The 576716-nt window shown below is 37.8% G+C and overlaps 1 protein-coding gene and 2 long non-coding RNA genes across 14 annotated transcripts; 2 read left to right on the plus strand and 1 right to left on the minus strand.

Annotated features, from left to right (window-relative positions):
* Positions 1–7546: 7546 nt before the first annotated feature.
* On the minus strand, positions 7547–444216 carry CACNA2D1 (calcium voltage-gated channel auxiliary subunit alpha2delta 1). Of its 11 annotated transcripts, none has more exons than XM_056340748.1 (40): positions 442868–444207; positions 384484–384565; positions 366611–366727; positions 242730–242789; positions 210164–210208; positions 188264–188393; positions 143265–143396; positions 122802–122871; positions 121894–121944; positions 120725–120824; positions 98198–98356; positions 92757–92861; positions 72657–72735; positions 70564–70613; positions 68879–68968; positions 66177–66245; positions 64455–64529; positions 63073–63147; positions 59237–59293; positions 55326–55382; positions 54168–54239; positions 47576–47637; positions 45238–45329; positions 43259–43319; positions 40984–41081; positions 37843–37927; positions 37576–37638; positions 36486–36589; positions 35139–35225; positions 34679–34746; positions 33326–33364; positions 31988–32059; positions 31281–31433; positions 31117–31169; positions 26475–26530; positions 26257–26386; positions 24085–24197; positions 20979–21061; positions 19602–19690; positions 7547–12183 (listed from the first exon to the last, which is right to left on the minus strand). In XM_056340748.1, the coding sequence occupies exons 1-40, from the start codon at positions 442960–442962 to the stop codon at positions 12147–12149; spliced, it is 3315 nt and encodes a 1104-aa protein (XP_056196723.1). In that variant the 5' UTR covers positions 442963–444207; the 3' UTR covers positions 7547–12146. The 11 variants fall into 11 exon arrangements, 9 of the variants coding, with proteins under 9 accessions (XP_056196723.1, XP_056196726.1, XP_056196731.1 ...); XM_056340751.1 differs by having other exon boundaries at positions 45253–45329; positions 442868–444206; XM_056340756.1 differs by lacking the exon at positions 59237–59293 and having other exon boundaries at positions 442868–444206.
* Positions 442105–466055, plus strand: LOC130150125 (uncharacterized). 2 transcript variants are annotated; one of them, XR_008822123.1, is made up of 3 exons: positions 442105–442440; positions 450271–450416; positions 465476–466055. It is a non-coding gene; the product is annotated as an uncharacterized LOC130150125 (long non-coding RNA). The 2 variants fall into 2 exon arrangements; XR_008822122.1 differs by lacking the exon at positions 465476–466055 and adding an exon at positions 459217–459780 and having other exon boundaries at positions 442107–442440.
* A 43020-nt stretch (positions 466056–509075) lies between these two features.
* On the plus strand, positions 509076–514407 carry LOC130150286 (uncharacterized). The gene is made up of 3 exons (XR_008822193.1): positions 509076–509167; positions 509260–509343; positions 513514–514407. It is a non-coding gene; the product is annotated as an uncharacterized LOC130150286 (long non-coding RNA).
* Positions 514408–576716: the final 62309 nt, after the last annotated feature.

Here is a 576716-nt window from a genome sequence, read left to right on the forward strand (position 1 = left end):
AAACACAAAATAGCAGTGTTATCTCGAGCATTAAGTAGCTTTGAAAAGGAGCATAACACAACCCACTGCAGACATCAATGTATTAGCTGTTAAATGCTTCTATTCAGTGAGAGTATTTAAACACATACTTGGCTTTATGCATGTGCAATGTTCCCCCCAGCAATACAGTGAAACAAGTGCTAAATTTAAAGCAAGTGCTTCAGTACTATGGTTTTCAGACAATTGACTGCAACGATTGTTTGGTGGAGCAAGCAGATGGCACTACTAGAAACCTCAGAAAGCTTTTCCATAAATACCATTTCTACTTTCAGAACAAATGTTTTTTGAATTCCCACAACCAGAAGTGAAAATGAGGCTTGTGTCCTTTAACTGTTATAACCTACTATTAGTAACACAAAAGAGGTAGAGAGAGAGCCTGCTACATATATTCTACATCTATCAATCACAATCTGAGTCAAAAGGATAATCAGTTGTTAATCCACTCTGCTATCATCCACAGCACTATAATAAAAAGACAAGAATTCTTCAGCTTTGCTCTGCTTAGGAGAAAACAAGAAAAAGAAGATAAACCCCATTCACATAATTTTCCTCTAATATCCATAATTTATAACTGTACAGACTTTAATTCATGTTGTACTAATTGAAATATATATAAAAAAATATTACATTCAGCAAACATTCTTTCTTCTCAAGCTCGATCATGTTTCTTTAAGGTTAGGTCACCAATAGTGGAACCCAAGATGAAAGATAAATCACCTTTTAAAATATTAATCATGAATCGTAAGAAAACACGAGACAAAATATCAGTGAAGTAATTTAAAAAACATTTAGATGTTTCTATACTCTGTTTCCCAACAGCTGCATCTGGTTCTATTTCATATAAATGCAAGTTGGACATCTATAACCTCTGGGTTCGTAACAGATGTTGTCATGAAGTTGAACATTTTTACATAAGCAAAAACTAAACAAATTAATTTCAGGCCACCCAATGTTTCCAAAAGGCAATTGCCTGGCACTGCCAAAGATTGTATTACTCCATGCAAAACTATATCCAGACACTCTAGACATACTTTTCAAATTTTATTTGTGGCTTTAATTATGAATTTCATCTGTCATGTTTTCCTCTGACCAGTGGTGAGTAATGCCGTTAGATACAGAGACTGAGGCTAGTTCTGCTGTGTGTTTGTGTGTAGAAATGTTTGAAAGATGCCTGCAGCCACTGCAAGCAGCACCACGGGGGCTGCACTGCTGAGCACAGGGGCTGAAGCCCGCTAGCAGCCTGCATGGGCTAGGATGGCAGAGAAATGAGTCAGAAGTGTTGGTGGCAGAGGATAATTACCGTTCCAAATGACAAGATGTGAACAGGGTAGATACCACCTCACTGAGTATCAGCATGAACTTCAAAGACTCTCCTCGAGCCCTGCACATCATCCATGCAGAGTCTGGCATCTCTTAGTTTTACACTCTCATATGGACACTGGCTTCAAGCTTTTTGCTGCCATTAGCCTAGAGAAACAGCAACTACCTTCACTAGGCTGGTTAAGATCCCCTCAAAGAATGGTTGCTTTCCTTAATAAAATATGTCTGCTTTTCAAAAGTGGCTAATCCTTTAATCTTCTCTTCCAGTTTTTGCTCTGAGAGGCAAATGTTTGGCAGTTTGGAAAATTCAAGCTCTTCCTTAAGCACATTATGATGCCTAACGGTGTCAGAAAAAAAAAGGAACAGGACAAAGTTTTTAACTTAAGACAAACAGACCTTTAAGTCTTCTTCTTAAAATGACTTCTTAAGTCATCTATCATGAACAACACTGTAGCAAGAAATCGAGTATCTACTTACAATCTCAATATAATGTCATATACACTACTGATTGAACCACTTTGCATTTCTGATTTCCTCAGAATTGAAACTAGCTATTTGTTTCAGCAGCTGTGAATTTAATTTTACTAAGAATTAAAGCTATGTATGTGTGATAACCTATAAAACTATAGCTATTAAATTCCCTGTAGTTTTAATAAGAGATTCTGTATGTATTGGAGAAAGGTTATGTCCAGTATAGCACTCATTCTATGTTGCACTTAAGAATGAACTAGCTTGGCTTTATTTTTGATACAGGTTCAGTACACACATTTTATAAACTACAGGAAAAAACCCTCAGTGCAGAAAGACGCTAACATGAAGCAATGAAAAATACCGTGTTTCCTTATGACAATCGAGTCATGCGTATTTTTTGTTACTTTTAAAAGGATTTATAATCTGTGTTTTGGGTGGGTGGGTGGGTTTAGTGGGAAAAAAAAAACCAACCTCAAAAAAGTATTCCACTGTTGCTACTATCATCATCATCTGCACTGTTTTGGAACTTGATTCTGGGATCCACTGGTCTGTGTAAATCAGCTGAACTATAAATTGCAGGGAAAAGCTTCAGCTAAGATGAAGGCAGGCCAGAGTCTTAGTTTCAGCAGGGTGAATACAGCTGGGCTATAAAATACAGCATTGCACACTATTCTGTAATTTTTAAATGGCTATTTAAGCTATTAAAATAATAATAATAATAAAGCCCTCTTGTAACAGAGTATCTATTTACATGAGACAACTTCTTCCGGAAACAATAAAGGTGCCTCTCTCTGCACTGCCCAGGACAGGTTTTCATTCAGAACAAGGCCAGTTTCTATTTAAGACATTCCACTTGACTACAGATTCTAAAAGATCAAGTGTCACAGACTGTAGTTTCTCCTTCATGTCCTGCAAAGGCAGCCTTACATGCAGGCTGCTTTAAAGCACAGTTTGACTCATGTCATGTGCCACAGAAAAGCGCAGCAGGGCTGTTTGACCTTGTGAAAGCAAAGCATACAGGCAGGTTGTTAGAAGTCCATGGGTAGTTTCTAAAAGGCATAAAAATATCCATATCTACATAATTATTCCCAAATATCCCCCCAAAAATCTTAATACCTCAATCTTAGCTTAACACCTACATTCTGTAAGAGATGTGTAAGCAATTGAAAGCTATTCTCTCTGACTTACCATTTTTCTTAGGGAAATTTGAGGCATTTGAAAGCTCAGATATGATGTAGCTCATTGAATTCCCTGCTGTTAAGAGGGAGACAGAGAGACAGATACACCAGTTTGCTTCCCTTAGGTGTACAGCTCTTCCCATCGCTCCTGGAGAAGCCCCAGGCAGCGCTAGCGTTGCCCAGCAGTCCCCTAGCCTGGCAGGTCCACCTGGGGGAGAACAGCAGGTGCTCCTATGGTGCCAAACCTGCCTCCTCTGCAAGCTGTGGCAACTAGTTCCAACTGTTGCAAGCATGGCCCAGCTGATCCTCAAAATAAGCAGTCTGTCACCACTGTTCTTCCCTGCTGCTGCCTCAGCTACTGGAGGATGCAAAGCTGGATACAATCACAAGTGGCTACAGAATTTTTGGTTGAATCTATCAGCAATATATTTTCCAAGCAATAAAATAGTCTGCTAAAACCAAAGCTGGTGCTCGATCTTACTTCCAAGCGCTTTCCTTGTGGATAGAGAGACTTTTCATTCACTGAAAATTAAGAATGTGTTTTAAAACTTGACAGGGTGTGACTTGCTATATTGGAATTGGACAGAAATATAAAAAGATCAACCAAAGAAAAACTCCAGTGATTAATAGTATAAATACCATTCTCAGAAACATCGTCTAATTTCAGAATTCCAAATCATAGCACCTAAAATCTAAAATGTGACTCGGTCAAAATTTGGGACCCCAAACACACAAAACTGTGATGCTGAATATCCTGCACAGCACCACCATCTACATAGGTAGAAATACCTAAACCTTCCAGAACTCTCAAGATTTTCAAGTTTTACCTACCTCTCCATTTATTCTCATGCCATAAAGAAGCGATAATTTCTTAAAAAAAAAAAAAAAAAAGTCAATAAAATTTTAAAGCTTCTTACTTTTCTGCTTATTGCAGACCTTTTTTCAACAGTCTGACAGCAAGACCGTTCAAGGTAACCATCTCACTTGTAGGATGTTTGCAAGTGGTCAGATTCCCTGTCCCATAGATACCCTCAGACTAAAGACAGATTAGAAACAGATTTTACACTTTTGAGACAAGTCCTTTAAGTGGAAGCACATGGTACAAAAGATGAGTAACATCCCCTTCGCCATCACCACTACCTCCCCTCTACTTTGGAAGGAATTTAGCATTGGCCCAGACTGTGCTCCAACCACAGCCACCAAAACAAGCTTCTCCCAGGACCTGGAGTTTGGCATCTCTTCCACTATGTCTGCACAGCAATGGTTGTTACAGCAGCCGTAAGTCTGTATCATTCTCTGGTAGCTAAGTGCCTAAATTTCACATCTGTCTTCCCTTAGGTGGAATTTACTGAGCCCAGGCCTTAATCCTAGGAACGAGGAACTTGATCCAGCAAAGCAGAAGAATCAACTTTTGAATTAATATATCTCCACTCCTTGGTCTGTCTTTCTCTGAATTGAGCATCATCATGCCTCAGTTTCAAGAGAAAGGTTGTGTGTGCAACGGCAATCAAACCCTCAGGGGTTAGTCATGGGAACAGTGCTCCCTGCTGCACTGACTGTGCTGGCTGGATCTCCACCGATCAGCCCAGGAACACAGACACCGAATGAACCACCTAGTGAATCCTGCCGTCTGTCATTTTGCCCCAAGTTCTCAAAGTTCTCATGCCTGTTATTTCCCATACTGGAATTCCCAAAAGATGTCAAGAGCAAATCCTGCCATCATAGGGAGCACCTGTATCCTTTGTGCCGGCTACAGGTAAGCAGGACAGATGAATGGTCACAACTTCCAGAGCATTTTAAGTTAGGTATTACAGTACCTTTCAGCCGGAGCTGAACCTCAGTTGCCTGCTATTTTATCTTAGAGCTAATTGATTCCTGAAGATATAAGAGTTTATATGGCAACTGACTAACCCTTACCATAGTGAGTACTAATTGCCTGGACTGTCACAATAGCTTACAAGAATAATACATGCTAACCACACATAGCAAAATATAGCACTATTAGTCAGTGTTCCAAGCATGTTAATTACCCTTGCCATGGTGTGTGTGCGTGTGTATTACAATGCTTCAAAAATTTATGTTTAAATAATGAAGCCACAGAATGGAGGCTGAGATCACAAGAGTCTGGGTTACGAGAAGGGTCTGGGTTAAAGCAGCAAAAGTTGAAATGGAAATTCTGAGGCAGCTTCCATTCCCAATTCCCCACATTTTATTTTGTTTATAAAATAACTAATTCAGTGACAGAAAAAAAAAATAATTGAAAGATTTTCTTGAAAAGGAAGAGTAAATACCACCAAAGCTCTATACTTCATATTTTCTTTCTCAAAACAGCTGTTGGAGACTAGCAGCACTAAGATCCCATTAAAAAAAAACAACCAAAACCAAAAACAAAACAAAAAAAAAAATCAACACATGAAAGTAACGGATAGAGTAGCAGATGCAGCTTTTACTTACTGTGATGATTTTTCTCTTTGAAAAGGCGTACTACTACAACAGCAGCAGAAAATTCTTGTTTTAAGAATCCATCTTCTGATCATTAAAGGCAGATGGCCAAAGCCTAGGTAGAACCAGCAGCTTGTAAAGCAAACTCCTAAACTCCTCAGACTGCAGAGTGAACTCATGACTAATTGCAAACTACAGTTAGGTGAGACAAATCACAAACATGTTTACCATTCCCCATGGGAAACACTTACTACTAAGTTCAAGTATCTGTTCTATAAAACATGAGAGGTACACCGGAGACCTAGTCAAGAAACTGCTTGTGAGATCCTAAGAAAAAGTGGTTCAAACCCCAAAAGAAACAGGTGTGGGTGTTCTATTTAAAGGAGAGACTTTACTAAAAAGCTTCTGGGTTTCTGAACAAGGCTTCAAAAGGAACAGTCAGCTTCTGAGGATATGATCTTCTCAATCAGGAAAAGAGAAATAAATATACATATAAAACATTTAGAAGAAATACAATTAGAACTTAGATAAAATCATTCTCTGAAAAAAGTCTCATTTTCCTTCCCTCCTTCCCCATATACACTTTGGGAACAAAAAGCTCCTAATAGCCTTTTGGAAAAGGAGACACTGTGTTCAATGTCTTTTGCAACAGGCAGAGGAGATGTTGTACAATTCAGGGTGTGCATTTTGTTCAGTCGAGCACTACAAAGAGCAGTTGTCTAATAGATGTGACAGTGAAGGGCTTTTATAACATCAGTGTTATATAACATCTTGATTTTTTTTTTTTTTTTTTTTTTTTTGGTAGATGGTTAGCAGCAATAGAGCTGCATTGGACAACGTGAAATCATCTCTCAAAATAATACAATATGACAGGGCAAGTGTATTCTGGCTTGATTTGAACCAGGGACTAGTACAGAATATCTCACTGCAGTGCAGCCATTCCCAAATCGAACTGATAAATTCAAAGATGCCTGTAAGTTCCAGAAATGGGGGAAGAAACCCTGTGTTTTCTGAGTGTCAGCTCCTGGTACATAACGATTAGTGTATTCTAGTATGGAATTTAAATTGAACATGTACCAGGGAGGGATTTGGAGGTTTCATTTAATTCTACATCTCAATGGCCCTCAGCATACAGAAATCATGATACAATGAGTTCAGCATGTGGGGGTAATCATGTAGTTAGGCAGCAATGTTTAATCTAGTTGAGGCCAGTAGTCTCTGGATGTTGATGCAGTGTCATGCGCTGCTTTGTAGCATTTCCACATGGGTGATCTGTTACTTTGCTGCATTAGAATCTGCATTTGATTTCTTACTGTCTTATCTGACTCCTGGGGGATTCAGTAAATCCAGCAGTACTTTACAACTGCCATTCTGTCTGTGCTTTGACACATTCACAGCCATGGATTAAAATCAGGCTTCTAAGGGAGTTACCACTTGCAGCCATCTGCCCTGCCCTCCTGACAGAGATCGCCAGCACCACGGCGGTACGTCTGCACACCCGGTGAAGCAACTCCTGAACATCTCAAGCCTGTTTAAGGTACATAGATCCACTTTGAGTCTAATGCTCAGCTGGGAATGGCAGCAGTACAGAAGCTGATTCATAAATCATGCAGCAATCCTTGTCAGAGGTGGGGCAACAACTTGGGCAGCACCCATCTGAGCCATCCAATTTTATTCTGCTTCTCCATGTGAATGAACCCTTGGACTTCATCAATGTTTGTAACTCAGTAAATGACTATCATTCCCAAAGCAATTGTTTCAGAACAGGGCTACTTCAGATGCTTTGGAGACTATTATTTTACTGAGTGCTTTACAGACTCTTAGTTTTTGTTGGTTACAATTTTTATTTTTTTTTTTTACTTTTTTGAAATTTTCACAGCCACAAATGAAGCAGAAATGAGGGTTTGCTTTGCTGCACATCCTCCTTTGAACCCAAATAAGAACAGTGTTAGATCATTGTCTCCACATTGGAAAACATCTCTCTTTCAGACACTTGGATGCAATTAATATAGCAAATTCAAAAGTATTATATAGCAAATCATGTGGGCTCTTATTTACATGTTTTTATTTTACAAAGTGAACAATCAAAGTAGCTGTTGATTTTAAATGATAAACTTTTATTCTGAATATACTGTTTTTGCACAAGAATTAACACAACAGTTCTAGGATTATAAACTTTTTTATAACATTATTGTACAAATTTTTACAAAAAAATTATTTTTCCAGGCTTGTCAAGTTCCACAAAAGTGTCAAGAGAACACAAGAAAAGGGAGAAAGACCTGTTTGCCTTGTAAAAGCAACCAAGTCTTTTTTTGCAGAAACGCACACTGAGCATTTCAATAAAAATACCCCAGAAAGCATGATCCAGACATTCCATACAACACAAGAAGAGAAGACAGCTTTGTCAGATCACAATCGCAATTTCATGGCATCCGAACAAGACAGTATCCCTTTAGCCTCAGTGAAGTTATTTCTTCAAGATGATGTTTTTCTTTTAAACCATAAACAGGACAGATGCAAGTAGCTGGGAAGAGGGTGAGGCTAACTTTTCAAAACTCTTGAATTGTTTTCAGACACTTTGTTTTAATCTTTTTACAATAGTGTACAACATGTATTAACAATATTAACATCGTGGTATGAAAAAAAAAAAAAGTCTGGCCTTTGTTAAAGGCTTGGATGTTTGATGAAGCTAGGGTAAAATTTATACTAAGGAAGGAGATAGTAAGATTTCACCTTCAGCTGACCTTCCAAAAACACCCAAGCGTGTTGCAGTGCCTTGTAGGCATTAATATACTTCTTAATAACCAGCGTGCTAACATCTGAATTTTTAGGACCAGTGGGACTGAGGTTTTGTTTTGAAATTAAGACATCCTAAGCACATTTTCTGAGCTTAAGTGTTAATGGGAACAAAAGGTCTTAATGTCTCTTCAGTGATGTCGAAAAACTCTCAACCGCAGCAAGTAACACTTGGGTTGCAAAGGTCACTTAAAAGGGATACTGCCTATTTGAACCCCGTAAGGCCAGTTTTGAAGTTAGTAAAAGGAATATTATAGGAAAACTTACAAATGGCAGCAACACTGTTTTTTGTCAAGTTAAGCAGTAAAGCCTCAAGCATTAGAAACATGAAAAAGATCATACTAAAGTCTTAAAGGTACAGGACCTAAAAAATCTTGTTGATCAAACCTGCTATGTCATGTTAAAAACCTGTTACAAATATGGACCACGGTCAGTGTTTTGGCAGTAATGCTGGTTGTTTAAATGAAAAACTAGAAAGAAACCTTTCATGTTAAGTCTTCAGATCATGTTTTGCACAGTACCATGCTCTAACAACTTTAATGGTGGTTATTTGTCAGACATACAATAGGCTGCATGACTTCTGTGTAAACTGAAACAGTCTCAACAGTTCCCTTAGTGCTATTTAAAGGATCTGAGCAAATATCAACAGAGCTTTTTATCTGGCTTAAAAAACCAAAACTTTTTACAACATCTTGTTATTTGAAAATGTCTCAATTTAAAGCCTAGGATCAAGTTTCTTCTCTCACAGACAAGAGGACTATTATGCATTATATAAGATTAAGGATACACTTCTGCATGAGAATACACAATTTATCCTTGCAAGTTATTTCTAACAGATTGGTATCCACATTTTGAGATAGCTGAAGTTGACATTGTATTTTCTATCTGTGTTTTGTGATTTGCAGATATCTAGGCAGTGCGTTCTAAAAAATCTTGACCGTCACCTGGATATAATCAAAATATATATTGCTTTCTGCATAAACAAGCCAAAAAAAATTTTTTTTTCCCTTTTAAAGTATTGAGTTCTATGGGGACAGTACTAAGCCCTTCCAGGAGGGCCAGATCCTGAGTTTTCTATCAGACAGGTATAACGGCTGGAAGGCTAAGATGTGTTTCTTCAGGTCTTATGGAGGGGCAGAGGAGAGGAACAGAAGACATTTCCCTCTCTGGATAACCCAAGAAGGCTAATGTGTCTGCATGGCACCGGCTGCTCCCTCCTTTTGTATTTGAGCACTCTAAGGGAAGTGGAGTGAGAGCAAAAGCCACAGTTGTTTCCTGTGGCAGCATGGCTTTGTGCCATCTTTATTTCTGCCTACAGACACTCATCAAATGTTTTTTAAGGAACTCAAAATATGGTCTACCAGCATAAGCAAATTGTTCCAAAACGTTAAATAATGAAACTTTTCCATGAAGGGTTTCTTTTGGGAAGCTGAGTGAAAAGTATAGTGAACTTAATATACTGACAATCTTTCAAGGAATTAAAAGAGCAAAATGCAAACTAATATGCGTTTTAAATAATCTTACAGTAAAAGCTATGAGTGCGGTATTGGCCTAATCATACAAAACTCCCATAGGATTTCAATTGAGCACATTAAGGAAAAAAGCAGTTGCAGTCTTAGCATTAGAAAGACTCAAATTGATTTTTTATCAGGTGATAACTGGTGATAGGGTGAAGAGAAGCACAGTAATATGACTGGAAGGAAGAGCTCCAAAATTATCTTCACCCATATTATCATAATTAGCTCACCTTCCCTGAGGAGGACCTGAAGTCATCCAACACAGTTAACTGTACTTTTAACCCCATTACTTTACTAGAGATATTTTTTTAAAAAGCTAGATCTGATTACCAAACAAAAGGTCAGGTTTTATTTTTTCACTCACTGTATTCCCAAACATGAGAAAATACACAGTTGGAGCCAAGGTACATGAGAAAAACAACAAACCAGCCACGGGTACAACTACAGTAGACATCTGATCTTTTAAGCCATGCCATGGCTTTGAGTAGCTTCTTCAGTTTTCATAGGATATTAATGCATGCCCAATTATTTCTTTAAGCTTTTGGCATGATCAAAATTATATCAATCAATCGCCAGCATATACATACCAATGCTTTGCATTTTCTTATATTTTTTTAAAGAGCTAGTGTACTGTGCCATGTTAGTATTTGCATATTGCAGTTGTTAGCGGAATTGTACAATAACAGCAGAGTTGCACATTCATTGGTTTAGCTGTCTTGCAATACTGTTTAATTCTGAAAACTAGAAAAAAGCGCAAATCATATTTTGCATCAACACTGTGCTACACTGTAATATTGTAATTTACTGCACCAATCTGTATCACCAATGAGGTTGTAAAAAAACAACTTTTAAAATTATTATTCACAATCAAGTATCAATGTGCATACATATAGATTCAAGGCTCCCCATTTGTTTGCATGTCTTCTAATCTCAGCAACCAGGACGTTTTGCTGTTAAATATGCTATTTTCAATAACAAATAGCACAAAGGAGGTTTCACTCTTATGGGTGGTTTTATATGAAGGGAACAAAGGGGGAACCTGATATGAATCTTAGAGAACATATACTTCCAAAAATAAATGTGTTAAATCTGATTTTTATATACCTAAAATATCTGTACACAGGTATTCATATGAGATCACTATTCAGTAAAAATTCCAACTCAACCCTTTTGTTATGATAGCTAAATTTACCCTATTTTCTCAGCTTTTTCATTGCACAGTATATTCAGAGCTCTGTCTCATAATATAATTTAATATGATTTGATTGCAACTTGCAATGTTCAGTTTCTCACACAATAAAAGAATCACTCAGTTATCTTTTCAATGAACTATACTCTACCATCAAAGAAAACAAACTGAAAAACAACAATATAGCATCATCATCATCATGCAAAATACCCTTGGAAACCAACGTTCAAATATCACAAAGACATTTTTCATTCACAAGCGTTTTTGTTTGAGCCTTTGAAGGATTCTACTAGCTTTATATATAACTGCATTGTGAAAAGGAGGTGAATATTACACTGAAATTAACATTTTTTCTGACAGAAGATGACACCAAGTTTAAGATGATAATTACTTTTTAGTTAAACCCTCAAGCACCTTCATATTTTTTAAAAGAGAAGTTTTCCTCCTTCCTTCCTTTAAACTGACAATTTATCAACCTACCAAAACTTAGCTGGCTACATGACTCATTTTGGAAGAGTAAACCACTCATCATAAAGCATTTCAATCATGCTGAACTTCTGATGAAGACTCGCCAGTATTTCCATTTTACTCAAATAGTTTGGACAAAGCTGATGTTCAGCCATCAAGCTAAACATGATGTTCAGCCATCATGGTGCTAGTAATCTATATCGGGGAGTACGTTTTCTTTTTTCCTTTTTTTTTTTTTTTTTAAATAACTGTTCATGTAAAAGAATATAAATCTCCAAGATATCCAAAGCTTGAAAGAAATTAAAATCATATACATAAGCTATTGTCAGGGGAGCCCTTTTACATGAAGTCATCAACATTACCACAACAAACAAACAAACAAAAAAAATTTAATATTCTTAGATTCCCCAATGGAGCACGTACAGAATTCTGTTTGGATGGCATAGATGATGCAGCATTCACACACATTTAAGGATCCGACATGCAGCCACTGTGGGTGCCTTTATGAGTCTCACAACGAGTGATAACCAGACACGAGCACTGTTGTTCTGCTGCTGTCTGAATAGCTGACCCTTTTAAAAATGAAACTGAGGCTATCGTTTTGGCCGGGTCTTGATTAAGTTATGCAGGTTTTGGTTTAGCAAGGTCATAACTGGCAGTATCTGCTGCCAGATAACAGCCAAAGCAGGACCAACTGAATTCCTACCATAGACCACAGTGATGGACTCAGACCAGAGACACCACCGCAGTCAGCTGAATCTTCCTGTTGACAAGAAAAGAAGAAATCATTTAATATTCATTACAATTAAATTTCCTGAGCAGTAAACTATATTTTAGTCTTCAACATGTTGAACTATCCTTGAGGCATCCTTTTTGGTCATATATATGTTATTTTGCCTAAAATAACAACAAAATAGTTCCTGGAAGTTTGTCTGATTTTTGATACGAAGAGTGGCATTACTACATTAACTATAAGCATGGGAGGATTAAATACTTACAAAGCTTACTGCAGTCATTTATGAACTAGATGGGATACTTGCACAATCAAACATGAAATGCTATGGGGTATACCTGGAGGGCCCAATAAACCACTTATATATTCCTTAAAATTACATCAATTTGGATATTTTGAGTACCACTTTATTGCAAGGCAGGATGGAAGAACAGTTAACTTTTCAAGATTAGAAAACAAATGCCAGAATATGTTCATGCCCATTTTATCAACACGATTGCACATTAAGACAAATATGCTCTGCAGGTGAAGATATGATCAAAGAGAATGAAAATCCTTTCTTTGTCTCTGATGCTGTATTCAAGAACCAAATTTTCCATGGGCTTTTTGTACGCATTTGGCGCAGTCCATAGAGAAGACACCCTCCAGTTTGAGGGCTCACTCGTAGCTGCACCGCTCTGTCACACATCCACAGACCTAACTTTATTATGCCATACAGCAGTCACTCCTCTTTTCCCCATTCCCCGTGCTGTTATTTGGTGCTACTTTGCCTATAATGCATAATATCTTCCACACTATAGACTAATTTGTTAGTCTGGCTGAAATATATTCAGCACCTGTTCTGGAGTCTGTAATATCTTTATACTTTCTTGTTTCTCAGGACTGACATAATCTATGCTTTAGCTGCCTAAAGCACCAGGACAATGTTCCAGCCACCCCCTGCACTGCTCTGTCCACTGAGTCTGAGATTCATGGGTAGCTCTGATGGCTGAAAATAATTGGTCTTCCTCTTGTTTGCATGGTATTCTCTACCCATAGTATAAAAAGACACTTTCTATTTTCCAAGAGATCCCAAGCCTCCAAGGACAAGACAGCAGTGTAGGGAGGAGTGACTCTAGGTATAGTGGGAACGGAGAAAACTTCTTGAACAGGAGGAACGTGTGCAGGGAAGGACAGACTGCACCTTGACAGTAACAGAGCCCAGCTGATGGCACAGAGTTTAACAAGTTTTTAGAACAGAAAGCAGAGGAAAGCCAACGAGCACGGAACAGCTCCTGATTCAGACTGACATGCCACTGAGGCATGTGTAACTAATTTTCAGCGTGCTTCAGGAAAGGCTGGGGCGCGGGTGGAGGTCAAAAGTACAATCAGGATACATACGGAAGGGTCATTAAAACACATTTAATTCATTGGTATACATCCTTAAGCAAAACTTTCAAGTGCTTCTACACCAATGCTAGGAAAGTAAAATTACGATGGGGGAATGAAGGCAAATTATCAATAAGGCATCCCAAAATAATACACATATCAGAAATCTGGTGGAAGGAGAATAATCAGGAGGACAGAACATTGTCAGGCTATCAACTCTGTAAGAATGCCAGTGTAGGACATACAGCAGAAGGGTGGTACGTGAAGGATAATACAAAGTGTAATAGCATAAAAGTCTTACAGGAAAAGGAAAGTGTGATGGATCTCTGTGGGTAAAAAATTTCACAGTCTAGAAATAAAAACTTAATACTGGGATTGCACTGCTGCCCACCTGATCAAAGTGACAATATCACTCATGAAATGTGATGTGAGATTAGAGAAGCCACATATAAACTGGATCAATGCCTTATCAAAAAGAGATGTAGAGATCACTTTTTTGGGTGTGATTAATGACGGCCTTTTGGATCAGTCTTTCAATCTTTAGTGCTTCCCAGGGCCCTTCTCAAAATTACTAGTAGAGAGCTACCCTGTATAGAGAGCTCTAGTATAGCTAAAGTAGCTCTGTAGACCACAATGCAATAGGATTTAGCATTGTTGTGTGAGACATGAGGCCAAACAAATCCAAAACAAAAGATACCAATTTCAAGAAAGGGAAATACATGAAAATTACCAAAAGCAGTTAAAAAAATCCAAACAGCTCCAATTCCAAGAAAATAGAAAAAACTTATCAAACAGAAAAAAAAACCAAACCAGAAATCAGGGAAGAAAACTAGAAGCAGCATCTTAAAAAACAAGCCCCTTACAAGGATCCAGAAGAGTATTTAGCAATTTTGCATTAGATATCCAGGTAAAATGAACAATTAGAACAAGCAACCACTTCCCACACCCGTCACCCCAAACCACAACTCCTATATAAATTAAAAAACACCCCCACATCCTCCACCACCACCAAAAAAAAGACCAAAACCAAACCCCAAAGAAACACCCCTGCATGAATCCGTAGGGACATTTAGTACACTGTCTCAGCGAAAAGGTCAGTATTTAAGAAAGTAATATTACTGAAATGGGCAAGAACAGGAAAGCACATTAAAATGGCAGATCAGCTATAAACAAGAAATTAGGAGGTCTGATAAAGAAATTTTATGGTCATCCTGAAAAATACGCTGAAAATTATAGTATAAAGTTTTGAATAAAAATTACAAAGTGAAATATGGTGTTAGGGCAACTGCTTGGTAACAGAGGTGCAGAGAGGGGACTTGGGTATTACAGGGCACAGCACAGAACTTCGGTTTTGAGGGTGAAGACTTTAACAGGATTCCCACCACACATAATGCATTGTTTAAAGCAGAGAAGTCAGAGGAATCAGAAGTTTGGCATAACTATACAGAAAATCAAATAAAGCAGACAAATTAGATACAATATGTCATCAGGAATTACAGCATTCACCAACAGTCTCCTTTAGAAACTCAGATGTAAAAAAAAAGCCAAACAACAAAACAGCATCCAAATTCTTCAGGAAAAAAAAAAAAAACAAACGAAAAAAAACAAGAGAAAAATTTTCTTTTCATTCTTTCCTGAAGCAAATAGCTCACGTTAGCTGCTGCTCTTTATCAATAAGAGCCATTTCCAGATGTGTCTTTGCCATCTGTTAGCCTTATAATTTAGTTGTATAATTCTGGCTAAAGCTTTTTTTTTTTTTTTTTTTAGTTGACTGCACTCTACAAGTTCAAAATTCCTAAGGTTTCCGGTCAACAAATAAGTCATAAGTGAACTCTGCTGCACCAGATTTGGAGTAGGATGCTAAGATTTGAAGATGCACTGAACTTTCTGGTTTATTTAGTTTAGCTCTGTCACTTTTTGCATCTGCATTGTGTCCTGTCATGTAGCTTTATTTCTATTCAGAGTACCTAAAAATAACCCTGTTGTTTCTTCCTCACAGCAAGTACCATCAGAAACAGAATTATCAGTAAAGGTTCCTTCTCACACGAATTCAATGAACGATACTGTGTTACCTCTTGGTATTCAAGATTCTTATCACTGAAATTACTTAGAAGTGTTATCTTTGAAGAAATAGCCTAAAGTAAAGCATAAGGTTTAAAATTTTCCAACAGAGGGGAGATGCCTGGAGAGTTAGAAAGGTTTTCAACAAAATGGTGCATAATAGGAAGGGGAAAATATCAGTGTAGTGAAAATGACATCCATTATGTATACAGAGTAGATGGTCCTGTGCATATAGAATTATACAGTATTCAGCTTTCATGTCACCTCTGCATTAGACAAAATATTGGGTAAATGATGTTAATTAATTCATCCCACTACTATATGTATTAGAAAAAAAAAAAACAACAACAACCCATTCTGTTGCCCATTTCTATTTGCTTTTTGAGATATTTTTTTTTTAAAACTACCATCACAATTTATGGGCACTGCTTTTCCATTCAGCAGTTATACTATGTAATGTTCCTACTGGATGGAAAAGAAGTATTTTAATATCTTTTGCTCTCTCACTAAGACTACCCAGAACAGTTTGTAAAGGATTCACTACTTCACAGCAGTGGAGAATGTCTTGGAAGCCTAATGCAGGAGAGGCATTTTCATATTATGAATGACAGAGTTAAACTATACTCGACAAAAGCATACAAGGTTTATGCACATATTTCAGTGTTGGTGAGATTTTAACCTCGTATTGATCAAAGTCATATTGCATTTCTGAGGTTTGTAGACCAATTTACAGTGGTAAACCAGCAGTTCAGCAAAGAACAATTTCTAAATATTCTCTCTGGAATCAGTTATTCTTTTGTGTCCTAAGCCAAAACAAAAATAGTAGTGGCAAAGAAGGTACAGTAAATCCTACCTAAATTAAATTTTCCTCCCCAGAACTGCACATTGTAATTTTCTTGTGTACTTTAACTGTTGTGAAAATCACAAGAAATTGGGGGGGGGGGGGGGGGGGGGGGCAGGGAAGGAGAAAGTGTGATTACAAGCTGATTTACATAAATTCAAAAAATCAACTGTTTTATGGAAATGAGAAGGATCCTGTCATTAATTTGCAACCAGATTGAGCAAAACATCAGTTTTGAATGATCTTCAAAATGTCTTATTTGAAAATACTTCCCTATTCCTGAACATTAAGAAAGCTTCTCAACTGTTTTTTGTAAATGTTATTTTTAAGATTTTTATAAAATTTGTTGTAACAAATGGCATAGCATCATTTTATCTTATCTTTACCTCACCTTTACCTCTACCACTGCAGTTACACACTGAACTATTTTTAAGCAGTTTCACTGACATTTTCCAGCCCATTACATTAGTCACAGAGAAAACCTGAATAACGAGCAGATCAGTTGGGGAAGTCCTCTCTTTATTGTCTTCAAAATAATGTTCTCTATATTATTTCTCTTTGAAGAGAGAAAGAGTTGGAAAAGAAATTGGAAAGAATCCTCTTTAGCTAGTTTCATTTCATCAGAGGTGTATCAGAAATTTCTTGCATTACTGTCACATGTCAAATTTGCTTGCATGCTTGAGGTAGAAAAGCATCAAATCCAAATGTCATCTCCTTCATGTCATGCCTTACTATGATAACTCTAGAGAGGGTTATTTTACAGCATCGCACACCGTGAAAATTATTCAGCATTTGCAGAATGGAAATGAATGCTTTTATAAAACCACATCTTAATTGTTAATATCAAACCTGTATATTCATTGCTATAAATCAACATTTCCTTGAAGGCAGTGCCAGTCCAAAATTTTAAAGACACACACAGAAATATAAATACAAATATATACACATACATGTCTAAGCCTATAAACATACTAGATACTCCTTTAGAAGTACAGTATAACTATTTAATGTACTAAAACTTTGTCTTGCAACCTTTATCATGTATCAGAACCCACTGTGCTACACCGACTATAAAAAGGATAAAGCAACAATATTTACCAAAGAGCTTCTGATCTGGCCTTTGATATCAACTGATTACCTCAAAATTACACTTTTCATAAGCACATGTTTTAAATGCTTCATATTGCATGGAGAACACCTTTGCTTTTTTGTCAAGAGTCATTTCAAGTCCCAATGCATGGTCTTTCAAAAATTTTGTGTTACTATCCTTTGTCTGGGCTACCACACAAAGCAGTCAAAGCTGTACAGGTACCCACATGTAGATCAGGGATACAGCCCACCCCATCACAATGTATACAGTTGTCTGGGCTGCTAAGCCCCCTCAAAGCTCCCACCAACATCCCTGCAAACTGACAGAAATAAGGCATTTCCAGAAGCAGCTAAAAGCTTGTAGACTTCTCTTCATGGCATGACTAACAAAACCAATGTACAAAGTAAAAGCAAGCTACTCAAGGGGGTGAAAAAGACTATTTTGTTATCCTTGATGAAAGAAAAAACCCCAGCTGCTGTTATTGAACCTGATCAGCTGGTTTGTATCTGTGTTGGCTTCAGTGATTTTAATAAAGCTACACAGACTAATGTCCAATAAGAAGCCATTTCCCAAATCACAGTGTTATTAAAAACAGGATGGATGAACAAAATTACCTTATAACTTTCCGCTGCCAAAAGTCTGTCAGCTAAAACTATATTTTGTGTGTTTCCCAGTATTTTGGTTTGCCTTCTTGAGCAGAAAGACCAGTTTGGACATAAAGAATTCAGCTCAAGGTGAGTCCCTGCTGCTTTATGTACATGGGACAGTAGCTTTTTAATTAAAATAAGGTTACTTGCAGACCAAAATGCATGAGTAAGAACATGAGATGTTTAATCTTCTAGATGTTAATGTGAAATACCACTGGCTTGGGGGAGGGGACCTTCACCCTTCCTTACAACCTTCAGCCACGTCTGTGCGACTTCCTAGGTTTGCTAGACATTAGATCATTTAAATACAGAATAGGAAACTTCAAAATTACTCAACTACAGCTGTTAAACAGAACTCCAAGCTTTTTTTCCACTGATGGTTCAAGTCATATTAATTGAACCTTCCCCCAGGTATAAAGAGAACACAAAATATTGAGAAAATGAGTGTTCTGAATTGTTACAATTTTCTATCTTTTAAACTACACTAACTGAAAAATTACCTCCGAGTTTCCATTTCTGCCTCTGCTGGCTTTACTTTGATAGATAAGTTAGTATCTCCCTCTAGTGGTTTTCTGAGTAATAATATTGATCAGAAACCCCTCCAGTGTGCAAGGTGATGAATTTTATTCTCTTTAGATCAGCAGTTCCCTCGCACACATGTCACTAGCACAGCAGTGCACACACTCACACCATTAAATGCCACACAGTCTGAAACGCCAAGGCTTTCACTAGGAACCTGACTCTGCACTGGGTCAACATGCAGGACTTCACGTATCCATGTATTTCATCAGAAGAAAAAATCCCACTTTCTCCTGTAATTAGGCAATGAATATGTGTAGGTTGCAAAAAATTTAAAAATAAATAAATAAATATGATTTGACTGAATTCACAGTTTAACCAAATTGATGCACACTATTGCTTACCATCATTAACATGTATTAACTTGAATGCTGTGAAAACATTACTTTCCTTGATAGTAACTCTTACTCGCACACAGATCGCTCACCCTTGCTATCCCCAAGTATAGCTTTATTTTCACAGGTATTATAGTATCTTCTAATTACTTTGTACCTTTGCTTGTTTCTGTGGAGAAAACTTTCTTGTTCTGTTCATTTTAACAGGAACATGGGGAAAATTTTTTGCCAGGAATGTCACTGACTCAGTTGGTACATGTGCAATCCCAAACCATATAAATCCAACAGGTTCCCGTGTCTTTGTATTTGCTGTGGGAGAGGCCCTTGTGCTCTGTAATTGTGATTTATAAGGCTCCAGACAGGGTTTTTCATATTTAATTTCCCTTAATATTGCAATAGTAATTTGCTCCAGATTGCTGCTTTTGGGACTCGTTTCATTCTGTTTTCTTTTGTATGCTTAGTAAGTAAAAAAGTCTGCTAATTTTTTAAGCCATGAACAAAACAAAAAATTAGAGAAAGTAACTGACCATCCACACCACATGAAAACTTGCAGAAAAATGAAGATAGGAGCAGACGTCATGGCAGAGGCACGACTCGTTGTGCATATAGGCTGATCCTATTAATAACGGGCAAAGTAGCAAGTAGAGGAAAGGAAAGAAAACACAGAAAAAAAGACATACAAGATGAGATATCATGCAGATTGCTGGCAGTTAGCAGAGTTAATGTGAAAGCATCCACCCAAGAGCAAGAGATTCACAGCAAATTTTGCAAATAAACTTAACTAAAACAGTCCACTGTTACAAAACACGTGACTTACACACTGATTAGCACATCATGCTAGTAAGCAAGAGTTGTACTTTCACACACAATTGTATCAGGAGGATTTAGAATATTTACAATGGTGAAATAGCTTTTGGAGGTTTTTTTCAACTTCATTTAACCTTTGTTGGCCAGTAAGAAGACTTATTTTTAAAATAAAATCTGGTTACTAGAAAAATGCATTGAATACCAACTCTGTGGGCTTTTATAACACTACTGACATCTCAGTAATTGTGCCTTATTAAAGAAAAACAGATAATATACTGGAATAAAACTTGTTACACAGCAGTTATAGCCAACTAACTGCTCTAGTCTGGACAATCTTTCCTTTGCAAAAATGAGATGAGGTGTTACAAATTCATTTTAAAAATATTTTCTATAATGGCAGGTACTTCCCTGTTCAGTATTTTTTGTCTTGACATTTATGCTGAACAATTTGAATTCAATATATTTGCTTTCATACAGCATTTTGAAAGGTAAGACAGAGAGTATATTCTGGCACAGCTATAATTTTTCTTCTTAAAAAATTAATATATACAGTACAGGGAGTACTAAACAGCATAGTTCTGCTGATTGCAGTAAAGCAATGCACTTTCATACCTGTTAAGAACGTCACCTAAGGTCAATACACATTTACAGAATTTCTAAAAGGGACAACATCCTAATCAAATATAATGTTTTTAATCATTCAACAACACCTTTAATATTTGGTAACACTAACATAAAAATACTACTTCTAAGCCAGGTTTCTCATGTATTTGAGAAAGCTACTGAACTGAATTTCATAGCATTGTAGACAGACCACCAGTTTTATGCTCACTGCTGGGTTATTTTTCCTAGTGGGAATCATGTGTGAAAGTGCAATGGTTATAGGAAAGGCAGATAAAAAAGCAGCTGTTAATTTTATGTTAATTATGGGATACTTGAAATAGAGTGGCCATGGTCCAGAGTGAACAGTATGTGTTTAGTGATAGATAGGTTACCAGGCACCGAGGTACATTTAAACATAGTTTTTTACAGCTCTTCTAAAACACTCTACAATTGTTTTTAAACATAGTCCTAAAGTCTTATAAGTTCAAATTTACCTGTTTGGCTTCATCAAAACAGACATCAGGACCCTTTCTGTATCTAGGTTGTTTGACCATTTCACAAGGATTTGGCCCTTCATCTGTTTCCCTGGTTAAGGAGCGTGACTCTTTTTCATGCATTGTGCATTAGCAGGATTAACGTTCTGTTTTTACTTTAGTGGGCAAAGAGAAGATTTATGATAATTCAGATAGTATTAAAATAAACATCAATAATCACAGTTCCTTGTTTAAATTAAACAAAATCAAACCAACCCTCCAGATAAATCAAAATCAAATACTCTTTTTTTAACACTGTTCTAATCAAGAAAAGAAACATACTGCATGACTTTTTAGAACCAGTACTTCCAGAACCATACACAAAATAAAAGCTGAGGGTTTTTTAAAGATATTTGTATAGCCTTTATTACCATTCCATAAATATTACAGAAAATATTTGATAAAGTAGTAAACTTTCAATGGTGCTGATTGGTTATAGCATATGTTACCACTGAGTTATTCTGCTAAAATGAAGATATACAGTAAAAGTGAAGAAGCCTGTTTGGAAGAGTAATGCTATATATTGCAGTGAAGGCCTGGTGAGAACTACTGGTTTTATTATGTATACGCCTATCTTACCCCAAATATCATAGACAAGATCACCCCACTGTAGGCTTTGATACTAAACAACAAAATCTAATCAGATCTCATTAGCATGTCAGTGATGCAGACAAAGAAAATGCTGTCCGAGCAGTGCAACAGCAGGATAGAAATGGAAGCAGTGACATGCTATTAATTAGATAACTGTAAATGTGAGGTAATACTTTAGCTTATGTCTCTGAAATCTGTAATTGCTGATATTGAAGTGTTAATACTATACTCCACATTTGCCACAGGCTAACAAGGGACACAAATCATTGCGGCATAGTTGAAAAGCATGGATAGGGTAAACTGCAGAACTGTCTTATGTTGAAACCTGCTTATGTTACCATTCAGTAAGTTAAGCTGTTTTTATTCCACAGTTCGTAGTACACAAATTTAAAGCTAAGCTGGTGTTTTTAAAAAAAATGACCACCAATACTTTATTTCTCTTAGTAGCTCTAACTTGTACTTGAAGCAATCCTATACATGCACTGTTGTGTACTACAGCAGCTTCATTGCAATAAGTGGAGATACCCAATGAAAGAGAAGGCAAGAGGACTGGGAATTTAGTTCTACAGATCTACATCTGTCTTCATTCAGATGTTATCAGACCCACCTCCCCTTTCCTTTGCCAGGCCCCAGCTGAAAGGGGAGTCAAATCGCAGAAATATTCAAAAAGACAATGTGCACAAGCAAAGCTGTACCAGCAAAAAGGAAGCAGAGTCTAATAATAACCATCTGAATAGCACCCAAAGGTCATTCTGTCTGCTTGTGTGAGGTTATGCTACATCTGCATTTCACAATGTACCTTAGTTATAGAAAATAGAGAATGGCTTACTACTGCATAGTTGGAACAAAAATAAAATAGTTCATTTAGTCAACATAAGCCCACCCAGCTGCTCTGGCTGCCATTTGAGGTCATTTATTGCTTTCTAGAATGTTTGGGCCCCACAGGGAAATGCACGTTATGTGCCCATTTCCCATCCAACGTGCTTCATTTTCTATAGCGAGTCCTGACTAGGAATTCAGACAGTGACTACAGTTAATCAACCTGTCAGGGACTGGAGTGAATTAGAATATTAGGATATGTTTACACAGCTCTGTGATGACATGGATATTGCTTCCACCCCAACCTAGCTTCCTTTTCAGCCAAAGTGTAGATGGAATTCCAGTTTTATTGATATGGCAATGAAGGCATTGCTTGTGCCAAAGAAACTCGGTCATCTCTACCATCATCTGCTTTTCTTTCAGGAATGGGAGAGGCTGTCTCAACTAACTTCCTGACATGGACAAAGGTATTGCTAATTGTTTTCCATATTCTGTCACAATAATCCAAATTATGATTTGATTTACCATCTCTGGCGTGCTATCCTCAGGCACATATAACAGAGAAAAACTGAGGTTGAATTTCTCCTTGCCTAGAGTATGTATATGTTGGGTTTATGTATTTCCATCACCATCACCTACAGGTATCTACTGGAGTGAACAGGCTAAAGGCATAGAGATTGGCATGAAGGTGGTTGCAAATTAGAACAACTTTTTACATGTTTTTAATTTTAATGCATGGTTGCAAGGACTCTGCTTAGCATGTATACCACCTATGTCTCCAGCCAGCTCTGAAGAAATTCTGTGCTAACAGCTGGATAAACTTTAGCTTTTGATGGTTAAAGCAGTTTCCACAAAACGCAGTTCTCACTGGCACTGAGCACACACTAAAGCACTTTCATCACTTCACCTCAGTGTTGTAGGCATCAGTGCAGTATTCAGACTTTTCATGACCAAACACTCTCATGTTGGTGTTGCTGTTTTTTTTTTATTTCTTTAGACAGACATACCCTTGTCTTTCCTAAAGGCTGAACAAACCCAGGAGTCTCAGACTCCCCTTGCCTGTCCTGTGCTCCAGATGCCAACCACCTTGGTGGCCCTTCACTGGACTTCCCCCAGGATGGCAGTGTGGTACTGGGAAGCCCCAAACTGTACACAGCACTTCAGATGTGGTCTTATCAGTGCTGAAAAGCTGGATGGATCAATTCTTCCAGCCTGCTGGCTACACTCTTGCTAACATAGCCCAGGATGTGACTGGTAAGGCATAGTGGCAACTGATGCTCAATTTCTTGTCCATCATGATCTTCAAGTCCTTTCCTGCAAAGCTATTTCCAGTAACTCCACCCCCAGTGTGTCCAGCTGCATGTCACTATTCTGTCCTGGATCCAAGACTTTGCATCTGCTTTTTGGAAACTTCATTAAGTTCCTGCGAGCCCTTTTCTGTTTAGGTCCTCACAAATAACAGCTTTGCTCTCTACCTCAGTGACTGCTGCCTCAGACGATTTGTGATATCATCCACAAACATCTGCTGCTACAAGTACTCCAATGGCAACCACGCTACTGATATGTACACAAACAGGCCGTTTTCTCCAAATATATTCCAGTATATCATAGTAAAAAATCAATCTGCATTACTAAATAACATGATTTTAAAGGATACCCGGCTTCTCAGCTTGCATAAGTGGCTTTGGGTCACAGGAGCGGCACAGCAGTTGGCTGTCACTAATAATGAATACTAGATTGGTGTTGGAAATCTTCTCTGCATGATAAAGTCTGTAAAAAAAGCCAACAAAAACCTATGTTTAAATGAAGCAAAGAAATCCATGTTTGAGAAGGACACACAGTATTGGAACAAAAGTAATCTAACTTCACAGATTCAGTCTGCCTGCTACTGTTTATCTTTCCCATTAATGAACAGCGAGAAACATTTATAATAAATTTTGTAATCTTTTTGACATTTCTATGGCTTCCCCTTTCAACTAGACTTATTAGTAGAAAAAATGGAAAAGAGCATAAAATGACTTTAATTGAGTTAATAGCTAGCTCTGTACTGCTGCAACAGTAGCTGTACTGAGAAATAACATCAGTTCAGCATCATTTCTTCCTCTAACAACACCGAGAAAACCCCCAACCACAAAAAGAAAGAAATAAACAAAACCCCAACACATAAACCTGTCTGTAAGAAGGGTGAGAAAGAGGTTTAGGGAATGTTTGTTCTGTATTGGATTTATATTTTTTGTATTTTTATGTACATACAATTCCAAGAAAGGCCTTTAAGTTAGTACAGTAACTTTCAATTTATAGATAATTGAATAGGCAGTATTATATCTTTAAACTAAAGATAATACGCTTCATGCCTCAGATACTAAAGGATTTTTTTTCAAGGATAATTTTCACGTACAATTGAAATTTATTAGAAAGGAAGACAGGCCTTCAAAAAAGCAGAGAAAAAAATCTTAACATTTCTTAGTCATTAATAAAATATATTCCATCTGCCAAACAGAGGTAAATTCAGTACAGTCTAATAGGTTAATTGCTTTTAGTGGATTCTAAATACATTTTCATACACATAAACTAGTAAGTAAGACTTTTCATATGGGTTGTTACCACTCTATACAGGCAAATTTTATTACCTAGGTGTGAATTGATCAGATTATTTCTGAAATTTCACAGATGTTCATACCACTGATTAAGTACAGTAAGAGGATAAAATACCTGTTAATTAAATAACTGATGATGTGATTACATATCTGGTTTGTTTTAACCAGCTTAAATTGTCCTTTCATACTCATTCACACACTGTGGCACTATTTTTGCAATATTAGCATAATAATTTCTGTAGTCTTTTAGTAAATTGAACTAAAGAATGCTTCTGTAAACTCTCCAGATTAAGAAAAAACCCAAAAAACCAAAAAAGAACAAACCACACAATCAAAACACAAATGAAAAAACTACAAAAACCAAAACCAAATCCCAAAATCCCAGCTTATGAGTTCTCTGTGCAACCAGGTACCATGCAGATACAAACTAGCAACATGGAGGAGGAAGTATGGAAGTGGGAAAAAAAGGTCTGAATGTTTTTGCTGTATCCACCATTCTCCAGTGTCCTGTCTTTCTTTCCTGGCTTGAAATAATGTCTTCAAGAAGTGTGAAACCCCACTGTTAATTTCTAAGACATTCTCAGAAATCCTAATGTATGCAAACTTTCAACCCAGCAGGCTTTTGCATGAAACACAGATCTAGGTCCAAGTCACTATGTTTCTGAAGTATCTGATTTTTTTAACATTAAATATCATTTTGAATGGGCATATGGAGCCTGAAGAGTAATTCTTTTAATCACAAAACAAAACAGCATGGTTTGTTTATTAAGAGCCACAGCTCTTAAATCATGAGTGCTACTGAACAGAAGGTAAATTTGAAAATAAATTGCATCATCTTCTTGACCATCAAAAATTCCAATACATAACCAGATTAAAGAAAATTATCTCATTCTGAATATTGCAGCATGCTTTTAAGTTTATGTAATAAATTAAAAGAAAACAAAATGTAACAGGGATAGAAATACTATTCTCATGGAGCATATACAGGCCACAAACCAAAAATTTTAATAAAATGTTTCTATAATTCTTTAATTATTACACTTAAAATATACTCTAAAAAATACAAAAAGAATGCAATTTATCATTTTACTGCCTAGATACTTCCCTGTCTTGCTTATGCAAGCTTGGTGTAACGAATGCAAAATATATTCTTTATTCTTCTAATAGTGTCATTTTCTTTTATAAAATAAATGAATATCCAAAAATTATTATTTATAGTTAAGAAATTTTACCTGGAGCAGTTTATACAATCTACAATCCCACCAAAGGATTTATCATCATTTTCAAAGAAATACTGAGTTTGCTCAGTGATACAGCTTGTTTTAGGCAGGGCAGCACTGAAATCATCATCTTCCATGTCAGCTGATGAAAATAAAAAAATAAATAAATAAACAATGACATTTTTTAAGTCACAGGTGCAATGGGGAGACCCAACTATGGCAGGACTTACCTGCTTCAAGGAAACGTGGAAAAGTCAAGCTCAAAAACAGCTGCTGTAAGATAGACCTGAACACAGAAAGACAAGATACATCTGTATGTTAAAGACTCTGTCTTCTTGGTATTTTAACAGATGCTTAAAAACTCCTGAAATAAGATCTATTAACAATGACATTATCATGGCTTATTATCCTTTTGCCAGTTATTAAAGCTGTGTTTCTTTAAGCCTTACAGTTTTGACTCTGGTTTTCTTTTCACACTTTCTACCACGTCTTCTTTCACACTCGTATTTTATTCTGCTAGCATTTGTGCCCATAATTCACATAATGGAAATGCTGTCATGCCATCCATGTCCTCCTCTTACACCTCTGTGGGAAATGGAAGAGGCACGTTGGCATTCCTCTGACACTTAAACCAGCCGGAACTCCTTTTGAGCATACTTGGGGAAAATGCTTCTGAATTAGATACTTTACACTGATTAAAGTTCATTAAATTGCTCAGAAGGAGACAAACACTGGAATATTGCAAGTGTATTATAAAAATCATTACTGTAGCAGCTGGCTTTTAAAATCATCCCTATTCCTGCTCTCGAGGTACGGAATATGTTTTTTCTCCTAGATGCTACTAAAATGCTTAGGCTTAGAGAGCTCCATTTCTTTCAAATTCTTTTTCTTCACTCATGATCATATTTTCCCTATTTTCTTTACTTGAAGCAAGTACCAGCTTGCCACATACATGGCCCTTTCTCCTCTACCAACTTGTTAAAACAGCAGTTGCACCAGTTACATTCCTTGACTCATTGCGTCTGCTTAAACCTTCCTAAGCTGTATTTCCCTGTCATCACATTTTAGGTTTGCTTCTACCTGATGTCTCCTCATCTCATTCTGTTCTAATGCCTACCCTGCAGAGAGAAGGGACTGTATAACTTTACTCAACCTCAAAGATTCTTTCCTTTTCTCCTTATCCAGTGTGATCCATGTGTAAAGAAACTGAATTTGCCTGTCACCTTTCCAGCAGAGGCATTGCCTGAGGGAGCTCTGGATTCACATCCACAGCTTTGCGCCTCCAATCATCAGACAGTACACTGACCATCATGGATGAGAAGAGACCCAATGCCATGCAAGTGATGCAATTTGCTGACAGAAAATAGTAATCCTTCACAAAGGCTTACCACAGAATTTACTGGGTACTGACTGAAAAGGGCAGCCTGGGAAAACTTAAACCTTCTGAGTTAAAAAAGCATGAAGGAGAAATGACACATACTCTCTGAACTAAATGCTGATGGATCCCACAGAAATTTTGAAGATTATCACTCACACCTTTATCCCACATTGTTGCCTGAAACACTATAGTTTTCTTTAACAACCTGCTTTCTCCTATTTCCCTGCATTTGCTTTTGCCAGGTGCCTCACCGAGTCCATTTTTGGTCAGCTTTTTTCACTCTGCTCGCTTAATGGCCTTCTCTGCCTGCTTCTGATCTAGATTCCATTAAAAACATGTCCATAGAAAGTACTTTCATGTGGTGCTTTCAAGTTAAACATCATACAAAATAAACCTTAGGTCTAAATTGAGTCCAGACCACTGAGTCTGATTTGAAAACTGATAAACGAAAGTCTCTCTGCTTGAGCAGAGCTCAAGTTTCTCTTCTGGATTATTGCCCATCGCCAGTTTTTGAGGTCTGCTGTTTTCCAAGAAAACTGAGATTTTTGCTGTTGCTCTTAACCAAATGTAACCAACAATAAAAACCAATATACAATTTTCATAGTGCTATCTGTGAGAACATTACTGTGTTTGTTCATCTGCTATATACTTTAACTCATAAAGTAGGTAATTTATTCCATCTTGATAATTTGACAAAAAAAGTAAGCATCATTACTTTAGAAAAGGGAACAGTCTCCAAGGGGGCAATTCACACCAATGCAGAAGTATCACATCAGTCCCAATTACTTATCCCAACGTGGTGCTGAAGAAGCAGCTGACAGAGGTGTCTATCTACATGGCTCTCAAATAGGTAAAGTTATTTCTTGGCTATTATTAATAATGCCATATTACTAATGGTAATAACCAAGCCAAAATTGATAAAGTGAAAGATAAACCTAAGTAGCGGTGCAACCCTGCCTCTCTCAAGGTCAATCCCAAAACTCCACAGCAGTCCAAATATAAAAAACTTTTCCCCTCAGCTACAGAAAACGCTAGGACAATGACTGTAGAATTATCCCACATGCTTTATATGTATTTGCTTCCTTGAAGTAGTTCAGTGGTGCTTTTTAATTCCATTTCAAAGAACGAACAAATAATTATCATGAAAACTTAACTGAACTGTGCCGCCAGATAACATATTGGTTATCCTGCAGTCTAAGCAAGACTTCTATACATTTTGTAGTAGAGAAGGTTCATTGCCCACAAATTAGCGGGTCTCATTGACAACGCTTTAAACAAGACCTACAGGGCTTCTACTCCAGAAAATGAAGGCCAAAGAACCTGTACCTCCCCCCCAACAAATGAGCAAGAACGGCAAACTGGTAACAATGAGTGAGGAAAAGGCTGAGGCACTCAACAACTCTTTTGCCTCAGTCTCCACTGGCAACCTCTCTTACTGCACATCCCAAGTGGATGGACCGTAAGGTGGGGACTGGAGGAGCAAAGTCCTTCCCACTGTAAGGGAAGATCAGGTTCATGACCACCTGGGGAAGCTGAATATACATGTCTATGGGACCTGACACAATGCATCCCAGAATCTCAAGGGAACTGGCTGATGTAGTTGCCAAGCCATGATACTTGAAAAGTCACAGCAGTCAGGTGAAATCCCTGGCAACTGGAAAAAGGCAAAAATTGCACCCATTTTTAAAAAGGGTAGAAAGGAGGACCCCGGGCTACTGACCTGTCAGCCTAACCTTTGTGCCTGAGAAGATCATGGAACAGATTCTCCTAGAAGCTACGGTAAGGCACACAGAGGACAGGGAGGTGACAATACAACTAGAACGGCTTCACCAAGGGCAAGTCCTGCCTGAACAACGTAGTGCCCTTCTCTGGTGGAGTGACTACATCAGTGGACTAGTGAAGAGCTATGGATGTCACTTGTCTGGACTTTGAAGGGCCTCTGACTTGGTGCCCCACAACATCCTTCTCTCTAAATCAGAGATATGGATTTGATGGGTGGACTGTTTGGTGGATAAGGAATTGGCTGGATGGTTGCATCCAGAGGGCAGTGGTCAATGGTTTAATGTCCAGATGCAGACTGGGGACAAGTAGTGTCCCTCAGGGAACCGTACTGGGACCAGTACTCTTCACCAATGACATAGTGGGATTGAGTGCACTGTCAGCACGTTTGCAGATGACACTGAGATGAGTGGTGCGGTTGACACAACTGAGGGATGGGATGCCATTCAGAAGGACCTGGACAAGCTGAAGAAGTGGATCTGTGTAAACCTCATGTGAACCTCACGGATTTCAACAAGGCCAAGTGCAAGGTTATGCACCTGGTTGTGCAACTCCACATATCATTACAGGCTGGCACATGAAGGGATTGAGAGCAGCCCTGTGAAGAAGGACTTGAGAGTACTGGTGGATGAAAATTTGGAAATGAGTTGGCAATGTGTACTTGCAGCCCAGAAAACCAACCATGTCCTGGGCTGCATCAAAAGAAGCGGGGCCAGAAGTTTGAGGGAGGTGATTCTGCCCCTCTGCTCTGCTCTTGTGCAACCCCACCTGGAGTACCGGCGTCCAGTTCTGGAGCCCTCAGCACAGGAAAGACATGGACTTGTTGGAGCAGGTCCAGAGGATGACGACAAAAATGATCAGAGGGATGGAACATCTCTCCTATAAGAGAAGTCTGAGATAATTGGGGTTGTTCAGCCCAGAGCAGTCTCCAGGGAGACTTATTGTGGCCTTTCAGTACTTAAAATGTGCTTATAAGAAAGATGAGGACAGACTTTTTCACAGGGCCTGTTGCAATAGGACGTAGGGTAATGGTTTTAAATTAAAAGAGGGTAGATTCAGACTAGATATGAGGAAGACATTTTTTACAATGAAGGTGGTGAGACACTGGAATAGGTTGCCCAGAGAGGTGGTAGATGCCTTATCACTGGAAACACTCAAGACCAGGTTGGACAGAGCTCTGAGCAACCTGATCTAGTGGAAGATGCCCCTGTTCATTGCAGAGGTGGTTGGACTAGATGACCTTTTAAGGTCCATTTCAACTCAAATTATTCTGATTCGTGTGGTTTTGTAAAATGATTCATTGAAAAGCAAACATTGATTTTCTTACGGCTTCTTGCTAGAAAAAGGGAAAGACAATATTTTGAAATAGGGAGCCAAGTGATCAATAATTCTAAAAGTAATAATTTAACCTGAACCTTCACACCTGTCAATCAGGCTTAGACTATTAATTCCAACTCTGCTTCCTGAAGCTGATTTTGTAGAGTCAGAACACACAACCACAAAACCTAGCAAGAGTAGTTTCAAATTCAACTGTTGACAGAACACAGAATTTTTCCAAGGAGTTTGGAGACATAGTTAAAAATTTTCACCATAAGAAACAGCAGAAACAAAAGGTTCACAGCAGTTCTACAGAGGGAAGAAAAAGACTAACACAGTTTCAACCCATCAAATAATTGTAGTTTGGACATACAGAACTCCTACATACTTGTACTTACCAGGCAGCTGCTGAAGCCCACCATCCTAGATGCAAAATATCTGTTATCGTAGGCTGGGGAAAAAAAAAAACAAACGACAACAACAACAACAGAGATTATGCTATTTGTATAAACACATGCAGACTTTTATGGGGATATCTGTCACCACACAAGGCTCTACTGACCACATAAGCAGAACGAAGTCCAGCTCCTTGCTTTGGTTCTTCTTCAGGATCGCAGACTGATTGATAGTCATACGATTTGTTAAAGGCATACAGGGACATGTTAATCAGGTTTCGCATCAGGCCAGGATCAATCTCACCAAAGAATCTTCCAATCTGATGAGGGAGAATATACAGAGATAAGTTAAAATATTTCCAAGTATTTTTCTCATAAAAAAGTGAACAGTTCTGATTCACTCCCCCCCCTTCCCCCCCCCCCCCCCCCCCCCCAATTCATCCAGTTGTGCTACTCATGTTTTTATTTCTTTCTTTGACTACTTCTCTCCCAAAAGCTTGGTTGGAGAGCTCAGTTAGACAGTAATTTTAAATGCATTATTAGTGAGACCACCCTGCTTGGGGAAGAGCAAGAGGAATATGAGAAAGAAGGTGTGCAGATGCCATACTACCTGCCCTCACCATCACAGCTACATTGGCAGCCTACTAGACGAAAGGCAGAGCACAAAGAATGCAACTTGCTAGAAGTATGGCATCTTGAACCATAAACAAGGCTGTGAAAAAGACTAACAAAATAACTGGAATTTCTGAAACAGCAAAACTTTTATGATTCAGAAATGTTATTCTTAGGGTAAGCTGAAAGTGAAATGCTGACTTTTTTCTCTTAAAACTTCTTCCTATTGTTTTCTACGTGTTGTCCTTAAAAATATACATACCTGTTGTGTATATTCATCCCGATTTGACATCAAAAGAAATCCACCATCATCAAGGATAACACAGTCCACATGCTATTGTAAGAAAGTGAAATATTTTTGCAGTAAGGATTTGTCAAGAGAACTGTAAGAAACTATTTTTTATTCAGCACTTTGGAAGCATCTTCAAATCTATGTGGCTCATGCTAAATCACAACCCCATAGTCAAGGACCAACATTAAGTTATAATAAGTAACATCAGTGTTATATCAGTGTTTCTATGAGTGTTATAAAAGTCTGTACAGATCTAAGACTCCCTTGTAACTAAATTATTAAAAGTTGCTTTGTAAATTCTTATTTGCTTAATACTTTTTTAGGTCTAAGAGTGCTATATCCTTATTAAATCTGATTATAACTTAATCTCAACTCATAATAAGGGACTACAACTTCACATGTGCTTCAGCCATGCTTAAAGTCCTTTTCCATTTGCACCTTTCAGTGGTAAGAATTTTAAGGACAGACTCTCAGCTGGCTAGTCATGATTATTTTCACTTGCCAAGGATTATAGTGGGTTTCTTCCAGGTGTCAGGTGCAGGAACGGAAAGCCCACTGGTTCCCTATACTTCGCACTTTGTGAAAGATCCTTGCAGTCAGAGATTGAAGAAATAGCAATGAGACCAAACAGAGAACCTCCCAGAGCACCATTTTTGCTGTAACTCTTGCATTTAATGATCTTCACACTCCACAAAAGAATTTACAGAAGACCTGAGCAGAGAAAGCTTTGAAGCACGTGGCAGAACCTGATACTGTGATAGCCCCTGAAGCTATGCTCTCCTGCATGCTAGCAGAGCTATGGGATTCCCAAATCCTGAATGGTCTGAAAGCAGAGGAGAGGAGGATGACTAATGACTGTTGAAGGGCACATTATGTACTCTGATGCTTTTCAGTTTGCATTTACCCTTCTCTAAGATACTTCTAGTGTTCATTTTCTCCAGTTTTTTATTTTTAATACATTCCCTTGCCTCAGGATCGGGTTCTTGCTTTGAAAATTACCATTATATTTTCCTCACATTTTCTTCACATCATTCTTTATTGCTTTTACTTTATTTTAATTCATCCCTCTAGTTCTTGTAACCTCATTGCAATGATTCTTACAACAACCACTTCATCTGTCTTTTATACCCTCTTTCACCCCCTCCCCTCCTAACCTTCACCTTTTTCAAGACACAAATAACTAAGTCCTGTTTTCTGTAAAATTAATCCTTAAATAATAATGATAGAAATGTTGTCTTAGATAAATCCTGAGAGAATCAGTGAATCTTTGCAATTTGCCATATATTCATAAACTGAATATATTCTTACCATACTGTTTCTCTCACAACCACAGATTTCACTGTTGCACTAAAAAAGAGAAGTACAGTAATCTTCACAAAAATGTTTCAGAAGAAACTGCATTTTACAGTTATATTAATCAATCAAGACAAGAACAAGTGATATGATTTTCAATACCACTAGATTAATTTAAATTAATTTTGACTGTGTGTCATTTATCACACATATCTGTGTGAACGACCCATATTCAGTAATTATCAACAGCACAATCTCTACTGTCTTTCACAAAGTCCCTCATACATCTCCCTTTTAAAGTATACTCAATATATTAGAGATAAATAGTTTGGAGGACTTGTCAGATGTCAGTGTTGTGAGTATAAAGCAAAAGAGAAAGAACATGTACATTTCCATGTGTTTGAGGTATGGAAAGAAAGACTAGAAAATATGCTGCAAAGTATCTTTTTCGACCATGAAATTTTTGCCAGTATCAAAGCATGTGATAAAGGAAGCCCACCATCTCCAGTAAGCTTTTATGGCTTTGACTACTAATTTTTTTTTTTCTCTTTTTCTTGCATTAAGTATATACATACACATGTAACTGTCCCCTTGCATCATATCCCGAGCAAAACAACTACCAGATAATGCTGCAGTCATCTCAAATTAATTCTGAGATATTCCTTTCTTTCTCCTTTTCAGTTATGTATTTTTGCCCTTAACTGTTCTGACATTTAGGCAATGCATTTGCCTACCCATTGAACTACAGCTCTAATACCTACAACGGCCAGACACTGTTACCGATTCCCTTAATATACAACTAACCAAGCAATGTTGCATCACACAATTGTTCCATAATTGCCCTTATTTTGTGCCTCTCCTTTCCCAGTGTTCCATTAATTACTTATTTTTCCCTTCCATTTAGCCTTTCCCCCTTCCCATTTTCACCTAAGTTTTAGATATAAGGAATGAAAGGATTAAGCACCTATTTCATTAAGTTCTGCTAAAATGCTGTGATGTTGGTTGCGATATAAATCCTTACTGTTGACTGCTTACCTATCTTTCATATTAAATAAATATAGACTCACCAAATCTTTTGCAGATCTTAATCACTGCTACAGCATAATCTTATTAGGGAGTCTATTGGCTGGAATATGTCATTTTTCTTTGTCTTTACCCATGTTCTATAATTATGAAAGCAAGACACGTACAAAATACAGCCTATTTCAACATAAATTTATTTTGTGCATTTGGATGATTTAAATACCACAACTACTTGGCAACTATGCATCAGTGTGACTCCGGCACAAAGAGCTATTAGACCTATTTGTATCTGAAGCTTTGAGAAATGCAAATAAAGTTCAAAAAAAGACTTGGTCAATTGCTTACCAGGCTCTTGATTGTGGTTTTTGTGAAATTTTCCATCCAGCTGGTTGCGTCAATTTTTATCCCAACAACTAACAAGAAATACATGAAAGTCTTTTTTAGTAAAGTGAAAAAAAGAAAAAGAAAAAGAAAAAAGGTAACTGTAGAATCCTAAAAAAAAAAAAAAAAAAAGGGTGTGTTTTATAATAACATCTAAATTATTAAACTGGAAAAGGAGAAAATATGATTTTTGCTCTGTTGTCTGACCACCAATATCCTTCATGAGACTAATAAATTAAGCACTCTTACTCAAACACAACCAGATCTTTGGCTTGATTTCCACCAGAAAGATTAAAACAGTCTCAGAGAAAAGAATGTTATATAAAGTGAAGTTCCTTTGAAATCTCAATTAAATTTCTAATTCACTGTTGAGCAACAACCAAGTAACTACTGTATTTAGAGTTTCAGCACCACTCTGTCTTACCTGCTGGTTTCAGAAGCTTCCCATTAATTGTTATTTCCACAGCCTTGCTTACCATAATACCTGTTTCATAGCTATTGGCACCACTTTCTGTGAGTATAGAAAGGGGGAAAAAAGTTAGGGTGTAATAAAAGCCTCTTCCTCTGAAACTGAAATTAATGATTATTCAAATACCCAGCATGATTTAAAAAAAAAATCCTTTTTCAAAAGCACTGATCCAGCTGTACTATGCATTTATCATCTGTAATAGCTCAGATCACAAACATCTGGATGACTAAAAGGAATAGTTTTGTTTACTTTTCTCCATTCATGTTTTGTACATGGTTTCACTGCTTCAAAAAGTTACTGTAGCCTTTTTTCCCCCTGCAAAAAGAGCCATGAATAGCTTAACACATGTGAGCAGCTCTGTTAAAACCAGGATCAGAGCCAAAGATTTTATCCTTCTGTCGTCTGTGTATTTTTCAATGCAGGGTATACTGACACCACTCACTAACCAACAATTACTTCTCTGACGAACTTCAGCCTGTTTTCAACACCGCTCAGTATGAAAAAGCAAGTTAAAAGTACATTCCCTGGAGCTCTTTGAGGAACAACAAAGGCTTCAGGGAATTTAGTTAATAACCTTCCTAATATTTTATTGAGAAAAGATGCAGTAAGTAAGTATGACATAAGAGCAATAAAAGATCCCATATGTTTAAGAAGGAGTATGTCATTTGTCGTAGCATCTGCTTTTAAATGAGCTTGGCAAGGTTAATGCTGCTCACATTAGTAACAAGCACTTACTATTGTGCATATATAGGTTTTAAATATCAGAGTATGCCAGGCAAGCTGGTTTTGGTGAATAACTGCAACTTGAAATCAAATTCAGAAGCAAAGTTTAAATTAAGCAGTGGTGCAGTGGACAGAGTTGTGGTCTCTGGGTCCTTATACCTGCTCCCCCAAGTTAGGTTTGGTGCTGAGGAACTATATAGAACTCAGCTCAAATAAGTCTTTTTTTAGTAGTGTTATTGTGCCCGAGTGCATTTTTCTTTCACTTCCTTTTAAAATAATTCTGCCAACACATGTCTGTAAAACACTGTTTCAGTATAATAAATGAACACCAGTACTCTGCATGTTTTCAGCTTTGTTAATTCTGAGCGTACACGGCCACCCGAGTCAATGACAAATTATGATGCCCCTTGTTTAGTGCCCTCCTAGCTACCTTTTCCTTAATAATGGATGATATATTTTTCCTTATGAAGTGTCCCACTTGCATCCTTTGTCAGTGACCTCAACTGCTATGGGAAACTTCCACAACTACACTTATATTGGACTAGCCAGCTCTGACATTTCTAAACAGCGATGACTTACTGTTGTAGTATGGAGCTGTGAAAATATAGTTGTCATTATCTAAACTCCGTTTATAGAAGCTGACTTCATAGGTTTCAGCATTTTCCAACCAATCTTCTCCTGCCCTAATCACAAAAAAATAGAGATCAAAAGAAAGACAGAATCTCATTAAAGTTCTGCTGCAGGTTTTTTCATTGCTTTTTGTTGTTGTAGTTGGTTTTTTCCTTCCCATGTTTCACAGTTGTAAATGTGAGATTCATTCATATAGTCCTCAGACTTTGTCAGCTTTCACTGGTTAACTGCCAGGTATAATTAGAATTAAAAAAAATAAAAGAAAAAAAAACCAAAAAAAAAGAATTCTTGGACCAACACAGATCTTGTCCCATAATTTTTAGATATATTGAGACAAATATAAATGCAATACTACTCACAACAAAATATAAACAAAACTTCATAGAACATGCTATCTCTTGAGAAATCACCCCAAAAGATTTTTAATAATTAATAACACCAAAACAGAAAAGAAACGGAGTAAAATTCATTGCTTTTTTTCCCTTTTTGGAGAAACACAGAATAACCTAAGAAAATAGATAAATTTGCCATTTACCAGTATATCTGTACTGGTGTCCTCATTATCCCTGGTCACTGATGTGGGCATCGAGTTCATTACACAACCATTTTCACATTCCTTTTTTGCCCTTTGGTAAAATACATTTTTCTCTCTTGAGGTCCCTGGACCATTTGGTCTGCTCTTATTAGTCTAAAAAAAAATTGCCTACGGCTTTACAGTATTTGCAGCCTTCCAGCCTGCCAAATAAATGAGTGCTTAGGACTAATTAGGGATTAGCATGGCCCCACTACTGCTGCAAGGGCACTGGTTTTACTGCTGCTTTACAGTGATTTGAAACTTGGATTACAAGGACCTGTTATGGAAATAATATTACAGATCAGTTTCAAGCAGTGACACATGTAAAATCAAAGAAAAACAAGACTTCCCATTCATTTCATAGTTATCAGTACAGATATTTTCATTCAATAAATCCAATATTTAACATTCCACCCTTTCAAGTTTCAAAACTGCCATAGTATACTACTTTATAATAAATATTACCTTTTGGGGAACACTCTAGTAATTCCACCATCTGTAACAACAAATTGCGCAACAACTCCATCACTGTAAACAAAAATAAGATTTAAAATGAAAACTGGCTGAAATCCTTACAAGTTCCTACATCAAGGGTTGCCATTTAACTGCATAACTGTGAATTAAACATCTATCCTGTGTAAATGTTAACTGTGTATCTAGATATACACACATGTATTTTATTATCAAACTTTGAAATGAATCAAAAAATCAGTCAATAAAAAGAATACTTACAGAGACAATTTACTCCAGTAACGTTGGGCAAGTTCATTTGTAAATCCTGCATCCAGCAAAACTCTAATAACCATATCAGTATTACCTATCGAAAGAGTTAAGACACTCATCTGAAACCATATGACATGGAGTTTCATTAAATGGCTAAAATTTAATTCTTACTTTTCAAGATGCTACGGTCACAAAAATCAGGCTATTTCTATTAGACATACTGTCTACTTCAAATAACATTAAGTATGTGATGTTAAAAAGATTGCTGTCACATTGTTGACTTCATTTAAACTTTTCCTTCAGTGTATCCTAAGAAACTATCATTGTGTTATAGGAATAAGCAAGGTGATAAGGGCACAGGTCCCAGCTTTGCAAAGCTCCTATGTTGAATTTGAAATTAACCTACTTTTAAAGCATGTTTTCATTCAAATGCTTTTTATCTCAAGTTATGCAATGAAACAACACTAAATTCTTTGTTATACTTACTCTTACATGCTACAAATTTTAAGTCAAAGCCTCTCAAAAACCCCTATCTGCCATCTGAAAATGGGTACAAGGAAATAAACTAATGTTGAATTAGTAGCTTAGATGGATATGCCATTTTAAAAATATTTTTGAAAAGATGGTTCAGTGCTTCCCAAGCATCTTTTTCAGTAGAACTTTGCAGGAGAAACTTCTATGAATAGTGAACAGATGTAAGCACACACTTTAATACAGGTTTTGACACTACAGAAAATAAAGCAGGGCTAAATTTGAGCTGAATAATGTAAAGGGCTCTTGGTCTTCAATGTCACACAGTAAAACGGCGGTAAATCAGTTGTTCCATGACTAGAACCTGCACCTCTGAATTTTGCCAAACCCCAGCTGGTCAGCCTTGCTGAGGAGGTTGAGAACTCCTGGGGAAAAATAAAGATAAAACCCCAACTTTTCTTCAGTTGTTCAATAGAAAGCCATGACATGCCCTGTGCTTCACCCTAAGTTTCAGATTCCAGAATACTGATATTGACCTTTTTTTTAAAAAATGCCCTAATTTAATCTGTTTTCGCAAAACAGATCAGTAAGGACATGGATTTGGGTTTTGAAAAGCTCCATAAGCTTTAGCTAAAAGGCTTTTTCATAAAATCCACTGAAACCTGGATGTGTGAGAACGCTATGCGCAAAGCTAGCAGCTCTGATTTACCAGCGGGAAGCACTGTCTCATATCACCTTAATACATTAATTTAATTCTCTTCAGATATATTTACATAGCTTAGCTAGGTAAACTTGTAAAACTGCATTGAATGTCACAGACGCACCTTCCCTATTCACAAGCACAATGTCATAATGCAGTATGTAATATAAATTAGGGTACTGCTTTAAAAATATTTCTTCAGCTGGAAGTAATGACAAACCTCGACTAATTGACATGAGGATGAAATTTGGAGGGCCTTGTTGCCTCCACATTTTCCTAGAAATTAAACTGATATTCTACCCGAATATAAGCATCAAAATATGTCTCTCTCAGAGTGGTATTTATATCTGCTGACACAGACTCCTTATATTTTACTGGATGCATTTTTTTGTTTAGGACTCCCTTGCACTGCAGGCACCGCCCCAAAGTGGGACTTGCTTACTTACCTAAAGCAGATGTTGAAGACAAGTCGGGTGAATTTCTCCTACTGTCCCCTTAATAACAACAGCAGTAGCTGTTGCACTTTCTGGCTAACTTCCATCAGGTTGAGTTGGATGGGGTGAGTCAAAATATAACAGACATTACACTTATAGTACATAGATTATTTCAGTTTGAGGATTTGACTAGTTATTCCTTTAGGAAAGCATTTTTAGCAGAGAGAATTTCTATAGCCAGTGTTTCTTTTAGTCAATGCTGTCTATTTATTCTGGAGACTATTTTTCAAGTAACTTAGTTATTAGAAAAAAGAAGAAGAAAAAGTGAATTTTGTTGTGGATTCCAAAGTGAAATATAGTGATAATTTGATAATATTTTGGTGTACTTACTTGCTAAGCCCTAGTGTATACTGCAATATCACTAAATGTGTCCTCAATATTTGCTTACAGAACTAGTGAATATAAACCTAGATTTTTCAAATTTTAACTGGTTTAATCATTTGAGGCGAGTGCGTTCATTTCCAAGATTGAGTCAAGGGACTCAAGTAAAATTTCAGTCAGTCAGCAAAGTGTCAGTGAATAAGATCATCCTGTTAAAAACAACAAACACACCCCCACCCCCACCCCCAGTAGCCTTTTGTGAGATCTCCTAAGTGGACATTCCTTCAGTTACATAGTCTAGCAGAAAGATTTTTACTGAACTGATCAGTGTTCTCTGACAGCAAAATGTTTAAAAGACTCAGGGAATGTAAGGCGAAAAAAAAGTTTATTCCAACTGTTTATGAATTATTAACAATGCTAAACAGACTTGTACAGATAAACAAATCTATACGTTGAATTTTTCATGAGAACAAGACTTTAACATGATACTGATGGTTTGTTCAAAAGCATAACTCCTTATTTATTCTAAATGGAGTTTAAGGCCCAATTTCAAAATGTGAATACCTTTCCAAAGCCCAGTGCGCACCCCTGCAGCAGTTACATGAATCTGGGATCTTAAAAAACTCAAGCTCAAGCAAGATCTCTTTAACCAAATTGTGAACCAGCAATAGAACCTCCTTATCCTCTATGCTGGTTATTGGTTATTTAGGTGGTTGTGCTCCTCTTCTTTACTTCTTTGGGTTATATAAACTGACAAGAAAGAAGACTGAAGATTTCATTACAAGATTTTGCAGTCTATTTGAGAGTTACTTTGGCTGATATCCTTAAGAGAATGAACTATGTATTTAAAATACTTGGGAGTGTATTAACATGAACAGGTAGTTATTTGCTGCTAGAACAGAGTGCTGAGAGGAATGTAGAAAACCCTGGCTGCAGTGTCCTGCGAACTTCCTCAAATAAACCCAGAAAACTGCAAACTGCTTTTACATTCTCTACCTTGGGTAGAAAATTCCAACACTACATGTATTTCTACTAAAAAATAATCAGTGAAGATAAAAACCAAACTCACATGATTTGGCCATGAAAGCTGCCATTTTTTGCTAATTCTCATTTATAAGTATTTTCCTAAGGAAAAAAAATCAGTGAATTGAGAATAATACTTACATGACGGACTGCTTGGAGTATTTCTGTCAATAAATTCATTGAAATTTAATAGAAATTCAGTGTTGTTTTCTGATTTTTTTACATCATTACAGTATTCTCTGAAAAACAACAAAACATCAGTCTTCTCAGATGTTTCCTTTGCTACTAAAGCAGATAAATATGGCTCAGCAGTTATGAAGTCCAAAGAGGATTGTGCAACTACAATGAGGTGAATGCCACTGCTATATCCATTGACTACCATAGTCAATATTGAATGCTGACCGTATCAAATATTTCAGGCATCTACAGGAAATAAAGTGTCTGCCTAAATCTGAATTACAAGACAACTCCATATATGAGATAAGGCATAGATTCCCAGAAAAAATGTAGAGAAAAGAAGCTGGGTTCATTAACATTGATAATATACAGCTGTGGGCTGGCTTCAGGGGCGGTGGCTTGGCTGATAAGGTGCAGCCGTGGCTGGTTGCTGCTAAGTAATTAAATAGCTCTAAGGGGTAGGAAGAGGAGCAGCCAATAGAGAGAGATCTGGAAAGGGAGGAGAGAGAGTGTACCAGGGCTGAGAAGGGACAAGGAGAGAGGCAAAAAGCAGTGGGACTGGCCTGAAGAGTATGAAGAAACAGCACGAACAGTAGATGGACCTTTGAGACCTTGCAGGGGATTGATGACTGTACTGGGGCAAGACATGCTAACTACTTATTGACATTAACTTGGTATGTGATGGTGAAAGACCTTGTTGCAGCTGGCTAGTTTTGGGAGTGCTGTGACAAAAAAAGCACTCAGGGCTAGTGTAGGCCGTGAAATTAGGAGATCATAGTCTGTAAACTAAACAAGAAGATGCCCAGTAAATTTAGATGGCTCCTGGGTTAAACTGTACTGAAAAGTACGTGAGCTGCTGATTAAAACATAGTCACATCATGCTCAACTAAGGCCAGATTTATGGGATGAGGTCCTATCCTCTGAGAAGTCTTAAAGGCAATTTTAATAGGGTACATAGCAGATAAGCATAGAAACACTCTTTTGACATATGCAGAACAGATAAACAGTAGACTACTGTCCTTTACATAATGTAATAAAATAAAGCAATATATCATTGGGTAATTCACTGAATGCAAGCAAGCATAATGAAAGTCACTGGGCATCTTGAAGGCAAATATTAGGTGGTGAGTGGCATTAAACAACTTTAATTAAAATGTAAAGCATATTCAGCAGTAAAGCAGGGAGCTCTCTTTTTAAATGAGCTTTTTATATTAAATTAATATTACGAACAAAAGAAGTCTGTTCAAGTATTTCATATGAATAAGCTATCTTATTACCCTTTACCGTGATCCTGAAAGACTACATGCAGAATTTGCCTTATTGTACCAACACTCACGTTTAAACCAAGTTCCATATAAAACAGGCTTTGCTCATGTAGAATAGCATAACAACTAAGGACTTGCTGGAAACTGTTACTTGGTACCATTGATTATCAATAACATCGGCCCTTCAGGAAAAATTAAATTATACAGTTAAGCTGAGAATACATTTGAAGATAGAAGACTGGTTTACATACCAATCAATTTATTCAGTGAAATCAATCTATTCATTGAAATTTAAAAGGATATTTATATGATAAATAAGAAATTAAACACTTCTTAATTGATATCAGTGGTACAGTATTTCCTTTATCATAACTACCTTTTCAAGGAACTTAATTTTTAAAAACTATTTATCATACCATGTTTCCCTTGCAAATCTACATTTACAAGGGCAACAAGGACATCACAGTTTCACATGAAAAAACAGGGAACTAATGAACTTACTTGGTCAATTTTCAATGACTCAATCTTTTTATGTTCATTGATTCAAAAATTAATTAATTCTTAAGTGACAGAGAGCTTTGAAACACTATCTTGAAGTTTGGAAATATCTCGAGGTAAGTATTATGGTACCTATTTCACAAATGACAAGCTAAAGTACAAAGCTGTAAAATCTTAAAAGTCACAACCACAAGAAATGAACAGACGTGTATAAGATTTCCATTAAAACATCAATATCAGATTTTAGAGCTCTCCTTGATTAATATAAACAGGAATTAGAGCCTGAAGATGTTATATACACTCCAACAAGAAAAGACTGATCTTGTAAAACAAGAATTTAATAAGTAGTCTTTTACTTAATATTTTTTCCCCAAATGAGGCTTTATTGGTCAAGTCTGTATTTTGTAAATGTCATTAATTTGATCAAATGCCTATTTACTGCTGAAATAATATTTATTACTGGGAAATTAACCAACCTGGGTGCTATAAACGTATAGCCAGCTTCATCAAAATGATCAAGCTTCAGTGTTTCTGAATCTACAAAGATGAAGAGTAAATATCAAGTAAGTAAATTGGGCTTTTTGCCACCATTTTTCTTCTCAAAACATGTGATGAGCTTTTGCATGCATCCATGAACTTAGAAATGTTTATTTTTATACACTTTCTTACTAATATACTGTATATTTCTCAGTATAGGACAAAATTACTTGATTATTATATACAACACACTCCTGGCAACAATAATGTATTTAACAACTTAGAGAAGACATTTCATTAGCATGTCAACATGAAAACATATGAGATGTTTTCATTAGAATTACAATTCAATACAAAGAAATATTTGGGACACTGAGTTGTCAGAACATGAAGGAAAATGCTTGTAGTATTTTCTGCAATAAAGTCTAAAATATTTATCCATATAAGCATCACTGTCAATGCTACTGATAATAATGGCTTTAAAAGCTGGTATCACTGAACACTGATAAGACCAGACAAAAAAGGATTAGAGATTAGCAACATATTGAAATGTGCATGAAAACATAAAGAAACCTTCACATCTTGTTTTTGGTTTCGGTTGTTTGTTTTTTTTTCTCCTTTCTATTGCTATGGTACCCAATGATCATGGGGAAAATCCTGAGATGAGGAATACAGAGGAGAATATCCAGTAGGAATAGAAATATAAGTGAAAAATATCAACTGCAGTAAAACAGAAGGAAATTGAGCAACAAGAATATACTTGCCCTTTTTGATTGTCACTATCCATCAGAAAGAGAAAGCAGGGAAACAGAAAAAAACAGGGTAAAGCAAAAGGGGTCACAAACCAATATTTTATTCAAACAGACCCTTGAATAAAAATATTGTACATAGATCAAAGGTTCAATTTACATACAGCTGTAGTCTGGAAAAAAGACAAACATCTTTGAAGACCGAAGAATATGTCCTCCTCAATTATTTCTCAAGTACCTTCTATATACTGTGGCTATTTCAAGGGTCTGTTTTGCAGGTTATATTGATATGAGTGCAAAACCAGATGATCTAATCCATCAAAAGAACTATATTTACTCACTAAAACTTCAGTTTTAAACTATTTACTATTTGACAAAGTTACAAAATAAAACACTGATTATTAAAACTTGCCATATTCTACTTCATGTGCAGGAGCCAATGGTAGAGGACAGTGATTTAGTGCTAACCAAGTTTTCCCTAAACTAACAGTATCTATGCCTGTCAGAGAGATTCATAGTGCTTTTCTAACTTTCTATTTAACTGCAGATTTGTTCAAGTTTATCCTAACACTTGGATAAAGTTAAAAGGATGTGATGGGTCCTATTTTGTCTACTATCTAAATTAAAATTCAGCTACACCTAATAAACAATAAGCATTGGAATACTCACAAGTATAATTTCCAGTTATCTCTCCAGAATCTGTAAATAGCTTAAAATTAGTCTAATCCAAAAATACATTACAAACATCCACTAAAAGATTGCAAAATGCAAAATAAAACCCTAGCTGCAAGCCAAACCAAGCAGCGTTTTCACATTAATCTATTCCTATGGGCAGCAGAGGTAATTTGCTAAATATTATTCTGTAACTGCTGTAAAAATAATGAAAAAATGCTTTACTATTATAGGCTATACCATGACACTTAGCTAAAAGAATGAAAAGAAACAGCATACAGACCCTTAAAATGACAGCAACAGAGGATACACAAAGCAATGATTCTATAGGCACAGAGCAAAGGGGAAGGGATTGTCAGTGGAGCTGGGGTACCTGCACATATTCTATTTTTATAGAATATTTCTTGTACCTTGGGTGTTGCAATGGGTTAGAATCATTGCTGCAGATTTGGGGTGCATCATGATAACATCAGCAAATTCCACAAAATTTATGAATTCTAAACATTGCTTTTTTAAGTGAATCTGAGACTTGGCAATACTGGACAAAACCAGGGAACCTTCATAGTACTTACATCTGGCTTGAGTTATTGGTTCTTCTATTTTGGCTTTAATATAATAAAAGCTGTATGATGGTAACACCAATGCCAAACTGCAATAGAAAAGACACAAGTAACACAATTATCTTATTTAAAGCAGTTTTCCAGTTTAAGCTTCTATGTGTTTTGAAAGCAATTAACAAGTTCGGGTGTTGGATCATCATGAAATGAGATTATAGTGACATACCAGCCTCACACTTCGTAATAGGCACAAGCAGGTTCATGAAGTTCCCCTGTGTTTGTTTTCATTCATTTCATTTTATCATTTTACACCCTTAAGCATAAATGCACATTTTAATAGATAGGCAAGGAATTTCCAAATAATTGCAAATAATAAAATACATTTTTTATTTAATACATTTAGTATCCCTACTAATTTAGTATTTGTGTAACACAAGCCAGAGTGATCACTGCCTACAAAAACCACCACATGCTACCGCACTGATATGCCATGCATGGCATAATGACAGACTTTTTGTACTAATAAAACAACTAATGATCGGATGTTTGTTAGGACAAATCGGTGTTCATTAAGAAACATATCTGTCAATATCTGAATTCATATTACATTCAAGATGAAAAATATTTTCTTGAATCATGTAGTCACCACTAAAACCTTTGAACATCATTGTGTAATAACATTTTAAGATTGGCAAAGCATTTGCAATGTATTTTCCTTTCAATTATAGTTAGTTTTGTTCAAAAAATATAGGATTTCTTTCTGCAACTAAATTCGATACGTGTGTAGAGAGTTCAGTTCTAAAAAAGTTAGTAAAGGACAGGAGGTATGAGTAATCATTAAAGTGGTACCATCTCCCATATTGCATCCTTAATTTTAGCACTCTGATTTCATCACTGTAGAGCTGCAATGCTTTCTAATGGATAGCTGCAGAAATTAACATTTAAAAAGTTGTACAATTGAGCCATAAATGAGATGACCTTTAATGATACTTTTGCCACTTAAACAGAATGTAAATGAGATGCTGAATATTTAGTGATAGCCTTCTACCAATTCTCCTCTAGGGAAATCAGTAGCAGTTTACCTGTCATTAACAGTTACTGCTAGTAGAAATTGCTAATTAAAATCTATAATTTTATGTTTAATAGGTTTTCTGCAATGTGACTCCATGGATTTATTGCTGTGTCTCATGCCAGGGAGCTCAGTAAGAATTAAGAAGTTGTATAAATCAAATGTATTTCTTTACTGATTGCTAGATGGCATAGTCTGATAAAAAAACTTTCTTTTCTTACAGAGTACAAAGATCGAGGCAGTTCATTATAAAAATAGGATGCTGAAGAAAAGATCCTACATTTGTATTCTCTTGCTAAGATGGATTTATTTTGTTTTATGTGCGACTTAACATTTACATTCTCATTGGCTGTACACCTGTGTAGAACGTAACAGAAAATGGGAACCGGCTTGGCAGAGGACTACTGTAATTCACCACAATAAAGATACTGTTTTGGTAAAAAAATGACTCAGTATTTATACCATGTAGTTTTGAACTAGAGTAGTTTAACTTTTCTGGAACTTGGTAAACCTTAACTTGTTTTGGGTAACATCCAGTTTCTACATTCCTTCTAATGGTACAGAGCTGTATGCTTAAATGAGTTTGGAATAGTATAAACACCAACATTGCGTTCAACGGGGGACGTGCTTTCACCCATTACTCCATTTGTTCCTGCCACCATTCACTATTTAGTTTTTACATACAAAGCAGTGTCAGTGCTAAATAGTTTAAACTTGTCACAAAAAGATACAGATTTCAGAGGTAATCAGTAGCACAGTTCCTGGCCCTAAGATCTGACATGAAGGTTAGCAAAGTCATGATATAAGCAATGGCTGTGCCTGAAAAACATTTGCACAAAATGTGTCACATTTTTCATTTAGACCAAAATATAGCATCTTCATTTTTAATATTAAACATATTAAGCATATTAAAACAAGAACATGGAGACAAAAATCCAAAGAAAAGATGAAACAAGAGGAGAAAGCATACAGTTAAGAATCAAAGTATATGGTGACATCAATTAATCATAAAAAGCATTTTTTTCCTGCATGCTGAAATACCCTAGTGATAAATCTCAACAGTTGAATGAAAGACTGAGTTACTGGTCCTTACACAGAGCCACAATTCTGAACTGTAAAGCTGTAAAGGAACCCAGAAAATCCTAGAGGCCTGGACAAAACATAATCTGGTCCTGACTAAGCTATTATAGAAAATGTAATGCTAAATCTATTAATCAAAATAAACAAAAAGGACATTTAACTACACAGAAGTCAGAGAACATGAATTACCTGTAATCAGTGCCATTCACAGCTGTCCATGTATATGTTCTGTTTCCTTTATCAATGTATCGCTACAAAGAGATATGGTTAAAAAATAAATTAACAACTCTGGAGCTTCAACAAGCATGACCTTGTCTTGAGAAATACAGTGTAAAATCAAATACAAATCTGTTGAAATTCTATTTATTGTTTTGCTAAAAGCGTGAGTTGAGCTGCAACTCCTTTTCTTAAACATTTTCCAAACACATTATGCAAAAGAATCACCTATATCCTTTTTACTGAACATTAATGAAATGCAAATTTAAATAAAATGAGTCAAACGTGACCTAGCATTTTCCCTTTTAAATTCATTAGCTGGGCCTATGCAAACTTTTTTCTATGTAATTTCAATTTGGTAAATCATGCTGTCTCCTTTATGGACCATTTTGCAGTTAAACTATGAAAAGGAAAAAAAACTTCAAATATAAAAAGACTTTGTAGGTAACTCTTTAACAACAGAAACACCCCATGCCTATCCTTTCAGGTCACAGTACCACTGGCTAAATGCATTTAAATTTGAGACATATATACAGAAACAGACAGGCAATTCTCATGGTATAGGCACCCCGTGCTAAATTTACATGTGTTTCTAATCTTATTAGGGGGGTCTTGAATTTGTGAAAAAATGTAAATGAAGTAAATGTTTATTTTTATATAACTTAATACAGGAGGATAACCTTTACCATTTGTTTTCTTTTGGTATGAAAAATAATGTGATAGACACAGTTCCCTATAGATTAGTGCACCTGGCTGACATTGTTTTACTCAGTTTTCCACTTTGAAAACTACAAGTTTATGCCAGCTGCAGCATATTACTATTTGACAAACAGATATTTGTAAGTATGCCAGCAATGAAGTCTGGGAAACTGTTGCAGTACAACATTACAAACATTGGTGAAAGGTACCACAAGTATACCACAGATGTATACTAAACGTCTACATCTACATTCTCCCTTTCCCTGTGGTAAAACAAAAGCGTGAAAATGAGTGTGGTTATGAAAAAGAGGTGTCTTCCTTGACATTTATAATTTGAAACCTTTGCATTAGCCAGCTTCTGATTTTCAGTACAGCACGACAGTGTAAATAATTTAATAATCACTTTGGAAAAAAAAAAGAAAATTAGAAAAAAAAGGAAAAGGTAGGAAAAAAAAAAGGTGCACATTTCAGTGTCTAATGCCCTGATATATTTCATATTCAAGGTAAAAAGGTGGCTGAAGAGATCCTTATGCAAGCCTATTTATATTTAATAACGTGCCTATACTATTACTTCAGCTCAAGAATAAGTAATGCTTGAACGTAGCACTGGCAGTCCCTGCAAACCAGGCAGAGCGCCAAGGGTTCCGTGTACGCTGGCAAGAGAAAAGCAGTGTCCAAGGTGGAAGGGAAGGAAGAGAAGATGAGAAAACCTGGGTTCTTGTTAAATCCTGTTGCCACCATGCGGCAGTGTGCTCACTCCCCTGTCTCCCCATCCTGACCTTTATTTCCCTAACAATGAACCACCGAGGGTGGTGATGACGCATGCCTCTGGTCCAGATGGCTGTATTCACTCGAAGTGGCTTCAGGGGGTTGACTTGGGCAACATGCTTATCTCACAAAACATAACTGATGCCGCCTAACAATCAATCCAACTGAGTGATGCCCAGGGTGAGGTGGGTGCCTCACAGCCCCTTGCTTCAGTAAAAGCCAGGAAGACCCGTGTATGCCTGTACCAAATCCCCCACCCTATGCTGAGCTGTCGGGCCTCGCTTGCCTTCCAGAACTGACAATCCTTGCTAAGGACCCCTGGCACACAGTATTTGACTTGGTCCCACCTCGCCATGGTATTTAGAATCCTCTGTTTTGAGGAAGAGAACTCCAACTATTGGATGGGTTGATGGGCTTGGATCTCTCCTCCCCAAGAAGGGACCTCTTTGGTAAGACTTGTGCCTCTGAACACCTGGTGAAGTATTGCTAATAAAAGTGCTAAACTCTCAAGTTGCGCTTGGTTGTTGAAGTAACTGCATTTCTCAGCAGCACTTCTGAATTTGTTATATCTGTCACTTTAATAAATCATCTTTTTTTTTTTTTCAACTTTGCGAAACTCTTTCCGGGAAAGTCCTTGAGAGGGCTCTGGGAGGCAAACGTTGACTGATGAACGGACGTATCCTTTAGGCCTAAACCACTGACTAAGTCTGAGACTAGGATTGGATCTAGCTGCACCTAGACTCCTCTCTGAGGAGTTTACAAAGAAAGAAGATCCCTTCTGAACCTTGTGACTCAGTGGGAGGGCTCTTCTGATCCCTGGCCACACTCATACCCATTATGTGACACATCAGCACTGTAAACATGCTCAAAAGCAAATTGGCTGAAACCTCTCTTCAAAGATAACTCAGCAGATCACATGTCCTCATATGTCACACCCCATTTACCTTTGTCTACTTCATTACTGAGTGGTTTGAGACCACATCATCCCCAGCTGGTCACTGCCAAAGAAGCTACACATATTACTGCACTTTTTGTGACCCTTCAGTTTTCACTACTGCCCACTCCAGCTGCCCAAATGTGGCAATGCTTTTGTTCCTATGGCATCTTCTCTGTTAGTTGGAAAGCCCCTGAGGCCTTGGGAGACTCCAGCGCACCCCACCCATGCTTGCTATGAGTCCAGTCTCTATGCTGTAGTATGAGGTCATCTCCCAAGACACTGCTGGGGCCAGCTGCAATACAAAAGGAAAGCAATGCAAACTTAAACCAAAAAGCAAAACAAAAAGGACATCAATTTTAAGCCTCAAGATTACAACTGTCAGTTCAGAGCGACCGACAACATCAGCCCTTTTAATAAGAAAATATATGAAGCTATCAAGTCCTAAGTGATACATGGCTCATGCATGGACTGTGGTCTAAAGCAGCTTTGTTCTGGGTCTAGCAGCCTGGAGCTGGGAGGCTGCAATGGCCTGAAGCAGTCACCATCACTAACCATCTCTGGCTGCTCCCTTCTTCTCCCAGAGAGGTCTGAGTAGCGGAATAAATCTTGGGCCATGATGCAAAGGAAGGTGAGGGAAATTAATTTCTTTGGGCACTTGAAGCATCTGGGAACACAAGGCTTGGGATATTCTATTCAAACAGACTGTGGTCTGGGCCATATGTAACTGACATACTGTCATGCACACAGGGATGCTACATTTCCCTCTGCCTTGATGCCGTAGCTGACTCCAGCATTTGCAAGTGTAACTGCTTATTCTCCCTCCCTCTTTGGGCAAACAGTTGCAGGACCAACTGCTTCACGTCTTTTTTATCACACAAACCGAGAAATTCAAGCACAGCTTGAGATCTCTTCAACAACATTGCCATGAATGCAATTTCTTGTATAACCCCAATAGTGTTACTGTAGTTTTATGACCTTCTAATTCTCCTTTTTCTAACAACCTACACAAAGAACTTTTCACCCATAGGCTTGGAAAGGCACTCCTTAAACAAAACAATTACATAAATCTGAAAAAGTCCAAGTGAGTCTCTCCCTTCGGGAGCAGTTTATCCCCAGCTGAGATGCCAGCGGGACTTTGGACTCACTGGCAGCAGGTCAGGAACGACCCCATCTCCCATCAAAAGAGGGGAACAGGCTGGTGGCTTCCTAGACAGGATGAGCTCCTGACACAGGTGAGGTAGCAGAATTGAAATCAGATGGGCTTTACCCTCACTGTCCCAGGAATGCCCTATTAATTCACCACCCTCCAACAGTGGAACCATCGAGGAAAAGGCACATTGTTTTTGCACAGCAGGATTTCTCCATAGATGGTAAAGCAGCATTGTAAAGCCTTACTCAGGAGGCCTGGGGTGGGGGCTTCATTGTGAGAAAGCACAAAAGACAATCCTGCCAGAAGGCAAGGGGATGCTGGTGCAGGTGTCTGCTTTAGAAAAACATGGGAAGAGGTGAAAGGCAGCAGGAAGATGGATACAGAGAAGTAGTGTGGGCACATTTAATGAGATCATAGGACTCCACAGCTTCTAGGACCATAACTCAGAGGCACATTTTGCACCTGGACAATGTAAGTGCATAAGGCTTGAGCTAAGTTGACCTCCCCCACAGATACTAAAGTAGGGAAGTACGACTGCTGCCTACATGATTACATGATCATCATTATCATCATTTTAGCTAAGATCATCTACAGTTACATTTGTCCACCCCCACTGTACCTGAGGTTCTGTACTCAAGAAAAGAGTCTGCACTTTCTGAAAAGGGCATCACAAGGAAGGCAGACAGTGCCCAACACAGAGTCAAAATCCCCTAGACTCTTCAATACAACAAAATACTATGACAATCTTTCTGCAACAAAGTCACAATCTTGTTAGCACAGAGTTAAATGAATATACAGATTTTAATCTGTCTCCTCACAGGTGGACACACATGCAAGTAAAGCCACTGATCTCCTCAATGACACCCACAGCTCAGGTATAAAAAATGCCTCTGATGGATTTGCGGTCAAGAAGATCTTGAGTATGGCTTGAGCACATCCTTATTTACACTTCTTTTAAAATACAGCATGAGAACCAGCACATTTTTTCAAATCCAGTGTAGATACTAAGAGGCTGAGGAACAGTCATAAGATGTCCAGCTCTGGAGTCCTCAGTACAGGAAAGGCATGGACTTGTTGGAGCAGGTCCAGAGGAGGGCCACAAAAATGATCAGAGGGATGAAACATCTCTCCCATGAGGAAAGTCTGAGATAACTGGGGTTGTTCAGCCTGGAGAAGTCTCCAGGGAGACCTTATTGCAGCCTTTCAGTACTTACAATGTGCTTATAAGAAAGAGGAGGACAGACTTTTTAGCCTGTTGTGACAGGACAAGGGGTTTTTACACTAAAAGAAGGTAGATTCAGACTAAATATAAGGAAGACATTGTTTACAGTGAGGGTGGTGAAACCCTGGCCCAGGTTACCCAGAAAGGTAGTGGATGCCCCAGCCCTGAAAATATTCAAGGCCAGGTTGGATGGGACTCTGAGCAACCTGGTCTAGTTGAAGATGTCACTGCTCACTGCAGGGAGGTTAGACTAGATTATCTTTTAATGTCCTTTCCAATCCAAACTATTCTATAACTTTATGATTCTAAGTTTGTTCCCAAAGGTCTGTTGCAGAACCAAGTGACCATGAACTTGACATTGTGAAATCACAGCATGGATGAACAACTGAGGCATGTTTCAGAAAATCCAGCTCCATTTTCAGCCTCATCTAACAAAGAAAACATGTGCATTGCCACAGATTTTCACCCACAAAGACAAGTAAGTTTCTACCTTGTTTAATGCAAAAATAGACTAGGACTATGAAATATTATTTTTTTCTATATCAAAATGAGAATAAGAATAAAAGAATCTTCTCTCAATGCCAAATTGAGTCAGAGGACTACTGGTAATGGGAACTTCCCATCATTGGATGTTGCTTGGTGTAATCTGACCAAAATTTAAAACAGAGTTTAAAAATTGTGACCATCTATTAGACATTAAATAGAATATGTGCTGGTTTTAACAGAATAAACACCCTTAAACTCTGAGGCCTGATTTCCTATCAATTTAACCTGATTAAATACTATAGCATGTGCCTTGTGAGAAGGAGAAACCTTTCATTGGAAGATTCTGCCATTTAAGTACAAAGAGCAGAGGCACTGGAGATATCAAAGTTACAGAAGATCAACAAGACAGGACACCTAATACTACACATGAACAAATAACTGCACAGTTCCAAGCAGTTCTACTGAGTATTGTTATGGTGTGCTTATATATAGAAGTGTTGTGCAGCGCCTGCTTGATGTTATATTTGCTTCACGTTCTTCTGCCAAGTCATTAAACTATCTATCTTCATGTTGTTTTACATTCAGAGTAAAACAGTTTTTAAAAGCTGTTGTGGAACTGTAACTGTGGGGCACACCCTGGACAGAACTGCTCCTTTGGCACACCAGTCATGATTTCTTCTCATTAAGGTCCCCAAGAAGTAAAGCATACATGTAAGGATCCATATTAAATCTGAGTATTTCCTACTGCTAGGAAATGTGTCTGTCTTATTAAAGAAACCAGGAATCTTTATCAGGAATGAGCATTTTGGACAAGAAAATAAAGAAATCAAAAATCTGTTCAGAAAGCAAAAGGACATAATATAACTGTAAGATTAATTCACTTATGCCAAAGATTCTTCATTTATGGCATATAAATATTATATTTTTTCTCACTACTTTCTTGCCATTCAACCACAGTATAAACTACCAAACCCATCCTCATACATCTCCACAAGCAAATTAAGTACTTTGTTTTAGGATTCATACACAGAAGTAGGCTGGGTCCATTTTCTGGTGAACAGAGTTTAAGACCTCATCAACAACTGCCTGACTAATGATGTACCAAAGCAACCAAGAAACAAAACAATTCTTCTTTTCATAAGTACATAATTTCTCTTACTACAAGCCAATACAACTAGCAAATCTAGATGGATAAATGATACAAACTGACATTACAAAATGAACATCTTTTCGTCATTTCACAGTACTTTTCTTGTTTTGTTTGTTCCTGTACATGTAGTAATTGCCTGTTTTCCTATCTTACCTCATCTTGGGACTTGACCAGTGTTTCAAATGTTTTTTCTCCGCTTTCTCCATCTATCATTTTTTTCCGAATCTATTGTCAAGGAAGAAAAAGGAAAGAACAGAAAGATCTAGGGGTTGCATGTAAACATGAATAATCTTCTCAGCAACCCAAAATATTTCATAAAGACAGAAAATGGTAATGCATACGAAAGTCATAGCTCTTAAAAAGTAAGTTAAGTTTACGGTTTTCAGATTTTTCTGATTTGAAGTTGCTCTATCCAAATATATACTGAAACAGTATAGAGTTATGAAGCAGCAGTTCTGGTAGACTTTGCACAGCAAGACTGTCCCATAAAACCCCTTGATGCCGGGCACTAGAGAGAATTTGAATTCTGTGTGGATGAGAAGGATTTTTGTCTAGCATTTCTTGTGCTTCCCAGCACATCTACGTGATTCTGGTAGCAGCAGTGATTCACAAATCATTTTTACACCAGTTTGACAGTAATTTCTCTCTGAAGCAGGTGTTTCAAAGAAACTTAAGGAAGAATTTAACAGATACCAAGGAATGCTGATTAGTGTAATTATAAAAGAACAATTTCAAACAAAGCAGAAAAAATGTTTAAAAATGCAAAATGTTTTAAAAGCCTCCATTTTATTTGACAAAATAGCAAACTATTTTTTTAATATTCTCATTTCTGAATGTATTACAAAATTAGTAACTGAAAAATATACAAAGGAATTAATTTGCTGTCAACACAACTTTATTGCTCAGTTCTCTCACCACAGCAATATGCTTGTGTTAGTAAGAGAAAGGGAAATACTTATAAAGTATTTCAGGTAATATATTAATATCCCATTAAAAAGTGTTCTGTTCTAAAAACTTTTACAAGCCCCCTCCCTAGCAATTGCCACTAAATGAAGAAGAATCAAATGGAAATCATGGTGTCTTTAAAAATGAGTGGAATATAACGCATTGCCCTTGCCTACGAATGATACCAGGTCTCAATTTGCTTCATTAAAACTTCACCTCTCTATAAAGTCATCATCTTGACAAATTTAACATTGAAATTCATAGCAAAATATATACCTATTCAAAATCTAGAACATAAATTGCTTTTCAGTTATTGTACAGTGAAACACAAATTGCAAAAGGTACTGAGAAACCAGGTACTCTCACCTCAACTTTAATATCATTTTCCAATTCAGCATCTAGAAAATCCAGCGTAACAGGCTCCTGGGATTTAGGATTCTGAAGCAGAAGATATTGAATGATTAAATAATAAAGACATAGTACCATAATGTTACAAATCATTCTAATCCCTTAATTTCAAAGTAAGCTACTTAACTAGGCTTACTTACCCATCTATTTCAATCTCTTATAACATGAAGTACTAGTGGCCCTTTCTCATTTATTTTATTTCATTGGGCAGAGAGGTTAATTAGGTAAGTAAAAATCGAATTAACACTAACAGCCAGTGTCCGTCTACAGTCTGTCATGTATAGGGCTCATGCTGGGAAGCTGCTTCCCCTGTTGCTGGTATGTCACACACTAAGTGGGAGAAGATGCATCAGAGGAAGCATCAGATGTGAATTTTGCATTAGGTGCCCTGCCTCCGAGAAGGGAGAGAGAATTCTGGGGGAGTTTTCCAGCTGACCGGTAAGATGGGGTAACTGTATTCTTCTGCAACGTTGCCAAAAGCAGAGTACAGACTTGCTGTTATGAGGTGGGAATGAACTGTGGTTCAAGACTCAAAGCAGCAGCAATTACAGCAACCAATTTTTTTCCGTTGTTATAAAAAAATAAAATTCACTTTTATTGTCAGCTTTACAGGTTTTCCCTGAACACCTTGCAGCTTTGAATGTGTTTCTCTTGACAACAGTACTGTTGCCTCAATTTAAGAGATGGAAACCTGTAGCACAGAAATACTGCAACCCAGAAGCTTCAAGACCTAAGGAACATGATGTTCCTTACAACATGATGTTGACCCTCGACTACGGAGCACAGAGAGGTTTGGTGGTCTGCATCTGTAGGAACCCTGGTCCTGTAGTGGTGTGGGAAGACCACTGTAGCTCTGCTGAAGTAGCTTAGATCACCCTCCAGCCTCTGCTCCTGTCTCAGTTGTAGTCTGCATTTACTTGGACAGAGCCATCTTCCATATGAGTTCTTAGGAATCCAATGTTGTTGGTTTTTTGAGTAATTCTGGCTAAGCCCCATTGACTTTGTATCACCCGAGGTGTAAAAATCCTCAACCCTTATCACTCAGCACTCACCTAATGAAGTATCTTTAGAAAAAAGATATGGAGATATATTATTTAACCATTTACATCTGATAGTTTAGAATAGAAGATGAAAAAAGTCCTTTTTTTTTTTAATTGATAATAATTTACTTTGTGTAACAGGACAGTGCATACATGAAAGGATCGCAGGGCACAGTTTTCTCAGTAACTGTTTCTCATACAAATATCAATACAAAAATTGTCATCAGCTAATTTATTTCAAGACTAGTGTAATTTCTGATAGTGACATTTTTAGGGGATTTCAGTGATTCAGCTATAATAATTTATTTACAGGGTAGACTAAAGTCCCTTCTTTCAAAATGGTGATTATATTTCGCCCATCCTAACATTCCTTGGCAAAGTTACATGATAAAAGTACATGTGAATACTATATCAAAGAACGCAAGCATGTTTTGTCAAAATATCTGTAGGTATTTCCAGTTTTTACTGGAAAAAAGTAACACTGAACAGCTGCTAAAAGATATGTTCGTATCAGGAGGACTATTTATTGAGGAACAAATATACATGTTTCTGGGTATATGGAATCATTCCTGTTCTTAGCAAGTAAGGCTTAATGTCTGCTAAGAGAACAGCCAATAATTTTTTTCTCAGAAAGACAATATGCACTAGAGAGACTGCAGACAAAGATTCCGGATATTTCTTTTAAATGTCTACTGATAACTTCAAATAAATTTTTATGTTCCTATTTATGTAAGATAGATAAAACTAGCAACTTTAATATAATATCATTAACATATGCTCTCTATTAATTCAAAACAATTTAGTTACTGTTATGCAGTTGCCTTTCCCCCCCAACAAATCCACACTCTTAAAATAAATACCAAAAGGAAAAATGTAAAAATAAATTAAAAAAAAAAAAACATTTTCTTACATGCAATGGATAATGAATAGCATGGTCAAACCCAAACAGCATGCATGAAGGCATTGGCATGGCAGAGGAGGCATTTATGAAGTTCACATTCCATTCCAACACACAAAGGAACAGAGAAGAAAAGAAATGGTAAAAAAAAGAAAAGAAAAAAAAAGCCATCACATCAAATCAAGGTCAATTTTCATTTCAAATGATAACCTGGGCTAGCCATAGCTGAGGAGTCCCAAAGACAAAATAGTCAACTTTAAAAGGCTGTCAAAATTCAAGTATACATTAACTGTTTGTTCTTATTTTTTTAAGATGCTATATGACCACACATTCTTTAAAAGATACTTATTGACTTTTAATAGATGAAGAAACTAAGCATGTACAGATACATTATATGATGTGCCTGAGGCACAAAGAAATCCATTATCAATTAGCATAGAAAATTCCTAGCCCCGTACTTTAAATGGAAGAGTATTTTCCCCGCTATGTGTTTTTCCCCGAATGTGTTTTTACCCGTATTTGGGCTCCATATTTTTTTCTTCCAAGGTTGCCATTTCATGGGGTTTATTCCAAGCCATGAAGAAACAAACTTACTGTTCAGTTTGCTCTTCTTATCCAGTCATGCATGTGACATGACCAGAATAAGCGCAACACCACCACATTCACCAGCACAACTTAATAAAACAAAACAGAAGTAAATCACTAGCAATGAAGCATGCAAATAAAGGGAGTGCAATCCATTTTCAGCATGACAACTAAAGGCAAAGATCTATTATTTCAGTGGCAAATCAAGAAGGAAACAAAGAAAGAACTGGTGCAGCAACATAAAAAAATGTTCATTGAAGTCATTGTCGTGTGTTTTGGGAGGTCAGTATTCTCACAAATTCTATGGAAGGCCTTCTTTGTGAGTTGCAGGAGTCTAGTTCCTACTCATACCTGCAGTACTAATGAAGACACAGGCTGTTAGGCTTTTAAAATAAATGACGGTAAGAAGGCAGCGAAATTCTGGGCCCCAGAGGGAGACCCAGGAGCATCTGGAGTGGATGGGAGCCCAGAGTTTCTGCTTTCTCCAGTGCACAAACAAAAAATCCAGCAAAGAGGTGGTTTTCTACATGTGGTATAAGTGCAGCCAGTTGATGCTCAGTGAAATCACTGACTTGAATTAGATCAGGATTTTACACCATGTTTTTCACTGATGGTGTTTGCAAGCCACCAGTTTTGCATTATATATTCCCATATGTGTAAGAAATTAACACGGTGTACTGCACCTAATTTTGCTATTTTGATAATTACATAGTTAATCTATTCCTTTAATGATTTTTAAGTTTTCATTAAGTGTTTTCTGCTCAGGGATTGCAGATAACGTAAAAAAATGTTAGTAATTTTCTTTTCCCTGTTCAGGTTAATGGTGGCTAATTGTCTTGGAGTTGGGTCTGCTGAACTGAAAAACCTGATGTAAACAGTAGATAAAACGTATGCCCTACTCTGACTTCCCCAGTGAAAAATTGAACAGCTCATTCAAATTGTGTGATGTTATACAGCATACACTGTACAATAAAACTTGGCAATAAAGTGGTAAGAATTATCTTCTCTTGACTTTGGATTTATGCAAGCAAAGCTAGCACAAGTAGTCTCTTTTTTTTTTCCCCAGTTTTCAAATTCATTTCAAAATCTGAAGAATAATTTTTACAGCACGGCTTTAATTAGCACCTATTAGTAAAGCACCATAATTTAATGGAATGCCCTTCACTACAGCCAATAACATGTTTTCTATTATTTAAACAAGGAAGGATGCAAGCTTCATGCTTTGGAAGCTGTCAAAGTAAACAATTCTCTAGTTAGATTTTTCCTAGTAAGCAGGGCAGAAGCTTTCTAATTGTATTTCCAGATCTACGCATTGTAATGCACTAATCACCTCCATCCAAAGTTACCTGTACATTGGGTCTCCTTTTTCTCAAATTAACTTTTGGTATGCCCACACCAATTTGCTGAAGTAACAAAAAAGCAGTAATTTATATTTTTACACTATTAGTAAACAGTCTACTTATAGAACTGAAGTCTTCCCTCAACATCTAAACTCTCCATTGCACGTTTACTGGAAGCAGAGACTAGCCCTCATTCCGATCAAGAGTTCTGAGCTCTCTGTCAGAATTACACACGGGTTTTGTCTAGGGAAACAAAAACCAGACATACGTTAAATGGTGTGAATTAAATTAACACAGAGCTCTCCCTCCCACATACTCTGCCAGAATTAAAATACAGAATTAGAAGAATTTCACTTTTTGTTTACTGTTGTATCTGCTCTTAAAACCATCTCCTCTTACATTTCTTTCAAAACCATAAACCATAAGACAAAACACTGGACTCTACTGAATGCATCTGGAGTTTTTGAACTACCATTAAAAGGATTTTGAATAGAACCATAATGAAAATTTAGAAAAGAATACTAATCTTTAGACCAGATTAAGAAATTGAATTATTTAATGTTTTCAAATCTTATCTAATTAAGACCAATCTTGTTAACACATGCTTAAGGCACTCACTTCAGTGACTGTTTATTTGGTGGACTATCCACCTGTTCTCTCCCAGGACAATGGGAAAAATACATGCACATATGCACCAACACACACAGAAAACTGGCAGTAAAACATAAATTAAGCACGTTTAAAAATATAACTAACTACACAAACTTGAAAAATGGTATTTCAAGTAGTTTAAAATTACATTAAACTGAAAGTTAAAAAAAAAAAAAAGTCTCCTGTGTTATGCTTTGACATAGTTTTCATGTGCAAATAAGAACATGTCGGGAAATTTCTTAATGATTTTAATATGCTTTTCAACCTGCCTTTTTTTAAATTTTCTCATTTGTGCAAACAACTTTACAAGTTCTAACTTTCTACTTGCTTCTTCTTATGAGATGATAATGCAAGACAATTTCCCAAAATATTGTGTTGAACCAGTTGTGATTTGAGGTAATAGAGTTCAGAAGGAAAGCAGAAGACATTCAGAAGAAGGGACCATTGGAAGTTCAATACACCCTCACCTCTTCAAAGGTAAAGACGTAGTTATGGTTTAGTTTACATCTATTGAAAAATTGCTGGCAAAGAGGGTTAAGATGGTGTTTGTTAATAAGTTAACAGCTACCAGGAGGTTCAACTAAAATTAATATGACAAGTTAAAGAAAGTCCATGAGTTCTAAATAAATCTGTCTTTGTAGTGTACCTTTGTTTTAAAACGTAGTTCTTGTATCAGTCTGAATAGCATGCACCACCCCAAACAAACTGGGAGTGAAAATGTCTAGTCTGTGTAACTGTTAATAACAACAACAATAATAATAACGCATATGCTTAATATTACATTTAGACATTATTCTACAACTTAAAACATATCACTCATAAAATATCCTTTTTTAAACGTACTCTAAATCAAACATTGGAGCAGTATGTAAAAGCATCTCTGGACTTCCATACCCTTTTAAATGACACAGAGAAACCATGACAATTAGTAACCTCATCACCCATCTCAGCCTGCCTAGGTTTAGTAGGGATCAGGTGAGTTTTTCACTCTCTAAAAAAGGTTCTTTATTCTCCGGTGTTGCGAGTTTGCACTGCAGTATAACAGCACATGAGATGCACAGAACCCATAATCATCAGTTCCTCACCAGATTGTGCCTAAAATGAAAATACTACATTGCTTCATTTTATATTCTTTCTATTAACAAAAATATACTATCATTTGCATATAAGGAAAAGGTAAATAGACAACTTGCCATCATGTGAATTTCTAATAGTCTCTAATAAAGAAAAGATTCAGTCAGTGATGATGCATATATCAGTCTTGGAATAATTCATCAAGTAAAATCACCAAATCAAAACATTCATGTTTTAACACATGAAAACCTAATGCTTATATCCAGAAACTGGAGTCCTTCTGAATTATGAAGGCTATATAATAACTTTATTTTTCTTTTTTCTTTTATTTGTAAAAGGTTCCTTTCAAAATATATCAAAAGGCATCTTTCTTCAATAGTTAAAATCAAGTTATTCTTTCTTCTCTTAAAAAGTATTTTTTTTCTTTCTTCTTTTGTTACACACTTGGCAAAAGATTTCAAACATATTCATTACTTCACCAGCAAACTAATTCAAATATTCACAATGCTGCCTTCCCCCAGCTTAAGAATTAAATGAATCATTAAGATATGTAGATGAATTCTTAATTTCTTTTTCTGTCTTTGACAGTTAAAGATGGTGAAGTACTGAACAGGGGTGTGTGCTATCCCTCTTGTAGCTATGACAGGACTTTCTGGTGAAGAAACAAGGCAGGACAGTCACACAGTCAAGAGAGATCAAGGACTTGCTGCTGTTCTGCCACAGTAATATGGCTGGAAGGAATAAAGGCTGATGGATATGCATCCAATTTACAAAAAAACCAGTATTTCCATGCCTAAAGGCAGCAAATACAGGTCTCCATTACTTCAGAAGTTTCTCTGAAGTGTGCTAAGTCCTAAAAATTAAATTAAGAGTAAGGTGCCACTAAAGTTTAAAAGCCTTATTAACCTTATTTGCCTGTGTACTGACAATTGCATTTATCTTGGCCATATATTGCTCAAACCATCTTAATGAGAAATTTTAATACTGACAACTGAACTACATGGATATAGTTTGGTCTTCAGTACAGTAATTCGTTATTATTTCTAATTTTTATCTGTAAATAATCCATATGTTTCAATCAAGAGTGAGTTTTTAAAACTATTTTTAGTTAATTAAATTTTAACTTTGTCTTTTATAAAATGCTGCATTTTTGCACTGTGAACTGAATAGACAAAATTTGCTGAAAGTATGTATCTAATGGAATTAAAATATAAGCATTTTTAAATACTCCACTAAACAGAAGACTGAAATGGAGAAACTCTTCACTAAAACAAAGACTAAAGTTCTGATTTCAGAAAAAGAATTATCCATTCATGTAGAAATATCTCATCAAAGCCAGGTATGCAAGTTATTTAAGAAGATACGGGTAATGTAGCAGTCCCTACAGGGTCAGGACTACAGTTAATGGATATAAAGCCAGACCGAAATCTTGGGTTTAAACTTTCTGAAATTTGGGGCAAGTTGTGTTCTAATCATATTTAGATAAAGATTTCATCTTTAAAGATGAGTTTTCTCAAGTTGAACTACTAAAATATCTGGCATTCTGGGAAGGAGTGCTTGGCTAGATTCATCCCAAATCTGCAGCTCACATTTCAGCTCTGCTAACCAGGAAATAAGCAAATAAACAAATACAAAACTACAAGTCAAATACGTTGCATTTGCCCCTGATATCTGTTGTTTTGCAAGTATGCAAGTTTCAATTTCTGAAATGAGAAAGCATCACAAAATAAGCATGTGCGTGAGTAAACTCCTCAGTTTACTTCAAGAGCATCTTGTAACACACTGCAAGTTCTTCACAATGACCTTACAGCTATACCACTAGTTGCATTGATATTAATACGAATATTAAAAACTTATTTCATATATATCTAAATGTGCATGCAAATATACATATTTTTTAATTTTTGATAACCAAATTCAATACAAGTCAATGCTGGCCTTTGTTTTCACTAAAGTGGATTTGGATGAAGCCATACATGCACCACAGATTTTCCTGATGCTTCCACAACTGGGAACTCTTTACTATTGCTCTCTAACACTTTCAACAGACCTTAGTTACTGTCATTTCTGACAATCTCCACTTATTATAGAGAAATAAATTAGAAGGTTTTGCCTACCTTTGGTTGGAGATTTGGGTGAAGTAGCACATACCCATTAGGATCAATTGCAAAATAGTATCCATTTGGACAAAGCTGAAAGATAGAAGTGAAGTTTAGCATTTTAAGGTTTTAAGTAATAAAGAAACATTAGTTAATGGTTTTCAAGCAATAGTCACATTGAGGAAAATGTATTGCTTCAGGCGTCATCAAAAATGTGAATTATTAACATGGAGAAAATAATTTCTTAATGTCTGCTCTCTCAGAATCATAAACTTGGAGAATAAGTTAAGTTGATCAGACCTCTGGAGGTCACCTGGTACAACCTTTCACTGAAAGCTGAGCTAACTTCAAAATAAGATCCAACTTCAAAGTTGAACTAAGTTTCACAGGGTCTTTGCATATCTCCAATGGCAAATGTGTAGCCTCTCTGGGCAACCTGCTCCAGTGTCTAACCACCCTCATAATGACATTTTTTCCTTCTTTCCAGTTGGAATCTCCACTGCCACAACTACTTTGATTGCCTCTTGTCTTTCACTCTTAACCTTCAAGAAATATTGAGGCCATCTTCTCTATAATTCCCATTAGGTAATCCATTAGGTTCCTTCTACAGTCTGAACAAACTCATCTCTCTCAGCTTCTCCATACGTACCATGTACTCCAGGCCCTTGGCCAATCTAGTGGCTGTGGGCTGGACTCTGCTGAGTGTCTCAGGGTATTTCTTACACTGTGTAGATCAAACTTGGACACAGTACTGCTGATGCAGGTGTTCTCTGCACAGTTGGTCTTCCTTACTGCAAGGGCACGCTGCTGACTTATGTTCAGCTTGTCCTCCACCATGACCCCCCGGCCCTTCCCTGCCTTTTGAGGCAGTCTGCCCCAGCCTGTACTGTGGCATGGGAATGTTCCATTCTACATGCAGGACTTTGCATTTGCCTTTAGTCAAATTTGTGATGTTCCTTTGCTTCCTCAGCTGTTTTTTTCCACAGTACTAGTTATTTTCTTAGAAATTCTTCAGTTAGATGTCTAAACATATAAATCAATCATACTGAGTACAGTACAGACAGATGTATATTAAAGAACTTTTCTATAAAGAACTGCATTATTATTAGCTGAAATTATCGTGCTTTAAGCTACGTGAAAATAATTACTTGGAATATATCCCCCAATGTAAAAGCTGGCTTTTACAGATGCATCCTGATGGACAATTCACACAGAAACACATATATGGCTGGAGAGAAAACCATCAAAAAATCTGCAACAATGGAAAAGGATATATGAAAAGAAGCCTGCTGGTATTTTGACTTGCATCCAGTCATTGCTGTATAACTTAGGAAAGAGCATGCACAGGAATCATACATAAATCATACATAAAGAGAAACCACCAAACGCAAGCAACTTACCGTAAATCTGGGTGTCAGTTTTTTTATGTCCTCCAAAGAGACATCAACCCCCATTACTCCAAGAATCAGCTGATTCTGGTAAGATTCCAAAATGTTAGAATATGTTTGACATTTTTACACTGCAGAATAGCTGCAACAGTCAGTGAATTTTGATTTTGCCTTCATCTCTTGTTTAACAGATACAATTTGAAAAGTTGCCTATTTACTCATGTCTGTTCTAAATATTTTAAATAATATCCAAGACATTCAAAATAACACTCAATATATTCAGAATTTAGTATAAAATATGAAAATTGTTTATGAAGATGAATGTGAATGCCTTCCTGGATGAATAAATAATAAATGCAAGAACAAAACAAGTGAAAGCCAAAGTGACACATTAATATTGCCATTGATGTAGTTACTAAATTACTAGCACCAACAGAGAGCTACTATTGCATGCTTAGGCTGGCAATTGATAAGTGAGACCCCAAAACAATTAACCTATTTTGGCTATGGTATATTGATGATTGAAAAAAACACCCAACAGAACAAAATATAAACAGTGACTATAACAATCAGTTCCCATCATTTGAAACTGGGGACTCAGGTACTACATTTACTTCACTTGTAATTTATTTTACTACCACAGAAAAGGAGGGCTGTCATTTAGATGGTATCACCTGAGTCCCTTCTCCATATTAAATAAAAATGGAATAGATATTGGAAGATGCATCTTTCAGTCTGTAACCTAAAATTCAGGTAGAGACATAAGTTAAGCAGATTCAAGTTCTCCTTTTGTTCCTCTGTAGTAGACAACGGCTGCTTTACATCTCAGAAAGACACCCTTTGATAAACAGTAGTCTCTCACTTTGCAACCAGACTCAGTGAATTCCAAGCATTATCTTGTAGATAAGATTATGAAACTTTTCTTTTTTTTGTTTTGTTTTTAAAGGGAAAATAAGTCAACTATTCTGAAAGTAAATTAAATAAATGGCAGTTATCTAATTTGTATTTATCTATTCTAAGTCTAGGTAATATCTGAAAAAACAAATGAAAGAATATCTTGCCTAAACTTCTGTATATTTTGACCTGAATGAACACAAGTATTACACCAAGTGTAGAGTATTTTACAACACACTGTAAAGCATATTTTAAATCTGATTTTTTAAAAGCAGAATTTGGATTTTGTGACGAGGACATAAATTGATTCCATATCAGCGAGTAATAGGGATGGGTAATTTTATTTATTTGATACTTAGATTTTAATCTAAGTACACTGTGCTATTTTCTGTTAGCATTACAAACAATTTAAACTTTCTACATCATTGCTTTTTACCCTGAAATGTCATAGCTTCATAGAGTTGTTGTAAGTTCATGTGTATGTTCCTTTCTTGGCAAGGCCTAAATAATATAATCATCTGCTTCCCATGTATTGAGCACTTAACACATTCCCACTGCCACCAGGTCACAGAGATGGATAAGGGAATGTCATACCCTGAAACTGAGAACTGAAAAAGGGTGATGTGCATTTTCTTGTTCCCAGGAGGTTATCAGGTAACTAGTGATGACCCCTTTGTGTCTGACATACAAGACAATTAAACTGTAGAAAGCTCTATGGAAAGACATGTTTTTCAAGGAGTTTAGCATTAAATTTAATTCAGATAACTTTTGGGGTTTGGGTTGGTTTTTTTGGGTAGTTTTGTTTGTTTGTTTGCTTGTTTTCTTTAAGTAACAGCTTACTATTTTCCCATTTTGTTCCTTTGTCAGGTTGAAGACAGGTAGAGTTCCTGTGATCACAAGGCCCAGCTCCTACGAAATAACCACATACAGAGAGAAGAATAATGACTTTTGAGTTAAATAACAAATATTGGAGTATAATATATTAGAACAAACAAGGAGTTACTGTAGTTAAACACTAGATTAGAGTATTGAATTTTATTCGTAAAAAAAGAAAAAAAAAGTAATACTTCATTGATTTATACAAAAAAATAATTTTTTTGGTGCCCATGTGTTAGTAAGAATAATAAATTACTTTTTAAAAAGAGACGGTGTGCAACAATTCAGGATATAATAATTTTAAAACCCCTAAATGTTATGAAAACATGTTTACAGCTACAGTACCCACTATGCTAAAAAACCCAGATAGCTAGAGTAAAAATACAGAAAAGAAAAAGGAAAAAAAAGGAAAAAGCCAAAACAAACTTAAAAATGCTAAATAGGTTTGCAACAGATACATACAGGCAAAATCAACAGAAAAATCCAACAGGTAATGCTACTAGCTTCCATACCATCACTACTTTTCAATGGCTTGCAATAATGTCTATCATCAGTTTTGCAAAATCACATAGTCTCTTCTGGTACTGAAGCAAAGAATTTGCACTTACTTGGGATGATACAAGAAATTTCTTTTTCTTTTATTAACAGTCACAACTCATACTTAATATAGGATCCAGAAAACCATACATTTAGATAGCTCAAAAAGTTTGGCTTCCCCCCCCCCCCCCCCCCCCGCCATTCTAAATTGTCCACAAGGAGATTTCTACCTTTATTTTTGCTAATGTTTGGGGTTTATTTCAATCTTTTTTCCCCTCACTGATGCTTACTCTTTCCATGTATTTTCTTGAGGAACTGTATAACTTTTGCCCCTTTGTTTCATTAGAAAAAAATAAGTGAGAAAACTTTCTTAACCCACCCTGATGAAATCCATTCCCCATTTGCCCAGTCTAGCAGTGCCTTTTTGAGTTTTAAACCATCCTTCGTGAAATTAAGTTTGTGTATCAAATGAAAGGTGATGAACTCAGATGAAAGGTGATGAACTTAGAGTTAGCAGTGTTACAAACAAGGTGAAGAGAGGGAGAAGTGAACTTTTTAGGAGTATTCTAAGAAGCAAGAAATGGTGATCAATCAGAAGGAGAGGTGGGTATCTTTTAGAAAGAGCATTGATGAGATATATAATGAAACAGGAGCGGTACGTATGGGGGACAACACCCTTCCCCTGCCTCAAAATGCACAGTCAGAGAGGACAATAATTGTGAACAAATTGTGACTAACTAGTAAACCTAAAACTATCTGAAAATTCTGGGATTATCCTGCAGAAAGTGAGGGCACAGCAACACTGTAACAGAACCTGAAGAAACAGGGCAAGAAAAGTGGTGTGAATTGCCACAAATACATCAAATTATTACAGTCTTGAAAGACAGCCTCAAATGAAAGTACCACTTTAGGATTTCATAACCTGAACAACTGAAATACGGCCTCATGTAATATACTTCCCATTATTTTAGTCTTAGCCCCAAAACAGCTGCTGGACAGTATAAGAAAAAGGATAAGAAAATGTCCAGTGAGGCACAAGCAGATTTGCTTTAGGAATTTTAAGATAAAGAACCAGTGCAACAACTTAGGTCCCAGTCCCTCCTAAAACCAAGAATCAGGAAAAGGCTCCAGAGTGGATAAGATATACCTGTGCCTCATCTGTGCCTCTCATCTGTGATGTAAAAGTCCACAAATTTCAGTCTTTATCTCAACAGTTTAGCTTGGGTTGTCCTACTTTTTATAAATATCTATGTATGCACACACACAAATACATATATATACACATATATAATTCTGTATCCACAAACACACATATATAACACATGAATCAAGAAAAGGTTGAAGGAAAGACTGAAAGTACAAAGTAACACAACAGAAGCCTGCAGGTATCACTCGTTTTACTTCACAAAACAGATCCCTTTCTATCCTCAGCTACAAATTTAGCTTTGGCTTTACAACAGGATATGTACAGAACATATGAACTTTCGTCATAACATCCTTTATGTTTCCAGTAAGTACCTCAACAGTAACCAAGAAAACATGGTTAATGAACTTCTGGCCATTGAAATTCCAAAGAAAAACTAGTTCCTCCGTGTCACGCTCAGTTCCATGATGTGTTGATAAAAAATTTACAGTAATGCTGAATGACAGGAAGAAGTGGATTTTGACATGACATTAGATGACCATGCGAACTTGGATAAATACATGGCTCCAGATGACCATTTTGCAGTAATTTTTTGCCTAGTTAGAGTTACTCAGAAGAAGGTTATCTAGAGCAACAGATTAGATTGCTGCTAATAATACTTAGCATTTCGTAGTTTCCTGAATATGTTTGTTTTACAAGACCAAAGTGATAAATTCAGCGGTAAGAAAAGCATTTCATATATCTTTTTGTTTATTTCCTCATTATATACACTGCCCAATTAAAGAAATCATTACCTTGAGCAAGCAAGTAATTACAACAACCGTGATAGTTTAAAGATCCAAGTTCAAAATCTGTACAAATTCCCAGTAACATTGACAGGTTTCATTCTGCCTGGAAACTGAGTCCTCAGAACTTTGGAAAAAGGACCTTTATAGTTCTGATTTGCTAAGATTCTTCCTTTACCAGAGCTAAACACAGATCATACCAGAGCATCCAGATAGACATTTGTCCATTGGACTTGTTTGGCTTTCTCTCCAGCTAAAACCATCGGTCTTCCCAAAACATCCAGATATTCCTGCCAAAAAGTGTAATAAACCCATCAGAAGGCAGTTATTATATCAAAGTTCAGAAACAGTATAAAAAATAATAATGAATTAAAAACAATTAAAAGATCAGAAAAAGAAAAAAAGGTCAGAATTCACCACTAATACAGGAGTAGTATTTAATTACGTCTTTAAAATTATACTACCCAATAATCGATTTTCAGTTTGAGGTATTTACTGCCAAGGCAATTCCTGTGTTTCAGTCTCAGTCACATGGACCTTACACATCCATAACCACTGCTCTCTTTCCACCAAGTGAGAACTACAACTATTTTTGTTCCAAAATTAATTGATAATGACATAATGAAATTACAAGCAGATCGCTGAACCCAGAAGAGAGAGTAGGCGATGGAGGATGCAACAGCTATGTATGTTAAGCTCCTACAGCAACTTGCGTAACTTCTATTGAAACAAAAAAAATCAGACTTATAAAACCTCATAGTCCCTGTGTTCCTTCAGTTCAGGAGTATGGGTAAAGCTGGTGATCTTAGGAGATGTCAGACTTCTGGTCTGGTTCGGAAGTGGATGCCATCAAACTTGTTTCAGTCTTCAACTTTTTCTATTTGTCTGATCATATTAGGGATATTTCTTGCCAGACACTATCTGGAAAAGCTTAACAGAATCAAAGGATTCTTATTCAAGCCAAAAAAAGGACTTATTTTCTGCCAAAAAATGTCATGCCTGGCCTTGGAAGGACAAAGAACTGCTATGATATTTCTCCGCTTTTCTGGACATGTGAATGCAGGGACTTTCAGACAAAACTGAAAAGAATATCTGCTCATCTACACTGTCAGCTTGGATCACGTCATATAATGCCAGGGTCCTCTGCCCTTAATTCTCCACACACATCTGCTAAAATATTCCTGCATCCTTCCTGAAGGAAAAAAGCTGTGTCTCTCCCAGACTGGTTGGATCAGTCCAGGAATCTCTCCTACAAGCAGGATGGTACCAGGTCACACTCTTCCTGTTCAGATACTCTAGCAAGAGCTATATGCCCTCCCACACATCCATGGCCTTTTCCACATAATATAAACCCTTAGGATCATGCTAAAAGCATGGCAGGAGGCAGACTATGAATGTTTAGACACATCATAAAAAATTACTGGGTTTATAGAACTTTATAAAAACATTGCTGTCATGTCCTAGGATCCAAAAGGGACCATGAAAGGCCAGAAGGGAAAATGAGCCCCAAACAGTCCTTGTGCAGAGGTCTGCAAGATACAGATCTCATCAAATGCTACGTTGTGTGCACATAGCCTGCTTTAGAGGATGCTAGTGTGACTAGTCTATGTGCAAGCTGCCGTGGGACAGCTGGCTGGGGAAACAGGGATCACATTTTAAATTGGCTTACTGCAACCAGTAAAAAGAGAAAAGAAAAAAATCACAAAACTTTAACAGAATATTTCTTCATATATAAAAGAAAGCCTTATTTTTTACTGTGTTCTTAATGTAGTGTATCGTAAAATTTAACTGATTCAAACAGAGGTGAAATGTAAGAGAGTTAAGAACAGGAATTAATCCACTTCTTTGTATTATAACTGCACCTGGATTTGGCCAACACACTTACCTGGGTGTTTATTCTTATGGCTCCAATGGATGGAATTTCATAGTAATAGCCTAAAATTTGGAACAGAAATAATGCCATCTTACTACAATATATTGCTAGTCTCTTAATCTTGAAGAATTTAATTTAGCTTGTAATTTCTAAGTTAATTTTTATAGAAATGATCACGTATATATGGAATACTTTTTTAGTTGATGTCACCACAACACGTAGCCATATATGATGGGTCCCCATGCCATACGGGCCAAGCTAGTTACTCTTAAGCAGTGAGAGTATATAGTGTGTTTCTACTCAGATAACATATTGAATTTGTACTTCTGAATTCCTAGTTATTCTCATGTGCAAGTATATTTAATGGCCATTTTAATAGGCAGTGACAGCAACATAATTATATGGGGAATGCATACAGGAATACAAGTATAGCTACAGTCTGCCACAATGGTGAAGTTTATAGTACAAAAAATATAAGGCATTCTGTGGAAAGGATGAAACAATGTAATGGGTGTTTCTTCTAACTAAACATCAAAAATGTCTTTAGTCAGCGTTGATTCTATAATTTATTTGTTTTAATTAAAAATATTGCCTGTATGCACTGATAATACTGAAGACAGGCACTGAGATCCAGCTGCAGACCAAGTAAGCTGTAAGTCAAATTGAAAAGAAAGGGGACAGGACTAGAGAGGTAAGAGTACCGAGGTTAGTCATTTACTTTGCCATAAACAATGCATGACTTGATAATAAATTAAAAATTTTAAATAACGAAAAATGAAATAAAACTTTGCTTCTTTGGATGTGCAAACAAATAAACACATCAATTTTGGACAGAATATTATGATCATTTTGCCTCAATAATAAGATGACATAGGTGGTTCTGCCTTAAGCCAGCTGGTCCTCATTTGTCTTAGAACAAAGGAGTTCACACGCACCCAGTATTTTGAGATACAAAGACGCTGGTCAAAAAATCCCTATTCAAAAAAACAAATGTTGGTTTTCTGTAATTATCTGACAATACAATCTGCTCTTCATGAAGCTGTAGTATCTTGCACATAACTTGCCAGCATATTGAGGGATTCATGAAACTATGATACATAGGCTATGTATACAGGCTATGGATTCTTCTATATAATTTTTTCTCTACCTATATATTTCTCTTAGCTTTGGTTTACGTTATTCTCATGCCTGAGAATTGTATCTTAATCTTCTTCCCTGTCAGCCTTATTTTTCAAAACCCTTTGTAATTTATCCCACCTCTCACCTCTTGCTTCTCACTGATTTGCAAAATACTTTCTCATTTTCAGTCATGTCTGAAATTGCTCTATTTAGAATATTAAACAATATTGTTTGATAATTTCTCTATTTTCCATTTATCTGTATTTATCTCATATCTCTTCTTCCATAATTATGTTGTAAGTTTTTTAAGAGACATCTTTCTCACACTCTTTTTAAATGATTCTGACCACATTTTTCATGTAGAAATTCTAGGAGAAAGCATTTTACTTCCTTACCTACACCTTTTTTACTTTTTTTTTTTTTCCTACATAAAGAGATCAGGGTAAAAATAAAAAATGTAAGATGCTCTTAGAAGCTGAAATCACAGCAAGAAAAATTTTGATATTTCCATCAAAAAAGGGAAAAATAATGCAAGTCATCTGGTCCCTTTTAAGTTTAGGAGAAAAACAGAAAGAAATCCAACCAGCCAACCAACCAAACAAAAAGTCCCTTTGTCCAGATCCCCTTAATATAAAACAGCTTTTCTTCATTTCTTATCTGTCATCAGTTCCATCTTTTCATAGATGGCTATTACAACAAGCATTCTAAAAACTGAAACATAATATTATTATTTTAAAAAATTGATATTTTTCTTACAATATAAAGTTTTAAATAAAATTATCAGAAATAAATATACAAGCTTATTCTTTTATATATAATTTCATATACACATTGTTTTGTCAAGTAACTTTTTGGACCTTTTATTAAAAAATTCAATAAAGCTAAAAATCAGGCTGAAGAAAAATCTGTAATTTGTAGTGATTAATAAAGATATATCACCTATCCAAAGATTTAGCAAAGAACAGTCTCAAAAAACCAATCAGTACCTTTATTTTCACAGGCCATCCACTGTATGGGTCCTTTGTCATAATTATGTTGACCAACAGAAAACGTGAACACACGTACCTACGCAAGTTAAAAAACAATGGAAATAACTACATGTAATTAATTAGCTGTGACTCTCAAGTTAATGATATTTGATTTTTTATACATTTGAACACAAAAAGAAAATGGGGAATTTTCCATTTTTTATCACCACAATAGGTACACTGTTTTATGATATTTTATGTATTCTTATTATTTGGTCCATGAGGTAGAACTCAAGAAGATTCTTCCATATATCTTTCATACTTTAAAGCTCTTACATTTGTTACCATCCATGAACTATTTAAATTTCTTTTTCCTTTTCTTAGGGTGGTGATTATAACTCTTCGTGTTTTGTTATATTAGCTGACATGACCTCCTATCAATATTAGACACTCACCAATTAATCAAAATGAACATATTTACTGCAGTAGAATTCAAAACAATGCAAAACTGGATTTTTTAGGATATAAAATAATTTCAGGGAAAGAAATACAAAATTTTCAGATACTACAGAAAATAAATTCTTGTGTTCAGACTTTCAGTCTTTTTCATATAAAACCACTAAATAAGAACAACAGAGTTTCATAGAAGGGTCAAGCTTCTGATATTTCACTTTAAGCTCTTGATATTTATTAAAGCTATCTGTTTTATGAAGAAAATTTTATTCTGTTTAGTTAATGCAACTCCAATCTATCTCAGTAACTGAGGGGAGTCATAGTTTCAGAGGAATTCACCAAGTTCTATCCAGGTGTTGGACTGAAGACAGGCTTTTCAGCTGAAATTATTTTCCATCCAAATTGTCTGATTCAAAAGAAAAATTAAAACCAAAAGCTGATATTGCTGTATAAATATTAAAAATCCTACAAGACACACAGAAAAATTATGAATAGTATGCTTCAGCTTCTGGCTGAATATTTTGCTCCAAAACTGAGCATTTCTTTAAAAGGAGGGGAAAATATTTTCCCTACGGTTTTAATAAGTCGCTCATTATTATCAAGTCCCTCTGAGGAAATGTCCAAGGACCAGATTGCCTTTTCTTTTCAGGCACCTATTTCTTTATGGACCTTTAATTTACCAATTCACTTCACACATCACAGCTCACAACATGAAATCAGAATATTAATTCCTTTCTATGGAACTTCATAACTATGTTTAAAATTAAAACGTAATACAACTAATTTGCATGCAGGCTATAACTGAGTAATATGCTAATGCTTTATTTAAATAACATTCATAGCATAAATTTCAGACACTCCTTGTAAATTACTGATCATGGCTAAATTTTGAAATTACTATTTATACAAATTTTCATCACATATTTATCATGTGTAATTACTACCTAAACCTTCATTTGTCAAATGAGCAACAAAAAATAGTGTGACATAATCAGAGCTTATGTATTAACCAAAAGCTGTAGAAATAGCTCCAAATCATCAATCAGCAGCTAGCAAACAGTGAAACTTTATTAGTGTTGACCCCTGTACGCAAGGAGGGCAAACCAAGCTTTGTGCTAGTTGTCATATTTAATTAACAATATGTTAAGATTTGTTTTATCCATACAAGCCCTTTGTTTCTGCAGTTACAAGAAGATTTAAAGCAACTAGCCTGCTGCACTGCATGCTGATTCAGGTGCTTGTTTTTTTAAAATACAGGAAAAATGTGAAGTTTTTCAATAAAACTAGTAAGACTATCCCAAACAGGGTCATTTCTCAATAATGAGTAAAGCCAATTACATTTCTGGTTATGTAGGCAAGTACGGGAATGAACATACATGTGTGACAGCAAAATTTTTCTCTCATAGCTCATATGGATAGAGACAGATGAAAAATACCTTCTATTACCTTGAACATACCAGTATCAATAGTGTGAACCTGACTTCACCTGATAAGTCTACATTTCTTTTATATTTTTAATACTGTATCACATTGTAAACTGAAGCTCCATTTGCCATCCTCATTTGTTCTTGACCTCTTTTACAAAACGTCAGCTATAACTCTTCTAATGGATCTTTCTGTGTCTACTCAATTACTGTCTATTTTTCCTAACCTGAATATCACGATGTTATTTTCTATTGGTATCTCTGCGCTCACAAGGTCTCTGCCTGCTGTACTCCTGTTATTTTTTTGTGGACTCACGTCTCCTCCTAGTTCAGTGTCCACTAAACACTTGATTCAGAACATATTCTCAAAAATTATGGTACAATAAGAAAAAACCCACTGAAGGCCACTAGGTAGATAGATGAGTGACTTGATGTCTCTTTTGGATTAAAAGTAACTAAGTTAAGACAGAGTCATGTGGATTGCTTGTGTGTGTATAAAACACGAGTCAATTAGACTGGGCTGTCTAGCATTTGATCTCAAACGTAAAAATGAAACACTGAACTGGATTCAAGTTGCGAAATGATATGTAATTTAGGGAAAAGAAGCAGCATGTAAAATCTGCAACAAATCTATAAAGAATTTAGAATTTAAATTATTGACAACAAGCAGAGGACAATATATTTGATTTACTGTTCCTTGGGTAATTAACAGAGATAAAGAACTGCAATGAAAATTGGAGTTTTTAATTGTTACTTGGTTTGGCAAGAGGGTGGAACATTCAAAAGAGTTTTCTTTTTCCTATTGCCTCATCTGGAATTGAGTAGAATGACAGACCAGCTGGAAAAATGAGTCAGCAAGTCAAATTAAACAAGCCAATTTTAGCAAAAAAACATGCTCTGTACTAACATTTTCTGTGAAAGGACCCAGAGTCAGCCAAAGGACTGAGATACATCTGTCTATACCTTTTCCTTATAGACATCTCTCCAAAGAAGACAAAAGGCTTTTAAACTGAAAAAGACAGATTTAATTCATTTTAATAGGGAATTTAGGACTGAGAACATTTGGAGCAACTAGATCAGACACAACGGCTGTGAACACCTCTCCCTTTGCCTGTCCTTCCTTTTAAGTTTAGTTTCAACCAACGAAATGGATTTCTGAGTTGAAGAAAACTGCTAAGTACTCTTTGATCCCTAGAAGTCGTCTTCCATCACCATCAAGGCCTGGTTATTTCTTCTCTGTGCTTCTCTATAGCCTCTTATGTTCTGCATAAACTACAGGTTCCTGGGTCCTTTTGCTATGACTCTTGCTCTCCACCATCCGCACCAGTGGGTGGACACTTCTGTCCCCCGAACCATCTCCCAGGGAAAGTTCAACCTTGCCTCCATACAGGGGAGATCCATTTATTGTCTTCAAAAAGAAACATAACTTTCAAATAATGAAAAATAATGGAACAACCAGAAAGATATAGGAGCTGTATACTTTCTGATTTTCAATGGGACTGTTCAAAGCAAAACACTTCTAGAAAACTCATACCTTTAGAATGGAGAAGAACTAGAGACAGGCACCTGCCAGCCATTTCTGCCAGCCCAGTCAGCTAAAGCCTTGAAACTGATTTGAAATATGTCTTAATTTCTACCACCGAGAGTTCAAGAACAGAGCTGTGTTAGTTCTATCAGGAATATATTGTGCTGATAATGGGTAGCTAATTCTCTGTATTTTTCTCACTCTGAAACTAAACATGGGACAAAATACAAATCTTTTATTCTTTGCATTATTCATTTAAAGTATATAGTAAAGCAATATACTTTAAAGTATATAGTAAAGCAATATACTTATTAACAAACAAAACAAGTGTAGAGTTAATGTAAGGGTAGCCAACGAGTGAGTGTCACAATACGCCCAGGGAGGTTGTACATTCTGCCTGCTTTGAGGTTTTAAAGACCAGACTAGGTAAAGCCCTGAGCAACCTGGCTTGGTCTTACTCCTGATGTTGGACTAGAGACCTTGGAGGTCGCTTGCAACCTACTTATCCTAGGACAAAGGACATCAAAGGAAAACAAGCAAAAAGTAGATGAAAAAGAAAGCTACATAAAATAGAGGAAGAAGTACTGTACTGAAGAAAATACAATTGCCTAATTATATAATTCATTTGCTTTTAATTTTGTATTTCTTGCTAGCAGGAAAAGCTAATAAGCCCCAAGGTGAACAGAAGGATTCTGACTGCTACAGATATTAGGGGACAGTGGCACTCAAGAGAGTTGTGATGGAGACAGAAATTGTGAGCTACCCGTGAAAAGACTGTTTTCCCTACAGATCTCAGTTGCTTTTTACCTATCTCATTTGTCCGGTTCGCTATTGGAATAAAATAAAGATTAAATTAGACTCTTCCTTTGGACGTATCATGTTATGAGTATTACAGAAAATTAACAGCCTGAGTGAAGTTAATTTGAAGTGTTAACCAAGCACAAAAATCACACTTGCTATTTAGACCACTGCATATACGTGTAGGCTATATGTGTAGGCCTACAAGAGTTTGAGAAACTGCAACCACTCTGCAAGCAATTCAGAGTGGATGAACCTGCATATTTTTTGGCAAGCGTATTATTTGTCTTTAATTCTGTGCTGCCTCAGTGACAGAACTCTCAATAATCATTTATGTGCATCTCTCCATTACTCTGCTTAGGAGGAGATTAACTGGCCTATGGAGAGATGTGTATCACTTTGTCAGATATCAAGAGAGTTGCATGATCAATTTACTCAACTAGATCTAGGCAAGATGAACCTCATCATCTTATGTCTATCTGGTAAAAATAGCAAGCATGCATCTTCCTCTACCACTAGATAAACAAACTGACTGAGTCAAAAACTGATCTCATCAAATCATGCAACTTCAGTTTTCATGGTGACAGTATGACTTCAGAATTATTTTAATCTGGCCTTTATAATTGCAGATAAAGCTTCACAGGCAATCTCTTTTACTATAGACCAAGAGAAGCTGTGGTAAAGAAGAATAATTACAATTCTTATGAGGAGTGGCTGAGTCTGGAGAAGAGAAGACTTGGGTGATCTTATTGCTCTGTACAACTCCCTGACAGGAGGCTGTAGGCAGATGGCGGTAGGTCTCTTCTCCCAGATAACAAGTGACAGGACAAGGAAATGGTCTCAAGTTGTGCCAGAGGAGGTTTAGGTTGGATATTAGGAAAAAATCATCACTGAAGTGATGGTGAAGCACTGGAACAGGCTGCCCAGGGAGGTGGTGGAATCACCATCCCTGGAGGCATTTAAAAACTGTGTTGATGCGGTGCTTAGGGACATGGTTTAGCAGTGGGCTTGGCAGTGCTGGGTTAACGGTTGGACTTGACGATCTCAAAGGTCTTTTCAACCTAAATTATGCTATGATTCTATGAATAAATATTTCCACAATTCCAGCATGGTCCAGGAAATTATTTTTCCCACTAATGTGTTTATAGGTTAACAGATGAAAAATTGTTTGTGGTTTGAATTTAATACATACATTTCTGAAATAAAAGGACAACATACCAAGCCTATTTTTCTACGTAAAATCATAAAACTGCTTTTGTATATTCCATTATGCACTCCATCACCTTGTAAGTATAGCTTTTAAACTACTTAACCATTTTGGTACTTTTCTGGTGAAGATCAGGGAAATGTTAATGTGGTTTTCAAGCTGTCACAGTTAAAACTGTGAATGCATTTTTTCTTTACTGTCTTTACATCCATGGCAGAAATCTGAAGACAATTTTGGATTCCACTATGAACTGAGGCTAGAAGACATTTATGACCAATTTGAAATGAGAACAGAGCTTCAGAAGATGATCTAAAAACCCTATATAGTAATTAGGAAACCACCTAGGGTTAGCCAATAGGAAGCACCAAACAGAGTTTCACATAAATTCTGGTCCATAATCTGTCATGTTGAACGCTCAGTTCAGGACTTCCAGGGACGCAGTCCTGAACTATTTGGGTTATACCTATAAAAATAAAGCAGCTTTTTTTTTTTTTTTTCCCTGGGAAGCACAGGGAGAAGAAAAATAAAAGTTCTGTGTTTAAACAGCAGGGGTAAGACTCACAATGATGTGCTTGAGGGAGGTTTTAGGATCCCTCAGGCTATATTGATGCAGTAAATAAAATGGGACATAACCCATAACCCATTTTCTTTCTCAGGCCATGAGGGCAAGTGACACAGCCTGGCTCACATCTCTACAGCTAAATTATACTGCCATCCTCCCTCCCTGTCCCCCCTCACCATATTGGGTGATCTCATTATAAAACCTTTTGGGAACAGGCCCTGGCTCATGCAACCCCCTGAACCAAAACCAGACATTGTTCAAAAGAGTTGGCTGCCACAGGCCAAGAACCATACTGGTGGATGTGTTAACAATTAAACAATATGGATAGCTGTGGATATTTTACCAGCCTACACCCTGGCCTGGGTTCATTGATTAGTATCTGGTCTGATTCACTCAGATGAGTAAAATTGGGGTTTTATATGATAGACCTAGCAAGTCTCACCCTTTTCAGACTGATAGTAGCAGTGGTGCCCCTAATCTTTTAAGTGAGAGTTCAATACTCATATAAAAAAAGGTCTGAGTTCACTTTTCTCAATTTGAGCGAATGCACAACTTCTATTGCTCTCAATACCAGGCTCAAAAAAGTTCAGATCTACGGTTTTTGTATGTGCCTCTCAGACTGCTTCCACTTTTTGTCCTTAACAGAAATTGGGAAAAACACAGAGATGACCTAAGCAGCTGGGTATGAAAACTAGTCAGGTGCTAAGGTTGTGAAGATTTAAAGGTCTAACTCAGAATGCAGAATAAACAATCCTATGTCAAATTAGGAAATACCAAAATGGTATGATATGCCAACAGAAATCTTTTATATTTATGACTACATTAGGATCTGCCCCTTGCTGTAGGTACTCTCTGAAAATATGTGTAGACTTGGGGAAATTGGGGAGAAAAAGTCCATATGGGAATCAATAAGAATTTAGGTCTCAAATATTTACATGTAAAGATAATTGCAGGCTAGACTTCTTTGAATTTATAGACATGAATAAAGTATGAATACATTTGGAAAAACATCTATTCAAGCGTTTCCATAATCGACCCTCTATGCTCTGATTCAGCAAGGAATTTAACTATGCAGGTAAGCCCCTTGACATCAATGGAAAATGCTTTAACTGAGGCACATATTTAAAGACTAATAAAGCAGATCCTTAGAGCTATTTTTCTAGATATTTATCCACAGTCAATTACTTCTCCCAGACCTTCCATGTGTATTTGCAGTATTTTCTATCAATATCTTTCATTCACTAAAATTCAACCTCAGAGTTCAAGCTGCAATGCTAACTTATGAGTTCTTAGTCTAATTATATCCTGTGTAATTACAGTCTAATAAAGAAAAGAAATAATGACACTAAAAACTAGCTCACATTACAATCTAATGTTAATCCTTCTATCTTAAAATAAAAAGAAAAAATAAGTTTGTTACATATGAGGAGATTGTTGGAGAATCTCACTTGCTTTGGATATGGTTCTAGACTGATAAAATAGGCCCAAACCCATTTATTGGGAAAATAGTTCCAAGAACACTGATCTGCAGTGTATTTATATACAATTACACATCAAAAGGAAATAAACTGAAAATTACACCTGAAGGTTTCATAACACGTGCACACAATGAAAGATGCATGTTCACTGAAGAAGTCTTTAAAGTGAATACAGTGAATCCCCAAAATGTTTATCTGGAATTGCAGTGTTTCAAAAACTAAAAAATTTGTATTCTCTGGCTTTCTTTGTTTCCTTACAAAGAAAACATATCTGCATGAAAATGGGGATATTTTCTAGTGCAGAGGTTGAAAACACTATTATGGTTAACATACTGGAAAGTTTCGGAATTAACACTCTCACAGAACTAAAAAATACTAATTCAGTTACGCTGTTCTACATCTTCTCAGTGCCACCTTGTGGAACCACAGCAACTCATTCCTTACTCTCTAATGGGCTAGCATGGTGTGCCCCTTCTGTTCTGCCATACAGCTAAACGTATGAAGGTATAAATACCCTGCTGATACCTACCAAGCTACCTCTGCTACATTGACTATAATTAGATATGGTTACATGATCCTTTAAGTCTTTACCTAGTTTAGACATAATCTTTGATGAGCCAGAAGTATCACAGATGTACAAGCAGAATTATTCAATTGTGTATGCTCACAATAACTTAATGTAGGAATACTACATAACAATGAGGAGGCTATGTCCTCTGCACTACACTGTCTCCACAGGTAAGTTTTTAATCTCAACATTTTCTAGATGTAGGTATGAAACAGCTCGGGTTTATTAGATTTTTACATTAGTCTCAAGAACAGCAGTAAGGAAAAGCTGTGCTTTCAAAAACACTGGTAGGACTTCACAATGATGTGCTTGAGTTTAAGTTTGAGAGTCTGTTTGGCTATGTTAACCTTACAAAAATTGGGCCTTGGTCCACTCTCAAGCCTTAAGAGCAACTGTGGCAGCAGAGCCTACATACATGCACAGCAGCTGAACCACTGCTCATTCCCTCTTCCCGTTCCCTTGCTGCGCAAGGAGCAGTCCCAGCACCTTCTGTGTGAGTGTGCCAGCTGGCAGAGGCTGAAAAACTCCCAGGTTTAACTAACAGTTAAAACATATAAAGGATTGCAGGACAGTCTCCATGCCCACGTCTTGGCCCCATGTAAATTACTAATATAAATGGTGCCTCAAGACATTTAGATTAATGTGATGTTTCCAACAGTGTAATGCAGTTGCTGTATGCTTAGCTCATCCTGCTGAAAGGCAGGGATGGATTTTATCTAGAAAACCCCAAAATAGTACTCAAGTGGTCTTCTCTGATGCAGGCTTGTGGCTGTAGCTCTGGCTCAAAGAACGCCAACATGCTGGTTGCTTTTCCTTCTATTTCCAGCAGAAGTGCTGTCCTCACCAGATCACCCCATACCACCTCAGAAATAAGCATCAAGCGCTCGGTTTGGATCAGGTGGTTTTCTAGCCACTTATCCTGTCTCCCCGTCTTCAGATGAAGAAATTACACTGTCACCTTTTTTAGCAATTCAGCTGTTTAATGTTTTACTTTGATTACCCGGGTTCTATTTAGTCAGTTGATCTGTTTCCTTCCTTGGTTATGTTAATATCAAAGTCTCTTTGCTGAAATTAAAAACAATTAAATTCCTCCTTTCCCCAAGCTACTTCTCCCTGACACTCCACATTTAGCATTCCCTGGAGAAAAAGTCATTTTTTATGAGATTTCCTTGTAAATTTTGTGGCCCATATCAGGAACCAGACAAAGGGGTTGATAAAGTAATTCCCCCCATACCCAGGATTAAAAGCATATTAGGCATTTCTTTGATAGTCAAAACAACATTTGGTGGCAGCTGAGCAGCTGGAAAGGACCATATTAATTAGAGAGATATTTACAGTTCATATTGTGACACTAAGCCATCTCTTTTTTTCCTTTTTTTTTTTTTTTTTTTTTTTTTTTTGTCCTTTGGCCTTATAAGCCCTGGGGAAGAAATATTACAAATATGAGCTAAGCATTTAAAGGAATATTTAATTTGTCATTGAATATTTCAAACACTAATTTTTATCAGGTACTCTGCTTTTTCTTTTCATGCAAATAGTCTTTGTTTGAAAATACTGCACTAATTATCCCCTTTGTATAGTTACTCTCTCTGTTTTTTACTCCCATTGCTCCAGTTCTTGTACAGCATGGAAAACAGTGACTGAAACTAAACGGTTGCAAACGCCAAACAGTCATATTAGAAGAAGGAAAATGACGGGGGAAAGGGAAGGGCCATCGGAAATTCTCATTTCCAGCAGAACCCATTTACAGGAAATCTTACTCTCTGGAATAATCAGTTATACAAAGTTCACGTCTAATTTTACAATGGCCTCATCTTCACGGGAACATGACAATTCTAAATGAAAATAATATAGCGTGCTTGAAAAAGGGTACGCCAACTAAGTGGGTGAAGGGACTTTTCTCCACGTTCACATGTTGTATCTTGGAGACTGAGCTGGGAACAGTATCTTCAGATCACCTTACAAGAGGGAGATTTAGGGATGAAAAGGCTTCAGGTTTAGTTCCCCTTCCTTTTTTTTTTTGGGGGGGGGGGGGGGGGGGGGGGAATTAGTAACTGCTGTATAGCAATGGAAACTCACCACTGCCATATAGGTCTGTGCTCAGGGCAACCTGACCTTGCCTCCGCTTGCAGGTAAGACGTTCCATTACTGACACAAGCAGGCGCTGACGATGCCTGCTGTCAGCAACTGGCAAATGTCCTAGTGTGGCTGAAAGACATGAGTCTCATGCACAATCATGTAATAGAGAACATCCTTCACAGCTAGCAATTAATGGAATCACTGTGCATGCTCGCTCATTGTACTTCTTGCCAAACCGCACTTGAAATCTCAGGATTGTCTCTGAGAAACGTTGCATATATAAGATTTATAGATAACATCTATCCTAGGGATGGTTTAATAATAAAAGAACTAATCATGACACAGTTCACTCTTATATGGAATGATGTGCATTTTCATTTCTTTTGCAATCAACTAAATAAATTGCATTTTCAGGAAAAAATAATAGAACTGATCCTATATGCAATCCACAGGTAAAAGAACCTTGGGAGTTGCCTGTGGCCCTGGTTCAACTGTAACAAAGTGTTCTGAGTGTTCTTAGTAAACTTAGATGTAAATTTTGCATTCACAAGAGCTGAAAGAGCAGAGACAATGTATTTTAGTTAAATCACACTTCAGGTGACAAGATATAAGCTGTTTTTCAGTCTATGATGTGAGATAAATGAATATTAATCATCTCTCACAAAGTCTGTCTTTTTATTGAAAAAAAAAGGTCTTCAGCCTTCTTTATAAATATGCTTCTTAGAGAGAAATTTACTATAGACAAAATATTGCCTTAGAGGATTTTGGTTTTGCCTTTATTTTTGTTTTCAAATAAAATTGCATCTACAGACTAAGTCTGCAACAGAAAGCATTGAGGTTATTGTTTTTCTTGTCTACACTGCAGGATCGAGAATATAATACGGCCAGTTTGCATTACAGAATGCATTGCCTGCAAAGAGGCGGCTTCATAAAATCATTCATAAATCAAAGTCTTTCTTGTTAAAAAGATCCATTTTTAAAAAGTCAGAATTATAAAAAAAATAAACATTTGCAGTTTGCGAACCAGGTTCTTTGGTCAGTATGGATTAAATGTCTTCTTTTGTATGTGACTAACAATGAGATTATGAAGCACAGAATTCCCATCTACTGACTTCAAATCAAAGCTGAATATAGAATCAAGAATGGAGACACATAATAGGCTAAGAGTTCAAAGACTGCATATGGGGGCTGATACTGTTCTGAAAAATAATAGATTTGGTTTTCATTTTGTTGTGGGGTTTTTTTTCTCTATTTTTTAGGAATAAGACCTATAAAAAATGTTTGTGAAAAACTCAAGAGAAATTAATTTAAAGCTCATACTTGAATGTCATTTTCCATGACCACACAAGTAAAAGACTGCAAAGTGAGTTGCTCATACTTCTAGTAAAGACAATCTATTCTGTATAGCACATTAAATTCTGTGTATTAAATTATATCATGATAGTGCAAAAGATTAAAGAATGTGACTTATTTCCTGGAGATATGACAGAGCAGGATTTGGTCTTTTCTTTGAGACTAATCAGGATTTTGAAGGCATATCACTTTCTAAGTAGAGGCTGGAGTATTTTCTGTTTGTTTCTCATTAGAATATTAATCCATTACTTGAAAGATATTTTTTTTTTCCTTTTTGTCAAAACTGAAATATTTTCTGCAAAATACTATACAAAAAGGCCTTCTTAATGACATATAATAATTCTTACTCTTGGTAAGATTTCTCAAATAGTGCTCCTGCATCTCAGGTTGATGTTGTTCTCTCCTGGTGAGATCAGTTGTGAAGTTCTCTCTTAAAAATCAACTCTTCCTTGAAATGTCTGCAGAAATCTCTAATACTTTACATTTAAGTTGCACAGTGTTTCTCCTTCCTTAAGTAAAATGTACAGCATACCTACACTTTAGCTATCTCATTTCCCATTTATATCCTTTTCCTCTGTTATGCTTCTTGAATATATAAACACACATTTCTTGTTATCTGAATGGACTGAAATGTTGTTTCTTGAAATTTTAATTTCCTCCTTAACCTGTCATCTGTTTAGGCTGCTGCACACATACATCTTGTGCTACCATCTGTTTGTTTCAGCTGTTCCCTCATTCACTTGCTGACTACAGAGATTCCCATTCTGTAACTTCTCCCTCTGAACCCCAGCGTAAAGTCTCCTACATACTTCTGTCGGCTTTTTCCACCAGCTCATTGGCAAATCTTTTCATTCAAACATGTCTCGTCCCATCTGAAACACTTCCATCTACTAATGGACTAATGATCAACACCTGTCTACCAGCTGGCCTAAGCAGCACTTAGAAACTAAGACTTTTATCAAGTTTTAGAGTAATTTAATAATAGTTAATTCTTTTTAAAAATATTTTCAGTTGTGCTAGCTTAGTTATGTTACCTATTCTATTAAGTGAACAACTTTTGCAGTTTCTTCCCAGGAAGCTGCACTTTTAAATCAATGTTGTAAAGTGAACCTTTGGAAAACTCTAGACTTTGGGAATACACAAATGTCAGAATGGTAACTATATAATTGATAATTTTATAGAAAAATAGCTCTTAATCTTCATAACCATATTAATATTTTATTGTGTCCAGTTTTGATTCTCTATCTGCAGAAATCAATTCTTAATTTTGAAAATTTATCACTCTTAGGTTTTTCAGTTGATGGGATTTTAAAAGTCTCTCTTACATGGCACTTGAAGCAGAACAATTTATACCTTCTCTGTCTACAGCTGCACTCCTTACACTCAGGTCTTGTTTAATTATGGCACTTCAATAAACACCAGAAGCATACAAAATTTTTTTCTAACTTTAATCATATAGGTTCATGCAGATAAAACAATGTGATGTGAGCCACAATTCCTGAACATCTTATAGCGTATCAGGAAAAAATCTTATTCTCGAACATGCCAAGAACAGTTGGATTTATTTCTGAATTTTGAGGAGGAATTAACTGAAAATCTAGAAGAAAGATCTGAGTGAAAGATCAAGATGGAATTTTTATTTCAAGGAACAAAAGGTATGACAGCAGTAAAACAAAGATAAAGGCACAGAATTCAAGAAACTCAGAGAAATAGCTAGCTGAATATTGTGTGAAGATAATGTAAAGAATAAAGAATTACAAGAAAACTGGCAGTTCATGAAGAGGAATACATTAAACATACAAGAAGAAACTGCCTAATGCAATTTAAGGTTAAAAATACTTAAAAAATCAAACACAGAAACTGAAATTGAAGATTAACTGTAAAAAACAGCAGTTTGGGGAAAAACCAGTACAGAGCAAAGGAAAAAAAAAAAAATCAATAATATGCAGTTCAAAACCAGAAATTTATATTCTGGGACATATTTACCTGAGTGCTGCATGAAAAAAAAGTCATAGAAAATACTCTGTTCTTTTGATACCACTGAAGTTTCTCCAACTGTTCCAGAGCATGTTTAAGAAATTAAATTGCTATTATCCACAATAGGGGTGATCATTAAGAATGAGAAGAATTTAATATATAACTAAGGAGAATTTGAGAGGAATTATTTTGTTACAGCTGAAAAGACAAAAGCTGAAAAGAAGAGTCGGATGAGGGTGATAACATAAAAATTGTTTCCTAAAATGTAAGAGGAAATTCTGGCGAGAATTAGTTGTTCTCTGTAATAAATGTAAAATGAAAAGAAAAAACGTTCTAAGCTTATTTGGTTTAAGGAAATTTGGAGAAACCTTTCTAAACAGGTAGGTGTTGAAACAGAAAGATGTAAATACCTAAGAAAGCTGTGGAATTGAATACTTTAAAGAAGAGGTTACATAGACATCATCAGGCATGGCTTAGGCATTAAATTGCTCACTGCAGAAAGTCCCAGTCCTCAAACTCCTAAATTACACAAAAGTACAATCAACTCACATGTCATTTCTCCTCAATCCCAAATTCATAAGAACAAATGTACAGTAAATACATGGAGAGACTGAAACACAATGATCCTTCTGATGTCTAACCTCAACCAGTTATGCCATATGTGGCATTCTGTTTGTATAAATAAGTAAAATGCCGTTTGACTGTCTTCCTTTCATCCCAAAATAAACATAATGTGCTTTCTATATTAAGTGATATCATGTCCTTGTTGCCTTGATTAATCATGTTATGCCATCTGCAGCATCAACCTCTATGTGATACCCTGAATCAATCACTATTAATGTAGTGGTTTGGAACTGAAGATCAACAAAAATAAAAATATCAAATAGCCCCCTCCGTGCCAAATTTGAAGGAAAAAAGCTGCCACTTGGGTTTTATGTAACAGATACACATGATTCTAATATGACCGATAAGGTTACTTTTCAACAAAGCTATATTAAAACTTTCATTAGCCCTCTGCAGCTCTCAACACCATCACATGGATTTTTATCTTGCACAGTAGATAAAAATGCCATGTGGTGACCCAGACAGATCCATACTCATAATGAAACAGCAGCCTAAAGAGAAACAGTATCAACACATCTCTGTGTGTGTGGACACATGCATGAAAAGGCTCTTCTGCGTGCAGATCTTCTTCCTAAAATAAACCCCTCTCTGCCCCACTGCACTTTCTGCTGCATCTGCAAAGTCTGCAGCAATCTTACCCAGAAAACTTGTGTACATGCATGGAACAGTACAGGGGATGTGATGGTTGAATAAAAAAAAGCAGGTGAAAAAGGGAGAAGAAATATGATGGATATGACTTCCTTATTGAAGCCTTTAAGAAAAACCCTAGGGGTGATGTTATATAGTCTAAAGGTAAAGGGGTCAGTGAAAGACAATGGACATTTTTTTAAAAAAGTTATCCCCAAAAAATCGCTATTTTTAATGGGGGACTTCACACACCATCAGGTAACTGGTTCAAAATTTAGATTAATGGGGAAAAATGTGTGCCTAATATCATACTGAGAAAAAAACATTAAAAAAAAAAAAGAAGTTATTGCATGGATCTACACACTTACAACCTCAAATAGCTCAGTATTGTGCGACTTGACTATTACTGAAGGATATGTCAATAGTGAGTGTCACAGGAGGAAAGCTGCTGATATGGAATATTTAAATTCATTATCATAGTGCATTAATCTATGTTAGGAACCCAGAAGCGGGGACAGTAGCTATGTTGCAAGCCTTTCATTAATAAGTGGAGCTAAGGAAGAAGTAAAATATAGATGATTTGCCTTAAGAATAAGATATTTCTTTGATGAGCATTCTAATAACTTAATTTCTACTTTTACTTTGAAAGGAAAAGGAATGGATTGTGGTATTTATAAGTACTGACCCAAGTTTCACCCAGAATACTTTAGCTTTACCAGTTGTGTGTGTCACAGTCCATACAATAAATTAAAATTAATACCTGGAAGATAACACACTCTTAAGACAGAAGTGATTAGGGAAGGAGCCAGGGAGCCAGTCTAACCAGCTAGCTGGAGATTTCTTCTATATGGGATTTCCTGTACCATCACTCCAACAAAATTCACAGGGAGACTATCAGGAGGAATGAGAAATATCTTAACATCTGGTTGTCTAAAGATCACAGAAGGCTAATGCAGAGAAGGCCAGAAAAATATCTACAATCCAGAAAGCTTAATAAAATGGCTTAAATTTTACCTATCAAACTATGCCACATGCCAGTCAGATATAAACCAGAATTTTTCTCAATTCAACCCTTAATGTAATTACTTTATGTTACATCCTGTGTCACAAGTCTATCACATACTCAGAAATGTACACTTTGACAGCTGTTAAGCTCTATTCAAAGCTGCTATTAGTGTTGAGAAAGATGTTGTTTCTATTTTCGGCTCTATAAGTAACCCTAGAAAGTTACATTCATTCAGTCTGACACCTGATGAGAATCCCATGGCTACCCCAAGTGGTAATGTCACAGTCTTTTTCAAGGGTCATTTGTAGTCAGGACTAACACTTTCAGCCTTGTCTAGAATGATTCATACACCATCGCCTAGATTAACACAATTTTCTTTTGAGTTTTACTGACTTGCAGTTGCACAATAATAGATTCAAACCCATGAAGAAAAGACAGTAGGAGGGATTTTTCTTTTAGAAGAAAGTTTTGCAAGTGCTTTCCCATAGATATTTCATTTTATCATTCTATTGCCAAACTGAATGTGTCCCATTTGGAAGAAGTCACAGCCAGCTGTACGTTTCCCAGTGGAATTACAGCAAGCTGAAGCCTTCTCCCATAGGACCTGTATCACTGTAGCAATTCTGGGCCCGCCACATAGAGATATTTTTAATGCAACAGAGTTGTTGGAAAACTTCTCACATACCATTTCCTCTCAAATGATATTGTCAGAAAAATCTACATAAATGAGGTTGTATTAATAATGAGAGGTAATTCTGTGGGAATGAGACATGAGACCAAACTTACTATTCCACTCCCACCTGAGGGGTCAGATGAATCCCTCTGACCTCTATTATGCTAGGAAACTTCAAACAACTGAAAGTGCACAAGGCATGTTTAAGGTCTTTTTCTAGTCACTTGAGTTGAGCAATCCTTCAAAACACAGATTTCAGGGTGCACAATTTGCCCTGAAGAGCTGTAGCTGGTTTTCTATTTTCAACCTGAATTCAAAATTCTCAGGATGAAGAACGCCTACTGGGCCAACGTTTCAATTAAATTTATATTGCTATCTTCAGTGAAGCCATCTGTAGCATGAGTGCAAATAAAACAAAAACTTACCACCCCCATTCCTGAAATTTAGTGCGTGTGTGGTATTTCGCACATCTAATGTGAGTACCCCAAATGTCACTGTAAAGGTAAACATGCTAGTTTTTAAATATCAGGCACTGCATGTAGTTGCAATCTGTGACAATAAAATCTGGCTTTATAAAGGGAAAAAGGCATGCAAAGGTGAAACACAATGTGATTTTCCACTTCAAATAGATGAAAACTAGGAATGTTCCTCCTCAAAATTGTGAGACAGAAAAATATTTTAAATATATCTATATGTTATTTCAAACGGATTAAACCCCCTTAATTTAACGGGGCAATTTTCCAGCTGCTAGTTTCTAGGCTGCTCTTTTAGTAGTTTCTAATTGAATATTGCATTTTTTCACTTCTTAACTTGAAGGTTGCACTAAGGGCACTGCAAACAAGTGTACTAAGTCATGTCATCTGATGGGCCAAAACTTATTGAAGCTTCTTGCATGCCAAAGAATTGCAAAGTAACTGACATGAAGAAGAAAATACTCGTAGAGCTGATTTTACATCAGGAGGATGAAAACAAGGATGAATAGATTTGAACAAATGGTCTTTTGTTTGTAGAGGAAAAGGAAAAAAAAAAAGTTTACAACAAAGTGTACCCAAGATGGGAAAAGACTGACTGTGATCTAAGACAATAAAGATTCATCTTTTATATACTGTATGCAAAACACACAGAAAAATGTTTAAAAAAATGCAGAGCAGGCAAGAAAAGACATCAGCTGATAAATATTTATACTATGAGTTGCTACTGTGGTAAAAAATGGAAAAAATTTTGACACTTCATTCTGAATAGTCTCTCTACAACTAATAATTATAAAATTGGTCTTACATTCAATGGACTATTTGTGAAATACATTATAAATTAACTGCAGTAAAGACAACAGAATCTAGCTTCGCATATCTTTAAATATGTCATCATTGAATATATGAAAGCAGGCTACTGAGCAATATAAGAAGGTAACACTATGTTTGTGATTATGACTTTACAAAATTAAAAGTATATGTGTATTTTTCATGTTAGAATGTGTCTGTCCATTATCTTATTATGCCCTAGTGGATTAAGATTAATGTTAAATTACACAAAGACAGAATAACAAGAGAGCTCACATGTCATCATTCCGGAATCAAGTGTAGTCTTACTAAGGAGAGCATGACCATAAATACATTTTGTATTAGTCTCATTTTAAAAAATATTAGAATGTTACGAAAGATTGTAGGGGTGGAGGTGGGGGGTTGGGGGTGGGCAGGGTCGTTCATTATGATTCCTAAAAATTAATTTACTAGTTCAGTCTCATTACAAGTTTTTCAATCATAAATTTCCCTTCAACACCACAAGGATTGCTACTGATTGAAAACTGTGAGGAGAAAGCAAATGATTTGTCAAATTATACCTGCAAAAACTTTCTTAGTATTTCTTGTACTTCCAATGTCACCTTGGAGGAAACCTATAAGGAATGGCATCTAGCAACCCAGTATTTTATTAGACAAGTAATAAAATGTGAGTGCTTACTAAAATCTTAACATTTACATGCATAGAACTTAATCAAGTGTAGGAAGTTTACCTTGCAGTACATCTGCACTTCATTTAATTATGTAAGAAAATATGCTTAAATAATCAGAAATCCGTACAGTGACCATTATACCTTTGCTGTATATAATAAAAGCCAAAAACTCTCATCCACTAAAGGGAACCTGAACATGAGAGTGTATTGTACTATATACGACAGTGTCTATATAAAACCAACCCAGAGCTTGGCAGAGAAAATTTACAGTATTAAAGGATGCAGAAAAATAACCACTTTAAATTGGTAAATCCTACATTTTGTCTATTATACTTCACAAAATAATCAATTTTCAGGCATGATGTGAGTAAGACTACAAATCTCAGCACTGCAAATCTGCTTTGTTGTTTGGACTGGACATTTAACTATACTTTCCTCCTAACACAGCAAATGAAATAGAAAATAATAAGAAATGAATCATACAACTTCCCCCTTATGCACGTGTTCCCTTTAGCCGATGTTTTTTGTTGTAACACTATAAAAGCTACCAAGTCCAAATTTGAAGAGGAATCTCTGCATATATTTTCAGAACAGAGCCATGCATGTCACACAAGTTGTTACGATTTCAGTTCTTCCTTCTAACTGTCAGTTTATAAAGCACTTTCAGCTCAGACATGAAGATTAACTAAACCCTACCACATCATTCTATGTGAAACACTGTTATAAAGCAGACACAAAATGACTATTCAAGGTCACTGAGTGTATCACTATTTGGTGTCTTGCATTTCTAGTTCTTGTTTTGAAGGGATTGATTCAAACATAGGATTTCCAACAAAATACTTCCACTGCTTTATAGACGAGCATCCGTGGCAACTGTTAAAGTGTCTTGGTGAATTGTAACCTAACTACTAGATGATTTTTTTTGAAAACAAAACAAAACAAAAATACAAAAAACCTAAGCACTAGAAAAGGTAAATTCCTAGTTGTTGCATGAATCCAGCTCATACTTATTTAGAAAGTGATTAATCTTCTAAATATAACGACTTGCACTGAAACTTAGGAAAGAATTTAGAAAGCTGTTTTATTTTACACGCACACACACATGCACACACACTCATTAATTTTTACATCTATAAGTAAGCAAAAGCCAGATCAGAAATTTGATTAAATTAAAAACTTCAACCTAAAACCAGCACAGCTAATAATCCAGTCTAATCTGAACACAAATCATCCAGTGATTCTCATGTCAAGCCCATAATGTTGGTTGACCAGCTGATCAAATTTTATCAGTAGAAAGCCATCCCACTCTTAGTTAATACATGCAAAGGTATAATTAGCCTCACTGTGAAAAACATGTGGGTTTGTTCCAGCTCAAATCTTTTCAGATCCAGATTCTAACACTGAGGTGTGGTTTTGCCTTTGCCTGATGAACAACAAAAACCACACAAAAAATATGCACAGTGAGGAGATCTGGATATATCTCGTATCATTTAATTGTGTTCTGCTTCATAATGCAAGTTTTACACTAATACAAGAAAAATATCAACAAAAAGTTTAATTCTTTATGGTTTATGGTATACTTTTGTACTGCTTGACATGAACGAGTCAAAAGGTATAAAATATTAAATATATTTAATGGTTTTTTTAATAAATATTATAGATTAAGAAAGATTTAAGTGCTCTAAGGTTCAATACTAATATGTTTTTAAAAAGTATCTCATACACATACCAAAAATATTTTCACTTCCATACTTAAATGTTCCTCTCTGTGCTGTTGTACTTTATGTAGTGAAATCTTTCATATATCACTTACTTTTTTGTCTTCATTATATTTGTGGAAAATTTCTTGTGCTCTTTCTTCACCACCATCCGTAAACAGCATAATAATCTTATTGCAGTTAGCTCTAGAGACACTGTGCTGTAGAAGACACAAAGAAAAGTGTGGCTTTTTTTAATTTCAGGCTATCAATAATAACAACTGTTGTATTTGATGGCTTTCATATCAACATGCTTACTACCTAAACATGGATTTTAGGACTTCATTCGATAACCACTTCTGAATGAAAAATAAGATAAAACAAAATAAAATTAAAATAAAATAAACCCAAAACAAACTGGGTTTTTTTGTTCCATGAGACTTAAATATGACTCATGTCATATCTAGTATAACCCAGAGGAATGAGGATCTGGTGGTTCCTCTCACCTCCACCAACATAAGCAAAACTCTTCAGCTCACACCCATCACATCCACCCCACAGCATTCCCACACAGATATTCTGCAAGAGACTTGTACAGTGACGGCCTCTAAATACTTTTACTCTTTTCTCATCTTTACTTTTTTTCTTATCCTTACTGTCCTTGTGGAAATTTGGGAACAATGACCCTCTAATGAGTTACTGAATAGTCTTTTTTTTTTTTTTTTCTCCTGCTGGATTCCTTCCTACTCGCAGAAACTATCAAGCTCACTGACAACATAAATGAAATATCTGGTAACTTAGGCATCCTATAGGTACATCTAAAAACCCCTACCTTATAAAATTAAAAATAATTTTTCATTTGCTATTTTTGTCATATTGCTTAAAATAAGCTCCATCTTCCACTTCTTTAGTTCTTCCCTGATTTTTTTTACTATTTTTAATACACTGAAATTAATAGCTAAATTTTAGAAAAGTACTTTAAAACTGGGTTTACATAATATATTTCAGCCAAGATACAGTGCCTAGAATATTAATATCTCTCCACCACCTACTTTTCTAATTAGGTTGAAACTCAGAGGTGACGAACTGAGCATGTTCCATTATTTCTGAAGAGCAAGCCTGGAACAGAAAGAATTGAGAAGCTGTCTCTGACTCTTAATTCAGCAGTCAGTTACTAGTAAAGTTACCGAGAAAAAAAGTGTGTTGTGCAAAGGAAGAAAAACATCATTCCACAGCCAGAACAATAGAGATGAATATGAATTTTGGCTCCTTATGAAAGGAGCCAAAGGCTTCTCCTTTGGTATTCATCTTCTTTCCTGATTCCCTAAAAGTTAAGAAACTAGTCTAAGCAAATTGCTCATTAATTTTACAGCCAGCAGTCCTTGTCCTCTGTGTTGCATACAGATGGTCCTAGCCAGACACTTCTTGGTACTTCTGAGTAGTTGGATGTGACAGAGTAAAACCCTTAGAGATTCAGTGAAAGAAATTCCACTTCCCCTTCCACAAGCCTGAATTTTGCTATATGAATTTACTGTGCAGTCAGAAAAATAAATAGGAGAGTCATCCTTACAAGGTACCCAGTTCCCCCTTGCCATAGTCTTTGTGACTGGATAGTGACTAACTTTCACCTGGCTGGTCAGGTGAGGTGATCCCACTCCCCTTTGTCACTTTTCATCCTACTCTCTGATCTGATTTCTTGTTCTTCTGTAATAAAAAGACCAAAACACCAAAGCCAGCCCTCAAACATCAGCCCATAATCCTCAATATTGCAGCTCCACAGTTCTACAATGCTCCCAGAAAACTAAAATACAAAACTTTCACTTCCCATCACCATATTAAGAGATGAATAATTGTTCCTCAGAGATGATTTGTACTGGTAGTTCAATATTCAGTGAATAACTACTTAATTAATCATTTGGAAAAAAACCCAACCAACCAACCAAACAAAAAATAACCAAAACCAAAAAAACAAGCCCAAAGATTTTCTTACATCTAACAACATATAAAACCCATTTGAAATCAATACGTTCTCTCCAATTGCATCAGCTCACTGTGTTTCATTTGGAATTAAATAATTTATGACCATCTGCTTGTGAAACGTAACCTACAAGATATAGCTTTGGGTTGCAATATTTTCAATATTAAAAAAGTAATAAAAGTTGAGCTGGATACTTCATAAATAAACTCACCTACATTTACAGTGATTTAATATACAGACCAAAATAAAATCAGGGGGAAACCAAAGAGATGACAAGGAAGGTGACCAAAGCCTCCTCATATTCTAAAGCTTTCCTATTGATTTTGAAATGAACACTGCTATGGGCAAATATGAACCTGCACAAGTAAAATGTGAACTTTGAACTGAATAAAGCAGATTTTTTAAAAAATTATTTTTTTTTAACTAAATCAGTTACTTTTCTAGTAACTGACTGCTGAATTAAGAGTCAGAGACAGCTCTCAATTCTCTCTATTCCAGGCTTGCTCTCCAGAAATAATAGAACATGTTCAGTTTGTAACCTCTGAGTTTCAACCTAAAATTCTGGTGGCTTGCTTAGCATATGCTTATATAGTATGAGAAAAATGCAGTGTTTTCTCTTTATCTCCTAGTACTTACAGAAAAGCATTTACTTACACTACACCATTTAGATATTGAAGTCATGCCATGGAAAAAAAATATTCAAGATTTTAGCCTCCAAACAACATTGGAAATATGAACATGAATAACAAATCATATGATATTTTCCCACCATAAAAACTTTACATCCTGATGAATGAACTTAACACATCAGTCTCTTACAAAGGATCAGGAGGAAGGCAGAATTGCCTTTACAACACGCCTTTTTTTTTTTTTTTCTGCCATTTGCACAAAGGTGGCTCAGGGAGTAAATAGAAGTGATTTTGCAAAGCTGTTACAGTAATTTCATCATTTTTCTGAAGAGTTTTCCTCAGCAGTCCCATGGATGGCTCTGCCCTCCCATCGGAGACCAGAGCTGAAAAGGAATGTGTTGCCTATACAGCAGCTTCGCCAGGACAAAAAAACACGGAAGAATAGACGTTGGAACTGAGTCTCCATATTCATGTTTAGCTTGCTCTTGCACTTGATTGAGGCCTTTTTTTTTTTCTTTCTTTCAAAAGAGCAAACAGGACATGATCCATTTTATACTGTGCATATTTCACATCCCTAAAATTAACTCATTAAGTGTCAGGTGGGGCTTATATCTTATGACATAACACTTTAGGAATGCTTTTTTCATCATGCGTTTCATGCCACTGACAAAGGAAAAGCTAAACCAAACCAAAAATCAACTACTCAAGAAGAGATGATTTCAAGATCATTTTTTTGGACAAATTGTAGGTATTACGGTATCAGATAAAAAAACCCTCCTGAATTGCTGAAGCTAAAGTATTATTATTTTCAATGAAATAGCAACTTTATATAACACTAAATAACGGAAAAATATTGCATATAAATTATGGAATAAAGATTATTGATAAACACTTCAATTAGTATGTTGAAAAAAACCTTAAGTGTCTATTTCCATCAGACACTAAGTTTTTTATGGCACAAGTGAAATATTACTTTGGTATTCAGCAAAATTGTTTGCAATAACTGTGACCCAGAAACAGTACCCACAAAACTGTTATGAAAATTTGAGCTGTTAAAAAATATTCCATTTCCATGGACCTTAAAGCAATTGGTGTGTTTGAATTCATAAATACACAACTGGAAACTATCCCAAAGCATATTTTTTATTATTTGTTTAAGCCTGTATTATATCATCCTATTATATTGTCTTGTCACCAGAGTCTGGCACTAACTCCATCACCAGCCCTTTACTCTTCCTGCCAAATGGATTTGTCTATATCTGGAGAGGACAACTATATTTCTATAACCTACTGAAATCTTTTAATTTCCCTTGATATAAACATCTACAATGTCCAGCCATAATTTACAGGATTATGTGAGGCTAATCACACCTCTGCCTCTAGTTACACGAGAGATGATCCCTTTATGAGACTGATCTCCAACCATTTTTTTAAGCATATTTTAATTTTACAAACAAGTACACTTTGAGGTTTCCCATGTGTTCAAGTCTTCTTAATACTGCGTGTTCACAAAGTATGTATCTGGTGCTGCATCAAATGTAATACTTAATGTTAATCAAATATAAATGTTATTAGGAACATATTTGGCAAAATTTCATGTGTCTTCCTAGTTGCCTCTGCATGAGATGGGAACAGATGCATAAAAAGGGGAAATGCCTTCCAGCCTGGTCCAAAACCACCCAGCAGCCTTTAAAATACTGTTTACAGTTTTATACAATCATCAGCAGAGGGCACCCAATCATTTCCCCACCAAACCTGGATGCCCCCTCCCTGGAAGTGTTCAAGGCCACGTTGGACAGGTCTTGGAGCAACCTGGTCTAGTGGAAGGTGTCCCTGTCCCTGGCAGGGGGTTGGATTAGATGATCCTTAAGGTCCATCCAACCCAAACCATTCTATGACTATGAAACCCCTCTGCTAACCTAAATAGTGATCTACTGAGAAAATATACTTGGAAACATTGTATTTTTTTTCCTCCATCAAAATTTGACAAGGTTAGAAAATTTTCAGTCAGCTCCAGCCCTACACCTGCATGGCACGAAAGCACTTTGAAGTCCAGAATCTGAAAGGTTAGGGGGAAAAATTAAAATTTGTATACTGATAGATATATCACTGATATATTAAAAAATAGTAATAAAAAGAATAAATTTCATATTTGTTAAGCTAGATCCTTAACTGCTGTAAATTGGTATAGTTTTATTTACACTAAGGTGAAGACTCAATACGCAGTCTTTATGAAGGTCAAAAGTAGATTTTTTTTTTTTTAAACAGCTATGCAAACTATTTAAAAATTACTAATAAAACTCAACATTTGTGGTGAATGAGAAACAGTACTACTTCAGAAAGCTACTGCTTGGGTGCAAATTAGAAAGTACAATGTAATTTAAAAATGGAAACAATACATTTGATTTTTGAGGAAATTATGTTTTTTATACATGAGAAAGTAAAAGGAATTAGAATACTCTCAAGGTGCCTAATATTCCTCTATTAACTAAGTCATTTGCTCCCCTCTGTCCTGCTTAAGCCATGGCCAACTATTTATGACTTGTAATAAGTTTGAAATTGTAGATTAACTAAACAGTGCTAGGAGATACTGTAGTAAAATTGAAATAATAACACTATAACATAGAGCCTTCCATTTTAAAACTACCTGCAAATCAACCACTACCGCACCTATACGCCAACTGAGAATCACAAGTTAAATAAAAACTAGCTGAATGAATGAAGTAAAAACAGTACAGCACATTGAAAATGAAATTTATTCCCGAATTTTAGCAACCTGGTGGGTGATCTGCAAAGAAAAAAAATATATTGTTGCGATAAATTTACTTGCTAAATAAAGGTTTGCATTTCTACACCTTAGTTACACAATGGAAGAGCATGCAGTGGCCATCTAAACATTGAAATTCTCCTTCTTCACTTTACAGCAAAGAGAAATGACTTTCATACTTACATTTAACAGCTGTTCAAAAGCATAGCTAAAGCCTTTTTTGTAGTCTGTAATTCCTTTCGCAGAGATTTTATAGACTGCTTCTTTCAGCTTCTTCTTGTTCCTCACATTAGCTTGGACAAGATGATTAAAGCAACTGACGTTCTGAGCATTATTGTTAAACTGTAAAATAAATAGAAATAGTATTAAAGACAGTTAATTCTCTTTTCTAGGTACTGCACTAGTAAAGGCTAATGTTTTCTTGATCCATAAGATAAGGCACGTCACACCTGGGGTTTAATTTCCACTACACTGAGAATGTCCAACAGTGTCTGGAAGTTTCAAAATTAAAAATACTTATATTTAAAAATAAAAAAGTATTTGGTGTTACTCTTTATCACAATCAAAAAACCTGTACTATAGTGGAAAAATTCCCTCAAATTTTGTTTCAAGCTCATGTAATGAAAACTGAGAAATGCAGACTTAGGGAAATAAATAAAAAAAACATGGGGAAGTATTTATTTCACTTTTGTTAATACTGAAAAATATTGGCTGAATTACCAGGTGACTTCCATATTGCACGTATTAGTCAGCAGTTTTACAGTGAAACTTGCAGATCATAACCAATTACTACATACACCTTAAAGAAAATGAAATACACCTCTGGGACAAAGAAACCACTTGATGGTATAGTTGTAAGAGGAGAACACATATTTGTGCTCTCTTACTCACATATCCGCAAAGACTACTCCCTGAAAAATTCATTTATACAAGATTCTGACATTATTTAAAAACATACATAGAAAATTTGTGTGCAAAATACTCCTCTGGTCAAGTAAAAATCAGTTTATGATCCCTTTAAAATTTGTCTCTCTACAAATATACATACATACACGTATAAGTACAAATATATATACATCCCAGTAGAGAGTGATGCAGAAATACATCTCGTTTTTTAGCTACCTCTGTATTTATCTATTTGAAGTCAAAGACAAGACTCCTTTTGAAAAAAGCTGCAGCATGCACAATTCTAATTGTAGCTTTGAATGAATGTGCATATTCTTGCACATAATCTCTGCTTAACTCTATTTGAATGAAAATCTCCTTTTAACTACAACAAAGTGATTTTTTTAAGATATTCTTGACTAATATTACTAAAACTGTTGTCTTGGCCAAATTTTGAACTCTTTTATCTATCCAGATTTCTTGTGTTAGCTTTTTTTTTTTTATCACTGGCAAATAAGATGTTCAAAAAACTCTGTAAAACTCCACCTCAGCAAAGGCACTAAAATCCAGACTTTCTAATTTATGTTTCAGCTGAAAACAGATTATTATGCCTCTTCCTGATCAAGGGTCTTCAGTGAAAGTAAATGTAAATGCAATTTTATGCTGTCAACCTGGTGCAAAGCCTCAAAACAACTTAAAAGTCAGGCCTTGCTGGCTTAAGTCTCAATACTGCTAATTAGTTCAATAGTACAGTATAGAAGATAAGGTAAATAAGGTCACAGATTTCAGTAACTGCTCAGACTATTTATGTCTAAAATGAATCACTAAGTACCAGGCACAAAGTACAGAAAGAGAACTGTTACCAGCAGCAAACATCAACTTGCACTGTAATTGTAGGATGCCTACAATGAACAGAACTTAAAAGGATGAAGGGATTAATAATATCGAACCATTTTTAATTCAGTTCAATAGGATGTTTAGGAGGTATGCAGACTTTTCCATGTCCTGGAATCAGACGCGTACAGGTGCAAGCTCCTTGCTTTAAGGACCAACCAAAATATGAACTACCAGTACTTTTAATGAAATGTCCACTCTAATCAATGAGACTTTTGCTATCAAATTAGTAGGAGCAAATGCATAACAGCAAATGTAGTACAGCTTGTGGCAGAGATGACTGACAGAGAAAAGCATCATCCTCAGGCTTAGGCTTAGCCTAATTTGTTCCAGATCCTTGAAAATAGCCACAGAGCAGCAACTGTGGGGTTTTTGGCTGTAAGTGAGCAAATCCAGAGATTATTATGAGAGTGTTTGCTATGCTGGATTCTTATTTACAGTTCCACATGTAATTCCTTATTCTCACAAAAAGGATGTGTTCAAAGTGCCCCATAAACTAGAGACTTTAAAGCATGAATTTGCCTCATGTTCTAATATCGTTATTGTACCACAAACCACTCCTGCATGTATGTAGAACCTAAACAAGAAACCCCACTGTTTTCATTTTGAGCATTAAACAAGAAACCCCACTGTTTTCATTTTGAGCATTAAGTAATTCACAACTAACCTAATACCTTGTCATCTTCATATTGTATTTATTTTTCTAGGGAGCTTATTTTTGCTCATGGGATTCCTTGTGAGCTAATACTGTCTTTTGGCGAGATACTGATATTTTTATGGTATAGTTGCTGTTTTCCTGAGGATCGTATCAGCTAAAAAATTGTAATGATTGTTGCCAGGCAGAATATACTATGAGAATACCCATATAAGAATCTTCATACATCTTTTTAATGAATAAGGACAGTTATTACTCTGTCCCAATTTTATAGCTCAAGTCTCCAGATGATTAGAATCTGTGGGAGCAAGTTATTCTCAAAGGACTCCATGCAAAGTTTTCTGTGCCCCTTTCAATCAATACGCAGTTCCCAATGTGTCACAAGGGGACAACTGTTTCCAAAAACATGCAAAAGCATGAACAAGTGCTTTAACTTTGAAAAATGCACTGTTATATTTGATCAAGTATTCTACAGAAGTCAGTTGTATACAATAATACTACAAAGATTGCTTATTTACTTTTTTATTTATCAGGGCTTTAGTTTTCATAATACCACAACTATAAACATAGGATCATGTATCTAAATTCTTTACAGTAACGGAAGTACGAAACCAGCGTGAGATAACGATGATTGAAAATATTTTCCAATTCTCCCAGTGTCACTATGCAAACTTCACCTTTAAAAAAAATTAATGGAATTGGACTACAAATTTTCAACTTTAATTCCTTTAGTGTATGCCATATTTCCCAGAAAAGAATATTTTGGTAAGAGCAACCTTCCATTGTGATTAATATGTAAGACTTCCAGCTGAACCCTAACATTTCCATTGTGCGATTTTAAAAGATAGTTATTTTATAAAAGTTCTTTCCCCAGACACAAACAAATTATGGTAATTAATTTAGTTTTGTTTCCCCTCAATATCATGTGAAGATTTTTATTTGCTGTGTAAAAGCAGTATGAGATGTTCACACAACTGTAATCGATTTACTTTGATGCAAAACACTGACACACTCAATGGTGTTTCTTACAGAAGTTTCTTACAGAAGTAAGCAATAAATCAACCAATGATTATTATGTACATTAACTATGTGGGAGTGAAAAACATACCGTGCTCTGGAATTATTTCAGCTTGTCTTGACCTAATTTTGTAGCCATGACGGGAAAATTACTGATGTAAAGTAATTTTAAAAAGACAAGATCTGAAAATTGATTCTAATCATGAGATGGGATGAAAGAGCAGATCTTGTACTTGGAAACTAGAAGAAAACCACTATCTGGTAGGTAGCTCTGCTCTACACAAGTCAATTTCATCTGAAAACTTAAAGAGTGAAAACACTGTTCTGCTTCACCAGCAACATTATACGCAAATTTTTAATGACCTAATATAAAAGTAACCATACATTAAGTCTTATGGTCAGTGCCTGCCTTGTCTTGGTCTGTAGCAAACAGCAGTTTACATGTTCAAGTGAAAATCTAGTGACAAGTGAAAATTTCTTCCTGAAATGCCACTAACATTAAACTGCAAATGTAAATTGCTTGCTAGCAGTCCTGCAAATGTATCAGGGTAATTATTTCTATGAAGGTCAGGTATCTAGCATATGGATCAGTAATTACAGATACAAAAATGACATTTTAAAAATACTGGCTCAAACTGTTTAAGCAGCTAACAAGTAAACTGTACTGTACTTACACACGATGTAAAGTGAACAAACGGTCAAGGTCAAAACATCTGCATCTATAGATTGACAAATACTGATGTAAAATGAAGGAGAGAAATAACACATTTGTAGAACGGAGAGCTACATTAACCAAAGCCTGCAAATTCTGTAATTTAATTGAGAAAATATATGACCCAGCTGTTTTCAAATACATCAGTCAACATTATTGTTAACGCCAGTCGACAAAGAAGATGAGAAGAGTTTTTGATTAGATAAAGGAATTAGTAGATGGAACAACAGTCCTCCAAAATGTACATTTACCTGTTTGCAAGGGGGTGAAGGCAAGTCTGAAGATTGAAATATGGCTAATAAGAATGTCCAAAGGGGGCAAGAAAATTCAAGGCTACATTCAATTAATTTGAACTCCGGTAAAATACTGAAATAAATGATTTCAAGTGTAAAAGGCTTCAGATCACCCTTAAAGCTGGCTTTTCATAATACTAAAATACTTTTACTCTTTAACCAGCTGACCATGTGACAAATACCAGGACTATCCATAACTTAACCAAACTGAGTCAGCTTTCAGTTACACTCATCTGAAATATATTAGCAATAGTAGCATTAAAATTTTTCACACATTAGGATACCAAAAGCCAAAATACCTGCAACAAGCCTTTAACAATTGCTAGTCACATTATCTGTCTCCTAAGTACCATAATAAGCTTACTTAACTTTAGATGAATTCTTGAAAACCAGTTAACAACATAATCACTTAGTATTTAACTAGAAGAAAGAACATACAAGATTTCAAAAACCAGTTGCCTTTTCAGAAAGTCCATGTTTTTACAAAATCAAAACCTATCAAAGAGGCAAAATTGAAGTAACTACAATTCATACTTTAATGAATAAAATACTCTCTACGTACCTATATGAAATATGCCAGTTGGGTATTTATCAGACCAGCATTTTCTACCAATTATTGCAATGAAGACAAATATATGTCACAAAAATACCATTGTGGTAGAAAGAAAATAAATGGAATTTGTGTGCAAGTTCGAGGGCTTAGTAAGTCACTTAGAAAACAACCAATGACATTTGGAGGCAAATCATTCAGTTGTTAAAACCTAAAGCCACTCTATACAGTATGGCACCACCAGGGACAACTTCTAAACTATATAAAAAACATATTCACTATCTAAGCTAAAATAAGGGGCTTGCAGCAAAACACTTGGAAATCATGGGAAACAGGATAACCTTAGCTTTTTTTTTTGAAGTATCATTTAGTATTACTGTAATTAAATTTGTCTTGTAATTATATAGCAAGGTATAGAATCTAGATATATTTTAAACTAGATTATTTCTCACTATCCAATTTATTTATATCCTTTTGGAGTCTCCCAGAACAATCCTCAGGTTAGAGGAAATGACCTATTCACAGGTTTGGGCTAGAATACCCAAGCCTGTTACTGGGGCACTAAGAGTGTTAGAGAACTTCATCCAGTTGACCTCAAACCACCAGTATAATTTTGGCCATATAAGGGGCAACTCAATAACATGAAAGATAAGAAAATAATTCAATTTAACTTAAAACTCTGAACAAAAGGGTTTGAGTTTAATGCTGCTTGAACGTTGTCATTCCGGAGAGGGTCAGAAAGAGAAATACTAATCAGATGATTTTACAAGGACCTTGTCTTTATCCTTCGATTCAGAGAAGGATCAACTTGAAAAGCAATGGAAAATTATACAGAACTGCAGCAAAATACCGAAATGCTTGAGACCTTTCCCCTCCCTTGGGTACTTCCATTGAGCCGTGGGCTCCTCCAGACACACGAACCTCTCCAATTCATAGTGCCCCAAGAGTTAAACTGATGGACAAGAGAAGGGGTTGTCATTCTGAAATCCTCTTATGATTCCAGAACAGTTACTTCTGCATTGCTAAAAGCCTCCTCTTATCCAGCATCTCAGCCTGCAAATCCTTTTTTAAAATTATCAAACCTCCTTCCCCAACACCAGGATATTAGAGGATTCAAGGGAAGTGAAACAGAGATGTTCAATTATTTCTTATGTGTTCCCGCTCTAAGCACTCTGTGGATATAATGGCAGATCAAAAAATGAATAACCCTACAGGCAAAGGTTTTCATTAAGAGGTCAGTATAACACAAAAGAAAGGGGAGCTGGGGTGTAACCCCTCATGGAAAAAGTCTGCAAAATGAAGAAATAAAGGATCAGTGTTAAGAAGTGGGGTATACAGGGACTGAAAAACTTCAGACAGTTAAGTAGCAAGATCGCTATCAAGCAGCCTGGGGGGGGAAAAAAAAATCAGGTGAGTTTTTCTCTAAAAACAGAAAAAAAGGTATAATCTTTTTTTTTAAAAAAAAAAAAAACAACAACAAACAACTGCCTTTGGTTCAATAAATTACCTGCTGAACAGGTACAAACTGGCTTTTCTATTGGGAATTTTTTTTATAAATCTGCCTTTTGTGGATACCTGCCAACTTCTCCCCAGTTGACAAGTATAGCAAGTAACACATAGCATATAACTCCCAGGGATATCCGCACTTTGGCATCACAACATTGTCAAACATTACTGAGTGTCTTGGACTTCTTGTGAAATAGCTCAGAACTGGTTTCATTTTATCGGTGAGAAAAGTGAAGCAACAGGGAAGAAAACAAGTAAATCTGAGGCAAAGAAATGACCAGGTTTTTTTCCTCTTTCCTTTGTGCAACCAACTCCCAGACCTCAGATTTGCCCTTTAACTTAGTATTAGTTATTTTGCTATATGCCATTTAAAACACAAAGTCAAATAGGGCACAAATTCTTAAAGCATGAATTCTCATAAACAGCTTATTACTCAACCTTATTCAAAATGCACACACCGCTAATGCGGTTCATTCTGAAGGCTACAGCACTGGAAGAGAAAGATCTGATTTCACAGGCAATGTATAAATTGATGAATGTTTCAAATTCTCTTCTGTCTATCCGTCTATCCCTCTCTATATATCTAAACATATCTCTATATCCTGAGAGGTATAAGGGATATAAATCCAAAATCCAATGTCAGTAATTCTTTTGGAAAGTGTAGAAGGTTATTTAAATACAAATAAAACATTTCAATTGATTCCGCTTCTTTTATGAAAGGAAACCCAAAGCAACCCCTTCATTGCACTGTCTTAGCATTCACATTATGTGTAATGCTAACAAAACAAGCTGGCACCAGAAACAGCAGCATAAGAAGAAATGGTATGAACAATTAAAGAGTAATATCTCGAGGCATTGATTTATCTTGATCAGAAAATGCTCATTACTGTTTCTGACAGTCAATGACTTTTTTTCTGCTGTATATGATGTCTTCATACATATGTGTGTATATATATTTATGAGAAATGTTTATGTATAGGTATGTGCTTCGTTGTTTTTATGACATGATCAAGAAAGCAAGCGACAATCAACATTTATCAGATGCTATGTGAACAAAGCAGTAATCCACTGAGGAAAGCCACAGTTCTCAAAAACGATAGCAATAACTTTATGTAAATCCTCAGGAAAAGAAATTGGAGAAAGCAGCACTAGCTCTGCGATTCAAATTGAAAAGCACAAAAGTTTTTGTAAATCATCTCATTACTGGAAAATGCAACAACATAAACAAACCAAAACCAATAAATCAATGAAACTTTAAAAAACTTTTTCCAGTTTTAGTCACTAGGTGGCACTAAAACAAAAAAAGTTGAACTGGTCTTACAAACGTTACCTTGAAATGGGAAATTTTACACTTTGGTGTAGGTTGTTGGTGCTTTCTGTGACTGGAATCCATTTTTCATTTCAACTAAAACAATAACATATTCTTGTATGCCAAATGAGGGAAGAAACAGGAATACTAAAATCAAAACTTCCTTCTCAAAAAAAAAAAAAAAAATTCCCACATTGAACACAAGAGGTCCCAGCTCCAAAAGGATGAAAATCTATTTTTCTATACAAAGGATCCACATTACCAAACCAGGCATCTTAATTTCCAGCAGCTTTACCAGCTGTGTTTACAATACTCATAGTGGAAAAGCTGTTAAACAATTTCTTGTCTAAATGTCTTTATCTCCAAAATCTGTAAAGTGATAACATTCTTACTGAATATTATTTAACACCAAATCTATGTAAAAGCTCAGACTTTCCCAACCATCCTTACTTGCTGCCTCCCTATTCTTTACACATCCTGGTTAGTTTACTAACATCTACTGATTCAACTTAGCATGTTTCTTTTACCATAATTTCCTGAAATTATACTTCTAAGCAACAAATAAAAATCAAGCAAAAAACTAAAACAATTTTAAAAACCACCCTTCCCAAACTTCCGACATTAAGTGAGCCCCTGCCTTAATCTGTATGTAAATTGTATATCTTTAAACATTCATAAAGGTTTATCTTTTATATAAAATCATATAAACTTGAACAAAGCAGTAATTCATAAACTTGCTACAGAGACAAAACTTAACTATTTAAAATACCATGATCAGGATAGCTGAATAAAACAGAAACATCATTCTGGGAATTGTGAAAATTGAGAAAAATATAGTCAGCTTGCTGAAGACCTAATCAGATCCTACTGCTGCTGACTTTCAATCTGCTGAGGTTTGTTGCTATGCTACTTCTACCTCATGGCTAAATCAGCTTGGTGACCCAGTTGTATCTATACGTATTAAATGAGCAATAGTGAAATAGATCTGATTTCATCAGGCTTTTCTCTTGTAGCTAAATCCAGCCTTGCTGGTTTTCTTTTCCTTTTTTTCCTGCTGCTTTAGGCTTGGTAATAGGATTTTAAGGTTAATCCCAAGAACAACTGAATCTTGAATAAGGCCTGTTAGAATCTATATTTCAGGAGTGAGAAGATATTATAAATATTTATCAGAACCCATTTAGAGAATAGTAAGAAAGCAATTTGCAAAGTTCTATTCCCATGTAGATCTCAGTACACAGAAAATTTGAGGCAGTTCAAGCAATAAAGGCTTTGTAATTTGACATGCCAAAAAGTATGTGGTGTCAAACTTTAGGATTCATATCTTGCTATAGAATAATTGTTTTCTCCTATCCTATGATTTGCACACATAGTCTTCAGGTATACAGTACAACCCTACATATACATTGCAGAGAAATTCTAAAAAAACTTACTCTAGTACAAGAAGGAGCACACCTGCATTTCTTAAATTGTATTGGATGAAACAAAATTAGGATTATATACCAGTTTACACTATTGGCGATTCCTGAAATTTAAAGTGTATCACATTTCATTGTGAAATGTATATACAGTGTATTATAGACCAGAGGTAGCAGCTTTCAATGACAACAAAACTTTAAGATCATGAAATACCTGCTGAAAAAATTATTGTAGCATAATACGAGACAAGTGTTTGGAAAAAGACCAAATACTAGGACAAAATCTGCTCTTAGTGAGCTTTGTTAATCTTTCTAACCAATATAATTACCTGCACATAAATCAATGCAAAGATCCCACTGAGTACAAAAGGTTTAATGTTCAGACTATGAAGTATGATGCTGTGCTGTGAATCTGAGTTACAACAAAGGATGTCAGTGTAGGCTGAAAGATGAATTAGCTTAGCAAGATGAGCTCATTTGTGGTCATTCCATGATGCTATGGCAAAGTTAGCATGTATTATTTACTTACAATCCTATGTTTCTGACTGCTATTGAAACTTCAGTGCCTCCCAGAGAAAGCTGGCTGATCTAGCTACTGCGCTATGGTAGCGCTGCAGTCCTGCAGCCTGCACTGTGTGGCACTGCTACCCAGAGGCACTCTAGAGAAGGGCTCTAACAAGAAGACACTCTCTAGAAAATTATTTTATTGTCAGTCTGACTGAGGAAATATTCATGCAGTCAAATTCAAATTGTTTAGAACACAACACAGCATTGGCCAAAAAGATGAATCATAGAATCACAGAATATCTCAAGTTGGAAGGGATCCATAAGGATCAAGTCCAACTCCCTGCTCCTTGCAGAACTACCTAAAACTAAACCATGTGACTAAGAGCGTCAAGCAGACATTCCTTGAACTCTGACAGTTTTGGTGCTGTGACTACTTCCCTGGGGAGCCTGTTCCAGTGACCATCTACCCTCTTGGTGAAGAACCTTTTCCTAATATCCAAACTGAACTTCCCTGGCACAGTTTCATTCCATTTCCTTGTGTCCTATCACTGGCCCACAGAGATAAATATTTGAGTGCTTAACCGTTATCTATAAATTCACTGGATATATGGGGTTGCTACTCAGGGCATCAAAAGCAAGATGAACGTTTAGTCAGTGCAGCAAATTACAAGTAGACATACATGTCAGCATCAGGCCACATAACTGGGGTGTGGCAGGGGGCTGCAATGTCATCTCCATATTCCCACAGCTTGACTTAAATGTGCCTGTCACCCTTGCAGGGCAGAGCCATGTGCCTGGCTGCACACGGTGCCTGGGGCTCGCGAGCAGTAAGGAGGCTGCAGCGGGACACTGCTGATGTGTGAGACGCTGCTGCTAAGGCAGGGAAGCATGAGACAGGGGAAATTGTCTTGAAATAAGACTTGAGAAGTTGATGAGTATTTCATTCATGATTTGTCTTAAGTTAACAGTTCCTTTAGACTCACACTAAACCAACACCTTGCCACATATGGCTTAAAATGTTCACCTACCAAATAGATAAGTTTTATAGAAAATACATTTAAAAAAACCCGACCCTAGAACAAATTGCCCCCATCCTATCCCAAATTTATGGACAGACTGCATTTTTTTCTTTTTTCATTAAGATGGTGAGTCATCTTTCCCCAGAAGAATCATCAAAGCTGGCCCAGCCCAGCCTTTTCAGAACTGGTAAGGAATGAGTTCATTGTTCGAGACACCATTCACCCACCACAAATTTTTAATTATACTCACGATGCCCCCAGTAATTGTCTGCTAGTTGTAAAGCTGACTCAGAAATGCACTTTTGGTCCAGGATATGACATGCCATAAAAAATCACAGGATCAATGATACAGCTAATGAAGCAGGGGTCTCTTTAGTAAGACTTGTGCTGTATTAAAAATTAAGAAACTGGAAATAGCCAACAAGATTTATTAACCAGTGGAACCATGAGGTAGAGCTATAACCTCACTTTATATACTACTAAACTACTCATTTTAAATACTACTAATATACAACAAAGATAGGATTTATTCTGGAAACTGCAGAAGCTCATGCCATGTGCTGTTGGAAAGCCTGACTTCCTGACATTTGACAAGTATAAGAGGAGACAATAAAAATCTGTATTGATGCCCAAAGCAATTCCTCAAAGTGAGAATGGAGGTGACTTTTCTAGTCATGTGGAATCGTCAGCTCTACGGTACAGTAATAAATGTAGTTTCCAGCAACATCTCTGCTCCTGACATCCTTATACAGAATTTCAGCTTCCAATTTCCATGCACTCAAGTACTCTATTCCCAAGAATTAATACTTTGTGACAGATCTAAAATGAAACATATCTAGGTTTAAGATTTTCCCCATTCCTTTGCCAACTCTTTCCACTTTTTTTTCTCTCTTACATACCTTTTGAACATTTTTTTTCCACAGCAAACCAAAGTTACAGTTAATAACACACCAGTAAAAAAAATGCTGATATGTTAAAACAAACAGTAACACACAAGAAGAAAAATGAAGGTGTAAAAAGCCCCAAAAGCGTCTGTGGTTTTTATTCCCACTGACTCCCTTTTGCATTCTTAGGTGAGCAGAGGGAGTATGATTCAGCTCATCTCATTTCAGTGATCTTTTAATTGGGAGTCCAGCCCAAGAGTGTGGCCCAGGTTCTCCCTACAGCCAGTGGAGACAGACTGGCATTTCCTGACAATAATTTGCCCTCAATATAGTCAGGATGACTTATCTTCTGGAGGCGTTTTTCATTTTCCACAACTAACTAGGGCCTGTGCAATAATTATAATACAGTAACCCCCCTTTTTGACTGAGGGAGGTTGTATGGGAGACATGGGATGCAGGGGAAGAATATTTCAGGACTGGACAGAACTTACTACAGAATATGTAAGGGGAGAACCAGGGTGAGGAAAGGGATGGATTTAGGTAACTTGGGGATAAACAAGTGGAGAGAAATAGAAGCATAAAGGGGAAAATTGTTGCTCCTGTGTAAATGGCTTGCTGGTATTGCCTGGCCATGTCCTGCATCACATCAGCGCAGTCTGTTCTGCCTTCTTATTAAATTTCATTTCTATCTCTTTTCCTGGGTGAGGGACTATCTATTCTGCATGTGTACCTGTGTGTGGATGTGCGAGCCCAGCAACTCGAGTGAGACCATGAGTCTCAGGGCTGGTTGTGCTGCTCCATGGGGCAGCTAGAGAGACTGGAGTGTCTTCTGTCAGCAACTGGAGTGGGCCTGCGGGTCACAGGGACACGTGTCCATGATACCACCACCTGGAATGAGTACCAGGTGCTGGTCCTGGGGGTCTTTAGGAGTGAAGCGTGCGTGCGTGCGTGTGCATGTGCGTGTGCGTGTGCGCGTGGGGTGTGTGTGTGTGTGTGTGTGCGTGTGCGTGTGCGTGTGCGTGTGCGTGTGCGTGTGTGTGTGTCTGTTGTGTCTCTAAGGGTGAGATCACAGTTGCGGGGTTGCCAACTGGGAAAAAGGGAGACCTTGACAGCTCTGCCTGTGTATACGGGATGGTCTCTGCCAGCAACTGGAGTGGGGTTATAGCCACGGGGGCTTGTATGTCTAGGTGGGAGCAACAGGGCAGACTGCAATCTAGGGGCAGCTGCTGGGCAAATGGAGTGTCTGAGCCCAGCTGCTGGAGGGATCCACACAGTATCTATCTAATCAATCAATCAATCAATCTAATCTATCTACCTATCTATTGATACCTATCTATAGATAGATAGATATTCCCACCAGCAGCCTTCCATCCAGCTCAGCCAGCAAGGGGAGCAGGAAGAGGCTGTTGGCACTCTCTGTGTTCACTGGAGTGCTCTGCATTTTTCTGTTACCTGTGTGGCTGGCCTGATACGTATGTATCTACATGAATATATGTTATGTGGTATATACATGTGCTCCATGTGCATGTGCCCACTGAGAATGCATTTTCAGCCTCACTACTAGTTGGATATGTGGCATGGAGCTGTGGCAGCCTCACCTCTCTTGGGGTGTTGAATCTGGCATGATATGCTTTCCCTTAACAGGTAAAGTAATATATAATAATAAACAAATCCCTGAATTCAGATGGCTTGGTTATTATTTAGTAACTCTAAAAGAAAAATAACTTCATCCACTAAAGGTTTCTCAAGTTTGTTTGTAGCTATGTAAGGCTCAGTTTAAATGAGAAATCAGGAAAAAACTACTGAAACTTCTGATTTCTTCCTAAATTCTCTAGCAATTTATCAGGTATGGCTAGATGGCCTTTGAATACAAAGATGAGCAGTTTCTGTGTGGGATCTGTCTGTACTTTTAAGAAGGCTTACTAGCTTGAGCACAGTCCTGAGCTGAACATGGCAACTTGGCTTTTGTAGATTGTCCTGGTGCTAGCTGTAATTCTCAGAGAGAGACTTGACCCTGCACTAACATTGCCATGGGTTTTATGTTATATTACTTTCACATAATGGCATATTATTTGAACCCAGATAGTAAACAAAAACTGTAAACATATACCATAATTAGTGCTGTCTGGTGGGAAAGGGTATGTTGGTGCTGGCTGACCACCAACTGAACATGAGTCAGCAGTGTGCCCAGGTGGCCAAGAAGGACAAGAGCATCCTGGTTTGTAACCAAAACAGTGTGGCCAGCAGGGCCAGGGCAGTGACCGTCCTCTTGTACTGGGCACTGGTGAGGCCGCACCTCGAACATGGGGTTCAGCTTTGGGCCCCTCACTGCAACAGGGATGTAGAGGTGCTGGAGTGTGTCCAGAGAGGGGCAACACAGCTGGTGAAGGGTCTAGAGAACAAGTCTGATGAGGAGCGGCTGAGGGAACTGGGGTTGTTTAGCCTGGAGGAGACTCAGGAGAGACCTTATTGCTCTCTACAAATACCTGAAAGGAGGTTGTAGGCAAGTGGGAGTAGGTCTCCCATATGACAAGTGACAGGACAAGAGGAAACGGCCTCAAGTTGCACCAGGGGTGGTTTAGATTGGATATTAGGAAAAATTTCTTCACTGAAAGGGTGGTGAAGCGTTGGAACAGGCTGCCCAGGGAGGTGGTTGAGTCACCAATCCTGAAGATACTTAAAAAAATGCATAGATGCAGTGCTAATAGTTGGAGTTGATGATCTCAAAGGTCTTTTCCAACCTAAATGATTCTATGATTATACTATTATTACAGGACAGCAATGTAACACTTCATCTTAATTTCTTTACCATGGCCTATTTTGTATATGTTCGTTTTATAGAGGTACTTGCTGTGCTGTCTTATTGCACAGGCAATATTGTAGGGCTGGTTAAACTGAAGATAGCAAGGACATTGTAAGTACACTAGGGATAAGAAAGAGCCTAACTATTGGACACGTTTCTTGCTAGGTAGGGCTAAACTCTTAGAGTATACACAGAAAACAAATAAATACTCCGTAAATATTCCCTATTTACAAAGATAAAGGCACCACACAAGGATGATTAAGTACTTTCCAGTCCATTAATAACTAAGGTGTATGATGAACAGCTGCTTGGGTTAAACACTTAAGTCAGCAGGACAAAACAAAAAGAAAAAAACAATCAAACAACGAATCAAAATCTTTATGTATTCTTAAGGCCAAAAGGGGCAATGAGATACTCTAATCTGACCTCTTGCACATTGTCTCACCACCCACATACCACTGGTTCTTAAAATTCCCTTGGTTACTTCTGTAATAGACCTTAACAATTACATTTAGTGGTAGATGTTTGCTTAAAGTGCATCTTCCAGGAAAGCATTAAATATTGATATGAAGACAGCAATATTTTTCCTTGAAATTTGTTGAGACATATTAACTATTCATGTGCCATTCAAATTTATTGGGCTTCAACTAGTGATTCTTGCAGTGTGTTTCTCTGACAGTTTTGTGAGTCTATGGATGCAAGAGTTTTCCCGCTTCTCAACTGTGATCAAATCCATTATCAGCATATTTATTTACGGACCCCAGAACAGCCCCCCAAAAGGTCAAATACTGGAGTTTGAGAGCATGTATGAATTCCAGCTTCTCAGATGACTCACTCAGGACTCTGAGGAGATGCTTTCAAGAACCAAGCAATCAACCATAAACCACTTCTGGTCCTCAGAGAATATACCTACAATCTTTTTTTGTAAAATCTGAGCCAACACTTTTTGTGTTAAATTAATCTTATGATCCACATTTATGTAATGCTATTCAGCCAGAACAAAGGAGATATACAGTCAGAATCTCAGTTCAAATACTCACCGTTTGCCTCCCAGAAGAGAAAGTGAACCATCAAACCATATAGTATTTAGGTGAAAAGTTATCTCTAGCCATGTCACTGAAGCTGTACAAACACTTCTAGTTAATCATGTGTGATGAAGAATGCAAGAAGATTGCAAGAAGTTTGACTGCTAGTGGTGCCTCACTTTTTCTTGATACAAACTGTGTAATTTTCTTTCCTGAGGATCAGGTTCCTACTGAAGTCAATTAACCTCATGTCAAAAAAGCCACGTAATACAACATCCTCTCAACTCTAGCCCCATGTGAAATACTTTAACATAGCATCAAGTCTTTTCTCAGCTTTCTTTTTAGAGGGGAAGCAAAATTAAACTGTAATTCTGCAGACAGACAAACATTTCATGGTGTTGTTTATACTACACATTTCTTGCTTCCACTTCTACTCTCATTAATCCATTAAAAAAATTCTTTCTAACTTTTCAACAGTTGCTGGGTTTCCATAGTTCCCAGATTTTCTTCATTGTTATTTGCAAAATACTCATCTTCATTACATTTGCTAAACACATCCTCCAGACACACTTCCCATTTATTTCCATAGATACATAGCCTAGATCTACCTGCAATTATTAGCAATGCAGAAATTGAATACTAGATTTTCATCTTAACATCTCTGAGTTTTGTTTAACCCAGCATCTACAGTGCTTACTAAACACAACTGTATGAATATATATATAACAATTCACTTCGTTCCTGAATAGGGGAAGTGCAAGATAATGACCTTCCATTAAGGAATGCTAATGATTTTCCATTAAGGAATGCTCTTATGAAGCTTCTCTGTAGCTATCATTTTCTTGAAAATGAGCCATTCAATTTAAGAAAAACTGCAAGGTCATGATACAATTAGATGGACTGTTGTTAAGAGAATCATGAAGCTCAACACTCAACCCTGAACCTGCCTTGATATCACTTTTCACTGACTATGAAAAAAAAAACCCAACCAAACACCACCCACGCCCCCTGCAAAACAGTAATATATATTTGTTTACTGCCTCACATAGCTGTGAAGCTGAGGAGACTGTATACTCAACTGGAGCTACTGTGATTCGTTATCTGAAATGTTCCAGGATTAAAATACTAAGATTACGCAAACCTACAGCGGGAACTTGAGTCTCTATCTTTTTTTAATTTGTCAAATAATGAAAAAGATGGCAGGCGTCTTCATATTTTCTCCGTAATATTGTCCATCGTGGAGAATGAGAAAGTAAGGACTGAATTACATTAGCATGTCTGCTGGTAAGCCCCTTCATACAGGAGTCCTTTTCATACCCTCTTCTAGATCCACCAATAGAACGACTTCAGTGCCAGTATCTCACACTGATATCATGATTAATTTTGATTTCTTCCTCAAACAGTGATTTTATTTAGAAAAACTAACCACCACTGAAATTTTCTGGGTTAAAATAAAAAAAATATCACATACGAAAAAAATATAGCTTACTCTATTTGAGTATGCAATTTATTTTACAGTTCACTAAAACCCCACTAAATGGAAGTAATAAAGGAAACCAACTTTAAGTTATTTTTCAAAAAATTCTGGAAGTTTTTGCTGATTTAACAGAAATACATTCATACAAATCTAAAACTTCTAGCAAAGAAAGCATAAGCATGACAGGCTACCTGGCTGCAAAATCTAGACTCTGCCTCTATTCAATAGGACTTCAGCTAAGATTTCCACCCATGGCATGTTCGTTACATTTTTAAACAAGCTTAAGTTATTTCCCAGAAGGAAGGAATGTCTCCCTGTACCTAAGAGAATATAGGTGCAATCTGAACTGCAGAACACAGGAAGGAACATGGCAGCAGAAAGGGAAAGGAGCCCTTTGATAAACTGAGAAGCTCTTTACATAACTGTCTTTTTTCTCTGTATTATCATATTTAAATATTTTAATTAGGAAGGCATAAAATAGTATCAACTTGGCAGTAAGGGGGCAAATTAAACAGGTTTTCAACCACTGAGATGTGGGAATTACATCATAAACTGCTATTAAAAATCAGTGGGAAAAGGGGTGTATCATCCACAGATTGCTTTTATCCCCAACGATAATTTCATAGGCTGCGTGCATAGTGTTTTCTTTGAAATCAATTAATTCAGATATCTCCTTCCCTCTGATTTTAGTTGATATGCAGAACTGCACAAGAGCAGATGAGCTTTCAATATTCCCAGAACATGATTCTCTTATCCCTAGTATGCTCATAACATTTAATTTCCAGTTCCTAAACAGTAAACACTAGTTTGGATTTTTACAAAGGCTGTATTATTTTAAACAGTCCTACAGCTCCTGACCTTTAACATGTTTGTGTAAGATGGGTTTTTCCTTTGCATGGTTCTCCGCACCTCTACAGATTTGAAGTTGAAACGCATTTCCCCTGCAAACTGCAGCCTACCCACAATCATAAACAAATTATACTCTCTGTGTCAACATTTGAAACCAAGTCACTAAATCATAACGTGCTGGGATGGAATTGCTGCCTCTATCATCTACCACTTACTGCTATCAAAGCATATAACCAGATTAGTGGGAAAACAGCTGTATTACTCATACATTTAAACTCTTTCAAACAGCAGTTTTTCTTTCTTCAACAAAGCACAGCACTTCAGATAAGAAAAATGCAAATCCCAGAGGAAATCATGACATATTAACCCCTGGCAATCTTTACATGACTTAATACTTCATTCAACCTTTTTTCACTGGAAATAAATGTAACTATATTAAATCAGTAGAACTAATGTATTTTAACACACCTACTGTTCAGCTTTTTGTTCCCTAGGATTTCTCCATATACCAGGCACGGTTCATTAAATCATCCTGTCACTTTCTAGAAGTGATTTGCATGAGTTTAAATCCACGTCTTTCAGTTATAGGCATGAATCATCACACACATGGGTTTTGTGGGACAACATCTTGGCAGAGGTTAGCAGTAAAACAGCTCTCTAGTTAACTCAAAACCTCATTACAAAACACTCTATGGTTATTAAGGCTAACAAGCCATAAAACAACTGTTGCTTTCTTGGCTAAAAGACCTAGGAGGAAAAGAAAAATTGTAGACAAATTCTAGTTATTGCTAGTGTTCATATATCTATCGCTAATATTGTATTAACTGATTTTTTTTACCTAGCTTTTTGGAATTTTAATTAGTCAATAATACCAGAATGCTTAAAGGGAAAATGTCCTTAAGCAGTAACATGAAATGTATTGAATAATAAATAAACTGAATAAGAAAAATATAGAAATTGAAAAAGAAATAAAAATTATTTCACCTAGAACAAAATGTTTAAGATGATACCTTGGGGTTTGGATTTATTAGGAAAGCACTGGAGTTTGATTTGATTTAGACATGCCTTTATCATTATGGGTTGTGAAGAATAATGATATAGGTAATGATAAGAATCATAGAATCATTTAGGTTGGAAAAGATCTTTAATATCATCAAGACCAACCTTTAAACCAGGACCATCAAGTCTACCACTAAACCATGTCTTTAAGTACCACATCTACATGTCTTTTCAATACTTCCAGGGATGGTGACTCAACCACCTCCCTGGGCAGCCTGTTCCAACACTTGGCAACCCTTTTGGTGAAGAAATTTTTCCTAATATCCAATCTAAACCTCCCCTTGTGCAACTTCAGGCCATTTCCTCTTGTCCTGTCACTTGTTACTTGGGAGAAGAGACCAACACCCACCTCACTACAAACTCCTTTCAGATAGTTGTAGAGAATGGTAAGCCCCCCCCCCCGAGCCTCCTTTTCTCCAGGCTAAACAACTGGTTTCCTCAGCCGCTCCCCATCAGACTTGTGCCCCAGACCCTTCACCAGCTGCGTTGCCCCTCTCTGGACACGCTCCAGCCCCTCAACGTCCCTCCTGAAGTGAGGGGCCCAAAGCTGAACCCCGTGTTCGAGGTGCGGCCTCACCAGTGCCCAGTGCGGGGGGACGGTCACCGCCCTGGCCCTGCTGGCCACACTGTTTTGGATACAAGCCAGGATGCTCTTGGTCTTTGGGCACACTGCTGGCTCCTGCCCAGGGCTGTCACCCAGCCCCCCCAGGCCCTTCCCCCCAGGCAGTTCCCAGCCCCCTGCCCCAGCCCGTCGCGCTGCGCGGGGCTGGTGTGACCCAGGGGCAGGACCCGGCACTGAGCCCTGTTGAACCTCCTACAAGTGGCCTCGGCCCATCGGCCCGGCCTGCCCAGCCCCCTCTGCAGAGTCCCCTGCCCTCCCGCAGGTCAGCACTGCCCCCAGCTTGGTGTCATCTGCAAACCGACTGAGGGTGCACTCGGTCCCCCCATACAGATCCCTGGTAAAGATATATAATCAGAACAGAACTGGCCGCTGTTCCCATACTGAGCCCTGGGGAACACCACTTGTGACCGGAGTATCTTTTGTGTAACACCATATCTCTAGACAGTCCTCAGATCATTTAGAAAAAAAGGAAAAATGAGATTATTTTAAAATTAGACAAGAATTAAAGAATCATCTGCCTTTTAACACAGTACAAAAACCTAAAAAAACATGAAGGTTTTCAGCAAAGGTATACAAGGAAGAATAAGTGGGAAAAGAGTAAACAGTAAAATGAAGAACTTAAAATTGCATACATGGCTTTCATTTAGGAGGTCTGAGATCTCATCTTTATTCAAATTTTCAAAGATCAAAACAAATGATCATTCTAATGCAATATGTTTTACTTGAAGTGTCAGGATACTCAGATAAAAAAGAAGAAACATACATGAAAAGAGTACAGCAATTAATACCACCTTTGTAGTGGATGAATACTGTATAAAAACTAGTCCTGTGTATATGCTTTTGTGAATAATCTTAAGAACACATAATACTGAGTGTGATAATATATCATCATCTTCAGCAATGTGACCTCTGGTGCTTAACTTTGAGGCTTTGGTTGGACTGTGGAAAAACTGAGAAAGAAAAAAAAATAAAAAAGGAAAACTGAAAAAAAAAGGGAAAAATCCTAAAAAACCCACCATAATTCTGTGCTCACTGTTCTTGCTTTAAGAATGCCTTGTAGTAGTACTACAATCATTTGTTTCCCATCTATAGCTTATGATTCCCTTTCTGTTAAGAGAAATAAAATGTCAGAACACGACGACTCACAATTCCAATATGCAAGTCATACAAATATATGAAAACATAGGTTACACAAAAGTAATTTAAATACTGAAAGGAACTTACATCGGCTTTTAAATGACAAGTGCACAACACCAAATAATACTTTATAAAAGATTTAGAGACACCATGTTCTGTTATTTATATTTCTGTGAGTGTTGCCTTACTCTGAGGATGAGTGCAGCATGACCAAAAAGTCCTTTGGTTCTGCAAATAGCTGATGTGTGCCTCTAAAGTTAATTCAAAGAAAAAACGTCCTTACATATTGTAAGTTACAAACCACTGCTAAAATGCACTGTAGAAAATATTAAAAGATTGCTACATTTGATACAAATCCCAGCCTTGGGGACCCACTAGAATAACACTGAACCTTAGCTAATAAAATAACCTGAGCCTAAGGAAGGCTTAGCACTAAGATACACTGTTTCTGGTCAGCTGTGAGCAAATGAAGGAACGAGTCGGAAAGTTGTGAAATCAGGAGGTAGTGGGGGTCCAGATTTTCCAGCGGCAAAAACTGGCACAGCTCCAATGAACACAGTAATCAACTTCCAGCAGTTTAGGATTATAATCTTTTTTCTTTTTGTTTTAAACCAGTGAACCTTACAACGAGATTTCAGCTCTCTAACGTCATTACAGAAAAGCTTATTTCCTATAATAACAATAATAATAATAATAATAATGAACATTAGCACTTTTTTCCACTGCTATTTAGACTAAAAAAAATGGTCTAATCCACTATTAAAAAACTTTAACAAAGGAAATGCCACTGCAAATAAAAGCTTCTTTCTACTACTTGGAGAGAGGTCTAGCTAGACTGACAGCAAATGATGCAGCAATAAGCAGTGCTCAAAGAGATTTCTGATAGTGATATTTCAGCCCTGCAGGCTGGCTACAACACATCTGTAGAAGTTGAAAATGGTCTCCAAAATCATTCCAGTTCCTCACCATGCAGGCTGTCTCTTGTCATTAAGACTATGTCAATGTCCCCATCCTAAAGCCTTAGAATCAAAGCTCTACAGTTCAGCAGCTTAATAAAAAAACAAAAAAGCCTTGCCCAAGGCTAGATCATGACATCCAAGGTATCAGCCTGAAAACTGCAAGTTGCCCATACCATTTTCCCCCTCCCCAAATCTATTTTATTCTGCCTTCAGCTTTCTTGAAAACCAGGAATTTGTACTTCAGATTCCAGGGAAGTGTCAGAAAGACTAAAATACCATTAAAAAAAGCAAATCCAAACTATTTTAGAGAACTACTTTGAAACTCTATTATACAGAAACAGATTTTTTAAGTATTGCAGTCAAGTTTGAAGTGTAGTAATCATAGGTCCTACTAAAGTTTCAGATCATGTTCTTGAAGATCTCAGCTGCTGAAAAGCCAGCCCTGAAAAAGCCAGCATCACCTTCATCTGAAACTCCTTACAATCCTACCTTTCTCTTAACAATCCTCTGACCTGCACATCACATATGCTCTCCCCCTATGTATAAATATGTGCATTTTAAAGTTCCTTCATGGATTCTCCCCTCTAATATGTTACTTATTATGGGAAAAAGGTTTTTTGCTACCCATCAGGTTCCTAAGTGTAGAACTTCCCAGCAACACCCCTTTGGCAGGTCAGATATATGGCTGTATAGGTTCCATCATCATGCATCAATTAACACAAGCAACCCAAGTATCTGCTGTGTGGAAGAAGGAACTTCCCCTTATCTCCTCTGTATCATTTTATCTCATACCACAGTATAAAACCTGGGAACCACCAATTATTTCAAGATAATTTGCATATACCAGTCAAATAGAAGATGTGTTACAGAGACCAGAATAATATACTAGAAAGGAGAATTTGGCTACAGAGGTTTTTTAATTTACTTTTGCCCTTCACTCAAATGTATAGATAGCAACAAATCTAGGACTTTCATTATATTTACAAGAAAACAGTAAGCCAAATGTTGTATTTTGCAATATATTTTAAGTCTCTTAGCAGCTTAACATTCAAGTATCTCATATGTGGCAATAAAACCAGTTTGCTTATGGCTTTGTTGACAATCCAAATTTTGTGGAAAGAACAGATACTCACTGAAACTACATTCACAAAGTCATCGTCAGACAAGGTCTCTAACATCTCAATGACTGAGGTGCGGATCAGCTTCAATGTCAATCCACTGACACTCCCGCTCCTAAAAGAAATCCACAAGATAATAGAAAAAATGATTTAAACAAATTTTATTTTAAATGTACAAAGAAAATACAGGACACCAACCAGCACTGTCACTGATTTCACACTAAATTTGTCAATAATTGTCCTGAATTCTCCAACTCATCAGGAGTATTGTTATAAAAATTAAGTCCAAAACTGCCATTCAAAGCCCCAGTCTTCTGGCTCAGGTGAAGTCATAATGATTCATTATTTCCTCATTTTCATTTCAAGAAATCTGTGTTTATCACCTTCAACCAATGCATTATCTAAACATTTTATACCCCTACACACAGATTTAGAGCTTTAGATTTTCAAATACTCAAATGACAGCTTGTTTGATTCAAGGCAAAACCTAAGCCGAAGTGAAGAGATAGCAAATGTTGATAAAACTCACTGATTATATGAAAGCACTTCACTACATTTAAAAGCACTAAGTGCAAATTCTCTTACTGAGAATTTTTTCAGCATAAAGCAATCTGTTTGACACATTAGGTTCAGTGCTTCCTTGAGTCCCTCAATATTAGCGAAACAAAGGAAGCTTTGCCAAGGCAAAGAGATAATTTTTATTAATTTCTTTGCTCACTTTCTATTAATGTTTTATAGTAACCAAATTTGGCAATTTTTAAATATGTACAGTAAAGCATGTGAAGTCTGCACACATTCTCACCCTTCAGGATCATGAAATCATGATTAAATGTACTGTTATGCTTCTAGTCATTTGGGTTTAGGTTTGTGTTTTACAATGAATCTTGGCAAGCATATGAATTTTTTTTAATTGATTATTTCAGTAATTAAGAAGATGAAAGCAGAATAATATTAAAGTGATTAAAACCCACTTTTTTGTCCACCATTTAAATAATTTTCCGATTTGGTTTGGGCCTTCTGGAACTATTTTTCCTGTGTATTTATTTTCTTCATACCAACATTTTTGGTCCTTGCATGTAAGGACTTCTTAATCCTCTCTCCATTTCTCTGCATACAGAGATTTGTTCAATATATCTAAGTACTTTTACCCCTCTAATATCAATACCCAGACATTAAACACTTACGCATCAACTAAAATAAGCATGTCTTTGGGAGATGCAGCTCCTTGGATATACCTGAAATAAATAAAGGGTGTGAATGACACAAACGTGAAAACACATTTGCTAGTGATGGAATACAATCTGTGATCTCTCCTCTAAATCTAACTGAACCAATTAAATTCTTCTATTGTGGCTAGTAGAAAAGCATGTGCTATCATTTTCTTTCTTGCTCTGTCCCACTAAGTAAACCAAAGCATAAACTACACTAGGAAAGTCGAAAGTAGGCATACTATTCAAAATTCACTATTTTCAGATGTTGATAATTGAAAAACATGAATGCTATTGCAAGAGCATAAAGATCTTGATGACAGATGAGTTATTAAGTAATAAAATGAGTCAGCCCAGCTTAGAGTAAAATACTTTGCCCTTTGAAAAAGTATATTCAACCAGTATGACTTCATGTATTAATACACATTACTATGACTCCAGACGCTTACAGAAAAAAAATTATGAGAAACAATCCCCTGTTCTCTTGTCTTTACCAATTTAGTGATTTTTTTGCTGGTCTAAACCACTGAGACATATTTTTAAACTCTTACAAAAGTCTGGAAGAATGGCTCAGTCTAATAATCTGAATTACATTTGATTTTGGCACAAAATTGAAGTTTTTAATTGCCTTATACCTATTTGTTAACCTCTCACGAAAAAATCCATGTAATGCAACCGTACAAGACACTCTAGTGGATATTGCGTAGTAAGTAGTATGATTTGAAAACTGTTTATTTAGAAGAATTAACTGATTTTTTTAAAAAGAAAATAGCAATAGGTAAAAGTAAGGACTACTAGATATAAATAATTTGAGAAATTTGTCTTTACAGTCATATGCATAAAGTAAGTGATGTGTATGCATAAGTCCTTTAAAGAAAGCTTACCATGGTCTTCTGCGAACATCATACAGATCTATCTTGTTTGGAGTTCGACTTTTATCTACCCATGGGGAAGCTAAAAAGGTAAAAAAAATACGTATAGAATAAATCAAAAACTTAATCTTAAGTATTCAAAATACAACAATATGATTCAATATCAGAGACTTTGCACTATATAAATATAAACATTTGTTATGGAAAAAAATTGTCTGTATTTGTGTAATCTGGTTTTGAAATACCTACATACCCCTATATGTATGAGCATATAATACAATCTGATAAATATATATATAATTAAGACCTTAAAGCGCCAAGTTGTGTTGAAGAAACAGTTACTGACTATAATTGTCCTCTGACTTCAATGGAACCAGAATTTCAACCAAAGTGCTTTAGAATATGAAATATTTTTTTTTATTTTTTAACAAGAAAGCACTTAATTTTGAAAACAGTTATGTTAATTATGTTGTATACAATAATACTGCATTGATCTAAAGCTCAGTTATGCATCTACACACTGACTTAAGAAAGCTTTACCTAAAAATGGAAATTAGAAAAGTAATATGAAAATATAATATCTTCTGGAAATAAAATGAGGTTGAGATATTTGTGTCACTGTTAAGAAAATGCTAAGATTAGTAACCATTTGCAAGCATTTAATCTAAGCTTTACTTTAATTTTCTGCAAGGGTAGGAAACTTTTCCTTACTAAAAACAAAATAAGCCTTTCAAAACCCTTTGATATCTTAACAAACACAAGTAAAAATGTGAAAAGTTATACGAAATGAAATAATGTTCTGCAAATTGCTCTCTTACTGTATGCCAACAACATTGGAGGAGCTATTTCCTGATGTTAATAATTTTCCTGTCTAGGAAATAAAGAAAGATATAGGCAGCTCCAGGATTCTTCCCAAAAAAGCATTCATCAAAGACAAATGGGAAGAATTATGATACCTCTATCCATTTAATATAAAAGAAGCCATCAGCTCAGAGTAGCTGTCTATTTTTGATTTTACTAAATGTACTCTTTCCTAAGTGATCATAACCTGATCTGGTACATCAGTTACCAGAACATTTAAACCAAACATAACCGACAGTATATATATATATCAGTATACAATTATCAGCCACTGAAAACACTGTATATTGATGCACAGCACAAGAACCTCAGACTCTATACCGTTATTTTCTACGATCTCAGACTAAACCACCTGATGGGTCCTTTGCAATCTAAAGGTATAAGGGTCTTTGAAATTTCTGAAAATGAGAGAACAGAATTTTTGGGAATGATATATGTCAATTTTGTAACTTAAGTATCATTATTTAGGTACACACAGGCTAAACTCAGCAGTATTTTATGAGTCTGAAGCCATGGTTAGCACGTTTGATCATGGACTTTTTGTGTCCGTCCAGACTAATGTATCCATTGGAATTCCATCCAAACCCCCATCCTTGACATACATTCCCTAAGACCTGCAAAATCTGCATCCAATGAACTCACTTCAGTTTGTATTATAAGTGGTTTAGGTAAAATAGCAAATATAAATCAAGGTACTGACCAACACTGCTGTATCTTTACCCAAACTTTCAACCTTTCCACAAAAAGTTATTCCATCCAATAACAGCTTATGCCCTATCATATATGTCCCTCTTAATCGACGCATATCTTGGACAGTCTTAATTAGCAGAGAATTATCTGAGCGTATGCATCTGGATTTATTTCAAAACAACAGATAAAAGGTAATTTACACTGCTACCTCTTAGTCATTTCCACTAAGTCAATTGAAAATTTTCTTTTTAGTTATTTTTCCGTATAAATGGTAAGTCCAACTCCTTAACTGCATTCTCCAAAGCAAATGATGGTGGTTCAAAGAGACTTTGAATGCAGGAGCTGATGGACCGTGCTTCTAACATCAACCTCCTCTGCTGTCACAGTGGATACTTACATAGGTATTAATTCAAAATTGAATCCATTTTCTAAAGGCTCACAAAATAACAGATTAGCTCCTTTGCTAACATAAATTATCTACTGAAAATCGTCACATGAACATTTAGCTACAATTTATCTTTTATAACCTTCAAGAAGATGGTAGTGTAACTTCACATACTATTTTGAGCTACAATCTAACTTTTCTAAATTCTGAATGAAAATTTACTGAAATACGGGTTAAGATTACATTTTGTCTGTGTAACAGAAGACAATCTGAGAAATAATTCAGCTACATTGTTCTTCAGAATTTGCAAGCTACAAAGATATGTTAATGTACCTGACAAAGTATCACTTCCTTGAGGTCAACACCAGTTGCCTGGACAGAACATACTTCAGAATCGGGCCCTTTAGACCAAACATAGTGTGGCAAATCTTTCAGAAATATGAAGAGGCAAAATAAATGTTAACTTAACCTTGCGAGGAAACACCAAATAATAAAATTTGAAATGCCTGTAACTTTCCCTAATATTTCCAAAAGCACCAAAAGGTTCTGTATAACAAAAGTTGGGGCTCTTTTAACTGTAATAAAAACCAGAAAATCACTTCTTGAAATTATGTTTCTTTCCTTCTCTTTATGGAGAGAATGCTCAGAAATTCTGGTTGAGACAGAGAAAAATGAAGGTTCTGAAGACATAGCTTTCCAAATCACTCTTCGGAGGAAGTCCTTCTGGCAACTAAGCCTCACATTCAGTTCTACCATAGTTTTTCAGTAATTTCCTGGATTGCAACAAAATTCAAACTGTCCTGTTCTGGCTACATATGTGTTATTAAGCTAAAAAGTACAACGGAAGGGAAGACATTCACCAGAACTAGAGTAAGAACTATTGAAACGGTCCAGTTATACACAAAAGAAACCATGAATAAACCACCTGGCACACTACTTACAGCCTGTCTAATCCTTTCGGAGATTACTGTGCGTGGTAACACTTGTAGTTTTTCATATTGGAGAAAGACTGAATGGTGAACGCAACTGTTAAATTCTACTTATCTTTCACTAGCTTGGCCCTTTCAGTACACACAGCCTGTAAAGATCGTCAGCAGCTTCACAGAGATCTGGAGAAGGTCTTCAGAAACATTACTTCTTGCCATACCACGAAACTGGTATGTTCTGTACCACATGTCAATAAGTTTCTTTTTCCTAATTAATATATTACCTTCTGCAGGACAAATTTTATAACAAACGCCTACATGCTTACATTTCCATGTGAGGAATTTTTTTTCTGGATTTATGGTGTGACTGCAAAATTTGTCATCAGATATTACTGGGTGCTGGATCATATAAATATTAATTAAGGAATTACAATGTTTACTGAGAAAACTAGTTCTATTGATTTTGTGATGTTTTCTACAACAGTTTATATAATCTAGTAGTAAGTCTCTGCATAGTGAAACATAAATAAGAACTCAGCCCCTAGTATCTAAAATTTCATTCACACCAAAGAAGTGCTGAATTCCCTCTTCAACCTCAAGAAGTAATATGATTAAATTACTCATTCATCCTAAGCTCTCTCTGGACTAACGCCTTTAATTTTAGATGGCTTTGAATGGTCTCAAATCTATTCACTGGTTTTGGTAACGTTCCAAGTATTTAAGGATCTTATTGAAATTGCTATTACTAGGAAACTGAAATTCCCCTAAAACGTTTATCTCCAATGATCTAATTTTGTATCCTGATTTCATCTTTTTAAAAATCATTTTTTAAAAAGATAATAAATGCTCTCTATGCAAAAATAAGTTATTATGCACTTTATGATTATACAGGAAATAATCAGAAGGGATGGAGACCACTGAAAAAGACATGGATTCCTTGGTCCATATACAGATCACACTATAAAGCCATTGGGGGAAACTGGCTTACATCTTACTGACAAAAGCCATTATGTGGTCTAAGATGAAAGCAAAATGAAATACCTCAAAAGATGATTACACGTTTTCCTAAAAAAAATATAAATAAATAAATTTGAAGATCGAGGATTTAGAGATTTACCGTTTTATTTATATAACTTATTGTTTAAAACATGCATTTTAATCAGATGCCTTGAACCTGGCTCACCAAACGCCTTGAAGAAGTCAGCCTCACTGTGTTTCATTGCTGCATACTAATATCTTTGAACTATTTCAACACTACACAGTTCTCTGTTGCATACATTAGGCTTTAGTCATGTTCTCCTTTGATGATTTTCTTGTTTGGCATATGGTTAGACTTGATATTTTATACATTATTCATTGGATTTGTTATCCCTCCCACTTCTGCTGTTTGTATTATGGAGATACAGGCCTGGCTACATTTCAAGCAAGAATAAGGCATACTCTTCTGTTATTTCTGCACATGTAGAGTGGAAATCCTCAGTTTTGTTGATAAATGCAAAAACGATTAATGCAGGACAGAGGCTGTCACAGGGTAAAGCCTAAATTAAAGTATTCTACAGGAAAGGCAGATCTTGGTTACATTTGCCCATTTTTAATTCATGAGATGATTCCAGAGGCATAGGTGATTGTCATGGGGGAGGCCTTCCTGAAAGTCCTGCCAAGTAAGACCCGTTACATCTGTCCTACTCTGCTAGTTAGGTATGCATGTGCAAGGAACAGAGACACACAGATGAATTATTAACAGTTTTACATCCCTGTAATGCATTTGGGGAGAGGCCTCATCTCAGAGGGTTACCAGGTAGTCAACCTCAACATAGCATGTACCAGGTTAGTCAAACAAGTATTTGTTAAAGTTGAATTTTACCTTGTTACTTCTCAAATAAACATTCATATGGTTATTCAAAACATCCATAAACACAGATAATGCAATTCCCTGTGCCAGATTCAGTAAAGTTTTCCTCAGATGGAGCAAAGATGCAACCTACAGCCTGTAGTTTCCCTTTAGTTTCATTTCAAACCTCTTCTCACCTTTTAGTGAATTTACATGAACAAACCTGCATTCAAGTACATGATAACCCACACTAGCTCGGAAATGTGGTGTTACTTAGCTTGCAGCTCAGAAAGAAGTCATGGAATTATTTTTCAGTAAAAGGTGGAAAGTGGTGAGACATGATAGCTAAAAATAATAAACTGATATAACTTCAACAGCCCCTAACATTAACCATCATAAAGCATTTTGCACCACTATATTTAGGACTCAGGATATTTCTGTCACACAATCCTAGATTGTTTACATTGGAAAAGACCTTAATATCATCAAGTCCAACCATTAACATAGCACTTTTCAATACCACCAGAGATGGTGACTCAACCACCTCCTTGGGCAGCCTGTTCCAACACTTGGCAACCCTTTTGGTGAAGAAATTTTTCCTAATATCCAATCTAAACCTCCCCTTGTGCAACTTCAGGCCATTTCCTCTTGTCCTGTCACTTGTTACTTGGGAGAAGAGACCAACACCCACCTCACTGCAACCTCCTGTCAGGTAGTTGTAGAGAGCAATAACGTCTCCCCTCAGCCTCCTTTTCTCCAGGCTAAACAACCCCAGTTCCCTCAGCTGTTCCTCATCAGATTTGTGCTCCAGATACTTCACCAGCTTCCTTGCTTTTCTCTGGACACACTCCAGCACCTCAATGTCCCTCTCGTAGCAAGGGGCCGAAAACTGAACACAGTGCTCCAGGACAACCACAGAATCACAGACAGAATGGTCAGGGTTGGAAGGGACCTCTGGAGATCACTTAGTCCAGCCTCCTGCTAAAACAGGGTCTCCCAGAACATGTTGCGCAGAGTCATATCCAGGTGGGGTTTGAATGCCCCCAGAGAAGGAGACCCCACAGCCTCTCCGGGCAGCCTGTTCCAGGGCTCTGTCACCCTCACGGTAAAGAAGTTTTTCCTCATATTCATATTACAACCCTAGTGGATCTGCATGGCAAGGTTTTGGTAGCAGAGAGGCTACAGGGGTGGCTTCTGTGAGAAGCTGCCAGAAGCTTCTCCTATGACAAATGGAACCAATGCCAGCCATCTCCAGGATGGACCCACTGCTGGCCAAAGTCAAACCAATCATCGATGGTGGTAGCGCTCTTGTGATAACATATTTAAGAAAGGGAAACAAAAAAAAAATCCATGCAACAATTGCAGCAGAAGAGAGGAATGAGAATATGTGAGAGCAACAACTCTGCAGACACCCAGGGCAGTGCAGGAGATGCTTCAGGTGCTGGAGCACAGAGTTCTCTGTAGCCCATGGTGAGGACCATGGTGAGGCAGGCTGTCCCTCTGCAGCCCACAGAGGACCCCACACTGGAGCAGCTGGAAGCCCAAAGGAGACTGTGACCCTGTGCGAAGCCCACGCTGAGGCAGGTTTGCTGGAAGAACTTGTGACCCCACAGGGCACTATGCTGGAGCAGCCCATTCCTGAAGGACTGCACCCCATGGAAGGGATCCACGCTGGAGCAGCTCATGAAGAACTGCAGCCTATGGGAAGGACTCACATTGGAGAACGTTCTCCAACAGGAGGGACCCCATGCTGGAGCAGGGGAAGAGTATGAGGAGGAAGGAGCAGCACAAGCAACATGTGATGAATTGACCATGAGCTCTATTCCCCGTCCCCCTGCACTGCTGGAGCAGAGGAGGTAGAGAAATTGAGAGTGAATTTGAGCCTGGGGAGCAAGGAAGGGTGGGTGGAAGGTGCTTTTAAGTTTTGTGTTTTAGTTCTCATTACCCTACTCTGAATTGAATGGCAATAAATTGAACTAATTTCCCCAACTTGAGTCTGTTTTGCCCATGACAGTAACTGCTGAGCGATCCCCCTGTCCTGATCTCAACCCACAAGCCTTTTGTAACATTTTCTCTCTTCTGTCCAGTTGTGGAGGGGAGTTATAGAGTGATTTTGGTAGGTACCTGGGTACCACCTGGGTATCCAGCCAGAGTCAAACAGTCCTGCTGGCCATGCTATTTCTGATAAAAGCCAGGATACTATTGGCCTTCTTGGCCACCTGGACACACTGCTGGCTCATATTCAGCCAGCTGTTGACCAACACCCCCAGGTCCTCTTCTAGCAGGCAGATTTCCAGCCACTGTTCCTCAGGCCTGAAGTGTTGCATTGGGTTATTGCGATCTAAGTGCAGAACCTGACACTTAGCCTTTTGAATCCCATATTATTTGCCTCAGCCCATCAATCCTGCCTGTCCAGATTCCTTTGCAGAGATTTCCCACCCTCAAGCAGATTAATACTCCCGCCCAACTTCCTGTCACCAACTTACTAAGGGTGCACTCGATCCCTTTGTCTAGATCATTGATAAAGACATTCAACAAAACTCACAGCAATACTGAGCCCTGGGGAACACCACTTGTGACTGGCTACCAAGTGGGTTTAAATCCATTCACTACAACTCTGGGCCCGGCTTCATAATGACACCTTGGATTAATAACTGATCAGTACCATCCCCCCCAAACAGAGATTGTTCCTGACTAGCTCTGTGCTACCACAGAATATGTTCAGTCAAGAATGAATGCAGCCGTTTCCTAACTATTTTACTTAGATAATGACTTAAAATTGTCAAAAGGTCAAATTATCTCCAAGTAAAACCTTATCTAACATAAACAGCTCTGTGGAATGTCCTCTGTAATTTTTACAGCACCATCACCATAAAAAAAAAAAAAAAAAGGGTAATCATCTCATAAAGTTTTGTTCAGAATATATTACTTACGTGGTTATGGGCAATGCAGTTTCATCCCAAATCAGTTCAGCAATGATTTTTATATGGGAACAGTCCATACACAAACACATGCATTGCTTTATTGGTCCCAATATGCCAAAATAAACAAAAGCAATTTGAATGTGTAACAAACACTGCTGTCTGCAACCTAAAATTAACCTCTCAAATGTATCTGTGTTGTCTCCATTCAGAAGCAAGTATTTCTGCTTCTGCTGATGTTACAAAAGGGTTAAGGTTTAATCTTAAGAACTCAGAAGTAGTCATGCATCCTAAGTTCGAACAGCTAGTGTTAAGTACCTTGTTTGTTTGAAAGTAATCTTTGTATACTTGTATGCAATAAATCCAGACTGATATGGTTTAAGACCATATATGCGGACTACAAAGGAGAACTCTAGCCAACTGAATAGAGGAGAGGGCAGATTTACAGACCCTCGAGACCACTGAAGACCTCCGCTCTGGACAGCTGGGCATGCATGAGGGAGAGGGCGAATACTGTAATTAGTATTGGGCAATCTCATGAATATGTGTGCCTTTTACAGGAAACATTTTGAATATGTATACATGTACTGCATAAAAAGAGCTACCTGAGAGAAGGAAGCTATGCACATTAGGTGGAGCGAACCCCTGTGCATCCAGCACTGCAATAAAGAATGGCTGCTTCTTAATGCAACATTGGTGTTAAGTCTTATTCCCTATTAAGTTAAGTCATATTCCCTATTTCAGTGACACACATATAAACTGAATTTCATCCTCAATACATGTGTTGTTTGCATTGGTTTCACCCGGGCTAGCTACAATCCCCGCAAAGGAGGATGGAATATCAGAGCTTGGTGGATCTGTTTGCACAGAACAACAACACTCAGCACATCAGATTTGAAAAATAAGCCAGAATTAAACATATTGTAAGATTTTCCATATCATGAGTATGGTTAGATCCAGACATGTCAGCCCATGTCCTTTCCTCCCAGATTTCAACAATAAAAAAAAAAGAAAAAAGAAAGAAAAGAAAAAAAAATGTGAACAATGCTCAAAGAGGCTTATTTCAATGTAAAAAGTAGAACTATCCAATTTATACACTAATTGCACTACTTGATAATTTATAAGATGGATTACTGAGAAAGTGTTTTGGGTTTGGTTTGGTTATTTTACTTTAAAGGTTCCTTTAAATGTTAAGTTGTTAACAGGAACTAACAGCTATTAAATACAAAACCCTTTGCAAAAAAAAGAAGGTGAAGTTCTCAGTTTTTCAAGGCTTTTCATTCATTTTGTATAGATTTTTTAGGCTTTTTACTCTCTTAGTATCTGCTTCAGTAATGACTTTCTTTGGAAAGTTCAATATTATGGCCGCAACACTATTGCTTACCATTAATGCTTAACACAAGAGCAGCTGTGCACAGCAAGTCCTTCATCTGGAGATACACCATTTTATTTTATACGAAATTGATTTCTAAAGCTCTTCCATTATTAATTTGTCTAAGCAGGGAATGCTCCAGTAGCTGAATGAGACCTGCTCCACTGACATCTGGAAATAGGTTCAAGATTTTTTTATTTTTTAAGAAGGGAAAGCAATAATACTAGCTCTTCTCTATCCTTATTTTAATCTAAGAATCTCAAGAGTTTAAGGAAAAAAATATTTTTCTGGATAATTAGCACCACAGAATTATATTTTCTTTATCTATGAATTCCTTTATTTAACACCTTTAAGCCCCAATTACATAGGAATATCCTAGTAAAACACTGGCATGAGGGATCTAAAGAGATTTTTTCTCTAATTAATTGAAGTTCCTATCATAGTGTACTTATTTATTATATAGATAAACAAAGTAAGGCTAAATATAAGGCAAATCTAGAATAAAAAAGGGAAAGAATACAATCTAGAGTAAAAAATGGGAAAGAATAGAACGGCTCTTATCACTGTACTCTCCAGCACTGATATTACAAAGATCCTGAGAAGATTAACACATCTGCTGATGTCTAAACAATGCTATGAATTTAGGTATGGGTTAATAAATATAATAATAGCACACTGAATCTTATAGAAACTTGGTGTTACACTTATTCCTGGCTTGAATTCCTACCTGTGGACGATCACTGAAAAAGTCATTTTACCTCTCGACACCTGTTTCTTTAATCTGCAAAATGAAGACAGTGATATTTTTACTACCTTTAAACCAGAACGGGTTTTGGGGATGAAAATTAAGCTGTGTGGTATATTCCGTGGAGTTTATATATGCCCTGCAGTAATAGCACAAAATAATGTAGGGGTGTTTGAGAACATGAAGCCTCCTAGAACAGGACTGGAGAACCTTGTAGTCCAGAAGAAAGAAAACAGCATCCAGAGCTGTCCTTTGGGAATGGCTGCCAGCATGTGTTGCCCCTTCAGTCACACTGTGGGGCTGCCTAGGGGATTCTAATAAAACTCTGACTTGTTCTGTTTACTAGTACAGATATATCTTTGAAGCCGAGGGAGCAGATGAGCTTAAGAAATACCTTTATGCATGATTAAGACATACTCAGATATACTTAAATTAAGATTATGTAGGCACTCAATTCCAACACTGCAGTCTTGTTCGGTATCTACTAATTTCGCTAAGAATGATTTTAACTTCACAGATACTTTGCAACTTGAATTAAATACTTCTCGAGTAAACAGTCATATCTTCATAAATAACAGGACTGCCAACATTCTGAAATGCTACTTCATGGCTAGTTCACCTGGAAGTCTGCCAAAGAGTCAGTCTCCTTCGGAAATACTATTTCTCTTCATTAGTATGAAGTTCCCAATGTTCACCTAAGAATTCAATATTGTAGCACCTCTTACTGGCTTTCTTGTAGTTATATGCATCTGGGCTGTCCTCTACCCATTTTATTTCTTCTGCTACCATTTTTCTGTAACACAGGTAAGGTCAAACAAAAATGACAAATACGTTTTTAAGTTATGTGATAAGAAAAGGGCCACAGAACTGCAGCCTGGAGGCTACTTTTTCCTCTATGAAAAAAAAAAAAAAAAAGAACAAAAACCAACAGAGAGAAGTCACAGAGCTATGCAGCACTTTGGGAGAGTGGAAGTCGACAGACATACCGTATTGGGAAAGCAAGTTTTAAATGTAATTTCCCATATGCCTTTGTTAAATGCCCAGATGGAAGTGGGGAAATTTGGAACATCTGGGGACAGGGTAGTATTTCTTTTTCAGTTTTATTTTTGTTACGAATTGCCTCAGCTTTTCATACCTTGACCAAGTGTGGCAGATTTCCACCTTCAGCACACTGCAGACCAAATACTGTCACACTGACTTTATGTTCAACATTTCCTCATAAAAAATGCTGAATCTATACATGTATCATCATACTGCTGTTATTGCTATATAAACCCCACTAACTGGAACCTGAAACCATCCATATCAGTACTACTCTTTCAAGTACTACCTTTGACAAATTTTATTTAGTATACTTTATTTACAGAAGTTGGTGTTGCTGATAAAACAGTTTTCTTACTAAACATTCATCTAAATCAATGTTGTGTTTTTGTGTGAGTAATCCTTTGCAGACAAACTTTCTTAAGCGTATTTATTGCTATAATTAGAAAGCCTCCTATATCATAGTTAACCACAAATAAATGTCAGCTGTCTGGAGTCCAAAACAAAATGCATTCTTTACTAAGGGTATTAGCCTATAAAAAACCCAAACAACCCCACCCCCACCCCCCCCAACAACAAAACAGAGAAAGGTGGTATCAGGCAAAAGTACATCAATACATAAAATGTTTTTAAAATTTGTTTAAGTAGTAATTGCTACAGTGAAAATAATATGCTTCCTATTGCAGTATTTTAGTGAAACATTGATTAACAATTATAATCCTCATTACCTCTATAATTAAGAAGGATTTCAGGTTTAAAAGAGGAACTCATTTGTTTGTACCTACACTTCCAAGTATCGTGCCAAAAAAATGACATTACATTGTACTTTGAGATAGCTGCTTTCTAAAACCCAGCAGTGTAATTAGCTGGGTAGATACCTCACAAAAGGTAAGTAACTTAATATCTGTCAAACCATATTAAACTATTTAAATTACATTTATTTGTTTTTGTGTAACAGATTTATTCACTGCTCTGTGGTTAATTATAAATGAAATCTGCAGTTTGATCTATATTAAAGCACCTTTCTGTCTACATGGAGTCAACAAAGCTCTACATGTGCAAGCCCACAGGGAATAAATTCAAGATTTAAAAAAAAAAAAAAAAAAAAGAAAAAGTTTCATTTTTCAATTTCCTGCCACCAAAGAAAAAAATCTCTTTGGAAACAATATCATTAAAAAAACAAACAAACAAACAAAACCTGACCTACATTATAGATTCTAGGTGGACCTGCTTGAGCAGGAGGGTTGGTCCAGGTTACTTCTCTGATTCTATGATTATTGCCACTTATTCTTATCTTTAAAAAAGGCATCATCTATTCTGTATTAGATAGTCCATATCTGGTGAATGAGATCCATCCTTCCAGAATATTAATCCATTTCAAGTGTCTATTTGAAGTATCTTATCCTCTGAGGATGACTATATTTTCCCTTTTCTTTTAAAGCATTCCAGAAAAGAAACTTTTGGTTATTAACATACCATGTTGTGATATTTGCTGGTTTATGTCTTTGCAAGTTTCAATGGGATTGGAACAAATTGGTAACTTCAATGATCTTGCTAAAATGCTGTAGGATTACTGCTTTCACTTTGAGTCAAAAACTACTGAAGCACTATGTCTGGACTAGAATTAGGCAAGTGTCATCTTAAAATGACATCTTAAAAGCTAATATGAGTTTCTACAATTAGAAGTATAAACTCAAAAATTAGGCAGAAAGATGTATATCTACTATCTACTACTGAAAAAGTGCTTCAACATTTATAATAAATTGTGCTCTCTTGCCATTTCACAGAGAACTGAAATTTTAAAATTGGTGGCTAACAGTTTTCCCACTGAAACTCTTCTGGTTTTGTTTACTGTTTCCAAAAACTTTGCCTTTCAGAATTCCATATCAAATTTCAGGAGGGTTTGCTTTAAAAACCCCACAAAATACATTTCAGCTTTCTTTCATTTAGAGGTGAAAAGTGAGTCTTATTTATGAGTTATACATAAATAGTGGAAAACGGTTCCCTTGCACAACAAAGGCTAATAACTTCTACAAATATTTTTAAACCTGGTGGATTTGTAAAACAACTAGAATTGAAAACATGAATTCAACACAACTGAGCCTTAAAACAAAAACAAAAAGGAAAGAAAAGTTATTTATATGACCAGTCCTATCTTGCCATCTGCAGATAACTCAGCTAAAATTCTGTTTGCAACTTGAAAGTTAAGAAAAAGGAAGGGTTTTCTCATACAGGTCATGTGGGACATGTTCAGAAAACCTGATTGTAACTTCCTATTTAACAGAAGAAAAGAAGATGTAACTAATTCCCCAAAATGCTACCAAGTAAATCAAGATCCTTTGTTTTCTGTGATGAATCAAAACAGCCCCTGAGTATGCACTGGACAGTAGTGCAGGATAATGACCTCAAGGTCCCTGTGGCTGCAAGTCAGACAGACCCATACAGATAACAGTATCATGTCTAACAGGATGCAATACATATTCACTACACGCCTTTACATCTGGGTCTGGCTTTTCTGGTCAGACTTGTCAATGTAAAATGTAACTGAAATTCTGATTTCAGTTACATACTGGCACATGGATATTTAAAACTGCTGATATCTTTTCCTTTTTTTTTTTTTTTTTTTTTAATTCCCAGATTTCAATGCAACTTGAATTTAATTTTACTGAATCTAATCTCATCCATCACATTGTATCTTCTTGCTATGGAAATTAAGTTTAGCAACAAAACCTTAAACAACAGAAATCCCTCCCATATAGCTTTATGAGAATGTTTTATTTACCTACATATCAGTCACAAAGGATTTTGTGCATACTGATTACAAGGATAAATCTATCTGCAAAAATGCCTCTTGTATGGTATGCTTGTAACACGAAGACATTACAGTTGGCTGTGAAAAAACTGTGCCTAAGCCATTTGATTTCATTGACTTCACAATTCCACCAGTCTGTTAACTTGTTTTAACAATTTTAACATACTTTAACTGTTGCTATGAATTATTAAATATATATATAAACAAAGAAGAAAATAAAATAAATGCTCAGAAAATATCCAAATTTTGGCCAACAGTATATTAAACCTGTAACATTTCACATTTTTAATGTGTTAGTAGTAGGTCTGTGTTAATGACAGATGAAATGGCCAGTTGCAACTTGAATAGAACCATAAAATCATGCAGAATCCAAAGTACTTGCAAGCTAACTTCATTATATCCGGTGTAATAAATTCAGATTGTTTGCAAACAAGCACTGCATGGCCTGTGCCTAGTTTTTTCACTGATGGATAAACATGAACAGAAAACATATGGAGTCTTCTTTTCATCCTCCATTAATAAGGCAGCAAATGCAATTTAGTTTCTGAGCAGAAGGAAGTTGTCTGGTGCTACTTTCACATTTTTTCCCCTTTAAGCAAGAGGGAAATTTTTAAGCGAAGGCAGAAAAGATTATGGAATCAATTGTAGTCTCATGCAAACATGATGAAATGATTCTGTTCCTTAAAAATGAAGGGCCTTACATGCACTAGCAGGCTCTGCAGGCTCCTAGGCCATTGCTGCCTGCGTTCAAGCCCATGTTTATAAGGTGCAGATGTGTAACCTGGGAGTGCTGATGTGGGAAGAGGGAAGGGACAAAAAGCTGCAAGAAATCTCCTGGAAACCTCTGTCTCTTGGTTTCAGAGCTTCATTCAAGCTCAGACCCTTGCTCCTTGCCCAGTCTACACTGTATGGATGTCTGTGTACCGTGTTGTATTTTGCTTATCCTGACCCTGTGTCTTGTCATTGTGGACTTGTTGGGCTGACATGTGAAGCTGACCCCAGGACAAGCACTGCATGCACCAAGAGGTCTCAGTATGTCCAACATTTTTAACATTGTCTTTGCCACACGTTAGTATGTGTGTTGAAGAAAAATTAATAAACAACCCCCTACTTCCTAAAACAAGCACCGAGTACACTGTTACTTCTGAACTGACAGTAATCCTAATAAATAGACTAAGACTGGAATTAAGTTGAAAAGCTTTCTCCATGTGGATGAGTACCTTTGCCATGGCTAATCCATCAGCTGTGCACTTCCATACTGGCCCAGCAGTGCTGGTACTCCTTGATACTCTCTGATACCATGGACAGATACTGAAACGTAACTAGACATTTTATGAAAACAACTACACATGATGTTGTTTCTGTTGTTCTGAATGACAGTATTTAAGATTTATGTGAGAATTTCTAAATTTTCTTTCAGAAGTGTGAGAAAATACAGAGTGAAAAGGAAAACTGCTGTGATGGAAACTGCTCGCCCTCTCCATCTTCTATTTATACACATTTGTAAGATTCCTCTAAGCCTCATCTTCTCCAGGCTGAAAGCTAGCTCTCTCAGCCTCTCCTCCAAGTCCTTTATCATCTTTGCTGGTTTTCAGTAAGTCCCTGTCTCTCTTCTACTGCAGACCCTAGAACTGGATCTTCCACTCCATAAATGTCTCACCAGTGCTAAGTCAAGGGAATCACCTCTTTCACCTGCTAGAAATGCCTTGCCTAATGCATCCCAGGCTGTTGTTGGCCATGTCCAACTTGTCTGTCAGGGCCTCCGTTTTTTGTTTGGTTGTTTTGTTTTTTTTTTCTGTAAAGCTGCTTTTCAGCTAGGCAGCCCCATGAAGGTACTGGTGCCTGTAGTTGTTCTTCTACCAGATGCAGAACTTTGCATTTCCCTACGTTGAACTCTGTAAGATTCCCATCAGCTCAGTTCTCCAGCCTGTCGAGATCCCTCTGAATGGCAGCAAAGCTATCTTATGTATCAGACACTCTCAATTTTGAATCACCTACAGACTTGCTGAGGGTGAACCCTGCCCCATCATCCAGGTGACTAATGAAGATGTTGAATAGCACTGGCCCCAGTATTGAATCCTGGGGTACACTGATTTTGACTGGCCTCTGGCTGAACTTCATGTCACTTCTCATAACCCTTTGAGATCAGCAGTTCAGACAGTTATCAGTCCACCTCACTGTCCATTTATCTAAGCTGTACTTCATCAGTTTGTCTATGAGAATATTAAGGGAAACCATGTCAAAAGACTTCCTTTTGAAGTCAAGACAAATAACATCACTGCTTTTCCCTCATCCACCAAGTCTGTCATCTCCTCGCAGACAGTCATCAGGTTGATCAGGCATGATTCCCCCTTTCACCCATGTTGACCAGTCTCAATCACCTTGTCCTCACTATGCTTTAAAATAGTTTCCAGGGGACTTGCTCCATCGATTTCCTAAGGACTAATGTGAGTCTGACACATTGTAGTTCCCCAGATCCTCTTCTTGCCCTTCTTGAAGATACAAGTGACACTTGTTTCCTCAGGAAAGAAGGAACCTCAGGAACTTCTCCCAGTTTCTGTGATCTTTCAGTGATAAGCAAGGATGGTCTTGCAATGACGTCCAGCAGTCCCCTCAGTATTCATGGGTGCATCCCATCAGGTCACAAGGACTTGTACATGTCTAGTTTGTTTAAATGTTCCCTAACCTGAACCTCCTTCACTGAGGGTAAGTCAACCTTGCTCCAGAATTTCCTTCTGACCACAGAGGCCTGCAATTACTAAGGGCTGGTCTGATGACTAAGGACTGAGGTGAATAATGTAATGAGTAACTTGGCCTTTCCCATGCCTTTTGTCAACAATTTCCCTGCTCCAGCATGGAGCAGCCAGACCACATTCTGCAGCAAGTCCTTATTTTCCTTAGTCTTTCTTTTGCTGCTAGTGTTCCTGTAGAACAGGGGTCCTCAAACTATGGCCCGCAGGCCAGATACAGCCCCCCAGGGTCCTCAATCCGGCCCCCAGTATTTAAAGACCCCCCCACCCCGCCGGGGGTTGGGGGCGGGGGGTGAAACCAAGCAGCCACAGATGACTGCCTGCCACTTCATCCGCATGCCACCCCCCTGGTTAAAAAGTTTGAGGACCCCTGCTGTAGAAGCTCTTCTTGTTGCCCTTCATACCCCTCACCAGGTTCAACTCCAGGGGGCTTTGGCTTTTCTAACCATGTTTCTACATGCTTGGACAGTGTCTTTATATTCCTCCCAGGTCATCCGTCCTTGCTTCCACCTTTTGTACATCTCCCTTTTAAACTATGAATTTTATCAGGTATCTTCCTCACCTGAAGATAAGAGATTCTTGTCTTGATTCTGGTACAACTCCATAAATGTATGCAAAAAGGATAATGCATTACAATGCTGAAACCATCTCTTGAAAGAAAGACTGATATGTGATATATAACTTTAAATATAAGAATGAGTATCTATTACATCCTTCTCAAAATTCCATTCACTTTATTTGTTTATACTTTTGAGCTCTTCTATTAAAATACCGTTTACTTACTCTTGAGTTGTTCTGAGCTCATAGAACAGCTAATAGAAATCTTAAAATTGCTATTGGCATCTTCATATCAAAATGGATGGTTGCCAGCACAGTAACAGAGCTTAGCATTTTGCTGCAGAAGTATGCTGCTACTGAAAATAATGAAAATGTTGATACTAAGTACCCTCAGTTATATTTAAAAGTATTTGAGGCAAGACACACATTCTTAAATAATCTAAAGAAGAAAAAGTTCTGTATGAGGAAACTCATAGTGATTCTTTAAATCAAGCTGATTAAAGACCTAACTGAAAGAGGTGAAAAAATAGGTTTGAGGCCCATGGAGGTCTCCTGCACCTTTAGGTTTTCTCCGCCATTTCTGGTTTGATATTTGAGAGTGAGAGCTGAACAGAGTATACCCTAGGGGAAAATAGTTAATAAACAAAAAGAAGTAATGTATTAATCTATCAAGAGAGACGCTGAGCTCAGTGCAGTCTCTGATGTTTCTATTGGGGCACCTTGTATGGTAAACATAGGAAGAAGCTGTACAGTTAGTTCCCTTCTATGCCTGGCATAGGTTCTGCCATCACTGCATGTATCGACATGTATGTGTGTTTATGTATATATCTCTAATACTCAGCTTCTTGCATATCATTATCTACCTAATATCTTCCTAAATCTGGCTTGCCTAGATATATTTTCTTCTCCTTCAAAAAAACCACAAAGGTAACACCACATAGAATATGGTTTTCTCCTCAGTAAAAAAGACATTTTGCATAAGGAACGTTTGATGGACGAATGAAGTTGTAACATTAAAGGAAGCAAACACTTTGGTACCATTACTTCCTCTACCTGATGCTGTTAGTTATTTTTGGTAAATTAAGTTTCTTATTCTATTGCAACTAATTACTATTGTATCTAACCCTAATAACATATAGGGTATAAAGAAGGTCTGAGGAAAGGAACTGCCACATGTCTCAGTCTAGGTCACTGTCAGAAGGAAATTGTCCCCTGTCTTGTCCTCTCGATAGAGACAAGGGAACACAAATGTACCAGAGGCAGATAAGCACAGCTGAAAAGTATGTGAAATCATATATGTGATGCTAGAGGAGTGTATAACAGTGCCAAAAATAGAATATATGTAGAAAACAATGGGATATATGTAATAGAAAAATAATCTTATATTTCACACGTACTTTCCACCCATAGGTTCACTCAGAAAGATCCCCTCATGCTGCTGGTTACTATGGTGACAAGGACAGCCCAGGTGCCTATTTAGGGCAGAAGTGATGTAACATCTAGCCCATTACTCGAGGCAGTGGGATACTATCAGATAAAAACATTAGTTCAAGAAACCTGTGACTGAAGACACCCTCTATAGCTTAGAAGTACCAAAGATTATTTTTTTTAAAGAACAAAAACTGAGTTGATATATTTCAAATAATAATGAGCAGATTTATCTATGCATTTTGATTTTGATTTTTTACACTTCCAAATTCTTTCAGAAATATAATCACTATGGAGAAATTAATCAACTTTGAAGCAGGGTTACCTAAGGCAAATATAAGGAAGCAATGTTTTACAATTTATAATATCATTTTCAAAAAGCAAATGTGAAAAGCCCATTCCAGCATATGAAACTTAATTTCGTTTTCAGAACATTTGTGTGTGTCAGCAAATTGAGAGAAAGAGTTCACAAAACAAGAAAGATGGACAACCTTGCACAAAGACCAGTTCTAAAAATCTAAAACTCAAACAGCTTACCAATTTGAGCTATAAATAGAAGGAACTGGGAAGAAGGTGGCACACAGAACAAAACACACACACAACTTAAGGACTGTCAGACTCCTCCAGGTTACTGTGTGTGTACGTGCAGAATTTAAGAATTGGGGAATTACCCAGAATTTTATTAATTCAAATTCTGACAGGACTAGACAGCTAATAAGAACTTAGGCATTTAGGTATGGAATAAGCAGGAGGTATGAGGATTTGAGTTTTATACTAAATTTAAATTTGTGTTTAGACAGATTATACACAAGCAACATATCTACCTTCAAAATGGGGACAACAAGCTTCTCCCATTTTATAGAGGTGCTCTATGGAAGAACACATAGAGATTCTGAAGCTCCTGTGCTGTGTTGGTAAACAACTGGACTTGACAATTTAGCTAGATATACAAAATTGTTCAATATATGAGATAATCTTGCACTTGAAAATTAATTTCCTAGATATTGGCACAGAGATGCATTTAAGAAACACTTCTTTCTCAGCACTTGGAAAACATCACTATACAGTAAGCAGTGAAAAATGGTGACCCCAACCAGAGTACTAATATATCCCAAAAGCATTGAAACCGAACACTTGGAAATAAAAGAGAGATGAAATTAGCATTTTAAATGTTATTTTTTCTGCAACATCTCACTGTATTTATTTCATGAGCATCTAGCATGACAAAACAAACAGGATTTGATGCTATGCTATGAAATAGTCTTCCTGTAAACTAGCCTAAGGCAGTTTCTCTGTCTGTGCTAGCAGTTGTGCTAATGATATGGTAACAGCTTCAGAATAATCCCTTTCACCCTCAGAAACACAATCAATCCTGTATAAAGAGAAGAGAAAGGTTCTTTGAGTTCTGCCTTAGCCTGTTGTAGGCAAGAGACAAGACAATTGTGTGTAGTGGACTCATTATTCTGTCACTGCTAACAGCATCACTTAAGAACATCAGGAGCACAGGCAGTATGCCTCGTCACAAAGAAAAAAAAAAAAAGCGCCTTTCCATTAGCTAGGACACATCAAATATCAAATTAAGGCTAATGATGATCTAAATACAGTAAAATAAACATCTATTTTAATTAATTACTGTGATCCAGTAATGGGATTCTTCAACAGGTGGAACAGATCCTGGCTGCATTCATTGACCTCATAGTCATAATTGTCTCAAGACATAATTGTCAGAGACCCTAGATTCTGCAGGACATAAAGATAACATGGTGCAATTGCATTTTCACTGACTTTAACCATAAGATTACCTGTCTATTCTCCAAGCTATTCTTTTTAAAAATAGAAGGCACAAATATCTCACTCGCAAATATTCAACTGATTATTTATACATAACAGAAAAAAAAAGCAAAAGTAAAATTTAACTTTTCACTTTTCCAGAAGACATCTTTTGTTCCTCTTACTGTAAGAAATACTAGTTACATATTTCAGCCCCAGTCTCTTCCCCCTCATACTAGTTTTATGCCAGAATAATTTCACACTCCTTGAGTTACTTCTAATACACAGAAGTTGCATCTATGTAAGAAAGCAAGTTTTAGTTATTCAGAGTATTTTAAAAAGGCAATATGTGGCATAGGACAGCTCTTCAGGAGACTTAAGTTACCTGGGTAATACCTAGCGAGGCCTGTTGCGCTACCAAAAACCTGCCATAATAAAGTGGGGTCTTCCTCTCTGTTCCGCTTGAACACATCATCCAAAGCAGCAGTCCAGTTGAGTTCATTTAACACTATCGTAGCTGTCAAAGACAAAACATAACTCGAATTACAAAGTTACATCTTGACACAAGCAGCAATGACTATGAAAAGGAAATTGAACTGTGGCAGAAAGTGATAACATTTCATTTAACTAATTCACACAGTAAATTTAAAGCAGCACACTCTTCCATAGGAATTTTCTTCATGTTTCTTCAAATTCCTCACGCTCTCTTCTTCCTGTTGCATTATGTGTATGCAATGACTGTTGGCTTATTTGCTTAGCCAATATTTTCTACAAATACTTCATTTCTGACACGTCACTCTAGTTGCACTTCCCAGTTATAGGAAAACAAATGCAAGCATATAAAGCTGATGTTCACTGATTATAACACACTGCAATAAGAACAACTAGAATGCTGTCAACAAAGATAGGTATGCACCTCTTATAAAGATAACAAAGATGTCCCTTTCCAAATGGAAACTCTAAGAGGATTATATGGGAAAAGTACAATGATGAGTTATTTGGATTGTAATTTTAAGGTAGGACTGCATGCACAACAGTATTCGTTATTGCATGCTTACAAGATTTTAATGATCATAGATGTGATCACTTACAGAAAGATCACCAATAAGACCGTTAATATTTTGAGCTGGGTCAGTTCCACAAAGAAGATAAAATACAAGAAAATTCGTATTTCAGCTAAACACTATGTGGCCAATTATACAGAAATTTACACTCACAAAATTGTCCTGGACCAATGCTTTTTTTAATCAATAAAATATATTATAAAATCAGTCAAATAAATAATACATTAACATGTCCTATGCCTTTTTGAAAAGCTGGGAAACTTACTCTAAAACTGATGAACACTCCTACACTAATAGTCAATTGACTACAGTCAATAGTCAATTAATTTTTTTTGTGATACAGAATACTTTATAACTTATGAGAAATCATGCTTTTCACTTCATTTAATCATCCATGAATATCTCATTAATTTAAAAAAAATCTTAAGAATGTTACAAAGTATCAAGTATTCAGTTAATTAGAAAACGCAAGGACTTTTTGTTGGTTTGGTCACTAATTCTTTCTTTTGTGTCAACTAATGGCATTGTAAGTAATGTTTCTAGAACTGAAACACCTAGGTTAGCAATCCAGGAATGGAACGGGAACTCAAGGGGAAAAAACATTTGAAAACAGCTAAAGATGTAGGTAGAAATCCTACAAAAGTTAACACTGTAATACAGATTCTGCTTACACTATAGTATTGCACATGGAAAGAAAATTCAGCTGCTCTTGAAAAGGGGCAAGTCAAGCTGAAATAGAAACAGTTCATGTTTAAGGCACCTGAGTGGCATCACAGTAAAAACTGGTATGTAAGTCTACATTCTAGCCCTCTGCTACCCTGAGAGAAAGAAACAATAAAAATAAGGACAGATGGAAAGTTAACATTTGCCAACCCATTTCCAAAGTGAGGTTATTAACAGTTACTAGAGAAATGAGATCACAACATTAAATTTTATAGGCTTGTTTTTAAAGGTTAAGGAGAAAGTTGCTACACCATGTGTTTTGCAGAAAGGTTTACCTGGCATTTTTAAAGTAGTTTCAAGATGATATTACTCTCTCAAGTTACAGCTTTTTATAGAAATATCAAATAAAATTTCCAACTCTTGAGATTCCCTGTAAGCAATAAGCTTGTACTATATACCTTCTCTTTGTTAAGTACATAATTATAAATACATACATGTTTACTTAAGAAAGAGTAATAATTCCCTGATGAACCATAAGAAGTTAATTATAATTTTAAAATGGTTACTGTTCAATTATCTCTTTTAGATCTTGTTTGAACTACTGTGTAATTAAGCATTGTGTACAGACTTTCTAAACTTGACTTTGTGTCGAATCTTACTTCCAGAAGTAGCTCCATGAAGTCATTAGAAGCTCTGTCATTTACTTAAACAAGTTTCTTTTCAGCTTGATTTTTTTGGGGTGTGGTTTTTTTGGGGTTTTGTTTTTTTTTTTTTGGGGGGGGGGGGGGTGATTTTTTTTTTTGGTTTTATGTTACCATTTCTCATCTGATGTATAGAGTACTTGGACCAGTGGAAGTTTATGGTGGCATTCAGAGCACTGGACCTTAGGACACTTACACATGGGAGTCAATAACCCTTATCTTTTTGCCAGCTGACAAAGCATTTAGGTTTCAGGGTCATCTATGAATTCCCAAGTCCCATAACAATATGAACTAACACATTTCTTTGGCCTTGTGACCTGACTTAAAATTGCTGCAGCCTCTTCCCCAGATCTGTTGGTGACCTCAGCACCCTAGTCAGGCCACCGATACCCCTATTCAGAAAAATCAAGAAAAAAAAATTATGTTAATCGTGCTCATAAATGCTTTTCTAAATTGGTGACTGTGCACCCCGTGTAAAAAACTCTTCACGCATGAAATTTCATACAATATTCTGACTTAAAATTTCTGCAGCCTCTACCCCCAGATCCGTTGGTGACCTCAGCAGCCTGGTCAGGCCACCAATACTGCTATTCAGAAAAATCAAGAAAAAAATATTTTTAAGTTAATCGTGCTCATAAATGCTTTTCTAAATTGGTGGCTGTGCACCCTGTGAAAAAAACTCTTCAGGCATGAAATTTCATACAATATTCCTAAAGAAAGGATTTCCTTCAGACTGTAAACTTACTAATGAATAAACTATATTCAATGAAGATAAACATCTTACTATACATTTACAAATAATGTTGCAGAGTGTCCACATAACATCACTCAAACATGTATAGGAGTTATATATACATATATGAACTTATATGTTTACACACACCTCAGCACATGCACAGTCATACATATATGTTTGTCTAAAATACATATACCAAAAAAAGGGGAAACTAAGGAGACAATCTAAAAATAGTAAAATAGTTAAGTAGCAAAGTACTGAATTAATATACTGAAACTGATAATTTCAGCATTTTATTAGAATTGTTGAAATTAGGCTATAAAGTAAGAAAAATAGCTTACTAGGTATTATTTTTAATATTTGTGGTGAAGTGATGCTTTATAGTCAGACTCAAGAGTTTTATAATCTTATTTACATCCCATTTTCCCCTTCCTCCTCCTCCATAACTTTCTCCCAGAGAGAGATACGACACTCTAAAAAATTCCAAGAACTTGCAGCAAGGGAAAAAAACCCCAACCCAATAATACATGAGGTTGAAATTAAAAAAATAAACAACGTGGAATCATGATGAGCAACCAGAACAGAGCATCTTAATAGAAGCAAAACCAAATAAATCTGGGAAAAGGCTACTAACAGTAGGTAACATATCCGTTATATACTAAAAAACGTATCTTCCCACACTCCAGAAATTCATAATTAAGTGTACAAGTCTCATTTCAGAAATAAACTTTAACAGCACACATATAAGGTTCAACATACATCACCTTCCTTTCATTCACTTTCTGATTATGACAACTGCAATTTGTGCTTGGAACAGACACACAGAGTTTATTTGTTGGACCGATATGTAAATAGTTGATTGTACAATCATTAAAACGATTCTTCCTGGAGCAGTTTGCTATTTGCAATTCAAACTTACTCCCTTCACTCAGGGGTTTTTGTCTGCTTTTTTCCATTCTGTCTACAAGTACACTTGATGTAGAATGCACCCACATTTGTGTTAACTAATCCATTAATCAGTAAATAAGGGAAAGGGTGCAGGGAATTTTAGCTTTAATTTATTTCTCTAAGTGTTTTTCCACAACTTATATACACTCTTTTGCTTCTGCTGAGGAATACACCCTGGACTTCAAAAGACAAACTGTAAATCAAGTTCCCTACTTTTTTTTTTTTTTTTTTTTTTTTTTAATGTAATACCTCTGGTAATAGGCAATTTCAAACCAATACCTCTAGGTTCTGGTTTAAAGCCTACAGCAATGGATTTGAAACTCACTGACCAAAAAAAACCAAGCAAAAATGCTCATAAACAGCAACAAAACTATTTTTCAAATGGTTACTGCTAAAATATTATGATTCTCAATTTGCACATAAAAATCAATGCAGTGCTATTTTCACTAGCTCATAGTAGAGACAATAGCACCTCTCAGAATACCCTAATTTGAGAGATATGTATTTATATTGATTTCATTAATATAGTAAGAATTTGATTGTTACTATAAAAATTATGCATTTTTCTAAAAGAAAATGTTTAAAGGTGTTATAGCCACAGCTACTGAGATGCTGTATATCCTAGAAACACTTGCCTCTCCTTTTATTAACAACCATATGTGAAAGAGCTTTTGACTGATAATTGGCAGAAAATCTAGTTGGAGACAACTCTTCAATAAGCTTATTTCCAATTCTGCTAAAAGAAGTCTTTGAAGATTAGCACTTCAAAGTACTTCAGCTGCTACCTTTTACTTGATATGGGCAAGATGAAAAAATAAAATTTATCATCCCACAATAGGAAACATCATTCTTTCTGGCTAATTCCACTGAACTCCATCCATCTTTTCCTCTTTTCCCTCTTTACGACATGAGGTTTAGGAGCCTTGACAAGGAATGGACTCAATTTTCCTCTGCAAATGCAATCAATAAAAAATAGAGAGCACTACCATGCCCTCTTTAAAAGAACTGGAATACACTTCTGATGATTTATTCAATATATAGGCCCTGGCCTGCATACAAGGCAGAGCACAACTTTATTTGAAAAGCCTGAGAGCTATTTACTATAGCTGAAAATACGTGAACTGCTGTTCCCTGATGCAGCAGCTACACATACACTGGGAAGAACACAAGGGAGCTCCTCAGCGGTTCATTAATCTTCTAGTGTGTAGAATGTATTACCCTTCTATATCCTCTTAAATGAAGTGGACTCATTGATTTCTTTAAAGATAACACTGACTAGTTATTGTTATGAATGAAATATACATTTGAAATCAAATATTATGGTATTTGAAAGTGGGCACAGAGGGACAATACACTTGCAAGTGCGTGTTTTTATATGTATGTGTGCAGACACAGACACTTCCATCTGTAGCCATGCTAATGAGATATTATAGAAACTTCAATTATACCTATTGAAGGTATAAACTAGTCTTCTTCATGATTTATGTGTTTCATTATTTTTTTCAAGATTACATTCCTTCCAGCTTATGTTAAATTACATAGATTGTTATGCTTTCTCAGCTGTCGCTGGAAAGTTGTACTCCCATCTCATTTCACATTGGAATAAGAGGGATTTAGACTTTTGCACTGGCTTATAGATATGTATATGTATATGTATATAGGTCTATAAATATACACACACACACAGAGGTTTTCTACATAATTCCCAAATACAGTAATTTGAAGAACTATTCTGGTAGTAACTTGGAACTTCAACCCTTCAAATTATAAGCATGTTTTAAGTCTAGTTCTCTCATGCAAAGTTCAACATAAGCAAAAGGCCGGAGCAAAGGAACAATATAGTGGCTCCAAACTGAACACTGTCTCCAAGGCAACTGGTCTTCCGAGTGGAATCGGAAATCTGAATTTAGATACTTAGGGTTTCCACAGAAAACCACAGGAAAGCATCCAACTCTCAGTTATCCAAAACCACTTCACAGCTAATTAGAAAACAGCTAAAAAAGAGTAATAGGAAAATTCTGAGAGCTAGGGGAACTGGGAAGTGTTTTATCCAACTTCTCTACAGAGGTTAAGCAAATAAACCGGAGCACAGTGTGAGATACACATGTGGATCGTAGGAGTGTGTATCTACAAACTGTGTGACTTAAATATAGTTTGCACACATAGTACAGAGTACCAAATTTATCAATTAGGTACATACATTGTAATAACTTGTATTTAGTGTGAACACATCCACCAGCTGATTTGAAGGTGGTCTATGTATTTATTTATTTATCTACATACTTTGAAAGGTAAAGAATTACAAATGGGAAAAATATTACAAATTGAACCGGCTTCATTCATTTTTATCAAAACAAGGATTTACGAATGCAAAGGAAATGTATTCTTTTTATTCAAAGCATGAAAGAAAAAGACAAAAAAGTCTTAAAATTTAATATACAATAGGTATTATGTAGTAGTATTTCCAATTGGATAGGTCATAACTTTAAGTGATGCTCTGATAGACCTATATATATAAATTAGTTACAAAATCTTGCTTTGAAAGGAGCATTTGTATTTCTTATCATAACAGAATTTAAAATGAATGGATAATCAGAACTGTTTGGGTAATACACATTCAATGGTGCATGAAAAGCAAAGTATTAAAATACAATCTTTAGCATAAGGAACAACAATGAAATCAAATAATTTCAACATCTAAGACTGCTGAAAGAAAATTTAATATAGATATTTTACAGTCTTAATTAAAAGCATAAATGATAAAATGTCATGCACTTTTTTCTTTAAATGAACACATTCCCTACTCCCCATTAGATATCTGACATTATGTTCCAGACACTTCTATAAATAATTCTCTGAAGAAGTCACAGAAGTCTAGCATACTGTTGTGTCTGTGTCAAATCAAGTAAATTAATTGGCAATGCCATATGCTGTCTGCTGACTGGCTTAGCTGCCACACGCTGATTGCTAGAGAAGCACAGTAAAAGCTCATTAAAATAAGAAACGCCCAGGAGAAGGAAATAAGAATAAAAATGTCAAAAAGAGAAGATGGAATTAAGCTTCTATTATAGCTCAACAACAACAACAACAAAAAAAAAGTTAATACAATACAGAGTCATAGACTCTTCAATAAACACTCATAACTTTTCAACAAGTTATTTAACCCTATAAAACACAAAACACACCCATATTATATACTGCAACCTATTGCTGATAAGATTATTTGCACATCTTACAAGTTGGGAAAAATGAACAAAGGATTTTGCCTTGCTTCCTCTAGTATCAAAATACACCTGCATGTATTCTAGAATGGGATAATACCCAATGTAAACAACCGTACAGTACTGGGAAGATGGCAAGAAGACAAAATATATGAAAGATACCATTGATTAGAGTGGTTCTGGAGGAATTTCAGATTTTGTAAAGTTATGTACAGTGTAAGAACATAAGTAAAAAACAAAACAAAATTAACTTATTAACATTATTACAGCACCTCCTGATCTTTTTTACTATTTAGTATGTTTTCACAGGTGACTTCAACATAGGCCCTCTAATTTGAAATAATTTCTTCTTTAAAAAAACAGATAAAGTATTATTTTTAAATGAGTATGCTGTATGTGTGTAAATATCAGCCATTAAATATCAAGAAAACACCCACTTAGAAAGTAATGATGACTATATTAGACATATGAACCCTGGTCTTCCTTCACTTTGCTCTAATTTTTTGTTAACAGTTCAAAGGATATCATAGTGACACTCAAATTAAACTTCCTATAGACATATGCTTGATCTTTAATGAAGATATCTCTCTATGAAGAAAATTAATTAGGTGTTAACAAAAACAAACAAAACCAGTCAAAAGTCTGTCTAGAAATGCTGTTCCGGAATAATTTATTAAACTTTGTCTTCACTCTGCCAGGGCACCACCACTTCAATAACTTTCCAGTCAGTAAAACACCTTACAAGATCAGTAAATCCTAAGCAGCAGCTGGGTTAAGTGAAAAGGAAAACTAGAAACCGACCAACTCAGGAAAAAATGTTCTCTCTCCTACCTCACGCTTTCTGTATTTTTAAAATTATTTTGTTGATTCCCATTATAATTTATATTACTTATAATCTGAAAACTCAATTAATTCAGAAATGGATACTATCACATGTTAGTTTTATGTAAATCACCTATTAAAAAGTTGTTACAATTTTTCTTACAACACATACATTGTCAATCAACAGCAATTCATTCTGTCCTCTCCCCAGTCACACTAAATTGGAAAGCACAATCTCAGGGAAAAATAGAGATATGTTAATACAATAATAAAAGATCACTTGACACATTGTCAGGAATACTGTGTTTGTTTTGTCCATCATGCTGAAGAGATGAATTGCAAAGTGCTGGAAATGGCCACAAGATACGTGGTGAAGAACACAATCTGTCTTCTGAAAGGAGACAGTGGTTGAGTAATATAACCCAGAAAAAGGAGGAAAAGCCCACCCTGGAAAAGGTTATGTAAGTGTAAGGATGGCGCCAGCACAATAACAAACGGGTATAAAGTATTTAAGAATAAATTAGAACAGGTAATTACAAGGTCTCTTTAAGAGCAGAAGGGTCTTAGAATGGTCTACTGCTAGAAGACATGAGCAAGTAGCCCAGACCTGTTAAGCCAGAGCTTGAACAATTTATTAAAGGAATGACATGGACTAGCTGGATTAAGAATTGGGTTTGTCAAGCAAAAAGCTGCCCTATTCTGATATATCACCCTTTGTTACAGATAAAGAAAAGGTCCTTTTAGAAGCTGAGGTTAGTAACCGTAAACAATGCAGTTTTATGCAGTATTAAAGGCAGCACAAGGTTTTCTTATTGATTTTTATTTAATTAATATTAAATGTTTGCAAATAAACTATGGATCATTTTCTACTACATTAATATGTATCTATGTAGTTCAGACAGGCATGTTCTATATATTATAAAATCTGTATTTTACGTATAATATTAATAATTATATATTATAAAATTATTTTCTCTATATTCTATAGATCATATATGGAGAACATACATATATATCATAGACAATATTTCTTCCTGTGGTTTAGGGCATTTTAATAAATATTAAAATAGTACAGTGGATTTGGGTAATGAATTCTAATCTAATCCCCATATAAATGAAATATTAATGAATAGCAGGCTGGTTTAATCTATCTAAATATATCTGTGGCAACAGAAATCCAAGACACACCAAGTGTGAGGGGAATACAATGCACAAGTGGGAAACGTGAGAAAAATGATGATGAGACAAGGTCCGTTTCATCACCTGAGCTGGTACAGATGTGACAGCTTCTGCTCCTTGTTTAATATTGTAAACATCTCACGGATGAGTCTTGCAGACTAAAAATAATGAAACTTCCACAACCTTTCTTTTTGTTGTTTTTGGTGGCGGTGGTTTTTGCCAAAGGTTGCGCCAAAGAGAAAGAGGACAGATATCTTCTAAAATTCAGCTTCCCCAGGAAGAAGTGTTTCTCCAACAGATGAAACATCTGTCCCACATGTAACTGTGTTCTGCCTTCTCAGAAGCAGAACGTTAAAATAAAACAGAAATTATCATTCTGTAGCCTGGCATCATCATAGATACACCCTGACTGTTAATTAAGCTTGGTTTGCTGTTTCCCAGGTTATATAAAAGGAATATGCTCTCTTTAAGATCAAAGGCCTATAGGGTACTTGAAAGGTGAAATCCCATAGCTTGCTGCCTGCACAGAGGTTCTCCTCTCTCTGAAGGTGCTGCTCTTTCTTGCTATAAACAAAGACTTTGCCTGTATCCTTACAAGAGAAAAAATATACCATTTTAATTTCATCTATAGCATCCGATCTATGAGGAATGAAACAGCAACCCCCACTTCTGCGCTTCTGAGATGCCAAGATGAATTCCACTCTTGGGGTGAATCCTGGCCCCCCTGAGGTTAATGGCAAAACTCCTCTACTGCACAGGGAACTGATTTCATCCTTCATCTTCAGAACACTGTAACCCTGCAGCATTCAGCTGCTCTCTCTGTCCATAGCGTTTTGTTGGTCTGATGCAATAAGCAGATCACAGAATTAGGATCCAGGACTTACTACTTCAGACTTTTTAAGCAAATGAAAAAACCCACCACCCTTAAAAATCATGTCATAAGAAAGACCCAAGGATCTTTATGAATGCAGTGAAATTAAGCTGCTTTGTAGTTTTTTCGTCTGTTTCTGTGCCATGAGTGCTCTCTTAGGTTTCATCTGAATTTTCTGTATTCACTGTTTTACTTACTCAGTATAGCAGTTCTTTGTTCTACAAGGTCCAAACAGAAATACATTTTTATAATTCCATGCTTGCTGAAGGTCTTCTTGTTCTTAGTTTACTTTGTGATTACATAAAACCATAGGAAGAGGCAGTAAAGTTGCAGAAAAAAAAGTGGAAAGGGGTGAACAAAGAAATCTTACCGCCTTATATATACCTACCTTATTGTTTATGAAGAAATCTTACCACCTTATATATATGTAATGGTTTAAACTTTACTAAATTTTAGCTTCTTCAGCTTCCCATATTTAACAAAGGGCCATAAACATTCCTGAATGAGTAAATACTACATAAATAGAGCTTTTAAAATCAGAGAAGCTGCTGCATTTAAGGTCTATAAAGAGCATTCCCAATAACAGGAGGAGAGCAATGTACTAAGGAAATACAAACACAGAGAGAACAACTGCTATAGAGTTAAAAAATGCATAAGGAACCAAAACTCTTAAGAATACTTTATAAAGACCTCTGACACCATACAGTGTTTTAAGCAGCTACTTGCAACCAAAGTCAGGGAGCAAGGATACAGAGTACCACATTTTCTAGGATAAGGAGGAGGATATAAAAATACAAATCTGGATTTAAAAATAAGGCTTTAAGGAGTCATATCACATAGTAAAATACAACAAACCAGCTGCAGTCTTACAGGCATTTCTACACATATTTAACTTTCATATTTGATAAATGAAGGAACAAAACTGAATGCCAAGAGTTTAGCACTAGCTAAATCCCATCGTGCTCTGACAACCTGTATCAATTCAGAATGTACTCCAGGGAAATAAGGGTCCAAATCTGTTAACAACCCATTGCAGTAATTATTTCAAAAAAAGAAAATGACAGACCTAGTGGTGTGGGTTTTTTCATATCACTCAAAAAAAAAAAAAAAAAGACTGTATGAAGCAAGACATATCATGAGAAACTCATTACTTTGCTTTTCTAACAGCATACTGGTTTCAGTTTATCAGCCTATATAGTTTCACCTATATCAGTCAGTAGTGCAGTGCAGTGGAAGCAGGTCTGTATATTGAAACAGTTGGTGCTGTTATGTGACATTCAACTTAAACAGGATTTGGAGATTTTATTTTCTGCTATACCTAATCTGTGCTGTAGCCTGAATGCCCATTAACACTTGATGCAGACCAGGTGCACCGTGAGAGTGCACCTTCTCTCTGGTTAACTGCTTCAGAAGGGAATCCAGCTTTGAGATGTCAAGTGCAGTATCTTGGGCCAAACAGTGTTTTCTTCCAAAGGGCATTTCTGATCCAAACTAAAATGCTAACATAGACAGATTCAGCTCTCATCAAGCAATAATGAAGAGTCAAATAAATTAGATAGTTGAGAATGAGAACAATTTGCTTTTTACTGATAAAGAAGTTTACAGTCAACAGAAAATACATAGCTTCATATCGGGTGTCATTCTGTCTCAAGCACAATGTCACCTCACAATTTCAGCACCCTAGTCACCTTTAGCGCAGATGTGTTTGGAACCAACTATAGCTGTATCTTCCGTTATAACTGAAAGGAGTGGACACTTAACTTTAGCTAACAAGTTGGGCCTAAGCATGATAAACAAAAACAAAATACTTACATACATATGAAAAAACAGTACACATTTAACAATACAGCTTCTGATATAAAAAAATATTTCTTTTATTGGGACAAATACCCTTTAGACTAATGGCCAGATTCCCACCTGTTGCAAGTGGACATATTTTCACTAAAGCTGCTAATATGGTAGTACATACTAACTGAAAATCTGACCGTGTTTTTCTAAATATTTGTTTCACCATTACAACTTGCAGCCCAAAGGAAAAAGAAAAATTGGCACTTTAAGGATCCAGCAACACTCTACACAATAGTTGTATCTTACTTTTGTCAGTTCCTCTAAGTGCTTTACGCATATAACAATGGTTCAGAAAATAAGACACCAGTAGTAAAGAAACCAGAGCTGGGGCCTTGGCTTATGAAAACAGATGTAACAATATTGAAGGTATTGGTGCTAAGCCAATTTGATGCAGATACATTTAACTTTGATTTTAATACTGACTTTCAGAAAAATCTTTGGCATATCATAATCTTACTAAGCATCTTCCTCAGCTATGGAACCACAACAATTTATTTATCCTAAATGTCATTGTCAGGTCAAGTCTTTCATATCTTGAAGGTTTTTTGAGTGATTTCTTGACATTATCTGCCACTTTGGCACAAATGCAGCTTTATGATGTATGTAGTTTCTGTATTGCTTATGAGTCAACATCTGACTGCCATTTTGCAGTTGCGAACTCGTATCAGAAGAGTCCTATGCAAAAAAATCTACTTCATGAATTTTTTTCAAAGCATCAATCCAACAACTGGAACATCAACTGGTGATGTGCACCATTTCATCCAGTGACTGTATTCACTGATTTAATTAGCATTACATTACCCTCAGTGTTGCAAATAATGCAATCTTCAGTGAGATCTCCAAGTAAGAACTGAATCAGCAAAGGCATCAGCAGAATAAAAATACAAATTTACTGATGAGAGTAGTCTTACTGATACTAATGTACATTTGAAGAACTCTCAAATAAAATTCAATTTTTCATGTCAATATATATATATACTTTTTTTTATTATTTCACATCTTCAGGCTTCTGATCAACAGCAGAATTTTTTAAAGATTTTTTTAGAGTGAAGAAATAAAAAATACTAAATTTAAAAAAACTTTTCGTGTTTTAAGGAAGACATATCTATTTTTGCAAAAACAAGCAAAAATATTTTATTCCCTCAGTTATCTACAAGACAGAACAAAGAAACTGGCAAGACACAAACATTCTGGGTGACAGACACCTACAAACCTACTTCAGGGACAAGATTTAAAGAAACATTCTAGGAGTAACAAAAAACTTTTTTTTTTTTTTTTTTAACCAATTGAGATTTCAGGTGTATGACCTGGTGAGTAATCATCCGGTACTCCTCCCCTTCGGCCCCCCTTCTTGACAACTCATGCCATAGCAAAGCATAAAATACTGTCAAAACAATCCAGTTCACACTTCGTGACAGCATAGAACAAGCAGAAAGAGCAGACAAGCTATCCATCATCGGCTCAGAAGACTATAACCCCTAAGGCAAGGAAATGGAAAACAGAAATGCTGTAGCTATGTAATTTGTCATGATTAATTAGTTATTTATTAATGTATTATGATTTCATTTTGCTAAGTACAATCTAATCACATAAGCAGGAATCTTTCATGCCTTGAAAATTTTAAAATGAGAATTAAGGCCTGATGTATTAAGACAAACATGAGCAGGGGATTAAGGGAAGAACTGTCTCAGCAACAGAAAAAGAACAGAGTTCTACAGCAGAGCTCTGCCATACCCTTTGTGAAAATACAAAAAATAAAATAAAACAGCAGAGCTTATCACTACATTTTTTAGAATTCCCTGAGTCTGAAATCAGGACATAATTTGCCATTTCATCCAGTGACTGTATTCACTGATTTAATTAGCATTACATTACCCTCAGTGTTGCAAATAATGCAATCTTCAGTGAGATCTCCAAGTAAGAACTGAATCAGCAGAGGCATCAGCAGCCTAAACATAAAATTTACCGATACTAACATACATTTGTATGCTAGATTGAGGGTTTTTTCCTTCCAATGTGAATAGCAAAACTGAATACCAACACTGACAGTCACTATATCAGCATATATTACGTTGTCAGATTTTAATATTATTTTTTTAGGTAGGCAGTGTATATCTAATAGGAAAACGGAGCAATGTTCTAGTGTAGGAACTCTGGCTTGCTCTTCTTTAGACCACTACATAATAAGAATGGTCATCCACCTCATCGTTCAGTTCAGTGACTTCAAAATGACCTCAAGTACTGAAATTAAACACTCAAGTAGTATTTCTGTCTTTGGAAAGCTTAACTACCAGAATGCATGAAAGATGTTAATGGATCATTCATGAAATATCATAAATCAAACAATATATCTGAGTAAGCAGCAAAGAAATCTCAGTGCTATTACAATTCTAATCTCGAGAGAAAAAAGATGAATTTAGCTCAGTGACAATCAGCCCGTCATTGAAAGTTCAACAGCATTTACTGCATTATCTTTTTCTTTTTCTTTCCCATATCTCTATCTGTACATATTGATGGCATTTGAAGTATTTTTCAGTAGTCAATACTAGTGTTAAGAAGTCAAAACAACCTTCAGAGAAGTGAGCTTGAAACATCAGTAATATTTACTAGTGCCATAAAGCAAAATTTACATACAACTCCTGAAAAAGTTGTGTCATTACAACTATTCTCCAAAACCCCCACACAACAATCCTTCTCCATAGAGTCACGCTGTATCTGCTAATAGGAAATTTCTAGAGCATTCTTATAAAAACCTCAGTGGCGGGGGCAGGATAGGGGAGTGCAGGAAAGGCAAACTTTCATTTTAGTCAATATTGACTATTTGCTTCAATAATGTGGAACATCTTTATTTTCTTCAAGACTACTGAAACACAAGGCCTAGAAAGCTTTCTTGTGTGTTTCTTACTCTCAATTCAGTACTATCAGTGTACTCTTGGAAGACAAGGGACTCAATAATTTATAAACAAAACTGAAAGAACCATCTAGGAAAGATTTTTAACATTAAAGCTGTGCTCAATCCATGCAGAAACCCAAAACCCATCTGGACATGGCTCTGAGCAACTTGCTCTAGTTGACTCTGCTTTGAAAAGGGGCTTGGACTAGATGGTCTCCACAGGTTCCTTCCAGCGTCATCCATACATACTGTCATTCTGCAATGCCATCGTTACATGTATGTACAGAAGACCTCATTGTTGTGAAGGCTCTGCCAGAGCTGGTAAATAAGAACTGTGTACTCAACGTATAGGTAGAAACAAGAAGAGCAGACACTGACCATACGCACATTTGATGGCATGTTGTGTCTGTTTATTAAGTGCCCATCAACTTGGAATTCAGCCTTTGCTGGACGTTATTAGTGGGAAGGAGAGGAAAGATGTTTAACTCCCTCTCTGATTCTGTGGCCTTGTCCTATCTGAAATAATTCAGGAGGAAGAGGAGGAAGAAAATAAGCTCATCAGAAAACCATATATTTACCACTTCATGATTAAAAAAAAAAAAAAGAGTAAGGGGAGAAAATGATTGCAGAAAAACTGCTACAAATGGGAAATTAAATCCACCACCCACAGACACAGAGACCAGACTTTGAGCTTAGTCCAGCATTTCTTGAATATGGTGGCTGGGACTTTCTGCAGTAAACACACAAAAAAGAAAGTACAAGCCACTGAAAAGAGATAATGTAGAAAATTTGAATTTGAAACTACCCCTTCCAAAGATGCAGACAATATTCTTTAAAATTCTGTACCAAAATAATTCCTTTACTTTCCTAGCACCTTCCTGTGATTTGCAGTAATTTGCAAAACCTACTAAAGAAAAAGAACTAAACATTTTTTTGCCATAGGGAGACCAAATAAAGCATATTTCAAGTAACTTTAAAAAATTAAAAGCATAATAACAAAAGCAGCAAGTACACTACAGTAATATTATTCTTTAAATACCTTATCACATGCCCCGATCTTACTGATGCAAAGATCTGCATTTTCCTATTCTACATATTTTCATATTAATCTTATTTTTTTTGCAAACATCCTCAGCATTTTTGGTTTTGTTAGTTTGTACTGCATTTCTTTTTATATTGACCACATGCATACAGCAACCATTCACTTACTGGTCAGATTCTATTCCTCCCTATTTTATATTCATCTTATTCAAGCAAAGAGCCTTCACTTCACTTGTCAGCTTCTATTGATTTTTTTTTGTATTGATCTTTTCAAAGTAACAGCTTTCTGCTTATCATTTCATAGGTATCACGTTCACTTTTATGTTGAAGTAATCATTTTGATACTTCATTGTCTTTCTCCACATTATAGCATTTTTGCTAAAAGCATTTTAAAGACTTTACTTCAACACTGTTAACTGCTCAGAAGGACCATCCTAAAGCCCAGTGATGACTTTGTTCAGTGTCTTTTACAGTTCTAAATTCATCACACTTTTGGATGATATCCTTCTGTCCTTACACTAAACACTGTCCACCCTTCATATTATCCCACTGATTTTGATGAGAGTAAAAATAAGTAAAACTTCATCGTCGTGTACCTTCTCTCACACACACACACAAAGCCACACATCTGTATCCAAAACAATTTGGCCAGCAGGACCAGGGCAGTGATGGTCCCCCTGCACTGGGCACTGGTGGGGCCGCACCTCGGATCCCGTGTGCGGTGTTGGGCCCCTCACTGCAGGACAGACACTGAGGGGCTGGAGCGTGTCCAGAGCCGGGCAGGGGCTGGGGCAGGGGCACAGGGCTGGTGGGGGGCGGCGGGGGGAGCTGGGGGGGGTTCAGCCTGGAGAAAAAGAGATTCGGGGGGACCTTGACAACTACCTGAAAGGAGGCTGTAGACAGGTGGGGGTAGGTTTTGACTCCCAGACAACAAGCAACAGGACAAGAAGAAACGATCTCAAGGGGCACCAGGGGAAGTTTAGATAGGATATTAGGAAAAATTTCTTCACAGATAGGTGCAAGCACTGGAACAGGCTGCCCAGGGAGGTGGTTGCATCACCATCCCTGGACGTATGTAAAAAACACGTAGATGTGGTACTCAGGGTCATGGTTTAGTGATTGACTTTGCGTTGCTGGGTTAATGGTTGGACTTGATGATCTCTGAGGTATTTTCCAACCTAAATGATTCTATAATTCTATGATTTTATAATTCTATGATCTGTGTTATGGTACAAGTAGGCCAATTGACTATTTTTATTTAGTTATGAAGACTGTGAAAATCTTCAAAAAAGCAAAACTTTCCACCATGGTCAGGAATTATTTCTCAAAAAATAACTAAACAACTGATAATTCTCATCCATGATTTCGTCTCCACTTAATTACACTTCCGTTAAGCTCAGTGAAACACATTCCTCTGGTGGCCTGAAAATGCTGGTTGCTATTAGGTCACAGAACTGACCCTTGAAACAATCTATTTGCCCACACACATTATCTCAACTCCACTTAAAGCTAAAACAGACAAAAATGTGTCCTAGAGTAAAAGTGCACAGAGCCGAAACTTCCAATCTGCAAGCAACACAGCAGCTGTAAGAAGGATGGAGCAGGTGCCATCCTCTCCGGGCTATGACTAATATGGCAAGGCAGCTTTGAGTGGCAGTCAAAAGCTCAGTCTGGCCAGATATTATTATGGTGGAATTTAATTTTTAGCCATATAATACTGGCAAACAAACTGGCAGCTGGAAGTTGCTTTGGTTGAAAAGTTCTAGCTTAAGACTTAACTCCTTGTTTCATTGTTTTCTCAATAGAGTACGTACATAACCAAACTCTGCAAGTGAATGTTGAATGACTGAGAAGCCTATATTGTTTGGTAATAAGTTATTTCAAACTTACAAAAGCACGCAGTCTGACAAGTCAAATACAATATTTTTGGTATATATTTACTGAAAGATTAGTAAATAATTTTTTAATTTTGGAAAAAGAAAACCCAACCAAAACCCGCACCTTCCAACAGCAACAAATTTGGTAACAATTGTTTAACACACATAGTGTGACTCTTGGTAGCACACAGGATCTCAAGATCAGCCCACTAGTTTATTTTTTTAATGCATAATTATTCAGATCTTTTCAGTAATAGTCAGAATAGCAGATAATAAACAAAAAATCAGTAGAAGCACTTTAAAAGAAAGGAAAGACTTTGATAAAATTGGAATACTAAAGGAACAAGCAGACAACTCTTTCAGGTCATGCAGAATTTCAGAACAGCCAAGCATCAGGGAGCAACCAATTTTCAAGAACAGAACACATTTCTGAGTCTTGCTGATGGCCAAAAATGCCTTCCTTTAACCAGAAGTTATCTATACAAATAAAATGAAACCCACAATTAATCTTAGCAATTTTGGTAATCAATATTTGCCCTAGCTAATGTATTCAAAAACCATAGAAAGTAATTTATTAACAGTGAAACAATTTCAATAATGGCTTACTGGGCTACATTAAAAACATATTTATTAGCAAAAATGCCACAGAGAGAACTACCCTGACTGAAGAGTCATGAAAAATATTTTTCTCATGGTGAAGCCACAGCATCTGCATGGCTAACTTTAAAAGGATTCTTTATCAATGCAGTCATCATGGTTGGTGACATATATACAGATGTATTTCCAAATGTTTTTTATTTCATACTTGGATGCTATGAAATGACATACTAAAGCAAACATTCCTCATTTTACAGCAAAGCTAACCTCACTGTCAGGGTGCTGAGAGAACTGGTCCCAGTCCTCCAAAGCATCCATCTATTTATATCTCAGACTGCAAATGGCACCTTAAATTGACATTATATAGTAACATAAGGGTTAGATGCAGGTATGCAGATTCTAAATCCTGTACCTGCACATGGAAATAACCAGGAGCAGAACTTTTCCAAGGGAACATAACAATGAAGCCATTTTAATCACCATTCTTTTAGAATAAAATCAGAAATTTATCAAAACTAGAAAAAAGAAACACAGACCCCAGAAAAATAAAATGGGACTTGACAATACTTCTGAATGATCAAGACTTGGCCTAAAGGGATCTAAAGAAGATGATGGTTATTTATTTTTTTATTTTTTTAAAGGTGATAAATACACTACTGTAAGAATATTCGGTTACTTTTATTCCAAATGGAGAACCATTATCTTGTTTGATGGTGCATTCCACTGATTTGATGTATTAGGAAGCACTCCGTATGGCTCACCTGATCCATCTACAGTGGAACCTGAAAACATTAATTTCTATACTGAAGCCAGCACCAGAATGCTATTTGGCCCAATTTTCTGCTTACTTGCAGTGAACAAAGTATGTTATTTATTGTAATGTGTCTGTCATTACTATTACATATACATTAGACAATAAAAGATAATTACTGTTCTGTGATAAAGTTAAACTGTTTCTAAGTCACTGCATTTCCAGTTACTGTAAGTGGAATCTTATTCCTTCATAAACAATCTGCATAACTGTAATTTGTAGAGAAAATAAACCATGGCATCACCTTTTGAAACAACTGCATACATTCACAGTGGAGAGTGTAAGAGATTGTAACAGAAATTATAAGCATTTCAACCACAGAAAACTCAAAACGAAATGGTTTTCTTCTAAAATTTGTTTCTGATAGAAATTAAATATGTCTAACCTATATGTACATATGTGTGAAGAAGGCAGAACGCCTGGCTGAGAAAACCTGAAGATCAGAAATATCAGTGAGAAAAGGCAGGAATCAGAGGGTGTGATAGAAGGAAGGAAGAACAAGACTGGACATAAGCCTGCTTGTATCAGAGCAGCTAAATCAAGGAACTGAGTGATGCGTGGATAATCAGTGGAAGAAGGCAACTGCAAAAGCAAGGCACAGAGCAGCTAGTGAAAAAGCAACAAATAAATTTGCTGTCTTCAAAGACACAGAGGAAAAACAAGCAGTAGCAAATTATGGAAACTGGAGAGAACTGGGTAGCTAATTCAAAAGGAAGAGATGATACTATAATTCCTCAGAGACTGCCTAAACCAGTTTTTCAGGATTTGAGAAAGAGATGTCAGGATGATATGTATATTAAGTTGAAAGAACGGGAGATGGGAGACTGGAAAAATCACACTACCACTACCAAAAGTCTTCAGAAAACAGTACTAAGGATAATAGGCTTATTATAAGAAAAGTTCCAGAAATCAGACAAGTATCCTGTCTCCTGGGAATTAAAATATACAAAGGCAGAGAAGATCCAGCAAGAGAGAGGATACTGGTTCTTTTTCATGCTGGAATAAATAATTCATTTTGAACCTCCTTCGTGCATATCAGAAGCAAGCATGTCAGGTAACAAAAGTTGTTCAAAGTGGAGGCTCAGATAATCCTCAGAAAGGAATCTTCTTGTCCACAGAGGTAAAAACAATGGCTCAGAAACCAGTGTCATCACAGTTCAGCTGACCACAATAAGCACAAAAAGTATGTGGGTGAGTAAAGCTCTCAAGAGTTTCCAAAGAATTAGTGAGGAAAGTTGGCACAATTTTTCACCTAACTCCACACTTCATGTAAAAAAAGAAAGAAGGAAATTATATAACTGCAGCAATGTTAAAAAAACATTTCAGAGTACCAAATGGTACAGTACAGTCAAAATACCAGTTGTGCCATATCCACAGGAATTTTGCTTTGGCTATAAGGAAAGAAAATGTTAAACTGTGTGTCCTAATTACAGTATTTTGGACAAATCCTGGAAGAAGTAGAGCTTTTAGTGAAGGATACAGAATTGAATATGGAAAGGATCAAACACAATGAAAATTATGACGGGAACAGAGGAATGTTCTCTATATATAGAATATATATCATGCTATAATGTAGTAGCATTATATCTTTGGTGAAAAAACTAAAAATGTTTATTCTTATCATGAGATTTTTTCAGTCAGCTGAGTGAAAACATTGTCAGATGATATGGTAAAAAAGTCTCAAAAAGAATTACTGGTGTCTGTTAAAAGCACTTAATCCCACACTTTTATAAGAAGATTGATAAATGAAACAGGATACAGTGAAAATCTTACTATCATGGGATATAAATAATCCCAATAAAACTACAAGTAAGGAAAAAGATTCAGATATTTTCAATCAGAAGATAGATTTCTTTGTGAAATGGTCATTAAGAAAAAAGGAGATGTTATTTTTAGGCTTATGTGACAGATTGTTTTGTCACAGTTAGTAAGTACACATCAGCTGCTACACATGGCGTAGCTGAAAAGGAAAGAGGAAGGTGTCTCCTAACCACTGCATCTGAGCTCCAGACCAAAGTTCTCGAAGACAGTAAAGATTGTTCTTTTGCATCTCACAGTATTAGAATGGAATAGAATAAAATGGAATATTTCAGTTGGAAGGGACCTACAACAACCATCTAGTCCAGCTGCCTGACCACTTCAGGACAGACCAAAAGTTAACACACATCATTAAAGTCCAATTGCCTCTTAAAACACTGACAGTCTTGGGGCATCGGCCACCTCTCTAGGGAGCCTGTTCCAGTGTTTGACAACCTTCTCTGTAAAGAAATGTTTCCCAATGTCCAGTCTGAACCTCCCCTGAACCATTCTTGTGTGTCCTATCACTGAATACGAGGAAGAGCTCAGCAGCTCCCTCTCCACTTCCCCTCCTCAGGAAGCTGTAAGGGAGTAGCTATTGCTACTCATGGGAATGTTTTTGGGGAGAATGATCACAGAAAAAATCATTTTATGTTAAAATCTCATGAGGAAAAAAAAAAAGAAACAATAAGGAGAAACAGCTGAATCGCAAACTTAAAAGACTAGATAAGAAATACTGAATCAGCTTAACAGAATACCATAAATACCATTTACTATTGGTATTTCAAGAGGAAAACAAGGAGATTAATGTGACACATTATCCATAGATAAATCACCATGTTAAACAACATAACAAGAATGAGGGTATGGCTGAGGGAGGAACAGATCAATGAGGAAAATTACATCTTAGATGATATCAGAAAACAGCATGGTGGTGTTTATTTTGCCTCCTTTTTTTTTTCTACTTGTCTTTGACTCATCAAAAACTCTCAACCAACCAAATGAAAAAAGCTAAAAGCAAGGATAAGAGGTATAAAATATATTTCATATAATGAAGAATCGATTCAATAAGGATTCTTTCAGCCTACAGGGAGGAAGCCTTAAAACCCCTGGTTTTACGTACAAGAGGCTATAAAATGACTGGTATTCTGGAAAATGTAAACATGGAAGAAGCACTTACTGTGTCTTTTAATACAAGAATTAGGAGAAAATAACAACTAGGAAAAAATATATATACTTCTTTGTGCAATGCTAATCCTTTGACACACTATACTGAAGAGACTGACTTAATATGGCTTCAAAAACCTACTGGCAGAGGAAAAAAAAGTTCCTGCTGAGAAACATGAAATACAAAGACATTAACCTTGACCAGGAAGACCTTCAGCCACAAATTTCAGCAGATTGGAAGTATATGAAGGGTATGTGCTTTTCCTACTTTGAACTTTTCCCTGGAAGTCTTTCAGTAGCTACTGATACTAATAAGATGTTTAAATAAATTGGCAAATTTTCCCATTTCATATTTTGACAGCAATGTACTGCTAGTGTGGGAATAAAATACACATGATTTCTCCTGTGTTTTTTCCTGTGACACACTTTAATGATGGCATTGATATTCTACTTAGTTCTTAAGTTTACTAGATGTGGAAAGCAACTGGAAAGTATTTTGTGACTCATATCTCACAGTGCCAAAGGAATAGATGATTTGTAGGATGTGGACTTTTTAACTGGACATCTACTCCCCTTGGTGAGATCAGCATGGGTGCCACAGAGCTATGGCTGCAGGAATCTGAACTGAATCATGCTTATTGTCCCTTTCAGCACTGTGCAAAGCACACACATTATTTCTGCATACACCAATCATTTTTATAGAAGCTTTAAGTACTTGTTTTTTTGAAAAAAGAAATCTAAGCTATTAGGTCAATAATTATTGACCTATTATAGCTCAGAAATAGCTATAATAAAGTATCACATTTAAAATATCAAAATCCCTTAATCTTCAGAATTTTTTGCGTACTTGCTTCTACCTTGCTAGAAAAATTATTAAAATAAAAAGGAATAGCTGTCCATTATCAATTTGTACCTTCATTCATGGTAGCTCTAAACAACTACACTGAATGACTAAGGGATCAATAATTATTGACCTAATAGCAATAAAAATACTGGATTGACTGCAGAAATAACAGGAAGAACTTTATTACTAAAAAGTGTTCCACACGCAAAGCTGTTTAAACAATAACTTCAGATGAGGATCTTCTGCAATGCAGTTAAGTGTTTCATGAACCACCCTGCAACAATTATATCAAGTGGGCAGTGAATTATTCTGCCCTCAGGAATTTCAAGTAATTTTTCTCATTTCTAAATTGTAGAAAAATACATCTCATCCAAGTGGAATATACAAAATATGAAATACATTCTTGCCAAGAATTCCTCTTTTTAGTTATACTTTTTACACAATGCGGTTTTGATACCGTGATACCGTGCCTGAGCAAAATTACATCCCAGAGCAAGAACCAGATGTTTTCACAGTGGCTCTAGATATACAAACTAATCCAGCTCATTAAAGACTACTCCCCTGCTTACTGAGAAAGAAAAATGTATTCTACTTCCTAAAGGGAACTACAAGCTGTCCATTAGTGGTCATCAGTCTTTTGATTAGCATCTTCCAGAATGCAGTTCAAAGCTCAGGATGACGTATTGTTTTATTCTGTGAAGCTTACTATCAAACATGTTCTCTGTCAGTGCCATCTAAAATACAGTTGGCTTTCTGGTTGTTTTTAAAAAAATAATCAAAACAAAACCAAAACAAACAAAAAAACCCACAGAAATGAGGGAGGTAATTAAATACAAAAAAAAATTATATTAGAGTTTGCAACTATGTAGTGTCCTACTAGTTATTAAAGCACAGAAAGCAGAAAGAACAAAGCCATTGATAGGATAGGTATGCATGTAGCTTTATACGACACAAAGAAACAACCTGCTTGAGAAATGTACCCTGATAAATTGCCTCTCTGTGAATAAATACATGCTTTAAGATAATGCTTAGTTAGCACATTGGCAAAACCAAGCTATCAGAAAGCAAGTTGCAATATAAACCTAACTAAAAATGCTATGTATGTTCGCCCCTACAGTCAAATCAATGGTGCTTAGTGCTGTCTGCAAAAGGTGAATTAGCTCATTTTTATAGTGGAAAGCATGCATTAGTATAGTTGCATTCAATAGATGCATTTGATAGTCTCACCATAGCTTGAATTCTTTCTAATGCATTTGCATGGTGTTACGCTTATTTCACAAGTATGGATGTAGCCATCTCAAAAGGGAGAGCAAACAATGCAGTTGCTTGGCATAGGGAAGAAGATATTTGGGTATGATCGATGTTTCAAAGGCTATTAAGTCAAAGTAAAAATAAAAGCTGGCAAATATACCACAACTGAAGTCTTCCTTTCTGCTAGTAACCCTATTTCCAACAGCAACTATTTTTTTTTTCTCTTTTCAGAAACCCATGGATACAGATTCTTAGCTATTGTAAAAGAGGATGCAGAAACTGAAATTACAACACTGAACCATCTCTTAGAAAGTGCATCTTCCAACAGCTCGAAAAAATTGGAAGAAGAAAGGTCCAGATGTACTTCAGTAGTAGTGCCACTGCACAAGACATGCAAGCTAACACAGTCATTGATGTTCAAAGATGATGCTTGTACCGGAAGTAGAGCTGATGAGTACATCTACAGGGATTACACACACAAAAAAAAAAACCCACCAAAACTAACCAAAAAAAAACCCCACATAAACAAGAAAAAAAAAAAAAAACACACAAAAAAACCCACCGAAGACAGAGCGAGGTTTAAAGCAATTTCACTTTTTTAGTCTAGCAAGATGTATAGGAGTAGGAGAAGGGACTGCTGGTCATAAATATATCAGGAAGTTCCTTATTGCATGGCACCAGCTTATATCCTGGACTTTTTTTCCTTTGAAATACTTATAGTCCAAGTTAAATGTACTGCACTGAACTCTATGTTAATTATAGTTTAACTAGACTATTTCTTAAAGTTTTTCTGCAACATATGCTGTCACACTGTGCAGTTTACCAGCTGTGTTGACACTATAGTTTCAACAGTCCAATATGTAAACCCTTCCTGCTTCTCTTCAAAGCTAATAGCAGAGAGCACTTTTCAACACAACAGCTAATAAATCCCCATGTGTTAGAAAACCAACCATAATATGTATTTCTAATTATTGCATAGTGACCACACAGTCTACGTATGACCCAAAGGAATCATTTACATTTGCAATTACATCTTATTCTTGACATGTTACAAATACATGGAGCTGTCACAGTTGTGGCACACACTTTACTTGCAAGAAAAAAATCATGATGTTTTAAACTGTGACAAAGAAGTTCAATATGCATCACAACAGCAAGAGGTATTCATCAAGTCAGAAACGCAAGTGCTGTGGGAAACAGGCAGAGCCTGACCTCATTAACTGAGATGTGGCATTGGGCTGCTGTGACTAACTGTATCTCAACCTGCACAGGATCATTACAGTAATCCAGCCTGATGCACTGAAACTCAGGAATAAAACACCTCAACTTGAACAAAGCAGCTGCACTGAACAAGTAGGCAATAACCTCAAAGATCCTGAAACAGTTCTAAACTTCAGAAAGCTCTAAACTTCAGAAGATGTAAAAAATAATGTTACTACTACTAAATACACCCAAATTAAGGGTTTTGGGGTTGGGAAAGGAGTTCTGTGTTTTTCTGAGATAAACAAACCTTCAAATTTTAAGGGGGTATTATGGCTTTTAAGTTTTTATTTAAAAAAAAAAAAAAGGAATTTGATTTTTTAAAAGGTTTCTGTTAACAATATATAACGCTTTATACTTCACAAGTTTTTTAGGGCTCCTCCCAACTGTGTCAGAGCTTTCTCCTTATATTAGCTTCATCATGAACAGGTTTTGGACTTTATTTGTTGCGGCTTTTGGCATAATCACCCTAAGCATCATCTCCAGAGGCCTGAAAATGAAGTCATCAAGACCAAGCATCCTCTCAATGACATAGACATTCTCATTCAGTTTCTGGCAATGGAACTATGATACAAACTGTTATGATCAAAATTAAGCTTTTTCTAATCTGCTAAAATGGTGTAATTTAAAAGCAACCTCTTCCTTCCTTTTGAGAAACTAAACATCCCTATTCCTAAGAAGACTCCATATAAATTGGTTCTCTCAAAAATATTATACCGATGACCAGAAACCAATAATACACTGAAATGAATTAATGTGCACCATGTAATAATCACGGAGGAAACAGTCTATGGCACTGGAAAACTGAATTTTCTCTCAAGTACATAATGAAAGATATTTTTAAATGTGGCATTCCCACCCTCAAAATAACATAAGTATTCATTTGAAGGATTTAGGGAAATAAATAAACATGATTCATAAACATGAATCTTCTCTTCATGATGAACAATATTGCTTAATTGGTATACACTAATATACATAGAGTATCGCCCATTCTAGAGTAAGATAGAAGTAAAGTGATAGTCTTAAATCACTGCTGCATGATGTCAGATTTAAAGCTGCCCAGAATCAGGGTGTAACTTTTTCTAAAATATGAATATTGCTGGAGGGAACTTCTAACTCTATGCTGCCTTAGAAGGACTGTTCAAGTTTTTTTTCAATATTTAATGAGTTCTCTATGATATTTCAAAAGAATGACTAGAAAGAGACCATTATAGAAGTAGTCTCTCTTTTATGGATGACATGAAAGGGATACGGATAGTTAAATTAACAGTTAATCAGGGCTTCTGAGAGAATTTGACTAATGCATTTATCATTAACTTTACAAACATGTCCTTGCAAATCAATGACGGGGTTTTTTCTTTTCTCTTTTAAAATAGGATTTTACTCCATTTTATCATGAACTTTTTGCTTTGATGAGTGAAATTTGTTGAGAACCCTTATACTGTGAAAAGAGAAGCCAGTATTTGATCCTTTTCTTTTTCTGTGACAAATGTTCCTATTTTTCTCAAGTTATTTTTATGTAATTTAAATAATATTTTATAGCAGTTAAATGAAAAAAATATTAATTTGCATGTTCTCAGATATAATCTATGACTGTATTTAGAGATACTCAAAAGTGATGGCATAGAAGTAGTGGATGCAGGAATGAATCACCTTATCTCTTAATGGATTTTATAAATTAACTAAAATCAGATTTTGTTTCTTCCCCTGTCTTTCTTCAGAAGCTCTATGAACACTAACTTCTCAGATAGTTAACTATCTGAGATCAAAAGTGTTTTTGTGAGGCCAGATCTCAAAAAAACCCCAACAAAACACTAGGAGAGAAATACTTCAGAACCTGCCACATGATGAAAACAAACAGACTTCTGATACTTCAAATCCCATTACTAATTTAAAAAGCAGACAGAAATCCATACTCTTGAAGTGCATTTGAAGAATGCTTCCTGATGCATTGCTAAGTGACTGGGAGATTGACTATGTGCTTTTTATTTTGAAGGATGCAATTTCCCCACTTACTTATGCGGGTGCACAAAGTTTCTAATAGTTAGTCATAAATCCCGCTTTAAAAAGAGAAAAGGCATAATATGTTTTAACATAATAAACTCAAGCCAGACTTCAAAAATAAAGTCTTCTATTTGTCTTAATCATTTAAGTGCTACACAAAAATATGAAATGATTAACATACAAAAATGCACACAGTTGCATTTTCTATAAACCTGAATAAATTTATATAAACTAGTTCTTTAAAAATAGCACCAACAGTTTTGACTTGTGTACTGTATAGAATTTTAATTCTCTGATTATCATTAATTTATGTATTTCCACAGAAGTTCATGGTGTTTCAGCAAAATGAAAATCTATTCAAGAAATGCTATCAGGGAATTATTAGAATAGAAAATTCTGAAAGTGAAATATTTCTTAGCTGAGTAGACATGAAATAAAATCCCAAAATCCAGCATAGAAGAGAACCACCCCAAAAGTTGTTTTATAGAAAACATTCTCTCTATCAAAGAAATATATGTATATGAAAGAGCCAGATCTTTTATTATACAATTACTCATTAAACATTTTGCACCACAGAAAGTCTCTCTGCTGCTGTTATAAGGAGTAAGGGAACCTTTAGCCTTTCGGGGCTCTGTGTTAAGCGGGTCTATAGGGCTTTACATGTATGTTGAGTAGGTAGAAGAGGGTGCCTCCACTTTTTCAAGATTAGATAAATTAACAAATTAATGAAAACATGTTATCTTCTACATCAAAAAGCTGCATTGTTTCAGGAATATTTTAAAAAAAACCACAACCAACCCAAAAAAACTTTTTTCATAGTTGATGTCATAATTTTGCTCAAATTTCAAGTTGAATCTGATAATGGCTTATTACCAGCACAAAGAAGTTACAGTTTATGTGATGCACAACATGGTTTTATTGTCTCTGATTTACTTTCTCTTTGCTTCTGTTATGATCACAATCCTGTTACCGTATATCTTACCCTCCTATTTGCCTAATGGTGATGTTAAATTCCAATATTCTGATGCTGAACAAAACATGCAAAGAATTTGTCAGAGATCACAGAGAAAAACTACATGAACAAAAGAAGTTACTTGCTGGATTATATGTAAGGAATATATATTACTATATGCAAGCAATATATGATATATTACTTTTCTTATATTCCTTAGATTTTCAGAGCAGTTTACTATGTATTTATGTTTATTTATGTACTGTGTATTTTACCACACCTCAGTATGGCTGCTCCAAACAATCCAAGATACTCCAGGAAGTTACCAGTCTCTGTGGAACAGTCCTACAAGCTTGACGCTGCTCTTTGCCTTTCTAAGCTCCTACAGAATAGGATCATTTCAAAGGGAAAGAAAAGCATAAAATACCTTCAAATAAATATTAGAACATGAAGAAAAATAATGTCATCATATCTAAAATGAAGCAATGGTGGTTTTGCTATAATATACAATAAATACTCTTGTTAAAGCACCAATAATAAGTGTTGATGAGATCAGGCATACTAGAAAATCATAAAGAAACACATCTGTTTTGTTTAACATTTCCAGAGTGTGCATGTTCCCTGCATATCAAAGAAAACGAGAGAAGGGGAGGGAAGGAATAAAGGAAACAAGCACACTCCTTAAAAATAATAACTGTGATTTTCTATTTCCTCTAAGTGTGGTCCATGTTTTTGGACAACAAACCTGATTTTGGAGCCAAACAGCTTTTAGCTATGTCAAGCTGCTGGAGCATGTAATTCATTCTGAACACACCAGACTGCTTCAAAGAGGGGGAAATGCTAACCTCTATATCAGTAATTTGCAGTAATAGAAAGCTGTTACTAAATCAATGTCTCATCTGGAAAATAAATGTTTCCATTTCACCTTGCACTCAAGCAAGTGGCAAGAGGCTATTACTCTGTGACTTTCTATTAGATCAGCACAACCTCAGACATCCATGTACAGCAAACACTGCCTGAAACAGTAAAGACTCTTTTCTGGGCTCATCCTCAAAAAAAACCCAGTGCAAAGAGATTTTTTGCAGGTGATCAAGACTTTTACCACAGTCGTCTTTGCAACCTGTCAGCCTGGTAATCCACAGATAAATCAATATCCAATTTGTTTGAGAATCTGGACAACTTCTGCATTCCTAGAATTCTTAACCATGTAATGAAATCCCTATATTACAAATATTTAATCTAAGAACAGATGCCACCTAATTGCCAGATAACTTTTTGATTTCATGGCATGTTTTCACAAAATAAGGGGCAACAACTATCACCTTAAAGATAAACAAGAGATGCACAGTGACTCCTCAACATCATGCAGCTTGTTGAGCGCAGACAGGTAATTCAGATGCACATTTCTCAAGGACTGTTAGGGAGGGTTAAGTTTAAAAAGAAAACAAACAACAAAACAAAACCTCAGAGAAATAACTCAAACTCTGAAAAACTTTCCCGGTTCTTTTCCTTTTTCAAAACCAGAACACAGAGAACAAGCTAAAGCAAATAAAGTAGTACAGAATTGGAGTCAGCCTTTTAATTGTTGTATAATACAATTAATTAGACAGAAAATACTACTAATTTAATTCAAGAAAAATTAATCAATTATTTTCCATGGATACACTGTTGGGAGAATGAGTTCCAAGACCCCTGGAATTTGAGGTGTCAGGCTTTCATAATGGAGTTGTAAGGTAGGAAGACCCATACAGCTGAGCTCCACAGGAAAGCAATTTTCAAACTAGCAAGTCTGAAGTAAGCTGTCAGGTTTCTGAACTCCCTGACTTTAAACTTATGTCAAATATCAGAATGGAACTCCTTTTATAATCAGATACTACTAATATTAAATGGATTCAAAGAAGATTGTAAAAAGATGTCTCATAGAAGAGACTGTCACTCATAAATTGTCTCTGAGAAACATTTTACCGAGATGTGAACAGTATTTGTATACAAATATTCATAACTCATAACATACCCTAAAGAATTCAGAGAAATTACAAGATACAGTAAGCAGAATAGAATATATTGACACAGCATTTTTCATGCTTAATGCCTAAATGCAACCAGTCACATTTATTTTATACTACAGGAATACTGAAAGCTGTTGTTTGATCTGTTACAGTTATATAGAGCTTTTGTTTCTTTGTTCAGGTAACATTGCCCAGGGAACAATAAAGCTGTGACGTACCTAAACCTGTGCCCCCTTGAGCTGCATGTAGCTGCTATTAGTTGAAGTGACTGAGTGTTCTCCCTCTCCATGCTTGCCAGGGGGTTACCCAGGGCTTGGGCTGGTGCTATGTTCAAACACAGAACAGTTGAGATTGGAAGGGACCTCTAAGACTACCTAGTCCAAGCTTCTGCTCAAGAAGGGACAGCTAGGGCAGCTTGTCCAGGATTGTGTCCAAATGTGTTTTGAAATCTCCAAGGATGGAGAGTCCAAAACTGGCAGCTTGTCCAGGATTGTGTCCAGATGTGTTTTGAATATCTCCAAGGATGGAGAGTCCAAGATCTCTCAAAGCAACCCGTGGCAGTGATTGACAACACTCACACTGAAGTTTTTTTGTCTGTTGAGATATAATTTAATGTATTTTAATTTATGCCCTTTGCCTCTTGTCTTGCCACTAGGCCCTACTGAGAAGGGTCTGGCTCCATCTTCTTGAGTCCTTCTCAGCTGGTAATTATACAGATGGACAAAATCCCCTTGAGCCTTCTCATTTCCAGGCTGAACTACCCCAGCTCTCTCAGCCTCTCCTTATCTGAAATATATCTGCTTAAGACCCTTAACAATCTTCGTGGCCCTGCTCTGTACTCAGTCCAATATGTCCACATCTTTCTTGTACTGGGGAGTCCAGAACTGGACACAGTACTCAAGGTGTGGCCTCACCAGTGCTAAGGACCTCCAGATTCTTCTCAGCAAAGCTGCTTGAGTAACCAACCAGTCAGCCTCCAGCATGGACTGATGTCTGGGTTATTCCTACCCAGACGCAAAATTTTGCATTTCCCCTTTTTCTTTTTTCAGGAAGTTCCTGTCAGGCCATTTCTCCAGCCTGTTGAGATCCCTCTGAATGGTGACACAACTCTCTGATGTATAAGCCTCTCTTCCCATTGAATTCCTGACTGTGGGAGAGAGCAACCCATTCGCAACATCACTAATTCAGTTCTGCCCTATGCAGTAATAAGTACCTGCCATCTCCCACTTGTGATTTTTTCCTGGGGCACTCTTTCTTGATTATCCAGGGATATCCAGTACATTGCAACTTTTGGACACATGAAGAACTTCCCTATGGATCTACAAGGGCTTGCACCTCACTAACTATTCACTATTGTAATGCTCTTCACACAAATGCTTCTTTAATATCTCAAAGAGATATGGATGATGTTTGGGATAAAGGAGACTTAAATTCTGTGACCCACACAGTTGCTTGGAACATTTGGCTCTTCAGTATTATTGAATCTTAGTCTTACCACACAAGCCCCAGCAACAACTTTTTTTAGAAATACATGCTTGAAATTAAACTTTGCCCACTTTTGACATCAAAACATTCCATATTAATTTCCAATAACTTATTTTATATAGAATCAAAACTCTTTTTGTGAAAGTATAGTCTGTACACTGTAATCTTCCTACAAGACAGAAAAAAAGCTAGGCACCATCCAAAATGCTATTACTCCAGAGAACTGACTAAGAGCATACAGATATTATATCAAAATAACTGCAATGTTATTTTAACGACTATTTTAGTATTTTTTATTTTTTCTGCTCTATTTTAAGTACAAATGTGACTATCTTAAAGTTCTCAGTATATCAAATAATCATTGGAAAAGTAGAAAATATGTTAATATGAAAATATTAGCATCTTTTTATTATTTAAATGCTTCAGTTGAAATCCTAGTCCAACTGAAATCAATACACTGGGTTCCAACTAGATAAAGGGACTTCGAGCTAATTGACAATCTTACTGTATCTACATTTTTAGGTTTCTTTACAAAATTAGACTTAATGTTACATCCATGTTAAGATAAACTATTCACTTTACCTGCAGTTACCGATGAGCAAAATACTGTCAAAATCCAAATTTAGATCAAGCCAAAAATACTGTGTAAGAAGGCAAGGAAGCATGTCACTTGATTAGGAAGTTGAAAAAACAGTAAAGATGTGCTACAAGTCTTGCAAGATATGCAACAATCTGAGAGATTTAGTGTGATATAGTGACATCAGATTTGCAGATGAGGACCCTGCAAGACTGATATTTGATGCTACTTTTTTAATTTATTTTCATTGCGTCTGTGAATGCATTACACTAAAATGTATAGGTAATCTATACATCTAAATTTTAATTAACGTTATTGTTTAAATATGACTTGTAGTTATTAAATAATAAACTATTTTTTCAAGAATTTTTGTAGAAATCTAGTGCTACTTTATAACTAACAATGATAGACATAACTTTCTAATGTGTTGATACTGTTACTTTGTAATTCAGTCACCACATAGTGATGTAAGAGTGTCACAGGCAGTACCACAGACAGTATTTCTCTGCATAATTATTAAACGCAAAAAAACAGCCACAAAGAAATTCTGGCAAACATCATTGGTATCAAAGACTGCTGATGTCAGACTGATATACCATTTACATCCAAACAACTGACTGGCTCTTTTCTGAGAAATAACACGACACAATTCTCCTAGCGACTGTATTTCACTGTTACAGTATCAGAAATATCAGTCACAGGGACAACTGCGCTGTGTCTCCTGGGTCTGATTCATCACTAAGTCATTTCTACATTACGTATGAACCATTGAGACCTAATAAGTTTGGAGTACCTTCATTTAGAGAAGCAGAAGGCAAAAACCTATGTCTTCTGAACTACAGGGAGCAAAACTCAGAGATAAATGTAGACATACTCTTATTTGGACCCCTGGCAAATTAGCAACAAAACTGACAATATTTGATATTCAGTACATTGTCCAACAAGCTGAGCACTCCTCTTCAGATTCAACAAAATGACACTGATGCAATGTAAAAAAAAAATAAAAAAAATATGCACATTTGTTGCGTCCAGGTTGACTGTGCAGAAACTTCATTTAGGTGCACAGTAAAATGCTCATTCCTGAGATTTGTATTTCAAATAAAACAACAGCCCAATCAAGGCTTCTCTCATCCCCAGAATAAAAATGACAAGGAAAGACCAAAGCAACATCTTCTGGCACTGCGCCCCCCACCAGCTAAGTAGCCCCTATGCTACTTCCTTCTTACTTCATTTATTTTCTACTGTCCCAAGAAAGTGTTTTAACTGTGAATGAGGTTAACATAATCCTATTCAGTAATTTTCTAACAAGGATTATCAATACTGTTCTTCCATAAAAACACAGGAATATAAATAATCTGCAAACATCTGTTACTGGTATAGCATTGCCACAAAAATCTGTTTTCATCCTTCTGGGTATATGCAAAACAGAAGATACCAGCTGACACTACAGTCTCTTTGGACCTTCACGTAGCAAACCAGCACAATTGCAGGCATGACGGGAAAGAAGTTCACAAGGTAAAGTATCAATGTTTAAATCACAAGGCTCATAAGATGCACTTGCCCTTCTGCATTCTCAACCTTCATTACTTCTTCCTTTTTGCCAAGCTCTGTATGATTATTTTTTTTTTAATTTGTTTTGAGTCATCTTGTCAGCCTGTTTTGGAATATTTTCTAATTAAGATTTCATTACCTTCTTTCCTTCATCTCTGAACGGTCTGTCACTTGCTATACCTATCAGGCTGAGCTACCCAAGTGCACTTTTGATTTTCAGCTGCCAACTGAGAAGGCCAAGGTCTAGATTTGTTGCCCCCACCCTGCCTTCCCATTCTTTTTCCTGTGGTCAGCAACTATTTATTCTTTTTCCACATCATAAAGTAAGGTGGTGACCTGAATGGGCCTGAATGTTTTCAAATGCTACTAGAAATAAATGGGTACCAAGGACACGCAGCCTTTCACAGCAACAGGCCAAAAGGTTAAAAATTGTAAATAACTTACCATGAAATACTCTACAGAATGAACAGTTATACAGATAATTGTTTTAAAGAGTGGTGTGTCTAACTGTATATATAAAAAAAAAATCATTTAAATAAACAACTTGTAAGCTGAAGGATGACTTGCAATGAGATACATGACCTTGTTTATTAGAGGTGACTAACATTATCATGTTGATTAATGGAAAAGACCTAGTCTCATTTTAAAATAGGTGCTTAGGTTAATTGGTTTTGTACAGGTTGAAAAATTGTGCATTTAATTGAAGGAGGTCTGCCAGGCAAGGCCTGGCTCCAATAGAAAGAGCAGATAATGGTCTCAATGAAATGTCCTGTCTGAGCTTAGAAGTCCTGCTAAGAGACAGATATTTCAAGCACAAATGCACTTTAACACATACATAGCTTATTCAATTTCATTCAACTAACTCAGAATGCAGCGTAAATCCATGTAAAAAATCTACTAGATAATGTTCAGGGGTTTTTCTCAGTACATTTTTTCATTGAAAATTATCCTAAGGAGACAAAACTGATACATATTTATATATAAAAGGACATAAAGGAATATTGTTTTAAAATTGTTCGTGTTTATTTTCAAAGATAAAATAACCAACTATTAAATAAATTCAAAAAAGAAGCCAAGAAGGGAGAGGGGGCTCAAGGGGCAAAGGACACACTGAAGATGACAAGATGACAAGGCTGCAAGATGTCCATTATCTTAAGCAAAAGTATGACAAAAGATACTTGTTTATGCAATATTACCCAATAAGAATATAAACAATTACTAGAAATGCATTTAGAAAAAATAGAGAAATCCTAAAGGTAATATAGCAAGACAGAGGACAGACAACTGACGATAAACAGATGTTTGCTGAACCAGAGGATCAGAAGAATGAGCTGTGAATCACAGATGCCTAAAAGTTAACAAAACATGACTGAGGTAAAAGCAGAGGGTCATAGTGACTCCTGGGAGAGGAAGAGAGCTAAGGAATCCAGAATCTTCACAGTGGACTGAGAAAAATATTCATAAACTACATGCAAGTGGGAAAAAAAATGGAGGAAATGCAAACTCAAGCAGAAAAGAAGAAAAGGTGGCAAAGAGACCAGAACCCATGAAAAATGAGACTAAGCAGATAAAAAATGGAAAAGAGAGGACAAAATTTTCTTCAGAAAGAAAAAGACAGGAAGAACTTTAGATTTTTATCATAAGTAGAAAAAAAAAAAGATATGAGTGCAGATTTCTTGGTAGAATGCAATATGAAGTAATCCAAAGAACTGAAGTTTGCGTCACGTGCCAGTTAGCAAATATCCATATTTCAGGGTTAAAAAGATCTCAAAGGGAGTTACTGGCATGTGATTGTACAACTACAGCTCAGTTTCTCAGTGGTAACTGGCTGTCCACATGCGCTTAACCTGCAGTAAATGAGAATTAATTTTTATCTTCCCCATCAGCAAAAAAGAAAGGAAAAAGGGTGTGAAAAATCATGAAGATAAACGGTTATTTTATGAATAAGATTTGTGAGGTGCATTTTGGAATCTTCTGTTTAGGAAGAATATACACTAGAAGTTAAAACTGAGTTTGACTCAGTGTTGGACACCATTTTTAAATCAATACTTGTAGAATTGTAACAGAGCTAAATCACTTCTAGTGCAGAGCTTCATGCAAAAGTAGAGGGAAAGTAGATGGACAGACCACAGGCCAGGCAAGATGGAAAACCAATGAAACCAATGTGTTATCATAGATAGAAATAGCAATCTGAAAGGAACTAGCATCAGACAGATAAATAACTATATCCAATTTGGCATAAAACAACTTTTGACACAGAGAAGCAACTAAGATATTTGTATGCAAGACCATAAGAACATAGTAATCTAACCTGAATTCCGAAGTTACTGATGTAATATATCCAAATTATGCACAAAAGATAATGTAATGACTTGAAAGTAGTTCAATAGTACTATTTAAATATCTTTATACATATATATACACCTAGATAAACACACACATAGAGAAATACCTACATTCAAAATATACTGTCCAGACTTCACAAAATACTACCCCCACCTCGAATAATGGGGGTGGGGGTGGGGGAAATATCTGTGATTTATGTATTGCCAGAGAAAGACCTTATTATTAAATTACACATTATTCCTTCCTAATAGTTATGACTGGAAATGAACTCATACGGCAGAAAGAAGGGGACCAACCAAATCAATGAGTCAGGTAGTGATAAATAAAGAACCAGTGGCCGTGTCCCTAAGTTACATTCCACATGTAACTTTTACCTTAACATAACCTTTAAGGGCTGTGATTTTGGATATACCCACAAAAAGCCATTCTCTAGGGATATCCAAACCCACATATGACTACATAATTGTTCCCAGTCTTTCCTTTCATTATCTGTCTTCCTCACTTCAAAACCAAAACTAAGCATATAATTTGGGAAGGTGATGCTCCTTTAACAGTAATAACAACTACAATGCTGGATAATATGGTAATGCAGATGCTAAAATTATAGTAGAGAAGATATATTCCCATCCATTCATCCACTGCTGCAGTGTCTTAGTAAACACCACAGCTAAATTTATCAATAGGGATATTTCAAATAGTATCCATATTTATTAACTTTCCTTTTTTAATGTATTATTCACCATGGTTAGTATTTTTCAGAACTAAATACTGTGAATCTTAAATTTTATCTCCTGCATATCTATAACAGCTTTATTTCATTTTGTTCTGAAAGAATCAAATGAATGAAATGTTTTTAGAGTATGGGATTATAAGGATTCATCATGTAAGTCTGGTAAAGTCCAATAAACCAGGGATATAATTTTTAACTCATAGCTAGGCTGCCATCAACAGAGCAAAATTTGCAGCTATGGTATCACAGGTTGGAAATACAAGACTTCTGAAATGTGAGGACGAACTATCTAGTAAAGAGTTTTACAAATTTAAACATTTTTTATACTGCAAAGCTGAAAACTGGATTTCTTTCCAGGGGAAAATCAGCACTATGTTGATAATAAGTGTATTAAACTGTTTCAATATTAAGACCAAAACAAACCACCAAGACATTTCTAAAAATCTTAATGAGCAGAGAGATGGTTCTATAGGAAATATTTCACATTTCCAGAACAACAACAACAAAAAAAAAAATCACAGTACAAAGATACTATTTTTAGTTTTCTTCCTCATAGATATAAACTCTTCTTATTCTAATATATTATTTCTGTATGTATAGAAGTTTTATCTATGCATGCATCAAGGCACTTAGTAATGTATTTTTGTTATTTTATGCATCTTACAATATATTACTGAGTTTAAAACATCTTGTCCTCATCCTTAAGGATATGTACAAGTTTGCGCTATGCATGTGCACGTTCAGCCCAGACAGCACCAGTGGATACTGCAGGGACACTGGGGTAGAGGCAGACATTGCCTGCACAGTCACTTTAGCTCTTCTACAGCTCTGCACAGGGTCACAGAGGGTGACCACAGCTCAGAGCGTAGTTGGCAGCTTGTGTGAGAACAGAGAAAGAACAAAAAAAGGTGGTAGGCCAGAGTTCTTCCCTTCTCCTCTCCTTCCTCTTTCCTTACCTCACATCTCAGAATACTGAAAATAACTGAGTGTAAAAAAGGAAGGGAAACTTGTTTGAGAAGAGAGGAAAAAAGAATTGACAGGCACTCAGAGTAACCAAGGAACACTCCCAAAACCCTCACACTTCCATTTGAAGCAGGTTTTAAGCTCCTTTATACAGAAATCTTTTTATTGTTTTCCCATGAAATGCTTCACACAAATTGGTATTTTCTTGTACGACGTTAATTACTTCAAGCAATTTAGCACATTTTTGCTAGTAGTCAACTCATCATATCTACTTGGCATACCGAAAAACATTTAAACCTTTATTTTCATTTTGAGTTTGCAAATGTAACAAATATTTCTTCTCACACTCCCTCAGAGTTGTCTGGAAACATTTTTGAAAAAGTGATTATACAGAAATTCCTATAAATCCTAAAAGACTTATATGTGCTGTGAATTTACACTGATAGAAAACTTGAGTAACTTTCTGATGCTCTTCCCTTACTGCAGAGCAGGTTTGAGAACACAATCACCATCCCTGGCATTGACAGAGGCTTTTAGGTGATGTAGCTGAACAAAGGATTGAAGTGGCTTTTTCCCTTCCATGAGGACTAATTTAAGGCTCGGACAATGCATACACCCCGTATCAACCTATTTTGCAGAGCTAAGCCAAGTCTGTAACATAAAGAATCCTTGCATTGGCTTCCTTATAGGGAGAATTCCACCCCCCAGCATCAATCAGTATTTCAAGATCTTTGTTAACATTGTCATCTTCTTCTTTAACATGTCCACTAATAAAGATCTACCAATATTCAGTGTTCTGCTTTGCAGTTTGCATTGCAAAATGCAAATGCCACCATTAGCTATTTTTACCAGATCGCCAATATTACTGTACAGCCAACTTTCCCCTCTTGGTACAAGAGGATTCAACACTAATTGTTATTCCAAGCTGTGCATTAGAGAGAAAATATTGCAGAAGGAATGGAAAGGAATCTGAGAGCAGCAGTAATCATCTGGCCTCCAGAACATATTTTGGCAGTTTGCACAACTGAAACACTTATTCAGTCAAGCCGCCTAACAGATGCTGGAATCTCAGGACCTGCTATGATGTCCAAAATAACACTGGATACACAACACATTTGATGTTCAAGAAATCTGTAGTGAAAGGCAACTATGCTGCATGATAATGATAATCAGCCTTGTTGAACCTCCTACAACTGGCCTCAGCCCATTGCTCCAGCCTGTCCAGCCCCCTCTGCAGAGCCTCCTGCCCTCCAGCAGGTCAACACTTTCCCCAGCTCTGTGTCACCTGCAAACTGACTGAGGGTGCACTCAGTCCCCTTGCCCAGATCATCAATAAAGACACCAGACAGGGCTGGCCCCAGCACAGAGCCCTGGGGAACACCACTTGTGACTGGCCGCCAGCAGGATGTAACTCCATTCCCCACCACTCTTTGGGCTCTGCTGTTCAGCCAGCTTTTAACCCAGCTAATAGATACCAAATAAGAAATAAAATCCCTCATATTGCTTTTAAATGGCAAACCCTTGATTAATTTCAAATAAACTTCTCTAAGTTTAGGGTTATAATATTACAAAAGACACACTTTCAGTAGAAATTAATGTTTAGAAAACTTCATCTCTATGAAATTCTATGGCATTTAAGTTCCAAATTTACTTCTGAAAATGGGAATTCTGCTATTTTATTTTTACAGAAACATTTGAAAATTGAACTCAAAATTATTAAGGTAAGACAAAGTCTGGAAGAGTACCTAGAATTACAACATAAATACATTTTATTTCAGATGTGCCGCTACTTCTTTTCATATTAAGAACATTATGTTACATTTAATGATCTGTTAGTCTTGTATAAACTTTCCAGGCCTAAATATATTTGCAAATATTCAGATTGAGAATATGGTATTGTAATATTTTGGTGATGCATCATTATCAGGCAGATTGCTTTAAATCTACATTGATAAATCCTACTACAACTGGTACCTTCAAAATAGCAAGTACCTAACCAATTTCTTGACAATTCTCCTTGTCTTTCAGGACAGCCAGCCTTTCCTTATCCTACCTTACGATCTTAAATTTTGATAATTTAAGACAAAAGTCATGCTAAACTAGGTGGCAGGCAAATACACTAGAACACCCATCCAATAAAACTAACGTAATCACAGCACCAAAATACAAGTACCTCCTCATGATGCAAGATACCGTTCAAGTTGTTTGGCCTCCTGAATTCTGACAGAAACAAACTTTTTCATCATGTTAGAAAAGCCATTTATTTTTGCTGCTTCTTTAAAAAGATCTTAATTCAGTGAGCTTCAGTAAGCCACTTGGGGGAAAAGAAAATCATAACTGTCAGAATATAAAAAGCAATACTAACCCTAGAGTTCTTTGCTTAAGCTTCTGCATCAGTGTTTTCCTTCCAGATTTAATATTGAACTAACCAGGCAGTACTTAGGGACTTAACAGCAACTAACATTTGCTTTATACTTACCCCAAGCCATAGTGTTTGGTATTTACAACAGGATGACACTGAAAATTCATTTAAAGGTCCACTTCACTCATTACATTGTTTTCACAAATAACTCACCAATTAAAATAATGGAAAATATTATTTAAAAAAATTAGAAGAAGCAGTCATCTCATATACCATCTGCATGAGACATACAGAGCAATATAATCCAATTTCTATTTCCAGATTTAGAAGGTATGAACACACACACAAAATCAGACTTGAAGCAATCATTTTTCAATCCCAGCTGTAGTAAACCTGCACAATTAGTTTATCCCTTAGAAGAAACCATGAGAAAAGCAGTTCTGAATACCTTGTTTCTCAGCTGTAACCAAAATATATCAATAACATTAATTTTAACATATTTCAAACAAAGCAATTTAATTAATAAAACTGTCTTGCCTGTCTGTTTTTGCAGTTTAAACTAAAAATATAAAAAACCCAAACATTAAAAAAACCACAAAAAATTTATTGTTCCTTTAGTCATTTAAGGAATGCTGATGTAGCATGCCAAAATATTTACACAACACTTTACTTATACCTTGATTCCTGAATAAATCTCATTTATTATCTACATGTAAGAACTTCCAAGAATAAATGACAATGCACTTTTTCACATTTTTGTTTGGAGTTGTTTGGGTTTTATGGGTTTTTTTGAGAGGGAATATTCTTGCTGCCATAGTTTAATTTCCCAGCATTTCTAGTTTCTTCCCAAAGAATATTTTTTCTTTTCAAGCCTGTATACCTTTGAGATACCAAAGATATGCAGATATTGTTCAATAGTACAAAAATTCTAGTTAAACTGATAATATTCCAATGAAGATAAAGATCACTATAGTATGAAAACAGAATTTTTCAAGTTATTCATAAATGTTTTGACTGCCCCCTAGTACTAAGCACGATTATGTCAAAATATCAATAACTGAATATTTCCATATATGATGTATTACTGCAGGTAAAATTGATGTCCACTAACAAACTTGCTATCAAAAAAATAATATACATCTTTGAAGATTTTAAAGAGCAGCAAAATTTTGACTGCCATCCCAATAAAAGGAGGGTATGAACAAAGAGTATGCATATTTAATGATTATTAAGCTAAAAGAACCATCAATTAATTGTAACTCTAGTTATGACTGTTTTAATGGGTTCTGAGCAGGGGAAGCCTTTTTTCTTGCTAGTAGTTGTCCAAACATATTTAAAGTGATGTCATCATGTTCAAGATGCATTACTGTGAACTTGACACTTTAATTAACTCTTCAATCCTAATCAAGTAGTGACATGTGGAAGCAGCATTTCAATTTCTGATTTAGAGGAAGTAAAGCAGGTGTAACTACACACACAAAAAAGCAATCCTTGTTTGTGTGCTTTGCTTAACACCTTTCATAAAGCTGTAACACCAATACAGACTGAAACCTAGAGCAACCATTGCAGCAGATGGTACATTATGCATCTCAAAAGCAAGGGCAATGTGTGATGGTATCCACTAGACAAATTAACCTCACTTGCCTTGTGCTGAGGTTTTCCTCTTACTTGTAGCCCACAGTTCCCATATTCTGCTTAGGGATAAGCAGGTTACAGTTTTAACAGGGATTTAGAAATAAGATTTCCGTTATTACTAACAGGAGATGAATGACAAATTCCCAGTGCATGTGGCAGAAAGACAGCCTGAGGGTCTTTTCTGTTTTCCCCAGCAGGCTGATTTTATTTCAAAACCTAAATGAAACTCTTGAAAAATACTGAATTGAAACCATGATTCGAGTCTATTTTATTGGGATTGCCTCTCCTGTGGTGGGACTGTAATCCTCAAACAGGTAAATAAATTAATTCCCTAGACTTTCCCCTTAGGTTTTGGCACCAGATAGAGGGAAAAGCAAGCATAATTTTTCTAATATTTCTTTCTGCAGTTAAATAAGCCACAAAGTAATAACCTGGATATAGTGCATGGATATTTTGTAATGATGTACCATGCATTTCTATACTGAAATAAAGGGGACTACTTCCCAAGAAGCTCATCACTATATTTCTAAATAAGCAAATCACTACTATATATAGGAAGCCAAATAATATTATTTTATAGCACATACTAGTTTCTCAGGTTTAAATAGGTGGTGCACCACTGGAGAATTACTGGCTAAACAAGTTTCAAAGGGCTAAATAGGGAATGTATCCACACATTCAGAATTTCTTATGACAAATTCAATATTTGAATCATATTTTTAAAATCACAAATAATAACTGCAATAAAAATTAAACCCGAATAGGGAAGAAAGATTTTAACACATAACATATTGCTTAAGAATCAGTGATTCTCAAATTCCCAGCTCCATACAGAAAAAAAAAAAAAAATCATTAACATGACGAAGTGTGATCAACAGATCCAAGTGAAAATCCAGATTTAGGAATGCACGTGGCTTTACCTGTAATTGTCCCTCTCCCCTAAAGACAGCAACCTGCTACTGTAAGAGGCAATTGAACAGAAAACCTATCACAAGGAAGCGTAGGCAAGTCATTGAAAACCTGTTCTGTGAGATCCAAAGAGCAATTCTTTGTTTCTCTTGGCATCCTACAAGACATATACAATAAGGGAGGAAAAAATGAAATCTGCTTTCCAAGGTGTTATTCAGCCCCCCAAAAATTGGCTTCCAAGCAATAAAAGTTGTAAACTGTGTCTCATCCACTGTTTCTCAGAAGGATTTGTTGTAATATCTGTTTTGTAAATGTTCACTATCGGACTGTGATGTAGACAGGGAATTGCAGATTTATTACAAACTATTTTCCAAGTGTACAGCTGTTCCCTGCTATAGTGGGCACAGAAACCTCTATCAAGAAATGGCAGGTTAGCTCATGCGAACAAGAAGAAAAATGACAACAGTGTTCAAGATACTTTATCAGTCTTTCTAGGGTTATAAAAATTGCCTGAGAATAATATTGCTTGTGAAAAGAAAATTAAACTCTAGTTTTGGAAATCTGGTGGTGAATGACTACACGCCAGTTGATCACCTTGTCTCAGATGACACGTGAACTTTGTTACCGTAAATAAACCCCAGTGACAGTTTTGTGTTTATTGATATGAAATATGTGGGATTTAGGTATTCTCAGGCTGTTAACTCTGAAAACTTCATCTGTAACCAAGTTACCCAGCTACTCAACAAGGTGATTTTGCTAACACAGAATTAGTCTTCCCGGTCATTTTTTAGGTTTCCACATCTCTGGTAACTGACATGATAGCCAGACCCAAGGAATCATTAATTTCTCACAAACCACATATCTTGCACATGCAGTTACCCCTATCAAAAAAAGTACATTTCTGCCTGTTATTGTCATTTCATTAGAAACTAAAGCTGTACCTTTCCTATGGAAGTTACAGCCTGTTTTCATTTTTAGGTTACTGGACCATACAGTAACATTACCTAGCATGCATTTTTAAGGGAAGTAAGTATCCTTAGAGATACCATCTAAAACATTCAATTCAACACAACATTTTACATACTGTTATGATGACAATGTTATAGCAAAGTTCACATGGTGTTTACAAATATCCTAATAATTGGAGGTAGGTTATTATAACATTTTAACAGCGAAGTATCAATCCTCTTAAAACAAAACCAAAGGAAATGGCCTGTCTTTTCCCTGTAATCCTGCAATTAAGGTGCTCTTTACCACTTATTAAGCAAGAATCACAGAATAATCCTCTAGGTCTGTCAGTCAAGCACACCATATAAGATTACGAGCTACTATGATTCTTTCCCTCATCATACTGACATTTCCATTTTCATCCCTCTGTCATTTATATAAGCTGCACACAACTGTGGCCATGAATTTTAAAGACCTTAGGTCACATTAGGGTCTCTCTCTTCTTGATGAGATTTTGAAAGACGGGAAAGACTTGAAATTAGGACCCTAAATAAAACATAAAACCAATATGGATCTTATTTAATTTTCTTCCCCTTTTTAATAAAATGTGCAGCCATTTTAAATGCTGAAATGTCTTTTTATTGGATAATGATTTCTTCTTGATGACAAGCACAGAAAAGGGAAATTATTTTGATCTTGAAAGATAATTTAAATACTTAATTTTGAAATACAAACAAAGAATCCTCAACTGTATATGCATATATATATGTAATTTTTTACAGTTTTGAAAGAATTTATTGAAATTCTCAGGTAGTCTGTTACTGCAATTCTAGAAACACACTGCATGCAATATAAGTACTACCATCTCACACAGCATGTGATTTGCCTGAACTGTATATGCTTTTGGGATACTCAGAAATGTTTTCATTACTTATCTCTGCCTGAGGACAAAACCATGTAAAGAAGAGTACAGAATATAGAATTGTTTGTACTAAATGAGAACACACCATAAAGAAAGAATGGATAAGAAAATTAGGATATGTTAAAGAGTTTTGTTTCACCTCCAGTTCCGTTTCTGAAACTCAGATCCAATCCTAATGGATCTCTTTTAACTATGGCTCCTACTAATTCATAAGATTAATCATATGCCTAACAACACATCTCCAAAGTACTATTGATAGAAGAAAAAAGACAATAACAGCAAATCGGTACTGAAAATGGAGAAGAAAATACTTTTAGAGGTCGCTTGTTTTTAAGAATGGGGCATAAATAATAAGCTTAGCATTAAAATAAAATAACTTTGTTCAAATGCTACTTACAGCCTTCATAAATATCTGTTGGTATGTGGACAGCTGCATGCTGGTAAGATGTTTGCCGTCGGAAAACAGGATCTTCTTCAAATACTGGTCTGATTCTCTGGCTGCCAGATTCAGTGTCATTCTTTTCAGGCTTTTCAAAAGAAAGACATGTAAAGGGCAAAATATTACAAAGTATGCTAGCATTTGCCTCTATTTACATAAAAGACTCATAGCCTTTCTTCTGTAACTGTTTTGCATTTGTGTATTAACACACTCATCTGCTCCAAGTCCAGAAACATTTGTGTATACTTTAAGTTATAACTTATCCAATGCAACTTAGTGAAATGAAGAGCTGCAAAAGTAACACCCTAACACCTTACACAACTGAATTTCCTAAGTGCATGAAATCTTTACACCCATAATACAAAACAAATACATCACCTTTTATTACTTATAATAATTTGTACTGAATCTCAAATATAGATGCTGTATCTCTCATTATTTCCTTCAGTAGATTATATAGTAAATCACAAATATTGAAATGATGCCACTAATACACATTTCATAAATATGGTTTTGAGAAACAGTGTGCACACCCAGACAAAGAAGGGAAATTAAGTCTTCTTAGGACTGCTGACTGAAACAGGTTTTGTTCGTTTGCTTATTTTAATAATAAGTCTTGATGAAATCTCACGTACTCCCCTGGCTATAGCTGTCTGGGCAAAAAGGTTCCAAAATACCCAGGTGCTCACCACCACATGCCTGTCTTGGGTTCCCATCCTCTCTCACCTGTCTGCACCCCAGTTTCTTGATTCCTTCCAATTCACTTAGTCATTTGGACTGGTTTTTTTAAAATTTTGAAAAGTGAAGGCTATTTCTAACTAGCTACAAAAACTGCATGAAGTGTGGAAACCAAGGAGGTGGTAAAGACCAAAGGGGAGGTGGTAATGTCTTTAATTGGCTCAGCTGCAGCTGGAATAGGAGACATGAACAGACTGCCACTTAAATCAATACTGAATCAACCATGATACAAAATGATTACTCAGGCCAGCAACCGTAAGTAATTATAAGCTATTTTTAATACTATAGTCACCAGTTTTTGAAAGTGTGCTATGCTTGAAAAATAGTGCTGACAAAGAAACACCTGCTTCTGTCAATCAAGCAGCGTGTGCTGAGGTTATTCTTTATACACTACCACTGTGTCTACTACCCCCTGTCAAAGTATAGACAGCTAAATTTTACCTTACCCACAAAGTAATCTAATTAAACCATTATGTTTCCTCATCTGCATCATCACAGGGTTACAAACAAATGTCATACTAAATGTAGGTTCAAATGTTGCCTGAAGTAAGCAGCAGTCTCAGATGGGGTTTGAGGAGGTGGTTTCTTTTGGAAACACGAAAGGCAAAACTCATCTAACCAGTGACATCCATTGATTTCAACAACATAGCAGTGTTGAGCTCATCACCCTAGGCTGCCTTCATAGTCAATGTAGAGAAATGGGCATTGTTAGAATGCGATTCATCTCATCTCAATTAGACACCTATTTTTGCATAACATGAACCATGCCCTAGAAGAACTTCTTACTTTACATTGACTATAAAGGTAGCCCTTGGGCATCTAGATATAGAAACCTGCAACACAGCTCTCTAGAATTGGGTGAGATGATCTCACAATACAAGTCTATTAAACCTGGAATTAAAAAAAGGTCAGTACTACTTTTGACTGGTTTTATGCAGCATAGCTACTATATCTTATGCCAAAAAGTTAAACTTGTTACCAGGTACTTAACCCCACTCTGGTGGATAAGACAAAAGGGAAAGCCTAACAGTACTCAAAGTAAGGGATGGTCTCTTTTCTTTAAGCAATCTGTTACTAGTTAAAGTCCAGGTATATTGTGGCATTAAATAATCTAAATAAAATGTGTATATTATATAAAAACATTATTTTCCTTGGAATACCTAGGATCACATGTTGCCTTTTATTTTCACGTGTATGGTATTGTTTTCATTAATAGTTCTAGTGGACACAACAACCTCTGTTTCTGGAGGTTGCCAGAGGTCTTCTGAATATGTTACATTTGCATTTAGATGCTTCTAAGACAGTAACATTTCAGTTTTGTAATGTGAATTAGAAAAGCAGGAAATACTTGCACAATGCAGTTCGAAATACTTTGATTCAGTGTGCCACTCTCTTAAATCTGCCAGACAGTAAAATCACATATTGGGTCTGGCTGAGCCCCGTAGCAGACCTCATAGTGCTGTGCTTTTATTTGTAGCTAGAAAGGTGGTGCTAACACACCAGCGTTTTGGCTACCGCTGAGCGGGGCTCCCACAGCATCAAGACTGCCTCTCCAAACCCCCGCACCAAAGGGCAGTAGGCTGGCGGTGGGCAAGAGGCTGGGAGGGGACACAGACAGTGCAACTGACCCAAACTGAACAAAGAGTTATTCCATACCATATGATGTCATGCTCAGCAATATAAGCTAGGAGAAAGGGAAAAGGGAGGGAGGGTATTTGCTTATTATGGCATCTGTCTTCCGGAGCAATCACATGTACTGAGGTCTTGCTTCCCAGGAAGCAGCTGGACATTGCCTGCTGACGGGAAGTAGAGAAATAAATCTTTCCATTTTCCTTTGCTTCTGGGTGTGACCTTTGCTTTTTCTTATAAAACTGCCATTATCTTGACCCATGAGTCTTTTATCATCTTATTTTCTCCTTCCTGGTGTGCGAGGGAGGGGAGTGATAGAGTGGCTTGGTGAGCACCTGGCATTCAGCCAAGGTCAGTGCACCACAAACCATTATAACTTACTTTGAAGTGTGCAAACTGGAGCCAAGATCAGTAATAGTTTATGCATTCTATGATTTGAAATGACATGACATTATGATAGCTTCAGATAATGTAATTTGGCTCAATTTTAACATAGGTTTTTAGTGGGTTTTGGTTTTTTTGTTTGTTTGTTTTGGGGTTTTTTGTTTTTTCTACTTAATCACACAGGATTTTTTCACCTCCAGAACTGGAATGCTATACATTAAGCAAATTCTGGAGTTCTTTTCATAAGTTACCTCTTGGCTTCATGCTGCTCAAAATAATGAGTTTGTCTAATTCTGGAAATGCAATCTCAACAATCCTTCACATGAGAATATTTCTCCCTCGCTTGAAAGCCATTTGATTTAGAAAAACCCTAACACTCTTATTCCTGAAATTAGTACCAATGACTACAAACTCTCAATGCTTTCATAGAACACCTCAGAAAAAAACCTGGGACCATCAAGCCACATTATTACAATAAAACACCAGAATGAGTGGGTGTTGAAAGATTTCTCCAAGTAATTTTCCACAAGAAATATTTGGAAGTGAGCGGAGATGCTAAAAGGGAAAGGGGGTGAACCCAAAGGACCATTCTAGCAGGTCTTCCACAGAAGTTTTCATGCTACAGTATATTTAGATTTTTTGATTGAAATTCCTGAAGCATCCGAACATAAAGTTATCATGTTTCTTCTTGGTATTTCAATTTCATTCCAAGTAATAGATACTAGCTTTCAGCTTCTCCTATCACTCATCCCATGGAAGAAGCTTTACGCCTTCTGCCAAAATCCGATTAAATTTTGTTGAAACAGAGGGTTTAAACAATTATTGTGGTTTAACCCTGGCCGACAACCAAGCACCACACAGCCAGTTGCTCACTCCCCCTCACTCAGAGGGATGGAAAGGAGAATCAGAAAAGGAATGCAAAAGTCAAGGGTTGAGGTAAGAACCATTTAATAATTTAAACAGAATAAAGAGGTAAGAACAACAATAATAATAACAATAATACTAACAATAACAATAGCAGCAAAATGGAAAGGTGGGGGGAAAAAAAAAAAAAAAAAAGAGTAAAGCAAAAGCTGCGCACACAAAGAAAGCAAAGCAGAGTAAGGAATTCATTCACCACTTCCCATGGGCAGGCAGGTGTCCAACCATCCCCAGGGAAGCAGGGCTCCATCACGCCTAACAGTTACTTGGGAAGACAAACGCCATCATGCCAAATGTTCCCCCGTTCCTCCTTCTTCCCCCAGTTTATATACTCAGCATGATGTCATATGGTATGGAATACCTCTTTGACACAGCTGTCCTGGCTGTGTCCCACCCCAATTTCCCGTGCCCCTCCAGCCCTCTCGCTGGCCAGGCCCAAGGAACCAGAGTCCTTGATTTAGTGTAAACATCACCCAGCAATAACCAAAACCATCAGTGTCCTTATCAACACTGTTCTCACATCAGAGCCAAAATACAGCACTGTACTAACTACTAAGAAGAAAATTAACTCTATCCCAGCTGAAACAGGGACAACAATCCACCTGAATGCCTTAAACTTTCAAACACAAAGTCTACTTCCCACATTTCTATTACAGCACCCACCAAAAAATTACCGAGATAAAGACCCAGTCTGTTATTCTTCCTACCAATATTCCATGATACCAAAACAAGAATATGAATTTTAAAAACTCTTTCCAGTTTAATTGATGCAGGGTAGCAGATCTACCGGAGCTACATAAAGTAACATAGAAGCTTTTTCATCACTGTTATTGAGTTTTCCCGGGCATATTTTGTGATGTACAACTCTGATTTTGAGAAAATATATCTATGTGCCCCAAAAAACCCAGACACACCAAATAACAAAACCCTTTAGAAGTTCCATGGTTTCCTTCACATGGGATTAATTTTGCTATTAAATCTGATGATGTCTAAACTCGTTCTGCATATGACAGGCAAGGGTTACAGGCAAATTAGCATGGCACTCAGTTAGATCACCACCTCCTGACCAGCCAGCCTGATGCTGTGCCAGGACTCACACATCCAATGTTTATAGTGAATCCTTACTGTAGAACATAAAAATTGTTTGGTTTTCATTTGCCAAATTTATGAATTTCAAGTAACCTACATGTAAATGGGGGGGGGGGGGGGGAGAGATAAGAAAAGATTAAAAAGGGAAAGCTTATTATTATTATTTTACTCTGCTATTTCTATCAAAAGCCTGACAGATTGCAGCATTGGTTGGTACAGTTTTAATACCCAGCTAAACTTTGTTTTCAGGAAAGTAGCAAACCACATATTTTGAAGCATGTGAATACAATTAATATCCAACTCCAACCAATTTCTCTCTCAAGTCAGTAGCTGAAATGCAATCAATACTGGCACGGGGAAATCCCACAGGGGACAGTGGCTGAAGATTAATTTTCTATCTATTCAAACCTGGCCTTCACTTATCAAATTATATTGTTACCTACCACTGACAGTCAGCAAAATAACGCGCTCATTTCTCTGCAATGAATCTCTAGACCAATATCTCCCTCTCTTGTGAGGTGGATGAAATCCATTTCTCTTTTCAGTTCACATTTGTGGCATTTTAAGGCTTTTTTTTTTTAATAATAATAAATAGAGTATTTTTTCATGTGTCTACCATTCACCATCAGAATAAAGGGAAATTGATATAGCAGCTAAAATTCAGGTAAAGTGGCTTCTGTACCTGTTCTTTGTGATCTTGGCTAAATCACTTTTGGCATGACCTAAAATAAACTGGAGGTTACTTCGTCATTCTGTAAGCCAAATATATAGCAGAAATAATGCAACTTCTCTTTCAAGGGCTTCGTGAACATAAATTAATGTATGCACATGAGGTAAATGGCAGCTTTATGCCAAGAAGTATCACTACCAGATGCGTATAGAAAAGCAAACAGCCATTAAAATAAAATGAAACAAGGTCATTTCAAGAAACACGGACAGTTTAGCAGCCTGTTTCACTACAGCCAAACGTATCCTGACTCCTTTCCACAGCATTCAGTTACTTGTCATCATCATAGCCATAGGAAGACAAGCAGATTTTGTATCTCTGCTAGTAAGTTTTCATCTAGTTGAAAAGCACTGCTTACTGTAGAAATGAAAAATATTTTTTCCAGAAATATAAAACTTACTGGATTTTGCTTCTTGCAGCTGTTGAAAACTGAAGATCAGAAAACTGGTTTTAATTTTAAAAATATCATCAGTGAAACACACACAAGAAACCCCCACAACCAAACTAAAGCAAGCTTCAGTTGTTTTCTGAAAGCAGACTCTTTTCAGGAACAATGTTGAAGTTGCTCAACAGCATCAGGACAAAAGAATAAAAGGTAGCTTTCTTTTAATTCCTGAACCAATATCCAGCAAGAAACAATGTCACTTGCCTGCTTTCATACTTGCATAAAATAGGAAGGAATCAGTTGCTAGTATTTTCCATTGCCCTAGTATCTAGGAACTGTGTTTTGCATAAAACTTTGCTGTCTCTATCAAAGCCATTTTAGAGAATGAATGCAGAGATGGAATTATAATTGTTATGGTTTTAGGGGCATCAAAATCCTTGCTCTGTCATTTGTCTTTCCTTGCAGATATGCAAAAGTTTTATATTTTCATCTCTGGCATTTTGCCCTTTGTTGATCTCTGAATATCTGTTGAAATTTCTGAATGTCAAATTTTAAGCATTTGAGTCTCACTTGACTATGCTTCTTTTAGTCTACTCCCAGATCTACTCTGTACAAATGAATGATATCATATAAAATAAGCATAGAATTTTTCCTATGCTCAGTTCCTTACTCAAAATCAATTTTGCTGATTTGCTGGGTTTTCTTCTTCCCTAAGGAAAGTAATCCAATAGAACTATGTATGAAGCCCCTCCAGCACTACCTGTGGCCCCATTAAAAAGTTAAAGCTGGACCTGATGGGAAGAGTAAAATGAGACGTTGCTTGAAGCGCACGGCTCAACATGCCTGCAGCAAGCAAAAGGATGGTAACAGCTTTTCTAAGGACAAGATAGAAGTTAATTTTTAAAGGGCAGCTAGAAAGCACTTCTAATAGCCATAGCACATTCATTACATTTCAGATAATTACGTAAGTGCATTGCCTTCTGATAACTGTTTTTATTTCCTTGTCAATAGATGTGATTTTCCAGCTGTGGGAAAACTGCCAAGTGTGTTTACATGGTTCTGACAGAACTGCAAACAGTTTACTTTGTTTCTGTGTGTGTTGGTGGGAGATTCTCTCTTCATTCGGCTACACAACATTTTTAAGCAACATCCTTCTGTCTACTCTTAGGGACAAAATTCAACCAAAGGAGTTATAAATGAAGTAAGAATATAGCTGGCTCAGAACATAAATATGCTTGCTTTATCTGTTAGAAAACAGAGAGATGTTTAACAAAAATATATAAATATGTTCGTATATTTAAAGATATGAATACATATATATAGGGTCTGGGTAGCTTCAGATGTAGGGAGAGAGTTTTGTATTTGCCACTGTCAGTGTGTGACGCTCAAGGGCTGTTTATTTAAAATACATGCAAGCTGTTGTGCTTTTAGTGTTTCCATATGCTTCTAACATATCAGTTGGTTACTGTATGTCAGTAAGAAAATGAATGAAAATCTGGATTGAATATTTACATTAAAAAAATATTTCTTTTATAGCAGTTATTTCCAGCATTCGGCCAACTGAATTACTTTAGTATGTATCAAATATAGAGTCAAATTAATTAAAAAGCATTTATTTGCCTCTTAATCCATTTTTATGAATGCAAACTATCTTTTGTTGAAAACCATTTCTATACATCTAGTTACAGACTTGTCCCCATCTACTGTATACACAACTACATTATTTTTCATGGATGGTTTGAAACCCGCTTTATGCATTCATTTATCTGACTGACCTCCATGTCAGAAGGTTCACAGCTTTGATCAGAACTTCTAGATACCCACAAAATTATTATATATCCTAAACATAATACTGTTTTCTTCTTCTTTGGATCCCAACCTATTCACAAAATTCACTGAATCATTAGTTTGGTTTCATGAATAAATGAATCCTTGATGTAATTAATTTATCAAATGTAAGGACTTGGAAGCCTGGTGACAGACTTTAGCAGGGCCTGCAGTGTTAGGACAAGAGGTAATGGTTTTAAACTAAAAAAGAGTAGATTCAGACTAGATATAAGGAAGACATTGTTTACAATGAGGGTGGTGAAACACTGGCATAGGTTGCCCATGCCCCATCCCTGGAAACATTCAGGGTCAGGTTGGACAGGGCTTTGAATGACCTGATCAAGTGGAAGGTGCCCCTGCTCATGGCAAGGGGGGCGAACTACATGACCTTTATAGGTCCGCTCCAACCCGAACTATTCTACGATTCTATGAAAATCTGGCTGTCTTGTAGCATTTGAGGGAATTACATTTTAGAGAAACGGATGAAAAGGATTGGGTTTTCCTTATTTCTTCAGGTGGAGAGAGTTTCAAAACAGAATACCAATCTTCTGGAAATCATCCTGTTTGAAAGAGTTGACATTTCATCTATAAGTAAGGGAATTATAGTTTCTTGTAAATAATAAAAATATTTTCTTAATTTTTAACAAAAAGGAACATTACCAAATTATAAGAGATCATTTGGCAAGAAGCTAAAAAAAACTATTAAAAATAGTAATAAAGGAATTAATGAAAACTATAACAACAACTATTTTGAATTTCTAATGATACCACCAATATTTTATTATCCATGTTGTGAAAAAAACACACTAAAAGGATGGATACTATTTTAGTTTTGAATCATATCCACAGGACCTATCCTTGTATTTTGTAGCTATGGCTTGCAAATCATTAAATGAAACTTCTATACAATTCTGCAGGTAGAAAACAAAGACACAGCCTGTTTTTAAGAACATGATGAACAATTATGCAGTTAGAAAAGGTAGTCACCATATGACTGATCAAGTATTAAAGGAATTCTGTGGTAGGCTAGTGGTCCAAATGGGACAGAACATGGCAATATATCATATTAAAAATTCAAACCTGTTTAACTAATACTTTCCCCAGTGGAGCTGAACTACACACCTGCTCAGTTTTACTCTTTTAAACTGAAGATAAGAATTCAAATTTCGACAGGATTTACCAAATGGAATTTGTTCCACTTTGTAAGCCAAGATAATTCCTCCATCTCCTTGATGTTTACTTGAAAACTAGAAGTATAAATTGCCTCAGTCAGTCTATTCCTGCAGCTAATGCCCACTGAGCTCAGGGAGACCACCTTCTTGCAATCACAGGCCCAAGGCAAACAAGCCACAATACGTGTGCCCCTGATTTGAGGTGGCAGAGACACTGTTCTGTAAGTATAAGGCTAAGGAAGTTAGATCAGGCAGCAGGGTGAGGCTGAAAATCAGTCACCTAATGGTATTAGTAGTTAACGCAATTTCTTTTAGAAACCTGTGCAATCAGCTTGTCTTTTTTAAAACCGACATGACATTGTAGTGAGTTAGAATTAGTATCTGTTGAAACCTTGATTTCTTATTTAATAATCAGAAAATAATTGAAGGTTATGGGTTTTTCTCATTACTACAGCTGACTTTCACAACAAAGCTGTGTAAAGTCTGCTGTAGTAACATCAGTAGGCAAAAAAAAAAATCATTTATCATTAACTACAAAGTCAGGTAAAATGAAATATGTATTTTAAATATTTAAGCATGTAAGACATATAAGACAAATTTATCTTCCTAAAGATCCATGTGACACTTCCCCACCCCCAAGTCATCAAGAACCTCTCCCAATCCCCACAGTGTTTCAAGGATGATGGAGAGCTACCTCTACATGACATCAGCACCCTTGGATCCATCCCATCTGCCTCCATGGACTTGTTATTTGTCTGACTAGCTTCAGTGGTCCATAATTCTATCCCCTCCATTCCTGATGGTTCAGACAACATTCTCCATACCCCTCTGGGTTGTACATCCTGGTCATGAGTTCAGGATTCATGATGCGTAACTCCATCTTGAACATCCAAATTTGGTTCTCTTCTATAAGGGGCGATGGCCTGGGAAAACCCAGGGGTTCAGGACCAAGGTGTTCACCAAGAGTGATTTTCCTACCCACACTTAGGTTATCATGTGTTGCAAAGAAATGCCTACGTCAGTACCAACTTTAATAGTGGCTTTACTGATTAAGATGATATCATTAGCCAACACTAGGAATACAGGGTCACATTAGAATAAAAGCATATCTTACTCAGATTTAAATGTTGTGAGCAATTCAGAAAAGCCCAACCTGTTATATTCATTGTTTACAAAAGTCCCACAGAATATTTGGTCATCTACAATTTCAAGACCAAAATGCACTCTAGATAATTTAGATTTTTCATACATCACCCAATTAAATTTCAAACTAGGAACTGTTCTACTATTCTTGAATAAATTACACTACCTACCTTTTACCACTCCCATATCTGATTAAAGATCATATCCCTCGAGAACAAGAAGTGTTAAATCATCTTAATGCTTCATTGGGAGTTAGTTATAATACCAACGGAATGTGAACATTTAATTAATTTGATTTTTTCGTCTCATGCAGTTGTCTTTGCCATGCTTTGCTAAGCCATCAACTGATCCTGTTTCACAGCACATTCTTATCTTCAGTCACACAGGTTAGGACCAGATTTCGTACATCCTGCAGCATACTAATTGGTCATTGCTCTTTCTTCTTAATTTTTACCATCTTCTGTGTCAATAACAATATTAGTAACTGTAAAGCCTTGCTTTGAAAAGAAGGTTGGACTACATGACCTTCAGAAGCCATCCTAATCCACTTTTTTTCTGTGATTCTCCGAGTTAACACTAACAGGGCTCAAAACACTATACAAGCATCACTCATTAATTCATGCTCACAAATATAATGCAGCTTTTCACTAATTAAATGCCAAATGTATCTAGATAGATAAAAGTGGTAGGTAACACTAACCATGCACTGACCTCTGGGATATGTATGGACCATAGACTTTCCCTGCAGAATAAATACCATATAATTCAAGTAAACTGCCATAAGACTATGTAACTTTTTTAAAAAAAAAAAAATTCTAGTGTGATGAAATCCTAGCAATGCAGTAAATTAGAAGAATACAATTCACAGAGACTGAAAGAAATTTTAGGAGGCTGTTCTGCCCAAGAAGAGAAGCACACCAGAAGGAAAAAAAAAGAAAAAAAATGGTTTTAGGGTCTGAACAATATAGTTACACACTGGCTTAAAAGTTATTTGCAATATACACCATAAAGACAGCTGCAAGAGTAGCTTTAATTCACCTATTCATATATCAACAGTAAAACCTCTGAAAGACTTCAGTCACAAGACAAAAGCAGAAGCAGAGATGACCTTTCACATCCATGTGGGCAAGAAATGTTTCTGAAACTAAACCCCAGAGATTGCTTCCTACCCAGCCCTACTGAAGGCATGACTCAGGTGCAGAACTACAGCGTAAATGACCTTGCATAAAGTGAGAGGCTTCAGTTCTAAAGCTCTGCTGCTTTGCCATATTTACGGCAAGTACTGGAAACGATATGTTACTGAAGAGCACTGCAGGAAAGGATAACACTACATACAGTAAGAAAGCCTTATACTTCACAGAACAGACTGATCATCCACTTTACTGACAAACACCTACAAATGAAATTAGATATGGTTGTATTCTTCAGTCTTTTTTTTCATCTATTCTAAAAACAAAACAAAACCCCAAAAAACCCCACCAAAACAAAACAAAAAACAGGGACAGAGCTGGTTGAGAATGGGTATGCAGAAAGGCCAGGGAAAGCAGACTGCATTGGGCAGTTCAGAAATGCTCTCATTTGCAGAGTCAGGGGTAGGGCAGGAACAGGCAAGGAAATGCATTTCAGATCATTTATACTGCAGTCAACTCCCTGAAAATCCCAAAACAGGGCAATGCATAGATTATTTCCTGTTTGGGGATATATTCAGAATCATAAACCACTCTGAAAGCATCTCCAGGAAAGCCGTTATGGTACTACGTCTCTGAGTAAAGCAGCATTTTATATAATCTGAGGAAAGCAAACCTACATATTAATATCCCAACCACCTAATGATAATTGTATACACTTCCCAGAATGCCTCCTTTCCCCCATATACAAATTGAATATTCAAGAAAATTTTGTAATTATGATATTTACTGATCTCAGCCATACTTAGATTAAGGGTTCATTTGGTCATTTACCTCAGCTGGTATATGAGTAAGCAGTAGATCAGAACCACAAAGGATACACTTATCAGCCCACTGTCTTTATTTTTTTTTTTTTTTTTTACTTGAAAAATATCACTCAAAGGTTTTGGTGATTTAGCTATCAAGTCTAAATATAATATTTTCATAAGATTTAGTAAGTACTCCATTCAGGATTCTTGATATGTGCCTACTTTCACCTTCAATCAATCACATGAAAACAACAAATTTAGTCATTCACTTTGGTTTGTACCACTTAAAAATCTCAATGTGACCCACACGTTTCAAAGTGACATCAAAACTCTCGTATAACATTGCTAACCGCAATTGGGCAACAAAGAGCTCACTGAAAATCACTACTTGAACATTCTATAACACGTTCAGTTTTTGGAGCTGCTTTCATTTACCAATAAACAATTACACTGCATTCACTGCAATTGTTGCCACTTTTGCATTTGATATTAGTAGGAAATGTCCTGAAGGAAGAAATTTTCCATTAAATTGGTGAATCACTAGCTTTAGGGCTGAATTCTGATCTTTGATGTGGCATAAACTTAGTCTCCATTGGGAGACTTCAAGCGCTGCTCTTTTGTGCAAATTTGCCTTCAAGGTAGGATTCTCTGCATTAAGAACATCCTCATCTTTTTTAGGACACTGACAAGTACAGTTATCACTCTTGCCATTATTATTTCATAACTCTGTTTCACAGGTAGGAGATAGCTTTGAGGCAGTTATATATTTCATTATCATGTATTTTTCATTGCAGCCTTGAACGTATATTCATTTGGGAGAAGACTTGCACAAATTTGAATAAAGGAATAGAAATCTGACACCTAGGTTTTTTTAATGGAAATAGTAACACACACACAAAAAAAAAAAAAAAAAAAAAGGGCAAGAAGCCCTGCTCCCTGTGGCAACAGATCATTATAATTTCAATAAGAAGCTCAAAGGAATGCCTTTTTTCCCTACGGGTTGGACTCCAACTTGCCTATAATGCCTTGAAATGGAAAGACCTGACATGTTTCCCAGTGATATTTGGTAAAAGGCACACATTCCTCAGTGAAAAATGCAAAAAGTCTTGCTACTAAAACAGACAATGTCAATCATGCCCTCACTATCAGTTCCAATGCTCATTTTCCAAACAATGGCATCCAAGTCACACTCTTTGAAATTGGAACACTGGATTCCAGACATGAGAGAGGTAAGTGCACAGCAAAAACATTGGAGTACACATTTTCTTAAAAGACCTAGAAGTCAAGGTACCATGAAATTACAATAAATAAGAACAGTAAGTCCTCTTGTATAAAAAGGGTGAACAAGAGATGCAAGAAAAAACACACTTTTCCTTCTCCTCCCCATATACTAAAAATAAGATGCTTTCTGCTATCTTATAACAGGAATTTTCTACATCTTCACTGCAGCAAGTATATATTTTAACCATAAAAGTTTTTCTTGTTATACACTGCAGTGTGAGAGATACAACTCCTCAAAGCATAATTAAATTTGTCACATAAAAGATAAAAAACGAATCTACAATTTAAAGGCAATTCATTTTCAAACCTATCAATTCAAATGAAATTTTGCCAACATATGTACTGAAGTAAGTATGTTGTATGATATCTAAAACATAGCAACTTCAAAGGTTAAGATATCTGAATATATTATATACTTGAGAAACACAGGACAGAGGCTTGGAATACTCTCAGGAATCAAAACGTGCAACAAGCAGGAAGCATTTTCTGAAAACACAAATAGGTTAGGACTTCTATGGGAATCTAATTTTTCCCCCTTCATTTCACAAAATTTTAAATGCGTTATAGACTTAATTATTAATGCCATGTACTATGGGCCAGTACCAAAAGGTGTAGGTTAATATTCAAGATAAATAAAAAATCATTTTAATTTAAATATAAGAAAAAATATAATATAGCTGAAAATATGACATTTATTACAGATTAGAAATTAGTGTTCTAATGAAACTTCTCTAAGGCTTTAATAAAGTTCCCTCTATAGGTGTGTCAACAGTCCTTCTTTAACAGTCTTTCATAAAGTAAGATAAAATTCATGCTAGCACAAGTGTTCTTTCCCCCTTATAGCTTAGTTCAGTCTAGTAGCGAAATACCCTAGAAAAATGTCACCCCTGTTGTCATAAATTAAAAAAAAAAAAAAAAAAAAAAGAAAGGCTGGAATCAGGCATTCATTTGTATAGCTAATACCCAATAAGGGGGGGGGGGGGGGGGGGGGGGGGGGCAAGAAGGAAGAAACAAAACCTCAGTAAAATGTTGCATTGTCAAGAATCAGAATAACTGGCACAGGTGCAGCCTAAGTCAAAGAGTTCAATTTCAAAATATCTCCATCTAACATAAGGCAACTAATATTTCAGTCTATTATACAAATTTAGCCATTAGCCCATTTTGGTACCATGATTCTCCAAGAACGTAGAAAATATCCTCTAAAAGAAGTGTGAACTGGTGTTTTCCAGTGAAATTTTCCCATTTCCAATTCTACCACACACCATCAGGAGATGTGACATTAAACAGAAAATATGAGAACTAGGTATGTAAATACATGTAAATATTATTTAATCTGATATCTGCAATATCGTGGCCTGCTGAAAAACCCTAGTAGGTTCAGAAGGAGAAGAAAATAATCTTAAAAAAATAGCTGTAATTTACACACACGAAAAGCAGCAACAATAAAAATAATCCCTAAAGAGACCTGCTAAATACAAAAGCTACTTGTTCATGTCAACTTGAGTGCAGGGGTGTACAAATCACAGTTATTGTCAAGTTATCTAACTAAACTTTCCAATCTCTATGAAACACACTTTGCCCACTTACTCATCACAAATGAGAATAGCTGGGGCAAATTCTTTATGACTCATTTTAACAATTTTTTTTTTTTTCATCTTCGAAGTAAAGAACAAAGAGAAGATAAAACGAAACACTGCACATCATAACTGTGATTGTAACATCACAGGTAACTATGTGAAATGGATGCAATGTCAAACCATATTGGTTGTCGTACAATGAAAGCAGAGGGAGTAAGAGCACCACACTACTTTAGATAAAGAAGTTAGCTGGAAACTATTGCTAGGCTGCCCTACTGCAAAAGTAGACTACGTCTTCTCCAGCCTAGCACTTAAGCTCATCCTAAATTATTTGAGACTAATTTCTCACTGGAAATGCCTATCCTTCACTGTCTATGAAATGCCAAAAAATTAGTAGCTTCAGCTCAGGATGCTTTGAAATCCACCTGTAGCTAAAACCAGATTGTGGGACATTGATTTTGTTATTTGTATTCTGGCATCCAGAGCCAATCGAAGCACTGAGATAGAACTCTTTTTACACACGCAGATACAAGGGAGATTTCTAAAGGTGTGTATTATCAGAATAACATTTAAAAGACCTTCCAAAACCAGAGGAAATTTGTATCTGCTGGATGACACATAATAGGTAAAGCAATCCCTGCCCCAGCTTTCTCAGGGCTGGTCTTTACAATCAGTCTCACTTTTCAGCCCAGCAACTGGCAAGTGTTGGACTTGCAGAACCCGGCATCACCATTCCAGTCTCTAGAAAAGTCTCTTTATACCTTTGAGACTTGATCCCTGGAGGACCCCATCTGCCCTGCCCCAGCTCCAAACCTTCCTCCCAACTAACAATGTTCAGGTGCAATCTCCCCCCTTAAGGGCTCTACCTGACCCAACAGGCAGCAGCTCGGACACTGTCTTATAAATAAAACTCTTCTTTTCTGCTGGCCAGCTATAAAATACCTTCAATACTACACTTGTTTGCTGAATAAATCTTATCATTCTGCCATTTTTCTATGTATGTAATGAGGAAAAAGCCAGAAAATTCCTGAATTCTTCTGGCAGCAGGAGAAAAAAATTCAGCGTGTCTTTGATCAAATCTAGAGTAGCTTCAGACTTGGTTTCAAGTAAACCTGGGCTAATTCACTATCAGGTTTTCTTTCACTAAATTAATCATAGCTGCAAATCACAGCCAGTTTAAGCCAATTTTGCAACACCTGATACCATAAATAGCAGAACTGTAAGTGTGACTCCTGGATAACAATTCTGTTCTCTGGTGCTTCTGCCCAGCATTTAATTTGGCCATATATTCATATTGAAAAATAATAAGAAAAAGTTTGGGGAGTGGGAATTATTTTTGTCTTCTAAAAAGCATAGGATGTGTACTTTCTGAATGAAGCAAGTGGCAGGATGTGTCCTGTATGAAAATTTTTTTCAGCTCTCCATTTTAAAATGGGAGATGGATTCAGCAGATGGAAAGGGAACAGGTTATAGCTTAGCAGGCAAAAGATTATTACAATCAATTCCTATGTTCTCCATCTATGCATTCCACCTGATATGCCCACTACTGTTGTATATATAAAACCCACCAGGATTTTTTTTAAATTATGTTTAAATTTACACCTAATCATCCTTTCTTAGTTTTACAAGATTTTTCAGCTTGATGTAGATATATATTTTTTTCATCATTACTATTTACAAAAAAACCTCCTCAATAGCTGCATTTATACTGCAGTTTTAAACTCAGAAAGCACTAATGTTTCACATATTATTCCAAAATAGCAAGGCAACACTGAATTAGGAATACTACTATGTGGCAAAACCAGTTTATCAGTCTTAAAAGATTTCTCCCTGCAATTTTTATAAAATAATAAAAAATGTTGTCGTATTTAAACCAGCCATAGGCATGCTCCAGATTGCTTCCCTTTTTCCCCACACACACACACTAACCCTAATTAGTCACAGAGTGTATTCACATTTTGTGCAGGTACTTACTCTGCAAAAAGACCCATAACTTCCACAGCTTTAATGTTAATTAAGTAAAATCCAATAAAAAATTCTATTATCACTTAATACATGATCAATAACTGCACAAGAAGTACTGCTCTGTTAGTCGTGACTGCAATCCAACATGGGACTGCACAAAGGGAATCTCTAATAAATCACTTGTGTTAACCGGGGACACTACTTTTACCACCAGATGCAACTGGCTGGTCCCAATTAAAGCCTAATGAGTAAAAGCTGCAAACTTCCAGTGGGGTGTGGCTTGTTTCATTTTAAAGAAACATTTATTTGTTCATTTGTAATACTTAAGTCCTTTCCATTCAAGCACTGAAAAAAATCAGTCTTCCTTTCTTTAGGCTGTTGTACCTTGTGCAGGAAGGAGTTTATAAAACTTCGACAGGAAACTACACTTTAAAAAAGTAGAAAAGGAGCAAGATGCAAAGAGAAGATGAGAGAAACATTAAGGAAGAATGAAAACTAAGCCATTGAGCAATTCATTGCATAGTGGAGAGATGGATTACCTGAACACATGGAAACACTAAAAATAGATTTAGAAATAATCTATAAAAGAGATGTGGAATCAATAGAAATAAAATGGAGATCAGTACAAAAAAAGAGGAAAGAACTGAACTGTAAAGTAAAAATTACTATAAACAGGGTGGGGTACAAAGGACAAGAAAAGAAAACGGGCAAAGGCATATTAAAATTTATGGGAAAGGGCATCTGAATGTGGTACCACTCAGTTGTCCAATAAAAGCACCGCAGCATTTGTCCAAATACTATACAAATTCTTGACACCTGCAAATTAAAGTGCGTGACACAGACTCCAATATATCAAACTGAAAGGGTTCTAGGAGAAAGGACAGTGAATGAAAACCTGAGAGACAGGTATTAAATTACAAGTTTGGCCATTATCTTCCTACGAGAGATGAAAAATGGGAATATAATGCCTCCTACCTTGTTGTGAGGATAAAACTCATTAATTATCATGAAGTGTTCACACATTACATACAGTGCTGGGGGGGCAATAAGCAAGTAGAATCTAATTGCTGTTGTAGGATAAAGAGTACAAAAAGATATATTACTGATTGATGGACTAAGGGGTTACAAATTGATTGTTTTATCCGAAAGGCTGAGAAATCCAAAGGCCAAAGAACAATTGATATTCACGTGCCTTTTTTAAAAAAAAAAAGTCCAAGCAAACACAGTCATTAGATTCAAAAAGGCCCATAAAGATGACAGATGAAAAATGAGAGGGAAGGAACTCCTGAACACAGCACATAACGAAGGAAATAAAACTATACTGCAGCATATTAACATACACCAGAAAAAATACACAGAATTTAAGTTAGAAGATTGTTCTTCCGATAAAGCTATAATTTTAAAAGGATGAGTGGAGACAAATAAGATCTGGCAGGCAGGACCTGTGAGATTAATTACTTCTAATTCTTCAACATCTAAAGGTTAAGATCTAAAAAGGTCTGTTATAGGAACCTGGTCACCAGAGAGAAACACACTCCTAGAAGTGATTCTGCTGACCTTAGACGCCTATCTCAGATTAAACCGAACAACTCTCTAGAGATATGCACAGTGACTCACTTAGATATCTAATTTTTAAAAAATACATTACTGCTACTAATTATTCCTACTTACACTGAAAAACAAATATAATATCATGTCCTGGGATTAAATGAAGGCTCACAGCAAAGAAAAAAAAATATGAATGTTAGAGACAACAAAGAATGGATGGCAAAAGCAGTTTTACTAGGCAGTGCTTTAAGGATGATTCTATTAGGATCTCTCTTTAAAAAGATGCCACCCAGCTACTCTCAAGTATTTTTTCAGGCAGGACTGGGGAGAAGTGTCTGTGGTGTTTGCATACATACTTGAGACCTGGATGTAGATTTTCTCAGAAAAATTCAGATCACTGACCATTTTATGCTTACTGCTTTTTCTTTCAGGTTAGATTACTGATCACAGTGAACAGACACTAATACAGCTATTTCCACACTTAATGTGCTTTATCAAAGAGTATTTAACTGATTATTACCACCTTAATGAGATGCAAATAATCCATAAGCATACCCAGAGCTTTTTATTCCCAACAAAGTGCTACAATTTGAATAATTTTTCTTTTCTTGGATTCCTAATCTGCTTTATCTAATCATCCTCAACTTTCCTGATGAAGGAAGAGAATTCTTACATTTCAAATTTTTAAAGAAATATTTGCATAATAATTTTAACACTAAAAAACTCAAGACACAGAAGAGCTTTTTTTAGGAGGTGAATGTTAGTGATTCCTGAAATACAGGGCCTTTTAAAGAGATATAAATCTGCATGTATAAATTACATCTCTAAAATAATTGGGCTTTCTCTATATTATAAATACAATTTATTTTTATTAATAATTAATACTGATATTGCAGCTGAAGGAGGATAATGTTTAGCATCATTATGAAACATTCACCTTTTCTAAATAGTAAGAATTATAGAATCATTCAAGTTGGAAAAGATCTGTAAGATCATCAAGTCAAACCATTAACCTAGGACAGCCAAGTCTACCATCGAACCATGTCCCCACATGTCACATCTCCATGTCTTTGAAATACCTCCAGGAACGGTGACTCAATAAGTATCCTGGGCAGCCTGTTCCAATGCTTTACAGCCCTTTTGGGGAAGAAATTTTTCCTAATGTCCAATCTAAACCTCCCCTGGCACAACTTGAGGCTGCTTCCTCTTGTTCTGTAGTCTGTTACTTGGGAGAAGAGATGGACACCCACCTTGCTGCAACCTCCTTTCAGGTAGTTGTAGAGACTGATAAGGTCTCCCCGACCCTCCTTTTCTCCAGGCTAAACAACCCCAGATCCCTCAGCCGCTCCTCACTGGACTTTCTCTCTAGACCTTTCACCAGCTTCATTGCTCTTCTTTGCATGTGAGGAGGCAGAAATTGAGTATGTATCCGTAGGCTGAACAAATCCAGCCCTTAGCAAATATGCTAAACCAATTTATCAGTGGCTGAGATATCTGAGACTGACCTCTCTTTTCATGGTGTAATTGGAACTCAGGGGAAACTTGTTAATGGTATCTCCTTAAGTGAAAACATTTGTTCTGATCAGCTAGCCAAGAAATCTTAAATGATTAACAGAAAGCACACGCTCTCAAACAACCAGAGTTTATAAATACTGTACTTTCTAGGTATCTTTTCCCTTTGTATTGTTTTCTAAACTTAGAATTTAATAAAGAGATTAAAAGCAAAAAAAATAAATCACAAAACCTCCTTTTTTTTTTTTTCCTTCTCCCTCTTTACCCTTTTGTTTTGAGGACTGTTATGAGGGAAATATAAATACCTACTTCAACAAATATAGCCCTAAAAACATACTGCCAAGTCAAACAGAACCACAGTCTCTATGCTATATTTTTATATTTCACACAGTCTAGACAGCACAGATCTGCAAAACATTTTAGCCCCACTAAGCTGAAATTTGTAGGGCTTAAGATTTGTCATTGTGATTCAAAACATTTCAAAATAATCTAAGCTGGTGTTGGGTTTTGTTATTGCACTCTGTTTTGCTGATGCCATGTTACAGTGTAACTTGACTTTTAACAGATTGGCCTTGACCCACAAGGATCTATTCTTAACTTGACAATAGAGGTTATTATAAACTTCATTCCAAGAGTTCAAAAAGACATAAAAACTAATAAAACTGAAACAGAAATACAAATAGGACACCTGGTGGTATAAAGGGGGGGGGGGGGGGGGCTTGTTTTTTGTGGGGGCGTGTCTGAGGAAAGTCAGAAAATGAGAGTAAACTCTGGAATGGTATTTCCTTTCCTGCCTTGCCTAACAGACTTGGAATTATGTTTTATAAGCAGTCACTTCCAAGACCTTTCCCAAGATTATTATTTAATCATAAGAGATACAGCAGGGTCTTCTACTTCACACCATAATCTACCATCGCTATATGGTACATTTACATTAAAAATCCAACAGTTAAGCTTTCTAAATCTGTTTCCAGAAGTGATTAGCACCTGCAGTCCTAGCGAATTTAATAAGAAAAGACCAATGTATTTCAAATTTAGGTTACTTTTAATGAATTTTACTGAAAACATGCACATTTTAAAACTCAGCACAGTAGAATTTGTTGCATCACAACTCCAATACCCATAACTCTATATAAGCATATCAAATAGTTCTGCTTGACATGATCTATGTACCTTCTTTAATTGCCTTACAGCAGAAGCATCAATTACAATAGTAATGCCATCAATCTCTAAAGATTACTTGATTAAAAAGTGCAAATGAAGCATGCTGGCAATTCTGATTAATGTATTTACAAATTTTTTTTCTATGGTTTTATAAATTAAAGCTGTAATGAAGACAAGCAGTTGTATTATCTCAAGTGAAGGTGAGGATAACTCGTCTTCTCCCTAGAAGACATTAAGATTTCTAATAGTTAAAGCTAGCCAGGAAACTTCAAGACGAGTTTTAGTAGAAACAGGAACTGAAATATCATACATTTTGTCTAAATATTGGGAATGGATTTTCAATTTCCCCAAAGCTTATTACATTCATAGGGGTTATCAGAAAGGGCATGAGAATAGTTACTCAGCAATATTTTACATTTACTTTCCTTTCATGTAAAAAACATGTAAAAAATTTCTTACAAAGAATACAGAACAAGATCATGTGAGCGTGGAAAACAGGGCCAAAAGATGGTTCCTTCAAAGAAAACTATTTACATTTATCATTTTGATTCTCCAGTCCTGTAATTATGATTTTATTATATTTCAAAAAGGGAATGATGATGCTGTCTGGATCTTTTTTCTCCCAGTATATTCCCTGCCTGATCAGTAACTCAGACTGTATGAGGGAAGGCAGACTGAGAATTAGAACATAAAATATTATCTAACTCTTGAAACTTTTGAAGACATTTCTAAGTTTCTTGGTTTATTGCTTCCACAAAATATTTAAATGATAGTCTTAGAGTTTCATTAATATTTTCAATCCCTTAATTTTCTGAGTTTACAGGTAATGAAACAAAAAGAAACATATTACTTTTACTTACATCATTCTGATCATCTTTTGCGTTGTAATAGATTATATCATTATTCTGTAAGAGAAACAAAAGTAATTGTTAGTTTGAAAGTAGAAAATAAAGTTTGCTAGCAATTTTTATTAATATCCATTTTAAAATAAAGCCACGTTTATTTATACATTCTCCTTGAAATATGATGGAATCAGACCTTTGTTGCTTTCTTGTTGCGTGTAATATTTCACATGCTTGTGTTTAACTTCATTCATTTAATGCTTCTTCCCTGATAAGCAATGTAAGTCACTGAAAAAGCCAGCTAGAAAAATATAGACAACGCTGGGCAAAATCCAAAGCTCATAAAAGACTTTCGTAAACTGTTTCTTTTACAGACATTTGACTTCTTCACTCCGCTGTTATGTGATTTATGCACCATGACGTCTAGCAGGCAATAGATACAACACATGGGCACTGCTAAGTGGGTTAAGTATTTCTTGCACACACATTTATTGTTATGTTCATCTCCCACAGTGAAAATAAAGTCTGGGAAAATACATCACTGGAGAGTCTGACTGTTGCATAGAGCGGATCCTGGCAGCTCCGTGGAACCACTGTATGATGTAATTCAAGCAAAGCAATGAAGGAGAAGATTACTAGTTTCCATGAAAAAATCAGTCAGAAGCTCCACACAGTGCAATGTCTACGGCTGTTTGAAAACACAGGAAATCTATGGAATATGGTTTTGCTCTCTCGTGACATATTTATGAACCAATTAAAGCCTTAAAGATTAAGGCTCACTGTAGCAGCTTTCCACTAAATAGAATTGATGTAACGTGCCCTATACAATTTTGAATGAAAGTAAGCAATTTTTGTGTGCTTTTCTATATGAAAGCCAAATATGTACATAGTATTTTTAAGTCCCATTACAGATTTTGAATAAAGAAAGAGAAAAAGTTACATTTCTCCATGTCCAGAACCTTGTTTAAAAGAGGCAATTGGCAGTTAACCTCCAAAAATAGCCTTAATTTATAGTTTCAGTTCTGTTTACAGTAATAACTTTGGATTTATGTTTCTAAATAAAAAGTGGACCAGAAAAAATGTTTTTCTGTTATAGATTCCAACAGAAAGGGTTGATTTCAGTAATCTTTTTTCAAGTGGGTAAGCCAACAACAATTACTACTTGCACTAAAAAAGTACCATGACATGTGCTACAAGGTAATGCAGTTCATCTTTATAAATCATCGTTTTCCTTACTCCATAAATAATGACATCATTCATTCTATCCTTTTTAACCTTTTTGAGATCCTAACATGAAATATATTACAGATGAGCTAAGTGCCACTTTGAGGTAAATGCTATTAACACAGAATCATAGAATCATCGAATCGTTTAGGTCAGAAAAGACCTTTAAAATCATTCAGTCCAATTGTTAACCCAGCACTGCCAAGTCCACCACTGAACCATGTCCCTAAGTGCCATATCTACATGTCTCTTAAATACCTCCAGGGATGGTGACTCAACCACTTCCTGGGGCAGCCTGTTCCAACACTTAACAGCCCTTTCAGTGAAGAATTTTTTCCTAGTATCGGATCTAAACCTCCCCTGGCACAACTTGAGGCTGTTTCCTGTTGTGCTGTCGCTTGTTACTTGGGAGAAGAGGCTGACCGCCACCTCACTGCAGCCTCCTTTCAAGTAGTTGCAGAAAGCAAGTTATCCCCCAAGCATGCTTTTCTCCAGGCTAAACAATCCCAGATCCCTCTGCCGCTCCTCATAAGACTTGCGCTCTAGACCCTTCACCAGTTTCATTGCCCTTCTCTAGACATGCTCCAGCACCTCAATGTCTTTCTTGCAGTGAGAGGCCCAAAACTGAACACAGTAAGTTGAAGTCCCCCACAAGAACAAGGACTACCGATTGTGAGACTTCTCCCAGCTGTGTACATAGTATTTCAGCTGCCTCTTCATCCTGGTTGGGCGGTCTATAACAGACTCCTACCAGGATATCTGCCTTGTTGACTTTCCCTTGGTTCTTACCCATAAACTCTCAGCCCTATCATCACCATTATTAAGCTGTAGAGAATCAAAACACTCCCCAACATTCAGGGCTACCCCACCACCTGTCCTTCCTTGCCTATCCCTTCTGAAGAGTTTATAGCCATCCATTGCAGCACTCCAGTTGTGCAAGTCATCCCACCACGTTTCCATGATGGCACAATTCTATTAGGCCTTCTTTTGTATTGACTCTTATTTAGATATCAGTCTATTTCTCCACCTCCTCCCCATTTCTCAGGTTTACCATAACAGTATATGTTGTCATAGAATCATTTAATGTGTAGGATTTTAACACTGTCCTCTAAGTATACACCTTTGTTCAACTAGTTAAAGAAAATTATTCTTTGTTGTCACAACTATGTTTTCCCCTGTCTTTTATGTTCATATTTATTTGTTTAAATTGGTCAAAGCTGGCATAGCTTTGCTGTCTACTTCTGCTGGACTAAACAGTATTTTTTAAATTACCTATTAAAGAATTATGTTTCAGAAACACGATACATTTACAAGTTAATTAAAATAGCTGCCCACCCCACCCAACCCCAATGAATTAGGTATTTTCTTAGGCTATTTATATCTTGTAGTTCATTACCCTGCCTGGAAATATTACCTATTTAATGCATAAACTAACACTGACATTGGTCATAGCTCACTACTCTTAATATAGAAAATATGAGATAGACATCCCTACAACACACTGAATGCTGTACAGTTCACAAATTAGATTTACGGATCAGTTAGATCTTTAGAGGACAATTTTTCATAATTTAACCACTTCTAGATGACAAGAATAAATTGCTTTGTTGCTGGTTCTCGAGTCAGTAGTTTAGTTATTTATTAACTTCTTGACACAGAATTTGAATCTTCCCATTGTTACACACTTCTGCCACCAGGTAATACTGCACACTTATTCAGCAAGCCTAAGATACAATGTAAATATCCTAGAAATTTACTTTTGTTCTTCATCCAGTAATGCTATGAGAAAGAGGGGCAAATACTGTTACTTCTGTTCATGAATGAAGGGATTTAGTAAGACAGTTCTGAAGATGAATTTATGGAAGAATGCCTTTAGGAGACCATATGCACAAATTAGAAACTTTAGCATAGCATCAGTATACAAGTTTACAAAATTTACAGTTGGAAATTTGAAGGGTAATTTTCACTGTCATTAATTTCCCTTTTAAAGCAACAGTTTCAGTACCTGACAAGGACAGTCCAGGTCATAAACATTTTATTTGTGACTCTTACTATTTTCTTTTATTCTATCCTAATAATCTTTTATTGTTGTTCCGTACTTTCATTAATATTATTTCCTGCTGAAGTTAGATTGTTCCATTGTCTCTATATTGCTTTTTATTTCATTTGTACTTTGTTTCCCACTTTGGGTATAAAACAATTCCAATGAGAAACACTACATATTGGGTAGTATTAATGGCTTCCTAAATTTTACCACACAAAATCCAAAGTTTCTGGTCTCTGTGAGGTTTGTAGCTGGAGATTTAAAGAAAAACACAGATTCATCAAACTGAAGAAAAGCATGGGAAAATGCAGTCTTTTAGAATATCTGCAGAGGAAATTTGGATTCACACCAACACTAACACTTGTATTTTGATTCTCTATGGAGCAAGTTTATAGACACAGTCTATTGATTCAACTAGTTAAATGCCTAATCTCAGTTCATGATTATGTGAATGGAGCTGAAACTGGCTTGTCATCACAGGAAATAATACTTTTTTTCTACCAAATTCTTTTAAGAACAACACAAAGGGATTGCATTGCAACAAGACATACCTGACTCTACAGATAATTATGTAAAGTAACTAGTAATAATGTATGTTTGTAATTTTGTTGGTAAAAGCTGTACATTCTCCTTTACCCAGTGACAAAGATGAAAACTCTTTGTCATCACTGCCACGTAATGGCTTCTGTAGGAAAACTTGCTCTGTATCTCCTATGCTACAATTCCAAGAATTTCCATGAAATATGCACCCCATTAACTGGTCAAACCTCTTTTTCAGTGGAAACTTTGTATGTGTGAATTTTGAAGTATCTGCTTTTCCACAAGAGATGTTTGTATTTCATTCAGGAAAGAAAAAAAAAAAAAAACAAAACCTGGAGATCTTAGGATCTTAACAAACATTCAGCACTATCTATTCAGAAATGCTGTTTTCACTGAAGCTGTGATTAAGATTATTTATGCCCTCAGGTATGTACATAAGGATTCCTAGAGACTCTGTGTAACCTAGATCCTGTGATGTGGCCCAGAATGGTGTTAGGCACACAGGGGAGATTGAAGGCCTGAAATTAATTCTAGAACTATGTGAGACACTATAATGAACTACCTGAAAATAAATAAATTATATTAAAAAATAGGGTGAGAGGGAGAAACCAGTTTTCTGCAGCTTTTCATATATGAAGAAACTAATGTAATATGTTCAGACAGACATCACAAATACCATTTTTTTCTAAAAGTAGCAGTTCCAAAACAATTGTAAATAAAGAAGACAATGAACTCCCTCAGAAAGGAAAACAGAAGACTTTTTAAAGGTCTCCATACTTGAAACATTTTTTTCAATGAACCACTGGCGGCAAACCTAAAAGTGGTATAGTAGATTATACTGCAAATATATATTACTGAAAAATATGATTATTTGAATTTCGGTTTAAAATAGCATACTTCCCATGACCTCTAAGTATATTATACAAAATGTGTTAAGGCATCCAAGAGGCAACATATAAAAGCTCCTTTATATTGCAGTTGACCTTCTAGTAGTGATACCTAAGAGGATTATTTTGTTCTGCAGGTAATGAGGTAGAGTAAGAAATCAAAAAATGAGAAAAAAACAAGCCATATTACAAATATATGTCTGATTTTGACTGTTAAGTTTAAAAATAAGTTCTTAGAAATACAGATACAAATTTGGAGAACATTTTAAAATCATATCAATCCCACACATTTTTTAAAACACATAGAACACTAATGAAAGAACTGGGAGTTCTGTTGCTCAGCATGCAGCAATAAAAATACTAATAATACCGAATAATTTCATATTTCATAAACATACTGGATGAAATTAGTGTCAATGCCTATAAATGCTAAAAAAAAATTTCATTAACTGTTGTAAAATCTATCTGCATTAATTTTAAAAAACATTTTCTTGTATCTTCTTGGATAAAGATGTGCATTAAAAAAAGTCCACTCTAATACCTTTAGGTTAATTAAGGTTTAAACCCAACCTAATAAATCCTATGACAAATAAACCAGGTAGTTTTAGTTTAATCCCTTATACAGCCTGACATGCAGTTTAAGGCACAATCAGACTCTTCAGAAAAGAAAGCTAAATACGGCCTACCACAAATGAAAAATGACAGCTATTTCTAAAAAGAGTAACTTTAGGGAATGAAAGTCTGCAAATAGGGGAAAAAAGGAAAGAATGTCAAGTATTAACAACCTCTTTTGTTATAGCTTTGTAATTTTACGTAAAGTGAAATGGCACAGGTAAAATAAGGGGATTACCAGGTAATAACTTTATTTTTTCCCTTCAATATCCATGATTAGAAATACTGATTTACCTTCTGGCTTTAAAGTGAACACAAAGTCAGGCAATATAGTAAATTAGTTGCAATTACTTTGAACATGGGCTTTAAGAAATGGATTATAAAGTGCATTTCCAACAGGATCTTGAAATAGGACTTAGAAACAAGATCTTTTAAAAATCGAAGTATTTTTAATTTAAAAATTACAAATATCAAACAGTTCAATAACATCCCAGTCTAGATATATTTCCCCATATTACCCATAATATGGGGAAATGCATCACTTGGGTTAGACATTTTTCCCCAAAACATAATCTGATCAAAAACTACTTTCTCAGAATATTAAATTATATACACTAATTAAATATTCCAGATGTGCACCGTAATTTATGATAAGCCTTTTTCATCAGATCTGTGTAAAGCATTTTTCTCAAGATTCTACTGAGACTAATAATTGGAATGAAAAGATGAAGGTGAAGATTACGGGACATAACATAAAGGGGAATTAAAGGTACTGCATACTCTTTGTCATGGAATACAGTTTCTTTTAAAAGGTGAGAAAGATCAACTCATTCAGCATCCATTTACAGGTTATTCCTTCACTGAAATTATCAATTTGGAAACCTTCAAATTTATTGACAGTTTTCATGAGATGGTCACTTGTCCATTCACAGATGCATCAGGGTGATAAACGAGTAATATATTAATCATCTGTAAGCTATACAGGGGGACTAAAACATAAACCCTCATATAAACAGATAATTTATCAGACAAGTAATGTACAGATACAGATTCCAGAAAAATATACACTATAAAAAAAAAAAAAAAAATGCATTTTCAAGCCCTTGACATCAGTTCTGTGGGGTTTTGATCCAAAGATTGCAGTGCTGACAGTGGACAGAATTGAGGTATTAATTGAGTTAAAAACTGAGATCGTGAAAAAGTTCATTGAAATCTGAACTTGGAAGAACCTAAACCTCTGGAAGTACTTGAGTTTCAAACATTAATATTCTCTAGGTATCTTAATATCTTATTTCTGTAAGGACCTTTACAGAACCTGAGGCTTCACATCTCGCAGAAATTTAGACCCTGCTTCATACCTTCACAGTCAGGACCCATAAACTGAAGCCTCTCACCCCTGTAACTTGAGGTGATTCCCATTATTGAATACATCATTCTTTTCAATATGTAATAATCAATGACATCCAAATACATTAGGTCAATTAAGTCACAATTAGTAAATGGAATGGACACTTGCTCTGCTATTATCTCCTCTTCCCCTTTCTTTCCTTTCTTCTGACCACGTGAATAGCATAGTTTACAGGGCAGGAGTTTCCTATTTAGAAAAATTACTATGAACGTTATTCTGAACTCTGAATTCTGCATTAGAGCATACCATATAGCAAAACCAGTATTTGCTTCCTTTAATTTGACTGATGATATATTTTGTGAAATACATTTGATAGAAGTGGTCCGGTTAAAACTTTGAAACCTATACAGTGAAAATAAAACTGAAAAAATTAAACCCACAATGTTTGTGAAGAAATATATTAAGATAGCATGTATTTAAAAAATACAAAATCTATTTAAATGCAGATCCTGTATTCAATGGACTCTTGTTGAAAGGTAAGTTATTTTACCAAATCATGGTATATTTGATGGTTTATGGAAGGCACAATATGAAAATACTTGTAACAGTAAATATGTGTTACAAATAGGAGATCATACATTATGCTATTATAGCTTTTGAATACTTAACAGCTCACAGGAGCATCACGTCCTTGCCTTGATCAAGAGCCAAGTGCAACGAGCCATGGCCAAAGGCACAAGGCTTTGTGTACACACAGCAGTGCAAACAAGGTGTGAATTTAATGAGCCTTGGTACAGACTGCACATCAGTGAATGACAAGGAACACCTGAAATGCTGGAAAAACATAATTTTAGGGACTGACTTGACTGGTATCCTGTGACACTTTCCTATAAACCCCCCAGTAACAGACACTGTAGGGAAACACTGCCACGTGGATGTCTGACATGCCAGGAAAGTCAGGCATCAAGGTGGAACCAGCCCGCATTGCTGGCAAACCACTGCCCGGAGCCCAGAACTGAGACTGGCCAGAGCAAGCATCCCACGTACCCCAGGCTGGGTTCTGCCAACTCATTGGCACTGTGACCAGTGCAGGTCTCAGCTAACGTTGTGCATGGTTGTGTGTGTGTGTGCAAAGGTTGCGCTGCCACAGCCCATCCATCACTCAGTCCACTTAATAACATGACCTTCACAGCGACATGTTATCTCGTGTTTTTTTCCTCACTGTGACAACATCCAATTACATGCTGATTTTAACCATGCCTGATTTAATTTGTCTTGTGCAAATTACAATTAGTAAAGCTGAGTAAGAAGGTTTTTATACCATGTTCAAAGCTCAGGAGAAAACCCTGCTATTTTATACAGAGTAAAAAGAGTTGGGGTTTTCTTTTATTTTCTCCTCCCAGTGTCCATATTATGCTACATTATACATTACTTAGAAAAACCAGAAGTAGTTAAAAGCATTAAGTTTGCATGCACAGCCTCAAACAGTAGGATAAAATATACTAGAAAGAGTACTCCTGCCTTCAAATCTCTAGAACTGTTCATAGAAACTGTAAAGAATAGGAAAAAAATTTCCATGTCAAATAGAACTCATCAATTTTCAGCTAATTTTCACCGTAAGATTGTTACAAGAATCTGCCATTGGATTACTTAAGCTGTCAGAATGATACTTAACTTCCTGAAAAAGATTAAGAATGCATTTTAAGTACTAACTGCAATTTGACTGTAGAATGAAAAAACAAAACCGGTTGAATGAATCAGTTTAAATCACCCACAAGGTGATGAGAAATACCTGTCAGACAACCTGAATCAGATTTGTCTGTTCTTCTGAAATAACACAACCCATTCCATTAATAATTTCTGCATAAAGACATACTATATACTTAATGGCCAGTGATCAGCAGACAATCTTTGTTGGACATGCAGATAATTAGTAACACAGCAATGGAATTTTGTTAATTTGCCTACTGGTAAGGATAGTCTTTGTCTTAATGAATTGTTTTTAACGCTAGGGATTTTATATTATGTTTTTAGTGCAACTAGTGGACTAAACAAATCAAATGTCGCAACCAATTAAGTTGCTGGGGCTTTTTAACTGAATTATCAAAGGCCAAATACTTCATGCAGGAAGGAAGAACTAGTGGTTGAAGATTTAATAATGCAAAACCATATTGATACTACACTCTGGTATAGTTGATTATAACACAGAATTACTGTTTCAATTAGTCAAACTGAAAAATTCTCCTCAAGGTTAATATTTTGATGTACAGTAAAACCACAAGCATCACTATGCAAGACTATATGCAAACATTAACCATGTACTAAAATACAGCTACAATTCAGCACATCATACTGACATGGGGACAGATGCCAAAAGAACATAATTTTAAACTTCTAGCCTTTCAGAATTCTGCTGCAACATTCCTGCAGTGGAATACTTTATTCTTGTTATATTCATCAATCATTTTCACATTGGTACGACATTTGGTGAATGGAAACTTGTACATACCTAGAAAATGGAAAATTAACTTTCAAGCTGGTACCGTCTTCAAACCTACCAAGACTAATTTAAATGGAAGACTTAGAACTTAGGAAAAACGTTGTTAGAGTATATTCCTCTTTCTAATAAATACTGGACATGTTAATATAAGGTTCTCTGTACCTAAGACTATCAAGCTATCTGTTCCCACTTGGCTATGCAGCCTTTTACCTTCTGTTACTGCTCAGTTTTCCTGACAAAACAGATACCAATAGTAACAGGTACATAAGAGTACTTTAATTAAACATAAACATCTTAGAAAATAATTAGACATGTCTAAAAAGAACCATTCTGTTCATTTTTTAGAAAAGAGGTAAGTTTAGTAAGGCGAGTACCACAAGTCTACAAGCACTTGGGAAGAAGTATCAGGGCACCCATTAGTAGCAGGACTTACGTGTCAAAGCTATTAGAATTTATATTTTTTAATTTATTTTCAGCAGATGAAAAGTTGTCTGCATTGAGCAGATGGAGAAATCTGTCATTTCTGAAAATTTAATTTCCCCCACAGACTTTAATGGGAGAAAAGAAAAACAGGCTTTCTATCAGGAAATTTCTGTTTTTCTGGCAGTCTGCAATCTATTTGTGTGGGTTTGTTTTGGATTTCTCTCAAATAAAAAGTACCAATTAATTTTAGAAACATTGTGCTTTATTTGTTTTCTTCCATCCTATGTGTACCCAGCAGCTAAACTACCAGCCAGGAGCTCCACATGTAAGGTAGGACTATGGAGAATAACTTTTGGGATAGGAAATTCATTCCATCTTTGAATGGCATTATTCAGTAGAACAGCTCTATATGACAAAAATAAGGCTAAAGGCATTAACAAAGCTTCAGCTCCAAATTTCTACATTGAGGATTCAAAGGACCAGTAGCAGGATCCCTGATGCAAACCGTATCACTAGTAACCAGTGGGGCAGGATAAGAAGCTCTTGCTCTTATATCATCCCCATTATTTTAAGAGTCAATTACTTGATTGTCTAGACCTGCATCCATTTGAAAACAGTCCTGAAGGTTTTAATCTTATTTACCAAATTTTTTAAATTACTATTTTGCAATTGCAAACATTGTGGATGGTTTATTTTTGAAGAAAAATATGATATAGAAGTAGCATAGCAAATACCATCCACTTTGCACCCAACTCACTTCACACTATGTTCCCAAGACTTTTTCAAATAATTTTATTTCAGTCTGAGCCAAAATTTGTTGAAGTCAATCAAACAGACTCTGGAACAAGCCCAGTATTGGACATATGTTTTATATTATGAATAGGAAGTCACATAATATTACTACAGTCCCAATGGACACAAACAGCAAAAATCAATATACACTCCCATTCAAGTAGAAGAAAAATATATAATATGCATCTGGCCTATCCTAGCAGGGGGATAACAAACTGTAATGATTCAAAAAGTTATTCTCTCTTTCTCCTACCAGCCAAACGTCCCTCATTATTCTTACTGTCTCCCCAAAGAATAAAAAAAAAAATCTAGGATTTTATGTATTTGCATGTGTCAAAATTGAACAGGAAAGAAAACGAAAAGGAGACTCTTCTGGACTTACTGTGTTTAAAAAAATGGCTACATATATAAAGAGATACAAATAACCATCTTCCATATTCTTCTTCCAGTCATCTAAGTCGAAAGCAAAGTAGTCAGGGACAGCCCTGAGACAAAAAAAAATCTTTTAAATCCTTTTTAATTTTGGTAAATACAGTCTTTCAAAGGGTTCAGGAAACCACTAACCTTCTCATCACAGTAACTTCCTCAAAGTATAAGCATCTGTGAATAGCTTCTTTTCATATGGCAAAATGCAATCCATTACAAAGGAGATTTCCAGGTGGGAAAATGAAATTAATTTGTTAGCAGCTAATTAACCTCTATATCACACTATCTAATCTGTTTAATTAAAGCAGCAAAGTACGTTTATTTTAATTCATTCAGCATTGCTTTCTATAGCTGATAAAAGGACATAAAAATAAAATAATAAAGAAAAAATGTCTAATCTGATTGCTTATTATCTAGATTGTAAATACTTGGACTAGTATAGTACAGGAGCCTAGTTAAAAAATTTGGACATGAGCTTAAATCAAATTCATAGGAAATTGGCATTCTGAATTCATACTTATGTAAGCGCTAGGATGCAATGAACTAGGCTACATCTTTTGCACGATCATAACTGAACATTGAAAACATGCCAGTTCTCCATCTCCAAAAAATCCGCAAAAAATCTTTCAGGAAATTATGTTTCACTAAGTAATGGGTAAACCTGTAATACAATTTGTCCCAAAGAAAATTAGTTTACATTTGTCACATTGCTATTCTATTAATTATAGCCAACAAATAGGATCATGTTTAGGAATGTTTCAATTAGCAGTTACAAAATATTTACAAGGAATTAAAATTTAGGCATATAACACTACAGCGGAGTAAAAACTCAAAGAGTACAGCTTCTCAGTGATCCATAATGGTGACTGAAGACACAAGGAATATTCCAAGGCTTCTTAAACCCAGCTGTGCACAGAGGTCAGCAGTTCCTAGGATATTTCTCTGGACCTTCATCATCTCAAACTCCAGAACCTAGAACCTGAGGATAAATGCTCATGCCTGTATTTAAAATGACATTTCTATCACTTTTTGCATGCAAATTCATATTCATATTAATTTAGCCCACATTTGGAGTCAGTCAGAAGCTTATAAAACTAATTAGTGCTGAGCAGAGCCACAAGTAATGAAAAATGCTGATAGATCACAACAGTAGATGAGGACATTCAGTGAAGAAACCTTGACTCACTGCTTATGTTTTTATCAGACAACAGCCAGGTAAGGTAAAATGTATAAAGAACAGACTACACAAAAGTGAACTACACAAGCCATGACTGCCAGTATTACACAAGTACATTTATACTCTCCTAATCCCTCTGACTTTGTAATGTTTTAAGCAATTGTTGGCCATAAGTAAATGAATTATAACTTTTCTATTTCAGTAATTATGAACAAATATATAAAATGCAAAGCACGTTCTTAATGAGCGTTTTTTTTTTGCTTTTGGCAATAAAATGGAAACTATCATCCTATAAACAAGGTTATTCTCCCTTCCAGTTCCACACTTGTACTCTCAAAATAACCTAAATGTATCCAACGTAAGTCTAAAAAACTTGCTCACAAGCAATGTCATGAAGCATGCACTGAAGCTATGGAAATCCATTGGTACAATAGGTCAGATACAAAAAGCCCAGATTTTTAGACTAGAATGCCTTCCTTGAACTTTTATTCAAAGTTTGCACACTGAGTTTTAAATCCATCATTTACGCTCATACTTCCTTGGGAACTGCACAACAGTTAATGACATTAAATCAACAAATAATATGAGGGGAAAAAAATAGTTCATGGGCTTTTGTAGAATGTTACAGGAATATTGAATTATCAGTGCTGGTAATTATTTTTAAACTTGACCAGGAACCACCATGTGATCTTAAAGACTATGAAGGCAAGGAATTTAAACCCAAAAGCAGAATTTGCTTATAAATATGGCCATTTTAGCAAGAAATTAAGTTTAAAAATAAAAAGCAACCACATTATTTCAGTATATGTTTGGGTCCAAACAAATTAATTTGAATTTGTGGTTCAATCCCTTCAATATTTTATTAAGCTAATGAATATAATATATAGCAATCTATATATAATATACATTAATAAAATGTAAAAATACTTTCCCTACTGAAATGACACCAAACAAAACCAAATAAGCATTATCAAAACAATGCTTCTTTCATCCTCCTCTTTACATTTTCACAGAAAACTGAGATTTAATTCTGATAAACATTGAAACGTCAATTAGTACAAAATATGTGTCTTCATCTTACTTTATAAAAAATGCTTTGAAATGAAAGATGAAAATGTGTAATTCAATTTTGTATTTACATACACACATTTGCTTTGAGAATATATCCAATGGTTGAAAGAATTCCACAGAAACAGAAATTTCCTCCTCTATTTAATTTTCTTCTCTATTTCTCTCTTCACAAAGAAATCATACATGGAAAGGAATATATTACACAAAGTCACTGCAACTAAATTCTAAGCAAAAATACCCAGACAACATTAGTTTTTTTAAGAATCTCACTGGAACAGAAAAAATGTCTACATTTTGCATAGTTTTCCTTAAACTGCAGCTGTAGAAGGTTTTATATATCTTTCTATCCTCTTCCATATGTAAAAACTAAAATACAAAGTGATTATAAATAGTATTTCTGCAGGAAAATTAAACACACTTTTTATTAAGCACACACTTTTCTTTTTTCTTAGTATTAAAATACTCTGTAACACAAGATTAATGAGTTTTCATATATAAATTCTTAAAGTCTGATCCAAACTTTGGATCACATCTTACACAGCTGAGACTGACCTGCGAAGTTAATGATATCAAATAATTTTTTTAAAGCATTTGATTTCTTTCCCTGTCTGTATCAATTCTTTGTTTGGTTTACTCAATCACTTAAAGTGTGTCCGCAAAAAAATAAAGTTACAACATACAAAAAAGTAATTGCTATAACATATCTTATACAATTTGCATGAAAATTAAAAAGAAACACCAAATCTCTTCATTTCCTCCTAAATGTGAAAAGTACCTTTCCAAAAGGTAATAAAGTTCAAAATATGTCAGGCCATGTCTTCTTTTCAGACAGCTTTGGTTCATGCACATGAAAAATACGTCTGGCATATTGGCTGTTAATTATTTTAATGGGCCTCTTGGAAAGACAAGTGTTACCTACTTTGTTAAGAATTTGTTTTAAATAATTTTGCTAGATCTCTAATGTCTTAGAAGGCAAGTAACTGTGGACAGCAGTTAGCAGGCTTTAAGAAATATCCCATGCTCACCTAATTAATAAAGAACAGAAGGAATCATAATTTAATTATTCAGCTTTGACTTCCGTTTTGTGCATGTCTTGCACTCCATCACTGCAATAAAGTAAATGTACATGAGTACACCTTTTTTCAGAAATAGTTCAGTAGCATGAGACAATCCAGCAGCTGGAAAATGTCATTCATTTTACTATTTAACATAAAATGATGAAGATTTTTCCAATTAATCACTACAAGCAAAAGGACTATATAAAAATAATTAAATTATAATTACTTTTCTACTTAATTATTGGATATGTTACACTGGTATGCTGGAATTCATGCAGAAGAGTAGTAAGATTTAAAAAGCTGTAACAATATCTTGCTGTTATGTTTTCATTCTCTATCTTAAGAACCGCACTAAATGAAAAGGTATTTGTGTTTCTTCCACAGATAGCAACAGGGGTTTTCACTTGCCATGTATCTGGTGCTCATGCCACAAACTGCAAAGAAATACAGAGACACAAACTTCTGAATAAGCTGGTTCAGATATGAGAGCAGGCTAAGGTGCTTGGATGAGCATTTGCACTGATGTGACCACAACCTGTTCAGTTTCAGGGAATCCCACACATCTCTTGACAGCAAACTCTGCAATTTAAAAAGATTTCATATTCTTTTTTTTTTTTTATACATAGTGAAAGAGTACGACTTCTTTTCAGCACCCAAACCTCTCATTTTCTAGAGCCAGTAGAGGGGATCTTTTTTTGGTTTGCTTTTTTCCTTTGTACTGTGAAACACAGGTAAATAGGACCCAAACAAGTGTTCTTTGAAAACAGAGAACAAACAAAAATAAAGGAAACCAGATGCTAGCTACATCCTGCAATGCTTTGGTGAGAGATGCTCCAACGGTTCAGTACTAAGCAAAACAGAACAGTCCAGGATACAAGTAGGAGGGGAAAAATAAACAGAACCAAAAGCAGATTCTTCTTTAATTGTCTTGTGTTTTCATATAACTTAGGTAAACTAACTTCTACCAGTAAAAATTGAGAAATAGTAAAAGTAGTAACAGTAAAAAGCAAGATGCTCAAACACAAAGTTATATGAAGAAAAGCAAGCAAGATTAGAAATTGATGTCTAAAATGCATTATGGTTTATTTCATGTTTTTATTTGGCAATTTATCTGGAATTGTGCATACTACCACAAAAAAGGATTGCATATTTTTAAACCTGGCTGTAGTCTTTTCTTTTTCTTCCCCTTTGGAGAAATTCCTTTTTCTTTTGGGGTTTCTTGGGGGTTGTTTTTTGGTTTTTGTTTGTTTGTGTTAATCTTTTCTCTTACAGTAAAATAAGGATAAGAGCTAATGGCATCCTATATACACCTTGCAACGGTAAGAGCAGTTAGAACCCAACATTTGCTAACATTGACGTAGGGACAGGTAGTCTCACTGGGCCCAGCAGGCCTTCAGCGTGGCACCTGGGGCCTCCTGGCTGCCCAGGAGCCCTGTTTCAGCTCAGCCCAAGTCTCTCAGTCCCTGCCTCGGGGTCGCATTAGCAAGGCCTGTCTCCAGCCCTGCCTTGGCCCCATCTCCTAGATGGACCTCTGCCCAGTGACAGGCCCCTTGGGCGTACACTGCAGCTCAGCTGCAGCTCATCACTTTCCCTATCCCCATCCCTTTTTCCTTCTGATGGTAACTCCTAGATGGACCATGAATTTGGTCCTTCACTCATCATGGCTGGAACCACCAGTGGACCCCGTTATCAGCACACAGCTTTCAACCAGGCCGCCTGCAGCTCCGGCTGCCCAGCTTTAGGAGGCCGTCCCTCGGCCCTCACTGCCGCCTGCACGTGAGCATCTCCTCCACTTCCCAGCTTTTTCCAGCCCTGCTGTAGCCACCTTCCAAACTTCTTTTCTGAGCCTAACCCAAATTTTAAGTAAATAATGGTACTTATCATCGCTTACTATATTTTCACCCAAAGTTCAGCCATCACTCAAACCATAATCTCTGGCGTAACAGAAGATTAATATTAGGTAATGGGAACTTTGCAGATGAACTAGAACAAAGACGTTTCAAATACATAAAATAACCATTTTCTGTCTCAAAGAACTGAAGTAAGCCAGTATCACCACCTTGATACCTCATTTGCTCTCTACCATTTTATTTTACTTACAAACCTGACAATGTTATTTTGTAAGCTCAGATCTTAAGTCCATGGCTGCTTTACCTGACTCCACCTGCACCCCCGTGATGAAGAACAGAAGCTGTAGGGTTTTTGTTTGCATCTTTCTTTGTTTTCCAGTTTTGTACTTTTTTTCTTTTTAATTGGAAAGAGGCTTTGGAATATCTGTGCCAGCATTTTTCCCCGACTAATTTCCATACTTATAAAAGAAAGGCCACCACATTGCCTGTTTCCACTCACTGCTGGATAAGAAGCTTTAAAAATTGAGTTGTAATAATATCAGATATTATTTCCCTTTTATTTAAATGTAGTCATTTCTACCAAAAATGCCCCCATACCCTCAGAGGCAGACTAAGCACAGGCAAAGCTGCCAGCTCTACAGTGCATCCTATTGCAAGGGCAGTGAAACGTAGCCAAAGGATGCTTTGACTATACCAAAATCATGGAAAGCCACCCTGGTGGCTGCTGTCTGTCAGTAGGATGGAGAGAACAGCAATCTCTCTTTGGAAGAATGCTCTTTTACTTAAAACCAGTTTCAGCCCAAGCCTGCACACGTGCTCCCAGCGGCATGAGCAGCAAGCCTGGCTCCTGGGAGATCACTTCTGATGTTCCAGTTTTGCCTGTTTCTTCTGACTCCCCCTAATCCTGCCCAGAGGCAGAGGTCAGAAAAGTCCTGCTTTTAATAACTCAGAGGAGGAGTCAGCTGGTTCTGAATTTGCAGACCTTCCTAGTTCAGAAATTGCACACAATTTCAAAAATACTTTAAATCTAAAGTATATAGCTCTTATTTTAGACAAAGAATTATTGAAGTTCACAGCATCCTAGCATTCCTATCAGAATCTGTGTTAACACATGTAGGCTTGGGCCCTTATACTTTGTATAATTCACTTTAAAATTCTTGTACTGCTCAGCACTTCTTTGAAATTCATCTCTTTTCTGGAATTCGGGTTGGACATAGGGACAAATAACAGAAGATGTGAGGAAAGGCCAGTGAGAGAAATTCTGAGCAAGAGAAAAAGCTAGCTATTGTGAAAGGTGAAAATAAGGCAGGTATTTGATGAAAAAGATGGGCAGTCAGAAAGGTTCCGGCTTACTTAACCAAAAAGGTTACTGAAAAAAAGAGCTTAATACTGGAAGAACATAATGAAGAAGAGAATAGAAGTACATTGGAAAGAATATATTAAACTGATTTGAGTTTGAAGAAATGCATCATTTTTTCTCAAAATTTATCCTGTAATGCCTGAGGGCTATTTCATCTCAGCTCTCAACAGCACCATTACACAGTATTACAGAAGCATGAACTGAGATTTCAGAAAGCCAAAGGAATGAACTCTTAAAACACTACAGGTGCTTAAGAAGGGATAATTGAAGATGGGAAACTTGGGCTGAAGAGGAAAGAAGAAGGGATGCTGCAAAAAAAGGGTGAAGTGTCTTGTCAAGGATGATGCCATGGTTATATCCAGAAAAGACACAGATGTAAAAACTGAGAAGAAAGGCAGAAAGCAATTGCAGCAAAGAAGTCATTCCTAAACCTTTCCCATCAATGGGCTTCTTTCCTCTCACTTCCCTTTCCCCTTCTTTTCACACAGTTCAGGGTAAAAACTTTGCTATCTGCCTTGCCAAAGATTGATTTGTTTTGTTTTTACTTTAGGAACTTCACTGAATGTGATGGGCTGATAACTCTCACAGATCCAGAAAACTATATAAGCAGAAACCATCCTAACTCACCTACTCTTTACCTGGGGAAAGTCCTCGAAAACTATTTCAGTAGATCTTGCACTGCAAATACCTCTAAACACTTATACCATGTTCTAAGATGCATTATCAGCATTATGATAAAAACCACTATTCTGATGAGACCAGCAGTCTGTATGCTATTCAGACGCAATGCACTGGAAATAACAGACATGCACAAACCATAGATACTGGTGCAGAGTAAGCATCAGCCAATTGTGCAAAGTGAGCCCAAGGGCCAGAACACCTTTCCTGCTGTGCTCCACAATGATGCTATTCATACTGAACTCAGTGAAACCACCTATTATATTTTCTGTGCTTGTATGTTCATTTCTGCTCAAATATTCCTGGTCTTTAAAACATGACAGAGGTAAAAATTCAAAAGCATGGGCACATACTAGTTTAACTGCTTGTATTCTCAAAGTATCTGAACCCACCAGCTTTAGACCATTGCAACCTGCAAAACAGAGACTCACCTAACACTGTGCAGCTGCTTATATACATAAATACAAACGTACTATTAGATGTCATTTTTGTGCATATGTACATGTAGATACATACATAAAAATATGTACAAGTATACAGATGAAAATTTATACAATTGATATATGGATATACATACCTCCCTCCTATTTATGTAGGACTAGTTTAAGCCTATACCTTGCCTGATTCTTAAAATATCATCTCAACCTTGTTTAAAAACACTGGGAAATAGGAAAAAACATATTAATATCTGAGAAATGTGTAAGCTTTAACTCTTGTTACCTTGAAGTAATAAAGAAAACCATTCAATCTGTTTCATATCAAAGCATTTAAAACTCTTGCAAATATAGTACTGCAGAGGTCTCATGCAGATAAAAGGTTTTGACATACTCAGTTGTATTTCTTTTAACATTTGCTTATCAATGTATAGATGACATGAAGAGATGAATAAATTAAAGTGCATCCTATTCTTCACAAACGTAGCCCAAGTTGAATTGGATGTATGGATTTGCACTGCTCTACTCTTACTAGGACATGTAACCACTTTAGTGAACTATTCTTGTGTCAGCAAAACCTACTGATATGAGTCTGTAAATAAAATCCAGTCTTGCTGTCCATGTCATAGTTCATTTTCATAAAAGCAGTAGTCATAATACATAATCATAGCACAACTCATAATATCATAATTATTTTAATAAAAATAGTAGGATATTTGCCCTACTTTGTTGGCAGAATATTTGAGAAACTCATTAAACTGATGGAATTTTCCTTTGACATTCCTTCTTCCAATTTTCAAGCTAAATTTATCCATAACTGCTATATATCTACTGCTCCAAAGAAAATTTGTTTTCTCTTGAACAGCATTTCCTCTTGGAGTTTATTCTTGACACAGAGTGTTTGCTGATCTGTAACCACGGTACTTTTTAGGATGGAGCACACTTTATTCTCCGTAGAGAGCATGATGTCTGCATTTCAAAATAAAACAGATCAGTCCTGAACACAGACTGCTGTTCACCCACATTGTGCTTGTTACAGCTGCCCCCGAGACACCTAAGAAATGTCCATACGCATTCTGCGGCACAGCGTGCTGCAGGAACAATTCTCAACTGACTATGCAGGCAAGCCTATACAAGGTTATACCCTGTGTCACTCTCTATATGCCTCCAATGTTATCTCAATGAGTTTTATACCCTCAAATACTCTTGCATGCCTTGATGTAACTGATGTAGCAACTGAAGCATGCAAACTCCCTCGCTTCATGCTTTGATAATATTATTTTCTACGCTGCATCACTTTTTTCACATTATTTCAGCAACTTTGAGAAGAAAAGTACAAATGCACACACATATGACTTTGAGCCTCCTAGATATTGTCAAGAGAAGTCAAAACAACAAACCTAGTTTGAACACTGACAATCTATGCCACTTGGTCCAAAAGTCAGGTCCATAGATTTGTTTTATTCAACAGCATTTATAGCTGTAAGTTTTAGAAATGTGGTTCCATCCCAGTCTGAACGTTTTTTCTTAAAGAAATGCGTCAAGGAGCCAGAATTAAAACTCTCTCCCCTTCTGTGCATGAAATACACTAACAAGAATGGGTTAAGCACAGGAAAATACACAAATCTGAGATTGCTTCTGCTACTCTACAGTGACTTCACCCACAAAAGCCTTTCATAGTAGTCAGGCTGGCATTCCTGACCCTCTGCCTTTTGCTTCCTACCCTACACTTTTTAGGAGTTATAAAGTGCCAAATGAGCTATGGCTTTAAGCAAGTGCCAGGCTCTACTTAAAAACTGTCTATGATCCTCATCTCCTGCATTATCCACCAATTTTCCGTTTTACCATTTGTACATTTAAACAGCAGCTCTCCACCTTGAATGCAGAATCTCAAAACATGGTCTAAATTAGCCTTATGTAGCAATGTACTGATATACTTTACAGATATGTTTCATAAATATCTTACCCAAAGAAGACTATACATAAGAGTGTTGCTTTGTAGTCTCATAGATATGTTGTGCCAGGCCTTACTATGTTTTCCCTAATATTAAACTTTATGAATGGTATCCAGTTTAAGGAGAGCTTTGAGGCAGAATTGCATTGTGGTGGAGAGAAAAGAGAGATCAAGAGAGACTGGAAGTGTCTGGAATTCAATCGCCTATATCCTGTGCTCCTCTGTAATAAGAAAAATAACTCTTTCCAAGTCAGCTATCAGCAGAAGAAATGGAAACAATCATCACTTGAGATTAACAAATGTACTGATATTTTTTAAAAGACTTCAGTCTTAGTCCAGCCTGTGTTTTTTCCTTGTTATCCCCCACCAAAAGAAAAAAAAAAAAATTTCAAAACACCCTCTGCTGCAGTAAGACAAGCCTAGCACACTACTACCTGCATATGCTAGTAAAACAAAACTAAAATATTCTATCCAAAAGGTAGGGAAATGCTATGGCAAGACTACATACTTCTTCAATTAGTATATTAGAATACTTTAAGTTTAGAAGTCATTTAAACTACTATACATATAGCAATCCAGATGAAATTAATCTTGCCTTTATAGAGATCATTCGGTCTGGTAGAAAACTTTTGCCGGAAGTCTTCATTCACTTTTTAGGTGGAAAAAAAATCACATACAAAGCATAAAAAGTTTTAAGATGGGAAAACACCAGAATTTTGTACAAGCAAGAAAAATAGCAATAGAGCCAAGTTCCTTAGTTTTACTGTTTTCATGTGTAACTTAAAAAATGCAACCTGAAATTGCTCTCTTGAGAACTTGTAGTGCCCAAAGGAGTAAGAACAGAATCCTATCTGAATTAATTATTTATCAATGATTATTCATCCATTTTTAAAAGCAAAGATCTGTTCTGGATTTGCATAGTCATATTTATATTTATTCTTCATATTTTCAAGACAGTTACAGTACACTGCTTCAGTGCAGTATAATTTGGGACTACCAACTGGGAAAATGAAAATAGAATGAGTGTTTTCCGTAAACACATAAATTACAGGCAGTCATAGAGTTGGCCTAGAGCTCTCAAGACTTGCTAAATCCTTATGTCTCTCCAATGAGACCTAGAGTTGTTTGTGTATTTATTTACAGTTCTGATTTGCTCATAGCTGATAGCAAAAATGAACTGAAGAAAAGTAAACAAATGGTTAAAAGCTCACATTTCTGGTCAAATCAAGTAGAGTTTTTTAATGTTTCTTTGCATGATGTAGAGGCATATCAGCATATTGCTAATTTTGAAGAGTTTCTCTGCTCTGTTATACATATCTCTTGCCTTGTGGCCACTCATCGTCATTTTCAAGACATAAAAGAGCCACAACTTCACCTGTTGTTTAAATACTAATGAGAATTACACTCTACTCAGTGGATGGAAGGATAAGAATTCCCAAATCCCTTGAGCAAAACACAGCTCTTAATAATAGGATTGTTGAGTATTCCTAGGCATTTTAAAGTCTATGCAGAATGAAACTCCCATTAAAATGTCTATTGTATTTCAACTGGAAAATAGTACAGACATCAAACTTTTTCTATCTTCTGTTTTCTGTTTTGAACGACTGCACAAGCCACTGTTCTTGGACCATCGCTTCTTGGTAGTGTATTTTAAAATACATAAAGTTTGGAAAATGAGGTAATTTTTTATTTTCTAAAGTCATTAGGCTTTGTCTCTCTCTTTTTTTTTTTCTTTATTTGCATGGTATTTCATGTGACATCTGAGGCCTACAAACTTTTAAATACACAAACTTTCAAATTTCCATGTCAGCTCTTTTTTCTAAAGATGATGACTTGTGACAAAAACAAGCTGAATTTTCATCTAATATCTTACAGGAATCCTGTGGCAAAAGAATAAGGTAAGTTATCAAGGCCTTCATGACTCCTGTGTTTCTGTCATTAGAAAAAACAGAAGGAAATGGAGTGAGCTAGAGATCATTTAGGCAAACTTGACACCCACAAATCCATGGAACCCGATGGGATGCACCCCAGAGTGCTGAGGGAGCTGGCAGATATTATCTAAGACACTCTCCACCATCTTTGAAAAGCCATGGCAGACAGGAGAGGTGCCTGAGGAGTGGAGAAAAGCCAATGTAATTGCAGTCTTCAAAAAAGGCAGGAAGGAGAACCCAGGAAACTATAGGCCAGTCAGCCTCACCTCCATCTGTGGAAAGGTGATAAACATTTAATCCCAGAGCTCATTGTGAAGCATGTGGAAGAAAAGAAGGTTATCAGTAATAGTCAGAATGGATTCACCAAGGGGAAATCATGCCTGGCCAACCTGATAGCTTTCTGTGATGGAATACCTGCCTGGGTAGACAAGGGGAGAGCAGTGGATGTTTCTGCCTTGACCTCAGCAAGGCTTTTGACACTGTCTCCCGCAAGACCCTCGGCGGGGAGCTCAGGCAGTGCGGGTTGGACGAGTGGGCGCTGAGGTGGGTTGAGAACTGGCTGAACGGCAGAGCTCAGGGGGCTGAGATCAACGCGCAGAGTCTGGCTGCAGGCCTGTAGCTCATGATGTTCCCCGGGGGTCAGTGCTGGGTCCAGTCCTGTTCAACTTGCTCATCAGTGACCTGGGTGAAGGGACAGAGGCACCCTCAGCGAGTTTGCTGGTGATACCAAACTGGGAGGAGCGGCTGACGCACCAGAGGCTGCGCTGCCATTCAGCCAGACCTGGGCAGGCTGGAGAGATGGTGGAGAGGGACCTCATGGAGTTCAGCAAAGGCACGTGTAGGGTCCTGGCCCTGGGCAGGGACGGCCCCGTGCACCAGCACAGGCTGGGGCTGACCTGCTGGGAGGCAGCTCTGCGGAGAAGAGCCTGGGGGGTCTCATGGGCAGCACGTTGCCGCTGGGCCAGCAGTGTGCCCTCGTGGCCAAGAAGGCCCCTGGGACCCTGGGGGGCATCAGGAGGAGCGTGGCCAGCAGGGCAAGGGAGGGAATCCTCCCTAGTGACGTTTCATCTGGAGTGCTGTGTCCAGTGCTGGGCTCCCCAGTTCCAGAGAGACAGGGAGCTGCTGGAGAGGGGCCAGCAGAGGCTACGGAGATGATAAGGGGACTGGAACATCTCCCTTCTGAAGAAAGGCTGAGAGAGCTGGGCATGTTTTGCATGAAGAAAACTGAGAGGGGATCTTATCGATGCATACAAATATCTTAAGGGTACGTGCCAAGAGGACAGGGCCAGGCTCTTTTCAGGGATGCCCAGCGACAGGACAAGGGGCAACGGGCACAAACTGCAGCACAGGGAGCTCCACCTGAATATGAGGGAGAACTTCTTTACTGTGAGGGTGACAGAAAATATGAACAGGCTTCCCAGAGAGGCTGTGGGGTCTCCTTTGCTGGGGACAGTCAAAACCTGCCTGAACATTGTTCTGCACAATCTGCTCTAGGTGAACCTGCTCTACCAGGGGTTTGGACTAGGTGATCTCCAGAGGTCACTGCCAACACCAAGCATTCTGTGATTCTGTGAAGAAAATTACAAGTATCTCTATCTCCAAATACCTAACCCACTCATCTTAGAATTTCAGAAAGGCTCTATTTTTAATATGCAATAATGTTCGTAGTCCTAAGCCCCTATCTATATATTCCCAGCATTTGCCCCTTCTGACAGGAAACATTTAAAAAATATTTTGGGACAAATATGCTTTTTTAAAAAAAAAAATCTCTAAGGTTTGCTAATATGAATGGCATTCCTTCTCTAAGAATCAAAACTTTGTAATATTTTCTGAATTTCTCAGTCTTTTAGAAGTCTGACTCCGTTATGAAAAGAACGTTACTGCCTTAGTCCATTGATTTAACTTTTTTGTGCATATTCAGTCATATCTTTTTCTTTGTTTAATTAAAAGAAAAAAAAACCTTCTCTCCTCTTATTAGTAATTTAAGACCAGCAGAATTAAGTACGTTTATATTCCTTTTTTTCAAAATATTGGCACATTTCCTGAATTCAGTGTAAAAAGGGGTCAGGATAATATGAATGTGATGGCCAGTGCGGGAAATGTGTTTGCCTCAGAGATGATGGAAACAGAGGAAACTAGTTAGCTATCAGTTATACTGGCAAGAAAGAATCAAGGAGAAAGATAGATAGTTACGAACTGAAAATATTTTGTAAAGCTTACAGACAAAATAAACAGCATCTTTGAAGTCCATTTCTAATTGATTTCACTGATTTACCAAGGGTAGTAAAGCACTGCTAAGAATTTTATCACAGGTTTACATTAGCAACTGAATCTGAAGGTGAAAACTAAAATAAAAAAAAACCTAGTCAGCTTCATCTGTTTTATGAATTCAATGAACTCAGAAAATATGTACTACTGCAGCCTGTAGAAAGCTTTTCTTAACACTTCTCTATTGCAAAATAAAGAACCTACAGGGTGTTAATAAATTGAGTACAATAGTACATCTTGCTTTTAATAAGATCTTTGTTCAGAAAGCACATTAAAGACTCATTCAAAATGAAGGTGATAACACATATGTATGGTGCCTTAATGATGAGAAATCACACCTTCCTTTCTTTTTTTCTTTCCCAGCTCCTTCCCGCTACACCTTTTTCTGAAGCTGCACATTTGTTTTTTAAATGAGTTGCCTGGTCAATAAGTAAAAAGTGTATTAGATGTCTTTTAACATATTTGATTTTTCAGATAAAATGGAATGCTTGAAAGATTCAACAATGATTGAAGGTGTTCACTTTACTCTAAAAGCTTTTTTGGCAAGTTCCCTATGAAGGAAGCACTTCACTGCCCAGATGAGATCCTTGCAGAGATTTATGTTATAAAGTTATACTCCTATACTCAGTGTAAGCATATTAAAAGATGATAAATAACCAAAATCTAAAGACCAAGACACAGCAGAAAAGGTAGCTCCTCTACAGTTACACATTTTAAATCCCTGCTTATATATAATCTCAATTCCAATTGTAAAGCTTCGGTATCAACTTCCTAATTGGTTTAAAATTACTAAAGTGTAAAAACATAAATAAATCAAGGATTAAAACTGTGATTACAAATGTGTTCAAATGATGAATCACACTAACACTTATAGTGGGGTTATCCTTACACAAGATCACATTAGATCTTATATAATGGAACAAAAGTATGGAAAAGCTCTCCAATGACAATCCAGATTTTGAAGGAAGTCAATGATTTCCAGAGAGCCTAGGAAGTTCTAAAATTCCAGGCAAGCTAGCAAGAGGCATTACCCTTAGAAAGTTTTCTAATAAACTAGTTTTATTTTTGCCTTTAAGACATATTTCTCATATCTAACTAGTGCCTCCTAGAAATTTTGAAACCAGAATGCATCACAGAGACTTTGGGAAAATAAGAATTCGAATATTATGGACAGGATGCTGTGGAAAAACAAGTGGGCAGTGTCAGGGAATTTCCTGGCAGTGAATGACAGACAAATCCTGCACTCATCTAGTAATGCCTATGTCACATGTCTCCAGTCTTCAGCATGGGTATGTTCACAGTAAATATCTACATTTAGATGAATCTCTTCTTTTTAATTATGGAGATCCTAGGAAAGTACGGTGAGAGTGCTTTAAATTATGTAACTGCAGTATCTCCCATCTCGTTTTGAGAAAGCACTATTGAAAACCTTGCAGAAATGCCTGTTCCTGCAATACTCACAGTGCATTTTTTATGACTCTAAAAGGTTCGAGTGATTTGATAAGCACCAAATAAACATTAGAACAACCCCTAAAACCACCCAGTTTCAGCAAATCTGATTCATTCTTATTTCCTCTGCACCTCACCTTCCTACCACTCCCAGTGTACACAGAGCTCTGTCCTCTGAATAGAAAGATACCAAAGTGCAAACAATCACTGACAGGAAAAAAAGGTGACTTCAACCCTTTCAGTGAGATGGGCCACATTTAATTTAAAATATACACAAATTAAAGCTGTATGTCACAGAAGAGAACGTGGCACACAGCCCTTCAGAGAATAAAACATTATCCTCCCTAAAACCTTCACCATCTGCCTGCCAATTTAAATCAATCATTTGCATACTTTTTTCCAAATCACAGAGGCTTCAGAAGTGTGAGGCCTTACCCAAAATGAATCAAAATCAATGGAAGTTATATTTCATTGGGTTTTGGATTAGAGCATTCTGCGAAGACACAGACAGCTATGACACTTTGCCCATGTTTAGTATTGTTAAAAATTCCACAAAATTATGAAGTATATCTGACTTTACTGGGAAAGGATTGCACACACACTTTGTGCCTGCAGGGACCAGTTCCCTGTACCCCAGGTCTGGAGCCAAATATAAACAGTATCATTTCCCATTGAGGCTCTTTGCACCCAAGAGGACTATCAGAGGTACAAGCCACAAAAGAGCTGTATCCTCTCTCTGATAGTCTGAGAGAAAAAGTATTCTAGTTTTTCTCCACAGAGTTTTCCCCTCTTTCAAGAGACAAAGTATGTTTACTAAACTGCCTCTTTAGAATGAAGAAGTATTAAAGCTGAAAGTCTGGTGTTCTGTTTGTTTTCCACTTGAGGCTTTTAAGATGAAATGTTTTAGTGTTGTTATGACAACTACAATAAATTACAGACAGTCCTGAAAATCTTCAATCTGCAAGACACATCAAGCACAGAGAGATGTCTACTACGCTCTGCTCTTGCAGGTCACCTCTTAGCTCAGATCCTGTGATGCCAGACTTGTTTTATCTGTTATTGTTTTTATCTTCCATTTCTTTGCTGTGCAACTTTTCACTACAGTTTTATGCAGTCAATATTTTTACTAGAAAAAAATCATAAATCCAAACTAACATTTCCATGACCTTTTGTCTTTACTTTTAAACCCAGTCGATACTTAAACACCGGCCTACACATTACCATCACAGCAAATGCTGTCTCAGAAATACCAGGACTCAGAAAATCATCATTTACACAGAATATGAAATGGCACTATCAGTTAAAAGATAAGGCATATTGAAAGTATTTTTCATGTAGCACTTCAATGTGATAATTAATCCCTAAAATCTGAATATCAGTCTTCATATAAGTAAGTGGATGCTAATAGGCCATCCATAAAGACTCCTCTTATTAAAATACAGATGAGATATTCCTTATGTTTATACATGTGTAAGTACAATTAATATTGCAACCCAACTGGAAACAAAATTGCATTAGTTAACCAACCATTGCAAGGCAATCAAATGTAGTATCAAATGTAATTGTAAAAGAACCATTTGGGGAATAACAGCAATTATTTCATACAGAATTCTCCCCTCCTTCCGATCCTTGTAGAATATTTTTCATGCATCTCTATGCCAGAAAAATAATTGGACCATCACAAGTGTCAAAACCAACCCCCTTTCATTCTGCAGCATACAAGAAAATTCAAACAGACAAGGCTGTTTCATTTAGAAATATTGGTTTGTATCTCTGATTTGTAAATGTATTAATCTAAAAGCATTTAAGTAGGTTTTATTTCTCCACCTGTACATGCAGCTAGGGAATTAGGCAATATCGTTGGAGCAGGGAGCAGAGAACGGCATTTCTTTATTTGCCTGAAGCTAAGTGCTTCGGACTTGCCTTCATAAACTTCACAAATATTCTCTAAAGACTTACTAGTTTTCTATCAGGTAAGTATTATTTTAGGGCTGTAGATGTAAACTGCAGTTCAGATATTTCAATTGACTTTGTGCTTAATCAGGAAACAACATGTTACAATCCAGTATTTATTTTTTTCCTTTTTAACTCAGAAGATACTCAGTATTATTTATTATTCTTAATTAATATTCCTTTGAATAATTTTGCACTGTTTAGTAAATTAATGAGTATTGCCAAAATTATTTTGATATTTAATTATCAATGTAAAATACCAAAATCCATTATGATCTTTAATTCTGTCAGCTGAAAACTAATGGTAAATATGCAAAATACATGCTCTTAACTCATTTTAGCTTTTTATTTTTGCTCTTGAGACATTCAATATACACCTGAGAAGTGTTCATTTATTAATAACAAGAATATATATAGCCCCCAGTGTCAATCTGTGTTTTTAGAAAGTTATGCAAGGTAACAGAAGGATAGAAATATGAAAATACTTTAACACCAGATATTCACTATTCAGTAAGTTTCTGGGTCACAGCTTCCCAGGTTCATATTAATATCAGTCTGAGATTTCTATTAGCACAGCTATTTTTGCTTTTGGTAAACATGAACAGATTATCTCAGATAAAACCAAAATAAAATTTAGTAATTCTTAAACTTTGGTAAAGATTCCTTTAACTGTTGATCCTGGCAAGATCATGGAGCAGATCCTCCTGGAAACTATGCTAAGGAGCATGGAGGACAGGGATGTGATTCAAGACAGCTGACATGGCTTCATTAAGGGCAAATTGTGCCTGGCAAATTTGGTAGCCTTCTATGATGGGGTTATAGCATCGGTGGAGAAGGGAAGAGTGACTAACGGCATCTATCCGGACATCTGCAAAGCTTTTGACACTGTCCCACACAATATCCCTATCTCTAAAATGGAGAGCCACAGATGGACCGCTCAGCAGATAAGGAATTGGCTGGATGGTCACACCTAAAGAATTATAGTCAATGGCTCAATGTCTGGGTGGACACCAGTGGTGAGTGATGTCCCTCAAGGGTATGTATTGGGACCAGTATTAATTCACATTTGTCAGGAACACAGACAGTGGGATTGAGTGCACCCTCAGAAAGATTGTGGATGACACCAAGCTAAGTAGTGCAGTTGATACTACAGGGGGATGAGACGCCAGCCAGAGGGACCTTGGCAGGTTAGATAGGTGGGCCTGTAGGAACCTCATCAGGTTTAACAAGGTCAAGTGAAAGTTCCCACACCTGGGTTGGGGCAATCCCAAACATGGATGCAGGCTGGGCAATGAGTGGATTGAGAGCAGCCCTGTGGAGAAGGACTTTGGGGTACTGGTGAAGAAAAAGCTGGACATTAGCTGGCAATATGTAATCATAGCCCAGAAAGCCAAACATATCCCATGCTGCGTCACAAGCAGCATGGCCAGCAGGTCAAGGGAGGTGATTTGGCCTCTCTACTCCACTCTGCTGAGACCCCACCCGGTGTACCATGTCCAGTTCCAGAGCCCTCAGCACAAGAAAGACATGGACCTCTTGGAGCAGGCCCAGAGAAGGGCCACAAAGATGGTCAGAGGGCTGGAGTACCTCTGCTATGAAGACAGGCAGAGACAGTTGGGGTTCTTCAGCCTGGAGAAGAGAAGGCTCTGGGGAGACCTTATAGCAGCCTTCCAATACTTAAAGGGAGCCTACAGGAAAGATGAGTGTAGGACAAGGGGTAAGGTTTTAAACTGAAGGAGGGTAGATTTAGATTAAATATTAGGAAGAAATTCTTTATTGTGAGGGTGGAAAGACACTGGCACAGGTTGCCCAGAGAATCTGTGGATGCCCCCTCCCTGGAAGTGTTCAAGGCCAGGTTGGATGGAGCTTTGAGAAATCTGGTCTAGTGGAAGGTGTCCCTGCCCCTGGCAGGGGGGTTGGAACTAGATGGTCTTTAAGGTCCCCTCCAACCATTCTATGACTCTACAAATCTATGATTTACCAAAAAGACCAAACTTAAATTGTTACTTTTGTTTTTCTTTGCTTTGACTTCTTGAACTAGCTGGAATTTAATATACTACAGGACTGGAAACATTGGAAGAAAATTACTCTCGATCAACAACAAACAGTAGGGAACAGGGATTGTCGCAGATGTGGATTTCTGTTTCTATCAATGGTTTAGTCTCAACTTTTTTTCTAAAAGGCAAGCAAATTCTCTCCTTTAGACAATTTGACAGTCTTTACATGAAATCATTAGCTGAGATAACAAAAGCGGGGCTGTGGGACCAAATCTCAATCTTTAAAGGTTTTTCCCTGTACTAGCTAATTTCAAAAGACCTATCTGAGGATGCTGAACTTTTATTATACTGCAACATTAACATACAAATAAAATTTTAAAAAATCTTTAAAGCTTACACACTTTTTTTGCTGTGAACTGTGCAATAAACACTAATATTTTGAATAAGGTGCTAGAAGAAGCACTTTGGCAGTCTTGATTGACATATACCTTCTAGCTCTGTATAGACCTTGGTATTATGGCCATCCCTCTTTGCCCTTTCACTTTTGGATTCATTCCACTGAAGTCAGCCCATATATACTTCCCCAGAAAGCAATGGTTGTGATATTTTCTTCTTTAAAGTCCATACATAGGTTATTGTTCAGCTGCAATCTGACTGTCAATGACATTGCTGATTGAGAGCTCATTAGAAGCAGAAATAGATTGTCCCAGAGAGTTTCTTTCTACAGTGACTCATGTGCAATGCTGCTGGAAGGGCTTTTATCTCCCCAAATCTAATCCTGGATGAGAAATGAACCTCATACAGCATGATGTCCACTGTTCATAATGCTATCAGAAGTACTTTAAGAACCACCATCTGCAGAAAGTTTTATAGTATACCTTCTGTTTTCCATCACAGCCATTACGAGAATGAATCTTCCAGTGAAAATTAAGTTTATCAGAAAGATATGTGTGCAAACTAATTTGAGCAGGCATTTTCTAAAAAGTAGGCCAGAAGAGAAGAAAGATTACTTCTGGCAAAAATGGAACAAATTAAATTATAAGAGGCTTAATACATTTATTTGAAATTTAATTGCATAACCTAATGTCAAGGTTATTATATGGTGCGCACTGTTCTCATTCAAATTCAAAACAGAAAGCACAAGCTCAGTTTGCAGTTACTTTATTATAAATCCAACTGCATTTTTTATTTTATTCTGACCATAGTCTTTACCTAAGCCACAACATTATTATAAAATCACATTTCAAAATTACTTTGAGATCTCTCCTTGGCAATGAATTCTGATAAGACCAGGAGCCTCTCTGGTAAGACTGACTTCTACTGCAAGTAAAGGGTAAAGAGAAAACCAAAAGCTGTTGACAGTGTTGTTGATGTCATGCTGGTTGTGTACAGTAAGAAGCAAAACGATTAGAGCATCTGATTGTATTCACACTTTTCTGCATTGAGTCCATCAAACCTGCAGGTTTTGTGTTCTATTCAAAACAGAGACACATTATCAGAAAAGGTCTCTGTAGCATTCTCAGTATTGTATCCCTATGGAATATGCAGTCTGTGTTTTACTGGGTTAATACTTTCATTCTAATGAAGGTGTGCCGGTGCAGAGAGCATGCTTAAAAGCATTCAGGCTATGTCCAGACCCTCATTGCACCCCTAAAAGTCAGTCACTCTTATCTGAATTATTTTGCCTGACCTTAGGGGTTTTTTTTTGTCTGTTTGTTCTCAGATCTCCAAGTGTCTGAGGAACATTGGATCAGAAAAGACATTATAGAAAAGCATTGTGTATTTAAATGTGTGCCACTGTGATACTAGTCAATGTGTAAATACAGTCTAGGTTTGTAGCAGCATCGCATAAAAGCACCATCTGCTTTTATTTCTGAAGGAACAGGAAATGAAGGCATAAAAAATCACTTTGACCCTTAGCAGGGAACTGTAGCCTAAAATTAACAGGCTTATAATCATGCCGCACTATATTAATTTGGCTTCATCGGTAATAAAGAATTAATGTACGTTTTACAATCATCACACTTGTTATTCAGTAAGTTTGAAATGATTGAAGAAGACAATTTAGTGTTTGACCAAGCTAGGGCGCCTCTCAGTAGTACTAGAATACTGAAGAGATGCAATTAAGTATAGAAAGGGATTAAAAAAATAGTCTATGACTCCCAATATAGCATGTAGAAAACCAAATCCTTCTCTGTTAAGCTTTTTCCTGCTTTTTTCTACCACATCAGGAAAAAAACAACTTATAAAAATATTTTCTACGATTCTGTGTTTCAGTGCTTGGAGTAGCACACTTTTAACTGATAGTAACCATCACTTAGAGGTCTTCTCTGTAATCATTCCTTGTATGTCAAAACAAACAGATGGTCTTGTGCACACCTCAGAGCCACCTCCCAGTTCTCTAAAGCTGCCTATGAGCTTCTGAAGTGAAAAGTCCACTTTATTCTCTAGACACCTGGACTGTGACTCTGTTTACTCAATAAAATAAGATGCCCATTCATAGACAATGACTCCTTCTGTCATGGCTATATAAACATGTTTGTAAGAAAGTAGTTAACATTTCAAAGAGAAAAAATACAAGGTTAAAAGGAGAAAAACTGAAACTTACCCCAAATTCATCCCTCCACTGATGTGATGCTTGGTACTTTTCTGCTTCTTTAGCAAGGCGCTGAAAACCAAAGAGACAGAGGACATACAGTTTAGTCTTCACTGATTCTTCATATAGCAAAGTCTTTCTTTTTTTAGTTTCTTCATATACATGTTTTCTCTGTATAAGTTTCTATATAGCTATGCTTTTTTGCACTTTGTTTTTCTGAAATTTGTTTTACTGAAAATATGTGTATTTCAGTAAAGATGTGCCCTCTCATTTCAAAAGTGCTATTTTGTTTATTATTGCTTATTTAAGTACTCTAATCATGCATTAGAAAACTCAACGCTCATTCCAATGTCATTTAAGAAGTTCTAATTAAGTTCAAAATCCACCAATATCCTTCTGAAAAGACTTTTTCTTTACACATACCACCTTGCCTTATATGCATTACTATCCAATGACAAGTATTTATTAGAATCTTAAACCCCAGCATTATGGACATTTATTTCTCCATTAAATTATTTAGCCTCACTTACAGGAAGTACTGGCATCCCCTGTGATTATTAGGGACCCATAAAACTCAGTAATTCGGACTAGCTGTAGTCTGGTCCCATGGACTGAATACACATCAGCAGTTGCACAGTAACAGACATGCTCCTAGAGGGAATTTTTCTTGTTTAAACTAAATTTGAAAGAAATCCGTTTTGTCCACTTAGCCCCATGGGAAGCAAAGCACAGTGCACAGGAATGATGCTGTTTCAAATCAAAATCTTGTACAGACACATCCACTGGGTTGGTGACATGTCCCTCCTTATATAAAATCATAAGCCTTCCAAAAAAAAATCTATTTGTACATGCTTATGAGAAGTTTATTACAAGTTTGCACATCAAAATTGCCGAGTGTAATGCGGGCTCTCCAGTTGAGCTGCACACCGCATCCCCAGTGCCACAGCCCTGGAAGTAAGCAACCATCCTGAAAGCAAGCAAGCCCACTCTGAAGAGGCAGCTACCTTATACAAATATTTGTAGTTCATGTGGACACAGCCATGTTCTAATTGTTGAGTGCCCACCCTCCAAACTAAATTATTATATAGCCCAACAGAAAATTTAGCAACAGTTTCTGGAGATTCACAGTCCTTTTATAACAGAAAGAGTCTGGCAATATCTACCAGATAACTAGGGATGAAAACGGTTTACTGTGTAACGATATGTGCACAGTGAACCTGATGATCCTTTTAATATCCAGACCAATTCTACAAAAAATGAACTGGTAGTCTAAGTCATATTTTCAGATGAGTCAACTGTTAGTTCTCACTAACAACCAGCAGGAGTATGACCAGAAAGTTCACATGAGCTGGAATCACAGAGACGGTGCTGCCAGAACCTCACCCCAGCCACATCCAGGATAGCAACCCCTATGTTACCTCATCCCATGACAGCAGTCCCTCTCCCCTCTCTAACAACTATCAGGATGATAAATTTTACAAAGCAAAACTTAAGATCTTTTCCTTTTACATTTGCAATCATTCTCTATAAACAAAAAACACCAACAAACCTGTGTGCTCTGCTGCCAGAAAATAAGTGTCCCCACACACTTGTCTTATGGTCAATGCCCATGAGTTTTAGCTAACACAAAGCTACTAACATCTTACAGGCATTGCCAGCTGGAGGTACCCTCCAGAGTAGGCAAGTACCACAAGTACAGAAGAAAAATTAAATTGATGCACTACACTGTGAAAAAGCACAGTACATCTCTCCCTTGACTGCACTGGACAAACTCCTCAGAAACCTACAGTATTTTGAGTTTTCTGGTAATTTCCTAGAACAATTCTGTCTGTCTAATTTCCTCACTCAATATAGCCAGTCCTGCATATAAATTTACATATCCTCTGGTGAGTTCAAGCCAATTAAGTGATGTTTCACCAGTCTGTAGCAAAGCAAAATATGACACTTACTACACATGCAAACAGCTGCAGTCAACACTATGCTTGGATTTCCTTCACAGTCTCCTTCATTGCCTTAAAGTACCCAGAGAACTGCAATTGTTTTCCACAAAAGACAGTAGAACCCAAATGCACAAGCTGATAAATGGATTATGAAAAGAAATATAAAGAGCATCAACATTACTAGGAATTTTGCATTGAAAGAACTGCAGCTGCACTTCAAATTCCCCAGTTCCATGAAAAAGTGGTAGATTCCTCAGCTAATTTGCACTATAAAGCATAAACACTAAAAGCAATTAAAACCAATATAGTTGTTTGGGTTTGGGTTTTTTTTTGTTTCAGGTGGGGGGGGGGGGGGGGGAAGAGTATTTCCCACCACAGAGATACTGTATTCTTACTCTCCTTGATAAATTTTTCAGGTTTAAGTTAGAATCCATCTTAACTGTCTAAGTAACTTGCTAAAATAACACTACATTTCATTTCTACAGCTCTTTATACCTTGAAGTAGTTTCCAAAATGAGAAGTTGTCATTTGGGGTACGTGTACCTCTGCTAAAGGTAACGAAGCCCATACAAAAGCACAAACAACCAGCAACAGAGATACCGTAATGAACAATGAGAAAATGGCTGTTCCTTGACTCCAAAAAACTAAACCCCGACACCTCATTGGAAGTACACATGACCACGAGCTACGCCTATACACACTGGCTCCAGCAACGGGCTGAGACACCTTTTGGATGTCTTTTTGACTGCTTAACTGAAGAATCTCTGCAGTTTGCTGTACTGCATAGCAATCAATTTAATTTTTGCATCAGTTATTAGATCAATTTTCCAAATTGGATCCAAAACTTTAGCTGGAATGTATCCAAAAGTTTAGCTGGAATGTATATTTAGAATTTATTTCCTAGTTTCCTATGTCAGAGATAGAATTAAAGCCTAGCCAACTTAATATCAACCCAGCATTGTTTTCCCTGAAACAGATCATCTTTCATCAACGATTCCTATAAATGCTACACAAATTTCTAGTAGTCAGTGTAGTAGCTGTTCGCCAGGACTAAAATAAATCTGTAAGTTGAGTGGTCACAAGAATAAGTCATTTGATCTCTCAAAATGGGGATAAATATTGTATTTTTACATTCTATTACTTCAACAAAACAATCCTGTGATGGACATCTATGTAAGTTACATGTGCAAAAAACATAGAGAGGCATTTCCCAAAGACCATTCTACTACAGTATTCAGGCTACCCTGCTCACCTCCAGCAGAAGACTTTATCAATGTTTATGTGCAGGCTATCACAAGGGCATGGATAGTGCAAGGCCTCAATTTTCAAGAAGTGGGTATTTTTAAAATATATGGGTTGACTCATAGTAAGTCTGCATGCACAAACCAGTATCATTCTCTCCTATGTAATAACTTATGTTTTTAGGAAAGATAAGGGAAGAGTACTAAATTTAAGGAAAAAAACTATATTGTGAATCTAAGGTGTTCTGAGAAGTGTTTGATTTCTATGCAAGGAGAACCTTGTTGCTACAACATGGAGTCTAATAACTGAGACATTCACCCTTTCACAGAGAGAGCCTTGTTATGAGCCAGAGTAAGAAGTCGAAACTCCTGGCTCAAAAATATCTAGATGGTGAAGCCAAGTCATTACCTATGCCCTTTATTTTGACACAAGAAGAGACTAATTTTTCATTTTTCTCAAAGAAATCATGCCTGCTTCCTTTTGAGGTATGCAAACGTCAGGTCTTGCCTTCCCTGTTTTGATGGAAGAGCCTCTGGAGAAGGCCAAGAGGAGTAACACAACAGCAGGCTGACACCTGGCACTTCCCATTTTCCCTCTCATTACAATGAGGGTTTAATAAGGTAACACCCTCTTTAACACCATGATCCATGGTGGTTCTCTACAGGTTTCTCTAGAAAATACTAAAATGTTGGGATTTTTTTTTTTTTTAATGTAGGAAAACAAGCAGAAATGGTTCTAAAACAAACATGCACAATTACATTTCTGTATTTCGGTTTTAACAATTTCTTACTCCATGTCTCTAATATGCGTGCTGTGAGGACAAAAGGTGTGAGATGTTCCCAGACCCTGAATGAAGCTCTGCTTAACATGATATTTTTACATAGAGAGGATGAAAAAAGAGTCATCAATAAAAAGGGGAAAGGGAACAAAACTAACATGTAACAGAAACATTCTGGCTTACTTCAAGGTACTTAAAAAGCCCTACACTGAACAACCTGTTGGAGAACAAGGATTCTCAGACTATGGCAACGAAACTCAAATTACTCTAAAATAGTACATAAATTGAAAAACCATGACCAGAAAGAGAGCGCTGCAAAAGCTAACAAAACGTAGTAGCATCTCTTATGCTTTTGGAGGATGCCCGGCAGCTGTGAGATGGTGCTTCTAAGTAAGAGACCAAAAGGGATGATGCCAGATTTAGCCAGTGCGAATAACACAGTAGCTGACATCAAATTTAAGGTGCTTGAACACAGTGATTAAACAAGCATTTGTTTAATAAATGTTCCTAGATTAAACAATTATTTCTACCTTATTTTTAATTTTATTTTAACTTTTTTTAGTGAATGAGAACTTTTCTCTCCCTTGCTATTTTCTAAATAGTGTGCAGGGTGCATTATTTTTAGAATACTTAGCTCATCAATAAAAAAACAATCATCTCTTGAAAGACAGCCACTGCCCACAAATAAGATTTTTATTCAAACTTTCAAAGAAGTCAATAGTTATCTTCTACTATATTTCCTTAAATCTTTCAGGGAATGATTACCTTTAAAGCAAAATAGCTATTGGGAAAGATAGATGAGATGCAAGTGTTATTTACTTCACCAGCCTATCAACTTTTCTTTAATTTTTAAAGGGATTACAAAAGATGACACCAAAAAAAAAAAAACCCCACAGGGAAAAAAAAAAAAAAAGGAAATGTAAACCAACAGCTAAAAACCCAAAGCCCAGCTGCCAGTCAATCTCAAAACTATCAATTTTCGAAGGTCTTGTCTCCAGGTTCCAAGTGCATCCTCCTATCTCTGAAAGACAGCCTTTGACGTAGCACGGACTGCAAGAGAGCTGAAGAATCTTTATCTGATCTGTAAAGATCAACTCCCTAGAAGGCCTATTCATCTTCCAGCCTTCATTTTCGTGAGCATATGTCATATCTTTATCTCCTCCTAGACAGCACAGAATTCTGTCAGCTAATGGCCTAATTACAATTATATTCAATACAATGAAATAAACTTTTTTTTGTGCTTCTTACTCTCCTTTAAGTATTTTGTCTTTAAAATAATATTTGACTACCCCCTGATATATTAAGCTATTAAAAAATGTGTAAGCTTAGAGTTATTAGACATAAATAGCCTCACAAAGCTTTCTAAAATACCAAATCTATGGATTTTTTAGACCATTTTAAGAATATAAATACCTAGGAAGAAAATACCAATATCAAGCTTAAATAGAATGAGGTAAAAAAATACAATGAACTTCTAATCCTGATTTCAAAATATGATCCAAATATCCAATCCTGTTCTGGCATAAACACTGTAAAAGCCACAAGGAGTAAGTGTAAAAGCAGTTTCAAACATGGTTTTCATTTATGTATCTGAAATACACATATTGTTATTCTGTGGATGATTATGAATTGCACATAAATTGCAAGAGAGAAATATGAGGAAAAGATTCAGTATGACTAGAATAAGGTGTCAGAAGTGCCAATGGAGGACTGATACTGTTATTTTACTACAGCTTTAATACAGACTGACAAAGTTTTAAAGAAATCCATTTTCACCTCAGTAAGCTGTTACATTTGTGTGTTAAACCGAATTAGAATTTTTTCCACCTTGATTCTACTGGCTTTACTTGCATGGAGTATGTTACATTTTCATAGTAATTCTTGGTAATTAATTACCCAAATACCCATGAATTACACTATTCATTAGTTTCCTGTTACCCTGTCGTATAAAAAGATCACTCGATTTGGCTCAAGGGGGTGTGATTTCAACAAGCGACACTCACAAACTGGAAAGTCAGTAGCCAAAAAACGAGCGTGGGAGCGCTAATGATAGCAAGACCATAACCCCCATATAAACACATGTGAATTTACTTTTCTTTGTCTTTATTTCCATTCCCCCAGTGGGACATGGGAGGGGTTCACAGGGACTGACTACCTTTTTACATGTAACTCTTCGGAGGATTTGCTATATGACCTTTCTTACAAGTGGACATTCATAATAATTATCAGCATAAAAGATGATCTGGCTTTGATCTGGTGATCTGGCATATTAGTTTTGTGTCGTGGTTAAACCCCAGCCAGCAACCAAGCATCACGCAGATAAGACGGTCACAACCGTGAAACAATGTCTTAGACTGAACTAAAAACATACCTAATTTTGATGATTTAAATTGTAACCACAAGGTTTAATATCTCCTCTTACAAGTAATTTTTTTTGCTTTTAAAAATCTTTTGATTGCTAACACTGTAGCACGTTTCTATAATAACTCCTATTTCCCTACCTCAAATAAGAACTGTTATCCTGTTCAGTGCTCTATTCCATTATGTAAATAACATCATCCTCAGTATAAGTGTAACCAGATTTTTAATACTTACACAGATATTTTTTTACGGTGACCAACAGTAAGATTTCATTTTGTGCTGATCTGCAGTGTAGGTTTGTATCATTTATTTACACTGCAGAGTCACAGCCTCTTTCCTACTCTGGCATCTGCTGTGCCACGTGATGGCAATCTGGTCTGTTAATGAGGACATCTGAAGCATATAAGGTCACAGACAGAGAGTATGTTTATAACTGGCCCCCCATACTCAACATAGACCTGGTCTGATGTATTCCTTAGCTGCTCTCTGGATCCAGTTTCACTTTTGTCATCTGAGGCAGTAGATGAGTCATATTCATAAGGAAAAAGGGTTTATTAGAGGTCTGCTGACATGGTGAGACTTACCAAAGCACTCTTCATATAAATTACTGGCCTAAATTTATACATAATCGAACACAATCAGCAATAAGCACAATCTTTGAAAATGGTGATATTATTATACACTGGACCACAATTCAAAATACCACCTCAAATGTTGTCTTCCACTATTAACCATTACCCACAACCTAAAATGCCAGATATTTTTTTTTCTAATCCAGCTGTAGATTACAAAACTGAACTTTAATTAAACAATAAACAGAAAATTACATATTTTCTGTGCTTGTCTAATTGGTTTCAAGCCATTTCTGCTTTATGCACATGAACAGTAATTCTATTTCAGACCTTCTTAATCAGTTTTTCTAACAAGATGACTCATATCCAACACAAGGCTGTCATGTTGCCTAAAAAGAAATCAAATAGAAAAAATTTATTATCACCTTCTATATATTTAGAAGACAGGGCTTTAAAGAATTTCTGTATCTGTTAACAACTACAGCAACAATCATCCTTTATGATTCAAGACAACCTTTATCCCTATTGTTTAATTAAATGAGTGAAGGAAGAATCAGGCTGATTCTCCACAAAGAAATTGTACTCTTCTAGTGGTTTTCCAATTCCAAGGCAGAAGACTTAAAATAAATGAAGCCACTCATCTAAATAAGATCAGAAATCAATGTCAAGCCAAATCTGAACTAAAGCACTTGAGATTACAATATTGCAGGTGAAGTTAATGCTTTCTGACATCAATAATCATATTGATTTTAATAGGGAAAACTGAAATAGGGACACCCTAAATGAGTCCATCACACATGTGGCTTCTGACATTTAAAATGTCATGTGCAATCACCTGTCTATGACAAAACTGTCATATAAGAAAAGTCAAAAAGGATGAAACCAAAAGACCATTTGTAACATAACACTTCTCCACTACAGAAAAGCAGCCCTTCTCTAAAAATGAACTGGAAAGAGCTCTTGTCTTCTATTTCTTCCTTTCTCTTATTGTGTGGATTTAAGAATTTAGCTAATAGTAGCAAATTATCAAACACAGAAGGCAAAAGTGACATAGTACCAGTACTTCTTCTACTCCTAAAAGAGTGCTGAGTCTTTTAAATATATTACACTATAGTATGATTCTCAGTTACATTTTAATAAAAATCTAAATTTTTTCAGAAGCAGTCAAATGTGCAGTTAATGTCAGTCTTTGATTCTGTCCTGAAAAGAAATCACAGAACAGCTGGAACTATATACACCATTGAAAATCATCACTGGAGAAAAAAAAATAATAAATAAGCTAAAAATCATATATTCAAACTTCTGGAAAAGCAGGATAGCTGGATATAAACCTAGGTGAGTGCACAACTTATGGAAGTTGCAGGGGGGGTGCTGCTAGGTACCAGTCAGTAGCCGTCTGAAAACTTACTGGTTTCCACCTCAGCTTGGTCTCTAATGTTCGTAACCCTGCTAAGCAGTAAGGCCATCCATCGGTACCAGATGGAGAGAAAACTTACGTGAGCAGGCAATGGGATACATGAAATGCAGGTGCAAGATCAGTGCTGGAAGGCACCTCACTGAGCACCAGAGAATAGGACAAGTCAAGTACAGCCACAATGAAAAACAGGGGGAGCACAATATTGCCTTCTGTGAATGGGGCACTGGGTCCAGTCCATGAGGTATGAAATATGGCTTGTATAAAATACCTTACAAACTTAACATGCTGCAAAATGAGTGTATAAAATATATCTGTTTAACTATTGTTAAACAGCAACAAGGAATGTAGAAAATTCTCTTCAGAAGTAGAGAAGCAGCACTTTTTTTTAAATTCTACACTTTCCACATTTATGGGGGGACAAAGGGAGAAGGGAGATTTGAGAAGCTGGACAATATTGTGGGAGCTTGGTATTGCCAAAATATTTCAGTAGACAAGAAAGTAAGATAGAGAGAACTGTAGATAAAGGCATGAAGAAAAATGATCAGAAAAGAAGAGTAAAAAATAGTCTGACAAATGCATCTTGACATCCAGCAGTGAAATTTTGCTAGTGATGTACAGAAACAGCAAAAGACCACTTCTTTTAACATATAATTTATCCTTCTCATTTGCAGAGGTTTCAAACCCTTAGAGCTTATTACATTTTCACTCTAATAATTCATATGCCTTAAATGCAAGTCACATTAGTGTTACATTTTTAAACAACCTAGAAGTGAAGGACACATGCTGAAACCATTAGACCGAAATTGCCAACTGCTCTGACAAGTCACAAACTGCATACCACCACCAGCTCCAGTTCACTGCCTGCCTTAGGAAACTCTTTTAAGCTTCACGGCTGAGCTAGTAACTTCACAGGCATTGATTAGAAGATGACACATACATTAAGTAGGCATGCCTTGTTACCCTGCTTTTTCAGCTGTAGCGTATGTGTAGTTTTTAGCTACCCAGGCAGACAGGCAGAGATCAGGACTACGTAAATTAATTTTAGAAATATCAAAATTAACCTGCTCCAAAACAAGTGTTTTAAAATGTCAACAGTGTAATTTTCCTTTAACTTAAAAAAAACACTAACTTGGATGCAGTTCAGCTTGCTTCACAGCTCCTTTAACATCTCCATATGAAATATCCAGTAAAAAAAACCAAACACAAATACAACCTTTAACTGTTTAAAAATTATGTTGCCAGTTCCATTAAAATCTGGCTAAGATCCAAATGGGAACAGACACAACTGAAATACACATGCAACTGCTTTATTTCAAAGGGAAAAGTAGGAAAAGGAACAAATCAAGCAAATACCTCCTTACTAAGGACGAGGAGAAGGAAACATTGATATAGGCTTGCATCACTTACACAAGAAAAACACTAATGAAGTCAGTTATCTTTAAACAAATAGGGGATGCCAGTGCAGCTACATTTTGCCTCATCGTATACTCAAATTGAACAACACATTTAACAGAATATTGTACTTTTATATGAGTTCAAAAACAACATATCATGTTATATTAGCATACATTTGATATAACTGGATAACAATGTTTTATATATTTCAAATATATCAAATATTCAAATTATTGTTTGCAGTATTATTTTTTTGTTTTAAATTATAGCATCTACTACTTAATGCAATTCACAGAAGTGGAGTATAACTAGGTATGAAACATTACATATAAAGAAGTAGAGTGATTTCTGGATTTGCTCACACTTTGCGTGCTACAAAGGACATTTGGAAGTAATGCTGTTATAATCCCAAAGGAAGATCAGAAAGCTAGCAATTTAAAATCTCTGCTGAAGAGATAGTCAAATGTTTCTTTTGGTAACATGATCAGAAACAGCTTTAAGCTGTCTCAAAATTGTATGGATATTTATATAAAGAAGAGCAAAATTCAGAATTTTAAGAAATAACCAAAGTGAACAGAGCTCATTACCATCTCTTCCTCTGTAGAATATGAGTAAATTGTAAGACACATTCATAACCTAAACCAGCACGATAAAGTCCAAAGTCGTTAATGATCTATAATAAAACTGAAAACTGAGATAGCACTGAAGTCTTCAGTAGCATTTCCAGAAATGGTGCTATGAAACACACAACTTTATTCCTAACAAAATTCAGAGCTTGAATGGTAGAACCATAATGTGAACTTAATAAATAAATAAAATCAGCATCTTCATCTAGGTTCTCAGATATATAAAATAGAATTAATCTTAATTTGACTGATTAAAAATCTGTTAATATATGAATCCACTTCTTAAAAATATGATGTTTAAAAAAAAAAAACAACAAAACAAAACACAGCTGAATAACAAATGTGGCTTTAACAAGGCAAGATAGTGTATTAACAGCTTTCCATGTCAAGGAAAAAATGAAGCAGGTGGTAGGCTATAGCTGCTGAATAATCAACTTGATCTCATCCACAGTCAGTGGGGTGAGAGCCAAGGAAACATGTTACTGCTGGCAACAGCAGAAACAAATGATACATTAATACTGCATGCTATTTTCAGGCAACATTCCCCTAATGGAAGTAATTCTAGTCAAAAGAAATAAAAAGTGTTTAACTGTGAGTCCTGGAGAAAACTGAGTATAAAGGAAAATGAACAACTTCTGGCAAACTGGAACAACATTTTTTATTTTCCCAGGGATAATATGTCAATCATGCAGTCATGCTGGAAACACACCAAAGTCTCAACGGCTCTTACACTGGGCTTTGTGTTGGGGTAAAAAGATACCCAAAGCTCCTTCATTTCCTTCTTATTAAATAGAGCGTAATGACATGCTATTTCTAAACTTTCCCAAAGCATCTTTTAAAAGAGGCGCTGCACTCCCAACCTTCTCTCTCTGCTGCACAGGCTCAAGTTTCAACTTTCAGCCATAGCCATGTGATGTTTTTAAAAACCCTTTGTCAGTAATTCCTCTTCTATAAAGGGCTAAAGGTTATTTACTATTTTCTTACCCTCCAACAGAAAACTCTTTCAGATTGTCATGTAAAACTACTTTAAAACTAAAAGTAGACAAAAATATAAGAGTTGAATGCTGAAAATGCTGTCTCTTACCTTTCCTCAGTCCATTTAGCTTCTGTAGTATCTTCCCAAATCCTTTGAACATGGAAGAAACTCAGCACTTTTATGCTTCCATTCAGTTTATACTCACATACACCTTCATTTCCCTGCTCTCAAATGCAAGTTTTATCCTAATATACCTGCACAGTCATAAAGCACCAGTTGCTGAACCTATAACTTGAAACATTTTTAGTCAATGTAATCATTTCTCATCTAGGCACAGGTCCACCAAAGGTATATAAGTGTTAAGTATTACCCATAGGGTTTGCTATTATAAGATCCATATGAATATATTGAGCATTTCAGCAAATGCTTAAAATGACCAGGTTCCATACCAACTGTTCCTTTAGGATGAAATCCTGACCTTACTAAAGTTCATGGGAGGACTTCCACTTTCTTCACTGAGATTTCCCTCCTGCTGCCTCAAGCCCTGTGTGTCTGATCATGAAATTTGTAACTAAAGACACTCTTCTAGATTCAGTGATCACCAATAGTCATGCATTGTTTTGGATGTTGTTTCTCTTCAGCATCCCTTTTGTCATGTCTGTGTCATATATTGGACAATGCATCACCTTTTTCTGCACTAGGCAGTAGAGCGCATTTCTGGGCATTCTTGTGATTGCAAAGAAAATCTGACCTGGTTCGGGTTTGCCATTAATAGTTTAAGTAAGGGGGTTGGTTCATATTTTGGCACTACAAGATCTAAAAAATAGACTTATATGTGAAAAAACATTATTTTTCATCCTAAAGCCCACTGTAAAAACTAATGCTGCATATTGTCATGGCTGCAGAAGTATTTAATAACTTTTCACCACCTCTATGAAGCAAATATTGTTAACAAGTGAAATGATTTGACCGAAGTCACACAAAACATTAGTGTCAGGTGCTAGTAACACCTAAGTCCAGGAGACATATTCTTCTGGTGAATCCATTATATTTTCCTTTCAGTTATTTTCCTCCTTTTTTTGTTTCTGTGCATGAACTATAGCTATGCTTAAAATGTATTTGATTGATTGTAATATACACATTTGCACCAACATTCAAATAATTTCCTTCCAATTTTTTAAAAAATAATTTAAAAACATTAAGAGATTTTCCTAGTGTTACCCTCACAGGTGACACATTTGAAAACTACTACAAGTGGTTTGGGTTTATCCACAATGACTTCCACCAAAAGGTGTTTAATTAGGATGTCTCACACTCTTCTGTGTATGAAAATCTAATTGCCACCTTCTAGCTCAAAGAACACAATCAAGAATCATTATCCCATCTCAAAATAGCCTAAGCATCTTCCTCATGTCACTCCCACATCTGGTGTTACTCCATTATTTTTTTTCAGCCTTGTATGCTTCTTTTCTATAAAGGAAATATATTGAACTGTACCACAAATTTAGCACCCTCCAAGCAGTGTGTTTTCTTTTATTCCAGCTAGAGCTACTTAATGAAAATCATCATTAGAATCAAATTGTGAATAGCAAAAAGAAATACAAAAAGCTAAAACATAATTATAAAAAAAGAGAAACTAGATAGACATGTCAAGCATGTCACAGTACAAGCATATCTTAACGCAAAATATGGCAGTAACTTGCCAGTCTGGATGTTTGATGCAGCTAATTGAGTATGGTGCCGTTGACCTGAGTTGCACTTAAAACCTCATAGATCCTGCCCACAGGGAAAAATTTCTTCCACAGTTATGTTAAACTGGCACATTAGATGGCAGAGATGATTTTCAGAAATCACTCTGAATCTTAAATTAAGAGACCTGAGCTGAAATTCGAAGGGCTCTGGCAGATTTTCAAAGATTTAGAATTTATTTCAGCTCTACAGAATGCTCCTGTGGGATTTCATGGAATTGTCTTTGGGCTATATCATTAAGCTATACTGGAAAACAGGTAATTTATACAAATGGAAATGCAGATTCTTCTGGGCTCTTCCCTGTCATATGAAACATAAAGATTTGAGAAGTGAGACACTTTGTGCTCTCATTTAGGTCATGGGCAACATTAAATGTTGAAGCTCTACTACCGAGCTAGAAAGTGAGTCAATGCTAAGAACAAAATTGTCTTATTCTCCTGCATGAAACCAAGCTCTAGATTTAGATGTGTATACCGCATTAGCATGGATTGAAAATGCAGCTTCATCTTCATGTCGCATCACAGAATGACTTTTGATTGATCATCCCATAAATGGCAATAAAGCACATTCACTCAAATATAAACAGAAGCTTCAAGCAAAGAAACCCTAATCTTAAAGTCTTATTAAAATTAAAGCTAAGTTTAATCATATATTGAACTCTTCACCTATGTCCCACGGTCAGGTGGATTTAGCAAACTGGAGCCTAGGGTACAAGGAATTGTGAACTGAGAAAATCACCTGCAATGCAGCAACATGAAGATTCAGGTAAGAAGTGACAACAGGGAACAATGCTACCTTAGGATACTGTCACTATGGAGGTCTGGTTTACAAAACCAGACACAGCTTGACATTCCTTGACAGCTGAACAGTTCAGTTGTGTTAGGTTAGAGATGAAAAATAACGAAAATTAATTTTCTGTAATAACTTAAAACTGTAAACTGCATTTTCAAGTTTTGTAGTAGTAGTAGTAGTAGTAGTAGTAGTAGTCACTTGCCAAAACAGATTTTTGTCACAAGTCTCACGATACCTTCCTCCAAACCTTAGATCTTGGACTTAGGTATGTTATTCTTATTTGTTTAATTTCATGTATATCTCATCTTCAGCTTCCACAGAAAAAAAAAATTCCAAAAGCAAAAATTTCTCAGATATATAACGCAGATAACCCTGGGGCACGGGGGACACAAACCATAAAGGAAAAAAAAAAAAAAAAACCCCACAACAAAACCAACCAAAAAACCCCAACAAACCACATAACTTCAGATTTATTAAAATCTCAAGCTTATCAAGATCATACCATAATTTTGAGGGATCTGGCTTTTTCTTTAAAAAAATAAAATTAAAGAAATCCTTTGGAACTGGAAATACTAGCAGGCACAGACAGATGTGTGATGATAGTATAAATCAGCTTAACAAATAAGAAACTATATGACAATGTAGCAACCACTCCAGCTGGCTTCTGGACACAAACCCATCCCTTCCTATTAACTCAGCTTGGGCCATACCAGTGAAGCCACTGGTACTCTGACACAAGCTTTCCATGGGATAGCCAGCAACCAACCCCCCCAATTGCCCAGAAAGGTGAAAAAAAGGAAAGAAAAAAAAAAAAAAACCGAGTGGGAACTTATGCCAGCTCAGAAATTTTTATAAATAGAGTTCAAAGAGAAGCTACTTAAATGTAAAGCTGCTAGCGATCTCAGTCCATCAAGGATGCTGTTGCTTGTCTAACAAAAACCAAAGAGTGCTCACATAAGCATTCACTGCTGGAAAGATCACAGCTTTGATTAGCAATGTAACTGGAAACAAAGGGGGAAAATGGCACTGATGTTCTGTGTGGTGTTTTCATCAAGATGCTGTGGAAGGCAGATTTACTTACACACTCCATGCTTGAGTTTTACAGGTGCTGTGTGCTCAATAAACTGTGGAATGCCACACTGTATTATACTACATATGTCCAACTGAGTTGGTAGAAAACATCCTTATACTATATTTACATAATAAAGTAAGAACTCTATCATAAAACATATGCTCATTTTCCAAAATGTGTATCTAAAGTACACATCTCTCGCTCTGAATGCTTCCTCAAGTAAAAAAATACACATTAACTAACAAAAAAAAACCCCACCAACATTTTTAATATAAATAGCTTTGACATATCATGATTTTGGGCCAGAGCGTATAGGTCAGACAGATGCTTTCTTTACAGTAGCATAATGGGATTTGGTGTTTGGAGTTCTTTTTCTAGTGTCTTGCTCAACTGACTAATTAGTTTACTAGTTTGCAGCATTTTTAATTTCTGTGCTTTTAGCCTCAAGACAACATAAAGGAAAGGGGGAGGGGGGGGAGAGACAAAAATTTCAAAAGTAAAACTGACAAATTAACAAAAAAAAACCTCAACAAAAAAGCCCAAACAAACCAACAAAAAAAACCCCACCTTACCTAAAGTAAGGCAATCTGTAGACTGTTTAAATTGATCCTTCTGATTTCAGAGTCCTTCCCACCTTCAGAAGATCATGATATTCTAAGGGTGATATCTTTTTATTCCCCAATCATTAGTCATTCTTTTGGTGATTTTCTTGCATAGGTAATTTTACACATATTCTGTAGCTGACTGATACCATACACGGGTAAGGTGAGTTGACTGCAGCCATTATAGCTAAGGTTGCCAAAATGGTATAATGACTTATTATAGTTACATAAAACTTTTTGACTCCTTACACGCTGAGGAAGAAAACCACCTTCTGACACCTGGATATAGAAGTTCCTTTACACTTTGAGCAGTGTCAAATATGAGACATTGTATGAGAAACTGGAGAAAATGGGGTCTTAGTGTTGCATACAGATTTCTTTTCAAGGCCTTCCTTTCCTCCTCTATGATTTACATCAATACTTTCCAGATATAGTTATGCCTTCGCCTGAATATTTTTGTCAAATATGAGCAAAGCTAGTTCAGTCATTTTTTTAAGTAGAAGGTAAAGGAACGAAACACCTTCCTCCCACTTAGGGCATCACCTTGCGGTGTTAGCATGAGAAGGCTTCCTAACAGTTACAATCAATCTAGAACAGTGATTATTTCCAAACAAGGATTTTGCTTCACAGCATTTAAATAAAGTTTTGTTAAACTGAATATTTTCCCAGGTTGATATAAAAGTTTCACAATAATTAAGCTTATTTCAGCACTATGACGTCTCTTCTGACTAATCATCTCATGTATTTCATGTGCAACCAGAAAGGAATTTACATTGGATAGGTATTCATGCATTTGGTTTTATACACAAAGAACTCTTCAGGCTTTCCTTGAGCAATAACATTTGCAGTGATTTAAGAGCTGAATCTTCAATATATCTGTGAATTTTCAATATATATTTTAGTATTATTATCCCTATATTTGCATAAATCTAGTCAAAAGTCTCAGACAGAAAAGATGGAGGTTATCTTTGCTAATAATAGTCAAAATATCTATTTTTCAGAGATGATGTTTCTAGGTACAGCACATTTGACAATGTCATAGAAATACTGCTCTTATTTTTAAAGAATCAAGTTGTCACATTTAAGTGGAATTCACAACATTGTATCAAAATCTGCCCTGTTAGAAGTAGCTTATTAGACAGATTTAGGTTTAGGTTTGTTTAAGTTTTGTTGTTGGTGGTTGCTTTGGTTTGTTTTGATTCTTTAATTTATGGAAATAGCAGCCATCAGATACCATGAATCCTAAGCAAATTATGTTACTGGTGCAAAGAGGTAACATATACCGGTGCATGTCTGGAGAGGCACGGAAGGTAAATCTGAGCCGCTGCAGCACAAGGTAGCCATACCGTACTAGAGATCCAGGTAACTTCCAAAAACCAGTAAGATCTCTCAGAACTATACTGCATCTATAAACAATTCCAAAAATTTGGCATAAGCAGAATCTCCATGTTTTTAATCAGAGGTGTAAACATCTCCTGCTACCTTAAAATAGATGAGGTGAGCCCAGATTCGTTGCCCACTGAAACCTGACATTTAAGAGCCTGACCTGAGGAAGGTCTGTGGCAGAAAAGAAGCCAGAAAGTTATCATTCCCTACAGAACTATTCCCTAGCTGGATAATTATGAACAAAAATAATTGCTCTGCATTATAAGCTTGCAGCACTGTCTTCTCTCTTGTCTTGAGACAAAACAGCCATTTATGGCCAGAAAATAAGATCAGATTCTCAAATAGGGTAATTCTACTGATCTTCAGTACAAAATACTGAATTGGCCTTTTAGGAGTAAGTCCACATCATCTAGAAATTTACTGTAAAGGTAAGGTATATGGAGATTTCAGTACAATCTCATCTACACTACTATTATTCAGTTTTATTCCCTTGTCAACTGTAATTTCATATTCTGCGTTTAGAACTCTATCATCCCTAGGCATATAAAGATTTAACGTTTGTAACAAAGATTCAATAAACCATATGTGTTCATGTGTATACAATGCCATTTCTATCTCAGACAATATATGTATGCTAATATATCTGGGTTTGAGAGATTAACAGCTCTCAAAGTACCCAGATTCAGTACTTAAAAAGATTATGAAATCTAGTATTATGGTTGCCTTATAAACAAGTACTTTAATGCGTATCAAAAATACTCTTTACTAGTGTATGTTAACCAAACTGTTCCATACTGTGAAGAAACCTATCATTAGTTACTACAGCACAAGTGCTCAGTCTCGTAATCAGTCAGGGGACCCATTTCTGGGCAGGCACCACGGTCATCACTGCAGAATTGGAATGCAGCGATACAAAGGAAACTTTTTATGCAGCTGAAGACTTTGCATACCAGAACAGAACAGGAATCCCTAAAGAATAAGTGTTCAAACACAATATTAGAGCACATCTTGAAGCGTAGCTTAGCTAATAGCACAGACTGAGCTGAATTGATTTTCTTCAGTTATTTAAATATCATTATATATGCCCTATTTAATTCCCTCTCCATTTAAATTGATACAAAATATAAAACAACCTCTAAATAATTTAGTGTGAAAAAACATACAAGCTAATTAAGAGCTAAAAATTGAAACTCACACACATTATAAACTCTTCTATTTTCAAGACTTTTTTTTTTATTTTATGTTTTTTTGTTTTGAAACTGTCTTTTGTTTTGAAGAGACAATGAGTTTTTGTAGCGGGTTTTTTTCGAGAGCAAAAAGTACTTAGAAAGAAGCCCTTAGGTTTGATTTTATGCTACCAATAAGGGTTTGTGGGTTTTTTAATGCTGTTGAAATCGTAATTAAATGAATAAAACCTAAATGTTGCATTCTTAACCATGCAATGTGATTTTCCATAATTACAATTTAAAATAAATGTCATCCTGATTATTAATCACTGACTTTAATTATAACTTGAGCACTTAAATGCCACCTTCAATATATTACCAAGGTCAGACTTTGCTGGCAGTTGTCACTGGAAAGGATGGAGGGGGCAGCAGAAAGAGGGTGCATTAATGTAGCATCACTTTCCATAAGCAGACCCATGTGCCTCAGACATGTAGATGGCAATAATTAAAACCAAAAAATCATCTCCTGTAATTCATGAATTGCACTACCGTCTACTTCACTTTTGTTCCTAATACATTACACAACAGATATTCATACATTAATATGTATAACAACATAATTCAGCTGAAGCTCTTCTTGGTCTTCAACAGTTTTCAGGTAAAGATCTTCCTGAGAACATAATAAATGTAAGTAACATCTAATTAACTTTTTCAATTCAACTTTATTATCTAGTTTCAAAATTTTAAGAATTACCCCAAAAAGATTTATGATCTTCTGTTACTCCGAATGAAACCATATCATTCTCAATATTTTTTCTTTTTAATTTTTGTTGCAACTTTTTTATTTTTCAAAAGACTTGTTTTCAAATGCACAATAAGACACCTATGTTCACATTCTTGCTCAGTGTCACATATAGAGTTCTACAAATAGTCAGTACACAGTTCCAAAACTTTGCAGTTCTATTCCTACTCTTTAGATTTTCAGTCATAAAATCTATTAATGAAAATTTCTTTTTGAAATATAAAAATTGAGTCACATTTTTCTGATAAAATAGAACTATGGTTATTATTTCCATGAAATAAAGAAATGCTTAGCTAACTTTATTCCAAATAGCACTATTCTTACTTAGCTTCCTTATTAGCAAGAGCATCCTGGACACAAAGCTTTTCTTGAACCCATTATCGTCTATTATCCAAAACATTCTCTTCACTCTTTCTCTCACACATACACACATACATTGGTGCCTGCAATCATCTAACCTAGAAAGCCAAATCATACAGAACCTGGCAACACCCTGACTTTATATTGTCAATTTGAGCCTCAGATCTCAAATGCGAGAAGAGACACCTACCATTTTTATTTAGACAGCAGTTGCTTTGTAGCTTAATTAAAGCAGCATCTGACAGTTCAGAAGACAAGAATTTGCTTCTCCTGCAAGGTTTGACAGCATCCTCAGCTAAAATGTGATAATGCAACTTATGCAAGAAATAGTGAAATGTGCCACTAAACCTTAGACCACAGAGGTCTTTTATTTCCACTAATTTATTTAACAGAAATACATGACTGCCAGCTTAGTAAGTATATCTGTCTAGGATCTTTTAATTGACATTTTAATATACTTTAAAAGAATGCCTGTAATGAGTTTTATAAATATTAGCAAAACCCAAGAGAATTATTTTCACATAGTAACCTCCTGCACTTTAGACCTATTTTAGGGAGTCTGTACACATTTACAATTAAATACCAACACATTAGTAATTCAACTATAATCCAAGCGGTCAGGAATTTTTCAACAATTTTTGTGAGGATTTTTTGTGGGACTTTTTATTGTGGTGGTTGTTTTTGTGTTTGGGTTTTTTTTTACTTTATAAACACATTTTTTGCTGAATGAAGAACTTTTATTGAAAGTCCAAAGTGTTGTTAAAAAATAGCTCCTCACACCTATAGAATTATTAGTCCAAAGAGGCACCACAGGAAAGGAAAAGGGGGGAAAAAAGGGAAAAGGGAACAGGAAAAAGGTAAAAGGAAAAAGAAAAGGGATTACAACAATGGGGAAAAAAGGAGATGGGAGAAAATAAATTAAAAAAAAAAAAGGGGGGGAAAGAGAAAAGAGGAAGTAGGTACATGTTTAAGATACATTCTTTGTGGGTCAAACTTATCCTCCAGATCAAAGAAAGCAAGAAACTCTGATCACAGATCTTAAAACCTCAGTTAAAGGGCCAACTGTGAAAGATAAATTTCTGCTAGATTCAGAATAGAGAAAAAGTGGCAAGTATGCATCTGACAGTAAGACTCGCCTACATCTGATAGTTATTCTGTGTCTTGGTGCCATTACACAATATAACGTATTTTACATGGATCCTTGTATCACATCCTTCAGTGTAATGCAGTTAAAAGCAGCAGTTTCCTCCCTCTGGCATGTACTACAGATATAAACAAGAACTTCCATTCACCCTAGTTTATATGAAATGAGAAGAGATACTCTTCATCAGCTTCCACACAAAGAACATGTGTGTGTAAAGTTTCAGCCCTTTTAGGTGTGGCTAAGCATACCTTCAGAACATGCTCTGGCAGAAATAGTGTCTCTAACTTCCAACTGACTAAAGAAGAGGATATGAAGGAGCTATCCTATGGAATACACAATTAATTTTATTCCATTTCTTTTTTCTTCTCCTCCAGCTAGCTGACACATTGCAACCCTGGAGAGAAAAAGAAGCAAAAAAAAAAGGGGGGGGGGGGGGGGGGGGGGGATGGGGGAGGGGAGTGGAATTCCAAATTCTGTGATTTTTTAGACTGAGCTTGTACTCCCTTTTCAGCTTTCTGGCTGTCAAAGGATGACTCCAGGAACTCCAGCAAACACAAAGCATGCTGTTCTGCTTTCTGGAAACAACAAATGGAAACAATGCTGCAGCCCAGTCCTCTGGGGTGTCTGCCACACCCCCAAGTCAGAGACCCACAGGAATGGACCTGTGGTTCCTGTCAAGTCTCCAGAGTCAATCTCAGGGCCATACCAAGTGCTAAAACACCCAGCAAACTCCAGCGAAGTGTGAAAGGTAGAAGTATCACTGGCACTACATTTTATCACACCACTAATACCTCCTGGCGTAGCACAGACATGGTGAATGAGTCCTTGACTCTGCTTATTCCAGTCCCTTCCACAAGAAAAAAATTGGTAGCATGTTGTCAGCTTGCTATGCGCTGCAATTCCGGGCAGTCCTAAGCTGTCAGCACAAGAAAGCCACGAGTCCATCTCCCTTACTCTCCACCCTTGCATAGCTAGATGAGCGCTAGGAACTAGTCTTGCTTTAAATGCTAGCTTTAGACACACGTGGCTGTCACTGTAAACACACATTCCAATGCTACCGGGTTTTCTCAAAGTTCTCTTTTGCATGCATGGATAGAGAAAGAGGCCAGATTTAATGTGAGACTAAATTACAATAAATTCACCATAATTGTTTTTTTAATGAAATACTTTCTTTGTCAGGAAAGCAACTAAGGATAAAAATCATAATGAATCTCCATACTCTGCTGCATACAATCTCTTGGTAGAAAAGCATCCAATGAAAATGAAAATGAGAGATGGAAGCTGCTCAACAATGCTGAAGGCATGCTGTCTTGCTTCTTTTTATTCAGTAAAAGCTTTTCAAAATTCCACACCCTCAGATGTGCTTGCATTTAGTATAGGGGCTCGTTGATTATTTATCACAGAAAGTTCTGTCAGACTGGGATTAAGATGTCCTGAAATTCCCAGAAGGGTAATTCATCATAACACAATATAGTGTGTGAATAATGGACACCCACAAAAGGCTCAGCTGACATGATGGAAGTGAATGATAGGTGAATTGAGGTCACAGGCTTGATGTGAAGACATCGGACAATGTATACCCATGCTATCAGTCAAGCCATTTAAAAGGAGAAAGTACATGAATATGAAATAGAAAACAAACAGATTGGCTTCTGTTTCCTTGTTCCTAACAGCTCAAAGAAAATAGATGCTGGAGCTAATGAACACATCCACACCATGTGCCAGTGCACTTCTACAGTGGCTGTTACAGCTCCGACTCAAAGAGAAATATCCTGTAAATGTTCTAGTTGTAGATTAATAAGGTCAAGTGTAGGGTTTTCTTTACTAGTGATAATGTGGTTAATTTCTGCCTTTTTCCACACCCGACACCCTTATGAGAACTATGTACTAAGCAAAGAAAGTTAGCACCTGTCAAAAAAACAGAAGTTAAATGAAAATCTTGACTGAGTTCAATCAAGGTTAAAAAATTCTTGGTGTTCCAGTGCAAAGGACATTTCACAAAAGAGGTCACTATATCAGAAGAGAATTTACATTCCACCCCTAACTGTAATACATTAATGTTTCCATGCAGTGCACTCCTCCCTTTCAGGTGCTTTTGTTCAATAACAAAGATGTTCTTTAACTTTCTTGCTCTTTCCTACCAACAAGACAGGAATAAAGAAAACATTGCAAATACTACATAAAAGTGTTTGCAGAGTCCATCTGTTGTTCTATCCCTGCCATCCCACTTCATACACTTATGTATTTCAATGTATTTAATCTCTGGTATTAATGACACATTTACAGATATAGCAAGTGTATATAAAAAATAACCCCATGTTAGTGTATAGTCTAGTCTAATCTAGTCTAGCCTTGGAGTGGATTCTCAAAATGCCTTGTCTTCAACCAACCACCTAGATGCATCTGTGTGTTACGCCTGTCTTCCAATTTACTGGAAATTAAACATAATTCAGTATCAATCAAAGCTTGTAAAACAGGTCCCAGCTGTGGCTTCTGCAGCTACCTTGCCTTCAAATATTCCTATATATCAGTCTTACACCAGAGCCTGCCTCCTTAATCCTTCTTGCCTGAAGATGCCTTTCAGGAGTCTCCATAGCATAGCCCCAGCACTGAAGAACCAACATATATTTCACTCAAGACAGACACATTGTTTTCAACTTTTCAGCCACTCACAATTCTCTATCTAAGGCATAAAAACTCTAACCCATCTTAAGTATTCAGGAGTAATTAGGCACCACGTCCAGAAAGTCAGTTATACAAATTATACCTTGACATCTTTTTCTCCCTGGGCTTAATTTAAGATTCCAAGTTTCCCATTTGACTGCACACTAGCAAAACCCTTGTTTTCAGAGATCATGAAAAATTCAATAAAGCTTTGCCTTCGTGAAAAGAGAAAAGTAAATTGTTATTGGCTCTTTTTGCTTTTTTATTGGATTCTTACTGTTTATAAGGACAAATACAGTGCAGTTTTAAAACTCAAATATGAATGAATATAACAAATAATTGCATGTTGAGCTGTTTTTACCACAAGGACCAAGGAACAGAATTTTTTGCTTTATAGCGCTGTTATTTTGTGGCTAACCTCCCCTCCCCAAAATGTTTCTGTTTATCAAGACATCTACCTCTTTATTTTTATATCCGTATTAGCAAATAGCATTTTACAGTGGAGCAGGGAAAAACACTCCATCTGTAGAATAAAGCAGTTGGTGCTGAGATCCTGCATCCCTGCCTCACTGAGTTGACTCTAGACTAGCTACAGACCTGTGAAATTAATGCTTGTAAGATGTTGGAAAACATTAGAAATAACCCTAGACATCACTTTCTCTCCCTTCCCACCTCTTTCTCTACTGTTTAACTTAGCCAACATTATTCCAAAGCCGTATCAGTTACAGAGCTTCAGCTCAGAATATTAATTGCTCATGATTAACAGTGCTAGAATAACATTAATACTTAGGCTGCCAAGTCAAGAACTAAAAAATCGGGAAAAGACTGTAAAAGCATATTTTTCCCCTTATACTGAGAAAAACAGGTATTTATGAAAAAAAATACGATGAGTATATAGTCATTCAAGGAGACAAAATACCTGAAAATTTTATTTTCACCCATAAATGCCAATAGTGTATTAAATGGTATTGCAGTCTGTCATTGTGAAATTCACTCTCTAGGCTGACAAAGTATTTGATGAAACTAATTTTAATTGTCTCAGACCATTTACTTCCTCTCTGCTCAGTAATCCAGTTCTCTGATATTTTCAGAAATGTCAATTAGATGTTATTAGATGTTTAGGTTATTAGATGTTCACATAACCTAAGTAAAACCAAGCTAACAATCAAAAGTTTGACTGTCAAACTGTGGAATAGGCTGCTTAAAAAAGGGCAACATATTATTTTCAATACCAGTAGAAGATTTAATATATTTTTCATTATTTATCTAGTGTATAAATGGAAGCTTTCTATCATTCTGAAAGTAACATTTCTGTATATCATTTGATTTTAGCCATGCAAGACTGATAAATGTTTTAAAATGTATATGAAATATAAAAAATATCACAGCTTTATATTATTTTGCACTTAGCTCTACAAATCTGAGTTATTAATTATTTATATTTTTTAAATGTAAGTGAAGCAGCCACCTCCAGCTGAATTTCAATTGATGAATGGTGAGCTTACATTCTAGCACATATACGTATACGTAGCTGCGGGTTGTAATGAAAGTGAGGAAATGGCAAAAGAAAGATGTATATGCCTGACATATGGTACAATGCTCCTGCAAGAAAGCAAAGAGAAGACATTTTAATGCAGATGAGCCTAGACAGATCCTTTATAAAAAGGCAAGTCTGTAATAGCAACAGCAATGCATAAACATAAGGCAAGTGAAAAATTCTATAACATCATATGAACTAGTAGTTTGTATTTTTATGTGAAAAAGATGTCAATGCTGTGACCACTTGGACCTATAAAGAACAAGAATACATAATGTGTTATACTTGTATGTAATATGTATATAAAAGAATACAAGAATATATAATGTGAATCTACTCAGATGAGATTATTAATAAACTTTAATTTGTGCTGGCATCGTATATACCACCACACACAAAATAAATGATGTTAAAGGACCTCTCAATATCAAGCAATGCCTGAATTAAATTTACCTTTCCAGGACTCTTTTTCACGTGCGTTGATGTTAGCAGGGCAAGAGAACTAGGAAGAAACGTGGATTAGAGTACTGGTACCTGGTAAAAACTGAGCCCAAACCAGCAGAAGGAGACTTGGGACTGAAGCCATTTCTGGTTATAGCAGCCTGATATAATGACCTGATCAGGTCTAAGAGTTAAGACATACTCCAGCGTATGTCTTATGCACATAAAAAATAAGTGATCTTTTCTGGTCCTTTGTCACTGATTAGATTTACACAAGGATAACAACAGGCACATTCAAATGCCATCCTTCCCTGCAGTACTAGTTTCTGTTCCAAAAGCACAAGAGAAGAAAGATTCAAACACAAAACCTCAACTGTTTCTAACATGGAGACAAAAATGGCTCGTCCTGTTTTCCAGCTTTGCTCCTGGGAATGACTAAACAACTTCTAAATTTAAAAAAAAAAAACGCACCCTGATTCAATTTTAGAGAAAAAGTTCAGAAAAAAAATAGTTAAAATTTCTGATAGAAGTAACCAATAATAGATTTATATAGTAGAAATAATGGTCAGTACTTAAAAACAGGGACTTTAGAATTACAATGTAGACTTACTCTGAATTGCTACTTGAACACAGTTAATTGAGATTGAAAAGAAGGAATATGCAGCAAATATGCACATCTGGTTTTGTCACATTTACCTTCAACATCTTTATAGCTCTTTTTATTCTCCAACGCTTTTGTGACATTTTAACACAAACACCTGAGTTCCATCAATTACAGCACATTAAAATACTTTATATTTGAAAAAATTATCATTCACAAAGAATTACATCTTTTATTCTTTTTTTTCATAGTCATCCTGCCACCTCCTGCCCCCAATTAGGAAAATTTGGGTCTTTTTATTCTTTATTTACCCAGATAAATCCTAAGTAGATTTACTATGCTCACAGTCATCTTTACATTTCCCCTATAAATATCCTTGTAATAAGAGTCTTACACTGTTGGGTTTTTTTAAACACAGATTAGTTGCATTCATAAATAAATAAAGAAGAACTATTAGTTAATGGAAATTATGCAGGTATGTTCTGGTTAGCGCAAAAGTTGGTGTGGCCTAGAAGCCTGTCTCTTAAAGGGAGTGAACCTCCTGATCTAGAATTTGTATCTTCATCACAGCATTTAATAGTCATTGAGAGAACAGCTTTTTGTAATCCATTTATATTCTGAATTTCACAACATCTAGAATCTAATTGTGTTCTGTAAAGAAATACCAAAGTATCTTTCGCTTGTTTTAAACAAAGCCAACACAATAATTTTATTTGGTGCTTCCTTGTTTTTAATACTTTAAAAAAGTATCAAATAATTTCAAAGTCACCTTCTCCATGTAATTTGTGAAATTATACATTTCAGTCAGCCTTCCACCACAACCTCCCCAACCACCTCAGTCCTACTTTATGCAACCTAAAGAGTCCAAACATATATCATCTCTTGAGTAAACTCTTCATCTAAATGTCACAGGAATTTGTTTACAACAAATCATTACTTTCTTAACGTCCTGTAAATGACCATACAAAATAATTAGGAAGCTTTGCCATTCCTAGTCTGCCATCTCTAGATCTGATAATTCCCTACTTCAACTCCTTCGCTACTTTTAGATGATGGTATTTTCAGAATATGATATTATTCAACTGGAAGGGCACTACTTAGCTTTCTGGCATGGTAGCTGGCTCTAGGTGGCCCTGCTTGAGCAAAGTGGCTGGACCAGATGACCTCCAATGTCCCTTCCAACTTCAACCGTTCTATGATTCTATGATGTAGCTTCAGGTTAAGATACTTTGGTTTAGGTATTTATCCCCCTCTAACGTTAGCAGAGATACAACCAGTACAGTCATTGGTGTCTAAGCAGCATTTCAGCTGAACATAGATGTCCACGGAAAAGTGAGCAGAATGGCTAACTAGAGTGAATTCAGAGATCTATAACTGAAGCTGGATCTCTTCCAATTTCAATAATAATTCTAGATATAAACTTAGAGATAGAAGACTACACCACTCTGCAAGAATGCATGGGGATTACTTAAATCCTGTTTATATTCCATATGCAGATCCCTAGTGTTGTTCTTGAGAGATGAATGACAGATGATAAAGATTACTGCTATGGAGCTAGAATGAATAAGAACATGAATTCTGGTGGTGAGGTTTTGGTTTGGATTTTTTAGGGTTATAGCTCTAGGGCAGAATTCCAGTATTTTTATATTCTTCTGTGAATTTTCTCTGTTTTGAGAGATCTGGGTCTTCTGACAGTTTAATTTTGATTCTGTATTTTCTGCTTTGTGAGTCCAAAAGGCAGTATCGATCTGTGCCTTCAAAATTTACTTTCTCTAACAACATTTAATATTAGACATTAAGCTGAGACCATTTGTCACTTTCTTTCACTGAAATGAGTCATCCTCTGAACATTTCCTTTGTTGTTTTTAAGGTCTAATAAAACTATTGATTTATTGTCAACATATCATATCTTCTCTGTTAATGGAATCTATAGACTTTATCCTTCCTCGTTCTTTAATTGCCATCGATGGAAGTTACAGACTGTCTTGTGCTCAGCTCTGAAAGGCAAAGGGCTGTTGTGATAACAATGACATTTATTTATTTTCTTACTCCTGTCTTTGTGTTTTGACATCTTTCCCTCACAATGGATAATGGTTCCCTTTCAGGCTGAAGATGCTATTTTGTTTGTTTGACTATAAGCAGAGAGGCACATTATACTCAATCAATTTCAAACTGATTTCAGGAATCATAAAATAATTTCATTTGGGAGGGACCTCTGGTTGTCATCTGCTCTGGTGCCCACTCAAAGCAGGGTCAACTTCAAAGTTAGATCAGGTAGCTCAGGGTTATACCTAGTTGTTTTTTCTGATTTCTCTCCAGGATGGAGATTCCAAAATATGTCGGGGGGGGCTTGTTCCAGTGTTGACTATCCTTTCTCCTAATACCTAATCGCAGTTTCTCATGGTGCAAGATTTATCCATCACATCTTGTCTTTTCCCTGTGAAAAATTCAAAAGTATACCAAAAATGAAAGAATCTGTATTCCAATAAACACTCCCAATTTGTTAAAACTTCACATTAAGCAAAAAGCCTCAAGGGAAGTAAGCATGCCACTTTGTGTGTATGTATCTGCTATGGTACCTTCCATAACTATATTTTAAGAACTCACCTCCCTCTTACCCTCATTCTCAAAATACCCTATTTTACTGAATTAAGTTTCTTTGATTCTTGACCCTTTAAGAAGACAAAATATTTATATAAGATATCAAAAATCAACCACTGCAGAAAGAGTAAATGCAGTTTTCATGAGATTTACTAATAAGTTTCAATAATGACCATATGTTCCTCTTAAGATTTCAACAAATTTGAAAAATCAAATAATCAGAAGAAAAAATGGGAAGTTTTCAAAGACAGAGGCTTTCAAAGTATGTCTGTAACCATCTCTCCATTGTAGGAACAGACATACATCTGCTGTTCATCCCAATTAAAATTTTATGGACAAGTTCCTTGAAGTTTCTGTAGAATTTGCATTTTTAATTTACTTTGGGTAATTTCATCATTTAATTTCAAAATCATAATGAATAGTCCCCATGTAGTTTGGATACATGAGTATTTTCATTAGCACTTTGGCTCCAAGCACAAACCACAGGGAAACAGGCACTGTAGCGTTTAAAAAATTACACAACTTTGATTTCTTTCAAAGTAAAGACTTTTAAAAGAGAATGAAGAAAACTTCCTGGTAAATTTTACTCTCAGTATGTGACTCTTCTGATTTAATATAACTGCTCCTTTATGTAATACAGCAAACAGTGATATGCAATAGGTATCAATACATTAATAAAATAGCAAGCAATAAAAATAAAAAACATTCAGGTACACAACTGGATTCTTTGTATGACATTCATCAGAACTTACTGGCTGCGACACTTACCTAATCTTTTTGCATGGTCAATATTATTTTATTTTATTTTTTGGGTGGGAGGGGTGGTGGTGGTGGTGAGGAGGGAGATAAGAAAATGAATGCAATTATTGTTCTTGTCTTACAGGTAGGTTTCTTGTAATGCACTAAGAAATGCAGGTCAGGAGTAGACCTGGGGGGAAAACTGCTCTCTTAATGCATCCAAACTTCTTGGTATTTCAGAAGGCAACCACTTTCTACTACTGGTTCCTCAAAGGATCCTCTTTTCCATGTCCAAAGGCTGATATTTACTGAGGATTTTGAAAATTAAGTAGTCTGCAAAATGTTTTCTGGGGGATGGGATAACACCACGAAGTCAAGAAAGAGGGATTCAATAGCTCGCATAAGAGTTGCCAGTATTTTGCTCTGAAGTCTTGAGAGAACTGGCAGCAGGTCAGTAAAAAGAAGCAAATGCTTCTTCTAAAGGCAACTTATTCCATAAATAATCATGACAGGATTCGAGAGGATTCACATTCTAAATCATTACATTAAAACAGCTTTTTAAAAGAAAAACCCGCTACAAAATAAATGAAGAAATTAAAAATTCCAATCCATATTTCATACTGTGAAAACAGGAACTCAATAAATGCATATTTAATGAATACAGCAATAAAAGTACAGCCAATGTTCCATATTCATGAAAAGTGCTGCTGAAAATATTCATCGTATTCATCTTCAGAAAAACGTAAATGCTCCTGTTCACATTATGTAACATTTTATAAAGGGAGAAAAGTAAAGGCTTTTCTTCTCATGACAGTGCATTCATCTAGTGTGTCTTATCTGGGCAATCCAGCCTTTTTTCTCTTCATCTGACTGTATCAGACTGTTTTACCCTTCCAGTCTGTTCTCAGCTTTGTGTGCGCAACTATTGACTGGCAGCAGTAGCCTTTCAAGCAGACTCTGTGGAGTTATTTGAAACATTTAATGACAGTAAACTGCTCATAAGTAAGTTTTACCTAATAATTGACCTCAATGGTATAGTTAAACATTTTTTTTACTTTGCCTTGGGACTCTAGCTGCCCAGCACATTCAATTATTGCCTCTAATCGGTGCTTAACTATTAATATGTTAAAGAATTTGACATTTTAAAAGGAAAGTGGCTGAAGAATTTGCTGCTTTTAATGTAGCAGCTCTTACAGCCACACAGGGCACCTCCACTCTGTGGTTCTTCAGCTAGTGAGCAGCCATTGCCTGCACATGGAAAGCCAAATGCATCACTCTAAGGAGCCACATCCTGATTTCTGGATGCCGCTTGCAGGCTGAACTGATGCGGTGACCTCTCAAAGCTAGGCCATGCCACTTGAATACAAGAGGAGAACCATTCCTGCAGATCTACTGTCTTTGCAGATTTAAAGTCCTTCTTTGAAAGCATCAGCCATGATAAGAAATAACTTCCAAAGAAAGATATTACATTGGAAAAACGTTTGCTTTTAAAGACCTGTCCATTTTACAGTGGATTTCAGGGACATCTGCAAGTCTTCTAAGAATTTAGCTTTTCAAATGTTCTCCCACTCAGGGTACGACTCAGCTACAAACTGATGGTTAGAAGAAATTTCCTTACCATCTAAATATTCCATAACTGACATGAACTTTTCTCTGAAAAAACTGGCACCAGGCACTATCAGAGACAGGATCCTACAAAGAACAACCATTGGCCTCATTCAGGATTGGCAACTGCTACATTATGGTTGACATGTCTTAGCCTGGTGCTCAAAGATCTCCACTACAGCTCCTGTATTAGGACAAATGGCCTGATTCATCATAGCAAAGGAATATTACTTTCCTTGCTGAAAAAGTAGATGTTGTGTATGGTGGAAACACCATTCTTCCTTCCCTCAAGAGTCGCACAGATCATCAATGCAATCTTAATTTTACCAGACTGTTTGCTTATCCCGAAAAGCTTGGTACTTTCTTTTGTTGCTTTGTTTTATTTTCATGTACCTCTAACAGGCAGCAATGATGCTGAAGCTGCTAGTCAGAGCCCTTATTAATTGTGTTTCTCTATCCCTCACTTTATCCACAGTAATAACATGCAAAATTGAAATACCAGTGCACCAGCCAGAGCCTAATCACCAGCCTGTCAGATGTAGAAGGGTGCTGCTCCTCTTCAACTTTTCCACTTCTAAACCACCTAAATATGCCTCGGTGGCACAGCCAGCTGCCGTCCACCCAACAACAATCTTTAAAGACAGAAAGGCCTTGATTCAAAGCAGACCAGAAGACCCTTGACACCTGTGTAGACGGCTGTATTCACAAACCTTTTAATTCATGGCACTCCCAAATGATGCAAATTAGCTGATGCTGAAATGCATCTAGAAAATAAATTTGCCCTGTCTAAATCTCCACAAACACTCCATAGGAGAAATATCCCAGCTTTGCACTCAGATTACTAGTTGTACTAGTAATCCTGTCAATTAATTGCAATACCTGTTCTTTTGATAATGGAAGCTGTTGCTCCTTTGAACCTCAGAAATGCTACAAGGTCAGTGTTACTCCTGCCAAATACTCATTGTGTTAAAAATCTTCCTATTAGGAATCAAAGCAGAAGAGATTGCATAAAGCTAGATTTGGCTGCTGAAAAAAAAAATATTTCCATTCTAAATGGTAATGCAGTCAAAAAAGACCCAGTTGCAGGGATCTCTGAGTTTCCTATAATTATTTGTAGGGGGGGTGGGGGGTGGGGCAGGGAAACCCACAGTAATTTCCCTAAGAAGGAGAAGGGAAAAAAGAGAACCGAGTTACCTGTCATTTTCAAGTGCTTGCAGCAAATTCCAGTTGAGAAAGCTGAGTTCATCTTCATTTAGAAGCAAAGAATAACTATCATAACTATACATGCTGCAATACTTATCAATATTATAATTATAGTATTTCACACAGCATTTTTTACTGTTTGCCTTCCTCGGGTTTTTTTCACTGAAGAATTTAATTTTCAATTCCATCTGGTACAGCAGAGTGTTCTGCACGTAAAATAGTACCCAAATGTAACAACAATGCTTTTATGTGTCCTTCATGTACTAATCCTTGCTTTCTAATAGTCCAGCTTTTATCACAGTCTATCCTTACTCTGTAATTGTTTATTCATCTAATGGCATTTATAGATATTAATTGGATATCAGAAAATAAAATATTGTTTCAAAAGTATAGCACAAGTTGATGGTTGATTTATTAGAAACAGAAAATAAAACATTACACAATATAATCTACTGAATTACCAGGTACTATGTGGACCCTGCATTTATCTTATTCTCAATATTTACAATGCATATACATACAGCAAATATTTCAGGAAATTAATCAACATCACGGTGGTTCAAACAGTCATTTCTACAAGCTTTCATGTACACTTATTCCGTACTACAGAAACAGATCCCGTTCTATTTATTATACACTTCCCAATATTCAGAAGAACTATGCTCAGTTTTTAGCTGAATATATATCTGAGCTTAATTCTAACCTGTTTATTCTGTTGGAACATATTGATTCCATAACTTTTGGCAGTAAACTGCAAATCCCCCTAGAAATAGCCATTAGGCTGGATAATAAATCAGTGCCTTGACAATGGCATTATACACCCATCGCAGTAAAAAGCAGCTGCAGATGACTTTCACAGTCTGCCAACATGGCCACACGTTACTCGAAACAGGCAGTGACACTAAGTCACACAACTGCCATGCACCATCCTCTGCCAGGCCAGCCTGAGGACCTCAACTTTTACAGGAAGAAAGTTTTTCTCAATAAGAGGGAATGTCGGTCTCTTTCTAACTTAGGCAATAAATAAAGAAGGATAGTAAAATGGATTGGATGGGGAGGAAGGAGAGGAAAAATCATTTTCCTTAGCAACACTGAATTCCAATACAGAACAGCCCGAGTGGTGCCAGCCCCCCAGGGTTTGCCGGCAATGATGGTGTGGGACACTGACACAGTTTGATAACCTCTGAATTTTGTTATGCAGTCTGAAGCTCCCTTGCTAAGTTCTCCATGTCTGAAACATTTTAGAGTTTTTCTTTTTAACCCATCCCTATTCAGCAGAAGTGTATGCTTCCGACTCTCCAGTTGTAGTCAACAGGGTTTAAGCACACATTTAAGCATAATCCCACTGCTGCCTAGGAAACAGGTCTTGAAATCAGGACAGGATGCAACACTTAGTCCTATATTGTCAGTTCTTTTGAGAAGATATATGTTTGTTCTGTATTTACAGAGCCCATAGCACATGCTGGACTTTGGTCCCCTGAATATTCAACAGTGATAATCATAAAGAACAATTCTACATGTCCATTGACCATGTGATATAGTCAACTGTCTTATATTATTCCAACTACCGCGTAAGTATTTATTAACATGAACGGTTTAAATCCACTCTGTTGTGTTGCTCACATCTTGTTTGGTCCTACCACATTCCTACTGGCATTATTGCCACTTTCTGTTTCTTCAGGTTAAGGACATAATTTTCTTCTTTAGCTGGAAATTGCTGTCAGTGTAATGAATTACTTGCACTGCATGTGCTTAATATTGTAATCCTGGAAAGCCGTTGCTGTATCTTGCACATCTCGAGGGAAAAAAAAGTTTAAAAACCACCACTGAGATAGACAGGGGAAAATCCCATCACAATCTCCCATTATGAGATGCGAGGACAATCAACACAGCTTAGTTGTGCCTAAAGAATATCTCATCAGTCCTTAGTGATTTTCTATTCACAGCAGGTACCATGTATTATGCATCCAGTTTGAAGCATCTGTCGATACCTCAGGCTGCAACGAAGCGGCTGCAGTTTATTGGCAAGCCCTGGCTGGAAGGGTTCTCTAGGGAAGCTCAAATATTACAGGCTTGTGTTAAAAATGCTACTGGAACAAATACATTCTTGCTTGGCTGCAATATTAAAAAGTGCTGCCTGACCAGTAATTAAAGATGCTGCCAGATAACACAAAATGTGTTGGGCTAGTTAATGTATGCAGATGTCACTACAGAGAGTGATCTCATAAACAAAACAAGAAACAAAGCACTAGCACAACAAATTAACCTTTATGGGTTAAGCAGTCTGTGAGCAATAAACAGGGATAGAATATTTGTGTGTTGGAGGTTTTTGTTTGTTTTTCTAAATTAAGTCACAAAAATATACTAATATTTTTGACAAACAGCATGAACATGAGCATAGCGTTACGGTTTCCGACCCCAAATTGCTCTACAGCCACTGTATACCAGCCATTATCCTCATTTCTATATCTGAGGACTGTACATTCTTAATTCTTACTGTAAAACAGTTTATTGGGTTTGGTGCTGTACACAGTGTTATTAGTTTGTGTCTGTCAGCATTTTAATCAGATGTCACATTATGCAAAAAGTGCTGATAACACAGACTACCAGCCCTGCCTCTGCGCCCTGCCTCTGCATAACACACCTGCCAGGATGTTCCATGCTTAGTTAGGCAATGCTCCTAGAATGCCTCCTGGATTAAAAAAAAAAAAAAAAAAAAAAAAAAAAAAAAAAGAAGGTATTAATTTATTGTAAATAACAGTGTAATAGGATGTTATCACTGTATCTCTACAGGCAGCCAGCCTTCCGTAATTGGTGAAGGGATCATAGAAAACCAGAGCAATCTTTAGCACTGCAGCTAGAACGAACTGGATAATTTGGGGTAGAATATGGTAGAATTTTGTTTTTCTTGAGATAAATCAAGGATCTGGCATCACAAAGACTGATGACAAGCAGATTCATACTTGTCACAATTATAACCTGGAAAGTTTGCAAGCATTGCTGCATATGTACTAATATTCCAGTTCTTCTGAAACCATTCTAAGCTACTTGCCTTCCACATCCTTCAGCTGTTAATTCTTTAGGTTAATTACAGACTGTATCTACGAGTATTCTATAAACAGTCATACGAAATAAATAATAAGCCTGATGTAAACCAGTCCTAGGTGCTTTTTGAGGAGACAGACTTTTGAACCAATACATCATTACCGTCTGCCTTGTCAACTCTTCTTAGTTCATGCATTATTTACCTGCTAAACTGTGGTGACAGTGGTGGAGCAATAACACTCGGTTTTGAACCTCCAGCTGCCATCTATGCAAAACAGGCTGAATGCCAAAGAGATATGAAATATTCATGCTTTCACTTTTTTTTTGTAACTGACAACAGCCTAAAGCATAGGTGACTTTAAAGGCTCAGTATTTTGGTCATTCATTTACCCCTTCTACTCAAAATATTTAAAAAGTGTGAAAAGCAACATAAGTATCATTATTTTCCTGCTAGTATCTCTTGATATAGAAGTTGGTCTTTAATTTATGGATTCATTTAATTTATTTTTATTATTCTTGTTATTATTTTAACTAGTCTTTAATTTATTGATTTCTCTAACAAAAAAAAAAAGACAAAAAAAAAAAGATTAAAAAAAGATGTAACTTCTGCTTGTAACCTGACTACTAGATACCAGATTAAAAAAATTCTGGGAGGTTTATAGATTTCATCATGATGAGCAGGAATTTCAACAGTTTTAGTATTTACCTTGTCAGTCATGTCTTATGGCCTACTGAGCAATCAAAACCTGACTTCCCTCACACTTTGTTAGCATCACTCCTACTTTCTCCTCAACCATGTTCAGCCTTTCTCCCTGCTAAGATGTTTCTATGTGGAATTCATCATGTCACAGAGACCTTCAGCAAAATGGCAGATGACAGATATCTATGAAGTCGCATATGTGTATATGTTTCTAACATGAAAGTGGCTTTGTCTTCCTCATCTTGAAATAAATATTTTAAGTATTTCAAATAATATTCTTTTAAGTTTTTTCTCCATATGAATGAAAAATTTAAATTGCAATTTAGATGCAATTAAAATGTAGATGATTATATGCTTTGCCTTACCCCATTGTCAGTGAAAATAAGTAGATTCAAACAAAAGGCTTCTTTGTAACAGAGTAATCCATAGTCTACATTTAGACTTCATTGTTTCCTAGATTTTGTAACTGATGGTATTATGGACTTGTAATATATTCATGTTTGTTTCTCCTATTAAATTGTAAAAACTTTGAACAGCCACCATGCTCTATTCTGAATTTAGTAAAGCATTTTGGTACACTGCTAGAGTGGTTGTAGTGAAGTTTTCATCTTCTAGGGAAGTCACACAATTCCCTATTTGAACATAGACATAGCAGAGTAAAATGTAAAAGAAAAACACATCTCACATAAAGTCAGTTTAAATTTATAAAGGCATTATCTGATATTTTTATAGAAACACTGAAAGATGTTTTTTAGTGTTTCATAAGCAGAAAAGGATCATATAATTACCAGTTACAACTAACCTCAATGTCACACGTGTCAGATTTACTGAAACACTCTGACTTCATTTAGCCCCAAATGTCCCATTTTAAACTGTCATACAAAATTTCCCAAGTTGCTTTCACAAAGTGTCAGTAAAAAGTACTCTTAAAGGAGCTGTCAAGGTTTAAGAGTGTCAAACACAAGCCTGTAAAGAAATATTCCGATAGGAGATACTTTGTAAACCATACCTTCCCCATTTCCTCTAAGCTAATGACATTTTTGAAAGAAATGTAATGGTCAATTATCAAATAAGAATATATTCTACTATGTTTACTTAAATTGCTTAAGTTCATCATACTGTGAATTGTCCCACTCAGGCTCAAGTCCTTTCTTGCTCCACCAAGAAACTAATGTTCCGAAATTCTTTCACAGCATGGTGTTCCTTTGCTGTTGCACTAGCTAAGCTTTACAGATGGTCACATTCAGAAGGCGTTAAGAAGTCAAGACAGTCCTTTCCTCCCCGTGTTCCTGCTATAAGAAAATGTCATCAGAACTATGAGCAGCTGAGGAGAGGATTTTATGTTTCCTTGGACCTCAAACTGAAAAAGCACTTCTGTTAGAAGAAAAGCAAAGTGAATAATAGTGAAGAAGTTCGTTAGGCCAAAAGAGAGTAAGAATAAAATTTCAGCAGTAAACACTGAAGTACTGAGGTAACAAGAGAAAGCTCAGGAAGGTTGCACAAATAGATGTAATTTCACACTGCAGACTGAAAGCCAGGAAAAGTTTAAAAAACTGAGTGACCAAACCAAAGGAGAGAGGAGGAAAACTTGCAAATAAAATACTGGCCATTTTCAGTATTTACTAATTCTGTATCTGGGGCAAAAGCCAACTGTTTATTTCCCAGTCAATACTATTAGAAATACAGAAAGTAAATACATAAAATTTAATTATTCTAGATCTGATTTCAATCAATACAATGACTACAGATATCTACAGAAATATAATACTGCAGATCCGATATTCACATACCATTTAGCATGCACCAGAAAATAAAACCCGTCTCTGCAATAACCACACTGCATCTTCATTTATATCACTAAGTGTTTTAGAAAAATGCATGAGGCAGAAGTCTGATAACAAATTCACACAGGAAGTTTAAAAATTCAGTAGTAAAAGGCAATTGAGTACATTTAAACTTACTGAGTAAAATCCCCTGTGCATAACCTGCTATGGCTCCATTGATTTCATTTAGCAGATGATGGACTCTGATATTCACTGAAGTCAATAGAGTTGAACCATTTGGTATCATCTGCAGTTCTTGCCCCATATGCATAAAAATAAGAGACTTTGCCTGCTTGGGTTCTGCACTGTTGAAACTATCAGCTTCTTTGGACTCCATTGATTTACACTAGTGGATCCAAAATCACAATCAGATCTACATTGCCTTGCAAAAAATACGGTTGCTCAAAATGCAAGTATTTTCAAGAAGGCATTGGAAAGAAAACATGAAAAAAATGGAGAAAGGTTGAATCTCTTAACCTTTTTCAGTCCCTAGAGCAAGCCTTGCCATCCTCAAATCAAAACCTCGCAAAATTCTCCTTTCCAGCTGTGTCAAGACAAGCTCCAGAAGAACACCAACAGAACCTCCTCCACTGTTGCAGGTATTCTTTGTTTTGAGCCTTTGATCACCTCCTGTGGTGAGGTGCAAGCTCCAGAGAGGAAGGAACATGTTCTTTCTCTTTTGGATTGGCTGAGCAGGCTCAAGGGGAGAGATGCTCAGAGTGAGCGCTGTTCAATAGCAGACCACCAAGTGAAGCAGTCAAGATAGAAGCAGCATTAAATAGTGGTCATGAAAGCTCCAGAACAGGCTCAAAAACTTCAGCAAGGACCCAGGTGCAGTCTGTCAGGCCTCCAAGACAGAACACACTTCTTAGGAACCAGAAAGGACTAACAGAGCATCTGTGCTACAGTCCAAGGAGATGTCAAGTTAATTGCAACCAAACACGGAAGAAAGGGTAAGAGCTGTTTGAAAACCTTATAGTCATACTGAAAAAAAGTTAGTATTTTTACTATTGAAACATATGAAGTTTCACTTTTTCAAGTTTAGAAGCCTTTTGGATTTCTTTGGGGAGCATACTGTAGGAATTAAAGATTAAAGTTGTAGGTAAAAACAGATTCTTGCATCAGTCAGTTGCAAGCCATTCTAATTCTATATAGGGTTGGCAGGAAAATCCCCAGTAAACTGATACCGCTGTTACATTTTCATAGCTTTTTCCTTTAGAAATGCTTTATAGAAGGACCCCTGCGTGAACAGAACTTTTGAAAGAATATTCTTTCATCACAGTTTAGTCTGAAAATCCCTATGATCTGAATCCTGAACAGGCAAAGGATATGCCATTAAGGAAACGTTCATAGCCATTAACTGGTTTTAAAACTGCTTTTGCTTTTTTTGCAACACATGGAGGAAGTTATAATTCAATTTGGGAGGAACAGAAAAATAAAACTGGGCCTACTTGATCCCAAGTCCCCACACAATATTTCACATAGATCTGTAACTGCCTCCATCCCAGAGCAGCTTATCCATCATGTTGTTACTATTTACTTATCCGCAAGGCCATCTGCTCTACTCACTGCTCCATATCCTCCGCATGACAAAACTAACTAAGATTTACAATGACAAATGAGACCCACTACCACCCCAGAGATATTCAACTGAAAAGTCAAAATTCCTAGTGGACACGACAGAAATTAAAAGCTTTCTGGTTGCATCAGTATTGCATTCAATTGAAGGTACAATTGCAGGTACCCTGTAAGGGAAACTTGGGAGACAGACACCATTACTGAGGTCGCCTCAACTAGCAATGCTTACCCAAAGCTTTCTTCTCTGGCCTCTGCTGGAAAAAAACAACCAACTTGTGTTTTTTATATATATATTTAATCTTCTAGTATGTTCTGTTCTGTATGATGTCTGGTTCTGTTGATATGATCAGCATCATTCATATCAGTCATATGAACATATGTTCAGTTTGCTGAACAGTGCTAAACATTCAAAACTGTATTGAGCCCTAAAATATCTCAGCTAACACAAAATACTAACCAGTTGCATGCTCACATACAATTTTCTTTATCTTTCATTTAGATTTTTTAACTTACATCCGTTTTATTTTCTGCTGTGTTGGGTTTGCACGACAAGGTTTAGGTTGCGGAGAGCTGTGGGGGCAGCTGCTGTGAGAAGGTACTAGAAGCCCCCCATGTCTAACAGGGCTCATGCCAGCCAGCTCCAAGGCAGTCCCGCCGCTGGGCAAGGCCGAGCCTGGGAAGAAGGGAGGGATGGGGGGATGTGTTTTAAGATTTGAGTTTATTTCTCATTACCCTACTCCGATTTGGTTGGCAATAACTTAAATTAATTTCCCCGAGTTGAAGCTGTTTTGCCCGTGTGGTACCTGCTGAGCAATCTCCCTGCCCTTATCCCACCCTACGGGCCTTTCCTTCTGTTCCCTTTCCCCTGCCCAGCTGAGGAGGAGGAGGGATGGTGCGGCTTCAGTGGGCACCTGGTGCCCAGCCAGGGTCAACCCACCATGACTTTAAAGAGATTCCTTAGCTAGTAGGCGTTTTCAAATTCCATTTAATTCCATTAACTTAATACTCATATTGAAAATAAATTATCACCAGATATACAGTATGTTCTCGCACAGAAAATGTCACTTAGCCAGTTAAGAGGCACGAGGAGCATTATGTGACTTAAGGTGTCATTCACAAAGCAAGTTCTTCTACCTGTTGGTTTCCAAACTACTCACATAAAAAATACATGTCTTTATGCATCTGTTTAGTAAATGCATTCTCAGGGGTGCTTGTTCTTCAACATGTTTATGAATAGAAATATTTATTTACATACTTGAAATGTATATTGAAAGAAATTCAGTAACCATACTCAAAATAATTGGGTTTTCTTAACTTCTATGAATCACAACTCTAAACTAAGTAAAGGCCAAAGACAGAAATCTAAAGCCTGTTGAAATATATTTCAAGAAATTATACAAAGCCAAAGTTAGACAAGTTACTATGAAAAGCAAATTCTTCATGTAAGCATAACCAAGAACAATAAATAGTCAGCTGGTAATCCACACAGACTGCACCTTGCAGCAAGTCACTCACAGTTGTAACCAGGTGTAAGCAGCTATGTGCCTCTGCCTTTCCCCACATATACATAAAAAACCTGTTGCACAGCTAAGCATGCAAAACTTGGGAAACAGCAGAACCGAGGCTGCTCACGTAATTAAACAGTGTCCCTCTAAGGACCATACGCAGTCTCTAATTAAATGTTCATCGTTTCAAACGTCTCTTACCAGACCAATTAGACAGGGTGGTTAGAATTAATATTTCATTTCAGTTTCTGCATGTAATATAAGGGTTTGTACCATACTGACCACAAACCACTCAGGTCTGTTTTGCATGTAGAATTCTCTTCTGCTGGTTAGCAGGTCCAATACATCTGATACAGTAGCTGATACAGTAAAATGCCAAAATTTCCCATATTTTTCAATAACATCGAATTAAATTCCGGGGGCAAATATAGCTATATTTTTAGTTTGTATACATATATATTAGATACATATATATGTTTAATATAATTGTAAATATAAATATTGTTTATGTTTATTAGGTATAGCAGATTCTTTGTTCTACCAAATTTTCTTCCATACTATACACTGAGATAGGTATAGAAAAACACAAGTGTCATGCCCAACTGATAAGCCACACATTTCTATTGCAAACTATCGTAGATAGACTAACAAAGGAGAGCAAGCAATAGCATAATCTGATTATTCACTTCTGGAAGTTTCCTTCTGTTCACTGAAGTAGTGCCAGGTGTAAACTGTGACTTCAACCTGGAATGTACCATGATTCTATCACATCTTTAATATAACCTTAATTTCTTTCACTATGATTTTTTATTTGTTCTTAGACATGGAAATATTGATACTAAAGAAGAAAAAAACCTGTTTGTTAATGAAGTAAACATAGTACAGGTAGACTAATACATAAAAATGTTAGTAATACAGTTATTTTAAAATATGTATGTCTACATATGGATTGGGATGGAATAACAAATAAATTATAAAAGATAATAAAACAGCCTCTTTCTTACTATATTAACTTCAAAACCTGTAACTTCACAACATTCCCTTGGACTTGATGTTCTGATACATTATTTAACCAATGAGATTTCCCAAGTAACTCTAGAATTTATTAATACATGATCTCATTATTAAAATCATTTCGTGTTTCAAAATACAATCATCTATAATATGTCTCATTCTATCACAGTCAGAAGAGCAACTGATAATAAAAAAAAAAAGGGAAAAACAAAGCTGAGTTGATTTTCTTAATTGCTAGTGATTGTAGAGCTTTGTGCAGCAGTTCTCCAAACAATAGAGAATAGTAACTTTAGGGGTTTTTTTTAAACAAAAAAGTCTGCATGAAGTTGAAAGAAACCTTAAAATACTTTGGCCGAGCTTTGTAATTATGCTTGGATCAGAATATTCCATGGAAAATTTTCTAATTTGATACAGTAATAAAAAGGGGATAGCAAGTAAACAGGCCTAAATACATCGGGACATAATGATTTATAACTCCTGCCATTTCAACAACCCACCACCTCATTCACATCTCCTATCAAACTGTACACCTGAACATAGCCACACGTCTCACTAGGAATTTAATAGATTTATCCAAGTGTTAAGAGATTAACACCTTCTTCCTTCATCCATAATCACCTGATGATGGACTAGAGATCTGATTGACAGAACAATGCTCAAACGGGGTAACTACCTGGAAAAATATGTTACATTCTTCATTTATCCATATTCCTATTTCATATTCATAACCTCTGGGTTAGGGGCGGACTAGACCAGACATCCTCAGGAGTTCCCTTCCACCCTGAATTATTCTACATTTCTAAGAAAGTCAAAGATGTACACAACTAATACAACTTCTAACAACTAAAGCTTTTAAGTATGATCAAAGTTGAAAAATATTTAATAGGCAAAGGTATTGCTTTCTCTCCATATGCCAGGCACTGAATTTCTGTCTTAACTACATGTTGTGCAAAACCAATGAAGTATTCTCTCTGGGATATATAAAATAGTAACATTTGACAAATTTACATAAACACTGAAGCTGATGTAACATCAGAGCCAAGAAATCCTTCCTCAGTCTGACTTTCAGGTAGATCACTAGTCCTCGTAAACATTGGTGCTTCACGCTTTAAAATAGAAGCAATGCAAAGCAATAGAAAAAACAGGGCAAACCATTTTCAGGTTTTCACACGTTTTATTTTGAACATTCCTTTTTCTGCAGAGTGATGTTAAGGTAAACAGTCTTAAAAACAGAGGAAAAATACGTCTGCAAAGACAGAATAAATTTTACAAATACTTTTCAAATCCATATCTCGTTTATATAAAATCAGGAAGAGTTCTTAAGCGTTTACTTGGTAGAGCCAAATTCATTTAGATTTTTACAACAGCTGTTCATCTGATGACTAAATGAAAAATATACAGCCTTTTTATCACAATGGCAATTTTATTCAGTAGCATCTATTTCAGATAAGGGTAATACTATTATCCTCCACTACTCCAGGTTAAATACTACATAGGAGTATCTCTTCTCCCTCAGTCCTATGAACCTTTCCATTACAGCAGCATCACATAGCAAATTCTACAGCATGGTGCATCAAGCCCTGAAAGCAACAGCTTCTGATTTGCCTGTCAGCATCCACTATCCCATTTTCAGGGGCCACAGCTGACACCAAAATCTCATGTGTTCAATACTCCGTTGACTTCCACGTTTCCATATTTTTCATACAGAAAGCTAGGGACAGAACCAGGATAGGGGACGCTGGAGCAGAAAAGACATGGTATGCATGCAGATGGTTTGACACACAAATATTTTAACCAGTCAGTTACTCATATCCAGACCTTGGCAATGCATAGGAGAATAATTATGAACGTGAAATTAAGCTAGACAGTGTGTAAGTACTACAGGAATGTGTGGCATGTTTTATGGTGCACAAAATACCAAATTGAGATACTAGGGGAGGAAATTAACCACGATAATTAATGACATTGTTCCAGAACTCAAGAAGCATGGAGATGAAGTGGCTTTCAGCATAAACCTGTTTCATCCACCATGTAGCTTTCCTATGTGTGTTTTCCTTTCACATATATAGCTAGCTTTGTTGGCAGCATGCCAGCTTTGGAAAAGGTAAATACAGTTGTTGCTTTAACAGCAAGTTTTGTGATAAATTATCCTTTTGGATAATTGTTTCCCCGTAATGTTGAACAGTACAGATAATGGCCATATTCTGATGGTAAGGAAGATGCTTTGCTCTACAGGTGAGTTCCATGTATTCCTTCATGTTTATAAATATCTAGGTAGCACACCTTGTGGTGGAGGAATTGGTTAAGAAGTAAGCCAGCCATCTTCCTGTATTTCATTTTTATGCTTTAAAAAATATATATACCATGAATGATCTATCTGCAGGACCACTTGACAGCAGAAGAGCAAACTCCCTTGTCTCAAACCCTGCCCTGGATAAGATACTGCTAAGGATGATATTGTTCAGCCTTTAGGCTATGTGATCAAGTAAGGAAGAATACAGTAAGCATCTGTACCTGTGTAGTCACTGTAATGGAGAATATATCTGCTTCCATAATTTTACTCTCTAGTTTACTTTTACTTTTCCATCAATACAAGAACATAAATAAAAGTGTCTCTCTGAACAACCAGTTTTCCCAGAGGTGTACACTGGTGACATTAGTCTGTGTTCAGATTATCAACACAGCTGTGAAGCAGCAGCTGGGAAGCAGCTCTGTTGAAGAATCAGGCTTGGAGTTTTCCTAGAATTTTGTTTATTTGACTTGTATGGATTTAGAGGACAAACAGAGACTTTAATGCTAACTTTTTCCCATCCAAAGAGAACTGGAGTAATATTAAAAATCACCTTGTACAAAACAAGTAGGTAGAAATCAGAGATTTCAAGTATATTGCTAGCAATCTATTTAATTAATTGATAATCCTTCTTGTAATAAAGAAGAGTCATTCTACTTGGGACTCCGAATATTCTTTTCCAGCATTCCTCTATAAAGACACCAAGAAATACTCTAATATTGACACTCGTGTTAAGAGATACTTAAAGTTAATATGCTTTTAATAGCACTGGCTTTAATAAATACACGATTGCCATACTTCATTTTCCAAAGGCATCTCTTTAACAAGAAAAATACACCATCACAGGAATTAAAACTAACACCAAATTCTGCCATTGACCCTTATCACACCATGTAACCTCCTGGTGCTTCAGGTTGCCCAGTAAAAGGAAAGCTTGGGGTTCAGTCTTGTTTCTGCAGTGATTTATGAAGGTATCAGGGACAATGAGTATGGGACTGTTATGGGGGAAATTCAAAAGACAGGCCCCCACAGAAAAACAGAGAAGAAAAAAACCAAACAAAAAAAAAAAAAAACCAAAAAAAACCCCCACCTTTAATTATTCTCCATTAATTGAGTTGCATAGAGGGAAGAAGGGGTCTGTTTGAGGGTTTTTTCTTTCTTTTTCATAGCTTCACATTAACAAGTTAAATTTGATTTACTATAAGGAGATGGACTAAGTAATAACTGACAGTTTGTCATGACATAAACTGGGATCATTTTTAGCTAGTTACGCTATTTTGATGATGATGAGCTATATTTATGATGATGAAGTGTTAACTTCTCTCAAGTTCATTTTTTTGAGTGCTTTAGTACCATTGAGTTATACAGTTTAAAAATACATGTATTTGTCAGCATTACTTACCAAATTAAATTAATCTCATGACAAATGAAGATAGCTGCAACAATAGCCTCAATTCAGAGGCAGAACTAACACTGCAGATGTATTAAGCCTCATGAAACAGGCTTAATAAAGGCTTAATCAGACACTCATAAAATATTATGCAAACAGAACCCAGCAGAAATTGATATTGTGGCTCAGGAACTAAAGTACCATTATAAATAAAATTTCCCATCACCACGGGATTTTTATTCAGCTGTGATAAAATCAGACACACTACTTATCTGTGAAAATTAAAAATGAAAAAGGAAGTTGCTTAATTTTCTGAAATATCTAACATTTCTTGTCCACACTTTGTCTCTAACTTATTCTTTTCTATTCCTTTATTATCCCCTTAAAAAATTTCAGATGTTTCCCAATTTGTTACTAAACTTCCTCCAGAATTCGATGCTTTTCACAGCCTGTCGTAAGGGAATATATTGCTCATTCACTTTATTTATGAAATATATGATTTTCCATGTTGTTACTTTTATGACCAAGGTATATGAATATAAGAAATTTACCCAGTATTAGTTAAATTTTTCGCCGATGAAACAAACAAAAAAATAAGGTGGCCTTTTAGTTAGCCTTTCAACTCTTCAGCTTTTTATAATTATTTCTTAATAAATTTGACAGAGAAATCCGAGCAAAGTAGACAGAATTTAAATGTAGTTCCTTCCCAGTAAGATCTGGCAATGTAAGGCTGATAAAACACTGGAAACACAAACCCAGTAAATAACATATGCTCATAGCGAGAAGAAATTGCCTATTAAGTTTAACTCTAAATGAAAGATTGTACCAATTAAATTAATTTTCCCTCCTCCCTGACAATGATGCAAAGTTTAAAATTGCCAAGTCAATAAGTGTTCCTTAGGTGCTCCGTAATGCTCACACAGTGATTTTTTCCTGAGAGTAACAGCTTCTCATTTTCACTGCAAACCTCCTTTTGCTTCCAAGGAGCAGATGAGCATACTGCATGCAATGAATTCAACTCCCCGAGAGTATTATGGTCAATCTCAGATTACAACATCATCTACATCACCATAGCAGAGAGAGAATACTAAACTCACAGCTGGGTTTATTGCCACTTCCAGAGACATGCTTGGGGATATCACTGCTCTATCCATAACTGTTTTTCTACCTTTGGTCTATCACATCTATAAATGCAAAATAACCCCAAAACTTTTGAACCTTAGCTTGTGGCATGTATTGTGGTGATCGGCACAAGTATTCAGTCTTAATCAGGGACAACGTTAGCACAAATACCTGCTGCATTTTTAGCACTGGTTCTACTGATCAGGTTCAAGTGCCTTTTGGGAAGGCTGTGCTACAATAAGGTTTTAAATAAGGAAAAGACCATATTGGACATATTACACCTATTGATGAAAGCTGTAATAAACTACAGAAAAATCAATAGAATTTGTAAGCTTTTGGTCTTTACATCAGGCTGTGTTCTAAAGCATAATGCAGAACCCTGGCGAAGCTTCACTCTACACATGGTTATGATGTGATCTGAGGGGTACATGCCTTAACTGTATCGCTCATCCCCACTAAACCAAAAACTGTAATTTTTCTAAAGATTAGTTTTAGAAATCCTGCCTCACTGCTTTTAGTTTCAGTTAACTTCCACCCAAATTTTCTACTAGTTTTTTTTCTCACTTGTGTACTTTCAGAGTTAATCATTACTAGTAATGTTATCAAACAGAGGAGCATCACTTTACAACAGATGAAGAATTCTCAACTGTCAATTATAACTCAGCCCATGAATTAGAGGTCATGCTGAGTAAGATGCTGTCTGGGTACTTGGTTTCTTTAATAAGCCTCGTTTTCATATCTGCCCATTTCCCCAGAAACCCACTCTTATCATTAAAGCACCTAAGCATCTCCCAAATAATCTCCCAGAGCTAATTATAATAGATATTTACTATTACATCTTATGTTTAATATGGATTGCATAGCTCACGTTACAATTTAATTTTAAAGTGCTTTACAATATCTCTTACAGACAAAAAGCAACAGATTTAATAGACACACATAAGCCTGGTTTCATACTAAAACTGGACATCATGTGACACTTAGTGAGCTTTAGTAGCAGCACTGTGTAAACTATGCTTACGGACAGAAACAAAGGAGAGTCCAAGTCAAGAACTGTCAGCTGTCATATCACAGAAGATAATTTAAAGGATGCTGCTATAAAATTAAATCTCATGTGTATTATTATCAACTTGGAAAAGATCACTGATTAAACACATGATAGCAGCCTATAAAAACATGATTGGCACAGAGAGGATGACCCTCCTGCTCTTCCACTACAAACAAATTAAGGGAGGATGCTTCAAAACAAATAGAAGTAGAGGTTTCTTCACACACCAGATAGACTGCAGAACTTGTCACAGATTACTGAGAGTGCTAAAAGTTTACATCTGTTTAGAACAGACTGGACATCTTCATGGGAAGAAAATCTGCCGAGGGTTATTAATGCAATTAAAACCATCTGTGTCCAGGGAAATTCCTGGACTGCAAACTGCTGAAAGCAAGGAGAGCATTTTGGTGAAGTACCACTGTGTCTGCCCTGGTTTTATACCCTCTCCTACATATCCACTTCTGATTCTCAGAGAGAGGCTACTGAGGGATGCGCTGTGGGACTGCTCCAGGATGCCTTTATTGTATTGAAAGAAGCCAAGAGGCATATTCTAGATATCCACCCTTCAGTAAAAAAAAAAATGCAGTAAACTGATTCTGGTAAAAAATTATGTGTGCCAGAAAGTAGTTATCTTTATGGCCGCAAAACCTTTCCCATGCATAAAACTCCACCCCCCCAAAAAAAGCAGACGAAACAAATCCCATGTCTGAGGTCCTTAGCTAGGAACACATAGGGTAATTCTGTCTTATGATGGAGAGCAAAAGTTCTGGTCAGCTCCTTCTCAGTAGTAATTAGTTATATCTTCTGTGCACTCAGGTGGGAGTGGGCAAAATAAATATACTGATAGCAAAACACAACCTCTATCATGTCTCATTGCCTCATTTCTAGGGACATAGTAACTAGCAATATATAAGTATGATGTCACATTAAAATAAATATATTCAGACCTCAGCATTCATATATCTTTGCCACAAGCCTGATGGCTAATACAAGAAAAATTGAGAAAAAAACAAGTAACAGCAAAACGATAAATGCCTCCTGCTTTATTGACCAAGGATTTTTGGCACAGATCAAAAAAGACTAATTTAAAGTCCAGACTAACAGGGCAAGTTTAGGACAACAAAAGGCTGTCAGGCCCTTCCCATTAAGCACCGCTAAGTTCACATTCAAAATTCAACTCTTTGGTCCTTGTTTTGGCTTTTCCTTTCCTCCTTTGTGAGGCATTTTATCAGAGATTCTGAAAATAAATGACAAGTAAAGCTGTAGTGTGAACATGATGCTATGCTACACGGTGATGTTTGCTTTGGGACCAATGAAATCCTGGAATTTATGTAACACTATTTTTCTGAAAAATTGATTCCTTAGTTTTTTTACAGACTAAGTCGATTATTCTAACCAGCAACCTTTTAGGCTCTTCTCAAGTGCAAATACCTTTGAAATAAAATGCAGATACCTGCTGCTTTCTGGTATGAGACTTTCTCACACCAGTTCTCAGACACCTGAAAGACACAGGGCAGCAAGTATACAAAGAAGCATTTCTCCAGCAGCTATGAACTCATGAAGCTCAAAAAGGATGCGGTATGGAAAAGGGAAGAGTCAATGACCTGGGACCACATTGTGGCAATGGGGCTCTGCCTGTATAGGAAGATCCATCGGACTTTTCCACGGCAATTATTTAAATTGCCTGCCTTTGCTAGATAGATCTCTGTGGTGAACCAAGAAAATGGTTATTTCAGTACTGCAGTAAAGTCCTCAGCCACCTTTGAGTCACAGCACCGCAGAGAGGGAAGGAAATGTAAATACACATACAAGATAACGATTTGTATTTCAGCCAGCCTATACGCATTTTCCATTAATTCTCAGCATGCTCAATATTCTGTATAATACCCCTGGTGGCCTCAGGATAATGTTCTGTCTGTTAGCTCCTTTTTCACGGCTCCTATTTTCTCGTGGTTTAAGGCTCTCTGCCAAGGCTCATCTGGATTATATACATTATTTCCCACCAACAGAGGGGATGCTGTGGTCTATCAGGTTCATACACAGTATGTTATCGATGATATTTTACATCTTCCTAAACAGAAATCTGCCTCAAACCACAATGTGTCTCTGTTAATTAATAGGGTTTTCATAAATTTCTATTGAAGATGTAACTGGCTGATTGTTTTTATAAATAATGAGATAGCTAACAGATAACAGATGCTAATTTTATCCTTCCTGCCATTTGGTACTTCACATATTATTTCTTTGTAAGACCAATCAAGATTCATCAGCAGAACACTGAGTCCAGTTTTAACATTAAAGTTACACATTACCAATTATAAAAATATCTCAAATGCAAAGTAAAATATCTTTATATTATTTGGACAATATCCTAACCAAAACATGCTTTACGAGATATTATTAATGAAATGTTTCTGACTAATCTTATTAAAATATAAAACCTTTCATTCCTAGATCTTCACCAGCTTTCCAGGAAAAGGCTTATTTTTGAGACACACTGAGTCCTTGCTTTTCAACTTTCCTGAGAATTTTGATTGTGAGTTGAGAGAGGATTCACAATGAAGACGAAACACCTCTTACTGCATGAACCAGAAAATAAATTATTTCCAGGGCTGAACAATCATTCCATGGCCATAGCTTACAAATATTGAAATACATGTGGATCATAAACATGTAGATGAAATCCAAGATTTAGAATGTCATGGTAATTTATTAAATGTTATCAATTGTTTTGGGACACATGCCCAGCACGTGGTTAAGACACCTATTCTTCAGTTGCAAGGACATAATATGCTTAGTATTATTCTGTCCTTATTTTCAAGTTGCAAGCAAATAAACCAATACAATTATAGTTTCTGGAGCATTTCCTCTTCATAGCTTTTTTGCCATAATATCCTTTTGGATCAAAATGCTGTTTTCAGAAACTTCTTTCCTAGACAGGCTCACACCTTGAAATATGTATCTGTACCTAAAGAATAAAATCAAAGCACAGAGGAAGAAATGACTCTCACTCAGAGGACAAAGCTAGAGTAAGAGTCGTCTTTCACCAGCAGAGAGGCATGACCTCAAACCACAGTAACTCCCAACCTGGCTGTCTCACAGAGTTATCATATGCCAATCTTTTCAGGGTCAGTGGCTGGCGATAACATCCTAAGAATTCTCTAGTTTCCTAACTGTCTGTGACACTTATGAATAAATATCTCTTTGTCTAACCTTGCCACATTTATCAAGTGTGTGGGCTGCAGGAGGATGCATTAGTGGCTCTGAACGCTCAGTTTTGAGCATAAAAAGAAAACATATCATACCAGCTATGTACAGTTCATTAGTTAGATGACTGGCCAGCTGTAACCAGATCTGCTCCTTGCAATATGCTCACAATAAAATCATTAATTTTTCTGATAAACTTTTATTAGCCAATCTCAAGAACCCATCTTCAGACTTCATCTTTCAAGCGCATCACTTCCAGCACAAAGGTTCTCCTGGGAATATATTTTTTTTCTCAGTTTCTCCGATATCATCCTTTCCTAGCATTCCTCCCATGGCTTTGCTCTCTACTACATCGAGTTTAGCAGAACCTTGTCATTTCTCTTCAGGATTCTTACTGTAGTTTTGTAAGGTTTTGACTGCCATCACCTTTCCCTCCTCAGCTCCCCCCCCCCATTTCGTCTCCAGGTCATGTTATGCATAGCTGCAAGTTCCACTGCCACTCACTAGCTACTGCTGCTGACTCACAGCCTCACGTATTTATTACAAACCTGTAACTTGTCCAAACTAAAATCTTCCTGAGTGTGATTGACAGTTGACTCAGTTTTGGTGGCTAAAATCAGACTCAAGCTTCCTTCTTCCCCGTGAAACAAAGGAAGACCATCCAAACCCTGACAAAAGGCAGGCTCTGGCAGTATCCTGGGACAACTTCCCATTGTCCTGTTCACCCCTTGTACATCGTCTGCTCTCATTTATCTTAAGCAGCTGGGGCAAACACCCTCATATTAGTTTTCTGCTTGCACAGCCCCTGCACCAGCACGGGCTACGATGCTATCACAGTAACGCCTGCGGCAGCCAGAGGCAGAGGTTTACCTGGCCTCCAGCATCCCCGGCAAAGGCCGGCTGGGTACCGAGCACGCATAGTGATTCGTACCTCGGGCTCTCTGAGCGGCTCTCACGGGGGGGGCGGGGGAGGGGGGGGGCAAGGGGAGTGGGAGGGGGAAGGGGGCGGGGGACAGGGTGGGAGAAGAAAGAAATGTGTAAATCTGTGTTTCTCAACCGGCGCTTGTACCACACGCCAGGCCGTGGCCGCGACACGCGCTCCTCGGGCGCCACCTGCCGGCCGTGCCCGCCACACGCGCCGCCGCCGCGCCCGGGGCGGCCACAAAGAACCCCCAAATCACCAGCGCAACGGTAGCGACAATAGCAACAGCAACGGCAATTAATAACGGCAATCATCATCACCGCCACCACCTCAGAGCCCGCCAGGAGCAGGATCGCCACCATCACCTCAGAGCCCGCCAGGCTGGGGCAGGAACGAGCGGACACCTGTGGCCGCCCCCCCCACACCGGTGCCTTGCCGGGGGACCCCGCACGCCCCTGTGCCCAGGGCTACTAGGGCGGCCGGCTCTGTTGCCGTTGTGGCTGAAGCAACCTGAACGAATCGCAACGCCTTTCACTGCTCCCCCAACCCAGGACCGCCACCTCCAGCAGCGCTGAGGGCAGAGCGAGGCCGCTGGTGCCGGCACCTCCGCAGCCGGGCCCCGGCCCGCCCGGGTCAGCCAGCAGGGGGCCGGCTGCCTCCGCTCGCGGCGGCGCTGCGGGGGGGGCACCCGGGCACCTCCGCCGGGGAGCGAGAAACAAAGACCGCCACCACAGGGATCCAATTTGCTAAGAAAACCTCTAATACATAAGAATCAAGCAAGCAAATCTGGACAGAAACACCAGCAAAGTCTCAGGTACACAGACAGTCCAACCCAAAGCAGTCAAATCCCACCCAAGGGTTGCGATGTGTATGATTTTTAAAAACGCATACCGGTGTGTTCAAACTGAAATACGGTCATCACAAATTGCTCGGGTAGTGCCAGTTAGAAATTTTCACCCACACAGAATAATTCGGCTGTAAAGCCTTTATCTAGAAAAGTAAAATGTAATTTTCAATTGTATATATTCAGTATAATTTAGAATGAGAATATAACAGAAGACACAAGTGATACTATGAATGATAATATAATCTAAATTATTTTGCCTTTTTTTAAAGAAGTGAAAATCCTTAAGTACCTAGTCCATTAAGTAGCAACAGCAACAACTTAAAAATCATAACATAATTTTATTTTCAATTTTATTACTCTTATCTTTTGTGAATTTTTCTCTTCTCTAGGAGGCTTTACTACTACCAGAGTCTCAGTGCAGATTTTATTTGCAATCCATTTTTAAGTAAGTACTCCAGCAATTTATGACTAATTTCTCTGCATCTGCTAGGAAAGAAAGGATTCGATTCCTGCAGCATGAATGAGCAGCAGTAGCACTTTTCTGCATTTATCTCTTATTCAAGAAGCATGTAGCAGGGACAGAGAAAAACTTAACCAGTCATCCCTTTCACTACCCAGCGGTAATTGCAGCATTTATTTTAGCACTTAAAACTCAACAACCACTACATCATCCAAAAGCACAAGTCCCATTGGGATTTAACAGCACAGTAAGAATTCTGAACATCATTGATGTATTATAACATGAATTAAACCCTTACTGTTCTTAAGTTTATAGTATTTTTAGTAACCACTGCAAGCGATCGACAGTATATGCATTTTAAGCAGCAGCACTGAGTCCATGGTTTAATGTTGCACATTGGGATTTTCCCCCCTGTGTGTAAGCCTACAATAGGACAGCATCCTCGGCAGCACACTTTGTGTACATTACTTCATTTCTTTCCCAGGCCAGACACTTTTACTTGGCTGAAGTATTGTCCCCATGTAGTGTGGCAAAACTCTTTGCACTGTCACTCAGTGTCAACAAGACAGGAAGCCATCAACTGAGGACAGCCCCTCCTGCTTGCTTCTGCTGTGAAAAAGAGCTGGAAGGACATGATACTCATGCTTCAGCTCACTGGGCCAGGTGAAAAACAAGTATAAATTACCATCTCCATTGCATGCAATAGTGTTGGCTCAATTAACACTAACTGAAAATTTGGCCCTGAATATGTTTATGGGGACAGGGTTGAGTGGTTGCTTTTATAAATCTCTTTTTAAGTCAAAGGTTCTGTGCCGCGCTACTTCAATGCACGATGCTGCAGCACACCTGCAGCATTAGGCTAAATTCCTTATTTATTCCATACCTATATTATCTTTTTTACTAAAAAGGTTGCTGTACTTTAAAAAAAAAAAAAAAAAAAGAAAAAGTAGTAAAAGCTAATGGACCTCTTTAAGCTGGTGGCATCAGGAAAAACATAAGCAACATCTCTATCAACTAACATAATTCAAGTCAAATGCGCGAGTGTGAGCTATAAAAGTATCAACTTGTGCAAGCACTGCTATCAGAATCTGGGAAATAACACAACCCACTAGCTGTTTTACAAACCAGATTACATGACAGGCAGATTATATTGGCATTCATTTGACACCTCAGTGGTGAAAAAGGCTAAGGGATTAAGTATTGTACCTGTAGCCAGCCAGCAGCTTTGCACACCACCAGGTGGATTTTAACTATTTTCTGAGTTTTCATTTGCAGTATGCAAAATTTGTGAAAAATTCTTCATCCCAATATCCTAAAAATACTTTATCAATGCTATGATCTGTTTTATGTGTTGTAAAACATAAAAGTATGCTAAGTTTAATGGAAGGACAATATTTAAGAATGGAAATCAAGCAATAAATATTTTATCCAGAGGACATTTTAAAAAGAAAACCATATATTAATTGTATGCTAAAATTTCTCTTAATTAATAATTAAACCAACACACATAAAAAGGCACTTCACAGCAACTGCAAGTACCTCAGCCAAAATTAGCTGATTACGTGGCTCTTAACAGCAGTGAGGCTGCTCTACTGATCTAAATCTGAATGCTGAACTGCTGAACCCATTTTCTGGGATAAATTTAGCTGTTCTTTGGTGTTCCACTTTTCTTTGGTACTTGGATCAGTTATGCAGTACATAATTATACCAGTGCAGTTAGACAGAGCTTTCCATCTGAATGTCTCAACATGCTTTTCAGACTTAATTACTTTGGACTTGGAAATCCTTCATGACGTAGATATTATTAGTCAAATTTAATAGAGGTGGAAGCAGAGCTACAGAAGAAGGGAGTACCCAGAAAAGGACTGAACTGAAGCCTCAGTCTCCTGAAATCTACTTTTTGTTCCCATCTTGCTTTTGGAGACATGAAATCAAGATGCTCTTCAAGTTTAGCTTCTGGACATATTAGAAAATACCTTGCTCTTGACAATGGTAAGTAGCTTGACACCTACTTTACACATAAATCCAAGTAAAACCCAGACACTAAATATAGTAATTCCTCATTGTCCCCACAAGTACTTTGACCCATATCCATTCCCAGCGGATGCCTAACACACACCTAAGAACCCAGGCCTGGGGTGACGTGCAGTGTTATCCTTCCCACAGCATCTCTTAGTTCTAGGAGTTATGCACTTACAGGGAACATAAGACCAAGCTGCATTTTTTTCTCACCCTTAAGAGAAAATTCCCACCTGGCACCTCTGTGGAGAGATCCTATCATTTTGTTCTATGTGAAAGACACTTTCCCCTATCAAGCCATTTTTTAGCAGAAAACAGACAAAATTATAAGGTTGGGGTTTTTTCAGAAATAAAACTAGAAAACAGAAAACCCCCTTCAGCAGTAATTTTTGGCTGTAGATGCTAGTTTAGCTACTTACATAGTAAAGAAGAAAAAGATTTAGACATACTTATATTCTCAAAACATTTTATCACGTAAATGTATTTAATAATCTTGAGAGACTGTAAAATCTCAGCTGTTTTGCCTGACTTTCCTTATCATCTGACTACCTTTGGGGCTTGGACAGAAGAAAAAATAAAACCCAAATTCTCGTTTTTACACATGATGTTTTATCACATTTTTCATCCTGAAGGATTTCTAAAACGCAGTATAAACTTCAGAACTGGAGGAACCCTCTCTGCTCAGCCCTAACAGCTGAGAATACCACCTCTCTCACCATTTTAGCACCTTGGCTTATCAGGAGGATGGAAAATTGCATCTCTGGCACCTGGAGCCTTGACACCAACTTGTCAGGATCAGGAAGCTGGCTTTATTTTCATATCTGGTTTTCTGGGCTGTGGGACTTTCATTCAGACGACATGGATGAAATGCAAAATAGATGTTGTCTGGTAACAGCTGTGCCCAAGCTAAGGGAAGAACTGAAAACAGTAACAACTATTAATGCTACATGCTGCTTGTGTTAACAAGCCCAGCTGAAGAGCAGGGCTTATTAGGTGGAATACAGGATCATGAAAAGGAAGGATACCTGCATAGCAATGTGCTGTATTAAATGGTAAATCAGTCATGCAGAAAGAGAGCAGAGAGGTAAAATGCTTATTAGCATTTCCCAGACATATCTTGCTTATCTAGGTCACTATAAAGTACTAGCTACTTCTTTGTCTACCGAAGATCTAATTCTTTCATAATACCTAGAAACATGTGATGAAGTAAAATAGTTAATTATTTGTAACTTGAGCGGTAGCGTGTGTTGTTCATGTGTACCTACACAGTTCTGCAGTGTTACTTACAAAGAAAACTGAAAACAGAATACACCCTCATCACCCTGAACAGCACTTGCCTCTTTACACCATCTTGCATTTTGCAAGCAGTGTGGGCTGTCACCACACAGAATTCATGGAGATCATAGGACTGAAGGGATTCAGCAGCACAGGAGATGAGAATTGCAAGGGGAAGGTCTCCATAGGAGTGGCAGGAGACTCCTCCAGCATGTTTTTCCACAAAGCAGGAATGCTAAATCCTCCTCCTTAGGTTCAACCGTACAAGAAGGGCATACCTGTTTATAAGATCAATTGCATCCCAAAGTTCTCAGGCAAACCCAGCCAGCTGTTTTCTCTAACTCATAATTCTAGTTAAGAGTCAGGGGTAGCTCAGGTTCCTGGATAGAAGAGAAAGCATTGATTCCTCCAGGATATTGTTATGGATGCGAAAAGAAAGTAATCTCAGAGCCCTGCAGTGAATGTATAGCCATAGTTTCAGGACTGGCTTTCTCTTTGCTATTACTGTTTATATCAAGCGCAGATGGCTAACTACCAGTCATTTGGATTCCTGGATTAGCATTTAAATGCCTGAATATAACAGCATCACAGGAATACATGAAGGTATGTGTGATAAAACAGAGTATACTGATGCCCTTAATTTAGTAACCCTCAGCTTAACCTTTGACTTCTGTTGTGCATTTATACATATAATGTTCCACCCTTATAGCTATGCAAGCAATTGTTAGTAACAAGGATTAATCTTATTACTGGCTTCCTCAGTGTTAGGATGTAGAAGCACTGGGAGATACACTGAATGTTTAATGATGCATGTGGCTTGCAAGAGAAACTACGTAATTTACTGGGAAAGACACTTGAGCAAGGAGTGCTCAAGCCATACATTGCTGCTCCTCTTTCAAGAATAAAAAGAAAAAATTGGGGGTTGTTCATTTCCCGGCCCACACTTCTTTCCCCAGCTAAGAATTCTGCAATACAAAAAATTCACATTGCTCTAAAAGTGTGGGTCACATGTAAAACAATATAAACTTGAGTTCTTTTGGCATTCAGGTATCACATTTGAGACTAAGGTATAGTTTCCTACAAGCATAGCTGATGGATCAAATGCTATTAGCAGCAGTCTGTGCAAATTGTGCATGTTTCAGGACCAGTGAATGTTACCTATAAAAAGGATTTGAGGTAGATAAAGCTGTATCTCAAATTGTTCACACACTTCTGAGCACTAAAAATACTTGTGAGTGCAAAGCGCACATTCAATATTTAATAATACAGCAATAGAAACAAAACCAGTCTGAACCCTGCGTGAAGGTTAGAATGGAAATAGCTCTGGAGCCCATGGTGGAAGGCAGCTGCAGGACTCTGCCCACAGACTCAACAAAATGAGCTGCAGAACCCAGGGGAACTTACTGAGCAGTGAGCATCCTTCAAGCCTGCCCAATTAGACCAGTCTGCAAGGACTTTAACAGACTGTCTCATCTTTTAAAGGAGCCAACAGAACCTCGGGTAGTATAAATTACTCTTGTCACTTCAATTCCACCACCTATTTAAACCAATTTACACTATTTGCCTTAGTGAGCAAAGCAGAAATTGACCTGGGAATAGGTATTATGCTGTATTTGCAGATTAAAACCTCTTATTCTCATGAAAGAATTGTGCCTGTGATGCGTAACCCATTTTGCCTCTGATCTAGCTTAGACAGCCTGCAACAGCTGTAGTTTTGAAACATGTAATAGCATTAAGCACCATGAAAACCATAACTATATAAGCAACTATCACAGAGCTAGGAGACAAGACATATTTCCTGTCATAAGCAAAGGTTTTGTTTAAATACACTATTACACTAGCAAAATTAAAATCTACTGGAATTCACTTGAAAGTAATTAATACCCAAGTTTTATATTTACTAATGAAGTAAATGGAAATTTCCGTTGCAGAGAAGTCATGTCTTCTAATGCCCACTCAACATTTTTTCTGGTAGTACCCATTACAGCCCTATGAAAGCCCTATTATTCAAACATTAAGTCTTGCTTGCTAGGATAGGTGTGATGAAGTGTTATCACAAGAATATTATATATTTTCAGGAATATTACCTTCCCAGAGCTCAAAATATTTGGTTTTAAAGAAAAAAAAGACAAATGAATGTAAATTGACAAGGCAGAAAAAATATTTCCAAATGGTCTGAATTTAGAATGAAAACTCTGCTATTTCAGTATAAAATTAATGTATTAATCCTGAAACACAGGCTAATTATGTTATGGACATATCATAATGTAATTTGTTTGGAATTTTTTTTTTCTGCTAATATATTACTGCTACACAGGCTTTCCTTTTCTGATAGACTTGGTGAACTCTTCATAAACATATTTTTCTCCACGTGCCTGCACTCAACAACACTAGCACTTCACAGCAGGCATATGGAGTAACTGATAGCTTAAAGAGTTCACTGTCATGTTAGATTTCACTTCAGAGTTGACCTCAAGCAGTTTCCATGCTGAAATGCTTTGTGCATCTGCAGTTACAGCTAGGCACTTGTATTTAGAAATGCTGATAAACGGGCACCTTGTATAAACAAAAGGCAACACATTTTGTACAGGCTAGTAGTACTGCTAATAATCCTTTCCACTACTTTACTATGGAGTCTAAAGCCAGAAGGGATCACCTGAAGTGGAGCAAAGGATTGAAAAGAGGTGAAGGGGAACAAGCGAGTAGAGGAGAGAAGGAGCACACATCTGGATGCAGAGAGGTGCAGTCCACACTGTGGCATGCTTAGAAACCTAATGCAAGAGGCTGCAGAAAGGCTGGGATAGAGCTATGGCACAGCGGCACACATCCTTTGTTAGCAGGAAAGGCAATGCTGCAGCATTCCCTCTTCCGGGCCTGACACCTAAACACAGAATTTCAGTGCTCAGGAATGGCAGCTTGCCAGCATACGTAAAGTGAGAGTTGGTGGAGATCCTCCCCATACATGAAGCTCAGTAAGGAGGAGCAAGCGTATCAGAAGCTAGCAGAAGTATGTGTAGAGTCCTCCTTAACATCCCAGATATAGAAGCTTTTTGTCCATTTATTCATCACTTTCTATACTCTTTGAATTATCTCCCACAACTTTTTTTTTTAATTAAAAAAAAAAAAAATCAGGCACTTACAGTGCATAAACCACCATTTCAACATACAATATAAAAGTTTCCCATCCATTCATCCCATATCTGTATGTTGCCTGAATTTTGCAACTATTTCTCGTGTATATATGGTGTATAAACATACATACACTGGTATATATACCAGTGTTGTATATCATATCAAACTGGAAACTGTTCTTGGGACTCCCTTGACCTCTATATACTTTCTACAGCCACTGCTTTTCTGACTACAGCTTCTTCTTTCAAATTCACTTAATCTCCTTTTTTTTCCTGGAGGAACACATTTATATTGGGCCATATTGACTCCAAAGGACCACACTAAACCCAGTCTGAAGTAAAACCCTTAAACTGCAGCTATTGTAGATGTAGGCAGGGCGTCAGTCAGCTCCTTCAATCTACTGCTCTGCTTCTAGTACACCTTCAGCAACTGAATCATGATCTTCATTTCTAGATGACTGGTTAACTGGTATCAGTTTTACTAATTCATTTTGTTCACTTTTATGAATCATGAAAATACATTAGCGCTCTTCCAGACTTCTGCAATCTCTCCATTATTTAAAGATACATTAAAAATGAATACCACTAGACCAGATGTTTTCTCAGCTTATTCCTAGGGTTCCTAACAATATATGAATGTATGCTATGTTAAAGACATTTATGTTTTATATTTTTACTCATATCTTTAGTTTATTCATTAATTAGTGTTTTATTGCTTTCCTATCAGAGGAGTACATTGTTTCCTTCTCTGAATCATAACACAGCTGTTCTGATTGATTAACATTGATAGTTTAATATCTGTAGCCATTATTCTGAAAACCTACAAAGCTGTTAAAGCTTAGCCAATGAGCAGCCAAAAATTCAAGAATCATGTGTCTAGGAGGAAATTGGGCAAGAAAGAAACTGAATCCAAAGCCTAAGGCACCTTTGGCAACAGAGACACACATACAAGCTACAGCAGGGAGGACAAAGCAGGCACAAAATGTGCATTCTCTAAGCCCCTACACAGATTGTTTCTTCTTCCTGAAATTTTGGAGCATGCAGCCTGAAAGGATTCTTATGATAAGCAGGTGGGAGTCTTCCTGGGCTGCTCTCCCAAAATCCAGCTTTGAAATTCTGCCTGGCAACCCTTGCAGCATGGCTGTTTGCTGTTTGCCATGCACCTTGCTCTCTCCCACATCTGTAGCACCAGATTTTTCAGGTCTCCTGTATCGATATTGTTGCCTTAATTATGACATTTTATTTGAATCTTTCACCAGTTATTTTTCTTCTGGGTTATGAAGAAACAAAAACCTGCAAACACAGCCCTTCGATGTCTGGTATTCTGGAGGTTTGGATGGAAGGATCCTGCCGAGAAGAAACAAGCTTTTTTGTCACTTGTCTATATTACAGTATCATCTGGAGATCCCCAAACGCTTTCAGTCTAAACTGGAACAAACACATGGCAAATGACACTGCCTACTGTGAAGAGCTTACTGCTTCAAAAAGGATGGAGAAAGAAATATAATTACACCATTTTTCAGTACCATAAAGTGATTAAGTCAATTGGTTTAATTATGAAACACAAGATGCCTGGCAGAAAAGCAACTAAAAGCTGATCTCCAGAGGTCTTCTCCAAAAGGCTACTCTTCTTCCATACAGATTCTTTTGTCACTGATATTTAGAGTCCTATGATTATGTCCTGTATTGCGTTGAAGTTAACTTTTTTTGAATGAGAACAGTGAATCACTTCCACTATCTCAAAAAAGATCCTTCCTTCTACTGGCATTACACGTCGCTGAGGATTGGTTGTTGAGTGCCTTTACAAACAAAGGTCTCCAGCTCACTCCTGATACAGTAATTACAGCTTAGAGAGGCTGGATAAGAACTGAGGATCATATGATGGCAAAAAAATAATAATTTTATTTTAAAAACCTAGAAGATAGTGAGTAATAGCTGCTGGTTTGATCTGCCAATTTATTCCAGCTATCTGAAGCAGGAATTTTATCTTTAACTTACATCAGTCCTTCCCAAATATATTCACCACTGAAAACAAGAAAATTAATTAAACTGAAACAAGCAGACAAATTAAAAAGACTCACTAAATTCACTACAGCAGCTGATGAGGCCATCACCAAAGAGAAGATACTAATGAAGAAATATTTCTTGCAAAAATATCCATCATCCTGAAATTGTTCTGTGGAAAAAAAAAAAACAAACCACTGATGGTTGTCTTCTGGAGTGTTTTTTTTCTAATTTCAATATTATTTAAAAAAAAAGTATTTTCCTGCTCATTTCCAATAAAAGTAATTATTCAAAAGGAAGAGCAAAATTGGCCACTGCAAGGGCATACTTCAGTCTTTTAACACATCTAGGACTTTGAGATAACTTTCTTGTTCAGGGTAAAGTGTAATAAAAGTCATCACCAGATCCTCAATGCTAGAAAAGATGAAAAACCACAGCACTTATCCTTTGAGGCTGATGCAATAAATACAAAAAGTGTTACTTTGAGTCTTCATATTGCAAACAAAAATTACCATCCTTAATGATCTGAATCCTTTGCTCATATCTCTTTACAGCTCTAGGCACTTCTGCTGTCCTCTCTTGCAGGGAAGTGTGAGCAGATCCATCCCCTGCCAGCAGCAACAGCCCAGGAGAGCTTGGGAGTCGTGTCAAGCAGCATTCTTAATACCCACCAGTTAAGCGGGGATAATAGCACTTCCCTGTCCCACAGTAGTTTGGGAAGACAGATATAATAGAGGGGCTAAATACGCAGAAATGTTAAATCCCAACCATCCTTGGGGAAGTTACTTCCCAGGTGAAAAGACTTTACTTCCAAGATATTTTCCTTATGCTTCAGTTTAAACCCTCACTGTTGTGATTGCATTCCCCTTGCTCCAGTTAGACCCCACAACCTTACCCTGAACAGGTCTGCCATTTTCACAGATGCAATGCAATATTCCCCGTATCTTAACTCCTCCCTGAAAAAATATTTTAGCTCCAGTACTTTGTGTAGATTTTTTAAACCTCTGCTCTAAAATCAACCCCTTCTCACTTAATATTACTGGTGGATTTGTACATATTCCTTTGATTTCAATCCAATCTCTCAATATTTTAACATGCCTATAAATCTACATAATGTGTGCCCTTGTTTAAATTGTATCAGTGGTGTTATCCCACTACTCGAATGTAAACATATTTTACCCAGTTTTTGGTATTATTATTATTATTATTATTAATTATATAAGAAATCTTTGTCTATGTCAGCATTACCTGGACTTCTCCTTCCTACATTGGAATACAGAATATTAATCATTACATTTATCAACCTACATTCTGCTGAGCTGAATTTCTTTCTTTCTTCTTTTTCTTTTTGGTTTTGTTCTGTCAGGCTTCTTTCTGCCCCTCTGTGGTTTTGTACCTTCAATGGTATTCGAAACCAACCTTTGTATCACATGCAAATTTAATGAACATGCTGACTTTGTCCTTCTTCCAGTTCATTAATGATGATGTTAATCCAGGCCAAACTTCAAATCTCCCCCTGTGATACTTCATTAGACACCCCTCCGCAGCTTAACATACCTAGCCAAATTTATTCTTGTTGTAAACAAAGGATAATCTCAATGAATTTTAAAATCTTGCACCAGTATATGCAAGCAATGACTCTGGCCTGTGACCTTTCATCGTTAGCCTTTGTAGACATGTACTCATTTGACAATGGCATGAAAATGGGCAAAGACAGTTGGAATTAATTTTGCAACTAAGACTTCACACAACAGCATCCAACATATCACTAAATCAAGTGCACTACGGTTGCTGCTCTCAGTCTCACTGAAAGAAAGTAACACCACTCATAAGAGGTATTCTTTTCTGTTCAGAATTAGAGGCCTTCATTATACTTTTCTCACTCTAAGCACAGCAAACCTGCAGCAATCAGTCAAAATCTATTGCATCGGATAGTCAGTTTGACTATGGCTGTGTAACTCTACAGCATTTCTGTTGACTTTAAGTGGCGTGACATTCTACATTGCTACAAAACCATTTTCAAATAAATAAATAAATAAATTTGGCTGACTAACCCAGTCTTCTATGCATTTGCCATGCACCATTAAAATCAGGAAGTACTATTATGCCAGCACTGATGATCGAAGAGCAAAGCCACACAGGCAGAAGCACACAGGACATTTTATATTCCAAAGCCAGAATTGCAGCCCAAATAACAGATAAATAAGCTCCCTGCATGGGAGGTACTTAAGCATTTCATAACAGATCAACACACTGCATGGCAAAGTGCCATGGGGTGACAGGGTTCATTCTTTGCCTCCCAAGCTCAGCTATTACCAATGCCACTGCCAAGCCCAGCCCACCTGAAGAGACCCAGACTCACCCCCCCGCCTGGAGACTGCCCTAGACAATTAGCTAAAAGCTGCTCACTGTCAGAGAGGGATGAGAATGAAGGTATACTCCCTTCTTTTCTTCCAAGTTTTTTCAGTTTGTAGAAAACAAATTTGATTGATGTTAAGCCCAAGGGAAGAGTGACGAGTGAATATGATCCTGAAGCCTAATCAATAGGGAGCTCAGCTGAGGGCCAGGAGACCTTCTTGCTTTGTACATATTGTTCAAACATCCACTTGATGTACAATATAGCCATCCCTCGTACAAACTTGAAAAGACACCCTGTTGTACAGAGTGTAACTGCTTTAATATCTTCTCTCCAACAGCAACCAGAAGAGGATATCCAGGGAAGAATATCAAATAAGGCAAACCAACAATGATACTTCTCCAACCTTCAATAATTTGCCATTCAAGCATATCCTAAACCCCATGTGGTGCTTTCCTATTTAAGAGCCTTGACAGGTTTTGCTTTATGAAGTGACTCAGCACCCTTGACTGTAACCTCAATGCATTTGTGAAGATTTCCAGCCATGAGTTCCAGCCTACATGATGAGTCCTGCCTCCTTTCCCCAGTTCAGCCTGTTAACCTGATAGTTTTATATGATGCCTCCTACTTCTCCTAGTGGAACAAACAGGCTGGTCTTACCACATTTACACAGTTTGCACAGGTGGTAGCTGGATGTGGCCCCTCAAGCAAGCAGTTGGAAGGCATCTGTTGCCTTGGAATTAGCATGTATTACAAAGAGCAAGTGAGGTACAAAATGTAGTGAAGAAAGATGCCAACAAATTATAAGTGCTGAAAAAAAAAAAAAAAACAAAAAAAAAACCTCTGATTTTATCAATTATCAGTGTAATATGAAAACAATTGACTCTGCAGATGAAATATCTGGTGAATTTGGAAATCCCTTTAAACTATCAGTCTTTAAAAGCATTTATGTGATTCATAATCTTTCTCCTCACTTCTGCCCATGTACTGCTTTTCACTTTACTTTTGTGACACTAAAAGATGTACCCTAGACCAAATACCAAAGACCAGTAGTGTCCAGAGAATAAAAGGCATTAAAATAGCCCTGGTTTTTTTTCTTTTCCTTCCTTCAAGTAAGGCATTTTGTTCATTGTCAACATGGCAATGCACAAAGCATGCCGGTGCAGTAAGCAGAGCTTTCTCGGAAACAAAGGATAATTTTTTCATGTTGTTGATAACAAGGGAAAATGGTTACTCAATATAAAGTCAAATACAGAATAGATCTGCAGGTAGAAGAACAAGCTGCAATTCTGAGCAGTCACAGTATCTCAATTAAAAGTTGCACAGTTCTAAAATGCAGAGTTTCATTAACCACCAATTAAACAGTTCTGCCGGAGGGAAAAGGAAAATGAGGAATGAAGTGTAAAACATTGCCCATGCCCTTTGTTACGCAGAGACATTAATTTCTGGTACAATGAAAGGATATCTATCTCAGTGCAAAGCCACTGTCCAGCTCATTTGTAATTATTTTGTGGCTTCTTTTGCTAAATACAAAAAAGAAGGGGGGGGGGGGGGGGGGGCAGGGAGAGAAAGAACAAAAAAGTATCTCTTATCCCCTTTCACCATCTATAAGCTTCCTGTATACACCATGGGAAAAGCATCTTTTAACAGTTTATAACCTGTATCACTAAAGAAAGTCTAAGTGCCAAGTAAATTCCTTTTTTTAACCCATTTCCCAAAAAGTTTCACACAGAGGTTCGCTGCTCCAGGTCTTGGATTACCTGCACATCAGTTATTAGACTGGTCTGTTAGTCAACAGCAGTCCTTAATTAACCCCATCAGATCCACAACCAATTCTTTAGGAAAAAAATGAGCTACAGATTCCTCTTTATACTACTTTTCTGTCTCATTTCTAGTATTTTTAAGAATTTTTGTTCTAAGTTAATGAGTGCAGGGTTGGTCCCCAAATACTTAGCCTTGTATTTCCCAGTCAGATTAACTGCCAATTAGTGATAATTAGACTTGGCAACATTTCTGTTGATGGACACATATGTACTGTGAGACAGAATGAGAGCACTAATTAATTTCAGATAGGTCACTCTGGCTGTCAATTTTTCTTTGCACTCTAGGTATGTCCACATAATTCTTCCTTCAAATTAAATTGCTCAGAAGCTATTCAGTCTCAAATGTAAAATTGCACTGAAGAGTTAAAACTGCTGTAGTTAAATCTGAGCAAATATTGACTTTTCTATGTGGGATGGGCTCAGTTGCCAGGTGGGATCTTTCTTTTTTTTTTTTTTTTTTTTTTTTTTTTTTTGTGTGTGTGTGTGTGTGTGTGTGTGTGTTCATCTACTCTGCAAGTCACTGCTTCGGGATGAAACCATCCTAGTCTGTTTGCAGTTCCTTTCATTTCTCACTTCCTCTGCAGGCTGCTGCAGCATTTGAACTGCAAAGACTTCCCGGCTTAAATCAAAAGATGTAGTGAGAAGGGGAAAAGCTTTAATTGTTAGTTTGATAGGTTCTATACACATATTTCTACTAGTATGGGGCTTTCAAAGGCTAAACAAAACCCTAAAATTTAAGCGCCTTTAAGAGTTACTGCACTTATGTTTAATACAAATGAAAGAATGAATGGGCCAGACCTCAGAGACCCCATAACATTTTTGAAGTCTAAAATGTAGCCAACTTTCACTGAGAAATTTTAAAAGGTGTTCAAGAGGAGGCACTTCTAGTTCTGTGGAGCTCTTGCTGTTAGTACATTTTCAGATGTGTTTCTCCAAAGTGAAATTGTCCTTCTCCAGTTAAATTCTAAATCAGGAGGTCTTCCAGTTCTTGCTGTAGTTTTCTCTAGTCTTTCTTAATACAGCAGAGTTGAAATAGCCTTTCAAACTTTCTTAGTAATCTAAGGTCATTTCCACCTTTTTACCCAGGCTATCACTAAAGGTCATGAAGAATCCTAGCAAAAAAAATAAAATAAAATAAAGTAAGAGAATATATTTTTAAGGAAATATAATTCCGCAAAATGGTTTTAATTCATTGCTGGTTTTTGCCCTAGTATTTTAGAACCTGAAAATATACTTTATGCACTAAAAGGCTTTACAGACTGCAATTATGATTTACTTTCAGAAAGTGGAAGTGACACTATTAGCTGCCACAGAAGTTAAAACAACCACCACAATAAAATCCAATTAAAGATTTTACTATCTCTGTTTGATAATTTCTTGGACAGCATACCTTCTTCCCTTCAGCCACTTCAGTAAGTAGAGTGACTTCTTTCTGGAAGTAAATATCCTAAATATTAGTAGTCTGACAACAACCGTCATTCTTAAATATTCCCTAGAATGAAAGAATAAAATCTCATGCTTTTAAGTCAAAGAACAGGTCTGTGAAATCCCAATTCAATATAATACTTGAGGGGGAGGTTAATTATTTTGTTTTGAACTGTGATAATCTGTTCCAATTCTGCTTCAATATTTGGTAGATGACAAGGAAATGTGCAAGTCCTTGATTCCTTCTCCAATGAACACCACTTTGCTGCTTCAGAGCTCTGAAGTGACACCATCATGACCAGGATGGTTCAGAACCTTCACTGAGGTGTTTCCCAGTGGAAGAAGAAATTCTACAGTTGATAAAAACTTTTTTTTTTTTTTTTTTTAAGTGGTGGCTTTGTTCCAGTGTAAATAGGGAAGTCTGAAAGTGATTAATTTCACCTGTCTTGCCTTCTTTCACTGCTGTATAAGTGTAATTCTGTTTTATTTCTACTTTTGACATCAAGTAAATAAAATACATTGGAGGTTTGGAAAATTTCTTTAGTTTTAATCTACAGAAATTTTTAAAGGTTCAGAAAATTTGTGAATGAAATATACACAGAAAAATCTGGATTTCTTATCAACTGCAATGAGGATATAGACCATAGACTAAATAAAATATATATTCCATAGAGTTAGGTGACAGTTTTACAGTTTTCTCCCTCTCCTCCTCCAGGAAAAAATGGGTCTGTATTTTGCTGTTCCTTCAGTGCATATACCAAGCTGACAATGTAATCTGATTTGTTTAAGATCACGTATGAACAGAGATGATGGAGTCACGCACCCTACAGAATTTACAATGTAAACTGATGTACATGCATCACAGAAGACACAAAGTGCAGCAAAACAATTGTTGAGTGCTGAAAAAGTAATCTATGTTTAGATTTAATTTATTTTAAGTTTTATGTCATGTCATTCATCCTTTCCATGACAAATGAAAATAAAAATAGCATAACTTTTCCATTTTTTTTCCTTAGTAAAAGGTATTTCTGATTTAAGGTATAGTTTTTGTGGTTTAATGTACATAGCTAAATTAGTTAGCCTTTACTCAGCAATCAGAGTAAACCAGTGTAAGAAAGAAGACAGTGCAAGTATTTTTGTTGTTGGTTTTGTTTTGAATCTTGGAAGATTTTATTCCTATACATAAATCTATACATCCATATAAAACTCATGGATAAAACCCAGCCCATCCATAATTTGCTTCACTAAATATCAAGATGGGACAGGTGATCTCGTCTACCTAGTGGAAATTTCCTTGTGGTGGAAATTTTCCTAAATTTCCACCAGAGGTCATTGAACACCCGAACAGAGGAATGCGCTACAAAAGACCTCTTGAAGGAATATCCACTCTATGCAATGTAATTTCCTTAATATACTGGCTACACTGTCATCTCCAGAGAGCTGAACACTTTGCCGGTGTGAACTGTACTTGCCTTCCCCGAGAGCTTGCCTCCCACCCTGGTCACTTGGGATACAGCTTGCTCAGCAGTCCTTAGAAGGACATGGGACAGCAGGGGAGCAAACCCTTATGTCCTATGACTGCTCCATCCTGCTGGCTGTGGTTCCCCAAATAAAGGCACTTTCTATTCCTTGTCTTGTGGATGAAAACAGCTTCAGACACACATTCAAGAGACATGGGGCCCAAGACAGCAGGCAAACAAGAACCCAGTTTTAACCAAAGAAATGTGTTAAACATCCAGGTGGAAAAAGAAAGCCCTAGGCCAGAAAGCATTCCACGTTTTTTTTGTTCATCATCCAGCCTAATAAGAGACACTGAACCGCCTCAAAAGCCTTTCATATCTTCTTTTTGCTGGCAACAGTCATTCATGATTGTTGAAAATAATCATCCATGCCAGGAAAAGTTGTGGTCTCCATTGTTGGAGACATTCAAAAGCCATCTGGACATGATCCCAGGCAACTGGCTCTAGGTTGCCCTGTTTGAGCAGGCAGATTGAAGCAGATGATCTCCAGAGATCCCTTCCAATCTCAACCATTCCATGCTTTTGTGATACACTCCCCACACGCCCCACACCCCAAGATGCACGCCCATGTGTACTAATGGATTAGTTGATTACACTGAGGCAAAACCTAGTTCATGAATGCCAAACTCCTTAGCACAGTCTTGCTAAATTCCCTATATACAAGAGCTCCAAATGCCTTCAGGTAGTGCAAGAAAACCTTGGGAAATAAAGTTTATCTCCTAGGCAAAAAAACCTCTACAAAAATTAAATGCTTAGTGAAAGGCAATGGCATGTTACTTTACTTTTTTTGTTCTGAAAAATCACAAAGGCTTTATAAGCTATTAAAGAGGAAAATGTGAAAACAGAATACAACAAAACAGATGTCACTGCAAAATTAAGGCTCCACAAGCAAATACTCAAAAGTCCTAAAATGCAAACCTTAGTCTAAATGTGTGACTTTACAACCACCCCCAGTGAAATACATCTGATGCATAATACATTTTCACTCAACACATAATTAGCTTTTGGAACTCATTGCACCAAATTAACATTGAACTAAGACCTTGGCATAATTCCAAAAGATATCGGGCATTCCTGTGTAGTATTGACATGGCCCTGTGTAGTATTGACAGCAGAAATGCCCCACTAACCCATACGGGAGGCAGGAAAATACTATTCTTCCAGCTGATGAAAATCCAAACATAGAGCAAATAAAGTGTCTTGCCCAAAGTCAAATAGGAAACCTCTGGAGGACTAAGGAGTTCTCAAATGTTCTGAGGGGTGACAAACACAAAGTTTTCTGTCACCATGCGTGAGCATCCATTTTTTTAACCGCATCCTTTGGAATCACTGCCACTGATGGTGCAGGGACGTTCATTACATGAACCTACTGAACATTGCCCTTGGGAAGCACTGAGCATCTGGATGTGCTAAAGCAGAGATGGAGGTGTCTGCAGCTGGGCTTCATAACCTCATGGCCATTCCCTCTCTTCTCCCACAGAACCAGCCCCACCAACTCCATCAGCCTGAAGTAGGGCACTTTCATGAAACCCTATTTTGCCCTTGGTTCTCCCATTAAATGGGGCACCTCCGATCCCAACCCTTCTTTCAGCTCTGCACTGCGCCAGTCTCCTTCCCATGCACAGACTCAGGGACCACATGGAAAGGGCTCTCCCTGAAGGGCTGCATCACACTAGTGCTCAGCACAAGCACTGCAATGGCACAGTTTAATAGCTTGCTATGAACACAACCTTTCCTCTTTAAAATAAAATGCTTTTTTGTGGTCAATATACATCAGATTGAGGGTGAACCAAAGCAGCACTGTTTTGCTGAGTCTGGAGCAGAGAGCTGCTGTGGGGCAGCCCTCCAAAGCCTGCATCAACAAGCAATGGCATATCCCCAAAAAGACATCTGCTGTTTGAAGCTTCAGCCTGAAGCCTAAAGCCAAGCTTACTGAAGAATAAGCAATTTTGCACTGTAAGATTTTTTCTGTTCATAACATCAGGAATTGTTTATCTTTTAAAATAGAAAACTTTCAGTTTCAAGCATTTGGAAATCAAAACCAACCTATGTGTTCTGTTTAGCTTTATTTGTAGCTGTTTCAATGATTATTTTTATGTAAAGTTCTCCCTAGTCACAGAGTGATCGATAGCCCTTTGTAGAGATCAGTAATGCAAGTTCTAATGTTGTTAGACAGCAGCTGACACTCAGACTTTCATATTTCAGTTGTGAGGGCTATAGAACTTAGACCATCTACATCTCTTTTCTATTTTCTAGAATATATGTCCAAAATATACCATCAGAAATAATACCTTTTTACAGAGACAGGGAAAAAACAAAACCCAACCGAACAAAATCCCATACACAATACAGTCAAATTTACAACTGAAAATCAATCATTATTAAAATTGGTAACAGCATGAAAAATAAAGGATGATTTGGGGGTTCTCTGAGCAAACTGGATAATAAAGTCAATCTATAATTAAGAAGAATTACCAAGAAATGACCAAAAAGCAAGAAATTTTACCTGTCAACTAGCAATTACTATTTTTCTTTTCTGGCTGCTCTCAGCTTATGGTCTGATACAACTACAAATAACTTTGCAGAAACAGAAGGAGAAAAGGACGATCATCTGTCTGTATAGTATATTATATCTAAATATCTAATCTGATAAATAATATTGGATTTGTATTACTGGATTATTACACATTATTCAAATGAGCAAACCCCCTCCCTGCAGTCCTCTTTCCCATCAGTATCCACCAGCAGTGCTGTTCAGACTGTAACTTGCTGCTAAATGCCTTTCCCCTTTTTGTGGCTTATACCAGATCACCTGTATTTTCTTGATTTACCTAACATTTTCATTCAGAGATTCAAATTACTAAACTAAACCATCAGATAAAAATGTTTGGGGTTTTTTTCTTTCACTTATTGATACCTTTCTGTCAAGTTAAATCCTTACCTTTTTAGACAAAATTCTCATTCTTGCTGTATACCAGTCTTCTATCTTACATCATGACTATGCTATCTGACAATGCAACAAAATCAGAAAATACATTTAAATAAAAATGTTAGCTCACTTTCACAGGCTGTTTTATTAAATTTAATTACGGAGCACACAAAAAATTAAGTCTATCAAAAATATTTCATGACATGGAATAAGGAAAAGCAGAGAAAATAGTATACTAGTAAGGCAGTTTCTGCTAGAATTACTGCTTACATTATTATCTCCAGCACTTTCTGAATCCATGCTTTAAGTTAGATTACTTTCTGATTTTAATAACTTTTCTTACAAAATTATTCTGAGGTAGAATTACTTTAGAATGACTTTTTCAATCAATATCAACTCCTAACATTTCCTTTTCTTAACTCATTTCTCTCAGTCCTGTACCCGCAGTTCTACTACGACCAAGGCAATCAAGAAATTTCCTTAGGTGTATGATACTCATGTTCTGAAGGTGATTATTGGGCAAGTAAGCAGAACATTTTTTTTTCATGTGTCACTTTAAAAGTTAGTTTTTCTCTTTTTGAAGACCATTTGTGTAGAATCATAAAATTACTAGCTTGGTAGTGACCCCATGAAGTCATCTGACCCAAGACCCTGTTAGCCCAAACCTAGTTAGCCCAGGTTGCTCAGGGTTTTGTCCAGCTGAATGTTGAACACCTCCAAAGGTGGAGAGTCTAAAAGCTGTCTGGGCAACCTGTTCCAGTGCCTGGTTGTCTCCGTGGTAAAATGTCTTTGCCTATGGCTCACAGGAATTTCCCATGTACCAACTTGTGTCCTTTGTCACTTTTCCTGCCACTGGGCTACATCAAAACACATTTGGCTCAGTCTTCTCTATCCCCCTTTACCCCCATTATGCAGCTGCAGACAGCATTAACAAACTTTATCAGGTTTCTGTTATTGAGGCTGAATAGGCCAAGTTCTTTCAGCTCTGCCTTTAAGTACTGTCCTTCAGATTGATTTTAAATTACTTTCCAGTTCATCTTGTTTAATTTGGTTTTGTAGTGGCCATAAATAAACGTGTGTGTGTGTGTGTACACACACATATATACATATACACACACATGCATAAAAATTTTTATCAAGAATGATGGAATACTCAAACACCAAAAAGCAAATGGCATTATGGAACAGCAAGTTGTCATTACACATGTCACTACATGTTCATGCCTGGAAACAATATTCAAGTCTTTCTTTCAAATTCTTCTACTTCAGTGTAGGCAACAATGACAGACTAGGAAGAGCCGGGCTGTGACCTCACCCATAGTAAGAAGCAGCACGGAGGTGTCCCACAAAATGGGCAGAAAACAGAAATCTGAAAGTGATTCACCATTTAGTCTTGTTTCTTAACTCCAGCCGCTGAGGGAACAATTTTTGCCAACACTTTTTGTGAAATGGCCTATCTTTGCATCTGGTTACCCATCCTCTGCAGCGATGGTGGGAAAAAGCACTCTGGTCTCCCTTCTCCTGCACACCTGTCAGAGCGGGATGGAGCAGCAAGGTTGGATGAGCAACATGGAGAAAGGCAATAGAGACTTTACTATCCCACCATCTGACAGGTAAAGAGAAACCAATCCAAGGCATAACTTTCCCCATTGCCCTGTATTCCCATAAGTGTATTTCTGCTGTGATTATGGGAAGTAACTGGCAAGAAGCCGCCATGCATGTTCACAATCAGCAAAGACCTGAGAAGGATATGCAGGCATGATTTTACTCACTTGGGATGGGTGAGCAAGGACAAATGAGGCCAAAAAGGAAGACAAAACAAGGAGGCAACTTAATTGGCCCAAAGAGAGACCGTTTTCCATGTCACGCTGGAATACAGCGCTCACATGGTTCAGAAGTTCTGTTGTGTCACTACATTTGGTGTCTCATTTCTGCAGCTACAACTGAGAAAATATGCAACTGAACTACAGAACATGCTAGGTTCCCAGCAAGGTTTGGCACTGCACACAAGACAGCACACTGGCACCCAGCCGACAGCAGACTATGTTTAACAACTAATGATATACATTACCATAGCCTTGACACTAAAAACACATATCTAGTGCCAGTCATTCTGCTGCCATTTAAATTCATATACGTCTTGGGATGGTTTCCACCCATGCTGGCAGCCAAACTGTAAAGAATAAGGAGGCCACACTTTGTAGATAAATAAAAGCAAATGTGGGATATACCTAAATGGATTTGACAGATTGTAGGAATAATTTAAAACTATAAGAGTACAACACAGAAATGCTGGCATTATCCATAATGAGGATGAGAATTCATGATTTATGTGCTATTTGCTAGACCAGAAAAACAGGAGAAAGTACCATAGATGTTCAAGTCCTTCAATTTACACAGCAGTAAAACAACAAAGTCTTTGTGCTTAGTGTTCATTCCGTGCCTTTTCATTTGTAAAGCCCTAAGCTCGCTGCACAAAAAAATGATTCTGAGCATGAAGCACAAGGCGATGAAGCAACTTTTTCTCCTCACACAGAAAACCAGCACATAACTAGGAGGTGAGATGGCAAAAGACATTGTAGACCACCATATCCCAAACTGTAAAGGAGCAATGCAATTCATGTCACTGGGATCCTCCCTGAGGACACCTAGTAAGCAGCACTAAGCATCCTTCCTAATATCCACTACTAGTCATCTGCTTGTTATTGGCACAGTTCTGTAAATAAATGTCAAAGTCTGGAAAGGATGAACTATCTCAAGAACAGATAAAAACTAGAAGGCCTTTTTAACATCTGTAATTCTCTTACTTTGCTTACTAGAAATGTACCATATTTAAAGGACTACTAATTTGGGCAAGATATTTTATTTACACAGCTCAGTCAGAAAACCAGAAGAGTACTAGAATAGAAGAAACAGCAAATATTCTACATCGATATGAATTTTTGTTCAAGAAACAAAACACCTTTAACAGTAGTCTCCAAACTACCAATCACTTCTTAGAATATCCCACTGTTCTTCCTTGTACTTTTTTCCTCCTTTTTTCCTTATATCTTTTCCTTCTGTAACAACTGATTTTTATCTTTTATCACTATTACACTAGAAACAGTGACCATCTTTCCCTATTTTGTTTACATAGTGCATTGTAAAAGTATGGAAGTACAGCTTGATGCTATTATTTGAAAAAGAAATAACCAAAACCTCCACCAGTGAAATCCACTATTTCAAAAGTCTGTCCTGAATTTTAATTATTTATTGTATTCTGTATATTGTGGTTGTCTCCTTTGATGACTAAAGAAAACAGAATATTAATAAAGAAAAATCATGTAGAAAAAAGCGGTTGTTTAAGGGGAAAAAATATATACAGAGGGGAAAACTTGTAAGAATCATTCCAAAAAAACCAAACTGTAGAAACTTCAGAGCAAATATTGTTTTCAAGCACTGTGTCACCTTCAGTGTGCCAGGCTAAAGCACAGTGCAATGAACATGGTCTGTGCTCCACCAGCTGTATTTATTCTATGTTCAGGTAGCTTTTCCTTAAAAGAGCACCATACGGTATGCCATTTCAAGAACATTAATGTAAAATCTTGGAAAAAAAACTAGCAAGAAAGGTGCAAACCAAACATCCTGCCTACTTGTAACATAGCCCAATAACTTCACAGATAGAGATAATACTATTATATTCATACCACAGTAACAAAATCATATGATAAGTTAAAACTGGGAATATTAGTACGCAAATTGCCTGCAGAAATTATAATTAGGAAAGGTAAACATATTACAAAAAAACTGTATTAAGCTATATTGAAGCCAAATGGTTGGGGAAAAAAAACCCCATATAATATGGCAGAACTGACTCCAAGGAGGCAACTTTATCATTCTTATAGAAATAAAAAGGTGTTAGGATTTTGCATGAGAACTGTGGAGATCTTAAATTCTGTGGAGAGGCAGAGATACAAAACATGGACAAATTAAATACTTTGAATGGATATTAGTGACCCCAAAGAGACAACTGTGGTAGTGAGCTGGTAAAAACATTAAACAACATGTAAATAGAGGCTTTAGTTAGTACTCTTAGTATTGCATTTTCAAGCAGTTATTTACAGAACCTCTGTCTTGGGGATAACCAAAGCGATAGACATTGTACAGGTCTGTGGCTGTCCATGGGGTTCCTCAGCTCTTTCTGAAGATCAGGTTGCTTTAATGTTGTTGTAAGTGGGACACCCAAAAAATCATAAACACTCCAAAGCACAAGCCTTTATTGAAAATGTTGATTAGCTAGAAATAGTAACAGCTTGTGAATACTCGGAACCTCTCACTGATGAAAACAGACTACTACACCACCTGAGCAGGAAATGACCTTTTAGGAATTCACTGTAGCAATTATTCATTAATATAGCGTAAAACATTAATTACCATGGGAGCATGCACTGTAAACCATGAGCATGCAAGCAAAGACAGTTGGAAGTTATTTTACTTGTGCATAGTAGGCTTGAACTGAAACAATTGGTATTAATGTGATGACGTATCTGTATTCTTATTGTACAAAATAATACTACCTCTCAGCTAGCATGGGTTTTAAAAGCGTTGGAGTTTGTTCCTGTACATTCATGTACCTCTGCCAACAGAGCAACAGAACTGCATCTTAAATAGATAATAGAGGGAGTTAGGCTTCATCAATCATCACTCATTTAATTTTAAAACTGATTAAAATAATAACAGTGGGGTTCTGTACCTTCTGGTCAGCCTAAACATGCATAAGCATCCATAGATACTTAAAGAGAAACTAAGGAAACCTGAATTACAAGCGCTGAAGCAATGCACTAATTGAATTAACATATCTTCAAAATGATATCATGCACACTCTGTTTTCATGCTGACTCCAAACATCAAGCAAGTAGGTGTACTTCCTTCCACAGGGGCTGCACAATTATTTGCCAGGATAACCAAACTAGATATATGACATCCAAATACGAATACCTTGTGTAAAGGATTCCAGCTCCTCCCTATGTTCATTTATAAGTGTTTGTGATGATTATTATATTAATGACCACATCTTCAGTAGACTCGGAGCATGAAAATGCACTTCAAAAAAAGGAAGATACATGCAAAGCTTTTTATTCCAGAAATTAGGAGAAAACAGTTCACCCTTGCTCCTTTCCATCCCTTCACCATACACCAAAATCCAGTAAATCTGTGATTAGTGCCACAAGCACCTCTAATAACACACAGGGACTGCTAACTTCACTAATTAGATGACCTGAATTCACCAGTGATTGCAGCAAGAAAAAATGATTTCTCATGCTTTAAAGACCAAGCTTTGAAAGGACTAGCATCAGCACCCAAATTGTACCTGAAAACAAACAAAAAGACAGCCTTAAAGAGACTATTTCAATGGTATGAATTTGTATTTCTCAGAATACCTTCAGATAAGTTTCATAAAGACAAAAATAGAAGGGCAGTTAAAAGGCTTCATTTGGTTTGTCTTGAATCTCGTTTATTAGAGGGATAGATCAAATCTACTTAGATATGTGCCCTTAGTATCACAGCACATTATAAATAAAAGCCTCCTACATTATTTTTAGACAGACTCCTCATAATATTAGTAGAATACTATATGTCTTTACTGCTATTAAATGAGCTCCCACTGATTTTAAATTTCATTAAGCTCATAAACTCCTCCAGTTGGCAAAGAAATTACATTTCTTGATTTCCAAAGCTGCATAATGAGTCATGACCTATCCCTTCCCTTGCCACCTCAGAACACCTTTCTGTTGGCTTATCTCCCCCATACTTTTTATTTTTCCCCAACACTCATATGGGTATTTGCACATACACACAGGTACTATTGCAGAGCATTCAATATTTTTTTTTCCAGAGCTCAGGATCCTTTATCTAACGGCAGACACTACAAGGAAAAGCAGCAGAGGAAAAGGCAGTTTCATATCATATTCTCTAGTCTTTGATTAATCTGCAAGCCACCCATTTTAATGACTCCTCATAAATAATTCAATTTCTAATTATGCTATAACCCCCCTAACCTGGAGAAGAATAAAGAAAGGTAAAAAGGTAGGGGAAAGGGAGAGGAGAAGTGCATGTGTTGGATCAAACAATGCCTGCAGCAACTGAGTTACTCTTGCTGAGCTGTTCTGCACAGGCAAAGTGCACCTCCTTGCTAAACCTTTGTTTCTCTAATAAACATGACAGGATACAACGTTGGAGTTGAAGACAATAATTCTGGAATGTGCTGTTTTTCCACCGCTTTTCGCATTCCAAAAGGTACACACATGAGTGAGATGTGCTCCTGCTCTGGATGACCCTACTGACCCCTCCTCTGCTGCTGGGACCAGCCCCAAGTCCTTGTACACTGCCCTGACCACAATGGACGGGAGTAAACAAGCCACAGAAGAACCTCTATTTTCGATTCTTGCTCCTGATTTTTCCTCTTTGAACTCCTTGATAAGGGCTGGCGAATCCAATATTGGCTACTGTATTTTCCCCTGCAAGTCGGTGCCTGAATAGGTGGGATAGGAACTGCCCCTCTGCCCTCCTCCAGGGCACATTCCTGTTCCCCTGTGTGCAGATGAGCCAGGATTTTGGGAAGAAACCAACAGTACTTCAGGAAGAAACCAACAGCTATCACCACCTGAATGACACCTAGCTTCTGCCAGCATAGAAGTTCTGCAGCTCCCTTTGCACCCAGGTCTCACTGTTCTACTGCAGAAAACTGTTGCCAAATCAACCACCAGCTACTGACATGGGGTTTTCTTTTTTTCCTTTTTTTGCTTTAATCAAAATGCATCTGACATACAAAAAGCTGGTCAAGGTACAACTGACAGCCCACAGACAGCTGAATGATCTCCTCCTACCTACAACTATTTTTTAATTGCAAGGAGGTCTCTCAATACACAGCAGAGCATCTGCTCATTAGCACTACAGCACTATTTCTCCTACTGACACTTCCTACCCCTCCTCCTCTCCAATCTTTAACAACTATTCCTAAAGCACTTGCAAATTGCAAACTCTCTGTGACCTGTGGGGTTGGGTTTAGATTGTGCATATTAATGCATTTCTTTCTAAAAGTTCCTTAAAAAAATAATGAGCAATCCAAACTCACTGTGGCTTTTGTCCAAAATCCCCGAGATTTATTCTGAATGGCAGCTACTTGGTTTGTCCTGATTCCTTCCTCAAACAGTACTGTACGTTGACACCGTACGCAGAGCCTGTGGGCTTCCACATTTTTAGTTTTAGAATCCAGGCTACAGAATTCAGCCCACACCGTTACTCAGGCCAAAGCTCATTGTGTCAAAGCCGCTGCAATGGTATTTTATGGAAGATAATGATAAATTGCTACATGTTTATTAATTAGCTGGTAATCAGAAGGGTATGGGAATTGCCTGCATTACAGAATGCAGTGCATTTGATTTAATAAACACAGCTCATCTGAGACCACAACTTTTGAATTTTCTTGTTTGTTTTACATCCAAATATGCAGTAGTTAATAAAAGCCAGAAAAATATACAGGTTGGTCATCTTCAGTCTCGCTGAATATCATGATATATGTGGCCCATCACCATAGTAATTGAAGCTGTAGCGAAGCTGTTGGCAAGCAACATTTCCAAATGCATTGATGCAGGCACATATCCCAACCCCTGGGGCCAGACCTACACACGTGTTGCCATTTCATCACCTGCAGACTCTTGGGTGCCTGTGGGAAGGGAACGGGAGGCACAGGCTAAAGGCAGTCACCTCACGTGCCTGTGCCCAGGCTGGGTGTAGCTAGCATGACTGAATGTCAAATGCACAGATCTTCACCAAACCCTTTCAAATTAACACTGCAAAGTATTTCCTCTTCAGAGATAAACTAACAGAGAATTAAAATCTCTGTATCTACTTGACATGGCTTGTCCCAGGAACATCCTGAAGACTGAAAAGTCAGCCTGAAATCAGATAACCTTCAAATCACATCTCTTTGGGATTTCTATGCAGGAAACCTTACTGACGCATCCCATGACTTTAGCGAGTTTAGCCAGACAAGGCTCACTGTACTGGAGTGACATGTGCACCATGCAGGCTGTCCTAGCATCCCACCTATGAATGCTTCTGAAGGCAAGGAACATGAAAGACAGGGTACGTTCTAAGACTCCACTTGTCTACACTTCCAGGACAGTTTTAATGAATCAGGCAGAACATACCACGGATGAGTTATCTGACTTCACCTGCTGTAGTATTAGCTGTCTTGTCTGAACTAGCTATCCATGCTGCTTCTGCAGAGAGGGCACTTCCAGATATCCCCTAGAAATACCTACCTCTCTTCAATTTCTAAAGAGGAAGTGAGATGTGACTAATTTAAAGAAACACCAGCTTAGACAACTTTAAGTCAGACGAACATTATCCTGCAAGTAATTAGATTGAAACCACAAAAGAAATCTGCAGCAAAGCAAAATCTTCAACCAGCGTTCCCCATGACTGAGACTAAAACTTTAAATATTGGGCCACTGTTCCATTTGCACACAGAGGTCCCCATCCAACAGAAGCTCAGGTATAAATATGTGCTGCTTTTTTTTTTTTTTTTTTTTTTTACATTATTCCATTTTCACATAGAAATCATTAAGTCTGTTCACAAGCATAAAATTAGCATAAAACACACTTGGTTCTTTCCAAGTCCAGGGACCAAGTGAAAGCCAACAGAAAAAATCCCAGGGTTTAATATTATAAATATTAATTTTGTATTCCTTAGACTACCTTAAAGAATATCATGGTTATGAATACCATGTGTATAGGGCTAGGTTCTTCACAGAGGCACACACTAAACACTCCAAGGTCATCAGTGGTTGCATTCTTGAAGAATAACTAAATGAGTGCATTCTGACAACCTCAATTAGTGGTTTGGATGTTTCGTGCACTGGTGATGCCCCAAACCAATCAATACGTGTGATTCAGAGTTTGTACAAATTTCATGCTCGCCAAACACACCACCACCACCCCTTACAAAATACACACCTTTCTTAATCATAAATTTCAGACAGAACTGAATGACACTGGAGGCAGTTAATTTTTCTGATATTGTTCTTTCATCTTATGGTATCTTCTATACAAGACTGCCTTTATCAGAAACATAGGGATCTATTCTGAATAGTAAGGGAACTATTATGTTCTGTATAAACTTCAGATCTCCAAACCCTCAATTTCTCTTAATTAAAAATGAAGGAGTAAAAAAAAAAAGGGGGGGAAATAAAATAAAACAGCAACCATCAAAACCTACAAAAAAAAAAAAGCCACTCTTAGAGGAGAACAGATTATTAATTTTAATGTAAGTGTGTAGATTTGATGTGACAATTGTTTTTTCAGGAAATGCTCATCAGATAAACTCTCTGGGGTTTTGTGAGCTGGTTCAGTGTGTCAGTTCTGGAAGCTCATTACAAACATCAATCCTTTATTGCTGTACAAGTAAACAAAAGGAAGCCCTTGGTACAAAGCTCAATGGGTAATCCAGAACATAAATATTGGGTGTCTGGAAGATTATGCTTCCTGAACAAGTTCCTCTCATCTCATTACTTAAAATACAAGAATGCTAAAGACTGCCATACAGATTAAAGTTATATAAAGAGAATACGGTGAACTCCATGTGTGTCTTCCTTTGTGTATGTGAACTTGCATAGCAGGCTTCAGATGCAGCGTTTGAATTTGATTTTCCACATGGGTCTAGGTTACCCGAGGCTGAAATCTCACCATCTGTTCAGAAAATACCAGCTTTAAATGGCAAAAGCTTTACATTTTTAACTTTTCAGATGGTGAGGGAGAGTGCAGTACCCTGTAGGCATGTATCTAAATCAAGTCCTCTCTCTCCCAAAAAAAATCCTGTTCACTATTGGAGCTAAGGTGAAACCAAAATCACGAAGACAAGTTGAGAGCTTGTGCACATAGAAGTAGTAAGGAAACAACTCCAGGTAACTTTTAAAGTGGGTAAGCTGCATTATTCTTAACTTCCATTCAGACAGATTTAAAGTAGCCATGGTTACCGTGGTGGTGGTGGTCATTGTTTAATAATAAATGATAATGATAATAATGATGATGATAACAACAATAATAATGTTGTTGTCATTATCATTATTATTATTAAGGCAATAAATCCTATCAAATGCAAGCCTAGCAAAAAATATATTCCTCCTACTAGGGAGAACACATGGCTTCATGGTGATAATCTCCTCAACCTCCCAGCAGCGAGCGTGTACCCACAAAAAAGTCACGCTGAGAACCCAGAAATCACCTGCCACAAAACCACCTGGCAACCATGAAAGCCCCGCACTGAGGCTTCCTGGTTTCAAAAGAGCTAAAGGGTAACAATGTAACTAAGATCTTATCTTGTGGTCAGTTCAATTTCTGCAAACATTTAAGATGTAAATATTTACCTAGAATGTTTACTTCAAATAAAACAGAGCATTTTTCTAATTAAAAAAAAAATTGAAAAGAGGAAGAAAGATAAAATACATCAAAATGAGAAAGAAAGCAAAACTAAGCAGCTGAATTTAATTTTTTTTACAACTTTTTAAAGTAAAATAAACAAAATAAAAAATTAAAACATAAAAGAACCCTTCTGTAAGTGGTTATTCAACTTTCTAGATCCTTCTGGAAAGACAGTGGCCACAAATGCAGATAATGCAGCCACAGCACAAAGAAAAAGATGAGAATTTCATTCCCCATTCGATAATGAATATTAAATATAAAGTGGCAAGACGATCATGAGGGCAACACACAATAAAATATGTAAGAATTAATTATATTAATGGATAAGGAGGAAGCTTTGTAGCAGAAGCAGAGTTGATTTTGAGCTACAAGCCTTAGAGAGAGGGGGTTTGTATCCACAGCCCATGTTTTTACAGGACTTACGCTCCAGAGGGATTTCGCCTCTGCAAAGACTGTTCCCAGGTTCCTGCCTGTGAATTTTGGAAAGTTCCAGCACAGGATGTCAGATGTGTTAACAGAGGGATGTCCGAGAACTCCTAGGTAAGTCAATTCTGTTTTTAAGTGAACATGCAGACTGAAGTAAAATGCACAAAATTATGTGTACTCACTAAGAAGCTATTATGGTTTATCAGGAAGGAAATAATTCCTACAACTTTCCATATGCCTAAGCCAAAAAATACATTTAGAAGCGTAAACACATCTTCTAAAACAAGCAAATAAATTAATGACTCCATCTGAAATCTACAACCACACGCCCCATCTGGTGAATCCTGCGCCATTAGATTCACAGCCCTTCTGACAAGTTCACCAGGCATCAGCGCTCGGGGAAAAAAAAAAAAAAAAAAAGTTTCTTTTTCCTCCATTATCTAATTGGTGTCTAAATAGTTCAGACAATAAAACAGAAGGCTCAAGTAAGCTGAGCACGCGGCTGCCTTTGCCTGCTAGGATGGCCTTCATGTTTCCTGACACTTCAAATCTCATACAGTGACCAAAAGCCTCATAAAACTGTCTCCTCCTTTCTGCTCTCACAGGGCAGCGCAGTCACTTTCCCAGTGCAGTCACAATAACCCAGGAACGTCAATTCCCCCCGCAAATGAATCTTCTTCTGCTGCCTTCCGCACCAGTTGCTACCTCAACTGCAGGACAAACTTCTGACATACAAGGCCTGTTATTCACTGGAAAAGAACATACTTGAAAGAGGTGGCACGAACAGTTCCCCGAGTTCACCTGTAGGATAAAGAGTCTCGCTGTATTTTAGAAAAATGATGTAATTTTTAGAGATATCTATGAGTTACCATCCTTTTCCTCTCCTCAATCTATTTCTTCAGGAAACAAACACTTCACAAGACCATATTTTTATGAACTCACATAATCCCCATTAAGACTGGGAATGCTGAATAAACATATTCCTAAGAAAATACAGAAGTCATATTAAAAAAGTGCCACATTTGAAAATTATTTCACTAGATCCTATAAAATACCTATAGTACTTACATTTGAATTAAATGTAACGACAAATTCAGTTTCTTCATTTCTTATTCACTTTAATCCAGCTCCAGAAGCTCTAGCTTGAATCTTATGATTATTCTTTCGGCATAATTCTGCAGCATAGCCTGCAGCTGGGACATATTCCGCAGGATACCTCTGGCTATGAACTTCATTTGAGAAATGTAAAGGGAGACAGACCATAAAGCTTCTGTTATGAGCTGGGCTGGGACCACAACATCATAAAGGTCCCATTTAGACTCCAAACCTGTGAGTTTCGTCCTTTAGGGGTGAAATCAAAGGCAAAATATATTCTTCGTTACTGTTTGGACGAGGTGATAAATTCAATTCTGTACTCAAAGAAAAAGGGACTATTGGGCGGAGCTTACAAATTAGAGTTTGTAAGATACATATGCTTCATTTTGAAAGCTGTATTTGCTCCTGCTGCAGTCCAGCCAGCATTCATATCCCATGGACAGGAAGGCTTTTATGTTAGGTGCAGAATAAAAGCTTCCCTAATAATTTAATACTTAATGATCTCATTCATTAAGATTTTTTTATAAAGCTGAAGTAAAAGCAATTGTATTTTGTTATTAAGTTCCCAGCTACATATTCACAACGACACCTTGGGAATGAGCACAGGGCATTCTCTTACCTTTGTGATTCCAAACTAGGTTTGCATTCTTACATGGAACAAAATGCTTTATCAATAATTCAAATAACAAAGTCTGCTGGGTATTAACTTACAACTGAAAGAGTAAACAAGCATTAAAGCTTAGCAAAATTGATTGACACTGCATTAGCAAGAGGATCCCATTCTACAGTATTACCCTGGCTTTAAGTGTGAGATATCACCTGCAATGAGGTCCTAGAAATGTAGTGGTTCCAAAATATACAGCTCATCTTCTCTGTGGAAGGTTGTCAGATCACAACTATGTGCGATCACGGACCAGAACTGAAACAAGAGTAACTCTTCCCATCCAACCCTTCGTGAGAGCAATTAAAAAAAATCACAGAATTTGTCCTAATGTCCTCTCCAGCATGAGCAGCCTTGCATAGCAGCAAAATACCTTAATGCCTGAGGAACACGGCATACTGAATGACTCAAGTTTATTAAAGGAGTTAAAAAGCATTACACAATCCACAAAATATATCTCAGAAATGGAGCCAAGGACCAAAAATTGTGTTAGTTACAAGAAAAAAAGGAGGACTGTGAACAAGAAAAATACATTATTTATGAAAGCACAGAGGAGAAGTTTTGGAATCTATAGGGTAAGTACTGAAGTGGGTGCAGGGATAAAGAAGTTAATACTACTACAGCCTGCTTTTGCAGAGACCAGGAAAAGCAGCAGGGTCTTTTTTTGCCAGGGTTGCTCTTTGGCTCAGTGATATAACCAAGAACTATAGGTGAATGATCATGAACAAAGGAGGCCAAACAATCTATATTTTTCTTCCCTATGAATTTCCATATATGTATTGAAATGCAACCTAAGGCATGCCCCTTTGAGGTATTTATGTACTTAAATATTCTGTCAAAAAACAAATGTTACCAAACAAGATTTCTGCAGTGCTTTGTAATAATAATATCTTGATCAACTGTGGAAATGAAACAGATGCTACCCTGAAAAATGTCTCTAATACCAATAAAAAATAATACAACTTGTGGTTACAAGCTCCTTGGGGGGGGTGTAAAAAAAATGTAGCCATTCCCTGATCTTCCTATTTGCAGTTGAAAGACAAGAGTTAGGACTCTGCTTCCTGTCTCTCCCAACTTCTCTTCAAAACTTCCTTGGACTTTTACTTCCCTTTTCCACGGGGATTTTGAACTTTTTCCTTCCTAAAAAAATCAAACAATCAGAGTGAAAAGAAGCAGGGTTGTACTGTATTGTATTGCTGGGCAGGAAAGAGAGGGATTGCCATGCTGAGAAGGGGTAATCAATGACTTGCCATCTAATTGGCAGCTGGTAACAAGCAGAGCACATGAGGGGTCAACAGTGAGGTCAATGTTGTTCAATATGTTCATTGACAACCTGGATGATGAGACAGAGTACATCCTCAGCAAATTTAAAGGTGATTCTAAATTAGGCAGAGTGGCTGACATGCTGAATGCCACAGCTTCCACCCAGAGACCTTGAGAAACTAGAGAATTGAATCAAATGAAACACCTGGATCAACAAGGTCAAAGTTCTGCACCCAGGATGGGATAATCCCATGCAGCAGCACCACATGGGAACTTACCAGCTACAAGTGCCCTGCAGAAAAGGACTTGGGGCAGAGGACACCTCAAAAAAATGAGCCAACACTTGGCTGTCATTGAAAAGGCAGCAGATGGCACATCAGCTGCGCCAGGAGCAATGTGGCCAGTAGATCAAATTAAGTTTTTATTCTCTTCTCAGCAATGGTGAGGCTGTGTGTCCACTTGCACTCTTCCCAGTTCAACAGGGACGTTGAGAAATTAGGAAGGGTTCAAAAGAGGGCTAGCAGGATGGTCACAGGACCAGAGCATATGACCTAGGAGACAGTGAGGATTTTATATTCCAGCAAAGGAGAGGCTAAGGAGTCACCTAGTAGAAGCTATATTGGCAGACAATATAAGGGCCAGTGACCACAAATTGCACCTTGAGGTGTTCAAGTTATACATTAGGGGGGAAAAGCTCACTAAGAGAGTAGCACAGCTGTGAACCAAGTCACTCAAAGGAGCTATTGAATATCCACCCTCAGAAGGTTTCAAGGCTTGGCTAGGTAATGCTGTGGCTGACCCAGCTGTAGTGCTGGCAACAGCCCCACTTTGAGCAGGAGCCTGGATTAGGTGACCTCCAAAGGTCCCTTCTTCCTAATATTTCTGTGATTTGATAGTCACCATGACACGGATGCACTTGGCATGTGGCAGAAATGTTCAATCTATAAACTATTCAGCCCCAGGAAGAAGAGCCAATGAGGTCTATATTTCAAAGCTGTATTTAGAGAAACATGCAGCATTCTCACCTGTGAACTGCCACCTGGGAGCGGCACAAAAAAATGTAGGACTGAAGGGGTAAGGGTACCAAGGGAGAAAAGATTCAGAGTCTGTGGGTAGAAAAGATGGAGATCTCTAGGACAAGAAACAGGGGAACAGAAGCTTAGGGGCAAAAAAAATGGCAAAAGATAAGAAAAGAAGCCAGACGGAAGATTTGGAACTGCTGATGGAGGCAGATGGAGGGAAACCTCTGGAGGTTCTTCCTGATCATGAGGACTCAGGCTAGGATAAGCAGCATAAAAGAGAAAGGCATGACTTTGAATGCTGGGAAACGCAAATATAATGAGGAGGCAGGTTAAGGGGGAGAGAAAGGGAGGGAAAAAAATAAAAAGAGACAACAAACAGAGCAGAAAAGTAAGTGGCAATTATATTTGGTGGTAATTAAGCAAAAGACTTTCTACCTAAAAGAACACATTTCCCTACAGAGCCCTAAGGAGAGTTCAGGATTCCCAAGTTTCACTAATCTGCTGTGAGCAAGGATTTGTGTGAAGTAGCTAACTCAGAGAGTGACAACCTGTGAGCGATTTCCAGAGGACCAAGTGGTTTAAGAGATTGCCTGGCATGGAGAGAAACTTTCCATGGCAAGACACAGATGGAAGCTGATGCTTAAAAGACAGGATTTGTTTGTTTACCTTAAATGCTACTGTGGTCATGATCAATGAATCAATAGCTTACAAAAAAAGATCAAAACAAGCAAGGAAAAAAAAAAACCCAGAAGAAACCAACACATAATTAATGTGTCAAAACCAGATATTGAAAAACAATTTTTACATTTTGTCAGTAATATAAATCAACAGACTCTGATGCAGAATTAATTAAAAGCTACTGCTGACTGCTAAATTAGTTCTTCCTAAACTCCTAATTGATCAGTCAGAATTTCTAAGTAAGTTAATCAAAGAGAAAGAATTTATTTTGGCTATTAAAATCATGCCTGTAGCAAAGGCCACAGGTTCTAATCTTTCCCACTGAATGCTTCGCATACGAGACAGCCCAATTTAACTCAGCAATAAAGATTTTAGGGTGCATAGTCTATCTAAATCTATCTATGGGACTGATTTTTTTTTTTTTTAATTCTAAAAGAAGGTTGACTTAATCAATATGGGGAAAAAAAAGGAGCTTTTTAGTATGATCTTACCAAATACATATTCTAGAGTCTACGCTTCAAGACAGAGTAAGGTTTGCAGAAACTCTGCATCACATTTTTTGTTACGGAGCCTGAAGTCACACAGCAAGTCAACAAACTTAAGCTTCTAAAATTGCTCTTGACAGTCAAGATTTAAGTACTGTTGAGAAATTTACCACAAAATGTCCCCAAAAGTGCCTCTGCTATTCTCAGAGGTTCAATGCCATGTGCTAATGTATTGTAAAGGCTCTGACACCATGGTGCTGAAGAAGTCTTTTTCTTTTCATTTTTTTCATTCTCTTACTGTGTTGAAATATAACCTATAAATTTAGCTTTTTTTTTTCTTTCAGTTGGATTCCTCCAGCCTCATGGGAATTTCAGTAGCAAAGCATTATGTCTGCAACTTAATCTTCATCATCTTTTCTATCTCTTGTGTCCTTGAGCTCATGTTACAGGTCTAAAATCTATAGAAGCTACATAAGAGGCAAGAGATGCAAAGGCCTGATTAACATCAGATGACCTCCCATGTGTCCAGTGATTTTCAATTTATTTTAATTATTTAATTCTGAAAGGTTTTTCAGTGTCCCCACATTTCTTGGAGCAGCAATCTGGTGCCTATTCTTTGTTTGACAAGAAGCTTAAGCAAGCACCAGATTTCCAATTTGAGATTTCTTCATTAACTCCAAATTAAGAAACGTTAATTTTTTTGCTAATTTAAGAACTCACTCAATCTTAGCATTTCAGCCCCAAACAACAATAACTGCACACAATCACATCTTTACACACAGAAGTTTTAAAAACCAGAGGTACGTATCTTGTAAAACAGCTGCTCTTGTGAGTGGCAGCATGCATCCAGATGAGACTCAGGACCACATACTCCCTGTAGTTTTGGCTCCAACCCAAAAGGAAATCTATAGAAACAGATCCTAATGCTGGGGGATCAGATATGAATTCAATGAAATATTTTCTGCAAGGCTCCAGTTGAGCTGACATTTGGTATGGATCTAAAATGGCATTAACTCGTTCCTGAATACAAATGTTTCATTGCCAATTCAAACCAATTAGCACTGGATAGTCTGCCTCTAAATGGTGCCCTTACTCTCCTCTTCTCTCCTTTCATCATATGCACTTTGTTATTTCAGGTTGATATAACATCTGTCCAGTTGAAAAACCTTGCTAAACAAGAGAAGAGTACGGTAGAGACTGTTTTTACTGCCCAGTCTTCTCCTGATATGCACGACTGCATATTTTTCCATAATGAACATTTTTATCACACTTCCTTCAAAATATTCCTAAGTAAGATAGGTAATACTACAAAATAAAGAGAGAAGCAAAGGCTTCTGTAGCACAAACACAGTTACATAGCACAAAGGCCTTTGCATCTGTTATTATTTTTAGATTCCCATTTCTCGTGCCTTCCTACATATGGCGTAAAAGAACCAGAAGCAGTGGCACTGGCAGTACATTATTATCTCTTTTTGGGTTTGCTCCAATGCAGGTTGGCAAGACAGGGAACTTTTATTATCTCGCTTAGAGACTGTAAAGAGAACGAACATCTGTCTTCCACACACAAAACCCATCAGTGCACCCTGACTGCAGAGAGGGTCTGTGAAAATTGACAACTTGTCGAACTAATCAGATTGCTTGTGATTTTGCTGCCATCTGACGTATTCTCACAAAGGGAACTTCTCGTCTGTCTCTCCAGAAGCGAAAAGTCTTTTGCCAGCATTCATACCAGAAATGTACAACCAACTCATATTGGCAGTGATTCTTTTGATCCCATTTCTCAGCTTTTTTTTTTCCTTGTCCCTCCTGCATTTTAACAGATTCTTTGAAAAAATGCTAATCATTGGCTCCCAAATTCTCTATTTGTTTACTTGCAATTTCTGTACTGATTCATTCCTCTTTCATGTTCTATTCATGTATGCTTTCTGAAAACAAACAGAGCTGGTAAATGATTGATATATATTAATCTGTAGACAAATACTCAATCCTAAAGAGAATTTTGCAGACTGAAAGCTATGTACTTGCAGCTTGACAGTTTTTCTAACTTTCCACATCTGTGGCAACAACAGGTTTTCAACACAACTCTGCATCCTCAGTCACAAATTGTAAGAAATACTGAAGACATAAAATGAAGTTTCCTCCTAAATTCAAAAATGGAACACTGCAGTTTTTTTGATTTGAGGATCCAATTTCTAATGAGATAATAATAAATACAGAAGGACCATTATGCAGCTTTGAATGTAGTAAGTCCTCTGTATATGAACTCTAATATTCCATGCAACTTATGGGTTAAGTCAGGAAAGATCCATTAATTTCATTTGAATGAATCCTGACATTCATCAGCTGAAGATTTGGCTCAGTAACCATAACCCTGCAGAGTGTGATCATGCAAACAATAACAAATCAGGCTTTAACAAAGACACAAGCGCTACACACTGTTCTAGCCACCAAGCAGACATTCCTCAATGGCAATGCCAATTAAGCGGCGATGTTAACCTTACTATGTTAATTAAACATGAGAATTTACAAAGGACCTACAGCAAGAGAGCTGTATGTCTCAAGAGCAGCTTTCTGAAAGAGTAGAGGAGTATGTAATACTTTTGGATACTTCCCAGCATATCTCCAAGTCAACAAACCTTCTTTTCTTCAGAGTTATTTGTAATGCGAAGATCCCCCCCAAAAGGAGGAGTTAGTGCAGGCTGCCTGTTGTTCAACATTTCCTTCTCAACTCCGCTGCTCTTCTGGAAAGGCTAGCACAGCTGGTCATGTAAGGTAAAACCACATTTCCCCCGTCAGGTTCCTATACAGATTCATCATTCCTACACTGAGCTGTATCATTATCCCAGGAAGGGGCCCTTCTTCAGAGAACCCATGGCCTGCATGTGCTTTTTGTGCTCTCTCCAGTGAGGCAAGTACCATCTAGGAGGGTTTAAGTCTGCCATTTTCGTTGAGAACCTGTCATTATCTTCCGAAGGTGACACTTCAGGCTGTTTAACTGATGAAAGGCCAAAGGCTCTCAATGGAACAAAGTGACAAATCACAGACAGCTAGGGGAATATCTCGTCACCGCTGATTCACATAAAGATACTGCGTTTAATGACGTTTGCACAGTACTGCCGTTTAATGCCTTCTGTAACTCAGGCTCTGTGCAAGCATTTCAATTAATCAGTTCTACTCTATTCACTTCTTCAATACACAGCTAAATGTCCAAGGCAAGTCTGATTATTTTCTCCTTATGCTGTAGGAACCCTTACTGCTCAGGACCCGCTGGACTGCTCTTACGATCAGCAGTGGGAACTGTAGATAAGAGGTGAAGTCTATAGAGGGTGATGAATATGTATCAGTACCTTCTTTATTAATAGATAATGCAATAATAATTCTAGGAACATAAAACAGTACATTCTCTGTCTTGCAATGTGAAATAAATCACATCAGGTTCACAGGTTCTTCCCTTTGAAAACAAAACAAACAAAAAAAATGCTTTACAGGCTACTGAAACGTAACTACTTCCTGCAGCAGAAAACATTTTGAACCCTGCAGCAATACCATGATACACTATGACGCCATTATTTAGGGTAGAATAAGAGGAGGTAAAGATATCATTTTTCATTCAGTACTACAGGAATGATTTGAATAGAAAGCACAGTTCAGTTTCCTAAAGTGGAATTTGTCTTAGCTGGCTACATCAAGTTACTGAAGTGTTTTGGTCTTATAAAAAGTGCCCTGGAATCTCTAACGATTATAAGAAAAGGCTTCATTTCTGTAGCGTAAATAAAAACAAACACAAAAAAAAAACCCAAACCAACCACAGAAAAATAAAAAATAAAATAATAATTAAAAAAATCTCTTCCAGCAATCTCCTTTACTACTTTGTTCAACTATGTTATAACCATGTTATAGCTATGTCATCTACCTGGACTTCTGTAAGGTCTTTGACATGATTGCCCACAATATACTTCTCTCTAAACTGGGGAGATAACAGATTTGATGGGTGGACCGTTTAGTGGATAAGGAATTGGCTGGGTGGCTGCATCCAGAGGGTAGTGGTCAACAGCTCAATCTCCAGATGGAGATCAGTGACAAGTGGTGCCCCTCAGGGGTCTGTACTGGGACCAGTACTGTTTAATATATTCATCAATAGCAGAGACAGTGGGACCAAGTGCACCCTCAGCAAGTTTGACTATGACACCAAGCCATGTGGTGTGGTCAACATGCTGAAGGAAAGGGGTGCCATCCAGAGGGACTTTGACAGGCTTGAGAGGTGGACCCATCTGAACCTCATGAGGTTCAACAAGGCCAAGTGCAAGGTCCTGCACCTGGAACAGGGCAATCCCAGTATCAATACAGGCTGGGGAATGAGGGGATTGAGAGCAGTCCCAAGGAGAAAGACTTGGGGGTACCGGTGGATAAAAAAGTGGACATGAGCCAGCAATGCATACTCGCAGCCCAGAAAGCCAACTGTATCCTGGGCTGCATCACAAGAAGTGTGACCGGCAGGTCAAGGGAGGTGATTCTGCCCTTCTGCTCTGCTCTGATGAGACCCCACCTGCAGTGCTGTGTCCAGCTCTAGGGCCTCCAGCACAGGAAAGACAATGGATCTGTTGGAGTGAGTCCAGAGGAGGGACATGAAGATGATCAGAGGGCTGGAGCACCTCTCTTATGAAGACAGGCTAAGAGAGATGGGGTTTTCAGCCTGGAGAAGGGTCCAGGGAGACCTTACTGCAGCCTTTCAGTACTTACAATGTGCTTATAAGAAAGATGGGGATGAACTTTTTAGTAGGGCCTGCTGCAATAGGACAAGGAGCAATGTTTTAAACTAAAAGAAGGTAGATTTAGAATTGAGATAAGGAAAATATTTTTTTATGGTGAGGATGGTGAGACGCTGGCACAGGTTGCCCAGAGAGAGGGTAGATGCCTCATCCCTGGAAACATTCAAGGTCATGTTGGATGGGGCTCTGACCAACCTGATCTAGTTGAAGATGTCCCTGCTCACTGCAGAGAGGGTTGGACTAGATGACCTGTAAAGGTCCCTTCTAACCCAAATTATTCTGTGACTCTATGATTCTATGATAAAATGGGGTTTGCTCTAAAACTATTGCTTCAGCAGGGACATAATATCTTACACATTGGAATTTACTTAGATGGCAGGCTGCAAACAAGGACCAAAGCACTGTAGCAGGTTTAGAAGACACAACATGAGCACTTCCTTCACATAGCACTGCTTAAACTAAACAGCCAAAATTTTTGTCAGGGTTACTTTGCCAAGACCCCAACTCCTGGCATCAGATCTCATATTTCACCCTTGATAAAGTGGCCATAACAGTAACTACCAGTACTGACTGCGTTAAAAACCAACAGGCAAGGCAAGTTCCCTTAGTCCTAAAGAAATCAAACATGACTTTCTGGTCCTGATAATCATCCGTGTCCCCACAAACCTTTAAGAGGGGTCCCAGTACAGAAATACACTTAGACTTACTTGCTGGCTCATCTGTCCTGTTCCTATAACCTCCCCTGTGTGTACACAAAAACCAGCGGAAACTAGAGTTCCTAATTTTTTTTGGCTGTAGTAGTGCCCCATCAATACTTTCCCCCTCTTTCCGTTTTAAAGTCTGTTAATAGAGGAGAAAGTGGATAAAGGAAGGAGACAAACAGGGAAGGTGAGATTCATGTAACCAGGAGTCTACACCTGAGGCACTTCTATCTCTATCTCATCTACTGTAGGTAGATACTGTAGGTATCTAAACTGGACCAAATTAATCATGCTCTAGACAAGGTTATTACTCTCCTCTGCTTCCAAAGTTTGCATAGATGACTAGCTCACATGCAGACTTCTGTATCACAGAAACCAGAGTTTCCTTACAAGAAAGTGTGGTCAAATAGTCCTAATCTCCCTAGGAAATGAGGCTCTGCATTGGCATATATGCTCTAAATCCTGAACCCCAGCAAAAAAGATTATTCAGTTAATCATAAGGAAAAGACTGAAGCACAAACTCCACCATGTGGGCATTAAACAGGCATTGAAAACAGGATATACAGAACACATACATGTGCATATTCCCTAAATATCAATATATATTCAATAAATATCCTTACCATTTGAGGAAACAAATTATATCTAGTTATGGAAGTTCCACTGATTTGTGAGCACAGGTAATTCAGCCTGGCATGTGAAGCAATGTCGTCTTTCACAAAACTCCAGAAAACCACAATTTCTGAAACCAATTTCGTAAACGCTAAAGGTAAATTAGACATAAGCCTCATTGGAGTTTTCACTGACAATTTTTGGTGGGTTGTGTCTCCATAATATTGTTAACATACTTCTGGTTTTCTGCATTTTACATTTTCTGACAGGTTTTTAACTTGAGCTCTGAACTAAGCAAGACCTTTTGTTCTCCTGAATTCAGAAAAAAAGTGAATGCAAGAAATGAGCCAGAGTAATTATGTTCCCCTACAATACAGTCTCCCTTGAGGGACCAATATGCCCACTGTTATGAAATATCAAATCACAGTAACATTTATCTGTAGGAACTGAAGCCTTATAGCATCAGTCCTTGCTTCAGAAATCAATAAAAGACTATGATGTTTAATATTTTATTGCTTTTTCTAGTAGCAACTTTCTCAGTTTTGAATGAGTTACTAGCTGTTCGTAAGTCATAAAATCCAGATAAGCCAAGACAGGATTTAAAGCAATATTTTAGTCTGTTACCATAGCCTTCATGTAAGCTGTAGGAGAGAGGAGTTTATCGAGGTCTTGCCTAGTGGATGGCAAATCAGGCTTCCAGTTCTTACCTCTTCAAAATATGCTTCCTCTTCAAAATATTTACTGAAAGAAAGAGCTTGTTGGGTGTCTGATGTCTGCTGTTAAAGGGGTCAAGAAGTAATTTATGTGCTAAAGGCTCACTCACTGTTAAAGTTAATGAGATTTACTGTTCTACCAATTAAGTACTGCCATGCCACTTACTTTGTGAGACTTAGGCTTTGGTCTGTATTCGGAATATATTCAGTTAGATTTAGCATTTAGTCTTATCAAATTATGGTGAACTAAATAAAAAATCCATATGCTTCAGGGTATAAAACCGAGTTTCTTCCTCAATTTCTAACCAAGAAACACCAATATAGAGAATATCTATTCTATGCCACCAGAAAACACATATTCCTAATCCCTCCACCCTTCACTGTGAAGACTACATCAGTCAAGTCATTCAGCAAGGCCCCCTTGCCTTTCTGATGTGCAAAGCATAGTTTATTAGGGTACCAGTTTGACAATACAAGATTTTCAACTGTTCACTGTTGCCATTCACACTTTCTGTTCTACAGTCTCGGAAATCCCTTGGCTGCTAATCTGCAAGTAAACCATCACCAAGTTCTCTCCCCCACACCACAACAGAAATTACTTTGTAGTTAGTTCTCACCCATCTCAAGCGAATCTCACTAAGGTTTATGGACACAGCCCTGAGTCTGCTTTCTTTCCAAGCTCGAGATCCCAAACCTAACCATAAAATCTTTATACCTGTACTGAAAAGTTAATAAAGATTCATTTACTGAGCAATTATAAATGACAGAACACGAGGATCAAGACAACTAAGAACATAGACAAAATAATCAATCTCTACTGTGATATTTTTTTCTTTTTCTTTCATCTTTTTGGATTGATGTTGTCTATTTCAAGTTTCCTCTTGCTCTCCTTGCACATCAATTAACTGTTGACTCTACCTGAATCCACCTCTGCTGTTTATCTCCTTGAGTTTCTTCTTTGTTTTCAGATTATGTTTCTGACTACTCTTGTATCTTCGCTGCCTTTATGGCAGTTTGCAGACCCCTGAGACAAATTTTAATTATATTTAAATTGACATTGATATATAAAACCACTGTTGTGTAAGGATCAAGTGTTCTGTCATTCTGTCATGGGATTCTCTATTTACTGTCTCTTGTGTGACTTTTACTTTTGTAAAAAAGACTGCAGGTTAAATTCCCCTATACAACAAAAGGACACAGCATGATATTTTTCTGTAATTTCTTTAATTAGCATCTTACTGCTGTTCCAATTGTCTGAATGCACTTCATCCTTTTAATGATAATGCTGCTCCTTGACTCCCATGAACAGAAGGTAAACAAATTACCTGAAGGTCTCTGGTGTTGTTGTAAAGACCTTTTTTTTCCCAGAACCCAGATCTTTGCTTCAATTAAGCCACATTCAAGGTTTTTACTTCTATATAAGATTGTGAAACTAAACATGAATTGTTGCAGTGATAACAACTTTGATCTTTTTTAATCAATTAGCAGCTTATGGTATTAAGGGCTTTCAGAAACCACAGAAATCATCAGATACCATTTTCACAGGAGTGAAAAATACTATTTGTCCTCCACAATACATCATTCTATGAGGTCATACTAGAAACAAAACAAAACAAAACACCTGTGTCCGCGGCGTTAGGGGAACATGGCATTTCTACTCTATTCCCTAAAATAAACATCCAAATGACAATATTAACTTCATTTTTCCCCATATCCACTCTGTAAAGTTATTTTGAACAATCTGAGAAATACAAATGGTGTAGGACAAAAATACAGTTTTCAGGCTGGAGAATATTCATTTGTGTGTTATCAAAGCCACCAGAGGAGAAAAGAAAACCACACCTAAAAAAACAAATGAGAGAGAAAAAGTAAAGAAAAACAGATAGAAAAACAACAGGGAAAGAAATTGGCTAGAAATACTTGCTTTGCTCTGGTTTTGAACACGGAGATCAACCCTACCTCACCTCCCTCCAAACAAGAAGGATGGCATGATGTCCCTTATGCTAATGTGGGGCAGTCTGACCACTCTACAAGTGTCACAGTGCAACAGCCAGCTCACAGGGAAGCACAGGGAGATAGCAGTCACAGCCTGGCTAACAGGGAGAAAGACAAAAACATCAAAATGTCAGCTAATCTACAACTCATTTGCTATTTATTAAGCCTGTCCTTTACACACTGGGTTGTTGGGGTTTTTTTCACTAAAATACTGCCTTCATCTGAGGACACTCATAATTAGCATGGATACATTTTCTTTGGCTTCTGGAACATGGCCTCAAGAGCAACTCCCCAGGGTCTGAAGTGCAAATCAATTAGTGTATGGCCATGCAGCCTTCTCTGACTTTCTTCATCTCTGCCATAGCTAGATGTCCCATGGCACATTTAAAGAGCTTGATTTGCTATCAGCTAAGTTTGTATCATGCAGGCAGATCCAGACAGAATACTTCCTCCCCTTAAATATGATGTAGTGGTTGCTGTGGCTGCCCTGTGGATGCCCCTTCCAATTCAAAGAGCTGAATCCCTGCTGAATGCTCCTTGCTTGTGTTTGTGCACCTATTTTTGTTGCCTCGTTGTTGCCTTTTTAGACCAAAACATCTATTCAATGCGTTTCCCTGCACTGCTCACATAGTGAAACAAGGCAAGGTCAGAAAGGGATTGAAAATCAAAATCCTCAGCAGGAGCTAACCCTGCCTCTCAAATTATAATGTAAGCCACAGGTAGGACCAGTGGTTTACAATGCATCCAATGGTTCCATGCACTTAATTAACATGCAATTGCAAATTGCTGCAAATTATTGGTATTTCTGATATGCAAATAAACTCTCCATGCTTTGGGATCGGAATTGCTTACTGGGAGGCACCTTGGGTCAGATTTCCAAGATTCGTGATTCTGAAGATAAACATCTGGTCATATAGACATAAGCATAAGAGTTTGGATGTCATCCTACAACTGAAAATGAGGGCATTAGGGATCTAATTTTCTTCTGTGCTTTTAAAATCCCATTGTGTACCTTCTTGCATATAACTGTTCCATCTTGGTAAAAGGCACCTGGCCCTTCTTTTCAGCCTCTGCAAGTGAACCCTAGAATCATAGAATCACAGAATAGTTTCAGTTAGAAGGGACCTTAAAGACCATCTTGTTCCAATGCCCCCTGCCATAGGACAAAGTTGCTCCAAGCCCCATCCAACCTGGCCTTGAACACTTCCAGGGACAGGGAATCCACAGCTTCTCTGGGCAACCTCTTGCAGTGTCTCAGTACCCTCTCACAGTAAAGAATTTCTTCCTAATATCTAATCTAAATCTACCTTCTTTCAGTTGAAAGCCATTACACCTTGTCCTATCACTACAGGCCCTTGTAAAAAGTCCCTCTCCAGCTTTCTTGTAGGCCCCCTTTAGGTACTGAGAGGCTACAATAAGGTCTCCCCAGAGCCTTCTCTTCTCCACGCTGAACAGCCTCAACCTTCATAGGAGAGGTGCTCCAGGTCTCTGTTCATCTTCATGTCCCTCCACTGGACTGACTCCAACAGGCCCATGTCCTTCTTATGTTGGAAGCTCCGGAGCCTGGATGCAGTATTCCAGCTGGGGTCTCACAAGAGCCAATTATAGGGGGAGAATCACCTCTGTGCACCTGCTGGCCATGCTTCTTGTGAAGCAGCCCAGGACACAGGTGGCTTTCTGGGCTGCAAACGCATATTGCTGGGTCATGTTAAGCTTCTCGTCCACCAACACCCTCAAGTCTTTCTCCTTAGGGCTGCTCTCAATCCATTCTGTGCCCAGACTGTATGTGTTCCTGGGATTGCCTTGATCCACATGCAGGACCTCACACCTGGCCTTGTTAAACTTCATGAGGTTTGCACAGGCCCACCTCTCAAACCTGTCAAGGTCCCTCTGGACAGCATCTCTTCCTTCCAGTGTGTCAACTGCACCACACAACTTGATGTCATAGGCAAAGATGCTGAGGGTGCATGCAATCCCACGGTTCATGTCACCAGAAAAGATGTTAAACAGCACCGGTCTCAATACCAGCCCCTGAGGAACACCGCTCATCACTGGTCGCCAGCTTGGACATTGAGCCATTGACTGCAACTCTTTTGAGTGTCACCATCCATCCAATTTCTTTTTCACCAAGTGGTCCCTCCACCAAATCCATGCCTCTCCATATAGAGACAAGGTTGTCATGCAGGACAGAGTCAAATGCTTTGCACTAGTCCAGGTAGATGACATAGGTGTTCTTTCCTCATCCACCACTGTAACCCTGTGGTAGCGGGTCACATTGGTCAGGCAAAGTCATTTGTCAGGCATGATTTGCCCTTAGTGAAGCTATGCTGGCTGTCACCAATCACCTCCTCACTTAAAAATCCCTTCAAAATGATGTATAGGGGATTGCAGAATAAAACCCTGTTCTATGAAATCAGCAGCTTACAGGGAAGATGACCAGATTTGAACTACCATTTTCAGCCTCCTAAATTAACCTCAAATAATTGTTTTCATATAAATAAATACAAAAAGACCTCCCAGGAGGTTCAGAGATGTCATCATAAAAGTGCCTTGAGCCAGACACATTCAAGTTGAGCCAACAATAGATGGACACCTGATCTGTTGTAATTGCTTTATTAGTCAATGAGGTGGACATGAGAGAATGCTTCCTTTGGCTCTACCAGTAACACAATTGATATCCAATGGACAGGACTTTACAGCTTTGATTCTCAATTGATTGGGGGAAATATAATTCTGGAAAACCTATTGAGCCTAGGGAGGTTACACAGATATAAATTATGCCCACTACCTAGCAAAGCTACTAATGAAAACTAACACTGTGCTTTGAGGATCAGACAGAAGCCTGCTACTTCTACCTGTTCCATTTTTAAGTGTTTGTCAATTTGGAAAATCCGTCAAATACATGAAAGAATTACTATTTATACTTGAATGTGTCAGAGCTTGAGCTTTTCAAAGAGAATAAGGGCTTGCAGGTAGTGCAAAAAGGTTACAGGTCACTGCTGGCATTAAAAAGAAAAACCCACAAGGTAGATGAGTAAGAAGGAGCTAAATTGTAAAGAAATTTAAAAGGATCATATGTTTTTCTCTGCGGCAGAGGGGGAAATAGCACTGAAGGGACTGAAAAACAGTGAAATGAATCCTCCACTCTGGCAGTGGCTATTTTCCAGCAGGCACAGAATAAGCCTACATTCCTAGCTTAGACTAGTCAGCTTTCTTAAACAAAGCTTAATTTAAGCAAAATAAATCATATACCAGGGTGGGTGTGTGGGTAGGTGTGTTAAATTTTGTATTCAGCATTTAATAGATAGTATAAACAAAGTGACCTCAAGGATAGCTTATGGGGAATGCTATAAAAGCAAACCTGTTACTGGCACGTCTTTTGTCAGGGATTTATACTTTCTTGCATGTAGCTCTAAAACGTATTGCAGAGGCAATACATATATTGCACACAGTTCACTTGGATTCCATGACATAGCAATGGTTCAACAGGAGCACAAGTACTGATAGTTGGTGTATCAGTCTTCATTTTGAAAACCTGTGAAAAATTGAAAACTATCTGTAACCTTCCTATCTTTGTCAGGTTATCTGAGTCAGCTACCTTTATTATACTGTAGGCTGCTGCGAAATACTTCCTCACAAAACTGCTCGTGGGGCTGAGAAAGCAGCTATAGACAGTTTCTAAGCCCTTGCCTATGGAATTTATTTGCTGATCACAAATGTTTCCCAGTGGCTTTTAGTGTAGCACTCCATTTTTATCGTGGCCATTACAACTGCAGATAAAAAAAAAATGCTTGGAAAAATATCAGAGCCTAGACTTTTATTCTATTATTATAAAGAGTAGATATTGCAACAATTCTCACTGCAGATAAAAAAGTTTAACTTGAATACTTTTTAAACTTTGTATTTCTATGTCTCTTTTTTAGACAACAGCATTTTCCCTTTCATTAAGTGACTTACAAACTTAGCCAGATCACTTATGAATTTTAGATTTGTAACATAGGAGACATTCGCAGACGCAGAAATCCCTCTAGTATGTGTTGATAGAAACATCGCTCCATCCAAACAACCTACTTACAGGAACCAAATGAAAACTTGAGTCCATCAACATTTATCACCTTCTGCACCCACTTGCCTGATCTTTACTCAAACAAATCAAAAAGATACCAGAAACCTTTGCTGAGATTAGATGCAATTTGAAAAGATGGGAGTTTACTCTGATGTGGTGAGAGCTTCTAATTATGCAGCTATTTACTATCATTAATTTAAATCTCTGTAACAGAATGGAATTCCATAGTTTCCAAGCTGATAAAGTGTCAGTAAAGAAGCAATTAGCAGTATGTTTGTATGAACATGCTGAATATCCAAGAGTATAGAAACAAGTGTAAAATAATCTTTTCTAGGCATTGAGGCCACTGCAAAAATACATTCTGTTGAAAGCATGCAGTAGTAGCATGCCAGTAGGAACAATGTCCAAGGCACTGCACAAGAGTAACTTGAAACACAATCTCAATGGAACTACAGGAAGAAAACCCTCTGAACTGAGCATAACTCAACAGCTAAATAATACATCAGAGCATGCAGTAAAGCATCCTGCAAAAGCACATCTCATTCCCACATCTGTGTCACTTCATGCCCTTCTTATAAATTCCAATGCATGGCCAATAATTGACAGCTGTAGTTGCAGCTGAGACCACAGTGAAGATGCCGTAACAGAAGTATTTCATTTATACAACGTAACCAAGAAATTTACTAATAATTCATAAGACTATCTTGACCATAACTAAGTAGTGAGAAAAAATAATAATAAAAAAGCACAGTATTGTGTTGTGATGTCGCAAAGAGTAGTGAAGCACAAAGCTGATGAGCCTTTTATAGCAACTTATGCAAGCCTCCAAAGCTCAAACCTGTTCTAAAGAGTGTAGTTTATATATATATATAAATATATATAAATACAGTTCTGAACCACTAGTTCAGTTTAGGTCCATACAATCTGACAAGACTAAAGTAGCACTATCCCATGTAAATTCCTTTAATATCACCATAGCCTGACTGCAGCAAGGATATGTGTCACTACCCCATCCCTCCCTTACCTTGAGAGTGAAATTTTGTAATAATAGGAAAGGCAATTTTGAATACCATAAATATTTATATGCAAAACATCCCCACCTGCTTTCATGTTCACCGAGTTGGAAAATACCAAGTCCTTAACACCAAGACCAGTGGGGTCTCTTACATGAAGAGTCTTTGCAGTAGCTTAACCTAAATTTCACAACTGTAGCTAAACAAGGTGAACACACACAAAGTACTCCTAAGCAAGAAACACTCAAATTGCAGGCAGAAATATGGCATGATCAGACATATTGTGCCCATTTAACATAATATTTCAGTAAAAAAATAGTGGAAGTTCTAAGTCTAGGATAAACCAGACAACATTTCTTTGCATTACATGAATATAACGCTATTCGAAGCTTCCATGATGTTTACTATTATATTCACTACTACAATCTTTTTACATTTTTTTAATTCCAAGCCAAGGAAAAAAAAATATGATAGTAATACTATTACATGCTTAATACTTAACCCATGCTTAATTCTGTACAAAATCAGGAACATAGCCTGCAGCCATAAGCTTTGCTTACAATACATCAATGATTATCTATGCAAATATGTGGTTTATGTGAAACTATTGCATATACTGAAAGCCCTTTTATGAAATATTAGAACAGTTAAAAGCATAACATGCTTCATTAAAAAGTTAAAACCATGAAATCCAAAAGTTAAAGCACCTTATAACAGTACCTATGCTCTACTCTCGCAGCTACAATGGCACATGATTACAGCTAAGCTACACCACAGTTTGTAACATTCAATTTTCCTCATTTTCATCTTCTGTAGTCACCTCTTTTTAGCATATACTTAGCAAATGCAAAGACTGGATGTAGCAAGCATTACCTTTAGAAATTGATAACTTAAAAATAAGATGCATATCAAAAATCAAGAGTTGAAGTTGTAATACACAAGATACAGAGACAATATAAAAGAAAACCAGAAGGCATAGAAGATTATAATTGAGGGTAAAATTACACCACCTGGGTTTCTGCTTGTGGAGAAAAAACAGAAATAAATTCTTAATGATTTTTTTTTCATATTATAGCCTTAAATGAGAAGTTACTACAGTGTATTTTCATTACATGCACACCTTTATACACATTATTTTCAATGTTTTAGTACACATATGAAGACGACAAGACTACATTTAGATATATTACCAGCTTTTTACAAGGAGCTGAAGCCCATGAAATGTGTCATGAGAAAAAATACTCCCTCTAAAACCCTTCCTAGAATTACAAAACGCCATGAACTAGTCCTTTGACTTCCATTCCCCTCCATTGCTCATGAAAAGAATGTCCTGAAGATACTTTTCAGTTATTACTTCTCCTGGCATATAGCCATTATAATGTATACAGGCTGTGAGGGAAAAAAGCCAAAAAGAGGATAGCTGGGGGGCCAGGAGGGAAGGACTCCTCTGCTGGCCCAGTGGGAAGTCTGGCATGTCATTAATGCTACGGAAGAGGACACGGTTTGGAAATGCTGCAGAAGTGCCCTGTGGGACCGTGTGGTTTACACACATCAGTATCATCTATGTTGCTAAACGCTGATTCTGTTTGAAACCTACCTGAAAATATTCACCCCTAGGATTTCAACTCAATCTGCTTTTATCACCTTGGGAACAGGTAAACATGATCCTCTAGCATTTTCTGTTCATTCACATTAATTTTTTTAAAGACCCGGTTAAACATAAATACATCCTGACAATGCCAGAACACATGTAAAAATAAAAAAAAAAAAAAAAAAAAAAAAAAAAGACAGGGGAAAAAAAGAGAGGGAAAAAACCCCAAAAAAATCCAGAACAAATATCAAGGGGGATTGCTCACTGCCTGCTCAGCAACAAGAGCGTTACAGCCGCCCACTCCCGCACCATCCGCCCAAACACATCCAGCAAAAACAAAATTATTGCTCTACGGTGCTCTGACTCAGACATGGTACTTGGGGAATAGCCACTGAATTTAGCAGCAGAGGCTGTCTGTTTAGTACTTTACACTGGACTGAGCATTAGTGAGTCACCGCTGCTGTAACACAAACCAACTTGGAGATAGCAGAAAGAGCAGAGGAGAAGAAACCCAGCCATAGCCCCCGTGCGAGCAAAAATTGAAGCTGAAGGGTTATGTAAGGTTTTTCTGTACAAGAGGGCAAGACCTAAAGCATCTTCACGATCCTTTTGGTTTTGGCCAGTGTTCACTGCTAGCACCTGGGGTGTGTGTGTGTGAAGTCTCCCTTGTAACAAAGTGCAGTCTGCTGAGATCGGTAACAGGTCACAACACAGCAATATTTGAGGAAATATTCTTGAAACGTTATCACCAATGAATTTCAGGTTTGTTAACTACATGTAAAGAAATACACACTTTTCCTCAGCAATGTCAGAGGTGGATATAATGAAGATGTTAATGGAGGAATCTAGAGGGAAACACCATTGTCCCATCCTCATATGACCCACTGAACACTATACACCGACCGCGTTACTCCAGGACGGGAACCCCGCTCCCTTCATTCTTCATGCTGCCCGTCCTAGGAAGACCACCGCTGCACAGAAACATTATCCCTTGCACTAATGCAATAGGGCACAAATCAACAACTTCTTATCTTTGGTCTGGAGATAATTTCAGAATTCATGGAGTCAGGAGAGTGCATTACAGACCCAAGTTCAAGGAGAAGTACAAACTGTTGCTCTGTTTTGTTCAAATATTTAAAGGGGGGGAGAGGGGTAGATAATTGCTTCATCATTTATTTTAACACCACATGAAAAGTAGCAATATATGAACAATTAGATTTTCCATAATTATACCTGTCATATTTGCATAGAACAAAATTTATTGCCTAGGGGCGGTTTTAATTACAATCAAGTGGTGGATGATTGAAGTTTTAATAAGAAATAGTGAATTGAAAAAACATTAAATCCCCAAACAATTGCCATCTGAATAATCTTTGTCTCAGGCTGTACTGAACCGTAAGACTGGCAGAACTTCCCTTGTTATTAAGAAATGAAAAACTTGAAAGAGGTTAATGATGTCACTGTTAACTAAACATAGGCCAGGTGTTAAAAACTCACACAATGCATTTCTTTCAGTTTGTGAGGAATGAATCTGATGCTAACCAGAAAAGAAAAAAAAAGAAAAAAAAAAACCAAACCAAAGCAAACAAACCAAACCAAACACCTAAAACCCCACTAGGAATTCAAACACTTTTTTTTATGGAAGGCACAGTACATAAAAGAACTGTTATACAAAAATTGTATTTTCTTATAGCTAAACTAGACACCACCACACTTTGTCCGAACATGTTGTATTCTGTACTCACCTTAAACAGTGGCTTCTAAATTATTTCTAATTGTGAGACTACTTTCAAATCAATATTGATGTTAACTATTTTGAAAATTAATATTAAATAAAAGTGAATTTCCCTGGCAGTCACAATCCAATGCAAATGGGTGAAACACACCTGTAGATTCATTCCCCTCCCTTGGGAGGTGGTGTTCTACATTTTCTGCTGATGGTGATTTTGTTTGACAAAGATCATGTTCTTCAGCTTGGAAAAACAAACTGACTGGTTTTGTGTTTGCAAAATATTAACAGAAATTAGTAAATGTGTGTGGAAGGTACCAAAGACATGATTTATAAAGGGCAGAAATAAAATAATATTTTTTTAAAAAATACAAATTAAGAGACTAGAAAAAGACTAAGGAGTACGTAGCCAAAAAACACTAATTAGAGAAAATCTTAATTAACTCTGCTGGCACCAAAGGTTCAGAGAACCTGACCAGAGGCTTCCCTAGGTAACAGTATGTCTGACTTTTGGGCATTAGCAGAAGTCCAAGAGCAGCTACTTATGCTGCAAATACCCACCCACAGTGCTTAATTTGGAGGTGCCATGCCTTGTACACATCCTGACCAACTGCCAGACTTTTTGAGATGCCTTGCAATATAAAGATGGTGACGATACTGAAATTATACAAAGATTTTACTCTTATCTAGCTGAGCACTATAGAAACTAAGAACTGAGCCCTCCTGTGTTATCGTACCTCCTGGCTCCATGAATCCTCCATTCCTCACATGGTGGATCAGCACTGGTAGGATGGAGGAATAATCAAGGCAGAACAGTGTATTTATGTTCAGTGTAGCCTGAAATAAAGTGATCAGAGCACTCTTTTGAGGGTGGGAGACAAACATAAACCTTCTTAGACTGAAGATAAATTTGATCTCAGATTCCTAATTTTCTAGACATTTGAGTCTAGACAATTCCATTTCCATTTGAGTTCTGGAATGTTCCAAATGTGTTAAAAAAGAAAAACTTACCAAAAAACCCCATAAAAACAAACAAAAAAAATCAAACCAAACAAACAACAAAAAAACCCCCCAACAAAACCTACATCTCTGTAACTACCAATCCTAGGTAGATTTCAGTTTCAGATTCTGAGGAAATGAAAGTGTCACCTTGCAACACTGACCCAAATGGCAGGACTCCAGACAGAGAATTTCAGTTGCATCACTTTAAGACATCCTGTGCTTAGCATACGTATCTGTCCTTCAGCTGCGCTTGTCTCATGTCTGTATGCCACATGGTCCAATGGAATGCGAACCTAGGTGACTCCATGGTTTTGGTTCCACCCAGACAGTCGGGTGTGTTAAAATCAGGCACACTTTGGAGACTTTTCAGTCTTCGGAGCTAGTACAGCAAGGGTCCTGCTGAACAGTAGCAACAGACAGTAAACGTGTTTGTAGAAAGACCACTGAGGACCATTCCACCTCCATGTGAGTTCATAAATCAAATCCAAATATGTAGTAAATTTCAGCTGTTTAAGAATCTAGTTGAAGACCCTAAATATGTATTTGCTAAGCAGCTGCATACAAGGGAGTGAAAAATGTTCCTGGACAGCCCTTGGACTTTGAAGAAAACATATCTTCATCACATTGCCACATCATAACATGTGTCATCACCTTGTTTCTTGCAGCTTCCCAATCAGAGGGAATCTTTTAATTCAGCAAAAGAATTAACGTATAAAACATGTAAAGTACCTCAGCCTCTATTGATTAATAAAGCTTTTGGCAAGTAAAGCTTACATTTGTTTATAAAAAAATTTACAGTCAGGTCATAGAAAGTTAGAAATTGCAACTTAGACCTTCAGGAAATAGCACAAAATAGTTTATTACACTGCTTTCCTTCAGCATATCCTGCTTTCTGGGCTTTTCCGCAGAAACTTATGGTGCAAGGAAATTGCTGGGTTCCTAGGGAAATTTGCCTTTTGTACTAACAAGCACCTCAAAAGTCAATGTTGCAAAGAAAGCTGGCAGAAGATCTCTTAAGGGAAGTTTTAACACGGAAATTCTTCCAGAAAGCCCAAAAGGTGTCATAAAGGTGGCAGGTAGACACCTTAAACTGGTAAGGGAGAAAAATGTATGAAAGAAAGATGCCAGGTGAACACGCTACCTGAATCTGCTTTATACTTTCATGAAGACAGAAATTCAGTATTTCTTCTTAACTAGCTCTGCAGCAAGCCGTTTCCAAGGATTCAAGCTCTGCTGATCTGATTCCTTTACCGCTTACTTGGAAGAGCCCCATATTTACCTGCATTCTTTCCCGAGGGTCCCAATTAGCTGCATGCCTGAAATACTGGCACGAAGCGTGCTACCAAAATGCTTGAGGAAAAAATCAGATATTCCAGGAAACAGTTTGTTACACTACTGAACCCAGTAGTACTGTTATCCAGTCCTACGGTGCATTTAAGGATACTGCAGCTAAGTAAGAAGCATTATGGCTATGCTGTAGATGGCTACCATAAAACTCAGAAAACAAAATCCTTTACAGAAAGGGAAAAAATATGGAAGACTGAAAGAAAAGACTACTCAACTACTCATTGTTGAATGTTAAATTATCAAATTACCTGGCCAGCAACCAAGCCAAATGTGGGGGTTCATCTTTTACTTATGCAAAGAACAAGACTCTGAAACGAGTTTAAGACCAGATTCTGATGCCCATTCTGCAATGCAATAAGTCCTTATTGCAGCAAGATTTCTACTGAGGTTGAAAGTTAGTCTGATGCGTGTACATATTTCATCAGTCAAAACTGACATTTTTAAATTTAATCTTACTCTGGCTCCACTGAAACAATTATTGCATTTGACTCAATCTTACTAAAAATTTGACCAAGAAAAAAGGTGGAAAAAACATCTGGAGAAAACAGTTTCACCACAACAAATTTCTCATTAGGCAAGGAAAAAACAGATTTAACTACATTTATCTTTCAAAAATAAAAAATAACACCAAAAATAATTAAAAGATTTTGAATGTGGATAGCGTTTATTTAGACCTGAATTTATTTTATTTATTGATTTAAAGTCTTTTGTCTGGCTGGTAGCGATTTACTGTTGATTTTTCTTGTTAGGAAGTACCTGTTGGAATGCCTACCACTACACACATAGTTGCAGCATCTAAGCATTTTGTCGTGATCTTTTGATCTTAGGCCTGCCAAAGAATTACGTCAGAAGTCAGTAAAGAAATGAGGGAAATCATGTGCTGAAAGATGAAAGAATGTCCCATTCCATCCTATTCTATTCTAATTACCAGTAATGTTCTAGAAGAGGACATGCAACATGATGCAGGCCCCCCAGATATGGTAGAAGAACCTCCTGCTACAAAACAGTTATGCATCCTCTGTAAGATAGCATTCCAATGAGAGACTAGAAAAGCTAGGACTCCTTCTGGTAGACAAGAAGGCTGGCAGCAGACATGGCTGAAGTTATATACCAAATGCCAAAACAGTGATGTAACAGTTCTGGAAATACCGGACCAGGAAGCACTCATTGCAACTAATCAGAGATCAATTTAGAACAGATAGGAGAAAAAACTTTTTTACTCATAAATAGTGAGGTCTTAGAGCCATTTACTACAGGATGTCATGGAGGCAGGCTGTACACGCAGGTTAGGGGCTAGGCAAACTAATTGGAACGTTCGCTAATAAATACTGAAGGGAACAGAGATGCCCTCTGAAATTTCTAATCAAAACACTGAGAACACAGAGGGATTACATGCATAAAGGACCATAGACACTGGCAAGGCTTGTGTATTTTCCTTACCTAGCATTTCTGCATGCCAACATCAGGACAGAATTACTGACTACACAGGCTACCTCAAGCCAGCAGGACATTGCCTATGCTCTTATACCATAGACTACCCCAGCTTCAGTTATCACTCCCACCAAAAAAAATTAGGTCTTAGTATTTTGCTGGAGGGGAAAAAAAATCCTTGTGGACCTTGAAACTGGTGATAAATATAAGTTGTAGCTTCAGCTAGCAGGAAACCTCAATGGTTCTACTTTAAACAAATAAATGTTGTTAGTTCTCTCATATACTTAAATGGTACCAGGTATCACCAACTTCATTCAAAGCAGAACAGAGCCTTTATAAATCTGTAATTTCTGCCTTCCACATACCTACTAACAGGGAAGAAAGGAAAAAAAAAGCAACAAGGAAGATGAACATGTGAAAAAGGTACAGGAAAACAGAGGGCATGTCAGATACTTCTTTCTGATGCTCCCTGATAAAATCTCTGCCTTGCCTCAAAAGATCTGTTTCCAACATTACACATTGATTATCAAAATGAACATTGCTATGAGCACAAAGCAGTGGAATGGCAAGCCTGGAGACCCAAAAGTCCTTGACAATTTTATACATAACCATTAGGAAGGGTTCCATTTCCAATAACCTAGCTTTCACCTGGATTTATGCTTTAATTCTGTTTTCTGAAATGCAAATTGAACCAAATTACAATCGAGATGTTTCAAGGACATATTAAAACTCTCTAAATTTCTTACAGAAAATGTTGAAATTCAAAAGAGTTGTTATATACCAATTTTTTTAATTAAGATGGAAATAAGACAAATCTCATCATTTTTAAAAACTGTTTGTATTAATAATGCATTCTGTCTACTAATAAAAAGTTGTTCTTGTTACAAAATTGACTTCTAAGCTGTTAGAAGTATGGGAAGTAACATTTCCTAGAAGCCATCATTAGTCAAGGAAACCTGTGGAAACACTAGATGTCAGCTGGACTATGGTATGAAGATCTACTTTGCAGAAACCATCTTTATTATTTACTTCACAACTATTATACAAAGTAGTCTAGAACACACAGGCTAAAATGATCTTATTGTAAGACAATGCATTTTTATACAGCTGAATGTATCATTAGAAATAGAACCAGGAAATTACAGATTTCATAGCATATTCAGAAAACAGTGACTGTGTCTTGGACACAGGTACCCTGAAAAGTATTTAAGAGGTGAAGTCGGTGAATAATTCAACATGAGTTAGCATGATGCTGTAGCAACACAGTCTAATCTGAACTTTTAATAATGGGGAATGCAGAAAAAGAGAAGCAAAGGGCATTTCACTGGAACACATACTGGAATCATGCATAGTCAGGTATCAATACTCTTAAAGAAAAGATACTGAAAGACAGGAGAAGATCCATGAATCAGTCCCAGAATTATTCAAGACATGGGGAAAAAGGCCTCAGAAAGGCAGAATCTAGACTCAGAGAGCTGTGTAAAATACACAACTACTATACAAGTTTATGTGCAATGTGTGTTTGGACCACTGAAAACATCACTTACATTTTGTTCTTTTCAGTAATGTTTAATAGAGGTTTCAGCAAGTAAGCAGAGCTTTTTATTTCAAAGAGGATTTTAAAATTTTAAGATACAATTTTATTGTGGTTGAAAAAGTGAACTTAGTGGAAGAAAGACTAGGAGTCTTGCGAGAGTTGGCTAAACAGCATTAGGGTATGGAAGCCAACACCTGCAATGCTCAAAGATTTATATTCTTTCTCACTCTGTTTAGATAGGCAACCTTCCATTAAACCAGAAAAATGTGAGCAAGTTAAGCTACTAGCATGAAATACTGTCATTTTGAAAAGTTTGTTTTAGCAGGGAAAATCATCCTTCTGTAAAATTTCCAACAAGCTACCGCGGAAAACAGTCTTACACCAATAAATGCATCAACATGTTTCTTGGGCAGACAATCTGAATGGAAGCCATCGGACCAAGAAATAAGCACTAAAATAGTTCTCTTCACCTATCAGGCAGAAGCACATACAAAGAAAACAAAAATATCTGGAGAGGAAGAAGCTGCCTGAGGGTAAGCCTCAGCTAAGAAGGGTAGCAAAGCCCTGGAGACAAAAACTGGGACAAATCCAAGAAAAGCAACAACAGAGGTTTTGATTGTATTGTTTTCTTTTTAAATCCGAGCTTCTGAAGCTGAAAAAGTAACTTTATAACCGGAGGAAACCCAATGAGTTATTTGGAGCAAGTTTTCACCTTTCACAGCTGCTGCATCACTCCCCCAGCTTAGGGTAATGCGCGCTTTAATGAGGCTATGCACCTGCAGAACATCTTTCACAAATAAAATTTCTGTATCCATAAACCTAGACAAAGAAACCTGCTTGTAACAAACAAATGAAGAATCCCCCACCAGGGAGTTTAAAAAAAAAAAAAAAAAAACAAAAAACACCACAAAAAACCACAACACAACCTCTGGAAAACTAGTCACAGGCATTTATTTTGCAAGCAACTTTGCTCAAATGAACATAAGGGTACTGAATGGGAAAGAACTGCTACAGCTATCGGTGCTCCTTATTTTTCTCCATACCAAAGGTGAAACCAACAAAGAAGCTATGCTATCAGTGACAATCTACTGTGTATGGAGAAAGAAAAGTTAAATTGTGAAGCTGATCATCCAGTAATATTATTTGCTACAAGCTCTTTTTAGCTTTCATCGCCTCAATCACACTTATAAGCTCTAACTGCAAAAACACTGTGCTAGCAGGACAGAGATTCAGCAGGTGTCTCTCTAAGCTAAGCATACTAGATGCCATTTCAGCACTATATACTGTTCAGGTCCACAAAAATCAAAATGATGACTCATGGCTACCTATGAGGATATGAGAAGTGGGAGGGACGACCCGCTCTTTATCTGTCAACAAGAATACAAGATCTGCAGAAGGCAAATAAAGTCAACCGTGGAAAGAAAAAGCATAGAAACAGGCAATATTTGTAAGAACTTTCATTGCAAGCCCTATGATTTATCCTGCCCGACTGTTATGATGCCTTGCAAGGTATGTGAGTTATGTGATTCTATCCTCTGAGGCATAATGTTGCACCTATACAACCTGGATTTTGGTTAATAAAATAAGACTCAAGGCAAGACAAGTGAAAACAAATTCAAACGTCTGACATGTGGACAACTTGACAAATGTTTGACTTCACAAGTGTCACATCTCACTAGTTGTCATTCTAAAACATATTTGCTTCAGGAACTACAAGTGACTTTCAGAATAGGCTACATTTACATCTGGAGATACAAGCAAAGTTCACATAGGCTAGCAGACTCAGCATTATGGTCTAAAAAAAGCATACGTAGAACCTTTTTTGCTAGTGCGCAAATTTCCAGTCAAAGTAGTTTTAAAAGAAATGCAGGATCAGTCCTAAACTCACGTGCAAATTCCCTGCCTTATCTGAGGCAGCTATTTCTGCTATTTGGACCAGTTCTAGTCATGGCCTGAAATCTAAATCTAATGCTGCAAAAAGGAGATGACAGTATCTATTCTGAATACTTGCAGGAAGCATCCAGAAATAAAATTTAGAAATTTTCCACCTCGGTGAGTTACTCAGTATGCAGAGAATTGATGGAGATATAAAAAGTAAACATATAAATAGGCCTAGAATCCTAACTCTGTAAAATTCTACCAAATACATACTGGAAAAAACAAAGAAAAAAGAAAAAAAAAACAAAGAAAAAACATACACTATGCATGATCTTACAGTCCTTATAAGGGGAAAAGTCTATTTTATTTGTACTTTTCCAAAACATCGGTATTTTTCTGGTAGGATAGTGGCACAATTAAAGCCATCTGGTTTGTGATACTGGTACACACTTTGTGTAATCTTTTCCTATAGCAAAAGAGCCATCTCCAGCTTGAAAGGGAAAGTTAAAATACAAGAATAAAATTTTAAAATATTAAAGAGAAGAAACAGCCACAGCCTGACAATTCCAAGGCAAAAATGAATGTGTTAGAGTGAAAAATAACACAACCTGTGCACGCAGCACAAAAATGTGCATAGACAAAACCTCATTCTTCTGTTCAATCAGTAATAGACTCCAGTTAATTTACTCTTTTCCATCTGTGAAGACTTTCTCTTCTTAAAAGTCAGACCTGAAATTATTTTGGTAAACAACCTAGTACACAAAGTCCATTGCCAGATTCTTTATGATGGCCAGTTTCTCATATAACAACTAACAAAAAATACTGACAAAATGTGGGAAAACGTTGCTTGCTGGTAGACTAACCACAATTCAAGCTGTTTTCCTTATCTGAATTTCTCCAACTTGAGCCCACTCCAATACAACTGTCTAACACTGCCTGTAACTGGCAAGTGAGTCAACGCGGTAGAAACACCTGGAAACAAAAAACAGAAGTCAGGAGAAAACAGCAGCAAATTTATCAAGGCATGAGTAACACTTCTTTTTTGTACTGAAATCAGTACAAGAAAACCCCACAAGGCCTACGTACTTAAAGCCAGCTAGGAAAGACAAGGACAAGACATTTTATCTTTATTAACCTTCCAATGCTACCACAACTCAAAGGTAAAACTGAGACCTCTTCCCTTCTCTGTTGATTCTACAGGATATCATGTTGCGACGGAGGGAAGACACAGTCGCTCAATATGAGTGATCAGCAGACTTCGTTTATTGTCCCTTACAGTCACCTTTTATGCCTTGTTATAATTAGCTCATACATATTACAAAAGTTAAGCTCATTATTGGTTAGTTGCCTAAATACCAAGCCCACCCCTAGTTTCTCTTCTGTAGTTTTCTGTTCCCACCTGCAACATTCTTTTCCCACCAAAATCTTCCTGTTATTGTGTAACAAGGACAGCCAAAGACAGTGTATTTTGCTTTACTTCAGATAAGCTGAGAGCGATGTGCATTTTTGTCCAGCCAGCTGGACTATGTCTATGTGACCCTTTTCAGCTAGCCAGTTATCCACAATTCCCCCGTTTTTATTTTGGGCGACATAGGCTTGGTTGACCATTTTCAATAACAGCATTTTAACACAGGAAAATACACAGCCAACTTATAAAATCTCAGTTCAGAAGTATAATTCCAGAAATACTTGAAAAATAAAGTTAGCTTGAAGCTTTAATATAGATGCTCTTTCTGTTCCAGTGATATACAAAGTTTAAAAACTTCAAAGGTAATTTTAAAGTTCTGAACATGGACTAATGCAAGCTCAAAACCCAAAAAGAAACCAAACTGATGTTTGACTAGGAATATTTGCAGATATTTTAGTGGAAAATCCCTGACCATTAACAATTTTCTGTCCAAATAACAACTGCCCTTATGCAACCAACCAGTCCATACATTTTCTGAAGAATACCTCATTGATATCAAAGAATTAACAAAGGGAAAAAATTAGTTCTAAGCTATATACATTCATAAGTGGATTTTTCAATAGTTACATACAGATTTACACACTAAGCCATAATGGCTTGTAGGTGATACACACAAGAAGAGTACGTTGCTTATCTGTCTGAATGTCTATGCTAAATTTGACAACTATGCCACAAGCCAAGCCTACATGGGTGCTGTGTGTTATGCACGTTCCTTAACAAACAGAAGTATAATAGGTAAATTCCCAAGATCTAGTCCCCAACCTAATTATATTATTTTGTAGCCAATTAAGGAAAATAACACAAATGTGCATACCTACATGTGCACACACCTTTTAGTTCAGAACCAATCTGTGATAAAAGGCCTTAGCCTTATGGCATCATCGAATCTTAACGAGTACAGTAATTAAAAATGCAGTCTTACTGTAAGTGCGATTTATGCTGACATTCCCTCAAATGCTACACGTGAGTATTTCTCACTCAACTGCCTCAAGGTAAAATAGTAGTATTCGTTAATATGTATTAAAAAATCATTAATTCTCTACAATAGCAGTTGACTTCCATAACACTATGTAAGCAAAAGAGGCCTAAGATGGGTTTTCTGAATACTAACAATTTATTTTAGACTGTCTAAACTCAGGTCTTGAAAGATTTCACTCTGCCAGACGTAGAAACACTGTTGCACTCCAGTTGTGATATCCCTTTTCCCAAGTTGTCACATGCACATCTTGCTCAAGCAACAGTATTGTTAAAGTTTCTCTCTGCTACATAAAAGCATATTGCACTTGTAGATATAAAAGACAGCACCCTTACTTAGATTATTACCTTATTACCTCATAACTCTTAGTATACCTTGTATCTCTGATTTCATCACTTCAAAAATTCACCAGAAGCAGATAAAACCACAGCCTCAGACTAAACTACACCTTAACTGCTGATTCAAATAAAGGCATTCTCTTCAGATATGCCTAATGCTTACAAATAGTGTTGGCTGGTTTTGATCAAGAAACTATTATTACAATAATGATCAAAAATAATAATCCCGTTTGCAAAATGCCTTTAAGCCAGCCTCCTAGTCCCAACCAATTTCCACATTCAGAATACAGCATAAATACAGAATACAGAATAAATTATCTCCATCAAGGCAAAAAGGCTTCTTTTTAAACACAGAAATGTTTGCTAGTTCAAGGCAGAAACCCATTTCTTGTAGGTGACATCTGAAGCTTTTTTTTTTTTTTTTTTTTTTTTTTTTTTGGTGGGATTGTAATCAAGTCCGTATTTTTCCTTGAGAAGCTTAAGCTGTTCCTCTTGTTTCAGGAGTGTTTCCAACTCTGATTTGTCGACTAGGTCCATATTTCCCAAAGATATCATACATTTCCTCCGCTGTGATTTCATACGGCAGGTTCCGAATATAAAGGGTCCGATTGACCTCTGGGGGCAGCCAGATGTTAGCTCGCTTGGCCGCTTGCATCGCCATGGCGCCGATCGGAGCGGGGGGGGGTGGAGGGGGGGGGGTGCAGCCTCGGAGAGAAACCGCGGCCGGGAAGGGGCCTGCCGGGCCGCGCCGCCGCTCGCCGCTGCCGCGGGGGTCCCGGATGCTATCCCATACGCTAATAACCCGAGTAATTCCTTTTTACAATCTATGTCCCGAACGCTCCGCTTTTCTAAAAAGCCTTTGAGCAAATTATACGCCGCTTGTCTGTTCATACCTCTATTTGTGCACAATTGCAGCCTTTGCAGACTTCGGCGGCGCGTAGCAGGCGGGCCAGCCTCTATAGGTGCTCCCGGGCGCGGGGAAGATATCCCTTTCGCCTCCTGCGCTGCTTACAGGACCGCACTCAACTTCTCCGCCGACCGTGGCTCCCGGACTCCGCTATCGGGTCGCCGGGTCCGGACTCCGCTATCGGGTCGCCGGTCCTATGTCCTCAGGTCCCTGTTCGGGCGCCATTTGTTGCGACGGAGGGAAGACACAGTCGCTCAATATGAGTGATCAGCAGACTTCGTTTATTGTCCCTTACAGTCACCTTTTATGCCTTGTTATAATTAGCTCATACATATTACAAAAGTTAAGCTCATTATTGGTTAGTTGCCTAAATACCAAGCCCACCCCTAGTTTCTCTTCTGTAGTTTTCTGTTCCCACCTGCAACATTCTTTTCCCACCAAAATCTTCCTGTTATTGTGTAACAAGGACAGCCAAAGACAGTGTATTTTGCTTTACTTCAGATAAGCTGAGAGCGATGTGCATTTTTGTCCAGCCAGCTGGACTATGTCTATGTGACCCTTTTCAGCTAGCCAGTTATCCACAATATCACACCCACACATCAGGAACTAACAGGAAACATGAGTTGCCTCCATCAACTCAAAACCTAGCTCATCACTGCCTTCTAATGTCAAAATCACAGTGTTTACTGTGTCATCATTTGCAAAATAATGAGGGAAGTCAGAATCACAGATTGCCCTCAACTCTAGAAGGATCCAAACTACACCTCTGAAGAATGACCTGCTTTTCAGGCAAGGATTCTGGCCCTCACAGTCTGAGAATAAGTGGATTTAACATATTTGAAGAGATTATATTGAAGGTGGAAGGAAGCTGTTACCATCAAAATGTGATTTTTGCACAGATTTTGCTATGGATTGCAGGACTTTAGCCTTGAGATCAGAGGACTTAAATAGGAAAGAAAAGAACTGAGTTGCAGATCCTCCTCCCTGTTCAAATGTTTTGTCTATTTAACTTTTAGATTAGAAGATAAATGGAAAAATACACATTTCCCATACGCACATAGATGCAATTGTAACATAACTGTACAAATGTGTTCAGATCCAGATACGTATCCATATGTATACACAGATATTTTCAGCTAGAGACCTAGCCCAAGTCCTCATGGAGCGATTACCTCTAAGCTTTAGAATACCATGTGATGTGGTGGATTCCATTAGGTGTGACTATGTAGGCTTCTTTGGAATTTCAAGTGGAGCTCAGGAGACCAGTGGCTGAGTTGCAACAGAGCTCAAAAGCAGTGGATGCTGCCCACTGTAAGTTCTGCCAAATGAGCGGTCAACTCAAATTTCTCTACAGAGTATTTTTAGTATTAAATATACTAAATATTTATTATATAATTATATTATATATATATAATTATATAATATTAAATATACTAAATATAAATAATAAATATACAGAGTATATTTAGAGTATTATAGAGTGAAATCTTGTCAGTATAGGCAATTAGCAGACCAGAAGATGGGTGCCCCAGAGAGTTTTAAGGATGTTAGGTTGGATTTAGTCATCCAAACACAACTCAAGAGTTTTGGATCCCTTCCAAAAACCAGTAGTATCAAGCACACCTACAAAATTTATTTCAGTTTTATAGGTCTTCCAGGCCACAGAAAAATTCCCAGCCCTATTTAAAGTGCACCGCATCTCTGCCCAGGAATCTCAAAATACGTTATAACACATGTTTATTTAAACTTCCCAGTTGTATTGTGAGACACTGAAGCCTTATTTCAGGCGGGCAGGGAAATACTAAGAGATCTGGACACATTTTCACAGCTGTGTTGAAATTGCATCTAAACTAGCAGATAAACATTCTGAACTCCTCATTCACAGACACAGTTGTGCACCTTGGACACTTCCCAACAGAACGTAGAGGGAACCTGTCTCCTAGCATACAATCTGTGCCTCAGTTTCCATGGAAACTCAGTTTCCTCAGATTTCAAAAAAAACAAGGCATAAAGGCTAGAACAAAGGCATAATGTCTTTAGTTGAGATGTCTGAAGAGATCTAGACAATAAGGTGCAAATCTGCATGTAACTCATCTTTGTCTACACAGCCCCCAAGGAACCAAGACTATTGACTAGTAGCCTCCCTTGAATGACCTTAATGCAAGGGTTTAATAGTTAAAGCAAAAACAAATGACCCTACAGCAAAACAAAAAAAAAAAATTAAGCAGGAATTTGCCAGTGAAAATATGGATGTCTCTCATTCTCCAGTGAAATGTATTTTAGTGGACCTTGAGTGTTTGCTTCAAAAAACAAATATGCTGTTGCCTTAGAATATGGGCAGTAATGGAAGAAAAGTTTATTAATAAATGCACTGAGTGTACACCACAGTGTTGATAATAACCTAATGACACTGAGGCTTTCCAGAAAGATATTTCACTGTGGAAAAGAAGATTTGCAGGGCAATATGCATACTTCCTAATTTTGGATAGGAGGACAAGTAGGATTCATCTCAAAATATTACACAAACACATAGCCAACAGTTAAAGGATTTGGGACTGCAGAAAGTAATCTTATCTAAGCGTAAAATAAGATGTTTTGATCCTGTTTCAAAATTTTCTGCAGGCTATGCTTGCAAAGACTGTGTTCTTTATTCATCATTTTCTCCCTTAACTTTAATTTTCTATTATCTAAGAGATTCAAACTTGCTTAATCTCTTAAATTCAAATATACCAGCAAAAATGAGTGAGAATGTAAACCAGCAGATTTTCCTGCCATAGAAGATGAAGGTTGCTCCCCAATATCTATTGAGTAATGGGCTGCTCAAATAAGCAAAGGAAGGCCCAGGGCTGCACAGCTAATGACTTCACACTGCACAGGAGTGAAGCTGCACCTTAGATCCAGTGTGCGGCACTGGAGCAAATATTACTTTAACATAAGTCACACTTCATTTCCCTCACAACACAATGCATGAACAGCAAACAAAACCCCAGAACAGACTTTTGCAAAGCACTGAGTTTTTTAAATATACTTTTCTAAAAACCACAATTTGAAATTTTAAATTTGAAAGTGTGACAACAAAAATTAGGATCTTTGCATTACTGAAGCAAACTTAAGCTTACTACAGTATTTTACACAAGTAAGGAAAACTATGCGTCCATCTCATATATTAATGAGTTTAAAAGGGTCTGTTTATATAGACCGTGAGAAAATGTTTGTAACTCCTCAAAACATATTTTATTCATATATTACAATGTCAAGTACCCTATTTAGTATTTCTAGTGATACTCAAATAAATATTACTATCGTCCAAATACAAGTATCCTCACTTTCTTGTATATAGAAAAGTTTTTGTTTAAATTATTTAGTTTCCACCTGAACTGAAAGATTATGATCTATTAGCACAATCTACACAGCTCCAGAAAGCTACAAACTGATGAATGGGGTAGGAACTTTAAAACAGAGGATAACTCTAGTGAAAATGAACACTTTATGTGCCAGACTGCCTAATGGGTTGGGTGTACTATTTATTGGTACACTTGGAAAGGTTGTGTACCTGAAAAACATCTAAGAACCTTTGCAAGTTTTGCCTGTAGTTATTGCAGGACATGTTTTCCATGAATTCCCCACCTGTCTTTCATTACACACCTGGAAATGCAGGTTGCAACCGCAGCACTGCTAGACTGTACACCACCTTTCAGCAAGTACACAGAGACAGAATGTTAAGTTGCCTGTAATACCATAGAATCATAGAATATCTCAAGTTGGAAGGGACCCATAAGGATCAAGTCCAACTCCCTGCTCCTTGTAGGACCATATGTATACCATATGCATATGGAAATACTGTAATATTGAAATAGCATGTGTTCAATAGGGTTTGGCCAGGCAAGTATGCAACAGTAAACAACAGCAAACCACAAAATAAACGCTCACTATTTGAACAACAGGCTCTAATGCAAGACACTCCTCAGCATCCTTGGCTATAAGACTGTTGTTTGCCTGCCTCCCTCCTTACTACTCATACCACTCTTTTCCTCCACTATTCCTTGCTAGAAAATTCTCAGTTTTCTTTTCATCCTGACTTTTTCTTCTATGGTTAATATCGTCTAGTAATAGCTATCTAGAACAGCCCTCTGAGTTCAGATTTGGACTTTACCCCTTCTCCTTCCCCAGCTAGGTAACTATTTCAATGAGCATTTTTAAGCTTCTCCCAAACATAAATTCACACACATGAAAAAATAAAAATAGACTTGTTTTTTCCTTACAGTGAGACAAGTCATCTTTGTCCAGATTTTCATTATAATGCTTTCTCGTACAAACCAGAAATGAAATCACAAAGCTTTCCACATTACTCGGGCCTTTTGTGTGCAATGCACAGAACCACTAATTTTACATTTAAGTCATATGTAGAGAGTTTTCTAGCACAAGGTTGCATGAAAATACAAATAAATTGGAATGCAAGAGTTACTTCTCATTTAAAGGTGATCTTGTAGCTCAAGGGAAGCCAACTTACTATTAGAAAAGTCATCACTAATATTTGCTTATTATACCCTTGCCCAAAGATTGTTTGTGTAGCATGCTTATAGAAAATCATGGCATCCCTGGGGTACGCTAGTCTCTGAACAATGGCACTGTTGATGTCATTCACTGGCACCTTCCTCGTGGCATCACTGGAGGATGTATGATGCTTTTGCATCATACTCTTTTCAGGATTCAGGTCTTAATTCACGTTGAATCATATTAGCCCCAATGGTAAAACTTTCTGTGCAATCATTAGTAACAGTTGCATTCAGCTCTACTCCTGATGTCAGAGAAAATATGACCCATCAGATTTAAGACTACTTACATTTCAGATAAGTAATTCAGCCTCACTACATAAAGTTTACAAAATGCCAGTGTAAAGACAGTCCTTGAAAAGAAGAAGAAACAGAAATACACATGGAAAGTCAAGAAATTCTCTTAGCAGAAAATATCAGTTTAGATGCAGGAGATAGAAAGTGTGTCTCCTGTGTATAAAAATAATCCAAAGGAAGATTTAAAATCTGAAATCATTGAAATCTCTGATATATATCTGGGATAGCTACAAATAGAAAAGGCAGTGTAAATATCTGAGCCATTAGGAGCTGATAAGGTTAAATGATAGCACAAGAGAAACCAACATGAGTGATCCGAAGTTAATAACAATGTAGAATATGAGTCAGCAAAGAGATCTGACTAGGACTGAGATTAATAAAAGGGTATTTTTCCCCTTAAGTAATGCTTCTTTGGCCTTTTCCTCTTTTTTTCAGTCAGACCAAGTTGCTGGGTACATAAATATACATCAGAAATACATTTTTAATAGAAATAACAGAATACCCCAGAAGAGCTAGCCTTGACAGTGGTCGAGAGAAATGTCTGAATCAGAAATCAGAAGCTAAATCAAACAATGAAAATATTATTAAAAAGCTTAATCACCTTAACAATAATAAAAATAATATTTAAAAGCTTAAGCCAGTTTTGCTGCTTTGAAAGGTTATACGCACTTTTGAATTCATTGGCTCTGGCTGTGGCTGGCATTTGATACAAAGGGAAAAGTCAGTTTTCTCAGGAATCATCTATGAGCAACCATCCCTAGAAAGTTTTCTTAAGAAATTAATTTTGAAAAATTTGTATTTGTTTAAAAAATGTAGATTTAAAAAAAAAATTAAAAAAATAAAGAAAAAACCAAAGTAGGATATAAAGAGAGAAACTGAATACCACTTGCTTAAAAAAAGCACAGTAGGTTACCATATATACATTTATATATATATATATATATAATTATACATATAAAATTAGGAAATAAAAAATACACAAATTTCACAGAAAGTTTCAGCAAGACAAACTGACAACCTCTGTAAGACGTCTCCATCCTTCTTAAGCTGGAGTAGAGGAATGTTTGTAACAGGTCATTTCAATCACTCTGCTGCAAAAAACGATCTTAGGTATGTGTTGTAATCATGTAATTAATGTTTGTAAAATCTGGTGATTCTGGGGTGGGGTGAGGTGGGTGGGAGAGGTGGGTGATTCAGGGGGGGTGAGGTGGGTGGGAGCGGGGGGGGTGTGCGTGTAATTAAAAAAAAAATCAGAGATGTTCCAACACTGAATAGAAGCATCATTGATCAGTATTTAAAGGATGGCAAATCAAATTCAGACATGTGAAGTGTGGGAGGGGAGCTAAGTTATTTTCACCTGTTTGGGCATGAATTTCACTCTGCGCGAAGTGGCCAGATTGATAAAGATGTCATGCAGAAGTCTTGCTGACATGCATCCTGAAATGATAGCATGCAGCTAAAAATAGTAAGTATTGTACATTCATCGCAGCATTGGTAGTAATGGCAACCCCAAGCATTAAAGACATCATGAGTCACACCCTGCAAAATAATAAAATTGTTTTAAAGTCATAAGTCTTTAGCCACTAACACATCTGGAGGACTTTTTATTTGCCTTCAAGATGCATGGACTTGATAATTTAAAATTATCTGAGAAGTTTGGAAGATTTCTTTTAAGAACAACAAAGAGCAACTGGACTGAAGGAACACCCCTCGCCTAATTTAATCTTCTTCTACATCAGGGAATTGAATCATATTACCCTCTTTAAAAAGTGACCATGGGCTTGCCTAAAATGAGGTATGAACCCTTCTTCTTCTACATTCACAGAAAAAAACCTGTTCTGGAATCTTTTCTAAAGTAAGTATGACATACTTATTTAATTTTCATAAGAGTTTTAAGATCAAGCCACCACACCCCCCCACAAACCCCTACATTAATCTTGAATCTCAAGAAAATATAAGATTTGGCTGTTATAACTTAAAAACATCAGACTTGTAAGGGTTAATGGGGAAATGGTGGAAAACCTCATGTGTTCACAAAAGTCTGCAAATGACAAAATATTTTACAATAATAATGCAAAGTCCACAGAGTGCTACATAAACACATGCCCACTGAGTTAAAACAGGAAAACCAAGCAATAAAATAGTATCTATTTTACACTCATTTGACTAAAGCAGAGAAGCTTTGGCCCAGATAACATGGCCCAGATAACACTGATGTATGTGGCATGTTAGGGAAGCTATGGGAACAGGAAAAGTCCACTCCTGCTAAGAACAAAAGGCAGGAAAATGGGTACCTCCTGTGGTACCCATGCACAGACAAGAGACTGAGCAAAATCTCATCACCTGCAAGAAGGGTAGTCCCCAAGACATTGTGCAGCAGCAGTTTCACTCTCAGACCGATTCTTCAGCTGCATGAAACTGTACTGATAAAAGGACTGCTTGGGTGGGACTCGTCTCCCCCAACTTCATAGACTGACATTATAGACATTTACATCGAGGCTCCTCTGACAGAAAGAGTACATCTGGGCTGTAGTTCATCCCATTTTAAAGTCTTATTCGGAACATGTCAGGTCAATCCTGACTGAGAAGTGCCTGTTTTATTCTACTGAACAAAAAAGGAGCTTAGGACGACCAGCTGCGTAGATGTCTACAGTTAGGTGAATTAATCCCTCTTCCTTCTCTCTTTCACTTTAAATGACATGTCCAAACTCATCTGCAAGTTTATGTGGATATGTAATTGCTCAGGGAATCCCAGTCTGCTGTTCCATCCTTTAAACCTATTTCCAATAGCTCCACTCTGCAAAAAGCGTGTTTATGAATTCATCCGGATCCCCCCATGCACGTTTGGTCAGTGTGTTCTGAATACCACTCTGATACAAGTCAGAGTGATGTGAGCAGGAATCCTAAAAAGCAATTACCCAGGTTTGGTGTCTTATAGAAGAGAAAGAGACTGCTGGAAAAAGCACTTTAAAGAAATAGCTACTTCTTATTTAAAGCGTAAAGAAATGTGAGGTTACCATACTGCATGGTTTTCACACTCATAGTTTGAGATTAACTGTGTTGATACAAAACATGCTTGAAATACAGATTAAATTAGCAAGTCAGAAATAGAATAGGTATGGAAATGAGTCTGATTCACACATGGCTACATTTGTTGAAGGAGAACAATTAGTTGCTACCGTCAAGAAAGACTGAGTAAACCAAAAAGACGAAGAGACCAAATATTAACAGATGTAATCAGCAATATAATCAAAATGAACATCATGACTTCAAAGATGCCATTATTTTTAAATCACATTTTAAAAAAGCTCTACTTCTTGTTTCCCCAAGATCACTAGTGACTGTAGAGTACAGTGATCTTCATGTCATAAACATTCACATGCGTCACTTAAAGAAATATTTTCCAATCTATTTATAGCTTGATTTGTTACTTGGCTGTGGTTCCTAACCTGTCCATCAGTATTACAAACATCTGCCCTATGCCAATGACTTAATGAGTTCATTTTCTACCATGAAGTCACAAGCCATCTTTCTACATGTCCTGCCCTGTACACATCAGGCTGACGTTGCCCGTAAGTGCATAGGCAACAAAAATAACCATAAAACCATGTTTCAATAATAAATAACATTTTTTTAAAATGCCAGATAGAAAACCTAACCCATTAGTACTCACCACCAAGGCTTTAGACCTGTTGCTCAGAAGTTTTTCAATGTCTCTGGCTGCAATTTCCACTAGCTGACGAGGGTTGTTGGCTTCTACAGTATACAAATTTTTGTTTTGCAAATAAATCTGTAAGGGGGAAAAATGGAAATAAATCAAAATGGTGACAGACATTCAAAGTAAGCAAAGCTACTTGACAAAACCATCATCAGGCTGTCCTCTGTTCTTACTGGACAGCTTCAGAAAGACCATTGCTAGGAAAATCAAAATGTGCCTTGTGAAATACTTCACCTTTTTGTCTGAGAGGTAGAAGGTGCCACTAAAAATCATTTAATAAATCTTCAAAACTGACTGTTTCTAGTGACAGAGTATTCAGCTGCTAAATGATCAAGTAATCTGATTCCTACAGAGTGCTGAAAGAGAAGTAAAATGGAAATCCTTTAAAATTACTTAAGTAGAAATCACTTATTGCTGAATTTAATTCTTCCTTGAATGCTGAGCAACAAACATACCATTTGCAGTAAAACATTTCAGTTATGCTAATATAATCAGTTTAGTCCCTTATCTATTTATTCATACTATAATGTTAGTATTCATGAGGGAAGAAGAGGAAGAAAACAAATAAGAAAAGAGGAAAAAGGGGAAGAGAAACAAAAAGGGGGAAATGGGGGAAAAATGAAAGGGGAAAAAATGGGGATGGAAGACAAGAAAGGAACTATAATCATGTTGCTCCTTTGTGATGAACAAAGGTTATCACTGTTGAAGAGCCATTAACTGTTTCCAACGCAGAACACATATATATAAAGGGAATCATTTGATTAGTTAAACAAACCCCTACAATGAAATGCACACAACCACAAGATGTAAAGAAAAAAGTAGCAGGAAATCCATTTGCCTATCTCTAGCCTACTAGAACTGGATAAAGAAAAAATATACTAATTGGGGAAATAAAATTAAAAAAAAGCGCAAAAAAAAAAAAAAAAGTGGATACCTTATGGCTAGATGGGCAAATGGGGAAAAGTAATTTATGCAACCAACAGATGGCCTGAGTTTACTCAAGTACTCTGCCTCTCCGCAGCACTGCCTGGTGGGGGCTGTGCTGTCTCCCGAGCAGTAATTTCAAGCACAGGCAGGAACGGGTCCAGCGCTAATGCGCTGGCTCCTGTCCAGCACAAGAACCGAGAAACTGCAGACCAGACTGTGTCTACCAGCCTGGCCAGGTTTCTCGGGTTAAAGCTATGGAGACCTTAAAGAAACTCACCGGAATATGCCTCTGGTGCTTGATGGGTATTTACCACAAATAAATTTCTGACAACTACTGGGCATGTCTCATAAGCTGTCATAGGTTTTCATCATGTTTGAATTTCACAACACTTACGTTGGGTTTGGGTTTTTTTCCTTCAGAAGTACAGTCTATCCTTTCAACTAGTGAGTGAGTAATTGCAATATGCTTTAATTCTTCTTATAGTAGCAATTATTTAAAAAAAACAACACAGTGCATCATGAGCAGAAAACCACTACACAAGAAGATCATTTGTAATTAACTCAGACTATAGTTTGGATATTTCTGAAGTGTTTGATTTTAAAAACTGCTACACAGAAATTTATCTTAGGCATTACACAAAATATCTTTCAAAATATCTTTTCTTTTTTTGACAGATCTTAGTAGTAGAAGTAGCCTATAGGCCAATTATTAATCAACAAAACTGGAAATAAAGACATTTTATTCTACAACTGATCACTAGAGAATTTTACACATTTTTCTCCGAAACACATTTACACGGTCAGCAGTGGGATTCAGAGTTAAACTGACTGCAGTGACTAGAAGAGCCTTACAGTCCTGCAGGCAAGGCAAGAGTAGAAATCAGTTTTCTAGATCCAGATGGTTTGAATCAAGAATGTAAATTTCAGAGAAGTATCTGAATTTGAGTGACCGTCAAATCTTGCAAACTGTCAGGTTTTCCCATCATCAGCAAATATTCACCCTGATCACGTAAGGAACAGACACAGGAATATGGGTGCTACCAGGTGTTCGTGTCTTACTCTTTGAAGAGAAATGTAGTGCCAAAATCTTCAAACTTTGTTCATGACTGTGTGAAGTACACTTGCGTCAAAGGTTACTAAATATATAGAAGAATGGTCACAAGATTTTGCAAATAGGCTAGAAAGATATAAAGTAACTTTCACAGAAGTTTTTAAATAATACTTTTCAAAATCATATTAAAGAATTCATTTATTTTGCTTGTGAAAATGTTTTGCTTTGTTCAATTTTGTTCCTAGTTTCTCTTTTTTTTCAGATTTCTTCATGCAACAGCTTTTCATTTGCTACCAAGTGCTGAAAGCAATACAAAAATTTAAATATAATCCTTTTTCATTTGGGAGTTTCAATTAGGCAAAAAACATCTTAAAATTTGGAGAAAGCAGTAGTTTACTGCAAAGGTGCCATTTCATTGTAATTGGATATTTTACTCAATGTTATAAACAAACATTAAGGAGGCCACAAGCAAAGAAAATACAGAGTAGGGGCACAGGCAAGTAACGCAGGTTTGGAGCAGCTGGAGGACAGGGATAACTTGGAGCCTGTGCTGACCAGCTGTATTATAAGGGTGAGAGCACTGTAGTGCTAATTCTTTGACAGCTTTAAGAGCTTTAGTGAAATATAGTTTCTAACAGGCTCAGCAGAGTTACGGTGATGGTGCTCTGCATCCATCCATGACTTTGCACCCTTACCAATGAGAAACACAAAAGGAATAATTTATTTCAGTCTAGAGCAAAGTTACAGTAAGCCATACTGGTAAGAGATTGAGAACCTGGATTGAAAATCTGCTCTTTCATCCCTGTATCTAATCCATCCTTCTAGCAAATATATGATCCTATGAACCCCCAATTTGAAAGCACTCAAATTTTTCACATACCCCACTCCTATAGGGAAGTTGTTCCCACACTTCCAAGCTTGAATGGTTTGAAAGCTGCAGACTATCAACGTATGGTCTAAGTGAGTACATTTGCAGGAAAAAAATAAACATTCTCATTTTTCTTCTCCAACACTAGCTATGAGCACAGTTCAAAAGCTTGAATGACTTAACAAGGATCAGCACCACAAGAGACAGGAGTCCTATTCATAATTTAACTTAAAACTTCTATAACAGGCATCGTGGGTCCAACCACCAACACAGCCTGATTCTGAGGCTGGCTTCACAATCTGTTATTTGTCAGTAATCAAAAAAATAAAAGGAAAAAAATTCAGAACAACATTCCCAAAAAAGATCCTTTGAGTTTTGCACAAGATCCCACATTGAGTTGAGTCTGTCTTTCTCCTCCTCTTTGTTTTACCCAACCGCAGGGCTCAGAGTACCTATCTCCCTTGCTTCTACCACTGCTGGAAGATTTATCCCACAAGTTCCTAAATGAAAGGCATCAAAAATAACTCAGAACTTCACACACTTTATTTTCCTGAAGGGTAAGACCTGTCTCAGCTACCAAGGAACAGTGTAAGAAATATTCACTAATTATTTAAGACGTGTGTACATAATTTATTTGTTGCCTGCTCCCCTTTAATTCAGCCATGGCACTGCAGCAGTTCAGCACAACACACAGGGAAATGACAATGTACTTTAGGATTTGGCACCCTGTGACAAGATTTCCTTCTCCAAGCCTCCCACCTAGCAGTCAAACACAATTAGCAAAAGCTCATCTCAAATAGCCATAAACGGTCTTATCAGCAAAGGTGTGATCATTCATCTTTCCAAATGCGATTTGGCAGGCTCTGTGGCTTGTTAAGGAGAGCTAATTTGAATACATTTTATTAAATTGCTTTGACCAAGTGAATGGAAGTTTCTGTTGGCTTTTATGTCTAAAATCATTTTTGGTACTTTAATCACTAATGTTTTGCTAAAAGCTCTCCAAATTGTCAGTAAAGCCCTACCACTTCTCACAGAATAAAGCCTCATTGCATGACTAAGTAAAACCTGTAAGGTCATAGCACAAAAAATAATGTTTTCTCTGAATTCAATAGCCATGTACTTCTTTATTCTGGCAAGAATGCATTAAAATTGCTTTCTAAATGCTCCATATTTATTTTGGTATAAAGAACTGCAAGGTTTTAGGCGAGAGAATATGATAGGGAGTCACATTAGGATGAAACAACAAAAGGACCATCACTGAATGTAGTGAAGATTAGAAAAACTGCCAGCTCCTCAGGAGAACATGCCCTTCTCTACCCAGTCTTCAAGGACATGTTTATAAATTTCTCACAAAGAGACATTCTCCATGCTTTCTAAAGGGAAAATCAAACATTTCTGTACAAATTGAGAGAGAACGAATGATGCGCCTGGCTCTTGCTATGTTGTGGCAGGCATTGGGGCCCCCTGTAACATTGAAATTTTATTTCAATGGCCCACATGCTTTATTGCACTCAGAAAAAGTTCCTGAGAGTAATAAATTCTCTGTGGTTTGGATCCGTAGTCTTGGCACTGTTTACACAGACTACCCGAATAACAAGGAATAATAATTCATGTTGAATTAATCTAAACTACAATAGAATTCCTTTGCCTGTTTTTTGTTTGTTTGTTTGTTTTGAAACTGTCAGTCTCCCGGTTTAAGAAAAAACAGAGGTTTTTCTTCAGGCAGTGTTAACCTGGCTGAGGGCCTAAACATGAGGCATGAATATGCCAATCTCAGTTTCATCATCGAATACTTTCATGGACACAGAAATCATATGAGACAAGATCTTCAGAAGTTCAAACCCAGAATTTCAAAAGTTAACCAAAACCACTGTACCTTTTCCTGTCTTGAAATATGCTTTGGAATAGAGAAACAAAATAACTCAACAGTTCAAATAATACCTCTCCATACAAGGCAAATCTATTGATGCTTTTATTATTTCAATACTATTCTCAAGATCACTTAGCTCAGCTAGGCTGATGGGACACCTCTGTCCATGACCAATGCTTTGTAATCAGTCTGGACCAGCTGATGTTTATCATGATGTTAAAACTACAGTTCAAAGCTACTGCTGAGCATGGGATCGCAAATCAACCAAAATATTGTGGTAGGTCTTCCTCCATCTTTTCTGAAAGTCACTACACCAAAACATTAAGAGTGCTTGTGAAATCTTGTGCTAAGTTTTACAAGCTTATAAAGCAATTAACTCATTAAATAATTTTTTTAAAATCCCTCAGAACAGAGCAAAACTTAAATATTTTGTAAACTATTCTCTTCCTGCCCACACCCTACTGTTGGAAAGCATCTCCCGTGGCCAATTCCCCCAGTCCTTCCAAAAAGTCTCTTGCTTTCTACCACTACAGGGTACTAATAGGCCTCAATGACCATGACCTGCCTCACTGAGGACCTCCACCCACACCCCTGCCCATGGCCTCCATTTCAGCCCAGTCCTTGGCTACGGGAGAGGTATGCCTGTCTCCAGCACCTAGCCCCTTCAATGGACCTTGACCCCATACTATAGTTAGTCCATCTCCTAGATAGACCCCTCAGATGTATGTTAAATCTTTCCTCCAGACCTGTCTCTTGGATGGATGTTGGACCCACACTGTAGCCTTGTCTCCAGCCTGTTCTTGGCTCCATCTCCTTTTATTCCTGACTGGAGGTCCTGGGAGAAACCTAGATATGGTTCATTGCTCATCATGTCCAACTGCTGACAAACCCTGTTACCAGCATCTAGCACCCTTAAAACTGTGCAGTCGGCGTTCAAAACTCTCCTCCATCCCTGGGTTGAAACTACACAAAGTAAACTACATTATCATGGCATTAATTGCCCAGAACTAGAAGAATTGGTGAACATTTTTCTCAGGCGCTTGCATGACCTAATCTGACACAACACCAAAGCTGGTTCTCTGCAATGTGTAATTCTCTGCTAAAACCAGGAAGAAATGGAGAATGATGCTTGCTCTTTGCTGACGGTTGGGGATTTATGTAGCTTTGGGATTTCTAAACCTAAGGCTTAGCAAGCACCCAAGTCACCTTTATAATTACTGGAAAGAACATGTGCTTCCAGAGGTTTATTCATCCCAATACAAAGCATTTCTATCCACTCTTTACCTAGACAAAGGACAGTTATCTTACAATTCTTGATTGAAGTAAAATCCCTGCCTCATAAATCATATCAGAATATTAAATTAAAAAATAGCTAGTGGGATAACTTAAGAGTTTTTCTAATTTATACATCTACTTCAACTTGGCCCAGGATATTGGTCAGCTCTGAGCTCATTCATTGCTCTCTGTTCTCCCTCTCCCATCCAAAAAAAAAAAAACAAACCCAAAACAAAAAAAAAAAAACCCATAGACTGACCCAAAAAAAATTTAGTATTTCATCCTGGGGAGAAAGGAATCATCTCACTTGAAAAAGAAAAATCACAATTCTTACTGAAATTTTGAGTAACGTTAAAATTTTCAAAACAACTATTTTAACAAAATTATATCGTGAAAACATATATATGTGGTATATATATGTGTAACATCCACATATTCATTAATTTTATTTTTTTCTCTTTATCAGTATCATGAAGTTACGTGTCATGATATCTTTTATGTGAGAAAAGCAGAGAGGGGGGGCATTTGACAGATATTCAAACATATGAAGAGATCTGGGGAGCAGGAAAAGTCAGAAAACAGAAATTACACCTTTAATCCAATGCAAGTCATTACTATTGCCAACTTTTTATTACTGCAGATACTCAAATTTTTACTAGTCACCAAGAACTATATAATCAGAGGCAGCAAATTCTATCTTCTTATTACTGTATCCTATTTCCAAAGTTATATTGATACCTTCTATTTCTATATATGCCAAGGATTGTTTTTTTCTCACAAGACAATTCTTTCCTTTGAATCACAAGCGATCCATTGTGGAACACACTAAAAAATGCTCCTGCCCAAAGAGCATTCTGTATGTTCAAAGAAATCAGTCTGAGCATTTTAAATATGTCTTACTCTCTGCTGCGTGTAATGTATGAGTACAGCTGCTCCCTAGCAACTCACGGATGCCTTCATTCTTGAAATTCATGGCAACAACACAAAGGAAAAAGACCCACCCCAATAGTTCACTTTTGCTGTCGCTTTTCAGAATCACTTGCCTCATCACCAACTGCTGTAAAGGTCTGGGATAACAAGTGACAGGGCAGCTGACATGTTTAAAACCATGACTCATAGTAGTGGTGTACACATTGGGAAAAAAAAATTATCAGAGCTTCTTCATTCTTAAATAAAACATTCAAGGCTGAATTCTGCAAGATAATGGGAACGCTTACTCCTCAGTTAACCTGCAAGAGCGTATAAGCAATGCCAGAGTCAACTGGCTCACTCAGGTGCCCACTCAAAGGAAAGCAGATAATCAGGGATACTTTGCAGGATGGAGTCATCAGACACTGTTGATAATTAACAAAGTAGTCTAGAGGACTTTAAAATTAAGAAGTAATTTTTGTAATTGACACTGTATTCAAACCTTCATAAAACATGAGTTCAGTTTTATACCTCTGCTACTGTAAAAACATCAAAACCAAATCTAAAATTCCCCCTTTGTGAAGAAAATTGTACTTTAAAGCATTCAATTTTGTTTCATAGTGATAGCAATAATGTATTAAGTAACAAAGGCTACATCATTTATTGATTGCACAGCGGGGTTAAGCTCAGGCTTTTAGCTGAGACTGGAGGAGAATGCAAAAATCCCAACTCATGAGTACAGGTACAACAAGTGAATCTTTCTTGTAACAGAAGAACAATAGGAAGAAAGTGTTTCACATTTCTGCTGCATTTCTGGAATATTTTGAGGTGGGCACTTAGGCACTTTCTCCACATGACTTACTTGTAGGACATTTTTTCCTGACTTGGCTGTTCTTTATGCAATTTAACACCTACTGACTCCCTCCCCAAAGGTAATTTTAAGTTGCAGGGAACTAGCAGAGTATTTTTGATGTTTGGTCCTTACCACAGGACTTATTAGGTATAAGTTCATTTTTTTTGTTTTGGTGGTGGGTTTTTTTAAGGAAAATCTTCAATTTGCTCTGAGCTTCTACAAAAAACATCTGAACATGAGCACCAACAGGACAGATTTTATTAGTGTTAAAGCCAATGGAAAATTATAAATGAATCAAGAACAATGCTTTGCTCAAAGATTATCCAGATCATCAAATAGTAATTAAAACAATGGTAATATTGGGCTATCCCTTCCCTTGAGCCTGAGCAAGCCTTGCTAATGCAACCACATATTCTTAGTGACTTACAGCTGATTTTGCTTGCTTGAAGAAGGAACTCTTTCAAAATGTCAGTTTATTGCTAAGGGAGCAGAGGGAAAGTAGCATCTGCAAATAATAAATGAGGCTCCCTGCGTTTTGGCAATCTCTTTATTTCCATTTGAATTACAAAGAGAACTTGCAGATATGATTTCAAATTTCCCAGCCTGCATTTTTAAAACTGATTTAATTTTCCTGACATCTTGACATTAGTTAGCAATGTGTAAACTCAAAAAAATTTAGTTTGGAGGATTCTATTTTTAATGCCTGTAGCTTTGGTATTTGGTTACACATAGAACATAGCAGTGGCAGTGGTATGCCCCAAATGGGACATACTTTTATAAATACTATGTTATTAAAAAATAATAATGTGTTACTGTATTTTGGGAATCTCTAACCAGACTAACCCATCTCTGACATTATTTTAATTCTGGTAAATGGACTTCTACTTCTCAATGAATACGTGAAATGCCCATATTTCACTGCACCAACTCCTTCATAATTTTGTTCTAGAACTAATCCTGACCTCACTTCCCTTCACTACACCCTACTCAGACAGCAAACTGGTGTCCTAGCCTTAGGGATGAGGCAAAATGCACAAGTGTAAATTGTGTACAACAGCCAATTTATGCTTAGAAAGAATTCAAGCATTTCAGAGCACCAGCCTCATGTACAGCCAAACTTTCAGATGAACTATCTATTTCATTACACATTCCTAGGGGCATTTAAAAAAAATGGAGTTGCTTCCTTGCTTTCTGATCTTTCTCCTTCTCCTTAGAAAAACAATGTAACAAAACTGCACTTTTGTGGAAAACTGCAGTTGTAGACCTACCAGAACCACTCATAAAACCAGCCTGAACTCAGGGAAGTTTCAGCAAATATAAAACTGTTAATGTGATGAGGATACAAGAAGTGCTTCAACAACTTCAAAACACCAGTTTTGTTTAAATTTTCATTTCAAGATGACATCAAAGTTTACTTGTATTTATTTTATATGGGTAAATTCTTCTCTATTTTATTTTGTGTTTTAAAAAAAAGCAGTTTAGTCTTTTGTTACATTGAGGACAACAAAAAGAGAGAAAAGGAGAAAAGAAAGGATACTCCTACTTTTGAGATCAGTCACAGTCAGCCTCACTGGGTATCACAATTTATTGTATGAATATGAAAGTTTCCTTAATTCCCATGTTTGACTCATTTAAGCACTTGCTTTCCTTTCCTAGAGCACTAGAGAGTACAGCCAGGGCACACAGCAAACAGTTTTACAGCTGCACAAGTTGTACCTACAAGTGTTGTGGTATTATTTACATTTTCCATTTTCAGGGGTGAAGAAAGATGGAGATGCACACCAATACATCAATATTTTATAGGTCACAAGTCTCTTAAAATTCAGGGTCAAAACAGCAACAAACTAATCAGAATCTATAGCAATCAGAACTTTCAAATGAAATTCAGACTTATCAGGTCCATAGGTAAGACCTCCAAAGAAATATAAACCAAATGTATTAATTTGGGTTGCTGTTCTTAAAAATCAAATTATCTTAAAAAAAAAAAAAAGTTGTCGCATTTCTTCTTATATTTTTCTTAATCATAGAACTCTCCATTACTTCAACCTTCACAAGGGTAAATGTAGTATATCCTGGAATGTGGCCATATATCCCCTAGGTCCACCTGGTAGTTCATCAGAGAATAGCATGAGGTACAAAACTCTGCCTTTGGCTAAAGCATATCCAAACTGAATCCAACCTGATAAATACAGTATTACAAACTTAAGTAAATAAAGCTAGTAAAAATAAATGGAAGTTTCAATTCTATGGATCAGCTCCACTTTTTTAAAATAAATAACTCCCACTTTATATAAAGCCTTTGCTAATTGATCCCATTAACTTTATGATACTAAAGAAACAGCCACAGAAAAAACATGCAGATCACAGACTAATAAGAATGAAAACATTTACTGCTAACTTGTTTGTCAAACCACCTGTTGAAGCAGGAATTTCAGACCACCTGTGGCAGTAAGGAAGACGCATCCAGATAAGAATTTTACATTAAATTCCGGTAAGCTGTTGAAGTCTCCCCTTGCACAGACCTCTATACAGTTAATGAAGAGAACAAGGCAAGCTACATATGATACCTTCTATAGGTAGTAAGTTAGTGGCATGGTAGCATGCCTCTATCTGTAGAGCCTCTAGAACATAACACTAACTTAGCTAAAATCTGTAATGAGTCCAGTGGAAAACTACCCCTGGGTTATAATTTCTTCTGGCAGAAGAAAGCTTTCCTGAACATCCCTGCTCCAGGGCAGTTCAGATCAGAGACCAGTCTCTCTTACAAGTCACTCATCTCAGTTAAACTCTAGAGACTGATCCAAGACCTGAAAAGCTAAAAGCATGGACTGGGAATCTGCTGCCAATCTGAGTGCTTCAGCAGACTCGCACCATCTGTGCATTAGGCACAGAGACCTCACACTGAGCAATGGATGAAATGTGCTCATACAGAACCTCGGCTGGGTGTTCCACAAGAAAGAGCTAATTATTATAAAACAGCATTCAAAAGATTAAATAAATAAAAAATTTTCTGACAGTTGCTGGTGGATTTATTCTGTGAATGGAACTCATTGCCACATACCAAATATCCGCAAGTAGCTCTCTTTCCTTTTGGAGGAAGAAACAGTATTTCTATCTTGGTATGAATATCATTTAAAGGCCAAGTCAGTCTATATGGGTTCACTCTACAGCTCCTGGGACTGCAATAACAGCATGCCTCATGAACATCATGCATGGATTGGTTTTGCAGTGATGTATCAAAAAGGAAACAGATTCAAAGACTAGATTTCCTTGGAACTGCCTCTCTATCTGCTGTTTCGTTCAATTATGCTATTGCTTGAAAAGGTTACGCTGCACAAGATGGCAAATTTTTTGCCATTAACAGTCATAGCAAAGCTCCAGTGTGTTTGTCACGTCAAAGCTCTTCACACAGACTCACATTTTTAATACACTGTTTATGTAAAAGAGGATTCTCTTCAATCAGTTTGGAACAGACAATGTTACGCATTGCTATAAGGCATGTTCTCTACACTGAGGTCTTCCTTTCTGGGTACTGTAGGGATCCCTCCCTCCTGTCTCCTGTCCCTAGAGGTATTTTTGGAGCTGGAAATCAGAAGCATACTTGTAGTTTATTAGATTAAAAGAGCTGTCAATTAGCTTAGTCATGGGTCCTTGCTGTGAAAGGTCTATGTATAAATGGAAGCTGCGCATACTTCCATCAAAATGGGACCATGTAGTAGTTCAGTAGGCTCTTTACCTTTTTTTTTTTTTTTTTGCATGCTGAGGTAACCATTTGTAGGTAAAGAATGTGACTTTACACTTTGTGCATTTTTTTTTGTCTTTACTAAAACAAAATGTTTACTGATAAATGAAGCCAGTGAGATCAGATGTAGCAAAATAAATATTGAAGTTACATCTATTAAACTACTGTCCATTCCTTCTTATTTTTTACTAAAAGTCTGTTTGCTCTGTACAAATCACATAGCATTCACACGAAAGCACCTTCATACTACCTGACAGCACAGAGTTCACAAGTACGCCAAAGGTACATGAATCTTTTTAAATTGAAAGGACAACTACATGACTATTTTGTGGGGTTTTTAATTTAGAAACACAATACTTAAAACATTAAAAGGGCATATACTAAGATGTGCTTTTGCTGAGAGGCATTTAAAGAAGCACATTGGACATCTTGTACCTCCCTAAGAAACATTTTTCCTGTGTATCCCATCTTCCTGCTTTCAAGTCTCAAGTTGATGTATGTACAACTTCTTATAAACATTCCCTTTGCTCTTCTAGGGGTCAAAAAAACCATCTCTTAAATCTGAAAGGATCCAACAAAACCTTTTCAGCCAGGCAACTGCAGCAGCAGTAAGACCAAGCTATAGCCTCTCTTTCTTGTGTAAAAATGTTTGGGTTTTTTCAAAGTACTTTTTACCCACTTGAATTGTAATTTAAATGTTATTAGGCATAAACGTAGAATTAAAGGGAGCCTACTCTTAAGAAAGCTAGAGTTGGACCTTTTGCAGGGGCCTGTAGTGATAGGACAAGGGGTAATGACTAAAAAAACTTAAAAAGGTAGATTTAGATTCGATATTAGGAAGAAATTCTTAACTGTGAGGGTGGTGAGGCACTGGCACAGGCTGCCCAGAGCAGCTGTGGCTGCTCCATCCCTGGAAGTGTTCAAGGCCAGGTTGGATGGGGCTTGGAGCAACCTGGTCTAGTGGAAGGTGTCCCTGCCCCTGGCAGGGGGGGTGGAACTAGATGGTCTTTAAGGTCCCTTCCAACCCAAACCATTCTACAGTTCTGTGATTCTTAGCAAATGTAAATCAGTGTAATCCACTGAAGTCAGCAGAGCTCTGCCAGTTTTCAATGAGATGAGTATTCTGGCAGCTTGAATCCTCACTTCCTGCCTTGTTGAAGCAATCTTTGTATTACTGTAATGAGGATTACACGGGTATTAAATCCAGGCTGGAGTTCTCTCGGAACTCACCTAAACTCCTAATAATGTCAAAAAAAAGCGCAGTATTTAAAAATGTTTTTTTAAGCTATTTTTGGAAACCATTGCCAGATAACATAAATAAAACTTGAAGGACACAAAGAGGAACTACACTTTAAACATGATCAATCTTACTGATAAGAGAACTTACATCTAGATTTTACTAGTATTTGTGTTGATGCATAGCACCAAAGTAGTAATTCACCACAACTAATTCAGAGGAAGAATGATCTGGAGTTAAAATTCTAAATTGAAAAATACAAATCTGAGCTCAACTCTTGGTTGGATCAGGATTCTCTCCGTATGGCAAATATCAATTAGTGAGGAAAGGCACATCTATAAATTGAAGATAATGTTCCCTCTGTGCACCATACTAATAAAACTCAGCTCTCACATGCCTCTCCATCTCCTACACATATCCATTTTTTCTGGCATTCTGCTCTAGCTATACTGGTTTGCTTGGTTAAGGCTATGGATAAGTGTAGCCTCAATGTAGAACTCCTAATCTAATGGCATTCAAACTTACTTTCCCAATTTTGCTTACTATAGGCATTATATTGCGTTCATCATTGCTAATAAGAGAAAAGGTGTGTGAGATGTCCATTGGCATAAACATCTTCATATTTTCAGAAACACAGTTACTGTTAATTTACTAAAGCAATTCTAAAATATTTTCTCTTTTCTAAGATTATGTGGAATATCTATGCATGTATTATCAAGTATTCTTGCTATACAGGTATTTTCAAAAGTTGTGACTAATGAAAGTTGCAATGGCTCTATTATATGTGCGAAAGTGGCAGAGTGGTTAGTGACTAGGACAAGATTGTGATTCCAAGTGACTGTAAGAAATTTGTCAATGAACAAAAAGAAAATGGAATTCTTCTGAGAAGATTCCTCTCCTTAAACATGATTCCATTAAATTGAGTACATGTTGAATGTAAACACCTTTAATGCAAAAAATACTCTCCCTAGATATATCTACATTCACACTGCAGAATAATCAGATTTTTATGTAGGTACTGATCCCAACAGTTCTGCTATTCACCTAAGTCCCTCACTTGAGTTTAATGGCATTTTAGATTTTAAGGTCTCCCAATTAAAAAAAAAAAAAACGACAGTTCAGGCAGTCCCTCTCCATAATGGCCAGAAGAAAATATTTCACAGTTCTCCAGAAGAGACCACTGTGTAGCATAATGTCCTGCAGCACAAAAACCCACAGACATCCAACACACATACATGCACATACAGCACCAATGAACCCCGAGATTCCTTCAAGAAGTTATGGAAATACTGTAAACTTGCACAACAAAGCAGCTAATTTAAAAAAAAGCCATTTTTTTAAGAACTAATTTGCTTCAGCTGAAAATGTAGTAATTGTGCTGCTTCAAGAGCTATCTGAGTCACTTTAGAGGTCTTCATAGAAGACTCAAATGTATGAAGCAGACAGATTGTAACTTCAGCTGAACCAGTAGGACTTCTTTCCCCGAGTCCAGGGAGAGGTTGACCAGGCTGTGAGACCGTTTTAATCTGTTACATGTCCTTACTATGAGCTTTAACCTCATCAATTGGTCAAATTAAAATTTAATTTCTCTAGAACAAGGAAACACATTTCTCCTACCAAAAATCTGTCTGACCAAAGTACAGCTTTCCAATCCTACACACTCTGTTACCACAGCTGTCCACAGAAAGTCATGTCTACTATTTTATGATAGAAGGAGCATAGTGCTCCTTCTATTTGTATTAGCCATTCTGCTTTTGGAGGGAAGAGGGGCATTAAAAACAAACAAATGTCTGTCTTTTCTAAAGTTTTCCAAAAACTTGAAGACTACAGACTTGGTCAAAAAAATTCTGGAGTTATATGAAATAGTAAGTCAGAAACAAAGCGGAAAATTCAGTCTGATTTACGTATTTTTAAAGCTTGAGCAACTGAAGGCAAGTTCTGTGAATAAAAGTGACAGGCATGCAAGCATACCGTTTTTAATGTCTTGTAGTCTCCATTTTTCCAAGACTATGGTTTGTTTCAGAAGAGATCTGACTAACATTAACAAGCAGCAAGTAGGGGCTGGGAGGGGGGAAGATGTCATTCAAAAATGGGACAGTGACAATAGCCTGTATACAAGAAGAAAGTGGGAGAGACTGCAAAGCTCACACCTCGTAGGGCTTTGCATTCTCCCTTGCGGGCAAGATAGCTAATTAAAACCTTGTGGCTAGAGAAGGACATCATGCAATTTAGGTCAAACAAACGGCTTTGATATAGACAGATATTTTACATGGAAACATCCCCCCTTTCATGCTTGTAATCCTAGGATTACAAGCACATACTGACTACCTTTGTGGATACCCTCTGAGATAATTATTTGCTTGAAGTGCACTATAAATCTTGGCCTTTTCTGAAAGAAACTTACCTACAGCATTCACAGACTAATGCATTTTTTTCAGCATGAATGTCACTGTGGTATACCTTAAGTGAAGCTGGTAGCACTACATATTATTATGTTTGCCCAACAGTTTTCATTAAAAGACTGTTTTAGCAGCTTGTAAGTTTGCTGAATATTAACTAAAACTAACATTTTCCCCAGGGAAAAAAAGTGAAAGCATCAGTCTCATGGCTTTTCATTATCTACTTTATTATGTGGTCTTTGCATGGAAATGCCAGGCAACAGTTGAGACATTAATACATTGTTTTGCTCAGTTCAGAAATCCTCTGTCACTCTTTTCCCTTTGAAATACCCTATTGCCCCCACACTGTAGATTAAGAACTCAGCGCATGGATTCAAAGATACACTTTTTACTCCTTGGTGTTTAACGAATTCTAGCCTGAAATAAAGGTGTAGGTCACTGTCGAGATTTTATCAGCTAAATCCCTGATAACCTGCACATAGATGTATTCCAGCCCTGAGAACATCACTCCTAGAGAACGTCACACCTCCTCTGCAGCTGAAGCTCAGACTCACTGTAGTCTCTCAGGCAATCCCTACACCCTTGCAGTCTAAGCAGTGGGAGAAAGAGGAGATGAAAATTGACTGAAGAACAAAAGGGCAAGAGTTAGGGATATGGGAGTACGAGATAACAGACTCTAAAATGGCAAGCAAAGAAATGGGTAGAGAAGCAGAAAAAACATCCAGGAGAAAACTACAGGTCTCAGACCATGAACTAGTGATGGAGGGAAATGTGAGAAGGCGGAAGAAAAATACCTGTGGAAAAGATGCAATAGCAATATTGAGACAGGCTGGCCACGCACATCTGAACAGAATGTTTTAGAAATGCTAATGCAAACCAAAGAGTCCAAAGAGAGGTGTTGAACTGGAAAAAGCTGGCAAGATCCTAAAATAGGGATAAGAAGCCAACGTAAGGGAGAAACGCAGACTGGCCAGGCAGCAAAGGCAGAAACTGAGAGAAACATAGAATACATTGAGGAGAGATAAAGATGGCCCACGCAGCACAGCAGGAATGCAACAGAAAGTCCAAGGCAGATCAGAGGTATGATGCTGAATGAGGAAACATTCTGAAAAAGACACAGCAAGCACAGAAGAGAACAGATCACACCTAGATCAGATGACCAAAAAGGGCCCTTGCTCCTCTTAGCAGAAACTCCTCACCAAAACCTGGAGAGATGATTCGCAAGCCTTGTTGTTCCCTGTATGCAGAGACATGTGAAATCCACCTGCAAAAACCACCATCAGTGTTCCATGCTGGACAACCCTTACAGTTCCAGAAAGCTCAAGTGACAGACGTTTCCTGTGTTGTTAAGATCCTATGCTGGAAACTCACGTGTGTGTCAATCTCATGTTTTGTGTTAGGATTTCAAGAATTAATTTTCAGTTTGTTTGGGGTTTTCCAAAGTTAAAAAGTGCATCTAAAGCATCTGCCTTAAATTGTGTTGCAATATGAAGCACTCAAATATTAGAAACAGCCAGAATAATATAAACTCTGCAATCTTCATTGATGTTCCTCAGGTACATGCAGTGACACAGCCCTTCCTTCTATAGGACAGTGCTGATATCATCTAAACTGTAGCTTCCGCAATGTAAACATGGACATCTGAGCTGGTCATCTAGCCTCCTCTTACAGTCAGTAAAAATGTCCTTCTAGAACAGGATTCCTATGAGATGTGGATGTCTGGGCAAAAAGTCATTAAGGTCAAAGGAATACATTAATATATGATGTTAAATCTGAGAAACTTCACACACGATTTTTCCTTGTTTCTTAATGGCTTTGAAAAACAGCTACTATTCATTTCATGGACCATTGGGGGAGATTATGACTTCTGAAAACCAGATTTCACAGCTCCATGTTCAGTTCCCCAGCACCAAGGGCTTTTGTTGGCTGACAGAATAACTTCTTTCCTGATGTAACAGCAAAATTTCCCTTCATTATACAGTCCTACATCAACCCAGAGATCATCAGTACACAGGAGGAGCCATGAGACTTGTGCAGGGATGGGGAGAGGGAAATATATGATCATGTGGTTGCATACCGAGTCATGCATACACACAAAGTTGTACAGGCATCATAATCCTGACATTTTCTGAATTGTGACTCCATTCTCCTGGAATCTCAGATATTTTTTTACCTTCTATGAATGGAATATAGAACAAAAGTTTCTTCTCTGTGACAGAAGAATTGTAAATTCTTCCCTAAAACACACTTCGGGTTAAATTTGAACACCTGAGTAAAAGTAGTTTTCATTCTCTTTGATGTTTCTTCTAACCAAACCTGCCTCACTTCAGGAAATATGTGTCAGAAAAATAGTCTCCCTTGTTAACAGAGAGCAGAATTTTCCACTGCCATGAACAGTTGTTTCCTGGATACTCTATTTGACAAACATAAAACACTTGCTTCAGGTGGAAGTGTTGGTAAAAGCCTTATGTCTGGTATTACAAAGCTGATTAAATATGAGGAGTAAGTGCTGCAACATTAAGAGTGTGAACTGATGGATGTCTGTGTTATTCACTTCTCTGTCAATAAAATGATTTTTGGGAATTAAACTCTGCAGCGCTTACTATGTTGGGAAGAAATCGTTGTAATGCTTTGATGATGCACACCATTCACTTCATTTTATGCTTACTGCAGTCTAAGGTGAATCTGCTTACTCACCTCAGCAAGCTGGTCCACTCCACTTGCTGTTCGTGCCAATGTTACGAGATCTTCTTGCATCTTATCTACCCATGATTTTATCCTACAGAAACAAACAAACAAGACATCCAATCAGATCACTGGCAAATGGAACTTGCATACAGTTATACAGCACAAGAAAAAAGCAAAAAGTCAGAATATGTTGATAAAATTCAATACAAAATGTACAAGACTTGTCTTTGCTAAAAAATAGTAAGCTTGGAATGGACCAAAATATTCAAGCTACACTCCAATGGTGTTCTCTTTCACTGACTCAAATCTGAGCCACTTGCTTTGTTCTTTTACTTTTCATCAGTTTGCCTGATGCTCTGCAGGACAGACACTGTCTTCACCACCAAGTATATCACTGTATCTGCCTCTTGTTGACAGGTTACCTTCTTTTTTTTTTTCCATTTTTCAATAGAGCCTCTACCCAGCCTTGATGACCTGATTCTTCTCATACAGTTTTCTGTGGTGGGCACCACACTATGCTAGCTGTAAACCAAGCATGCCATCGCATCTATTACTAGCTGTAGCAAAGATCACCACAAAAGAGCTGGTATGCTGCCTGCCAGGGCAACCTGACTGACCTGTGCCTCACTCCCAACAATGTCTTTCCTGAGGACCTTGAGGTGTCTCTCTCAACAGATAGCACAAGCAGAGAAAGACAGCAACTGGAAGCAGGCTGGCAAACCAGAATGAATCTTCTCAGACACTCCAAGGCTGCAGCGGGCATAGGTGGCACATGCTGTTCTGGCAACATGTGCCTGCTCCTGGCTGCTGTTTGTCACCAAGGAACAGGCAGGGATTTGCTGCTGTGCATGCTCAGCTCCCCGTGCCCAGTAAACCTGACTGGCACAGCACTGGATCTGATACAGCTTTTAAGTTTCTGTGCCATGTCGCATTTTGTATCAGGTAAGGAGCCCTGGTGCAAGTTTATTTCAGTGAGGTCCATGTTCAGAAGGTTCTGTCACTTGCCAAGCCAGAAGGCTTGATCTCCAGCTCATCCATAGTCTCATCCTTGTCATTATCAGAGCCCTCTGCTCTGAAACGTGGAGCAGATATGTACATTTACCTTAGCCATTTCCTAGCCTTAATCTGAATGACCCAAGGAATGACCGCTTAGATTATTTATGAAAGTACAAAAGACAAGAAAAAGAGACTCCATTTTTGCTGCAACACAAAATCTAAGAAAGGACATAAAGGACTGATTTTAGTCATTCTTTCCATGGTCATTAATGGTTTTTTGTTAAACCATAATCAATATCTTAAAAGGGAAAAATCTCTATCATGGAGTTGCAACTTTGCTACTTTCATTAAAGGATACTTCCTCATGCTTTAGAACAAAGCAATTAGTCATCCCAACACGAAAGACTTAGAGCTGTGACATCCAACATGAAGGACCTTCTAGCAGCCCAAAGTAACATGCCCACAGATAGAAGTGGGACATACAGAGGAAGGTACTGAGTTTTAGAGAAGCGCCTGATTTAAATCCCTCTTCTCAATCAATAATGGGTCTCTCCCCAATTTCAGAAATCTCATTTGAATTCTATTTCACACAAGCAGAATACTATGACACAGTAAACAAGAACTTTTTGAAGGTTTAGCTCAAAGTGTCTTTGAGGCCTTCACAAAAACTCTGTAGCAGAAATTGAAACTAGCAAGTTGTAACCATGGTTCCTCTTTAATTATAGCTTCTGCCCATGGTACTACTGTTTTCATCCTCCTTCCAGCTTCTGGCCTGGCTTGTTTGACACTCATCTATTGTGTTATATCCTTTATTTTCTGTTGTGTTGTATCTTTATTTTTCCCTTCCAAACCTTTAGATAAAAAACAGATTTCACTCTCTCTGTACGAAACTTCTATTATCTCCTCACTGGATTCCACATTACAGACATACAAAAATGATGTCTTAAAGCATCCAGAATTTAAAAAAAAAAAAAAAAAAAACCTAATGAAAAAGTTTTGAATTGAAATTTCACTACTCTCATTCACCACTAAGCAGTTTTAATTGATCTAGTTCCCAGGAGCTAGAAGTTTTCAGAAGACTGTCTACCCTGTAAAATACTCTCAGTGCACTCAACAGACTGCTTTCTAGTTCAGATGGCAGAATGCAGAGTTATAATTAGAAAATTTTGCGAAGACCATACTGACTGAACAGTTATGTATGCCAAATCAGTAATGCAAGAAGAGACCTTATCACACAGGTTATGATTATCTAGACTTCCACAAACAATTTTATTTAGCTTGCAGGTATCTCTAATTTGGGCCAAGGTTTAACAAAACTCTTTAGAAAGACTGTAAAATCAATGCTTCTAAATAAAATACTACTAAAGTCTTCACAGAAGGAATTCTGCTGTACAAAATACTCGCTGGATTCTCCATGAGGAAAAAGGATACACAGAAAATTGTGGAAGTTGTAAAAAATGTAACACGGAATGTGAAAAATGTTTAGTAGGACAAACTCTTTGGTGCTTAAAAAGGATTTATGGGTAATAGAACAGTTGTTAAGAATTCAGTCATCTCATTGCCGATTCATACTAAACTGCTAATCAATTCATAAGAGTAAACCTCTTCACTATCAATAGAGCCTTTTCATAAGAAACTGTAGGAGTGCATATTGGAAGAAGGGCTTGAGCAAGTGTCTTCAATGGAACCCTTGCTGATATGTCATTTTCAGAGATATCCCTTCCATATTGCAGCATGAAAAGAGGATTTACCTCAAAATGGGCCTACCTGTTAACATGGTATATCCCCCACTCTCTTCACAAATCCTGAGAAAGTCTGGGAGCAGTAGCAGAATGACTAAAAGACTAGAGACTCCATGAGTTTGCCGTCCAGTGCCCCACCAGAACTCTCTGCTGCAAGGGTTAACATCTCATTAAATGCTTACCAAAAAAAGGATGCTAAGGGAAAGACCTGCAGACAGACATGATGTTTTGTGTCCAAAGGCCCCTTTTATTCACTTAAGAAAAATCTAGACAAAGGGCTGCTCAGTTTAACACTTCTACTCTTTGTGTGATTTGACCAATCTTCAGGCTATTTTGCCATTTGGTGAATGTCTGCTGCACCATTTGAGTCACTTTGCTAGCCATCTCCAAGCCAAGTAACCAGTAGACCTCTTCAGGTTAGTGTTGATGTTTTTTCCCTTGAGATTCAGAGGCTAATAGGTACAACAGGTCAACAGAGTCTGTATTTGCTTCCTACTTTTGCATTGTATCACCACGAGTACTCTTACTGCTTTATTTCTTTGCTCATTCATATCCTACAGCTCTAACATGGACACACGAAAATGATGTATGTTGGGATTTAGGGACCAATTACATTTTCATTAACTATTAAAATTTATTTCATCATTGTTTTAATGCTCCCAAACCTTCCTTTCTACACCTTGCTTTCCAAAATCCGATGTAAAATAAATCAACTTCCTGGTTTACAACTCCACAAAGCCCTTATATTATAAAAACATTTAGTTCTGCATAGAAATCAGTTTGGTAAAAGAGCCTGTATTGATAAGAAAAAGGGTAATGGCTTTAAGCTGAAAGAGGGTAGATTTCAACTGGATATCAGGAAGAAATTCTTTACTACGAGGGTGGCAAGATACCAGCAAAGGTTGCCCAAAGAAGCTGCGACTGCCCCATCCCTGGAAGTGTTCCAGGCCAGGTTGGATGGGGCTTTGAGCAGCCTAGTCTAGTGGAAGGTGTCCCTGCCCCTGGCAGGGGGGGTGTAACTAGATGGTCTTTAAGGTCCCTTCCAGCTCAAACCATTCCATGATTCTATGATTATGTTTACCATGGTTTTAAGCCCCTCCTGTCCATCTGTGAGAACAGCCCCAACACACAAACACAATTATGAGCAAAGTTTAAAAAAATGGTATCATCTTCCATTTGTGAATGGTTTCTGTTGTTCTATGTGAAAAGATGAGGCATATGAAAGGTGAAGAAGTGAAATCCATTACCCAAAAGTGTTTTCAAAAGCATAAAATAAATAATTGAACACACCAAGATTTTTTTTATGATCCATTTCAGTTATAAAAATTCCGGGTGTTATTTCTAAGAGGAGTCAATAGAAAAAATCTGATTTTTAAAATTGACTTTTTTCATTTCCCGCTGCTTTGTATTTTTACTGGATATATTCCTTTTGGTACTAAGAGGAAACTGGAACGGTGAGAGCATATATTAGTTAGTTAAACTTGAAATTTTGGAAGAAGTTACCCTTAAAAACATTAATTACTTATTACTATTGTGATTTACTATTACTTGTAAATTAAATATGGATCATTTTCCTCTTTTAATAGCAAAAATATTCTTGAATTTTTCAATAAATACTTCCAATATATTGTCTAGAATTCTTGCCTCCACAGTTAGCCCACAATTTCTGCCTTTTGAAGTCAGTCACCCAGACTATTTTTATTTTCTTTTGTTTTAATTTGCAACTGAAAAAGTTTTCTGTTTCAGTCGATGGAAAAAGGCATCTCTGGAGCTGACCCATTCTATTCTCAGCCAGGTGAGCTGAACTACCCATCTCCTACATTACCTCTAACAGAGCCCTAGACAACATTGATTCCTTGTCCAGGTTCTCCAGCATAGCTGGGCTACATGCTTGACTTTTAGGCAGTTTAGGGTAGACAGTATCAGTTTCTAAACTAGAATACGAAGAAATCCACCTTCATTCTAATTTAATAGTAATTTCCCTCCCCAGCAGTAACTTAAATGTAAATAATAATGCTTCTTCCAGTACTGACTGTCTATTTACTTTAAAAAACTATTTCCTTGCATATTCATCTTAGCCTTTTAGAGCTTCTGTAGTGGAAACTTTCCTTTTCTTACTTGCGTGTACAACAGCTAGTATGGCAGGGTCCAACGTAATAAAAAGTAATAACTTTAAAAGGAATTTTCTAGATTATTGAAATTACAAATGATAAAATAGCATTCTACAACTCTGAGGAAGCTCAGTATAATTACTCTTGCCTTCCCACAAGAATTTAAACATAAATATTATTATTTATAAGGTCTAACATCAGTATTTCAGCTTCTCAATTCTCCCATCTTGCCACCAGACAAAAGTGTGTATTTCAGGTATTTCATGCTCCTCAGACTGTTTTTCCAGAAATGGACACAATCACATCCTATAATTTTCCCAGGAAATTTTGGCAGAATGTCTGAAATACAACTTTTTGGTTACTTTGTTTTTCAGTTTAAGGAATCATATTATCTCCTTGTATTGTTTTATTTTTTTAAAAAATAAAACAAGAGTCTTTAGGCACTGAAATACTTGCCTGGCGCTCCTTTTAACTGAAGCCTGCAGTGCACTATCTGTCTGACAGCTGCTCCTGGTAAGAGTTTATTTAACAATTGGGAAGCTGTCAGCAAACGTGAGCTCCCATGACTTAAAAAAGCAGCCGTCATTTTTTTCTGCGAAGAGCACAAACAGAAAGCCTGTACGAAAGATTAGTTTAGTCCTATTACTATTAGCCTGGCACGAACATTGCAACGGATGTTCCACTGAGAGGTGATAACATTTTGCAGTACAACTTATTGTAACCCCCTTCTCCCACACACAGGTCTTCTCCATATCAAGTAATAACTAGACAAAAGGCGTATGTACATGCCTTTCCATAACAACTTCTAAGTGATTTGAATTAATCAGACAGTCCCCTTTATAAAGGCAGACAGACATGGGTCATTTACTGGGGAATTAGAAGGTACAACCCTGCTGCTGTCACCTAGGCTGTGATCAGATTGATGAAGAAACAGCTAGAACACTACAGAGCCATCCATCCACATTACACTACTAGCCAGCCTAGCATAACAGCTATTTTGACAGCATAGAAAGCCTGGGGGAGGTTAAAAAAAAAAAAAAAAGGGCAATTATCTTTCCTAAAATCAGAGGATTCTCACAGGTACACCCCTAGTGACACACCGAGTAGAACTTAATATAGCAGGTGCTAGACTAAGAAGTCTTTCTTTTAACTTAATTAAAACCTATTTTTATGTTAAACCTGTATACAAATCTACAGTTGCAAAACAGCACTGCTCAGTTACAAAGGTAAAAGAAAACAAGATCTAGATGTAGGACCACCTGGCATTAACCTTTTTCCTGCTGAAACCAATGCAATTTTTTTCTGCTGACTTCAAGGAAAGTAGATTCATGTAATTCTATGCCACAGCTTCGTAGACCACTCACACTAATTTAAGGTGCATTAGCTGACTTCTACTTGAATAGTGTCATAATCTAAAGGGGCACACATAGAACTTAACTCTGCCAAATGAAGTCACTTGGTATGTTGAAGAACTGCATCCAGCTCTCTTCAGTTAAGATTACATTTTGCTCAAGTTTCTGAGTAGTTCTGCATGCAAAAATAGCATCAACTGAAGTTATGAAAGCTGTCAGTAGCAAAAGGAAGAAGTGTTTTCAAAATAAGTGAATATTTCTTAGATTATCAAAAAGGAAAAAATACATAAGACATTGCTCTTAATTCAATAGAAAAGTGATGTTAGCAAAATGAAGATAAATGAGATTAGACTCAGAAATAGCGAGAGAACAAGCCTTGCTATATTTTTTCAAGATAACCCCTCTCTATTTTCCTGTTCAGAAGAGCCTTTGCTTTCAAGACCAGATGCTCTTTTAGAAGATTTGCTGAAAGAGGGGGGAAAGGCTACAAAATTAAAATAAAGGCAGGATTCTTAACTATTCTTTGTCCCTCCTAGACAAACTAAAGGGCAAACAGAAACTGTTATTATAATTTATAGAAGGCAAGTGAAAGCAGAACCTGTTATAAACTTCTACACAGAAATCATCCGTGTTGCTGCATTTATACTTCCTACTGCAAAACTACTGAGCTTTAATACCACTATATATTTTGATGACCTATTAAGCTGACAGTACTCGTATTTCAGGTATGTGGGCAGATGGATAGATTTATAGAGAACCAGACTGGAAAGAGTAATAAAGGCAGGTTTTGTGAAACACTGAACAAATTGTCATAGTGTGCTAAATCCCACTGATTCTAAATCAGGGAGAGAAAGAGAGTTGGATACGGAGACAGTGATGCAAAGATCACTAAAATCCCATGGTTATCAGATCAAGCTCTTTAACTTTGTGGTACGGGATAGCCACAAAATGAACAAAAGAGTGTTCTATCAAGGCCTTCAAATCGAGACAAAATAGTCCATATAAGCATTAGTGAATTTTCCAAATTTTACTACAGGATTTGTAACAGTTCAATTAGATGAAACAGTGAAGGAGATTTAGATTCATCATCTAGAGACACACTCACCTCATTCTGCAACTTCTATGGTTATGAACCCCTCAGGGTGGTGTACAGTTCTCCAGTACACCTTTCTCTGTTGTTTGGAAACTTGCTAATGGACTACGTGAAGGTATGACTGTTTACAGCTATAATATAAATACTATACACAGTAAACAGCAATTTGCAAGGAAGTTAAGGATCCATAAATTTAAGTGAAAAGGGGGCATGTGCTGCAAGTGTTGGGAGATCCCACCTTACTCTGATGCAATAATGATACAGCCATGTATATCCACTGCCAGCTATCTGTTAAAAAACATACCACACAATTTTGTAAAAGTGTTTGGAAGAACTTTTGTGTAATAAAAACAAAGTACAGATTAATTCATGACATTTAGCTACTGCATTGAATGAGGCAAATAGGGAAGCCACGCTATCTCTGTGCATGCAAATGGATGCACAAAATGCATCATCTGCTCCATAAGCAAATATATTTCCTCTGTTGATAAGAAGAAAAAAAATAGTACTTTGTTCCTTTGCCCTCTTGGTCTTATCTGCCCAGATGTGTCAAGCTGATGGCCATGTAGTCTGTGAGGAATTTCCAGATACAAGACAACCTCAATAGCCAAGACCAAACAGACCCTCTTTCTCTTTCTTGTTTTCAAAATGTAAAGTCCTTGCTTGGAATAGTTAATTTTACATTTGTCAAATTGAAACATTTGGGGAGTAATACATCAGTTTTGTGTCATATCTGTCATTCTGCAGAATGGGTCAATGCAGACAGGATTGTCTCCTTTGTATCCTATAAACTCTTCCGGATACACTTGATCTTTAGCAGCAGACATTTAAAGATTTAGACTTCAGATTTTTAAGCTCTTATTTCACATGTTTAAGCCACTGAAGTCACAGAAGCTATTACAACTTTCCAATTTTCTTCTCTATATAAACGCTGTCCCTCTCCATCGTAGCCTTCACGGAACAAGAATGCAGGAGCATTCACTAATGACTGCTTTACCAGCTGCTCTTTCAAGGAATCCCTCTGTACCACAGATAAGCAGGGATCTAGGAACCCAGTGATGCAGCATTGATACAGACAGTAGGAGAAGGAAAAGCGCCTTGATCAGGCCACAATATTTAAGTCCCACCACTGACTAGCTGGACAAAGACGGTTGCAAGTCAATGGCTCATGGAAAGTGAAAGGCAGAGCTGTCACATTCCAGTGACTGCCTATGTCCTAAAAAATGCTTTGCTTCTTAGCATGAAGCAGCAGGCTCCAGGATGGAACTGGTCAACTGTGGATGGCACCATGAGCTGCTCAGTGTTTTCCCCAGTGCCTAGAAAAGCAGAAACCTTCCTCCATCCTCGCCCAGAACTTCTGGGCCCAACTAAGTCTTTTACCGCAACATCTCTTTTGTAGCCCTAAAGCACAGCTTTAACAATTGTTTCGTTCTCACCTCCCAGCAAAACCTTGCCTAAATATCTCCATCAGAAGGCTTAAAGGATGGATCTGGGAAGACCACCCTCTGGCCCAGAGGCTGGACCCATGGGCTACTGCTCACTCCCATCAAAACACCCTCCCCTCATGTTTCAGGTCAGTTCTTTATTTGTAACCGCACTTTCCACTTCAGCAAGCATGTGGTAGATTCTGCAAAGCATCCAGATGGCAAACAGGAGTGAGTGACCAAGTAATCCCTTAAAGATACTCTTCACTTTCAAGAGCCAGGATCGGGGCACGGCCACATTATTTTATAAGCTTGTTCAGTACATACCAAGCGGCTGACAGGTGTTTAGCCACACATGTTGGGAATTACAGCTTCCGATTCACAAATATTTCCCATCACTTTGCCAAAAGTGTTCTTTTTGAGTCTAAAGCTTCCCAGCAAATAACACGAAAAATATCCTGTAATGGAAATTGCTGTTGCACAATTATAATTTAATAATTTAAACTCAATCTTTAATGTAAGCCTGACATAGAATCAGCTGCAAAATTACTATAAACTGTAAAAAGAACTCCTTAAAAATTATTCTGCTTTAATTATCAAAAATTATAGTGCTAAAACAGTTTACCAGAGAAGACATAACAAATCATAACAAGTTTTCAGCTCAAATGACTGTCACTAGTCCTCAGATGTGTTTCATTAAAGGCTTTTACAATCAGATATACATTTACTACCATTTATTACTCTAGCATCAAAAAAAAATATTAAATAATCAAAATCTAGTTACCATTTCTGTGGCTGAGAAACATCAGTTCAAAATGAAGAATCCTTACTTTGTTTCTAATCCGTACTAGATGAAACATTATCACTTTATTTTAAATTGCAATGACCTAACACATGTCCTAGCATACAGATCTCATGGAGGAGCAGTCGCCAGAAGACCTGGGTGTATTTGCCCCCACTGAAGCTCCCCCAGAATAGAACCTAAGAAGCCTCTCTTTGCTTCACCTCTGATAATTAGCATTTAATGAGCAACCAATGCAATCTAGTTCATTACTCTACTACAAACACTGGTACTCCATAAAATCATACATTCAATTTGGTAAAAAGGAGACTGAAACTATATCTCATATACATCATACAGTTACTCCAGTACTGTAGTAACGGAGCTTGGATTAGAAGCCGATCCCTACACAAAGTAATATGTAAACACTGCTAATTTTTTATGGTTTTATATTATTCAGTAAGTCTGTTAACAGTATAATGCCTTCAGAGAATAAAAAAAGCATGTCTTAAGAAAATGATTAAAAAATAAATCTCAGTGTAATGGAACTTTACAAAGTGCTTAACTACACAATTTTGCGAAGGCATTTCAGGCAAAAGATGATTTTATCAGTTGTGTTTAACATATCACATTCATACTTCAATCATCATTTATGCTGAAATTACTTTTCCCCAGAACTAATAAGCATTACATTTTAGCCTCAGAAAAAAAAGTATAAGGAAATTAAAATATAGCATATTTGGTACCAGTAAAGAAGAGATTAAAGGAACAAAGAAAGGAGTTTCATACAAACCAGGAACATATTAAAAAACTTACTTATGCATATTCATCCACACATACATGCACCAGTTCAGGTCAATGAAAATTTCATCTGAGCTAACTAGTTTGTGCCATTGCAGTATCTTCTGTTCATGCATCTAGAATGCCAAAGCTACATGCATACACTGCACTTGTGTTCTCTCCATACTGAATGAACTATACAGACCAGTACAACAAGGCCCATGCATTTATCTCCATAAAGCATTCAATTAGCATGTTAAAAAAGCATCTGACAACAGATGAGGTTCACCTGTCTGAAAGGGGGAAAAGCATTTGAGATCAGGAGTTCACAGGGCTCATCGAGAGACCTTTAAACTAGACTTGAAGGAGGGAGGGAATAAAACCAAGCTCGTTAGAGGTGAGTCTGGGGGTGGCATGCAAATTTTGGAGGTGGAATCCATGGCACAGCTGAAATGCATCTATGCCAATGCCTGAAGCATGGGCAACAAACAGAATGAGCTGAAAGCCATCATGCAGTGGGAAAACTCACACAACTGGAGTGCTGCAATGGATGGCTATAAACTCTTCAGAAGGAATAGGCAAGGAAGGAGAGATGGTGGGGTAGCTTTGTATGTCAGGGAGAGTTTTGACTACCTAGAGCTGAATGATGGTGACAGCAGGGTTGAGTGTTTATGGTTAAGAATCAAGGGGAGGGGCAACAAGGCAGGTATCCTGGTGGGAGTCTGTTATAGGCTACTCAACCAGGATGAAGAGACAGATGAAATATTCTACAAGCAGCTGGGAGAAGCCTCACAGTCACTAGCCCTTGTTCCTGTGGGGGACTTCAACCTACCATGTCTGCTGGAAATACAATGCAGTGGAGAGGAAACAGTCTATGAAGTTCCCGGAGTGTGTGGAAGATAACTTGCTGACACAGCTGGTCAGGGAGCCAGCCAGAGGAGATGCCCTACTGGACCTGCTGTTTACACACGGGGAAGGACTGGTGGGTGATGTGGTGGTCAGAGGATGTCTTAGGGACAGCAATCAGGGGATGATACAGTATTCCAATTCTCAGAGAAGTAAGGAAGGGGGTCAGCAGAACCACTCCCTTGGGACTTCTGGAGGGCTGACTTCAGCCTGTTTAAGAGCCTGGCTGACAGAATCCCTGGGGAGATAGCTCTGAAAGGCAAAGAAGACCAGGAAGGCTGGACATTTCTCAAGAAGTCTTTAAAGGCGCAGCAGCAAGCCATCCCCATGTGCCAGAAGACAAGCCGATGAGGAAGAAGATCAGCCTGGTTGAAGAGAAAGCTGTGGCTGAAACTCAGGGAAAAAAGGAGAGAACACACACAGGACAACCAGCGGATCAGGACCAGCCAGCATGGGTTGATGAAAGGCAGGTCCTGCTTGACAAACTGATCTTCTGTAACAAGATGACCCACCTAGTGCCTGAGGGAAAGGCTGTGGATGTTGTCTACCTGGGCCTTATCAAAGCCTTTGACACTGTCTCCCACAGCATTCTCCTGGAGAAACTGGCTGTTCATGGCTTGGATGGGTATAATTTACACTGGGTAAAAAGCTGGCTGGACAGCAGAGCCCAAAAGGTGGTAGTAAATGAAGTTACTGGCAGCTGGTGTTCCCCAGGGCTCAGATCTAGGGCCAATCCTGGTTGACATCTTTATCGATGATCTCAATGAGAAGTGTGCACCCTCAGTCAGTTTGCAGATGACACCAAGTTGGGGGCAGTGTTGATCTGCTGGAGGGCAGGAGGCTGAGCTGATAGGCCAAGGCCAGTTGTAGGAGGTTCAGCATGGCTGAGTGCCAGGTCCTGACCTTGGGTCACAGCAACCCCATGCAGTGCCTCAGGCTTGGGAAAGAGCAGCTGGAAACTGCTTGGGGGAAGAAGGACCTGGAGATGTTGATTGACAGCCAGCTGAATGAGCCAGCAGTGTGCCCAGGTGGCCAAGAAGACCAACAGTGTCCTGGCTTGTATCTGAAACAGTGTGGCCAGCAGGACCAGGGCAGTGATGGTCCCCCTGTACTGGGCACTGGTGAGGCCGCACCTCGAACACGGGGTTCAGCTTTGGGCCCCTCACTGCAACAGGGATGTAGAGGTGCTGAGGTGTGTCCAGAGAGGGGCTCAAACACAGGGTTCAGCTTTGGGCTCTTCACTGCAACAGTGATGTAGAGGTGCTGAGGTGTGTCCAGAGAGGGGCAACGACCTGGTGAAGGGTCTGGAGCACAAGTCTGGTGAGGAGCGGCTGAGGGAACTGGGGCTGTTTAGTCCAGAGAAGAGGAGTCTCAGGGGAAACCTTATCACTCTCTACAGATACCTGAAAGGAGGTTGCAGCAAGGTGGGGATCAGTCTCTTTCCCCGATAGCAAGGGACAGGACAAGAGGAAACAACCTTAAGTTATGCCACAGGAGGTTTAGATTGGATATTAGGAAAAATTTCTTGACTCAAAGGGTGGTGAAGCGTTGGAACAGGCTGCCCAGGGAGGTGGTGGAATCTCCATCCCTGGAGGTGTTTAAAAAGCACATAGATGTGGTGCTTGGGGACAGGGTTTAACAGACTCAGCAGTCCTGGGTTAATGGTTGGACTTGATGATCTCAAAGGTCTTTTCCAACCTAAATGATTCAATGATTCTATGAATAGTTTGATCTGCTGTTTGCGATAGGAACTTTTTCATAATATACATGAAGAAACCATAATATCTAGGTATAACTGTGTGAAAATACAGACTACATAATGTCTATATAACACAGCAGCATAATACGACTTTACCGTGAAATGGTATGATCACACTGAATTCAAAGCCTGCATCAGACTGACAAAGAAATACAGGATCAGATCTTAGACTGGAAAAAAACCTTACTGAAATAATATAAATTGTATAGTAGTTCAGATAGAATAAAATTAAAAGTTCAGATTTTATATTTATTTATTTATTTATTAGATTATCTATCATTGAATGTATACAGAGTAATCTTTTTTGGGTTAGGTTATGCAGCATTGAATGTATAAACTTCACAGGAATGCCAAGATAAGCTTTCAGAGAAATGACCGTGTGTCCATCTCATTTTGTCACCAGCTACACTTCTGAGGAACTGAATGACAAAACTTCCCTTGAGTTTAGCAACACACGGATACATTCTTAAATCTCTGTATCTCACTGTCTTTCAGGGAATTGTGGTATAAATCAGCACCCATATTAAAAACCAGATGGTTGGTTTCAGGGTTTTTTGGTTTGCTTTGTTGTTTTGTTGGGGGGGGGTTGTGAGAAAAATGGGTATTAATGTACTTCACCACTCCTAGAATATATTAGATAAGTGGAAATAAGGCAATGACATTGCATCAGCAGTGAGCTCAGTTGCTCGCTTCTCTATGTTCATCTGATTGTCTGATGTGGGGTTTGGTTGTAGCAGCACAATTCCAACAAGCAGGACTGACACTAGCACCAGCAAATCATTGAAGTACCCTGTGCCAGAGGCTTTCCTGCGGCAAGGTACATGAGCAGGTGAACAATTCCACCTATGCGAGTGGCACTAGTCATACAGTTTCAGTACACAGCTGAACTGGGAGTCTGCACTGAGATCCTCTAGAGCCAAGTCTACCTTTTCTGGGTTTGCCACTTATCTACATGTAAAGTTAAATGTAAAAAGGGATGCTTCAAGTTACATTTGTGTACTCTGTGTTTTTGCACTCTGGAAGGTAGGGCTTGATTGTATAGGAAGGATTTTCCTTATAAGTCCATATTAAATCATTATTATTATTTAAAAGATACGTTATTTATAATGGTCATTTAATATGAAAGTCATTTGGAAAATATTCTACGATCAGTTAAGCACTGAAAAATGCAACAAAGTTTCAAAAAAAAGTGTAGGGTTTTTTTACACAACTATGAGTTGTTTGCTACCAAGCTTCAGATTTTATAACCTCCTTTCAAATGCAGTTTTCTGTGATGTTGATCCCTCTTGTTTAATGAAGACAAGGATTCATAAATAAAACATCTATTATATCAGATAGCAGAACGCCACCTTCTGATAAACCCATGTAGTCTAAGAAAAAAAAAAATACTCCAATTATACTCCACCAATGCAACGCTACTCTTTTTTTTCTAATTCATTATATTTCCCCAAATTATTATATACTTTAAAAAAAATTTTGTTGTACAGTGTACTCCAAAGCATATTACTTGAAAGCTGCACATCCAAATTAATCAGCTGTTTCATTTGCAAATATATTCTTCCTTTCAAAGCCTGACTTCCAATGTGCAAAACTGTCACCTCCCTAACATGCCACTGCTGTGGCATGTGTAGTAATAGAATCTATAGTAATAAAGACACATTTCTTCTGAAAGATAGGCACTACCTGCATTCAATGCTTCCATTTAAAGCAAAAAGTAAAATATCACAAGAGACGCAAAAGATGCAAAGCAGAGGTTACTGTACAAGCAAAAGACTGGCACAGAATATTAAGTTTCTACAGAAATTAACATCAAAATTAGCATAGCCATGCTGTCTTTAAAGTCTTTCCATTTTACAAAGTCGCGCTGAATTACATTGAGTTTTTACTAAAGGCGCAGCTGGCATGTTATGGTTCCTGGGATGCAAATGCATATTAATGGCTGTTTGAAAAGGATAACAGTATATGAGAAGATAACCAATGCGTTCTATTCCCCCTTTTCAGGAGGTTATGAATCTGTTCCCACACACACTGCAGTTTTCTGTCTTGAAAACAGTTTTGAAAACTGTCCATTACAATATGAGGTCCAAATCCATTAACTCTTTGTACATTAGCAAGACTAGGGAAGGTCAGGACTCCTGATCACAGGGTCAGGACACTGTCTGCACAGGCCAGTGCAGGTGGACCTTAGATATATTAAAATCATGACTGAGTTTCTCCAGGGTGTTAGACAGACCAGCTGTATCAGAAGTGCTAGCATACTCTAAACTACCAGAAAAAAATCAATGCAATTACCCTGTAAAGAACAAGCAGCAACCAAAACCATATTTTAGTCTTCCACTTTACAAAATTAACCTTTGGAAATAGCTAGTGTCAGGCTTCACAGGCCAAGTTCAGTCACGACCAGCTGTGCAGGTCTTATATTTCTGCTGTAATCCTCCAATAGTGATATATAGTATTTTTCTTCAATCTGCAGAAACCAGAGATTGAAGGATAATGCTAAATGTCATTATTGGAGTGATACAAAAGTCTCAGCTTCATTCTTTAAAAGAACTCTTGCAGATAGCCCACAAATTACTTTCATAAACCTTAGAAAAATAAAAGTTCATGCTCATGACATTTGGGCTTCACTTTTGAAAGCCTGTTTGATGAGACTGCAAGTATTTGATTCAGAAAGCTCAGGCACAGAAATGGTTTCTAACTGTGCAAGCAGGGCCAAAGGGCTGTAAGGGTGAGTTCACAATAAAGCTGAACAAGAATGATATTAAGTGTAATTCGGCCTTAAAACAATGTCTTCTCACAGAGGCTTTGCTCTCCTTTCTCAGACTGGAATAAATGCTCTCAGGTCAAGAGGCCACAATGCTTGTCAGTGCATTCAGCGCACATGGAAAAGACAGGCTATTAAGGAAGAGTTGCTGATGTTTACCTGGGAGCCAACCCTCCCCTCTTCCGCTTGTCCCCTTCCCCAATTTCAGCATATTCTGTAATTAAGCATCAATACAATGCAATATAATTGATGTAGTAGTCATTATCGGGAATTACCCGTTCTTCTAGCAAATCAGAGAGCACAGAAAGGGTTGTGTTTCAAATGGGAGAACTTAACTGCCCGATAGTCCCCAAGAGGGATGTACAAATAGATCAAGACATCACACACACACAACCAATCTCAGCTGTGACACCAGCTTTTTGTCACTCCCTCATCCATCTTTGCTTACTAGGGTTAATGGTGGCTGGAGTCAACACCAGACAATTTAATAAATAAGAGCATTGGATGTGTTTCAAATGAAGCATACCAGAACGCAGGATTTAGTGACATTTTGATTAAAGGTCCATTCATAGCAAAGGCTTTTTATGAGGCAGCTGCTTAAAAGACAATCTATTTGAGTAAAAACAGAGCAGGGTAGCTGGTATCTCTTGGCAATTTACTGTGAAACATTTGTTTGCTTCACAAAGATCTGATTCACAATCATTGTGCTTGCATGGTTGGTTGATTAAATCAGTATCTCTAGCAGTCATTACAGTGAGCAAAGGAAAAAAAGAAGTCAATTGCTAAAGTAATGCCCCTCTGTGTTATGCAAAACAGATAAATCACAACAGTGTATTCCATTGCCTTTTCCAGCACCTCATCCTCTGTTTCCATTTCCCAATATAAAGTACCAGGGTTTTAAAGTTAGAGTCATAAATAGTATTTAATTAAGAAAAGTGTTAATCCAGAACAGTGGTGATAGCTGTTCTGAAGGGAGTGCACTACTAACATTTAATAAACAACTGCAGCTTCACTAATATTGATCTAGGAAAAGACTGCTTTGCTTTTGAAACAAAAAGAAAGAAAGAGTATTGAAAAAACAACAGTAATTTGAATCTGATCATGCAAAAAATGCAAGCCACTCCTCCCAAGGCTGCCTCTCCCTGTGCTGTCATCTGCACTGTGACAAGCAAAGAGATGCCTTGGTTTCAACCTGGGCTATCAGAAGCAACTAAAAGAGTATTTAAGAGGCATAGATACAAAGTATTCAGGCAACAGAAAAGAAGAAAATGGGAAAAAGCCTGGCAAGCAGGGGAAATACCAACTCCGGAGGGTCATGCTGCATTTATTTAGGTCTGGATGGGTGTCAGTAAGTAAAAGAGAGCAATAGCTGGCACGGACAGCAAGTTAGAATGAAGGGACAGCTCTTATACCGCAAAAGCACAAACTAAAAGATTGAACTCCTTAATTTAGATAAATTTAAATTTTTTATTTTATTTATAAAAAGCTACCCTAGGCAGTTTCTAAATTGCTCAGTGAAAAGGCTGTCAATATGATTAGAGAAAGATGAAGGAGCCTTTTAAACTAGGTGCAGTTTCTGCATTTCTCTTCATTGTCATGACTGTAATACAATTTTGCTGTGACAACATACCAGATTCCAAGGATACATTGAATGCCTCGACAGCTCTGAATATGTAACATTCCCCAGATGGAAGGGAAGGCAAAAACAACTGTGTTCTCATGTTCACCATAAAGATAATTCTGAAACAGCAGAGCCATACCTTTGCCAGACACTCATTCACTGTCACAATCTGTACAATTTTCTTCTTCATAAGCACATTTTTTAAAATTTTCTTCTTACTTTTGTCTGAATCTGACATGTTAGGCTAGTAGTTTCTATATCAAAGTTCTTGCCTGTTCCATTGCATGCATGTTAAAATAAACCTCACAGCACGGTAAGGTGTGCACCATTTGCTTATTTTAAAAAACCCTCTCACACGAGGTATTTCTAATGAATTAGTGGTACCTGAAACATCTTACACATGTGTAAGTCAAAATTGCCTGCAACAAGCACTAACCCATTATCCAAATTTTATCAAGAGATTCTATTTAAACTGCACAAAATAAAGGTCAGAGTCTTCTCCAGATAAAAGCTGATTCGTTATGCTGTGACCATGAAGCCAGCTTTAAACGTAATGCCTGTCCCATTGCCCATCTCTTACATCTTAGTTATTAATGTTTCAGAGATATATTGGAATGTCCCAGATTTTCCTTGTGGATTACAGGCATTATATCAGATGAATATAGCAGTGGGATCCAAACAGGACCAGATTCTTCAGTGCGATTTGAATGATCACACCCTGATCAACCTCCTTCGAGCAGTCTCCATGCGTCAAGACGTAAGTTTCACTGAGCTTTTATGAATACAAATAGTTGTATGTCTCTCCCTCCACCATCTTCACTAATGTTTTCTTTAAGAGGCTGTTAAAGGACTGCATTCAGAAATCATGAATCAGGCTTCAGATTCAAGAGTGTGGTTTGAAATGTATTTATGCTTAAATGTGATATTCACAATAATTTTGTTTTACCTTTGCTTTACCTGGGTTATTTAACAGAGCTTACAATGGTCCTTTAAGTATTAGCCCAGCTTCAGGAGACAGTAAAGGCAACAAACTGCTTCACTGATTTTGTTGCCTGAAAGTAAAGCAGCAGTAACAGGCAGGTGCTTTATGTGCTGACAGTCAAAGTATGTTTATCTGGCATGAATTATGAGTGGTTTGACTCATATACCTTTAGTGTTCTGTTACATGATTAACTCTGTAGATAGAGGGTATATCTTCACTGTAACTTCATACAGTGCTTAGTGCTTGCGAGTATAAATGAAGTTTCTGAATGTTTTCCTAGTACAAGGCTGAGATATTTTTCAATGCCTAAAGGATCTGTATACTCCACCTTCATTACATTAATGACAATCTGATGGGTATTTGTGCAATCTGCTTTAGATCATCGCTGTAGCTTTTCAAAACAGCTTCTTTGGAAGTTTCTGCCTCTTACCCTTGACTGCATGGGGATGTCAAGTGCCTGTTGGGCTTTCAGAGCTGCACCTAAGGATTGTTATCATGGTACAGGAGCTTTCACAAGCATTTAAATCCCCATGGTTGTTTTGCAAAAGAAAACATTCCATAACTAAAATGTCAGCCTGCAAGGCCCCCCTCTCAAATTCAAGTGAGAGTTTGAGAATGGGCCAATCTACCACATCTACAACACCTGATCTGTGTGGGTGTAGAAGGTGGTAAACAAAGACAGAGACATCTGACTACCCCAACCGCAGAATTATCACATCCTTTTTTCTACTAGCAATCATGACTGCTGAAGGCTCTCAGGAAAGCATTCAGAGATCAACTGATGTTTAAAAGGCCCTTAGTCCACAACAAAGTAGCACAATCAAAATTTGATCCCTTTATATCCGTTTCTAAGCATGTCCCTGAAACATTATCTCTTTTCCTTTAAAATACCGGAGTGCAGTGCCATGTGAGATCCGTTGCCTGCAGTACAACTGATGATACTTTAGATAAGAAGGATAAGATAGCTTTCAGTTTTACAAAGGTAACAGACCACTTTCATTAAAGTTTAGAATTTGTGTTTAATATTTAATCAACTTGATACTTTGATTTATGTAGGCTACTGTATATCCTCCAAAGGAAAGAGGAGAGTACTTGCACAGAAGAGCATTTGGGGAGAAAAATGTTGACATTCCTACTCAAGTTAAACTCTTAATTCTATATAAATCTTTTATAGTCCTTCTGTTTCCCTGAATAAATTACTTTCACATTGCAAATACCAAATCAGACATTTCTAAACTGTGGTTTATGATAAGCACTCATCATAAAACACTAGCTTCTCCTCATTTCCAGTATAAAACCAGCACCAGTATCAGACAACAGGAGAAGCAGTCATGCACCCATAATATAGGTCTATTGTCATGTTCTTCAACTGTGTAGAAATCCTTTATTGAGACAGCTAAAAGCAGTTGTTGATAAAACAAAATGGAGGCAAAACAATGATGTGCTGGAAAAAGGCCAAAGAAGAAGTGAGTAATAGATTTATGCACAAAAGTAATTAAATTCTTAACAGCGCCATTTTTGGATCTCTACATCCTATGTACACAGTGTCAGATGAAAGTGAGATGAAAGGTCTATGTTTATAAAATATCATTATACAAGGGTTTCCTCCATACACACTCCCTTTTTATAGTATACCGCATAATGAGATATTAAAAACGTGAATAAAAATGTACTGTAGAAGTATTTGATGGCTATCGGCCTTTCTATACAAGCAAGGTGTTTGCAGCTCGGTTGCCATACTCTTGACAACAGTTAAATACAAAATAATCAAGTAGCATGTTCTGGACTAGTAAGCTGTAAAACCTGTTGGTATTCACTGTCATCATAAGACTGCAGTATTCTCTCTTCTCCATTTCTGATGGGATACATTGAAATTGTCTCTTGCTCCACCTTAAAATTGTATATGCCTGAACAAGTGCACATTTACTACATTGACTTTTGACTTTCACCATTTCCTTTCAAATGCCAGTCCAAAAAGCATGTCAGTACAAGAAGAGTCACATCATCACTCACACAGTCCATTGGTAGTGGTCTCAGGGAGGGAAAGTGGGCAGATTGATTTTGTTCCCACAAGAAAAAAGTAAGTGACCTATGAAATGTGAAGCTGACCTTTTATTTGTTATCAGTCATCTGGACAAGTAAAAGGGACCACCCTCTTTGTTATGCTTATTGGCCTTTTGTCAGCTACATGTTCCAAATTGGTATTTCCTGAAAGGCTAAACAGATTACAAACGACCTGCCAAATCATAAAGGAAATCATGGCAAAACCATGAGAAGATTCATCACCCTTGTCATGGGTTCACTAGACTTTTGAGAAATAAAGTGTGATCAGAAATAGCTTCATCCTGCAAAACTCTAACCTCTTCAGGCCCCTAATATTCAGAGAGAAGCAGCAAGCACAACCATTCAGGAGCAGTTGTAGCTCTCCACATCCATTCAAATACTCAGTAGTCACCTGCTTCAGTAAAACAGGTATCTCATTCTACATTACTTTGCACTGCTTTTACACAGCTGTAAGTTAATTAGCTTTAGCAGCTTCCAGAATAAGAGTTAAACCAAAATACAGAAACCAAGTCCTACTTTTCCACTGTGAAAAACTGACATTATCCAACAAGGCATTGAAATTTCAAAAGAAAAGCCAAAGAACAGCTTTGTATGTGGGTATAGTTACATTATAAGCCATTATTTCTTCCTAAAACCACCTGATAGTGGATTAAGGGCAATGCTACCTGCTCCTTTCCAAGCTTGCCTCTCCCACAAGCACAGGACCACTCATTCAGGGACAACCAGTTCTCTAGTTTCCCCAGGTGCCATGTCACCTTTAGGCACTCCAGGCCAGCGGGTCCCACAGACTGGTCATAACTGATTACTCCAGAGCTGTGTCTATTCACACCTCCTCTAGGGAAATATTACTCGTCTTGTACAGCTGCAAAATCTAACACTGGCTTACTCACACGGCACTTTTTTTATTCATGGTACCATGCTAGCAAACCTAACAATTGGCAAAGCGCTGAGGTTAGCTGTCTTGTAGCTTGAATCCAAAGAATCCGAACTATGGCTCTATTTTATACACATTTACCAAGTTCCTCATGCATTAGCTCATGCATTCTTCCAGGGGTTCTCACGTTCTATCATATACATACCATTTAGTTCATTGTTTCAGACATATGCTAAACCCATCAAGCTCCATTTACTAGCAAATAGCACATTTTGTTTGTGCTATGTATATTCAAATGCCTTTCTAGATGTTTCTTTGTCTGTACATCTTCTGCTACAGGTGGTTTGTGTACACTTCTGTTGGTCCTTGGTAGTCACTTCTGTGACTATGCACAGCCTACTAGATAGTTAAGTGTCTAAACACTTACTCAGCCATACACTCAAGCTCCCATTACTTAAAAGAATTGCATATAGCAGACTCAGTATTTTTCAGACTCAGGTAACACTGATTTAGCCTTAAGCAAAGAAAAAAAGGATGCTACTACAGGTCCCTTTCAGCAAAATTCTGTTCGTCCAGTTAAACTCTTACAACAAATATTTTCACTGTTTAAGGACTTAAATAATACTATTCTCTTCACTGAAGTCAATGAAGTCTATCTAAACAGAAAGAAAAAAAAGAAAAGAAAAAAAAAGAGTTACCAGTAGGTATTTCAAGAACTTATTTTTACTTTTCAAAAAAAATTATTGAAAAGTTTAAAGCAAATTTACACATGTGCTAAGAGGCAAAACCTGACCATTTTCATCCTCCCTAAAAATCTGTTTTAAACAAAGCAAAAGGAGATACAATTTAAATAAATTAAAAAATGATACTACAGTAACACTAAGCTGTTGCTGAAAGAAAGCATATAATTTCTGTGTTGTCTGTAGTGTCATTTTTTTTCAGGCAGCTCTGTTTCCAAAAGATGCTGAGCAGCTATAAAATATTTTCATTGTCCACTCTTACAGGTTATCTATCGTTTTCATGATCACAATTACTTCCATGGCTCTATATAATCAATTACTTTAAGTAAAAAGCCATTCGAACTCATGACACAAACACATTAAAATTGCATCACTTAATAAGGAAGCAGCTTGAGGAAAATCACCGCACATACCTAAAATGTTCAACATCGCCTTTGGATGTCAGCACTAAACAGCCAGAATTCCTTGCACTGGAATGAATGCTTTACAGCACGGAGTAATGGCATCTGTAAATATGAAGCATGACATGCTGGAAGCATCTGAACAACAGTAATTGCAGCTTCTACCTGAAATTCTTTTGGGGAATTTGATGAGCTCCAGCTTCAGTACCACAATGAAAAATTGGTACTTTAAGAACGGATGGGGGAATGGAATAATGAAGTAATGAAAGAAAAGACTTCAGGGGACTTGGTTTTTTCCTTCTTTATTCTGGGCCTGCTCCTCTACAAACAAAAAGCGTCTGCTATAAAATGATAAATCTCTTCAAATCAAAACAATTTCAAAGAAACATAAAATAGAGGGATGGGGCAGAGAAAGGCTATGAAACCTTGCTGGGATTTTTCATCACTTTCAAAATATTCACTGATGTCAGTGATGTCAGGATTTTCCCAAGAAAAACAGTACAGTACAAAAACGTCCTGAATAACATCACTGAAACAGAAGCTATGTTCATATTAGCAAACACTGTGGAACATCAGGAGCAAATCTGGGAAGCAAAGCATTTATGCTGAGGACCAAATGCCCAAAGCAGGTGCACTTGGGGCATTTTACTTTGGACTTCATTATAGTTTGGGCCTGTGGACTGGATGCCTGTGAGCAGTTAGAGAATGCTAATTGTGCTCCTGAAGCACAACTTCCAGTTGTTTATCACCTGGAATAAAATTTGTGTACACCAAGATCACTCTGCAATGTGAATCCAACATGTACATTCCTGACCTGAACTAAAATGTTAAAATGCCCAGAATCTACAGCTAAACTTACTAAGGTTTTGCGATATTCCCTTTCTCACAGTCCCAAGAACTCCAACATACTCCTTCTTCACTTACAAAAAATGTTCTTTATAAACTGAGACCACTGTAAAATAGTTTGCAACATAAAGATATTTTTACACTCATTTTATCCTTTTATGACTCTTTTTCATAATGATGGCCTTCACTGCAATCATTCCATCAATTCATAACTAAAGCAAAATGCATTCAGCTACCAATAAGAACATGAAACATCAGAAACATTTGCCTCCAGTGCCAGAATTGCTGTGTGGTTCTGAGGTACCCACATGAGAGCTGGGGATGAGGGTGCATTGCCTACTTTGTCAACACATCGAGTACTATGAAAATAATTTTACAATGCGTATTTTTAACACTTGTTATCAATCTAAAAGGGAAAGTCCACTTATGTAGGTATCTCTATAGATGGCTAATTTGTTCTTCTTATTGTCCTGTGTGTGTGTAAAATAAATTCTCCTTAGATTCCTTTCATTTCTCAACACTATCCTTGAACTGAGAAGCCTAAAATGGGTACTGTAGTGCAGCTGCAGCCTCGCCACTGCTGGGAACATGTGCAAGAGTGATGGAGCTTACAGTACAAGTGGGATATGGGGTGAGTTTCAAACCAGTTCCAAGTTACAACTGTGGTGTACCAGGGCATCAACGCTGTGCCTGCGTACGCATCCAATGTAGCTGGGCCACTAATCCCCTGAGTGGACCAGGAACTCCTGCACAGACGGGACCATGGACTGACCTGAGTCAAAGGACTTATTTTAGCCAAGGTGAATGACTGAATCCCAGCCACCTCCACAGCAAAGTCACTAACTGGTGCAGGAGCTTTCCAAGTGGGAATTTGGCCAGTCCTGAAGATTCCCCCAAGAAGCCCCTGCTGTACCCAAACTGATTTGGATGTTTCACTGCACTGGTCAACATCCTTTGGGATTAATCTGGCCAGACACCCTCCTAGGTGGTTTCTGTTGCAGGTTTAACTGAATTGTACGTGGTAAGTAATTTTTAAACATTCATCAGAAACTGGTCCTGCAGGTGAAAGTGTGGTCCTGTAGGACAGCCTCTTATACATAAGTCAGTCCGTTAGGGGATGTTTTGTGTGAACTTTAAGATAATTTATAATGATGCATCACATTTGCACTTAACTGGTCATGTAGGACACCGGTCACTGGATATAAGAATTCAGCAGAAGAATGCTCATTACAAAATTATGAAAAAGCAACTGTAAGAAGTATTTTAAAGATATTGTAAGTGTAATGCAATTATAATTAAATATATAATAAAAATAAATTACTTTGAATTTTAACTTTCAGTAACAAAAAATAAACACAGAATAAATATTATTTTCACAGCAGTTTTAAACAGATAACCTAGTTCTTTAAATGGGTGCATATGTGTGTATATGTAAATAGTAAATATCTGCATATACACACAAACATAACTTTACACAGAAGTCTTTTGCAATGATTCATGAATACATCAAATGATTAGTTCCAAATACATTTTAGCAGTAGAAGAAAAATGTAACATTTACACAGTTCAAATTCATAGTTATTCTGGAAAATGTTTAGAAACAAATATGAGTACTAAATGGATGTAGCTCCACTATTTCTCTTTCTCTAACTACTTTTAATGTAAGAGTTTTTCTCTACTCTCATCTTGAAAGGTATTTAGTGAATTAACGTCTTTATTTCTTTTAATGTATGTTGAGCCACTGCTGTAAATAAACCTGCATGAATATGGTGGGGCAGGGGGCAGGGGAGCACTTACATAGACATACCTTTGGACACATCACTCTGTCAGAGAATAAGGATCTGGGGTTTTGTATAACAATATTGAAAATCCATTTTAATATTTTCCCATCCTTAACTTAGTCCTTAATCCTGCAAACTCTTCTGCACAACAAGCCTTATGTACCTGAATGAAAACCACAAAACATCATAAGAAAAATTAACTTACACTTTCCCATGTGGAACTGATTACAGAACTACTCATTCAATCTACAAAATAGAGCAAAGAAAAGCGAGTATGGCAGCATCATTTTTCCTGCACAAGCTAAAAATTATGGCCAAATTTCTACTCCTCTTATCTGCAGTGTGTGTATCTACTCATCAGTTTACTGCTATTTTTCACTCATCCCATACACAATTTCTACCCAAGGCATGACGAATCCAGTGCAAAGAAGAGCTATGTAGCAGGCATTAGAGATCTTCAATGCACACTGGAGAATAGGTTTTTGTTACTGTTTCAGTCTGCATTTTCTTATGTGGCTACAGATTATTCTGATTAGCAACACTGTCATCTTGGAGCACAGTCGGAGCTGTGATGTATCAGCCTAACGGAGAAAACAGAAGAAGAGCTCTAATACACTTTAAAAGGACTAGCTGTACCAAGGTGTTGAAGTAGACATAAAATTACCTGTGCTATAAAAAAAACATTGTTAAGGCAATTTCTAACATGCTATTATAAAATTTGTATCTATATAAGAAATTAGAGTGGTGCTCCAAAAAGCTAGAACAGGTTCCATTTGTATTATAGCTAAAAAAACTTTGCCACATAGGAAAGAATAGAAAAACTGTAATTTATTATGATTTTCTTAATTTGCCTCCTGAAAAGAAAATGGGCATTCCACAGGCCTTTAAATCAATGCAGGGACTTTAAGCATTATCAGCATCTACCACATCTAGTAGTGAGGAAAACCCACAGTTGATTTTCATGTGAAGAACTTAAGAGCATGAAGAACTTAATCTCCATGTCAGCAAAGCACTGATAAAAAGACTGACCTCTTATAAGATTAAAAAATTTGGATAATTAAGGAGATAAGGTGTGGTACAGGAAGGGCGACTACTTATATGAACAGGGGCCTGAGTATTACATAGAGTTTCAAGAAAGTTTGAAGAAATAAAATGGAGGCAAGCTTGAAGAAGGAGGCTTGGATGAGCATCACACACACATGGGTAGTAACAAGCAGCTTGCTGAGTCGGAAGGACGCTGTTCTGGGGTTGTACAACATGCTACAGCACCAGCTATGCATTTTATTATAAGTAATTTACTTCTTCTGCAATAACATGTGGAAATCCATAGACCACATTATCTGGCTACAAAAACAGAGAGTACACAGATCACCTCTGCAGCAATAAATCATGAGTAAAAGTGTGAATAATTTCCACCCTAAAACCTGTGTTAGGATTGTCCTACCGGCAGGCTGTTGCAGCCTGCCTGTCCACACGGTCTACTAGCCAGTACAACACTGTGGCCAACATGGCTATCTATACTCTGGCTGCCAGATTGCTTAGTGTTCAAGCAAAATGAGCTTCTATTTGCCCACATATGTAGTCACAGCCTAAGGAACACCTCAGTCATATCCAAAACTTTCACGTTTCCATCAGCTTTTTACACTTGGGGTGCAAAACAGAATTGCCATGTGTCAAGCATGTGCCACGCAATCCATACTGACAGACCATATCCTTACAGGTGAATACCTGAGTGGCTCTTGCAATCCAATTGTCTCACATCATTTCACCCTCTCAGCAAAGGATTTTGGACATCTAACAATGCAAAAAGAATCAAACTAACAGACACCAGTTACAAGGTAGATGTGAAGCAACTAAGGGGAAAAAAACCCACCACCCTAAAACTCAAGTGCTAATGCTTACAAAGGGTTAGCTGAGAGCAGAGGTTTGACCTTCAGGCTTAAGCTTTTTTAATTCTTACTAGCATTTTCCATCTTGAGAAGTGATGCCTGGTTTAGTGAGGATATTTTATTCATTCCTGATGTTAGACAGAAACTCAGCAGTTTGGGTTTTTTTGTTAGTACACTAGAGTACAAAGGGGAAGGGGGTGGGGGAGAAAGTATCCTGCCAGAAATCTGCACCTCAAAGGAAGATAACCACTCTGCTAACAAATTACTCCACTGGAATCTCACCATATGTCGCTTGCACTGTACCTGTTGATATTTAGGCTTAAGGCAGCAGCAGAGAAGATTTAGAGAATCCCAATGCTGCAGCAGAGGTGTAATTTTTTTTTTTTAAATGTTCATATTTAAGAAGCTGACCTTCAGGAAATTGCCGGGCATATATGCTCACCTTCCTGCAGTGTGGTCAACTCTTTCGGCAAGCTAGAGTCCCGAGACTGAAATATCACTTCACTAAAGGAAGAATGACAGAACTTCAGGAATATTATGATTTTTTTCTTTCTCTCTAGAACCTGTGCCAATGTTTTACCTGTCATGGGAGCATCACTCATTCAGTTTTGTCTTACTGGCATCGGTTCCAAAGGGCTTGTAGTTCAACTAGCTCAGAAACCAGCAGCTTCTTGATCAGTGAAGAGTAATACCATGACTCTCTCATATTGGCCCTGTCAATATCCCACAGCCTTTGGCCTCAGAAATCATTTCTTGGGGCAAAGGGACATTCAGATTACAATGCTGTGCACTCCTTAGTCTACTTGCTGAGAGAATCGTGCCACTCCAGGTCTAGTGGTATCCATGCTGGTATGGGACTGATGGAGTTAATGCAGACCTCCCAGTTATCACTACTACTGGGTGGAATCAAGCAGGGATTCAGCACAAGGACAAAGAGAGTTGTGGTTCCCAGGGACAATATACCTCCATGTCATATGACACAGCCAAATCTTCCAATCTCATCACATTCAGAAGAGTAACATGCTCTCTACTGCATATAGGGAATCGCTCTGAACTTTTCTACTTTCAAGCACTGACGTACAGGAATTTCGCTACAATTGCTTGGGAAAATGCCACAAAAATTCATTAGCACATTGTAAACAACATGCAGTACCTGGGCACTAATTTCTTGAAAGCCCCTGCACAGAGACATTTCTGACAGTAAGTTTGGTTTAAAAATTTATCCCAAGCCCTTCATATACAAATAATATTTATTCATTAAAGATAATCAGGAATTATAAAAACCAACGCCTTAGCTTTAAACAACATTGAAAAAATAAAAACTGTTATGTTTTAAAACCTTAGACTTTCCTTAAAAAGTTTCTGCTAATTCCTTTCCAGCCTCGTTCCTTTTTTATTTGTCCGTCCCAGTTATGGTGTACTATATGCAATGGAAAGTAAAACATATCAGTTTTAAGACCAGTTTGAGTCTGAGAAGTTTGTCAAAAATGGCCTTTTCCTATTTATCATTTTAAAATAGGTAATTGTTTGCCTTCAAGTGTCATCCTGGATTGACCGGTTTTGTTTAGTTTTTTTCTTTTTTTCTGTAAGGGAAGAAACCTGAAAACTGAACTGGGAGTGATAGTTGGAGAGGTCTAGACAGATAAAAAAAAACCATAACAGAATTCTCTGGACAACAAAGTAATTTTTTCAATTTACTATTACACAACAGTTTAACTACTGTGGCAGCTGCTACAAAAGGTACCAATTCCATTACATTACCAGAAAATAAAAGATATATTGTTTCTGCTTATTACATTCTGTAATTCCACATCATGACATGGAAATTATTCATCTTTCTGTCTGAAAAGGTTTCAGTCTTTACTATGATTTCTAATTCCCAGAATTAACTGTCTTTTCTTAGGGAATTTAGTTTGTGTCTTATACATTTAATGCATCCCTTCTATAGAGCCCTATGGTCAAAATCAAGACACATTCACAAGCTAGGTCTTTATTAATCCCAGGACACTCCAAACTTGACATATAGAAGAAGCTTCTGTAAGACTGGGTGACAGACATAAGAAAACCTTCTCATAAAATACAGAAAGATATAAAAGAGGGGATAAATAGGGGCGTTATGCTGCTCAGACTCCAACAGTCTGAAGAACAGTCAGGAAAGATTGTTTGCCTCTTCTCTTTCAACCTCTTCAACACAAGACTGGCCTGAAAAACTATTCTTATTTTAAAAGGATGAATGGAAATAAAATGCCTACTTCATGTAGCTAATCACTGCTCTCTTCATCTTTTAAGTCTGAGTCCTTACCGAATTCTGTCCTTCAACTGGTCAGGAATATCTCTACTGATATGTAATCCCAGAGCTGGAAGAGAGGTCATGTGCTCACAGTGGAAATTACTGTGTAAGGTGTCACGTTAACCAGAAGGTCAAAATAGGTGATCACACTAATCTAATGGTCTGGGTCACCATACTACCTGCTGCAAGTCTAAACAGCTTGCTGGTTCTCGTATTTTAAGTTCTTTATCATTTTTCCAGGAAAGAAGTAAGGTCATGTGATTATGAACTCTAGGACATATATTTCCAGCATATAGAGTCTACTTTGCCACATTTCACCATCACACCATAAATAGACCATGAATGAATTTCATTCCATCCTCCAAGAAAGTTATTATAGGGTCATTGTGATGACAGTACAGTGATGGTTATGACATGTATGCATCACAAATCTTCACCTACGACCAGCTCTTATCCCATTGAGCTCACATGGAAGACAGACCAAGCAGAAAACAGTCACCTGCACTCTGTTACTGTCGTTATCATTATTGTTGTTTTGTGATGAAGTCAGACTCGTGGACCGTAAGCCATATTGCTATCCTCTGCATGCAGTTATGCCATCTGTGTGTTAAGGCCAGAGCATCCCATTTCACAGATAACTCACAAAATACCAACCCTAAGATAATACAGGTGGATAAGACAGTTAAAGAAGACAGCAAGGCAATATTGCTGCATGTACCAGGTAATCCTCGCAGCACATTGCCAGACTAACCACTGTCAAGTTTGCTGATGAATCAAAGCAAATGAGAAGGTTAAAAACAAACCTGAAGAGGAAAAAGGAAGACTGGCCTTGAGATGTTTACAGGTAGACTCTCTATCAAGAATATGGACACAGATAGACTTTCAAGAGTGTGGACAACAGAGGAGAAAACACTGTCGAAAAATTTAAAAGGTGGCTGACAGCAATTACCATCATGGACAAACAGAAATAGAAACTATCTTTCCTGCAGAACAAACTAGCCAGGCTGAAAGGGCCAGCTGTAATGTCTTGTTTGAATACTGATAAAGTAACAGTCTTACATTTTCAGTTTTTCCTCCCTTCTGTAAATAATCCTTTGAATTCAGACTTTCCCTGAGCACAGTCCAAATAAAAGTAGATAAAAGTCCAAATAAAAAAAAAATCAAAACTTCAGTATTTGCCCCTCAGCAGACTGCTGTGGCCAGGGAAGAGCAAAAAGCAATCTATTGACCTTTGAGGGCTTTTGTTATTAAATTGCAATGACACTCCTACAGCTATGAAATGTTGGTGCTTCCTAACAGTATAAGGGTCTGTATCTCCTGAGAACAAGGAACAGCACTTACACAGAGTCAAAGCCTTTCCTGCTTCTCACCCCAACACCCCAGCCACCAGTCTGGGGGTGCACAAGAAGCTGGGAGGGGACACAGCCAGGACAGCTGACCTCAACTGACCCAAGGGATAGTCCATACCGTATGTCATGCTCAGCATGTAAAGCTGTGGGAATAAAAAGGACAGGGGGGATGTTTGGAGTGATGGCGTTTGTCTTCCCAAGTCCCCGTGACAGAGCCCGGCTCTCCTGGGGATGGCTGAGCACTGCCTGCCCATGGGAAGCAGTCAATGAATTCCTTGTTCTGCTTTGCTTGTGCATGTGGCTTTTGCGTTACCTATTAAACTGTCTTCATCTCAACCCCCGAGTTTTCTCACTTGTACGCTTCCAATTCTCTCCCCATCCTGCCAGGAGCAGGGGGAGTGAGCAAGGTGCTGTGTGAGGCTTAGCTGCCAGCCGGGGTTAAACCACGACAATAATTTTCACAGATTCCAAGGCTGTCCCTTTAGAGCTCTAAAATATATGCTGTCTGGACCTGCACATTTACAGACTGTGTAAGTCTAAGTAACTAATGCTTGGTTATGCTTCCTTGGGGATATGCAAAGGTGACAGTATGACAACTGCTTGGGGATAACAAAGTTCAAATGTTCTGAGGTTGGAGACATGGATTTTGGCTGATGAAAACTGAGTTGTCATCTTTTCCATTAAGCCACAGTCTTAAAGATAAACCTCATGTTAAAATCAAAAGAATTGAATTTGCATTTAGTTTTGCACGATGTAGTTTGAACAAGTCCTTTTTAAGTTTTGCTGCTGCAGGCCCTGTACTTTCCTGTTCTTTTTTTATCCAACTTTACCATTACTTTGACATTTTCCACATACAGATCTGAATCCTTTTGTATGCCTCCACCGCTGTGATAATGTGTTGTTATCCCCTTTTCTTACTTTCTCCCTTTTTCCCATTTCTTACTTCTTTTTCTGAATGGTCTTTTGAGACACGCAGCTTTCAGACATGTGCAACTGTAACCTCTACTATTTTTAAAGTCTCATTGACTATTAAAATCTGTGTGACAAATGTGCCCTTTGAGATAAATTTACAAATCTAGAAAAAGAAAATGCATATTAAAAAAAATAGTTGCATTTATGGTTCAGTCATTTAAAACCCATGATTTTTATAATAATTTCTACCATAGCAGCACATTCATGTAAAAATCCTCTTGAATTCTGTACTACAAAAAATCCAAATGCTACTGTATAATAGTTAAATCTTCAATTAGTCTATTGAACTGCTCAGATTGAGGTAGGATTTTAATCTGACAAAGCTCCTGCCACAATTTTTTTGCATGGGATTTTGCTTTCAAGAGAAATCTTTTGATATGTAAATTTATTACTAGATCCAGGCTCAAACTCCAAGCAGATCAGATGTGTTACTATCTTAACAGTTTGCTACTAATCTCATTATATTTACTACATTTTGTTGGAAATCAACCTCCACATTCACTTGACTGGACTTCGTAACCACATATCAGTCTTGATCCATGAGAGGCTGTCATGAATTTAGCAGCAGTAGCACAGTCCAAGAAGAATTGCCAGGACCACTGCATGCCTGAGGAAGATGACAAGCTAAGAGAGTGAATAAATCCAGAACCAGGTACCAGAACACTAGTTTTATGATCAACTGTCTTCTAGTGTAAATGGAGCAGAGTACTGCTTCTTGCTTTTATTTATCTGTGGAGAAAAGGTGCTTAATCTTTCTAGTTGCTGAAAGACAAGGAGAGGTTTCAGAGCAAATGTGGCAGCTTGTATGGGAATCTCTCTGTTTAGTAATACCTGAATCACACTGTTCCTGCTAGGGCAACTAATTTTACTCACTACAAAGCTTGCGTCGTAAATATACTTTGTGGTGAACTTTTTAAATGTTGGTTATAATGGAACTGCAGAGGATAAATATTTTTATACATACAGATACTAGTCTATGAAACGTGTTACCTACTAATCTCAGTGCATTGCAATCTAAGATTAATTCAGCATCCCTGTGTTGTAAAAGGTGACAACAATTTGCAGTTCAGAAGAGACTCAAGGAAACCAAGTGCCAGCCTAAGGCTCCAGAGGAAATGCTTGGTTCTTGGATCTCTGCAGATTTAGGCTGTTGCTATTACCCCTTCCTTGCAGAAAGAGGGAAGAAATATGTCCTGACAGCACAAAGAAGCACTACGGCTTTTTGTCATGATGCCTGATGTCAGAGCCAGGCAAGAGCAGCAGCTGAGAAATTCAGCTTTGTACATCACATGCTAGTTCAGGAATGAATCGTATCTGCCAGCTTCCTTTCCCGGCAAAGTTGCACGGCAAATGCACTGAGGACACAGCCAAGGTTCGTCCCATCTCACGCCTCTACCAGTTTATATCCCTTGTGCAGGAGAAGGGACCAGCGCAGGGAGGAACAGACAGCCTGCTGCAGCAGCAGAATCACAGTCTGGCCGGATGGACTTAGACTGCATCTACAAGAGGTGACAGAGCACATTAAAAAGAAGGAAAAAGAAAAGGAGAGACAGCTAGTGACATCCTCCAGCAAGTATTTTGGAATGCCTCCAGCCATCCTTCAAAGGTGGCCATATGCATGTCAGATACCACAGTTGCTTCTCATAGCTGCACTGAGATTGCTCTCCACCGACACTCACAACACTTGCACCATGTCCAGGACTGACACTTTGCTCTTGAAAGACTCAAAAATTACTGTGGGTCTGAGGGCCCCTAAAAGTAATAGTTTTATCCATGCCAGAAAGCATGGATGAGAACAGCTAGCTGAGGAAGTTAGCACAAGCCTTGCACACATTGCTGTTCTCCAACATGTATTTCAGTCCCTCTAGTCGTCAGGCTGACACTTTGACAAGCGGTAAATGTCTCCTGATGAAAACCATTAAAAACGTGGTGACTGTTTATAAAGTGCTATGTTTTGGCATGTCGCCCTAAGCCACACTGTATCAACACAGCTCCAGAAGAGATCCTCTTTGGGGCTCTTGCTGGAACTAGGAATAGAAAAATTTCTGACACCTCTTTAAAAGTTGAATGTGCAACACCAAAAGGTAACACATAAAGTGCAGCGAACACAAAGCTGTGCTGTCTTGCCACCCTTTTTCAGCTGTCCTTTGAGAGCTACACAGTTCTGGATTGCAAGGGCTGCAGATCCAGGCAGTCCTTATACGGGCTGTAAAACTAAGTGAAATACCTTAACTGTCTGTTGCTTCCTGCAACATAATGACATAAAAGCAAACAAATCTTCCACAAAGGACACACATAAGAATCAGCATTTTTGCTGCTGTGTGATTAGTGATAAGAATCTAAATTCTTAATGTTAAAAGAGCATAAAAAGAGTAAAAATAGAGAAGTTACTTGTATTTTTATCGTTAGATTCTTAGCAATTTCAGAGATCTAGTTTACATTCCTTAATTAAACAACCCTAGATTAGTTTGAGCACAAGTGATTCATAAAATCTTACAAACATCTGTTTACAAGGACTAATTGCAAAACTGTGACCCTCAAGCTGTTACGCTGCCTGGTGGCAATGCTCTCCTAGCAAAAGTCCCTATAATTCTCCCCATCCCATTCCTACAGTTGGAAGGCATGCAAACAAAACATACCTGTTTGGACAAGTCACAGGTGGGAATCTCTCTATAAGCACCCCACTAAGCACTTTGCAGAGCCGTAACTCTAGCGTATGTATTTTTTCACTTAAGAGGACCATGCTACTCGAGGATTTGCCACACCTGTGCTTTGGCCACCAAGGGATTAATTCTTGAACTAGACATGGGATGACTGCAGTCAGGGAAGTTTGCAAGCAGGGTGATAAGTATAAGGGCTATCAATGGTTTCAGGTGCACAGCTACTCAGGACAAAGAGCACTTTCCTGTGGGGTTCTCTTTTTCCTTTAACTCATGGAAGCAGAACCCATAAATTTAACGTACATTTCAGTTTGTTCTGCATTTCTGTCTATGGCTGATGGGTTTACATCTGCCCTGGCGTTGACACTTGAGTGTAACACCACATACTGCACACACTGGTTTCCCCAGGACAGGAGCAAGCAGGTGTCAATTATAACTGATGCCCGCATTTCTAGTGAAGTCTTCCCTGAAAAATAGACAAGGCAGTCTCTCCTGGAAAGTTTTGCTGGGGACACCATACTTTATGCTGCATTTCAGATTTCACGGCCTATATGAATAAAGACTCACAGGAGAAAGCTATGAACCTATACCAGACCTGCTATGCCTTTTGCAGCCTGTACCACCGACATCTTCTATCCTGGTAGAGCCATTGGATCAGCACTGGCTCTCCAACACCAGGGGAGCAGGATGGCACAGTTGTTGCCACTCTTTGCCACAATAAGGGACATCTGGGTAGTTCCTACCCTCTGACCATCATTTGGTGAAAAATGCTGTGCACAGGTACATCACCACCAAAGAATTAGGCTACACGTTCTGAATAAAGTACTCAAAAGCTCTGGGTCTACAAAGTGTTTGCAAAAAGCACACATAAGAGACGTTCGCATATAGTCTGATTAATAAAGATTATAATTTTAATCTGTAGGACCTGTTTTCCTGAAATACCGACCCTGTAATCTTCTTAGCAGAGGTATCTGAGTATCATGTAAGAGCAATAGCTTTACAAAGAAAATAAAAAGAGGTATCAGAAGAGATATAGGGTAGGTTTTTTTCATTACAAAATAATTTTTGTAACATCTAAATTAGTCTAATCTTCAGCACAAAGAGAAACATTTAGAAATAGGAATCTTTTAAAATTATACTTTTTTTCCCCAAAGGAAAGGAAAATGGGAGGCATATGTCTGACCTACAGGTTCTGAGATCCTGTAAATCCTAAGCCAGAAATGACAGAAAAGATGATACTATGTAATTGCCACGGCGTAGGTTTGCACTCAGACATGAGGTTCACAGTTCTTCCTTGCTTCTTAAAACCGCCATCCTGCCCATCTGTTTTCTGAACCTTACTTTGACAGTACTGAATTTGGCCTCTTCCATGTAGCTCTTGCCATGAAGAAACCTAGTTCACAGGATACAAACCCAAAACATCACTGCACTAAGAGTATGGGAATAACGCCTCATAAGAGGATTTTGTTCACCATTACCTTCAAAAGCAGGGACTAGAATTCAAAAATGATGATATATATTACTTTCACTCTAACAAATAAAATACTTGATGTCCCCGCAAGGTCTGAAATTGCATAAATACAAATTCTAGTAATATAAGTACTATTTAACAAGAGTAGAGAAAACCTTTTAAAAACTATCTAGCTCTTTGAAAGGTAAACACTTTGTTTGCTTAAGGGACTACCATACAGCTTGAGAGGATAATTCTTATATAGCACATAACGTACAAGATCTCCATTATTTATACAGCTAGCTCTTAGTCACAAGTCTGTGTCGAAAACAGTGAAGGGCTCTTTCTCTCTGTGGGAAAATCATAAGCGACTGTGCTTTTTTTCAAGATTTATACTTCCTATCTGTAACTCTGCTGCCTGAAAATGCCTGAGGTTTGTGCATCATCCAGCCTGACTGCTCTTGCCACGACTAGCACAGAAAGGGGAGAGAAAACCTACCCTGTACCCAAAATGCACACATACAAAAGTGAGTATCACTTCAGAAGCTACTTCAGCATAAGCGATTATGAACTCTGCTTCTAGAATTCCCTCTCTCTTTATTTTGACAAACATGTATTTGTATCACTATCACTGCCGCAAACCACCCCTACCTAATGATACAGATCCCCAGTGGTTCTTTTTGTTCCATATATTTGCACTTCAAGCACAATATTACCAAGCATGTAACACGACCAGTGGGTCTATTTTTATTTACACTCAGTCATTCTGCTCACAAAGTACCCTTACATCCTCTTGGTAACCTTCTTACATCCTTAATCCAGTTACAGGCACTACTTCTTATCCCCAGCTTCATCCCAGTAAATAGACTGATAGATGGATAGAAAGATCAAAAGATCAACAGATAGATAGGTAGGGAGATAAAATAAAGGTTTTCATTAAGAAGGTAGATTCCTCACTCTCACAATCTAAATGTTTGGGGGGGGGTGGTCCTTATCTTTTGCTAGGAGCAGTTTTAGCATGACTTTTCCTGAACAAAAACTACCTTCTGCTTCACGTAACTTCAAGGTGTAAGACACAAGACAAGAAATATTTTCACATAATCCTGACATGGACCTGATTTAATGCCTGTGGAGTGTGATGGAAAAACCATCTGACTTGATTTTTTTATTCTCTTTGGAAAATGTATCTAGACAATGAAAACACAAAGGTGAAAGTTGAGTAGTACATGGATTCTGTCCTGGATAAAGGGTGAAGAACAACTGTGTGAACATACAGCCACAACACTGCTCCTGTGTGTTGCAAGTAAAGGACAATGCTCATGAGAGCAGACTACCACCTCTTCTGTCTAAAAAACACCAGTCTGGCAAAATAAATTCAGCAGAAAAGTTCTTTTCACTGTATACAGGGAACTGTAAGCCAAAGGCAGACAGATTCTAGCCAGATCGCTAGCCAACTAGAAAAAACAGTGCTACACTGAAAAATAAAGTTAGGAGGGCTGAGGGGAGAATAAACGTCTAATTAGTAGATGCACAAGCGTTTTTAAACGAGCAGTTCTGCCTTCCAGCCTGGTGGCTTACACCTCAGCAAAGGTATGTTTGCCTACCGTAGTAGCCCCTGGGTTGCAGCTAAAGCTGAGCTCAGGTAGCTGCATTATCACCTTAGGGCAATTCTGTTTTGCTCCCTTGATAAGTCACAGCCAGATCACGTGAGTTCACACTGAAGAATATTCAGTTTCCCTTGAACACGAAAACTCAAGCTCATAATCAAAACTACTAGGATTCAGCAAGTTCAAGTTCTGATCTGTGAAATGTAAAAGAGCTTCCACCCAGAAGGTACATTAGATGCAGTTTGGATTTTCAAGTATAAAGTTTGAGACTATCTGTATTGAGAAAGTGAGACCTATACATACTAGTATCGCTTATCTCAAACCTGAGAAAGCATCCTTTTCTTGGAAACATCTTCTACCTTAAATCATTTTCTCCTTTGCTCAGGACCAGCCCTGCTATTTTACCTAGCAGCCCTCTTCCTTCTTTCTGGGGGTTTGAATCACTCTCCATCAACCACCTAAGATGTCCCAAACCTGGCAGGAGCATGCAATAAAATATATCAATTTATAAAACAGTAAAAAAGAAATAGGGGAACAGGTTGTTTCTCATGGCTGGGTATAGGGAGAACAGGTTACCAAAAATATAACCTTACATAAGCATAACAAACCCATGCTATATTTTGCCACAGAATATCTCACAATCAGACAGACCACATGTAACCACTACAACTATCATGAAAAAAGCACTACTGCCTTTCCGAGCCACATAAAGGCCCTGACTTCACTTGTGTTCCTCTGTTTAACACAATGCTTAATATTCTAAAAGTGTATTACAATCATAAAAAATAAAAATCAAAGCAAAACAGTATCAAAAAGGTTATCACATGCAACTAACTTGTCACAATTATAATACTGAATTACAATTAAAATACTGAATTTTAGGATCTCTTTCTTTTCTCTGTAGACTGAAAAATGTATACGAATATTAATGAAAACTGGCAACAAGGAAGAGAAAATGTGAGACACCTGCTTACAGACTAATACAAAATGTGTAAGCTGTCTTTAATGCAGTGACGGAGATGGGGTTTTTTTCCAAATATCCTAATTAGAACTGTTTACAAGGATAATATATTAAATTTGGCCAATTAGTCTTTAAGTCTTTAATAATCAGTATTGTGCTGACCTCAACGGAAGCATAAATATATATACATGATGAGAAATGTTACTCTGTGTTATTGAGCACTATAAGCATTTCCCACCACGCACCTAATTTCTGTGTATAGAAAAGTAAACCCCAGCTAATCAGTACACTTGCAGTTGTCTGCAAGTCTCTTCTCCTGAGGAAAAATAAGCAGGAAAAAGTGTAGTTATTTATGTCTGAAAGCATGTTCCTTCATCTAAAAACTGGAGACTGTACTTACCTAATGTCAGTGTTTTCCCCAATGAGATATTGCTCCATTAACTAAACTGCTATAATATGAGAGTTCTTTAGAAAGCATTTTTCTCTCCATCACAACAGCCATTCCTGACAACTATAATTTCTGAGGCATGCTTGCTTGTGGTATTCTTCACACTATAGGATAACCTGGTTTGCTAATAATTTTAAAGAAAGCTTGTATTTGAATAAATTTATAAACATTTAAAAGACACATCCTTCTGGAGCTTAGCTGGTGAAAAGAAATGCTAAATCAGTGCTTGCTGATCGCTGAAGCCAACTGATGGGTGGCTTCTATATTTAGGATCCTCCTTACACCTGTCAAGAGACAGAGAGACAGCCAGCGAAAAAGAGTGTGCACCACAGGAAGCAATCCAAAGACCCATCTCTTGTAGCAAGGAGCTAAAAATAAAAGCAACAAAGAGCAATAAAGAAAACAGAGCAAAATCTTATTATTTATATTACCCCGCTGCTCTGTGACATGCTGTCAGCAAGCGCTCGGAACAGGGTACGGACCTCATTAGTTATCAGCGACTACGGCTTCCTGCAGGAAGCCACAGCGACACTCAAAGCTGGATACAGTCCAACTGTGTCAAACCTGTGCTCCTCAGGTGGATCCCTTTCCCTGCCGCTCCTTAGCTGAAAGCATGAGGCCTTTGCAGCAGCATTTTCGTTCCAGAGTGAACTCCGGCAAATATTCATTCCCACGCTTAGCAATGTCACTGGCAATGGGCTTTCCAGCTTTGACTGGCATCTGAGTTCAGGCTGCTATCCATTTGCTAATCTGACAGCACTTCTCTCTATGCTAATGATAGGTAGATATGTATGCAAACGTAACAAAAGGAAAATCACGTTGGTTTCTTTAAATAACACCATGCAACCAATTAATAAAACAATCCTATTGTAAAGGTTTCAGCTCCCTTTCTTTGTTTTAAACAGAATAAGAGAGTACTGTGTTTCAAATGGAAGGGCATCCAGCTGTAAAAGGGGCTTGCTTTCAACACAGGGATGCTGCCTTCCTCCCACCTGAGGTACACCATTCCTTTCAAATCTTTGATGTCCCAGTAAGCAGAAGTATTTGGGTTTACACAGATTAGGGATAAAGAAATAGCACTGCTGGGGAAGTATGGAAAACCATTCTATATAAACTTACACACATATCCCTTTCTAAATGCTACATGGTGATTCCTAAACAAAGAAATGGAATTTCACTCCACCTTGCCTGACTCATATCATAACAATCCAAGAAACCTTTTAAATAATATCTGATTCACCACCACACTCCCTGCATTCTTTTTCAGAAAAGGAAATGAAATGGTCTTCAAGTATTCCCCAGTGTTCAACTGTATCTATTCCCGTTCAAGCTTAATTTAAGTTTCAGTAACTATTACTTTCTCAGAAAGCAAACAAAAAAGCCTTTTTTTCCAATCAATAGCTGATGAAATGCACATTTATTTGTTAAAAATTAATGATGTGTATATTTGGGAGAGAGAAAATGCTCAGTCCTCATGGAAGATGTTAAATACTCAGAAATGTGAATGTTTCAGTTCGGACACATAGCACAGACAGCAACTGCAAAAATACCTCTGAATCTTCTCAAAAGTAACTCTAGTTATTTCCCTACCAGCTAGTTTTAATCACTGGTCAGTAGTTACACTTAGTTCATCTGGTGAGTGTACATAACTAATGCTTATGTAGATATTAATTTTAATTATATAAAGGCAAGAAGCAAATTAATATAAAAGCACGTGGATGATAATGAACTTACATGCAGCTCAACAAAGAACTAAGGACACAGAGGAAATTTGTATATGATCAACACATGCATGCAGTAGTTCCATGTAACTTAATGTCACAGAAATAACTTCAAACTGCATAGGGCAAAATTATGGTATTACTGATGTCAACATGAATTTTGCAATCTACATGCATGTAGATTTCCACCGTAGTTTGAAAGACAGAGGATTAAATGATTCAATACTTGCTGGAAATCAGATCCAGAGCAAGTCGTGCCTGGCTTGATGCAGAGTAGTAATGACATGCATGGTGCAGACCGATCAGCTAAGGCAAAGATAATCATGTGATATGCCTAAGGTCACACAGTTACTAGCAGTTTATAAAAGGACTTTATAAATTTAAGTTTTAAGTGTAGTTTGTATTTTTAAAATCTTAGTGCTTTTTTTCTTTGGCTGTCACGTAGATTAACATTCCTTTGCAATTCTGCAGTTACAGAATGTCCTACTAGTTATTACCATACATCATAGTGGGAAAGTATAATACTGCTGTATAGTGTCTATAATTATGCTAGCACATAGAAATAAGGCAAAGCATGTATCAACAACTAATACATATTGTACACTACTCCCATCAAAACCAATGCAACTCCAGTGTACTCACACAAAGGATGTCAGCCTGAAGAGCTGTCAAAAATTCACTGAACCTGAGATACAGAAATTTAAGTCTCTGCCTGAAGACAGAATGGGACCATACTAGATGTACTGTAATAAATCAATGCATCTAGGTCCTATAATAAGCTCACTGTGCCCAGTCCTACAAATACTTCTTTACTATTTGTAGCATAACTGAACTGTCCAGAAATATTCACATGCAAAAACATCTGCAGGACAAGAATATTAAGACAGATCTACAAAGTTTTATGAAGTCCTAAAGGGTGACAACATATATTTACAAAGGACTAAGAGCCTTGTAGTAAGTATCGGGCAAACTATTGTTCCGTCCTATCTATCACTAACAGTGGGACCTATGGCAGAGGTTCTACCATTCTCTTGGGTACTAAACCAAATAACCATTTAACGTCTGCCTGCATTGCAAGTATGTCTGTCCTGCGTTGCTAACAGCAATGAACACATAGGAGAAGAAATTACAGAAAGTTATTTGGCTGTCTTGCATCATGTTAGAAGAGCACACACATTAGTATACATGATATTACCCCCGCCATTATTTGTTCCTCTACATTTATTATCAAAGAAAACCCTCAGGAGACATAAACTATATTGCTTTATCATTACTAGGGATGCTGTTCCCATGCCAAAATTTCTAAGAATCTCTGCCTCATAAGCTTCTGTCATAACCAAATCCAAAATATTATGGCATTTGTTTCCTGACTGGAGCTTCCAAGTACTGCGCTAATAACAGAGACACACGTATATTGTACATGCATCGCTGCTGTTTGAGGTCTGTATAGAGGAACAGTCAGTCACCTGGTCTGGGATACTGCATCATTCACATATGTTAAATTGAACTGTATATAATAAATTCAGCCATATTAGAAATTATATTTAGGAATGCATCTGAGATATAATAAATGATGCAATAATTCCCTTCTGTATATAATTTCGATGACTTTTTGGAAGTCTTTTACCACCACACAAAAGTCAGGGATGACAAATGATTTCCATGCAGCTTTAGCATTATTTTCTCCCATAGCATGATAACAGAAAAGGCCAAGCTTAATTTCATTAAAAGGTGTGACCAAAGACAAAAGTGGACATAAGTCATCATCACAGCACTTCTTTGGAGTAGGTTGGCAACAAAGATCTTGTATATAGAAGCCTTTAAAACTATCCACAAATCTTCTACTGAAAGAAGTCTTCAAAAATTAAGAAAATATAAAATCCTAGAATAGTTTGGGTTGGAATGGACCTTTACAGGACACCTAGTCCAACCCCGCTGCAGTGAGCAGGGACATCTTCAACTAGATCATGCTGCTCAGAGCCCCATCCAACCTGACCTTGAAAGTTTCCAGGGAATATGTTGTATTAGTCATTTAGTGATAATCCTTCATATGAACTAGCCAATGCAGTACTTGATCCAAAAATCTGAAAGTCAAAGTCTACAGCAGAAGTGTTTTACTGAAAATCATATTGTGATGCTATTCCATACTTCTACCTCCTAAGTGAACTTAAAAATGAAAAGGGTTTTGTTGTTTAGGGTTTTTTTTTCTTTTTTAGTAATACAAAAGTTGGAAAGAAAACAGCTAAGCAATGGGAAAAGTGAAGCTCCCAAGTAATACAGGAGAGAGTTTTGCTCTTTCTGATTTCTCTTAGTATAAAATTAGAAGCTTAACAATTCAGAAGCACCATGAAAGCTTTTAGAGAATGAATCCACAAGCTACCTAGCTGTACTATCAAGGCATTGTGTATACTTAATTTTCCTTACTTTAATTTGTAGGTTGAAGTCTGCGAAGCAGCTGATAGCCTGAATAGGTGTTCATCTTTGCCATAATTCTGATAGCAATTTGTATTCAGACTTCTATTCTGCTCCGATATGTAAGAGCAAAAATCAGCACTTACATAGCATATTACATTTTGAAAGCATTGTCCAAACAATTCTCTATGGCCTTTTGAAGAATTCACAGATGAAAGAGAAAACTGGATAAGAATAGAATAAAACAGATCCTGAAACTCCTGATTTATATTTGTATACAAATAGCTTGGAAGCCTTAATCCAGCCCTAACTTACTACTTTGACACCATGTGAATTCAAACCATGTCTAGTTTTGAGATGCACAGAATGAGCCTTTCTTCTCAAAAAAAGTAAGCAAAGCAATGATAAGGCATTACATTTGTATGGAGGCAGACAAGTAGTGGTGAATTACTTTGGTTGAGAGAAAAATCAGGTGGCCATTAAACTGCTGGCTTTAAAGCTCCTGAAATTTTTACTGTATCATTTCAGCATCATTTCAGCCTCTCAGAGAACTACACAAACAATGCAAAATAGCAATACTTCACTGTAAATTGCCCTTGTTTTTGCATTGATTTTGTTTAGATAGACATTGAGTGCTAAAAAGATTGTGTAATTGCTTCATTCCGAAAATAGCTTTATCAGCCAAGAAAGCCTTCATTAGTTCATTATCCAATTTTCCCAGGTGAAAGAAATGTCACATGGAGGGTGCATGTCCATGTTAAATCACATAGTAACAAGCTACAAACTCAAATCTGTCTAAATTACTGTTGAATTAGAAGCTCCGTTCCACAACAACAAACAAAACTCTGTACCTCATACAGTCTGTATTTGCCTATCATACATTTGTTTAAGGACTTTAGACTAAAACATGCTTACAATACTGCAAGTTTAAAAAAAAAAAAAACCAAACAAACGCACCACAAACAAACAACAAACCAAACTGTTTTATATTATTATGTCGCAGATATTGTGGGGATGTGTCATTGTAGGTAATAAAGAACTAGTTTATTTTAAGCAATCTTTGAATGAGTCGTGCAGATGATCCCCAGTATGCAGGTTATCTATTTGGCCACTAAGAAAGTCTTGAATAAGTTCTATCCCAATACAAGTCATTAAGTGCCAGTATATGAAATTTGGATCTGGTACACCACAAATCTAAAAATTCAGGTATTGGTGAGTTCTCTTAAATGTTGATAAGGTTGCTCCCAAAGTCACCACAAGATTAAAGACAGAGTTAGCTACACAAGAAGCATGAGTGTCTTACCCACGTGGGTAACCAGGAGGGTTAGTATTTCTGTGCTGTACTGCTGATACTTCCTGTTTGTTGATTTTCAGGAAAAATCTCAGCTAGGAAATAAATAATTCCTGCCCAGTGAAGGGCTGTACCAGTTACTGAAGGCACACGGCATAAAACACACAGGACCAGCCAGCAATTTCTCTTTCTGCAGTGAAACAGTGTCCTAGCAATAGAAAACATCCACACATACCTTAAAACTCTCTCTTTGCATAGGGTATCCTTACCACAGCTTTTGGGTTCAAAGAATAACTTTTGGCTAATACCTTACTTTCAGTTCTCAGAGACAGACACTTCTGCAATCTCTCCATGTAGTGGAAGCTATTACTAGGTTTTCATTGCCAGAGACAAGGTATGCCCTTTGCAGCTTTACCAAAGTTATCTACAAAATCCATCTGTCATGCTAGTCTTACATTAGAGTTGCATTTTGAATAATTAGCTATAGAAAAAAATTCTTATTAAGTCAAAATCATAAAAGCTGTAAAGTCAAAAAACCAAAATAAGAATTCATCAACATTTTAATATGTAAGCACATGCAAGCATAACTCTGTCCTTGTATATCTATTTCATGTCCTTAATGGAATGTGTTTGCAGCAGAAAAAATAACGGTTGCTTTTGTAACTGAAGATGGGATCACAATGAAGATGTTTAAAAAAAAACAATTTAAGGCCATAAGGCAATTTCAATACCTTGATTTCCTCGTTTTTAAGTGTTTAGTTTTACAATCAGATAACTTACTTTTAACGTAGATTTTTTTAAAGATTGATAAGCACTTTATTCTATAAACAGATTATTCCCACAGAGAGTTAATGGGACAACTGTACGGGAGAATACTATTCACTAAAAAGAAATAGACCTCCAGGTAATTAGATATGTGGAACAAAATATTTGTTCACCAACATTTAACCTGTGCTTGCAAAGCTGAAGCTTCACTACGGAATACATAAAGTGTTTTTAGAAGCACAGGTATCTACAAGAATAACAACATTTTTGTGCAAAACTACCTTGCAGGCCATGTATTTTATTCTGTAAATAAATGGAGTTATGAACGGAAAAATCACTATCAGCAAAACATTTGCAAGCAAAGTATTGTTCTGTATATCCACTATAATATTCTTTACGGTCATTTGTTAACTGTATCTCTCACTGTTCATGCAAGGAAGCAATGGGTACTTTTAATCCTAATTTCTGCAGACCAGGAGAGTGTATCTATACTAGGAACATTTACATAGCATATGAGTAAAGATACTCGCCAAGTGCTTCCAATAGCAAAACACCAGAATTTCACCTTGTGTCCCAATAAAGTACCAACATCATCTTTCAGAGTAAACCCAGCTTCACTGGAAAAAAAATATATAAAGTTTGTCTGTAAATTTCATACTGATTTTAAACCTAACTACCTGAAAAATCAAGATTTCATACCAAAAGATGAATTAATTATTTGGTTGTGCATAATGAGGGGTTAAAATAAATTACTTCTATCATTCCTACCATTGCAAATTGCAATGCTGAGCTCTAGAACTAATTGCTTAAGAAAAAAAGAAAAAGAGAAAAAAAACACACAAAAAAGTAAATTTGTGAAAGCCACTTACAGTTCTTCTGCACGTTACTAGATGTTGCAGTATTTTGAAAAGGAAAGTATTTCTTCCTTACAATTCCATACTTACATAAAATTGTGTTTGTTCCTAATCTGGGGGAACATCTTTCAGTGCCTTCCAGCACATTAAGGAGTTCTTTTTCACATGGACACTTGCTCAGTGGGGCACGGACAATGAAGTAGTGTCAGAGCTTGTAATTTACAAGGAAGACAAATGACCACATCTGATATCACGCATGGTTTCTTTGTGACATCTTACTAGTCCCTTCTGTACAGCCTAATACAATCATGTATTACATTTTATTTTATATAATTTTTAAAATCAGGCCTTGACAGTGATGACTCATTCCGTTGTGATGAAACCTGTATGTGTTTAATCAGAAATTATTTTATGTGGATTCATCCTTGCTATCAGGATTTAAATGATACAGGACTGATACTCATTTTGCTGAAATTACACTGGTGCAAAGAAGGATGAAATTGGGTACCTAATCATTTCCAGACACATTTAGAGTATACCCTGAGACATACTCTTAGTCACGCAACAAACCAATTAATCCTTCATGTATTTCTAATCAGTCAAAACTGACTATAAGGACCAGATCCTGCTTTCAGTTACTGCAAAGCTTTTCCCCATGTGTATAGCACAGTGAAATCTCCTTAAGACATGTTCCTGCACATATTAGTGATCCTCTCCCATCTTATATATCTACCCACATAATTCAAAATACATTCACAACAGGTAAAAGTCTAATCCAAAAAGATGCTAAAGCAAGAAAAGTAACTTGGTAAATAACAACAAAAAAAAAAAATTGGTAAGGGCTACGCTTCTGTTGTTAAGTGTTTGTGGCAAGCCAAAATAATTGCAATGAAAACTATGTTGCTCCTGCTTGAAATCTTAACAGCCTTAGTGATTATCAGGTAATTAGTGATTGCTGATGATCATCTTAGGCATGCTACTAGCCCATAAATGGAAATAAATCAATGCCGGACCACCTAAATAGCATTAATTACATACTTTTATGACCATCTTTGTTACAGAAGCAGGACATCTTGCAATATGCAACACATTTATTCAAGCAGGATGACAACTGGAGTGTAATTCTCATTTTAGAAATGCGAACAGAAGGAATAAAACCAGCAGTAGCCAGTGCTGCAAAGGAAGAGGGCAGCAGATGAGGTGAATGAACTCAAGTGTCATGAGCCCTTGGCTAGTATTGTACCCACCTATTGCCTCTGTTTTAATTAGCAAGTACAAAATATTCACAGTACAAATTTCAGATAAACTGGGCATCTACAGCTCCAAGTGATTTCAACAGTGGGAGCAACGATTTGCAGCGTGGCAAAGGAGTGCAACTAGCACGCAGCATTGGCATGAGTCAGATATGCTGGCTTCTTTTCACGATACTGTCTGCAGATTTTTGCTGACTCCTGTTCGTTTCTAAAAATGCTGTTAAGCTTATGTTTTGCAATCTGTGTACATCCAAAAAGTACAGATCTTGGGAATTAACTTCTTCTAACTCCCCGGATCTCAAGTTACCAAAAGAAGCAGAAATGATGGTACCTTTTCTAAAAAGATATTTTTTAATTTTTTTTTAAAGAGAGAACTAGGTAAACCAGTGGTATTATCCATCCAGGAAAGGTTTGGTTTCTGAGGCAGGGTGGGAATATTGCAAACACACATTTTAATAAACAAAGCTTAACAGCTTAACAACACTTATCAACTACAGAGAGCTTCAGAAGCATTAGCTAACAAATTAATCTTGACAATAAACCCTTGCCTTACTAAATTGTAAGATACTGCTGCAGTCTTCTAGTTTACTGACAGAAATTAGTGTGGAAAAGTAAGGTACAAAACTTAAGAAATAATGCAATGCATTAGAAGAATAATAAAGGCAAATAAAACAAAATGAGGCAGATATTAATAGAGACATACAATGATAAAGAGCTCAGCCAAGATACACACAATTCAGGATGTGCATCATAGAAACCAAAATCAGATTATATCATGATTAAACACAAGTAAATAAAAAAGCCTATTACCTCTTCTATTTCTATTCCTTTTTTTTTCTTTTTTTTTTCCAAAGTTGGTGCCACAGAATTTATTTATGAGGAAAGTCTCAGATCAAGAAATAATTGCTGCGTTAGGAAATACAGGCACTGATAACCATTCTAAAGAAAGCTAACTTTCCACAGAAGATGATGGTACAAGAAAGCTCTTTGCTCACTTCACTTAATTTCCATTTTGTCTCACCACGCACTCCTACCTGTATGTCTCGTCACTTTGACCTGTCTTTGAAAAAAAATCTAATGATTTGTTACATCCATATGTAAAAAGAATAAAATTACATATGTGGCTAAGAGAAAATACGGACATTCAATAATCTCTGCAGGAATTATTCTAAATACCTACCAAATAATACTGCACTATGTATTATATTTTATTCTAATTCAATTTGCTAAAAGAAGTCTGCCATATACTGCAAAAAAAGCAACATCTGCATTAACATCTGCATGGCGAACCACCACATTTCTGGATTAAACTCATAAAACTGAGTATCCACATAACTCATAGGGCAGAGCAACACCCAAGTACAGAGTACTGCTGCCAAGGACAGGGCTGTATTTAGGATCCCCAAGAACTCTACCAAACAGACTATTGAAATCCACACTGGGGGCAAATGATTACTGCGAGGGTTCATTCAGCCGTTTACAAAATAAACCATTTTTCCCAGTAGTCCACATCAGAATATCATAAATCAAAACTTGCCTTTTAATGGCTGTTGAACCTTCCCCTCCCCTCAACATTTTGGCTAGTCCAATGGGATATTGGGTCTACTGCCAATATATTTTCTTAAACGACCTGGGATGGACTATCGGCAAAACTTGGGGCATTAGATACTGGCTACCCGGCGCAGATAGGGGGGGACTGTTTTTTATTAAAAAACAGGAAGTAAAAAGCGGTACAGCGATTGGCCCCAATGTCATAATCAAAAGCGATAACCAGCAAAGAAAAGAAAGCTTGCCAACTTCCACCCCCAGTTCCAACCGATCCCTTACCAACCAAGCAAATAGTTCCCTCAAGCCAACCAAACATGAACTCTCACCATTTGTCCAACAAGCCATTTTTTAACGTGTTAGATGCCACCTTCCGGTCGCTGAATCAGTCAAACCCGGATCTCATGAGTTCTTGTTGGTTATGTTATGACATGTATCCTCCCTTCTATGAGGGCATTGCCCTCAATGCTTCTTTTGACTATTCATCAGACAGCAGTCCAACCCAGTGTAGGTGGGACACACCACGGAAAGGAATCACCTTGAAACAAGTCAGGGGCCTGGGCGTATGTTTTGGTAATACCACCCTAGCAAGCTGGGATAGTGCTGTTTGCGCAAAAACCGTTGTTGTTGACAAAACCCGTAAATGGGCGATCCCATCCACACCCGGAATGTGGATTTGCCACCAATCAGGAGTAACCCCCTGTGTGTCCCTTGAACTTTTTGATGACTCTGCTGACTTCTGTGTACAAATTCTGATTGTTCCTAGAGTCCTATACCATCCAGAAGAAGAAATGTACCATTACTGGGGAGAAGCTAATAGCAGACTTCAAAAAAGAGAAGTACTGACAGCTGTAATGATAGCGACGCTGCTTGGTTTGGGAGCAGCTGGCACGGCCACGGTAGTGACCTCCCTGGTGACCCAGCAACGAGGCCTGTCTCAACTACAAGCCGCCATCGATGAAGACCTACAAAAAAATCGAGAAATCCATGACCTTTTTGGAGCAATCCCTCTCCTCTCTTTCAGAGGTTGTTTTGCAGAATAGATGGGGATTAGACCTCCTGTTTATGCAACAAGGAGGCCTTTGTGCCACCCTGAAAGAGGAATGTTGCTTCTATGCTGACCACACCGGAGTGGTTAGAAACGTGATGGCCAAATTGAGAGAGAGATTGGCTCAAAGAAAAAGAGACAGGGAAGCCCAGCAAGGGTGGTTTGAATCATGGTTTAACTATTCACCATGGCTAACCACCCTGATACCCACCTTGATAGGACGGATTGCAATGATCATGATGACATTGATCTTCGGACTCTGCATATTAAATAGGCTCGTGTCCTTTGTCAAGAGCCAGCTAGAAAAGGTTAACATCATATTTGTAGAACACCAACAACTGCTTTAAAAATGTACTTGGTCAGTTTTTTCCCCAGTTATCCCCATTTATCCCAAGTTACACTCCATTACCCCCAGTTACCCCCCAATTACCGGTTGCCCAGTGTGCCTTATATTTGTTATCATGAAATCATTATTTGTACTCTTTTTTAGAAATATTTTCATTATTACTATTTTAGCCTGTTTAGTTAAGCATAGGGAGAGGGGAAATGTAGGTAGTTAGGGCTTGGCGGCCGGAAGATGTCACGCTGTACAGAAATATAGGGCCCCTCTCTGGATAGCCAATAGCTTTTAGCTTATGACGTAAGCAGACAGAAGTGACGTTGTAAACCCAAGTTATATAAGGCAGCGCCACTTATCAATAAATGCCATTTGCCATCCACCACATGTCTGTGAGCTGATGGCCCGAGCAGCCTGGGGTTGGTCACCGTGCCGTCCCTGACCCAGGTCACCACGCCTCCAAAGGCAACAGTCTACATGTGCCGGAGTCAGTCATTCACCTGTAAGAGTGGGGGAAGGAACAATAAAACCCCTGACTTCATAATTCACACTTCCACTCATCTCCTTCCTGTGGTATCAATAAATGCAATCTTTCCAGCTCACACTACAAAATGTTTCACTTCATGTTCTTTGACACAACAGTCACGGTAACTCCGTTTCATCCTATGAAAAAGATTTGAATTTCTAATCAAGAGTCAAGCTGGTGTGGCAAATTTCTACTCATTCCAAGAACGAAGAAAACTTCCCTTTTACTGGTTTGTTTAAGACTACCTTAGCGCAGAAAGAAGAATGCAGCGCGGTATTAAAAGCAACGATTGAGAAAAACAGGCATGCCTTCACTTAAGCTTTAGACCTGCCACACTTACCCAGAGAACATCTATAACTTTCTTTTTATGCCTACTTGAAAGAAGATTTAGTCCATGCTTAGGAAAATATAATAAAAATCCCAGTAAAGATAAGGAAGGGAGAGATTATATTGCTGGGGAATGTTTTAAGCTTTGAGACCAGTCTACTAGGGAGCAGCACAGGGAAATAGGAGCACTTGAGTTAGAAAATTGTTTGGAGGAACCAAGTCTAGCTTTTCTCCTTAAAATAAAAATTAACATAATTTAGCATCTGGTTGCAACAAAAACTAGAAAAAGAAATACAAAGACTGTGGACTCAGCAACTCCTTCGTGTTCTTATTTACTTCACAAATCAGGTCAAAAGTGAATCAGAATTTATTATAAAGGATAAGTTTGAGAGTCTTTGCCCATAGACTTCAACTGAAGCTTTATATGCATGAGGGCTGCAGAAAGGACCACTGATCTAGTATATACCTCCATGTTAAAGATAACGATTGCTGTGCAAAATATTATTCTTAGCCCATAAAATCCACAGGACACATTCTTTTAAAAAATCCTCTTTTTTGCATCCCTGGCTCAATATTCATGGCTCTGGGGAAACAGGAAATTTCAAAATTTAAAAAATGAAAAATGCTTAAATCACTATGTAGAAAATCTGTTACAAAGTCAGACTATAGTTCCTGTCCTGACCAACTCTCAAATGAGAGGGAAAAAGAACGTACTTTAAGAAGAGGATGAAAAATCCAATAAAACATTTTTTATAATAATCAGCAACAATATAACTTCACATTCATCTTCTATGGGTATTTCAGGCCTGCCTCAGATTAAAAAAAAAAAAAAAAGTCTGATTTTGAATTACTGTAATTAACTGCAAAAGCTTGCTGATTTGTTGATGCAAAGTAATGTCAATCTTTTTCATAAACTTGTTAGAATCTTTGTAAATAAATAGCAAAAATTATACAAGGAATGGAAATTCATCTTTTTGTCATTGGTTCACTGTTGGCGTGCTGAGAAAGGTGTCGTAAGGAGGGAAATAAGTGAAAAACTGTGATCCTTTCCCTAGCATCATTACTGTAGCATTACACTATGTGTAATAGTGAGCCATATTCATGTCACAGTGTGCTTGTGAAAGAGGGAGTGTATTTTACATTTCGCCCTGAAAACTTATTAAGTCTGGGAGGAAGGAAGGTGTGAAACGTAGAGTTTGCTTAGAACCAGATTAGGTCAAAAAATAGTTTGGAAAGCACTGGAGAAGGAAAAGACAAATCCCTCGAGCTGAATAGCTGCAGGCATGCGCCATTAATTTTTAGCTATTAAAAAGTGCTGAGGCATATTTTGAAAATATTCACTCCTACACTGAAATTTTTTTCTAACAAGCAGCATAGTCTGGCCCTAAATTGAGGATATCCAAGCCATGAACACTACTGAAGTATGTAAAAGCAGTTGAGAGTGACTTCAACTACCAGTGTTGCATATTTTCACCTTAAAGCGTGAGCCACCCCTGCATCACTACTGTATGCATTATACAGTACTTCTCGACAGAAAAATCACATTCGGCAAACAGTGTTGATTCCAGTTCTTTTCACAACTGGAAATCAGAAGGGAAAGAAGAATCACAACACTGTAATAGCAATGACCAATTTGCTATAGTAAGCAACAGCACAATCGATGCCAAAACTGGTTCCTGGTCTGATTCTACAGAACAAAGCATCGCTCAATATACATTTGAGAAAAGTTGAGTGGGGTCAGGCTATTTAATAGATGCAACAAGTGAAATAAATCAGAGCTGTAATCTCAAATGCAAATCATTTAAGTATTCCTTGATACCTGTCTTGCAGAAGCTGTAGATGGAATGAACAAGCTGATGCAGGAATGGGCTAAGAGTGATCTAAGACACAACACACAAGCACTGCCCAGGGTGGAAGTAGAAATGCAGTTATTTTGTACTTCTTAAGTTCTGTGTATTTTCAAGGTGCTAGATACGTTTTACTGGGACACCAAGGACATTGAGCTGTCATTCTTTCTATCAAGAAGTCTGATTCAGCATTTGGAAAAGACATAAATCAAGTATGGCACCTGGCTCTACCAATTTATAGCTGCAACAATACCAATTTATAGATCCAACAATTTTATTCCAAAGTTGTGTTCTGGTAAATCTTTTCTTCTATTAAAGCAGATATTTTAACAAGGCCCTAGAAAATATTTTCTGCAGCCCATAATACCAGCTTTTTTCACTAAGGTCTTTATAAGCACTCTAAGCATGACATGCATCGCAAGCATACAGAGATCAAAAGCTCGTGCATTGCTGCAAAGAAGTACGAAACAGTCTGGGCCCCAATTCTGCTTCCACTATTGTCAGCAATAGAGAGAGTAATTTTTCTCTTAAACTCCTAAAATGCTCCTAAACTGCAACCCCTGTCTCTCTGAAGTTTAAGTCAAACACGGGTCTAGAAGATAATACTACCTTGGGTAAAGGATTCTCACAGAAGGGAAGAAAAGAATAAAGTCATAAGCACGTTAGATCACAGTTATCAGTGGGCAACTATAGTCTGTTTTGTTTCTTTGTTACAAAAGATTATAGTAATAATAATTTGACCATGCTTCCATCAATTTAAAATGCTCTGCTAGATAAATATTTTTAAGATCTGTACAACAGGCCTTCTATTTAACAATGAATACATTTCAGACTAATGTGCTGCCAAGCTCCAGCTCTCTTTCTAGCAGCTGAATTCTTGGATAAAATCATTTTGCAGGGTATGAGCAATGCAGTTCTGAAAATAGCATCACTGCAAAATGAAAGATGGCAAGAACCTCGGCAATACTGATTTATTTCAATGAAATTATATCTTTTATGATCAGTTTCTATTTTGATGTTTTCAGCTGAATTTTCATACTTAATACATGTAAATCTACAGAACTTGTTAATTTCAAGGCCCCAGCATAAATGTCTAAGAGGGAAACAAACAACCAAACAAACAAAAAAAACCCCACAACATTCACAATTAACATCCTAAAATATGTAAAACAGAAAAAAGCTTTGTGGATCCAAATAATTTCCATTTATCACCACCACACATACAGCAACACTCATGAAAAGAAACCAACACCAATGAGCAAGCTGTTTCGCACTTAGCTTTAAGTATGTTTTTACTAGAAGAACGGATTGGAGTGACACTTTTTAAAATATCGGTGGGGTTATATATCTTCTGTAATGTTCAGCATTCTGACGTGTGCTGCTGATAAAACAATGAGAGGTGATATCGCACTTCCCTGATTCTAAGTAATCTACATCTTTTGGCTTTCCAATTCACTGATATGAAGGTACTCTTCAGCAGATTTTTTTTTCCTAATAATGAAGGTTTTTAAATAATTGGAAAATACAATTTGCACATTATAAGGAGCCTGATATTTTACAATCCATTAATGCAGCTGTCTTTTCTAATTAACATCAGCAATAAAACTGGCATTCTTCTATCACAGACTTTATGCTAAAAATGAGATTATATGTATATGAGATGTGTCAAAATCCTTAAATCCGATGGTAGAAACATGAAAAGAACACACCATAAATATCTCCTATCTACGTTTGGTTGCTGATTTTATATAGAAAGCGACGCTGTGTAACAAGCCCAGCTACATTCTCAGCAAGACCTACACTTGTTAAGTCCATGTGCAGAAAGCAAAAATACAAATGTCCCAATTGTGCAAGTCCTAATTCGTGTGACTCATATAGACTTCCCTGAGCTGTTCTAATGACACTGAAACAGTAGAGATGATTCATGCAAATAAAATATGGGAATACACAACTTCTTTTCTAAGAATTTCCTGACTGCATACATATATATATACACACACATGTTCATATGCATATTTTTTTTACCTTATGTATACTATTTTTATCCACAGATGTTTTACACCAATTCATCTAAGTAGCAGATCTGTCTTCAATATAATGTATAATTAAATATCTACACACAGAACAGGTGACAGAGGAGGAAAAAGGATAAAAGATAAAGAGAGAAAATTAGTGGGGGAGGAAAATTAGACAAAATTAAATAAAAACAGACATTAAGCTATATCCAGAATGATGTAATTACAGAAACAGTCCCATTGATATTGAAAAGCTTCATCTGTAGGTTTATCAAAATTAAAATATCCGTTTTGTTTTCTTGGTTGTTTTTTCTTTTTTAATCAGTACACACAGGTTTATCATCAGAAAGCAGTCTTTATATCATACATTACTCACTATCAGTAAAAACATCAACACTGCTAAGACATGCTATGTTAAAAGTATACCTACAAAATACAACATATTTTTAAACTTGAGACTCTCTGTTTTGATGCAGTACAGATAAAAGAGCAGAAATAAAGTGAGTCTTACACTACCATTATCAGGAAACAAACTACATATATTTAATAGTATTTTTTTTTCTCAAGTCTGTATAGATGTGGATGATAAATATATACAGCTACAAAGAAAGAAGTGCCTTGCGTACTATGTTTGCAGTAGTATGGTTCTAGTGACAGGAGTACTATATACAACAATATTCTCATGAGTTCAAAATATCTGCTGTATTGCGTGTATAATTGAAGTTCTTGGAGTTGCTATGTTAGAAGTAAGAGCATGAGATCCTGTACCAACAAATAATAGATCCCTAATACATGATACAATGAAAATTATACATTTTAATGAAATGTATCGATCAGCAGCTAAGCCTTACAGCTAAAGATCGAGACACAATTACCACTATACTTAAATCGTTCATTAAAGAAAAGTCTTCAATATTTTGCGGTAAAATATTCCAACACAAGAAGTAACAAATGCGATTATACCACCTGCCCAGATTTTCAATGAAGGAATAAGGCTCCCATTTCATACAGCACAATCCTTCACTTGAAATTCTCTACACATTGTTGGGTAAATATATCAGCGCCTTTTTGCCTTGTCAGAGAAGCAAAATTAATCAGATGACTGAGATTCTATCCAACAGGCATTGCTTAAACCTTCATGCTTAAACCTTCAGCATTTTTTGTTAAAAATGTTTCATACTTCTATACTACTGTATTGGTGATAAGGACTTCTGAATGTTTTAGTAAAAGCACGTTAAAATATTTATTGATGCAGAAGGAACAGACGACTGAAAGAAAAAGTGATTGTGCAATAAAGAGTTGATGAAATCACAAGCTATATAGCTCTGAATATGCACATTTTTCACACAACAGCTGGGAAATACTGCTTCCTCAGACCAACTTTTCAACTAAGAGAAAAAGAGACTGAAAATAATGGGGAAAAAGCAGGTAGCTAAAAACAATATCAGCAAACCTTCAATTCTTCGGTTATTAATATCTTTTCTTTCCTTTATTCTCTTCTCCTGCATGTTTGGGTTTTTTTCTTATTTTTAATATTCTTAAAATCTAAAACCTTTAATATTCAGGGCATTTGGATTACTTCTCTTTGTTCTTCCCCATTTGTAATCCCTAGCAGGAAACTAAACACTGCTGTCAAGTCTTAAAAAAGAATCCAAAAATTGTTTTCTCTTTCACCTGTTACATTGTTACTTTTTGCAAAGCAACTCTCCCTGCATCAACTTGTTGTGCTGTCTTCTAAAGGAACCAAGCCTTAGCTGCACTCTCATTCAATTTCAAAGGGGAAACATTACTATGGAGGATGGACAGGTGCTATAGATTGTTTCTACCATATTTCAATGGAATAATAATGAGAAAAAAAGAAAGACAACAGCAAGACGATGGTGTAGAACGAGCAAATGCTGTTGACTAGCATCATATTCCGAATTACTTAACCATAGGTATAGTTATAATTAAAGTTACAGAATATGTTTCCCTGTTGACAATTTGTATTATCATGACTGGGAGTAAAGGTAAATTCTGAAGGGAATTAGCAAACACGGGCAGCGGGACAAAAACAGTTTTAATCATGTAATGTTATGCTAAAAAGTGATCTAGACTCATATTTGAAATTATACAATATTTTTTATACAGTATTCTTTGGATTCCATTAGGTTTCATACTCCTTTTTTCTCTTTTAAAGCTAGCAAAATATATGTAGAAGATAAATTGTAATTAGGTGTGTATGACAACCTTATCAGCTCAATAAGACACAGTAAATACAGGAGCTCAAACACAAGAAAAGCACCGACTTAAAAAGCCCTGGCTTTGTGTTTTGTCACTCTTGCTTCTACACGGCACATCTTTTACAAACTGCAGCACCAGAACGTTTTGAAAGAGAATTTTCCCTTCAATGAAAGGCTGTATTTATTCAACTTAGAAGATATTAAGTGGTTACTTTGTACTTATCTTTGTATTCCTTTCTTTCATTTAACAGTGCGAGCACCCCTTTTGAGCCTTTCATAATGGAACCGATACTCAGAACTGAATCCAATTATAACAACCCACCAGCAGTACTAATTGGCGAAAATGCATTGCTGGTAATTGCTCTAAACTCATCCTTCTGCACAGGATGAACGAGGGCAATGAATCCTACCCAGCGTTAAACAATGGGGAAGTCTACCATTAGCACTGTTTTTCTTATGTAAAATGCATTAAAGTGAGTCATCCACTTAAAAGTTACCTACTGGTAGCTTTAACCCAGATTCAGGAACTAAGGTAAGTACTTAAAAAAAAAAAAAAAAAAAAAGTGAGAAAGAGAGAAGAAAAAGGAAGAAAACACCATCACTAGTACATTGCGTTTTAGCGTGCTGGGTTTGTTTTTTTCCCCAATCCGTAGGCGATGCTCCAATACGATGCATTGGCTTATTTTTGCCTTTCTTTTATTGCACGCTTTCGTTATGCGATCTTTGCACTGCTCCGGGCAACACTTTCACGCTAATACGTACGCAGTGCTTTAAAGATTTCTATCTCAGGGCCAGACGTACAGCCGCTTGCAGCTAGAGCAACGCCTACAGCTCCCGCAAAGGTGCCTTCGCGGCGGCCGCGTCCCCGCAAGGCCGGCGCCGGAGGGAGCCGCTCTCCAGTTCTGTGGCTTTAAGCAGGCGAAATCCCCCCGGGGTGGCCCACGCGTGCGCACAGCCGGCACCCACCGGCGGCCACGGGTCGCAAACAAGCCCCGCAACTGTCACCAAAGCCCTGCAACTGTCACCGAGCCCTGCGACTGGCACAACACCCGCGGCGTGCGCTGGAGCGCGGCCAGGGAGGAGGCGGCTTCAGCACAAGGCTCCGAACCCGCCCGCCCGCCGCAGGACGGCGAGGAAATGTGCCTTTTGCGCGGATTTTGGTAAAATTGCGAAAGTTTTAATTTGGGGGGTGTGGGGGTGTGGGAGAGGGAACGGCGTTAAGAGTCCAGCCAGGCTGAAATACCCGTTGTGGGAGGAGGGGGCGGGCTCTGTCACTCGAAACTTTGCTCCCGGAGCGGCGGAGCCCCGGGGTGCGCGGGCGCGGGGCGAAGCCCTCCCCTCACGACTGCCGCCGCCGGCCGTCACCGGGGCGCGCTCCCCCCCGCCACCACCGCCCCGGCGGGGACCTCCGCTGCCGTGACTCTTTCCCAAGGCAAAGCAGCCGAAATCCGGCAGTGTTCCCTCGCCGCCACTTCCCGCCCGGAGTTACTTTAGTCCCCGTTGTACGCCGGCCGGCGCCGCGCCCCCCGCGGCACAGAGGGCCGCCCCCGCGCCCCCCGCCCCGGCCCGGGCCCCGCGGGGACTTACGTGGTGGCCGAGGGGAAAGGTCCCTCCGAGGAGTGGTTCATCACCAGGGACTGGAAAAGTGTCAGGCTAAAGACTAGGAGCCAGCCAGCAGCCATCTTCCTGATCGAAGATCGATCCCCCTTCCCCAAGTCGGCGAGACGGCAGTAATAATAAATTCAATTACGGTGTGTGTGGCGGTGGGGGGGGCAGGCCGTTGTTTTTTAAAGCCTCCTCCGCTCCCCCCCACCCGCCCCCTCGCAGGAGGCGCAGCCCAGGGATGTGAGGCGAAGCGGGAGCGCGGCCGAGGGTGGGAAGGAGGAGGAGAAACGATGGAGATCTGTGGGTGGAGAGGGGGGAAGAGGAGAAACGGAGATACTCTACTCTCCGCTACTCCAGCAGCAGCTCCGGCTTCATCTGATCCGCCGCCATCAGGGCTACTTTTGTAACAGATCCCCGCTCGCTCCGTCTGTGTCTGTGCGTCTCCTTCCCCGATTTATTCCCCTGATTGCAGAGCAGACTGAGGAGGAGGAGAGAGGCAGGCGGGGTGGGAGCTCCTGAAGGGAGAGGAGGAAAGAAGGGGAGAGAGAGTTGGCGACGGGCAGCTCGCTCCCGGCTCCTGCCTTCCCTCCGGCGGCGGGGGGAAGCCGGGGCGGGGGCGGGGGCGGGCGCGGGCCCTGCGCGGCCGCGCTCCTTACAAGGCAGCGAGGAACTCCCGGGCCGGGCCGGCCGCCCCCGGCGCCGCGTGCCGCACCTCCCCGCCGCCCGCACGCTATTTTTAAAACAGCTTCGTGCCTTATTTTATCCCCCCTCCCCTCCTTTAAGCGGCAGCCTCACACAGCCCGTGTGCCACCAGTCCGGGCTGCATTTTCAAATATATTGTTGACCGTGTGTATATATAACACTCCACACGGATGAACGCCGCTGTGCCGGCCGGTGGCCGCGGCGGCGCGGCTGGGCGCGGAGGGCTGCCCCGCCGAGGGGCGCCGAGCGGAGCCGGCCCGGCCGCCCCCGCCTTGCGCAGGGTCCCGTCCCCGCCGGTCACCCAGCACTGGAGGGATGCGGGGGCACGGCGGGGAGCCCTCGGGCTGCATCCCCGCCCCAGGCGCATCTCCAGCCTAGAGCGCAATTCCAGATCCCTTTGAAAATTCAGAGGACAAATCCCCTCCTCTCCCTGTCCTTTATTTTACCCACGTTCACACGTGCCAGTCTCTGTGGCAACTATACGTGCTTGGTACGAATGGAGAAAGTAACCCAGGAATATATTTCGTAGCTTATTTACTAAAGCAATTAAAAGTTCAGTGACCATTTTTATTTGCTATTCGATCTGTGGGTTGTTATTTTTGTTTGGTTTTCTTTCTTGTTATGCGTTTACATATTCTTACGTATTTAATTAAGTACAATTATGTGATTATATTTTAATATCTTTAATTAGTCCAACAGGTGACAATGAAAGAGCAGACCCAGTACTCATGTTGTTTTCATCTCCTTTCTACTTAAGGGCGGCATCATCTTGAATGTATTAACTCACAGCAGTTTCTATAAACCAGAGAAGTGTTCATCTCTATTTTAAAGGTGGCAAAAGGACCAAAGCTGAGATCCACAAATGAAGAATTGAGTGCTCACATTTGCCCAGGCATGAAGCCAGCGTGATATTTCAGTTGCAATCTGTAAAGCATGCAGTCAGTCATCTACATTGTTTCTGGATTGGAGCTGGCGCTTCAGAGCTGGTGGGAAGAACTCCCAGTTGTCTTCACCTATCCACCTACCTGTATGTACGTAGGATTCAGGGTTTGGATACAAGTCCGAAATAGCAATTTTTAAAATTATACCACAGCCTGTAGACTCAAAACAGGCTGAAGGGTATCTGTAGCCCAGCTTTTGTAGGTCTCCATAGGTTTTACAGTTTTGCCACATCAAGTGGCAGCACAGCTCATCTGAGCATCCCTGCTTTCTTAAGAGGGGTGCAGAGGCACCGATGGCCTCTGCTGCGATGGGTAACTGCAGAGTCGTGGGCATGTGACACAGCAGTCCTGCTTCATAATAGCATGTATCAAGATGACATCCAGGGTGGAGAAGACATTGGGGAGTGGAGTAAAGGTTTGGAGAAATGCACAGAGGAAAGAGGCTTGAAATGTGGGGTACTTCAAGTTGCACAAGGCCATGACAAATTTACTTCTTAGAGTGTCATTTAAGGTCTCACCTCACGCTTGGGGCCCCACAGTTTATCCAGTATCAAGAGGACATCAGTTCAGTTATGAGCATGAATATTCCCAAAAAAACACTGGTTTGGCTCCTTGATAGTACTCTGAAGGTAGGCACAAGTTCATGCATAAACTCTGCTGAGATCCACACACTGGATGTTCTTCTGTTAGTTGTACACCAGAACACTTAAAGCCTCGCAGTGAACAACACTCCTTCAGAATAAAGGATGGAAATGCCCGACCTGGCTCCTTCCCTACCTGAAGGATCCAGCACTTGCCCATGTCATCTTTGCTGACCAGAAAAATGCTCATGTTCAATTCCCAGCTGTGCTTCCCCCAGAGGCTCGCCAAGCCATGGGCACTGAACTGGGAAAGAGTTCTCTCGCGCTGAAGTGGGCAAATGGAAAAGGATGCACACATTGGTTAGGGCAGGAGAGGGTACAAATGACTGTGCAAGCCCACATGGGAAATGGTTTCAGTAGGTGGGAATAGCAAGACCACTCTCCCTCAGATGTGCCTTTTCAATATAATCTTGGAGGGACTAAGAAAGATCAAAGAATGATAATGTAAAATAATAAATAGAAAAGTATAGGGTTACACAGGAATGTTTTTTTCATCATTAGTACAATTTTCTATAACCCTGCATTTCTGATGCTGCATCCATCATTTATAGAGCTCCTTAGGGCAATAACTATTTCTACTAATAATTCCAACAACAATAACACATGGCTAGCAATGCAATGGTGCAATGCATGGGTGGGTTGGCACCCCACCTAGTACAGTAAGGTCTGGATTGTGACTGTTTCACCAGTACTAGTACACTGTAATGATAGCTGAAATGTGAAAATTATGCTAGAGAAAACATCGCTATGTTTTAATATAGCAATGTTTGAAGCATCAAATCTACTGTGCTATTTACAACTGCGTAACAAGGCTCTCTGCAAGGTAATCCTACAGCGAACGCTACTTACATGCGAGTGAATGCCTGTGGAGCTCACTGAAACCCGAGGATGAAAGAAAGGCAAAAAGCTATCTACATATGGCTCCCGCGTGGAAGAGAAATAGACAGGTTAACTCCAAACAAGCCAGCTGAGGTTCTGAGGAGCAGCCAGGGCTGGAAAAGGGAGCTTGGCAAGGGCTACCGATGTGGCATTCATGGGAAGATTCAGATCTGTGATATACGACTCAAGTTCAGCTTGCAAGCTTTACAGGATTTACAAGCAAACTTGGACTGGAGCCCAGTTTTGAGAAAAGCTGGTCTCAAATAACAGTTTTCCTTCAAAATTAAGTGAGGCTTGAAGCTGGGATTTGAATTTTTGCCTTTTTTTTAATCTGAAACTTAGGAAGCCAACGCCACCCTGAAGCACGGGGAAGAGAAGAATGCAGGGGTTACTCCAGAAGTAATGTGTTAGTTATTAATTACTCACTATTTTGTTTCACCTAACTATTTATGACTTAAAAATGCATTTATATGCCAGGTATTTAATAGAGATGCAGAATGTTTAGAAATGTTGATCTCATCCTACAAACATCCATAGATATGAGTAATTGTACTCAAATGAGTTCCCACTAGCTTTGACGGGAAAGTGTGATTGACTTAAAGCATAATACTAGCAGAATTAACTTTCCTGCTGTTTCTTCATCCTCCCATAAACCAGAAAAAAAAAAAAGAGCACAAATGTAGTTTCATCATGAAATTTTAAAAAGCCATTAAAACCTCCTAAGCGATCAATTCCTTTCCTCCCTTTGATGATTATATTATTTCCCTACACAGTCACATTTCAAACAATATTTTAAACACATGGTTTGTACTTCACAGCAATGTTGTACTGGAGATATTCTTATAATTTATCTGTGTTAAGGTTCCTAAAGATCTGTTACAGCTGACAAGTGTTCTTTTTTAAGCACTTAAATATAGACTTGAATGACAAACCATGAAAGTAAATCTTTCGTCATTCTTACTTCACCTCATTCTAAATTTATGTCCTGTCATGTCTGACCAAGACCTTTCTGTGAAGGAGCACAGGAATGATAGGGACTGGTACAATGAGAGGGGTCTTACAGAAAGCTTGCTTTGCACCTACTTGGTAGACTTGACAGTACTGCGCTTATGGTTGGACTCAATGATCTTAAAGGTCTTTTTCAACCAAAATGATTCTATGATTCTATTGTATTCTATGGTTCTGCTGAAATTACTGGGAAGCATTCTATTGACTGTGGTGGTCCATAAATCAGAAATAAAAAATCCTATTGCAGAAATACAAAATTTATTTTGCATCGAAGGCTTCTTCTCGGTTCAGTGTATCAGTAACAAGTATTAATCCACGATCAAGCCTTTCTCTTTAATTTCAAGTTCTGGATATATTATTTACATTTTCACAAATTAGTTATCCTATTGCAAATCCAGCATAAGAGACAAATGAGTGGGGCCTTCTGTCTCTCAAAAATATTTTCTTAAAAAATATATTGGGTTAGAACCAGATTCAAATTTTTATCATTATGGTTTTATACTTGTATATAAACTCCTCCTTCAATAATCAGCATTGTCATAAAACTTTTGGAAAACAGTGGCAGTTTAAGACTTAACATACAGTCATTGCAGCACTTCTATGAATAGTTACCATGCAATGACAAAGTGTCTTAAGTGTCTTTTTGGGGGGGTTATATTCAATAATTAGGTAGTGGCTGTTATTCTTGCTGGTCCTAATCTGCAGTGTGTTAGGTACACTTCATCTTGTGGTTGGGATGACAAGTATTTTGCTAGATGGAACCACAGATGTCATTCAGTTCAGCCAAAATGTGCTTGCTGAAATACTGCAAAAAGTATGACAAGGTCTTAATGCGTGTCCAAAGAAGAGCAACGAAACTGGGGAAGGGTCTTGATCACAAGTCTGATGGGGAGTGACGGGGGGAACTGGGGGGTGTTCAGCCTGGAGAAAAGGAGGCTGAGGGAAGACCTTATCGCTCCCTATAGCTACCTGAAAGGAGGTTGTAGCGAGGTGGGGGTCAGTCTCTTCTCCCAGATAACAGGCAACTGGATGAGAGGAAACAGCCTCAAGTTGCACCAGGGGAGGTCTACATATTAGGAAAATCTTCACTGAAAAAGTTGTCAAGCACTGGCACAGGCTGCCCAGGGACATGGTTGAGTCACCATCCCTGGAGGTATTGAAAAGATGTGTAGATGTGGTGTTTAGGGACATGGCTTAGCAGTGGGCTTGACAGTTCTGGGTTAATGGTTGGACTGGATGATCTTGAAGGTCTTTTCCAACCTAAACAATTCTATAATTCTATGATAATCAATGCCATGGTGATACCAAAATACCATTTTGTTCTTGGCATCTAGTATCTTTATGTCTGTGGGTTACACAGGGCAGGAGCAGGTAATCGTACTGAATAATTCTCATTCTGTTTCCTTGTGCAGGACTGACTAGAGAGCGCAGGCAGCCTGATCTCAATTTCTAATTTCAGGGGAAAAAACCTTATTGAAGGCTGCAGCAGATGGAAATGCAGGATCCAGCCTGCTGCAAGGGAGCCGAATTGTTTTACATATTTGAATTACATATCATTTTATATTGTAAAAACTTTGTGAGCTATATCCAGCAGCAAGATAGTCAACGTTGTTTTGTTCTCACCCTTGTTTTTATTCACATTTGAGTAAGCATGCTGCATCTAGTACCAAAACTTTCCCTATCTGATATAATTTTTTTTTCTTGTTATTGTCAGGTTTGAGGAAAACATTCGCCCTAATTCTAGTCATGAGAGCAGAGATTATGCATTTTCACACTGAATGTTTCTTTTGTTTCGTTGGATTTTTTGACACTGCTGTTAAACCAACAATAATTTTAGGAGAGTTTAATACTGAAACTTAGAGCTCAGCACAGTAAATATTCTCTCTGTGAATACCAAAGAACACTATGTTAAAACAAAGTGCCAGGCAGGTAAAACTTCAATCATTGTGCTGGTTTTCGCTAGGGTAGAGTTCATTTTCTTCATAGTAGCTAGGATGGGGTTGTGGTTTGAATTTGTGCTGGAAACACTGTGGATAACACAGGGGTGTTCTCGTCACCGCTGAGCAGCTCACACGGCGTCAGGGGCTTTTCTGCACCTCACCCCATCCCACCAGCCACCAGACCGGGGGGCACAGGGAGCTGCGGGGGGACACAGCCGGGACAGCTGGCCCCGACTGACACATGGGATAGTCCATACCGTATGGTGTTATGTCACTATATAAACTGGGGGAGGAGGAGCAAGGGGAGGGGTGTTTGGAGTGATGGTGTTTGTGTTCCCAAGTCCCCGTTACAAGTGACGGAGCCCGGCTCTCCTGGGGATGGCTGAGCACTGCCTGCCCATGGGAAGCAGTCAATGAATTCCACATTTTGCTTTGCGTGCAGACACAGCTTTTGCTTTACCTGTTAAACTGTCCTTATCTCAACCCTTGAGTTTTCTCACTTATACTCTTCTGATTCTCTCCCCCATCCCACTGGGGCTGGGGGAGTGAGCAAGGGGCTGTGTGGGGTTTAGCTGCCAGCTGGGGTTAAACCACAACACCCATTTAAGGAGGAAGCATAATGCAAAGTTTATTAAAGTATCACTGATCCTGATACATCTACACAAGATATTGTAGCACTATGTGGAGGTAGTTCTTTGGTCCTGAAAGTCTCTGTGTTCATTGCAGTCTTATTATTATGCTTCTGGGTTTGGAAGGAAAATTAACTTTTTAGTTCCAGAGTCACTGTGTTGTATTTCACAGTGTAATGTAGAAGTGCTTGTTGTAAATCTCATATTGATGTTGTGACACTAGTCACAGAAAACCATAAATGTCAGTAATCTTGCTGGAGAAAACCTTCAATTATAAATGTTAAACTGTGGTACGTTCAGAGCTTGTGAAGAAATATAACTTCTAAGAACACTCTTATACAAGTAACATATACGTTTTATATAAGGATGTGATTAAGTGACACAATATTTTTGTACAACCTTGTCTATCTTCCACCCAGCCCCTAATCTATTTTAGCTTAGTTTATTCTATCCCTTCCATTGACTTGAAGCAGATACAGTTCTTTCTTGAAACCAAAAGTATGTATGTATTTCTTTTTTTTCCTCCTAAATCAGGCAATTTCCCTCAAAATTTTCACCCTGTGAGACTCATCCTTACACCAGTAGAAGCTTTTCTAAATGTAAGAATGCTGCTTTCCTGAAATCTGATATCTTGCAACTTTATAGGTCTAAAAAAAGAGTACATCGTCCCACTGGAAGGAAAGGACAGCTGCTCCCTGGGATAGCAAACCGAATAATCACAGCAAACCACTGTCAGCCAAATGCAGTGAAGCCACCTCAATTTCTCATACCTGCTTAACCTCATCAACCAGGTGATTATGAAAGCTGCATTCAGAAGTTATTGTTGAGATTTTAATTAGCAATATTTCTGAAAAAGAATGAGTACTATCATGCTGCCCAGCCACAGACACTGCTTTTGGAAATTTAACAGGATGAGCTAAAGCTTAGTAGGAAAGTTGTATCTGACTCCCATCTTTTGGGAACGTGGTTATTACTGTTCCCATTCTGTACTTGGTGAGATACACACGGAGTACCTTCAAGAATAAAAAGATTTCTTTTGTCTTATCCAATAAGTAACAACAGGTAAGTACTGTGCTCTTAATTAAATGACTGTTGTGTAAGTGACTTGTGTTTCCAGCTAAGAATGACAGCCTGAAAGCGTGTGAGTGTTGGTATCTTTGGACAAGGGATCGTGCATGAATGAGACACGGTATTTGTCAGAGAATTGCCTCCAAGAACCGTTTACAGAGTGGCCTCTGCATTCAGTGTTGGATCATCAACCTCCTGATGCTTTTAATTCGACAGCTGGGAAAAACTAGTGATGCCAGCTCCATCTGTAGTAGATCAACACAGACCAGCACCTCCACAGAAGGATGCATCCCATCCTAAAATAGGTGGCTGAGATGGTATCAGTATCCCATTTCGTCTGCTTTGCAAACTATTAGTGAATACAAAAATAACTTAGAAGGAATGCGGGGCAGGGAGAGGATAACCAAAAAAAAAAAAAGAATACAGGGAAAGTAAGAGTTAAGAACAGGAAAGTACAAATGAGGAAGGAAGGTTGTGCATGTGGAAATGAAGACAGAACAATAAATTTATGTATCGTAAAAGGAAGAAAAATTTTTTAAAAGGAGTGAGTGAGATGGAGAAAAGTAGAGTGAAACGAGAAAACAGGAACACGAGGAGGAGAAAAATTGATTAGGAAGATGAGATGGTAAGGGGAAGGAAACAGTGCTGAAAAGGAAAAGAAGCAGGTAAGCAGGAAGAGTAACAAAGAAGAAAAAGGGGAAGAAGAACACTGGCAGAGGTTTGGTCTAAACATACTGGTGCACACATGTCCACTTATTATTAAAAGATCGCAGATTAGGAATCGTAATGGTAAAAAGAAGACACACATTCAGCAAGTCTGTCAGTATGCCTGGGGAGCACACTGCAGCATGCTGTGACTTTGCCGTGGCCACGCTGTGCTGGATCAGAAGCCAGGCAGGCCCGTTATCTGGGATCAGGCCCATCCAATATGTTTTGCCCCTAACGAGAGATTATTAGCTCAGCTAATGGAGGCCACATAGCTTCTGGTTTAGGAGCACAAGAGCCACTGCTTGTGCTCAGGGTGAAGGCAGAACTCTCTCCTGTATAATGCAATATACCTCAGCCTGATCATACAGCATCTGCTACATATTTTACACCAACTGCAAAAATTACTTAAGATAAATTTGAATCTCTTGTGCACCCATATTTTCTAATGAGAGAGGCTAATGGGATAGATGGTAGACTTTATGGCAAGTACTCTTAAGAAATAATAAAATAACAAATAAATATTTATAATATTCCTTCTCCAATCAAGCCTAAGGGCAGATAGGTTCTCTCATCTTTCATGGTTTCTTAAAAATCTTTAATTGGCAGTTCTTAAAAAATTCCAGTTCAGCTTTTAAAGTGACAAGTCAAAAGATAAAAGCAGCTGTAGGTAAAGTTGCACATCTGATCAGCCCCTGTCTCTATAATTAAAATGAGGCAATGGATTTTAAAGTTACATTTCAAGCTTCTGCTATCATTTTTGCAGCAAGTGAGTATTTTTACATTGTCTAAAAGTGTAAAGTATTTTGCGTTTGCCCATAGTATCTGTATGGGTCTAATTGTTTCCAGAATCACGCTCCGTTAAACTATGTGACAATAATGTCATTTGTTCATATAGGTCAATACTCCTTCCGTTGTCCAAACTATTTCAGCCATAATGTATCAGTGCGGTATCGTTAAGCCCCCTTGTAATAAATGGCTCTGCGCAGTCTGCAGTGCCATGCAAAGCAAAAAGGGCAGCTCTGTACAATTCACTCCAAATGCTGGGATTAGTTATGTTTTAGACTTCATATTGCACTTGCATATGTTATTAATTACTGCCACTCCCAATTTAATAGCTGTTTCCATAGTAACTATGAGATTTTTAAAGGTGCAAAGGGAAGTAAACTGAGTAGTTGTTTTGGGTTTGGTTTGGTTTTTTTTTTCTAGAAGGAGGACAAAGAAATCTGACAAAACATATATGTGTCTGTATTTGTATATATAAACATATATTTATATACAAATATGTGTTTATAAATCTCCAATCTAAGCAGTGCAAGATAAACAAAAAGTAATAACAGAGAGGAACATGGATGTTTTCAGAAACCAAGCTACTTAAATATTCAATTATTTAAATTAACAATCTGCTCTCACTTAATCCTTTCCAGTTTAATCCTAGTTTGCACTTTTTGGTACAATCTAGAAAGTCCAGTGAAGTCAGAGTACGTGCAGTGCAAGTAAATGTGGAGTTATGTCTGTCTCCAGCATCACAGATTTGCTAAATACACTACCAGAGGCACTGGTTTAGAACTAAAAGTTTTAAAAACTTAGGTCCCTATTGCTTGAAAGAATGAAAACCTAATCATAGACTTAATATTTTATGTGAATTATAAATTAAATGCATGACTGTGTCTCCTCCAAATGAAATACAGCTTTTTACATCTGCTGCCCAGCACATTTACCAGAACAAGAGCAAAGTGTATCATATCAGCTAACGCACCCAGTACCTGTTATTATCTTTGAGTCATCTCTAAATTCTGTCTTCAGACAACACTTGCTATTGGTTAAGAAGTATTCTGAAAACATCTAGGTAGCATGTCCTGCCAAGTGGAGATATGGAGACTTTAATATTTACTCTCATATCAGAAAATAAAATAAAAATAAAAGCAATAACTGAGAAATTATAAATTATTGCAGCTTGAAACTACTGTGGGGCAAAAAAAAAGGTGAGAATTATTTTGATATTTCAAGATGTTATGCTGAAGTAACAGAAATATTTCCTTTTCAAAGGACTTTTCAAGTATTTCTTTACATTTATAACAGTTGTTCTTAAAGGTAATTAAAATTGAAAGAGGAAACAGAGAAAATATGTTTATTGCCAAAATTCACATTTTCTTAAAAAGATAAACACCCTTCACTCTGGGAAACTACTAGCACTATTTCCTGTAAGTAAATGTGAAGATCACTTACCATACTCTAACTCTTAAAATGTCAATGAAAATTATAACAATCTGAGCTGTATTTCCATCAACAGTTGTGATACAAAACGTGTCTTTAAAAGTCCCGTTCTCTCTGCCTTGAGTACAGAAAGCCTTTCCCCCACTTTGAAATGCAGATGACTGACTCCAGGAGTACCACAGGAGTTCTCCACTTTTTATTACCAAGGGAAGCCCATTGTCAAGTCCCCCATGTGCCCATCTGTGCTCTGGGAGTGGAATGGGAACCTTTGGAAATGAATAAGCATTTGTCCTGTGCACTGCTGAAATGCTGGTTTCAGAGTTTTAGTAGGTTAGGAGTGATGCCCATGTTGTGACTAACCTTCAGAAGGGTACAGAGCACCTCAACCGCTTATGTTTAAAATTGTCATCAAAACATCTAGCTAAAGCACACAGTAGGTAATAATAATACAGGATATAATAAAATAATTAAACATATGGAAATAGAATCTTTTTTTAAAAAAGGGGGCTCTTAATGTTTCGCAGGATAAATCTGGACTGAGAGTTTTCCTTTTATAACACAGATCAATGTTTCCCCAGTGAGCAGGGAAATTCCTGTAGGACCTAAGCATGTTCTGCCTCCCACGCGACACTTTGCAGCAGAAATCCTCTTTGAGGAGAAAAAGTTCCTCTCCATAAGAGGCTACTGCTATTTTCTCATCTGCCACCTTGAACTGGATGCCCACGTGCACAGCCCTTGAGCTGCACCACATCTTGCATGATGTCCTATGGAAAAGTCACCTTACCAACTCCCCAGAGATTGCCTGAGACCAGGCTAAGGCACCTGCTAAGAAAAAGCAGCAGCAGCAGTAGATGGGGCCACTGTTCATTATTCCCTGGAAACAGAGTTCCTTTGTTTCTTTTTGACCTTGGAAACTTCTTCTGCCCTTGTCTAGCCTTTTCTTCTGGCCAGTCTCCTGCGGTCTGCATTCTAGGCGTAAAAAGAGATGAGAGGGAAATCATTTCTGAAAACATGAAAAGTCTTGGGAAAACATTGAGAGGAGGACATAACCTTGAGAGTACCCGAGTAAAGGAGGCAGATAACCTAATGCAGGGTCAGAAAAATGAAAGGAAAAGGATTAATTAAAATGTACTAAAAGAGTTTTGAAGATGAAAAAGAAATATAAGTGCTAAGTATTTTTCTTTGTAACAGAAGCTCAGCTGAAAATCAATGGGGAAAGCATGGCTTTTCTTTGAGTGGTGATTTGCATATTAATATTGTGATAGCATTATGCAATAGTATATAAGACAGATTGGGTAAACAAAGGCTGTGACCAAACATTTCAGCTTTTCCCCCACGTCTATTCAAAATAAAACTGGCAGAATGTCACACTGTAGGCTTGTCCTTGATTTGTTTCCAGTAGAACATTAATTGATGTGTTCCCATGTTTTGATATGTGATTTACAAGCTCTATAACTCAAAGGGTGATTACAGCCAGGCTAGCAATCTGGATGCCAAGCTTCATTTCAGTGAACTGTCCTGGGTATTTCACTCTAGAAATCATGCCTTTCTAAATGTGTGGGAGACAATATTAAGCAGTGGCAATCAACAGTAGTTTTCTGTTGGTGTAGCGGGAGGGAGTATTTTGAAATAGCTAGTGCATCTGCTTGGTAGCTATTTTTCTCTCAAACTGGAAAAATCTCCAATGTTTCAAACAGAATACTCACAAAATACCCAGAAATCCAGAAGTCTTCACTAAGAACATTCTGTATTTTTTTAAAATCTGGTTGGTGTGTTTGGTTTTTAAAGCAATCCAAATGAATAGAATATATACAACCAGGAAAAAAAAATCACCCCAACCCAAACAAAACCCCAATTTTCTTCCCCTAGTACTTCAAAATTGCTTTGCAAAACTCACGGTAACCCAGAAATTTCTGAATTACAGTTTAATTCCAATACAATCTACAGTGGCTCAGCTGTGACCCCTAAATAGCAAGGTTATAATGGGAACTGTGAAAAATTCAAGCCCATTATTGTAATACCCTGTGTTACTATAATATTAACTATCCATTTCATGTTTCATGTAGTTTTCTAATATTATTTCATTTGGTGAAAGACACTTAACAGAAATAAAATTGGAAGCAAGTTGTAGAGAGTTTGTGTGTCAAAGAGAAAGTACTGTGATTGTAAGTTTATTTGACCAAAGGCTACTTCCAGTACAGCAGCTTTACAGGTTAATGTCTCTTTGTTATAGATCATTTCAGCTCACACATCAACATTAGCCAGAAAATGGTATTAGGATTGAGTAGCAGGGTACTAGAAGATGGGTAAGGCACACTGCTATAACTTCGCAGTGAAAACTGGCACATATTAGCCAAAAAACTGTGGAAGCAACCAGCAGCAGTAAATTGGTGATAGCAAAATGTTTAATATATTGAAAACACAAATGCTAGTTCATCATTTCATACATAGAACCTGCTGTCTGAAAACTGGCTATAAAGAATTTGCTTTATCCAACTTTTAGGGGAGCACAATTGCCCTCTTTTTACCAGTGGGATACGTTGTCACTTCACTGGGATCCTGTGCCAGTGCAATCCTCTTTTCAGCCCCCTTTCAGGATTTGTTGCAGAGTCACTGTTTATGGAGACAGTCTTTTACTAATGCCTTTTGCAACAGGTGCAACTGCCTATGTGCAGGAGAGGTTGAGTCTATTACTTCTTGTACAAACTCATCTATTTTGTTTCTCATCATGGTATGTGACTGATATTTCAGTGGAACATTTAATGATGTGAAGAATACTTGTTCTTAGTATATATACTTTCTTCTTTTCTTTTTCATGTGTTGTTTTATCCATATAACTTTGCACTAGAAAGCCAAGCACACCTTAGTGTGGGGTCAGAAGGAGAGTGGCCCAGCCTGAGGCTTTTCAGTCCTTCAGGCAACATGAAATTTTGATGTGGAAGCAAAGTGGCTTCTTAGCAGATGAAAGAGCTTATGAGAGTTTAAATAAGGAAAAATAAATGGAAAGTAGCAGTGTAGTTTTGATGTGGCAGGGAGAGTGGTATAACTCAAGAGAGGTCAAGTTCGGAAGACAGGGCTAATGGGAAGAAAGTGGACTTTGCAGAAGTTCAGGGAGGAGAAATGAGACTAAGAATTTGTGGGAGGACATAGGAGGCTGTATCTTTCCCTGATACTTCTAGTAAGCATATTGCTATGTCTGAGAAATGAAGTTGCTGCCCTTGGCCTTCATTTCACACATTTAACTGGTCTTTAGTTATCTTTGAATTGTACCTTGCATGGAAAGTCCTGGATATTGGGTAATGAAGCCCTTAAATTTACTAAAGATTCTATGGAAATTACAACATAGAGAGGGGAACATATCCAGAAATAATTGCAGCTTTATGTACGCTGTGTCCAATGGTCCACCTCCTCAAGCACTGAAGTTTGCTTCAGTTTGTATCTAGCTGAGCAAATGAAGATGCAAATAACCAAGACCAGGTCATCCTGTGGCTTAGAGCTTCCTGCCAGCTGGAGATAATAGAATTAATTTCTGCCGATTCTGCTGTATGAAAGGAGGATGCTAGGAGTTAGCAAAACATGCTCAGAAAACGCCGTGTTCCTGAGGTCAGAAAGTTGTAGAATAAAACAAGAATTGTCAAAAATCAAACTGAAATTAAAAGAAGAACCAGAAGTTTCACTACTTTCATAAAAGAGAGGAGCGGAGGCATTATACAATGGGGCTAAGGGAAAAGGTGAATTAGCTATGGCTATTTTAAAATAGAATTTTAAAACAGGTAAAGAATAGATTGGAAAGAGAAAAAGTGAAATGTTGAGGTAAAATGTTGGTTGAACAATTACCTTAAATATTAAAGACTTTTTCCATGTAATATTTTCATTAGTAATCTTGGCGTTAAGTATGTCAGCCCACATGCAGCCAACAAACCTCAGAAGTCCTCTGTCCCCCTTAGATCAAACACAGAGGAACCCAACCCTCATTTCCACTCCATATTTTCTGATGCTTGCTTAAAGACAGGTAGATAAACTTTTGTCCACCACCTTCTCAAAAAGATAAATTTCTCAGGAGTGGAGAAAAGTCAAAGAAATACAGGTGCTTCTTCTTTTTTTTTTCTTCTTTTTTTTTTTTTTTTTTCACTGATTCTTGGCAGAACAAAATGCTCTCTGACATAAGTTGTTCAGCCCTTCTATCCTGATTGTTTTCTAGCAAACTATTTAAACAATTTGACTTTCAAATAGATAAATTACCATTGATACTATTTTGGGGCAAGACAGTTGTTTGGTACACTTGAATGCTAAGTCAGCTCCTGGGCTATGTAAGCAAAGGTTGCTAAGATTCAGCTATAAACTGACATTCTTTCAGATTGATGTCAGAATGTGACATTCAGTAATATCAGATGCAATCTTCATCTCATTTTAAAACTGATGTGTGAATTTATGCAAGCCTAGAGAAGGATGACCAGTTAGCTTTGCTTCAGAGGGATTAAATGGTCAGAGAGGAATTGCACGCTTACACTAAAAAATCAGGAGTTATAAACTGTTAGTAACAGCCTCTGTCAGAGCAAGGTGTCCTCTCAGGAGAGCTATGGGGACTCAGACATTTCCCTTCAGACAGAATTTTCATATGTGGTTTTGTTCCAGGTAAGTATTAAATCCCAATCCTTAAAAATGTCCCACACAAATAAAGCAGTAAGCTAAAGCCAGCTCAACAGTGGTTTGATTTTACATCTAAAATGTTAACACTGATGAGAAATGCAAATGCAATACTGAAGCAGTATCACAATTGGATTGAATTTGCTAAGTGTTTTGGAATTTTTGCTGAAAAAAAATGGAGGAGTATATTTCAGAATATGTGTAACATTTAATGCTCCACTCTGTGCTCTATTTTTACAACAGCTGAAATAAAATTCGAATGATTTAACACTAGACTTATGTAACTACAAAATTAACTAAAATATTTTTATTTAAATGGAAGAACTAAAAAAATCTTAATTTTACCCCGCAGCTTGGGCTTTTTTCAGTTTGACCTCGTCTAATTGTTTCTCTGTCAGTCAGAGAATCTGGCATTATTCACTCAGCTCTTTCCCTGAAATGATCTTCCTTGTGATGTATGGCAGAATTAGAAATGAGGCTACCTCTAGCCTTCTGTAGGCAGAGGAACAAACCCAATAAACTAAAGATCCTGAAGCCAAAGGAGGAATAAATGAGCAGAGAAAAAAGATAAAAGAAAACCAACCAACCAAAAAAACCCCCAGAAACAACCCAAAACAACATGCAGTACCTTAAATTACCATTAAAATATCAAAAAGCTCTTACTATGGGTTGGGTTTCACCCCAGTAAGAGGTTTTTATTGTTCAGGCTGCAGGGGTTTTTTATGATAGGAAGTATTCAGGGCAGGTTACCGACAGAAAGAAATAGGGTGACTTCTGTGCATTGGCCTCACTGCAGTGTCTGCTGGGGTTGGAGGCAGTTGGTGGGGAAGCCCACCCTGGGATGGACAGGAGAGGACTCCACGTGCTGCACTGTGCATGAGCTCTCCTCTGCTCCTGCCTTGCACGTCCCATTGTCCAGCATGTGGCTTTATTAATCATTTGCTCATTTTGCAGGAACCAAGGAGAAAATTGGGAAAGATGAGCGTGTTTCTTTGCAAACTCAAGGCCAAAGGAAGAAAGGAGACGAAGGGCTGAAATAGAATCTGTAATTTACACAGCTGCAGTGCCACAAAGGCAGGGGGGTGGCTAATACTTTGCTTTTCCTCATTGCTTTCACTTTTTTTCTACTTTCTAACTCTTATTTTTTTCTACATTGGAATTTTTTTTTTTCTTTTGACAGCTCAAATCACTTACCCAATGGAAAAGTAAAGAATAATATGGGGTAAAATTTGGAGAGAGATAGCCATGGATGTGCATTGTCTCACAAGCAAAAGGCATTTTATTTTGTGAAAATCCTATACAACATTCATCAGTTTTGGAGCTTATTTTATATGCTGTTATATGTTAACTTTACAATAGAAAAAAATCTATTGTATTTGCAATTTTGTTTTTTTATTGTACTTGAAGTTTTATTGTGATGCCTTGCAATTGTAGGATAATACAGTGCTATGATAGCAAATATTCTATCATATGATTTCACAGGGACACTGTGAAAAAGCTGTAGTTATAAAATTCTATCTGTTCCATTAAAAATGTGTTGGAACTGTTGCCTGTTTCTTCTATTTAGATACAATTTTTTTATTAATTTTTTTTTTGGTAAAGCAGGCTTTTTTGAATTTGTTTATTTGTGCAACATCCACCCTAACAGTCACCATGTAAAGCCAATATATTCTAGCCTATGAAGTACAATAAAAAAAAGAACAAATAACAGATGTTTCTAAGTACAGTAGAATAGACAATGGTTGATAGCTGAAAGGAAAAATTCATTAAGTACACCACAGAAAGCTTTGTCTACAGAGGTAAAATTTTTATGTGCTGAAATTTATTTATTTGTTTTTAATAATCGTAGAATAGTTTGGGTTGGAAGGAACATTTAAAGATCATTTAGTTCCACCCCTCTGCCAGGGACAGGGGCACCTTCCACTAGACCAGGTTGCTTCAAGACCCATCCAGCCTGGCCTTGAACACTTCCAGGGATGGGGCAGCCACAGCCGCTCTGGGAAACCCGGTAAAGTTTCTCACCATCCTCCTAGTACAGAATTTCTTCCCTACGTCCAATCTAAAACTACCCTCTTCCAGTTTAAAATTGTCACTACAGGCCCTGGTAAAAAGTGTTTCTCCATCTTTCTTATAAACCCCCTTTATACATTGAAAGGCAGCAATAAGGTCTCCCTGGAGCTGCCTTTTCTCCAGGCTGAACATCCCCAACTCTGTCAGCCTGTCTTCACGGCAGAGGTGTTCCCAGCCCTCTGATCATTTTCATGGCCCTCCTTTGGACTCGCTCCAACACATCCACATCCTTCTTGTACTAAGGACCCCAGAGCTGGATGCAGTACTCCAGGTGGGGTCTCATGAGAGCAGAGTAGCAGGGGAAAAATCACATCTTTCAACCTGCTGGTCACACTTCTTGTGATGCAGCCCAGGATATAGTTGGCTTTCTGGCCTGCAGGTGCATATTGCTGGCTCATGTCCAATTTTTCATCCACAGTATCCCCAAGTCCTTCTCTGTAGGGCTGCTCTCAATCCACTTCTCCTCCAGTCTGTATTGCTGTTGGGAATTGCCCCGACCCAGGTGCAGGGCCTTGCATTTGCCCTTGAACTTCTTTAGGTGAATAATGTTAATTGTCTGTTTTCATGGTCCTAAAAAAAGGACCTAATTCCTGGAGCCTTTAGTTACACTGAAGCAAGTCAAAAGCTCCTTTGAATAAAGGCTAAGGTCCTCAGGTCTACATTTCTAAGCTCTGCTCTTCCAGCATGGTACAAATCAGAAGAAAAAGTGTTTTAAGTAGATACTCGGAAAAATCTGTTGACAAAGAAGCTTTGATATATAACCATTAACACACCCCTCTCTTGGCTTTTGGGTCTTGCTGTGGTTTTGGTTTTTGTTTTGTTACAAAATTATTGCCATGAAATATTTCTGCTTGTAGGTTCTTCTCAGCCAGCGTTTCTGGGGATTCATGGGATAAGCATAACTTAAGGCTGTTTCAGTTACCAGAGCGACTAAACTTATTCCCAAACACAAAACGTGGCCTGACGTCAGAGTTCAACAGTGTCCAGCTGGCCACAGCTCAACCCTGGGAAATTTTTTTGCAGATAAGAGGTATGTCCCAAGAAGTTCAGAGAAATGCAACTGGTATAAAACCCCAGATGTGAAGCCCAGAGCAATGCAACCCCCAGTCAAATGCTGAAACGATGCTGATTTAGTTAATTTTCATCGCTGCGTTCATCAGTACATGTAGCTTTTGCTAACAGGTTTCCTGTTCAAACACTGTTAGTGTTAGGAAATGTTTAATGATAGAAATTTGTTAATGCTGTGATTTGAGAAAGCCTGAACTGATGGCAGTGGCTTCCCCAGAGCAGGTGGCTAAGTTATCGCTAGGGTAATTTCTAGCTTGTTTGCTGGCTTTTAGCAGAGTTTCCTGATGGCAGCAAATATATGGCAACTTTTATATTGGTACTAGTCATGGCAAAAATAAATTTTTATTTTGGGAATAAAATTTTCCCCAGGGAAAGGAAGGATACCTGTGCTCATTTTAGTTGAGTCTTGCTAGTAGAAAGACTTAGCTTCTCAGTGGATTTCAGATGATTTTAATTTGAGTTTAGGCAATTTTTTCCCCTACCCATTTATTCATCTCCTTACAAAAGAGACTCTCTGGGTTCAGAGGCAAATGGCAAGTTACTACTTCTATCTCCAGCCAGCAAAAGTTAATCTCACTATTGCCAGAAAGAGCGTATCCTCCTAACATGGGTGCCTCACTGAGACATCTGAAGTAATATTACATTAGTCTGAACCAAAAAGTCAGGGATTAAGTCCGAGCAGTTTACATATTATCCAGTAAATATATCCTGGGATCACGTATTAAACCATGAAGATAAAATAATTGGTCAGGTAGTTCCTATATGAGTTCTTCTATACTGTATGTGTAATATTGCTTACAAGCTCATCTCACTGTTGTGCTGATATGAACAAAATTTACTATAAGGCTTACGTATGGTGTAGAAGTATGAGAGAGTCGTGGGAAGATGGAGAAAACACACAATGGGGACTGAATTAAGGTTGCAGAGGTGGCTTTTGAGTGCTTGACTCTGTAACCTTTGTAACCTTAATAATGTCATTTTAATGCATACTATGTTTTGTTTAATGCTTCTGAGTAGCTACATTTGGAATGAACTCCACCACCTGCACTGAAGGAAGCAACTCAATAGGTCCTGACCCAGCATGGCCTGTTGTGATCAGCCTGTGTAAGGTCACACGCATCACCCTTAGCCCTAGAGCTGATGACAGGGTGCAGAAAAATTCTGTCCTCTGTTTCGGGAAAGCCTAATTGCTCACTTTGTCATGTTGATCTTGTAACGTGTCTCCTGCTCCTACTGCTACTCAGTAATTTTCTGCATAGAAATACCCTCTGTGCACTGTCACCATTCGCTCTGTGACATGGTGGAAGTACTGTACAGACTATTTCTGTTGGATTTCACTAGGGAATGTTATTTCTCCCTGGAGCTGCTTCCATCAGCTTCATGCTATTTCTATCTCCAAAGAAACAATTCTAAGCAGCACCCTTCCTACTGGTATCAATCCTTTCCCCTCCTCCCTCTCAGAGCTGGCAGTCATAGTTGACCCTGTGCCAAATTAAAACTCGAGAGGGTTACTATCCAAAGCATTTGATATATTTTAACGCTTCAGGATCCTTGCACTGTAATTTCATCCTATACTTGAGCAATGCGTTGCTCAGCTCCTGAATTGCCCCGAATTCAATGTGCCCAGCATCCCGAAGCACTGCACTTGTGTGCGGGCAGCTCTGTCAATTAGAATATCAGTCTATGACAGCAGCATGCTATTACAACTTTATGGTCTTAGATGTCCTGAGTCAGTACAGCAGTGGTTTAACAAGCTGCGTCTTTCTCTGCAGTCCTGTGGGCCATTTGCTTGGATACAGAGAGGGGAGGGGGGATGGGAGGGGGATGGGAAGGACCATTAACCTTCTCCATGCCTTGGATAGTCCTGAACTCCATGAGTAGAACCCCAGCTCTAGTCTGAATCTAAAAAGCAGCACTTAACTTTTGTGATCTCCTCACCATTACTTTGAAGGCCATTTTACTTAATTAGAAAAATGCACCCAAATTATGTCCACTTCACTGGTGTCATATGTTACCCTCAGTGGCCCCACAGAAAAGAGAAACATCATTAAACATAAACTCTCTTTCAACAAATGCTATCCTGTCAGCAGTTATTTCATGAAATGTTATCTTCCTTTCCTCCCTATTTACCTAATGACTTGGTGTTGTTATTTATACTACTTCTGTGTTGATTTATCCTACCACCATATGTTCACTTACTTTAGATTTGATGATAATCATCTTTTGTGGTACATGCACTTCCATGTACTAATTATTGCTGAGATGCAGTTGTTTGGTTTTCAGAAATGAAAAGGCAATTTCTTTGTATTTTTTTATCATTCAGAAATACAGGCTTCTTTTGCAAAAGAAGGGGGGAAAAAAGTTTTTTTTAAAAAAAAGATTAATCTTTAAAATAACATAGGAATACAAAAGAAATAAGGAAGGTGAAACAAGAATAATCTGTGAACTATTCTCCATTTCTAAAACTTTGCTTTGATAGCTCTGACTGCTAAATGTAACTGTTGTATAATTTCAGAGGATATTCAAATAGATTGCAGAACCTATGACAAGAAGAAAACATCTAGGCAGATCTGTATATACTTAATGGTGAAAAGTAACCAATACTTGCTGTTATAATTCCTGTATATGTTGTACTACATTATGCTAATATTTTAGGAATCGTAAGCCAGCTGGCTGATACAATGGTCAAAGTGGGTTTTGTGTGGCATGGAAATTCATAACTGATGATCTTCACGGGGTTTTTGTATTCTGCATTCACTCCATTTTGCAGGATGGAGTGCCAAAAATGAAGATTTTAGGTCTAGAGAAAAGGGTGCTCTTAATTCATTGATTCACTTTGCAGAGGGACAGGAAATCTTTTAGCCAATGTTTTTTTCATAATCCCATAAAACCTGTCCTTTAGCAGAACAACACATCAGAGATGAAAGCCATAGAAAGCCACTTCTTTCCTGACTTTCCTGTGGAAGGAGTGAGGACATACCACTTTGGCTGGTCACACATTTCTGAAGAATTTGATTTGTATTGATACATTCGGTTCCTTGTGATGTTACCTGGGAATTTTTAATTGCTCTGCAGCAGCCATCAGAACTGCAGTATCCTTGATGAGTCTCTTTCCTTCACTGACCTAGCACTAAACAAGCTGCCTTTTGTATACCAGACTGCAGGCTGCATCAGGATGTATATATTAATATCTTGATGTTGAAAACTGTACCCTCAGAACAGAAAGGAATCAAAGCTGCAAGGACTAATTGAGCACCTGAAACACCTGCCTCTGTTTTGTCTACAGAGGAAGTTTAGAGAAGCACTCTACCAGTCAAATCCCATATTTAATCACAAAGGGTTTTAAATAATTTAGTTTTGATCCACCAACCGAGCTGAAAAACATCGGGAAATATTTTTATTTCACCCAACTGAAATAAAAATATTTTTTTTAACAAAAAAGACTGTAAATGAAACATTTTGAACCCCTAAAATAAAGGAATAAAACTTCAGCTTTAGTTTTATTTCGAAGTGTAAAATTAAGCTTGGAAAGGAACCCTGTTTCGAATAATTTATTTTTGCACATGTTGAAAAGAAAATATTTAAAATAATAGAAATTTAAATTTGTGTATCAGGGCTGAAGTTGTTTATAAGTTCAGTGCAGATGTCTGTCTATATTTGGCCTATCTGAAACTACAATTTTTGAGAATTATATATTCACTGATCTTTTTTATTCAGATCTCATATAGCACAAATTTTATACGGAATGGAAGTTTTAGTACCTCTAAAAATGTGGCAATAACTAACTTTTTTTTTTTTTAGGGGAATAAAAGATTGAATTTCTTTTTACTCTTCAAATGAAAATAAAAATCATCTTTAGTGTTTTTACTTCTAAGGATTCTATGGGTACCCATTCTTTCAGTCATGGCCCGTGATCCTGTGGTTTGTGCATTCACGTTATTATTGTTATAGCTGACTATAAGCATGACTCAGTAAACTTCTGAGCAAAATATGACTACACCTAAGTAAGTGGTTATCCAAATGTTTAAGTGTTTCGAATCAGTGTGTTTAACCTTTCTGATTTCATCATTTTTAGCGTATCTCCTAGCAAGAAGGGGAAATGTTGGCTTGTCTGTGAGATGAAAGAATGCAGCTTCAGAGCCCAGGCAACGTGCATCTCTGAAAGAGAAGGGAGGAGCCATCAACGTCTGCATCATGGAGACCACTGACCACAATCCCCACCCAGCCCTTGCCAGAACAGCATCTCTCAACAGCACCCAAGGAAATGTTCTCTGTGCTGCATGTGTCACCTCACAGAAACACAAGCCTGAGAGCCTGCAAGATGCAGGAGCTGGACCTCAGGTCTTCCATCTCCATCCATAAAACCAAACGGCTGGAGGGCTGTGCAGAGCTGTGGTTTGCTCCCCAAAGCTGCTCACATGTGGTGTAACCCGAGCACCAAATAATCTTGGGCTGGAAAGATACACATGCAGTAAACTCGCCTTGAGAAAATAATTTCATCATTGAAAAATTTGCACATCCAAGATTTTGCATGATTCAAAGGAAAGATATTTTCATAAATACCTGAGGATTTGAGGACTGGCAGTTGTAGTATTTGTAGAGTTGTTTGCAATAATGCTTTTGGAATAAACTTCTGGATTAATCTTTTCTTCCATAAAACCTACAGGAGAATTCCCCAGTTTCTCCATTCTCTGAGGCATGGAGTTGGGAGGAGAAGATTTTCTACTTTGGTATGATAACCAAGATGCTCTTAAACATGAAAGTTCCTAAAAACAGTTTTAATGTGAATAGTATTTTAAATCAAGGGTGACGTTTTTACTTTTGTGCTATTGATATCATTTGTCAGATATTTTTTTGTCTTCTTCATTAACTAATTTAGAGAGGTGTTGAAAGCTTTTTGTAAAAGTAGTATGTGTCATATCACTTGGATGATAATGCTGAATTTCTTGCAGAATCTCATATAACGACTGCAGTTATAGCTCTGTTCATTACCTGAATAGATAACAAAATTGCCCCTCAGCCATCACGGCTCTTGCATATTTGAAACATATGTGTTGATGGTTGAAAGATATCTCAGAATATCCGTAATGAGCAAAAAGCCTGATCGGAGAAGTGGGTGGTATCCTATTCACTGAGGTGTTACAGGCATATAATCAATAGGGCTTGGAGGACGGAGGTCATTTTTATCTCCTAAATTATCTTGTTCATTTATATGTGAATCAGACATTCATTAGCATTTAAATATTTTTGACATTTAAGACACTCCCCTATTTCTATGAGATTTTGACACAGTTTCATTGAATATCTTTTTATAACCTGAATCTAGGAAATTATTTTAACCATTTCTACATATTCTGTCAGCTGTGGGTGAACCATCAAGGATTTAGAGGCTTGCTTGTACTTAAACACTCAAATGTACATGTTTACAAGGAGCTTAAGCCCTGAACAAGGCATTTACTGTTACATCTTTTTTAGAGGCAGTTGAGGAATCCTCTGAGGCAGAAAGCATGAAACTTTCTGTAACAGTGGCTGCTGCAAGCAACTTCCAAACCCAAGTAGGCAAGGCAGAAAAAGGAGGGAAGAAAATACAGTACTGTGTCTGCTTTAAAGGCTGGAAGCTGAAGGGAGTGTTTCAGCTCCCCAGAGGTCAAGGGAGGAAGCCTGCAGCAGACTACTTGAATGTTAAAACTTCTGTTTCTAGGTATCTCATCCCAGGTGTGAAACGACTCTTTATGCTGATTTAGATTTTACTGAGAGACCTAACGCCAGCAATAGAAAGCAAGAGAAGCCACAGAAAGGAAAATGACAAGTTACATCTTTGTATCTGGGTTGAGTCTTATATTTTGGACTTGATCTCTATCTGAAAATAGTTTTTCCTCAAATCAAGAAAGCTTCTCTGGGTGTCCAGCTAGCACCTGAGTGGAGGCGCTGTTATGCCAGGTGCACCGTTTGTACCTGGGTTTCTGAAGGAGTGAGAAACTTCAACCATTTTAACAATGACCTGCTATTTTGTTTTATTTCAGCTTGTTGAACTACGGATTTCCTACAAGCATGAGTATCTACTTAAAGTTGTATCTAAATACAGCTGAAGGCTTCTGTCAGGGCTGGCTTAGTTTACAGGTGTCTGTTATCACTTCCCCATGGTTAGGATCAGCTGGGGTTTGTGCAGAGGGAGCAAAAAGAAGCAAAAGGAGCGCTTTTATAAGGAAAGACAAAGGAAACAGCTACAGCATAAAGACCTTGAAGTACATCAGCTGCAGCATCTCCTGAGAAAGACTTCAGCACGTTTCCTCTCATCAGCTACCCACTTCTCCCCCTCTGCCTGGCTACAGCTGTGCGAATAAAGCATTCTTTTCCCCTGAAAGTTCTGGAAATGAGAAAAACAAAGCACCTTTTGAGGTCAAGCCAAGATTTATTTTAGGTTCTTGGAGAATCAAGAAGTTTGGGTGGTTTTTTTTTTTAAAAAAAAAAAAAAAAAACAACAACAAAACAAACCAAAAAAACCAACCCCAAATGCTCTAGCTTAAACAAAACATTACATTTGACAGGGAGGAAAACATTTTGTTTTCAAGCCTTGTCCTCTTAAAATAAGTGTCATAATGAAAACCATTTTGAATGGAATAAACAAAAGCAAGCTTTGTTTTTTGGTTTGTTTGCCTTTTTTTTTTTATTTGCAATGTCAGGCCTGTATGATTTTTTTTTATTATTCAGTTGTGTTTTAATGCAATTAGGAATTTTGTGAAATCAGTGCACATTTTGGAAATCTTTTTAGTGTTCCCACAATTGTGTTTTTCTTTGAAAATAATCCATCATAGTGGTCATAGGTTGCATTCACTCCTGGTCCACAGACCTGCACTGCCACAGACACTGTTTCTAGCTGATCCAGTAACTGAAGTTCCCTACCAGTGAAAGCCCCCTTACCCACTACTTTTTTTTTTTTAGGGGGGAAAAAAAAAAAAAAAAAAAGCACCAAACCCTTCAATTTGCAGGACTTCAAAAGAAAACTGTGAAGTCTCTGTTCTAGAGTAATAGGGAACTTCTGGTCCGTCTTCCGACCTTTTGCCTCCAGTAACTGAATGTTTTTGATACTGAAGTTCCTGCAGTACCTTGGTGAACTCCTGCTCTATGACCCTCTCCACAGCATCCCAGAACTGGCTGCCTGCAGAACAGAGTGGGACTATCAAAACAGGCAACTAAATTCCCTTATCTCATTTTTAAATCCCCATTATAAGAACACAAATACACACATTTTTAAAAGCGTTTAAAGCTAAATTAAAAACAAAACACCAACCAAGCAACAAACCAACCTTACTAAAAGGAACAGAGGAACTGAATCTTCAATTCTCCAGAGGATGACGGCAAACTCTGGTTGCTTCTAAGCCCGCTACTAGGAGGTTTTTGTTTCCTGAGGTTCAAATACAGCCTGCCTCACCTTTTTTCTTCAGGTGTGGAGCTTTGCATGCCAGTGTAGGCTTTTCTATCATCCTTATTAGTCTTATATGAAGCAGCTGTTACCTCTTTCTGAGCAGCAAGCAGGTTGCCAGACAGCCTGAGGGGCTAACCATCTGACATCCATATTTTGTTCACAATAGGTCCATGACTCATGCTTTCAGGGGAATACAGCGGTAGGTAGGTTTTGCCTCCTTTTGTGTGATGATAGATGCAGGTTTTTTTCCTACTGCAGCTGGACAACCAGTACAGTAGCATTTCTTTTCTAAACCACCACCCCACCACCACCACCCCCCAAAAAAAAAGTATTTAGCTGCACTGTTTCATTTATTGGTAATACATGCTCATGAAACATTACACAAATAACATCTCTCTTTAGTACCTTACAATGAACTCACTTACAGCCAGTTCAATTCAGGAATAAGACAAAAATAAACTTCCTAGTGAAGGCTTTCGACTTCTATGGTTTTTAACATAATGCCTTGTGATAGGACCCTCCTGGCTGGGCAGGAAGGCACAGTATAGTTTGTATTCTAGTTATGCCCATGTACCTCGAGGTGACTGTGCTAGGCACTGTGAGGATGCTGTGAGTTTGTTGTTCTCCAGGACAGCTTACAGCCTCGCAAGAATGGTGAGAAGCAGGCTGGAAGGGTGAAGAGGTGTGCTCAGGGGCAATCAGCAAAGCCAGATGTAAGCACCCAGCTTTTGATTTCCCTCTCTCCTGTTGACTGCCTGGAAATTTTTTTTCTCTTTCAGCAAAAAAAAGGATGGAAAATTAAAGCTCTGACAATCCTAAGGAAAAAGGTAATTGAAATCCACCAGAAACAACCTTTTTGCTCTTAAAATCCTAAAGGATTATTTTTTCCACCCCCAGCTTTGTGCAAGCTCCTTAATTCTTGTCAATACTTCAGATCCATCTCTCCAATTTATTCTTCTCAGAAATAACTTTTCCATTTAAGTAACTGAAAATCACCCCTTCCTTTACTGAATTTTTCTTCTTTAACTAAATCCTTTCCTGTGTTTTCATTTGCTCTCCTTTATGCTCCATACATTCCTTGGCCTGGAACCATTCCTTTTTCATCTGAACTATAGGATATATGCAGTGTTATAAAATAGCATAAGCCGTTTATATAACGTAAATTCCACTGATTAATTGATTCTGAAAAGTCCTCTTTGGCTGATGAGATATGCACATTAAAGAAGAGATCAAGAACTGGTTCTGACTTTCAATGTACCCAACTCTGTTCCCGTGACTGAACTGCTCAGAATCACACTCAGCTGTGGGATTGCACATTCAACAAGGATATATTGAAAATGAAGCAATAAGGCAGCCTCATCAGTGCACCCCTAGTCTGAATTAGTACATGAGAAATAAATCATCATAAACAAATCACTGTGAATAATAATATACTTCAAAGCATTGCCAGGTTCATTTGATTTTAAAAAAAAAATTGTATTAATTAGGAAATGTAAGGAAAATTTAATGATGACTGCTGTTTTAATAGAAGTCCACATTTACACATCCACCTTGCTTCTGAGTATCTCCCACTCTCCCACCATGTCAGAAAAATGAGTGGGCTTATTCAGAGCGTTAGTTTAGAAAAATACCCATTTCCCTTCTTTTTTCCACATGCCAGCTGTACATTTGCACTTCGAGTAGTTCTGAGCTTTGGCAAAGCAGATACTTAGAAAACAGATATTTTGCTCCTTGCCTCAGCACCTTCCTTGAGCAGACACCAATTCTCAGCCCTTTTTTTGACTTGTACTTAATACATATGTTTAAAAACATTGGATGTCTCTTTCTTCACCCTCTCAGCTGTAATTTCCACCACTTTTCACTTCAGACAATGATTTTTAATATGAAGTGGATATAGCATTGTGTAAAGCAACAGAGTTTCAAAAGATGAATGCATAGCCTTCGGCACCAAGAATCTGAAGTTCTTAGGATGTTCTGATCGAAGCCTTCATTTCTTTTTCACTCCAGCCAAAACATAACCTAGCATCAACACTGAATAACTTTCTTTTGAATTCTCTAGAGAATACTATTATGGTCAGTGTTCAATGAACTCAGTCCAGTAGCTGCATAAACAATTTCGTTGCTGTGAACTTAGGTATGCATGTAGGATAGGAAATGTGATGAGATTACTGATGGTCTGTGCTTAGGGAAAAAGGATTAGGGCCTCTACTGGGACTGTTTCCTAAGAGAAACAAGCCCCCTTAACGAGGAGCTCAAAGAGCTGATATACTCAAAACATACCTATGGGCTATTAGTTAACAATTATGTTTCACTGTCCACAAGTTAAATATAAAAGATTCCAATTCAGAGACAGTGGAGAGGTCCATTGATTTTAGTAAAATTTGCATGCATCTCGGGATAACTGGATCTCCAGAAGAACTCCAGCAAACAGCACTGAAACAAACTTGTGGGGGGTGGACTCAATGTTTTAAAGAGTAAGATACAAAAGAAAGTGAAAACAGAAGTGCGAGTGATCCAGGACTTAAAGGTCTGAGCCTGAATTCCTCGTTACTTTAATGCTATTTACCATGACCTATTGATGTGCTCTCAGTGTCAGAAGTCTGCTTACAGTACCGCATCTAGAGAGGGACAAAGAGCTGAAGATTCTCATTTTGATCTCTGCCACAAATGGATTACATAAAAATAAATCAAAACTTTGGAGTTCATTGTGCAGGTTTTCTTTCCTAATTTTTTTTCTCCCCATTCTTCTTTCAAACTATAGTTGATGTGAATTTGCTGGAGCAATATCACATACACACACACAAAAAAAAAAAAAAAAACCAAGAAATAAAACTCCGGATATGACCTCATGTGAGGGTTTTTTATTTCTTTCTTGCTATTTAATGTCAGAGGATAATCTGTCATTCTGTCATAGTGCAGCACATGCAGGAAGGTCCAATGAGTCCAACTTTTGTCATCTTGAGCACTTGATCTATGATGTAGATGATAACACTGGCAGTCTGTAATATACGATACTTGGTTGGTGGTTTCAGAGAGGATGCTTTATACTTTCCTAGCAGCCTCTGTTATTAAACTCTTCATAACATTTACACTAGTTCAGCTGCTGAAAGAAAATGAATGAGTCTTGCAATGCCCTGGAAATGAATAAAAATGAAAACTGAAAAAGACAAAAGCAGCAGCTGTGAGCTGTGGTCTCCGGGTTGCTGGGAACTCCCCAAAGCATGACATGCAGACATGCCAGGAAAGGCTCTTTTTCTTCTGGATAGTTGACGTGTAGTCTGCATGGGAAAACAGCCATGCAGGGTACTTTGTTGAGATGGGACTTGTTATCCTGTTGTGTGTCCAACTCATGTGGTTTATGAACAGCTTCTGACTGAAGAGCAGTTTTGCTAGGGAACGTTCTGTAGCTGTGAAGAAATATTTGATGCGTGTCCCAGCAGCCACGTCACTGTATTTACCTGTCATCTGTGTTAAGCTGCCTCCCTCAGCTCCACATCATAATCAGAAGCATGAAATTCCAGGATCCAGACAAAGACAATTTTAATATTTTTCATCCATCATAGCTGTACATAAGGCTAAAATCATACCACCTGGCAGGACCATACTACTTTCATTGCTCAGCACAATGCTCAGCACTATAAACTGAGTGATTAGCATATCAGTAAAGAAGAAAGATAACAGTTAATGCAGATCTCCTTACAGCTCAAGTGGCAGCAACCATGGGTTATTGCCTTTTTTCTTCCCTAGGATAGGCACCATCTGAGTTTATACATTGGCATGTAAATACATTCATGACATTATTATAATGACATTCTGTGACAGTTTGTTTGTCTGGAAACACTGAACACAGTATTTTAAATACTCATTAAAAAGAAGATATGACAGCTCTACCTCTTGCCTGGTAGTTAGAGCGCTGTTCCTGCATTGCAAAACCTTGGTTTGAGCAAAGTACATGGACAATCAGTATGAGATTCCAAGACCGGTTCCCTATCTTCTCTTCATCCGGCTGTGCAGCAGAGCAAAACAGGTCTCTTTGAAGTACTCCTAAGTATAAAATACAAATATATTCACTGACAAAGAGGAAAAGAGAATGACCCCACGACTTTGTCTTTGACTACAAAAGTGAGGAAAAGATTTTCTGAAGTTCCATTCCGTTTGCCAATTGAAATTGCTACAGCTGGAGCTGCCCACCCTGCTCTGAACACATGCACAATTACACAGAGACTGTGAATTTCAATCTCCTCATACAGACAAAGGAACTGAACCTGAATTTCTGCAATGAATATCTTAACAACTGTCCTTCTCAATAAAATAGGATGCTTCCTCCCCATTTTTTTTATTTCTCTCAGAAGTACCCATAACAAAACTTTTTACATTCAGTCAAAGGAAATGTGTAACTTGACAAAACTGTGGTTTCCAATTTTTTTCTTTCTATTGAGAAGATTGCTCTTTATTCCTCTTCATCCTTCCCACATTCCAGGTCAGACTGAACCGAAGTTATTTTGATTTCTCCTAGTCAAATGAGATTTGGAGCAAAGTAAGGTGTCCATTTATCAGTTTTCCAAGACTGGTCTTGGATCTCATAGTCCAAGAGAATGTAATGGAGACTGCTGCAAATTTGCAATGACAATAAGAATCAATAAAATCAAGTGAATGACTGCAGCAATCCCCAGTAGTGTGAGCAATTTCAGTTTGACAGGAGCAGATTTGAAGTGATTGTTGTTGTGACTCACAAATGAGGATGCTGTGAAGCCACTGGCTACTGCATGCACAAATCACAAATTCCTATTCATGAGATTTGGCTGTCCAGGTGGAACCACTCCTTGTTTTATTTTTATCTGTGAATGTTTGAAATTACCTGCTTCTCTCTTCACTATGTAATGGTGCTTTTTGTGTCTTGTGTTTGGTTCTTTTAGTTTTCTTGATTGCAGGCAAGAGGGCTGCACGGACACATACAGATTGCAAAACAACTGCACTTGTGCTTAGTAAGAACTCTGCTTGATGAATGGATTTGTTGATCACTGGATTTATTGTTTCATGGCTGGACACAATGTTTTGTTTTAGGGAAGTTATATTCCCCTTCCTCGTGCAGTTTACCAACGCTATCTCCCCTTTGAAGGTAAGAAAAGCAGCAGCACTTGCAGCTATTCTGCTTCTCCATGGACTCTGTGCCATCAGATATGGTTTAGGGACGTTCTTTATGTTCTCTTCATTCATTCCCAGATACATAAAAAAGATTAGAGAGTCCAACATTTGTCATAGGATTAAGTCCAAAGGAGAATTGTTCAAGATAAATGCCAATATCAACCAGCATAACTCCTTCTCTGAAGAAATCAATGTCTATAAAGGCAAAATAGAAACATGAGGTTCCCCATTTTTGAGGGATCCCAGGGACAGATTGCAGTCATCTAGTGGTAATCTGTACCTAAATCTTTCTCCACTGGCTGCAGAAGGAGGTAGGCGCATACTACTTCATTACAGGCCTAAAATTCCCCACACATTTCACATCCAACTTAAACACATACAAAGATGTGAATAACACCGAAAGAGACAACTGTGTAGCTTGAATGTTGTCTTGTTTAGCTGTTAAGATTTCTTAAAGTGTCGTCTTGGATACAGGCACACTGCAGCACAACCTGAGCCCTGTATTGCTTGTGTTGTACCTACCATCTACCTCATGTTACCTTTCCTTTTTATTCCTTTTTTGGGGGTGATTTAACACTGCATGCTATACAGCATTGATAAAATATAATAATTTAAAAAAAAAAACCCTGAGACTGAAAAGGTTTATAAAGAGGAGAGGTTTAAAATCACTCTATTGCCATTGTAAAGCTGATATTACTGGCAGTAATGCCACGGCATTTCTAACCAATTCCAACATGAGCTGGCACTCTGTTCAAAGAAATATTTTCAGACTGAAAGACAATAGAGGCACAATATATTCTAGTATAAACTTCAGATTAAAAGTATTTATAGGCTTTATATCTGCAAAAGATTTGTAATCACTTATTAGAATTTGAGGATAAAGCATAAATGAGTAGGGTTTCCAAAAAATGTATATTGATTAGATGGTTGGATTTATTGATTGGCATAATTTCTGACATTAATGTACAAATCATTGTGCTTGTTAATTACACATCAATACCTGATTAACCTGAAGGTTCTGAAATCACTCTTCTTCCTCATTTATGCTAATAGAATATCCATGAGCCCTTTGGCTTTGATATCATTCATGTAAATACAGAGCCACATGCAAATCCATCAACACTGGACATACAGTTTGTACCTAAATTTTATGTATCTAATGGAGTGTTCTATCAAAGAAGGAGTTAATATAAATATATATATTTTTGAAAAGTTAAGATCCCACAAATGCTTCCAGAGAAAGATCTACTATATATAAGGTGCCTGACTTACATGAATAGGATCTCCCTCTTGGAGGCCTCAAAAGACACGTTTCTTTCCTTTGCCTTTACTGAGAAGATAGACACTGAAGAGTTTAGGACTATGGACCTAAATTTATCTATAACTGAAAAGTCAGAATTAGACAGCAGCTAATTCTGTCTAAGTGTGGCTTCTGATGTATTTCCTCTGAAGTTAATTCCTACAAGCAAGTGTCAACATTACCCTGTGCCGGCAACTAATAAATGCCACGATGTTAAATGGTGACAAATATTTAATTCTGGGGGCATTCCATCCTGTGAGAATGTGGTGGAAGGAAATCATGAGCAGATTTGTCTTTATACGGTCAGGGCAGATGCTCACAGATCTTCCAGAGTTTAAGGCCAGAAAGGACAATTGGATCAATCAGTTGGATGCTTTGTATGCTGAATACCATTTCATTGCAATGTTACCTCTCTTTTTCTCTTAATAATGTATGTCCATTTAAACCATATATTTATCTTCCCATCCTTGCTTTGAGTGAGAAGATACGGGCATAAATGTACATGTTTGTATGTGGGATTTGTTCCCTACTGGCCTCCCAAACATGCCTTGACCTGGCACTCAAAGTTTTTGCAGCCAGAATTTTTGAAAAAATATTTATTCATTGTCTTAAACTGCTAAAAATGTAAGTTTTGGGTAAAGTTCAGGGGTCTAAGTTTTTGTTGTTGGTGGTTTTTTTGTTTTGTTGGTTGGTTTAGGGTTGGGGGGTGGGTGGGTTGTGTGTGACTGTGGTAGGATTATACTCACTGTGAGTAAGAACATTCCCCTTTTTATCCAGTTATAAAGCAGATAGAACATTTAACTCCCAAGCCATGATAACTGACCTGTGTGGTCATTCTCACCAAGACACAGTAAATAAGTATTTCATGCAGAACAGAACAGCCTCAAAAGGAGGAATTGGACACAGATGGATATACTCAGTGGGGTGATGGCAAAGTATTTTTAGGGGAGATGTTTCAGAGTGTTCTGCAATAAAGGACCAGCGTGAATCGGGAACATTTGTGTGTTAAGTAAGCATATATGGGGGGTGTACTAGTACTTTTCTAATTATCACATTGGACTTTACAGTTATTTTCTACTTTTATCTTACTTATATTTTGCAAGAAACTCATCTACAGCTGTGGAACTAAGAGGTGAACAAATGCAGGTGCTTTCCTTTCTTACCAGTCAGCTTGGCTAAGACAAGGAGATTCCCTTGTGCATGCAGAAAGGTCCACTTTGCATGTACACTGCTCCTACGGTGATACTACTCCTGTGGGAATACTATTTCTATGCATGGAATTCTTCAGGCATTGTCATCCTGAGGTAGCACCCATCCTTGATGGAACAGTGAGCTCAGAGGCTGTGATGAAAGGTAACTTGTTACCAGATCATGGTGATACAAACGTGCATACAAGAAAATAAGTCTCTTTTGGGTCAGAAGGAATGATTTTTGCTGGGTAAGTAACTCGAGTTTCATTTGCTGTTTTCAATATGTATAAAATGTGTGCATACCCTGAAAGGAGTCCCCAAAATAATTTTAGTTTATTTTTCATGCTAAGTACATACATTGGAGATAGATACATGGTCAGTACTGAGGCTGAAAGAGTCTGGGACAACACTGAAAGTAGACAGCCGACTGTAAAGCAGAGTAGGTCAGGCTGTTAAAATCAAAACTAAAGAAAAGGAGAAGCTATGTTACTAAAGGGTATGCCCAGCAGTTGAAAATCTCTACTGTGCTTTTATTACTTTTAAATAGAGAAAGCAAATTAAAACATTTCATTAAATGCAGAGATTTGGTTGTCATTCTGACCAGGCATGCATTTAGGCAATACTCTGGAAGCATCTGCTCATAGGTACTGCCACTGCTCCCCTGTCACCACAGTCTACATGTGCCTCGCAAACACTAATGAACACTGAAATTATTCTCCCTCAGTTATAGGGTTCCTGAACTGTCTGCAACATTTGTGACACTACCTTCCTCCTAACATCATTTGCTGGTGAAAAGTTTTCAAACCTGTATTTTCGTTTTTTTCTCTACCCCAATAACTGACCTTGAGTCCTTGGTCAAGACTTCTCTAATTAATCTGGGATTCAAAATACGTCTGCTCTTGTCTCCTCACAAACTGACCTCGCAAAATGCTAAATCAGAAGTGAGCTCATTAGCATTCAGAACCACCACAGATGAACAAAGGAGGAACATTACAGAAAATAAAAGGCAAGATATTAAAAGAAGAGCATTGTGGGGAGGAGAAGGAAAAAAATAATTTCTTAAGTGGACTGGAGAGAAGGAGTAGGTGAAGGAGGCCACTCTGTGTCAGAACATCTTTGCAATGATCTGTCATTTGGCAGGTAGAATGAGATTGCCTGTAAAATTTCTTTCATTTTAGCTTGAATGCAAGGACTTATTGAGAAGCACATTTAAACCTGATGAAAAGCATACACAAAAATGCATGTACATGATGCCATCATCTTAATGGACGCACAATGAACTGGCAGGTTTTTCTTCAGCATAACAATGCCCACATCTTGAATATTTTTCATTTTTCCCTACGGGTATTTTTCTCCTTCTTCCTTAACTAAACTGCCTAGCAACCTTTCCCTTCCCCGTCATTAAAACGGGGACTTTTACTTATTATAACACCTGTGATGTTCTAAGGAATGTCTAGGACCATACAGGAAGCCTTGATTTTGGTTACTTGCCTGGAAGAGAAAGCATGTGAGAAGGCAATTGACAAAATTAATACTTCATGATATGAAATGAGTAATTTGATTAATGACTAAAGACTGATTTCTGTTGTTTGGCCAAGAGAACATTGCAAGAGTACATCATACACAAAGTATTCTACTCTAGCTAAGTTAGGGATTGAAGTAAATTTAAAAATAAACCAGCCTAGTTGCTAAGATATTCATCAAGGAGGTGACGGGAAGCCTGAATCCCAGACTCCTGCTCTCTGAATTATTTTTACTTTTACCAAATGACTGCCTAATGTAAAATGTATAAACAGTGATGGGAACAGTTACCAGAGTTCAAGACTCTCCTGCTGACCTAAAGACTATATTAGGCCATCTGTACAGGGTGGGGGTTTTTTCCTCTTCCCCCCCCCCCCCCCCCCCCCTTCTTTCCATTCTGTTCCTATGAGTCTTACTCTCTTTGTTAGTCAGTAGGTCAAATTTCAGCAGGAGGGGTGGAAGGTGACATACTGAAGCCATATGGTGGTTAAGGCTTCTTGGGGGATGCAAATTACATGCGTTTGAATCTCTTAAACTGAAGACAGATAGATAGGAGTCTAAGGCACTAATATCTAATACCTAACAGAGATTGTTGGCACCACACATTCATCTTGCTCCAATTTGAATGAAAGTGGCTCTGGCTGCTATAACTTGTATTTCCTTTAATATTTTAGTTACAATTATAATAAATCAAACAGGCCAGACCCTGTCCTGTCAACCTGTTGGAAAGTAATACCACATGACCTGTGTCCACATGGCAAGATTCTCTTCCCCTCCCGGACCATGGCAATTTCATCCACGCTATTAGGAACACTGTAATGGTTATGCCATCGTCTGCACTGCTCCTCAACAGTATGGACTGTTAGCAGTTAAATACCATGGCTCATTTCATACTCATGGCCTGCTGCTACTGCTTAAATAGTAAAGATGTCCCATTTCCTGTGCATGGTGGTCATCCAACAAGGCTACTACATCTGACCCTTTGCAGTACTGAAGCCTTGTTTCACCTAGATTTTAGCTAGGTAGGTTTGGAAGGGACCTACTTCCCTGGCTGTCCACTGTACAGCTCTGCTTATGTACTGAAGATAAACATAAAGTTACTTATGAATTCATTAAGTCAAATGAAAGCAGTCAGTTCAGTTTTCTTGTATATTAGGAAGACAATGAGTACTAGCTCTTTTGTTTTTCTAGGTGGGAATTTTGGATTTAGATGGTTAACATAAGCAAGTTCTATTTACGTACCCGAGGTTGACTTCACATCTGGCTGGTAGACAAATACATTCCTAGAACTGTATTCTCATGGTAACTCTGGTTTAGCAGCAGATGAGTTTTCTGTTCTTGTTAGAAAATTATTAATATATTTGCTAAGAAACCATGAGTGGTTGTTGGGTAGGGGGAAAACAAAGGACCAGATTGATCAAAACTCTTAACTGAGATAAGGCAAAATATCTCTGAAATTCAGTAGTGTGGCCATTTTTTCTTTATATTATTTATTTCCAAACTTATCTAACCTTTCATGAAAGTGAATTAGGAAAGATTTAGGCTGAACTCGGATATACAGATATATATATATATATATGTTTATATTTTTTTTGCTAAGAATGAACCTCTCAGGGTGGATGTTTTCTTTATTCCCAGAGGAAAACCCTCAAGCTACATTTTGCAGTTTCCCTCTTGGGGCCAATTATGTAAAGGGCATCTACCCTGTGTTTCAGAGGCTACAATTATCAGTTGCCAAGCTTGCTCACATGTTCAAAGGACGATCTGCACATGTGTTTGCGTTAATTTTCAGCTCTCATGAGCACACTAATTCAAAGAAGGGCTAACTGAGCCACTGTTCAAGTTATATTCCCTCGCCCTTCATGTACAGCAGATTGGCTTTGCAATTCTATAACAGGGATTTTAAGCCTCCTCAGTGAACAAAGCACATGATATACATTAATAATTGTCTGTGGTAGCCTGACAGACTCAAAAAGGATATAAGAAAAAGGACCAGCATGAAAAAGGAGTCTGAGAGAAAAAGACCCAATGGAGTTTTTTACTGATTCGGTCTCCTTGGAGTGAATATAGCTGTCATCATCTCTCCTGTAGAAAATAAGCAGAAAAAAGCCAGCTGGCAATTATTTCTCAGGATCTTATTTATAGCACAAGGGAATTTTCTTTCTAAAGCACTGTTATTCTTTTTTAAAAACATCTTGTTACATTTGTGTATTAGCTTTTGAAAAATCATAGGAAAGTGTCATAATTACTAATTAGAATGCAGTTAAAGAGCCATTAATGAAACTCCTACATTGGTCTTTTATGCAGAGAATTGATGAGATTTTTTCCTAAGCAGGCACAGCTCTCAGACAGATTCATTAGCTGGTCTCTAACATGCACAATACAGTTAATGAGCAGAACATACATGCCATTTATTCAGCTATATCAAGTGATATTTACTCATTTGGGGAAAAGGCTACATGTTAAAGATAGTTGTTATACGATTGGAAAAAGTTATACATTTGTAATCGAGATGAAAGTTAAACTTTGGAAGAGATTATTCAGCTTGTTTCATAAATTCACTATCATTTCATCAACTCTTCATAGTTTGACCTTTTTTTCAAAATAATGACTAAGTAAATCTTTCAAATATGTGCTTCAGTTCAAGTTCAATAAGCCAAATTTTGGGGAAAAAAATCATACTGCTTCCTGTTGCTGTGCAGAATAGCAAACTGCATGAGCATAATGTTGTTTTAAGCCCATTACTTTTTCAAACAAATGATAAATAGCATGGTGAGTGATACTGAACAGCTCACAGATCTTGGGTATATTGTGACAAATGCAATTGTAAGTCCAAAGTTGGCTTGGTAGGTCAGACCTTAGATGCTGTAAATTACCACAGCTCTATATATGGAATTAAACTAAACTTCCCCAGCTAAGATGTTGTCTCTGTTTTTTGACCTCATTTATGGTTATGCTGTGATTATTTTTCATCATAGGTGTGAATAAATCAGATGTGCTATATAGATTTATGATTAGTAAACCAACACTTGCGTTGTATTTTGTGCTTACAGTTACAAAACTGGAAATATATATTGTTTTAAAGGATATGGTACCTGGTGCTGTGGCTTTGCAGTAGCTTACTTGCAATTGTGTTACTTCCAAAAGGGGCTGCTAAGGGCCTCAGTCAGAAGTATGATGATCCCGATAAAGGATATCCCACCAGTACAACACCACAGTATCCTGTGGTGTATCCATGAATCTTTTTGATCCTCACAGCTAGAGACATAGCTGTTTTGCAAAGCAGAAGAGAAAAGATTAAAGGGAATTTGAAGGTTCATAGAGCTGGGACCTGGAAAAAGAGGGGGGAGGAGGATTTAGAGGAAACTCTTCAGGCTTTCAAGGCAAGATGAAGAGCAAACAAGAAATCAGATTGTCAGAGGCACATGAATCTGGTGCCCTGATGGACAGGAGGCTGCTATGGATCCATGTGTCTTGTACCAATCAGTAGAGAGGCTGAGTTTTCATTCCCAAGGGACATGCTCACACGCTGCATCATGTACCTTACCAGCACCCACAGAAACACACAGAGCACCCACAAAAACACAACTAGTGTGGACTGCTGGGATGCAAATCACTTCTGAATACACACACCCAAAACCAGGTCTATCCGACAGCTGGTCCAGACCGATGGTCTCCTAAGCTGCCACCTCTCAGACCTCCTGGTTAACCCAGTATCCAGCGCCCTACCTCCCCAGTAGCTGCCTTCCAGACCTCTTACCCTGCTCACCAGCCACTCTGGCTTGGGGTTTGATGGCAAATTGCACTCACATGGGCAGTCCTGCAATTCCTTAAGGAAACATACACTTGGGTCACTTTGGTTGCTGGCATCCAGACCTACCGGCCCCTGTGACCTGCAGTTCCTTCTCCAGTTGCTGGAAAACACACATATACACAGAACTCCATGTGAAATCACACTGAAAGCAGGAATAGAATTTAATAATCTTATGTGGTGGTTAGGCAGAGGACTTGGCCAGACAAGCCTACAGACAAGTGACTTATTTGCTCTCAGCCATCCTCTTCACCCCCTTTCTGCTCCTTGTTCCCCCTCAGTCCACCCTGACAGCTACATTTCCTTCCCTTTGATTCTTCCCCAATCATCCCATAACAAGTCTTGCATATTCCCACAATCCCCTTAAAATACCTTATAATGTAAATGTCATACAACCTCCAAATGCTTTTCCCCTGCTTCCCATGAGGAGTCCTATAACCCTATAGGCAATAACCCTCTTAATTCTGCAAGTTATTCTGTGAGGGAGTACCTTTGGCTGAACCACTTTGTTGGGTTTCACACCAAGGATGATGGACTGAGTGTTCTTGAACAGCCCTCGGAGCTGCCTGTTCGGTGTACCTCGTGTGATGCGGTGTAGTTCCTCTGAGCTGTGCCAGGCCTCTGGATTTGTGGTGACCCACCTCTAGTCCCACAGTTCAGGACTGAACAGTCTGTTCCTGCCACATTTAGGTGGGCACTTGAAGGACTGTACCTACGTGCCAGGAAAATTAAACTGTAGAAAAGGAGAGGGGCATATCTATAGGATTTTTTTCCTTTACCCTTTTTATATTTTGCACTTCTGACCAAATGAAGATCTAATTCTTCATTTCAGAGAAGCTCTTCCACTTTGCATAATATAATTAATATTAGGAAAATGATTATTCATTGGAACAGAGAATGAGAACGTTAGGGCAGTTACCTTGGAGGCCCAGGTTGCAATCCTTCTTCCAGTGAGTACATAATTATGCGCAAAAAGCATGGTTCGGAATAGCACACCTCAGGACCGGTACTTGTGGCCCTCTTCAAGAAGGCAGAAATCAAATAAACAATGAATTTGTTCCTGTGCTCCCTGGCAGACCTTGTTCGCCCCAACTGCTACTCTCCTGAGTACAAACAGCATGTTGCTATCATTTTGCTACCTGTCGTACAAGGTGAGATGTGAGTCACAGATGTTTCTTTCTTGGTGTGTACTGTATGGGATAGACCTCACCTGTGAATTCTGCTAGAGGTTTCAAAATAGCTCTTGGAGCTTTCAGTAATCAATGGATCAGTACACGGCCAAGGGCAGAAATACAGGTCCCAACAGGGTCTTTAGTTTGCTTAAATGTACTACTGAATGTTTGGGTGTAGAAAGAGGGTAGGTCTTTCAAGCTCTCCTACTCCATAAAACCCTAGAATCAGCTGATGGTGTGACTCCCATGAGCCAGGCCCACCATTTTAATGTTCTGGTGGTACTATGGGCACTCAAAGCTGTTGGCACTGTAGTAAATAGCATTAATGAATCAAGAAAAACTGAAAGCATTAATTAAGTAAAAATCTGTCCAAAAAAAGCAGCTATTTTTATAGCAGTGTCATAGTGACAATCAGCCATATTCATGCAGGAATTAATACAATGAATAAAGGCAGCTGAGATGATAGCTTTAAACATCTTGCTGCAGTTCCAGCAGGTGTCTAAATTCTTTAGACAGCTCCTTGTAAAGTCTTGCCCTATGAGGCATTAAATCTGAAATGTTGTGCAGCAAGTCTCTATCTTCCATGCATGCTGAATTATCTGTGTTTCTACTTGAAGTCACTGTAGCACGTGTGCACTCTTTTTTTTTTTTTCTTTTTTTTTAAGCTTGATCAAACAATGTCTGAACAATTCAAAACTCGGCACAGATCAAGGGAAGCAGCATGGCTAAAAATATCGCAAGTCCTGAATACACACACATTTGACTGTAAGGTGTGACTTCAAAGTCCATCTGGTGAATCGACTCTGTTCTTAAGGTTATGAACTCTGTTAGCTCTGTGGTTTACTATTAACTGAAAGTAAAAAGTGCAAAAAATTAATTCACAACAAATGGGGGCTTAATGGGTTCAAGGTTTCACCCATAGATTCCTGTTGCTGACAGAAATGGGTAAGTTTTTCAACAGTAACTGCTAATCTCAAACGCTGCAGTTTGGTGTCACTGTTTAATGATGCTTACTCTTTACAGAAAGCACTGGTGACTTGCTTTCTAACGATTTGGCTTCTTTAACAGATGATGTGATAGCAACATTTTTTCCACCATTATTTTCTTTTCTATAAGTAGCATTTCTATGTGGAGGTAAAGTTGTCATCACTTTTGTGGTTTGATCTGCCCAGCTGTAATGACATGTGTGTGCTATTAGCTATGTCTATCAGATGTACAAATCTCTGTTCTAATAGCAGCTAATGGCCAGATAGTACCATTGATTACTAAGCAGTGTTGCCCATTGATTTCACTGGACTGTCTGCTGGAAAATCAATAAAATAACGTGGCCCAAATTCCACTGAAAAATATCTACAGCCCATTTTACTTGTAATGGAATTAACTGTGTGCAGCAAACTACATGTCAGGGTATTTTATGGGCCTGCTCATTGTGAACTGACTAAATGTAAAAGCCATTAGCATTTCAGTATGGAAAATAATGTAACACACAGAGGGGGTATAATTTGCTTTATCCTTCTTGTGTCATCTGTTACACTGGTGTAAAGTGGGTATAAAATGCTGTTGTTGTGGTCCAGGTTTTTTTCATTCTCACTAGTATAAAATTACTTGGGGTTGTGTAGAGTAAGGGTTAACTGAGAAGTTCTGTATAAAGTTTTATGCTATTTGTATGCCAGTTTTATGAAGGAGAGAACATTTCTGTAACTTACTCCTGACATATCATTTCCGTTACTCTTTAGTAGTGCTGAGACCAAAGATCAGCTCCAAAGCATCTACCTTTTGTTATATGCCCTTGATGCTATTCAACATCTACAGTGGAAGGATGGCCTGACACTGAGGGTACCAGCTCTGTCATTTCCATAGCCCAAGTTCAGTGCCCTGTTTCTGTGCCATTTTTGCAGTGTTACTAAACCTGTGCAAAGCAATACCCCACAGAACTGCTGGGCTAGCTCTATCTGAGCTGTTGTTTTGAGGCTGGCAGAAATGTGAATTTGAACCCTGGAATTTTCATGACATTTTTATAGGCCATGTGTACTAATTACCCATGGATCTTTCCATGCTTGAATGTCAATGCACAGCCAAACACCATCTCAGCAGTCGGAGCTTCACTTTCCCATCTGTGAAATGGAATTAATAATACTTTGCTATTTCACAGTGGTACTGGGAGGAAAGTACATATAAGACTGTGAGACACCCATATACCAAGCTAATAAAGGTGTTGGAAATCCTTGGAATATTTTGTTATGTTAGTTGATTATACTAATTTGATATGTCACTTTAATTCAATGTAAAATATAGAAAGTCTTAAACCCTTTCCCATGCAGAATTTAGTCTGATTCTATGATGCAATGGAGATGTAATTGCATTCTTCTCTTGTATTTCACTGATAAATGAAAGTCTTAGTGATGGTGTTTTCTGGACTCAAACTTTAAGCATCTGCCAACAATTTATTTTTTTGCCAGACTACCCTAGCTTTTACAATCCAGACTTGGGCTCTATCCCAACGACTGCAATCCGACACCAGGATTGTTGTTGGGTGGGTTTTTTTTAATTTTACTAAATAATGCTATTTTTCTAAAACTGGAAGATGCTGCGCCATGTGGCGTAGAAGTCAATGGAGTAACAGTCTTTTCTTTGCATCCCAATGATGCGAGGCAGAATTTGGTGGACTGAAGGCATAGGGGCAAAGTCTGGCAGACAGACTTTTGAATTGCCAAAAGAAGAAAAAGAAGGCAGAGTGTGGTCTGCCTCCTCTAGGCTGTCCTTTCTGCTGTCCCAGGTAGAAAGGACAAAAGGGTTTGAGAGACTGAGAGAGGAAAGGAGATTCCCTGTTACACGGTCTGTGTACCACAAAACCACTGCAGATCTAACAGCCTGCTAGGACTTAAAACTGTGCACTCATTCCTATTTTTAGGACATGCTGAAGCACTGACTATGGATTATTTGTTTTGTTTTGTTTGACCCTAACTTCTCATTGATTTATTTTTGCTTTACCAGAAACAGTTGGCAGAGCAGAGAAGTCAAACACTTCTTTGAAGACAAAATAGCTTACAACAAAAGTAAACAGAGGCAGGGAGAATAAAAAAAAAATCCTGGAGAGGAAGTGAGATGAGATGATGACAGAAGGGAAGAAGTGTTTGGAGTAGGGAGGATGGTGCCAGAAATTGTATATACACCTCCTTTTTCCTTAAGAGAAATTCCACGTGTTGCCAAGGGCTCAGGCCAGAGCAGGATAACCTTTTATTGTGCTCAGGAGAGAGAGAGAAGACAACCATTCCACCACTGGGACTTGGGCAGCCTGCAGACTACATCTGCTATGGTCCTTGTACACAGAATTTCAGTCAGTTTTGAGAACTGTTCCTTGCCTTCACTCAAAAAGCAGTCAGGAGTAGCTCAGTGCTGAAGATACTGTCACCGCATATGATTTTAGTCATGGCAGTAGGTAAATACCAAAGGTGATGCACAGTTCCACACTTTGATGCTACTAATCAGTCAGTCAGTTATTTAAAAACTAGCCTCTAGCACAATATTTAAAATGTCTGTATCAATGTTGGAGGCTTCTTCAGATTCAGTCTCAGACAATGAATAAGTAAACTTAGCCTGAGGCTCAAAAAGTAAGATATTTTCTTAATTTTATAGTGATTACTGGATGATAATTACTTTGTACACTCCTGAGTGAGTAAGATTTGTGATGCTTCCTTCTGGGCAGCCATATTTTCGTCATCTTCTATGTAAGGACCAGCGTCCATAAAAGCATGCTAATGGCATATATGTCCTACCAGTATAATGCTTCTGGTATTACTGGAGATATTTCTTCACTTGACTGGGACAAAGGCAGGTGAGCTCAGGAGTGTGTGATATTCTAAGCTAGACACTATGGCTAAAGAGCTCCCCAGTCTACAGAAAGTAACTACACAATGCCTTTCAAACTGAAAACATGGTGATTTTTTTTCAATCTTTAACTATTTTAAGGTTTCTCATGAGAGATGGTACCATTTTCCCCATGGTGTAACCAACAGCAGACATGACTTAATTGCCCTCAGAAACATCAATCCATTTGGAAGAAAAAAGACAAAGTGAAAACAAGAAAATTTCCATTAAAAAATAGGTGTGTCTCGGAGGGGTCCATATGAATAGAATTATGATTTTCTGTCAATAACAAGTGAAATTTCTTCATCATAGGGAACACTGAAAATCAAGAATACTCCTTTTTATTCTTTAGGTAAGTTTCAAAAAGTGAATGATAGCCAGCAAAGCTTTGCAGATGAATGTGTGTGACATTTACAGTGGCTGGCTCACCTCATATTTCCTTTTATTAGTTTTGAGCTCATATTTACTGTTGTTTTTTAAGATCTTTATATCCCCCTATCCTTCCTAACATAAGGACATATTAGGCATAAAACATAAATCACCGCTGGCTTTATTATGAGTTGGCCCCATAAAGGCAGATTTATATTTTTGATTTTTCTAAATAGTGACAAAATCAAGCTTCTGAACTAAGAACTTTCTTTTAATACAGTCTCTCAGCTAAATGAGATCATAGGTGAGGACACTTCCTCTAGTAAAAAAGTCAATAGTCATTATAGAAGGTGTTCCTTTTTTTCTCCTTATGGAAGGTCAGCAAACTCAGCACTAGATTCAATACCAAAGATGGTATCAACCTGCAAACTATACGGATACAGTGTTGGCAATATTCTGTATGCCTCCTTTTCACCTTTCACCAAGTCAGTACAGGAGAAAGCTGCAAGCTCACAGATGTTTTTTTCTGCTGCTGTCATGGTTATTTTCAAATGCATTCTTAGATCATGCATTCCTCAGGGAAGGTTCTTTCCTCTTCCAGCACAAAGCTGATCGCTTTGCTGCTGTCCTTTTGATTTAGAGAGAAAAATCCCATGTCTGATGTACAACTTTGATTTCCTACTAATTAAAATTGCAGTGTGGGAGCTCATCACTCCTCCTCCAATCCACCCTGCTGAGGTTCAAGGCTACCTTTGGAACATTTCCACCCCGTGACGTGTTAAGATTGAAGAGAAGCCCTTGTTTCTGTTTACATAGTTCCCCCAAATTTACTAAATGCTTTCTGAATCCACAAGCAGGTGATCTACTTTAAAGCCGGAACCATGGCTAAATAGAACACATATTTGTACTGTCTGGGTAACGGGTTAGTGTATCACCGTTATATGGTAGGTGAGTGGTCTGACTTTTCTGTCTTTCAAGTCTCTTTTTTCTGTCTTTCAAAAGTACGGTGTCATGGGAACTTCTAGTACTGCAAAGATCAATAGCAAATTTTCACTTTTTTGTTAGTTTTGGAGAAGTGAACCGTAACAGTTAGGTTTTCTACAGCATCATTGTCACTGGACTGAAATCATTCCCCATCCCAGTAATAGAAACTTGTTCACTGGCAAAAAGAGACATCCCTGGACTGCATAGATTAGAGATTATTAGAGATCAGGAAAACATTTCTACAAATTGATGTGGGGGGCTTGAAACAAGATGGTTTGGTTTGGTTTGGTTTGGTATGGTTTAGTTTGGTTTGGTTTGGTTTGGTTTGGTTTGGTTTGGTTTGGTTTGGTTTGGTTTGGTTTGGTTTGGTTTGGTTTTGTTGGTAAAAAGGAAGTCCTAGAAATCCACCATTTTGAAAAATCTAAAATAAATCTTTTCTTCCTGTATCTCCCCCCAAAAGCTCTTGGCAGCTTCACTTTCACAGTTCAAGCCAAAACTAAAATTGACATTAGCTTGGAAATTGGCTGCCAAATAGTATTTGCCTCCCCATCTTTCCTTTCCTGCCTCCCCAGGGTGACTGTCAGTGAGCCAGGAAGGCTGTAGGTCAAACATAAAGCCAAAGCATTTGATTCACACAATTACTCTCCAGGACTGGGAACTAGAAAAGCAGGGGTTTGTGATGCTTAGCTAGAAGTATCCTACTCAGATAATTATTCTCAATTTGCTACAGACAAATAATAATTATTTAAAGAAGCCATCCATCCAGGTTCCATACATGTCTTCAAAACGTTAATAGAGAATAATGAGGAAAAAACTCTCACACTCATATTAGCATGATATATGAACTAATATTCATTGTTAAGCAGAGGACTGGAAGTTTACTTTAAAATAAAATACTGATTTGGAAGATATATGTAGTCCTGCCTGTGTTGTACACATATTTCTCTGCTTCACAGTGTGGAGCAGCCACATCGCCATACCTCAAGGAGGCAAATAAAAGCACTGTAGTTTATTAATCACTCATTTTCTCTAGTGTATAAGCACTGAGTTATTTAGCATAGTCACTTCTCTTATTTTGACACATTTGGGAAAATTCACAGCATCTAATTGGCTTTCAAACTCCCACTTCTACCTATGTGGCTTGTTAATCTGTCATTAGTACATGTGGGATGTAAAAGAAAACATGTAGCACAGGAGTATTGACTGGCTCAAGAGCTGCTAAAAGGTTTCATGTTGCACTCTAAGTGCCTTTTTCATCTTGGTTTTTTTTGGGTTTTGGTGGTTTTGGGGTTTTTTTGGTATATACAAAATAAAAAATATCTTTATCTTGGCTGCCATAGACATCACTCTGCTGAAGCTGCATGGTTTAACGTTTTCTCCTTTATGACTGGGCAAAAAAATTCCATTTTCCTGGCTGCAACAACCATATCCCTGTCTTTTGTTGATGTGGTTGAATGACATAGTAAAGATGAATTTGGATACGGATCTGCCTGTGGACCCTGAACTTGTCTACGATGCAGCCACATTGCTAGATGCCTGTATGAGTCCAGACAGGCACAAAGTGTTGGATTCTGATCAGAATCAGGGCAGAGACTTCTGAAATTTAGGTTTAATTTTAAACGTTCCTATTTTGTGTGCAGATTGTATTTCAATTTTTGTTATTTTTTTATTTTATATTTTTTTAAGCAATTCTGTTTCCCAGTTCGGTTTTGAACCATAAGAGGAATTTCTGTGAAGGCCTAGGTTTTCGAGTCTGTGCAGAATGCTTTTTCAGTCCTGACACTATCGAACTTAGTACAAAAACCCAGAAGCAATGGACACATTCTTGAAGCCACAAAATTCTCTTGAGGACTGAATCTGGTGCTGCTTGTGACAAGTGATTAGAGCTCCCCGATAGAGCTGGGGCCGTGCTTTTGATTTTCCCTACAAAGTATTTCAGCTTCAACTCCCCATTGTCAAGATACACTGCTTGGAAAGACGGGGAGATGAAGAAATACCTGTCCTGCTACCAAGTACCTTATGTCAGGCTCTTTATACATTTTACATCAGTCAGTTATTGGATAAAAAACAGAGTTTAGGGACTGCTCATGTTTCCCTTTCAACGGGTAGTAGTTTGATCAACATTCAGTAGTGTCACGCACCCTCTTGTATGAATCCTGTGGTGAAACGTGTTGCATGAACTATCTTGCATGATTCCAGGTGAACTAACCATTTATTCTCAATGGAAGAGGCAGAAGAAATCATCGTAAGGGTGTCTAACATGTTAATTGGTGCATTTCCTGAAATGAGCGATAAGAATTTGATCATCATAAAATTAATAAGATTACTGAATGAGCTGTCTTGTTTCCTGGGTTTTTCATTCTTATGATACTGCTATGTAGATGATGGACAGCTTCACCACTGTGGCTGAAATAACCAGAGACCTCATTAGCATTGTGGTGCATCAGTTCTTATGTCAAGACTCATTGCCTGGGATGTCAGATGGGCAGAAGTGATTGAACTGCAGCCACATGGATATGTTAAAGTCCTACTGAAATGCAGGTTCCTAAGCTCCACAGAAACAGGATAGTCAGTGCTCCCTGCTACATAGCTCCAGAAAGTTTCCTGGGATGAGAAGTAGCCAGTGACCTTCTGGATATGACCAGTTTCCATGTAACTTTCATGGAAGGAGACTCGAGGTTTCAGACACCTTGAACTGCTCTTTGAAGACAAAGGCATCTCTTCGTTGGTTGCACAGGCATTGCATGAGCTCAGCTTGGGATCTCCAAGAGAGTCTGCCTGGACAACGTGCCAGCCTGTTTAGGCATTGCTGTTCCTTAACTGAATGACCAAAGTTCACGAAGAACACAGAAGACAGCTGCTACAGCTGTTCACAGAGATCTTCTGTACTATTTTGGAAGTATAAACTGGACTCCTGCACACTTTGGGGCTCTTGGTAACATGTTCAACTTTGGGGAGAAACAAACTTAAATATCAGGCTCTGTCATTAAGTTTGGTACTCAGCATTTTTTATGGCCAATGCTGGGTCGTCTTAGTGAGTTGAGCTGTCATACCTCAGTAGTTACATTCTCCAAAAGCAGGAACTGCAACATTCTGGCTAGGGTTAATGTGGACATCATTAATTTCTACCAAAACATCACATAGTTCCTAGTTATATGACTAATATCTAGACACTGTGGCTGCTTCAGTAAAAATTCTTATAAAATATCTTCTTGAGACACTATAACAAAAGAAGGAAATTATGGCCTAAAACTAAACTTTAAAATCTTGTATTTGACATAGCACACACATAGAACAATCCACAGGCTTGGTCCATGTAGCTCACTGGAAAGTTACTGATGTACATAAAATTATCTCATTTTTTAATATTTGTATGAAAACATTTGAACAAGAACAATAATAATTCAATTGTAACTCTCACTAATGATAACACATTGCTCATACTGAAGTAAAAATAAACAATACAGCAATGTAATCAAGATCAAATCAGCTAATTAACAATTTAGCTTCAGTAATTGGAATGGTGCTTAAGCAAAAATAATTTATACCCCCCAAAAAATAATCTTTATGAATACTGGAAAGAATGATCTTCATTTGATTATAAATGAAACTAAATGACTTTTCTCAAGTTAATTAGGCATTTTACCTAAATGTTTTTAATTCTATTACTGAAGCTGTGATCTTACTTAATGACTAAATTGCAGCTGAGAAACAATTATGATCCTTCTTTTTTAGATTTTTGTTTTTACCCAGCAGCTCTTCCTCTACTTCCATGAACCAACATACAGGGTTTAAAGTAGACAATTCTCAATAAATATCCAAGTTGACTTGTTTTATAACAAATGTTTTGGATGATAATTTCAAATATCTTCTACAGAATGTATTTTGGTTTGTACTTTAATGAAGCTGTTGGAATTTGGGAACATTTCTTTCACAACCCTTCCCTGCAGTGGCTCTTACAGATGCAGTCAGAGACCAAGGTACACAGCCATATTTTCACACCTTAAAATAAGAAGGCTAACATGTCTCTCAGTTAGCAAGTAAAAAAGGAAGACTTGGAAGATAAAATATTGGGTATTTATGATCTTTTCAAAATGTTTTCAGCTGTTGTAGTTTCTCTGGATGTTGAATAGAAGTTGCAGTGAAAACAGAAAACAGCATTTTTTCTCTTCAGGTCCATTCAGGGGCTGGAAAAGCCTGGTGAAATTCTGGAATGGAAGTAATGACTGTGATTTTTTTTTCATTTTCCATTGTGGAGACCAGAAATTCTAGGTTACAGATTGTTGGCTTGCCTAAAGAGGGGATCCTTCTTGGTCTTCTTTGGTTTTACAGTTCATATGCATTGATTTAATCACTTTATGATATCTTTCTGCAAGGCGTAAAGTCCTCCAAATGACATTAGTTAGTGTTGTGTGTATTGAGTCAACATTAGTAAGCAGCATTTTGAATAAGTTTTTTTAAAAAAAAATCTGCAAGGTGCAAAAAAATTTAAAATACCAGGTTATATGAGGTGATTTTTTGAGGATACTCAGAATGGTCCCATGCATGTAAAAGACCTTAAGGTTGATATGTCTCACTAGTCTGTGGAAAGATATTAAAACCAAAATATAGCTAGTTGTGCCATGGGGAGTGGAACTTGGTGACAGCCAGCTATTGTGCACTTACTCACTAAAAACTTAAAAATAGGTTTAACTTGCTGACAAATTTCTCCAGCTTCTTTTTTATTTAAAACAAAACAGGTTCACATGCAATCTGTAAAGCAAGCCAATTTTTTTTTTCTGAAGTCATTTTTATATAACCACAAGCAACATTCCGGTTCCATTGTTATCCCTGTTGATGTTAATAGAAAAGTGATTTTTCTTATTCTTATACTTATTCCCTAAAGAATCAGGTAGCCAATGTATAGTGAAAAGGTTCCCCAGTTGGGATTATAGCCTTATTTTTTCCTGTTTATAAATAACAAATTGCTGGGACTGCCTACATAAATCCATAAGTATACTCACAATTTCTCTATACACTCAACAAACCAAAGAAAAATTTATAAATTCCCTAAAAGAAAAAAGTCCTCATCACTTCTTTTAAAATCTAGTTATTATAGTAGAGGAGGTAAGACTATAATAATTTGCGAGAACAAATCTGAATTTTCAGTTCAATTTTGTGAAGTTATGAAACAATAAAGACAAGAGGTTATAAGTGTGTTATTCAAAATGAGACACAATTTTAATTGCATGTGGTTTAACTGGAAGTGTAGAATACCAACGTATTGAAAAATAGGTTTTAAAAGATGTCTTGGTTCAGCCACATGATCAAAATGCAGACTGTCATATATTGCCGATGGCCAAATCACTGTAGCATACAAGATGGCTGAAGTCATATATTACTTTTGTTGACTTATGGATGTGAAATAAGAAAATATGATTATTAACAAACACCCGAATAGCTGAGAGATGCAAAATGGACAGCTTGTCATATTGATGGAGTCTAATGAGTTTATAGTTGACTAGGGTAAAGACTATAATGAGAGGAGAACACAGTGCATAAAGCTACGCAGTAACAAGAAAAATAATGACTGCTAAAACAACGCGTGGGCTTACATCACATAGCGTCCGTCTTCCACTTTGCAGAACATCTGCTGACCAAGCAGTCTGGCCTTAAGAGAATGAGCCTTTGCTCATTTTCTAATGTATTAGAGCTTGGAGTAGAAACAGTTATCAGCTACATTCTTTTCATCAGAGAGACAGTTTTCCTATTTCAAAGCATATAAAAATAATTGGGTTACTGCAACTGAGAGAATTAAGATATCTCCATTGAGCTGTAGTAACTGACAGGCTGAGCACTTAGTCCACTACAAATGCGACATCGAACGCTACCTTAAACCATTTTTGTGGCAGCAGGGTACACAAGAAGGTACTGCAGGAAGGTTAAAAGATACTTCTGCAGGCTGATGTGCATGCAATTATCTTTCCATATGGTCAGTGTTGCCATATATCATAAAGTTATCTTGTCTTTAGTATTTTCCTAATAAGTTTTCATTTTCTAGAGTTACTTGTTGCTCACATACGGATGTACTGTGCTCAGCTTCATAAGGGGAACAAGCAGAATTTAGCAACAGTATTTTAAGATAACCTATTTTAAAGGATGACGGAATGTTAAAAGCAAGCTCTAGGTATCGTATGGCACACAAAAAAATGCTTTGCATCTAGATATAACTGCTTATATATTGGGTAACCACAGAAGGGGAAGACAAGCAAAAGATCATCTCTTAGGTTTGAAATGCCAAAAAATCCTTAATGAAAAATATATTGACCACATCAGGCTAGATCATATGTAGATAGCTTAACTGGATAGAAAGTTTGAGGTTATATTGCCAGTAAGTATCTGAACAGAACAGAAAAGCTAAATGTCTTAGCTTTCTACCTAAAAAGGGAAATTAAGTGCCCCTAAGCTTTCTGCCTTTTAGAGGACTCTACTGAACTGTAATACCTCCCTTTTCTCAGGTGGAATCAACCTTCCCAACTCTTCTATCTGCGTGTAAAATTCTTCATTCTCTTTACTGAGGACCTTCCAGAGGATGTATTGAAGACACAAGCGACTGTAGCAGGGGCTATGGAATTAAGCAACAAAATGAAGAGCAACAACCTGCTAGGAGCAGGGAATGTTTATTTAGAGTTTCCAAAGAAACTCAGAGATGAAGTAGCTGAATTACTAACACTGATATTTAACCTTTAATTTAAAACCGCTTTACTGAAGACTGGGAGATGGCAAACACAACACCAGATAAGAAAATAAATCTGGAGGACACATGAGGAGTTGCTGGCCTGTAAACCTGGTGTCTACGGTGGGAAAATTAAGAGAAATTGTTATTAAGAATGGAATTGGTGTATATGTGGATAGATGTACTTTACCTTGGAAAAGTCAGCATGGCTTTTGCAAAGGGAACTACTGTTTTGAAAATGTATTGGAGATCTTTAAAGGGGTCAGCAGGCATATGGATAAAGCTGATATGATCGATATAATCTATTTGGATTTAGATATTAAGCGGCCATGCATAAGAGATAAAAAGGTCATAACTTGGATAAATAATTGGTTACAAGACAGGAGTAAACAGTCAATTCTCCCAGTGAAGGGTGGTCAGCAGTAGAATTCCACAGGAATATGTGCAGGGGATTGTTCTACTTAATATGGTTATCAGTGACCTGCATAAGAGGGTGAGCAGTAACATAAAAAAGTTGGATGATTATTCTAAATTATTCACGGTAGCATGAGATCTGACTGCAAAAAATTGCAGAAGGGTTGTATGAGATAAGTGAAAGGGGGGGGGAAAAAGGCAGATGAAATTCACCAAAATGTAAAATTATGAGAAGAATAAAAGACAATCCTGCAACCCTACTTTTTCCTATACAAAGTGCAACATATACAAAGAGGCAACTGTTGCCACTCAGGAACAAGTTTTTGTGGCTGAGAAAGAGATTTCCACTGAAATGTCAGCCAATGCCTAGTAGCCTTCATAAAGCAAAAGTTAGGAATTATTAAGAAAATAATGGACAGCAAAACAGCAAACACTGTTCCACTACATAAAGCCACGGGTTCAGCCATGCCCTAGAATATTTTATGCAGTCCTGAGCCTCTCATCTCAAATGCCTGAAGCAGAACTCGAAAAAGAGAAAGGTGGCAAGAATGATCAAAGGTCTGTAACAGCTTTCATACAGGGAACGCTTCTGTAAGTTAGGAGTCTCCTGTTTGGAAAAGAGATGACATGAGGGAAGGATGTGCTAGAAATTTAAAAAATTTTGAGTGATATGGAGACAGTGGGTGGAGATTAAATTGTTCATAGTCTCTTCCATTTGAAGAACAAGAGAGAGTCAAACGAAACTCACAGAACCCACCTTTTTTTTTTTTCCTGAGACAAGTGAGAGGCGATAGTTGATTATACAAGACAGGCGACATGAACAAGTTATTGCTGAAGACTATTTTGCCTGCTAAAAATTTCCATGGTCTCAAGGGGAGACTGGACAAGTTTAGGCAGAAGAAATCTATCAAGGTTTACCAAACAAAAAGCCCCTCATCTGGCTCAGCAAATCTCTGAAATGGAAATAGCTGGAGGATGGGAGAATGATAAGGAGAAATATAGATTGTTACCCTTGTATTTTGTATCATGTCCTCCAGACACATGCCCATTGTTAGAATCAGGTTACTGGGGTAGACCCCAGTTGGTCTGACCAAACACATATATTCTTACAATCAAATATTCCCTTTCAACCAAGTTTCCTTATCAGGATACCAATTGTCACATTCTAAGGCTGAATTTCAATGCATGCCAAAATTCAGGCGGTCTGGTGGATGTAGAAGCTGGGATTTAAACATGAATTAAAGAATAAATTAATATGATAACATATATATATATATATCTCCAGTGTCAAGCTTATTGAAGCTGGGTCAAGTGCATGCAGAGATGTAGACCATCTCTGTATGTCATCCCACACTTTTGTTCTCTATTTATAAAAGCTTGCTATGGGCTTAAAAAAGGACAAAGATGCAATTGAGGAGACAGGCTGCAGATGGAGTGAGGATGATCAGTGGTACGCAGCAAGAGTAAAACTATGTAGACACAAATACAAAGAATTACCCATCTGCCTGTTTGGCTCCTGGCAAACCCCGAGTACTTGTGACTGTACGTAGGCAGTTATTATGAGCTGTGATGATGACAACTACATATGTGCTTCGGAGATCATGAATGTGAAACTTCGTTGCAACTATGTTTCCCTTGGTTTTTGCATATTTAGATTCTTTTCTCAGCATTGCAACCTACCAAATAAAAATAAGAGCCTCTGAATATACATGGCCTAAAACATCTTAATAAATGTATAGATCTCTTAAAACATAAAATGAATGTTGTGATCTCATTTTGTTCCATTTTTTGCTTTTATCCAATTTATGATAGTTGGTATGTACTTTTGACAGACGGCCATATGTGGGACCTTCTATCCAGGACCAGCCTAAACTGAGCTACGTTACCTAACCTAAACGCTCTTTTGGAAAACATGACTGATTCATACTATTGTTATTAATCTCTTCTATTTATTTATCAGAGATTACTATTAAGCTCTGATATTGTCCTACTATCCTTTCTAGAAAGTGCTCATATGTCTATTTGCCTTACACATGTAAGGTAGCTTGTGGTAAGAGCTGCAATGTGACTTTAAACAAGAAAATTTTTGCTACATTAATTATTAAAGACTCCAAGAATAGTCTTGAAGTTAAAAAATGGGGCTTGAGACACAGGTAGTAGAGGGTCCATTGCTAGCTCTGCAATGACATCGTAGTTATGAAATTTATTCTATTTTCTAAATCAAAGCAACTTAAGAAATTGTGGTTAATACTTTTTTTTTCTACATTAATTGGAAAATCATCAGTGGAAGGATGTATTTTCAACCAATTTTTTGATGACTGATGTATATTTTTGCATCATAATTCACCCATGTATTTTCAGCCGAAAGACTAAAACCACGGAGGACAGTAGAGATGGTTATTTGCTGGTAAAATTTTGTAATGTCATCACTGTAGTATTTTTGTGTATGGAGCTAGTTCCTACTAGTAAATTAATTGGGGACAAAGTGCATTATCCACACAGTGGGGTTATTTTAATAATAAGTACTTATAATGAGCAAATGTTTTCATTCTATCTAGTGATGCAAGGAGGCACTTAGAAGCAACCAGAAGGGACTCAGAAAGAAAGTGCCACTGGCTTCTTATTAAAGTGGTTTATGAGAGCTGTGTTTGAGGACCTGCCTAAGACTATCCCTGAAGAAGGCTTGGAGATCGTCCATGATTGAAGAGTTATGCAGGTGATGCTTACAGTAACTATAACACATATATATACATACATAAAACAATAGCTATAACACACTGAGATGATTTAAATGTTTTCAGTGCTAATTTATTTTGAAAAATAGCCAGTGAGTCAAATGCTAATGTAAAGAAAGAAGATTCCACTTAAATTACCTGTACAGCAGGAATGTAGATGATCAGGTGTCTAAGTATCTGTGATAGTTTATAACCTTCAAACGGTAAAATAGGCTTCCTGTTGTTTTCTTCATGTTTGGTTTGGGTTTTTTTCCTAATAAAGAAAAGTATTACTCAAGGAAGGATTAATGATGGAGACATAGAAAAAAGATGAGAAGAAATCTCATGTCATTTAATATCTATAGTATTCTTTACCTGATGGTCAAGCAGATCATTTGTAATGCCCATACTGTTACCATAAAGACAAGAAGGAAAATTTATAGACCAAAACACACACACATGCATATATTACATTTATATATTTAGGACATCATCCAAAGCTCCCTGGTGTTGCTGGAAAAAAATCCATACATATATTTATATGTTTGTATACGCATGCAAATTTATTTGCAAATTAACACATAAAAGGTGTTGATTAAGAAGGAAAACTAAGAAAGCTTGGGAAAGTGAAAAGGAAAAGAAAGTCTATTCAACAATAACTACCAGAAATACTATGGTTCAGTGGCTCTGGATTTAATACCTCTGGACAACTCCCCACTGGAAATCAAGAATTAGAAATTGGTGATATGTGCTTTGTTCATCTCCTCACCAATGTTCTGAGCATGAAAATGGGATCTAATTTAATGAAACAAACTGTTCACCCTATGAGCTGATTACATGATGTGCATGCAGAGTACTTATTCTTATATTAACATAAAGGACTGAATATGAAAACAATAAAACCACATCTGTTACTGAATCTTGTCTTTTTTAGTACTTTTTTTTTTTTCTTATGAATTTCTGTCTTGTATTTGAAAATTCATAGTTGCAGCACGCATTTCCACTCAGGCCACAGCAGTAGATAATGGTTCGCTGCAGTTTTCCCTCATTCTATTATTCCAATATCAAAAGAGCTGGGTCCACTAAAGTAAGATTTTTGTGGGTTAGTTTTTAAAAGAAGCAGAAAAAAGAATTCATTTTTTCTGATATGACAGAAGCAATATATGGCAAAATGTATTCTGGGACCATATTCTTTAGACAATAAAATTTTATTTTATCCTAATAGGATAGTAAAAACTAAGGCTGTTTAATCAGATAGGTGGCTTAGTTGTCCAGAAAGAAAGAATCAAGTGGCTTTGTGAATGAAAATGCCTTAAATGTTGTTAAATAGTTGATTAGCAAAAATTCTGTTTGAAGAGACAGTCTACAAAGAGGTGGAAACTCGGAGTGGAATGTCAGTTGTATGGCAATAAATGCTTTGTGTACCTGCCCAGTGCTGAGATTAGGGCTCCTTGATCTGTCCGCATCAGTAATTCCCTTACATACTTTCCCCTCACATGGAAACAGCACATAAATAAAAAATCTGAACAGTTTTTATGGAATTCTGCTACATTTTTAGTGTCAGGGCCTTAAGTTATTGTTTGAACTTCTGTAGGCATCCTCTGAAAGGCAATGACAAAGAAAAATGAGTAATGAGATCTCCATAATAAGCCTTCTGACATGTTCTCATCATTACTTGGTCCTGCCCACTTTTTTTCATTTCAGGTTAGTGTAGTATAGATGAAGCTCAATCTATTCATATAGTGTGCAATACCTTTCCCCTATACTAACTGCAGTATATTTTAGACATCTTCAAAAGTTCATCAGTGTCACTTGAGAAAACGTGATAAATTCACCCTGCCAAGGATATGCCCTATGCATCATATGGTAGACACATCTATCTATTTGCTGAAATTGCACCCTACTGGGTTGATCCAACTCTCAGTATATTTATTTGTTGATGGCACAACTTACGTCATGCAATATTGAGTCTTGGGTGTTTGAGATGGAGATTTTTTAAGATTGGATATTAGGCAAGTGTGTGTGTCTGCACTTAAGTCCTGGCTATTTATATTTTGAGAAAATCTGGTTTATGTATGTGACAACCACATATATGATGTACAGAGTCAAACAATAAGAAGACAACATACTTGCAGGTCTTCATTCTACAGAAAAGAGAGTTCAGCTGGTTTAAAAGTAAGCAGAAAAACTCAAAAAAGTGGAAAGGCTATTATTGCATGTGTGGGTAGATTGCTAACATCATAGGAAAAATTACTTTCCAATTTGATGTGTTTATTGCCATGCCTTTTAGATAACAAGTTCTCACTTGGCCTTGATGCTTTTCTGGAAAGCACAACACTAATTAACAAAAAAACTAAAATCCAAAACCCAAACCCACAATGAAACACTCTTCCCAAAATTCCTATGAGAAAAAAAAAAGGGGGGGGGGGGGGAAGGGGGAAGATTGATATGACTTTCTTAGAATAAACCTCATCTTCATTAGTGAACAAAAAAAATGCATGTACATTTTCTTCTGTTTTCTGTTGTTTAGAAATAAAGACCAGTGGTGTAAAGCTCTAGGACCATTACAGTCAGCTTAGAATAGCCTATTTACACCAGCTGAGGAACTAGCTCATAATGTTGTTTAAATATGATGAAAGGCCAGAACATTTTCTGATGAATGAGTCACCCAGTTGTGGGACCAAAATTCATCCCTGACCCACTATGGCTACTACATTTATATTATAAAGAAGGTCATGGATGTTTTTATGTTGAATATGGTACCCTGAGGATTTAATTAAATAGGATTTTAAAATTATGAATACCAAAGCCAAACAGGTCATATTGGTTAATCCAGTTTTATTTTACAGTAATTGGTTACACAAGTTATTATTATATTATTTAGAACATCCTGATCCTCAGTGGAAGTCCTTGTGCATTTAATTAACCATAAGTACAAAATTACTTTAACAAACAGAAGCCATTATGGCCTCCTTATATAGTCTTTTCAAATGGAAGTTGACAACAACGTTTCATTTAAATTCTTAAAATTTTGTAGTTTTTAAATGAAGAAACAAAGTAAGTAACACTGGCTTAACTACTGTTTTAGTTACTAGATTTAACTGCTCATTTTAGGTGGATATTTCATATTTGGATTTTGATCAAGTTTTTATAACTTGATTTTTACATCTGACTTTATGGGTCGCTTCACCTCCACTTTGCTAAAGCTTTCAGAACTTTACCTTTCTATTCACAAGGAATGCGGGAAATGCTGGCTACTGTTTCTGTGTCTTTGCCGAGGTCTACAGATTTTGATAAGATTTATTAAAAAAAAGTGTAAAACTGTGGTGATGGTAAATTTTAAAGGACAAGAGGAGATTTCATCTTTACTTAAGTGACAGACCAGAAGGCCAGGCTACGTGTGCACCTCAGCTTATGGCCAAGGTGATGAAGTACTCGGTAACATCTCCTGGACCAGGCCAATCTTTTGTGCTGCTCTCGTTACGCTTGTTGAGATGCTGACTGCAGTTTTCAGTACCACTCCGGAGAAAACAAGACACTTGGATTGTGACACAGAAGCAGCCCTAAGTCACAGAGACCTGACCGAGAGTGCAGGATGGGTCAGTGACAAACCCATAGCAGGAGCTCACTCCCCTGCCATGCTGCCAGCCGTGCGGGTGTAGGTAGCCAGTAGCAACACCAGTGAGGAGTTTCTTTTCAGTAATTCTTTTCGCTAACTGCATTCTGCTTCAGCCTGTTTGGCTATGAAAAGTGATTTATCGGGGTTACCATCAAGAACGCGGTGTGGTGGAAGTGCTCTCTGGCACATCATCATGTGCAATATTAAACAGTGTTTAGTCATCTGTCCGTTCACGTCGCAGGTCCGGGCAACTGTGAAACATAAGCACAGTCAAACATAAATTCAGTAGGGCCCATAAAAAAACAGGTTGCTATTTGTAATGTTGGGTTAATTGTTCTGTATGACTGAGAAATAGATGAGAATTTACTGCAGTCTCTTGATATTCAGTGTTGCTCTGTCACAGTACATTGAGAATAATGAATAGGACATTCACTTTGGAGCAACTAACATTAGTTTTCTTACCCAGGAAACAGGGAAGCCAGCTGGAGAGGAGAAAATTGCCAGGTAGATTGTCGCCATAAAGGCAAAGGTAACACACTGATAATAACCAGGGGAAATATGAAGATAATAACAGAGGATGATAACAACCCAGCCGAGGAGAAGAGGGGGGTCTGGAAGATCAAGCGATCCCAAGCTGTGCACAGCTATTATGCAGATGGAGGGGCACTTCTGCGCCTGCAGAAAGGAGCCAGTTTATCCTTCGTGTAGCAGAATGTGTTAACTCCAGCCCTGTACTAAATCAGATCAGGCCTTGCTTTCTCCCTATTATCAGGAGTATGTATTTCTTGACACATTTCTGCACCGCTGCCTTGCTATTGAGGATGGATCATTATTTATCCCACTTTGCCCTCCCTCCCCCTTCCCCTTGGCTGTGGGTCTCTGCATGTTGCAGCAACTGTCATGTCAGGTATATGCGTATCTGTCAGCTGCACGATGAGGAAGGATGGAGTGATCACTTCTTGCAACCGTGTTTATTCTGCTTTCTGTCTTCAGCAGGCCTGTTCACAGCGAGACGTTTTCCAGACTGCTTCCATCAAGTATCCCAGGAGGAGCAAGAGTGACCATGGTAGCCATACTGCTGCCCAGCAATGACAGAAACCTTGGATAATCTCCCTGCTTTCAGCAGCTCATCCCAGAGTAGCTTTCCTCTGTAACACACCTACTCCTTGCAGCTTGTCCCAGCTTCTTTTAGCTATCTTTCATCACCAGCAGGTGAGGAAGAGGAGCTGAGGAGGGGGAGGAGAGGAAGGTCAGGGTGGGGGGATGGCAGGGAAGAACTCCCAGCAGTGACGAGATGAAGGGGGAGCATTTTGTCCTGCCCTGGAAATCAGCTTGCTTTTAACAAGTGTTGTTTTCTATTTTTCTAATTCTCCATCAGTGGTGGCTACACAAACATCTTTTGTCTCTTTTCCAAGCCATAGTAACTTACTGAAGAACAGCTTTGAAATGGGAAATTTCCCAACATTTGTTTCTTCTTCATCTTCTTTTTTTCTGCTTCTACTTCTTCTTTTTCTCCTTGTCATTTTTTTTTTTTTGTTTGCTTGTTTGTTTATTTTTTGAAATTACCTCACTGGCACCAGGATTCACACTCAACATATTTTCTGGGCTATGCTTAGATCAGCGTCCTAACTCGAATTTGAATGACTCATAACCTCTAGTGACTTGCTAAAGCTCAGCTTTGGGGAGAAAAAAAAAAGGTAGTTCTTTGAAATGTGATAAAAGTCATTAGGCATTACACTGTATATTTATGAAGGTGACTCACACAATATTTTGAACCTCAGAAACAGCAAATGTATCATACGATGCAGAAACTGAAAAAATATAGTGAGTGCTTTTATTAATTACTGTGCTAAAAGCCTGATGTCAGACCAGTGTCTTGCTGATACATGCACTCCAAAGCTCTGCTTTTGCCAGCAACTTTTCTTTTTTCTCCTTCTCCCAGACAAAATTTGCATTGGAGAAAGGATACAAGTATTCTCCCAGAGCGATTTTCCATTGTTGGTTACTCATTGGCAGCTTTACAGAAAAGATGGTGAAATGTGACTAGCTAGCCAAAGATTTTCATTACCATGTTCTGTTTTTACTAGAAGTCTTGGGAAAATTTGGGTCATTGACTTTGTAATGATAAGTCTATCTCCTCTCACACAACTCCTGCCTGTCAGAAAGGATGATTCAGGAGTGGTAGGCTCTGCTCAGAACCCCTGATGTACTGAGAAAGATAACCAGAGGAGCAGCAGCCTGGGAATGCTTGCAGAGCACAGGCATGGTAAACATTTTTGAACTGAACTCTTTGTTTATTGCTTTTTGTTTCCCCTTCTAATGGTTTAACCACAGAAATTAAGGGTATGCAACAATCTTCCGACTGCTGCAATAGATCCTTTAGCTCAGGTAATGCAAGTGCTTAATATTTAATGCAGAGATGAAGAGTTCTGTCCACAGCTCTCCCTACCAACCCCTGTTATTTATATAATCCGGTTATAGAAATTCTGTCAGCACCATGCCTTTCTGTCATATTAAGCTCTCTAATAGCAAGAGCTTATTAACGTGTGCTTTATTAGATTCTGTGCCTTTACAACCAAGTCATTAGACACGACTATTATCCTCATCTCCTTTCGTTTCTGTCTTAAGACCCATCTTCACCATGAAACCCATGCTTAATGAGAGAGCTTAAGTAGACAGGCTGCAAGTGATTCATTTGTATCCCTTGCCCACTTGTTTTATGAAATAAAAAAATAATCTTTAAAGCTTCCAGCTGAATGCTCAGCCAATAGTTTTCATGATCTTGTGTTCCAATTAGTCGCCCTCAGGTTCAGCATCCTTCTTGCACACCGCTTTCTGCTGGCCCCAATGTGCACTGCTATTGTCTTGATTGGAGTGATTTTGAGGCAAGGAATATTTCCTGTTTATGTTCATACAATAATCAGCACAGTGAGGGCTTTAAACTAATTGGGGCCTCTGGCTGCTACTTGCTTACTACCAGTATACATTATATATACATCCAACCAGTTTGGAGAGGTTAGTGAGGAGATTCTGGGTTTTGCACTGTTGCTCAGTTTTGCCACTCGTGCGCAGTTGTTTCATATTACCTTCATTAAGAGGTAACTGCAATGCTCAGTTCAGGTTTAAAGATGTGGCAAGTACTTGTTTTTAGAGAACTCCATATGCAGACACAGCTAGTTCTGATTTTACTTAGAAAAGGTAACATAAGGGGAACCTCTATATACATTGACATTTTGTGCAGTAAAATAACAAAAAAAAAAAAGGATTTCCTGGGAAATAGATATTTTTTGTGGTTTTTTTTGTTGGGTTTGGTTTTGTTTTACTTGTCCTCATCCCCCCTTTAATTTTTAAACATAAACATTTCTACAGATTTGCTAATACTCTGATCTCACCGAAACATTCATTAACTTAACTAGCTTTACAAGGGCTGTATTCTGATAGAACTAAGAGGCAGCCTTTGACTTCAAAATAGTTCTTGAATCCTTCTTACTCTGTTTCTATTCCATCTGACAGTCTTCGCTGAGGCTTTTCAACTTAGTCTGGCAGGTTGGACTACACCAATAAAACCCTCTCAGAGGGCAAGGGGGAAATGGTCTAATTTATGTGTAAGAGCGTGCTTTTCTGCTGGTGATTTTATGCACTCAGTCCTGGTTAAGGAATCGTTCACAAGCATAGCAGTGCTTCTAGAAATTAGTAAAATCTATTGGTACATGAAATCCTACTTTAGAAGTTGTGCCTTACAGATATTAAAAATGAATCTGTCATAGAACCATGAGTAGAGCTTTTTGCAAAGCATTTGTTTGATGTATAGTTGCTCCCTAGAGAGAAGAGTATCCAAGAATGAGCTCTGAGTAAATGAGTGCACTTGGCACATCCTAGAATAATGTCAAAGCTTTGCTGGTTCCAAGGGGAAGTTTTGCTTTGACAAACCTAGTTCTAGTGCCTTTTGCTTACAATGGATTCAGGGAATGTGGAAATATATGAAAAGAATATATCAGCACAATGATACCTACAATGAACAGAAGGCATCCATTAGCAGGCAACAGAAGAAGAACAAACAAGTTCTTGTTATGGTTTTCTTAGAAATTTGGGGTTTTTTTCTCACCTGAATGTATCTATACATCAATCTCTCCAGCAAACAAAGAAAAAAACTCCAGTTGAACTCTGTCAATACAGAACGATCCCAAAGTGCACTTTCAGAGGAAACTGTGTTATGTGTTATTATTTATATTTGTTGTGTGGATGCAGGATGCTCTGCCTAAAGTGTATTCGTGATGGGAAGAGCCAAGTCTAACAGCTTGTTTTTGAGTTCTGTGGCTTTCCAGAGGAATCAGTCCACATTTGGCCCTGAGATAACTTCCATTAAGTCAACCAAAGTAAACACTGCTCTGGAGCTTCGTGTTTCCAGATCATTGAAATGCTAAATGGAAGCACCTGGTGGGTGAATTGTTTAATGCAGGCATAATTGATGGGAGAGAGTGACACAGCCGAGCCTCACTGTGCCCAAGCTGGCCGTTAGGCAGCTGGGGGGGGTGGGGGTGGGGGGGTGGCTGGGGGCAGGTGTGCCTGTGTAGCCGACCTGCCTGGGGATTTATTTCTTCAGGTTGCCTAGTGACGCGATGCAGATGCTCATACTCCCATGGCACTCCCAGCCTCTCCAACTCCTCACAAGGGGCCACTGGGAAGACTATATGATGCTCTCAGAGTGCAACACAAACCCACGGAAAGAAAAACAACAAACAGCCTCAGAAAGATTGGGTGTCACTGCTCTCAAAGGTAGGGGAGTCCTGCCTGTATGGACATAAGGTGCCAGTCCCCGTTGGTTATGCTGCATAAAAATGTGCGGATTAAAACCCATGACCCAAAGCGCTGAATGCCTAGTTAAAGTTACAGGAATATATTTTACCCACAACTTTGAGAAATGGAACAAAGCTGATGGGTCTGTGAATATCTTCTAATAACTGTAACACTAAGGTTTGGACACCACCATTTTTTCCCCATCATATTTCTTTCCATTTTTACTTCAGTCCCCACTGAGTTTCCTTCCCTGGCAAACGCCACACTGGCAGGGTGGCCCATGGCATCTTGACCCAAAGTGAGCATCTGATTAGGACCCATTACCTGAACTCCTCCAGTCTGAGCAGATTAGCTCCAAATTAGGATCCAAACACTAAGGAAGTGATGGTAGCATTCCCTGAGAGAGTCAGTCTGATAAAGGTGCTGGTGCTTTCCTGGGATCATTTACTTTTTTTAAAAAATAACTGTCTCTTCATATAAAAATATGTAATTTATCCTGGAAGAAAGGAGCTCAGTTTTCTTCACCTGATGTGTTCTAACTCTTCTACTGTTTTACAGGTCATGGGAACCACTGCAGAATTCTGTGGCTCTAAATTAGAAGAGAAGTTCCTCCAAAGGGTTCTTGGAAGTGCCTGCTCTGCTCTGGAGAGCACTTTGAAATCTGAGCGGCTGGGAGGAACCCACCTTTGCAGCCTTGGTTCCCACCACTGAGGCACGGAAAAGTGCATGGTTTAACAACATGCTCACTCCTGCAGGTAGCTACCTACCTTCAGCTAGATGTCTTTGTGAGAAGTTCTGAAATACCTTCTTCAGACGCTTGAATTAGTTAAAAGCTACATATCAAGGTGAGCTGCCACCCAGAAGATGTACAGTACAGTCCTGAAGTTTTCAGTCCTTTAATAAAGGTGGAACTGCTGGGGTATTCCAGGTCCAGCAGGGCAGCTGGATATTGCAGTGCATCTCATATTGATGGAATTTGGGTTCATGGGAAGATTACACAGAAACTGAACACATGGGATTTGCTTGTACTGCCTCTAAGACTGCAATGGAGGGGTCCCAAACCTGTCTGTGGGTGAGGCACTCCTAATATATTCTTCCACTGTTTGATCATCGCAAACATATCTATGACTTTTTCTGAGCCATAAAACACAGCTGCAATTAATTTTCCAGCCAAGGTGCTTGGAGAGTATAACATATTTTTTCACTTTCTTGCACTAAAGTTGTCTCAAGCAAGTTAAAAACATTGGAAGGAGTAGCTGATTTCTGTCACTTAAAGATGAATCTCAAATTGACCGTCCAGAAGCATATTGTATGCAAAGTCCTAACACACATAGCCTAACTTTCTGCACTATTTTCTTTAGCAAAAAATAATTTATTCGCAAAATATATATAAGCAGTATTAGCACTTTGAAAAACATACGGAAATGAGCTTTTATTTGCAAATTAAACACTATGAGTGTTAGTCAGTAAAATATTGGCTAGTACTCACATGTAATTAAAGTATACGGACTTTAGAAGAAAGAGCGTGTTTATTTTATGGGAAGAAAACAGACCTTGTAAAACATCTTTTAAGAGAAAGTTGTTTTTCTTAGATGCGAAAATGAATATAGGAATCTGCTGTCAACCATAAACAGCAGATTATAAAGGCATCAGATTGATTCAGATACCAAACCCTAAAATGTGTACCCTGTTTAGTAGCTACTTAAGTTTAGACTCTGAGGACCTCTTAGATTTTCTTGTTCTGAAATTTTTCATAAGCTCAGAATTAAACTTTTGCATGAAAATGAGTTATACCTCACCTGGGAGGTGTTCTGCTACAGGAAAAATCAGAAAAAATACATTTACTGAAGATACCTGAGTTGTAATAGACAGTTTCCTTTCTGAGGTTGTACCTACTCCTAAAGTAAGTTTTAAAAAGTATTTGGCTGTTACAATGTCTGTCTTTGCATGACACTTTTCCATTCGAACCTGTATGCAAACATAAGCTTGCAAATGCAAATTTCAAAGATGTTTTTAATGCTATATGCTGATAATGTCATGGGATGCTCATTTATTCCAGAAGCATTTCCAGTCAAAAAGAACATGCAGATGTTTTCATTCTAACTCATCTTTATTAAGGTGAATAATTTGTATATTACAGTTGGGAGAAGAAAAGTAGATTGTAACATGATACCAAAACAAGTGGTTTTTAATATCTCAGGCGGTGTTCATTTCTGCATGAGATGCCTGCACACATCTCTTATAGACCTACTGAAGCATTTGTATGCATTTGTACTTCCTGGATTTGTTCTCCTCATGCTTTATCTAAAGCCTGATGAGTTCAGTGTCCATTCTGATTCTGGATAAAGTTCTTTTTTCTTTTTATTGTCTTTGCCTAATCCTTAAATTTTGAGAAGCAGCGTACCCTTCCTCACCAGTTTCCCCCAGCTGAGCAGGTGCTGAAATGTCTGACTCCTGTAACTGCTGCTGTTGTTTCTGTTAATTAGGCCAAAGCAAAATCTATTCCTTTTTTTTTTTTTAACAGGAATGGGGCAGAATGATACATTTGTCCTCAAGGGATATGTCCATTTTCTATGCATGAATGAACTATCCAAAGCTTTGCCTAGCACATGTGTCAAACACATTTGTCTCATTTAGTAGAATAATTAAATCACAGCAACTTGTATTGTAGAAATAACAAAATTTTTTTCTAGATTAACTAACTTCTTTTCTGGGAGGAAAAGGTGACAAAAATCTTACATATAGAAGTTCTTAAACACGGAAGAAAGTAAGCATATCTTATGATTCAGAAATTGTTTATTTATGTTTTATTTAGAGGAAAAACCTTGTTGACATCAAAGCCTTTGGATATCTACTGGACACTGAACTTGAGATTTCCTTGAAGATACTGACTACATGTGTAAGTTCAAATATTAATCAAATTCCTATTTCAATCAGTTTTTAATTTCAGCACCCAAAGCTGCATAAATGTATTCATGAAAGTGCTATAAGGAACTACAAGGAACAGAAATATTTGCAGGGTCAAGCCATTAGGTTATACAGTATTTTGGCCTATGACAATTTGAAAATATAGTACTTAACTTTTGGAAAGCATTGAAAATATCATTGTGCATTTATCAAGCTTTCATTTTTTAAAAAAATCTTCAATAGTGGGTTTTTTTATCATGTTGTTATCTGTAGCATTTCCATTGTGAAATGCAGTCTTTGCTGATAAATAGGCACTCACAATTCTGATACATTTTACTTTCAGTGGAGAAACCTAAGAGCAGAGTCTGCTTCCCCTAATATTTTAACTGCTTGATGTTAGTGATTGTTGCAGTATTCTGCTGGGTCAATTTTGATTAGAGTATGACATCTGGGAGAAAAAAGGTAAGAGTCCCCAGAAAAGTTAGATGCAAATAATAATGTCATCACATCAAATTCATATTCCTTTACAAGTCTGAGATGTTAGCAGTAAAGAAGTGTGAGGTTGTCTGCTGATTTAATTCTGCTAGTGGTAGAAAAATAGATATATGTAAGTTTGCAAATTTGTAGGTAGCAGGGAGATTTTTATTTTAATGCCACTTCAGGGAATAGTTATATATAAGCACCACATGATGCATTCATATTTTCTGCTGAAACTCAGATTGCTGACATCAGTAGTTGTTGGAATTGAAACTTATATAGTAAAACCTGCACTGCAACAGTCCAAAAGCACTGCAGCAGTGAGAAGGAGGGATGCGGTCAGGAAAATATGAAGCACTCAGTCAGATGCCCCTAGAAGTAGTGAAAAGAATTCCACTGATCACAAGTGCTGGATCGGGGACTGAGGAAAAGATTTTGGGATAAGGAGAAGAGAGTAAGAAGAGAGAGAGCAAATGTCAAACTACTAGGATAAGGGTGCGGGCTCAGACCCTTCCCTGTCCCCAGTGGCTTACCTCTGTGTGTGTTGGCATGTGATTAAGAGAGTATTTTTTTTATTCAGGTTTATAAATATTGGTTGCTTTTTACATGTTTGAATCCAGACAAGGAGGTTTGCATTTTGGATATAATCTTCATTATATTCGCTGCAAATGCAGATGCCTGTATTTTGATTCCATTTTTCCATTCTTCCTTTAGAATAAAATTAGAAAAAAATCTCATTTTTTGGCTTGTGGTTATAGTAGGTAAGTGACAGGTACCTATCTGTCTATCAATGAACATTTAAAAAAGGAAAAAGGCTGGATTCTGAGCCCAGGTTGGGGATAGCTGCTGAGCAGGATTGGTTCTTTTCTCTGTAGGGGAGACAGGCTAGTAAAGAATCTAATTTTGGGAGCTGTGCAAATTATTTATGTCCTCGAGCATATTTTATGCAGTTGCTGAAGTAGATGACTCAGTTTAAAGTCTGCTTGGAGACAGGGGTTTAATGTAGATGGCTCTTTGCTTCCTTAGGCAGCCTGTGTTCCTACCTACTCCTGCGCAGGGGAGAGCTGTGAGGGGGTCTGTGGTGTGTCTGCATCTGAGAGGCTGCGGGAGACTGGAGTAACATACATACATGCAAGGCAGCTGGAGAGCTAGTATCACATCTTGATGTTTCCACGTGAATTGAGCCCAAGAAAGGTTTGATGTGGTAGAAACTGAAGAAAACTTACTATTTCTTAAAGATTTAAGAACACCAAAATTCTTGAGCTGATGCACGGGAGAGTTAATACGTAGTTTGGACACTGGCAGCATAGCCTTAATTTTTGCTGGATGTTGTGTAGCATGTGCTGTATTCTCGGAGGAGTTGAAGGAGCAGCCACTACAGAACATCCTTAAGCCCATAATAAAAAATTTGAGAAATGGAGCTGTAACTGTCTCATGGTATTTTAAAAACAAACTGTGAAAAGAAGCCTCAGGAAAATATTAGTTTTCTCAAAAAAAACCTGAAGTACAGAAAAAAATTTTCTGGTAATGGTAATATTTTGATGCAATGTGTGAGGTATTCATTTTTCTAAAGAAAAGTCAGAATAATTTGTGAAAGTTTTTTTTTCCCAGCTCTGGCAATAAAAAGGACATCTCTCAGATCTTCATTAAAAAGTAAGCTGATCAAAATGGTTTACATATTATATGCCTTTGTTTAAAAAAACCTCGATTGTATTTCTGTCTGTAATGGATATTTATCTTTCTCTGTAATTGCCTGGCATTCTGGTTTCAATTTGACTCTGGCTTTGTAGAACACGCAGTTGATAAAACATAAAAAGAGGGAGTTTGACTTGAAAATAATAGTGAGTTCTCCGTTCACTGGAAGTTGTATGCTCACCAGACATTTGAGAAAATGCTTCCTTGTCTTTTCGGTTTACTGGGTTTCACTACATATTTCAGCGCTAATTGCAATAACCAAACCCTTAACTTTGTTTTGAGATCAGAGGGACCTCGAGGATGCTTTGAAAAGCTCACGACCAGCTGAGAGACAGGGAAGAGCCATGCTGCCAATGTTTTCGAAATACAACCACACGCTGCATTTTTTCTAAATGTTGTAGACACTGCAGCAAGGGTGCCTACTGGGGATGATCATCTGAGGATAAGTTGAGCCTTCATCTTTATTAATACAGTTATTAATACAGAATGATTGCAATTACTTTTTCTGAAAAGGTTTTATTTGGTTAATGAAATCCAGGAATAGGGTTCGCTAACAATGCCCTAGGGCTCCTTTGAAATTTTAGTTGTGCCTCAAATGCATTATTCTTAAAGAAAAAATATCTCCATGTGTATTTTTTTATATATTTGGTGTAAATGAAGCACCTACTGAATAAATTGCAGCTGTTATTTTCTTAATATGATTAGGATTCCTTTCATTAAAAAAGCTGATTTCTAATAAATGGACCCTCTGAGAAAAAATATTAAAGGACACATTGTCAAAATATGAAATGCTCTATTTTTCAATCATGCTGTTTAACTAAATAACAAACTGAAAAGGGTTGCTTCGTCAAAAGCACCATCAGAACAAAAAAACAAAAAACAGAAAAACAAAAAAACAAAAAGCACCATCAGAAGCTTCAGTGCGGTATTTACCAAAACTGATATTCAAACTACTGAACTGTTAGACAAAGGATGCCATGAAAGGCCACACCACTGTCATCTTGTAGCAGAATAAACTCACCTAGGAGCACCAGCTACAAGGGGCGCAGAAGAAAGCCTGCTTATTCTGTGTACTGGGTCTATGAATGAATGTAATATTTAGGTACTCAACATACATAGCAAAGACACTGCTGAATCTAGGCATCCTGGATGATATGAATACATGGGGCTAGAGCTAGAACATTAAGGATCACCTAAATAGGAAGTTCGTGTGGGATATCTTTATTTGCAGTCAAGCAGTGTTTGGATGTCCAGGAGGGATGGGAGCAAAACAGAATAGAAATTTTTCTGATTAGTAATATGCTTATAGAAAGATAAAGTCTTAAAATCAGAGTCTTACAGTCTGAGGTCTTCTTTTGGTAACACCTCTTGTGAAAGGTGAGGGCAAGAGGCTGAGAAGTAACAGAACAAGGAGCATCTGCTCCAAGGCAGGAGTTACACAGTGCAAATCCTGTAATCTCTGCTCAGGCTGGCATGCTGGAAACAAGCAGAATAATAACACTTTTTATCACAAAAAGGATAATGTGATAACTGAGAGAGTGCACATATATTGAAGGCTAAACAAAGCTCAGATACTAAGTTAATAATAATAATTTAAAATTGCCCCAAAATTACAATTGCATCATTTGGCAAACTGGTGAGGTGACTGAGGGAGTGGCAGTAACAGAACACGCTCCCAGTGACCAGTACATACAGATAAAAATAAATCTAAGGCTAGAATTAGGCATTTTATTTATTAAAGTGTAAACATCTGTGGTTAGCCTAAAATAATCTGAGTGGCTCCTTTCAAACTTCTTTATCTTGAACTGTATGGTCCTGCCTTCACTGACCATTCGGCATGGATATATTTGGGGTTAGATTGTTTTTTTGTTACAGAGGTGGTCTGGTTTCAGCTGGGGTAGAGTTAAATTTTTTCTTAGTAACTGGTGCGGTGCTGTGGTTTGGATTTGGTGTGAGAATAACGTTGATAACATTACATTTTGTTTTTCAGAGAACCTATGGTCCTGAAAGCGAAAATGAAGACTTGATCCAGAAGGAAGAACTGAAATTTAAAGACAAAGAAGTTCTCTGAGAAATGAGCCCACTGTGAAATGATTGCTATTTCTTGTTAGTATAGCAATGGTGCTAATGAACTCCATACAAAGTCCCAGCATACTTAAAACTCCCATGTCCATCTGGTAACACAAATATGAGCCCAGTCAAGATCCACCTTATTTATTAGTGGTGTGACAAGCACCCTGCAAATGCGAGCACACAGCTTCCAGAGACGGGCTGCCCAGCCAGGCCTGTGCCTGCCTGAATGGCCAACGTGCCTGTCACCTACCTTTACAGTACGTCTCTATGTGTATGTCCTGGTCACCTGAGGCTGTCCTTGCAATCAAAAGGGAAAACCAGAAACTTTGATGGTGGGATATAGCCGGTTGCTGATGACTAGAGACATTACGTTTTGGAGTGCAAATTTTTCATAAAGTGAGTCCAGGATTCACTAAATTCACTTGGTTGGATGTGACCCATCACCCATGAGTGTTTAATTAGCCTTGGCTTTTACATACTGGTAGCAAAAAGTCATCTCTGTCTGAGAATACTGCCTGTCTATTTAGATAAAGAAGGAAAATAATAGTTTGGTTACTTCCAGGGTATCCAGAACTTCTGCTAAATAAACAAGACTTGGAAGTATTGTGATATTTATTTAAATCATGCTCTTCGTAGCCATTTTTTTCATCCAACATCTTCTGCTGGTATTGTCATGGAGACCATGGCTGTTAATGTCATGCAGTCCTATAATATACACAGAATGAGTATTGCATCTCATAATTCATAAAGCCAGGTTTATACAGTGTGACAATCCTCACCTCACAAAGCAGAATTATAGCTGTACCTTTGTTGACAGCTTTGAACTTTGGACACTTACTGGCTATGTTGCCGACAAAACTGAGCAAAAAGATTCAGTGCTTAAGGTTACTTATGCATGTTCAATATTCATTTGTTCAGTAGAGAAAAAAACAATCCACTTCAGTGGATTTGTTTTGTTTTGTTTTGGTTGTAATAAAAGAATACAGTCCAAGTAATCTCAGCGCACAGAACAGCAATGTAATTGACAGCTACATAATCAGTGCAAAGTGTGCTCACTAGTATTGGTCAAATTCCTTTGGGAATTCGAACGTATAGCTTCTGCACAAAATCCTTTGGTGGTGACTCAGACTAAGACAGATGACTTTGAACTGGGAATGCACTGACAGGCCATTGGCTTGGCTCAGGCGCAGAACTGGTATTCTCAGGAAAGAGACAGTAAAAATGAATCTTAGACAAAAAACTTAAACCACTATAACTGCAGAAGTAAGACCTCATTTAGACATTCTAAGTCACACCACGTGTATGTCAGGACTATTTCCTCTTCAGCGACATGGCTCTAACAGTAAACCACAGCTTCATTTCCTCTTTTACCTAAGACATAGACATCAGAGACAAAATCCAGCAAGTCCTTTTGCTACTCTGCCATAAAAAGAGAAGATCCAAGTTTCCTAGGACAGGACTTACTGAAGACTTAGAGTACACAGCTTGAAATACTGTCCAGCCGTCGCACTAGTTTTATTCCTAGATACCTGATCTAGGTGAAGATGTCCCTGCTCATTGCAGGGGAGGGTTGGGCTGGGCTACATGGCCATTACAGATCCCTTCCAACCCAAACCATTCTATGATTCTGTGGGTATCAGCTGTATGAAGCCATGCTTTAGAAAGGATGGAAAACAAACTCCTCTCTCCCTGGGGAATCCAGGTACATTACCTAGGACGTACCAGATAAACACAGATGAACCAGAAACAACCATTCACTGCCTTTAACCTGGCTTTTAAGTCACTCGCCTGAAATGTATTAAATATGAGCATTAAAAGGCATGAGGTGTGAAGAGAATGAGCAATGAGCATTCATATTTGCGGACATGTATATCATTACAAAAACACAGAGAGGTGTTTCTTATATTCAAGCAATGTGATCAGCATTGTAAAAGACTCTACACCAAACTACATAGGTTCTGTGGACAGAATGAACTGAAAATCTGAGGAGATAACAAAGACTGTAAACATGAAAAAAAAAAACCAAACACCAAACCCACTGCTAATTCATTTCTGAAAAAGAGGTGCATATTCTAGGGATAAATAGATGCAATTATATTAACACTTCCCAGGCTCTTCTAAAACATTGTAACTACTTACAATATCAGAATTCCATTGCTATATTTCCAACTTGGCAGTCTTACAAACCTTGTGCAATAATTTCACCCAATATTTATCCTTTTCTAGTGATTCAGCTGGATTCAACCTCAGCCAAATATCGCTCTTACAATTCCTTTACTTACACACTGGAGCACGCTTTTGCACTCTGCAAACAAATTAGGAATACTCATACTCATTTTATGATTCAATTGCATAGGATTCTCAAACTATTGTAGAGTGAAGTCCCAACCCTAATTGGGATTCTTTTATAGAAACATTAAGAACCAGTACACCAGCATTGCCAGCATCTTGGCTGGTACTGACATGTGAACTGTGATGGTTTTAACAGATCTCTGTCCCCTAAAGCCAGCTGAGGCCTTTTTGCATACGTTCACAAGTGGATGACTATCAATGAGAGTTATGAGTGCGCAACCATTTACAGAGGCTTTAAAACCTAGCTATTTAATTTAGTTGCCTAAAGGTAGGGATATTTATTTTGGCTGAGTGATCTAGGGTTATGAAAAAGGAGATTAAGTAAGATCATATTGCCCATACAGTGTTATGACCACACTGAGAAAAATATACTCTGCTCAGCAACATCAGAGAGCATGTAAATTCATATGTGAATTGCTGTGTTTTATGGAGTGCAATCCAAGTAACTTACTGCGGTGTCAGAAAGATGCCTTTGGTGATAAGCGGGTCCGATAAAGTTAATGCTGTAAACAAGTATTAAGTAAAAACTACTGTCAGAAAAACATGAAGTGCTCTTTCCCTCTCCTTCTCCTGGAAAGTCTGTCCTTTGGCAGGCAGCTATGCACACTGTGCAATTCATCTGGCTTGAAAGGACAGCTGATGTCACCTCCTGGCCAGCTGGCAAGGTGTTACTATTCGCTCAGGCGCCAGCACATTCCTCTGAGAGGGAATAAATCAGACAACTGGCACCTGTGACACTGATGTCCGTTCAGACATTTCTCTGTTCCTGTAATTTAAGCTGTAGTGGAAGGGCATAGTAAGGATCTCTCTCCTTTGTTGTAGCCCCTTGCCTGGAGAGCTTTTCCTTAAAGGCTGTGAAAACGGCACCTTGCAGCAACCTGGCGTGGAAAGTCCATTCCTCCCATACATAAACAACCAGGACAAGAAATTCCTTCACAGAAAAAAGGAGAAAAATGATGAATTCCTAGGGATTGACCTGACTGCACATGGGAGCCATGTCAAGCAATAGGCTTCATGTATATCATGTAGGCTGTGATATATTTTCTTCTTTCATTAGTGTATACTTGAAGCAGTGCCTATTTGAGAAGAGCCCTTCCTACCTTAACATATAATTAATAGCACAATGGGAAACAGGCCTGTCAGTATCAGTGGTCTGGTACAAAATGCATTATCACTCCGTATTTCCTGACCTCTTCCAACTTTAATGCCCTCTGTAAAGATGCATTAGACTCGAGTGAAATAAATCCAAGTACACCTGACTCCCAGAGCCCTTCATATATTTCTAATACATAATAGCTAGAAGCTGGCAAATGAAAGACAGTGCCTGAGGCTTCTGAAGCTTGAACTAAGCCCAGTTTTTATCCCACTTATGTGAGAAATCCCAATAATTATCACGTACAGGTTGAAAAGATTTGTGCCAGACAAAAAACCCCATGAGAGTGCCTGACAGCTTCAACCAAAGACTGTGGCTTGAAATCACAACTACCTACCACCTTTTATACCAATGATTAAGTATTTTAGATTACATAAATTTTAATATGGATAAAATATAACAATAGTTACTTTAAGTTTTTAAGGGATCATTTTATTTCTACAGAGACATACACAATTCATAACATCTGGAATCTAAAGTAGTTCTATGTTTTTGACCAAAGTTCTAGCAGCTGCAAGGAATTTTCCCTGCACTTTTCTGTTAACCAGGCTAAATTACTGTGGTAATACAAGTGACTTATAGTGTAAACACTTGAACAAATGGCACTGTATCTTCTGACCCATGATATACACTCTTCTGATGCTATGCTTCTCCTCCTGTGCTTCTACTCTGCTGTAGATATAAGGTATTTTCTTCCCAGTTATGCGCTAATGGAAAATGTAAACCCTCTTTAATTCCAATTGCTTCACATTTTCTCTAGGCTAAGAACATGCACAGGGTGGTTATAAAAGCTGTGCTGATGTGTGTGAGACACTGCCTTCTTCTAAGGGTCTAAGAAAAGGAACAGTTGTGGGAGCTTCTACTCATTGCAGACAATCACAGCCTGTAGCACTGGCTCAAAAATAGGCTTGTCCCTTGACACAGTGACCTTCTAAACATTACCTTATGGTTACACACACTCTGGCCTAATGAATATTCAGTTATTCATCTTGGAGACCCCCTGCTAAGGGTGCAGGACATTCAGATGTAAGACACCTGCATAAACCAGGGAAATTGAGCTGGAGCTCAAACACCCAGGCTGAGCGGGCGAGTCATTACAGTCCTGGTAAAAGAGGCACCACCAGCTCTGGGCTGCCTGCTGCATCTGACATTCTTAATGCATGACCCAATGCAAAAAAAATGTAGATAGCAGATATCAATGATAAATATGGACTACCTGCAGGTGGTCTAGCACAATTTGCATTTGTGGCTCATTAAAGGCGTAACATTGGTGTGCTAGGAACATTGTTCTAGCTACAAATCCAAAGTACAGCATTTTCAGGGCTGCTACGGGGAAAGTTGTCTCCATCCCAGCCAGATCCAATATAACCACAAAGATATCAGACATTTCTGGGGCACTTGGAAGTGACCAGGTGACTCACAACAGATCTTCCAGCCTGCTTTGACCTTCTGGATTCCTGAGGCAGCCTACAGTTTTTCCTTTTGTTTAAAAATGTCTTCCCTGACGGACTCAGAATTGCTGCCCAGGAACCCCATGGCTCCTGCTTCATTAACAGTGACCCAACTCCAGCATACTAATGATGGAAATACCACAACACCTAAATGGACTTTTAAATCTTATTCTTTGCTTCTTTGATGATTTAAGGTCTTCCAGGTAAACCCAGAAACAGAGCTTTTGTTTCCTGAGAAATGGTTCTGGTGGAAATTTAGAGTAAACAGGTGAAAAGGTTTCATTTACGTTTCATTCACGTTTCACCAGGACCTACAATGACAAGTTTATTTAGTCATTTTGCGTGTCTGACTTTCCCCCCTCTATCAAAGCTCTATAGGTGATACCTAGAGGGACTAAAGGAACATTTTGGATTATATAGTCCTTTGTTTCTGTCAATCAGACCATCCACAAGCTCTGTCTTATTAAGACTGAGGATTGTTTTAGTCCATTCTGCGGTTTTAAGGCTTTGCCATTAAAATTTTAATAAATATTACCCTGAATTTATTCTTGAACAGTGTATATGTTTATCCCGTACTGGAATTGGTTAGAATGTGCAGCTCTTCTCCCTTGATGATATTTATACTCCTTTTCTCACTTCGCTCATTCTGCCTGTGTATTTTTAGGAAACAAATCAAAACTCCTCTCAGCTTTCTCTTTACTATGCTAAACAAGCCATGCTCTCATACTGTCCTCTCATGTGGCAGTCCTTCCACCGTAATATTACTACTTGTAGCTGGTTTCTACTCTCATCTGATGAGGTTTTCTCTATCCTAATCTCATTTTTCAGTCACCACTTACCTGGATCATTAAGGCTCAGCTGATGAGCCACCGCATTCTGCACTGGCACTCTGCCTCCCGCAGGGTGGGCTTGCCAAGGCAGGCTAAGGTTAGCGGGAGTTAACAATAATAGTCTCTGTTGTTGTAACATTTGCATTTCCTTTGAAAATCTATATTAAACATAAAGGAACATGGTACAGACACACTATAGACCAGAAGGTTCTCAGTTCAGTAACACGTACATAAGGGTCAGTCAGTAGGATTAGATTTACTAAGCACAGATAAAAGGCACAAACAGAAAAAACTGATGGGGTAAAGCTTTGTCTCCCCTTGGCAGCTTTCTCAACAATAATTTAAATTCTCACCTCGTGGGAAGAAATCTCCTCAACATAATTTTTTATTATTATTATTATTTTTATATATGTATGTATATATATGTAAGCCATTTTCCATCTGGTTTAGGTGCTGTGTGAAAGGAAGACTCCTGCCTCTTCTCTTAAGGTCCTTGAGTAAAATAATATGAATGATCTCCAGCCGTCTACTTTCCCTTAACATCGGGGTTGCAGAGAGGTGCACTGTGTTCTGCACTGTCCTAAAGACAACCCCTAGGCTGGTTTCAAGACCAAAACCATGTACCATGCAGACAATGATCTCGCAAATTGAGCTTTATAAAAAAACCAGACACTTTCTCTGAAGTATACAAAACACACAGCTCTTAACATGTTGATGTATTCCTCTATGTAGAGTAGGCAGTCTATAGGTTTGCCAACTGTATGGATGGGCAAGGAGCTAGGAAAGAAAAGTCCAGAGGCTTCTCTTCAGACGGTATGTAGGTGCAGCAATTAAGTTTTGGCCACTTTTATTTTGTGATTTTCTTCTTTATCTGGCTCTGTTGCTGCTCAGCATTTCCTGAGAAGTGACAGCAGCACATCACTCATATAATTCTTGGCTGTTTGCTTTCTGCCCACATGATCTGTAACTGTAACTGTGAAGTTGAACAATCCTGCTAAATTCCTTTCTGAAGGTTCTCAGCAAAGCTGTCAGCAGGACCAGAAGCTCTGGGATTTCTATGTACAACCTTAAAACTACATTGTATTTGGTTTACATTTAGTTTGTATTTAGCATCATATGAGTCAAAAACAACATTTAAACAAATAAACACTCAAAGTTTAAAATCTGAAAAAAAAAGGATGCTCTTAGTCCTGTTGCTTGCCAAGGAAAATTTCTGAATTATCAACAGGAGTGTCAGGGACTTTTAAGCTCTGCGTTTGCTATATGAATACAGATTAATTGGTGCCTACAGGGTCTTCATGTAAACACTCACTAATCTATTAAAAAAAGAAATATGAATGATCCTGCTCACTAATAGGAATTTCCTCAGGGACGTCAGTGAGAGTTGGATTAGGCAATAAATGCTTAGAGGTTCTTCTGTTAAACAGCAACAGAGACTCCTTATTGTGGGGGGTGGTAGTTTTCTACCAGTAATATGGAGTAAATGGTTTGATAAAGTTTTGGTTTTCCCAGTAAACAGCAAAAGATAACAAGACTGTGGGAGTTGGGGTTTTTTTTGGGTTTGGTTTTTTGGTTTTTTTCTTTCCAGATTTTCAAATCACTATTTCTAGCCTCCTACTATGTGAAATGCTGGAAGATTTCACAAGATCTTTGCATGATCTTTCATCACTAAAATCCTTCCTTAGATCTTCAGATATTTATTTCTATGTGCCTGTGCAGAAACTACAAGTTTTACAAGACCTCTGCTTTAACATTCAACAATGAATTTTGACATTCTGAACAGAAGCAAGGTAGATCTCAAAATGATTGAGTAATTTCTACTTTCACATTTGTAGCTAAGATGTTGAAGTGTCATGGAGAAAAAGACCAGGACTATGATTCTGTGGTCTGCTATTTTTTCTTGGTTAAATAATGATTATTGCATGCCTAGGAGCTGTGCGAAGTAAGTGAGGCCTTATTTTATTTTTTTCCTGAGATGGGTTTTAACAGCAAGCAGCAGTCTTTAACTCATTAAGCTGCAGTAACTACAAGTCTTGAGGACTGAGAGGGCCTTTGTGGTGTTCACAGAGTGAGTTCTCTTGGAACATGTTTCTGGACACATGGAGGAACAGCATGAATTTACCAAGGTAAAACATGCCTGGGGAACCTGATTGCCTTCTACAATGAAATTACCAGATCTGCGGACGAGGGGACAGCAGTACATATCATTAAGCCGGACATTAGCAAGGCTTTTGCCACCATCTTCTGCAGTGTACTTGTATTCAAGATAGGATGATGTGGGTCAAAAATTGTTTGGATGATAGGGCTCAGAGGAAAATGGATAATGGTTCTTTCTCTATCTGGATGCTTGTAAGAAGCAGGGTACTACAAGTGTCTAACCTAAGACAAACGCTATTTAACATCTTTATTAGCAACCTGAAGAAGGCAACGGAGTGCACTCTCGGCAAGTCTGCAGATGATTCAAATTGCAGGGACTGGTGGGACATCAGCAGGCATGCTTGTGCACAGGGCTGCCATTTGGAGGGACCTGGACATGCACCTAAGAAGGAAGAACTGCTTGCAGTGCTGCCAGCTAGAGACTGCTTGGCTAGAAGCAGCTCTGTGGAGAAGACCCTGGGGGTATTGGAAGCAAGCTGCACATGAGATATTGGTGCACTCTGACAGCAGAGAAGGCCAAGAGCTTGGACTGTGTGAGCAGGAGCATGGCAGTAGAGCAAGGAAAGTGATTATTCTCCACTCATTAGACCCTATCTAGATACTGCATCCAGTTGGGATCCCCAAATCAAGAAATACATTAACAAACTGGAGCAAGTTCAGCAATGGGACAATGAGATGGCTGGAGCATCTGCCCTGTGAGGACGTGCTGAGGGATGGGGCTTGTTCAGCCTGGAGACTGCTTCAGCCCTCCCATACCTACCACGCATTTAGCATGAAGATGGAATCACCCTCTCACAACAGACATACATTGAAACAAGAGGTGTACAGAAACTTTTTCTATGTGAAGACATTCAAACAGTGATACAGATTGCCCAGAGAAGTTGTACAGTCTTGTCCTGGTTTCAGCTGGGACAGAGTTAATTTTCTTAGCAGCTGGTGCAGTGCCGTGTTTTGGATTTGGTGTGAGAACAGTGTTGATAGCACACTGATGTTTCAGTTGTTGCTGGGTGATGTTTATAGTAAATCAAGGACTTTCCAGTTTCTTGGGCCCTGCCAGTGAGAGGGCTGGAGGGGCACGGGAAATTGGGATGGGACACAGCCAGGACAGCTGACCCGAACTGGCCAAAGAGGTATTCCATACTATATGACATCATGCTGAGTATATAAACTGGGGGAAGAAGAAGGAAGGGGGGGACATTTGGCATTAGGCCGTTTGTCTCCCTGAGTAACCATTACGCGTGATGGAGCCCTGCTCTCCTGGACATGGCTGAGCACTTGCCTGCCCATGGAAAGCGGTGAATGAATTCCTTGCTTTGCTTTGCTTGTATGCATGGCTTTTGATTTACCTATTAAATTGTTCTTATTTCAACCCTTGATTTTTACATTCCTTTCCGTTTCTCCTCCCCATCCCCCTGGGTGAGGGGGAGTGAGCAAGTGGCTGTGTGGTACTTGGTTGCTGGCTGGTGTTAAGCCACGACAGGTCTCCATCCTTGGAGGTTTTCAAGACCTCAGAAGCTGAAGCTCTGAACAACCTCATCTGATCTCATAGCTGGCCCAGCTTTGAGGGGCTGAGGGTGGAAGGAGCTTGCTGGGACACAAGGAAGGACCTAGCAGCCAGGGACATCGCCCCTAGCCAGGAGCAAGGCAGGCAGGGGGACAGTCGGGGCAGCCGCAAGCACTGGGCACATCCCTGGGGATGTAGACGGGGTGAGCTGAGCTGGGATGTCAGCTCGTGGGCAGGGGCACAGAGCCACAGCCTGTTCCCAGTCACAGACACAGGGGCAATGCAGCGGGGCCTGGGCTGTAGCTCAGACAGGGGCCAAAGGCAAAAGCCTCAGCTGAAAGCAGCCCCCTGGGCTGGATAGCTGCCGATGCTTCTCCCCATAGCCTGGGGGATGGGCTGCCCGCCGCAGGGTGCCTCTGCGCTGCCCCCAGCCCCTTCCCCAGGCCTGACCTCCTCCAGGCCTAAGGGTGCGCTCAGCACCCTCGCACAGGGGTGACTTCCAGTGCCCCCTTCCAACCTGAGTTATCCAGTGATCCCGCCACACACACACACACACACACGTAGATTTTAACACTGAAAAACAGTGGAGTTGTTCCTGTCTACCAATGAGCTCTTCAGTGCCTGTGCATGATGCACATTCATAGCAGGACAGGGAAAGAGCAGGGAGAGGAGACCAAGAAAGTTAAGACGACACCTTCCTTGCTGACAAATAAAAGGCTTTTAGAGAAATATCAAGTTTTGAAAGAGAATACTGCTTCTGTGATACTTACAATATTAGTTGGTCATATGTCACAATGTCCCAGCAAAGGAGATAAGCATTGCCATATCTGTTTTGGGGGCAGGAGAATACAGATGCAGCAAACCTGTGAGGTGTGGATATATGAAGATGATATGGTGAGATAGGGCTGGAGCGCAAAGCCTCAGGCTAGAGGTAGGCAGCAAATGGGCCCTCAACTACTAATCCAGCCAAAATGTACAGCAAAATATTAGTCGTGCATCCTTTCTCTAGCAGCACCATATTGATACTACCAGGGTTTAAAGTATGTGCAGAATGTCTTCGCACCATGAACAAAAAATATTAAAACAAATAGCAAATTGCTTACTGACAGTTTTACTGTTAATATAATGTAACACAAATTTAAATGTCATTATGTAAGATTGGAAGCAATGGATAATTCAGAGAAGTTAATCCTGTCAACTGCACTCTGACAAAACAAGTCTGACTCATAAAATCACTGCGCTGACCCCAAATGAAATAAGGAAATCCGACCAGTGCATGGACAAAGAGAACAGTCGGTACTTGGCCTGCTCTGTTATATTTTCCTGTTTGCTGTGAGAGCAAGTTTAGGAAAAAACCTGCCTGCCTTTCATTTAATCCATTTACTGGGGCAGGTCTGCACAAAGCTTTCAGTACCTGGACAGCTTTAATGTTTTTTGCCAGATTCAGTCTTTGCGGTGACCTGGCTGGTTGGATATATTTAGCCCTGAACAGAGACTCTAAAAGGTAAATAATGATGTTATCTGACTCTGAGAGAACAGATTGTTTAAACTCCATGGTGAACAGAGCATTATTCTGAGGCTCTTATATCAGCTAAGACATACTCAGAAAAGTCCATAGACACAGGTACCATTCAAATAAAACTATTTAGTGCCAAAAGGAGCAGGTTTGGCTCTCTATTGTACATGAAACAGGAATGGAGCAAAAAGAAGGGCTCATCTTTTGGGGTCTATGGAAATAAGACTGATCTCTACGACAGTTTAGGGTAAGCATCTCTAATTTACATCCCACAACCTCACCTCCCAGAAAGGAACCCTGCCATAGGTAATACTGAAAACTCTAAGGCATGAGGCTAATCTTATAAATTATTTTTGATGCAACAGATTCAGGAATCTAAAATCTTTTGCAGGCTGTGCAGTGCTGAGAAACTCCTTTATGGGACAGTTTTGTTACTGCTAACTTTCCTTAACATCCATTTTCAAAATATGAAGTTTCTAGAACATTTTACTCTCAAAGAAAAAAAATAGACCTTTCAGAATTTTGAGGACATGGGACTGTATTCTCATCCAGATGTTAGAAGTTAAATTTGGCAAGTCTTTCCATTTTCAGTATAAAACATTGTATGATGAACTGGGCCTTTGAGATGTGCAGATTCCAGGTCTAAAGTGCACTTTATTCCCCAGCTTCTCCTGCTCGTATGACAGAAAACAGATGACAGAGGTCTATTTATAAGAGTACAGTGCTGTTTTGAGCTACACTCAAGGAATAGAGTCTTTGGATAGGAGTCTGTGGAGGTCCAGTGCTGACAGTGAAAAAGCAGATAAGTAAAGCAGATGTTGAAGGTGCTTGGGAAGAAAACTGGGGGGGAGAAGAAAGCAAAAAGCAGGAAGTAGTCTTTAAAAATAGACTAAAGAAAAAATACTTGAAATATAATGGAGAAGGCCAGACTGTCAGCAGATATTGTAGCACGTGAACAGGGCATTCTTGGAGTTTAGCCAGAATAACATCAACAGTTATGATAAGATGACTGAAATACAGCAAAGGAAAGACTTGACTTCTTCAAGTTAGTGGTGAGAACACTTTCACTAGAAGGGAAAAGACTTATCCACACAAGAAATGGCTAAAAAGGTGGTTTTATATTTTATTCATACTTCTTCTATTTTAGGAAATGTGACCATGTATGTTCTGAGGGTGACCTGGAAAAAAGTGCTCAGTCTGCAGATACCATGGGACCATGGAAAAGTTCATATCCTACAGTAGTAAGTAAAGGCTCCTTTTCTAGTTTTCTGTGGTCTTTCGCTTTTGCGTTCTTGCCTGTCCTAGCATTCAACCCATACAATGTTTCCATGTTTTCAGTCCTCCAGAGTTTGTTTAGCCCCATCATCAAGGTTTTTGGAAATATTTCAGTCCTGGATTCATCACTTATATTCTTATATTATTAATTGCAATAGTAAATAGCAGGTAGCAAAGCAATAGTTAAATAGTGTAAAGTGGGTTTAAACTATACAGCAGCATCTCAGGATCAAAGTTGTTGAGTCATGTCCCCTTTTCCACATACATTTAACCAGATCCCTACTCACTGACTACATTCCATCACTGGCAGGATACACAAAAAAGATCTTGGATGTTTCCAAGTTGGTAAATGATTTTATCCATGTAACTAGCACACACTCATGGTTCAGTTCTATCAATGTTGTATCTTCAGTTCCTGTATTCAGGCAAATAACCTACTCTGCCAGACCTCGATATGTCCCATCTGCATGTGCTGTTACACAGTGCCCTCTCCATGACTGCTGCAAGTCAGACTACTGATTATGAGAATAGCTGCTCATTAACATTTTGTTGGCACACAGTCATCCTGTTATGATTAGCCTGTGATCCCCTGGCCACTGCAGTCACCCATGTAAATAATCCATTACCTCCTTACAAGCAGCCAGCCAGACACATCATGCTTCTTTTTTTGATAATGAAAGTGCCCTGTATCTAACTATTAGTTCAATCATAATTAGATTATGGCTGACTTAGACAAGCTTCCCTTTTTTTAAAAAAAAAACCCTGCACCTCATGTAAGACTTTAGACACAAGCTTTTACCTTCATAGCGCAGCTTGCCCTCAGCCTCATATCACCATTTTTGCCTACAGCTAATTGCCGAGTTGCGAGATGCTGACATATGTCACTCTACGTGCCCTTCACATGCAAGCTTCGGCAGTTGCCAAACAGTAAGAGCTGTATCTTTGTGTGGACTTACCTTAAAATTTTTCATTGTTTTTGCCAGATGAGCAAAGTCTGATCTTTCCGATTCGAACAGTCATTTAGCTAGCAAGCTGATATTTTCCATTGAAAATAGATTAACTGAAGACATAAAACTAGAAATAGCAATTTGTGGTGAAATTTTCCAAGGAAAGGAAAGACTAAATTTTTCATGAGAGCTATTTCTTCTATTCAGCCTTCAGAGCCATCTCAGAGACACTGCTTCTTATTAAGGCTCATGAGAAACTTTCTGTTGCTGAACAAACTTGCAGTTCTTTCAGATTTTAAACTTTCTTTGTATGAACATTCTTGATTCTTTCCTTTCCTCTTAAATTACCACATGAAGAAAAAAACATCTTGCACATAATCTCAATGTTTTCATTATCTGGCTCTCCTCCTACAGACATCGGATATTAAATCTCTTTCTTAGCATTGTCCCCATATTTGACATTTACCATTGCAGCATTTATCTTTTAGAAGCTACATCTTTGTTGACTTTCCTTCTAGACCAAATATTTATTGTACAGCCCTTACCATACTTATATCTAATCCTGCCAACCTTTCCAACAACAGCAGCCAGATATTATTTTTCAGAAACCTATTAACCTAACACTAATAAATAAGAACCTAGCAATTTCAGTCTTTTCCTGCCATTGGTGCCAGCCCTGAGTCCACGTAGCTTTGATTAAAGCCCCTTTATAAGCTGTAAATGAGTAGCAGCTGTTCCTGACATCTCTAGGAAACTTAGCAAATTAGACCACCTCACATTTGATGAAGCTGCAGGTGGGAGATGACAGGTTTCGTTTGTGGTCTTCAAATCAGTTCCCTCAAATTAATGTTCTGCATCAAAGCCAATCCTATTTTTAAGTTTTTGAAGAGAGAAAAGGAAAGGAAAAAGATGAATGCCTCTTAGATAACAGAGTTACCTGGATAACCAATATACCTGCAACATTAAATATGATGCAGAGCCACTATAAACAATGCCTGTGTATACACTGAAGCTTCTGCTGCCTGGAACATGTTGAATGATGGGCTGCATCAAAAGCTTGATGAAATAGCAGTATATCACACAAACAGAAGAGGCAATGAATCATGTTATGAGGTGTGACGAATGAATCAAAATGAGCCAACATAAAGTTATGGGAGAGAGGAAACATCCATACCTTCTGCCCCAGCACTGGGGCAGGCATGGGCAGTAACTACAGGGTTTGATTTAAAATTTTGAACATAAATTTGAAATCTTGACATTAAAAAAAAAAGACCCCTTTTCCCCCAGACCTACTTCTGCTTTATTTTCTAATGTAATACATGCAAACTCTGGATATTTGGAATTTTGCTTTGTTTTATTTTAAATTCTACCTTAAGTGCTGTAGTTTAAGTAACTTCATTTCAATCAGTTATATACATTGTATACATCTGCTCAGGATCTATCCTTCTAAATTTGGCCTGCAAAAATAATCTTCACTTAAATTCCCTGCTGCTTAGAAACTGAGATTCAGAATATTTTAGATGGAATACATGTATTAAAACTTGAGAAGCTGTAGAAAAATTTCTGAGACCGAAAACTTTGTAAAAAAAATCAATACAGGCTTCCAATTGTTATAAGTCTGAAAATCACAACAGTTTATTCAATGACTATTCAACAACATATGTATGAATTGCAAGGGCAAGCTAAGAGATAATTACTTCTGTACTTGGTAACAATTGTAGCCTCATTGGCAGCTCAAAATAAAATCTGAGGGTTTAATGTGCAAAATAACTTTCCTTTTGACATCCGAAAATAAAATTTAAACATCCTAATGTTATGGAATTACAAACAAATTTTTAAAATTTGTTCAAACCACTTTATGGTAGAAGGACTGGCATGTGAATTCTCTTTGGACACAACTACCTAATAATTTACACACTATTGTCATATCTCAATGTTAATGGGTATTTCTAATGGTGCAAATTAGAAGAGGTAAGTAGTCAAACTTTCAGTTCTAATTTAAATGTCACCTCAGTCACTAGAAAAATTCCCGTTGACTGGAGTGGTTTGGTTCATTGCCTAACAAAGGAAACCTTCACAGGCTTAAAAGCATAATCTTGCAATTAAAAGCATACAGTTATCGTTGCCTCCATTTGACAGTCTGTGAGGGCCAGCATTGCATACCCTGATTCGTATAAGCTATTTGTTCCCTTGGAACATTCCTCAGAGTATCATATTGTGGTCCTTTAAAATTTGTTATTCATTTATTTTTAAACAATCTGCCTTAAAATCGCACTTGTCTATTTTGTTGTGTACACTCCAACAGTCCCTTGTGAAGTGTATTTCACAGAGAAGGACTCAAAAAATGGTAGAACAATGATGCTTGGTAAACACATTAAAAGAAACATACTCTTTTGCATTCATTTTGACCAGCATGATTTTTTTCTCTAGCTCTCCCTCTGGACCCTTTTTGCCCTCCAACACACAGTAGCCTTTCTACTTTTCCCCAACAGCAGAACAACTTTGGAAGTTTACTTTCTATGACAGGAATTAAAATGGGAGTTGCAAGAGATCTCCTAGCCAGGGGCATGTTTTCTGAAAGTATCCGTGTCTGAAGATAAGTAGCTTTAAATGCAGCTTCTTAGTGCTACAAAAGGCTCAATGTTTCATTCACTCACAGCTCTGTGGACCTTTTTTATATTTTGATTTTTGTTAGAAGAGCAAAAAATTGAAAGAATAAAAAATCTCACATTCTTTTAAAGCCTGTAACATCACAATAGCCAGTATCCTAATGAAAGATGGTCAAGGAAAGCACTAAGCTGTTACAAAGCTGTTTAGAACAACTGGAACATCAAGGTTTATTCTAGGTTTCCTCCAAAATTTGCAGCTATTAGTCAATTACAACATTTATTTTTCTGAATAAACTGTGCATTCACTTCTTTCTTGGGACAGCAAGAGGGACATATGTCTCTTCCTTTACTAAGATGTTCTATGCAACTGCTTCAAGCTGTTGCATCAACTATTTGCTTTTAGAGAGAGTGAGCAGAAAGAAAGGCCAAGGGAGAGATCTCAGGTGTATATGTTAGGCAGGCAACTTGTCTAGATCATGTTTTTGCTGAAATGAAAACTTGTGGCAAGCGTTGCCCTTGAAAACATGATAACAATTTGTGCGTGTAGCACAACCTATATTGCGAAAAAAACCCATTGTATTGTCTTTATATTTGGCATTGGTAGCACCACCTCCTAGAACTCTGAGAACTTTAATGTATCAGAGTCCACTTCCAAAGTATCCATGTCTCACAAGCTTTACAACAGTGCGAGAGAAAAGTGCTCTTTCCTTCATTGCAGGAAGGAGAAACTACATCTCTGTGGCTAGGTCTAAACTGGGGGAATCTGGGAGCACCTCTGTGCTGTCCTCACTTGTATGCTTTTCTCACTGTGGCAAGAAAATCTGGATATTTGAGCCAACAGGGATCTGTGGAGCATAAGCTGGGAGATAGGATGCCAGAGCACACCATGGAGTGCCTTTGCCTTGCACAAGGAGTCTGAGATACTAGTTGGCTTGGCATAAATCAAATGAGAAACTGTCATCGTGAAAGGATTTTTTTTACTTTTAAACTTAGTTCCTGATCATAGTTCTAACCACTACTGTCAACAAATTATAGAAAAAACCAGAGCTCCTGCAACAGTGAGGAGGTGGCTGTAGTTACAACCTGAAATCAGCATGAGATTCTTTGACCAGAGGCAGTAGAAGTGGGCTGCAAATTCCAGTTTCTAACACATCTGATTTGGTTTGGGGTTTTTTTTTTTGTTTTCCTGCATTTGAAAAATACAACAGTAGATTAGAACTGCAGAATCCTGCTTCTATACTTAGTAGAGTGTTAGGGGACTCTTAGCAGCTGCTGTAGTTACCAAATTTTATGCTATCTTGTCCCAACAGCATGCCTCAGCCATCAGCCTCTAGGAATTTGCATGCTTCCAGTGATGATGTCAATCCTGATGGTAGTTCTGTCCTACACACTATAGCCCATGAGAAAAATGAACTGAGAAACCTATTGAAAAAGCCACTTAATAATGTTATTAATATATGACTGCTACCAACCTGGGGACAATCCAAGTCACTGCCATAAAGTATTAGAGGTAGAAGACTCCATGTAGCTCTTACTGTGTCATCTTGCCTCTCAGGAAAAAAAGCAAAAGCTATTAAGGATATAATCCATAACTGTTCACAGGTCTGACTTCAGAAAAACAAACAAGCTAAAGACCTTGTGCACAATTACGTGATTAGGATTCTGTCTGAAACTGGCATTGTTCATTTCCATAAAAGAATTAGGCATTCATTACTTTCATTACACTCCGTTCTGCTAATATGGTTCTTCATATATATTTTAAAATGAAGTAATTTAACTACTATTGGACATAAACCATACTTCTAATAAAAATGAAGCCCTTTAACTACTTGGCCATACTTCTAATTACTCACTTCACTAATGTTCATTTGTCATCTAATTCTTTGATTTTTCTGCATTATACTATAACAAGTATATAATAAGAGACCTTAGCCTGATGCCAAAGGATATTTCGCTTTGATCATTGCAATCCATCAAATAGAGTCAAAATGGAATCTGCAATCTTCTTAACAATTGTTATTGATTTGGAAACGGTGATATTTTGGGTAAGCCTCTGAGAAATATTCTCTTGTGTAAATATGGGGAGTGATCAAATACATGCATCTGTAGTCTCTCATAGCAAATGATGTAAAGGCAGGAATAGATTAGACTGCAGCATACAATTAACCCAGGACAGGCCATAACACGGGAAGATATAATGCTGTATGGAACACTTATACCCTATTAGCAAAAACCAAGCTGATAGAATCATTGCCTTAAATCAAACCTTTACCATCCTGGCCAATTACAACTCCGGCTGCAATGTGCAGTAAATGGATAGGACATAATAAATCTTTCTGTTGTACCAGACATATCAAGATACAAATGTGCTTGACTGCATACTATTATCGTACAGCTGAGTCTCATGACACTTCATATCTCATTCTGCAGCAAGATTTTAAGCAAGCATATGCTAAATGGTTTAATACAAGTTCAGGTGGTGACAAATAGCCCCCTTTTGCCAAAGCCATTTCCAGCAAGCTGCTGGTCACATCCAGTGTTACCATTTCTGTTACTTCAGTCTGCAAAAGCAGGGGAGAATGGGTGGACTCGTCATCTGCAGCTGGAGTCCATGTAATGGATTGCTCACTTATTTTGAGCAATCTTATTTTGAAAGCAAAGAAATAAAATTGATTAGTTTTATTTTGTGCTTCTCAGATAATAGCTAACTGCTGTTTGTTTGAAACACAGAAATCCCAACAAAACCTCTTAAATCTCACTACTTCCATGCAACTACCCTTCTCTAGTGACTCCTGATGGCTTGAGCCAAAGCCGTTGCCATTTGCTGTAGTGAGTGATTGGCATTGGAAATGTGACGTGTTAGCTAGTTTTGTAAAGTGGCGTAAACCTGTACAAATGCTTATTATCAGCTGCTGCCATTGCAAATACAGTATTAGGTATTGTTTTGAAGACAATGGCAGAGTTAAAACTAACAGGCTGAATTTGTAGTCATAGTAGCTGATGCCATGGCATTGCCTTAATGCCCACTTTCCAATCATTACATACTTCTTTTTAATTAACAAGGCACAATAGTGAAAGGTTAATTATAGACAAGAAGGGGGTTTTAATGTGCTTTAGAATTGTGGAATGTCCTCACCCGGAACATAGGCTCACCAGGATGCTCATATATAGCTGCCAGTCAGTTGTTTCTCAGTAAGGCAGTTACCTTCGTTGGCTGAGTTACTGATTTCTCCTGGTTTTGCCTCTCAGCAATACAGCAAGCAAAGCTCTGCTTTCTTCAGAGACCATTAGCCCATTAAAGCAGTGGTTTGGCAAACATACTGTGCAGAAATCACAGCCATATATTAATTATGCAGACCTTTTTAATGTCATATGATTGCTATAAACCCCTTTCATTTCAGGTTTCTTATCAGCTGAGTATAACATTGACATCATCTCTGGCCGCACCCCTTCTCTATTTCTGCGCTGGGTCACAGATGCTAAATAGATTTTACTGGAAAAATAACTGACATACAGACATTAAGTGCACTATACCAGAAGTGGGAATGCAGGGGGGTTATCAGAAAAGCTGCATCATATCTGAGCTGCCAGCAATGGAAAGGGGCAAAATTGCAACGTCTGTGTGAATATACTTTAATAGAAAAGGGAAGGGCATAACCAAACACAACTGGAGCAAATTCAAGAAACATTTGACTGATAAGAATTTGAGCATGTGTAATGTTATTTTTATGATAAACATTCTGGCCAAACAAGCACTTGGCAGTTTTCCTCTGAGGCTGTTGTTTAATGTTGTTGTTGGCCTCAGTTTCATTAGCCTAAAACGTGTCAGTGGTTTCGTAAAAAAGCAATACCCATATATTACCCGTGTATCATAGTTCTCACGGTGATAAATGAAGAGAGATTAATTAAATGTATTTTCAAATGAACTCCATTGACTTTAAAGGGTTTTTCTAGTCTGGGATTTCACTGAGGCTTGGGAGTGGTGTCATGGTGAGAGGAAACTTTTGTCTGGAAACTTCTGAAGTTTAAGTGTCTGGAAATACGAGAAGGCGCTGGAGGAATATGGTTTTAAATGCAGCATCTGGGTGCCCCTTTGTGGGCTGCAGTGTTATTGCACTGGTGAGGACTCCACAAGGTACCTGCAGGATTTCATTACCTATAATTATTGGTACCTGTCTGATGTTTATACACTTTGCAAAAACTTGTCATTTTGAAATTACACTTTTGCTGCTTCAGTATCTTTGCTGTCTCATTATGTGGTATAAACTATCCACCCGATATTCCAGCGCAGCATAGCACTGTAATAAATTACAAGGCAGATTAATGTTATGAGTCATTTATTATCCACATTTGAGGCAAAACACAGCCGCAAAAGTAGAAATATTACCATCAGTATGAGGAAACGCAAGCACAGCCTGGAGAAGCAGGAACAGTTATCAGCAGATATAAGAGGAATAATCTTCCATCCAGAAAAAATAACCAAGAGAACCCTGGTGCTACTCATACCAGCAAGGAGAGAAATAATAGATCAGAAAAAGGTCTGCTCTTCTAGATACTTCTGAATTATAATGGATATAACCGTTCTATTTATCACAGCATCACAGAATGTATGAGGTTGGAAGGGACCTCTGGAGGTCATCTGGTCCAACCCCACTGCTCAAGCAGGGCCAACTAGTTGCCCAGAACCACATCCAGTCAGGTTTTGACTGTCTCCAAGGAGGGAGATTCCACAGCCTCTCTAGGCAACCTGTGTCAGTGCTCAGCCACCTTCACAGTGAAAAATTATTCCCTGATGTTCATAGAATCGTAGAATCATAGAATCACTTAGTTTGGAAAAGACCTTTAAGATCATTGAGTCCAACCATCAACCCAGCACTGCCAAGTCCACCACTAAACCATGTCCCTAAGCAACACATCTACGCATCTTTTCAATACCTCCAGGGATGGTGACTCAACCACTTCTCTGGCCAGCCTGTTCCAATGTTTAATAACGCTTTTGGTGAAGAAATTTTTCCTCATATCTAATCTAAACCTCCTCTGGTGCAGATTCAGGACATTTCTTCTTGTCTTATCACTTGTTTCTTGGGAGAAGAGATGGACACCCACCTTGCTACAACCTCATTTCAGGTAGTTGTAGAGAGTGATAATGTCTCCCCTGAGCCTCCTATTCTCCAGGCCAAACAATCCCAGTTCCCCCAGCCTTTTCTCGTAAGACTTCTGCTCTAGACCCTTCACCAGATTTGTTGCCCTTTGGACACCCTCCAGCACCTCCCTCTGGTGTTTCAGCTGTTTCACTGGGCATGACTGAAAATAGCCTGGCTCCATCTTCTTTACACTCTCCCATCAAGTATTTATACACACTGAGAAGATCCCTCCTGAACCTTCTCTTCTCCAAGCTGAGAAACCCCAGCTTGCTCAGCCCCTCATATGTCAGGTCCTTCCAGCCCTTACTCATCTTTCTAGCCCTTCACTGGACTTGCTCCGGTTCGTGTCTCTCCTATACTAGGGAGCCCTGACCTAGACCCAGCTCTCCAAATCTGTCTCACCAATGCTAAGCATAGGGGAAGGAGCATCTCTCTTGACCCATTAATGTATCCCAGAAAGTTGTTGGCCTTCTACATTGCTAGTTCACGTCCTGCTGGACACCAGGAGGACCCCCAAGATCCTTTTCTATAAATCTGCTTTCCAGATGGTAAATCTCCTGTGCTGGCACATGGGGTCATTTCTCCCCAAGTGCAGGCCTTGGCATTTCCATTTGTCAACTTCAAAAACTTTCTGTTGGTTCATTTCTCCAATTTGTTGAGGTTTCTGTGAGTGGCAGCACAAAAGTCTAATGTATCAGCCACTTTTCTTAATTTTGTATTGTCTTCAAACTTGCTAAGTCTGCACTCCTGGTTATTATATGCATATATATATATATAAGTATTGGCTCTGGTATCAACCTCTGGAGTATTCCACTAGTGACTGACGTCTGGCTGGACTTCATGTTACTGATTACACCCCGCTTCACCTAGAAGTTCAGACAGTTCTCAGCCCATCTTACTGTCCATTTATCTGGACCAACATCAGTTTATCTATGAGGATATTATGGGAAACAGTGTTGAAAGCCCTACTAAAATCAAGAAAAACAACATTTTCTTTCACTGGCTTAGTTACTTCCTTGTGTAGAAGGCTATCAGGTTTGTCAGGCATGGTTTTGTAACTTCATGGTGACCACTCCCTCTTGTCCTTCATATTTTTGGACTTGTTTGTTCCAGAAGGACATCACATTCTTGGAAACAAGATGAGGTGGACTACCTTTTGTTCCCTGGATCCTTCTTGCCTGTTTTGAAGATAGCAGGACAATTGCTTTCTTGCAGTCCCCCAATGGCCATGACCTTTCAGTGATTATTGAGGGTAGCCTTTCAATGTCAGCACTTGTGAGCACATCCTGCTGGATCCACGTGTCTGTCCACTGTGATTAAATGTTCCTTAGCTTGATCCTCTGCTACAGAGGGTAAGCCTATTTATTCCCCAATTAAAATGATGATTCATTGTGCTTTTTCATAAATAGGGAAAAAACAGACTTTGACTCAAAGAACAGAAACCACAGCAGAAGAGACATACAAGGAAAGAATCATCTCACTTGTATTGCTGTAGAGCCAAAACTTAAAGCAGACTGTTTAGCATTAAAGTGAGGGACAGGATAGGATAGGAAATGGCCTCAATTTTTTTGTGTTCATGTCTAGTCTGACATACATTGACCACAAAAGACCTGTGGAAACAGTTCAATTGCTATGTTCCACATAGAACAGCACTCTGGGATTTAAAAATATCCTCTTTTATTTCAACTATGTGCTTTAAGAGATGGAGAAAAGGAGCTATGGTTTGCAGACGGATAATCACAAGTTCCATCTCTGCCACTATAAAGTAATTCCCTGTGACAGTCGTGAAGTCTAGGGCTACTTTTGCAGGGAATATGCTTTTTTTTTGGATCAAGTGTTCTGATAAAATAGAGGATCTGTATCACTGTTATTATTTAAGAAAATATTTCAAGGCATTAAATGAAAACCAACAACAGTGGTTCTTAGTCCCTCATTTTTCCAGTATCTGTCATGGGCTGGATCACATTCCTCTGGTCCACAGCTCTGTCTGTGCCAACATTGTGTACCATGGTTGCTCCTCACAGGATATTTCAGTATATTTCACTCCAGTCTGAGAGGAAAACAGACATCAAACCATTTGAATTTTCAGTGAGACAGGTTATCTAGCTTTTTTTCAGGGTTTGTCCCTGTCTCCATCTTGTATGTCTACCATCTTTGTAGTTGTCACCGGTCATTACCTATCAATTAGTTTTCCCTCTTCATGACTACTTTTTTTTTCATTTTCTCACAAAGGTCATATTATGGAGGCAAGCTGGAAATTGTGTAAGACACTAATAAAAAGCTGAACATCAAGGCAAAGAAACAGAGTTAAGTAGTTCAGTAACAATTGTGGGAAATCTCTGTATTTCATAGGAAAACTCTAGAGCTAGACAGTAGATGTTGCATAGTGGGGCATCCCTAAAACCTCGCTTACCTCCATAGTTTGAGTCCAGAACAGCATGCATGGGACGCAGTCTCCTTCTGTGTTTTATTAAATGATTGGTCAGTGTGCAATATATGGAAGCAGTTGCAGAAAAGAACACCAGAATCTAAGACTGACTCCCCAAATGAATGCTGACACAGTACATGGAATCATAGAACTGTTTAGGTTGGAAAAGACCTTTAAGATCATTGAGTTCAACCATTAACCCAGCACTGCCAAGTCCACCACTAAACCATGTCCCTGAGCGCTGCATTTACACGTCTTTTCAATCCCTCCAAGGATAGTGACCCAACCACTTCCCTGGCCAGCCTGTTCCATTGCTTGACAACCCTTCTCGCTATTCAGTGTTTATTAAAAAACCTTTTCTAAGTAAGTATTATTAAGCTTCAGAATCATGTTCTCCCTCTGTGCCTCTCTTTTCTCGCTGCATTCATAATTTTTTTCTGCCAAATGACACATCTTCAACTGGAGAAGTGCAAATAATCACAATACAAATTCTAGACTTAAAAGCCCAGAGGAAAAATTCAACATTGGCAGTTCCACTGGGCAGAAAGGTACCTGGCATACAGGGATGCTAAAACTATCTTCTGGAGCCTGCCTGCAATAAACAAGGATGAGTGCAAAAGATATCCAGAGACTGGGGCCAGTGAAACTGTATCACAACAATCATGGTGTTCTCTGAGTACGGAAAGAAACACCTTCAAACAAATTCCTGCTCTCCCACGTCCAATTCCAAACTCCTCTTTGTCCTGCGTATGAATTGCCTTTACCACAGGTCCTGGCTACACGTGGGCGTGCTGTACTGTGTCTTTCACTTGGCTAGCCCTTGGCCTTGCTCTGAGCCTCCCTCTGTTAGAACAGCTCCACTGCCTGCTTCCTTTTTTCCACTTAACTTTCTCAAGCAAAGTAAATTTTTGCCAGCTCCCCACAGGTCTTTAATAGAAGCGCTAACTTTTGACTTCATTCCCATTTAAAATGTTGTGGCAACAATAGCAGCAAGAACAGCTTATTTTTAATGGAAACTGTATTTATGTGGACAATGTTGGTTTTCCTATAGTTCATGGCTGAGAGTGTAAATGAAATTTTCAAGTTTTCTATGTATTGTGTAAAATGATTCAGAGCCTTGTTTATCCTTTTTTCCACTGAAACAGATATAACTGAAAGAGCAAGGGTTCAAAGTCAATGAGTTCCTCTTGCATGAATCTCCAGCAGCACAGCTGTGTACTTAGCTTTATAGAGAGCAATGTCAATGAAATTAGATAAAGAAGTCCATCATAAACCAGATTCTCAAAAAGTCCTGGACAAAATGTCCACGAGATATAACATCTCAAGAGAGAGCAGGATGTTTGCCTTCAGTACAGAATAAACCTTTGATCACAATCATCACTGTAGTATAACTGAAAGACCTTTGAAAGATAAAGAGGAATTATTATCTGGAAGTTAATTCACCCATTATGGACTTGGAAGACTTAAAACACATGTAAGGAAATTAATTCTTAGACAGATTATTGAATCCATGCTCATTTTTAGTTGTCCATTTAGAAAATTTTCTGATCTAGCAGGAGTGCTGGTAGACTATACTGATAAAATTATGAGAAAAAAAAATAAAAGTGATATTTAGTTGTACAATCTTAATTCTGCCTTTATACAGTGTGACATGGTATTTTAAGCTTGAGAAGCGGGCCCCTGTGAACCTCATGAAGTTCAACAAGGCCGAGTGCAAGGTCCTGCACCTGTGTCAGGGCAACCCCAGTATCAATGCAGGCTGGGGGATGGGGGATTGAGAGCAGCCCCAAGGAGAAGGACTTGGGGGCACTGGTGGATAAAAAAGCGGACATGAGCCAGCAATGTGTACTCACAGCCCAGAAAGCTGACCATATCCTGGGCTGCATCACAAGAAATGTGACTCTGCTCTGGGAGACCCCACCTGCAGTGCTGCGTCCAGCTCTGGGGCCTCCAGCACAGGACAAACATGGACCTGTTGGAGTGAGTCCAGAGGAGGCCACAAAAATTATCAGAGGGCTGGAGCACCTCTGCTATGAAGAAAGGCAGAGACAGTTGGGGTTCTTCAGCCTGGAGAAGAGAAGGCTCCGGGGAGACCTTATTGCAGCCTCTCAGTACTTAAAGGGGGTTTATGAGAAAGATGGAGACAGACTTTTTATCAGGGCCTGTTGCAATAGGACAAGGGCTAGTGGTTTTAAACTAAGAGAGTAGATTCAGACTAGATAGAAAGAAGAAATTTTTTACCATGAGGGTGGTAAAACACTAGAACAGGTTGCCCAGAGAGGTGGCAGATGCCCCATCCCTGGTAACATTCCAGGCCAGGCTGAACAGGGCTTTGAGCAACCTGATCTAGTTGAAGATGTCCCTGCTCACTGCAGAGTTGGACTAGATGATCTTTGGAAGTCCCTCCAACCCAAACTATTCTATGAAGTTAGCACTTGTTCATAGCCTTTTTTTTTTTTTTTTTTTTTTTTAAGCAAACTTTATATAACACACTCCCCCCCCCCCCCCCCCCCCCCCCGAAAAAATCTAGTTTCTCTGGTAGAACTTGAAAATCAACCTGGTTTTTATGCCTAACATAAGTGTTGCCTCATAGAAATGTTACATACAGACTCTCAGCCAGGGAACCCCACTCAGCCTAATGTAATACAAACGTTTGAATTCCTTACTCAGCTGCCTCTGCAGGAGATCCAGACCTCTTAATTTACTACCTCTCTCCCTCTTCACAAGATCCAGTTTAAATGGCTTCTGGCAGTTCAGGAAACTATGTGGAAATGTCTGGCATGTCCATCCTTCTGTGAGAAAATATAGCTAACACTTACAGAGAGCATGTTTAATGGTACGGCGTGTGCCAATGTTGCATTGTCTTTACATAATTATCCAGAGGCCAAATCACTCACCTGGGAATTAACACCATTCTGCAGACCCACAGGGACCAAACTCAGACTGTAAAAGGAGGATCTAGACATGGATTATCCTGGTAAAAGCACTCCCCCAACACATGCTGAGGGAGATGCAAGGTTTCAAACCCATCTTCCAGCAATGTGTATTTTTTATTAGAGCCTTGCTGGGTTGATTAAAATCACCCCCCAGGGCAGGGACCAGAAGCCTCTCCTTCCAAGCTGTTGTCAGGCCTTTTGCTCTCTCCCTGGCTGTTGCACATCTGCCTGCACAGTGGCTGACCTCCAGCAGGAGGGGAGGAGGTATTTTTACTCAGGGCGCTGCGTGGTGCTTCAGGCACTCCTCTGGGATGGGGATAGAAACGGTCACTTCCTCCAGCTAGGAAGAGTCAAAGAAGACTTAGATGGCTCGGTGCATCTGTGAGAGCTCAGCAAAGCTGCCACCTCATCAGATGAAGGTATTTGTAGCCTTGATTCTTTCTGTCTCTTTGGACATCTGCAGGGAACTTAAGCAGAACAGAAACAGCTGTCTATCCAACCAGGACTGCATTAGAGTTCCCGTCTTCACAAAGCAGGCGATTCAGAACAGTCATGGGTGACTGAGGTTACATAAACTGAGGTTGCTGAGGTTGCAGGCAGCTTTAAGCAAAGTAGGGAAGCTCCTAAAGAGCAGAGACCCATATGGTTAGGCCAAGCAAGGTTGCTGTCTTAAAACCCTCTGGGTCTAGCCCTAATTTAAGATTCTTCTGCATTGTTTTGTGAAGTAATGACTCATTTAGCATGCTGTTTATTAAGTCCTTTTCAAAGACAACGCTCTCTGGTCACTAACATGACAAGTAATTCAATTGTTCACTTTCCTGCTTTATGCAACATGTGAAATACTAATAGTAACAATAATAATAATAAAGAATACAGTTTTTGAGGGCATATTGCTAGCCAGAATCTGCTGTCATATTATACTGGCACTATTGGCAGTGAAGAATCAGGCTCAGCTCATATAAAAACTGGACACAAACTCCAGTTTGAGAATCTGCAAAAAGGCTGGATTTGTGTTTTGATTTCTTTTTTTCCCTCCTCAGTTGTTGTGCCTTTTTTTTTTTTTTTAATGTGCCAATGCTAACAAATTCCCAAATGCTTAAAACTTAATCATGACTAGCTGAGTAGAAGACTGAAGGACAATTGTAGCAGAGCTGTTTATCTGCTTGGATAAGATTCATTTCCTCGGTCCTTATTTGACACAAAAACAGATGTACCACTGTCATTCCTCTGACCTCTGTGGCAAGATGAACAGCTAGGCTGATACATTTATTGATCAGTGAAAGAAGCACTCCATGGGAAATAAGCTATAGATGCCTTGCTGTGAAATTGAAGATTTAACATCTGTCCCATGCAGATGGTAATTAATCTTGAATCTGTAATGCCCACAATTGGTTGGTTGACAACATTACTTTCTTAATCTAGGAGCACGGATAAACAAATGTATTGGATTGCTCTGTGGGTAACATTTTATGAATGTGTTATAATTGCATATGCAGCCCATAAATCAGATAGATTTCTCATCTACATTGCTAATTTTGTTTATTATTGGAAATGCTTCTCATGTTTGGTATTCACTAACTGGTTGATTTCCCACTGTTGCAATCCCACACCCATGTAGGAATTGAAATCTTTACAGCTGCAAATATTTTAGGAACTATTAAATATTCTCCCAATTCTAATTACCTGGTAGCTAGGTGCATGCATATAAAGATAGCTTGAGTATTAATTTTGATTTTATTTTATTTTATGGAATCTGCAATTATGAAACAAATTTTATTGTCTAGATAATATATGGGTTATGAGATATTAATGGTTGGGTTTATATCCCTTTCTGCCCTGATACAGCTTTACTCTTTGCAGATCTACACTGCTACTCCGTATTCTGAAGCTGAATTCCTTCCTCATATCATCCTCTATAATCCTCAATAATCCTCTATTCAGTGGATTTCTGTAGATACATCTACCATCTTGGCAGGATCCTAGCACTTGCAAATCTTAATTTCCCAGGTATGTTCATACACATAGTTTACTGTAACTAGAACGGCTACTAGTGCACAAAATGAAACTGCTAAAATCAAGCTGGTACTCTGCAGCAAAAATCTTCCAGAATCAGGGATGTCTGCAGTACCTGGATCTGTGTCCCAAAAAATTACCCATATGAGGGGAAATTTTTGAAAATATTGCCTGTAACCTGGTTAGACTCAGAGGTTTCAAGACATAACTATTGATATGAATTACATACTAGTTTAGGCATGTAATAATTTGTTTGTGCATTGAGAATCCAGATGATGGTAAATTGGTCGTTCTTTGATGTATGTCAGTAACCTGGGGGAACTGTATAGTTTGTACTGAGTAAATGCTTAGAGTCGTGATAGCACAACGGGATTTTTGAATGAAATCACAACCTTCACACTCTAGTGTAGGCTGCTTGACACTGGGATATAAGGGGAAGAAGGAAAGAAAGAGCTTTCCCTTCTTGAGTTGTCTAGGCAATGGTTCTTCTCCCAGTGTTTTCTCCTTTGTACGGGCACTGGGAGAGCTTTACCTTGTATTTCTGCACTACTGTCCTGGTTTCAGCTGGGATAGAGTTAATTTTCTTTCAGTAGCTGGTGCAGTTCTGTCTTTTGGATTCGGTGTGAGAACAATGTTGATAACACACTGGTTTTTTTGTTGTTGCTAGGTAATATTTGTACTAAGTCAAGGACTTTTCAGTTTCTCAGGCCCTGCCAGCAGGAAGTCTGGGGGTGCACAAGATACTGGGAGGGGACACAGCCAGGACAGCTGACTGGAACTAGTCAAAAGGATATTCCATACCATAGAACATCATGCTCAGTATATAAACTGGGGGAAGAAGATGGAAGAGGGGGACGCTCAGTGTTATGGCATTTGTCTTCCCAAGTGCCCGTTACACGTGACCTGCTCCCCTGGAGGTGACTGACCACTGCCTGCCCATGGGAAGTGGTGAACGAATTCCTTGCTTTGCTTTGCTTGCATGTGTGGCTCTTGCATTACCTATTAAACTGTCTTTATTTCAACCTACAAGTTTTCTCGCATTTACCCCTCTGATTCTCTCCCCCATCCCACTGTGGGGGGAGTGAGTGAGTGGCTGTGTGGGGCTTGGTTGCCGGCCAGGGTTAAACCATGACAACTACAAGCAACATCAAAACACAATCCAACAACAATAATTAATTTAATCTTGGCCTCCGAACAGACACCAGCAGATGTCTGAAGCTTTTGATTTTCAGTCCTAAGTTAAAACCCTTTGAAGTCAATGGAAAGACTGCCATTTACTTTAATGGGCTCTGAATCAAGCTTTTAGTCACTTACCAATGAGGGGTTGATTTAAACTGGCTGCCTGTTAATGGAAGAGCTTGCCTTCGTTACAGCATTTTGAATGAAGCTGTTCCCTGAAACATTTGCTCCTTGTTTTCTTGAGGGAAGATGTAGATTCTAGAAGCTGGTGTTAAATCTGCTCTGACACAGAATCTGCTGTGCCTCCACATTTGTATTATTCTGACTTTAGAGAGTAAGTTATTGATAGAAATTAGGAGCTGATGGCTTTTGTTGTGGGCATTTCCAAGCACAAAAACTGTACTTAGATGGTTTTGAAACATTCTGAATTGAGTCATCAATCTTTTGAATGAATTTTGAAGTAAAGTTTACCCTAGATTCTAATAGCCTAGGACTTTTAAAATTTATGTTGCAGCTGTAGCAATCATCATTAAACTAATCTGTAAGTTTTCTAGACTACACTATTTTTTTGTAGAGTAGACAAAAGATCAGCATGAACTCTGAAATGAAATCAGCCCCATTATGCAATGTTCTCTAGTCTTGTATTTCAACTGATGGAGAGCTTTTATAGGGTTTGGGGAAACAAGTCATGCCACTATTTAATTCTAATAAGACAAAATCAGGGAATCAAAATTCTAATAATAAAAAAACAGAGAAGAAAAAATGGTACTACAGCTAGTAAATCATTCTAACAGCAAAAATATCACGAAATTTGTAAAATTACTCTTCAGCAAAGAAGCTGAAATTCCTCAATAGAAATTCTGTTTCCATTATTCTGATAACAAAACTCCTCCAATCTTTTGGGTTTGACTACTTCTTATGCTGCTATTTGTTGTTAAAATTTATTGTATGAAAGCCAAAGGGTTTTTCTTTCCCTAAATTGCCTGAATATTCCTGCTGAAAAGACCTGCACGCATAAATTTAAGAATAAACAAACAAAATTCCTTCATTTTTCATGGCTGTATCAGACTTCATTATTTAATTGACAATGTCTAAGCACTTCTGCCAATAAAACTCAATAACAAAAATGTCTGCAGAAGTTACGCATGAAAAGAGGTGTGAATATGGTCAAGATGAATTTGTTCTAGTATTAAAATGAATACTGCTATGACAGAAATAGTAGCTGTATCCAGCTTCACAAAATAAAACACCTGGAACTGCTAATTTAGAGGATGGCTATTCAAATTGCTGTGAGGAAAATAGTGTGTAGATTAGAAGGCAATTAACAATTCTGCAGTAGTTGTCCATGTGCAAGACTAACTTGTAGTAAATGTGGTGGGTTACTCTGCAATGAATGCTAAATCTCTTTTGCAAAGCTTTTACTCTGGACAATTTACTATGTAAAATGTATCATCTTGTAAATCCAAAGCATCACTTGCTCATGACAATTTGTTTCTGTGTCCATATCATCATAAACATTATACACTTGTAAAAAGACACTGGAGTTTATAATTTTTATGCCTCACGAGAATTGAATTTTCAGTAAATATCCAGACTATTACATTTATTATTTCACTATGTCAACCTCCAATTAACTGTATGTCCCTCTGTCTTTTCCTTATTGATACCTGTGGCTTATTTAGAAGCTAATTTAGAAGCAAGATCCTTAGGGCAGGAGCTTGTCTTCTTTTGTTTGGCTGTAAAGTGCTATGAAGCCATGAGAATGTGCTGGTTTTCACAGTAGCTGACCTATGATGTGTCAGATGAAGGTTAAAATCCCGCATAGTACACCAATGTCTGGGATCCTAGACATGACAATTACTGCCTCTAGCAGCACACTGAATTAGAACACAAGCAGGGCAGTCTGACAAACTTTAACTTCCTCATCTCTGCCCATATATAAGACTGGCATCATTTTTCACTACGTGCAGAACAATACAAGTCCTTCCCCAAACTATATCTCAGAGATCCCACAGTTTCATGTTTCATTATATTATATAATCTGAACATTCTGGACCCAAAGAGAGCTGTCCTTTATCAGTAAGACAGGCTTTAGCTTTCTTTTCTCTAGCCAGAGCCATCCGATGCAAATACAGGAGAAGCAGCCAGCATGACTTCCAGAGAGGGAATGGCCAGTGGGACTGAGGAGAGCACGCTTTAGAGTATTAATTAAAGGATGGAGATGGTCATGCTGCTTTGCCTCTTGGCTCTTTGGTGCATGTTTTTCCAGTTTTAGAAAGCTAAGAAGTGCTGAACTCCAGCTAGCCTGACATATTTGCCTGGATTTAGTCACTGGATTGAAATCCAGCAACGTAGTTCACCCTGTAGAACACCCTCAGACACTGGTTTCACCTGAGTTCTGGAGCACCCTTGAACAGTGCTTTAGCATTAGTCCCAACAGTCCTTCTGGAGTCTAGAAAAGTAGAAACTACAATCTATTTCACCAACAGTTTCCAAGCTAATGTTAACATTTGCACAACATGGATCCTTTAAGTGAAAAGAATGAAGTCAGACTGAAGGACAGTAGTATGGTTATCCAAGGCAAGGAGATATGGTAGTAGCGGTGCTCAGCACTGTTCCTGGAGTCCAACTATTTCACATAGCAGCATATTAGACATGGTTACTATCTACCATGAAAGGGTGGCATCTGTGAAAACTGCAAAAAAAATGGATTTTAATTCTGAAATATTGAAGATAAGGTGAGGCATAAGGAATGCTGTCTTTTCCAAATACATATGTTCAAGGAGATCTAGGATTTCTCTCCTCTGGAAATTTCTGGGTTATGAAGAAAGTAGCAATACACAGAACATTGGAGTATGTATTTCTCCCTGCAGACAGAATGAAAATAGACATAATATCTACAGTGTAAGTGCAACAGACAAGATCCTCGGTGAGGTTAAACGGGTACTATGCCAATGAGTTGAGCAGAGTTTTTCAGTTTACAACAGTACGGCTTAGAATTGACAAATTACTGTAAATACTTTTTCTTTTGCCTATTACAGGAATAAACAGTCAAATACTGCTTCCTATTTGTTCTAATTTTTCTTTCCAGATATGCACTATGCATGTAATAATAAGCAGCCTTCAATGAGCTTTGTCTTTCTTGTACTTTTTTTTCCATTCAAGAAGTCTGCATCCAATGTCATGGCTATTTCAATGCATTAAAACAGTATGTATTGGAATTCACATTTATTGCCAGTACTTTGTTTTTTCATTGTTTTCTTGGTTGGTTGCTTGCATGTATGTGTTTTGTTTTATAACTCTTAAGGAAAAAAATCACTTGTGGATTATAAAGCCCTGGTATTGTATTACACTATTATTACTGGAACATACTGTTTCATATTATTCTTTCAAGATTAATTACACATGTTGATTAATGAAAAGAAGACTTTGTTGATGTTACTGAATCTTTAATCTTTAAGTGGGTCTTCATGAGAACTGACAACACTTGCTAGCAAGGTCCTTCAGTATGCTGTCTCAGTGGATGTACAGGATGGAGGTCCATGCAGCAGCAAAGACACAAGGTTTGTTGATGTATTAGAAACCGTGGAAGCACCTGAGAATTGTCACATAAGAATTAGGGTTTCTTCCCCAAAAAAGGTGGTGGGATAATAGACCAACGGAAGTGCATCTACATCAATGCACACAGCATGGGCAACAAACAGAAGGAGCTGGAAGCCATTGTGCAGCAGGAAAACTATGACATAAATGCCATCACGGAAACATGGTGGGATGACTCACACAACTGGAGTGCTGCAATGGATGGCTATAAACTCTTCAGAAGGGATAGGCAAGGAAGGACAGGCGGTGGGGTAGCCCTGAATGTTAGGGAGTGTTTTGATTCTCTACAGCTTAATAATGGTGATGATAGGGCTGAGAGTTACAGGTGAGAATCAGGGGAAGGTCAACAAGGCAGATATCCTGGTGGAAGTCTGTTATAGACCACCCAACTAGAATCAAGAGGCAGCTGAAATACTGTATGCAGCTGGGGGAAGTCTCACAATTGGTAGTCCTTGTTCTTGTGGGAGACTTCAACCTACCACATGTCTGCTAGAAATACAGGACAGCAGAGAGAAAATAGTCTAGGAGGTTTCTGGAGTGTGTCAAAGATAACTTCCTGACACAGCTGGTGAATGAGCTAACTTGGGAAGATGCCCCACTGGACCTGATGTTTGTGAACAGAGGACTGTTGCGTGATTTGATGGTTGGAGGCTGTCTTGAGCATAACAATCACGAAATGCTAAGGGTTTTTTATTCTTGGAGAAGAGGAGGATTAGCAGAACTGTTACCTTGGACTTCTGGAGGGCAGACTTTGGCTTGTTTAGGAGTCTGGTTGACAGAGTCCCTTGGGAGGCAGTCCTTAAGGGCAAAGGAGTCCAGGAAGGCTAGACATTATTCGGGAAGGAAATCTTAAAGGTGCGGTAGCAGACCATCCCCATGTGCCAAAAGACAAGCCAGCGGGAAAGAAGACCAGACTGTCTGAACAGAGAGCTTTAGCTGGAACTTGAGGAAAAAAAAGTTTATGACCTTTGGAAGAAGGGCAGGCAACTCAGGAGGACTATAAGGACGTCGTGAGATTATGCAGGGAGGCAATTAGAAAGGTCAAAGCCCAACTAGAACTTAATCTGGCTACTGCCGTAAAAGACAATAAAAAATGTTTCTAAAAATACATTAGCAACAAAAGGAGGGTAAGGAGAATCTCCATCTGTCATGGTTTAACCCCAGCTAGCACCTAAGTACCATACTGCTGCTCACTCACTCCACCCCCTACACCTCCTCAGCAGGATGGGGAGGAAAATCAGGAAAAAAGTAAAACTCATGGGTTGAGATAGGAACAATTTAATAACTGGAATAAAATAATTAATAATAATAATAACAATAACAATAACAATAACAAAAAAATCCACCAACAACTGTAATTAAAAGGAGAAGGTGAGAGAAGAAAAAACAAGTGAAGCACGACACAATTGCTCACCACCCGCTGACTGATGCCCAGCCAGTCCCCAAGCAGCAATCAGCAGGCCCAGGCCAAGCCCCCCCAGTTTATATACCAAGCATGATGTCCTATAGTATGGAATATCCCTTTGGCCAGTTTGGGTCGGCTGTCCTGGCTGTGTCCCCTCCCAACTTCTTGTGCCCCTCCAGCCTTCTCACTGGCAGGGCCTGAGAAACTGAAAAGTCCTTAGTATGAACATTATTTAGCAACAACTAAAAACATCAGTGTTATCAACATTTTTCTCATACTAAATCCAAAACACAACATTGTACCAACTGCTAAGAAGAAAATTAACTCTATCCCAGCCCCAGGACACCATCCCTTATTGGATGTGGGCGGAAACACAGTGAGAAAGGACGAGGAAAAGGCTGAGGTAGTTAATGCCTTCTTTGCCTCGGTTTTTAATTGTAAGACCAGTTGTTCTCCAGGCACCCAGCCCTCTGAGCTTGAAGACAGGGACGGGGAGCAGAATGAAGCTCCCATAATCCAACAGGAAATGGTTAGTGACTTGCTACACCACTTAGGCACACTCAAGTCTATGGGGCTGGATCGAATGCACCCAAGGGATGAGGGAGCTGGTGGCAGTGCTCACCAAGCCACTTTCAATCGTTTATCAGCAGTCCTGGCTAACGAGGGAGATCCCAGCAGACTGGAGGTTAGCCAGTGTGATGCCCACATAGAAGGGCCGGAGGGAGGATCTGAGGAACTGCAGGGCTGTCAGCCTGACCTCAGTACTAGGGAAGGTTATGGAGCAGATCACCCTGGGTGCCGTCATGGAGCATGTGCAGGACAACCTGGGGATCAGGACCAGCTAGCATGGGTTGGTGAAAGGCAGGTCCTGCTTGACAAACCTGATCTGCTTCTATGACAAAGGGACTAGCTTTGTGGGCGAGGGAAAGGCTGTGGATATTGTCTACCTGGACTTTAGTAAAGCCTTTGACACTTGTCTCCCACAGCATTCTCCTGGAGAAACTGGCTGCTCGTGGCTTGGACAGGGGCACTCTTCTCTGGGTAAAAAGCTGGCTGGATGGCCGAGCCTGAAGGGTGGTGGGGAATGGAGTTACATCCAGCTGGAGGCTGGTCACAGGTGCTGTTCCCCGGGGCTCAGATCTGGGGCCAGTTCTCTTTAATATCTTTACCAACGATCTGGACGAGGGGACCGAGTGCACCCTCGGTCGGTTTGCAGGTGACACCAAGCTGGGGGCAGTGCTGACCTGCGGGAGGGCAGGGGGCTCTGCAGAGGGGGCTGGGCAGGCCGGGCCGATGGGCCGAGGCCACTTGTAGGAGGTTCAACAGGGCTCAGTGCCGGGTCCTGCCCCTGGGTCACACCAGCCCCGCGCAGCGCGACGGGCTGGGGCAGGGGGCTGGGAACTGCCTGGGGGGAAGGGCCTGGGGGGGCTGGGTGACAGCCCTGGGCAGGAGCCAGCCGTGTGCCCGGGGGGGCAGAAGGCCAGCAGCGTCCTGGCTGGTATCTGAAACAGTGTGGCCAGCAGGGCAATAGCAGTGATTGTCCCCCTCTGTACTGGGCACTGGTGAGGCCGCACCTCGAACACGGGGTTCAGCTTTGGGCCCCTCGCTCCAAGAAAGACTGAGGTGCTGGAGCGTGTCCAGAGAGGGGCAATGAAGCTGGTGGAGAGTCAGTCTTGTGAGGAGCGGCTGAGGGAACTGGGGTTGTTTAGCCTAGAGAAAGGAGGCTGAGGGGAGACCTTATTGCTCTCTACAACTGCCTGAAAGGAGGCTGTAGACAGGGTAGGTGTCAGTCTCTTCTCCAAACAGTTTAACCCCAGCCAGCAACTAAGTGTCAAGCAGCCGCTTGCTCACACACACCATATCCCCCCCTGTGGGATGGGGAAAGGGAATTGGTAAAGAAAGTAAAACCCATGGGCTGAGATAATAACAGTTTAAAAACTGGGGGGGGAAATATAATAATAACATCATCATCATCATCATCATCATCCAGTAGTTATTAAAAGTGAGACAACAAAAAGACAGAGAGAAATGAAACCCAAGAAAGACAAGTGATGCACAATACAATTGCTCACCACCCACTGACTGATGCCCAGCCAGTCCCTGAATAGTGTTCAGCACCTCCTGGCCAACTCGCCCCAGTTTATATACTGAGCACGACATTCTACAGCATGGAATATCCCTTTGGCTAGTTCAGGTCAGGTGTCCTGGCTGTGTCTCCTCCTGGCTTCTTGTGCCCTTCCTTGTTAACAGAGCATGGGAAACTGAAAAGACTTTGACTTCGAGTAAGCACTACTTAGCAACAACTAAAACATCAGTATTATCAACACTATTGTCATACTAAATCCAAAACCGACAGCACTGCACCAGCTACTGAGAAGAAAATTAACTTTATCCCAGCTGAAACCAGGACACCCAAGCAACAAGCAATAGGACAAGAGAAAATGGCCTCAAGTTGCACCAGAGGAGGTTTGGATTGGACATTAAGAAAAATACTTCACCAAAAGGGTTGTCAAGCATTAGGACAGGCTGACCAAGGAAGTGGTAGAGTCACTGTCCCTGGAGGTATTTAGAAGATGTGTAGATTTGTTGCTTAGGGACAGGGTTTAGTGGTGGACTTGGCAGTACCAGGTTAAGAGTTGGACTTGATGATGTCAAAGGTCTTTTCCAACCTGGATTCTGTGATTCTATGAAAAGTCTTGTAAAGAGCAGTATTTATGCGGTTTTCCATTGTGTTACTCTCACACTGTGTTAAAGCAATGATGTTTCATAGAGCAAGCCTCATTAAATAATGTTGTAGAAAGGGGGATCCAGGTTATGATTAGTAATGGATCAATGCCACTAAACTCACTTCCATAACACAACTGCTCTTTCTTACAAAAAGTCATAAACCAGGGAGGCTGATTTCGCACTTACTCCACCTTCCTCCCACACAAAAAAACGACCTTTTTCTCCTGCTTCTGGAGTTGAAATAACCTCACTGACCTCAGCGTGTATTTTGTGTTCCTGAAGGGTCCACAAACAGAACACTCCTCTGTAAACAAATACGAAGCAACTTGCATGAGACTGCTGCCCTCCTCAGAAGGAAAGCAGATGTGCTCTAACGAGCACTCTTCGCGTATATCTTTGTGCTCATTCTCAATATTTCAGATGCTGAGTTTCAAATGAGGCGCCCAAGGCAATATGCTCCAAGATAAATCAGCATTACAAAGTTTTGCATATTAAAATTGTTATGGAAGATCAGATGGGCGTAACTGCCATATTATAAATGGCTTGAATTAAAACCTCTGTCAATAAAGGTAATGATCCTGAATCATAAGTCTTCAACATGTTTAGAAGGGCTTTATAACAAAGCTCAGAGTCATGGCAATTCCACCATGGTCAACAAAAAAAGTTATCAAAATGAAATCTGAAGCTGGCCAGTATGTGGCCTATAATTCAGGAAACGAATGTGCAGTATGCGTGAAGCTATTCATGGCAGAGTGCTGCACGGGGTTTGACCAGAAGCAATAGAAATGCTTGCTGGAAGCCATTCCACATGAGAAAAGGTTCTATGACATGACAGCCTGACATTACCAATATATCAGGAGCTCAGTGGAACTAAAGGACTTTGCCCTGCAAGAAGTGCTAGGCTGTCCATTCGTGAAGTGTTTTGGTGTTCCAGGCAGTGTAAATAAAACAAAAAAGCCTTGTTTTGCACTAATGAGAGATTCACTGCCAATGTTGCAGAATTCCACATTGTTCTTGGAATGTGCACTTAGAAGGAAAAAAGACCCAAAAAAGAAATCTATCAAAAACAGTGTCTATAAACATTGGTCAGAGAGTAGCCACTTTAAAATGTAAGGTCTGTATATGGAAAATTTCCAGAGGTGCATAAGTCATTGTTTGTTTTTTCCACTTTTTTACAAGTAAATTTTTCATGAAGTGTCTAATGAATACAACTGGCTTTATAAGCAAAGCAAAATTCTCTTTTGCTCTTTATAAAGAAAGAAATGCAGCTGGAAGACTGGATAATTCAAGAAATAGGACCTGATTTGAACTCACCCCAGCACCGTGACTGGGAATGATTATTACTTGGTAGTTATTCAGGAGTTATAAAAAGAAAAATACTCAAAGGTTCTTTGGGTGCATTTATGAGATAGATATATATGTATCTCAATAGTCATACAAAATTAAAATTCAGTGATCTAAGTGTGATCAGATCTGAGGCAGAGTTACAGGCTAACTAAGGATGCCCAATGGACTGAGACCCTATTTTATAGCATCACTTTCATGATATTCCAAGCTAGCGAAACTGACACTTTTAGAAGAAACAAAAAATGCTAACAGATTGTGGGAAAACCACTTTAACATGCCACCAGGACCAGAACATTGCAGAATTTAGGACTTAAGCTGCCACTGTCCCAGAAATAGTAGGTCACAGCCAGGGTAATTAAATTCTACAGTTCCCACAGTCTGTACGTTTCTAGTAACAATTTAAAGCAGATCAATAACCAGAGAAGAAACTCACAGTACTGTAAGAAGCTATTTTGGGAGCATGAAAAATATCCCCTCATTTTAGATATTCCATCACAGTTCAGACAATAAGCATCTTAGCTAGGTGTTTTCTACTAGAATGTAAAAATTATAACAAGGTTCTGCTCCACAACCCCTCAATATCAGCAAAATTTTCTTATTCACTGTAAAGTGTTTGGGTCAGGTGATTAGATTCTGTGTGGGATCAAGAACTTTTTCTTTCTTCATATCTGTTTGAACTAACATGAATGAGACCAGTTATTGTCCATTTCTGTCAGTATAGCATATATGTAATAAAAGGATATACTTCTCACATAGAATAAGATTCTTGTCCTTCATACTTTTGGTGTATATGCTGGTGAGGTTGTCTTTTACATATGTGGATATCTTCTTAAAGCTGGTATTGATAGAACAGAAAGATCTGACAAGATTTTGGTATTGTTAAAAGACAAAAAGATATCCTCAAGAAGGAATTCAAGAAAGATGTTTAAATGTAGAAATTCAAATTATTCCCCTTCAGACAAGCAGTAGTGAAGGACAATGCACAGCTGGTCCCAAAATACAGAGGTTATGGTCAAAATGAAATGTTCTGGATGGAGCTGATGCAGCAAAATGACTATACCAAATCCAAACTCAGTTCTAGCATGTAGGTCATATCAGGGCAAGAGGAGGCTGATGATTTAGTGATTGCTGGTCACTAGAATACCTTCTGAGCTTATTTGAATGCAATTTGGCACACAGCTAAAGATGACCTACCTCGCTTTAGCGACTGCAGTGGCTTCCTGCTAAGCATAACAGTATGAAGTAGCAAAGATGAAATAAGGCATTTTTTTGGATCATAATCAGAGCGCAGCATGATGATCAGAGAACTGGCATCTGAGTTCTTTGCCCTGAATAACCTAATTTTTCTTAATCTAACCTTCCTTTTTCTTGGTTTTTCTGTCTAATTCAAACTGTACCTCTGCCGTAAGTTTTCACATTTGTTTTAGCCAACAGTGCACTATCCAGATCATTACAGTGTGTTCTCTCTACTGCAGTGTACTTTAAGCACCAAATAATTTCATTTTCTTTTGAAGGTTATTAGAATGAATACCTTCTGATCCCTTGCCAATATAGTGTATGATATGAATCAAGAAATTAACATTTTCAAATAGAGAACAAGTTGCATTCCCATTTTTCTGTGCACGTGACCAAACAAAATAGGATTATTTTAAAGATATGTAACTACCTAGTGATTAAAAAATTAAAAAGATTTAAGGACAAATATTTTCTCAGACTCGGCTTTTCACTCTTTTTTATTTTTTTTAATATGTGTGTATATATGTATTTCTTTGACTGTAGGATATTATATAGTCTTCAGTGTTGGCTTGATCCTGTATTGTCAGAGCAAGACAATTATGAGAAACCCACCATACGGTGTACTTTCTATCAGTCTGTAAATTTTACCTTTTAACTTTATAGGAAGCCTAGTGGCTGAGTTTGAACAGCCCATTTTATGTTCATTCAGCCAAAATTAATTTTACAACATGCAGTGATGAGATTAAGTCATTTGTCCTAGTTAGTGTGTGTTGCACTACATTCTAGGGGAGAAAAATCCTCAACAAGCAAAGCAACATGATTTCTTTAGCCAACTTCTTTTCTGTATGTATCAGAGAATCTAAACATGTCACAGCAGAAATACTCCTGCTCCTACAGACTTTTAGATACACATTGGATTTTTATGTAGATAGATTGCTTAGTGAGACTGCTGGATATGTACGCAAGTGCAAAGCTGATACTTTTCCTAAATGCCCCTGTTGCCACTGGTCAATATAAAGGAAATACTAGGTGCAAAGATACAATCCTGGCTGGTAAAGCCAAGCTGTATGGATCACATGTCTAGCTAAAATCTCCATTTCAGTCATGATGGTAGTTAAAATCCATGTCAAGCCAAGGTAGGAGCTATTCTGTTCACAAAGGGAAATAACGAGGCAGTTGGGGCACTGAGGAAGAGGTTGCACAGCACCCAGGTCTCCCTCCCTGTGACTTACAGTGCAAGCCACTTGCCTTATGGGGCACTGAGTATACCACCCTCTGAACAGTGCAGATATCAAAAGCGCAATTGGGGAATTGAAGCCAACAAAAGAAAAGAAGAATCAAGAGACTGAATCTATTTAGGCATGGAAGCAGCACGACCCTGCCTTCTGTATTTTCTGAGTTGCAAAGCTGTTGTCATGGAGCACTTCAGTTGTTAAAATAGAACTTAAATAGCTGTTTGGATGTGTGCTGTCCAGGATCACAAGAAGGAGAGTGTCAATGGGTAATATAACAATTTAAAAATCCAAATGTTCACATAGCTTTCAGAAAGTTCAGTAAGTTCAACTGAATGTACTACTCAGGTCTTTGTTGTTTTCTTTTTGCCCTGTTATTTAAGGTTGAGGTGGGTTGGTTTTTTTTGGGGGGCAGGGTTTTTTTTTGTTATTATTATTAATAATAATAATTTAATAATTTTAATATTTATTATTATTAAACCATGACCATGAATCTGAAGAGTAAGAAATTTTGCATGTTACTGTGACACTGCTCTTGAGCACTAGTCAGACTCTTTGGTTTGCTGGGAAGCATGGATCTAAATATAACCAGGTTGGCAAGGCTTTTGAAGCAACTTACACACCGATTTGGTGGCAGGGCTAAACCAGTGCAGGGCTTCTGTGGAAGTTCACAGGGGAGTCTGTGATTTTCCTAGCCCAAGTCAGTCAGGGATGCAGTGTACGCTCATGCCATTTTCATCATGCAAGGCCAATGCTTTCAACTCCACTTTGCAAATGGCTTCACTTGTCTGTCCATGTGGCTCCTAATTTTTGCAAGTATCTCTTAGGGGTCAGCGAGGCTGACTAGCCATAGTGTACATGAACAGTGTACACAATTCTTTCAGCTGTGCTTTTTCTTCTTTTGTAAATGCTAATAAAGGAAAAAACGTGTATGGAATTTAAATTGCTGTGACTCTCTGTTCCTTTTGAAAATTATCTTTTAAAAACTGTTAGCCAATAAAATATTGGCAGGATGTTGTAGCTGTTTAGTTTCGTAAGCATCAGTAAAATATTGGTTTTAATAAACTCTGTATTTACTGCTAGAAGTCCTGTAAAAATTATCTGCAGGTTTGTCTGCCTTCTACAGAATACATTAACGTCTATCACTTCATGTGTACCCATTAAAATTTTATAGAATAGCTAGTGCAAAAAGCTCTTTAAATCATTGCAAGATGCCGTCTGGTTATTTTATGTTGATACACTAAATATAATTCTAGTGAAGAAAGAACGTAACCCAAGGTTGAATATTTAAGTCAAAGTAGCAGATCTATAAAACACAGTTCTTTGAGTGAGATAGCAAAAAATTATCAGTCTAATCACATTTGTCTTTAAATATAAGTAATTTTTTGGTATATGCAGCAAATACTGTTAGCTGTAGTGCACTGGAGTTAACCTAGTAGCTGTCTACACATCATAAGGGCAACTTAACCAGCCCAGGTTAAACCACGAGAGGTTGCTGTCGATCAACAAGCTGTAAAATAATGCTAAATAGCCAAAATTGATGAAAAAGGCATAGAGGAATTTTAGAAGCAACCAAATCAAGGCAAGTTCTTAATTGTAAGCACTTATCTTTCACATTGACGATTAAACACAGCACAATAAATTAGAGGTAAAATAAATTCCTGCTAGAAGTGGCCCAGTCCAGCCCTATCGGACTTTTAATCAGATTATGGATTTCTGAACATTTCTCTAATTCCCAGTTCAGAGTTCAGAGTTTATTTGGTTTGGATTTTATGCTCTCCCTTTATTTTGTTCAAGTCATGATTTTGTGTGGGGTTGTACAATTTCCAGAGAATCGCTTTATCACAGAAAAGGGATTTGGTGATGAAGAAAAAAAGGAAAGTCTGCCAGCTACAGTATTTCCAGTTCTTCAAATTCTTCCTTAAAATCCATTTACTCCTTTCTTACACTGTCCTTTCATCTGCCTTGTATCCTGGCTACACTACATAAATTGTTCCGTATGCCTCTCTTGGCATACCTACAGCGCTACTACATGGGGAAAGAAATGAGCCAAATCCTCAGAAGAGATTTAGACTTAAGTGTTCCAGTACAGAAGTTTTCTGTGCACTTTTGTTTATGTGACTTTAATGTTGAAGTGTTAGGTGCATCTTACACAAGAATTTGCTGCTTAAACAGAGCTTAACAGAAATTGGCCTGTGACTGAGGAGACACTTCAGTTTGCCACAACGAAACCTGAGGAAAAGGGTAATACTGGAGAACTGTCCCTCAAAATACCTAACTGAACTGGAGCACATTGTTCCTTCCATTTAAGATTTGCAGATATGGACCCTTTATGAACTGAGACAATGGTATCAGATCAGTCCTGGATCAGGAAAGAAAATAAAAACCAAATAAAAATGAAGGAATGGAAGTGCTAGTAACAGTTTTATCTCAGTCAACTTATCAAATTCAGAGCTGTGAGAGAGTGAACTTCATGTACTTCTTCCTCTGCAGTGGATAGAGAAAATGAGGTTTTTTACACTCAATACAACCATTTTTCACATAACCAAACAAAACAGAGGGAATTCTATGAAGGAAGAATGTCACAATTCATGTATATGTGGTGCTATTAGGAAGCCTGCTTTCCTTTCTTAGGTAAAATGGCACTTCAAGCTGTGATCTGTTACCAGTGCACAAAAAATACAAACGGGTAGCTCCCAGAAGCAGGGGAATCCTATACACTGTGTTTCCATCAATAATAGGAAATCTTCACATTGTAGTCACTGATACTTGATTTTTACTCATTAAAAACATGGGTATTTGGTTCTCTAAAGACTTAACTAATGCAAGAGATGGCACATTTGCGCACTATAAATCTCTATCTTTGCTTATGCTTTAGTTTTGACGCAGAAGTTCAAATATCCAATCTGAAAGTCTCATATGTACTTGCTTTAAAAGTGATCCACTATTTGCATCCCTTCTTAAGTACTGACAGAAGAGCACTGCAGAGCAAGTTAGCAAAAAACTGCTTGGAAGTCCTAACAACACTTCATCCCCTCTTCCAAAGCTTCCTGACAATTCTGAATTATTTATTCTCTAGCAAAAGTCAAAATCACTTTCAGCCTTGTATGATGGGGCTGGATCAAGGGTAGTTTGTTTCCTACAAAGTTTTCCTTTCACCTTATTGTGAATTAGCATTTCATGACAGTTCGGAGATAATGCTATTCCCCTTCTCATCCTCTGTGTGTCTGATCTGCTGTCCCTGAGACTCAGAAGTGCAAGTCTAACATTGTGTGGTGGTAGGAATAAAACCTTTCCTAGCATCTCTTTGCCACCGTAGAATCAAGTGTCCAAAAAACTGAAAAAAAAAAAGTTTTGAAATTTTGTATGTGTGTATGCTAACAGAAAAATGTATAGCATTGTGGTAAAAATACTTAAACAGGTTGCTGCCCATAATCTGATTATTCCAGTCAACATTCTTCAACAAGGGAACAAAAAATATAGCCACCTACTACATACCACCCATAGCCACCTACTACAGTGTTTCTGATCCATACCCCAGAATCAGGTAAGAAGGAGAGTTGTGGAGATATTCCTGAAAAGCATAGCTTAATTCTAGATATAAACTTCTTCAAAAGTGAGTGGCTATTTCAAGTGTGGATATTTCAAGTTTTAATCCATTTTTATATAGACGAATGTTAATCAGAAAATTAACAGCAGGCTCTAAACTTCTCCAGTTGTCAAGTAGGTCACATGTAAACTATTGATTTGGTATCTTTCCCAATGCAAAATAAAATAGGATCTTCCCTGAAGACGTTTATTTGCATGATAATGAAAAATACTATTCATTATAATTACATTTCTGAACAAGAATATGTTAAGAACACCCATTTTTAAAAAGAGAAATACGGAAAACCAGGGAAAATACAGGCCCATCAGTCTCACCTCTGTGCCCAGCAAGATCACAAAGCAGATCCTCCTGGAGGCTGTACTAAGGCACAAGGAAAATAAGGTGATTGTTGACAGTCAACATGGCTTCACTGAAGGAACTCGTGCCTGACAAATATGGTGGCCTACTACCACAGGATTACAGCATTGGTGAATAAAGGAAGAGCAACTGATATTAGCTACCTGGATTTGTGCAAAGAATTTGGCACTGTCCCACATGACATCCTTGTCTCTAAAATGGAGAGAGACATGGATTTGATGGAGGGACCATTTGGTGGATAAGGAATTGGCTGGATGGTCATACTCAAAGAGTTGCAGTCAATGCCTCAATGTCCAAGTGGAGACCACTGACAAGCGGCATTCCTCAGGCACTGTTTGACATCTTTGTTGGTGACATGGACAGTGGGACTGACTGCACCCTTAGCAAGTTTGTCGACGAGGCCAAGCTGAGTGGTGCAGTTGACACACTGGAGGGAAGGGGTGCTGTCCAGAGGGACCTTGACAGGCTTGAGAGGTGGGCCTGTGCAAACCTCAAGTTCAACAAGGCCAAGTGCAAGGTCCTGCATGAGGGCCATTGAAATCCCAAGCACAAATACATTCTGGGCAAAGAATGGATTGAGAGCCGCCCTGAGAGGCATCACTTGGAGGTGCTGGTTGACAAGAAGTGCAACATGACCCAGCAAAGGGCATTTGCAGCCCGGAAAGCCAACTGTGTCCTAGGCTCCCCCTCTACTTTGCTTTACTGAGACACGACCTGCAGCGCTGCGTTCAGCTCTGGGGGTCCCAACATAAGAAGGACATGGACATGTTGGAGTGAGTCCAGAGGAGGCCACAAAGATGGTCAGAGGGCTGGAGCACCTCTCCTAGGAAGACAGGCTGGTAGAGCTGGGGCTGTTCAGCCTGGAGAAGAGAAGGCTCCGGGGAGACCTTAGAGCGGCCTTCCAGTACCTAAAGGGGCTGACAGGAAAGCTGCAGAGGGACTTCTTACAAGGGCCTGCAGTGATAGGACAAGGGGGAATGGCTTTAAGCTGAAAGAGGGCAGGTTTAGATTAGATCTAAGGAAGAAATTCTTTTATTGTGAGTGTGGTGAGGCACTGGAAGATGTTGCCCAGAGAAGCTGTGGCTGCCCCATCCCTGGAAGTGTTCAAGGCCAGGTTGGACGGGGCTTGGAGCAACCTGGTCTAGTGGAAGGTGTCCCTGTCCCTGGAAGGAGGGGTTTGAACTAGATTATCCTTAAGGTCCCTTCCAACACAAACTGTTCTATGACTGTGATTGAAATCTGTATGTAGCGCATTTCCTCTGTGAATTCTGTAGGGTGATGAATAATTACTCCCACAATTTTTCTTCCCTTCTTGAGATTCCTAATTCCCTTCTCTGAAATCAGAGGCGGACGGGAGAAAACACACAGCTCATTTTTCATTGTGTTTTCCAGTGGGACTGTGATATTGATGGGCTTTTCCCCTCTGACTTGGTATGTGTTCCACCTTTTTTAAATGCAAGTGTTCAAGTAAAGGAATAATAATAATAATCATAATCATCATCATCATCATTAAATTTCAGTGTAACCCCCAAAAGAAGTGTCAAATGGTGCTACCACGGGACTTATCTCAAAACAGACATAACAGTCTAATCCTTATTGTTAATTTACTGTGGAGGATGACATAATGTGAAATAGCTAGAAGTCAGAGAAGTGTGAAAAAAAGATCCCTCTTGAAATTCATGGAGTTCATTATCGTTTCTAGATACTGTTAATGCATATATATTGACATAAACAAAACCTAATAAAGATCAAAATCCATGTGTCTGAAACACTACTGTTGAAGTATTAAATACAATTTTGACAGAAACATTTTGTCTTCCTTTTGGATGTTGAAGCCAGTCACATAAAGATGAAAGGAAGGAAATACTACAAGCTCAATGTCCTAACATAACCCAAAAGATTACATGAGTTGAAAAGGTTTGACAAACACTCTTGATATAGGAGGTCTGAGTTATACTTTAGGAATCACTTGCTAATGAGCACCTGAGGTAGGAGACCACAGCCAAACCCCTATCAATATGTTCAATATGAGTTAAGATCATACAAAAAAAAAAAAACAAACAGACTTTGGTCTATCAGTGTAAGAAATAACAGTGTTCATCTTTTTGAATGCCTTCACTTGATTTTGCTCACAGTATGTAGGTCCCAAAGGCAGATATTAATAGCCAAGTAAATCATTGAGATTAACATTCCCTCATGGTCTTCAGAGATACTTGGGCCACCGGAGCATGTAGGACCTACACAAGCATCCACAGCTGTGAAATCTCATTAGTGAACACACTATTTCCAGCATGTATCTGATCCAGGCCTAACTATCCTTTGATAAAGCAATCATTAAACCCAGTCCCACTCATTTCTGAGGAAATAATTTTATCTTTAAATAAATTATTCTAACAATGCTACAGTTCAGTACTAGAAATACTGTAATTAGAAAAAATTGCATTTGAGTTGCTCATTATTTTTGTAATATTTGTATAAAAAAGAATATTTGAAACGAATTGTCATATTTTTACAGCTGCTGTCTGTAAAGAAATAGCATCGTAATATTATCCTGGCTAGTGTGAGAGTATGAGTGATGAGTTTTTCATGGCTTTACCTGTCAAAAAGAAGAGATTCAATTTGACCTGAAGAACCTCTTCACCCTGCTGTCAGCTGTTAAGTCACTGCTTTTGTTTTCTTTTCTTTCTTTCTTTCTCCCGCTTCTAAAGTTGTTTTTGTTAGTTTGATGAACCTTCATTGTCTTATGGAGGTGAGATGAAGGTCTCACGTTTTCAAAAAAGTGACTTCTCTTCCCTGCCAGTCTGAAATCCACCTGGGAAATACACAAGAGTCACCCTAGTATTTAATGTGACAGCCTTGATAAGTCTTAATGTTATATCTTGATAACTTATTCTCGCTTTGACAAGTGAAAAAAGAAAAAAGAAAGCAAAACAATGTATAAAAACTTCAACAATGCCATTGGGTCAGTGGCCCTTGATTAAAAGATGTCATCTGCATCACAGAAATAATTTTTAGTGATAAAAATAACAATCTATGTCAGGTATTTAAACATTTTTTCAGTGGACTAAGAAGATTAAGGTACTAGGGACTCTCATGCTAATGTAGAAAACAGCAACATGGAATCTTAGAGTAAATATTTAAAAAATGGAACACCCCCCTCCCATGTTTCAGTTTTTAAAAGGTCTAATACATTGCTTGTAATTTATTGTAATTGAAAAGCTAATATAAAAGTTACTATTAATTAATTACACTAGCAGTTTCTGCTATTTCTTCTTTACAACAGAAAAAATGTGTAACAGTAATTAGTTTTGTTCATACCCATTCTACATTGACAAGTGCCATTCCATTTCTTTAAATTCTGATTGCTGGCAGGAGAATTCTTCTGGGACAAGGGCAAAGCACAGACATAAGATAAAATACCTCTAATTTTGATCTAAGGGTCCCTTATCTGAAATAGCTGTCTGAGCTGGTTCCTGTAACAATTTCCATCTATTTGCTGCCAGTTGCAGACTTGTGCTTGGTTTCTCAGCCTCACTCCTCCCTGCTAATTCACCCAGGCAGACTAGACTGACCAGTGCCAGTTGTGTTAGTATCAAGATACTCAGCTCATTGACCAGCTGCCCAAATCCACAGGCTACAACGTTCCACTACATCCACGCAGTTCAGCTGAACTTCAGGCACAGGAGCTAGATATTTCATTCAGCTATGATAAATCTGGCTGCCTATTTGTTTTCTCTTCCTATCAATTCACCACGGTAACCATGCAGAACCAGAACTTCTGGCAACCTGCCACAGATGCAACTGAAAGCCAGTTATTCAACCAGCCAGCAAAAGTAGTATTTGCCTCTGGCAACAAGCTGAACTTGTCTTTTTATCACCACTGTCTTGCCAAAATATTTCATTTCAGTGCATCTTCCTGGGTCTTCTGGTTGTCTTCTGGGTTGGACAATTGGACTTTGTTCATTGTAAGCAAGTTACATTTTGATTATAAAGGAAAACAAACCATGTGATAGATAGTGGAGAAGCAACTAGAGAAAAACAGAAGGTGCAAATGGATATGGGCAAATATGAAGTCTGGTTTCTGGAGGAAAAGCTAGAGAAAACAGATCGTGAGAGCAGAAATGAGAAAAGCAGAATTCTCTCCAGAGTTCCTTCTGATCTACTTTTGTTCTTTAAAAAAATTTGTTTAATTAAACAGCACAAATTTCCACCTAGAAGCTCCTTGGAACTAGATATTCATGCCATAGACTTCCCTTCACTTCTTGTTTGCCCTGTGTGAGATCCCAAAATGCAAATTCCAGGCAGACGGTAAAACCTCTGGGGCAAGGCCTGCTCCTCCTGGTCCATGTTTTTTGTACCCCAGTTCTCATTTCAGCGGGAATTGGGCACAGCCATAAAATTAGGATTGCAGCTAAGAGGTTAATAATTCCTTCAAGAGAGTGAAAATTTTGGCTACTTCTGGATCATGCTGAGAGGGTTGGGATTAGGACTGATGGACAGTCCCTGACCCTATTTCACATGTCATTGTTAACACCCGTGGGCCAATTATGGGTTACTGTCTACACATCCATAAGGGCAGCTTAAGCTGCTTGTCTCTGCAGGTCTTTTCGCTTTTCTGGCAGAAGATATTAAGGCTTTTGTAAAAAAATAAAAAGGTTGCTGCTTCTACTCATAAATTTTGGATATTGGAAGCTGCAGAGGTTTTTTGAAATAGGTCAACTTTGAATCAATCTAGCAGAATGAGTTCCACTGATTCAAAGAAATATGGTGGTATCCAAAATGGATAGACAGGAATAAGCCACCCTCTCTCTACAGGTGCAACATGCCTATTAGCACCCACACTGAAAAGAAAACATCTTGAGCACATACTAAGGGGTAGTGTGGACCTGATTTTTTCTCCCCACCCAGATGCTTTAAAATTTGTCTCAGGTTGCCCTCAGATTGTATCTGCATATTGTGACTGGTCATCAATGCTAGATGCAGGTCTACACTCAGCGTGCTGACCAGCCCAGCCCCTTGTGCTCACACTGGATTGAGAAACATAATGTTAAATGAAACACTATACAAGTGACAGATCCTGCTACATAACAATTTAATGAGTTCCCAATTAAATCTAAATTTAAAGTGTTTTCTTTATCCTGGGCATGCTCTGAGGCTTAACAAAGTAGTTAATATCATAATTCCTAAAGCAAACTTACATTATTTCATTTGCGTTGCTGCTCTCATACTTTTGAATCCTTAATTGATCCCATTACACCACAAAAACCCTTTTTTCACTTTCATCTCTGTCTCTCTCATTACATTTTTAACACTTCATTTGTCACCATTTTTTAATCACAAGGTGAGAACACAAAGTCAGGACATGTATGTTTCTTAACAGTAGTGCTGATGCCACCCCAAATGCTCCCAAAGTCCTATTCCTTCCACTTGACACATTTTAAAAACTGATTACCAGTTTCAATTTCATACTACTGGAACTCATCCTCCCTTAGTCCTCTTCACAGTTTTCCCTAGTATGACATCGTGAGTGTGTTTATGATTCAGGCAATGTTCTCAAGATCCTTAAATTTTAATAGCTATTGCAACTCAGACCCATCTTTGGCTGTAAAATACCATACAGCTAGATAGGCTTTAGTGCCAGCTAGAAGTGCTACTTTGCTACTACACCAGCGACTGCTGAATGCTAACAGTCACAGAAATCACAGTATTAATTGCTGTTTTACTTTGCAGACTTGTGTTACACAGGTTGATATGACAGATTTTTCTCCCAGTTTCATTAACTGAATTTTTTAGGCAGAACAGCATTTATTACATAGAAATGCTCTGGATGTGCAAGAAATTAAGACCTTGTCTTTATACATAGAAAAGACCTCAGCAGATTTTTTTTTTTTAAAAAAAAGCTCAGTTCTGCCACATCTATGCCACCTCAGATCTGCACGCTTAAATGAACTACATGATTTCATATCTAACCACTAAACTATGATTCAGTTTACCTGAAATTATAGTATGAAACTTATATTATGACCAATTCTAATGTAGTAACAAAAAATAAATACTAAAAATATTTAAGAATATATATACTATTACACTAATCGGCTCAGAATGCTTGCTATTCTGTTTGTTTTCTGTGTTTACAGTCACTATTGTGTGGAAACACTGTAATAATTTTTTAACTTTAAAGGACTAAGTTTTGCTTTAGAAACAATTTTTCTGTTGAAGGTGGAAGGTTGTTTCCTTTCCTCATTATCTTAAACTGCTAAAAATAGCTCAGGAAAATTCTGATTTAAATTTATTTAAAGCTATTTCCCACTGATACTGAAGCAGGCAGAGGACAGCCCACTGCCACCTTCCCTCCAACACTCACCGTCAACTATAATTTCAGCATGACAGGTCTGGATTTGTCCTGTGCAACATAACCCTCTAACTGAGATCTCTAAATCAAACACCAGCTTCCTCAGTGGTACACAGACAAACCTGGGCTTGTTGACTCTAAGTGTAATGTGGGATTTCTATGTCAAGTAACTTTGGCCCATGTAAATTCTTAATGTTAGTTAGGATTAATCTGGCTTGGGTCTTTTTTGCTGTTATTGCCATCAACAGGAATAAGAAATACCTAACTGTTCTCAGGAAAACTGGCAGTGGTGAAGGTAATAGGGGAATCACCTCTGGGGCCAGTTTTGTATCTTATGAAACAGTTACATCAGCAATGATCTTACATCAATTTATAGCTGCTCTACTATTGATTTCAATAATTTAGTCCATTACAGCATGTTTGTTTAACACTCTCTTTTTGCCAGTAAATGTACTATTTAATATTTCATGTAATTGTCTAAGAGTAATAGAGCAGAAAGCCACATGAGGCACGGTTTTGCTGCTTCTCCCCTTTTTTCTTTTCTGCCTTGCCTTTCCTTGTGATTCCTTGTTCCATGTCAACTAATTTACGAGCAGACTCTGAGTCATGTCTGGCTTGTTGATTTATTATTGAACAGTGCTGAAATGAGACTGTCTATTTTGCATTTTCATCTTTGTGAATGACAAGCAACTGCCAATTTTATACTACAATTTCTGATTTTCTGCAAGTCTATGGGTCACAATTTTTTTAAAGTTCCTACCATAATTTGCATATCTCTACATCACATCACCTCTTCTTCTTAAATATAGTAAACTATAATCTTAAATAATTTTCTTAATTACAAGAGCCATGAGATCAGACATAAAAGTAGAGAGTAAAATAGTCATAATTGTTAAAGATCCTATTATGAAAAATCAGGTTGTAGTAGTAGTCTCTTGGTTATGATACAGCTTAAAGAATGTAAATATATCTGTGTAAAAATGTCATATAAAATAGAGTTGAATAAGGGAATCTTTGCTTCCTATTTCACACTGCTTTGGATTTTTTTTCTGTTAAATTGTGCTGTTACATTTCAAGGTTTAGGTGAAGTGTGTTATTCTTATTGCTATGTAAATTCATGTCACACTTTATGTCTTTTATACCGGCATATTATGTACATGGGCAATTTTAATTCAAGCTAATGTTCTGTGTTTTATGAACAATGAAACACGGTAACAAGCAGTTGAAAACAATCCATGTAATACAGTCATGAATGACAGGCCTTTTCCTAGCCTCAGAAACAAACAGATCCTACAATTTCTATGTTCAGATCAGTAAAACACCTTCAGACAGAAAAATGTCATGTAAGAAGGGGATGTGATGTATAAGTGTTCTTTGCATGGCTACAGTTACAGCGTGGGTATGGATCCATTCTCAGGAAGCATTATATATGTGAGAAGACGTAACATACTCTTCTTCCTCACATTAATTTAGCAAAGCACTGAAGTATTTACTCAACATTAGACATCTAACTGAAGTCAAAATATCTATGGTATGAGTTTGAACATGGATTTGAGAGTGGGTAAGTTAGCTAATTCTCTGTCTTTTTCTTTTTCATCTACAGGTTTGACAGGGCATGATATATTCACACAGAAGAGGCAGATACCTGCCCTGGACTGCCCAGTGTACTATTTTGATAACAAGTCCAGTTTCTGTAGACTACATAATAAAGATATGGAATTCACAAGAAGCCATCAAACAAGCTCAGTTTTCCTGTCTTACTAGTGTTTTAGGCTCTGTTTCAGTTTTTTCCATGTTTTTGTGTTAATACTACATCAAAAAATATGATAAATCGCAACAAAATTAACCCTCTAGTCCACTCTATTTGATGTTAATAATCACTAGAGCTATTTTAAATACCACTGCCGTAAGCTTAGATTGCATGTAAGGATGCACAAAAATTAAAACTGGTTTTCCAAGGAAGTGTGAGATCTCTGTGCGTGGAGACATTCAAAATTTATCTGAACAACAACTCTGAGTAATCTGCCTACCTTTGAAATATGCCATGCTTTTAGCAAACACTTGGACTAGATGGCCTTAAAATATTTCTCCCAATCTGAATTACCCAGGACTTTACGAGTCCCTTTCAGTGTTCACTCTGTGTCCTGCCACTCTGTCCTCTCATTTTTTCCTCTCCAATAAAAGAGAAAAACCCTACAGTTTGTATAACATATATAGTTGCCTCTTCTGATAGTCCACAGAATCGGGATGCTACCGAACTCACCACTTTATTGACCCTTTCACTTGCTCCACAAAACTTGCCAGGGAAGCAAGGATACTCCAGAGGAGGAAGGAATACCCTTTCATCTAATTATATATCCTTCATGTTTACGGCATATTAACGTTCTGTAGTGTGATATGCCGTCTGCCCCCCATACCAGCTGGGATCATTTGGCTTCTTCATGATTTTCTGAATTGTTTTAACCCCTGAGGAAATAAACAAAAAATTTTGAAATTGCCCCTTTATTTTCTGTTCCTTTTCTTCCTCGTTTTACAGGGTTCTCAGGGGCTTCTTCAGAATAATGTTACTTGCACAACATTATTCATGTTACCATAGTACCTTTGAGGTAGAGTTAGCAGATAATAATTTTCTTTTATGTTGTTTTGTTAAGTAAAGGCCAAATTCAGATTACTAAACTGAATATAGTTTAATATTCTACTCAACCTGAGTGTGAATATTTGCAATTTACTGTTAAAGCTAGACAGTAAATCATAATTTTTCATTTTTTTGAAAAATACTCATTTTACTAATATTTTAGCAGAGAATTACTAAAGAAACAGATGCATACAATTTATAATATGCTGTTTAATTCATTTCTTTTCCCAGTGAGTCTTAAAGATTTGCATATATGCAGAAGGAAGAGACTAACCCCCAGATCTTTTATTTTTTTAGCTAACAGAAAGGTCCCTCCCTCACTGTCCCTCAAGCTGTATGGATTACTGTGTTGTTGAATGAGCAGTTAGAGTATCCTCAGACTTCATCCTGCAGCCTACTGGTTTTAAATTTAAATTAAGAGCAAGCGAAAATTTCAATGCAACTGCTTGTATCAGTAAAACTCCTTCTGTCTAACGCTGTTCAACACTAATAGTAAAGCAATATTGAATCTTTATCTGTCATTTTCATTATGTAGACAAAAGAATATATGTGTATGATGCTTTACCTCAACCCCACAACAGAGTTTACAAATAAATACAGAAAACTGAGTCACCAAGTAGGGTCACCAGCCCAAATATGCACAAAAGATGGGGAAGAATTTGAGTATATAATTGTGTGGAAAAGCATGATTTTTTTTTTTCCTGAGATAAAAGGTAAGAACAAAGACAAGGGAAGAATGGACAGAGTTGTTCTGTCAAGGTGGTGAGCTCTAAAATAGTTAAGATGGGGGGGGGGAAGATTTGAAGATTCTATTTTATATATTTTTAATATATATTATAAAATAATAATGGCTGTGAGAAAGGAAAAAGGAGAAATGACACTACAGAGAATTGGATGGAGAAAGGACAGTTGTGCTTGTCAGCTTATGAGGAAAATGAAGAACATATTTTGAGCCACTTCAAGCCTCTGTGGGACTTAGCCTTTTTTTTTTAATATGAGACTGAATGATTGTATGAATTTCACTTATATAACACTGCATTCAAGATAAAAAGGAGAGATTAAACACATATATAGTAGATGAGAGGATTGAACAGAAAATACAGGAATAATGGAAACACCTACTGTGATATTCCATATGACAGATTTTTTTTACCTATGAGAAATTATCTAAAATCTTATGCACAAAACATGTCCATTTCTAACCTATGGAGTAAGAGACGTGAGTATAAAGGCTTCCAATGGTTTTAATAGGGTATAGCTATGGTTCTTCAGGTGCCTGCCTTTCAGAATTAGACCCATTCACACAGAATTCAGTGGTGTTATTTTGGGTTTATACTACAGTAAGAGAGGAAGTGTTTTGGATGATTTTAATAAGGTTAAACATGCTGTGATTCTACCAAGCTAATGAAACATTTTGTATGAAAGTTTCTTGATAAAAATATGGTTGCTGTTTGATTCTTATTTGTGTGATTTTCAGGTTGTTACCTTGTATCTTTTACTGTTGTAGGGAGAGAGAGCTGCCTGATTTAGGAAAAATAGACCAGGGTTTTTTACAAATTCTTCAGATTTACTGGCAGAACTACAAAAAAAAGCCAAAAGAATAATCGTTTCTTAGTCCTCTCATCAATGTATTACCTGATTTGGTGCAATTGTACACAGTTTATAAATATAATAAATAAAAAAAAGGACCAGAAAAAACAGCTGCTCATGGTTATTTCAAGCAGCTCCTCTGATCAGGGTCAGCAGGACAGATCAAGACAGGTGGTTCAAACTGCACCTGCCACTCGAGCTTTTTATAGTTCATTAATACATTTGGATACTGCACTGGCAACTTTATCAATATAAATTTTCTCTGCAAACAAGTACTTTTTAAACTAATTAGGTTTTTATGAAAGAAGCAGTCATTTTCTACAGGAAGTCAGTAACCGTAAATCACTGGAGCTGCATATTAAGCATGAGTTCTTCCCACTTGCTCAGTCACCATATGGCACCACACACTGTGCTGAAAGATAATCACTTTATCGTTGGCTGGGTTTTTAATCAGATACATATCATACTGTTTTGTTAAACACTGCCTTGCAAATAAACCAGCCTTACAATACATTTTTGCCTTGGAAGAAAACATAAATAAGACCTAGTAAAACACATGAAGGTCTGGTCAAACTTGAAACCCAGAATTTAATGGAATGATCAGGCATGAAAGAATCTAAATCATTATTTAGAGTGCCATGAAGATGCAGCAAGGGGAAGTGGGTTGGGAGGTGGGGAATCCGCTGTGCAAGGTCTCTGTTTTCTCACCGTACGTTGCTGGCTGTGTGAGGCTCGACAGCTGTTGTGCTGGGTGGTTCTGCCTGCCATCTGCACTACAGCCAGCGGCTAACAGGCCGCTGCGGCCCACCCGCGCTGGAAGGGTGCACGAGCAGCGATTTTATACCATGCTCGGTCCTGCGGTACTCTCCTGCTTTGTCCCCACCGACAGAAACGCCCATGGAACACAGTCCCCCGGTGTTCTTCACACAGAGGCCATTGCTTTGGGTTTTACACTGTGCCCACCCCAGCAGCAGCTCTCTGGCTGCTCTGGTGCAGGTGCTCTGCAAGGGGAAAGGAGCACAAAATTTGACGTGTTCTGCATTCATAGGAATTGCACTGGGTTTGCCTGGCAAGGTTTCGGTAGGGGGGCTGCGGGGGCGGCCGCTGTGCGCAGGTGCCCGCAGCCCCCCCTGCCCGCCAGCCCGTGCCAGCCGGCTCCAAGGCGGCCCCGCCGCTGGGCAAGGCCGAGCCCTCAGCCACGGCGGCGGCGCCCCCGGGGGGACAGATCGCAGCGGGGGGGACCCCGGGCCGGGGCAGGGGGTGCCCGGAGGGGGCCGTGCCCCCGGGGGCGGGCAGCCCGCGCCGCGCCGGAGCAGCTCCCGGCAGCGGGGAGCGGAGCCCCGGCCGGGGCCGGGCTGCGGGCAGGGCCGGTGCCCCCGGGGGCGGGGGGCCCGGGCTGGAGCAGCCTGTGCCTGAGGGGCTGCGCCCCGCGGGAGGGCCCCGCGCAGGAGCGGCCCGGGCAGAGCTGCAGCCCCCCCGCGGGAAGGGCTCCCGCTGGAGAAGGGCCTGGAGGAGCGTCTCCCGCGGGAGGGCCCGGGCTGGAGCCGGGCGGCGTGTGAGGAGCCTCCCCCGGAGGGGGCCGGGGCGGCGGAGGCGGCGGGGGAGGGACCGGCCGCAGCCCCGGCCCCGGCCCTGCACCGCCCCCGCAGGGGGGAGGCTTCGGCCCGGGGAGGCTGGGCCCGGGAGAAGGGAGGGGTGGCTGCAGGGGTTGAAAGATTTGGTTTTATTTCTCTTTCTCCTACTCTCATTTGATTGGTAATAAATTAAACTAATTTCCCCAAGTAGAGTCTTTTTTGCCCGTGATGGCAATCGGTGTGTGATCTCTCCCTGGCCTTACATCGGTGTGTTTCCCCTCCCCTGCCCAGCTGAGGAGGAGGAGGGATAGGGCGGCTTCGGTGGGCATCTGGTATCCAGCAAGGGTCAACCCACCACTGGGATTAAAAAGGGAAAAAAGAAAAATGGTTATGCACAGTAATGGGAAAAATACCCCGCTGATTAAAGCAAGGTTTCTTAGATGACAGTGCTTTTTAACAGAAGTAGCTCGAGATTCATTCCTAAGACTGAAGCAAGCACAGCTACACAATAACAGCCTGAGCTGACCGAAAAAAAAAAAAAAAAATGTAAAGGTTCTTTGTATTTCTGATTTACATGAGGTTACATACAATTAGCAGAATGTTATGGTTATATAGTCAAATGCTGAATTTAAAGCTGTGTAACCTTCTCTAGACCCTTTTGCATATGAATTGTGATACATAACCCCTTTGGGGCTGTCACAGTCCCCAGACAACCGCCTTTCCCTCAGTTCCTGCACTCAGTATCAGATTATTCCTTTGGGACAGCAGGCGGGGGGGGGGGAGGGGTGGGTGGGGGTGGGGGTGGTGTGGATAGTGGTGGGGAGGAAGAGCTCCTGAGAAATTTCTGACTCTCCTGGGATGGCACACGTTCAGTGTGGATATGGTGTTCTGCAAAACTGCACAGGAAAAGATCTTCAGATACTCACATTTAGGGAAAATCTCATGGGATGGTGAAACATTTCTGAGGCAAGGAGAAATTCTCCATCAAGCATTTTGTTTCTTTCCCAGCTGGTGGAGGTACTTGAACTCTCAAAGATTTGCATGTTTCTTGATCAGAACAAAGCCAACATCTTTCCTCATCTGCAGAAAGGCTAGGCTGTTTTTGCTGAAATACTCACTCCAAAATTTACTCTGGTAGACTCAAAGAATGAAAGAATTTAGAATGAATACTTAATGGTTAGCTAAGTTGTAAACTAAAAATAACAACTGTATTTTCTTACAACCACTCCTCTAGATCTATGTCTAGATCACATTGTGATTAAAGAGTGGTTTCAGAGAAACAATCAAAGACATAGTGCTGGGAAATCTCAGGAGATCAAAAAGATGGCACTGATATCATCTGCCTTGAATTCTTCTGACAGGAGCACAGACAGAGGACAAAACACTCAGTTTATTTTACCGTGCCTCTCTTCCAAGGCAATGTCAACAAGGCATCTTAGTAGATGCTTGTCTTAACCTTGTCTTACAAAACCCAAACTGATATGATGTAAATCCCATTAACATTCCAGGTAGAGCTTAAAGTCTTGAAAAGCTCCCACTGACTTTGCTTCAGGTCTGTAGCTCATAGGGATACAATGAACTGCATATGAGTTCATTCTATGAATGCCAGTATCTTACAAAAACGTGGGGCTCCTTATTTTTCTAGTTTATGGACATTGCTCAATTTTAAAGCTTTATTAAACAGTGGATATAACTAAGTTCACTTCTGCTGTTTGGCCTTTTATTTGCATGCTCTGTTAGTAGTTTGAATTTCATGGGAATGTACTGATGTTCACCAGCAATTTATAAAAGGAGCAAATGTGTCACCCAGATACAGTAATCAAGGCAGCGAGAGAACTGTTAGAGAAAGCCTTTTCTTCTTTGGGTATCTGCTTTTAAGCCACATGTATAACTGTGAACCATAATCACATGGACATTTTCACTGCAATATTCTCAAATACAAGATTTACTGGAGGTTTGTTGCAACATTTATATGCAAATACCAGTTCTAATCTCCTAAAAATGTATGTTTTGGCTTTGGGGAGAAAAGTTTCTTCTTCCATATCCTCTATTTGTTTACTTCATTATTGAAAAAATTTGGTTTACTCTACAATTTGTTGGAATATTTTTTGGTGGCTAGTCTATAAGGAAAAGAATAGCAGGGCCAGTCAATAATCAGTGTAAAATTTACACATTAATAATTGACACCATTTGTAGTTTCAACACCTGTGTAAAGCGTTCTAGAATCCTTGGGGTTTGTACCAGTCATGTACCAGCGTTTATTATATTGGCAGAAATAGCTCTAGTTGTTATAAGAAAGAACAAAAGACAGTTTTCTAGTTCTATATCAACAAACTTCTTCAGGATTTTTTTGGTGTTTTTCTGTGGTCTTTCCAGTTCTGTCAGCGTTAAGATGATCAGGGAAGAGGAATTCCTATTCTTGTTTTCTTTCCTATTAACAAGACTTTTCCTGTAAGTAAGTTTTCACTTGGTTTCTTCCTTGTTCCCAGCCTGCAGCTAGATCATCTACTGAATAAATCCTAATGTGAAAGAAAGGATAATGCACATGTGGGTACATATTATATACACAAAAAAGTGCAGCTAGTAGGAGCTGACTTGTGTGTGCTCATACACAGAAGCCAGGATAGCCCGCTGTATCCTGGTGGCTGCAACGCCCAGGGAGTGGATGAAACCTGCATTTTTTGTTTGGCAGGCAGAGAGATGGGAATTAGGGAATCAGTAGCATGCCGTAAAGTTTAAGGAACATAAGAAACCTGTGGAGTTAAAAAGGAACACCAGGAAAAGAGAGGAAGATAAATACTCCTGAGCATGTTTGTTATTTCTCATAAACCCTGAGGTTCTGGCACTGACCATGGCATTACCCAAAACTGCTTGTGATTATGGCAACACTTCTACGACATCTAGATATGTCTGGTCTTTATAAAATGTTTTGCCAAACAGGAGTTTCTGTGTACAAATTCGATTACTCATTTATTCAAGGAAATTCTATGTTAGTTGCCAGGAGATAGGAATAAAGAGCTTGGCTCTGGGAAAGTTCTCTTGCCATCATTTATATTTGAAGGGACTCCCAGGCAGATTGAACGTAACCTTTTCTGTTGCCAATAGCACCTGACAGAGGGGCTTCTGGATATGCTTTGACCCATAAAAAAAAGCTGAAATCGGCCCTATAACTGACGGATGTTTATGGTTAGGTCTTAAGCTCTCTCCATTCCATATGCTGTGTATGTTTGGGGGGAAAGATTAGTGGGAGAACAGCTGACAAGAGTGATGTTTGGTTTTCAGTATCCACTGATGCATTACAAGCTTTAATTAAAATGATGAGAGTAATGTGTCTTCCTTGTGCCAATTTTTGCTTCACAGGGAACCTAGTAAACAAAGGCAGTATAAACTGCTTCTTAATCTTTGAGTGTAATTCTGCATCTCTGCATCTCAAAAGCGTACCTGCCTCTGTGCAATAATGCTGCCATGTTTCCAGTTTATCCTATCAAATATTCCCTAAAATAAGATACTTGGAAATTCTGTCTTCTTTCTATAGACCCTAACATGAGCCTGAGCACTTTGCTTTGGTCTTTAATGCCAGAGGTTTCAGGAATGCAGATGGGGAGTTTTGTGCCTACACATACCTCAGAATGGGAAACTGTTTGGTTAGTGTTGGGGTTTTGTTGTTTTCAGTGAAAGCTGGGGTTGAGAACTCTGTAACAAACTGGCATTTGTCTCCTCTTTGAATTCATCTCAGCAGTCCCTTGATTCCTTGACGTTAGCAGTGCTGCCTGACTGGGGATTGAGTGTGGGTGGTTAAGTACAGACACTGTCAGCATAAGCATGCCCCTTTGTAGCAGCAAATAGCCCAGGAAGGCTGAGAGGAGAAGTAGGGAGAGGGTGGTGGGATGGCATGAGAGATGTGCCAGGGTGAGTGGCTCTTCCTGGTATCTTAATCTGTCTACGGGCTTTAAAGTTTTGATGGGCACCAGATTATAGGGTCGCTTTGGTAAGGAGCAGATTTCCCCGGGGAAAAGGGGTGAAATTTCAGTGAAAAACTGTGAAGCACAAGTAGAGTTATATCATTGCTCCTCATTGTCTAGGATAGATTTGCATAGTCTTAGTCATATAGAGGTGAGTAATTATGTGATTAATGCCGTCGACTTCTGCAAGTTTAGTCAGCGTGTGAGGAGGAGAACTACACTGCTGTCTGAATGTGATATCATGAGCAGCTGTTCACAGTTCTCCCTACCTTTCTTTCTCTACTTCAGCACACAGAATCTTAAAAACTGATTTGCTGGAATAATTTCTCCTTCTCTTGTTTATTGTTTATAAGGTTTTAAAGTTGAAGTCTGAATTTTCCATTAGAGATTTAATTGAAGTACAACAATCCTGTCTGGGGATGTTTTCCTGTAGTTTAAGCCATGTAAAATACTTCATGCTTTGTTAGAAAGACATCTCAGAGTCACCATGTCCTGAATAACATTCTCATCACAGAAGAATAATGTGTCTAGCCTGGAGAATCTTCAAGAAAAGTGATTCTTACCATTCTTCATCATCTTGTTTTGTTACCTTATCTGAGCACATCCAAAACATCACATTTGCTACCCTTCTTTGCAGAAGTGTAGTACATCTTGGAACTACAGATGATGTTTCCAGCTTATCAGGACAGAACATCCTACTAAGTAGCTCAGGAGTATTTATTGTAACGTGATCATTTCCTTGTTGGTCAATATCATAAAGCAAAGTAGATAAAATCTACATCCAGCATCTTGGTTGTAACTGGTTTCCTTTCAACTGACCTGTTCACCTAAACCCAGTTTAAAAGAACTTTGAATTGCCTAGTGAGTTTCTTTCCCAAGCAACACATCTGAGTTCACATGTGGTTGGTTTCAGATTCCTTCCTGAGTTTCGTTTCTGGATGCTTAGCGTAGTGCGTTCCTGACTTTCTTGATCCTGTTTGGTTTGGGAACAAATTGTAGGAACGACTCTTCAAATTTTAACCCTTAGTCTAGCTTCTGGCTTTTGCTTAGACCCTTAATGTACATCAAACTACTCTCCTTTTTGACCTGGCCTTACCCCTTCTGAATCCTGCTTCTGGCCCACCCTTATATCAGTGGCCTTAGCTACCTGTCTACTGGTTAATATTTTACCGGATGCTGACAGACAGCAGTCTATTCTGACAGCTACAGGCCTTTTCTACAACAAAATAGGCTTTTCCTATGCCTGAGTGCATCCCGCTGGTTTTTTTGTTGGGTTTTTTTGTTGTTGTTGTTGTTGGTTTTTTTTTCTCCTAAAGTGCTGGCTGTTTCTTCTTCTTCTGCAGTTAGAGGGAGCTACAGATTTCCATGCTGAGTTAAGCCTAAATCTTTAAACAGATTTATCTTCAACAGAAAATATGAGCTAAAATAAGAAGAATTGATTTGCTCAAGGGCACCTGTGACTCATGAGCACAGCTGAAGTAGAAATTAAATCTCAGTTCTCCAGTGGCATCTTCTATTACAGAAATGTGCATTCAGACAGCTGGAATGGAATCCATTTCTCCCATCTTAAGCATCTAAGATTATAAGTTTAAAGCTCAGCTTTTTACTTGAAACTTTTTCAGCAATCACTGAAAAGAATAGCCTCTGGAGTGGATGACTTGTCTCACCTAAAGAAAGCTTTTTAGGGCAGGTCAATGGCCTGTCATTGACAGCAAACATACTGTCTGTGTAGGGAGCCATTGGTAAGTAGGCTAACCAGACATGACTACTGACCTCTTGATCCCTGATGTTGATCAGAAGAATTCAATCCTAGGAGTGCAAAGCAGATGTCAGAGATAAATACTATTTTTGTGAGTAGGAATTACTATATTAAAGAAAAGTGAGAAAGTATTAGTTACTTGGTTTCTGATTTTAAACTGTGATAAGGGCCACTATAGGTGATTGTCTCACGGTAAGGAAAGGCACATACAAGCTGTAGGCAATCTGTGTGCCCGGAGTA

The sequence above is a fragment of the Falco biarmicus genome, chromosome 5, assembly GCF_023638135.1.
Source record: "Falco biarmicus isolate bFalBia1 chromosome 5, bFalBia1.pri, whole genome shotgun sequence".
Lineage (NCBI taxonomy): Eukaryota > Metazoa > Chordata > Aves > Falconiformes > Falconidae > Falco > Falco biarmicus.

Bases quoted from the DNA above. Each gene is read 5' to 3' on its own strand.
- CACNA2D1 (XM_056340748.1), bottom strand. From the start codon at position 442,962: ATGGCTGCTGGCTGGCTCCTAGTCTTTAGCCTGACACTTTTCCAGTCC. The intron at 366,728-384,483 runs GTGAGTAAGCAG...TCCCCCTTACAG, and splicing joins GAGTGGACCAGCTTGCTGAG to ATTTATTTGCAAAACAAAAA. The intron at 24,198-26,256 runs GTAAAATTTCTT...CTTTTTTTACAG, and splicing joins GATTGTATAAACTGCTCCAG to ACTTTATCATGCAGAGAAGA.